General features: G+C 41.5%; 2 protein-coding genes and 2 long non-coding RNA genes across 8 annotated transcripts; 3 read left to right on the forward strand and 1 right to left on the reverse strand.

Annotated features, from left to right (window-relative positions):
* Window positions 1-12,563: 12,563 nt before the first annotated feature.
* LOC308056912 lies at window positions 12,564-37,085 on the forward strand. Its single transcript, XR_013925019.1, has 2 exons — window positions 12,564-27,760; window positions 31,062-37,085. It is a non-coding gene; the product is annotated as an uncharacterized lncRNA (long non-coding RNA).
* An 11,995-nt stretch (window positions 37,086-49,080) lies between these two features.
* MAST4 (microtubule associated serine/threonine kinase family member 4) lies at window positions 49,081-328,811 on the forward strand. Of its 5 annotated transcripts, XM_080372793.1 has the most exons (30): window positions 49,081-56,535; window positions 113,046-113,184; window positions 126,444-126,565; window positions 158,710-158,784; window positions 174,825-174,856; window positions 257,816-257,904; window positions 269,080-269,149; window positions 272,966-273,044; window positions 277,613-277,770; window positions 278,896-278,971; window positions 280,359-280,568; window positions 283,547-283,648; window positions 287,697-287,829; window positions 290,717-290,784; window positions 293,134-293,219; window positions 302,020-302,228; window positions 302,994-303,132; window positions 304,140-304,272; window positions 305,015-305,180; window positions 308,186-308,287; window positions 312,597-312,719; window positions 312,964-313,076; window positions 315,023-315,150; window positions 315,251-315,483; window positions 316,372-316,572; window positions 317,843-318,072; window positions 319,827-319,949; window positions 321,487-321,623; window positions 322,335-322,516; window positions 323,367-328,811. In XM_080372793.1, exons 1-30 carry the CDS (start codon window positions 55,597-55,599, stop codon window positions 327,236-327,238), a joined length of 8,469 nt encoding a protein of 2,822 aa, XP_080228919.1. In that variant the 5' UTR covers window positions 49,081-55,596; the 3' UTR covers window positions 327,239-328,811. The 5 variants fall into 5 exon arrangements, with proteins under 5 accessions (XP_080228919.1, XP_080228920.1, XP_080228922.1 ...); XM_080372794.1 differs by lacking the exon at window positions 158,710-158,784; XM_080372796.1 differs by lacking the exons at window positions 49,081-56,535; window positions 113,046-113,184; window positions 126,444-126,565; window positions 158,710-158,784 and adding an exon at window positions 135,973-142,891.
* A 3,130-nt stretch (window positions 328,812-331,941) lies between these two features.
* Window positions 331,942-335,908, reverse strand: CD180 (CD180 molecule; the record flags this gene model as incomplete). The annotated part of the gene is given in 13 exon segments (XM_080372864.1): window positions 331,942-333,753; window positions 333,757-333,921; window positions 333,925-333,962; window positions 333,965-334,188; window positions 334,190-334,318; window positions 334,320-334,383; window positions 334,386-334,433; window positions 334,436-334,463; window positions 334,467-334,556; window positions 334,558-334,831; window positions 334,833-334,947; window positions 334,950-334,966; window positions 335,640-335,908. Coding segments are annotated over 13 exon segments (1,944 nt in total), but the record flags the coding sequence as incomplete, so codon positions are not given.
* Window positions 335,909-502,533: 166,625 nt separating this feature from the next.
* On the forward strand, window positions 502,534-531,405 carry LOC308056077. The gene is made up of 3 exons (XR_013924694.1): window positions 502,534-506,141; window positions 513,969-514,068; window positions 526,772-531,405. It is a non-coding gene; the product is annotated as an uncharacterized lncRNA (long non-coding RNA).
* The last annotated feature ends 45,311 nt before the right edge of the window (window positions 531,406-576,716 follow it).

The following is a 576,716-nucleotide window of genomic DNA, read 5'->3' on the forward strand; positions in this document are numbered from 1 at the left end:
CTCAGCTGTGCGAGAGTTGCTGGTACTGTCAAGGGATGCTTAGACACCCAACTCATTACACAGACGCTAAGGCCTAATGGGGATTCCTGAGAGCGTCAAGCAGCTCAGGGGAGGGGACAAGATGCACCACCACACTCCAGCAACTAGAAGTTCCTCTGTGCTTTTCACTTTGCCACTCACTGTTGCTTGATACTTGCTTCTTTCTCTTAAATACTTGCAAGAACTTGCAAGATCAGATTTGGTCTCATCATGTCTCAATTTCTGTCCTGAACTTCATGTTGTAATCACATTTTCTAATATCCTGACTTTTAAAGTAGACTCTGGTCACAATCTCATCTGTCTTTAGTGTTTCATAGTCTTAATGCTGCTGCATTGACAGCAGTTGCTATATCTAACCCTAGTCCAGTCTGCTGCACCTAGTCCAGTCTGGATTTAATCACCAAGTTGTATAAAATGGTTGTGTAAATCACAAGTACATTAGACTCACCCAAAACCACTGACGATGACACAGTGCAATTTCAGCTTCAAACATAAAGCCTTTGCTCCAGCACATCTGTGCTGGGGATGACTCAAGGGTAGGCTTACACAGGAGCAGGAAATGGCATCCCTGAAAGGTGGGAAGAGAATGTGTGGAGATGCAACACACCTTTAACAGCAGAATAACCCCAGGAGCTGATCTTTCAGCTGGAAACTGTTGAGTATTACCTGAATGCTGCGTGTTCCCACGTAGTGGCTGTAGGTAGAGAAGGGGAACTTGGATTTCATCGCTGCACCTTCATAAAGATTTTTATATAAATTGCTTCTGTCTTCCCACAACTCAGCTGCCGTTGCTGGTTATCACACTTCTGCAAACGCACCCTGTCCTGCTAGTCCCTGATGGCTGTATGTTGAGATATGCGGTCAGACTGCTGAATAGCTCTTTCAGAAAAGGGCAAAACTATACGAATATTCTTATTAACCATAAACTGGCATAACAAAGTGATATGAAGTACACATCAATTCAAGATAGCTGAACTGTTGCTCTTACAGCAGGTGAATTGATGCTTTCCTCACCGTGCAAACACAGCCCAAGAAGAGGAACAGTTTCTCAGGTGCATCAGTTTAAAAAGCTTCTCTAAGCATTGACGTTTTGAACAAGGCTGCACCACAGTAACTATCACATAGTGTAGTCATACGTATATTGCTAATATTGCTAGCACTTCTCAGGATTATTAATTTAAGGCTGTCTTGGAAATGTCTGCGCTATAATACCCTCAGAAGCAATTACAGAACTTGCATCAGCTGCATGCAGCCAGCCTGGTCTTGTGAGGTGTGGATATGTAACAGTTAAGTCCTACATCTCTCTTTTGCTAGATTACAAACATATTAGGACTACAGTTCCCCTAAACAGTTGTCCAGTTTTATGTTTGTTCATGCCTCTGCTGAAGGCTACAGAATTCTATACAATATTTTTAAGCATCAAGTTTAAACCTATTGTGACAAAATAGGGCTTCCAAAATTCATAAGCTGGCTCTGCACTGCATAACACCTGCCAGCAGAGCACCAATTTAATAAGATTTCTCTCTTGTCCTAATGCATGATAATATCACCCCCAAATTATTTCTAGCTCTGTGGGAAATAAAGTTCCAAAGACTTTTCATCACTGTCAGTGCTAAAATGGATATGAGGTAACTTGTTCCTCTGTCCATGGCCTTCTGCCTTAGGAATAGGAAGGCTTTTTACCAAATGTAGCTATGAAAACTCACTCTTCTTCCCTTGCTTTCTGGGATCCAGCTTCTTCCTCCTGCCTGGTTCTCTGGGTTGAGTTGCAAAATGCAGCTGTGGCTAATAGGGTCCTTAGCTCTTCCCAAGACCTTTTCTGTGATTGCAGCCCTACCATATTCTGTATTTCCAGATTACATGGATTCTCTGGGGATTGCAATATTTTCAAGGCTGCCACAGTATTTTATATATTAAATATGATAGAATTTATTCACCACACAGTCACTTATCAATCTTGCAATACCTTGGTCACCTCCAGCTCTTGTTGCAGACCATCCACGGTATTAATAGCACAAAAGGTGGATTTAGTAGATGACATACTAAGTCCTCCCCAGACAACTTATGTTGGCATTAGCAGTTCTTGCTACTCTAGTTATGCATATGCTTAAGCTCCTTTGTTCACCTCATGCCTCCATGCTGCAGCTTTCTCTCCATCTGATGGTCTTTCCCTAATGCTCTCAAGACTACACTTTCATCTTTCTTTAATGCAAAACAGGTCATTACCTTGAAAAGCCTTGTAGGTCACTTGAACATATTGCACAACCAACTGCATATGGGTAAAGGATGCTGGCAAATTATTGGGGTAAAAAAATACTTGTGAGACTGCTACACAGCCTGAAGCAAAAGGCTTAGCAACATGGCACTGTTCACAAATGAAAAAGCTATTTTTACCTGGAGATAATGTGCCTTCTGCTTCTACCCTGGAGATAATAGACATTACTTAGCCAACATTTGTTTTGTTTGTGGTGGTTTATATTCCATACCTCTGGGATCATAAGGATATTGACACTTGAACACTGCTCTGCACAAAACATTATTCACAGAAGTTCTGATGGACAAACCCACAAGGTTCCTGAGTACTTTATGCAGTTATTTACCCTGTACATGGATTCAGACAGAAAACAGGCTTTTGAACAGGAAGGCTGGAGTTACTGGGTATTTTTCTCTTAGCAGAAGACGGTCAGATAGCCAACTGCCAGGTGAGTGTTCTCTTTTAAAGAGCATTTCTGTGTATCAGACATGGAGAATGTCATTGCAAGTGTCTTGTTATCCTTGTCTGGTCATGGAAAAAACAGCTGTAGCAAGTCTTGGCAAGAATGCAGAACTTCAGTGCTTGGAAAGGAAATGTAAAACTGCAGTTAGTGGGTTTGAAAAAGCAACACAGGCCTACAAAATGCCCAGAACTGCTGTTTCAGTTTCACATTGTAAATTACTAGTATGGCAGAAGCACAGAGGAACCAAAGTCAAGGACTAAACCCTACCACCAGGAAGGGTGTGGAAGTTAAGAACTGAAGAAGTTGCTACCTTATTAACACCTTTGTGAAAAGTAAAGATCACAGTGAAAATAAGGGCAATGTCGATTCACACATGCACAGCGATAACGTGTAACAAAAGGCTGCGTTTTAAACAGATTCTTTTGTTAAAAGCAACCAAATCAAAACTATCTTTTTTACAAAACATATCCTTGAAAATATATCTGCACCTGCTTGTTACAACAGGCTTAGTTTTTTCCGAGTTGTGAGTCCTATATGAGCTATTCTGTCTCCATGGTATATGTTTTCCTACTTCAACCCATTTTCAAAATTAATGGAAATAAACTCTAGGATAAGTGCTGGAATACAAGGTTTTATTTTTGTGGCTGAAGGCTAATACATGATAATACACAGAGAATCTGCACCAGCTCACACTGCAGAGCCCTGGAAAACAGGGTCTTCCAAACAGAAATGCTAGCATAGGGCAGCTTTCAATATCTTATAACTCGCATTGTGATTCAAGGTGGGAAATCCCCTGTGGCTCTCTGAAAGAACATATATAATGAATTCAACACATTATTTATGTAAAAGTCTATCCTGTTGAATATTCTGCTCTTAGAAGACATGGCTTTCAAAATCAGATTTGCCAATAAAACTCCTTTCTTTCATTGGCAGTCAGCAGAGCATCCCAGTCATTCACTTCAACTTATTAATGACAATGGTGGAGAAGGAGAGGTTTACTATAGAGTAATCTCTGCTCCTCAGGTTCAGTAAAGTGCATTCAAGGAAAAGAAAGCAAAATGGATTATGCCATGTGCACATAAATTGGAGATAAAACAAATACTTACACTCGAGAATTTGCTAAACAGAATAATCATTGTTTGAAAGTTGAAGAAAGGCTGGTAGCAACAAATAGGCTGTATCGGGGCATCTTTGAAATCACTCTATTACCAGCAGTACTAAAACAAAACCATGGTTTTCATGTAATCTTGCTGACTCAGAGTCCCTTTTGATGAGATCAAACTGGATACCATCACACTGGCAGACACTCATGTAGTGATCTCTTTCTTCTCCAGAAGGGCAGGTATTAGCCTGGTTACATAAAGTAAATATTATGGAGTCCACGGATATTTTTATCTTTTGAGATGTAAACTAGAGGACATGCCACTTGAAGAATCTTCTAGATTCACTTAAGAGAAGTACCCAGGAATTATTTAACACAGTTGCATCTATTGTTACAGAGCTTTCCTGTCTCGTTATTCGTCTTGGGACCAGTACTGTTTAATATCTTCATCAATGACATAGACAGTGGGATCAACTGCTTCCTGGAAAAATCTGCAGACAACACCAGGCTGAGTGGTGCGGCTGACACGCCTGAATGACAGGACACCATTCACAGGGTCCTCAACAAGCTTGAGAAGTGGGCCTATGTGAACCTCAGGAGGTTCAACAAGGCCAAGCACAAGATTGCGCACATGGGTTGGAGCAACCCCTGGTATCAGTACCAGCTGGAGGATGAAGGGATTGGGAGCAGCCCTGCAGAGAAGGACTTGGGGGTGCTGATGGATGAAAAGCTGCACACGAGCCGGCAGTGTGCACTCACAGCCCAGGAAGCCAAACTGTATCCTGGGCTGCATGAAAAGAAGCGTGGCCAGCAGGTCGAGGGAGGTGGTTCTGTCCCTCTACTGTGCTCTCATGAGACCCCACATGGAGTGCTGTGTCCAGCTCCAGAGTCTGCAGCACAGCAAAGACATGGACCTGTTGCGGTGGTGCAAGAGGAGGGGCACAAAGATGATCAGAAGGCTGGAGCACCTCTCCTATGAAGACAGGCTGGTAGAGTTGGGGTTGTTCAGCCTGGAGAAGAGAAGGCTCCAGGGAGACCTTACTGCGGACTTTGAGTACTCAAAGGGGGCTTGTAAGAAAGATGGAGACAGACCTCTGAACAGGGCCTGTTGCGATAGGACAAGGCGTAATGGTTTTAAACTAAAAGAGGGTAGATTCAGACTAGAAGTGAGGAAGACATTCTTCATGATGAGGGTGGTGAATCCCTGGAACAGGTTGCCCAGAGAGGTGGTAGGTGCCACATCCCTGTGTCGTGGTTTAACCCGAGCCGGCAACCAAACACTACTGGCAACCAAGCACCATGCAGCTGTTTGCTCACTCCTCCCTACCCGGAGGGGTGGGGAGGAGAATCAGAAAGGAATGTAAAACTCGAGGGTTGAGATAAGAATAATTTAATAATTTAAACAGAATAAAGATATAAGAACAACAGTAACAACAATAATACAAAAATTATAATTATAATAACAACAACAATTAGGATGGAAAGGTGGGGAAAAAGGGTAAAATCCAAAGGAAGGGAAAAGGGAAAAAAACAAACAAGTGATGCACAGTACAACTGCTCACCACCCGCTGACCAACACCTAGCCAGTCCCCAGGCAACGATCCCACCCCAGCTAACCCTACAAGTTTATATAGCAAGCATGACGCCCCATGGTATGGAACACCTCTGTGGCTGGTTCAGGCCACCTGTCCCTGCTGTGTCCCCTCCCAGTTTCCCATGCCCCTCCAGCCCTCTGGCTGGCAGGGCCCAAGAAACTGAAAAGTCCTTGATTTAGTATAAAAATCACCCAGCAACAACTACAAACATCAGTGTGTTATCAACATATTCTTACATGAGAGCCAAAACACAGCACTGTACTAGCTACTAGGGAAGGAAGTTAACTCCATCCCAGCTGAAACCAGGACATGCTGGAAGCATTCCAGGCCAGTTTGGACGGGGCTCTGAGCAACCTGATCTAGTTGAAGATGTCCCTGCTCACGGCAGGGAGGTTGGACTAGATGACCTTTAATCATCACTTCCAACCCAAACTATTCTATGATGCTATGATTCTATTATTTTTACTTCATTCTATTTCACAGCAAAAATGGAAGTCAACTTATTACTTAGGTTCCCTGTACAACAGAAATACCGGCCAGGTGTTACGAGCAAAATGCCATCCTTTCAGTTAAGTAAGAAAAAAACTCGAAGGACGTTGTCTTATCCTAGGACCAGTCAAAGGGATAGTATCTAAACTGGTATTCCAGAACAGACATGTGATGCACTATTAGACAGCACGGAGAGCTCGGACTGTGACTACCAAGGTTGTACACATGTTGCTTGGTGAATTTTCGTGAACAATGCCTTTGGTAGGAAAAAAAACAAACAACTTGAATTACTTACATTAAGTAACCTAACTTAACTATAAACCACACTACAACTTTTCAGAACCATTTGTTTGTTTAACCAAGGTTAAGAAGAATGGATATTATATTTAAATGAGTTTGTCTTACATTTTAAAAGGCTTTAAGTAAAAAATTGTCTGTATGGAAATATTATGTGACACTACTGTACTTTGGAAGGAAATGTTTTGAGAAACATTAACTAGTACCAGGAACAATAAACCAGATTAGAATTCTATTTCATTATATCTATGTGTGATTTGGTTTTGTACCACTGCTCAAACTGTTTCAGTGGAAACAGAAAAGGAGGAACCCTTTAACAGGATGAATGAGAAAGAAATGCTGTCCAAAATGTCTCCATTACCTAAAAAGCATAAAATTATCAGCATCATGAAATACTAGTTAGTTGACTTTGGAATCAGCTATGCACAGAGCTGATTATTTTTGGCTCTGTCAGAAGGTCTGAATGTAGTGAACTGAATTACTGTAGATGATTTCAAGGGATAAGGAAAGATAAATCAGCCAAATAAAAAAAGCCTGCAGAAAATTAAATGAAAACACAGACTATGTGTTCTAATACAAGATCAGTGCTAAAACTGACTTCAAAAGAAATAATGAATTTGATAGAACAAACACAAGGGCACTAAATTTTATTGCATCCAAATAACGTTTACATAATTTTCTTTTCTAGAATAGAAAGAGGTGGTGATACTATACATACAAACTATGTTCCTGTTTCAACTTGGAAGGGTATTTAATCTCTTGTTTTGCTAATCAGACATGATTTAAGCAATTTCACATCATACTGCAAAGACAGTCATGCAATGATCTCTGAATTATGTAGTTGTTAATTACTTTTTGTAATAAAGGATGTTGATTTGCTTTCGTAGTTGTAACTAACAGAAAATTTCTGAGGACATATTCCTGTAAAGGATGGAAATAATTTTGTTGAAAATACTGGCAATAAATGGCAGAAATTACAAAACCAAGACAATGTATGCAGAAAAGAATACTAGGAATAAAAGATGCACAAGCTCAAAATAAACTGTTAAAATAGTAAAAACACATGAGCCAGAATATGTAAAGCATTCTATATAACCACCTCATATAAAATCCATATAAAAGAGCTGGAGGTCAAAATACCTAATGTAACTAAGCTTTCTGCAGCCTGGCAGTATGAGATGAGTAGTGAGAACAGAGCTTGGTAACACCCTTGTCTCTTAATTTAAAGTAATAATTTTACTCATTTATTTTCATATGTGACATAAGCAGCACATTATATTCTCCTTTTGGAGCTCACTGTTTATTCTAGCAGGCAGTTAGGCACTCCAAACTTTACTACATACTCATTAACTTGCTTACCAATGGGTTAAGTTGCATTGGCAATAAAAACATATATAAACATATTTATGAACTTTGCACCCTTCTTAATCAGTCCGCCTGCATTCAGTGTGCCTCAGTGGCTGAAAGGAAAAGGGAGGCTTTCACAGGCAGCACCACGGTGATAGAAATAATCTATGGAGCTGAACCCTTTCCCTGTCCCATGTGGCTGATGTTTAGCTGTCTGCACTGTACAGAAGATACAGAGCAAAGACAATTGTAAGTTACATGAGCTGGGAGGGATGCTTTGGTAGTTTGACTCTGGCTGAATGCCAGGTGCCCACCAAAGCTGCTCTATCAGACCCCTCCTCAACTAGACATGGGACAGAAAATATAACAAAGGCTGGTGGGTGAAGATAAGGACAGGGAGATCACTCAGCAATTACCATCACGGGCAAAACAGGGTGCCAAGGAATGGGAGTTATGGTCAGTTCATCACATGTTGTCTCTGTCCCTCCTTCCTCCTCACACTTCTCCCCTGCTCCAGCGCGGGTCCCTCCCATGGGGTGCAGTCCTTCAGGAACAGACTGCTCCAGCCTGGGTCCCCTGCAGGGTCACATTCTGCCAGCAAACCTGCTCCAGCATGGGCTTTCCTGGGGTCACAGTCTCCTTTGAGCATCCACTTGCTCCAGCGTGGGGTATGGGCTGCGGGTGGATATCTTTTCCACCATGGACCACTATGGGCTGCAGGGCACAGCCTGTCTCACCATCATCTTCCCCACGGGCTGCAGGGGAATCTCTGCTCTGGTGCCTGGAGCACCTCCTGCCCTCCTTCTGCACTGACCTGGGGGTCTGCAGGGTTGTTGCTCTCACATAGTCTCACTCTATCTTACTGGAGCCACATTTTTTTTCCTTCCTTCTTAATATGCTATTACAGAAGCACTACCACTGCCACTGATTAGCTCGGCCTCGGCCAAAGGTAGATCCATCTTGGAGCCAACTGGGCATTGGCTCCATTGGACATGGGGGCAGCTTCTGGCATCTTCTCACGGAAGTCACCCCTGTAGCCCTCCTGCTACCAAAACCTTGCCATGCAAACTCAGTACAGGTGAAAAAATGTATCTCCTTTTTTGTAATTTTAAGTAATACATGACAAACAGATCTGTTGCCCTAATAATGCTTTTTCCCCCCTCTCTCCTGTTTTTTTTTTTTTTTGGCTTAAAGCAGCAAGAAATGTAGGGATTCCTTCCAGGACTTCGGACAAGATGACCTGCAGGGGTCCCCCCCAACCCCGGCCATTCTGGGAGTTTGTGACTTTCTCCAGCAGGGAGGAACTGCAGCTTTGTGTTACAGTCCCAGGCAGAGGGATAGAAGAAAGAGAAAATGGCATCACTGGGTGTCACTTCTCGTGTTCCAGCTCTGATTTACCTCAGGTGCTGGTGGTACAGAAGTGTCCCAGGCCTAGAAGCTGTATAGCACTTACCTGCACCTACTCTACATCTCTTGCCAGCTGGATATAGCTGAAATAGATTGAGGAGAGAACAGTTAATCTCATGTAATAAATATATGAGAAATATATCCAGTGTTAGAAAAGATTCTGGAATTAGGGAGATGTGGATGAACGGAAGGAAAAGACAAATACAGAGAATATATAAAGTATTTTTCCCTCAGAGTTTCTGCACCTACAAGAGTCTTTTTCCAGTTTCTTTCAAAACCCATGCCTTTACACTGCTATGATTTAAAAGGCAAAACGGACATAATTTTTTTTTCTTATGCTAAGCCTAAGGAAAAGTAAAATTAACTGTCCAAATCTGCCACAGGCATCCTATGTCTTCTACCAGGCATAAATTGGTCTTCTGCCTTCAACGCTTCAACGTGCCACTCTTTTTCTGTGTGTAACTGAGACAAGGAATGATTAGAATCTCCTGGTGAAATTGTGATGATGATAAATGGTGATCACTAATGTGACTTCCCTCTATCTCCTGCAAAGGAAATCCATCTCCTTCTATCAAAAAGTCATCTACTAGTTTCCTGTATCAGGAGCCTAAAAAGAGCCTCTAGCTCCTCCCTTTACTGTATGTATAAGGGAGTTATTCTGACCCTTAACATTGCTTAGTTGATTAACTGGGGGGGGGGGGGGGGGGGGGGAGGGGGGAAGAACAGGATAGTCTCCTAAGTGTCTAACTAGCTTCTCCTCCTCAGCAATTTTAAACAAATCTATTTGCAGCATATTTACTTTATAGCAGCTGTTGTTCAAGGATGTTTATTTGAGTGTGTCAAGCGAGTCTTTAACATCACTCACTTGTTTTGTGAGGTGATTTTTTTTGTGTTACCAGGATCTTTCAGCATTTGCATGATTCTTATTGCAGTGTTGAAGGTTTTAGAAATCTCTCAGATGAAGACTTTATTTTTTGTGGGCTGCTTCCTCTGTGATTTTTTTTTTCTTTTTTTTAAAAAACTGCTGTTTAAACTGGAGTAGATTAAGTAGCTGGAGGGGTTGGGAACAGCTATGAGTTTGCTATTTCAAAATAAAGTTGTTTTCTCCAAATAAACAGCAACTTAAGACACAAACACCTACATACAATAGACACCTTTCAATGAGTTAAGTTCCATCTGAGATCACATTTCTGTAAATTTAGGAATCATATCAGTTGAATAAAAATGACTGGGGATTTCATTTTTGGAAAAGCTGAGCATTTCCAGGTCCAGAAGGAGAAGCAATGGGATTTAGCAATACTGAGGTTGCCTGTAACACTGAGCAGTTTTGTTAATCAGCCTCCAACTGCAGCTGGCATTTCTGTGCAGAGTGGCTATTTTAAGATATTACATTGCTGAAATTCCCTGATTCTCCATGGTTCTGATGGGAAGTGGGGAAGGCACCAGTGGCAGGTCTTCTTCCAGTTACTGCTTTCTGTCAGGGCTGGTGGTAGACTGGATCTGTACCTTGCTGTTGCAATCAGTCAGATTAAATTTTAATCACAGAATCATTTAGGTTGGAAAAGACCTTTGAGACCATCAAGTCCAACCGCTAACCCAGAACTGCCAAGTCCACCACTAAACCATGCCTCTAAGCACCACATCTACATGTTTTTTGAACGCCTCCAAGGATGGTGATTCCACCACCTCCCTGGGAAGCCTGTTCCAATGCTTGACCACCCTTTCAGTGAAGTTTTTCCTAATATCCAACCTAAACCTCCCCTGGTGTAACTTGAGGCCATTTCCTCCTGTCCTATTCTCTGTTACTTGGACAGCTGCCTGCCAGTCAGGCAGTTGTAGGGAGTGGTAAGTCCCCCCTGAGACTCCCTTTCTCCAGACTAAACCACCCCAGTTCCCTCAGCTGCTCCTCACAAGCCTTGTGCTCCAGACCCTTCCCCAGCCCCTTGCCCTTCCCTGGACACGCTGCAGCCCCTCTACGTCCCTCCTGCAGTGAGGGGCCCAAAGCTGAAGGCAGGATTCACAGTGCGGCCTTGCCAGAGCCAATGTCAGTGCAGAAGCCCTTCATGGAACCACAGGCTGTGAGTGCTCCCAGCTGGGAGCTGGATTCTTTCCCAGACCCAGTGGAACTGGTGACTCCAGAGTGGGTCACATCTGGCATCTTTAGTCACCTCTGCAGCAGTAGAAAACCGTAGCAGAAAACCACAGTGCTTTTCTTATGCAGGGCAAATGGCCTTACATTCTCTTACTTTGTTAGAGATTTATCTCCCTGCCACGTTGGAATTGCTGCACCTTCCCCATTTTGAGAAAGCCATTGCAAAGGGGCTTCAAAGGCAGCTGGTGAGTATCCTGAAGCAAAATGGTGGATGACCTCCCTGGACATGCCTTCCCAGTGTGACTGTACTGGTACGAAAAGCAGGTGTCAGCAGCTGAGCACCGCTGGGGCCGTGAGGGAGGCTTAGTGAGGCAGTGGAACAAAACACTGACAGAGGCCTTGGGATTCCCTTCAAAGGCAGTGTAGACATACCTTGTCCTGCTGGAGACCTGTATTGAATTTTTGAGGACAAATATCCTCAAAGTCCATTTGATTGTTTGTTGCTATCTTATCCCTACAATTTAGCAAGGTCATAGAAGTGCTGTAATCTCAGGGGATCTCCAAAAATGAAAGGAATGAGAGCATGCTTATTAGATTTGCTAATAACACTAATCTGCAAGGGACTGAGAGTATGGTGGAGGACAGGATTAGAATTTAAAGTGATCTTGACAAAGTGAAGGTATGGTCTGATATAAATAGGATGCTGTTCACTGGGGATAGATATAAGGATCTGCATTTAGGCAGGAATAATCAGCTGCACAAATGAAAGAGAACAACTATTTAAGAAGCAGATCTTTATTGGTTGATTTTACAGCTCACAAACTGAGTGCAAGTCAACAACATCATGTCCTGCCTTTCTCCCTCTGCCAAACAAACCCAAAACCAGATATCCTGCAGAAAATTATGTAAACTTCAGCCTGTGGGGATGTGCAAAATTATAATCCTTTTTTCCTCAGGGCCAGCAATGCCTCAGCTGGACTGCTGTATTGCACTGTATTGCCTTAGTTCAATAAAATGTTTGAAGTGAGGGTACAGAGGATTCAAAAGGATTCAAATGTGGGTTGATCTAGAAAATGTTACCTAAGAGGAAATAATTTAAATCAATTGGTTTTAGTCATCACGTAAGTCAACATGTGCTACATGGATTGCCTCAAAATGATTTATGACAAGTAATTAAGAAAAGCAAGCTGTGGTATGTTGACTAGATCCCACACCTACAATTGGGAATGTCTAAAGGTATTTTTGCAAGGAAAAGCGTCTACCTGGGGACAACTTTAAGGGCAGGTTAGACAGATATCTGGCATGGATGTAGCTGGTCTTCGTTCAAGTACAGGGTTGATTTGGATGGTTTTCAGAGGTCTCTTCCAGCCAGCATGGGGCATGTCCCATGCCTTTGGGAGATGAAGGCAGGAAAAGAACTCTGAGATAGTGAAGAGCAACTGAGCTGCTGGTTCTCAACATTGCTTCAGAATATATCACTTTTGGAGGTATTTCTTCCCCACCTTTCTTTCACAGTTCCTTCTGCATCTCCCCTCTTTCCATAAATCTTTTTCCCTGCCTTTTTTACTATTTTGACCTATGCCTTCTTTTTTCCCTTTTCTTTTCATTCCTCTCTCCCTCAATATACAGGAGAAAATGAGGTTGTCCCTCAGCTAAGAATACATTCAAAATGATGCCTTCACTGCTGCTTTAGCAGGTATTGTATTGACCCTCACCTTGACCCTTCTCTAACTACTGAGTCTTCAGGGATGCTTCACCATGCCACTCAGCGTGTTCTCATCTCAGTGTTTAAGGAGATATGCAAATACTTTGTCTGTACAGGCAAATCAATCAGAGATTGATTGTAGATAAACCGTTTTGACCTGATGCAGAACTTATCTGATTCTTCAATTACAAAGTACTGTCACTGTTAATAAAGCACTACATACAGTTCAGGAAGACACAGGCTGAAGAACAATAGCATGCAGCTGCACATGCAGCTCTTTTTGCCAGAGATTGAATTTTTCACAGAAAAAAATCAGAGCTGAGTTGTACACAAAACTGGGAGTGCAGGCAAGAACAAACCTCCATTAGACAAACTCAGGTATTAGCACTTGGTGCAGAATCATGGCATTTCTTCAAAAGACACACCTTCACCTACACTGTCATATAAGCAGGAGGCTTATGACTTACTTAGGCCAGAAATCTTGAGTCAATTTAGCACTTAATTGATGTACGGCCTTGGGCAAATTGCTTCTTCACTTTGACCTTTACAAACTTCTGTTTCTCTTATTTATGCTGCAAATACTTTGATTTTGACAAAGCCCCATATTATATGCTTACATTGCATCTATTGCAATGGAATCTCATCAATGTCAGCCCTGTTACACAAAACGAATTGTACTGATGGGAAGAGAATTTGAGGTTTGATACCTTTTGTCAGCTCACTAATTATGGGGAAGAATGGTGTGTTTCAAAGGCAATAAATGTTTGCAGAGAACATTTTTCATAGAACATTTGTCTAGTTGCTAGTTTGGTGTTATATTTAGGACCCAGGAATTTTAGTGAGCTCACTGAAAGACCATTCTTTTAGGGATATAACTGGTATATAGATTAAATATATACTGGTGGCACACTGGTGTGCTTAGTATTATTTATGTATGTATTTTTTGCAAAGAAAAATCCCATGTGACACAGCCTTAATTATGATGATTCAAATCTCCGGTTTTGTTAGCAATGCTACTGCAAGCTGTATTAGCAGAAAATGCCACCTACAGCACTGGGGATTGTAGCCAGAAACAATATACTCCATCTTCATTTTATCTTTCAGCACTGAGTCCTTTTTAAATTATTCAGCTGTGCAAACTGTAGGCAAGAAAAGCAAAACCAACACCCGCCCTCTTGAGAAATAAACCCCAAACCCTCTAGGTAGGGATATAGCTGACATTTACCCAGATGGTGCATGGTAGCTCAAGGTATTTCTTTTATTTATCTGCTTATGAAAAAACAGAGCAAGGGCATTACAGTGGGGAAGGTTCACTTAATACACAAAAGTAATTTTAATAGACATTTTTAATACTAAAGGGTGTAATTTCAGCTCATATAAACATATAGGTGCTCTAAATTCTTCCTCCCTTGAATATGAAGATTAGATAGAAAAAAATCCAAGACAGCAATCACAGTAGACAAACAGAAGTGGAATATGTTATTTAAACATACTGGTTGTGAGTATGAGTTCTATAGTGAGCTAATTAATTTCAGTGTTAAGCAAGACTCTGGAACTCTTTTTCATAACCTTCCTACTCTGCTGACTACGGTGAAGAAAAAAACCCAAACTAATTACACATTAGTCTGAAAATTTGTCTAAAAATTCATTTTAAAATTGCAGATTGAGTTAATACTGTGCATACAATGAGGAAAATCTGTACTTGAAGGGCTGGTGAACCTAGCTGGTCACTCACAGCACTCCTCCCTACAATATGCAATTTTCCTGTGTATAGCTGTCTAGGACAGATGTTGGCTGAGGATGAATAGAAGACATTTTTACTCTGCTAATACACAGGAATTTCTTTCCAGTACATCCATGTTTGGAGTTCAGCCCCACATGTTTTTATGTAGTGTCCTTTGTTGCTGGTATAGATACCAACATGTTTATACTGCTTTAACGATGTGCCTGGCAGGTTTTGATCTGCTGTCTTTCTTATGGCCTCTCAGTAGGTAGGGTGGAAGCATGACTTGGAAACAGGCTGAAAAAATCAATGCAAAAATAAACCAAAATTGTGGGAGGAAAGGGGTTGTACAAATATTCAGCAAGCTACTAATTGCTTCTTGTGTGCATACTTAAGGCATGAGGACATGAGCATTCACGTGTCTTTTCTGTACTCCGCTTTTAAGTTTCTTGCCAAGAAGAAAATTTTTTTCTGGTGAAGTGTGATTTGCTGGTATTTGCTGAAATGGACCTTGGGTAGTGACCTACATAATAAAGAGCTCTTTTCACTGATAGCTGACTCAGGTTATCATCAGCACTGTGTCTCAACTGATACATAGCCTTTGATGAAGATGGAGCGGTCTAGTCTGCAATGTTATTAGTGCTACTGGTAACACAGATGATAATGCTACACCTCCTGACACTTACAAGTAAAACAAAGTATTATGTCCTTCATTTATGACTGCGAGGACAATGAGACTTAAAATAGGATATGGAACAGAGCCAAAAATTATTTAGATGTCAGTGCAGAGAAATTAGTGTTGATCTTGTACAGAAAGCTGCAAAATGCATAAATATTGATCGACCTTGACTTAAAACTGCAATCTTTGCAACTAACAGACCTATTTATGCCAGGGTCTAAAGATTCTTGCTGTGGTTAGTAAACAAGTCCTTGAACTTTTGGGATGTGGGATCTGGGATATGGATACTAGTATACTGACCCAAACTTCAGACCTTTAAAATAATAGACCAAAACTGTGAGAAAAGACCTTGCATCTAGAAAACTAATGTGTTGCTCATATGCATGAGGTTGTTCCAGGTGAGGAGATGGTGGTAAAATGAAATCACATAGGCTATTTCTACTTTGTGATAACATAAGTTTTGGACTTTTCCCTCCTGCCTTCAGATATCCACAATGAAGACATCAGCATCTCATGGGCCACCTATTTCTGTTTATAGAAAAAGGAGAGAAACAGGGTGTTTAAATCTTGGTTCATCTGCCTACATTAGGACTAGATGAATCATGCCCTAGAAATACCTCTGGGGTGAGGTGAATTGCAGTCTCAGTATTCTGTCCCAGTCCTCCAAGGATGCATTTTTATTAAAATGTAAGCAGCCAGATGCTTGTGACATTGGCTTTGAGTGATGGAACTTTTATCTTCAAGAGACACAATGTATCGATTAAAAAATAAGTAAATAAAAATTAAAAGAAAAAAAAATGAGGGTAAGTAAATATATCTGCCAAACACTAAATCCTTTGGGCTGAATGCTCAATAGTTGGCTTTGAGCTCCTGAGTTGTTTTGTTTAGTTTCTGAAAGTAATTTGGGTTAAGGTTTGCTTTAACTCCTAATGTCTACTCCTGTCTTATTTCCAGCTGAACCCAAAGGTTAGCAAGCTAGGTGTCTTAGACTGTCAAAGCTTTATCACAGTTTCAGGAATGGTCAGTTTTGGTTTTCTACTCTTGGTGTGAAGATTTTCAGTGGGACTTTCAGAGAACAACGGCCTTCTTCCTGGCCCTCAGCTCTTGTCACGCAAACCAGTTAGGCACTGATACGATCAGGCTTTTCTGAAAATTATAAAGAAACCTTAGATTTGCGTATCTCAGTACAGGTAGGAGTGTAAGTCTGATGATAATACAAAACAAATGCTTATGTGGAGCACATTATCTTGGAGGCAGCTGCTGAATGGTAGTGTTCACAAAAGCATAAATATAAGAATGCAATACATAACCAAACACAGATCAGCAGGAGAGCATGTATTTTCTCTAATTTGCTGAAGATTGTAACTGCTGCCATTTACATCCTGAGTAATCCTGGTCTGCACCTCATATAAGTGATGGAGCTGTGACAAGTTGTTTGGAATGAGTAACTGTTTACTAGAGAATATGTCAGGCAGCTCAATTACTTTTTTGTTTTACTTCATTTTGAGCCTCCTTCAAGACTTGAAACCACTGTCTAGAAACACTGCAGTGCCTGCCATCTGTTTTAACTGGGCAAAATTTCATATTTTTCTGTATTTTTGAAGTGATTTTGATAAATCTGTTGCAAATCTGTTACCCTATGAAATTTCATCTATTAAAACCATATGTTGCTTCTCTAGTAGATCTTCCTCCCTTGCATTTATCCTGCTCATCCTACTTGCCCCCTTGGACTCTTGGCATGACATTATTATTTTTTCAATCTTCTGGAATTTCCTAGGTAGCCCAGGATTTAATAAGTGTTATGATAAGCGAACCAGAGAGTTCCTCAAATAGTGCTTTTAAAAATTAGATGCAAGTTTCCCCAGCTTGTTCATTTAAAAATTACTAAATGCAGTAGCTGTTTAATGTCCTTTGTCATGAATAGCCCAGGAAGTACTTCATCATGCAAGAATTATCCTTCTCTGATTTCTCTTCCTTTCAAATACAGCATGGAATGTTTCATAAACACTTATACTTCTGCAGTATTGTGAATAAATCTACCATCTCTGTCAAGCAATGATCTTATACCATTATTAAAATTTCACTTGTTCAAAATAGACTTCAAAGGTAATTTTTTATTGGCCATCCATAGTCTGTTGTCACCTCAAGCTCTCCTTATCAGTTTTTTACCTTCTGCTGTATATTTTTTTAATATATTTTAAACCTTCTGCTGTATATTGTTTGTTATGTATTTTTCTTTTCTTTGCCAATTCACAATGTTTTTTTTCATTTAACAGAAGCTAAAGCCTTTGCAGCTCAAACATCTCTGCTACTTATAGAGGCATGGCAAGTGATTCAGATTCCCAACACACTGTGCAGTCTAGAGAAAATAAAAACAGTGAGGGTAGGCAACTCCTCTGTGGGGAGAAAATCACAATTTGGGAATCACAATCCATTGCAAGGATTTCACCCAGTCAGGCTTTGCATTGTATTTTGCATGAATTATATGTGATATCTTCAGTAAGCTATTAGTTGAGTTTCCTTCAGCAGTAGGAAAAGAGTATTTGTGGACCAAGGGCAGGCACAGATACTGTACTTTGGTTTTAGAAAGACTTTTGGCATTCTACAATGACATTATATACTAGATAAAGAAACATTGTGACTTGTGTGAATCTAGATCCAAGACTGATTTGAAAACAATACTGAAAGAATATTTATCAATGAGTCACTGTCAAAATAGATTCATAGAGTAACAGCTGTTTCTAATCCATATTCTTTCCAATAGTTCCATTAATAACTGGGACGATGGAGTATAGAGAATCGTTATTAAACTTGCAGATGGAGACAAGCTGGGGATGAATATACTGAAAATGGTATAACAATTTAAAGCAGTCTTGACAAACTGGAGATATGATCTGAAAATATACTGAGAATGGTATAACCATTTAAAGTGATCTAGACAAACTGGAGATATGATCTGAAAATAATCAGGTACTATTCAATGTGGACACATACATTAGGCAGGAGTTGTCTATTTTGCAGACAGGATAGATAAAAGTAATTTAAAGAGCAGTTCTGCAGAAAAGGACATAGGGTTTAAAGCTGGCCATACAGTGGACTAGCTCAACATGATTGAATAATGTCATATTGATGAAAAAAAAAAGACTAGAGCTCTATGGGATCGAATGGAATTTATAACCCCAAATGTAGCCTCCAAGACATGAAGGAATTCTCCCTATTGATTCAGCACTTAAAGGCTTCACTCAGAGCACTTTTCCAATTATATGTGGACCAGTCGGAGAGACAGTAGAAAAAAATGAGAATGTTCAGGAGCCTAAAAATGTGACCTATGAAAAATTCTTGAACAAATTGGGTTATTTAACCTGGAAAGGAGAGGAATGAAGGAATAAAACAATCTTCAAATGCATAAAAGATGGTTGCAAAGAGAGGGAATTCTTCATGTTCTATGCCTAGAAATAATGTGTATAAACTGCAGCTTAATTGATAGGAGGGTGAAGCACTGGAATAAATTGCCTAGAGAATTGGTAGACACTCCATCTTTTTAAGTCCTTAAGAACCAACTAGTGAAATATCTGTCAGAAATTACACTGGTATAATTGTTCTTTCTGGAGCAAAGCAATAATAGAGTTAATGACATCTTGAGCTTTCCTCCATTCCTTTGCTTCCAGAGAGTTATTGGATATAAAATAAATCTTGAGGGAGGGACATGAAAAATGCTATAGTTCTGATTTCAGTAACGAAAGTAACTGAAGACACAAGAACTAGAAAACCAAATCTAGTAACCCTAGCTGTGAGAGGTGAATTTACATTAGACTTCCTGGTGCTCATTCTTAAACATTGATTAATCTTTCTGGATCATAGTTTATCCAACCTTAGTATGAAATATAGAGATAATAATACCATAATTTTAATCATGTACCATATATATCATGATATAATTAATACCATAACCCCAGTTGTAAAATTACTAAAAATCAAAGCACTGTAATTTGTTACAAAATATTTAAATACAGCATATGGCCATAATATTTTAACAGATTTCTAAATAATCCACAAAAAATATTATGAATTATCTTAAATTAAGCAAAATTGAATAGTAAACTTTATGTGATTTAGTGATTAGAGTATTTCCTCTCCCCCCCACCCTGAATAACACGTAGCAAAAATCCCCAAAGTAGAACAAGCCCTCAATATGTTTTATCAGCTTAACCCAAAGAAGATCCCGCTTTGCATAAGCAGTTGAAGCAATAACGTTAAAAAGCAAGGTCTTGACTATGAGGGAAAAGACACAGAATTCAATAGAACTTTCCTGATGGTAAAGTTTGATGGTAAAGTTTGAAGCATTCAGTGTCTTGTGCTTCAGTGTTTACAAGAATAAATGGACAAAAACCAGAAAACAATTTGTAAGTGATATAGATGGTTGTGAAACAAGTTTGTTCTATACTTGGGCAGTCATGAGATAAAAAAGTCAATCAATCTGACTGAGTGAAGAATAGCTAATTCAAAGTGAGCAGAAGCACAAGGACAGGTTTCATTAAAATCAAGGTGTAGTGGAGCAGTGAAACAAAGTCTGATGGCATGGATACACAGCAGGGTTGTCCACAATGGGCTTGTATTTTCTGATAACAAAAGATGACAGTTTTCTTAGCTAAGCCTGAGCTACTCTGCAGGAACAGAAAAATTTTCATGCAACAAAAAAACCCAACCCAACCCAACCCAAAACACCCCAACAAACACACAAACAAATACAACCCCCTTCTAAATTTAAAGCATCTGCAGATCATATTCTCCAACAAGCATTAAGATTCAGCAGAAATTCAGTTACTTTTTAGTCATGTGCTACAAGATTTGGGAATTGTATTTGCCACACAGAAAAAAACCCCACTCTTTCTCCTGTTTATTGAGACTAAAGAAATGTTTTAGAGGCTTAGATTATCAAGCTGAAGTGGATCAATACATGGTAATTTATCTTGAGTTCTACATCACAGGCTGTATGACCAAATAAGCAAATTCTTGTTCAACTAGAATGCCTGTCCCTGGAAAACATTGAAGCTTTAATTGAAAGTTGTTAGTGATAGGTCATACCGAACCACAATCTTTGCAATCATCCCTGAATTAATAATTCCTCGTTTAAAACAATAATAACATTTTACTACCAGTTTGAACTGCCTCAATTCAGCTTCCAGCTATTTGATCATCATGTATTTGATGGACTGACAAGCTCTCCATTATCCTATTGCTGTGGTGCATGTGAGTACTTACACAGTACCATCACGTGTCAAATCAATTGACATGGTACAGTCTATCAAAATAGGGCAAGTCTTTAATTATTTAATGTTTCTCATTGGCTTTTGGAGCTCTTGCTCAGTTATTGGGTCACAAACCATATTTCTCTAGATACTGCACACCTGTGTTCTTTAGGTTTATATGCACTGCTACATGCTTCCCAGGAGGAGTAGGAATATTCTCTATTACTGTACTGCAAGCAAAGGCTCAATTAATTGGGGAACGTCACCAGAAGATTTTTCTTTTTATACAGGTCCCTTGTAAAATGTGAAAATACATTTCCTGGCATTGTTAACTGTTGAATCAACTCATAAACCTAGCCGGAAATGCTGGGGCTGTATTTTATGGTGTTAGGTACTGCCAAGTATGTATCATTGCAGTCCAAGAAATCGAATGTCTGAGTATTCAGCGAGTATTCAACAGATACCATGGAAATGTCCTTAGCTACAGCCACGCTAAGGTGAGAAGTATTAATTTGTGATATCCCTGACAGATGATTCAATTACAGGTATCAGAAATAGGACAGAATAGGACAGAAACTGCTTATTCCAAGGCCAAATTGCTCTCTCCTGCTTTGTGTCTGACAAACAGTGTGACCTCCTGACCACATGACAAGGAACTCTCGTTTTGTACACTCTCAACATCAACAGGTTAAGAAAACTAAAACTACAGGGAAACTACACACAATCAGCCTTGCTTTGAATAACTGATCATTTCACAACCTAATTGGCCAGGCACTGATGTTTCCCAGCATGACCTTAACGTGACCTGTTAATGACTACTCCCAAATAAATCACTGCTTGTGCTCTTTCTAGCTTAGTAGCCTTGTATTCCAATTCTACATAAAGCCTTATCACTCTCTGAATGTGTAGGACTTGGAAAACCTGTCTTCTGTCAGACACACCTTCCATAACTATATGAATACATATGGCTCAATACTGGTTGTTGTTTGCAACCCAAAAATGACAGCAAGTAATTATGTTGGGGTGCTAATGGGCACAGAGGAGATCAATCACCAGTCATCACTTGGACACTGTGTGACTTAATATTTAGCTTTATTAAATGTGCTGTGCCTGGCTTTCAGGCATTAAAATTACATTGGGTTAAGGACATATTCTCTCATTTGGCCTTCCATCAGTCTTTGTGACCACAGGGAATGTTATCTGTAATGACTTTGGGTTTTTTCAAGTCATTGATTAAATAAAGTGACCTGTCCTAGGGCCATAGGTTCCCTGGGGAACTGCATTAGTAACTTCTCTACTTCGTGATTGTTCCCCAGCTGCATGCTGAGAGACAGCCAAAAGCTCCACGATTATCAATGAATAAGGTCTAGACCTGGACATGTATATGGATGGCCCAGCCCAAATGTTATACCCTTGTTAAGGTTAAACTGTTGTAACAGTCTTCTGTGGTCAATGGGCTTTGAAAGTAATGTGCCATAATGGCTCCAAACTGCTGGGGAATTGTTGCTCAGTCAACAAACCCCTCTGTTAATAATTTACCATGCAACAACAATACTTCAGTTACAGATATTGACACTCTGCCATGTCAATCCTCTGGTGCCTCACCAGCCATCATGATTTATTTGTGTCTGATGAAGCAGTGAAAGAAGATAGCTGGAGCACTACTGTCAAAAGATCGCTGACTTTGATTAATTTCAGTGTAGAACATGTTTATTTTCCAGTGTGATAGCAATGAAAAAGGTGAAGAAGTCAAGCCTACAATATTTCTTTTGACTGAAAATCCCTTCAGGCATTTTTGAACTTCAGGATATGGAGATAGCGTAAAATCTTGTGAAAATGGAGGGAAAATGAAATATGTCTCTATGGTTTTCAACAGAGCTACAGTAAAGGAGGATGAAATGTGACACATTGGGGCTGATCCTGAAAAAGGTGAAAACTAAGTAAGGCAAATAACATAATTCATCTGAGAAACGCATTAGATGATGTGAAGAGACTACGTCTGTTAATCAAATCAAACATTTTTAGGATCAAGCATTTGACACATGTCTAAGTGCAAAAGCTATGAATATATTTGGTTCTGTTAGAAGGATAGATTTTCTTAATTTATTATTAAGTGATAATTAAGATTTTCTTATTAAGTGATTTTGATCAATTATATGAAAGTTTGCTTACTATAGATGGTAGATTTCAGCACAAAATAACCTAAATATTCCAGCTGTTCTTTGAAGCTGAAGGCATGCTGACATTTTAGAGCTGTCAGACTGCTATTTGTGTCCAAATGTGTGTTTAGGTAGGTTTTCTGGCAGCAAAGCTTAAAAAAGGCTTAAGACCTCATTTTGGGTGACCAGATTAAATTATTACTGGCACCAAATGGTTTTTTTAATGGAAAGAATAGAGGATCAAAAAAGACCTTTCCTGTGTTTATTCAGTTATTTACACATAGACATGTACATGACATAACCTCAGCAATATTGCAGCTGGAGTTATTTGGTAAAGGACAGTGGTGAAAAGGCACAGGCTAGCTTTATAAATCCTTTTAGGCTCCCCACCCATGGGATTTTAAACACAAGCAGCCAATGTGTTGTCATTTAGAATCTGAAAGCACACTATGGTGTTTGTTATTTATACAACCTGTGCTATTTTCTGTCGTGCATTTTATTCCTCTGTTTTATACATTTGCATCACAAACTTACTAGAAGATCGTTAGTAGTGTTGACAACTCATACTCAAACAATAGAAAAGCCAGAATTAAGATAGCTAGTGGCAAACACAATGCATGACTGGATAATTAAAGTGTACATATGCCTTAGGAGACAAAATAAATTCAAACAAACAGTCATAATTATGGAATTTCCTTGGTTTCCTGCTAGATAAATTCTGTATTAAACCATATGTGCTTGTTTTTTAGTAGTTTCATCAACAGTTCCTGAAAACGTACCATTCTGTCTTGAGGATGATTGACTGGGCCTACAGTGCTTATTTTAGTGGTAAGTGTGCTGTGCAGAACATGTAATTTAGTTCATACATATGACAGATACATCTAGTGCCTTTTGAAATCATGATGAAAAGACCTAATAGAAAACATCTTTATCAGTCTGGTTCCGTTTTTGGATAAAGTTTAATGTCAGGTTTGATTGAGGCCTGTAGTGTAGAATTACAAATAGACTTATCACCAGTTGCAAGGTTACTGTACCCCTCAGCTCACTCAAACCATGCTCTGTGCTGCAGTCTTTAAACTCAGCTCTTGTCCCCAACCAGGGCTTCATTTAATTTTTGGCAAGAGTGTTGGAGTTTTCTGATACAAAGTACTTACTTGTCAATAGTCACACTTCAAACCACTAAAGGTATAATTTTGTTCTCTTCCCATCATATTTTAGAAATTATCTTTGCTTTCCATATCCAATAATACTGAGTTAAAGTAAGTACTCCATTCTCATCACCAGATACTGGTTACACACTTCAAGTTTATGATACTTCTCGTGGTTGTTAGCTGATGTGTTTAAAATAGCCCAAGTAAAACTGCATTGTGTGAAAGGATTAATTCCCACCCTGCTCCATAGTAACATAAGCTTGGGTAGAGGAAAGGAGAAAAATTTTTCATGGAAGAAAATGTGAAATCTTAAAAATATGTTTCCAGACATCCTGAAACTTGTTTCTTCTAGACATATCTTAGAAAAATACTGGAAAGAGTACTACAGTCCTTTTACCTGTCACATTGGGCATAGCACTTTTGATTTATGGTGCTTAGGGTTTTATTTGATTTTTAACGTTGTGTTTATCCAATCCAGTGAACAGTGAACTCCAGATGGGGTTTTGTACACTCAATTTACATCTGCACAATTTAAATCTCATGCAGTAATTAGCTATGGATAGTCAGCTCTAAGGTACTTAAATTGTTCTAAGTGCTACTCTGCTCTAAAATAGCTTTGTGCATGTTTGAGTGTGTTATTAGTCAGGATCTAAGGGAGGCAGGACCCGACTTTGGTCTTAGTTCCAGCAAAGGCATGCTGTTGTTTGTGGTATTTGTAGCACCAAGACATAGAATGATGGTTCCTGTAAAAATATAAAAATATAATCAGTGTTCCACTGAGCTTGCAGTCCAAAAAGACAGAATACGAAGAGCTATAAGGACACAGAATGGTAGGATGGATTATTTGGGTCTTTTTTAAGTGGGAGAATTAGTTTAATTCTCAGAGAAGAGTACACAAAAGGGAGCAAGACAAGGCTGGGGACAGAAGGGAATGAAGGGAAAGAGTTCATGGGCAAACAGTATGAAGGCTGAGATGGGAAGGGTGTTGCTGGCACCTCTATTTGATGCAAACAGCCAATCAGAAAAAAACCTTAAAATTTATTACCACAGAGTTAACAGAGTTTTTGCAAGAGTCTGTATGAACCTGAATCAGAAACCCAACCAAACTGAGTTTCTGAGAAAAAAAAGAGAGCTAATCTGCTAAGCAAGGAAGCCAAATTTTTAGCCAATGTTCTTGTTTGGATGGAAATCTCTGAATACCCCAGAACCTGGTCTACAGTGTGGTTATGTGAGTTTATGTGTGAGTGCACAAGTAAAGATACTTCAGTACCTGCAGATGTATGTGTGCATACATCACATCAGTTTAAAAAAGTGGTTTGTACCAGTAGCTCCTCCTGCAGACTAGAAAGTTTACCACTTGTGTATTTACTTTCAATTCAGTTAAGTTAAAACAGTGTTTGTGCAGTTAGGTGACTTTTATCATCAGTTTTGTTTGCAGTCCAGCCTGTGTTTCAGTCCCATCTTTTGCAGGGATCACAGGAAACCTACAGGCTCAATAAGTGGCTGCTTTCACATTTTTCTTGCTTCCAAAATGAGGTCACAAAACCTGAGATTGGTTGCTCTGAATTTTTATCAGCTAGGACCTTTACAGAGTTGGAAGAATAAATTAAGCTTATAACTAAAGCTCTCCTATAACTCCTGAAAATGTAAATTTTTATTTATCTGAAAAATGAATGCTAAAATGGTCTTATAATAGATAACATGCAGAGGCAGAAACATCTGGCTTCTAGTGAAACAACAAAAACTTACCAGCATATGGTGCTGATTCATGTTGATGCCTCTGTAATTTCACCTGATTAAAATTACTGAGAATTGTATTAATCAACTTGCTCTTTCTGCAATCAATTTCACCTGGGTAAAGTGTATGTAAAAATGTTACTATTTCGATTTGACAATGTTTTATCCCCCTTTTGCTACTGTTTAAACAATTACACAAAGTACAGGACCATGTTTGGTCCCTGTCTGTTTAGGAGAAGAGGTCTCAGAGGGTCATTTCAGGGTGACCAACACTACAGGGAGGAGAGAGCTTTTGTGCCTTCTCTGGTTTCTCGAGGCAGGAAAATACTTAACATTTTCATGCCAGTCTGTTTTTTGGAGAAGTAGCAGATGTGCATCCATATTCTGTCTCCATCCACTACAAAATGATAAATACATTTTACATTCAGAAAGGGGAATCACATACCTTCAGCATGTTTTTTTTTATTAAAAATTTAAAGACAGCACTGAATGAGATGCTGGGTGAAAGAGCACACTGCGTCTCCTATGTAAACTACATTGCAACTGCATCCAAATACTACACAGACAGCTCTTTCTTGTTCTCAGGAAATGGATGGGTCTAGTGGGGAAGAAAGGAAAGCAGTTTCTTTGAAGTGAGATGCTTTGTTTTGGATATATACTCAGCATAACCCTTTAAGTTGCTTGTCACGATTTGGGGGGGTGCAGAGTGCCACAACCTGCTGGGCTATGTGGCATTTGCCTAATGAGCCTCGCAATCTTTCACTAATGTTACATAGAACAATGGTTATGAAGCTGCTGTGGAGGGTCTGTAAGAGTTGGTACATGCCTTGGGGGAAATGATGTGCAAACTAAACTTTGCATAAGGGAGTCATATTTAGGGTATCTTTCCTCATTCTGCAAACACACTGCAAAAAGTGTGTGTGTTTCTGGTATTGGCTACTTGGGTGCTAAAGCCTTCCTGTGTCAGAAGGAAGGGAATGCAAAGAGGAGGTCATGGCCTGTCTGTATGGCAGATTTTTTATATAGGCTCTTATGTCTGTATAGGATTTTTAATACAGATGTCAGTGAGTAAGACTTTATAGAAATGCTTGGCCGCAGGAGAAACGGGAAGCCTCCAAACTGGTTGTTCAACAGCAACAAAAATCTTTCTTTCCTAGTAGTGTGGATGCACAAATTTGCAAATATAGAACAAGCAACATAAAATGGAGGAACTGTGGTGCTTTACATACATGGCTAGGGAGGTTTATACTAAACCCTTTTGCTCTTCGTCCAGTACAAACAAGTGCACAGTTGCTGTTTGCATTGGTCTTGCTCTTGGTGGCTGCATGGAAATTTTTGGGTTTTCAATGGCACCAGTCTGTGTTTGCACATGAAGCATCAAAGGCCTCTACAATCTGCTGGATCTGCTGCTGTGCAGGAGGGAGCTGTGGCTCGTTGTTCTTGTGTATGCCCCACGGTTCTCAACATAGGGAGTCTCTCTAGTCTCTCTAGACTCAAGGGGTCCAATATTTGAGGCAGATGAGACTTCAGAGGAATGCAATGGTGAGGAAAGAGAGTCTAAGAGAATATGTTTTTACATAACATTTGTCTGGTTTCTCCATTTATAACCCCTGAGCATTCCTGTCACCCCCAGGCCACAGCACGGCTGAGGTCTGCCATAACCTTCTGTTGGGGCCCCTGGTTTCATTTCCATACTGCCTGCTTTCAGTCTCGGGCCAGCCATGTTTATATGTTTTGGCAGGAACACAGCACATCTGCCTCTGCACCCCTCTATACCAAGCACTTCTTGCAAATACATCCATTCCAAGTCACTATGCATCATGCACAACCTATGACTTTCCAGGATGAGGTATTATAGAACAGGGTTGCCTTTCTCAAGTCAATCAGCGTGCAGCATACTGAGCCTGGTGGGCAGCTGTGTTGCTTTCTTCTTGCTGCTGGTGAGATGCACACAGTGTGAGCAGGCCCAAGAAAACAGGTTTTGATCTTTCTATGCAAACTGTACCAGGCTGGGTACTTTGAAGGATGGAGGGCATAGTGGTTTTTCTGTCTCCCCATGTGATCCTTGACACCAGAAGTGCTGCTGAGAGATGGGACTCCAAAAAATACAGCATATTACATTTATCATATGGTTACATCTGACTGTGACCACAGTCGTGTTTCTTCTGTCTTTCAGGGACTTTCAGGACAGGAGAAGAGAGATAAACACCTCCTTGTGCGACTTCACCATCCTCAGCATGTGGAGGAACGAGCAGTGGATTCTTCTGCAAAGGTGAGTTTGCTGCTCTGGAAGGTCAGGAGAAACCTTAGGTCCCAGGATTTTCAGTCTCCATGTCCCAGTTCCACAGCACTCAAAGGGATGAAGCTGGGGAATCTTAGGTCAGGAACAAGATGTCATTCCTGTAGACATGAGCACACCTGAGGTCATGTGTACTTACTTCAAGTGACACTGACAAAGTGACTTAACCAATACAATCCATCACAGTGCCACAGAGTCCTTAATCTTTCCCTGTGATTACAGTCTGATGCACTGACACCTGTATTATTTTGTCTGGACTGCTTTTGTATGTGATTTCAAACACAGCTGAAACCCCCCCCCAACATATTTAAAGAAAAGTATAGATAACATTTAATGACTAGATGCTTCCTAGCCACACCATGACTGACTTAGCTTAGGAAACTGTCAGCTTAGTCCCCAGCTGTTAGGGCTGGCCCCTCCTAAATCAGCTTCAGCACACACATTTCCTCTGTCCCTTTGTTAGCAATGGCTCCCTTTAGGGCTGTTGAGGTTTGCCTGCTCTCTCTCATCTCACCTCATTAAACCTTCCTTCCTGTTCTCACTTGGATTTATGTCTCTCTGGCTTAAACCTCCTTTTCCTCCCCAATTTCCAGAGCTGGATTTAAAAAAGTGCAAGTGTCTGTAAGCAGCTTTGATTTCTGTCTTCCCTTCCTTCCCATTGCCTCTAGCTTCTTTTTGTGTCCTCTTCCACTGCAGTTTTCAGTTAATACTTCTCTTGTACATTTCAAATTTTTAACAGTGAAGTATGATGAAACACTGAAGTACAAAGAATTTATTGTCCTCAACTATCCTAAACTGTGAGTCTGTGTATACATTAAAGGATCTCTATTACCCATACAAATGTGAACTTGGGCTCTGTTGTGGTTTAACCCTGGTTGGCAACTAGGCCCCCACACAGCCACTTGCTCCCTCCACTCTGGTGGGAGAGGGGAGAGAATCAAAGGGGTAAAAGTGAGAAAACTCATGGGTTGAGATAAGGTCTGTTTAATTAAGGTAAAGCAAAAGACACACAAGCAAGTAAGGCAAAACTGGGAATTCATCCACCACTTCCCATCAGCAGGAAGATGTTCAGCCTTCTCTAGGAAAGCAGGGCTTCATCACCTGTAACAGTTACTTTGGAAGACAAATACCATCACTCCAAGTGTATCCTTCCCCACTTACTCTTCCCCCAGCTTTATATGCTGAACATGATACCATATGGTATGGACTACCCCTTTGGTCAGTTGGGGTCAGCTGTCCTGGCTGTGTCCCCTCCCCACATTTTGTGCACCCCTAGCCTACTCACTGGTGGGGTGGCAGGAGAAGCAGAAAAAGCCTTGACTCTGTGTAAGCACTGTTTAGCAGTAACAAAAACATCTCCGTATTATCAGCACTGTTTTCAGCACAAATCCAGAACATAGCCCCATACTAGCTACTATGAAGAAAATTAACTCTATCCCAGGCAAAGCCAGCACAGGCTCAAAGATGCTTTTTCCTGGTCATTATTCTCTCTAGTGCCTTCTCCCAGTGCGAGGGAACTAGGTGGCACAAGGGTTTCCCACTTTGTTTTTTCCCCTCACTGAACCACAGAAGCTTTCCTGCCAGTACTTGGTCATGGGTCTTGCAGCAAGAGAGTGAGGGGCTGGGGTATAGCCCTGCAAAAGTGAAATATAGGGCTGCCTGGGAGACAATCATGTTTTAAAAGGTTGCTGTGCTTCTCCTTCTCAATTTGTAAGAACTTGACAAGTTTGTTCTGTGGATGAGTCAAAAGAGTAGATTCCTATCAGAGAGTATAGACACTGTATAGTTTTGAGTAAGTAAGAATTGTATGTGTTGACAGTACCCTCTATACTGTGATATAGCTGGAGCTGAGGGCCCCATATATTGTCCTCCTTCCTTGCTTAGCCCCAGGGGCATCCTCAGTGCTCTCTACAACACAGAAGTTATAGCCCTTGTCACTAAGGTTATAATTTAAAACCAGGTGTGCAATAATACTTAGTAAATTGGTTCTGCCTTTATCTAAAAAACATCTTGCTATGAGAACTGGTCAGCTATCTCAGGTAGCGATGAGTTTCCAACTACTGTCAAAGCTAGCATGGCCCCCTCAGGGCTGGTAAGGCCTTTTGAGTGCTGAGTCTTTTTGCTTGGAATAGCTAGTCCTGTAGTATATACATCCAAACTTCCCTCTGGCTGTTTAAGGAGATCAATAGTCCTTAAAAATGTCTCAGCTTTTTTACTTCAAAATAAACTTTTTAAAGGGACCATTAACTGGACCGTATCTCTTTGCCCCTGGGTACTGGCATTTCAGTATTTATTGTATCCTTGCTTTGGAACTAAATAAGTACTACCAATTCATGGTGACAGAAAAACAGAGCAAAAAAACTCTAACAAAAGAAACCCAATTTATTTTGCTTTTAAATAAGTTGATAGTCATGTTCCTCAGCATCAGACCACTTGACATTATTATGAGCATTGAAATGAATGCCTGTCATTTAAACACAGAGGTAATGTGTTTGTCTTAATAATATCCAGTTACTGGAACCTCACAATATCACCTATCAAAGATTTCACAATGCAAAAAGAAAAGCAGAATATATCCTTAGTTATGAGTTAGGTGAATTAAAATAAAATCAACTTCAGAGCATCAGTGTATATAATCCATTTTCCTCTAAAGGCTTATCAAATGGCATTTAGCCTGAATAAGTCTAGTAAGGTCAGGTGCTCGGCTGTGACATATTCTAGTAACTGAATTGCATAGGTGCTTGAGATCCTATTTTCAAGATAAAAATGGCCTGGCTAAAAGGATAATTACTATGCTAAATATTACTTCTCTTTCTGCAAACAAAGCTGGGTAGCAAAGTGATTGGTGTATAAAATGTGCCTGCACATGAGAAGACAGAACTGAAGCATTGGTGATAGGTAGGCTTCATGTTCAGTATGTAGTGTGAAAAGCCATTAAAATATTGCAAATCAAAATGCTCAGCAAAGACATTCTTTCACTTTACAGAGAGCCATAGCACATTAGTCAGCTTCTCAGGGAATTACAAATGTGATTTTGAAGTGACACACTTTATCAGTACATAATAAGTTTTAAAAGTCAAAATATAACTCCTTTTTTTCCCTTCCTGTTTTACTGTGAACTCCCTACATTGCCAGTTTCCCTTCCCAAAACTTTCCAGTTGACCTCCTTTAAGGTTAACTTTAAGGTTAATTCTCCAGCATTTACATGTGGCCTAGGAGTAATCTGCTCTGAGCAGTTTAAAGAATTTCCAGCATTGTTATTGCTTTGTTACAGATCAGCTGAGATGGATGAAAACCGTGTTGGAATTACTTGTGAAGATCCATTTGAACTCAGCCTGAAGAAAAGTCGGTCATCACTGGTGTCAGGCATACACATTGTGGATGGCTAGTTCATGTGCCCAGGCTCATTAAGCCTCACAACGATTGCAGATCGTTAGCAGGCTGAAGTATGATATCTGGAGCATCTGTTCTAGCACAGAAGAGAGTCTGCATTCAACTGAACTACCTGGCTGTGGCATACAGATAATACAGGCATCACTGCAGGGGCAATCAGGATCTCCAGCCTCAGGAAATAGAACAGGTCTGATCCCTGTAAATGCCATTAACCTCAAGATTCTCTGGAGTCACACAGACATTCAGCAATCAAGCCCCATATGACATATATTCTATTTATTGGAGCAATACGTTAACTTTTTTGTTATTTATTGAAGCTTATCTCTAACTAAGCAGGTCTGCATAATAAAACCCTCCTGCAATGTATTAAACAGAAACAGATCTTTCAGTATATTATAGGTAACAGTTACCTATAGTGCCTCATGCTGCTGCAAATGACAGCTGGAACATGGATTAAATCATGCCAAAAATGATCCACACATCTTGGAACTACTCTTGAGCCATTTATGATACTGGACAGAAAATGGTCACTGAATACTAGAGGTCTAGTTTTGGGTAAGTCTATTCTGCCAAGAAAAAGAGATTGTATGGCTGCTAAGATTTTTTGTGCTTATCTGTAACTTTCATGCCTTCCTCTCTGCCATACTGTTTTAAATACTACTGATCAGATTGTGGCTGCTTCTGCCAGTAATGAAAAAAAAGTGCACAGTTGGATTCCTGATGCTTGTATTGTCCCAAAATACTTCCAAGCAGCAAACATTTGGGTAAGAAGTAGAGAAGTCACATTTTAGCCTATTGATTTGAGGGTCAAAAGAACCTTCTGCTGGTCTTTTCTCTGCCACACATCCAATCCCTGCTACCAGGGAAGTGCTTTTTTACATATTCTCTCCAGAGAGAAGCAGTATAAGAAGTACCCCTTCATGCAGCTGACCAGTAATTTTGATTTCCATAGTTTTGTTGGAGTCGATGACTACTGTTCTCTGGGAATTGTTAAATTAAAAAGTTGGATTACATTTACTAAAAAAAAAATAAATTTCACAACTTTCAACACAGCTGAGTGTGATAAGCAGCAATGACTCTGCCTTAAATTACTGTGGGATGAGTCATTTTTCTTTGATTTAGAGTTTCTAAGCTGTTTCCTTCCTTCTTTGCCTAATGCTTCATTTGGGCAATATGCTTAATCAATGTTTGCTGATGTTTATGGTCTAATGCATACTGACAGCAGGTGCAGAAAAAGTAAATTCCCATCTGCATAAAAATCTTGCTGAAATTCAGAAGCATGCTGTTTCACTGTAATTTTCATAGACAGGTGATTTTTTTCATGGTATGTCCAGAAGGTTCCTCCCATCTCCCTGCTGTTACCTCTATTTTCCTACCTGCTGCTATCTCAAGTTAAACCTTTGTAGCCCTACATGAGGTGCCATTTTTAAGTATATCTATTTGTTTTGTTTGATGGACTCCCCTTTGGATTCAGTTCAGGTATGTGCTTAGGTTTGTGGCTTGCATCATGACTTGTAGTGTTCTGGTAGACATGTGGCCTCCTTTGAAATACTCTTGCTGTTTGCTGGGACAAGGTGGTGTTACGACTACGGCTTTAAAGCAGGGGTGGAGATCCTGCATCCTGGTGACCAGACCCTCTGACTGTTTCCTCTGCTTTCTAGCAAGATACGGTGATTGGTGTTAGTTTTCTGGGGAGACTTTATAAATTATTTTTTTCATTGCTATTGCATAGCAGTATATTAATGAGATATAGTTAGGCAAACTTTTCTGTGCTACTGCCTAAAGTTTGTTCTAAAACTTGGATCCATGGTTTGAAGGTTAGGCACAAGGCAAAATTACAACAACTTGTTTCTAAAAATGGGTAAGCCTGTGTAGCTGCTTATTTTACTGGGTTTTAAGGGTCAGCATTACTCTCCTGTCCCTTTTGGGGTGGGATGGCTTCCTTGCTTTGCTTTGTCTTGCTTTTTGTCTTAGGAAACAGAAAATTACATGTTTTGTATGAGCTGATTTACGGTCACAAACTGATAGAACATGTCTTAATCTTCCTGCCAAATTGTTTTGAATAATTTCTGTTTGATTTCTGTTTGTGTTCTTAGTGGTTGCCCAAGATCTGAGCCACATTATAGAAGTACGTAATCCTCCCTAAACATTTTTAACCTAAAGGGAAAAGAAAAAGGAAAATAAAAGGTACAGTCTTATCCACTGTCATAAAGCACAACTGGAATCAGGAATAGAGAACTTGATTTCTAGTCAGGTACAATACATTGGACAATGTTATCACCTAATAGTCTTATTTCTTAAAGGTAGATAATCTGATACTGTTCAAGAAGGACCAGAAAAAGCAACATATAAGGAGATTAAAAAAGAAAAGTCTTAGCAGGAAAGCTATCTTGGCTCATACTTACAGATTTAGTAAACAAAGTAATGTGATATTGCACTAGTTGACATATGGGGGGAAATGTCTAAATAGACTAGGAAAGCTCCAAATTCCTTGTTAAAAAAACCCACGAAACAAACCAAAAAAAAACCCCACTAAAACACAAGACAAAACCAATGGCAAAATGGTACATTTAAAATCTAAACAGAATATGTGCAAAACCAGTTATGGGTTAGGGGATTTTTTTTGTCTGATGGGTTGGTTTAGGGGATTCTTTTTTTTTTTTTTTCCCTGGTTGGCTGAAGGGCTGGGTTTTTTTAATAATACAAATGTATAATTCCATATATAGTTTTGAAAATCTTGAGCTATTTTATCTGATTTTCAGGTAAAAAAGCTAGGGAGAATTAGATAAGCTGAGCTACTGGTTCAAAGACATAAAATGAAAATTAGAAAATAATTAAACCAAGCCACGTGAGAATAAGCTCAAAGCTAGCTGAAGCTAAGCCAACAGCAACTCAGGCTCAGCTGTGCCTATACAACAAAGGCAAAATGCAATACAGCAGGGAAAAGCTGTGGGAAGAAATGCATTAGAACATTATCCATTACAGTATGCCAGAGAAAAATGAGACCCTGTGCTGCTCCGTTTCTTGGAAAAGCTTTTGGGTAAAAATCAGCAACTAGCAAAAGCAAATGTCTTGCTATCATTCTGAACTGTTTCAAAGACATTGGTAACTAGAGGATGTCCATGAGAAATGTGGGATTGAATGTCAGCTGTAACTGAGGCTTCCTTATAAAATAACAGCCTTTGTCAGGACTCCAGTTAAAGAGAAGAAACTGAAAGACCATATTGCTAAGCAAGCTGGAAAGAAGGCAATGAATAGCTGGGATTCTTTAAATGTTAAGAGAGTTGTCTCAGAGCATTCATGAAATACTGGATCATGATACATGGAAATCGAAGAGAATGTGAATACAAAGTGTTTTCAGTCCTTTTGCACAAGCAGCCAGCAAATTGTCCCACTTAGCAAAAAAGCAGAGGGCTACAGAGGATGAAGACAATCACTAAAGTGGCCAACATTAAAATTAGATGTATCTCTAAAAAATAAATATTATTAAAGATATCAACAGATCAACGAGACAAAACTACTGTTAATAATTGATCAATCTGTTGATTGTACCTCAAAATGTGGAGAACTTTCTGACAGCAAAGTAAACAAGACTATTTGTTACACTACAGAGATTTTGTAGTCTTAGCCAGGGAGATGGAAAACAGATTTTGTCTCAATGAATATTAGACTGAGAGTTCTACACAAGGTTTCATTTTTCTTATGGCATGAAGTATTTTTTTATTATGAAAGTTTATTTTATTCTAAACATCAGGGTTATAAAATCTTACTAATTATGTGACACATCAGAATCTTCTGATTCCAGTTGCCACTATTAAGGTAACTGTATGCATAACACTGCAAAAAAATGAAAATTAGAAATCAGAGGCATTCATTATAGTTCTCTCCTTCACCCTGTTTTTAATACAAGTAAATTTTAAGGGAAACAGTCTTGCACAACTGAAAATATCTACATCTGTTTTATCTAAATATCTAGCCTAAATATTTCATAAGTGGCGTTTCTTTCAACATCTCCTATTATTACCCTTGATATTTTCTCCTTTTATCTTTACTGTCCATCTTGTTGATGTTAAAAGTTTTCTTGGTCCCATTCTCATTACTCTGGAATTATTAAATATTATGCTTGTGACATAATGGACTTTTCCACAGCAATCAACTGTGTTGTCATAAAGCAAAAATGTTATGATTTTGAATAAATTATAAGAAAATAAAAATTCAAGTTCCCTAAATAATGTAAGCTAAGAAGAATATTTAAAACATTTATCTTTTTAGCTGTGAAATTTTTGGTTTTCTAAGTTATCTCCATTAAATGAAATGCCAATACTGGTGGCATATTATTCACACAGTCATTTTGGGAAAAATGTGACACAGCAGTGGGGCAGCAAATATGAAGAAGAGTTTCCATTGAGCTGTTTGTAACTAAAAGCACAAAATGTGCCAGTACAGATGAAGAGCTGCTATTTTGTTTGATTCTTATTAAGCAAAAAGTCTGACAGAGTCAATGCTTCTGCTAGCAGACACCCACTGAAATTCTCAAAAGACCTGGCTTCAATACAGCAGCATGTAAAAAACTCTACTGTGCAACTCTTGTAAGCTATGTTCTGAGATTTCATGCTTACAAAGGCATCCCTCTGAATGTGAACTTAAAATGGGTACCCTGCATTGTGGCATAAGGCAGCCCCCACCTTGACCTTTCTCTGCAATGTCTTCTAATCTGGATTGCTCCAGGTTACAGAACACTGGGGATCAACCACACACGCTCCAGCCCCTAGTTTCTCCAAGTATGTGCCTTTCTTCCTTTTAGTATCTTGTAACCACTCATAAGGGATCTACAGACAACTTTCTCTGCTCAAAATAAGACTTAATTTTAGTAAGAAAAGAAAGTAATAGAAAATGGTCTTATTGAGTTGGTTTAGTAATTTTTCCTTTTACTACCAGTAAGTATTGATCTTTTACACTAGCTATAAACTCTGTGTCTTGCATTTTCTTTGCCTTGCATGTCTGCTCAGTTGACCTTTTGGCACCATCTATTCAAGGTGCTGAAATCTTGTTCTGCTGTGGTTTCTGAAGCTGTGTTAAACCAGTTTGGGTAGTTTAGCAGAAGAAAGGTGTTACACCAAAGTCAATGGTCCTGAATGTTTGCAGATAGTCTGATACTTCTGCAATTGTTCCTTCCTGTCTTTTCTTTCTGATGTATCCCTAAAGTAATTCAAACGCACGTGGTAAACACTTAGTAAAAAGAATATAGCATGTATGTTATTTAATTACTATAAGTTATTACAAATCAGGCATGTCTCTCTCATACAGTTGTACACATCATCTTCTGTCACCTTCCCAAGAAACAGTGTCAGAGTGAATTAACAGGATATGGTTAATTTTGCTGCTTGCATTTAATTGCTTCCTAGAAAAAGCAATCAAAATGAGGACTTCTAACCAGCTTTACAAAGCTGATTCTTCATTAGTGTGTACTGCTGGTTAATTTGTGTGCATGGAGCAGTGAGGGAGAAGGAGAGAGTAGAGCCAGTTGTGCATTTGGGAATTCATCATTTTGATAACCAAGTCTGATACTGAAAATGCCAGAAGCTGAGAAGGGGTAGGAAGTAGAACTTTTCCGGAGGAATTGCCTCTGACTTTGGCCATTCCTTTTTGACCGCCCGATATTTCTAACGTGCATCTCTAGTTACCACTGCTTTGTAACTGGTAACTTACTCAAGGATTGGTTAGGCGTTCCTCATCTGTGTAGAGATAATGACTGCAGTCAGTCCAACCTGTCTGAGTTGTAAAGATTATGTTTGTATATGAAGGGCATGCATGACTGGTATTCTGATTGATTTATATGGTATTCTGATCTATTTATACATATAAATTCAGTTAATCTCATACCTGAGCTTAAATGTAAATAATTCAATAAAACTTTGTCTACAGAATGATCTTGCTGAAAAGTGCTTGTGATTAAATAAGGCAACAAACATACATTTTCCTCCTCTTGGCTACAAACCTAATAATTGAATAAATAATACGCCTAGCTTTCCTCAGTTCAGAAAAACACCAGAATTTTCTTGTTCATATTCTGGCATCAATTCTTTCCTAGTCTGTAATTACCAGAAAACTACTGATAGCCAACAATGATCTATTATCAATCACACATAATGATGAAATTTTCACAAAAGGTCTTATCCCTTTTTTATTAAATATTACATACAAACATAGCCTATCAACTGCATTTTAAATGCAAGGCCGAGGCTTTACATAAATCTAATCTCATTTTGCTCCCGAAGGGCTGTAAATGCTGTTGATGTGACTTTCAGAGGAGGCCATGGAGAAAATTTAAACCCTGGCTATCCCTTAGCGCGCGTTAGAGCAGTAATGTACTTGCAGGCACAATCAATGACCCCACCTGTGCCTGTCCACATGGCTCCTGAACTTTGCTGCCAGAAGCGTAGATAGGATTTGTTGAAGGCCTGATCTCAAGGTGCCTTTATAGTAGATGGATGCTGGTAGCTAAGCCAGAGACACCCTACAGTACCAATAGATACATGTGTATATATGTATGCATATCTGTACAGAGCTGAGCTGGCAAGGTGCCAGCTTTTAGCTTGGTTTCTCAAGACACTATATAAATATAATGTGATGTAGTAAGCTTTCAGTCAACTTTTTGATGAAAGACATCAGACAGGCCAGGCAGGTAGTGCTGAAGTAACTTCTGAGTGTGCAGGAGGGGGCCACATGTTCTTTTTTTAAATGTATATTAAAAACATGACAGAGATGGATTTTAATGTCTATGTTAAACAAAATGGTGATCTCAATCTAATTCCTCATGGCCAAAGCTATCAATGAGAAGCAGCGCTTTTGTTTGTAATTCCAAAAGTGAAATGGAAACCTAAAAGGAAATGACACTTTGGGGATTAGAGTTAAGTAACATTTGTTCATTAGCTTGCACTGGAGCTATATGTCCTATAGTGGATAGTGGCTATGTTCTTTTTTTGGCTAAAGTCAATGCAATGTGGTTACCAAACATTAATTAGGTGTTCGAACAATATTGTCAAAGAATAAGGATCACATATTTACCCTGGAGTAGAGCGAAAAATGTTGAGATTTGAAAGGTAGGTGTCACAGTGCCCTGCATCCTTGTCTCAGTAAGCCCTCTACTATATCGCACTAGTTTCAAAAGGAGAGGATGACAAGCTAGTGGCCAGGCTGGTGTTGAGAGAAAAAAACACATCTGAAATACTGTGCACTGAAGTGCAATCTATGTTGCACCAATTGCACTAACCTGTGCTCTGCTGATTTAGATGTGTTCCCACACACTGCTTAGTAAAGTGAGGCACTTCCCACAAACACCTCTTAAGTGCAAAGGAAACTCAGTAAAGGAAACCAGTGACTAGTTGACAACCAGGCATGTTTCCAACCTGTCTCTCCTCCAGATATTGAGGTAGTAAGCAGGAAACTGTCACCATTTGGGACCTACAGCCCAAAGCCACCTTCAAGAAGAGGCCAGGGAAGCAGGGCTTGTTTTCCTCTTTCTAACCTGTTCTTTCCTGAAGCATATCTGTTTCTGTCACTCAGGAGAAGCCTCTTGAAAGTCGGCCTTGATACAATAAAGCTAATGTCTAGGGCGCTTCCCACGGAAGGAGGAAATCTGTCTACCAACTCTTGGCATGTGTCCAAGTTATGCCTGAAGAAAGTTTAAAGCAGGCGTCCTCAAACTGTTTAACCAGGGGGCCGGCACGCGGATGCAGTGGCAGGCAGTCATCTGCGGCTGTTTGGTTTCCCCCCCCAAACCCCCGGCAGGGTGGGGGTCTGTAAATACCGGGGGCGGATTGAGGACCCTGGGGGCCGTATCCAGCCCTTGGGCTGTAGTTTGAGGACCCCTGGTTTAAAGCAAAATGGCCATTGGGGTGGCTGAAAGTTGTGCCTTTCTTCTCTCAATAGGGTGTTTTAAATACCTGGCCGTGGAACTAGGCTGCTTCTTTCTCTTTCTTACACTGTTCATAAGTTTTGAACTCCTTGTTTAACAGCACAGCTTCAGCCATGGAGGTGAGGCGTGCCCCACTGACATCAGGCAGAAGGAGACATCTTTGGGACATGCACATTTTTCTCCCATCTGACTGAGGTGGTAATCTTGCTTTCTTGATTCCCGAATGAACGTCTTAGACTTCCAGCTGTTTTACAAAGGATCAGGGGAGAGGAGAAGTACTGCTGCTCCATTTGGAAAGAAAGCTGCTGTAACTGTATTCTGTGGGAGCCTGAGCCTACCTGTGCATTAAATAAGTTGAGAAAACATCTACTATATTTGGCTCTCCAGGAGACACAAGCTAGTTTTTAAAATCCAGCCAGGTTCATTTGAGAGAGGCGGAGGAACAAGGACTTGGGTAGAAACACTTCATCCACAAGCAAGATGCTTTGTTCATCTAAGCTCTTTACCTAGTACCCTACTCAGCTTGGTGTCAAGCCCCCCATCCTTTGAGACGTGCTTTAAACTTGCTACGCAAAAGCTGCCTGCCACTTACTCAAGCTGCAAATTCATAAAAAACCTGTAATTCATTGTCAATAGTTGCTGTATGCCACTTTGTCTTGCAGAAAACTAAGATTGTTCTTGCACGCTATGGAACATGAATAATTTTTAAGCTTGAACAATAGCTACTACCCACTGCAGGTATAATTCAGCCTGCCATGCATAAAGCAAGGAAGTTGAACAATTATTGATCACATTTTATTTAAGAATTCAAATAGGCAGTGTAGGAACTATGTATCACAGTGTTTCATTTCTACTAAAAACTGTACACCGTACCAGTATTTCTAGTGCTGTGTGATTCAATAGACAAATGTAAGTGCATATTTCCAAGATAAACACCATCTTGATACTTGGGGCACAATTTCTGATTATAGAAGTAGACAGGTATTACAGATGTGCATCTGGTGGGTGATACTTCACTTTCCACAGTGAAGATATTATTTTGCCTAGCTTTTGACTTCAGAAGACATGAAGCACTGCATGGAGAGATGATGTGCCTCGAAAAGACAGGGCCACATACATCTCTCCATCTCAGGGAGTTCGACTAGGAAAGGGTTTATCCACCTCTGCTATTCTACAGTCTCACACAGAGTAAAATTCAGCACTTTTTAGTGATGTCATTGAATCAGCTTGCTTCAGTTATGTTTTGGTGTAAGCATCAAATCATGAGAGAAGCCAAAAAGTTCCACATTTGTCACGGTTGTTTGGAGTTAACTTTGAATAATTAGATATGCCCCACAAGTCAGTAAGTCATTCCAGTGACTGTGGTTTCTGGGAAGTGGTTTCTGTAAGTTCTTTGCATTCTTCTTTCTGAAGAGACTGAAAAACTCAGAATTTTGATTTTTGTTTCATATTTCTGACACTATAATGCTCCTTACAGAAGAAGAGTTTACTTCCCTGTGTAGGAACACCAAATACCATGTTTCTACGGAGCCTGCTGTGAATCAAATTAAACTCTGTGCACTACATAGTCTGAGTCACCTTTACTCCTTAATTTTCATAGGGCCCTTCAATTCTTTTTGGCACAGAGGTTATTAAAGTGCAGGACTTACGAGTATTTTGCCCCTTTGCATGATGACAGGTGTCTTTCATGCAATGGATGGATATTCATTTTTTCTAGAGAAGCATGTGGGCTTATTGTAACAAATTTTGAAATATATTGCAGGAGAGCCACTCTGCCCTCTTCCAGTTACGCTTTTGCGCTAGCCCTGTCAAAACACACAAATGATGTTTTCGAGCTAAAAATTACTTTCATAAATATAAAGCAAGCTAGAAAGACATGTGCAGTACAATGACCTGATTGAATAGCTCAAAACTTTTTAGTATTTGACTTGTCCCAGCTCTCTTGTCCACCTTTTAAGCTTCTGGTGGCTGCATTGCATTGTATAGGATGCCACATCATAGTACAATAAAAGCACCATTTATGCCAGTAAAGTTGGTGAAATGAGTTACAGTAACGGAAATAAATAAAAAAGCCATGAAATTATGCTTAAAAGTATATTTTTTCAGCTTAAAATGAAGGGTTTTGGCCAAGCAGCCTACTCTTCTGCCCTGCTACAGATTTTCTTTTATGTACAGTGCTTATTTCTAAATGGTTAAAAATTTAAGTAGTAGGAAAAAGCCCTTGGGATTTTTCCTGCAGATCCAGATGTAAAGATACAAAAATATAATCTTACTATGCACTTACCAGTGTACCAAGCACTGAGTTGGCCAGAATGCCTCTCTCTTAGCAAGTCAGTCATGTTCATACATCACAAAAATCTGCAAACTCAGTTTTTGTCAAAACATTTTACTGGTTACATCTGCTCATGTTGAAGAAAAATACCATAAAATTCTATGAACCTCAGTAAAAAAAGGAGCCATTTCTAAAATAACAACATTGAACAGAGTGTCTCATTTTGTTTGGTTGTAAATAATTTCACTCAAAAGCCCTCGCCCGGAAAACTGTTATTACTGAAAGAAAGAGAATTGAAACTGGCAAGATTTGGGTGATAATTCTTGGGTTCTGTGGATGCAAGTGTAGGACATATTTGGAAGAGACAGACAATTTAGCACTATGTTTCTCAAAATATGAATGGCAACTTGCTGAAAGCAGGAAAAATTTATTTTTTCTTCCTCTGCTTGCTGCATGCAAAGAAGAGAAAAGGTGCTGCGACTGGTTAGAAGTGCTGTTTTGCAAAGAAATGTTTTACAATCTGCATGCCCTAGAGAAATCCTACTTGTTAAAAAAAACATACATTGCTGAAAAATAGGTTAAACTTCCTTTGGATTCACTGCTTTTCATTTTAGTTAGGTTGGATGTGCAACTGCCTTTCAGTTGAGGACGAGTTTGCCATATATACCAGGTGAAGAGGTTCCTATGCTAAGATCACACTTGAAAGCAGATGTTGCTGTGCAATTTTCAGTATGAAACAGCATCACAGCTGTGAGCTTCACTCTTTGTTTTCTCTTAGTCATCAGCAGTGTTAAAGCTAGTAGTGTTAAAAATACTGCTTTCATATCACTGTAACTCCCATCCTTTAGGTGGGGGTTGCTTGGGGGCTTTAGGCTAGTATTTAAAGTGTTATGCACTATCTTTTACCACTTGATCTGCCCCTAGGGTGCCTTGAAGTTGTGAGGTGACAGCAGGAATCACTTGCAAAACAGCCTGCTGAAATGAGAAGCTGTATGGCTTAAGCCTGATTCGGTGATGTTCCGCTTTCATACCTTGGTTTTGGTTCTTACCCCTTCTGTGAAACAAGCAGACACAGTTACCAAGATAGCCTGTTCTTTCTTTCCAAGACATAATGTAAAGTTAACTCTGTGGTTCACTATAATATTCCCTGAGTCTGATGAGCCACAATGAATGATAGATTAAAAATAGATATTGCCAGGAAGTAAATGCCTTGACATCAACTTGAACAGATAGAAAAAGGTTGATACTTGAGACGCCTGAGTCTTTGAAAATAAGGGGGTGCTTAAGACATGCTGCTTTCCAGTTGGCTACGGATAGTCTAGACCAGGGGTCTTCGAACTACAGCCCGTGGGCTGGATACGGCCCCCAGCGTCCTCAATCCGGCCCCTGGTATTTACAGAAACCCCTCTGCCGCCCCCCCCCCCCCCCCCCCCCCGCTGGGAGCTGGGGGGGGAAACCAAGCAGCCGCAGATGACTGCCTGCCACTGCATCCGCGCGCCGGCCCCCTGGTTAAACAGTTTGAGGACCCCTGCTCTAGACGGAGTGGTGACCTGGGGGCCAAAACAGAAAAGCAACGACAAGGAAATGGTCAATATAAGTGTGAATTTCGAAGATTCTTTTTAGTTCTGTTTGTTCTGTCTCTTTTCCTTTTCTTGACTCCTGCATTGTATCTGCAGTTACTTAGTGCAAATGGAAAACCATATGATTTCTAAGCATAATGTTTTGAAATTCCTTATACAAACGCATATGTGTATATAACATTTCCGACACCTATTTGGCTTCCTGCCATGGAAAAAATGCCAAAATGACTCTTAAACATAAGTAAGGTAGGTATGAGAGACGCCACCTGAAACATGGTCTGGCTACATGCACTCTCATCTGTCTCTGTGAATTCGTACCAAAATGGCCTGAAGACATCTAGTTTCCATAGACAGAACACAGACAGACAACCTCCGAGTCTCTTTCCAGTTCATGAGGGGAGCCACATCTAATCTTTGAACTCTTTTTCTAGGATCTCAGAAATTAATTGTTCTCTCACTCCCTGCCTTACAACATGGCTATGTGTGCAGAACCCAGCAAGAAATAAAGTTTGCAAAATCTTAAAGATTTATGACATATATGCTTTAATGTCATTGTACATACTATATGCAATGTACTTCTAATTCTAGTTTTTATAGTTTTCATAAAGAACTTAATATTGCAGGATAGCTGAACTGTCCACTTTTTGCAGTGACCATGCTGGCATCTCTTTTTACCTGTCTAACAGACCGCATGGAAATAGAGCTTATATCACAGCAGTCCCTAGGTGTAATTGTGATATTAAGGCTACTGTGGGAGCTGATAGCAGCTCCCAGCTATGTCCCCTGGCTCGGTCCCAGCTATATGTTTGGGTGAGATCACTGTGTACACCCTTGTTTCTTCACACCCCAGAAACCTGTCATAGTTTCTGCTGGAAGGAATCCTGAGCACCTGGTCCTAAAAGAAGCTGGAGTGCAGTTATCGAAGTTCACAGACTGGATAGTTGGAGAACTGAGACCCTGAACTTAACACTGAGCTTAGATGCAGCTATTTAGAAATGTAGAGAATAAATGCTGTTCTTCAAGGCCCTGAGACCTGACAGTCAGCTGAAGAAAGGCATGCTTGTTTCCAGATTGCTGACTGCCTTCCAGTCCTCTCCTGGATGACTTAGGCACTTTAAATCTTTCACTTTTAATTCTGCTTCTTTTTAAAAACTTCCTTAGTCAACTCTGGCTCCATGGCAGAGTCAGTCATAATTTGTTTGACATTTGTGTTTTCAAGTCATACTATTTATTAATGTGATATGACATTGCATTATTAAAAATGCCTAGTCTAATACACACATTTTGCAATATTCAGAATTGAACATTGTCCAAAAATATATGTTAATATTTAAGGGTAGATATTCTCCATAAAACATAAAGAAAGACAAACTATAATCTCAGTGCACATTCAGATCTCTGGACTCTATTTATGGGTTTTAAATATCACACTGGCTTGTGTACATAGCTGAAATAGTTTGGCAAATTAAAATGAAACAATTATTTCAAGTTAGGCAAATGATAATTATGTATATTTTAGTATATTTACCCACCTACATTTCCAGATAAATACTGTGACTGTTAAAATAATATTTGTCACCTATAAAATGACTTTTCCCTCACAGAACTGTTGCAGTAAGAAATTAATTCATTTACAAAACATTCTTAGCATAATTCAACTCTTAACATCGTAACGCTCAGAAATTAATTCATTAACACAAACACTCAAAGCAAATATTTTGTAGATAAAACCACTGATTATGCATCGAGACTTCAGGTTTGTGTTTTGGTTTTGTTTTTACAGACATGCATAAATATTTCTATGAGCCTTCAGTAGTTTATGTTACTGCGAATGGCAAAGTTTGTCACAGCAGGCATACATATGTGTATATATGTATATACGTCACTTCCTCCCACTTGCAGGGAGACTCGTTACAGGGGACAGAGGTGCAATATTGCAGCTCACCAGCTGCAGTTCCAGCCAAAATATTCCCACTGTACCAGCCTCCCTCACGCAGACAGTAAAGGGCAGACACTTTCCACTTCTGCTGGCCACTCTGATCCCCAATAAACTTTCTGAACTCAGTTTTCTATATGTTAGAAAAGTTAAAGGATGACTTTATATTACTTGACTGACTTTAAATTTGTATTCATTTAATGAATCATGCTTTAGTTATACAACACTACCATGTGTTTGCATTATCTGTGCTATGTGAAATAGAATGGTGGATTAACAGCAGGGTAACTTCCCTATGGAAAGTAATTAAAGCTTTGACCCTCATGGAGTGAGAATAAACTGTTGCAGCAGTAAGTGAACTTACTATGCTTAACTCCCTAAATCCTACCATAACAGCTGAACTGAAAAATAGCTCATGTGCTTTGGGTAAGTATTTCATTCAACAAGTTACCATGACAGAGATTTGAGACATATATGCATACTATACCTTCCAAGACTTCTTTATCTTTTAGATCATTGACAGGGTTTTTTTTTGTTTTTGTTTTGTGGGTTTTTTTTTACTGGATCTAGCATTTAATTGTTTGATTTGTCTGGAATCTCATTTTAGAAGTCATTACTAAATCCATCAGGACCTAGAGCTGTGTTAAGAGTGATTTAATATCCTTATAAAGTTCCCCTATATTTGCCAGCAGTTCTAAGTATCATATTAAATGCTCTGCAATGACAGAAAAAATGTAACACATCAGAAGGATTATAAATGGTTTTAAAAACTGGAAAATATTCTTTTTGAAAGACGAAAGTATGGCTGTTGAAAGAGTCTTTTAAACTGCTACTTAAGAAGTCACTGAACCTCTTCTTGCTCAATTGTTGACTGCATTATTTGAAATAATTGGTTATTTTCTTTTTAAACAGATGACTAATGGTTTACTCACCTTAGCATCTCTCATGAGTTTACTTCAGAATTTCTGGTATTGTATGCCCACAATATTAAAAGGACTTCAAAGTCACTAAATAAGCAAATCAATTTTGAACAGGTCAGAATCAAGGTTTCCTATGTAAAAATTGTAGTCAATCAGATGCATCATTACAGTATTTAAATCCAGACTCGTGTTATAGGTTACATGTTAGGTGCTTGTTGAGTGGGTATCTTTTTTACATTTCTTTATATTCCCTTGCCACATGTGACCCGAGGCCTGACATACCTCGCAAACCCCAGTCCTGAAAACGAACACAGAATTAATTTTGCGTAGTTTCCTGTGATGTTCATTGTTGTAATACAAAACTGTTTTGTAAACGAATTAATTTCTTAATGCAACAGTTCTGTGAGCGAAATAGATTTTATCTTTGTTCAGGGTGAACAGGAGTTGCAGCTGCTAGAGACACACTGGCTGGGCGAGCTTGGCTGAAGGTGCAACAGGCCAGTTTTTCTAAGTGCTCAGTAAGGCTTATTTAAACATTTCCGATGGATTTTTCCAATTCAAATTGTTTTTAACAGTTTTAATTGAAATTAAACTTTGCCTTTGAGAAAGAAAGGAAAGGACTACCCTTACATTTCTCCAGCATATTCTGATTTATTTTTAATGTTGCAGTTGTGTTGTTTCCAGGTTTTAAAGTTGTATTTCGATTATTTCGCAGTTTATTTTGAAATACCTTCATGCCGTAAAGCACAATGATAAAGCAAAGTATAGATTTTTATTGTTTAAGTACACAAAGCAGCGAAGGCACAGGGTGCCCCGGCCTGCAGCCCCTGCCCACCCGGCCCGGCGGGGCGCTCCCCTCGCCACAGCTGGGGGAGAGGCACCTGCGGGAGCTGCCTCACCTCCCCCCGGCCCAGCCAGTTCCCCACGGAACCCCACGGCGCATGGCACGGGGCCGAGCCTTTCTGGGAAGGCTGCAGGTGTCGGGCACGGTCCTACAGATCACCCTGAAGGCCACACACGCTGACAGAGGCAGCCTGAGGTGACCAGAGAAACCTCAGCTCGGCTATGTCCTAAGTGTGGGCGGGATGCCCACCAGTGCACCCACACTGCCACGCCCGACAGGCTGCGGTTTGGAAACCAACCCTGCCGGCCCACACCGCCGCGTCCCTCCGGCCCAGCCTCCACCGCAGGGGCTGCCCCAGAGCCGCCACAGCCCCCGCCCGGCACGGCCCGCAGCCCCGCGGGCGGCCGGCACGGGGCGGGGGCGGTGCCTGAGCGGGCGGTTGCCCGGCGCTGACCTGACTCTGCCGTTGCCAGGCGCCGGGCAGGGCCAGTTCCAGCTGGTTCCAGCCGGTTCCAGCCGGCCTCAGTCACCTGCATAGCTGGGCAGCCGGGTGCTGCTGCGGTGCGTCTGACATGCTGTGGATCCTCAGGGAAAAGGTACTTGAGGAAGGGCAGAAAACACTGTACAGGCAGAGGAGGGAACAAAATGAGTGAGAAACAGCAGAGGGGACACAGGTCAGAGGAGGAAGGTGTTTCAATACTTGCTTCTTTCCTCTCTTGTTTCCCGGTTCCCAAATCGGTAAATATTTCTCTTAATTGGCAATAAGGTAAATTGCCCGCAGTCGAGGCTATTTAGCCCGTGACAGCAGTTGGCAAGTCCAGGTTCCTGCTGTTTTCACTCCCGGCCAGGGCAGGACCAGGGCGGTGGGGGGCGGCTGAACCACCAGCGGCCGCCAAGTGTGCTCCTCCTGCAGAGCATCCCCACAGCCTGCTGGGCTCAGCCCAGGGTAAGTTCTCACACGGCTGTTCAACAGAAGCGTGAACTGATGTGGTGAGATTTTGGGACCCCCTGCAGGTGCCAGGGAAGGTTATGCCCAAGCGATTTTCAACTCCCTTGTCTTGTGTCTCCTATGGCTTGTAGCATTTTTGGCTTTGTACTGCGCTTTCTTCTTCCCTGAGATCCTGCTCTTCTTCTTTCCAGCAGTTTGTGCACACACTCCACCTGCCAATTTCCACATCCCTGCTCCAACACGCCTTCTGCTTTTCTTCTTCCTTCTTCAGGTGTCTAATCTCCATTCTCCCTGTGCTCCTGCGCCTTTCACTTCCATCTGGTTTGGATCCTCATGGCCTTTGCTACATGGATTCAGTAGCAAAGGCAATGCAGGCACAAGAAAGACAACCCACACCAATTTTCAGCATTTAGGAAAAGCAGCATTATGAAAAGCCTCTGTCAGGCTTTGTGACTTTCTCTTATATGTGGGTGAATATTGGGCTAATTTCAGACAAAATTTGGACAATTTATCTGTTACACACAAAGATGTTTCTACTGGTCCTACATGAAATAAGGCAGTCTATCACAAAATTAGGTTACATTCTTATAAGGATGGTAAGATCACATCTCTGACAGCAATGTGATCCTCCCACCAAATTCTAGTTCTGGTTCTAAAGCATAAAAGCACAGCAGCTTTGTATTGAACAGATGTGAGAATTTTACAGTGATAAGCTATATGTATTTCCTCTGATGTAATCTTGCAAGTGGCTGAATTGATTTGGTTGAAAATTCCAGAAATGAAAAAAAAAAACAAAAAAAGGCAAAATAAAATAGCCACAACAATAACAGGAAAAGCATGTGGGTAATCACAACCTCAACTATATCTGCATCACAGAAATAAATGATAGAAATGATAGTGAAAGTCTTGGTCAACATGGCTGCCATATTTCGGTCTGGTAGGAAGAGTGGATCATTATTTCAATACATTTCATACTAATTTTGATGTACTTAAATTGTGTTGGCAAAGCTTAGGCTGGGACAGTGATTTATACAGGCAGCTTCTTTATTGATGTGTATAAGGATATTTTTCAATCTGAATATTTTTACTGTGTCTCTGAGGTCTGGGAATCAGTACCGTCCCTTATCATACTCATTAGTTAGAACAGAGAAGAGTTATCACTGGAGAAGCATCATCTCTCTACACTTAATAAATGAAGACAGGTTTGCTTAAGCCCTTCAAGTTTATTGAAGTGTTGTCATGAACAGGCTAGAAAGATGAAAGTTACTTGTGCAAAGATAATTTGGAGCACAAACCCCAATATTTAGAGATAGTTGTTTGGAACAGAAAAGGGAGAATAACATTGACAGGGTGCAAATTTGCTCTGTGCTGTTGATATCAAAACTGATTAATTATTAAATTAACTGTAGGAAATTGCACATAAAAATCTTGCATTATTTCAAAACACTTTATTATTTATAATATATAATTATATAATGTTAATAATTATTATTATAATAATCATCATCATCATCACCTCAGTTTAAAGCTCTTACTCATTTTTGCCTGGGAGAAAAACTTGTTCCTTAATACATTTCACAGTTTTGGGTGGGTTTCCAGAATCTAGAATGATCTGCTTGGCTAGGAAGCCATCTGGCACTTGCCCTTAATCTTTTCCACAATTCATACTGGCCAGATGAGCAGCAATGTCTATTATTTTCACAGCTAGCTGCCTCAAATTAGCTCCTTACATAAAATTAACCTGGTTTCAGATTTGTAAGTGGCCTTTAAGGATCCTTTGTACATGTTTAGGAATCTGATTTTAGGCATTTGCTTTTTTTGTGTTGACCACTATTTCCAATCTGGAACATGAGAATGAAATGTTTGAGTAAGTTGAGTTTCCTACATTCCTGTTAAGTGGAGTTTTTCTTTTAAACTGGCAGTTACTGGTATAAATAGCACTGAAATTTTGGCAGTAAGTGAATCCAAGAATATGGATTTGTCAACAAGCTCTGAAAACACTACTGTAAAATACTTATTTTTAGACCTAACAGTCCTCGTATGAAACTGCCAATCAGACAAATACAACATAGAATAAAAGTTGAGAGATCTATGCTTTAGGTAATATTTTCAGCAAAAAATGGTCACAGAATAGTACTAGTGATATAATTAGTCTATCAAGCCAGAGATGAAATAAAGACCAAATTTTGATGTAGAATCCACTGAGTTTGTACTTAACCCTTATCTCATGCCATGCTTAAAGCCTGGAGAGATATGCAAGATCTGGAGGCACAGCATCCTTCTTGACAGGAACAAGCTTACAGTGGAGATAAGTAAACAGAAAATTCAGTCAGCTTTAGGAAACCTTCCTCTCAGTAAGTGCTTATATCATAGTGAGGATAATGGTTGCAAGAATGAATTTCCTCCCTATTCAGTCTCCCCCTGGAAATACAGAACTCAGTTTTGATATATGGTAGGATACAAATATAGTCAACGAACAGTAAGGATAATAGAATAAATAAAACTGAATCCTTATGTGCTATGATTTTACTTTGAAAATGGGAAGTAGGCCACAAAAGGTGTAATTTTTGCTATTAAAATCTCACAGAAAAAAAAAAAGCAAAGCAACACATTCAAAAAAGCAGAACCATTTTCTAATTCTGGTAAACAGAGCAAGTAAAAATTAGTTTTCAAATATTGTACTTTACATGTAAGGTATATACACTAAAAATCCCATCTTCTTAAGCACGTAATGTCTTCCTCGCTTTAGAGTCACAGCATTTTGAGTTTGGGAGATTACCCTAGTTATTAATGGGAGACCAGAAGTGTCTGAAACTCGGAATATTAATCCTATTAACACTTACAATGGGGACTTAGCTTTTACTCTTTGTGTGAGCTAGAATGTCTGCACAAATGGAACTATGTACATACTGTGACACCATTTTTAGGGCTCCCACAGAATAGCTGATTTCTGAGAGAAAATCACAGCTTTCCCTCAAACACTGTGCCTGCTCTATTTAGGAACTGTGAGGCCTGGGATGAGGGCAGGCAGAGCTTACAGAAACCTCGTGGGCTGCCTCAAACCTGTTTCTGCCTCAGTTGTTGCCATGGAGGCTTGGAGAGTTTGACAATTCAGGGCAATCACTGGATCTCATATTCCCTCCTTATTTTCACATTGTTTTTCAGAGGCTCTGGCTAACGTTTGCCAAGGAGGATTTCTCTCCACAAACTTTGCAGCCCATACTAACACTATCAACTAGGGCTTTAACATTTATAGAATGGATGCTGTGTAGGTAATTGATGCCATCTAAACTTGTCCAGGGATGTCCCCTACCCCCTGGAGCCTGGAAAATCCTGCATTTCTCAGGGTGAAGCTGTAAATTAGGTCTACTTTCTCTCTGTTGAGCTAAAGTTAAAACACGGTTTGGGAATGCTAAAGTAGTGACCAGAATATACCACAGGATGCAGCCACGCAGGTCTAGATTATATTTAGTAGTCCATAGCTGACAATGCCTCTTGGCTACATAACCACAGTGCAGGAAGGGTCTCAGAGCTACTCTCTGCTACCCATTCTATCGGTGCAGCTGGAGCTTTGGTTGTCTCCCGTTTCCATCCTGAGTAGGGACCACCTCTTCTGTCTGCTCTTTGTAAGAGCTCATAACTGGGCACTAAGATACTGCATGGTAAAATAAGAAATTATCATCCTCTTCCTGTTTCTCCAGTCACATCACAGCGAAGAAACAGTGATAACCTTTGATAAAATGTGTTGTGAGAAGCAAGAGTTTTTCCATAATTAGTTGAGAGTCAAAATATTGACTTTGAATTTTTTATAGAAAAAATATCTTATGAAGAGACTGTTTAGTTTGGGAACAGAGCTCTCAAAATGAGTAAGATTCCCATTGTACGCCAGTTGATAACAGGCCTGTGCCAAGCTTGCACTGCTCTTCCCTGCTGTGGGCACATTGTGTACGCCCCTGATACACAGATGTTGGGAAGGTGAGGGAGAATTTGTGGAAGGTTCATAGCTGAAGGTTTCAGCTGGGATAGAGTTAATTTTCTGTTGGTAGTTAGTACAGCGCTGTGTTTTGGCTATGATGTGAGAACAACGTTGCTGGCACACTGATAGTTTTAGCTGTTGCTGGGTGATGTTTTTACTTAATCAAGGACTTTTCTGTTCCTTGTGCCCTGCTGGCCAGAGGGCTGGAGGGGCACGGGAAACTGGGAGGGGACACAGCCAGGACAGGTGACCCAAGCTAGCCAAAGGGACATTCCATACCATATGACGTCATGCTGAGTATATAAACTGGGGGAAGAAGGCGGCAGGGGGGGACATTTGGCATTATGGCGTTTGCCTTCCCGAGTAACCGTTACGCGTGATGGAGCCCGGCTTCCCTGGGGATGGCCGAACCCCTGCCTGCCCGTGGGGAGTGGGGAGTGAATTCTTCGTTTTGCTTGCGTGTGTGGCTTTTGCTTTATTGTTCTTATCTCAACCCTTGATTTTTACATTCCTTTCTGATCCTCCTCCCCACCCAGAGGTTTCCTCCAAGTGTGATTTTCTGGAGGTCTCCTGACAGTGATTCATGCAGTGTTCATGCAGCTCCCCAAGTGCCAGTAATCAGGAAAAGTGTTTTTAGCAATTATGTTGCGCTGATCACATCATCTCTGCCCAACAAGATGGTGGCACTACCTGGTCTTCATAAAAGCACCTGCTGCAGTAGAGGCCTATACAAGCTGTTTTTCCTCCCCTGGCAGGGACTGGTACATCTAGTAACATATTCAGTTAGTAGATGATATATTTTTCTCAGGTTTATTACATGTTCCACTGACTTGAATAGGATATTTCTGTTCATGCATATACCTATTGTTGCTAGGATTTATAATGTAACATGACCAGCCTGTTAATGCCTTTTGAGATGATCTGAAGCTAATCAGCTTGTTCAAATGCCCTTGCTTCATGCTCTGCAAGTGCTATGGAAAACAAATTGTGCTTCACATTAATTGTCAAAAAAGCTCTTTAATGGTGAGAGAGAGGCTCTTGGGAAGGAATGAAGTGGGTGGGTTCTGCTTACTCTGAAGTAGGAGATTCATCCTATCTTAAGGCCTAAGATGACCCTCAGAGAGAAGAAGAAAGGACCTCCAAACCATGCTGTATGTTTGGTGGGGCCTGCCACAGCCCAGAGATAAGAGTTGCCATGATGTGTATTTTTACCCACTTCCAACCTACCCCTGCAGCTGTTATTTGTGGGTGTTCCTGCCACTAACACCAGTGGTTTGCACCTCACCAGATACAAGGTTTTAAATTCCTGATCTTTGATATTCCTTGGAAGCAAGCATTTAGAGATAAAGCACATCAGGTAAAAATTTAAGGTGGTCTTCATGGCACTTTAACAGGTATTTTCAATAGATCCTTCTTCCTAAGAACTCCGATTCTAGAGTTTACTGCTAGAGCTGGGAGGAGCACTCAGAAATACAAGCTCTTGTTTGCCCATTTTCTGCTAGTACTTCAGGTAGACAGTTTTTTTTCCCAGAGGTGAGGCAGAAATGTGAGTGAATGAACCACCTCTTACAAAGGCAGTGTGCTAATGAAACATTTATACACCACCAGTGCAAAAGCCTGGAATTAAAAATTTAAAGGCCTATTCATATTACAATTTGCATTCAGGATTGGCACTAATTGGCAATACTGTTGGCAGTCTCAACAGGGAGGACGAGAACTGAGTAAGCATGGAGACTTATTCATCCAAAGAAGTGGTTGTTCCAGGTCAGACTTAATGCACATTTTACTATGCAGAAAGGGAAGCAGAGCGCTGTTGTTGCCTGTAGTGTAACTGCATTGTTTGGAGAGCCTTGCATTTCCCAGGTCTCTCAGTCTTGCCTAGGGATTTTCTCAGATGCTAACCCACTACCTGGGTCTTGAAAACTGCTTCTTGCACATGTGGACTTTTGCCTAAATATGCAGAATCAAAGTGGAAAACAATTATTCTAAGCAGTATAAAAAAGAATGAGGTAGGGTGACAGAACGAGGGGTAATAGCTTTAAAATGAAAGATGGTAGATTTAGATATTAGGAAGAAATTTTTTATTGTGAGGGTGGTGAGACTCTGGAACAGGTTGCCCAGAGAAGCTGTGGGTGCCCCATCCCTGGCAGTATTCAAGGCCAGGCTGGATGGGGCTTGGAGCAACCTGGGCTAGTGGAAGGTGTCCCAGCCCACGGCAGGGGGGTTGGAACTAGATGTTCTTTAAGGTCTCTTCCAACCCAAGACATTCTATAATTCTATGAATTTAATGCAACACTACCTAGTTCAAAAAGGCAATGAAGACAACTAATGTCACAAAACTGACGCAATAGCTACTACGAAACTCTGCTTTTTGCATTTGACTGATTTTGCTTATATTTGTGATGAAGTGCAAGCAACAGCACTTTTCCCATCATGGAAAATGATGTAAACTTCTATCTTTGTTGCTTTTAGCTTTAGCTCCCTTTTAGCAACTATAGGCAGCATAGCACCCCTCTTCTGTTTGTGTAAAATAATCTTAGCATGTGGTCTGGCACAGTCTATAGTCTAGAGCACAACAATACTGTCAGTTGTCTTCTGTAACTCTGGGGTGATAAAAAAAGTATCTTGGGTGCCTTCTCAGATTTCAATTTACGGCATAAATTAGAGCAGTTCAGTCGCTATTCTAATATATGCCTTGCTGCCCCCAGATTACAGAGGCTGTTCTGGCAGCTGATAATAACTGACGTGTGGAAGTGGTTTGGCTAAGCTCTGTGTTTCCCAGTCTCATCTCGGGCAGTAAGAGAAAGAAAGGAAGTGACAGAGACCTGCAGTGTTGCTTTTTACCACCTGGCAATTTTCTTACACATTGCAAATTCCCAGGTAGGAAATTAAAGCCAGTTCTGCTGGGATAATGTCGCTAAACCAGAGGCAGAATCTGACTGGAGGAGGTTTGGCTTTAATACTTAGGAATCAAGAGTAAATCCAGGTTTTGGAGATCCAAGAGCTTGTGTGCAGGAGCTGGAGCACTGAGGAGGAACTCTTTTCTCTGATTAGTTAAAATTGTTATAGTTAGGTTTGGAGTAGTATATGTGTACAATTAATTTAATCAAAATTAGTTTCTGTGTTTCTGCATATATCTCATGTTTCCTTATCATTAAATGCTGGTATAGGCAAATTTCTGGGTCAAATTATGTCCCTAGTGACTACTGTAATTCTCTTCCCCAATAAATTACCTTCTAGGCATTTTAAGTGCTTGATCTAAGTACTGACAAGAAGCCACAGAGAACTATCAGCATTGTTACAACCTAATACCCAGCCTTCATGACTTGTTCAAAGCAGAGGGCTGAGATTTAGAGAATTTTATATAGTTATTTTTCCTTCCACTATTAATCTGATAATCCATATAGTCATTATAACATTTAAAATGGAAAGTTTTTTCCATGTACCATCTGGGAATACTGGATGAACTGGTCGAATTACAAATCTGATAAAGGGGAGACTTGCATTGTGGTTCCTACTTTCATTGTATACATACTGTGTTAATTAGAGCACATCAGTAACTGGTCTGCACTCACATTCCTTTTTCTATAAAATGGAGATCATATCTGCTCTGTAGTGATGCAGTGGGCCTTTACTCATTACCAAGGCACTTAATCTGTTTTGATTCCACAATTGGGTTAGCCTAGGGGACCCTGGGCTGTACAAGCATAAGCAAATAAGGCTCTGGTGTATATAGGTATATATTTATATGCATTACTAGTACCTTAGATTAGGACCTATGGTATCATTATAGACGCCTCAGGACAACAACAAAAACAAAAACCAACAAAAAAAGTATTTTCAAGAGACTACTTAAAAAGAATTATGTTAAAATTTGTCAGGACAACTAGGTTTAAAAGCCATTTAAGTCCTTGAAGGTGAAGTTGTCTAGGAGGATCCCCAAAAGCCTTCAGGTGCCGAACTCCCGTGTTCTGCTATGGTTTCAGTGCCTCTGACGGCCTGACCAGAAATCCCGGTGTCGATGCCCGTCCCAAAGTCAAACGCCCAAAGGGACTTTGTTTGCTGCAAGGTCGTAACTGGCGCCTGTAGGCTCCCTCAAACGACACGGGGCTGGCAGAGCCGCTGCGACGAACTGCTGATCGCTCCTTCCGAGGGAAGAGAGGGGCGCGGGAAAGCCTATTGTCATCGGAGGTGGCTGCCCCTACCCAGCGCGGCGCCGCCGCCCCGCCCCGCAGCCCCGCCGGCTCGCTGCGCGCCCCCGCCGCCGAGGCGCACCCTGCGCAGCCCGGCCGGCCTCGGGCTCTGGCGGCCGCCTCTGCCCTCTCCGCACCGCGGGCCAGCGGCGGGACCGGGCTGCGGCGGGTGGGGACCGACAGCCCTGGGACATCGCGGCTTCGCCCCTGCTTCCGCCGGCGGCGCGGGGCAGCGTGAGGGACCCCTCGGCCCCCGCCCTCGCCCGCCGCTGCCCGCTCCGCCCAGAAAGCGCGGCGGCCCCTCCCCGCCCCGTTACCTGCCACCCGCCCGCAGCGCTCCGCGCCGCCGCGCCGTGCCCGCCCCCCTGCGCCATTGGTCCCGCCGCCCCGGCCCGGCCCGGCCTGGCCCGGCCCCGCCCCGCCTCGCCTCGCCCCGCCCGCCGGCGCTGCCCGCCGGCACCGGCCCGGGGAGAGCGGCCGCCGCGAGGCTGGGCGCTGCGGGTGGCGGGGCATGCGAGCGGCGCCGCTTGGAGCCCCCGGCCATGGCTGACAAAGTTTCGGCGGCCCCGGAGCGGCCGCGGGTTGCCGGCCACGTCGGCTCGTCTTGCTCCGGCTCCTCCTCCGGCTCGGAAACTCTCTCCGAGGAAGGGGAGCCCGGAGGCGGCGGGGTGGCGGCGGCCCCCGGCGGGGCGGCGGCGAGGCGGCTGCGGGCGAGCCCCGGCGGGCAGGCGGAGGACGGCGCCTCGCTGGACGAGCGGGATGAGGAGGTGCGTGGGGCTGGCGTGGCGGCGCACGCTGTCTCCCGCCCGCGGCGGTGAGCGGCTCCGTGCTCACCTGGGTACCGCCCCGTCGCGTCACCCCTCCGCTAAACCGCTGGCGTCGTTGCTTCTGCGCCCGCGGCTCTTTCCCTTTCTGGCTGCCCGTGTTGAGGGTTGGGAGGTTTTGTGTGGAGCGGGTATGGTTTTTTTGTTTTAAGAAATCATGTTTTTTCTAGTGCGTCACCTTTGGGTAGCGTTGCTGTAAAGCAAACTCTTCAGTGTCAGATGGAAGGGATGGGCAAGCCCGTAAACTACAGTAATCCTCTTGGGAGAGCTAATGACAGGCAGTGGATTATGGAGGAGCTCTGTGGCTGATAGATCCGTAGCGTGATACGCGGATACGCGTGTTGTTCCCTCCCTTCTTGATCTAGCTGCAATACCTTCTAACGGCACTTAACCCCCCCCCCGTTACAGTAGAGTGACTCTTTTGTATCTGAAACTGACTCACCCCCGGCCCCTCGTTGCGTTGCACGGTTTGCAGCCCTTTCAGGTATTTCTTGATGTGATCCCCAAACCAAGCGTGTTTTTTTGTCTGTCTGCTGCTTTACTTTGCCTGCTCTGCACATAATCACTTGTGCGCCGTAGTGGAGTAGGCTGACTTGTCTTTTGTTGTGATCAACTTTTAAATTTGCTCTTAGGTGCTCTTTCTTTATTCTGTGCCTTTACGCAGCTGGATGTGTAAGGGCTTTTTTGGGAAACTCTGACATTTTTAAAGGAGTATCTGCAAAGCACTGGCTGAAGTTATTTCCAACTAGTTAAGTTGTGGTTGTAGGGAATGTTTCCCTCCACAGTAATGGCTGTTTATATAGCTCCTGGTTTCCTCTGCATTCACTGATGCCTTCTCTGTTGAACTGATACAACTGTAGGACAGCATGGCGAACTGGGTCTAAGTGTACCTTTGTCTGTCCCCTCCTTTTCTTTAAATACTCAAACTTAGACCAGATTCCTAGTCTGTTTCAACTGCATGAGCCCACAAAGGGTGGAATGTATTTATGGTGAAGTGCATTTATGATTGTAGTAGAACAAATGTAGATATATCCACACAGTAATTTTTGTTAAGAGATGTAAACTTGATTTATTCGCTGAAATGAACTGAGTAGCAGCTCTGTAGCTGCTGTTAGCATGGTGCTCACTGGTAGGTAATTAATATATCCTGCTTCTTGGCACGTCTTGTGGATTGGGGGCTGTGCTTACCACAGCCGTGTGGTGTCTTGTTGGTTTGGTGCTCAGTTGGTAAGTTTGCAGAATACTCTGTAGAAATATACAAAAGCTGTCTGTTCAGTTAACTGGTCTGCCAGTGGCTGTGAGTTCAGCTAACTTCTGGTGAAGGCTGGTTATTTCTGTGTGTGCTTTGGAAAGGAATTAACAGGCAACTTTTGAGTTAACAGTGTAGGAAAGGTAAGCCCAAAAGAAGGCAGCGTTGCATTAGCTGGAATTTTTGAATTCTACATGGGCAATCTGATAACTCACCTGCAGTGAGTAATGCTAGAAGATAGCAGCATAAACTCATTTTAATGTAGTGGGAAAGGTTGCTTAGAATATGTAGCCTTCTCCCTTCCCCTTTATTCCCCTGTGCTAGATTCCTCTATTATCTGAAACCTGTCTTTTTTTTGTCTGTGTTTTTTGTGCTTTGATTTTGCCCATCTTTCCATTATGGTGTAGTCAGTGCTTGCAGCTGAATTCCTACCTACCTGCAGAGCTGCCTGACAAATCCACCTGTATCTTGTGCAATGATACTGCGATGCATTAAAGTGTGGAAATAAATGTATGCATGTTAATTTAAAATTGAGGGAGCATCTATGTTACTGGCATGCTGAAACCTTTAAGGGTAGTGGAAAAAGGCAAGACTGAGGTCCATGATGAAGGTACAGATGATTTCAGGCTTTATGTGCTGCCTGCCTAAAGTGTAACATTGAGAGAAGTGCTTGAAGATACCATTTTCACATTGACATGCTGTCTTAATTACTGTCAAATAATGAAAATTATCTTCTCTGCAATGTTCTGTTTCTGAGTTCTTTTGGTTTTGTGGATCCCCAGTGTGTTATCCTGCTCTTCCAGGTTTTATTTCTCCTTTTGCCCTGTCCTTGTTCCTGTTGCCAACATAGCAGAATTGAATCTGTTGTCACAGCTGTTCAGCATCCTTTAGACAGCAGTGAAACAGATTGTCCTGATACCTGTCTTGCTGATACTTAAGCTGTCAGTAAATTCTTCAAAGCCATGACTCAGTATTTTCAAACTAAGTCTATGAGTGGGTAATTAGAAAACAGGCATATTTTCCATATGTGTTTTTACTTCGTGTGGTATTCCAGTAGAACCGTTCATTCTCCTGTGACACTGTATATTAACTACTTGACAACTCTGATCTTGTCTCCTCTTAGACTTCTTCTTTAGACTAAACAACTCCAGTGGCTTTAATCTTTCTTTATAGAATGTGTTTCCAGACATCTGACCTTTCTCATTGCTGTCTTGTGGACTCTTTCCAGCTGGTCACATCTGTCTTGAAGCATGACATCAAAACCCAGAATGCCGTACTCAGATTTAGACCTTGCCAGAGCTAACTAGAACAGAAAGATTACTTCAGAGGTGTCTGAAGCAATGTTACTGTTTGCATGCCCAGACTCCTCATTTGCACTTTGAGGTCCATTAGGAGTTTTGTCTCTTGAAAAACTAGTCAACATTTCTATTTTACCAAAAAGAATGGTTTGTCTCCCCAGCTCAGTGGAGGAAACTTAATGCTGTCACTTAGAGTAGGGCTGCTTCTTTTCTGTCCAGAAATGAAATAGTAGAAATGAAAACTTGGTAACTTGTCTTGTGAGTATCAAATCTGAAAAAGTTAATGCATAAAGATGAATGGGGACAGGAGAGGTGGGAAGAGAAAGTACATCACTCCTTTGTTTTTTTTTTGTCCTGTTATTATTACTTCAGCCAACTAAGGTGTTCCATAAACACCTTAAAAAAATTACAAAATAAGCAAAGAAAATCAGTCTCTCATTTCATGTAATCAAGAACAAAGGATAGTTTACAAGATTATTGCCATCAGTTACTAAAGAGTTTATTAAATACGGCTTTACTTTCATGTGGGAAGTCCTTTACTTCTGGAACATCCCTGCATTGTAGTGCTGGGGATAGCAAACACCTGAAACTCAAATGAATTCAAGCAGATTATTTGCCTGTGCTCTTGTGAGGCAAGCGGCTAACTGCTGACAGAAGCATGGCGAAGGGCACTCAAGGCAAAGACTACACAGAGGATGGCTCACCACTTCCTAACACAGCGTGGTGGCTTAGTTTTCTTAAGGATTATTCTGCATTCTCTTGAGAACTCTTTGTTGGAAAGAGTGTCTTCCAGACTGTGAAATCAAGGAGTCAAGAAAACGGCATGTTTTCTGTTGTAATTTGGCTGCCTCCACAGTATGTGGGTAGTCAATACCAGACTGGGATGATGAAGAAAGGGACAAATGAAAAAAAAAACCCAGGATTTTCCCATTTTCCTTTCTGTTGCATTTCTATCTTCTCTACAATAGTCTTCCTTTTGGCAGAAAAAGTGAGTGTGAATAGGAAACATGTTTTATGAGGTTTATTGAGGCAAATGATGCCAAATGTCATTGGCTGCGTTACTTTCTCTTATTCAAAATGTTTTACAGTCTTTCAGTTGGGCATAGGATATGCTTTTATTTTTATTTTTTTTGATGGTGCCTTATAAATCTTAATCAGTGTTTTACAGGCCAAAGGAGAGCTTGCTTGAGTTAATTTTGTTTCTTTTAAAAAGAGGATGAAGGCAAGTTATGGATTCCTTGCCTACATCAGTAATCTCAAAGATTTTGAGATTACGCTAAATTGTGTGTCTTGGAGTTGTCTGTCTCTGTCAGCTGACCTACTGAAAGAGCTTATCTTTCTGGAAACCTTGTCACCTTAACTGCAAATATGCAGTGCTTACTAGAGTGGAGTGGCAACCCAGGGAGGATGAGTAGTCTTTCAGACAGAATACTACTTTGTTATATAGCACAGCTGTCTTGGTCTGAAATGGATCCAAAAGCTTCTGAAACTGCCATTGTCTTCTGAATTGCCGTAGTGAGTCCTCTTCATTATTTTACATACTTTGAAAAAAACAAACCCGCGCTCAAACAAAAGCACTCACAAAAAAAAAAAAAGGAGGGGGGGAGATACGGTATTTTGTTCTGAAATAATTTCAGTTCTTGCTCTGCAAATGAAATGTTTGGCACTGGAGTGGCTATCAGAGTTGATAAGAGTTGATCCTGTGTTGGAAAGATGATGAGCAACATGAAAAGACAGATTTTCTCTTGAAGAATGTCCATTGACCTTTGAAGTTGATTATTCTACATTCTACATTCTCCTATTCTAGTTGATGCGTGTCATTTATTAAAAAAATCACTGCACAGAGTAAGAAGTACAAAAGCTTTTTCTGTTGATGCTAACTCTCTGCCTGAATCTGCCTTCTTGCTGCTTATGTGGTAATCTGTTGTGGCTTCAGGAGGACTGTATGCTGAGAATTAATTACTGGGAAGCCCAAGTTTCCGTCATGAAACCACTCATAGCATGGTAAAGGTGGTGGTAAAGAATGTATTGCTCTAAAAGCTGCTCTTTCACACAGTTGTCCTTACGTGTGTCCACTAGACAGCTACAGTACCCTCCAGCATTACAGACTGTCTGCCAGATCTTCCACCCCAGCAAAACTTTAGTGCAGCTGGGGGGGAAGAGTAGAAATAAAAGTACTTTGGGATAAAGTAAGGAAAGAGTGTGTCAAAGCAATGGCACCATTTACATCCATATGTGATGGAGATGTGGTAGTTCTGTCAAAATGTCACTATGACCTAACTAGCAGTAATGTTCTTGCTACATTTCTCTTTCCCCTCCTGCTTGTCCTGTGAAGTACCAACCATGGGACATCCTTAGACCATGTGGGAGATACAATAGATTTTTCTTTTCATTGTTTCAAACTTTCTTGTCTCTGACAGGGATGGATCATTTCCTGTTGTAGCACTCCCCAGTGTTACAGATGCCTGAAGATGAAGTGCCTGATTGCTATAGTGTGATGCTTAGATCATACTAAGGAATAGTAGTGCAGTCATAAGATGTGTACTTGTTGTGGTTTAACCCCGGCTAGCAGCCAAGCACCACGCAGCCAGTTACTCGCTCCCCCTCACTCAGAGGGATGGAGAAGAAAATCAGAAAAGGAATGTAAAAGTTAAGGATTGAGATAAGAACAGTTTAATAATTTAAAAAGAATGAAGAGGTAAGAACAACAATAATAATAATAATAATAGCAAAAGCAGAAAGGTGGGAAAAAAGGGTAAAGCAAAAGCCATGCACGCAAGCAAAGCAAAGCCAGGGATCCATTCACCACTCCCCGTGGGCAGGCAGGGGTTCGGCCATCCCCAGGGAAGCCGGGCTCCGACACGCATAACGGTTACTTGGGAAGACAAACGCCATAATGCCAAATGTCCCCCCCTGCCACCTTCTTCCCCCCGTTTATATACTCAGCATGACATTATATGGTATGGAATGTCCCTTTGGCTAGCTTGGGTCACCTGTCCTGGCTGTGTCCCCTCCCAATATCCCGTCCCCCTCCAGCCCTCTGGCCGGCAGGGCCCAGGGAACTTGAAAAGTCCTTGACTTGGTATAACCATCACTCAGCAACAACTGAAACCATCAGTGTGGCATCAACATTGTTCTTACATCAGAGCCAAAACACAGCGCTGCACCAGCTACTAAGAAGAAAATTACTCTATCCCAGCTGAAACTGGGACAACTTCTTAGGGTTATAATGGTTGCAGTGGGACGAAATAAACACTCATCCTGGCTGGAGCAGCCACAAAACTGTTCTTTGGTCATGTGGGTCAGAGAAACAGCATTGCTGCTTTTTTTGCTAATGTTGTGATAATTTACCTGTGAAGGTAAATGCTTTACACTTTAAGTGTATAGGGCTGTCTCAACAATCATGTAAAACACTTTAATGATTTGCTTTTAGTATGAAAAAAATGTATATTTGTCCTTTACTTTAAACTTTCTGCGTGCAGGATAAGCCTTTGCATGCTGATACACACCCTAATCTCAGAAACACCCTGGGATGAGGAGTCACACATGGTTGAGGGCTTTATCTAATACAGCTGCCTGCTGTTGCCTGAGCTTTTAGATTATCCTTTCAATAGTAAAGTTTGCAGGTCTCCGGAGCTTCTTTTCAAGAATTCGGTGGATATAAACCAAGCCTGTAACTAGAGCATGTCCCTTCTCCATTCAAGTGAGAGCTGAAGAAGTAGATTCATGGAGATGTGTGTCTGTTGTCATGTACCAGCACTATTTAACTACTTAAAATCCTCCTGGAAGGAGGTGGTTGAGGAATCTGATAATTACAGTCTCTGACTTAAAGAGAAATACCAGTTGTTTTAATAGTTTGATAAGTGAAAGTGGAAAGGATAAGTAACACTTTTAGCTTTTTTGTTTTGTTTCGGTGGGTGTTTTTTTCATTTTTTGTACAGTACCAAGCACAGGGGCATTCTAACTTATGTTGGGAGCTTTTCAGTGTTGTGGTATCGCAAGCAGTACTGTGCATGGTATTGCTAAGCCCCTTTAAAAACAATGATGTGGACTTCAAATACTCTGCAGTCCAGCTCCCCCAGATTTTTATGATTTGTTGCTTCAGCGTTTAGATTTTTGGATTTTTCAGCTCTTCTTTTGCAGCGGTGGAGTTTAAAATTGCTTTTTAAATAAGATTTTAGTAGTTGATGGTATTGTGTTTTAAGATGAGAGACTTGCGCTTAAAATCATGAAGTGCTCGTTCTTTGTGCAGTGATAGAGGGAAAGGAAAAAAGATGCAGGTACTTGAGGACAAGGTAGCTGAAAAGGTGAAAAACTTGAGGCATGGTGGCAAACAAACTCTACTCTGAAATCAACTCAGGAACCTGCCTTAGCTTTTGGTTTACCTAGCCAAGTAAAGTTTTAGTTATCCTTTCCCTAGTTGAAAAGGATGCTCTCATCAAACGTACCAGCTGAAGGACTATACTGCTCCAGCCAGGGAGCAGTGGGATGAATACCTTGCCCTCCTGTACAAATGCAACTAAGCTGACAAATTTCTGTGGTTCAGAGGTGAGTTACAAATCTGTCAAGGGTTAAAGCTCAAGTGTTCTGCTGTATAAATAGCTTGGTAGCCCTTTGCCCTGGTTTAACCCCAGCCACTAAGTGCCACTAAGCTGCTTGATTGCTTCCCCCTTACCCAGAGAGATAGGGAGGAGAATTGGAAAGGAATGTAAAACTGGAGGGCTGAGAAAAGAACAACTTAATAATTGAAATAAAATAAAACAAAACAAAAATACCCCAATAAAAGTTATAGTGAAAAGGAGAGAGAAGGGAAGAGGAATGATGCCCAAAGGGGAGAAAACGGGTGATGCACAGTACAGCAGCTCATCACCGATGCCCAGCCAGTCCCTGAGCAATGATCCGCCTGCCTGGCCCAACCCCCCCCAGGTTATACACCGAGCATGGTGCCCCATGGTATGTATGGGATACCAGGTCAGCTGTCCTGGCTGTGTTCCCTCCCAGTGTCTTGTGCCGCTCCAGCCTTCTTGCTGGCAAGGCCTGAGAAACCAAGAACTCCTTGACTTAGTACAAACATTACCCAACAATGACTAAAAACATCAGTGGGTTACCAACACTGTTCTCACACCAAATCCAAAACACAGCGCTGCACCAACTACTAGGAAGAAAAATAACTCTATCCCAGCTGAAACCACAACAACATATATTTGCATGCTACTTCAACACCACAGAAACAATCTGTTAAAACTACACCAAGCATTTCTTAACATCAAATATAAGGCACTTGTGCAACATATTTAATCGTTAATTCTAACACTATAATAGCTAACAAATCATTAAGAGTTCATATGCAATGCAGGGAGAAACAGGGTAACAGATTTACATTAATCAGCAGGAAGGGGAGTTCACTTGTGTGGCAGAACCACTAGAATTATCAATGTTTTATTTTAACTGAAAAAGATTATGTGTTAAAGCGGTCATGACATTTCTGATGTCCCATGTTGCTGCAGAGAAACCAACAAAGCATGAACTTTAACTTGTCAGATCAAGAGAAACCAATTTTCAAGTGTTGCAGTTCAAAATTTGCACGCCTTAAAAATATAATTTAAATACTTGCTGTTAACATGAGCTCTCAGACCTCCTGCCTTTGTTCATACAGCATAATCCATCATGCAGGCAATCCAGTTAACGTCCATTAGTTACATTGCCTGCAAGGTTATGCCACATATACTGTAGACTCTGGACCAGACCACTTTTCAGAGCCCAAAACCTACTCAAAAATACTCATCGCCTTTTCCAAGCAACTTACCGTCAAGTGAAGTATCCAGCAACCTTTTCATCAAGTTTTAACCTTATAGCAATATAATGCATAAAGCATAACGTCGCAAGGGAGAAAAAAGCCAAAAAATGCTGAGTTTCTTGCATTTGCAGAAACTCAGGGTTTAAACAGGTAATTAAAGGTGCAAGACTGAAGTCTTGCTGATGCCTGCTCTTCGGGCTTTAAAAGAAGAATATTATAATGCTGTCACCGCTATGTTTGAGAAGCCTGCCACTAGCAGCATACCTCAAAACGCTTCAGAACTATTTACTTCAAAAAAAAGTGCACAGAGCTGTATCTTCCCCCTCCTGCCAGCGACTTAATGATCAAACAAATTCCTCTTAGGCAGATACAATATGACAACAAGTACAATGGCTTAGAATACTTAATAGCAATCTAATGTAGTGTATCATCAAAACAGACACAGAAAACTAAGAATAGCAAGTCATATGAATTTCTATGGCATTCCAATTAAGTTAAACAAATATTAAATAAATTTTTTTGCTAACATTTGTCTATAAAAATCCAGATTATCAGATTCTAACCATGCTTTCTTGACCCTCCTCTCCCGCTATATAACAGGAAAGTAATTACGGCTTTAAAACCTTGGCAGCATAAATTGCTTCATAGGGCTACATGGGACTGAGTCTTCAGCAACCGCATCTATGCTGTCTACAGTCTTCCAGTTCAAAGACCTTACAGCATTTAAAAACCTGTTTCTCCTTCACTGAACCAATACTGAACCTAATGCCTGTACTTAACATAATCTGTCTGTACCTGATCTAAAGCGTGCAGTCAAGATGCCCTCATGCAGACTTGAAATCCCTGTATCTCAACTTAGATGTTACCAAGTCTGAATGAAATTTCTTATCGTGGCACCTCTAATCAGCTAGAAGAAGCCTGAAAGGTGAACAGAAACCTATGCCTGTACCTGTAGCAGGCTGTGATGAACAACATCAGTAGGAGGCTGCATGTATGTGTTTTATGCCTTCGTCTGGAAAGCCATCCTTGAAATCACTGGGAAGCAGGCTGGGGTTCCTGCAAGTTTATCACACACCTCTCGAACACACACATGCAGGGAAACTGAATATCCAGTAGAGACTTTTATCACCTCTAAGGCTATAATTACTGGTCACAGCCTGGACGTGCTGGGCCATCAGCGTTACTGTTGGGGGTACGCTAATGACATGCTGTCCTTAGTTCAACTTCCTCTATACAGGAAAGGCTCCACTACAGTGGTTCTGTCTACCAGGATACACACTACAAGATCTTAAAATGAGAGTGGGATGTTATGCAGAGATCAGTCATGTTTCCAAGCTCCAGGATTTTCACATATGTTCATGAGCCCTCCAAAACCTAATTTCTAAGCAGCATTCCCAACAGGTTTGTTGTAAAGACAGGAGAGTCAAGAAATTACTTTTTATTTCACTTTTCTGAATCTAGTTACCCTGTCCACCCTGGAAATGCAGTACCTTCTTCAGTTTTCTTGTCAATCAGTACTTCACCAAGGGGTAGACAATCTGAACCACAACATCTCAGAAAGTGGCCTGATTATTGGGACAAATCCACAATGCTGTGATTTGGCTCAGTTCTCTCTTAGCTAATGATAGGGTAGGAACCTGTTCCAAGGCTTTTTCACTTCAAATATTCCTTTGTTTTAGAATTCTTGCCTGTGGTAAGGCAAGAGACAACCTTGCACGTTTCACCAGCAGCAGAATTAGAGTTTTATTCCAGGAATCACTGTTCTATTACCCAGCCACACGTATGAACACGATGAATCTGTTCCATCTGCTTAGGTGCATCACTAAGTGCTTTATGAAAAGAGGTTAGCACTAGGTGTAGAACAGATGGCAGCAGTTTGTACAAATTGCAGTTTGGCCCCACTGTGATGTGTGCACACTTACCATTTGTTAGTTGAACAGCAATGTTGAAATACGCCTTCACACATGACCATACACTATCCTTCAGCGTGGAATATAAGGAGACAGGTACCACCATCCTAAACCTCAGGTGACATACATACTGGGCAAGTCTAAATCTGAGGATACTAAATAAAGACAACTAAAAAAGAAAACAATGCATTTGGGCAGGCAGAGAACAGACATACAAGGAAGAAAAGCAAAAGCTTGAAGTCAGTCAGTCAGTGGGCATCAATATACTTTCTCAAATGGTGAGACTAAGTTTGCAAGGTAATCAAGCTGAGAACTCAGAAATTTTGTAAGCTGTTGGGTTGTTTGTTTGTTTTTTCAACAGGTTGGTTTTTTGCAATGCAAAAAAGTAGTTCCTGGAAAAATCTTCAGTCCAGCTGTTGGCTTGACAGATGCCCAATGTCTCAAATAACAAAACTGTCTCTCAAGCTAGAAACAGCTTGAACAGATGAAATTGTGCAAATTACTTTCCCTTTCCTGTGATAGTCTTGAGGCCGTTGTACAGATGCAAGGATTGTTGTCTGGACAAGAAAGTTCTGGAAGTTCCTGCAGGTTAGGTCACATAAAATGGGACAGATTTTTTCCTCTTCCCTTTTTCACTCTCACAGTCAAAAGCCAGTGACAATAGTAAATAATCCTCAAGTAACTGAAATACAAAATAGCAGCAGTACCAGGGTACTGGTACTTGGCAGTAGCAAAGGTTGCTTCAGCAGGTTCTTGCAGGAGCCGCCCACCAATGCAATTTTTTGGGGTGGGCACAGTGGGCATAATACCATTCATGCAGTGGACTTCTAGTGCACACACCTTTTCACCATATGCCATTCTTACTCTCAAGAACACTGTGTCCTTAGAGCAACAAGATGGTTACGCTATCTGGAACACTAAAAAATTTGGATGTCGCATTTAGACATCAACTGACTCTTCCTCAGGAGTCATCCTCAACTGCATTAATTTAAGAAAAGTAGTTATCAGCTGTCAGCTAATTTTTATTAATAGTTTCCTATGCTCTATTTTCAATGAAAGCATAACTTGTCAGAGGAAAAAATAGCAGCATAGATTTCAGTATCTGTATTGTTACCAAGTACTAAAACTTGACTGACTTGCACTCAAAATGTGTCATCCTCTTGTAGCACTGTTAATATTGATAATTGATGCATTCCTCCATGGTCTACACACCACAAACCCATGGCTAGACAGAAAGCAGAAAGTGTTTTGACCCAGATCATGAGACTAGAGGAGAATGAACAAGGTTTCCCTAGAAGTGGAACGCCACTATGAGAAGGCTTGTATACATGGCAGCATTTTAGCAAATGAAATGACTAATACAGAACTGTTACACTAATTCACATCTTAGAAAGTAATTGCACAGTGACATGATAGGTCCAAAAATTAACACAAAAAACCCAAACCCAAAACCACAAGCAAAACACACATCTCTTTTCAGATTCCCATGCTTTGTTTTTTTCAGGTTGCTAGTACACAGGCATACAGCTTTAAACAGTTTGAAAGCAAAACATCTTCTAGCTCCAGCATTTCTTCTGCTCAAAGATAACTTTATGGGTATGTAAGAACACACTACTGACATTGTAGGCAAAGTAACAGTGTTCCATGGAAATCATTAAGTTAGGCCAGCATAAATAAGCCAACTGAATTTTTTTCCTTCTGTTTTTAAGTAGTCAGGCTACCTCTTTACTTGCAAAACCTCTTCACCTATACAATATCTCTTAAACAAAGACATCTCACTTTAGCACCCAACTGAACACACATCTCTGGAACAGAAGCCTTGTTAAAACAATTTTATTGCTTAGAAAAGACCTGACATGATTCTTCTAAAGCAACATGCATTGGTGGCTGAACTAAGGCAAAACCCACCACATAGAAAAGTAGGAACAACTAGTTTGGGGAAAATAAACTAAAAATACAGGGGAGAAAAAAGTCACCTGTACAAACCAATTCTGTACAGTCTTAAACCTATACTAGGGCCATAACACAGCTGATAAATCAGCAATGCTAGTAAGCACCTGAGGCCAAAGCCAGGCACACTAACAAAATTAAGGCAGCAAATCACAACTCCAGATTTTACAGCTGTATATATTCCATCATGCCACACAAACGTGGAATCAAGCCAACCTGGACAACCTCAGGACAGCATGCTGCACACCGCCACTGATAAATTTAACACTGGTCCTGCACTACAGGTCCCTTAGCTTACCAGAGTAATATTCTTTCAAACCTGCCCCTGCCCTTGTGCAGACAGCCCATTTTATAATGACAGAACACTGGAAAAACAGATGCGTTTCTTGTGCCTCTATTAGAGAGCATCTATTGGAAGAAAAAAAAAATCTTACCCCAGTTAGCTCTGGAACTTTCAGTCTTTCATATAAAAATAACGGCATGATTCCAGCCTCCATGCAACTCAAATCCTAAACTCACACATAATTATCCGTTAAAGAGACTGATTGATTGAAGATGACCAAAAGGTTTTAAAACCTTGGCAATTAGAAGACTTGTGAAACCAGCCTCAAAATGGCCAGACCCTCAACTTTTACCTTATTAAAGGCTGCTTCTTTGCAATCTTCATAAAGCTAAAAATACTGTAAAAAGAAGTTTTAATTGATGCTATGTTCCTCTGCCACATACTCCAACTCTTAAGACACTTGCCCACCTTTGACAAATTCCATGTTATTTTTACAAAAATATTTGTTGAAATAAAAGGGTACACTATAAATACTGATTTTTAAAGACTTCTCTAACTGACTCCATTTTACTAACCTTACCTTGTTCCCTCATAGTAGAAAAAGAAGGTACAACTCTGCCTAGATGAACAAACAGGCAGCAGTGAGGCTGCAGCTGCAGCAGTAACTGGGAGAATAGATCATGACATAATCCAGTTTTTTCAAGCTCTCTTTTAAGTATTCCATCTTATCCATAGACTTACTTTATCTTCTTCCTAAACAAAACTCAACAGCCTTACCTCTCCACATGGTAAACCACTTTAGGTTCATTTGGCACACAGTTCAAATGTAAGTCTATTATAAAATCAGTATCAATGTTACTGTTTACACTTACCAGTTTTCAAATGGCAGATTTTTCTTCTTCTGAGATGACCACTAACAGATACGCATACCTTGTAGCACTACAAGTATAGCTGTTGAAACTCCATACCTGAACTCACTTATATTCAGCTCTACAGTCCTCAGCGGCAGCAGGACCCACTTCCCTATATACATTCAGGAACTTCAAAGGGGGGCAAAAAACTAGAAAAACATTTTACATGTTAACTTAAGGGACCTTCTACAAATACTGTTCCTTAAAGAAATGATGCACAGCTCTTCCCAAAAGGGCAGCAATGTGATTGCATACCTACTGCAAATAACAGATCACTTATGGACCCACTCCATATTCTGACAGAAAAGCTAGGTTTATTTGGTAACCAACACCAACAGCCACTTCCAACACCTCTGCAGACAAGACTGCCTCATTTCAACTTTACTGTTTGTCCTGGTTTCAGCAGGGGCAGAGTTAATTTTCTTCTTAGTAGTTAGTACAGCGCTGTGTTTTGGCTCTGATGTAAGAACAATGTTGATGCCACACTGATGGTTTCAGTTGTTGCTGAGTGATGGTTATACCAAGTCAAGGACTTTTCAAGTTCCCTGGGCCCTGCCGGCCAGAGGGCTGGAGGGGGACGGGATATTGGGAGGGGACACAGCCAGGACAGGTGACCCAAGCTAGCCAAAGGGACATTCCATACCATATGATGTCATGCTGAGTATATAAACGGGGGGAAGAAGGTGGCAGGGGGGGACATTTGGCATTATGGCGTTTGTCTTCCCAAGTAACCGTTATGCGTGTCGGAGCCCGGCTTCCCTGGGGATGGCCGAACCCCTGCCTGCCCACGGGGAGTGGTGAATGGATCCCTGGCTTTGCTTTGCTTGCGTGCATGGCTTTTGCTTTACCCTTTTTTCCCACCTTTCCGCTTTTGCTATTATTATTATTGTTATTATTGTTGTTCTTACCTCTTTATTCTTTTTAAATTATTAAACTGTTCTTATCTCAATCCTTAACTTTTACATTCCTTTTCTGATTTTCTTCTCCATCCCTCTGAGTGAGGGGGAGTGAGCAACTGGCTGCGTGGTGCTTGGCTGCCAGCCGGGGTTAAACCACGACACCCACTAAAACCCAAGTATCTCCCACATGCATGCACTAAAACTGTGTGGTTTCAGTGGAGTCCTTAAACCTTCGGACCTAGTTTTGTACTTAGAGTAAATAACTATCTGTTGTTATGGGAATGTCTTCTGCCTACAGGTTTATTTAAGCAGCTTAACTGGCTTTATTTGGATACTATCTGAACAAGCACAGACATTGCACAGTTACCAATACCAAACTGCAGGAGGCATCTGTTAGCAGTACCAGAGCTGGAAACAGGCCAAGCCATTCTACTTGTCCACAACTCCTAAAGTATAGGGAAAACTGTATTTTTTCCATGTTTGTTTATGTACATGTAACATCCTTAAGGATTGAAATCATGCACAATAATGTTGCTTTGTCGCCTAGGAGACATATCTATTTAGAAGTGACTACCTAAACACAGGGGGAAAGCTGCCAAGGAGTAACTGCATGTGGGAGAAAAGTTCCTATTCAAAATATGAAGGCAAACAGAAAATACAGCCTTAGACAGGCAAGACATCTAGAAGGTGGATTACGAAACTCAAATCTAAACAGAAAGGATTAACACACCAGCCACCTATTAATTCTCTCATGAAAGCACATCACCTCAGCAATAATCAATGAGGACAGAGAGATTAGTGACTAATGAAAAACACCACACCCAGCCAGAAACTTCAACTGTAATGATTTCATGTTTACAGTATAACCAAAGCTGCAACTGCAGCTCTTGCAGACACACTCAAGCTTATCCAGAAAAAACAGTTCACAAATCAACAGCTGCATGAAGCTCAACACATAGAAATCCCTGGCCAGGCACCAACCAAGAGCTTCAAGTAGCTAAACTGGGCTGATCTGAGGGCAACACCATCAGTGCCTAAACCAGCAAGGCTCCTTGCTCCAGAAGGGCGATCCCTTCTGACAAGCCCTGAAGCATACCCAGCTCCCCTACAACTGGCCGTGTACCACATCATCGCCCCTTGGGACCAGACCAGAACTGGTATGAGTCAGCCCACCTGAACAATGTGAACACTGTCCTCAACACCATTTCACCCTGCAAATCCATTCCCCTTGCAGAGTGCTACCTGCTTATGTAGACAAGTCTCTTTCTGATGCCTTGTTCATTTTGTAGGAATGAGATTTCTGTGAAAAGTCCTGTTTCTTAGCAGGCTCGTCAGAGAACTGTAGGATCCTTTTATCAGAAGCTGCATACAGGAAGTTTAGTGTCAAAATAACTTTTCTACAACACAATCTATTAAAGCTCCGAAATGGAAAGAATTAAAGGAAAGGCATTAAATGCAATTATGGGTAGATCATTAGCATTAGTTAGTTTATAACAATAGCAGGGGTTTTTATTTGTTTTAAAGAAATTCAGAAGCATGCAAGATTTCAGTAATTGCAGCTAGTTATAGGCAAGACACTAGCACACACTTGCTTTGAAAAAACATTCCCAACTTGTCCTGGACTAGAGCCCAGGTCCTCAGAGATGTTTAGTCTGCTAATTCCAGTTCTGTCTTTGTTTTCTCATGACAGATCTATGATTTGATATATCTACATTTGTCATCTCCAGTTTCTGCATTTTAGTTTTTTCTTAATTTAATTACCATGCCAAACCCCACTACTTATGAGCATCATACTGAGAAAGCAGGCTATAAAACTAGTCTCTACCTGCTTGCAAGTCACCAGGGCGCACATAGCTGTGAGGCTACTCCTCTGTTGTGCACAAGGGACAATGCCACAGTTCTTGGCAGAGCTGCTTTCTCAGGTAGCATGCAGGTGAGGTAATGCAGGGCTGTAACAGCAGGTCTTACACCTCCCAGCTGTTCAAGTGGTTACTGACTTACCAAAGTTCAGACATACTTTTCTTCACCCTCAAACAAGCTTCCACATACAGTGCCTGATGGTGGGACTAAGTTTTTACATACTTTTAACATACTACTTCCTTCATTTTGAGCCTAATGGCCCTGTTAACACAATGCTAATAGTAACATAGTTAGAAGTATAAAGGTTATTGAACACTATAGAGGTTTTCCCCTAGTGCATATCATTATACCTTAATTGAACCTCCCACTGCCACCACCTCCTCCTCTCACATCCTTACTCCACTTGTAACTCTTGTTAACTGTAGGAACACTGCTGTCTGAATGTAACCCTTGGAAGTTTCAGTTGCTTCATTTTTTAGCCACTAGCTGCTACCTCTGATGATAATTTAAAACTAAGCCTGCTAAGTTGGATGGAAGCAAACCAGGGGAGACCACAAAAAGAAGTGTCAGGAGGGGAGGTAATACACAGCACAGAGTGATAGTATTGTAAACCACTATTGATACTAATTAATGTCTTTCTCTGAAGACAGGATGCCGCACGACTACCTTAACACATACACAGTGTGAGCATATACACACGCCCTCAGCACAATTCCACTACACAGTTTGTAGTTCATCAAACTCAAGAAATCAATGAAACTCAAGAAAGTCAAACTGCACTGTCACTGCACTGCAGTGACCTGTAAGTGATATGCCCAAGATTACCTGCTTGCTGTTTCAGCTAATCAGTCTGTAATTTAGACCCACATTTTCTAAAAACATCTACAGTCAGTTCAACTCTGCTTGCTGCAGGGCTGCTCCAAGGAAGTCACTGGCACCTTTACCTTTAGAATGTTCTCCAGTGGTGTGATGTGTTAACATCCCCAGTATTTAAACAAACAGGAGGGGGAAGGAACCACTGGTAACAGGTCAAAACGTATCCAGAAAGTTTACATAGCCTATCTGCTTATCAAAATTATAAAATCCCAATTAAGCTAAAGCATTTCCCCATGACTTTCTGTCAACAATCTACTCTGTTAGCTCAGAACAAAATACACCAGGCATAATTTGCCCTGCCATTCCCTGTCATGTACCATACACAAAACCTGCATGAAAGACATCTGAGACATTTTTGTTATATAGCCTGAGTAACAGCTTTGCAATGAAAGCATCCACTAAGCCACTGCTACAGCATTATTGCATTCTAGCAAAAGTTTCCAGAGGTGACAACGAAAATCAAATCAACAGTTTAGTGCAGTAGTTCATCTGCTCCATTCACTCACAGCTCCCTTCCTCAGGATTGCAAGATTAAAAACAACTGGATCATTAATAGTCCGGGTGCAATTAATTATACAGTCCCCCTAGCATGGCACTGTGGCCTCACATGGAAGTCTGTCACTCACTGACTAAATATTAAACCCACTAGGAATTAAAAATAAATAAAAATTGAAAAGCTATATTAAGGTATGCACAGTTGCTACGACAAAACATAGCGAAATGCATCTAATACACAAGTTTCTCTGCCGGGAAACAGGGAATCCATCTTTCTTGGCTATACAGGCTGCCTTCCTACAGCTTTCTGCAGCTTGCAGCTTTGCTTCTCCTGAAAGTCACTTCCAGAGCTGTTTGATCAGAAAAACAAAAAAGATTTCTTTTTCTTGTTCAAGACTGTAGGCAAAATTGGTTAAGAAAAAAAAAAACCTACTTCCCTACATGGGATTTTTTTTCTTTTGTTGACTATTTGTTAATAATCATTATGTGTATTTGTCATTAGAATGATAGGAGGCTTAAGAGGGGAGAGAAGACAGTTAGAAAAAAAGCACTACTGTTAGGAAAAAAACTCGGTGGGACTTCAGTATGGTAAGACTGAGTATCTAGAAACAAGCAGAACGCTGAAATCTTTAAGTAATGCAACTTAGTCCTTTTAGTGACTTCTGATTTCTTTTCTTTAACCTGCACTTATTCCACAGACATCTCTGCGCATCACGGGCCTGGTTTCTGCTACAAATCAATTAAATGTTATATGCATCTTTCTGTAACCTGTTTATTAATGTATTGAAAGGTTTAACCTTTTAATTTTTAAGCAAGCAGCAGCTCTACCTTAACAAGCATAGAGGTATCTTGAGACATTCCAGTACCCTAAATATTAATGGTTCCTGCTACTGTAGAAAACTCCCACTTTGCAATCTAGCAGTAGCTAGGAACATGAGACTTTATTTAAAATTATATCCTCTTGACCATTATCTAGGAGAAAATACGGTCACAACACAAATAGAGAAAATTATACTGTGAATGCTTAAATATTATGCTGCAAGGCAACAATCGATCAGAAACCTTACAGAAAGACATTAAGCATAATATGCTTAGGTAATATATAACATAGCTTTTCATTTACAGAACTGTATGTTATAAAGTGAAGATGAATGCTAGTCAAATAATTTACTTGGAACCTTTTTTGTGGGCCATGTAAGAGTTTGGTTTGTGGTTCTTCCAGTTTTTGAAGACTTGTTTAGAAAGACAGTAGCAGAAAACAAAAATTTTTACAGAAGTTTTGACCTGCATTGTCTTTGTTGATGATCTGGCAGCGTAAATGGGAAATAAACTCTCTGAGATTTCTCTGCTTTGAATTTATGTAGTCCAGCTTGATTTGGTTCTCTCCCTCCCGCCATGTGAATTTATAACAGCAGATGTTTAGCCTGGGTCTCCATAATTGAGATGTATTGTCCCACGTGCTTTGATTTTTTATTGTAGTAAGAAGTCTGTTGGCACTTGATTACAGCACTAAAGAAAGTCTTTGTCAGCTTGTTTTGCTTCCAATTTTTAAAAATTTGAATTCTCACGTTGTGAAATATTTCAGTATAAATTACTATTTTTACTAGAATTTTTACAGGGCTTGCAGTCTGATCTATATTGAAGTCTGCATTTAAGACTGCTTTTGGAATAGTTTATCAACGTTGCTTTTTAGGTATTTTAAGATATTCAAATAACACTTGCATGAGTTGTTAAAGTAATCTAGGACTATCTGAATCTCTTGGTGTTATGTGGTTCACACTGCCGCTTACTGCAGTTACAATTTGCTGTACATGTTCTTTACAGACTTGTCTCAAGTGTTAAACACCTGTAGCTCTTCTTTTATTGTGTGTCTTACTCCTGAACTTCATTTTATTCTGTACCATTCCTCAGATTGGCCTGTGCTTGGTGATCCAGGCTGTCATGAGACTGCACTCTGAGTTTCAGATGTTTGTTGCTGACAGTGCGTAACCACCCATCTCTTCCTCCCTTCCTTTCAATGAGGAGGTGGGAAGAGGGGAGCAAGTCTTGTGGAGCTATTAGATGGTTCCAGTTTTCATCTGCTTGGTTGTGCTTGGGGATTATGCTGGTTGAATGGAATGTTCTTCTCATGGAAAGACACTGCTCTTGAAGTAAGCCTGTTGCTTATTAGTGCATGTAATTTCTTGTCATAATGCTAATATATTAAGGATTTTATAAATGACTTCATGAATATGTCTTCCTTTCTGTATGTATATTTTTCTAAATGACTGCATACTAGTAGCAAAATATGGTATAATATTTTAGGTTTCTTCTAAAGTGTTGTAGTAATTCTTCTTAAAAGGTAGTACTTTTAAGCAATTCCTACCTTGGTAATGAGCACTGAAAATAGTATTTGCATGTATTAGATAAACTTCATATACCATTGTGCACTTTAATTAACTCAATCTTGTTTACAGAATTACAGATCAAAAAAAAAACCCTATTCCTGAGGGTAGCGTTGTGGTATTTTGGGAAAAATAATCATGGCAGTGACAGATCAGATGCAGAAATTCATCTGCTCCATTGTACTGAGAAGGTATAGCTGTCACAAAGTTCTAATCACCTTGGAGAGTCCATATTGCACACTTACTGCTTAAGTAGAAAGTTGGGTCTTGTGCTTTTTGAGTTGAAAGTGATCCCTCTTGTTTCTTTCATTGTGTTTAGTAATAATAGTAACCCCCTGCTCAAACTAGAAAACAGGAGATGTACAGTGTAACGCCTGGTAATTGACTAGTGGTAACACTGGACCTCTGTTTAGATCAACAATCCTGCTGTCTCATGTTCAAAAAATCCAAATCTGTAGTCATTGGGATTGGTGAAAGAGTAGAAGTACAAAAAAATCTCATTTTCATGGGAGGAATAATCAGAGAGAATCAACTGGCATTTTAATCTCTATTTGACAGTGTAGTCATGTGATTTAAACATTTCTTACATACAGAATTTTCATACAAAAAAGCCCACCCAACCTTAGAAATGGTGAAATACAGAGTTTTTGGTTGGCTGACTTTGCTAGAAGGTGCCCTCTGTAAGAAGCACATACTGTGAGCTTGTAGAGTTTCAATTAGGAGTGTTGATATCAAAGAATGAACGTTCTTAATGAAAGGAATGCTGCAGTCATTACTCGCTGAATTGGAGCGGACTACATGAAAAACGAGTGATGCTGACTCTCCTAGCTGTTATTTTCTGTAGGCTCTGTTGAACTGATGAAGCCTCCATGTTCTGTTCTGGAGTCTTTTCCCAAACCAGTGCTCTGTTGAGAAATGAAGCTGCGATGTTGGCAGCAGCAGTCTCTTAATAATACTGTTAGTGATTATTTTTTTTTCTGATTCAGGAGAGAATCTCTTCTTCCCAAAAGCATCTGTTGCACCTCTGTCCGTGCAGTAGCCAGGCACTGGGGTGGAGTGCTTGGTGCGCGGTAGGGTCTTGGCAGGTCTTGTTCTGCATTGCTTTGCTTTGCTTGATTCAGGACAGTGAAATCCTGGGTTCTGCTTGGTTTGTGGGCCTGCTTCCTTATTCTGGGAGAATGGACTTTTAACTGTTTCTGTGTGTGTTTGTAGCTGTTGTGTGTACAGCATCCAACTGAGTGGTCGCTAAGCCAGACAGAGAAAGACTTCACATAATCTGGTATTCTGAAGTATTTTGTGCAAGCCTTGAAGGCCTTTTAATATGAAGTTAAATCTTAGTATAGTTTTTAACGTGTAAACTATCAAATTATTCTATAATTGGAAGTTTATCAAAAAGATTGGATAACCTGGCAGGGCTGAGATCATGGTTTCTGAGAGAAGTTTCTTTGCCACTAGAAGCAGAGGAGTCTTTGATCAGCCTGCAAGTGATAAATGCCACGAGGGCATTTTTTGATAATGCGAAGGGCAAAGAAATCCTCCTTCTGAAGAACCAGTATAATTTGTGGTTGTGAGGGTGCGGCATCAAGTTGGAGCACGGGGCAATGTGATCACTGCAGTGGGACTGAATGCTGTGAATCTCCACTTTAATGCTGCTGCTGTGGCTTAGTCATGCTGTTTCTAGGTAGTAAACATTCAGAAGCTGTACCCCCAAATCTGTAGTGGCTCAAAGCAGAGGTTTATAAACTAGTAAGCCTGTAGTTCACCTCTGCCAATAGCTTAGAATGCTTCTGCTACTCTTTTTTTCCATGTTGGAATATGGTTGCTCAGTACTAAATAATTGTGGTTGCTCAAAAGATTTCATCTACAGAATCTGCTAATGCCTTGTTTTGCAGGTAATTTTCATTTTACAAAAAACCTCTCAGCCCTGAGTAATAAATATATTCCTGAATTGATTTGCGAGCATGTCTCATACCTCTTGCCCAAGTGAATTGTGCATACAGCTTAAAAGTTTATACATAGAATTAACAGGCGGAATTGTTTCACCTCAGGGTAATTATTTTTTCTGATAATTACAGTGCAGGGCTAAACATACCATCATGATGATGCTTTAATCATGTACTGCAGCTCTTACCTAGGCACCTGTAATTTCTAGTAACACAGGAAATACTGAGTAACTTGGGAAAGGCTGAAGAAACTTTTGTTTTTAAATTATTTTAAAAGATAAATGAAATGTAGGAACTTGTTGATGTAAACTTTAAAAAAAAATATTATCTTTTCCTAGTTAGGTTAACTTCCAGGCATCTTTAGTTCTCTCTTACACAATTCAATTCAGTTATCTTCCTTTTTAATCAAATGTTCTGCTTTTAGGCTAAGGAGATGAGATCAAGGGATTTTACAAGAATAGAACGGTAATCTAGTGATAAAACCTTGTGGGTGAGTTATGAATGAAACTGAACTTCTGGACCCACTTCATAATGTACCTGATTTCTTATCTCTGAGTCTTAGTAATTGAGATGAAGGCATTCATGGGTAGAACAAATTGTTCATTTAATGTAACTCTTAGAAAAAGATGTTTCTCAATCCCAAGAACAAAGCTAAGATGTTGGAGGGAAGTAAGTGGCAATTATTGGCTGCCATGGGGTTTCTGGTGCTGTCACTTCCTTGGTTTAGACAAATTAAAATTTTGTTAGGAAACCAACTGTTCAGTTCAGTTATGCCTATCTCTTCCTTCTGTGAAAAATCCAGGTAGAAACAAGTCTGATGGATCTGGTCAGAGAATTGGTCTCTGGGCGTCAGTTTAGTCGTGCACCTGTTGCTGCAGGCAGCCTGTATAAGCAGTCTCCAGTTAGCTTCCCTTGCACAGCATCAGGATTGGAGCAGATGTAAGTTTTGTGAACTAGGGTTTTCACATTTTCAATAAAGTAGATCATATACAAAATCTAAATCTTAATTGCAGACATGCTATATGTGAAGCTTCTCAAGAAAGTAGTAAAAGCTGCCTTAGTAAACTTTATGCTGGTATTCAGAGCATTTTCAGGGCAGTTGATACCTCATATAAAGGATCTAATTAAAAGCCCAAACCTACTATGATTTAGTGTTATTCTTCACCACAGCGTGCTGAAGAAGTTGCCTTTGTAAAATGAGTATTACTTTCAGTTCTTCTTGATAGGCAGTGTTTGCTTAGTGCATAGGAGATGCGAATGGGAGAACAGATAACCTTGCTGCAATGTGATGCTCTCCTGCCATGCTTAAGGTGGCAGATCACACCAGAGAGAGTGATTGCATTATTAATGTAAATTATTTTTTAGCATTAAAGAGAAAATAAGCCCTGAATATGTGTGTTTTTTCCATTTTAAGTGAATTCTGTCTTAGTGCTAATGAAATGAGAAGGATTTTGATTCCATCTCTTGGACATACTTGTTAAAGAAGGTAGAAAGAATTAAGTTTGTAGTAAATTCTTTTAATTATTTGTTGCTTAGTGATTCTTTAAATAGATATTTATGATTAAGCATTTCCCTGGAACTGGAGAAAGTCCGGCTTTGATTCTTAAGTGTCTAATGTAGATTTTACTGAGGGAACCATATGTTAAGACCTGTTAGGAGATAGGCTTGGGCTGACCCTGTTAGCTTTGGTGCCCGTAGCTTCAAGGAGGTAAAACTTGGATTCAGTAACTTAAGTTTGACTTCAATATTAACATGAGACATGAAAATGTTGGAGGTGCTTTGATCTTACCTTCCCAGCAACGTTGTCTCTTGCTGTTTTAGTCTGTGTGTTTGGAAGTGTACATAGTGGAAGAGGAGCAGTGCATGTCCAACATTAAATTCAGGAAATGGAAAGTGTTTCTATAGGATGACTTCGGTCAGTGCATAATTTGTAAGGTGGAACGGTTTGTTCTATATGAAGCTCTTAATGCTTTTCAGGATTTCTGTGAATTTGACTTACTCTGTGTTAAATACTTCAGTCTTTTATTTTTGTTTTGTTTTTAAATAGTCTGCAGCAGCAGTCTTGTTTTAGGTGAACATGGGATGCTGGTTCTTAGGAGTTACCTACCCTTTCAGTTTTGTCTGGTGTTCCCAGTGCCCTGCTGGTTACAGAACTGCATGTTAACTTCAAGTATTACTTGGTTACTGATTGTGTAACATTTAAGATGCTGCTATGGTTTTCTTCGGGTGTAGGAGATGAAATACTTGACGTGTTTTACTGTTCAGAGGAATAAAACTGAGGGGTTTCTCTGCCCTTTTGGAAGAAATATAAGCAAAATCATTAAGTCTCCTGTGTATCTAGATGACTTACAATGTGTTAAGACTTGGCTATCTACTCTTCTCTTGCCATTTTCCTGATGTGAAGACTGAGCCAAGCAAGGATTTTCTATTGAATAATTGGATTCATCCTGTAAAAAGAGGTGGGAGATGAAATGTATGCTTTTCTGAAACATCTTACATAGGAGCACAAACATACGAGTGAAGTGATTTGGAGAGTTGCTTATGTGTGACTTAAGGCTCCTGTCTGGTGGGAGGAGTTTGATATAAGCGCGTGCTCTGCTTTGAATGGGGTCTCACCTGTCACCTGTCTCTTTATTCTTGAGATGAAATTTTGCATCTGTGGGGCACGGAGCTAGTACTGACAGGTTGTTAAACTTCACACAAGCAGAACAAGGAGCTGGCCTGCCCATGTGCAACTCCTGACATGGTGAAGGTGCACAGCCTTGCAGGTGTTTCTTGGGCTGCTTCTCTTTAAGTGGTGAACAAAAACAATGATGAGTGAGGAGAAGGGGTGCTTTTATGGTGGTGCTAAGTGGGGAAGGGAAGATGCCAAAGCTGAAAAGTGAAAACATAAAACTTAGGCTCTAATGGAAAAGGAGAGAAGGAAGATGAGGGAGGCCTCAAGGCTCTTAAAAGTCTAAATGCTAAAGAAAACTTCAGTACTGAGAGGGAGAAGCAGAGGCATGCAGATAGGGATATTTCTATATATTCCTTATGCTGTCTAAACGGGAGAGAAGTGAGAACTTGCAAAATTATTTTGAATGTGTGCTTCAGTGCCTGTTTAGTTGAGGTAGATGGTAAATGAGATTGTTTCCTCCTTCATGTTGCAAATATACCCACTCAGTAGGCTGGTGAGCCCCCCAGGTGGTATTGTGCCATACTTATTTGTTACTCGTTTGGTTTAGTTACTGAAAGAATTTCAGAAAGTTTGAAAATCATTTACAAAAGCCTTGATGATAGGACTTGATTTTGTGTAACTAAGACACCACTTTGGGCAATGGACATATTTTAATACTGAAAGCTATTGAAGTGATGCAGAAAAAGTAGTGTACCTTTTTTTTTCCCTTTCCTTCCCTGGATCACACTCTCTTCAGCTACTTTTATTTAACAGAGCAATTTTGCAATACCTGTCTTTTGTCTGAACATGTTCAGGTGTCTTTAAGTAACTTGCATTTTATGGGCTCCTACAGCTGATTAAATTTCTTTTGTACAGCACTGATTTCTTTTATTGCAGCAAATAAAGAATAAATTTCTTTTATTGCAGCACTGATCATATTATTTTTTTTTATGTATTGACAGGGTAATAGATTTCCAAAACCATCATGGTTTAATACAGCTAACAAAAAATTAGTCCAAGTTATAACTTCATATTGAATCAAGCAGGACTATTTCTGTGATGCATAGCTGGGCACAATTAGGTGGTCACATGTCATAATACTTGTTCAGTGCTTACAGAGCAGCAGTTAAATGTAACCTTTTGAATTTTCAGCAGAGCTAAGCAACTCACAAAATGCTTGGGGTAGGTATGCAGGATGCAGAATTTCTTTATGAAGATGAAATCACAGGATGGTTATTGTGCTCTGTGAGAATATTCATCTGTTTTTTACCTGGAAGGCACAGTGCTTGTTTAAATTGCTGGAACTGAAAAAACCATGGAGGATCTGTTTAGGGTTTTCTCCATGTATCTCTCAAGGCTTAGACATTGTCTTAAGACAAAAGGTACTTGAATGAGCAATGTATAATCCATACACAATGACAGAGTTTCAGGAAAACATTTAGTTGCCATTTTGTAAAACAGTGATTTCATGCTAGAAGGTGATACACTGATTTATACATGCCGGTGTCATTTTTTGGCTTTACAGTATATTTTTGTACATACTCTAAAGGATGTTTATGAGGTTTCTGGGGTTTCTGCAGTTCAGTGAAAATTGGAAAGACCCCTCTAGAATTATTATCCTACATAAACATTGTAAAGTGCAAAAATTGTAACTTCCTTCCCATCCTTTCTAAATCTGGGATATGATTGATAGTAGAAGTTAGTCTGCATAAATTCCACTCTCAGTAAAATATTAGTGCTGGTTATAGCTGAATACAGACCATTTCAAAAGCATAGACAGGGGAGTTTGAAGAATTTATCCTCAAAAGACACCTGTTTCCTCTGTTCTTCAGAACTCCAGGAATCATGTTGTGGATTTCTGAATGGAAGAAGTGGGAACAGTCTCCTGTGGAGTGCCCATGCTTTCATTATATGTCCCTTCTCTTCAAAATCCAAACTCTCCAGCAGAGTAGCTTATTACCGCCAAACAGAATGTGAGTGCTGGGAAGAAGGGTTCGCTGGAGTCAAGAAATCACTCAATATGAGTTATGCATCTTGCTCAACTTTATCAGTTTCTAACACTACTTGTATAGACTCAATACACATGCATATTCATAAAGCAAAAATATAATTGGTTGTTAGCCTCTAAACACGTGCTGTTCTCACACCCCTAATTATCATGACTAAAATAAGCATTCTATCCATTGTTGCTATGCTTCAGCCTTGCGGTTTGCTTTATTTCCTTTATTTCCACTTTATTTCCCTTTATTTCCACTCGGCTCCCTATCTCCCTTGGCCTTGCACCTATCTTCCCAGCAGCTGTAGCTTGTTACAGCCACGGCCTGTTGGCACAACATAATTACTTGGTCTCAGGACTCAAGAATAGCTCAGGGCTACCTTTCTTGTTAACTTCAGCACAGCAACTTCAGTACAATTCTGATTACAGGCCTATTCTAATACCAGGCCTGGATTGTGCAGATCTTCAGAGATTCTAAAGCCATGCTTCTGCAGCCATTCTTCTGCATGTGACCTCTGCCTCTTTTGGATTGTAATTCAAAGATGACTGAGATTTTTCTTCTGTGCAGGAAAATGCATCTAGTCTGAAAGTCAAATGATGCTTCTCTAATTGAATTGCTAAAGTTCAGTCTGAAGTAGATGCAGTTTTAGAACAAAGCCCTCTTGCTGAGGGCACTGCATTGACTTTGTCCTGTCCCGTTCCCTCTGCTCCCAGGTTCATGTGCTTTTGTGTTGTATGTCTGCACAGAAGATCCCTAGCACGGATTCTAGTGGGTAGTGATGTGTGCCATCTTTTGTGGGGCAGGTAACTGAGGACAGGCTGGTCGTTAAACCCTTTGTGCTGTTCTTGTGAGGATATAAGTTCAGATGGTTGTTTTAAATGTATGTGACAGAGATGAAACTTCTTTTTAGAAATAACATGGGAAAGGGATTTTTGTTCTCACCAAGTGTCAGATGGGTGTCTTGCTTTTTTTTGAGAAGTAGTTCAGAAAGTCATGAACTTGTTATTTAAAAAACTTCAGTTTAATTGGGTGTTGGGGTAGTAACAGAAGCCCCCACCTCCAAGACACAACTGATGGCCCCTTTCGGGAAATCGGTGGTACTTTGTCTGGGGCTGACCCATGAGACAGCTAAGACCATCTCCTGAGGACTGCAGCTTGGGATCTTTCACTTTTATTTGCTTGGCTGTGTTTGGCTGACAGTTGCAAGTACTGCTCTGTGGACTCGCTTAAGAATTTCACAGGCACTTTGTCTTAGTGCTTCCACCTCCTGCGTGCACTAGCCCACGTGTGTAGCTGTGTAATAACCGAGGCAAAAGTAGTTTGGGCAATCTTTGTAAGACTTAATGCACAAGAATATGTTGCAGAGTTATTTTACTGTTGTTTTAGTACCGCAAGTAAGCTTGCTGTTTCCATTAATAGGAGATAGGTGTTTTACTTGACAAATCTGTATGAAATTATTATGAATAAGTTTGGTTTGTCTAGTTTTAATAATTAGGTAAGTTTTATCTAAGTATTTAACAGTTTCCTGTTGTTTTAAGTAGAAGATGATAGAAGTTTCTCAGAGGAAGTAGGAGAGGAAGAACAACCTTCTCACAGGATACTTGCTGTTCAAGATAGGAAGCCAATTTAAAGTCTTGAACTTGGGACATTCCAAAATTTTATGTAATTTAAAAAGTTTTCACTTGGTATGCAGGAAGGTTGTGCTTCCCTTTCTCCTCCTAATCAGAAGTCTTTTTATGAAACAGGTGTGAGCATGGAGGATAATTCCTTCTGTGCCTAGGGCAGGTGTGAGTCAAGCATGATTTTATGCTGTCTCCTGCCTAGACACTGTCCAGTTGCTTCTCTCTACTGCAGCAGATGTTTGCTGGGACTGCTGGCAGTTGCCTCTGCTGCCTGGCTGGACCAGCCTGTGTTCAGCTTCCTCTGTGGTAGGCAACTCTCTTAGTGTGGTGTGTTCATTATGTTTCAGCTTAACACAACCGTTCTCAAGCCTCTCTGGGAAACCAGGTTATTTTTCTGCATTAGATGATCCCTGCAAGGGGTCAACTGTGTCTTCCTCTATAGAGCAATCCCTGCCTGCTTTGCCTGTGCTACTAGTCTTTTTAATGACTAGCCAGGAAGAGGCATCTTTGTGCTCACATTATCATCTAGTACCAAATGGCATCCCATCTTCTGCGGTATGGTATGCAGCATTAACCAAGTAGATTGCTGAGGGACCATAGCAGCAGCAGGTACTGATGGTGCTGCTGCTTAGGAAGATATGGATTGATGCTCTGAGGTTATGTGGCCGGTGAGAAGATGAACACTGATTTGATGCATATGCGAGCGTCTCAGGTTTTATTAAGTTTTGGTTGTCCATTTCTTTGCCTGGAGGACTCTTTCCTTCCAAAGAATAGGAGAAATTCACACCTTTCTGGCAATCGGGGAAAACGGTGAATGTTGAGGGTTAGTTAGATTGTTGTTGGACCTGTGGAGCAGTCATTTTACCGCTGACATACTCTTTTGCATGTTCTTTATGGACTTGTGTGACCTCAGCTCAGGTGATCCTCACCCAGCAGAGCTGAGGTGGCAGGTCCTCTTACCCAGTGGACTTTAGTTTAGAAAATACAAGTGGAAAAACCTAAATGATACCAGATGTACCTTGGTCATTTAGCATTTTAGGGTTCAGCTCTGCAATGAAGGCTGGTGTATTTCTGAAACAAAGACTGGCACCTGGCAAAGTGGGATGTCTTTTCATCAGCATTTTCAGGTAAACAAGGAGGGCCGTAAGATTTGAAATAAAATTGAGAGCTTGTAATGCTGACTCCAGTTAACGTGATCGTACTGATGACTGGGGTGATAACCTTGTTTAAACACAGGAAAGCTGAAAGAACTGTAGGCATATTAAGAACATAATATGTGAAAATGTAGGAAAATAGTTGTTCGCTTGCGGTTGAAGCACAAGGATGTGCTTATGCAGACATGCTGTGTGCTTTGTGCTGTGTGTAAAGTGATTGTGTTCATTGCTGTGTGGCTACTTGGAGTATCTCCGACTGGTTCTTGCCTCTACTGGGTTAATGGGGAAATAGTTCGGCTGCACAGTTACATGTGTGAGCAGAGGTATCTTTGAAAAGTTCTTCCTTACTCTTTAGCTTCTTTAGTAGTCACAGTTAAAAATTCTTGTGCCTGTAGCCCTTCTAAAAATCTGTAACATTTCAGAAAAGGCAAGTCCCATAATACTGTCATCCTCCAGCTGATTTCTGTAGGCTCCTTAGAGGAAACCTTCCAGCAGAACTTCAGGTAGATGGTAATAAAAAAAAGCAGCATGGGGAGAATTTTACAGTGTCTTGAAAAATGCAAGTTTATCTTCCAGCTACGTTGGAAGCCTTTTCTCTTTCTATTTTATACCCTGTTCTCAGGGATTGCTAGTTAATAATTCACATGTATTACAGTTACCAATTAAAGAAAAATTGAATTTGAAACAGCAGTAGGTTCAATTAAATATATTTGGGAATCAGTTATTTCTTCTATTACTCAGGAAGGGAGTTTAATTATTTAAGAAGTCCTTTCTTTATACATTTTTCTTTTACATGGGTAAAATAATTACTATTCCTGAGGAATTAAACATTTTCAGGTTTTAAAACTTGGGACTTAACACCAGGAAAAAAATCAACCAATTCAAGATGAAATAAGTCTTACTTAGTTGATCTGAGTGCATGCATGAAGCAGATGACAGTCCTTACAAAAACATGGTTAAACATTGTCAAAAATAAAATCTTTAGCTTGAATGTGTGGTGTAGAAAAGTATATTAGATTGCGTACAGCAAAAAGAAGTAATTGGATATAAATAGAGAGAGTTGGAATTCTTGCTTAGTCAAAGAATGGGAAGTGAGTCTGTTCCTTCTAGGGTGCCATAATTTCCCACCCCGCCTCACCGCCCCAGCAAGCACTCGTTACGACTTAGACAAGAAAATAAGCATGAAGAAGGAAATGCCCTGCATTACATGACATGCATGTTATTGGAGTGGATTTGGTTTACTTTTTTCTGCTGATTTATATTCCATAATTGGCTGCATTAGTATGCCATATTAGTCACGATATGGCTATTTGCCATGGACTATAGGAAAAAAGATACTTGTTTCTAAATGGAAACTTGCAGAATTTCCTGTTTTGGTGAAATGATAAATCTTGTTAACATACATTGCTGTTTCTGATAGACTTTTCATAAGGCAATTGCTTCTTTGTCCAGAAGAGCTGTACTAAGTAGGGAGAGAATAGTATTAAAAACATTTTGTCTGTTTGCTTTTAAAAGGAAATGAGCTTCTTATCTATGGTAATGCAGTACAACAAACACAAACTTGGCTGTGTTAAAACATCACAAGGAGAGATCCAAGTGAAACTATATTGTGTCTTAGTGGGCTATAACAAGGTTGAGGTGGTTACTGTTAGCTTTTTCTTTTAAGTCTGGCTTTCCTGCTAGTAGGGACCTTTGACTTCACGTTGCGTGAACACAGCTTGATGACAGCCTCATTGCAGGGTACCTTTCATAGCAAGAGTGACACTCGGAAACATTGCTGTTTGTACAGCATCACACAGTGTAGCTGTACAACAACAGAAGTTTCTTCAGTAGTCGTGGCTTCCTTTACATTCTAAACTATCTTTGCTTCCAGTTGAATGCTTGCTAATTGATTCCATAGGCTGGTGCAAGTAGCTTGATGGCTTGAATAAATCTGAATGAGATGGGTGCCCTGGTGACAAAGAGTTGGAGCTGCTGATAACAGAGAAAGTGGACTTGCTGAATGCCCTCTTTGCTTCAGTCTTCACTGCCAACGCCAGCCCTCAGGAATCGCAGAACTGGAGACAGGAGAGGAAGTTTGGAGAAAGGAACACTTCCTCTTGGTTGAGGAGGCTTGGGTCAGAGATCACTTAAGCAAACTTGACACACATCCATGGGCCCCCATGGGATGCACCACCAAGTGCTGTGGCAGCTGGCAGATGTTAATGCCAGCCCACTTTCCATCATCTTTAACAGGTCGCGGGAGGACAGGAGAGGTGCCTGAGGGCTGGAGGAAAGCCAGTGTCACTCCAGTCTTCAAAAAGGGCGGGAAGAGGGACCCAGGAAACTGCAGGCCAGTCAGCCTCACATACTACTGGAGAGGGTCCAGCAGAGGGCTACGAAGATAGTGAGGAGGCTGGAGCATCTCCTTTATGAGGAAAAGCTGAGGGAGCTGGGCTTGTTTAGCCTGGAGAAGATTGAGAGAGGATCTTATCAACGTATAAATATATCTGAAGGGCAAGCGTGAAGAGGCTGGGGCCAGGCTTTTTTCAGTGGTGCCCAGTGACGGGACAAGGGTCAACAGGCACAAACTGTAACAACAGAGGAAGTTCCACTGGAATATGAGGCAGAAATTCTTTACTTTGAGGGTGACCGAGCACTGGAACAGGCTGCCCAGAGAGGCTGTGGAGTCTCCTTCTCTGGAGACATCCAGAACCTGCCTGGATGTGATCCTGTGTGACCTGCTCTAGGTGAACTTGCTTTAGCAGGGGGTTGGACTAGGTGATCTCCAGAGGTCCCTTCCAACCCTGACCATTCTGTGGTCCTGTGAAGGGCAGTCTTCTCTACATAGCATAGGACTTCGACAGTAGTCTGAAAGTGTTTCTTTAGCCCAGGTACCTAATAAATAACCTCTGTGTAATAGATCAAGACTGAAGTCAATAGTTTGATCCTGATGCACTTTGTGTCATTTGCACAACTGCAGATGGATACCATGGGGATATGAATATACAGCTAGCTGTCAAATGGTGTACTTGATTAAAGCAATTACCAAGCAGATCACATAGTCTTGATTTGAGATCTTTCAGCATAACTTCAAGTTCTGATTTTGGCAGTTTGTTAACAATATAGAGAACAGAAACTGCTGTTTTGTTGCGACTGGAACTCAAGAGACTCAGGAAGCTGCATCTGAAAAAATGTGCACAGTTTGTATGGCATTTTAGTAGTAAATTCAAGGAAAAGTGTAGATTCTGCTACCTAGAGATGCAGACAAGCTTGTTGTCTTGTCTGGTATGTTAATGAAATGGCCTGTATTTTTCATAGCATGTACAAGTTGAACTTTCAGTTGTTGAGATTTAAGATGGATTTTTTTAAACATGGTACACGTTCTGAGTCTATTAAGCAATAAGTTCACCTAATAAAGTGCAGCTGGCTTCAGATTATTTTTACCACAGTAGCTACTTTTTTGTCTTGGCTGCAAGGGTGTCATGCTTTCTCCATGTGTTAGTTAGGCCATGCTGTCCCTCTTGGGTAACCTTGGTAACTAATATTGTAGTTTTTCTGGAAAACTTAGTTCTGTGTCTTCAAATAACTCAAATTAGCTGCCATTAAACATGATTGTTAATGGTTGTCTTTATGGAAAACTTAATTTACGCGAGAAGAGAGAAAAGAAATTATTGAACATAACCTGTTACATTTGTACCAGCTTTGCTTACTTTTTTAGTGCATTAGTGAGTAAAAGGGGGCTTGCAAAGTCTTTTCCAAGTCCTAATGATTCAATGTTTGCACACTCAATTGAAAAACTTATTTTTCTTATCACTTAATTCTGCATCTCAGTGCTGTGAAATAGACATTACCTGAGGCTATGCAGTGGGTCACTAGCTAACATCAAAAAATAACATTCATTATTAGTCTGAAACAGCTTGTTTACAAATAGTTATTTAAGTAAATAGTATGTAACCAAAGAGTTGAAAGGCCTTTAGTTGGAAGGTCATAGAAGTTTTTAGTGCTTCCTTTGATGAAACTAGCAATTTTTTTCCTACTGACAGAGCAGCCTTTACTTTGTGCGGTTTTTTATTGCCTCTCATCCTTGTGGCCCCTTCTAAAAAAAAACCCAACAAAACCAAAAAGCTGAGATCGTTGCATGTACCACTTGGTTTACAGGAGCCTGCTCTGAAAGGTAGCTTAAGATGTTGCCGTGGCTGTTTTTAAAATCCAGCTTGGTAAGAAGTTAATAATCAGCATTTATAAAGGCGTGCTTTCAGTTTCTGACTTGAGATGAATATTGACCTTTTTAGTGGTCATTTCAGATTTGTTATAAATATGTATTTAGAAGAACTACTTCAAGTTCTAAAACTATTACCATTAAACTGCTAGAAATGGGGGAGTCTGCCTGGGAAGGTGCTTCTCCATGGTGTCCTCTCAGCTAAACTTGGTAACAAAGCATTCATTATGTTGCAGTTCCCTGGTCACCTGCAAACTTTCCAGGATTTATTTGAACTCAGCCCAAGTCTCTGTCCTGAGCCTTGTTTCCCTAGGAAGTGGAGTTTGTGACAGGTCTGTGGGCAGAGAGGGGTCCCTCAATGATCCCGAGAGCCCTGGGAAGGTGGGCAGTGGTTGGGGAGTGGGGGCTGGTGTAGTGACCCCCACCGGGCACAAGGCTGAAGTCTGGGTGTGCTGCATTGCACACAAGAGAAATCGCATTTTGGGAAATGGTTCACAGCAGCTTCAAAAATCTCTCTGCTTGAGGGGGGCCGTTCACATCTGTAGTTGCTGTGCAGGCTGGAAAATGGGACAGGCAGGTTTAGTCAAGATTCAGTCTTGAATGGCATCTTTGAGAGCTGCCTTTGCCAAGCCATGACTGAGTCGTGGTGGAGATCGTGGGAGCAGGAGGCTGGGCTGAATGACCTGAGAGGTACCTTCTGGCCTGATGTGTTTTCTTTCATTGTGATTTTCTGTTTTCCTGATGCTCCCACTGCTCTGCTATCTTCTTGCCACATCAGCTGCTCTGCCTTTGCATTTCCTTGACACAGGCAGGAGATGCAGGTTTTCTTATGAGTGATAGGAAGAGGGCAGAGCTGGGGCAAAGAAATGACCTGTGCAGGAAGGTTTTGGTCATCCCCCCTCCTCCTCATTGCCCAGCCTTCCCACTTCTGAAGATGGGGCCAGGAAAGATGGTATTTTCTAATTAAGACTTCATAATAATTAAAGTAGGACAGCCGTAGCAATACACAAGAGTGCTTGATAATCCTGAACTGCAATACTTGATCACCATTCAGAAAATGGAAATAAATCCTTTTAAGTAATACAGCCATCATGTAATGAATTGTACTAACATGAATATCAGTGTGCAGCAGTAAACCAGTTCATTTTAAAGCCTAATGGTGACTGTTTTTCTTTTAAAACTGTGGGAAGATAATTTACTTTGTCTGAAAGATATTTATGTTTGTGGTATATACAGACTTTAGAAAACTGAAACATTTAAGTACATATCAAGAAGACCTGAGTATGTTCTTTGTGGCTGTCACTTAAAGTTGAATGTAACTGCATTTCTGTTTGCTAGTTAATGATGTAAGTAATTGAAAACCAACCAAAAATTTGTATAAATAATCAAAATGTAGGAAAAGCATTGCACTTCATGTAAAACTGGGTGTGCCCATGGACATGTAAGGTGTGATTTGCCGCTCCTGGGTTTCAGTGAGTGCACATAGGTATGCCATGAGAGCAGAACTCAGCTGTAAAGAGGGTTGTGTTTCTAGGATTAAACTACACCACGTTATTTAACACAGCTCATTGTGGTTTCTGCTTTGGGACCACCTGTGTGTGGTCCCAAGGACCGTGGACTCAGACTGACCCTCCTGCTGCTTGTTACCCGTTCAGCTGGATTCCCCATGCTGGTTCTAGAAGAGGTACTACCAGGGCAAATACTCCTGCTTTCACTGAAGAGCAGGGTCTCATATTCCTTCCCTGTTTGCTGGTCAGCTCTTCAGCCTGGGCTGCAGAAAGCATAGTAACAGTTTAAAAAGAGCTTTCTTCTCCCACAAGACTGTCTTAAAGCTATTTCCTTAGTAGCATTTATAATCTCAGATTTTTTTCTCATAGACATTAGGGAAGACGGATTCTATATTGTTGCTCCATATGGCTGCCCTCTGGGGAGTGAGAAGGGATGGGGAGCTGCGTGGGGTTTCTTTGGTTGGTTTTTAAAGTAAGTGACTGCTGTCTAAACAAAAAGATTGTCATCCCTTCCTGTTGCATGATGTGGCTTGTGACTTGTGACCCCGTGCTGGGAAAAAAGTCTGTTGTGACTGAGGATTGTCACGTGCCTTGTCAGTAGCATCTTTGGGAAGTGGGAGGGCTGCTGTGACTGCATCTCCAGCCCCGGCCTGTGTGTGTTCCTGTGCTGGCTTCAGGGTCCTAGCCATGTTCCTGCAGTGCAGAGCCCTGGAGCAGTGCACTGAGATCCTTTGTGCAGTGAGCCGGCTGTGTTATGGCTTCATCTCTTTCCTTGGGCAGGAGTGAGTGAGAGAATTGATAGCTGGCAAACAGCTTCTAATGCAGTTCGGTAGCATAAAGTAGAAAAGTATCTTCTGTCATTTGCTGCTCCTGATGCCCCTCTTGACTTGGACTGCGTTTATGGTAATTTCAGCATTTGCCAGGGTTCAGTTGCTGCTCTGTTGCAGTTTCATACCTCCTCAGTTAAGCCCTGCATTGGCCCAGGTTTTGGCCGGCTTTTGATCAAGAAGGTTCCTTCTTCTGTGAACTGGTGCTTTGGTTTCAAGCTGCCCCTGGATGAATGAACAGGGTTTGTTTCTGGAAAGTTTAGTACTTCATCTCCCTGTTCTTAGGAGGCTGTGCTGTTATTTCAAATCCAGCTTCTTAATGGAGAAAACCGATTTTATTAACAGTAAGTTTTTATTTGGGGGAAAGAAGATATTTACTTACTTTGGGTAATGAAGAAGCGACCGGTTTATAAGAAAACAGTGAAGTCTGTTCCTTTCCTTAGCATATTTGTGGGTGTCCAGGTGATAAAATGGAAATCTCAGATCATACTTGATAAACTTGTGTATGGGTTGATTATGTGGGCAAAACCAGGAATTGAATATAAATAGGCAAAGACAACTTCATAATAATTTGTCTGTTGTTATGGAGCTGCTTCTTGATAGATACTTGTGATGGTTTTATATCCGCTAGTTAAACCCTAGTGTCATGAGTCTTGTCAGTCTTGCTATTGCATTTTTATGTTTCAGTGTATGGACTGTTGTTGTAAGCAAATCAAAAAAGAGCATTACTGTGATACTTGTGGGTTTTTTCCTTTCCATAGTTACCAGTCCAAGCACATCTGTTCTACTTATGATTCATCCCTGCCCCAGTTTGTACACACAAGACCAAGCAGAACTACAGGACTACTTACTTTTTAAAGAAACAACACAGCAAGTTATTTTTTGTTCTTTTATTCTTCTGATTTCCACCAAAAAGGAAGAATAAAAAATAACTTCCTGTCTGTACTTGTCATCCAGTGAAGTTTTTGTATTTCTGTTCTCAGAGAAACTTTTTTAGCCAGAGTGTATTTGGTAATTTTCAATCTCCACCTTTCTCTGCTGTTTGCCTTCTAGATACTGTGATCAAATCTTAAGCAGAAATAATAAATCATACATAGATTGCCCCAAAAGCAGTAAACAAAAAACCCAACAAACAGAAAAAAGGCAGCCTTGTGAGGTTCCTCTCCATATGCGGCTCAGAGTCACAGTTTAAATCTTAAAAAATATTCAAAAATTTAGTTTTCCTGAATGGGAAATGTAGTTTATATCATGTAACTGAGTTCATAGCATATTAACTCAAAGTAGTAAATCTACTTCCAAGTTAACTCTTTAAAAAAGCTACAAGTTTGTTAGCTTTAGGTACTTCCACTGTATTTATGCTTAGTTGTCATTTAGGACGTGAAAGAATGCCAATATCAAGAGCCACTAATGTTACTCAGAGCAAACAGTTCAGTCTCTCTTTCCTATCATCATTAGTTAGTCATAATTTGAGAAAGGGCAAAATGGCCCTTGTTAATTTGGTCAGTGTCCAGGGTCATGCTTGTCAGCTGAGTAAACGTGAGAAGGAAAATGTATTTTATCTCCTAGTGGCTTTTCTTGGAATTTGAGAGGGGATGCTGCGCTCATTCCAGAGCAAAATAGGTCATCTCTCTTGAAGTATCCTTTTCTGTCCCATAGCTCCCACATTACTAAGAAATCGCGTACCTGAAAATTGAATTAACACTGGCTTTCCTATTAGTTGTGCAACAAGCTTAAGTCTGCAAAAATAAAATAAGCTCTACCTTCTGAATTTGTCTTGTAATCGGGTACCACTGTTCCAGTTAATGAAAAGTTAAAATACTTCAAAGTGGTAAATTCCTGTGGCTTTTTAAATCTGATCTCACTTGCAGAAGTAAACCAAGAGATCAAAGAGAACTGTCGTACATTGATCTTTCTGAGGCTCTCATTTTATAAATCCATAATGTTATGGAATGGCAAATGCAAAGCAAAATGTATCCCCTAGATGCACATTAGCTTCAATTGAGCTAGTAACAGTGATTTGAAACCTGCTCTCTCTCTGTGATTCATTGTGTTTTGTGATCTACAAAGGTATGATGATTTTTTTAAAATTTTGTTTTTCCTCTTTACCCATGCTTGCTCAGTATGTGTAGAAGTGTATTTGAGGTGTATACACATATAACTGAAAGCTTTTATGCCCCCCTGCCTTGTTAATAGAAGAATAAAAAAAAAAAAAATAAAAGGAAAAACTACAGAGGTGAGCTCTGAACCTTCATATTTTTGGTGTGTGTGTGTGTATATATATATATATGAAGGAATAGGTAGTGAATGAATAACTGTAACTGGATTAATCTGCAAATGTGGCCATGTTTTTGTATACTGAGTAATTTCACTGATTCCGTGATTAAAACTCATAACATGATGTGAAAGAGATGTGCCATGGTTTAACCCCATCCAGCAGCTAAGTGCTAGGCAGCTGCTCGCTCACTGCCACCCCCACCCTGGCTGCCGGGTGGGATATGGAGGAGGGCTGGAAATAGGTAAAAAATGTGGGTTGGGATAAGAACAGTTTAGTAACTGAGGTTAAAAAAAAATGCTTGTAATGAAAAGGGAAATAACAAAAAGAGAGGAATAAACCCCATGAAAGTCAAGTGGCGCACAATACAACTACTCACTGCCTGCTGACCGATGCCCAGCCAGTCCCTGAGCAGTGACTGGCAGCCCCCACCAACTCCCCCAGTTATATACTGAGCATGATGTTCAATGGTATGGAATACTCCTTTGGCTATTTCGGGTCAGCTGTCCTGGCTCTGCTCCCTCCTGCCTTCTTGTGCATCTGCTTGTTGGCAGAGCGTGGGTAATGGAAAGTGTTTGATTTCAAGTAAGCACTGCTTAGCAGTAACCGACACATTACCGTGTTACCAGCACTACTCTAAAATGCAGCACTGTCCCAGCTACTAGGAAGAAAATTACAATCCAGCCAAAACCAGGAAAATATGCTAAAGGTGCTTGAACCTCATGCACAAATCTGGGCCTTTTTTTAGGAGGGTTTATGGTGTATATTATTTTTCTTCAGTATGTATGCAAATTTGCTGCTTCCAAGGGCTGTGTCACTACTTTGATCTGAAACAAGTAAATATTGTTTAAAGTAGGAGAATAATGTTTTACGAAACTTCTGTTCTTGGTGAATTCTGATTTATGCTGTACATCAACAAGGTGTAGTATGGATTTTTTCTGAAAACATCTTAAAATAATAATTTCCATACTAATTTCATTTCTATATTTTGGTGTAAGATTTCAGAGTGCAGTTTCTTGAGCAACAGGTTGTTTTTGTTATCTGGTAGTGATGTGGGATTTTTTGTTTGCTTGAGGCTTCATTGTCAACTGGATTTTGAGTTTGAGATTACATATTTTCAAGGGTTTAGATCTGTACCAGAATTCTTTAACCTTGGGCTTTTCAGGTTTTGTGCATTAGCTCTTAAAGCTTTGAAGGACTAAACTCAAATTTTGAATGATGGTCAGAGAATGACAGTGCTTTGCAGCATGAAAGGAGAGGGGTTTTGAAGGATGAAAGAAAAAAAGAAAATAGGCTGATCTTTTTTAATGTTTCGCTTTTTGTGTCTGGAGTATTCCAGCCTCTTTTCATGTAAGGAGTTGGGAGGTTTTGACTCTTTGGTGCTCTATACCTGTGCTTGCCCTGCCCGGTGTGGCTACACGTTTCATTTCAGTATTATTCATATGGGTTGTTAGCACAGAAGTCTGCAGAAGTAGGAGTCACTATTATAAATCATAAACCACCTTCGTAACCCTGGCAGTGCTATCCAACCTGGTAACTCCTGTGGTAACCTCAGGCACTTTCAGTGAACCTTTGTCCAATAACACTGGCATAAGGTCCTGCAGTATGATTCCTAGGTATTTCCTTGTCTAATTTTTTTCACCAGATCGGACTAAAGCTACATGGGAAAGTGTGGGAAGAACTTACCCTGTTCTGCTAGTGCAGGTCCTAATAATAAATGGGTAGTGGGTGGTGTTTTGAGATCGTGATGCTTCATTGGTTTCTGAGAGAAGTCTCTGGGCACTGTGTTAAAATCATCTGCAGTATGGACTTTTAAATACAGATTTCAGGAGCTCTGTCTTCTCTGCATGATGTGGGATTTCCTAAGTTTTTTGAGTCGGATTTGATGGGAGCAGGTGACTTTCTGATTTCACCTGGAAAGCAAACAGCTTAGGGATGACTTACGGAAGAGCTTGCAGTTGTTAGCAAAAGAGAGCTTGCAGCTTCTCTGCTTTACCTTTTAAACAAGCTGCTATTAAAGGTAGGATAGGAACTATTAAGGAATTCATTTTTAGTAACGCAAAAGAGGGAGCCATGGAAACCTTCCCCTGAAATGTTTGACACTGATGCATAAATCTAGTGCTTAAAGACTGTAAACAAGTGATCAAATAACTGCAAGGAAAAGTTAAAATGTTCACATTTGCACTTTACAAGGTAGCATACTGGTCTTTAGCTTTCCATGTTTGTGCCATGGCTTACCTACTGTAACTTGCTATATGCTTGTATGCTAACTAATCTTTATTTCTGATTTCTGAATACATAGGGATAAACCACTGGCACTACTTAAGCTTGTATGATAGTGAAACTAACACAAGGTCATGTTACTAGACCAGCATGCTTGATCAATATAATTTCTCTTTTCTTAACTATAATGTGGAGTTGTAAAAACTCCTGAAGTCTACCATACTTTTTGGTTAATGGTGGTCTTCATGGTAGAGCTTGGTCTGTCCAGTAGGTTGTACCTTGTGTGCCTGACAGCAAATCTATAATTACTAGCTGAGCTTTCCTATTGAATGAAGCCCTGGACGTTGTGGTTTGGGAACTGATGTGAACCTGGGAGGGAGGCTAACTCCAGTATATTCTGCCTGAATGCCAAGATGTCTTCAGCTAGCATGGAAGTGAATGGTATGGTGGTTCCTCTTCCCCAGAGAAACTTCAGGAGAACCCTCAGCAAAATGAGTTGTGAGTGGAAGGCAGCAGAAAAACACATCTAAGTATGAAGTTTAAGAAACAGTTGTTTCTCCCAGCACCTTGCAATCTTCCCGTGAGGTTTCTTTTGAGTTGAATTTAGGACTTTGGCAATGAAAGGAGGGGAATACCTTCAAGGTATTGGAAAGCAGCCTTGCTGAATTTTAAGAATCTTCTTTTCATATTGCCAGGGGTACCAGAAACATCTCATTTCTTTTGATAACATCCTTCAGTATTACCTTTCTCTTATTGTGATAGCTGGCTTTCCCTGGTTGCAGTCTTATGAGAACTCTTGGTGAGATGTCTGATGCTGAGGTAGGACCTGAGAGCAATACGGGCTTCCCCCTTGCGTTTGCATCACCTGCCTTTTCTCTGGGAGGGATGTGGACATGTCCCACAAAGATCTGCTGGAGCAGACTCTAACATAGTCCAGAGCCTGGGGATGAGAAGGTGCCTCTCTTGATTGGGATTTTTGGCAGGCAGCTTACAGTGTAGGCTTCTCCTGAAGTTAAATGTTGGCTTGAAATGAGAGGAGGAAGTGAATCGATAGGTTGAGCATTTTATCCTTTGCTTCTTTCATTCCTTCAGGTCTTTGCATCTTAGGGGATGCAGCTGTCCAGTCAGTATACTATGTGGGCTTGGTTTTCCTGCTCTGCTCTTGGAGAATTAGGAGTGAAGGGTCTGCCTTTCTCCAGTAACCTCAGTTGTGGGAGGCTGTTAAGTGACTTGGTGAGCATGTACAGGCTGAGCAATGAATAAGATGTCACTTGTTGTCCAGACTGCCATTTTTCATGACTCTTTCTTCTTGTCTGGAGTAGCTGCAGTGCTTTCCTTCTCTGGAGTCAGATGGCTTTGCAAGACAGCTGCAACTGGAAGAGCATGCTACTGTTTGAGCAGTCATCTTTTAATCAGGCAGAGGATAACTCTGTCAACTGAGACAGTCTCAGGACCCTCAAGCTCGTAATTCAGCGAAGGTTGTGATGCTGAGTTCAATGCAGACACTGAGTATCAGGAGCTTTGAGATCTTCTGTCAACATGTAGTTTCAGCAGGTGATTGTTATTCAGACTGGTGTTGCAAAGACACATGCTGTCCACCTGCTGGCTGGCAGGGACTGCAGCCCCACTGTGGTTTGTGTCCAGCATCTCAGGATATCTTTTAGCAGTCTGCTCCTGAATATTTCTAGAACTTTAACTAAATGAGCAGAACAGAAAAGAAATTCAAGATCAGATACCTATTTTGTGCTTCCTTATATAAGAAAGTGGTTTACTGGCTGTGCATTAGGAGCTGTACCTGGAGGTTGTTGTTTTGGAGATCAATCATTGGACAGCAGTAAAGAGAAGCTTATCTGCAATACGAACTAGAGAATACTGAAGACTCAATTGGTAAGGTGAAAGTGGAAACAAATGTATTAAACATTACTAAACATTTGCATTGTAAATTCATTTAATTTCTATTGTCACAGAAAATAACGTGCTTCATGGAAGCACAGCAGGGAATTGTGAAGATGTGCCAGAGAGCTTGGGTGCAACAGAGAGTCCTGACAGGGATTTATGTCCTGAAAAGGGACATAAATGAGCTCAAGTCAAGCAGGCTGGTAGGGATGGAATTGCCTTTTCCTTCCCACCATTGCTTCCTCTTTCACTTCCTGCAGGCACCTGTGCAGTTTCTTCCCTCCCTGCTATTTTGTGAAAGGTGTGAGTATGCGAACTCTGAACCAGGAGCCTGAGCTAAGGTGTTACTGACTTGGAAAAGTGACTTTTTATGAAATGCAGTTGGAGAGAAAATAACTTACGGTAGTTTTGGCTTGCTGTTGAGTCAGGGTTTCCAACAGTGGTGTATTTCTTAATGAGGCTGTAATATGTTTTCAACTACAGCATGGTAGTAGCCTCTGGAAGAGATTTATGTTCTTTCACATTCTTCAGCAGTCACTCCTGGAGGGCCCATTCTTTCATGTTATTCTTGAGTGACCTCCTGGTATACTGTCAATGTGAGATGTGAAGCTGTAGGAAAGGCACTTTAATTGACAGCATTTGTAGAGGCACGAACAAAAGTGGTGTGGCACTCTGGGTCTTGCTGCGTGGATACAGTTTGACATCTTTGCATCTGCAAAAATAGATGCAGCGGTAGTATTACTGGGGAGAGGACGGCTTTATGAATCTAGGCTGCGTGCCTGAATATAAAGGACAATTTAGTGTGGTTACATTTCTTATTAGATAGATATGCTAATTATGCTAGTTCCTATATGATTTTGTAAAATGACAGTGTGCATGCAGACTGTGTTTTCTTTGTTGGAAAACCTTGCTGAGGTTGCTGATTTTATTGTCTTTGGGCTGTGTAGTGTGTACTTGTTACAGGAAAGATTTCTGGATCCTGTATTCCCTGGACAGGCAGGAGCTCTAAGCACTATGGAGGTGGTAGTCCTATGTAGTAGATCCCTAAATTAAATTTGGATTCCTTGGTTTATGGGACAGTTGGGCTTTACAAAAGAGGCCTTGAAGTGTTTGGGATTGGTTCCTTCCTGGGGACAAACGTGCTGCAGAACTCCCTGATGTGTTACTTCAGTGGGGTATGTTGCTGATTGATTAGATGGTGGTAATCCTCAGGAAAATCAAATATTAAAGTTAAACTTTGCCAAGTCTTTATTCTATTGAAATTATGTACTCAAACATTATTATTTTTTTTAACATACAAAAAATGGTCTTCCTTTCCCAGAGGGACTTTATCTTGGAAAGATAACTAACTAGTATGTGTAAGTAAGGAAACATTTAAGTCTTACCCAAAGGAAGGTTAGTGAGTTACTGATGTACAAGTAATTGTGGGGTAGCTTTGAGATTCAAAGTTGTTTGCTGTTCTGTCCATATGCTGCTTACTAAGGCTGACTGTTGTCAGTCATGTTCTGAAGCTGCTGTGCAGGTAAAGACAAGGTCACTAAGAAACCAATTTGTGTTTCTGAATTGCTTTGCTTTTCATTAACAACACTTGCTGTATCTTTATTTTAAATTGTGAGAGGGGAGCGCATCTCTCTTGTGAAAAGAGCAATTCTGAGGAATCATTACAGCTACTGATCCTCTCTGTGTGTTGGAGGAGAGGACCCTGTACATAAAGTACTGCTAGGGTCTTCGGGCAGAGTCCTTGAAAATGGAGTGTTGAAGGAAGAACCTTTAGAAGTGTGTTGTTCTGTGTTGGGAATGCGATTTCTGAAAAACTGAAGGATTTCTAGAGAACAATCAGGAGATAAATTTTCAAAAAAATGCTAGAAAAATCTCTTGGTGGGTTGTGTTGTTTTTTTTTTTTTTGTTATTGGTGGGTGTGGGTTTTTTTTAATAAATGTTGCTCCAGTAGCCAAATGATAAAAACAGAACTTGAATTTCTGTGTTACTGGCCTTGCCTCTTTGTTCTAAGATGAAGTGAGTTTAAATACTCTCTTGATCTAAGTGAAGGGTGGGTTTCTGGAGGGGGTACACTGATTGCAGTGCTGCCAAGTTTTTCTTGGGGGTTAAACCTGGGCTTTGGCTTAAGATGATTCAATGTCTTTCTTTGTGAAATAGTTTTTTTAAGTAACTTTCACATTCAATATTAAAAATGTCCAGTTCATAGAGCAGTTCAACAGCACTAAAAACCTAGGTTAGCTGCCACAGTGGTCAACGTGTCACACAAGTTAATAAATTTCAAAGCTTTTGGTACTCCATGTTTTTGTTGGTGGACTGTCGTTTGTATGGCTTAGCAAGATTGTTTTATTTGTAATTTAGGCTATGGTTTCCTGGATTAAAGTCTGCTATCTATGAGAATAGAAGAAATCAACAGAAATAAGTGTGATTGTGCTGTAGGCAATAGAGATATAAGCCAAATCAGATGCTGTTCGTATATATGGATGAAACTGGTCAAATGTCCCTAATTTCATGTTAGATACTTCCAAACTGCTTCTCCTTATGTTATACAGCTAATGCCAGCATGTCAACTGTTTGAATAGAAGATTGTTGGTTTCCAGATAATGACTTCAAATCTTTTTATTTTATTAGACTTCTCATCCCTTACACTGGTTTTAAGTACTTTTGAATTCAATGTCCATTTTCAAATCTGTGTTGTTTTGCCTTTTAGAGACTTACAGATTTCTATAAACTGACAAATTTCTAAACTGTAGAAAGGGCAGTATCTTTGCCTCCTAATAGCTGTGGTTTGTTTTCAGATACTGAAGTGGTAAGAATACTTCTGTGTTTTGAAGCTACCTGTGTGGAATTACTCTAGTCCATAATCACTGCCTGTAACTGGGCACTGATGAAAGGACTATGAGTGATTTAAAGTCTTCAGTGTTGACTTGGACAACTTCTTTAGTTTCATGAAAGATGCAGGGTCCTGTTATTTTGAATTAGATGGCATTACCCTGAGCACACACAATGTGGTGTGTTGCGCGCTTGAAGCGAGGGCACAAAGGTTGATTTAATGATTGTGGTCCATGCTGCCTTACAGACATGAGGAATCCTAGTAGACCCTGATAACACTTGCATATGTGTGTGGTGGTGTCGTGCTTTTGATAGCACTCCCCTTTCACTAGTGGAGAGTGGGAAGAAGTTGAAATAAGACAACACAGTATGAAACAACATGGGTAGAATTGTACTTTTTTTTAATTAGATCAGGTTACTTTAGCAAAATATTATTAGAAAACTCTTCTTATTCAGCAGTTACTGCCCTGTGGCAAACAGTGCTTTTGTGTCAAGTTCTGCACTCCAGACATTTTAATGAAATTGCATTAAATTACTTATGAGATTCATGGTGATATAAAAATAATAAATGGCTACAACTTAGTATACAACTAAACCTTGTAATTTAGAGAGTTCTAAGTCATACTGAACTTTAAAAAAAGTGTGTATAAATCTCTGAGGTGATATGATCTATAAATAAAACTGTAAAAGCCATACAAGTAAATATTTTGCTGTTAATTTGAGGTTTTCTCTGTGAGGGTGAAGAAACCAGAGCAGCTCTAAATTTGTAAATGTAAATGTAAATTTGTAAAAACAAATGCAGTTGTCATTTTGATTTGCATGCTTTTTACATGCCTGTCTGTTTTGTACTCTTTTGCACTTGCATACTGATGTCTGTTCTTTCAGATACAGTGTGCAATACCTTCTGCTATCATTTCCTGCCTAATGGAACTTAATACAGGATTTTTTAAAATCTAAGTAGGGATCTTCCCTTCTCCCACCCATCAGTGTCATTGTATTATATAGCTACCCATTTAACTGGAAAACTTGGGTAAAAAGACCAGGATGAGTGATGGTAAGTCTACTTAGTAAGTGTAGGTTTTAAAATGAGGATATTTAGAATGTATGGACAGTTACTTGCTTAGATTACACAAAGAATTCAATAGAGGGGTGGAGTAATTAAATAGAGGGGTGGAGTATTTAAAATTATCCCTTATCAGCTTTCTAGTTACATTCTCACATGGTCTTTATTATTTTTCTGAATTGTGGTAGTACTTGAAGTCCTCAGGAAAAAAAAAAATCTCTTTGTGCCAGATAGTGTTAATAAATACATCTGGTAATGACAGACCTGGGTAAATTGTCTGAGACTGACAAATGGCAGCTGACAGAAGATGTGAAATGCAGTGGAGGCACTTAAAATTATAAACATGGTTCTTGATTATTGTCCTTAACTACAAATCTCTGCCAAATTGTGTTGTGCTCCCCCCTTCCCCAGATATGCTTGCCCTTCTGATCTTTTTTCACTAATGGTGTTGGTGAGACTAAAGGAGAAGCATTCCAATTTCTGAATTCTGTGTTAGATGTCTAGGGTAAAACTATAAAGCTATCAAATACCTTATTGTAGTTCATGTTCAAAACAGTTCAGGAAGAGGTTTTTTATGGCAGCTATTGTTCAATAACTGCACTTGGTTTCTTTCTTAGCACTGAACGGGAAGAAGGAGATCAAAAAGCCCTTGTATGCAAGGTCTCTTGTGGCGAGCCTGCATTATTTAAAAACTTAAGAGTCTGTTAAAGGCAAACTTCAGGAAAACCTCCATTTTCTGGAACAGTATATGCTGCTTGCTAAGGTTAATTAAAAAATATGAGGAGATATGCCTACTGGTAATTATTACTAATTTGTGCCCAAGTACACACATGCACATCACTGGTACATTGATCAAGTAAAGCATTTCTTTTCTGAATCAGACTGTAAATTAACAATGGAACCTTTCACATAAATAATCTTGCTTTCATCTTTCCTTGATTTATGGATCAACTTCAGCTCCATTACATGCTGAGAACCTTTTACTCCAGCCTCATTTTGTCATGGGTTTCTCTTTTGTTTTTTACTTGCCTTGTATAAATGTGTTGTGATTCCCTTTGATACATTATTCCTAATGAATGTGATGCTGGATTTGAAGCTTTAAATGACAAAATGGGCTATTTAATATTTTAATGATCTAAATAAGGAGTCATAAATTATATTAGGGATATTTTTTTTTCATATTGTGTGTAAAGATTATGTCTCCCTTACCTAAAACCAGGCTGCTTGTTAATGGTTGTAGCTGGAGTGCCTGGTTACACTTAGCGGTGTTTGATAGTGCTTATTAGAAAGCTGCATTACAAATGAGTTTTCCATTAGTCGGAGGAGTAAGTCAATGAGCAGGAATTCTTTAAGTCACTGAGTAGGTCCCTCAAACATGGTGCTATGGTCAAGAAGCTCTTGCCGTGCTTGGAGTGGCAGTTGAGAGCGGCTTGTTATGGAGAGCTGGTCAGTGAAATGAGGAGTGTTTCACCTTGCATTTTTATTTTTAATTTTGCTGTAACTGAGGGAGAAGTGAGACCTAATTGAGCATGGACAGAGCAGATAGACTTGAATAAACAATTAGTTTTCTGAGGCCTCCAGTGCAAATGAAAATGAAACCTTTATAGGTAGTCTGGAAGCTCATTGGTGAATGTGAATGGAAATAGATTTTATAAAGAACTAAACTGCTTTCACTTCATTAGTATTCATGGTATTAAAAAACCCCCAAACCCCTCTTTCCAGAGACAGATACTCTCCTCGGAATTATTTTTTTTCACAAGACAAATGATGATGGTGTCAACAGCTGATGAAGATGAATAGCTCTCTTTCTTATGTATTTAAAATTATTTTTTGCAACTGAAAGTGACTTTGAAGGTTAGCTTTACTGAATTTTCATCCTCCTAGTTAAAGAGCCAGGAAAAACATTTCTTAAAAATCTGTGTATGAGCAGCAGCATTGGAAATGTTTGATGTAAGGTGTGCATGTGGATGCCTGCACATATGTAAGATATAAATATGTGTTTCTATGTATTTGTCGTGGCTCTCCTGTGCTGTAAAAAGGATCATTAAAATAATTAAGGATGAAAATTCTGCCTGTGGTGTCTAGAAATATCAAAGATCTTTTCCACAGCTAATTTCTGCTTTTGCTGAGAACTTGAAAGAAATAGTCAGTGTGGCTAGTTTGATGTTTTTCTCTACAGCAGAGCATAGTGCATTGCATTGCTAATGCTACTAATAGCTTTGTATATGATAGTAAGAAAATTAATACATCCATAGAATATTAAAGATCAAAAGTCTGCTGAAAAAGAGGCTTTATGCAAGGGAAAATAAGAAAATCCTGCTTTGGGTCATGTTACTTTTTTAGTCATGCATAGTATTGGTAACTTTTATTTAAACTGGTTGACATTCGGTTCCTAGTGTTTCAGCTGAAAACTTGGTTGTTCCCTTCCACTTCTTAGGAGCAGATAAATCAGTGAAAACAAAACAAACCTCCCTGAACTGTGTGCTTTGTGTTAGGAAGGTGTGTTTTTTGCAGTTCTGCCATGCCCTGCAAAGTTGTCTGCAAGGCGACACCGCAGGAGTCAGTCACTGCTGCTTCACAGTGTCTATGGACCTGCTGGAAGGGGCAGGACCGCTGAAGGGTTTGTGCTGATGCTACACCTTAAACCTGCAGTGTCTTGTCCTGAGATGACGTGTGTATGCGTGTTTTCCTTCTTTAATTCGGCAAGCATGCAAGTTTCCAGTTGTTGTATCTTTGGCCCAGAAACGATGTTTCCCAGACCCTGGCAGCTGCCCACCAGAGTTGGAACTTGGGTTGTGTCCATGGTTTCCTCTCTGAATGAAGTGGGGGTGTTCGAGCAGATTTCTGCCGGCTTTCTCTTGCTGCCTCCCAGCTACTCACTGAGTCTTTTGCAAATTTCAACACTACAGAACACTTTTCCTGACAAGATGGCCAGCAGGATGGGGACAGGAAGGGAGTCTCCTTCCTGCTGTATGGCGGTGGCATGCGCCGTTGCACATCTGGGCAGTGAAGGTTGGGTTTTCTTTTTTTACCCTCTTCTGTCAGATTGCTTTTAAAACTGGAAGCGAAGGTGAAACATGAGCGCACATCCTGATGTGCAGGCAGTGCTCAGAATAGCTGTACCGCTGCAGAGAGGGGGATTCCTTCTAGACAGTACATTTAGCTGTGTGGGTTGGACCGACCCCTTGAACGCTGCTGTCTGTTTTCAGGCTTTTGGGGATTACATTATTGAGCTTCTTTACAAAATCCACTGTGATTAGTCCAGTCCCTCTGAGCCCTTCCTAGTAGGGCTGACCTATTGAGCTGCTGCAGCTTCAGCCTGGCTAATAGTTTGTGTGTGGTGCTTTGACGTCTCGCTTTCAAAGAGTGTTTGCAGTTTTCCTTAGGTTGGAAATGAAGAGGGGTTTTTTGTTTGTTTGGGGTTTTTTGTGGGTTTTTTTTGTGTTGGTTTTTTTTGTGTGCTTTTTTTTTTTTTTTTTTTTTTTTTGTCAGAAGCAAAGGCTTTTGTACATCATATGCGTTCCTGAGAAGATAGCTGTATGACTGTGAGATTAAAAAGAAAGTCTCGGTGCTAGTGAACTACCCTATGTGATGCCCTTTAACCATGAGTTGAGCTGTATCTGTATCTGTTTAATTAGAATGATTTCTTAGTTTTTGGCCCTTGTTGTAGGGTCTTACAAGAGATCTGCAGAACCTGCTATTTGTTAATCTTTTTCTTAATGTTCATTAAGGCTGGGTGACTAAATTCAAGGAGACTTAGGGCAGGCTGAGTTTTGAAAGCAGTGTCTTCAGTACAAATACTGTTGCTTCCTTTGTTCCCTGGAAAGGGAGCAGTCTGTCCATCTGTGTGTATGGAGCTGACACACAGGAGGCTTTCAAGAACTGAAAGACTTAATCATATTGTAACAAAACTGTTCCATCTTAACCAGGGTAAAGTAATAATTGGCTCAGACAGCAGTGTGCATGCATATTTATAGGCCATTTCTTGACCTTGTAGAATACTGTGAAGGCTGAGCTTCACATTCTGTGCAATCATGTGTAAATATGTTTGTGAAAAAGCGTTGGAAGCAAGTTGATTTTTTTAAGGTAGCTATAGCTGATTCTTCCTGTTCCTCTGAGCTGTACTTATTTGTTTTTTTTTTTTTAAATGACCAGAGGTCAGGTTTGTTTTCTAGAAAAAATCAACTGTTTTAAAGGCAAATTTGCATTTCTAGAATGGGTGTGAAGTGGGTAGCAAAACAATCTGGATATATCTATTGATCCATAGCAGAATCTGAAAATATATCTGTACTACCTAGGATATGATAGGTAAGAACATGCTACAGAAAAGCATCATGAACTTTTTTCGCTGATTTTATCTGTACAGTGTGATATATTTGGCATAATAAACTATACAATGTTGAGTGGTCACTTTAGGTTTAAGTATTGTGTTCATCATGTATGTAGGATGTTAATAAATAAATGGGTTAGAAGTGATGCTTTAAGCAGCAGAGCTTCACAATGCATTTATTCTCTACCTTGGTAAGGACATGTTTGCAGTGTTAGCTGCAGGTTGTGTTCTTACATAAATTGAGAGTTGCTGTATGAATGATTCACAAATAATAATATGACTGTAAACAAGACCTTTTCTGCCTCTTAGCCTTTTCCTTCAACAGGGATCCTAGGACCTGACTTACTTTCTGCCTATGTAGCAGCTGACAAGCTGGTGTCACTGTCCTAATGAGGAAACTGGAGGTCATGGAAGGAAATGACATAGTCCAAGGCTTGAAGTCTAGAACAGGAATGGCAGATGCCATTCAACTGGAGAATTAGGGAGGTTGCTCAGCCCAAAGTGAGGGAGATCCTTCCCGTGGAGGGGGGTGTGGAAAGACAGTGCTGAATTTAAGAAAAGTGGGATGAATAGTCCTCTTCCTATTTGATTTATGGCAGGTGGTGGTGAAGAAAAAAGTCTTTGCTTCTGAGGAAGTGTGATAAGAAGTGGGGCAAGAAACAGCATCTTTCCTGGTCCAGTGAAATCTGCATGGCCTGGTGTGAATTCCTCCGTATCCATTCTTTGCCTTTATTATCCTTGGCTTCTTGGAAGTGGTGGTAGTTTTTGGAGAAGTTTTTCCTTGTATCTCTGCGTGGAATTAGGTTATTTGTGATTCTCTTATTTTGCAAAGCAGAGGCTGCTCTAAGAGCTGGGAATACAGAAGAGTTGCATAGTTCTCTAAACCTTTGTCAAAACTGAGGTGGGTTAATACTGCTTGTGGACAAAGGGAACGTATAATACTGCAACCATCAGCTGATTTAATTGGAACTGCTAACAGTCTTGTTCAGCTGTTGGGTTTGATGCAGGTTCATGGGGACTCCTGTGTATCCCCAGATTGCTCGTATTGCGCCCTCAAGCAGGATCCTGCAAAAGTTGGTGTTCTGACAGAAAATGGGGAAATTGAGGGCAAATTGATTCAGTCTTGGTTCCCTGGAGGGAATTCCTGTGTAACAGGAGACTGGCACTCAAATCCCATCCATATTCCTGTAGGATCTTTAAATCTATATGTAGAGGTCTACAGTAGGATATTTTGGTGATTCTGTTCTATGTAATTTTTAAACCATTCTCCTCTAATGATACTGTCTGTTCTTTTTGGTGAGGTTCAGAGGAGTGAGTGGGGGGGAACAGGGATTTGTGGAAGGTGTTGCCCTAAATTTTACAGTGCTTCTGTAGAAATTCATCATACCTGCAACATAAATAGGCAGATTTTAAAATGAAATTTATGGAAAAATGGTTTGGAAAAAATGAGTTTTGTAGAACAGTACCTTCTGCATAGCTTGGAGTTTGCTGTGTGTTTTCCATCTTTCAAACTGCCTTTGTCGGAAAGGAATTATTCAGTATTTAGTGTTCGGGGAGGAAGCGTTTATTTAGATAAGTTAACTATCTGTGCATTGTGAATATTAACAGCAGATACTGGTATAGAGATGTGTACTGATAAAAAATCCATCTCTAAGTGGCCATATACACTTTAGGGCTATCTTAATTCCCTCTGTACTATAGATACTGGGCAATCAAATGTACTAGTTTTCATATGCTTTGTCTTAGCTGTTATGCGTCTTTGAAGTAGCGCCTTTCTGAAGTAACTTCTCAAAATCTTTCATTGCCCTGCTCTGCAATGCCATAGGCAATGGGGAAGACTGCCCTCTGTTATCCCAGTGCTCCTTAAGTCACTAACATTTCTTTAAAAAGGGTGTGGAGAAAAGTGTATGTTTGCAGCCCAAGTACAGTAATAAGACTGTGGGCAGAGCATGTGATAGCCAAAACCTCAAAGTATAACGTGAATGTCTGTTGGAAAGTGTCTGCAGGTATACAGCTATTGTATTTTTTAAACCGTGTTGTCAAGCAAGTTTCACCATAAAATAAAAATATATTAAAAAAAATAAAAACCCAAACCAAAAAAACAACAAAACAAAAACCCAACCAACTGAACCCTGGTTCTTCTGTTGTGCTTGTATATAATCCAACATCAACACATGTCCATATAGCCGGTAAGCATGGAGTAAATATCATTAGTGATGACTGTGGCTGGGCAAAACTGTTTGATGTGCCGAGTAGAAACAGCTTGAGTAAAATTATTTAAAATATCTCTGGTAGAGTTTCAACAACCCTCATTCCTAAAGATACTGCTTTGATGTTGTCTTGTGGACAGCAGTGTCCAGTCTGTACCCGATACGACATACCACCTGAACTTTCATAGCATTTGGGTTTCCAGGAGGTTTTTCAAATAACCATTAACAAGATTGAATAGGTCTTGCTATTACTTATTTAAACTTGTCATAAACTTCTTATTGAATGATTGTAGTGTCATTTTGGCTGAATTAACCACTGTGTTACTTGAATATGTGCCATGTTTTACCTCTTCAGAATCAGCTGTGTATTCCAAGGAATAGGACCTAATAAAATGTTCTCTATTGGTTTCACTTACTTGGACTTGAATACTGAGCCTGGCAGGAGGGGAAGGCTGCTCTGTTGAGGACACAAAGGCTTTTCATCAACTGCATAGTGCTTGAAGTGTAAGGCCTGAATGGGGACTAGAGAGACCCTCTGGGTCATCTAGCTGTTCATTATTTGAGAGCAGCACAAGAGTTTATTCAAGAGGAGCTTGCAAGCCTGACTGCTTTCTGCAGTCCATTTCCCTCATGTTTCCCCAGCATCCCGAGTTGTTATGTTAAGGCTGTTACAGGGTATATCCTTGTCGACTTAGCCTACTACAACAGCAGTTACAATGTACAGACGGCTTTCAAATACACACTGTATGTACTGCAGATGTTATTTTGCCCTTTGGAAGCAAAAGTAAGCCTTTGGATAGCTTCCAGAAATGCTTTGTTGATATGATACACATATCAAAGGAGCTGGCCATCAATATGAAAATGTTAAATCTCCTATTTCCATATTGTTTCTTTGCATTGCTAGATGATATAATGTATTTTGGTATAGTTCCTTCAGGTGATGAGATGTGGTTGTCTAAATCCAGCTGAAACACAGCCGACAGATCTGTGTGTTGTCTACTATATTGAATTTGACTGTTCCCATATTAAATAGAACTTCTGCCCCCAAGAAACATTTAGTGAAACCTGATATTATTGTGATATTTTGGTCTTTAGGCATATGCAAGAATGCCTTTTTTGTTGTCTCCAAGTAATAGAATCGTGTTCTTCTTCCAACAGAATCTGAATTTCACCTTTTTGTGTTTAAAAATGCAAAACTTCAGAAATTGCCTTTCATTCTCCTGTTTCTCATGTCAGAGAATTGCATATTGAGTTTCAAGCTGAGGACATCATGTTGAAAAGTGTTGGTGGGAAGAATCTCTCCCCTTCCCATTCCCTTTCTTTCCTCCCCGGTCCTGTTTCCCAAGAACCTGCACATGTAGGACCTCAGGCATGGCCATTTCACATGGGGTCACAATGTCATCCTCCTGGCTGGTAGCTTCTGTCCCGTGGCTGAGACCCAGTCCCTGACTGCATGGGTCTGTCTTCTCTGTTTCTGTGAAATCCTTGAAGAAGCTTGTATTGTTGAGAACTTGCGTGCCTGAAGTTGGTGCTGGAATTGTATCAAATTGTAGTTGGGGCAGAGTCACCTAGCAGCAAGGAGGTACCATTGCAAGAGAGTGCTGTCAGGGCATTGCTGTTAAAATGATAAGCTAATGGGGGCTGATGTTTAAACTGTCTTAGCTTTTAAGCACCATACTTTCTGAAGCTGATAGTTGGGACATTGGAAAAACATCTTAGATATGAATTGAGGACCTCGATGGTACTGTGCTGTGCTATGCTATAGCTCCATCTTAAAGTTTCTTCTGAAACCCTGAAAGCTGTGGAAAAGGGGCACAACTTAATTGGAATTCTGGATTTTGTGATCAGACTGCGTGTCACAGAATGCCCAAGTGTGTTTATTGTGGGAGTGACTTTAGCAGCTGTGAAGCATAACTGATTATATGAGGAAAAGGTGACAAGGTGGAATGCAGTAATTCTGTTTTGTAACTTAAGTGACAGTGTTCAGGGAGCTTAATGCATTTGTTGAATATTTTTTCTTTTTTTCCCCCTTCTTGTTGTTTAAAGCTTTTTATGAACCTTATGCCAGGAAAAAGTTTTCAAATGTGGTTGATTACTTTGAAGTGCGGTTTAAGAAAGTACATGAATTTTTGCCAATAACTCACCTAAACCAGAGTCATTCTTGAGTGCAGCCTTGAGCAGTCATTGCTGTCCGTCAGTCATCAGTATTAGCTTACAGACATGTGAGAGTCCCAAAATAATGTTCCTTAGAAGCCAGCTGTTGTCAGTCATTCCCTTTTTAACTGATTTGTAAATTCAGCTTGTGAGGTATCTTAGCACTTGGAAATAGAAATATTTGTGATATACAGGGGTTTGTGAAAGATAAATGATAACAATGGTTAATTAAATAGTCTTTGTGACCCCAAGCCTTCCAGTTTAGGAAATTGCTGAAGGCATGGACTGTGAGTTCATAAGTTAGTTCAGTGCCTGTCATGAACATGAATGAGTCCTAATATCCTGAAGAAGCAGATTCAGAAACGAACATGTTCCTTGATGCTTTAGAAATGTGTATCTGCAAATGATTCAAATAAGCTGCAGATTTGATAAAAAAACCCCAAACAAAACCGAACCCCAAACCACTAACTTACCTGAAATACTAAATTCAAAAGAAACTCTAAACACGGGATGTGAAATACTTTGTAGGGAATACAGTACTTTGCTGTGGGATTAGTGGTAAGCAAAAATGGGCTTCACTGTGCATCTTCATTGGTGACTATGGTGACTCCTTCCCTTCGAGTGGACAGAGAGGATGAAGCAGTCAGGTATGCAGGTGATACATAGACTTTTTGGCTGATAAGTCTCAGTACATGAACTGCAGAAATCTTAAAAGACTTTGTACTTGGTTTCCTAAAATAAGGGTGTTGAGAATCAGGGTTTAAATGCTACAGAATAACATTTGAGTGCTTTGTAAAATAGTGACACCACCTGACTGCACAAGTTTAAGGTGAAGGATGCTTGTAAAATTTTCTGCTTTGCTTACTTGCATCCCTGCTTTTTCTTTCTTTGTCTGTATTTGCTCAATTATTTTTTCTTTTGGTTTCTTTTTTTTTTTTTTTTTTTTGGCGAATTTTATCAAATGCAGAGATATCAAATGTATTGTCAAAACCAGAGGGTTAACATCTTGTGTAGGAATAGTGACAGCAACAGAATTTGAGGATCTGTATTTATGCTTATTTCAAAGTCAGTGTAAATGAATGCCTGTTTTATGAACAGTATAAATTATTTCTTTTTGTACTGGGGTTGATAAATCCATTTGTCAGCGTTTCCCTACACTGGGCAGTGGATTGCATTTTGTTGATGGCACAGTGCCATCTAGTGACAGCTCACGTGAAGGCAGGGAGAAATTGGTAAGGAAAGATGTTGGCAAGAGCAGGTATCTCATGGGTTGCAAAGTCAGATCGCTCACAGCTGCAAAAAGACTACTTTATGGAAGGTTAAATAAGCTGAAGTCTGATCCCGCATACTTTGAGACAGGACCACTGCGAAAATACTCCTTGTGTGAGAGTGTGGTTGGAGGTGGTATGAGCTGTACTAGAGGAAGGTGGCTTTCTTACACAGCCAGCCACAAATCTGGCACTTGTGAAATTTTTTGTTTCATTTAGTAATTTAATTACCTTTAAATCTTTGTAAACACTTCCCCCTCCTCCCTGCCCCATGCTGTCATAACCTTTATGTAAAGGTAAGTTAGGTTTTGGGTTTTTTTCAGTGAAGGTAAGCATATAAACTATATATACATATTTATTTTATTTTTTAAACTCTGTTTCTTTGCAGCTTGGTTACCTATTCCCCCAGCCTATGTCTTCTCGAAAATGCAGCAGTCCTGAAGTCATTTGTGTCCCTAAGTTTAAGAGGCAGTTGAGTGAAGATGGCAGACAGTTCAGAAGAGGAAGCCTTGGAGGAGCTTTGACTGGTGAGTTTGGGGTGTATGTAATGTCACCTGGAGGTGTAGCAGCTGTGGAGCTGATGATACCTTGCCCCTGGCATTTGCCTTGTGGCTGAACTCTTTGGGCAAGGTATGAGTTCCACCCGGAGTTTCCATAAAGTGTCTTCCATGTGGGCTCCCCAGTTGTCAGTCGAGTGAGCTCACGTTTGAGGCTCTGTCTTGATGGGGTGCTGATAGGTGGCTATGGACAGCCTGAAGATGACACACTTCTTGAAGTTTTCAGGAATATGGCATTTATCTTGCTGACTTAGTTTGGTGGCTTAAAGGTTGTGTGAGACATGCTTGCATGCGTTTGTTCGTTCACGTGATCTTGTTTCCTTAGGGAGCTGAAGTGCACAGATGGTCCCTTTAGACTTAATTTCATTAAAAAAAAAAAAGCAGTTTGGCCTCATTTATCTGGAGTCCTCACAGTGGTGGAGGGCCATTACTAGCTAGCCACTGGCTGTGGGCTGCAACTTCTCTGTGGAGCCATGCAGAAGCAGCAGGATGCTTGAGGAGGGCCCCAAGCCCTTCCTGTCCTGGTAGTGTCTGATGCTGAAACTATGATTGTATCCTGGGAGGAGTGTGGCTGGGTGCTCACCAAAGAGTGGTGATTCCTGAGTGTGGAATGAAAGGAATGTGAAAACCTGTCCCAATGACAGGTTAACTGGCACTTGCTTTGTGTATTTCAAGAAAAATAATTTTTAAATTAACTAGAATTTGGCAATTAAATATGTTCCTGAAGTGCACTATTTCTAACAGTTTGAAGAATTTGTTGTGAAGAACAGGGTATTAAGTACTTGGTGAGAGGGATAATAGGGTTCAGAGACTTTTGTGGAAGGGATAAATTTGAAACTCAACATCTTATTTTATCTGTTCAAGTGATGTTGATTGGTAGCAAAATCAAACAGGTGAAATTCAGGTTAGAGGAAGTTGAAATGGCGTTTACTTGAGCTGTGACTGTCTTCTGTGTCTCAGTGCTCTACATTGCTCAGAGATGTTTTTGATTAGGGATGAAAAATGGTGCCATGGTGAACAGAGGTGACTCCTCTGCCATAAGTGTCTGGGAAGTGCTTTTAAAGTATTCGCTTTTCTGACTTCCTTCCCACCCCTTTCCCTGTCCTTATGCTGGAAGAAGCTCCAAGAAACTATTGCATTATTGCACTTTGTCTGTAATCAGTAGCTTAGAATCATAATGCTTCCTATGAGTGGCAGTATTTTTTTGTTTTTTCACCTAAGTAACAAATTGTCTCATACTTCATGAGAAGGAAAGACAGATAGTACCACAGGAACTCTGTCACATCAGCACGTAACAGTTGCTGTGATGTTTAGTGTCAGGGGGTAAGTTTTACAGTTTCCCTTGTGACTTCAAGATTTGTATTATGAAGATTTCAGAAACAATGTAAGAGTGTTTGTGGTCTGCATGGGCTTTCATGAAAGTAGTGCTTTAAAGCAATCTGAAATACCAGCTTTGCTAATGGTGAGCTCTGGCTTCTTTGGAGTGTTACTACTCTAAAAAATTGAAGTGTAGACCAAACTGATGTTTTACTGAAACTAAAAATTGCCAGCACACTACATATTATTTCAGCAGAAGTTGGTGTGGGGTTTTAATTTTTTTTTTGTTTTGTTTAACTTTTAAATAGGGTGGTGGTCTTTAAAAATGGAACTTTTCCATGTAAGCCCTCCAGATAGGAGAAGGCAGTCTAATCGAAAACAAATGAAGCAAATGTGCACTGCTGCTGTAGTCTCTGGTCTTTATCTCTATGCTTGAATTACTGCTTGGGGCCTTTATGAAGGGAAATGGATATGCTTTTTGTCTGCTTGCAATATGTTGTGCAGGGTTTCATGTCAGGATTTGGGAATAAAGTGTGCAGTGATGCTAAACTGCTTTATTACTAATGCACTTTAAATGAACGTGAATACCCTGAGGCTTTGGTCTCCTAAAATAGTTTAAATATCTTAATAGCTTTCATGATACTGATTAAGTTAATCAAAGTAATTCTGATGACAGAAGGTTCTTAGTATTCTTTTGGGATTTTTAAATAAAATCCATTTTAAAGAAAGCTCTGCAGATAGAGAACTATTTCCTGAAATTGTTTCAAATGATCAATAACATGAAGTTAATGATTTCAGTGTTACCTTGTTACCTTGGACTTGATTTACATGATTTTTTACATGCTTAAGTTTGTGGGGTTTTTTAAGTTTCTGTAATGGTTAAGAGTGGCTCACTGTTCTGGTTTGAAACTGAAAGAATCACAGTACCGCTTAAAAAAATAAGAGGGGATGAGAAGGCCTTCAGTTAAAAATGAATAAGCTGTAAGTCCTTGTTTTCAGTTTACTTCTATGCTCACACCTCCCTTCCCTAATTTGAGCTTGAGTCTTCATGTTTCTGAAGAGATACTCATGGCCTGTGAGGGGGCAAAAATGTTTGGAGACCTGTAATTTGGAAAAGTACTTGATCTTTAATATTACTTTACACTGATTGCTGTTTTCCTTTATTTTTAATTCTGTTTTGTTGCTTTTGATACTCTTAACTTAAATGCTCGCTTAATGGGGATCAGTCCATTGGAAAACAGTTCATGAGGATATTTTTGAAGTTGCTTAAGGTACAATCCCTACCTCCTGTTGTTCAAAAATATTACCTTTGCTAAACTCCTGGAAATTGAGTGGGAGTTGAGAGATGACTTCTAGCTTACAAATCTGCAGAGTATTCCTATGCTGATGCTTGTTGCTCACTCTAAATGTTAGAAAATAAGTTAATTGTGCTTTTTGTGATACTTTCTTTTGTGTTGCTGTTAGAACCACAACATTATTGAGCCATAAAGTGTAAGTAGTATTAATAACAGAAAACAAAAATAAAAATGTAATTTGTTTATATAAAACAGAATAGTTCAGCTCCTGCAGGGCTGAATACTAGGAGAGGTAAATAGATAGGGGTTTTATCTCTGGGAATAGATCCCAAATAAATGAGTTTATTGGACTTTACAACAGGGAATAATGTTGTGCATGACAAATGAGAAGAAATAAAATCTGTATTATTGCACTATGTTGAATGAGACTTAAAAAACCTGAAGGTTTACAGTTACTGAGAACCTACTACTCTAAATTGGCTGAAGTAAATTGCAAAATTCTTTGTATAGGAATTTGAGAAAAATTGAGAATGATGTGCAAGCTCTTTCCAGTGGGAAATCAACACAAGGGAGGGGAGGTTTGGAAACTTGGAGAGGTGAGATGGAAACTAAACTTACATTCTACACAGCTTCAGGGAAACTGGAACCCAGGTTTGTTTTTTTTTTTCCTGAATTGCCTTGTTTTAAGCAATCTGGCAACCACACGTTTTCAGTGACAAAGAATGCTCTTAGGAGTTGAGAAAAATTCAGTCAATGTCTTTCAAATAAATCTACTTTTGCTTCCTGTTGAAAATTGTTAGGGAACCACTGATATTAAATAAAGTTCAGCCAATAAAAGAAATAAATACTGCTTCCTGGAGACACAATGCTATTATATTTTGGAGAAGTCACTTCAGCCTAATTGTTGCAACATTATTGCTTCTCTTAATCTTCATCCCCAAGAGAGGGAGGAAGACGACTTCTGGAGAGAGGCTGAATTTGGAATGAAATGACTGTATTGGATGTAGTCTGCTATTAGTCCAGCAAATCTACTTTAATACTGCTTGTTGTGAAGTGTTAATAGTATTGCTTAATAGAAAGAAAGGATGAAAAATAGTGTTTGATAATGGGGGTTGCTAAACATAAGCATCATCTGAGATAAAACAGCTTCAGAGTGAAAGTATTTGAAAGTAATTTATGACCAGTACCTCTTTTAGTTTAAAATGTCATGTTTCCAAAGGGTTATAAAGTTTTGGGTAGCAAAACCACTTACACAGTAATTAGCGTTTGCCTTTCTCTGCCTTTGCATCATAACTCCTTTCCTGCTCCAGTTCACCCTTCCCTGTGTTCACCCATTCCTGTAACAGCACTTGCGACATCCTTTACCTGGGGAGTAAACTGGAGCTTTGAAAGTTCTGCCACAGGTGCTGTAAACACAGTCCTTGCACAGTTTGTTCAGCTGTGGAGTAAGTCCTGTCACAAAGCTGAGCTGTAGCTACTCGTTTAGTAGCCCAAAGTCAAGTAGAGAGGGAAAGGATCATTGCTTCAGAAGGATGCTCGTGCCCGCTGGGTGTGCAGGGGTGTTGGAGGAGTGCTGGGCAGACTGAAAGCAAAGCACAGTCAGGTCAGGTCAGGTCAGCTCTGTGCTTCTTGGGACAATAGACTTTGGTGTGTACAATATGTATTTAAATGCTTCTCGCTCTAGCCTTAGATGGCCTTCTTAAGGATTCCTAACAGTGCACAGAGTGGGGCTTTAAACTTGTTTCTAATCAGGAGAAAAGATGTTTAATTAAAAAGCTGCTTTTCTGTGGTGGCTGGTTTTCTTGATCTCCACAGACTTCAAAGGACTGTCTACAGTCAGAGGGTTTTTGGCTTAAATTGTCTACAGATTTTAGTTTGCTGTGTTCAGAGATGCTTAAATAGAATTCATGGCAGAAAGTAATGTGAAAGGCTGAGAAATTAAATAAGCTCTTACTGCAGAGGGGGTTAACCTGGCAAATCACTTGGACAAGCAAATCAAATTGGCCTTGCTTTCATGTCTCATTGCTGCTCATCTGTACTGCAGTGTGCGGTGCAGGTCTGTTCCGTCTTCTCAGCTGCCCTGGTGCAGCATTTGGAGATTGATGTCTGCCTTTCTACTTCTGAAAGGTGTGAGAGCATATTGTTGGGAAGAGTTTGTAGTCTGCAGAGTGCTGCAGCTAGCTCAGTTGTCTCTCTGCTGTACCAATAAGCTCTGCAGTGAGATATAAAGGAAAAAAAATACACTTTGTTACCTGTAGCATCAACTTCTTATCTTGCCTCCTGTTATCTCATCAATAACTGCCTGGAAACAGGCTTCCTGCTGGGCTAATTGTCTCTAATTGTGGTACGGCTGTTATCTTGCTAACCTTAAATTGATCTTACAGAAATACTGGTGACATAACACATACAGATTTAATTTTATAGAATTTTAATCCAAAGATTTGAAAGCACTTACATTAATGAAGTTACCTCATGATCTAGTGAAGAGCTGAAAATTAAGAAATCTTGGGATGTGTATATTTTTTTCTTTAATATTCCTGCTTTGATCAGCTTTCCACCTCTGAGTCATCAGTCATCCAGATATACTCGGCAGTTACTGCTGTTCCCTTATAACTAATCTGTGGTTGATTTGAAATGAATCTGGGGATTCTTTGTTTTCTTTGCATGAGAGATTCGTTGCTTTACAAACACTAACTGGCAGAAAGGTAACAGCTTTATGGGCCATGAAGAATAAGCTATTCTCTCATCCGTGGGTTGGCATGTGCTGGCAGGACTTTGAAGGGAAGTCATATAGGGGACCAACTGGCAGTGGTAGAAATCCAGGGTTTTCACAAACATTATGCTGTGTATCTTTTTCTTATTAATATTGCTGAAAATGCAGATTAGCTCATGAAATCTTACAGTGTCAAATACTTGATTCAGCTTGGTGGATGAGGAGAGCTGGGCATACAATCATGGGACTTGTATCTTGAAACCTCTTTGGAAATGGTAACTTCCCATTCTGTACAATGCTTGTCATAACTGTAATGTCACTATTTTAGTGGCAACATTTTAAAAAGATTATTAATGATGTCCAGCTGGTGTAGATAAGGGGGAAGTGTTCCCTATTTCCTCTGTATAATGTCAAAATAATTTACTGACTTCCAATTATGGGACTTATTAATTATGCATGCACAATTCCATAAAAACTCCTGTGATTTCATGGCTGTGTCTGGGGATACAGCTTGGTGGGCTTTATTGGCCTGTCTCAGGCTCCAGAAGCCAGGGTGCTGTGGGATGCAGAGGAAGGATGGCTGCCAGTGCCAAAGCTCTCAGACGTGCCTTTTTGTAGAAATTTTACTTCCTGCGTTTTCTTCCCCTCAGATATCAGAGCAGAAATGAGTTTCAAAATTGCTTTCATGTTTGTGATGCATGACAGGACTGGATGTACTCTGTTTAGAATGTCTTTTTTTCAGCTGCAGCTGCCTGAGGGCTCTCCCCGACAGTAGTGGAGAGAGGGTGGCAGCCCAGCACCAGCGCTAACACCCCTCTGTCTTGGGTACAGAAGGTTCAACAGCCAGGTGTGCATGACAACAGGCACAACACTCTTCATTCAGTAGCATTGCCTACCCAGAACATGTGCTGGAGTCTTTTCACTGCCTTCCTCAAAGGCTTCCTTAAAGCACTGTACCACATGTTAAACTTCATCCAGAATTAGTGGAAAGAGATAGGTGCAAGCTATTCTGTAATTACACACCTGAGAAAATGTTGAGTTTTTTCCCAAGCATGCAGTATAAAGCTGTCTTTTACAGATGAGGTAAATATATTGTGCTGTGAAATACACATTTCTAAATGGTTCTTGGTGCACTGGTGGTTGAGATGACACTAGCTTATGTTTGTCACTGTCAGTTACCTTCATCATCTAAGGCAGGGGTCCTCAAACTGTTTAACCAGGGGGGCGGCGCGCGGATGCAGTGGCAGGCAGTCATCTGCGGCTGCTTGGTTTCCCCCCACAACCCCCAGCAGGGGGGGCGGGGGGGTCTGTAAATACCAGGGGCCGGATTGAGGACCCTGGGGGGCCGTAGCCGGCCTGTGGGCTGTAGTTTGAGGACCCCTGGTCTAAGGCTTCGATCAGCCTGCAGAGTTGCGTTTTTACTTCCCTGTGTGCCTAGCAAGATAATTTCCATATTCTTTCATGTCTGAACTCTGCACCTTGTAATAGTGTACCTTGAGAACAGAAGATACTGTATTCCTGTCTCATTATTTTATCTTTAACTCCTTGATTGCTGCTTAATTTTGCTTGTGTCATCGGAACATGTGAAGTTGATGTTGAGATCAAAGTAAACTGTAGCAGTAGAGTGCCCGCTTAGCAGATGCATTTGCAAGTTGGCTGTTTTGAGGGGTGGAGAAGTGGAGTTTAAACTTCTCTGGGATACTTATAAGAGCAGCTTGGAAGTTGATAAGTCATCTTGAATAGTAGAAAAATAAAATGTGGAGAAAATGAACATGCATATTAAATTTCTGAAGTTTGCATTGTAGCTCCTTAAAAAGTACCCCAAGAGCTGTTGAATTAGCTGGCTGAAGTATATTCAGCAAAGTACCTGGAGAAGCACACATGAAAGAACTTGCCTGGACTTAATTAAATGCTTGAGTTTAATCAGCTGAATACCTAAATTAGAGCTCTGTGAGGCTGCAGTCCTGTTGTTGCTAGCAACTCAGCTTGTTAGTGCAAAACTGTCTCTGCGCTGTGTTTATAAATACATTATAATTGCACATCAAGACTACATTATCTGTACTCCTAGAGGCTTACATCTTCCTCTTTCACTGGTGGACTCTGTTGAATGGATGTTGTGAAGCCCGTGGTCTGACCACATGTGGAGGGAAGTTGCACCTGCTTGCTCCAAGACATACGCTTTAACATCAGTTGAATGTACAGCTTGAGAAACGCTTGAGAAGAGGGGAAAGTACTTCTTATGCTTAGTCCTTAGGTTGAAGGTTGAGGACTTGAATGGAAAAGTCTATAGATATTTTCCTGTGAAAATGAGGGCAAGCTGTTCTATTGGGAAACTTCATCTGTTGAAAAAATACTGTAAACATATAGTTACAAATAATTTCTTTAATCATGTGGCCTAGGAAGGTATATATGAAGCAAAAATAGGGATCGTAGTAGGTAGGGACTGTAGAGAAAGCAGTGTGTTGACACATCACTTCACACTTGTCATTCCTAATAGGGTTGTTGGGCATTTTCTTCACAGTGCAGTGGACGATAGTTATTTCATATCTTATCATAATTTCTTTGAAGCAGGTAGCAAAAAGATAAATGTTGAGGTGGTAGAGAGCTGGCAGCCAAGAATACTGGCAGCAGGCTGAAGTAGCTGTTCACATCGTGGTTGAACTGAGCAATGGTGAGTTTTCTGATGTTCTTAAAGTTAGAGCATGTGTATGCTATGCATAACCTGGTTGTTGCAAGTCTGCCAATATTTAGAGTTGCAAGTAAGAGCTATCTCTGAGCTTTCGGTGTGCAGGATTCTTCTTTTTGCAAAATCACATATCAGAAGGAGCAATACAGCTTTCTCATCATCACTTAAACATAGTCCAGTTTAATGTACTTTTTGAACATGAGACTGCTGAAGATTTGAGACAAGTCATTTCTAAATTATAACTGAAGATGGAAGATGTATAGGTATTAAGTTTAAGCTCATTTAGTAATTCTCAGCCATCCCACGGTGGTATGGATGTGAGAGGGAGAGGGGAAGAAGACTACTTTAGCTGTAGGGAAGATTTTTCTAATTAAGGTAAAGCAAAGCCCATCTTCTGAGACTGATCTTTGAGGAAGCATGTGTGGTTTTTTAGTCTCTTTCGGCCTTACGCAGTAAGGCATACAACAAATATGTGCATGCTGGATGACGGAAGTAAGTAACAAAGATTCCGTTAGGGCTTTCTACAGATGCGCATTATAAAAGGAAGTTGGGCGTGTGAGAGGCAGAGGGAGATAACGGTGAACTCCAGTGTTGTATTCCCTGTGTCTACCAATGAGTATTAAGTTACTGCCATTATGTAATCAACTTAAGACACCTTTCATTGACATGTGTTTTGATAAATGTGCTGGACTGATGAGGGCTGCATTCAGGTGTGGGAGGAGACGCCATTGGTTACAGTGTTGTGACTTTGGGCTCTCTTGATAGTTTCAGGAAGGGTAGCAGAGGTGGTAGCAGAGGTGCCAGCAAAGCCACTGTGGAAGGCCTGGGAGGCGCTCAGAGGCCATCTTAGGATCGAATGGGACAGCAGCAGGGGACGTGTATCAGTAGTTGACTTGTCTGCATCAGTAGCTGATGAAAGTAATAAGAAAATTACTACTGGTGTGGCAATGGTCTGTTGTTAGATGGAGATTGGCCTGGACACTGGCAGTATTTATGTGCTGTATGTGGGCCAAAAATGCCAAATTAAGATGGAAGGGATCAGGTGGAGTTGAGGTGAATTCTTCTTCTCTGTCCCCCAGTGAGTCAGTTCGCTCAAAAAGGAGGGTAGTTGCTTGCAGCATTAAACTCGGAGGCAGAAATGAATGCAGTGTAAAAAGTAATAACGCATTTCAGCTTAAGCTTTATGTGTAATACCAGTGCTTAAACCAAGGCCAGGCTGGATGTGACTTTTGAGCACTCTGGTCTAGTGGAAGGTGTCTCTGCCCATGGCAGGGGGGCTGGAACTAGGTGATTTCTAAGGTTCCTTCCCAACCAAACTGTTACGTAAAAAGTGTGGTTATGTGTAAACTCAAGAGGTTCTTAAAGAAAATGTGAAAGGGGGAAAATACATGCAATAATGAGTGAAACTGTAACAGGAGAAAATGTGGGAGTTCTACAGCAGCAAGAAAAAGGAGTGGATAGTCCGAGGGTTTTTTTTTTCTTTTTTCTTTTTTTTTAAGGGAGGAATCCAGGGAGAGTTGCTGACCAACTAGTGGTGAGGGACTGTTTTGTTAAATGGTGGTTCAACATAGTGGCACTGTAATCCCTCAAAGAAAGTGGACTGAGTTGGCAGATTATTTTTTTTTTCTGTAAGAAATGTTGATGTTCCATTTGCCTTTGGAAATAGAAAAAACTCATTTCATTCCTGTAAAGTATATGCAACTTTTCTTATTTTAAGCAGCACAGGATTGAAAGTACAGCTGTTATTTAAAGATATTTTGTTGCAGTTGGTGTTCTTGTTGGTAACTGCTTATCTCCTGGTAATATCTCTCTGCATAAAGGTTAATGGTATTCCCAGATAAGAGATTTATCTGTTACCATCTTTTTGTACAAGCCATGGCTTTTTCTGCTTCTATAGAAAGCGTGTTTATTATATGCTATTTTTGTGTTTAAAAGCACATTTGGATGCACTATGATAAGAACTGGAATTTGCAGACAGTATGCTACGCTTACCTTGATTTCAGTATGTTGTGAAATCTCCAGTGCCCTCAAGGCTCCTGTTTGGGGTAAGGATGGGAGGACAGGTCATTCCAGCTTACATTTTCATTGGCAGTTTTGCTAGTGTTGACTGCCTAATTAGGTACTCCACAGGCTATCCAAAGTTATTTTAAATATTTCTAGAGGTTAATAATGAAAGAGAAATAATGGAGCATTAAGTGAATTCTTACAGTGCAGACACTGGCCCTGTGATGCTGAGTTAATCTACTCTGGTTTCTTGTCAGTCAGGCAAAATCTTACAGTTTAAGGGAAGGCTTAGTGTAAGATCTTCTTGTTGTAAAGAGTAGGTTTGCCTCCCATCTTGCCTCTGTACTAAAATATCTTAGACTTTCTTTCAGACATTTGAGCAAGATAAAAACTGAGTAAAACAGAGATGCCTATAAAGGACAAAGAATAATGGTGTCCATTGGAGATGTTCTGTGTCAGCATAGCCCTGCCCATGGTAAGGTACAGAGCGCTGTGCTCTGCTGGGTGACTGACGTGAATAGGAATCACAATATTGGTTTGCCATATTTTGGGTCTGGCTCGCATTTAAAGCAAAAAGTAAGGACAAACATTAATAATAAACCTTTCTGGCTTGGGATCCAAACCTAAACAAAACCAGATTAATTTATGGACAAAATACAAATGATGGCCTTCCATTTTGTTTTTTTCCCATGGGACGCTCAGCGGGTTTATCTGAAATGAGAATCAGTGTACTCTGGGAAAAGCCTAATGTCTGACAATGGATTTTGAGACTATTTTCAAACCCTGACTAGAAAGTGTATTGGTTAACCAAAGAGTGATGCTCTTCCCCGGTTTTAGAACAAGCTTTAATAAACAAGGCCTTTTTCTTACTTGCATTCTTTTTTTCCCTAAAGATCAGAGGACAACTCTATTGTTTTCAAGTATTGATTCCTATGATGATAAAATGCACTAAGAGTATGCTAACAGTGATCAACTTGCAAATTGTTTAATGTAATTTTCCTGTGGCTTCTAGGGTGGGTTAATACAGAGTTTCTGAGTGACTTGTGTAATATATGCCTACTTGACAAAACAGGTGTTGCCAAAGCATTTTACTGGTGTTACCAAGAGTGATACAATATTTGGAGCTGGCTTGACTTTGCTGGAATTTTAGGAGCCTTCTTGCAGAGTTTCATTACAGTGTTTGTAGGGTGCATTCTAGCTCGAGAGATTTTTGTAATGAGGGGAGCCAGCATGAGGAAATACGTGGTTTCACCCAGAGAACCTCATCTTACCATTGACTTGAAGGAGTAGAGTCAAAAAGCAAGTAAAGGAAATGCATAGACCTCTTTTGATGTGGAAAGCATTAAAGAAATAAAACATACCTGTTTAAGCGCGAGGTATATATAGCTTTTTTTTTCCCCACTCACTTTTCAGTTCTCTTTCTCGTGCCTGGATGAGAAGGAATTAACCTTTTGAGGTGATAGATATAAGCTGTAATTGACTGCATAAGTCACTGGTGTATTGCAGGATTGACTTCAATGGAATATCAGACATGTGGACGTTGGAATCAATGCCTTAAGCTTTTATAGCATCCTTGTAGTTGGGGATGGTGAGAGACTACGTAAAAAGTTAACCAGAATTTGATATAAACAGGCAAAGAGAGCAGATGGTAAATTAATTCAGTCTTTCCAGTTCTGGAAAATGTTATCCTGGATAATTGGGCAAGAAACCACAGCTTTGTTACACATTTTCTTCTAGTCTTGGGCAAGCTGTTAGGAAATTGGGTGAAAAATGTCTGTGGATTTTGCTTTACCAGTGTAATAAAGAACAGTAGCACATCTTGAAGATTAATTGGGAAGCATTAAAAAGACTGTCCTGTGCTGCTTCTTGGCAACTCTCTGAGACAGTCAGTTTACAGAGACCAGTGGATCTGCTGTTAAAAATAAAGTTATGAAGCTGAGGCCTTTGATTTCATGGCAAATCCCGTGTCAATGGTCATACACATACCCACTCTGTAGTTCTCTGAGGTGACAAGATTAATGAGGTGGGAATTAGTAATTTCAGGAAACAAAAGTTTAGAATGTTTCATTTGAAGGTGGTTTTCATTTGAACTGTTCATTGTGGTTTTGAACCTAGATTTGATTTAAAAAATAATAATAATCTTTTCAATTGTCACTTTGCATCAGCTTGTCTTCTAAGATAAGTCAGTTGCTTTAGTAGTGTTATTGTCGCAAACTGAAGGTGGACGTATGTGATACGAGCAGTATATAGCCTCTTGTTCTGTTCCTTGACAGTGGCTGACAGTAAGCAAAAAGGAACAGTATCACTACATACTTGTCCTTTTAGTTACCTGAGTATTCTCCCTACTGCTGGTTTACAGCTCAGGGGCTTCCTGAGCCAGAGGTGCTTTCTACCTAACTAGTACTTGTGGGGACATGTGCCAGACTGAGTGGCAGAGCTTTGGCTGGGGATCTGACCTTCTCTGGCACTGGGCCCGAGCTGGTCTGGCCACAATGAAGTGATGCTGCTAGGTGGTCAGCATGCAACCACCGAGGAGGGGTCTGCCAGCTGCTCCCTCAGAGCCTGATGCCAGTGCTCCTGCGGTTTGGCTGGTCTGTGCCTCAGGGATTTCCTCTTACCTGGGTCACTGGGTACAGATACTTTCTCGGGAATTGAGTGATTACTACTAGGTAGATTATAAGGAATTCTGGAATAGAAACAGAGTAGTCCCCACTCACAGGGCGGTGTAATTGTTATCTACGTAGTAAGTGCCTTATTCCAACAAACCTGGTCTTGTACCTCAGGCTTGGAACCTTATTCTTCAAGGCGTATATAGTAGAATATTTTTATTTCTTATTTTTAAATTATTTTTTAAATTATTTTTAGCTGGCCTTCAGAATTTAAGTTTCTTTGGTTCAGACTCACCATTCTGGATGTTTCTATCTGTTGTTGCATTGTGTTTCTAGGTAGGAAAGAAGTACAGTTGTATATTGAAATTGAATGCGGAAAGAATGAATTTGCCTAAGTGAAGTGTAGCTTGTGGAAGGGTGATGTGAAGGACTAGCAAGTGAGTAGCAGGAATTCTGTTTTAGTGGAATCCCCTCTGGTCAGGGCTATAGTGAAAAAAACAAATGTTTTTGAATGTTAAGAGTGTTATCTTACAGTAAACTCAGTCCATTGCCTTGCCTCACCTGCAGCATCTAGTATTTTAACACAGTCTTTCTTAACTTGACAGGCAAGTACCTACTTCCTAATGCAACTGGGCAGCAGCTGTGGAGACCTTCAGAAACCTCTAATCTTGTTCGCATACACTACCAAGCACTTGGGCAGTCAGCACCTACACTTATTGACACTGTGGTGAGTAATGTATTTCTCAGCTAGGAGTGTACAAAAAAAATAATCTGTTGCATTTCTGTATTTATTGGTGGGGCAATGGGGGTCAAACTAGTGTTTATTTCCAGATCAAACTCTGCTCTTTAAGTTGTGTTTTTAAAGTACCTAGTGCATTTCTACATACAACTTCATTTAATGTAGTATGCAACTGAATAACATATATGGTAGCAGTAAATCTTGATTTGGGTTACTGGATTTTGTGTAAAGTCTGAGCTGAATTTTGCATTAATATAGCTGTTTGTATTTAAATGGTTTCTTTCCTTAAAGAAAAAAAGGCATGCTTTCTAAGACAGCAATAGAAGATAACTGTCCTTTCCTCTGAGCATTCTTTTCTATCAATGTCTTTGTTTCCACTTTCTGCAGGACTGTCCTCAGAACACGGGTGTATGAAGCGTGAGCTTAAGTCTTTTGGATAAAATGATAAGGGCTGAGATGCATCATACACTTGAACTTTCAGCTTTCTGTTTTCAGGCATCCATTATGCTGCTTTGTTCTTCTGTATATTAAGATCTTAAGATGTGTTGAAATTTAATCACAGAACCGTTTAGGTAGGAAAGACCTTTGAGATCATCAAGTCCAGCCGCTAACCCAGGACTGCCAAGTCCATCACTAAACCATGTCCATAAGCACCACATCTACATGTTTTTTGAACACCTCCAGGGATGGTGATTCCACCACATCCCTGGGTGGCCTGTGCCAGTGCTTCAAATGTGCAAAACACCCTTTCACTGAAGAAAATTTTCATAATATCCAATCTAAACCTCCCCTGGCACAACTTGAAGCCATTGCCTCTTGTCCTGTCGCTTGTTACTTGGGGTAAGAGACCGACCCCTGCCTGCCTACAGCCTCCCTCCAGGCAATTGTAGGGAGTAATAAGGTTCCAGCCTGAGCCTCCTCCTCTCCAGAATAAACCACCCCAGTTCCCTCAGCTGCCCCTCATAAGACTTGTGCTCCCGACCCTTCACCAGCCTCATTGCCCTTCCCTGGGCATGCTCCAGCACTCTTTTTTTTGTAGTGAGGGGCCCAAACCAGAACACCCTAATGCAGTACCATGTACACTAGCCTATACTTTTATTCAGATAATTAATATATGTATGGCATGTTGTATAAAAACGCTGGGCATTTTTATTAATGTTGCCCCGGCTCTCTTCTGCCTTTTGGCTGATTATTAAAACTTCACTGATCCATGTCTGTTTTGGGGTGGAATTCACCTCTTTTTTTTGCATAATCTTCAGATTAAAGAAGCTGTGATCAGATAATGCTAAACAGATACCACCATGCTAGTTTTTCATATCATACTGGTATGTAGATGGCTGGTTTCTCCACAAGTCTATCTGAAATAGCATTTCACTTACGGGCAACAAATCTACACTTACCAATGTTATCATAGTTTCTGCTTAGTGGTGGTTGTGGTTCTTTGGGGCAGATGTGGTTTATTGGACTCCATGCTTATTACAAATGCTTGATTCTATTGGAAATTCTATGCTTTGAGCCCTAGTATTTTCCAGGGAACTAAGTATCAACCTATGTATTTTTGATTTCTACTTTGTTAGGAGAAACAGTTAATGGTGAAGGAAGTGTATTTCTGTAGCTGGGGATTAAAAGAATAATTTCTTCTGATCTAAATTAAGTACGCCTTGTTGCTATTTGGTCCTCTGTCTCTGCACACAACAGTTATGTGTTATGCCACTAGCAACATTGTGCTCATGTTTTAGTGTAATGGTTAAACTATAGGAAGAGAAAGATTCATCAGCTTTGTTAAGAAATTGTTTTAAATGGTCATAAAATAACAGACCTACGAAAAATTCCGTGAGCTGTGCTTCCTTAAGGGCCTTTTACTCATCACTTACTGAGTTTTAGGGCATATTTGTCTTCCACAGGCTTCTTCCTTCATGTATCTCTACATCTTTTCTCTGTGCCTCACTTCAACTCTTTCCATGCTGGTGCAAAAACAGGAGAGGGCCTGCTACGCAGATCTGAGCAGATTGTGCGTGGGGTGGATGTATTTATTTCTTATCTGGAACTGCCAATCAGACTTGTCTCCTAAGGGATTTAATGTTGCATGGTCACACAGGCAAATCTCTTCTCAAACTTCCTGTGACAAATACTTTGCTGTTAGGCTTCTGAAAGACTCTTGCCTTTGCTTAAAAGGGCCCAAAAGTTAGGGATCGCTCCCTCTCCTCCACTTTTTTATTTGGTTTTTGTTCTGTGCTTTGAAAGAGTTGAGTTGGGGAGGCCTATTGTTACATTCTAGTAATGGGAGCTTTTAATTATATGTAGGAAAGAGTTTGACTTTATGTAGAAGAGACTTGTATGAAGAATTTCCATTTAGATGTTCACAGTCTGAGTTGAAATGATTTTAAATGTAGCGTCTTGCACATCTGAACAATTATCAGCCTGTTACTAGTTCTTCTACTGGGATGGATCATTCTTGCTGGGGTTGATACCCAGCTGATGTGGACCTGATGGTGAGTAGTGATTATGTGTCAATACAGACAAGAATAACAAGCAAGCAGCTCAAAGATGCATACTACTGTTTAGTGGCTTTGCAGGTGGGGTACAAAAGACAAAAAACTTTCCTAGGTCACCTACCGTGTCACAGTGTAAATCCTTTCTATGGTGAATTACAGATTTTTAAGTAAGTTATGTAATACTGATTTGAAATGGGCTATAGGTTTTTTTCTTTAGAGTTTAGTAGCTATGCATGTTTCACTCCTGTAATATAGGCAGTTGGACTGTATATTAAAAATACAGTTTCTGTATGAAACCATATAAGTGGGTTAAAAATGTGTACGGGGAAGGCAGATTTTCAGATGAATTGTCAGTGTATTAGATTTGCTGGGGGCTCTTAATTCAGAGATAGCTAAGTGATTGTCTTGTTACTGTTCTGCTTCTGGCAGGAGCATGTTGAGCTGTCCGTAACAAGACAGATTCTGTGGTGGTCACGCAGAGGATGGGAGTCATCAGGGGGTATTAACGTGGACTTAGAAACTCTAAGAAAATGATACAGGATGTCTTTGACACTAAATAGAAAGGTGAAGCTGGGGTATAGAGCAATTCTCCTTTAGGATGTTCTCAAAGGTCAAATGTTGGTCTAGTCAGTCTCTTCCTCACCATAGTCAGTGGAGAATAATACATGCTCCTGGAAGGCAATTCAGTGTGTGTCTCAGTGCGGAGTTCTGCGCTAATGTAGGGAAACAGTGACAGAGCTAGCTTAGCTGACTTTCCTTGCTTGCCCTATAGGCTGACGGCTTGCCTGATTTTAGGCACCTATTTCAGGGTTGAATGAATTGGCTCCTGAAAGTGCTGCTTTTCTGTTGAAGTGGTTTGGGAATTAATTTAATGTCACTGCCTCATCCAACGTCCAACGTGTGGGAGCAATTCTCCTGTTCTCTCCCAGCTCCCCTGCTGCTCTACAAGTGTTTACAAATGCCATTAATACTTACTGTTTTGACTTGTCTGTTTTTATTACTGCTAGCAGAACTTTTGGGAAATAGTTCTAAATAAATCGAAATAAAGTAAATTTGGTAATACTTCATTATAATAAGCTGATGTGCTTAAAATTTAATAATGAGTCTGAAACTGAGCAGTTACCATTTTATAGGCAGAAAAATACTTCTTCTGAGTGGCATGGATTGAATCAAGTTTTAACTGATTTTAAGTTTTTCTGGATAGCTGCATACATAAACCCAGTAGAAACGTGAACGTAAGATGCCTTTATGATACATGATGATAAATGTGCATCTGAAAGGGAAAGAATGTGTCCAAATTAATTGGGTAAAAGTTCCATGGATTTTCTTTGTCTTCACCATGGTTTAATATCAAACTCCTGTTTTGTTTACTTTTTTTATTTAAAAAAAACTAAAACAAACCCTCCAAAAAAATCTACTTTAAGGAGCATGAAGTCTTTCATTTCGTTTGTGTTTCATATAAGTTAAAAAACCCCAAACCAGCAAAGATTTCTCACAGTTGAGAGGTGTTTTTTTAAGACAGCATATTTCATGACTACTGAAAAGTAACTTGCTCTTTGAAATATCCACGTAATAAAACCCCACTATGAACAAGATTCTTAAATGAAACATGTACACTGTAATACACCTGGCTTTTAAATTCAGTCAAGACTGGTTGTGTAACTTCAGCTTTATGGCAAGTACTAAGCATACGCTGGGCTGTTCCTTCTGTTGCAGAAGATGAATATTTACCTGAAAGACATGTTGTTTCTTCTTGGAAACTCAAAAGAGTCAGTGAAATGACTAAATATTTACTTGATTTAATGATGCAACATCTTTGGCTACTTGTAAATAGTATCTAGTAACTTACCAAAACTGGAAAAAGGGTTAAAAACTGGCCTTTATGAATGGCTTATGCCCTTTCCTAGTAAGCAGTAAAGGGATGTTTTGTCTAAGTATGACTAGAAGCATTTGATACTTCTTAGCACATTAGCACACTATTTACCTCTTCTAGTTTTTCCAAGATTTACCTCTAGAATTTTTTCCAACTTCCACGCTTCCCCCCCCCCCCACTGTTGCCTTCCCCAAAACAACAGAAGACTGAATTGGCAAGCATCTGTACTTTGTTGTACTTGCTTTTTATTGCCACTTTATCAGTGTTAATTTGTAAGGATGGTCTTCCAGAAGCTGGAGGGTGATAATTATATAAAGTGCTCTTTTTAGAAGATGAATTGCTGAAACAAAGTAAGAAATGTTCAGTGTCTGAAAAGCAGTTTTTCAGAAAGGACTTTCCTTCTTCCATTCTTTTAAATACTGAAAATGAGTGTGTCTTTGTTAAATATGCCATTAACTTCAGCTAAATTGACATAATGTTGACAGTTATTATAAGAACTGTTTCAAAACTAATTATGCTAATTAGAATGTAACTGCCAGTAATTGCATGTGTTCAAACAGCACACCAGCACCCTTTTGTGCATTTTATTCCCCAGATGCAAGATAGCAGTTTGTTGCCTGAGAAGCTGCAAAATTATAGGTTAGATAATAAATGATTGCAAACAAATACAGTGCATACTTTAGAGACACTAATTGGTTAGATAAGTAAATGATGGTATCAGTTGTGCTTGGGCAAATGATGTATTTAGAAAAGGCCTTTATTTAAATGTTTTGGCTTAGAATTGTAGGGAACATTTCAAATCATTAATTGTCTGTATTTGGTTTTATCTAATAGCTATCAGGCGTCACTGAATTTATTTTTAAATAAACTTACTAGAGAGCAAGAGGGACCTGCATCTGAAACTTGAGTTGCTTTAAATTTTAGCTCTTTCTGTCCAGGAATTCAGGTCTTTAATGCCTGAGATTGTTGGTTGTCTCTATGAACAGCTATTTAATACTCTGCAAGTTAATGAGCGTGTACAGGGATGGCACTTGCAAGAAACATGAGGAAGATATAATAGTAATGGCCTAAGTAGCTAATCTGTCTCTAAGATGTTCCCAAAACAGTTACGTGGATTTCAGAAATACAGAGTTTGAACTGAGGAGTTACTTGAATTCTAAGCCTATGTATAGCTTTGAATGCCATATTCCTGTTTGACTTAAAACCAGCTCAAGTTCTAAGACTAATCACTGAGAATCTTTGTAAAATAGAAGGTATTTATTCCTATGAAATGCTAAAATTGCCAAGTAATGGTAGCAGGTTTTCCATGCTTCAGTTACTTCTAGCTTTGAAGACCAGAGAGCTGTTCTCATGTGCGTACTTTATTTCAGTAACTCCTTGCCCATGAATTTGTATTTGCATTCATATTTCTTTGTATTTACCTTCTAACAAATTATTAATTGCAGTTCTAATTCAGTATGTAGCTCTAATTTAGTAGTAGAGGGAAATGAGCATCCATCTTCATAAGGCCTCCTTTATACACAATATTTCTACACAGCAAAAGGCTGGAGAAGATCTGATCCAGAGCCATGAAACTAATACCTTCTGATAAACTGATGCAAGAAGTTGATGTCTGGGCGCTCTGTTTCACAAATACAGAGATACCTCTATTTGTCTATATCATTGTTAAAATAGTCACTGCACATCTGGGTTTAAAACGCATTTGTAGATTCAGTTGCTTAACAGAGTTCTAGATGTTTGACTCCTTTCCTAAATTGTCTGATTAAAACTAGTGTCTTTGTTAGTTATGATGCTTTTCTTGCTCATTCTTGGTGAATGAAATACAGAAGTGGTGCTAGCCAGGGTCAACCCTCTTGTCATAGAGAGCTTTCGATTTCTCAGAATTGAGAACACATCTCATGCTGCAATATGTCATTAGTTACAGAATAACGGGAAAAGTAAGTAAAATACTAATAATCTCTCTTGGAAGACTGACCTAGGTTAAGAGGTCTTGCAAGCACATCAAACATATCTTCCAAGCGTATGTATTTTGCGGTGCAGTAGGTTTCCTCCCATCAGCCTGTTAGCTTCCAGCTGACAGAATGTATTTGAGCATCTTCTAGAAGTGAAAGGAGACATTATTCTTTGTACTTCGTACAGTTTGTTAGAGCTGAATGTAGGTATAATCCTCTTACCTATCCTATTAACAGTGCAAAACCAGTACAGATCAAATGTGTGTAGGAGCTAGCAATACATCCTTATTTTGCACATGAACACCATGCTTCTATTTTCCAGGCATCCCATTAACGATCTTCCTTCATGAGAGACTTTCCCCAAACAGTGAAAAGGCAGACTAGGAGCAATTTTTACTTCTAGATAATGAAGAAACCAGGGGTGTTAAAAGTATCTTCCTTAGCCTGTGTTGTCACTTGTGCATGCCTTATTCTTTCAGATTTTCATCTGGTCCACAGGACCTGCAGAGTCAAGATCAGTAAGCTAGGTTGAATGTAGTGCTTCATTCCTAGAAGTAAAGCTTCTGACTGTGTGTTAGTATTGACTCTGAATAAGGGCTTATTCTGATTGCCTGCTGTGATATTTGAGTTCTCTGTGTGGTGTTAGTGATGGTTATCTTAGTGTCATCTAGAATTTTGTTGCCGGTGTGTCTTAAAAAGAAGAAAGTGGAAAGTGTTATGGAAGTGGGGCCATCAACTTAATGCTTGTAAAATTAGCCACATGAGAAACAAGGGAGTAATGGTGGTTTGGCAATGAAGTGTATAACCAGAAGAAATTGATGTGTCATCAATTATAGTGTTTGAAGTTTAGATGCCTTTCTGGGAATAGAAGCTTTCACAGCTTGCTGTTGGACTTTGCTTAGAGGATAACAGAATAAAATGTTATTATTTGTGATTAACAAGGAATAAGATTCAGGAATATAGTGATGGACTTTTCAGGCCTTAGATCAAAAGCTTCTGCAATCTGTTAAAGAATTTATAAGGGTGGAAATGGGCGGGATGTAAAAGGGACATGGAGGACAGGAAGAGACTGGAAAAATGGCTCACACAGGGATGGATTTAGGACAGCTATAATGCTGTCTCCTGGGCCTCATCAAAAAAAGCAGAAAAAACGACTACTGTGATTTAATTGAATGAGAAAATATTTAATAAAAAGTTGCAGGAAGGTTCTCCTTTGCTTGAGGAGTGTGTGCTGATGTACAAATCTGCTGTTGATGGTCTGATTTCCACTTTTGGAAATGTGTGATAAAATTCTAAACTAATGTCACTCACAGCTCTGACTTTAAAATAAATGAGATAAAGTAGGCGTGGGAGAATACCATTTTAAGTGTAGGAAAATCCTTGTCTATTTCTCTGCATTTGGGAACTGAAGGCATAGCAAGAGGTGCTGATAACCTCGGAGTGCTCCTTGTGCTGCCTAGGTGGGTAGCAGTAGGTTAGGGCATCGTTGGGAGTTCTTACGGGGCATGTACAACCTCTCTGACTGTTCTTAGCAGTCTTAGAGATCTTAAGAGATAGAGGTACCTATGCATAATTATGACAGGGTGATTATATAAAAACACACACACAACTGTAGAGTATTTTTGTAGTAGAGTAAGGTACTGCTCCATAATCTGAATTTCAATAGTGATACTATATATTGTCAAGAAGCTTGAGCACTGTGTAAATTTTTTTCCTGGTACTGTTTGAGAGTAATTATTACTGTAGAAAACCTGATTTCTGCTGTGTCAGTTTCAGTTAACAGAAATGCAAATACTGACACTCGTTGAACTTCCTAGTGAAGTTTGGCCAAAAATGGTGGACTTTGTTTGGAAACTGATGAGGGATATTCCTTTCTGCTCAGTTTTTTTTACTCTGGGGCAGTATCCTTATATTAAGGGATAACTAGACAGAGAACATTTTTAAATTGAAGTAACGTTTTTATTTTCTTCTCTGTATGTCAACACGGTCTCATGCATATGATACTTGCAAAGTGATTGTAATGTAGCAGAGGATGAAAGCAGACAGTGTGGGAACAATAACTCATCCCTCGAGCTGGAGCGCAGCCGTGGTTCTGATGATGGCTATATCTCTCAAAACAAACTCCGATTGAGTTGAGTGACGCTGCTAATTTACAGGCACTGGAGGAGGGAGGGTAAAAGTAGTTTATCTAGATCTCTGGTAGGAATGGAAGTTCCTCCTTTCTGATTTTCATAGAGTCATTTAGATTGGAAAAGACTAATATCGAGTCAAACTGTTAACCCGACATTGCCAAGTCCACCACTTAACCATGACCCTAAATGCCACATTTACACGTCTTTTAAATACCGTCAGGGATGGTGACTCAGCCTCTTCCCAGGGCAGCCTGTTCCAATGCTTGACAACCCTTTCAGTGAAGAAATTTTTCATAATATCCAATCTAAACCTCCCCTGGCTCAACTTGAGGCAGTTTCCTCTTGTCCTGTCTCTTGTTATCTGGGAAGATTTTTTTTAGCTCCAAACAAGCAAAGGTGTATAGCAAGGATTTTTCTGCAGGCATTTTCCAATTTGAGAATTCTATCACAGAGCCTACTTTTGTGTTGGATGATGGAACTGCTACCTCTGATTTCTTATGTTTCTAGATCTAAAACCAGGTGCAGTTTTACTGACTGAAAAATATAAGTGGATTGACTGCCACAGTTTGGCCTAGGCACATGCTGCTGAGTGTACCTCTGGTTTTAGTCAGACTTGCTTCTACATTGATGTGGAATCAAATGTCTTTCTCTAAATTGCGCTTCTGTCCTTTGGGAGCAGTTGGCAATGTGGACTTTGATATTCTTTTACCTTGATAATAATACACACTTGGCTGATCATGGATTCCTGACTCTTTCTGTGTTAGGTTATCTATTTGAAAAGGGTTGGAAGTTAGTACTAGGCAACAGTTGAAGTGTGAGATTCTCTAGTGTAAATAAGAGAGGAAAGAGCTCAGGCTAACTAAGAAAACTGACCTACAACAAAAGTGAGTTGGATCTCAGTGTATTTCATTAATTTTGGGGCCACTAAAAGCATATCCTGAACAAACCTGCTAGCATGATGCTGCTTTTCCAGAAACCTGTAACTGTGAATAAATGGTTTTTGGTATGCTTGTTATATGTGCTGCGGTTACCAAATATAGGACACTATTGATCAGTTGGAGAGCATTCCCTTTTGTTCCAAACTTCTGTAGTTTGTCTCGTTTGTAATGGATCTTAGGTTCATGGGGAGTCAGGACTTTGGCACAGTGAACTACCTTCTGGATTAATTTGAATGTTGAAATACTTTACTGTTCTCTGATGAAGGATGGAGCTCTTGCGAAGAATGATGGACATGTAGTGGGAAGTACTGAATCTTGTAGTGGAAAGATTAGCCAAAACACATTAAGAAAAATTACATCTCTTTAAGGGAAAGTATGTTAGCATGCTATCTCATTGAGAAAATAACGCATTATTGCAAGTGTTGAGATTAAGTGCTTCTAAAAATGAAAATGGGGCATCAAAATGAAGGAGACTAGATGCATTATGTTCAGAGTGATTTAACGTTAAACATCAACTTAAACCCTCCAAAGTTTAATAATTGTGGTTGGAATATGGCTTGCCTATGACTGTTTTCACATAAGAACCAAACTTCTAAGTATCTAGGAAGGGATTATTCAGAATGTAATTGCTGTGGTTATTGTTTTGCCATGAGTATTTTTTAAGAATTTGCTTCCTTTTCCATATACAGAATCTGAAATACTCTGTTGAGCTCATTGTTTGAAAATGGCTCAACTCGGAGGATTCTTTTTATTTGTTCACTGAAAACACAGCTAGATATATGGAACTGCAAACTTACAGGAGTTATGCCATTTTAAACGTGAATGTGTGGCATTCATCAGAAAAATACTGAGACTAGTTCAGAAACTTTTCTAAAAAGGAAGAACATTTGGGTATATATGTAATTTCTCAGTTCTTCTTGAAAAGAGATCTGTGAGAGAAATGGACTGTACTCTTGATGTGCCTGTGCTCTCAGAAATAAATTTCTTTTATGCTGTTGTATAATTACAGAAAACCTGGAAAATCGAAGGGCTTCCTGTCTTGGTTGGATTGGTGATTCATCTATGCTTTTTGCAATGACAAACAATATTTGATGCAAAGGCAAAATCACTGAAGTTGAAATGTCTGTTGTAACCAATGTACTTCTGTATGTTATGTCATTGAAAGGGAATTTCATTACTTAAAAATGAATTCTGCTTCTGCAAAAAAGAAAAAAATAATTCTTCTGGTATTTTCATAATCGATTTTATTACCTTTCTAAGCCCCCTGAATGGCTAAACCAGAAATTGGTTGTTGCAAGCAGGATTTTGTCCGGCAGGTGGCGTGAAAACCCAGTGTGTACCTACGCTGTCCATGGAATGTGCATCGTTCTCTCATGGCTGCTCTTCTTACGTGTATAACTGAGACTGTAGGCAAGGTACCTTGAAAAAGCAGTTTATTTTCAAGAACCTTAAGATATAATCAGAAAACCAATATTTTCTCTCATAAGAAACAGCCACCGTCAACTGTGCTTCTTTATGTGTAAAAAATTGTTGCACCCCTACACTGACCTATGCCTTACTACTTCTGTAAATTGGTCAGCCCTAGAAGAAGAGAACTAGTTTTGCTAACTAAGGAACCTTGAATTTCTCCCTGCTGGTGATGGGTATTTGAGTAATATACAGCGGCTCAGAAAAATAGTAAAATCTCTCTTAACACATTGCTGGACCTAGTAGCTGGAGTGCTCTCTTGGGTACACAGCAAACCAGCCTGGCTTATGTGAACTTGTTTTTGTGTAGCATGGTGAATGGAAACACAAATAGAATAGCACTGTAGCAATCCATGCAGTGTATATTGCCTGAAAATCTTTACTTTGGAAATACAAAATAGATGTAAAAGGAGCAATGTGCTTTGCTCTGTTAGTAGGCATAGGATTGTAATACTGAAGGGGGATACAAGAAAAATACTGCTAAGAGCTCATGATTTTGTTGTCAGGGCAGCAGTGCCTTCTTAGTGCTGCTTGTGGTTTTAATTTCAGTCTGCAACTAAGTACTGTGTGGCAGCTTGCTTGCTTCCCCTTCCCTCTCAGTGGGATGGGGAGGAGAATTGGGAAAAGGTAAAACCCCTGGGTTAAGGTAAGAACAGTTTACTGATTGAAATAGTCAAATATAATAATAATACTAAGATTATAGGGAAGATAATAGGGGAATAAATCCTGAGAAAGGCAAGCAGTGCACAATGGCTCACCACCTGCTGGCTGATGCCCAGCCAGTCCCCAAGCAGCAATCCACGCCCTCCAGACAACGCCACCAGTTTATGTACTGAGCATGGTGTTGTGTGGGATAGAATATCCCTGTGGGTAGTTTGAGTGAGCTGTCCTGGCTCTGCTTTCTGCTGGCTTCTGGTGTACCTGCTCACTGGCAGAGCATGGCAAACTGGAAAGTCCTTGATTTAGAGTAAGCACTAGTTACTGACAACTAAAACATCAGCGTGCTGTCAACATTGTTCTCATGCTAAATCCAAAACACAGAAAGAAAATTAACACTATTGCAGCTGAGATCAGAGTAGTGCTGTAGTTGGGGTCTCATCAGAAGTAGTACCTTGAAAACATTTGGCTGGTGAAGCATGTCTGTTCTCTTTTCCTGGGTGGTACTGGTTATGTTGAGCCCTGAAAGGGCGCTGTTGATTTCACATGGAACATTTATTCCATGCTTTTTCTAAGCCTTTGAAAGGGACATTAGACAAATGTATACAGGGGCATAAATGGCTATGTGGATGAAATACTGTAAGTTCTACACTTTGAATATTAAAATGGGTATTGTTTACAGTGTCTAAAATTATGTGTGAATTGATATGCCTTATCAGTAGTTAATGATGATGTTATGTATGCTACTTGATTCTGTTAGACGAATTAGTTTCTCAGAATTGTAATATATGTTAGTAATTATTAATGCATTGTCTTTATTAATGTCATCATTTAAAACAAGGCACCTTTAGCTCCTAACACTCTAAAATGGGAGAATTGCTTTCCCTGTTTCCTAAAGTAATGTGCAAGTTCATATGCATAGCTTCTGTGGGTAAATGAGGTCTTGGAAAATAAATCATGAAAACAAAGTGGTGGATTTTCATTACCCCATTCAGATAGTTTGTCTGGCCTATATTCCCTCAATGACTGAACATCTTAAATATGCTTCCCTGTTAATATTGAAATGAACAAGTGTTCCTGTGGTTGCGTCTGTTAGGTTGTGTATACAGACTAAAAAGGTATCTGCTTCTTCAGGTGGATTACAGCTGCCTTTACCTCAGTGACAATGTAACTGTGGGTCTGTCACTTTTGGCTGCTAATTTTGATCAGCTGTCTCACTCCAATACTGTAGCGGATTTCAGTGACACTTCACAGAGCAACAGAGCTTTTGGAACTTGAAGGAACAAGAGGCAGATGGATAATGTGTTTCCATAGCCTTTTTTCCCCTCAGAAAACATTATTAGCATAGGATTAAAGAAAACTCTTGGGGAGTGTAACAGTGGGTAGTGATACTAGAAGTTGCTGATTTATGTAAGATGGATAGGTGTTGAACTGTGTAAAACTTTTTAAAGATCATCTTCATTTTGATTCATTGCCATAACGATTTTTCAAACTGATATAAGAAATATGCGTACATCCTCCAGCTCCCAGTATCATACATGCCTTTGGCTTTCATGTCTCTGTCACGTAACTTGATGATAAGCTCATATCAATTATTATTTCTAATGAAATCGCTTTGTCCCGTAGCATTGTGGAGTGACAGTATGGACAGTTTGGTGTGGATATATATGCACAGGAGGCTTGCAGAAGAATGGGTTTGCAAGTCTCTTTGGCAGCATGGGTGAAACAGATCTTCGTGATGCAGAACATACATGTGACAAATTTTTTTGAGATGAGATGTCTGTATGTCTGTGTGTTTTCTGTTTTGTTTTAAACCTAACATTTGCCTTTAGATTGCAAGGAGAAAGATACACTATTTATTTGTATGGTGAGCAGGTAATAAGAGTACTACTGAATGGGGGCTACAGTCTGAACCACTACTTTCAGCACCAAATACCCCTGTAGAACAGATTCAGTTATTCCTATGTGTAGTGAGGAAGACAACCAGTTAGGCTACTGAAGCTTGGATATCAGGAAGCTCTGCTACTTTTATGTGAGCCTTTGCATTTGTGGTGAGACAGGAACACTGTATTTGGAATGGTTCATCATTGCTATGCATTGTACAAACGGCATTAAGAATCTGCTAGGAGGTTTGTGCTTCACTCTGAGATCAGGTTAAAAGTCTTTCACTAAGACGGCAAGCTCATTGAACTTGAAGGCTCTAGGTAGTAGGTAGACTTGAACTTGATATGTGGCCTTGGGCTGTCAGTTTAAAATAAGCCTTTTTGCCGTATGCCAGCATGGTTCATACTCTGATGTTTCAGTTTTTGTTTTGTTAAATTCCGTAGCTAGCCTTGTAGTTTTCCTTTGCAACTTCTTTTAACCTTCTAGTACTTTGACTGATTAGGTTAAGCTTGTTGCACTGAGAAACTTGAAAAAGGGAAGTATGGAAATGTATGCAAAGCAGATGTTTAAGAAGCATTCCTGAGTTACAAAAATCATCTTACTTAAGCTTTTTTGTTCTAGAATCCAAAGCTGTCCTAAAAGGTGTGAAAGCTTTGAAATCTGAAGCAAGAATAAGATAGGACTGTGTAGTGTTGCTGAGAGAAATAGTAGTTTAAGTAAACTGCAATTGAGCCTTCTAGGACAGTAACCCTTAACACCCAGTAAAGGGTTGGCAAAAAGTAAACCAACAAAAAAGTATGTGTTGGTAATTGTTTGCTGCCTAGGAGGTGGCAGGATACTAGTTGCAAGGAATATAAATTTCTTTATTCTGAATTGGTCTCTTCTTCAATATTGTCAGGTGTTTTGGTTTCACATTTTTTTTGGTGGGGATGGGTGGTGAGGGTGAAGAACCACTTTGTTTGTTTGTTTGTTTGTTTTTATCCTGCCTTTCTTCAGTGCTGTGCTGCAGTAGTAACTTTTTTTAAAAAAACTATCTCCGATACCTCTTTTTTTCTATTTGTCATGTATTAGCCTTATCCAGCGTCATGTGTTGCCACAGTTCTGCTGGCAGGACACCTATAGAAATTGGAAACTGGTTCTTAAAGCTTAACTTGAATGGTTAGAATGATAAAATAGTAATTGTATATTGACTTGCAGTGATGTGAAGACAATGCATGGAAAAGATGTGGATGGAGATCTTTAACTTGGCTACAGAAGTTAGGTCTGGTTTGGTGCATAATTGTGTGTGTGCTGCATGCACATACATGTGGTTGGCAAGTTTATGCTGCTTCTGCTTGCCATTTGCACACATGCAAAAGCAGTGTTTGCATGAGTGTTTCAAAATCCTAACTACAACATCTGACAGGGCGTACTCTGGTATGCTCTTGTTTCTCTTCTCTGATGTGCTCAAAGGCTGCATAGGAATTGGTGTTAAACACATCCATGTTTTTCCATTCCTGTACTTGCAGAAACAGGTGTCTGTAGTTACAGTGTCTCCACTTCCCTGGACTTCTGAAAACATGGCACTTTAAAATACTCCAGTTTTTCTACCAACAGTCACTTGAGTAGCTTCTCAGTGGAAAAAAATACAATGAGACCCTTCTTTTTTCACCAGTGCTGGGGAAAAGCAGTGCCTATTCTTTCACTGTTCTTCACATCAGATAAGCTGTTACTGCTCAGTGTTACCCTTTCAGCAGTCCTTCAATTTTTTGTTCTAAATGCTTTTGCCCCCAGCACGTTTTACAGCTATGGAATGTACATGGACCACTTCTCAAAATGATGCAATCTGGCAGGAAATCAATATTTTTTTTCATACTGCATTTGAGGGTGTAATTGTCATGATCCTCGTCCTAGACTGTTAATGGCGGTGCTAATGGTGTTAATGGAATAGCTAAGTGTGATGACAGCTTTTTTTTTTTATTTTTTTTTGGGGGGGGGGGGGGGGGGCTGGGAAATCAATGATTTCTTTAACCAGCAGCTTAGCTGATAAAGAAGAGTTCAATACCCTTTTCCGCCTTGAAATCGGTGTTTTCAGATTTAACCTTTCCCGATGCAGCGCCGAGTCGTTGCCGGAGGGGGGTTGTCCTTGCTCGGGCCAGGTGAGCGGGGCGGCGCGGGCAGCCCAAGGTCACGGCCTGGGTTGGGGACCGGCAGCTGCGCCCGCCGCGGGGGGAAGCCCGGCCGGGGCGGTTCGTGCGAGGTGCTGATAGCACCTTACTACTGCTGCGTTGTGCAAGTACTCGCAAACTTACTATTCGTCTCTCGCCCGCCTTGAATGGAAAGGGAGCGAGACGGAGCAGTGTGAACCGGCAGAATCAGACTGCCGGGGGTGCCGTTCCCCGGCCCCTCGTCTGGGTGCCGCGGGCGAACACCCCGCCTGCCGACTGCCTGAAGCGATCCCTGCGCGGCGTGTTTTGACCCGGCGCTCGCAGCGCCGTGGGAGCCGCCGGGCCCCGGGCCGGGCCATAGCCGGGCGGGGCGCTGGCCTCCTCGGGGGGAACGGGCGGGACCCGGCCCCCCCCCGGGCCGAGGTGGGGCTGGGGCACCTCGCCCTGTCGAGGCGCACGGTGCCGGGCGCGGTGGCGGCGCAGCGGGGCCGAGCCGGTGGTGTCGCGCAGCGCTCCCCCCGCCCCGGCCGGGCGCCGTGCGCGGGGCTGCCCCGTCGGCGCGCGCCGAAGTTGCCGGGGTGTAGAACTCGCCCGGTAACGTGACGCGGCGGCGCCAATCGGCGCAGCCGTGATGTCAGCGGTCGGCACTGCGGGGATGCGGAGCGGCGCGCGGGGTCCGGGCAGTCCGGCGTGGCCAGGCGCCGCGCGGCGTGAGGCGGCAGGGCGGCGCCATGGACGAGCCCAGCATCGTGCGGAGACGGAGGCTGCAGGTAGGGCGGGCGGGCGGGCGGGCGGTACCGCCGCGGCCCGCGCCCGACCTGAGCGGCGAAGTTGCCCTCACCTGCCGTGAGGCGCAGAGGCGTGCCGGCGGGCCCGGCGGCGGGGGGCGCGCCTGCGGGCGGGCGGGGGGCGCGCCTGCGGGCGGGGAGCGGCGGCCGCTGCCCGGGGGTGAAAGTTTCTCCCGCTTGCGGCGTCCTGGGCGCTTGCGGCGCGCTTGGCACGGCGGCGAGGCGGAGCGCTGCCGTTCGCAGCCGGCTCTGGGCTGACTTCGGCGCTGGCGTTCGTAAACTCCAGAAAATGATGTGTCCCAGGTGGAGTGCGCGCTGTGGGAAAATGCGGGTACCGTATGCTGGCAGAACCCGAGGGTCGAGCCCCATACTTTTTTGGATAACGCATTAAACGCTCAATTTTATATTTTCTCTTTTTCCTTGGCGGAGAGCGCGTTAGTCAAGCGCATGTGACAGGGATCGAGTGCAGGGTGTAGTTACTTTGTTACTATTTCACCAAAATGGAGCGCCACCTCAAACTACATCATTCTGGCCCATTGTTCAGCGAGCCCCTTCGCTCAAGTCGCTCCCAGCGATGAATGTACTTCCTTTCTTTTGTTTTCCTTTACATCCGCAGTGTTTCAATAGGAGGAGGGTGAAGAGGAAAGCCTCCTTACATTTGGGATCGTTATTCTTAAGTAATGTGAAACTGCTTGTAATGCTTAAAATGCACTGGACTTGCACAGTTCTCAGCCTCTCAGAAAGATGCTCTTTCAGATCACTGCTTTCAGCTTGGTGCTGCCGATCAAGTGTGACAATTTCTGTTAGATGACTGAAGACAAGTAAAATCTGTAGCCTGTGTTTTTATGTAGCACAGAGAAGTCCTAAAACTCTCTGGGGCCTCTTCGTCTTCTAAGAATCCATTAGCTTTTCTTTAACTTTGTGTGTGATAGCATTTGCCTGTGGGAAGTGAATAATTTTCATAACAAGATACTGAGGTTTTATTTGGTCCTTAAATCCTAAATCTTTTCTGTTAATTGGTTGTAAAGCAGGAAAGAGAGTCTCTGCTGCAGGTTGGTACTGCAGATGACAGCTTTTAAGGGAGAGGATTTAAAAGTTTCAAGAGGTAGATAGTCACAGCAGAATGTGATTTTCTGCTGCTCAACCAATCCATTGAGCCAGTGTAAACTGGATTTCTGCTTTTTGACAAGAAGTGAACAGCAGTCTGTTCTGATTAAGGGGTAACTTAAACTGTAATGTGACAGCATATTGTTGAGTTCTGCAGATGTTATTTTTGAGTTGTATTTGCTTTGTTGGTTGGGTTTTTTGGTCTTCTGTAACATTTAACAAAGTAATTTTGAATTAATACCAGTAGTCATTTACAGAACACTTGCTTACTCCTGCATATGCTAACATAGCCACTTAAGAGGAATGAAAGCTATATGGTGAATAATCCGGTACCAGAAAGAAAGACCAATTCACGCTTGAAGGGCACACAGTAATAAATTATTTTTAAAGCAGCACACCTCATGACTATTTCAGAATCTGGTCCTACAGTAGAGAAGAACAGCTGATGGTGCAAAGCATTCAAGCTCACCTGCTGCCATTTAGAGAAGGCTGGAAGGGGAGGAGTTCTATTTACACTCAAGTTGTATTCAATAGACCCACAACTGAATCCTGTCTTCATAATTTCCTTACATTCTTGTGTGTTTTTATCTTCATTTGTTGGCCATGCAGGTAGCCTATAGACTAGCATGATGAATTTGTGAGCTGGAAGGCAGATGGTATGACATGTGACAAGGAGTGTAGCCCCTGTTTAATTTTGTCAGTAAATACTGGTTAGATGCAGTCTCTGAGTTGCCTGCTTGGCTGATACCTGCTTTTTATAGTACATCCCAAAGTAACAAGTTGGTTATTTTATAGTAGCAGTCTATGTTCTTACCATTAAAAAAACCCAAATAACTCTTCTGCCCTTTTGTTGTTCTGTGGGACTAATCCATGTATCTTTTTTTTCCCCTCTTTATTTCTCACGTGTTAGTGGTACTTCCTTTTAAAGGCTATTGAGAATACTCTGAAAGGGATTTAATAAAACAAATAAAAAAAAGGAAAAAAACCAAAGGAAAAAAGAAAGGTTCTGGGTTAGGACTGTTCTGAAATACCTGTGATCTACAGTGAAAGGTCAGTTAACTTCATGTGCCTTCATCAGTTCTTTTGTTAGAAGCAGAAATTATAAAAGCAGGTAAATCTGCTTAAAAGCTGTGTGCTTGCTTAGGTGAAGGTGTGTTTAAATTAAACCAGTCATACAATAGGAAGCAGCGCATGCTTAAATTAAAAAGCTGGGTTGGTGCAGCTGCTGTTTTTTTTCTATTTGTACACCATTTGCTTCAAAGCTTGATATACAGGACACACAAACCATTTCCTTTTGAGATGGGAACCTGATGTAGTTGTGTTTAATTCCATGCACCATCATGCTGCGCTTAAAAAAAAGCCAGGAAGCAGCTTGAATTGAACCTCAAAATATAAGCCTTAAGTAAATATGTAGACTTGGATAAATCTTGTTTTGGGTTGGTATGTGATCGGTGCTCAGGCTTTCTGATAGAGGAACAGAGCCTTTAATTTGTTGCATCCTGAATACATACACCTGTCACCTTACTACAGACTCTTCCTTTATGTCCGGTTGCTTACATGGGTTGTATTCACAGGAAAATAAAAGGTTCTGAATCTGTATTGTGTGCTACTTTTTGGTGAGCAGATTCTGAAGCTTTAATTACAAAGAACACATTTTATTTGTAAGAAACATCAGGAGAAAGTTGACTATTTCTTTCAACTTCTAAAAATAGTAAGTATAATTTAGTATGTATTGAAAGTAAGTTCTAAAAAAATGAAGATGGCTAACTACTTCTTGCATATTCTTCCTCGTGGTTCTTGATTGCATTCTGCGAACAGCCTATGTTTCATCTTTCTTTCACAGATTTATCTAGTAGGCGTTTGTCTGAGCAGTGTGTTTTATACTGCCTCAAACCAAAGACTCCAAACCCACGTTGTGGTGGGTATAGGTAACACACATTTTCCTCAGTCTGTAAGAAGGATGTGGGAATGTGGGAGAAATCTTACTGCCAGATGCAGCCAGCTTCAGTCACGCTTCCAGAGCTGATGAAGCTTTCTCTTTGTCGAACAGATGCTTTGGGCCTTCCCTTTTCCTTTTGCTAATTTCAGCTCTGCCTCTGAGTGGCTGCTAAGCAATGTCTTGTAAATCTTGGGGTAATTACATGAGCTTTTTTTAATTAGACTTGCAGAGGAATTGACCAACAGCAGAGAAATCAGCTATAAGTGAAAATTCCCAAATGTTGAAGAAAATGCTGCGTTTATTTGTTTTGTTGTTTCTAGGTATGTATAGATATATACATTTAAGTGCTAGAAAATTTTCACAGGGATCTAAGGCTTCTTTAAATTCAGGACGGCTGCACTGCATTGAGTTTGCAAGATATGGTTATAGCCAACATGGAAAATTCCAATTAAAAATCTTCTAATACTGTACTTCATGCATTGATTTGGGGGGTGGTGGTGGTGGTGAGGTAAAAAGAATTCAGTTGCAAAATTAAGATTCACTGCTGTAGAAATGAAAACAGGCAGTGTAAATGAAAATGTGGTGTAAATGGAGTGTTGCTATTTTGGCGGAACTGAGGAGTCTGTTTATACTAATTCCATGTTTCTAGAAAGGATGGCAAGGGGCACAATCATGTAGCCTTGTGTTGTGGTTTAACTCCAGCTGGCAGCCAAACACCATGCAGCCAGTTGCTCACTCCCCCTCACTCAGAGGAATGGGGAGGAGAATTGGAAAAGGAATGTAAAAGTCAAGGGTTGAGATAAGAACAATTTAATATTTTAAACAGAATAAAGAGGTAAGAACAACAATAACAACAATTACACTAACAATAACAGCAAAATAGAAAGGGGGGGAAAAAAGGGTAAAGCAAAAGCCATGCACGCAAGCAAAGCAAAGCCAGGGATCCATTCACCACTCCCCACGGGCAGGCAGGGGTTCGGCCATCCCCAGGGAAGCCGGGCTCCGACACGCGTAACGGTTACTCGGGGAGACAAACGCCATAATGCCAAATGTCCCCCCCTGCCACCACCTTCCCCCAGTTTATATACTCAGCATGACCAGGACACTTTGACTACCCCTTTCCTCCACATCCAGTACAGGAAAATCATTGGCTTTTGTAGGCAAACATTTTGAAATTTGGTACATGGTACATGAAGTGTCCAGGCCTTCGCAAAAAAAAAAAAAACAACAAACCTTACAGATTTTCCAAGTCCTTGCATATTGGCATACCTAAAAATGCATTCTGAGAAATCAGACAGAAAGGAAGTAACTTCTGTGAAAAAATGGCCATATTTGTGGCTCCTGTATTATTTCTCTGGAGTAGGAGGCTTCATGAAAGTAATACTTTCTGAAATACTGAAAATTGACATGTGAAGTAGAAGGGTCAGTTGGGAAGCCACACTCAGTAGGAGAGCAAAGGAAATACGGAGTCTATTAGGAGAGGAAGGAAAATATGGAAACTATAGAGAGTAACTGTCTCTTTTGTGGATGTAGTTCATGCTTGGGAGTCTGTTTCTGGAGTGGTCTGCTACAGAAAAAAGGATGATAAAAGCTGGAGAATATTAATTAGATTTTGGCCTCTGTTGCAAACTGAAGAGAAAGGGTGGAAAAGTCAGTCTTAGAGATGAGGTTCTGGAAGGGTTCTTAATTTTCATGGATTTGAATGCTACATACAACAGTGTTCTCCCTCCCACTAGGCAAGAGGGATGTGATCCATTTTCTCTGCTGGTGTTTCTGTACTGGTGGCAATGGAATTTACAGTATGAAAGAGGACTTGTGTAGGTGTGAATCAGGTCTGCTACATGTCTCTGCCTCTTGATGAGTGTGTGGAAGATAAAGTCTGTGGAGGGCATGGAACCAGAGAAAGATTGAAAAAAAACCCAACAACCAAAACCCCAACTTTACAATTTGCGGTTTCCGGATTAATCATTTGAGAAGAACTTGGTATGTATATCTTCTGGTGTTGTGTGGGAATAGCTGCATGGCTGCACGCTGCGTTCGTCTTCTGCTTAGTAGTTGTCTAATACTTTATTTCTTCAGGGGCTGCATCTGCAAAGTGATGCTCAGAACTACTTAAAGTATGACACGCTTTCATTTTACAAGGTGTTTACATAGGCAGCATGCATAGAAGTAAAATGTAAAAAAACCCCCCAAATTTTGTATAGGCTTGGTAAATTAGGGCATTTGTAGGCGCTGCTATAGGAGACAGGGCATTTTAAACCTATTTTTATTGCAGGGGGAGGGATGTGAAGGTCAGAATAGATTTTTGCTTACATAGTGATGGGCAGTGATAGCTGCCTTTAGAAAGTGAAGGACCAGTCTTCTGAGAGAAGAGACACTGATACAAAGAACACTTCCCCTCTCCTCATTTGCTGTCACTTTGGCAGGCCTAATAGAGTGTACAATCTCTTGATCAGTTAATTCACTTCTATTTTCCAAGTGTTCATGCTTTGTTAGGTATTTGCCAGGTCCTCTAAAAGGCTTTGTGTCAGACATATATTTTGTTATTTGAGCTGTGAAAGCTTTCTGAGAGAGTTTACCTTCTCTTCTGTTTTTGCTTCTCTTGGTGGTGTGGTCACTTTTTTTAGGGTATAAAGTTAAACAAAACCAATCCAAAGCCACCAAAAAACCCCAAACCCCTGCTGCTTTCAAACTTAAAATCTTTGGCAAGGGGCCAAACTTGGTGTCTGTAGCCCATGTAACACTTCTTACTAATGCCTTCTGGTAACTGCAGTAATGTTTCTTGATAATGTCCACAGTATGTCACAAAGCTGACTGTCTTTTATATTAGGTTTGGAAGGCAAAGCATAAACTTAACATTCCTTCATGTCAAGGCCTTTGGTGAGCTCAGCAGTGGAATCTGATTTGAACTGAGCTTGATTGTGTTGTAAGAGGCATAAAGAAAACCAGCTTTGGAGTCCTCTGTGTGCTCCTTAGCTCCTGTTTCAGAGTCACTTGGCTTATCCCCAAAATCTGCTTGTATTTTTTCTTTCTTTTTTTTCTTTTTTTTTTTTTTTTTTTTTTTTTGCCTGCTTAGTAATAGTAGGAATAAAAGCTGCACGAAAGATAGTAACTTCTGATTGAAATTTTTGTGGTTTTTTTTTTTTTTTTTCAATTCTGTGGGTAGTTCTTGGTTTGACAGATGGTTTTGTTATCGTTGGCTTTTACTCACTTTGTCACAACTAATGAAACTAGTACTTTTCCATGTTTTCTTCTTGAAATTTTTGTAAGGTGCTTCATGCAAGTGTGATGCAATTTTGACTGTGGTGCTGCTTCATGTGTCATGTTTAACATAATGATTTGAGATTTGTTTTCACCAACTGATACACTACTACTGACGTGCGGAATTAGACTCTAAACTCGAAAGTTATAAAGTAGGTATGTTTATTGCGTGCAGATGCACGGGGGATCGCTCCTCCACAAGCGTGCATGCCCAAAGTGACGAACCATCTCACATCTATACAATAAAACAAATGTATAGGCGTTAATTGAATATTCATATTTGTTACCTAAACCCGCTTACTCTCGCTTCGTATGTTAATTAGCGTATCAGTCCTTTGCCTGCAATGTGGTGGTCTTGCAGGTTTGTAGGTGATTCATGTCCTTGTGCCCATCCGATCTTCTCCAGCAAGGAGACTTAGCACTCCCTCCCTCTAGATAGCATTGGAATATCTCTCATCCTTTTCTCATTCTTTTTTAAATAGCCCCTTTGTTAGAGGAAGAGGGGCAGGCGTCTCCTCAAAACTGTAGGCGTCTCCTCAAAGCTGTGTGCCTATGTGACCAGACATCGCACCCATGACCAGTCACCATACCCACATTCCTGGGTAGACATATACAATCACAATCGATGTCCATTGTCCCCATTTCACACTATTTCTCCATATCACTACTGTTTGATTTAAGTCTTAAGTTTTCCATTTCTTAAGTTATGGGTTTCATCAAAATTGCCCACAGCCTTTGAGATGCTATTAATTCCTTTTTGCTGTTAGGTTGAAGCAATAAACTTCTTTGCTTACAGCAGTGCCAGTTATCCATCTGAACATTAAAGTTGCATAAAAATCTGTGAATTATTGTTATGATCACAGAGGAAAACATTCAAAACTGCAATTTCATAATTTGTGAACAACTCATGTCCTCTGTAATGTTACTCAGTTACTTGGGCTCAGTTTCTGATCTCGTGTTCCTCTTGGATTCTCCCCTGCCTCTTTGTTCAAGTCCGCCTTGACTTCAGTTCTCAAGTTGAGCACTCCTCAGTGGCATGCAGCAACTGGGATTAGTGATAGAAAGGATAATTGCACTCAATGTCTGTACCCTTGAGGGAAAGCAAACTCTTCAGAGACTTTAGATGTAAACTGAGTTTCTACAGAGCATGTTATGTTTGGAGTACTCTGTCCTTTTTGAAATTCCTTAGTTTTATATATATAGTTGGCTTAGCTTCATAGGGATATCAGACAGCACTTGGTATGACACTTGGGTGTCCTCCCTAGCCAAGACACTGTGTCAAAACAAGGAAACAGTTGCATTGAAAAGTATTAAAGGATGGTGGGTTTTAACCTTTGCTGTCAGATACAGGAGATCCAGTTTAGCAGTGCTGTACCAAAAATGTTATCCTTATGCAGGTGCTGTAAAAGAAAAAATTTCCAAGTGATCAAATGTCACAAAAATGTTTTTAAGTTTTTAAAACCACAATCTTAAAGAAACTGGAAGGTTGTCCTTAGTTAAAAGATGCAGCTTGTAACTAGTAGTTCCTGTTACCAAGCAGCTCATGTTTTCCTGAATTTCTTCAGCTGTTGGGAACCCGGTAGTTTTTAGAATACCTAGCTTGTACAGTGCACTGAAGGGCATTAATGTGTTGTCTTAAGTGTCACGTTATGATTCTTCTTCTAGTATTTTAGCCCTAGAAAGCTAGAATTTCAGAACTTAAATTACCTAGAAAGCATATATGTTTTTTGCATATTTGTTTTGTGTATTTGAATATTCTTGGTGTTCTCTACAGATAAATGATGCTATATCACATAAATATATCTGAAGATGCCTTTCAGCTAATGCAGATTATTCTCCTGTCCCACAGTGCAACTTTCTCTTCCTATGTGAAAAGCAATGTAGATGTGCTAAAAAGTGTATGGTGTGTGTGCTTGTATTAACTTCTGTTTTGAGTTCTTTTGATCTGCAAAGTGTTCTAATGTATTTTATCTTTTTGCTTTTAAATTATGCTACAAGAAGAAGGATTCCATTTCAGTTGCGTTAAAAAGGTTTGGTTGTACATAAGTTCTGCAGGTACATTAGGGAATTTAGCAGCCAGAATTTGTGTGCAGAACCTGAAAATAATCCCTACTGTTTTACGTTTTTTGAATACAACACTCACGGACACAGCTGGAAAGTTTAGGTTATGGGTGGAAAATTGATTTTAGGACTCCAGTGCCCCTTGTGAACAGAGTTTCCTAGTTTTAAATTACTTCAAGTTCTTCAAGATTTTAGTAAATGTAGAGAAGTGCAAGAAAGGAAGGAGTAATACAGATGAAAAATTAGGAAGAGCTAATATTTATGACCAGGCTAAAAGCTATGTTTTATGGTACTCCGAGTCTTTATTAGTTTGTGTGCTGTTTCCTTTTGCAGTTCTTCAAGATGTACTGGTGTGTTTCTGTTTAAGCATAAAAGATTATTGTAGTTTATTAGCTGTAAGTGGAGTAGCGACCAAATATGTTGTATTATTAGACTGAGTCTGTGACTGTTTGACAAGGATAAATAGCAATTTTAACATTGAAGCATGAAGCTGAATAGCGTTTTCTTATTTTTCCCCTTATGCTCTGAATATTTGCTGTTGTCTATAAGCTTCAGTTCAAAATTGTTCTTAGGGCAAGGTGGCCAAAATCTACAATTTTCTTGCGTTGGTTGGCAGCAGAGGAGAAGATCTAACGTAAAGCAAGTCATGTATATCATTAGGTAGGGGATGTTACTGTATTTGTATGCTTTGCAGTAGTGGTAAGTGATTCTGACTTTATTAAAAGGTGTTTGTGTGAGATGGCTGCAGAGACCTTGTTGTGTTTGTCCCTGATCTTCTGAAGACAGCAGTCTCTGTCTTAGTTCTGAGAATGTGCCAGCTAAACTGGTGTAACATCTTCATTGACTCTTGAGTTAGTTCAATTTCATTTCTCAAATAGCGCTTGGTTTACTTTCTTGTCTATGCTCTTAGGACTCTGTGTAGATCTTCATCTTTCAGCATAAATTTCTGCCATGAGTGTTTGGATTTTGCTTTATGTTGCTTGCTATTTGCTCTGCCAGTAATGCCAACTTTGGTTTTGTGCTGTTTCTTGACTTTCTTATGTCATCTTTAAGCTCACAGTAAAACCCTATTCTTTTCTGATTGAGATGGCAGCTGAGGGCTTGCTCATTTTTGAGCATCTGTGACAAGATTCTGGCAGAACTGATCTTGTCTTATTTTATAGGGTGTTTTGGGGTTTCGAAATAGAATTATGACAAAACCACCACCTTTTTAGTGTGTACATTTTATTTTCTCCCCTTCAGTTCCTATGTATTTTATTTGTTTGTGTTTAGGACTGATGTCGTCTTAATGGTTTTTGTAGCACCTTACGCCCCTTGCTTTAAGCATGGAATATTCCAGTTAGTTGTTTAGCACTGCTGCAAAACATAGTACTGTATGCTTTTTGATTGCCCATTTCACCCTAAAGACACCTTAAATTATTTCAGTAACATTACTGACTGTTGTGGAGTCTATATGACAAATCAATACTAAGATTTTCCGATGCCAAACACAATAAAGCTGGTTAGGCTTGTAGGTATGTGAAGTGTGTGTTCCTGTCTTCAGGCTCTAAGGAGATGGCAGGGAGATGATTCAGACACTTTTCAATTAATGAGATCTGCAAATGAGCTATTCTAGAGAACAGATCATATTTAAAGCACCTGTTTTTCATGTGTGTTCTCTCTAGTATCACTGAGGAAATGCAGTAATCACTGAAAATCCTGTCAGTTATTAATTCTTGCCTTTTTCTCCATCAAAATGGACCAGCACTCTTTGTTCAAATACTGTAATGATTGTCAGTGTTCGACAGGATGCAGTTAGGGGGAAGTGCCATAAAACTGCCAGGCAGTTTGAGCAAATTTGAGTGGATGTTGTTGCTGTGATTTTTTTTTTTTTTTAATTCTAAAAGCTAAATACTTGTAAATCTGTCAGGCACCAGCTGTGGTGTCTGTTGGTGATTTCATCTCATCTGTATGAAATTACTGCCATTGTTGCTTCTGATCTTGGTCTGGCAGCTAGTAAAAATGGAGAGGAAAAAAGAGAAGTATGGTGACTGCTTCGATCTCTAGGTAGAAATCTCTTCAGATAAGAGTGTGTGCTTGTGTCCCTTGATGTTCTCGCTTCATTGTCTCTTGATATTATTTTCATGAGAACAGCTATGCTGTTAATGATAACTTGTTTTATGGAAAGTGCTTTTGTTTTTTGGGTTGGTTTTTTTTTTTTTTTGGTATCAGTATTAAAGCATGTACATTGTTGAATTAGCTACCAGTGTATGCAGCCAAGACTTCCTCTCCTCACAACTCCTTTCAGGCTTCTGTGCCTTTAGAAATAAGCTGTCTAGCATGTTCAATACTTGATGCTCCTTATACTCTTGTGGGGGTTTTGGTGTTTTTTTCTTCTTTTTCTTTCTTTTTTTTTTTCTTCTTTTCTTTACAGGTGACACTTTTCCACAAGGGTGTTTCTCAGATACTCAGCTGTTAAATTAAATAAATCTCTGAATCTTTCTGGTTCCTGGCCAGTTTTCTGCATTCCATCTATGTAAAATACTTTGCTATGTTTGAGAATTGTAGGATTCTTCCGTGTTTCCTTCAGCTCTCCTTGTTGATGTGAATCATATTGCCCTTTGTAAGGAGCTAGTTTTTTGCCATTTTATTATGTCAACTGATAATTGCAACTGACCTGTTTCTCTGGAAAGGACATTCACCCTGTGAGGGTATCATGCATCCACATGTGCTTTGCTGGTAATAACCGCAGTTTCTCTGAATGCATAGCCTTTTCAATGTGCAGATTATTTTTTTTTCCTTTCCTTCTTAAATGAAGGATCGCTGTGATTCTGAGACACTGACCTTGATCCTAGCCTTTTCTTTCCTGTGGCTTCTCTGCCCTTATTAGACAGTGCTATCTGGAGCAGTACATGTGGCTGATGTTTGCAGAAGGTTGTGGGTTTCTTTTATCAGCTGGAATGCAATACTAAGGGGCATAAGGTTATCATGTAATGAAAAACCTGTATGCATACGGTCTAATGTCTCTGCATACTTCAGATACTTTATATTGAATTTTTCCATTGTGAAAGAACAGGCTTGTCTTTACTCTCATCTTTATTGTGATCTCTAATTCCGGTTATGTTTTTCACATGTGCTGTCCCACCAGCTTTTGTTAATCTCTTGCTGATCTCAGTTGCACCTACAAGGTAGCTCTTTTCATGTGATAACATTTCTTGATGATAAACTTTCTTCCCTGCCTGGATTTGCCTGCTAGGCTTTGCTGGCAGTTCCGTCATAAAGAGCTTTAGTAGCAGAGTGGCATATGGAGTTTCCAGTCTGGCTGTTTACTTCGGTGATCCATTTCATAGCAGCCCAGGTCTCAGTTCACCAGACTGGCTGTGACCCTCCCTGCTCCCACAGCAGCTATGTTTGGCCTGAATTGTTTCAGTGTGGGGCTTTACAGACTAGAACCACACACAACTGTACAGGTACTGTAGGTGGAGTAGTGAGCTCCGGCTTTAGAGCAGGAATGAGCTGGTGGAAGAGCTGGGGAAAGGAGCTCCTGAATCTGGTTGCTGCTGAAGTCTTCATCGTGGGAAGCTGTGGCATGGCTCACATCCAGTGTCCAACCAAGGATGGGAAGCTTTTGGTACCGAGTGACTAGCAGCACAAAAGTGAGAGGAATACATTTATGATTAAAAATAGAACTGAAATTTCCTTTGTTGTTAACACAGAGGATAGTGAATCTGGTAGCTGTCTTGAGTTTTACTGTCTGTTAGTATCAAAACTACTATGGATTCTCTGCAGCAGTATATCATGGATCTGCTGATGTTAATCCTGCTAAAAGACAGTATTGCACCAAGTCTACCCATCTGATGATTTTGTGCTAACAAAATTGACTGTTGATACGTTTAATTAAGGATGCTGTACTGGTGTACCAACTTGGCTGGTGTCATTGGAGGCACAGCCCACATAAGCATTTTAATAGCCTGAAGACTCTTTCCATTGTCACAGGAATAATCGCACCAGTTTAGGTATACTTTTGTGCTTCTGAAATGGTATCTGTGCTGTATTGGGATTTTTCAGGTGTAAACTGTTTGTTGCAGCTCTTAATTGCTGCTGAAATGCATTCTAAAGGGGAGACAAGATGGAAAAAAACCTTGCCCCGTAACAGAGAAGAATTCCCAGCTTCTCAGTTTGTAACAGGAGATCCTGTACCAGGGGTTAATAACCTTAATAAGAGAGAAGGTAGAGCCTCTGAAGACCAGCACTCTTGCTGGTTAATGTGAGGATTAAGTGGACCCTACCATTGGATCCAAGCTGTGGTAGAAAGGAGACCCTTTTCAAGCATCTGGTTTTTAACTACATTAAACTTTAATGTCAGATGATAATGGGAAAAGGCATTGAGGAATTTAGAAAGAAATGATTAAAGGTTTCAAGAGTGTCTCCCAAAATGAGAAGAGAGAAGGTCACCTAGCCCTAGTACTTCCTGCTAATTTTAGTCAGTTACACCAGTAATTTAATGGAGTGTTGTCAAAAGACAGTGCCATCAGTAGAAAAGCCTTCTGCAATTGTCACCAAATGTTTGTGCAAGTGTTAGACAACTAATTTTTCTGTAATGCTGATTCTATTAATTAGTGTTAGTTTCCACTCTTCCAGCTGTCTTTAATTTGCTGAATATGATGTAACCTTCCCAAGCTGGCTATCATCTTTGATTATTTCCACTAGATACTTTTGAGTTACAGAGCTGGATTTGCATGGTGTCTTGCTGAGAGTGGAAGCCTTTTTGTTAAGGAGTGGTAAAAACTACTTTTGGAAAAGCAGAGTCTCGAGATCACGAGAAATGTTTGCCAAATTGAGTAGAAATGTATTTTCAGTTGAAGAACCCTGTGAATATCTTTTCAGAAATATGAGCGGATCTATCTTGCATTTTACAAATGCAACTTTTTTTGGTTTTGGTGGTGTGTTGTGTTTTTGTTTTTTTGTTTTTTAAGAGAAGACTCCTAGAAGGAATTGTGTACTGGTTCTGAAAGTGATAAAGAAAGGGAAATGGTCTCATGAATTTTCATCCTCTGCTTCCTGTCATTTGGAGCAGACTCTTGACCCACATTTCCTCCCCATCAGATAAATACCTGAAGTAGCAGACTGTAGAGTTCATACTCATTACAGCAATGAGAGGCTGTCTAACTGGAAAGTTTGTGGAGAGATAGAGACAGAGTATTTATAGTATCTTGGAGAAGAAACTAAATATAGGTTTTCTGTCTTCTGAATATTCAGCAGGTAGAGGATTTTGAACTAGTATCTCTCATATCCTGGAAGAATCTTTTAACTGTTGTGCTGTGTGGGATATGGACAGCATTGGATAAATAACCTCTTGTCGTCTTTTCCTGATTTCAGTAATAGTGCTCATGTTCCATATCAATGAAAATAAACCCTTGCATTCCTCAGTATGTACTTAAAAGTGCTGGAGAGTGCAAAGCAAAAAAGAAACCAGATTAATTCAAGTGCTTTGGCCAGAAACAGCACTGTATTTTAAAACTAGCCTTTAAAAAATGCAGTTACAGGCAAACCCAAGATTTGCTTCGGTTTTGGCTGGTTGGCACAACTTGGTGTTTTGAGAGTTCTTCCTGCACTACCTTGTTTTTTGTGCATGTATGTCAGTAAAAAATGCTCTCATTGAATTCTAGCAGAAGCAGTGTTATGTAGAAGTGTTCCTGTTTATTTGGTTATCATCTGTGAAAGTGTAAGTATTTCTTAATAATCTTAATTTCTCAAGATCTTATGGCACTGATGGAAGAATTGGAGGTGTTTTTTTTTTCTGGTGTGTTTTGTTCTTTGCTCTTGACATATTTTAGTATTAGTTATTATGTCTGTTCTCCCTTCCTTCCAAGACTTCTAACAATCTGCCTAAAGATACTTAATCTTGAGCCCTGTTTTTGACAGCTTAAATTATCTCCTGAAAGTTCAGATGCTGTATTTGGTAGAAGTCACGCAACAAATTAACTTAGAAATTTTCTTAATTTTGAATGCAAACAGAGCAAGCGCTGTTGTTTCAGGTGGTTAAAACGTTGCAAGGCTGTTAAATTGAATGCAGGCTGTCTAGAACTAAGGAAGAAATTGAATCAGTTTCCAGAGAAGCTGTTCATCCTAATACCTTAATTGAGGATATTTTTTAGATGTACTAGAGTCGCGCCTCTTCAGTGTGGCTTTAAGGTGTCTGAAGAGTTTCAAGACAATTTCAGTAAAAGGGGAAGTGTCAGTGTGAAAGAGAACTAAAACTTCTCCAATAATCTGATCTGCTAAAGCCTGAGAGGTAGTAACACCAGCATAAGAAATAGAAATCTGTAGTATTATTTCCCTTCATTGGAGGAAAAGGAGATACAAATGCTAAGTTTTCCCCATTGTAAAATCTCACACTGTACAGTACAGTTACTCAAAGTATGTATTTTTGCTTAAATTATTTTTCTAGTTCCAAATTTTTTTGGTACTTAGGCAGTTTGTGGTATGTGGATGTCATTTTTCAAAATTTTTTTTTCTTGAAAGGTGAATAGCTCCATCCATGTAGGAAAAAGTTAGGGACAGACTGGTCCCTGTTCTAGAGATTGTTCGGTACAGATTTTAATCAGTAGGAGTAAACCACAAGAAACAGCAAGAACAGACAACAGAGCGGTGGACTGTTGAAAGCCTAGGAGGCAGTCCTTTATTTGCAGCTGCAAAAATCCAAGTAATTTTAAGAGTGGCTGCAGTAAGGTATTATCCTGAAGAGTTTTGCACATGTGATGAAGACTGTTGTGCTTCCATCTTTTCAGTGGAATGCTCTTTCAAATTTCTTTTCCTAAGAGAAAATGCTCATCTTTTTACATTTGTGAGCCTGCTATTTCTCAGGTTTTCTCAGGAAAAGGTACTAACCTCTGCTAGGTAAAAATACCTGAACTATGTTAGTCTGTTGAAGGTCTGGGTGGAGAATGTGAATCTGAAAAGTCTTTATTTTATTAGAGGAGATGCTGGTCTTTAGGTTAGAGTGTGAATCCATTTGGGTGGGATGGCTAGTGGGTTGGGTTCTTTTGTATGTAACTTCTTAAATTGATACAGAAAACGTAAGATGATGTATATACTTGAGAAGAGTGAAATGGGTGGGTTTTTAAACTTTAATGTGTGTATCTAGAAATGAAGTAGTCATGTGTACATGTGTGCATATATGTCTATTTAAAGTAGACGGCATCATTAAATGCATATGAATAACAAAATATAAAAGCTTCATGAAGCTACTTCTAGCAAAAATGTCATTTCTTTGTGATATTTATACAGTGGTATTATTGAAATTGATGTAATAAAGCTTTTACAAAGTTAGTGAAAATGCAGTTGAGTTAAATACTCTCCCTTCTCCAACATCCTCCATTCCGTCCCCTCCATGATCCATTTTCCCCCGTTTCTCTGTTTTTCTTCCTCCCCTTTCTCCATTCACTGTCAGGAAGGGGCACCTCAGAAGAGTCATTTCAACTCAGCACGCCACCGTCAGAGGCTAGTGGAACCAACAGCTACAAAAGTGAGTGCCTTTATTGAGGGACCATTTTCACAAAGGAATGTTGTGTCAGCAGAGTATTGTTACTAGAGAGCAGCTCTTCTATGTGCTTGGTGGGAGATTTAGTTATTTTTACTTATCTGCAAGTGATACAATCACTGTCTGTAAAAGTGAACTTCAGCACTGGAGAGTTTCATATTCAAATGCGGCTGTTGTACTTTAAAAAGTTGGGGGGAGGTATTTTGTATCTGCAAAGTGAAGTAGAACCTGCATGAAGTGTTTTACTTTGGTTTTCTTTGCGTGATGACAGTTTTCTTAAACACATGTGCAGTTCGCTTCTGTCATTCTTAAAAGGCTTTCATTAAATTACAAAATTGGCAAGGATATGGAAAATAATCAAATAGTCTATTATCAAGCTGTGATATGGTGTTTCAGAGTGAAAAAAAGACGGCATCAAAAGATGATATTACAAGATGTAATAGCAGTACTGGTTAGTTTGTAAGGTGGTTTCACCTTTTTGAGATATGCTTTCTGTTAACAATGTATGAAAAAACTTGAGATACTCAGAGAGCATGATGTTATTATGGAACTTCTATTCTCTAGGCTAATAAAAAGTAACAGGTATTTTAGAGCATCAAAATGAAACTGTGTATCTGTTACTACCACTTCCAGAAATCCTGTTCTCCACTTTTGTTTAGATTTATGAACTTGCAGAATTCATCAAATTATTTACATACAGTCTTGATACAGGTTCAAGTAGATGTTCAAGTGGCAGTAGTCCTGGTCTTGAAAGAAAAGCCTTGGTTTTATGAAAGAAAGAAAAATGGACAGACATTGTCTTGCATTCTAAATTATGACTTCAATCACCATTGTTAGCCCAGTTCTTTCTTACTAATTATTAGTTGTGTTGACTGCTACTGTTCCCAACTTGTATTAGTTATTCCTTTTAGCCTGTAAAAACATCATTGTCATTACTAAGCTGTTGTTTTGGGGGTCTAGGGGAAGGGCATTTTGGGGGTTAGAGATGTAAAACCGAATTAAGTATGTTTTGGTGGTGGTGGGGTTGTTTATTATTATTATTATTATTATTTTTTAAGTAAGAGTGGAAAATAATTTTGAGTGAGTCTGTACTGTCTCATAAGGAGCCCATTCTCTTGACTAGCTGCTTTCTGTGCGCAGTAATATTAGAATCTTTCCAGGTAATTCCCTCAATGTGGAAAGTCAAAGAAAAATAAACCAAAGTGCAGTTCTGTGGACATAAGCTGTGTTAGCTTTTGGTTCCTCTTCTTACCTAGTTTTTCAGCAGTTTTCCACCATACTCCAATGCCCTACTGTACTGTCATGCTTTAACCCCAGCTGACAACTAGGACCCACACAGCTGCTCGATTACTCCCCCTTCCCCCCTGGTGGGATCAGGAAGAGAATAGAGTGTAAAAGTGAGAAAACTTGTAGGCCAAGAGGTAAAGCAAAAGCTGCCTATGCCAGCAAAACAAAACAAGGGATTCATTCACTGCTTCCCATTGGCAGAAGTTTCTCCAACAGCTTGTTTTATCACTCTCCTTGGTCCCTATTTATTGCCTCAGGATGAGCTGCCATTTGTTCCTGGTGGTAGGGGTAGGTAGGTGTACAGAAGCCACCATTCTCATGTCTTGTTGCCATCCTAAAGCAACAGCTACTTTGCCAGCTGCTTTTAGGCTGGAGATGGCAAATTGCCATCCACAAAACTAACACGTCTTTCATTAAGCCTGTTGATTCAGCACTTTCTAGTTTAAAAAACAAAAAAACAAAAAAATTCAAACAGCCCCGCGCCCTCCCCCCCCCCCCCCCCCAAACCCAGCAAAATTGTTAGTTTGAAATGGTATGTTGTCTCTTGGCTCCATAAAGACTGATGGAACCCCTTTTAGTCCTTTTGCCTTCCTGTGCAGCAGCTGTTTGCCCAGGTGGCAGGATGTTATGGAAGCCCAGCCTGCACAGCTTACTAAGACTGTTGCCTGTATCAGGGACACTGGGGGCGGGGGAAGACCATCAGACTGGTGAGGGAATACTGTTCTTGTGCCTAGGAATACATCCTGGGGGGCTTGTAGGGGTGTTTTGTTCTACGTGTCTGGTCCCTGGGTTTCCTTCATCTGTCTCCTAACCTCATGGGTGTGAGAGAACAACTATATTTGGGAGACTTGGAAGCAAGACGGTGTATCTCATGAAAGCAGCAGTGTTGATTCAGAGGATGCTGAGGTACAACTTGCCCAGAAGATCCTCTGTCTATGGTCAGCAGACTATAGGTGATTTCCCTGCATGTCAGCATGCATTTTGCAGATCGTCCTGAACCCAGACGAAGTGCATTTGTGGCATAGTGATTTGGGTGACTCACAAGCAAGGGACATGCTCTGTGAATTTCCAGTGTGGAGACTGATCCTTACTGAGTGGAAAGCATCTTGGCCTGTCCTGGCAAAAGCTAGTAGAGTTGTAAAGATACGGTGTTGTGAACTTGGCCAGCTATGAGCTTGTGTCCAGCCTTTGATTGATTGATTGATTTGATGCAAGTCGGGGAAGGCTGGGCTTCAAACAGTGATGAGCCTCTTCTCTACAGATTTCTCTTTGGATCTCGATCTTAGGGCCTACAGCTGGTGGCGGTTCCAGGTTCCTAGGTTAGTCCTGTCTGTACAACCTTGTGTCTTCGGTCTTTTTTGGGTCAGGCCTGGAAGTGGTTGAGACTGACCTGCATGTGAGAGAGAAGTAATAAAAATGTTTTCAGAGGACTCTTCTCTCTAGGTACTGGAGGAGGTACTTCCTCCGTCCATGCAGTATTGAGTTGCCTCATATCATGTGCTGGGTGTGAAAGTGACCATTTGACAGCAGAATGAGCAACAACAGGCAGTGGCAGGAGTATTTAGCTTATCTAACCAGTGCTAAACAGCTGCTGAAGGTATGAACAGTACCTTTATATATTTGTGATTACAAATATGTATATTGTGCAATTACAGGGTGTGCAGAAAGTAGGTAAAATGAAAGGGCATAGCTGATAGGTCGAGGGAGGCGATTATTCCCCTCTAACTGACACTTAAGAGATGCATCTGAAATAACTGCATCCAAACTTGAGCCCCTGGTAGAAGAAAGGTGCTGGACTTCATTTTGTACAGGGAAGGGCTGAGGAGCTAGGTTTGTTCAGCGTTGCAAAGGCCAAGATGGGATTTAATGGCTGTCTTTCACCACGTAATAGATGGATACGCTCATGGAGGTGCAGCGCAAAAACATGAGAGGAAACACTAACGGGTTGCCAGAAGGGAAAATCTGAATAGGCAGAATAAATTTTTCTTAATTGAGGTGTTTAAGCATTGGAATGAGTTACCCAGAGGGCTCTACCTTTGAAGGTATTCAAAACTTGAGTGGCAAAGGCCTGGAGCAGCCTGCTCTCACTTGGAAGTTAGCTCTGCTCTGAAGGGAGAACAGGACCAGATGGCCTCCAGAGGTCCTTTCCAGTGTGACCGACTGTCTGATCGAGGGGTGTGGTACTCACCGCACGCTAGCCTCTGCCTGCTCTGTGGTGATGCAGAGCTCTCAAGTGGCCTTTTCAGCGTGGCATCTTTTAGCTGATAAGCAGTATAGACCGTATCAAAGATGCTGAAACACTGTGGGTTCTAACTAGTCTGCTGTGACCCACAGTGCAGGGTGTGTTCTCAGACATACATAAAAAAAACCTAGTGTGGATGTAGTCTTTACATATCTTTTGCCATATATATTACATTATTTGGTGGTGCCATGAAATGGAAGCTTAATATAAAGGATTGCTGAATATTTTGTTTCCTAGAACTTCTTTTTGGGTAACAAATACAAACACAGGAAGACAATGTTAAAAGTGCTGCAGGAGTAATGATCTAAAATAAAGCTGGGAAAGGTAACAGCCAAAAATCAATTTGATATGGGAGCATGGAAGTTGTGAAGGAGTTATAAGGGAAAGCATTCAGACTATTTTCAAACTCTTGTGTTTGAATACAGAATACAGAATACAGAATAAATCTGTATTCCATATAGACTGCCAGTATACATTTGGAATGCTTGTAGATAGCAGTTATGAAGATTATTTTGAATTTTGTTAGCTTGGAAATAGTAGAATGACAGTAGAATGAATCAGATTAAAAACTGCAAGCTGGTTATGAAGAGAGAGGACGTTTCAGCAGAGATTGTTTGTTTCCAAGTGTTTCTGGTGTGAGTACCTTATCAACTGGTTACAGAGCATGGTAATTTTAACTCATACTGAAAAATTTTTGCAGCATCTGTAAATAAAGGTTATTTAAAGCATTCTTTATTGCTTATGAGGTCTCTTCTGGAATTGCAGTCGTCACTGTTGCACATACTGTAACTCTTAAGCTGATAAAATTTTTCTAGAACTGTGTTCTTCTCTACCTACCTCAGTGTCTCGTGACTTGAAGTTGTAAAGAAATAGTTTGCTGTTGAGAACCATGTCTCCATCTGCTAAACCTAGACTGAAGGTCTTAAATAGGTGGGAAGCCTCAGTGAAAAGAATTATTTACTTATGACTATCAGTAATAAGTGGCTAGATGGATCAGATGCTATTGTATATCTTGCTAGACTACATCTTAAGTAAATTTTAAACCCACATGCATTCTTAGAACTTTACTGCTTTTTGCTGTAAATTTCAGCATGTATTTAATTCAATTTGCTGTAAATTCACAAATTGAAGAGTCTGCTCCAAGAATAAGGTATTACTGTAACTTATTAATCACAGGATCTGCTCTTTTAAAAAATAAATCATCCAGTAGGCAGGGGAGTGCAGAGAAAGTACTATTCCCTAGCGCTCCTCTCTGGCAACAGCTGATAGAGGTTTGATTTGATGGTCAATTGATTGCTAGAAAGTTATGTTTATCAAGCATTAGAGAGTCTGGCAGAGGTATAAATATAGAAGCAGAAGATAGCTTGCAGTCAGATATTACAAGTGGATCCTCTCTTTGGCAATTTAAGGTTGCCTTCCTTATAAAATTAGTCTGAGCAAGTCAGTCTGTCAGTAATATAATATTCATTTTACTGGATAGATTTTACAACCTTCTACCACAAAATGGAAACAAAATTAATCCACAGTATTCCTTTTTCTCCTCAGTAAAACTTCAGTTTTGTAGAAGGTAGTGCCAAGTTATAATTAGATGTTTTCAGCTGTTGCTTCATATGTGTGGCCTCTATCTCAGTGGTGCTTGCATGCTTCCCAGTTGATTAAAAATAGAAATAGCTGTGGTGCAAATTGTTTGGCTGGCATAAAGGCTAGTATGTACGCAAAAGAATATTACAGAAGTGTAGTCTTAAGATATGATTACATTAGTGGACATACATCCTCATTTAGGTGTGGGATGTCTCCATAGTGTGGACATAAAAAAAAAAGGGGGGGGGGGGGGTGGAGTGGGACTGAACTGTGGGCTAGAATTTGAAATGTTTACCAAGAAGTAGGATGATGACAGGGGGATGAGGCCACCAGTGTTGGGAGGTATTTCAACCGTACTGAGATAAGATTTGTGTTGTCAAAAATACAGGGTTTTTTTCTCCCCCAGAGACCTACTTTATTGTGCATGTACTTGTCTTCAGTAATTAAATTACCATGGGAAATACACAAGTGCTTTACTTTACTCAGATATATTGGTGGCATGACTGCAGGAAAGGTGAAAGCTGCTGGACTTAGCCTGCCAGATGACTCATATAAATCAGTACAGGGACTAGGAGGGATTTGTTATGCTATTCCCTATGGCAGAAGTCTGTTTAGGATTGGGTTGCCTCCTGTGGGCTTTAAAACAGCTAGAAAGTGTAGAGAAGAAGCTGTGGTTTGCAGTCTTTAACTTTCCATGTTGAATAGATGCCTAAGCCTAACTGAAGGTATTTGTCCTAAAAATCTTTTTTTTTTTTTTGAGGGTCTTTGAGACTTGTCACACAAGAAATTTCTGTGGCATTTGAAGGTTCTTCCAATTAATTAGTAGATATTTCACAACAGAAACTAGCAGACTAACATACTAGAGAGAGGTATAAATTCAAGTAACCTTCACGTATACTGTTAGACCTTATTAAGACAGTATAAATAGGATTATCAGTCAAAGGTAAAAGGGAATTTAAAAAATGTAATGTTTGCACAAACTTAATACAGTTGCTGATGTGATTTACTGTAGTTCGACTTAGAACAATCCATCTGCCATGTTAGACAAGGGAGTGGGATGAAATTGGCTATTAAATGGCAATAAACTGAAATATTATCTAGGCCCTAATCTCAATTTACCTAGAATTGTAGTAGTGCAAACAAAAACTATAAAATATACCTGACTTTATTGCTAGCAGATACAGAGAGACCAAGTGATGATATAAATTACAGAAAAGGATTTATCACTGTTACAATTTTGCTTTCTGTAGCTGAGAAGGATTGTCTGTCCACTGTGTTTTTTAGGTGAAAAACTTGCATAGACTGAAACAGTGATTTATTTAATGTCAGGAGTTCACAAATTCTAATACAGTGCTCAAGCACTGGTCTAGTATTTTGTATTGTTTTTTCAAGGATTTTTCCAGTGAAATTGTCAGTATTAAGAAGCTGGGTTTGTGCCTCAAGGTGGTCTTTGCTAGACATCAGCTTCCTGCCTGTGTCAGAGTTTTTAGGTCAGTGATTGATGCAGCAGGTATATCTGTACACATTTTGAGACTTGTGAATAAAACCAGAAATAGCAGACTGCTAATGTTTGTATTATGAACCCTTCTCTGATAAGGAAAGGAATGCTTAAAGAGAGCATTCAGATCCCCAAAGAAAAATTACCTCTCTTCTTCTTGTCTTCCTTGCAGTGGATACTCAAAATTGAGATCACAGCTAACCTGGGTAATGTCAGCAGGGAAAGCGGTGTAGTATCAATAAGAATTGAGGATATTTTTGCCATATTGTCTTTAGAGAGGTTGAAATCGATTTTATTGCTTTGCAGTGTTGACTAGTAATTGAAGATTTGTGCAGCAGCTGCTGGTGGGGGTGCCTCTTGCTTACCATACAGGAAGAGCAGTATTGGCAGTAATAATGTCTGCAGGTCAGCACCAAGTGTGGCAAACAAGCAGAAGATAAAGTAGGAGACATGTTGAGAAGGCCCATGAAGAGCAATGTTAATGTTTATAATAGTGGCAAAGATGAAAGGTCATGAGAATGTGGCTTCTTAAGCAAGAATGTCTCTTGGTTGGGAGTGGCAGACACTAGTATGGATCTTTCAGGTATTTTGGGGCATTTAAAGATCTGTAGGAAATAATCAAATTTCAGCTTGTTGAGAGAAACATGTGACTACAGGTTTTAAGGGAAAACATCAAGCGTTCATTTAGACTAAGTTGTTTTCACAAATGGGATTGATACTTACATTTCTGGTCTCCAGACAGTCTCAATTTTTCCAGTGTGTCCCTTGCCCTCAAACTTGAACTATTCTTCCACATCAGTGGAGTATATTACCAGTAAGCTGTGGGGTCAGCTGAACCAATCAAATTTGAATTTATAAATACTGCTTTAAATGTCAACATTAATCAAAATGCCTAATTTTGAGACCTTTAATTGCTTAAGGGGCAGAAGATCTGGGATGATGAACAGAGAAAACATAAATTAACCTTTTTCTGCAGAAGATATATTTCTGTTTTCTGCTGAAAATGAATATTTAGTGGTTTGCCACTGCTGTTCCATGTGATTTTGAGGTGGGGAAAGTATAACAAACAGATTTTTGTCCTTTGTTCCTGGTCTGCCCAAAATCTTCTCTTTACCCTTGCATGAAGATCAGATGCAGAACTTAGCTCTATGGGTCCTAGAGCGGACACTATGGGCACAAGAACCCCCTTGGAAAGGCTCTTGTGACTCAGTTCCTCTGATGAACGTGGCTTAGAACTTAGTTCAAGTGTACTTTCCCTTCCAGCATACATGGTCCCTTCCAGCTGATGGTTGTGCATGTGTCTAGGTAGAGCAAGGCCTGTGTTTTGTTAGTGGTCGCAGTCCTAGAAAAAGGAATAAATGTGTTTGGACTTTTTTTAGCCCCTTCTATCCTGTGTGAAATGACTTAAGAAAAACTGTTGTGATCAAAGTCTAATGTAGGCAAATCTCTTTCATACTAAAGGCAAGCTTAATCATTTTATTGTCTAGTTACTGATTTCAACAAAGTTCAGCAGCAGCTGCTAAACATACTCATTGTGTAATACCAAACATTGTATAAAACAAAACACGATCCGCAGCTAGGAAAAGGAAGGCAACTAGATTCCTGTGAGCGTAATTGTCTCCAGCAACTGCATTGTCAAGAAGTGCTGAAGTTGGCCACTGCGTGCTGTGGTGTTGCTTTTTCCTTTTGCTTTTTAATAATAGGCACAGTCCTGTGTAGGTATGCCTGATTTAAACCACTGCTTTCAGTTGGATGAAATAACCTAGACAATCAAACAGAACCTGGAGAAGTCCTTGGCTTTAGTCAAAAGGCATTCAGGATTTTCCAATTCTGATATACTGTATCATTTTTCATATTTGTTCAGCTGAACAGTTGTACCAGTAAGTGGCATTTATGTCTTGTGTGATTTTCCCATATGCCTCCCCCAAATATATGAAACCACTCTTAAATTCTAAAGTTGACAATAGTCGTGTGAACTTGGCAGCTGGAATACATTTAGTGCTGGTGTTTCAAACACTTGACAGTTTTATCCATTAGTAATGTGGTGATGTGGTGCTTTGCCGATGGGTGAAATAGACTGTATGACAGCAGGTCAGAATGGAACATGGATTTTCTAACGCAGTGTTAGATGAAATGGTTTTGTGTACTTTAAGGTGGAAAGTTCATTCAGGATTTTCATGCTTTTTCATTGAAGAAACACGGTTATTTATTTATTTTTAAAAAGTTGAGCTAAGAGTGCAATATGGTAGGCAACGAAACCTGAAGTAATGGTTTTCTATTATATTTTACTAGGAGGTATTTGAAAGAAGTAAAGGTCAGACCACTAGAAAATTAATACAAAGATTTACTGAGTTAATGTTGGCAATAGTCAAATTGCTCTGTTTGTGCTTCCCGTGAAAGGGAATTTTCACCTTTCACTAATGACAGTAGTAAATAATTCTCCAAATAAGCTACACTGCATTATTTTTGTAAGAAAGTAGAATTGACATGTTCTACCACTTCTGCTTTTGGTTGAAAAGTTGAGATATAACTGAGATAATGTTATCAAGCATAGCCTGAATAATTCTTAATTGCATTACTATTTCTCATTTGATGGGTAGGTTACTGCTGCAGTGTTTGGGGTTCTGTTTGGTTGATTTGGTATGTCTCTGAAGTGTTGAGTATTAACGGATTCAGTTGGTGTAAATTAAGCATACCAATAAGCACTTTTTTCTGAGTTGATGAGTTTTATTCCTATAAAAGGGTATGTTTGGTAGCAATTTCGATTTTTTTTTTCTTTATCTTTTTCTGGCCAAGTCAATTTAATTATTTTTTCCTCTTTGCAAGGTAAATAAAGAGATTATGCTCACAACTTCTTCCAGTGACTGACTCCTGTAGTGTTCTCTCTTTTCAGAGAATGGCTGTGACTACAAGGCATTCATTCAGATGCTTGCTAGTGTCTGAAGAAACAGTTGTAGTTTAGCTTTCTTTTCCCCCCAGCAGACAGTTACAGCCTGTGCATTCTGGTGTAGGAGTGTTCTTTGCTTTCTGTTAATTTATTTCAAAATTTAGTTGTGTGTCATTTGTATTGTATCTCTTAAACAATGTAATTCTTTCTGAGCAAGTTCTTTTGGTTGCTAAATGTTACTACCAATCCCATAATTGGAAAAACTTCAGACTATAGTGTAGTTCATAGGAAAATCCTTGTTAACACATGAAATAATTCTGAAATGTTTCACCTTCTTCCATAGGAATCAGTGGTTCTTTAATGCTATAAGAAAATTTGTAGAATGCTAGACAAAGCAAAACCTGATTTATCTGCTGTTTACATAGTTGCATCTAGTTTGTTACAAATCTAAATGTTGTATGTCGTTCATCTATAGGAAAATACAAATAGATTGTTTAAATTGCTTCTGCGTTGTACATGATAAAGCAATTGATTTGTTTTTATTGTATGTTTTTTATATGTGGCCTGTTCGACATTCTTTTTGATCCAGGTAATGTACATTTAAATTGATAATGCCTAGCTTGAAGTAGGCACCTGGGTCTTCCTTTTACATCAACTCAGAACCCATATAGCTGATGCACAGGTATGTTTCTACTTGGAAAGATGAAGTCAGAAGTGCCTGTAACAAAAGCAGGGAAATCAACGGAAGAGATAAAAATGAATTGTATAGAACACAGAACATTGAATTAGGCAAAAATAATGTGACCTTTTCTGGTAAATCTGAGCTTAAGTGCCTCTTTACTTTTACAGTATATCCCTTGTTAAAATCTGCAGTAGTTGTTGCTAATTTATGACTTCAAATTCATTATTTATGAGGATTTTTTTAGTGTTTGGGTATGTGAGGGCATAAGTTACCATGCAGAATAACATCCCTGTATGTTGGAAGGCACAGTTAAAAATATTTAAAAGAAGCCTTGTGTTCTGTGCCAAGGAGTGTTCTGCAGGTGACATGGGAGAGCTCAGAAGAGTCTTGTCTGAACAGCAGTAACTACCTTCCAGAGCCTGTCAATGCAGAAGTGGCAGCTTTCATTCATGAAAATGCTGGTGAAGAGATGACATTTGATTTAATTGGTGAGGGCACACACTAAACAAAAACTCTGGTAAACTGCTGGCTGCATCTGGATGACTGGAAAGAATATGGAAGCCCTCAGCTGAAAGACAGAATGTCAGGCTTTACCATCAGGCATTAATAATGCCTAGCTCCTTGGCAGCTACTGCGGAAAGGGAAAGACGATGAACTTGACTGGGGGCTTCTGTAACCAGTGAAGGAGGTGATCAGTACAGTTCTCCTGAAAAAAGTAAATACAGAATTGAATCTGGGACAAGCCAGGATTTTTGAGAAAGAGGTGATCCAAACAACTCACTTGGGTCATCTGGAAGGGAGAACAGTTCTGTAGTTACACCCATTTTGTAAGAAATCAGGTCCAAGTGAGAACACCTTGAGAAAGAAAGAGCTGAACACCTTTCTGCATCTTTTTGAAAATCTGCTAATCCTCTCTTGAACTGGCGAATTTGTAAAATTCAACCCTAGGGTTCATAGTCAACTGTTTCTGAGGCAGGGGATTACTGTTCTTGGAACCAGAAACATTGTAAGTTGTCATGAGAACAAGGACAGCTTTGATGGAGAAACGGAAGTGCAGCAGGAGAGACACATCTGGTGTGCAGTGCTGAGGCTCTGCTGATGGGGTGGTTGGTCTGTCTCCACGCTGAGCCCCTTGATAGTATGCTCTGTGAATCTGAAGAACTGAATGTTGGCAAAGGTAGAAGCAATCAAATAAAAAGCATAACCTGCTACTGCCTTGCTTAGAAGATATTTACGATGAATTAATACAATGCCTTGATATATTAATCTTATAAAGAGATAAAGATTAGCTTGCACAGCGCACGCCCTTTCCCTGATGGATCAGTACAATTCTGTGCTATGTTACTTGCTCTGCTTTTTTTCCTTATTTCCACATCCAAATGCTAAATCTGCTGTCATTCCCCAACTTCTCTTCAGCAAAAACATAGTAATTGCTTAAAAAAAAAAATCCTTCACATGCATCCCTCAAAGCAGTAACACTTGCTGTCAGTGCTTATGATAAGAAGGTGAATTGTGTGCTATTGCTGATTTTTTTCTTCTACTGTTATTAATGCAGTGTTAATGTTACAGTGTTAACCTATTCTTAATGCGGTGTATTAAGATCTAACATTTTACCAGAAAGCCCTCAGATGCTCACAGACTATGATGATGGGTAGAGCAACAATGTAAAAAATGTCTCATACTAATTTTAACACACTTAACACCTCCCCAGCTGATGAATGCATTACTGGAATTTATCTTGAAAAGGTACATTATTTCAGACTGCTTCACTGGACAAATGAAAATTCTGAGAAGTAAAAAATTTTGAATATTTGAATGTTGCAGTTGTTGGAAGATGAAGCGAATCTACTGTGGTTCTAAAATCAACCTGTATTGACAACTTCAGCTGTGTCTTTAACAGCTTATGAATGTGTCTACTTTTTATTGATTTTTTTTTAAAATTGAACCCTCAACAAGCAATGAATTAATGACATCTTCTTCCCATATAGGGGAGGAAACTCAATACTTTAATTTTTCTGTAATTTGCTGGTAATATTTACAAGAAATGAGATGAGGTTAGTTAGTCTAAGTCACATCTGTTGTTTAAACCTTTTTATATAGGTCTATTATTTCAACCGTATTTCCAGTTAGTAGGGTGAAAAGTTCGACCCAGAATGAAGTTCAATATCCTTTATTCAGTTAGTTGGTTGGTTTTTTTTTAATAAGGCTGGATGTCTGTTTTCTGGTGCATTGACTGAACTTGTCCATACTTACACATGTGTAGGATCAGAGGAAGAATCATAGTTATTGGAATAATCCAAAAGTATCTGTACTTGTAAAACCATGATACTGATAGTAAAATCAGAGTGTGGAGTTTAACGATAGCTGCAATTAAATTCAATATACATGGGTCTTAATACAACATCAGAGCAGTATGGCACAACGTGCACAGATCCTTTAAACCTGAGTCAAGGTTTACTATGTTTTCTGACCAGTTTTTGAGACACAAAGATCCTCAAGGGCAGGAGTCTCTGGTTCATTCAGTCTGCTTTGTGTTATTGCACTGTCATGAAAGAGCCCTAAAACTAGCCCAAGTCAAGCAGCCAGAGGAGGATTCCATGCAAGGCAAGAGCAGAAGAGCATAGTGATGCCCTCTGGGGCAGAACTGCTGCCTGAGAACCATGCAGGGTGTAGTGAAGGCATCTTTTTCTCTTTTTAGTTCTCCAGGGACTTGCCTGCTAAGTATGTGATCTGAAGGTCTTGACACCACTACATTTTTACCTTCAGCAGTCTGTATGTTTTGGATGCTGTGCAGCAGAACTAGAACAGCTGGTCTTTTGAGTCTTATTGAGACTTTCAGACAGGAAACGGTGTAATGCCAGAAAACTCTGAAGTCATTGCAGGTCTTTTGCAGCGTAACTGAGATAGAGCTGGAGCACTGCGAGCCTGAAGAACTAAGTGATTTTCAGTATGGTACCGTTCAGTGCTTTCCTGTTTTCCGTGGCTGAGAGTAAAACAGCTGGGAGTAGAGGAGTAAAAATGGCAGCTTTAGTTTTTGAATGGTACGGATGTTTATTATGTACCTAGAAAATAAATTATTAATCTAAGCTATAGGCTAGCCCCATGTAGAGCATGTTTACACTTTTCCCACCTGCTTTGTGTAGACCCAGCTGTGGAGCTCTGTTATACTATTACAAAGGTAGCACAACGTTGAGCCTTGTGTGGAATAAGAAAGTCTGTACTGACACAGCTGATGATACTGTAATTTTTTCAGGCTGTGCAAAAATCTTTTGTGTCAGGTGAGTTCTAAGTGACACTGAAAAAATCATGTAAAAGCTGTAAAAATTCAGCCTCATCTGAGACAGAAGAACAAGTTTCAGTGTATTAATTCTGTGATAGATAGGAAATATGAGAGTATAGACATTATCGAGGAAGGATATTTGTTTTATTTTATTCCTTGTTTTGTTTATGTGTATACTGTTTTAAAATCTAGCCTTACAAATGCTTTGTTTGTAATGTTTTGTAAGTGTTCTTGTATGAATTACATGATCAAGGTTTTGTTTCATTTTTTACTTTGTATGGAGAGATCTCGGCAGTTCTTAACATCTTTATCATCAAGTCATTACAGCGAGTTACCTCTTATGGAACCTCATTCTGTAGTCCAAAGTAGTGCTTCAGGACATTGTTCATGAAAATGGGCCAAGAGATTACTGTGACTTCAAGTGTCTCCAGTGTGTCATTTGCTGTGTTGTTATAATGGTAAACTATAACCCAAACATTCTTTGATTTTAAAAAAAAAAAACACAACCAAATAAAAAAACCCAAACAAAACCGCACCTGAATCATAAGAAACAAATTTGAAGTATACTTTGCAGCTCTGTTAAATGGGATGTGATTCTTGTTCATACATTTTGGCAGTTTTTCTACAAGCATTGCCTGTTACAGTATTATAGTGCCTAGCATTGGAAGTAAAGTTTTACGTTAGAAATAGAACACAATGGCATTGTAAATATTAAAGAAAAAAACATACAAAGGGAAGTACGTGGGTTCTAAATTGCAGTTACATTTTGTTCATGATGAATGTGACATTTTAAATTTAGGGGAATTACTCACCTTCATAATGCAATATTGTATGCAGGTGTAACTGTTCTTTTGTATGTAAGCACGTTATGCTAAAAGGTCTTATTCTAAACTACAGATTCTGAACAGTTGCTGGAACTTCCTAGGAAGTGCCAGAATTTGTTACCAAGGCCCCTAAGTCTGCTCTCCTATGCTTTTGCGTTATGATCTCTAATTACATTGTTTCACACTATTTTTTCCTGCCTCATTCAGTGAACAGGATGGGTGGTGCTCAGGAATTGAGCAGCTACTTGATATTTTAATCCTTATCATTCACTTAGCAGCCTGGGCCTTATTTACTGCACACCATTTAAAGGCCTGTGAAGAATACATAATTATTAATTCCCTTATGGTCTTTTCTAAGGTACCCAGCTGAAGTATTTTTATCTATCCAGCTGTATTTTCATGTGCCTTTTCTGGTCAATGCCTATAATTTTGTGCTGTGAGAAATAAACATATATGTGTGCACGTACACAGCATACATATATATGCATACTCTCATTGAAAGAGAATTCTGTGATTATTCCCTTTAGCTTTCAGATTGGAAACTGTTTCATACTTGAAAACAACCTTCTGTGAGGATATTGAAAGTAAAGATAAAATATTGCGGTTGAGTGACTAAAGACATGCGTACACATAACTTGAATCACTCTCACATGCAGCCTTGTCTTCTGTGATGCTCTTCACCTTTAAATGTATCTGTGTATCCAAGCGAGACAAGTTGTCCCTTTATTTAAATGCAGGCTGTACTCCCTGCTGGACATGACTGCAAAGACAACAGTCAGAATACAAGTTCATGTGAGACATGGGAAAAAGTGAGGGTAGTTGGAACACTGGAACAGGTGGCCCAGAGAGGTTGTACAGTCTCTTTCTTAGCAGATGTTCAAAACTGAACTAGATGTGATCTTGAATAACCTGTTGCAATCAGCCCTGCTTTGAGCAGGTCTGACCCGATGATCTCCAGAGGTCCTTTCCAGCCTCAGCTATTCTGTGATTTGTACAATACAAGATAATCTACTTGTGGGTGTATATATATAATGCTTATTTTAGATGGGCAAAACTTTATGGATCTTGTGGCTTTCTTCTACACTAAAATGCTAATAAACTGTTTGTCTGCAATTTATTAGCAGGCTATCTGGTCAGTCCTGTAATCAGTATTTTAACTCTTCTAAGCAAAAGTTGTGCAAATGTTTATACAACAGCAGTGCTGATGTTATGCTAGTACTTTGCAGAAGATTGTAATAAATAATAATGATTTATAATTGGCCAACTGTTGTGTACTTAATGATTTTTGGGTTAAAAAACATAGTGTAGAAAGTCTGGTGGCAATGGTCACCTATTTAGGTGTTGATCCTGTTGGTAACTTTTGCGAATGATGGATACTGCTAAGAACTTTGTATATCTTTGTCACTGACTCTTGCAAATTTTAGTGCAGTTACCAAAGCCTCATAGCTCTGACTGTAAGGTTTTTTTGTGTGACTTCCATCTTATTGTTTGAAGCGTTTTAACATGGCTGCTATAAAAAGGTGTAGAATTTTCACTTTGCTAATCTTAATATTTCAAATAAGAATGGAAGGCAAAAAGTAAAAGGTGGGGCATATAAAATCTGTATCATCTTTTGTAGTACAAATACACCACTTCAGTCTGTCTATTAGTATTGTGGTGGAAGGATTACAGTACTTGTCTTAAAAAGGCCACTTGGAATTGAAATGCTTTATTGCTAATACAGTGTATCTTTTTTCTGTTGCAGAAGGAGTTGAGCCTTCCAAGAAGAGGAAGTTTGTGAGTATATGAAATATTTTCTATTGTGCTCACAGTACAGTATGTAGTTTTGACAGGTTTTGACTAGGTTAGTCTTCTTCTCAGGGCACTTAAAATGAGAGTTAAATGTGGCAGTTGATCTGCCTTAAAATACATACAAAGAAATTAAGATTGTAAATGAAAACCTGTGGGTTGTGCATTGACCTTTTTTTATGCCCATCCTCCTCTTCTAGAGGAGCATTTGTGGGGGATTTCCAGAGTGACAAGAAGTTCTTGAAGCTCTTCTTTTGTATTGACGTTTTGTGTTGTTAAATATCAAGGAAGAAATTTGGGGTTTTTTTGTGAATGATATAAATGAAACTTGACAGGTAAGTAAAACTGTTTCCTTACAAAATTCTGTAGTCATACCTATGGTTGAAAAGGTAGAAACAAAGAATAGATGAGTTCTACTGAACATACAGGGTTGTTAAGCTATGCTTTGGTCAGTGGAAGTAAAGACTATATGTTCCATACAAATTATTACTGAGTTACAATAACATGAACTCAGATACTGTGTTTTAGCTGTGCTGTGGTCAGATTTCTGTGCCTGGGAATTATTTTTCTAGGGTTTTTGAACTGTTTGGTTTGAAAGCTTGTATTTTTATTTGTATCTGGTTTATTTTTTGTTCTTCATTAGTAATTTATTGAGATAGTATTGGGATAAGAACATAGCAAAATGTCTTGACAAACTCTGTTCTCTTGCTACCTTCTTTCAAAAAAATACCTTAGGACTATAAGGGTATCACTGTACTTGAATAAGCTTGTGTTAGTGTGACAACACCTGAATAGAACCCTAAGCCCTTGCACAAAAGGCCAGTTATTTGATTTTATTTTTCCGTAGTTGTCTTCAACTTGATAGTGCTGTGTAGCTTTTTTTAGTGATAGGTTAATTATGTGAATAACTGAAACTGTAATTGCTGGGAAAGTGAACTGCTACGTTGTTCTGACTTAAATGGCATACTAAAGCCTGTACTTCACAGGACATCTGTTGACTTGGAAAAGACTTCCTTGTTTTTGGTTCTGACACATGAAAAGTCTTAAACTTAATAGTAAGCCAGGCCATTATTTAAGAAAGTCAAGAAAATATAAAATGAATTCCACATTAAGATTATTGCAATGATAGAAAAAGAGTTAACAAAAATATTTTTGGTGCGTTGGTGCTTTATATTAACCTGAAACTGTTGTGAGAGCCAAAGACTTTCTGTGTTGAAGTTATGGCTAAATTACTGTTGACTTCAGCCAGAGCAGAAAGTGGCTCTTGAGGCTCCTTTTTTTATCTGTAGCCACGACCTTGCTTACTCTTGCTATGATTTTTGACATAGAATACTGTTAGATGTTTTTCTCAGAGTTTGAAAAGTGGCTGCAGGGCAGTTGCCTCGGTTGTGTTCATGTATGTATTTTTATGGCTGATCACCGGGATGTAAGTGCTCATTCTGTAATGTTGCTGAGACTTCATAGTAAAGATCTAGAGACTTCTAGTAAAGATCAAGTATGATCATATCTATTTCTAAAAGTGCTTAGGATTCTGTGGTGGTACTTTAAATTTTAATACTACTGTCTTAGTTAACAGGGCTTATAGTGCTAAGGTTAGCAAGGGCTGTAGCATCCGGGGTTGTGTGTGTAGGCCATGTTGGCTGCTCTATTTGTGTGTTACATGCATGTTGATATGAAGGCAATTTCAAAATGTTGAGAGGTCCTATGTTTTTATTGCTATAAACACCTAGAGGTCCCAAATGGCTCCAGGTAAGCATATCACTTTGTCTTCTGGAGCTTCAGAGCCAATGGCCTGCTGAGGATGCAGCTTTAAGCAGGACAGGAGGAGCTGGTTCAGGGGTAATTATGCAGAGAAGCTTGGAAGGCGAGGTTTGAGTTGATGAATGACTGGTATTGATACTCACCTTCCACCCGTCTACCCCCCACCTTTGAAGTGGTCTCTTACTCTCTTATATGGTACAATCAGAGGATGAAAGGAAAGAGTGATGCATGAGGAACTGTGTCTTGCTTATGGTTCACTATGTGTATGTTTCAAAGAGCTAGTGTGCAAAATATTTAATCTTTGTTTTATATTTGTTGTGTATTTTTTTATACTTATTTTAGACTGATGCCAGCCAGCCCATACAAAGTTGTTTTCTGTAAATATACAGAAAAATTTTAAATAAATTTTCTATGACAACATAAAGGAGACTGCTGATTTTAAGGGATATGGCGTATATATAATATGGTAATACAGAAAGGTGAGTATTTAGCAGGAGGCACACTGAGTAACATCATTTGAAGTGATGTGTGACTGATACATAGTACCGGCCTTTCCCTGCATATTCTGCTGAGCCAACCAGAGCTCTTGTACTTACTTAACTATGTGCTCAACTTGGCGCTGGAAGTGGTGTTTGGGTTTCTTTTTATTAAGTTGATCACATACGCAGTGAAAGAGTGTGATGCTGACTTACTGCCGGCAAAACCATAAGCAAAGGAGTCTACCTGTGCAGTAGTTGTTATTCCAAATTAATTAGCTGTAGCAGCTATTTCAACACATTGTGTTACCTGCTGCAAGTCAGCAACTCTTGCTTACTTGTTGAACCTCATTTGCCATTCATCTGCCAGGGGTATCCCGATGGTGCCATTGGACACATATGTTCTTACCATGTGTGCAGTTACTCCACGTAGTAGCTGGCCTTTTGATCTAGCTCCGTGGCTGTCAATTTACTAGCCAGCTGGGACCAAGGTGCCATCTGTTTTCACTGACCTGTTTATGTTATCATTGCTCAGTCAAAATATGGAGACTTCCCTGGAAACCGACAGCTTACCTGCTCTGTTACACAAGATTCAGTGAATGCAAGGACAGGGTAGAGTGAAACTCGACTAAGTGTCAAGGACATGGCGGTGGCAGAAGTCAAGAAAGAATCTGTAGGGGTTGGAAAAGAAGGCATGGGGGGTGTAATGTGTTTTATAGGGTAAAAAAAAAAAAATACCTGTGAAAGGTAATTGAGGACACAAAGTGGAGGAAACTTGGAAAAACAAGGAGCTGAACTCTTCCACTCTTCCCCAGATTGTCTGCCTGTGGGGCCCCATTTGGACCTCATGAGGTAAGTTAAGCTTTCTGTGGGCTTCCTACAATTAAACCCAATTTTATTTTTACATATTTGTTATCCAGGAACCCCTGAAGAAAGGATTGGAAACAAAACCACATTAAAGTTAATTTTAGCATAGTTGGTATAAACTCTGAGATAAAGGTGTTGGTAGAGAAAGAAGTGAGCTTTTCCATCCTCAGAGCACCGGCTGGCTGTGCTGCCACAAGTGCTTGTTGGACATAGGCAGAACTGATCTGGGTTGCAGCTAGCTTCATGCAGGTTCTTCAGCATGTGTTACTGTCCAGCTGCACAGCGGCCTTGCTGGCAACCAGGTGTGGTGGTGTGGAGGCAGAATGAATGGCTAGGAGCGTTCTGTAGGGCTGTCTCCAGCACCAAAACAGACTTCATACAAGCTTATCATGATTACAAACCTGCATGGCTGTTACTATCCCACTTTACAGTTTTCGAATAGAGTTGCATCCAAGTATATTTCTGCATACTGCCACTACAGGGATAGATTATCTATATGTTGTTACAATATTTTTTTAATAATAAGTTTATTTTCACCAAACTTCCTAACATCAGGGGAGACATTTGTGCTTAATATTAAACCAGATCTAGAAATATAGTCAGAGTGTTGTTAATGTCTGTGTATAAAGCATGCAGATCCTCTGATGAACCAGAGAATGCCTGATTGCATCTAAAAGTCCCTATCCTTTACACATTCAGAGTGTATCTAGCTGGAGTAGGTAGCCAGAGGAGATCTCTATGTTGCATGTTAGCTGGGTGAGTTTCTGTCACTGAACTTAAGGCATTGATGTTTTTATCCTCTTTTTATTTCCTTCCCATACCTACAGAGTGCAGCAAAATGAGAACTACAGAGACAGGACATGAAGTCAAAGGTTATGGCACAAAAATTAGCCTCAGCTTTAAGTGGGTACATTCTGGTTTAAAATGCCCTTCTAAAAATGAATTAACAACAGGCTTCTGTGAGGTGGAGAGGAGCCTTTGGAAACAGTAACACTTAAAAAGAAGTAAGTGGGTAGATAGAGGTTCCCACTTTCTGTAGAGCTTCAGTGGTTAAAGCGCCTGCCCTGGAAGTAAAATACCTGACTTTTCCAGACTAAATCAATTGTCTTTCCTTTTTCTTTTCTTTAATTTGTCAATTTCAGTTTGATTTAGAGCTGGATAACTTTTATGTATTTATTTTTGCTGCATCTGTCCTTCCCTTGACATATCAGTAACTAATTTCAGTAATTATAAAATATGGACTCCAGTTTAGTAGCAGCAACTGCGGCGAATGAAGAGACGGGACGCAGCTTGATGCAAGCAAATGTCGATTTATTGTACAGAAGCACGAGTTTATATACACTTTCAGAAGCTGCGCGTTTTAAACAGATTGGTTCTTGAAGCTAAGCCTTGCATACTAGGCAATCCCCGATTGGTGGTTAACTACCATCAATTAACAGCAAGGTGTTACCTTTCCTTGGCGCCATCCGTCTCCCACTCCCCTGTGCTCCGCAAACATGCCTCATCTTGTTAATTGTTGTCTAGACAAGCTCGAGCAAATTCCCCTCAGCTAACTGATTGCCACGCATGGTCCTAGTTTGCAGCCCGCTCCTGCAAGCAACTATATAATCTACTTGCATCTGTGGAATGTCAGTTGGTCACAGAATTTTCATAAAATAAATTTATACATTAAAGTGAAGCAGCTGATACCCTTGGATAACAGCAACATAAGAGTGTGTCCAGCCAAGAATTCAAGAGAAACTTGTTAAAACTATTGCTTGCTTTGGAGCTTAATTAAATAAGTTTTGAGAATGTTAATAACAGGTTTGTAGGAAACTTTTTATCGATGACAAATATGGGCTATCAGTTAACCTCAGAGAAGTGGGAATGAGAAATTGAGTGGAATGGAACTATGAAATCATGCCAACCATACTTTAAAAAAAAAAAAAAAAGAGATCTGAGGCCACTGTCAGGTAGGTGGAGAACACTGGAATTCAATTGACAGTGTCTTTGTGCACATCTGTATGTATGCTTATGGATAGATACAGCTACAAAAAACTTGTCTGTTTATAGGGGACCTGTGATGTGGAAAAGTGTTTGGATAGGACATCAGAGCACCTAGGGGAAACCTCAAAAGTGAAATACCTTGATTGTACAAGCCTAACACTCCCAGCAGCCACCTCTGAGTTTGAGTTTTGTCTCCCTAGTTCCGTAGACTTCACTGTGGTTCAAAAGACACAGCTGTCAAAGACAGTCAAGGAAATTGATTTTGAGTAACTGTGAAAAATTGAAAAATAACACAAAAGCCTCAAAGCACCTCAAAAAATGTAAGAAAGATTGCTACTTCCTTTGTCTTATATATGTATGTTTCAGGGCGTGTGTGTTTGCTTATGCATGCAGCTTTTTAGCTATTTTCATTTAATATCTTTTTGCAGAAGGGCACTATTCTGAAAGTGCTCGTGTCATGGTACATCAGAAATTAAAATTTGTTTCATTATCTCTGAAGACAGAAACTTCATTTCAGTTCTGGAAAATAGAAATTAGTTTTGGAAAAAATCTAAATTATTTTAGACAGATCACTATAAATAATACAAAATCTTTGAGAAATAAAATATATTCCATTATAATTATAAAAACTATTGAAAATGCGGTCTTGAGATACTCAAGTTACTGAAAATTTGTATTCCTAATTAAAATAAAACCTCTCTATTTCTCTGTTTATGGAAGTTTTAGGAATTGTTTCGATTTTTTTGTTTGAAAGTATACAGCCTCTACAATCTGCTCTTCATTGAATGAAGTTGAGTGCCTTAAGTTGCAATAACATGCAGTATTCCATCAGAATTATTACAGGAGAAAAACTAATACTTAGAACTTTCTGCAATACACGTATCAACAGTTACACCTAAACGTGAGCAATGAGTTCCTCACGCTGTAAAACAGTGTTGAACTGGAAATATGTATTGCTGTAGCTCTCTTCTGTGTATATTTTGCTGCTATTGTTGTTTGTATTTGTGTAGGGATGAAGTAAATGTGTTGACCTGAGGTGAGTGTTTTGATAAATGCCATTGTAACGCTGAAAGTATAGAGATTTAGATCAGTTTGTTCTTCAGAGTGTCTGCCTCTGTGGCTGCGGCTCACATGTCTTCTGTTGGCAGGAATTTTTACTGCAAATTAGTGTGTGTGTTCATAGACTCCATCTGATGGCAGTTTAAGGAATTCGATGTGCCTGGACAAGGGATGTGGGGCAAGGTGGCACCCAGGAAAGGACTCGTTGCATGTCTCTGCAGCGTGGTGACGTTTGGCAGGCAGTGGGCAGTGCAGAGTACCTAAGCAAGAAGGCATGTGAGCCAGGACTGGCAGGAGCTAGCCCTTTTTGTCTCCTGGCTTGGATAGTTGGGTAGTGCAGTCTGTACTGTGGGTACAGCTTATGTGTATCCACATTAGCTGTGAATCCACCTATTCATAAAGTTCTACTTCCATTACATAAGCATCAGATGCTTTTACCACTTTTTGCCTGTGTGTTAGAGCAATAGACTTAGTTTGCTGATGTAAAATATATCTCAAAAAAGAGTAACTTTCTTCTGTTGGGTTAGTTGCATCCATATTTAGGGTTTTGCAGGCATAGTAGCAAAAAATAATAAATTACCTTTGATGGTGTCACAGCTGTTTTGTATATTAGGAGACAACATAGTACTGTTAAATTGTATGATAAAGACAAAGGGCTTTTCTAAGGTGGAAGCTGTGGGTAGAGTTGAGAAGGTCTTAGCTTTAGAGCCCTGAAAACGGAACCAGCTATTCTTTTCTTCCATTTAATTTTCATTCCCATTTCATCACTCATTTTCTTCAGCTTCATCTGAGCTTAAAGTAAGCTAAAACTCCATTTTGGACTTTCAAATGATTAGGCCCAATACCTTGATCTTGTACCTTTGAAATAAACAACAAAGCATTAATTGTTAAAACTAGTCACTTTTTCATCTTACGTTATTTTGGAGATTACCATTATCTTAATTTGGAAATTGGAGTGGATTAATTCTTATTGCCAGGTAATGCATCTCTTAATTTTAATATGAATGGATTGTGCTCAGATAGATGCTCTCCCCAGCCCACATTTGATTCTTAAGACGTGCATGGTTTAGCATTAAGGGTTGTTAGCACTCTTTCTGTGTCCACTTCTGTGTTAAACGAGAACATGCTCGTTTAGCTGGTTTTCTCCCTGATGGCAGTATGCTATAGTAGGTGTACTGTATAGTGCTCAATAACCACATTTCTGTCTCTCTGACACTAGTAGATTCAAGTCCTTAACTTTGAGGGGGTTTCTACTGCTGTCATTGAGGGGATTCCTGCCCCCTGACCCTGCAAGTCTGATTTTGTGATGTTTTGCTTATGCTACGAGTAGATCTAAAAGTCCTATCTCCCTTTTATGGTTCTGTGCTGGTGTTTCTACAGGCACCTTTTGTCGTTAGCAACACACTGGGAGAACAATGTCTTCTAAGCACTCCTACGTTATTTTTCTTAGTGGTGGTTTCCTAAGTGCAGCAGACACTCTCTTAAGTTGCTTAGCATTGTATTTGTGATTAAAATGCATCTTTATGTAAAGGAGCACAGACTGCCAAGAGATCCAGATCGCTTCATATGCGACAGTCTTGTCATCCTCAGTATTTATCATTTCTTCAATGTTTCACCTTTGAACTTTCATCAGTGGTTTTAAATTAATTTCCTTATCACTGATGGAGATGCTGAATAGCATCAACCCAGCTGATAAAATTCTATGAACTCATAAAAAAAACCCACCAAAACCACTCCTTTGTGCAGAGGAGATTCATCCACTGGTTTGTTGGGGTTTTTTTTTTGAGATCTGTTAGTGGACGCTGGATCTATTTAATCTATAATTTATTGAGAATTTTTTTATGCAAACTGAGCAAGGACTTAAAATACTTCACAGAGTCTCATGTGTCTGGGCAGGTCATTTGTATATGACATGGGGTCAAGGGCCACCAGCTTTTGAATCTTCATCATATCTCTGGGGTTCCTTGTGATTGACAATGAAAAACTTTGTTTTGGACATGTGTTTTGTATGCTTTAGGAGCCAACAGTTACTGTAGCATGATCTTTTTCCCTCACAGTGTTGCGTACTTTAGCCTTCATAAATTATGTGCAACTCTACTGCCCATTGTCTGTGTTTCCTTGTGTTAAAGTTGTGTTGGGCTGACGGGAGGTGTAATGGCACGTGCAGTGTGCTGTGTAGCCTTGTTGCCATCTTCCTGTTGCCAGCACAGCATCTTCTGTGGACAAGTCCTTTGTGCTGTGAAGAGTACAGGAATGATTTTGATGTAAACAACATATCCCTTGGTATTTTATGGCTGTTAGTTGTGTCCTTGGCTGTCAGTGTAGGCCATTCTGTTTAATTGTACTCCCTGGTTTCTTTTGATGCTTTCATACACGCATTTGCACCCTGCTCCCTTGTTATCAATATTAATATTATTACATATCTCTGCATGTTGTCTCTTGACTCACATTTTACTAGTGTATGTGTGGGTTTTACACAGTTATGTCCTCTTTTTATGATTTATTACATCACATGTTAGAGAAAGGAGCTATTTGTTTTAATGTCCCATCGTGTCCCTTTTCAGTGAAAGATGTATATGCAGCTTGAGGATATTTTAAAGCTGTGTGAAACCTTGTTACCAGTAAATTCATGCTCATATGTTTGTGTGTGTGTGCGTGCCCATATTCTTTATGTATGCAGGCAAAAAAAGTCAAGTAGTGATGACTTCTTTGTGTGCTTTAAGACTATTTTTTGTTGTATTAATGGGACATATGTTCCTGCAGCATTACAGATAGGTTTAGAAGGCCCAGAACATCACAAAAGTTATTGACATAACATGGCTACCTGGAGGATTGATGTCCAGAAAATGAGCTATTCAGGTTTTAAAGCTTAATTGTGTAACATAATATTTAACTGTTGTTGTTCTGTGAGTGCTGTGTTGTCTGAGTAAAGTAAGTTATCACCTGACCTGTGCTTGACCAGGTACCTTGTTTCTCCACAGTGCTCTGGGTGTGCTATGCCCTTCTGGAATTTTGTTTTCAGCTACTTAAGCAAGGACAGGACTGGGTCAAGAATGAAAAATAATCTTAAGTAATTTCTTATCAAAATTGTGATCAGATTAAGCCATAGGGAAAAGAGCAAAATTAAATCAGTCTTTAGGGTCATGGTCCTCTAGGCATGTTGCAGAACTTTGGGGTGGGGGAATTGCATGATTCTTGGAGAGAACAAAGAAAATCAATTATCTGGGTGCCTCTATGCTATACCTAAATTAAAAAATGTTTTCACAGTAGAGTAGTTTATATGAAATTTTAAATACTTAAAATATATGTATACATGCAAATATTTTTTTTTTTATAGCGCATGAGGTTCAACCTAGGTATTTGAGGGCGAGATCTCATTGCCAGTGGATTGCTGGCAGTGTAAAGGTAGGTGCCGAGGTGCTAAAGCAATTGAATCTCTACAAAGAAATAGCATTAGAAAAGACCTCATCAGTTCACTACTGTAACTTGAATAGTGAACCTGACAAAGTGAGGCAAAAAAGAGTTAATACGATGGAGGTCTGACAAACTGGCTAACCCACTGTTCTTGCTCTTCCGATGCGACGTTCTGCTTGCCTGAGCAGCCTTTTCTTCAGCTTGTGGCCTTTTTCACTGAACTGTTCTGTTTCTGCAGGTTCTGCGCTTGTACCCTGCATTGCCTGTTGAACCAGCAGTTTGTGGTCTTTGCACTGTTACTGTGTGCATAGCAGCAAAGCATATAGCAAGAGCCGAGGGGAAAAAGCTAGGGGAATGTAATGTGAAACAGGGAAATGTAAGGGACGTGAAACAAAAAAGTGATGCAAGGGAATAGTGATCTCTGAGCAGCAGGTTGGGGTCTAGAGGTAGCTTAGTTTGAGTGCAATAATTATGTGATAAAATTCTGACTTTCAGTGGCAGATGTGATAGATGCATGTTGAATAACAAAAATTTCTGAAATATATAGTCCAGAATTATTAATTAAATAGTTACTTATCAGATTAAGTAAAATTTATAAGAAATTAAATAAATCAAAAATACTTGCTGTAAGTATTTTTAAATTAGCATTGCCTGTGTCCTCTCATTTATTCTGTGAAAAGAAGTTGCATTGTGAGCAAATAAAATTATTTGACGTTCGTTCTAGTAAAACTTCAAAATTGTATGACGTACAGAAAAAGAACAAATGACTGTGTAACAACCTGTTTTATTCTACTGCCTGAGAAAGTACTTACCCAGTGAGAAAACTGGCAGAAAAACATTATGTGGGTAGTCACTGCTAGTCAGCACAACTTGAATTTCAAATACTAAACCTCAAAAATCTGACACACTGGAACAGCTTCTTGTTCATTGCTTGTTTTTTCCCCAGTGACATTGATTTTTGGAAGTCCATTTCTCTTCAGTTAAGGAAAATTAGAAGTTTGTCAAAAAGAATTGTTTGCCATAAATGAGTTGTAATGTCCTCATGAGTTGCACGATCTAGGCTGCCCTATCCTGTATTAATAAATTGGTCTTTTTTTATTCACTGATGCTACAAAGATTTGAATAATATCTTAATCTAGAGAGAGAGCTTTCTGAGGCTGTGCAATTTCTAGCTAGCACACATTTAGCCTCTGTAGGATTGGGGTCATGTTGGGGCTCTGGGGAGATTATGGGATTGTTTGATGAACCTATACTCTGCTTAAAAAGCTAATGATAGAGGGTTTTTTTGGTATTTTTTTGTGGTGGAGATTAAAGGTGAAGTCTAACCTACAAATAAATGTTTGGATTTATTTTAATGAAAGAAGCACTCAGGTTTCTGTATAACATTTCTGTTCCTCTGGTAGCAATAATATCTGCATTCTAAATATCTGCTGTCAGCTAAAACAGGCAGTTGCTGTACATCAGGGATCTTCCTGCTCTGTGTCTTCTGGCATTGCAGATTACCACCACCCCCTGCCCCCCCCCCCCCCCCCGAAATTTTCGGTATTATAGCCATACCATTACGTAAAGTCTAGGCTGACTTTCTAGAGATGTCAGGATCATGAAATCCCAATGAGCCACTTCTGTTTTGTCTTGGAGGACGAAAGGTTTTTTTGCCTCCCTATTTCCTGTGAAATGCAAATTCAGACATTCTTTATATTAGTGAGTATTCTAGATCAGTACTGTTGCTTATCACAAAGGATATTTGTTTATTTGTTATCTGCAGTATCTCTATCATTCAGCTGGCTACCACAATGTTATATGCCTTGGCCTAAAGCGTTTGGGAAACTCCTGTTCATGCAGAATGCTTCAGTATCTTCTGAGGAGCAAAAGAAACCTGCTGCCATGTTCTGGTTTTCTCCAGAACTCCAATTCAAGATCTTCATCCTAGTTGCTGCCTAGCTGGGGATAAAAATATTGGAAAGACCACCGGAAAAATAGTGTAGATACTTTCTAATATTAGCCTCTTAGTTTGCAGTAGTGTACTAATACATTTTTGTGTACATTGCTGTTCTGTTATATGCACCCTGGAGATACGTTTTGGGTGAAGCCAAATGGGAAGGTCCTCTGCAGGCTGTTAATCTGATGTACCTATCCCTAGTGGTGAAGTAAGGGACCAAATGCCTGTGTACAGAGCACGTGTGTACTAGGAAAATGCTCTTGGACCACTGAGTTTGTGGAATGTCCTCACATGCTTCCTTTGCTGTATCAACAGCTGGATGGCATCTGTGCCTTCATATTGCCTGTCATCCATGTCCCACAGTCCTTCTTGGCTCTCACCTTCCTCCTTCACTGAGCTTTCATATCTGCTAGGGGTTTTTTATATCCAATCTACCTTCTGCGTCGGTCTCCCCATGATGGGCCCCTTTCTGAACTTTTTGGCTCTTCATGTGTCTCTCTTTCCCCTTTTCTTTTTACAACTGTCCTTCCAGCGATCATTTGCCCTCCTAAAGATGACAGCCTGGGGCCCTGGGGAATGGATTCTGCTTGTGAACCTGTGCCACGAGAAGAGTAAAAGCTATGTCAGTGTCAGCATCAGGAGGTTGCTGCTGAATGTGAGAGGGACCGTCAGTCATAAAATTTCAGAAGATGAACTCTTCTTCTGGAGTACCAGGGACAATAGCTGGATCTCAGAGGAGCTGCAGCGCAGGCATGTCCTCACTGGCAGAGATCTTGAATGAACTGGGAGATGCTAAAAATCCTGATGCATCTTGCTCTGAAGGCTTTACTCTATAGTCCTGGGCAGCAGTGGGTGAGACAGCTGGAGGAAGGCTGGTTTGAACTTGGGGAGTCAGTAGACAGGCTTGCAAGTTGTAAAGCAGTCAGAGTAGAGTATGGCAGCAGGAGGTACCCTGTGCTGTCAGGGGCCCCATTCATTCATGGCTGGTGGTGGTGGTGCCTTCTCTATAGTTTGGCCACATTGGCTGTTTCTTGCTTGTTAGTCGCTTGTGAATATACTGCATTATATTTGTGGCCCTGGCCATTTTTGCCTCTACCAGCACTTCTGTATCTGCCTAAAACTTCTGGGCCCTGTTGAATTTCCTCCATTGTAGTATCTGCCTCCCTCTCCCCATGGGAGTTATGGGTTATGTTTGCACTTTTAAAAAGATCAGTTGACTGAGTGCCGTTCTTGGGACACTTCTGTTTTACCAGAGGTTTTCCATCCATTTGTATTTTCAGTCTTTGCCTAAAGCAGAGTGCCTTCCTTGCAGATATGTTCTCTGGGATAGAGCAGAGGAGAGCTGGGGCAGGGATGCCAAGCCAGGCTTAGGCTTGCAGGACTCACTCTGTGAACATAGTTTTCATATGGGGATAGGCATGCCGAGAACCTGGTTGCCAGGTGCTTTGTGTATGGGAAGATGGGTGATGGCTTCTGGTTCTAAAATGAGGGGCAGAGAGCATGAGCAGTACTTGCAGGGAGGTTGATGGCTCACTGAGACTGGAGGCTGCAGAAATGGAATAGGTTACTTCAGCCAAAAGCATGGGCAGCAGGAAGGTGTGTGGCTTCTGGTGTGGGCTGAAGAGGGAGGTGGGGATGGATGGCAGCAGGACACAGCTTTGCGCTTGTAGGTTTGCAGAAGGAAAATGCCAAGGCAGCATACCGTTCTGTTCAGCAAGGGCTAATCAGCCAGTTCTGCCTCTTCAGTCTTCTAAGAAGCCTTTGCTCCCTGAACCATGGCAGCAGCTAACCTGGCATTAGCATACTTCGCTGCCATCCGTGCACAGCTTTTCTTTGCTATCTCTGTCCTCGTGGCCTTTCTCCCAAATGTTGCAGTGTGTCCACTTCACTGACATGTTTTTTTCTTAGCAAGCCAGTCAGGCTTAGACCTGTGAGATTTAATGAGATGTGTTGTGACAGCTTTCACAGGCAAGTGAAAAAAGTCAGGAAGAGTACCGGGGGTAAGTGGGTTTTTTATTGCCTGAAAGAGATTGCTGCTAACTGCCACAAGAGGAATGAGTGATGGTCTAAAAGGCTGACACAGGTTTTGGGAGTCTCTTTATATTCATTGTGTGTTGGTTGCCACAGTGCAGAAGGCAGTGCAGTTGCATATAATCGCATTTCTTCATATCTCAGTGGCTTCACTTACAGATGTTTAGTGTGGTCATGCCCCTGGGCAGTGAAGGCAACTGTAGCATTTGAGACAAACATGCTGCACGAGAAGTCCCTAACATGGGGCTGAGCATACTGCTGAAAACAAGCAAGTTCTTGCTGTTTAGCCTGAGTGGAAAAGCTCTGCTGTGCCTCTAGCAGGGAACACAGACAATGGAAATGGTTTTTTCCCTCCTCTGCTACGCAGTATTATTTTGCAGTCAGATGACTAAATACACATCCCACTTCAATGCAACATGTGATGGAAATGGGATTGAACCACACATGTTCTACATACGTGTGTGGGTATGGCCTTAAGATCCAACCCGAACTGTGATTCTTTATAGTATTGCTGAGATACTGCTGAAGGTGAGTTTTTATAGAGTGTTGTCATACTTTGTGGGTGCTTCTCCCCTAGGTTCTGCTGGGACACGCTTAAAATGCAGGTTTTATGTGGCTGAAGTGAGACTGTCAGAAGTACCAAGAATATTTCTTGTGTAAATCTAAATCCGGAAAGCTTTTAGATGACTGCTCCATAAATTTGAACTTTGTTTCAGATTTTTTAGTCAAGATTTACCAATAAGCCGTACCAGCAAATCTGTCAGATTTGCTGGTATGGCTTATTGGTAAGTAAACTGGGGGTAGAGGGTATGAGGTTGGGGATATTGTCAATTTTGCTATATTGCCTGTAGGGTAGAAAAACTAAGCAGGAAATTAGACCTGGATGACTGGCTTTAGTCATTATTTTCCATAAGTGACATAAGTGATGGAATAGGTGGTATTTTTTAAGTTCACAGCAGACAACAAGATGGGAAGAATGCAAATATACTGAAGAACAGCATGGAATTTCAAAATCATTCTGACAACCTGGAGAAAATACACCAAGTGAAACAGATAAGCTGGAGATTTCTTCAGCAGAAAATACTCACCTGTTCAGATACAAGATAGTTGGATAAGCATCAGTTTGCAGAATAGGATCTGAGAGGTGTAATGGTTCTGCAGTGTGATGCTGTGGGGAAAAAAGGGTGGATGAAGAGGGTACATCATGCTGGGAAGCTGATGTTTTGAGCTGCAAGGCATGCAGGATTTTTCTACCTTACATACAACTTGCAAGGCCTTGTGCTGCAGTGCTGCATTTAGGTATGACTGCTATGCATTGAGTTGGGTCATCTGGAGAACAAATGACGAGTCAGCTGCTTTGAAAACTTGACATGATCTGTGGAAAAATATTTACCAAATTTGGGTTATTTACTCAAGGGAAGGCTGAGGGGCGATTGTGAAAGCCTTCCAAGTGTGTGGAACATCTGCCATGAGTAGGAAACAAAAGTGTTTTCTATGTTTTTGAGGTGTCAAGCAAAACATAATGTTTTTCAATTGCAACAAGGGGGATTCGGCTTAGATACCGTTGAAACCTTCACCGTCTCTGAATAGTGAACCAGCGGAGTGAAGTACCTGGGAGTATTGTGGAATCACTATCAGATGAGGCAAACAGCTGGCTGGAGTGATAGGGGAAATACAGGTATAATCGACCTCTCTTAGGGAAGAAGGTGATCTCTTGAACTCCTTCTGCCTTTCTTTATAATGTATTATTACTTTAATGATTAGTTGCCAAAAATTTCTGCTGAAGCTTGATACTGTGTTTTAAGTGTCGTCTTTCATGGAATTGTCTTCTAATAAACAGCATTATTCATTTGTGCTTGTCTGTTATGACAGGATTCCTTGTGGAAATGTGTATAGCGCTTTACATAAGCATAAGACAGATGAAAAAAAGACAACAAACTTCAGTCTTTCTGAGGTTTTGTTGTGAAAGCCTGACTGCTCTATTTCTGCTGCTCACCTCTGTTCGGAGCGCTTGCCTACCCATTTGTCTAACGACTATCCAGAGAGAACCAGGAGGTGTATTGTAAAAAGAAATTCAGGCAAACATGTGTCCTTACAAAGCTGTTGGGAAGAAGCATCTGCAGGCATACATGTATTTGTGTGCATGATGGGACCTTGATAAGGAATCATGTTATCAATCAGCCAAGAAAGACCTTAGTAATGTTCTAGGTATATATTAGTTGTTGATAGACAGGTGTAGGGTGTTGGAAGAAGGGCTGCAGACTGCATTATAGAATCATGACATTTGTTATCTGTGCTTCAGCTTTTTGAAGAAGAGTCACATACCATCAGGATCTTAAAAAACTGTTCAATAGAAGATATTTCTTTTTTGTTTTCAGTGTGTTTCTTTTGATGCAAAAATAAATACAGGAAAGTTAAATGGTATCAGTTAGCACTGAAATGTAACTTAAAGATAGACCAGTTAAAGAAATGCTCATTAAGAGCATGGGTTTGGGTCATCCCTGCATACCAAGGCTCTTGAATTTAAAACAAAACAAAACAAAAAAAACCAAACCAAAACTCAAAACTGTGTAAACCCTATGTAATGCAAAACTCTTCAAGAAGTAGATCTGGTTTTGGCTCTTGATTTTTTTAATGCCATTTCTTTCATATTCAAAGACAGCACAGATTGAGACCATAATTATTATTAAAGCATGATTTCTCAGGAGAAGACTTTATTAGTTGAGCTATCTTTATTGCTGTCTGATTTCAGTTTAGGATTTCTTTGTTGTTGTTATAGTATGTGAGATATTGTAGGAGGTTGTCTAAATCTGAAATAGGAACTCTGGGAGTTTTGCAGAAGAAAAAGCTTTGACAAAAGGTGTGCCGTTGGTTGTATTGATTGAGCTTTTGATTTTGTGTGGAATGTTATTTTGAAGGTACAGGTACAGGAGGAGGCAGGTACAAAAATGATGCTGTCTAATAAAGCGAGATGGGAGACTGATGGAATACGAGGAAGGCTACATAAATGCATTGCATTAGATGGTACCTCTTCCAGCTTTTTTGCTGTCATCTGTAATAATTATCTGAATGATATTTAGACAAAGGATAGAAAGCTTCTCTCTCACTTTTCAGCCAGATACCTTCATTATTCTTACCTACTGCACTCAGTGTTGCAGGACCAGTCAGCAACAGACTTGCTAAATTATAATTGTCACCTCCTGCGTATAAGGAGGCTATTCTAGCTGCAGGGAAAATTTCAGAACTATCTGTTGAAACTCACCGTGGAGGAGTGGGAGTGGGTGAAGCTATGGAGAGATTTTACCAGATCTTGGCTGGTGCACATTATTGATTCCTTTTGTCTGCGGAGTTTTAGGATCAGTGTTTTTAGTTAAGATGTTTACTATGACAACCAGTTGCTGGGTTAACATAACCAGAGGTCTACACAGCAGCTTTGTTATTTTTAATGGCTAATTAACATAGCTAATAAACACATTCTTTTGATCTATTCCTTTGTTTAGTAATATAAACAATACTATAGAACTATCAGCAGAATATGCAACTTGTGTATAAAAAGTTATTAAAAGTACACTTTAATTGAATAGAGTGCTTTTTAAAAACTATAATTTAGAAACAAATCCCTTGGAGAATAATAAGAATTACAGCTTTAAATAGGCTCTGGCAAAATGTTTTGTAAGACCACCTGAACTTTTACTGTGTACTCCAGTGGCACATTTATAAAATGCATTATTGTATATTGCTTACTGGTGTCAGATTTATGGGTATGCCTGTTAATAGATCCATGATGTTGAGACTTACAGAACTTAATGGAACAGGTTATCTAGTATGTCTTTCAGCCGCAGGGTACCAGTCATTGCCCTGCCCTTTGAGTTTATAGTGCTATTGGCTGCCATGTATTGAACACAGATAACAGGAACATGCAGGTTCTACCAGAGTCTAACCTCTGCTCTGCAGTGACGAGGAATTCATTTTGGCACGCACTGGGTACCGGCAAATGGAAACACCTTCTATCATCCTCACCCACTTCTCCCTTCCCCAGGGAAACAAACTGCAGACAGCCCCCTCCTTTTCCTCATAGTATCTGATGCAGATGAAAAATTCCTTGGCATTGTAAATTGGGCAATTACTTTGAGTCTGAACATGTAAGTGAAATATAAAAGAAAAAAAGATTCTTTTAACCATCTGGTATTGCTTCCTTAGCTGTTGTCTATCTCGGATATTTCTGGAGAAAAGATGCGGTAAATTACAAAACAACCCAAATATAGTAGCCAGTTACACGTGTTGAGAATACTTCTTGACTTTTTCTGGCAGATACCTGAAGCATGAGATTTGTTTTACACACATGGGGTTGGTCTTTCTGACTTCAGCCAGAGGTAACAAACTGGTAGACTCATATTTCTGACTACTTTTGTGGCTACTTAATAATGTGCCCAGACATGCTGTGTTGGCAAGAATGCAAAAAAGAGGTTGGGCTTGTTTTTTCACCCTTTTTCTGTAGTGCTGTGTTTTTCTTTTCAGTCATTGCAGGAAGCAGTGTTGTACTGTTATCTGCATCATTCCTGCCAGAACATCTTTAGAAACTGCACTGTTACCAATGAAGAAGCTGTTAGGATCTTGAATGTTCTCAGGTTTATAACTTTACTTTCCACCTGTTGGATAATTCTGCAGTGTCTCAGGTTTGAATATTCAGTCTGATGGTAAAATTACTTACCTGCTCATCTGAGAGATTTTCACAAAGTTAGGTTTTGATTATAGCAGAAGAAGGCAGCAGAAAGTTGAACAAGGAGGATTACTAGAGGCTGATCCATTGAGAGAGAGCTTCTGTGTTGATCGATCTGACTTAACAGCAAATCCTGAGATCTTAAATTTTCCCACTGACATGAGACGATGCAAAGTTATCACATGCTGGAGACAGTGCTGCTAAATGTATATATATATATATACACACACATAGATGCATGTTATATGTATGCATGTGTATGCATGTGTATATGTACACCTACATTGGTAATGTTACCTTACCCTTTACAGGTTGTACAGAACAACAGTAAACCGAGGAAAAAAGTTGTCCCTAAGTAACAACTCTGTAATAAATCTGTAACTGTGGTGCAGGACTTGAATGTCTAGTCATTTACTGCGTGCAACTGAGTTACACAGACGAGTGCTGGTGGTAATCGTGACACAAGTGTGTTTCACTTAAAGGTTACTTCATTGGGACGATGATTGCAGAACTACTAATCACAAGTGCTTGTCTGATAGATCCTCTGGGAGGACGCACACTGGGTAGATTGTCACAGGGATGGAATTCAGCACGCTCTTGAAAACTGGCAAACAGAAGTTTCAGCTTTTCTTTTTAAGCATAAGAAAACAGCAACTTGGCTTACATAGCAAATGTGGACAAAAGCATTTATTTCTGTCATTGTGACTTTTTGAAGGTGTTTTTAGGCCGCTTAATCGCCCGTGGAATTACAGACTGCAGTCAGTTCTGTCTCTAAGGTGTACTTGTTTTTCTCCTCATGAGGAAGAAGGGACTAGAGACCAAGTAGTAACTGTGAGTGCCAGGATAATAAAGGCACCGTGATTTCCATTTTCAAAACTGTGATGTAAGAGTATTCCAATCTAATAATTGGAAAAATAAGTCAAGATAAAATATACTAAATACATTTTCATTCTGAAATTGTTTAGCCCATGCTAAAATCTGAAATCTGATAAAAAAAGTATTACTGAATTCAGGCCTTTTCATTGCTTATGTTATCTCCAAAGCATGGCATACATCTAAATCTCATAACATCCCCATAAGGACAACACCTACCCTATCTTAACTTGCAGGTTAACCAGCAGAAAATCAGGGAAAAATCATAAAGTACTTTATGCTGGTATTACAGTTTTAATATTCTTTAGTCTTGTATTCACTGGATTATAATGACTATCTTTAAAGCAAGGCATTTTTTTTTTATGTTACAATTTCAATACAATTCCTGTTTGAAAGGGTAGAAATGAATGCTGTATGTCTATGTAAGCATTGCTAAACAGACTGTGTTTGCTGGAAATACATAAACATCTGAACTGGTGCTAAGCAGTTAGGTGACAGAAATTCAGATTAGGTCATCTTTGGCTTAAGGACTGTCACAGAAAGGAGGTGTCCATTGTCATTGTTCTTTGGGACTTGATTGCTAACTCTTGAGTACCTTTGGAAAAATCTTAGACAAGAGTGCATGCAGAGCCAAAGGATGCACTGGTGTGGTTGTTGCCTCAGTGTAACTGCTGTTAAATGTTAAAGACTAATGAAAGCCAGAGGCACCTGTAGTGTTAATGGTATTGCTGTGTGTAACCATCATTTAAGGGAAAAAACAAGCATAGTTGACAGCTGTGGAAGAGGAGGGTCTTGAAAGCATAGAATATTAAACTGCTTACCTGTGGTATGGAAGAAGGGTCTTTCAGATTTGTGTTCCAAGGAAATGAAATATTCCGTTGTGCTTTGCTGGTTTTGCTTGGTTTTAACCAGATATTTGAGATTACTAAACCAGCAATAACTTCAGTAAAGATTTAAATTACTAACTTGAGCCATATAGTCTTATATTTCACTTTTTAAATTTGGCTTTCGTCTCTAGAACTATCTAAGGGGAGACGAGGGTTTACATTTGCAAAGGAGTACAATTATTAAAGTCTTCAGTGGTGTTTGTGACTCTTTGAGATTCTTTCCACGTGAGAAATTTTCTCTGTAAAAGTCATGTCAATATAGGCAAAATTTGTTAGTATGTTGAGGTTAATCTAGATAAAAAGAACACTAAATTGCAAATGAGTGTGTGTGGTGGTAAAGGGGGCATAAATGACAACAGAGGATATTTGGTGCTGCTGTGGGGATTGGCATGTTTAGAGGGTGGTGGTGGGGAAAAAACAGATGATGTTCGTGGGAGTTCTTCAGGAATTTGGTTCTGTTTAACTAGTTTTTTCTCATGGAATAACATTTTCCTTGTTTTGTCATCTTCCTCAGCTGTGTATAGCATTACTTATTCTTTGCTTTGTCTGATACTTACGTACCTCATAGTGTTAGAAGAATGTGCTGTATAAATCTGAAATAGCTGCTGTGGGTTTTTTTGTTTGTGGTTTGGGGTTTTGTGGATAACTGGCTAGCTGAAAAAGGTCACATAGACATAGTCCAGCTGGCTGGACAAAAATGCACATGGCTCTCAGCTTACCTGAAGTAAAGCAAAAATACACTGTCCTTGGCTGTTCTTGTTACACGGTAACAGGAAGATTTCGGTGGGAAAAGAATGTTGCAGGTGGGAACAGATAGCTACAGAAGAGAAACTAGGGGCGGGCTTGGTATTTAGGCAACTAACCAATAATGAGCTTAACTTTTGTAATATGTATGAGCTAATTATAACAAGGTATAAAAGGTGACTGTAAGGCACAATAAACGAAGCCTGCTGATCACTCATATTGAGTGACTGTGTCTTCCCTCCGTCGCGACAGGGTTTTTTTTGTTACCTGTTTTGTTTTGTTTTAGGTACCAAAGACTTCTATTTAGTACCAAGAGAGAATGTTTCTGGTCTCTGTCATATTGCTAGTAGAGGTAGTATCCTTCTGCTGAAACAAATGTACATTCTAACAGAAAAGAGCAGAATTCCTTCCAGTAGTCACAATACAATAGAAGCCCTAAGGTGAATATTCAAGCATTTTAACTTGCAGGTGCTGCAGATTTCAACTTGAAATCTCATACGTGGTAAATTAAACTTTTTAATTGCCACAGATAGGCAGTATTTGTGGTAATTTAATCTTTTATAGTAATAATGCTGTGTTAAAATGATGGAATTGCTTTTATCAACAAAGTAGCTCTCATGATGCCTATTTTATGACAAAGATGAAGAAAATGCTTAAATCACTACCTTTGAGACAATGACCTTACTGTAATCTTTGCAAGTATAATGAATATTATTTATCCTAGGAATAAACTACAGTTGCTTTATGTGAATGAATGAGATTTACTTTTGTGGTACAATGAGCCTCCTTTTTAACTTCCACTTGCTTCCTCAGGTATGTGTTGGTGTGATAATACCTGAGATGAAGAGCAAACAATTGTTCTGATAAAACTGAGGTCAGCTTTCACTTGCAAGGCTTCATCTAGTTAAATTGCTGCTCTTTTTTGCCCCTGGATATGTGAAGCAGTTATCATTTACTCCTGCTGCAAAAACCCTAAGACTGTAACGGTGGGCAGAATTTGATCTCCTGCTTATGTATTCATCTCTCATTTTCAGTAAATCATGATTTTTCCAAACTTCTGTGTGGATCAGGCAAAATGCATAAGAGAATAATTTTCAAACTAAACCTGTAGCTCAGTCTTATCATAGAATATTACCATTAATGTAATGTGAATTGCCTGCATAAATGAGCTCTGGAAAGAGGTTGAATTATCATGGTCTCAAAGTAGACTGTGCATGCAGTTGCGCATGTTTAAGCTGCTCTGCCGAGTTGCCAGGACAGCTCATTCTTCGTTAGAGAAGACAAGCTGGCAGTCTTGTCTTCCTGCAGGTAAAATGTGCCTGCTGCCTAATTGTTTCACAGTAAAGCAGTGTTTAGTGACAGACTATTCTTTTGCATGTGGAAAAAAACCCACCTTGATTATGAATTTGTCTTTTCCGTCCAGCTCGGTATTAAAATTGGCCGTTGGGAGTAATATGTGCAATTTTTGTATTGTGCTTTTGAAGGAAGCATACCTTCTCCTTCCAAGCTAGTCCTTTTGGTGGTTTGTGTACAGAAATAATCGTGGTACTTCCTGATTCAGTGGAGCTGCCTGTCTTCCTAGGGTTTTACACTGTCTCCTGCTCCTTGTGCCTTCAGTGAAAATTTAACAGCTTTATACAACAGCAATTAAGTACTCTGGTGTTACTTGTTTGTGCAAATATGCACAAAAGTAACAGGGGGGAAGTACCTTGCTATAAACGTTGGTATGCACAAAGTTAAGTCCTTTGAACATTACATAAGGCTTACATAAATGTGTGTGTGTGGTGTGTAAACAGTCACAGTTTACCTATTGAAATTTTCTGTCTCTGTCAGAAACAGGACATTTCAGCGACTGAAGAAATCTTATTATGTACAACAGAGATTTTACCAGAAGAATTTTTAAGGGAACAGCGCTTGGTTTGAGAGGTGCTGAGTAAAGGCAATAGGGACTGCCTGTTCTTGGCAGCTAGGGGAGCGCCAGGAATCTCGGTAGTCATAGCTCACAGTCTGATTCTGACTTGTTAAATTTCTGTTCCTAAATGGCTGTCTCCATAGTCAGGTCATGGAAGAACCTGTAGGCATGAACGGCTTCACCTGATAGTTTCAGTGTTGATGCTGTTCAGATAGTTGATTCTTGTCCTATTTTTTCATGTTGGAGAATGTTTTTTAAAAAAATGATGTCTTGCTGTGTTCTGAGTAAGATTTGAAGAATGTGTTTTGAAAGTACTAGGATTGTGCAGCTAACCGGTCTGTGTGCCTTTGCGAGTCTGGGAAATCACCCATCGCCATTTGTGATCATGAATTTAACCCCATGGATCTTTTATTTTTCTTCTGGGAGGTGGGTAGAACTTCTTAGGATGCTTGGCTTAGTAATGCTTGCTGGGGCCTCAGCTTAGTAATCAGAACCCAGATGTCTGTTACGTTATAGAAATTGAAATGCATAGTTCTGTGTATCCTTCAATTTTGTTTTCAATATCTGTAAATGAAGGCTAATACAGATTTAAAATACTTGCTGGTAGAAATATGTAGAAGGAGGAAAAGAGATATTTACTAGTAATTTAAAATAATTACATTTATATAATTTAATGGTTGTTTTCTACTGTGTGGTTGAAAGAGCAATCTAGTTTACCAAATCCAGTTCAGCAGTTTCCGTAACTAGCAGATTTCTCTGTGTCTCTGAAACCCACAGCTCTGTACCCATGAATTCAATAATTTCTTCCAAAAATGAGCCAGGGACCCCAAAATCAGCAGCTTCATTTCATTCTTTGCTTTGACTAGTCTGTGGAAGTTGTTCATGTCCAGAGCAGGGCCAGAGCTCTGGCAAAAAATAAGATCAAGTGATTGACATTGTGGAAGATGTACAGATTGCAAATTGCACAGGAGAACTATGCAGGTAAACTAAAATATTCCAGCTCTTAATTTACTAAAAGTAAGTACTTGCACAGTGCCTTCGCTTTTCATGGTGTTTTATATAGCACTACAAAGGACACTAGTCCTCACAGAACAATTCACAGTATTTTTTATTAGAAGAAGAATAACCTCAGACTAATGGAGAGTACATTTAAAAAAAAAAAAAAAAAAAAAGATCGAATTATGTTAAAACCAGAATCCTACACAGTGCCTTCTATCTAAAACTGTCTTTGTAAACTGTTGTATACTGGTTTAGTCTTAAGTGAAGCTACCATTAAACCTGAAATTGATACACTTTTCTGCAATTTCTAGGTCTGTCTTTCACTCTTAACATTTCTAGATTATTTCCCTTCGAAAATTCAAGTGCAGCCATGAGAGAACCAGGATGATAGCGTTTCCTTTTGTATTAACCTCAGTGTTACAAGAGTATGTTTGTTCTTCAGATGCTTTGGCAATTAACAGGGAAGAGCCTTTTCCTTCATTCAGCGCTTTGCTGTTCTATTACTGCAGAAACTGCCTGTCTGTTTACCAAGGAAAGGGATAATGTGACTTAAACAAGATGGCTAAATCCTATTCAGCAGGATCAGAGGGGGTGGCGAATGTTTGACATTTGATGAGAGAAACTGTTTCAAGTGAAGAGGCATTTTTTTGTGCTGTGGGCTGGCGTAGCGAGGGGGACCTCTCCTTCCCCCAAGGTGCAGTGTGTGCGCGTGTGTGTGTTGACGCGGTGGCTGGTGCTGCAGGATTCCGGCGGTGAGTTACTTGGCATGCAGAACTGGAGGTGCCGTTCGCTTCATAAAATCATCGGCGCCGTGTGCGCTGCCGCTAACCTGAGGGAGGCAGCCGGCAGCTCTTTGTGACAGCTAGGGGTGGAAGGACCCAAACTTGCGGTCCTCCCCCCGCCCCCAAGAGATCGTTAGTCCGTTCCTTTATAGTGGTTCATTTTGGCTCTCTTGTCATCGCCAGAATGCTGCCAGTGAATGTGTGTCATGGTTACAATAGAGTGTGGTAACACATAACAGCAATGAAAGCCCAGCGGGAACGGCTACAAATTCCAGGGCTGACCTTGGAGTAAGTATTGTCTGTCTTTAATATTTTAATGGTTTCTGCATGATGCTGGCTCTCGTGCAACCAGGAGCTGTTTAACGTACGTTTGTGCTGACAGTCTGGGAGCACTGCAGCTCCAGGTTAAAGGAACACATTTTAAATGCATTGCGGTTGATTTCAGCAAATGTGTGAGCCCGGAGCCGGGATATTGCAGTGCATTCGGAAAGAAAGCATTTCTGCATATTTAAAGTTACCGAATCTCAGTGCATGGAGCATCCAGTCAGCTCGTAGGGAAGGAATCTGTCAGTAGGCCCTGGTGTCTTGTCTTTCTCCCCTGCTCTCCCAGCCCTCTGTTACTGTTTGTTTATCCCAGTGCTGCCTTTTAGAAGGGCCTCTTATCTCTGCTGAATAATAGAGCATACTGCAAGAGATTAAAGCGTTACAGAAATGCTGTTCCTGAAAATCCATCAGGAATGCGACGTATTTTACATATGTAACTACACTAATGAACTGCATTGACATTCTGGAGGATTCCTGATAGTCTCTGCAGTAAGTATGTTTACCTAATTTAGCAGTATGTTTACTTGGTACGCACTTAAAACTGATTAACTCATTTGTGTGCTTTCAGCTATTTAGGGAGTAACTATATGAAAATACGTAATTTTAATGTATAGTGATAGTAAGTACAGTCTTTTATTCATAAATGCCAGCATATGTTTACCCGAGATTTGTTAGTCAAAGCCGAATAATTATTTCTGTACGTACATGCCTACAGTCTACATTGACATGTCAGGCATGTATGTATGCATGTTATAGTCACCATGAGAACTTGCTAATTTTATCTGGGTAAATAGATACGGTTACGTCAGATCCTTTAGTATTCCCTGGGACTTCCCATTCTTGCTGGAGAAAAAAAAAAAACACCTGAATGCTGCAGATGCCTGCAGTAAAGTTATTTAGCTATGAAAGGTATTCTCTCTGACATGTGCCATGTATTAAAGAGAGGACTATAGGTAGGTCTGCAGTGTAGCAAATAATTTATTGTAATAATCACAGGAAGGTGACAGAGCACTTTATTCCAGGGAACAAGTGTAGATGTTATATTGGGTTCCCCAGAACTACGTTTCTGAAATGTCAGAGAGAAATTCTGCATTTCAGTCTGGCATGTTATGCTGAGAGCAATGTGTTAGCTGTGAGCGGTCTAAGCTCTAGATATATTTCTGAACAAAAGTAGCATTATTAATTTCTCAGGAGTTTTGGAGGAGGGGTCTTATCAGGAACCTCATAAAAATGGTGTCCAACTCCTTTTGAGATGTGGCAATTTAAATATTTTTAAATCAGTCTTCACCAAATTATGTAATTATCATATGAGAATAAGATCACTAACTGCAAAGGATGAAAAATGATTCATATTACTGTTTTTTCAACATAGGTGCATGGTTTTGTAATATGAGGTAATTGTTTACTGCTTCCTCCTCTTTCATGGTAACCTGAAATAATGACACTTGCTTTGCCCTATTTTGACAGTATTTAATATAGATAAAATTAATTGTATTTTAAATTCAGCATTGATCATTGTTTTTGCTAAAACATTTTCTGGATATATTTATTTTTTTTCATATATTAGACTTTCTTTCGTCATCACACTTGCTACTTTCTAAACTTGTAAAGTATCATATTTTGGTTGCAGGCACTTAATGATTCCCACAGAGTTGTTCTCTCATGATTCGTCAGGGTTGAGTCAATGCAGATTTAAGTCATGTCTCCCAAATTCTTATTTTCAGTCATCTATAAAAGAACATGTCTGAGGGGGGGAAATCCAACTTATTCCTAGAAATATTCTTTGCACACTGATTCTCATGAATTTTATTTCAATAAAGTTTAAATATTGGGACTAGAATTGCGTTGTCTTTTTGAAAAAAGTAGTACAGTCTATCTACTTTATATTCATGTCTACATTTATATTCATTACTTGCAGAAAGCTCTTTCAAAGAATATTAAGGTTCCAAAATGAAGCATTCCAAATTTAGTAAATGTAAGAATTAAGGCTGCCTGTCAGCCTTGTGCATATGCACTGTGATAATTTAATAGGTTTTTGCATGTAATCTGTAGGTCTTAAAAAAGCAAAGCTGAACATCAAGTCCTGTAGAGGAACTGGATTGACACTCCAGTGTCGTCAGTCAGTGGGAATTTTTAGATCCGTAGTACGAGCGCAACTGATACTGAATGTCCTGAGAGTCGACCCCCCAACTGAGACCGATGTGATACAGTAATGAAAATGAGGGCGAATCCAAGCAACTTCCAGCAGGCGTAGGGCTGCCGCCTGCTGTGTGTCTGCGATCCGCTAGAGGGAGCGAGATGTGCTTTGCCGCTGGATGTCACTGGGATTTGTTGACAGCAGGGTGACTTAAGAATCTCATTCTGGGGTCTGAAGTTAGTATCTTCTTCTAATTCAGTGCCAGACCTGTTTTTTTTTTTCTCCTCTCCTTTTCACTGTTCTGGTTTTATGACATTCCTTGCCCCTAGCTGTCCCCACGCTCTCCCCCTGCCACAGCCCAGTGCCTTTTGGCCAGCTGGTGCCAGTTCTCCGTCCACCTGGATTCTCCCCTCCCTGCCTCTGATCCTGCTGGGGATTGGTGAGTGGTGGCTGTCTGCATCTCCTGCCTTTGTCTCATCCCTTGCTGTGCCCCTGTTCCCGGGGACAGCAGTGTGAGCACTGGTGGTACAGCACAGGAGCCTTTCCTGGCCCATAGTCAGTGAGTGCCGCACCGACGGACAAACGAAAGGGGGATGCACAAGCGAATGAACAGGGACAAACCGCCAGCTCTGCTGCAGCAGACCTGCAGTGGAGATTAAGAGACAACGCAGATACACTTTAGAAGTACAAAAAAAACTTTTTACAAGCCTGTGCTGTTTATATGCAAACAAAGGCCTTTCCAGTGCGTGTTGTGGCAGGCCAGTGCAGGGCAAACAGAGTGCCCCAGTGAAACAACAGAAATCTGAGTCTGTTAATCCACACCTTTGTCTGCAGGCCTGCACAGGTTGACTGATGTGAGCCTGGGTTCTGCTTAGCCGTTTTCACAGTGATGTATTGAGCAGTCGGCTCTTAGTGGAGCTTCTTAGCTCAGACATACTGTTGTGCTAGTGCAGCTAGTCTGCAGCTGAAATCAAACTAGTTTATATCCAGCTGCTGGGCTGTGCTGGCAGCGTGCGCCCCTGTGCACCTAGTTCAGGGATTATGCAGGCACAGCCGGCAGCCAGAGCTGCTGAACTTGCCCTAACGCAGCAGCCTTGTCAGAAAGCTAACAGCAGGCCCGCCTTTGACTCAGTGCAGGTCTCTGCCAAACTTCGTGTCCTCTCCAAAGCATCTCAAGAAGCAAAGAATGTACAATGTCAAAAAAATGTCATCCCTAATCTGTTTTAGAAGCAGTAGTGCTATTCATGCTGAAATGTTCAGAAAAAAACTGAACACCTTGATGGGATTGTTCTAAAATCTGGCATGTCATGCAGCTGAAGACAAGGGGTTAGAGTTGGAGCTAGCTGTGCTAAGCATATTGTCCATCTGTGTCTCCACTGGGATCAGGACAGAGTGCTAGTGTTGGCTGGCTGCAATGGTCTGGTATGCATCAGAGCAAATCTTTGTGAAGGTGATCTGGAAAAAGTTCCCTGTAAGCTTCTGCCTTCACTCAGTCTGCTCTGAAGGCAGAGCTCTGTTTCTTTGACAGATAACTTCAGCTAATTGCAACAAGAGGCATGCTAGTAAACATGGTTTTTTTTTTTTTTTTTTTTTGTTTTTTTTTAAAAAAAAAGCTTTCTTGCAAGTATTATGGGCACAAGTGCATGTGACCGCATGAGTATATTTTAAAAGAACATCAGTGAAACCTGTCAGTGGCCTACTGTTCTATTGAAAGACCTTTTGAATGTAGGTGCGCTTGAGGCAGCTTCTTGAGGGCACCTTTGAAGCCAGATGCTCAAGTGTGGGTTTACTTTGGAGAGGCTGTTTATATCCATACTTGATTACCTGGATAAAAGACTTGGTATTTGTGAGGGAGCATCTCATAGTGAAGTCAATGGAAATTGATGCTACCTAGCTAGAGCGCTTTTAATTTTTACTAAGCGCACAAATTTTAGGCTCTGAAATTGGAGATCTTTATTACGATTTTCTTATTGCTGATGAAAGTTCATCATCAATTTTAGTATTCCTTTTGTTTTTAATAAATCAGGCTTTCATATCAAAAACTTTTTAAAAACCCTGAGATATTTTTTTTTTAAAAAAAATGTCCCAGTTACATATCCTGTTTCATACAGAATGCTTAACAGTTTCAAACAAGTTACCATTATTTCCCCCCTCTGGGGACTTTGTACACAAGTGGTTCCCAGAGGGAGTCTAACATAGTCAATCATATGCACCAACACCAGATTTCATACTTGTTTTTATTTGAATCAATTTCATCTGAAGTCAAAAACTGTGTGGCTACTGTCAGTCACTTCATTCAGGACGATGGTAATGTTTTGGTTCTAACCGAAACTCCTTTCATAGCTCCTACGCACATGCGACTTGCTAAACCTTCTGTTCACTAGAGATGACATTATTTTAACTTGCAGTCTCACCCCAAGGAGCCTGAGCCCAACCCCAACAAGCCCCTGCAGCCCATGCAGTCCTCTGTTCGCTTTTCATTTTTGGAGGTAAGCCAGTAAACTTCCATTGTTGATGTTTTCTTCTGCATCCAAAACCTGACAATGAAAACATATTTCAGAGGGAAAACTGAAGAAAATTAAATATGTGTTGCTTGACCAGCTGTTGTTCTGAAGCTAAGTATTTTATGGGAAAAAAGTATAAGGTAATTCATATTTTGAGGCTTAGTAAAGAGATTCAAGACGCTGATGCATAATTCTGCATTGCTCTGACTGCTTGCTTAGGAACATATCTGCTATTGAAATTCTATAGTTTGCTTCCTGTCATCATACCTCATACTGCATTCTGCTATGTCAAAAGTTTCAGGTGAGTTCAGAAATGAGGGTGATTCATGAAAGACATGGTTATTTTTTGCATACCTGAGAGGCAGTAGTGTGCTTAGTGAGTTGAGTTTCCAAGATGCACATATGTTTAGAAGAACATGAAGTCATGTATACTCTATTGGTAGGACTGTTTCTTCTTCAGGGCTAGGAGGGTTTTAAGACTTACTTGTGATACAGTAATGTTTTAGATGAGCCCTGAGCAGCCACATACAACATCCTTCTCACTCTCTTCTTCCTCCTACTCCCAAGTTCATTTGGAAGAATCACTTTTTTGATAGTTGTCAGAAAGGTAGTTATTGAGATCAGAAAATCATTAATTGATTAAAAAATACTAGGTAACAATTGCTATTATGGTAAAATTATCATAATAAATAAAATTGAAGGAAGTTTCTGATACAGGAAAGTGGTTTTATGCCTTTTTTATTTTCTTTTAATGCAGAAAATTAAATTGCAAACCAGGGATCTCATAGGTGTGCGTTACTGAGGTTCTGCTCCACAGCGAAAAAGTAGTTTTTAACCTGAGTTACTAATGAGTTATTGATGTCTTGTGGATTAAAAAACCCACTTTCGATCAAAGGTCTCACTTGATACTGTGAGGATGAAGGATTCTTGGAGAACTACCACCTTATTAAATGACATGAGATTCATTTGTGCCTATTTGGTACCACCTTTTGAATGTAGCATGGCAGAGGAGAGAGGGGCTTGGATGTGTTGATCTGCTTCAGTATACTTTAAAGTGAAAAACTGATACTTAAGAGTCCTTCTATTAAAGCTTCATGTGGCACTGAAAAATGGAGCAGTATCTTTGTGACTTGCTGGGTGTTTCTGAAGAAATATTGTAGGGTTTTTTTATGTAAACTTGTTAGGGAAGACATGAGATGAGAATCCCTCATTTATGCATTTTTCAGTATGATTTAAGTAAACATACTTTTTTTTTTCTCATTGAAAATGTATGTGATGTTTGTTCAATGAATTATCAGCAAAATTATATATTCTGTGGGGTTTATCTGGTTGGTAGGGAATACTTGTTAGAACTAGCGTTTTCTAATTGGGTCTTTATTTTATAAATCCAGAAGAAATACCTTTCCTTTGCAGGGGTGGAAGTGCTCTTTTTCGGAATGTCAGTTCTGTGGAATCAAATAGCTCTGCACAAATTTCTTAATTTGCATAACGTGCTGCACTGCATCTCCAGATGCATGGATGTCCTGCCATGCAAACTGTGCTATGGACGCAGCCCTCAGTGTTTTTAAGGTCTTTGGAACCAGGACCCTCAAGGCTTTTGTTTCCCCTTGCCATAGCACAATGTTGAGTTTGAGCTTTCCATGCTATGATGGAGGACACTGAGAGCAGACTTTTCAGATGCTTTTCGAAGAAACAGAGCGGAAATTATTGATACTGTTCAATGTAAAGCCTCCTCCACAGATTTTGCTGAAAAATGTCAGAGTTCCTAAGGATTTTGCTTGGGTTGTTTTGTTCTGAAATGTATTTAAAGCTCTGACAGAATGGTTGCTTTTTTCCTGGAACAGCAATTTTAGAAGTTTGATCCATTGTGGATCTTGGTGCTGTATGTAGGTATAGCTGTAGAGGACTGCTGGTGTATTGAACAGCAAATGTTTTAGTTATTAGTTACTGCTGAAGCTTGGCCTGGCTTAACAGGGAAGAACACATGTGTTGGCTTTTAGGGTCTATCGTAATTAGCACTTCCGTTAGCTCAGAGTACTCCTGTGTGTGGGAGGAGAGGAATTACTTTAGCGTGACTACTTCTGCTCATATTCAGAAGTATTAGCAAGATGAGAGCCTTATCAGAGCGAATGGATAGTATTTTCCTGTGGTAATTGCCTAGCTCTAACGTGCTGGCTCATCTCCCTCGTGGCCTTTAACTTGCGCAGCTGCTCCTTAGGCGGTTGTTTCTGTTGAAGTTCTGCTTATAGCAGTTGTCACATACTACTGTAGTATACGGTAGTAGTTTAAAGGGAACCTTTTGCCAGCTGGATGATGATGGTGTTTTCAAATTAAACAGTGCCTTCCTGTGAATAGAAGTACCTGTGGTAACAAGGGTCTGTTGGTACAGCATGAAGCTGTCCAGTTTTATTGATGGTTCTCAGAGAGGTTGGGGGACAGAGAGGTTTTTCTGTTTCAGTCAGCTAGGCACACATTTCCCATCGATTTTGTATCTGCTGTTTGGGTCATGTGAAGACATTCAACTTCTGCGGGGGTGGGGGCGGGGACTATGTACTATTTTAGAACTAATTAATATAAGCAGCAAATTTGCAAGGAGAGAGGGTAGGTGAGGATAATGTAAACAGCTGATCACAGCTACTAAGAGACTGAAGATGCCCATGCTTCTAACATAAATTTAGAGTGTGTTTCTCTTCGCTCTGAATAATTTGGTGTCTTTTGTGATGGTAATGGAGAATTGTGTGGTAAAAGTATTGGAAGGAGACCAGAAGGAAACGTGAAGTGTGAGAAGTTGGAGTAGCTTCTAATAACAAGGATAAAGGAAGTGGAAATACAAAAGAAAAAAAAAAGTACAACAGCATGCACTTGAGCTTGGTAAGTAGGGATGGTGATTGTCAACATAAGAAATTTTTTGCTCTACCTTTTTCTTTACTGATGCCACAGATACCAGACTGGGGGGTGGGGATGGGGTGAGGTGGGGTGGTGGAAATAGTCTGTAAGACTTGAAAACATAATAATGATAGCAGTTTCTGCTGCTGTCTACGTGGAACATAGGTACCAGGGGAGAATGTTCATTTGTTACCTTTGAGTGCTCTAGTTCTTCATGAGCCATATAGGACAGGTGCAGGCTGATGTTTCCGCTCTGCTTAAGTTGTGTGTGGTATGTTGGTTTAGTTTGTGACTTTTCCCGCTTTGGGATGTTTACAGAAATGTAAAGGAATTTAATGCTTGCAGGCAAGATAGGAAAAAAGCCCTTCATACAGTGAGCTCATAATGATTATCCTCATTCTCAGGCAGAAGTTTTTAGTTTCTAAAAGCAAAAAAATAAAAATAAAGACTGTGGTGAAATTTCCAGAGGGCCTGGACTGAGGAGTGTGAGGATTGCATGAGTGTCAGGTGCCGTGCAGACACAAGTGTTACTGACCTTCTCAGCCTGGTGAGGGGATTGAAAGGATTAATTCCGAAACCTCAGAAAAGAGGTTGGCAAGTAAAAGGAGCCCAAGCTCATGCTTTTATTTTTTTATGGGTTTAATTTTTTTTGTTGTGACAGTCCTTTTTCTTTAGGAAAATCCCATGCAGTTTACAGTGTTTAAAACTGTGAGCTGGCAGGATGGTAATTGAGGATTATTAACTACACCTTTTGGTAATGTAGTCTGTTCTTTTGGAAAGCTTGTGAGGGTGCCACGTTAAACAGTGCATTTTATATGTGGTCAAGTTGTCAGCTGATTACATATGTGTTTCTAGGAGCAGCAGCTAGAAGTATGGCTATCATGGATTAAACCTTACCCTATGGCACTAAATTGAAGCCGAGGGGGAAGTTAGTGTCACCAATAGCTTGGAGCTCTTAGCCACTTTCTGGTATTCAGTATTAGGTTTTTATATCTGGAAATTGTGAAAAAATGTTGTCAGTTATATTTTCATTAAATGTAACCAGAATATATAATATGAATGAATAACAATTACAAGCCAAAGGAAGAATGATCAGATTTTTTTTATAATTTTGTCAAAATAAAAATTACTTAATTTTACCTGAAGCTATATTTAAGTTGTTTAAATTTATTTGGCAAATTGTTGAATACAGAAATCAAAACCTAGTCAGTGTTTTCCTGTTCTTCCCCTTTCTCTGCCTGTATATTTTCCCCCTTGCCTGCCCCCCCCCCCCCCCCCCCCCCCCCCCCCTTCCTGCTTCACTGAATGGGATAAAGACAGAAAGCTTGAAATAGCTACTTTCTAATAACTGTATTGGTCTCTGTCATGAAACCCTTGGTGAAATGGATGAATCTTACAAAAGAATGAGCAGGAAAGTTTCTAGCAATTTGTTGTTGCTCTGAAAGTGAGCCTGTTTAAAGAGCTTTTAAATGTTTTCTAGCTTTGTATGATGCTGTGTGCCCACGTGAGCTTATGCACCCATCAGAAAAATACAGGGGACAGTGGGAATTCAGTTTGCTGTTCAGCTTTTGCATTATGGAAGGCAGTAGTATCATTTGTAAACTTAGCAATATTCTTGCGTTTCAGTGGGGAGCGAAGTGGTGTGGTCCGTCTTTATTTGTTCTGCCGCGTGGTGCAGGATAGCTGGGCTGGGGCACTTGGGGCAGCTGCTTATGGGAAAATTGCCTCTGGAGACTTGCACAGCTGAACTGATGGCTGAAACCTGTTACCAGTCCTGTCCTCACCCCTGTCGCCACGACTGTGTTCCTACCCTGAATATTCACAGTGAGAGAGAACAGGACTGTCCCAGGAGGGGAGTGGGGAGGAAGCAAGGGGGCAGTTTTCAGCCTCACGGGGGGCAGCAGCAGTGCTGCTTGGGCTGGCACTCCACCAGCACGAGGGCATCTCCTTTGACAGCGCTGCGCTGGAGCTCTGAAAGCTCCTGGCTCAGACCTGAGTAACAGCTAAGGTGACAGCTGTTGTACGTACTGGTTAGTGTAAGCATATAATTTAGATACGTCAGACAGTCAATACTGGAGAAAAGGAAGTATTAGTATTCCCTCCGTGATGGGGAGTGGCTTGTGCAGAAGTGTGACATAGTCCTCTCAAGGTAGAGCAAAATTCCTGTAGAGGAGTTAGCAACTAAATTTGGACCTTTCTGGTCTCATGGTACTTTCTTTACTTTTGTGTGATCTACTGTAGAACTGCTAGTGCTTGAATTCATAAGGTTTTATAAAAGGCATAGGAGGAGCATACGTCAGAGGACGCCTCCTTTCCCCGTGTCTCAGTGCCACAGCTGACATACCCAGGGATGCTCAAGCAAACGTTTTTCTTTAAAATTTATTCCCACCTTTGCTGTCTGAGGTCGGTACAAAGTACATTGCTGTTAAGGTTGTCCTGAAAGATGAAGTTGTTTATTTGTTACCCTGGAACAGGAAGGTCATGAGAAGGGCTGATGTGGATGAGGTAAGGAATCACTTGACTCCGTTTCTTTCCAAAATTATTCATTTTTGTTTAAAACAGGGGAAACCTGCTGTTTCATCTCAGAATTATCTGATTAGCATTCATGAACGCCTACCATAAAGCGTCAGTTCCTCAAGGTGAAATAAATTAATCTTTGTCTTTCTCTTCCAAAGGCAGTTTGTCTCCTCCAAAGTTACGTCTCTGCTGTTTGAATTCCTTCTGGGAGCACTTATTTAACCATACAAAACACATTTTCCTCAGCTGTTTCCCATACTTGGCCATATTAAGACTTGTGACAGGTCAAAGGGAGAGCTGTTTGCCCTGGGACTTCAGAAAATGGAGAATGACACACAGTTTTTTGCATGAATTAAGATTTTTGAGGTATAGAACTGAATTATCAGGAGCTACTAAGGAAAAGCAGCCCCTTACTCAGCAGGTCTGATATGCGGTATACTTAAACACGCTACACCAGCTTCAGCTTTTGAATTACTTCAAAGGCTTTTAAGTTTACTGAGCCCTGTAGCATCACAGCAAGGGAGAACATACTGTTTCTGTTTTTGCCCGTGAATCATCACTATTTTATTGAGGAACATCTGTAAAAGCCTATTAGTGTCTTAATGGGGTTGCACAGGTGTAAATGAGGGTCCAGACGGGCACGGCAGGAGCTGCACAGCCATCCTCTGAGAGTGGGTTCCCTGCAGGATCTTTACTGTTGGTTTGCCACCCAAGAGGGATACAGGGATACAAATTTCTGATCCCATGTGTTTTTTGGGGGCTGGCAATAAAGAAAGTACAGCTTTATGTGCTGCACACTGGCATGGAGTCAGGGCGGCTAAGCCTGCGTTGTTACAGTGGTGTTTTGTACAGCTTCTGGAGTAGCTGTAAAACTTAATTTGCTGATATGTAAAGATTTGGTTTTAAGTGCATTTTAAAAGCTTGTGTAGTCTTAGAAAAAGTTATGCGGAGTGAGGCAATTTGATTTGTGGCTTGTGCTGCTTGATGTTACTCAGAAGAAAGATCTCTTATATATGTATTTTTAGATCAATGAAAGCAAGAACAACAGCCCCTTCTCCCTACAGCATATTCCAACTTAGAGGTATATATAACAGAATTTTAGTTCTGAATAGTTCTTTGCTGTAGTGCAAAAAGAAACATAGTTCTTTGCTGTAGTGCTGTGTTTTTCTTTTTTTGTTTTTCTTTGTGTAAGGTGCCATCTTAGGAAATCAAAGTTCTTCTGACAGCTGTTTTTGTGGTAGTCTGAAAAGTACAGACAGAGAGCTCATCTGAATAATTTTAAATGCCAATTTGTTGATATCCTATCCCTGAACTCTCATATCCTCCCAAAGTAGTTGTGTGCTAGTTTTATTAATCTTTCGGCCTTTTGAGTTGTGTTTTGGATGTACTGTTGAATTTTTTTTGAAGTTAGTAGGTTAGGCTTTCTAAGCGTTCTGGGGAGGTAATATGAAATTAAGTTTGTGAATTCCAGTAATTGTGTCGTGGTGCTGTAGCGTGGGAACAGTGGGTCTGGAGACAGTAAGGACTTTCTATTTTTTATTCAAAATACTGTTTGAAAGACTGTTTTACATCCTTGAAGGCTGCATAGTCATAGGAATGACCTGAATGGAGATTTCTTGAACTGCGTTACTACTTTCTAAAGCAGAGGATGAAAGTCTTCCAGAAGTATTTTCCACTGAGATACACCCTCATACGGACATTTTTACCATAATTTGATGTGCTGCTCCCATTACTTAGTTTTGAAGCCTAAAATGATGAAGTGATCACTGGTAAATCTGTGAACATTTTTGCCATACAGCTCTTAAAGACAAATGACCTTTTGTAACCAAAACCTGGCATTACTTTTGGGGCAGATTTTTATTTACCTTTGAGGCAAATTTTGGTTTGTTTTAACTGTTACAGATGATACCATAATAAAGAGCTGGTCCAAGCTTTTCATCACGTTCCTTATGTCTTGTTTGAAAGATGAAAGAGTGAAATAAAAGCAGGAAATGGAGGGTGGAGCTCTGTCAATTTTTTTTTTCATGTTCTCAGTTTAAAAAAAGCCCCACAAATCCAAAACAAGTGAAAGTTTGTAATATTTGCAAAAAATATGCCATACATAAATCAGAAGTTGGAGGAAGGGAGAGAAGACATCATGGGGCTCTGTTTGGGGCCACGTAGAGACTAGGTGAGTTGAGTACTGCATGTGTGGTGTTCAGAAATCACTCCAAGCCAAGGAGGTGGTTAAAATTTGCTGATCCACATGGTATATGTGAAAATAACTCTAGACAGATCTTGAAATAAACTTGAAAATGGACAGTCTGGTCTCTTCCTGTGTTGTCATACCAGTTTCACTTGCATGCAAACTACCTGCTAACAGCAATCACTAGTCACTGCGGTGACTGTACCTGTTGACCTAGAGGCTTTGCTGGTCAGACAGTGACGTATCTGTTAGTAATGACTGTAGATCTCCAGAGGCTCAGTTGTCTCAACCTACATGTAAAATTCAGACTTCAGTAGTATGGCTTCAGAATGGCTTCATGTGATTTAATTGAAAAGCATTTAAAACACCTTGAATTCAAGGTCCATTTGTTGTCAAAAATGTGACTACTGTCTGTAGTCTGTTGCCAATCAGTTCTTGCAGATACGGAGAAACTGCTAGGTTACCTTCCAGTTGTCCTTTTCTTTGAAAGTTTGGTCTGGTAGGAACGTCAGCAGCTCACTTCTTTCTTCCAGGAGAGGTATTTGCTGAGCTAATTCCACTCCTGTTATCCCAAGTTCAGAAATTCTGCAGTCTTTGTGCAGTACAGTGACAAATTTCATCTGGTCCTTGGATGAGTTGCCAGAGAAACAATCCTGCAGATAAATTCTTGAGATGGAAACTCTCAACCTTGCTGCTCTGTGCCAACGCTGCAGCATTATGTTGCATCTGCATCATTTTATCACACCTTAATAAAAGTAGATGCAGAACAGAAATCAGTGCTGCATGCATCAACCTTCCCTACAACACCAATTCCAGCAGAAGAAATCCTTTGAGACTCTGAAAGCTTTTAGTGAGGAATGCAGAAGAAAGTATGTATCTGAAAGGCAGTGCTGTCCCTGCAGCAGCCTATTTTTTTGAGGGCTTCATTATTTCTGCTGTACACAACACAACTTGGTTTCACTGCTGTGCAGGTTGAATTGCTTTTCAATGAAAGTTGGTGATCCCTTAGAAGAAAGTATCTTGCTTTGGCATCAGCGTATTCTTGAATGCTATTAAAGTGATAACTTCATAGCTGCAAGTTCTAAAAAACCTTGAAAAATAAATATTTTCGAAATGAAGTTGCGAGTAGGAATGAAGAAGCATGAGGCCCAGCTCCTCACAAGTACCATCTTCTCAGTCCTTTTATTTGTCAGATATCTTGTTGCTCCTTTTGCTTGCCAGTAACCATTTCATGTAGGTTCCTGGAAGCAGTGCCTTGCAGCAACTTCACAAAACTGAAGAATGTCACCAAACTGCTATATTGGAGACTTAACAGTCCTTTCCCTGGTGCCAGTTTTGGCTAGTTTGTCACGTTGATCCAGAAGTTGTGTTAGTGGTTAGAGCAGGGATGACCAGTGCTCCTGATCCGAAGAGCTATTCAGCAAAATAGTCTCTTGGCTTTGAAACAGGAAAACAGTTCCCCTGCAAGTTGGGAGGGGAGGACAGCTGGTGTATGACAGCATGATTTGGGCACAAACTCATCAGCTCTCCCAGTGACTCCATCTGCTGTAAGATAAGATGCAGCTGGCCTGTTGTAAATGTGCAGCATGGTCCCGGAGCCAATGTAGTGAATATAGTCCTGAGCAGCTCTGAGGAGGCGATTCTACTTGGTGCTGGGTGCACCAGCATTCTTAGAAGGTCTGGGAAAACTATTCCTGGGCTAGAGCATAGTGCTGGGAAGCAGGAGATGTTGAAGAGCCTGATGCTGGAGTGACACCAACTCGAATGTGTCCTTGTCTCCCTCTCCTAGTAACCCTACTTTCAAACTGGTGTGTTTGTCAATATGTGGTAACCATTCTCTGTGTGCATGACAAAAAAGTCAGTATTCATGTGATCCTGCGTTGTCTTGGGTGCATGTTGTGCTGTACGGCTTTGACGAACAGTATGACTTTCAGAGCTTGTGCTGGAGCAGTCAGGTGCTCAAATCCATGGGGCACTCTGCAGCAGACTGGTAGTTAGCTTTGCAGACCGTGGGAGGAAATGACCCAAACTGCAAAATTCTTTCCCAGCAGTAAGAAAGCCACTGTCGTAGAGCAAAAGCATGTCTCGTCTTCTCCTTAAGCCAGAAGTGATGGAGGCTGCTTTTTCTGCTTTTCAGAAACTGCTGCTAGGAGAGTCAGCAAGGTCCTCTTTGGTCTAGAAAGGAGGTGGTTTGCAGTTAGTGGCTCGAGCACCGTAACACTGCAGCAGAGCAAAGTCAATGGGAGTTTTAGAGCCTCAGGGCTAAGTTAGTGTGTCTTACAGACAAAACATGGACCTTGAAGGATATGAGAGGGGGATTTCTCCAAGAGGGCTTCTTGGATGGGAGATGACATGATGCTGCTTGGCCAGGAACACAGATATGCAATTTGATAGAGAGGTAAACAGTGACCAGAAATGGGCCTAAAATTTTCACACAACAAAAGGACTGTAGAAGACATGTCTGTGGGACCCCAAAGTACAGCCACAGCAGTCTGGAAGGAGCTTGTCATGTTTTAGAGGTTGTAGTCTGATGTTATTTCTGTTGACAAATACACTGGGAAGGCTGCTAATGCTCTGTGACCTCCCAGGCTGATAAAACCTGGGAATACCTCTAAAAATTGCTGTAGTACCTGAGTGGAGGGGATCATGACAAGTGCTGGTGTAGGTATGTATGAACTGAAGCCAGTCTTTCTCATTATAAGTGGTCTGTTAAGTTTCTCCTTCGCCTCCATACTGCAGTTTCTGTGCCATGAGAAGATGCACATGCTGTCTGCCACTGGACTGATGAAATCTCCTCTTGTGCCTGTGCCAAAGTGTGCAAGTGTGGGTGTTGACAAAGAGCAGGATAGAAAATAGGCTATACCATTGGTGGGTTTGTTGGGGTAATCCTTTGTCAATATTAAGTGTGGTTTCTTGTAAATTTTGCAGAATTGATGTGTCACATCATTTTTGAAAGAACCAATCCCTCTAAAAAAAAATTGAAAATACCAACATCAAGGAGTATGCTTGATTTGAGAGAAACAAACGTAATTTTACACACATAGTTTGGCTCATTAAAATTCATGGTAAGCCTTGTCCAGGCATGACGGGAGATGGTCAAAGGAGAGGCTGATTGAATTGAATCACCTTCAATGATTCAAAAACTTGAAGAAGAGGTGAAGGGGTTTTGAGATTGGTGGGTTTGATTGTTGGGTTTTTTTGTTGTTGCTGCAGGTTTTTCTTGTTTGTTTGTTGGTTTGGGGTTTTTTTATTGCTGGCATATGAAGAATGTATATTTGTAGTTGTGTGGGGTTTAAGTTCCTTTTGTACCAGGATATTGGTATTTCCATAAACTGACATCCTCTGCACATACAGGAATGGAGTAATCAGGTCATCTGATATTATTAGGACAGTTGTGTGAAATTGGGACTCTCAGTGGTTTGAACTGCTGTTTGAAAGCTGAGCAGTTAATTCCCTCATTTCCACTATGACTGATAGTTTTCCAGGATGCTGGAGGTAAGAACAGCTAGTACAGGTTGTGCTGATCCTGCACTCCTTGTTTTATGTGGTTTTCACAGAGTTTTGATGACGATCGAGGTGCCAGCTGTAGCTTGTGTTTTACAGAATGCTGATGTGCACTCTCAGCTCTGGAAAGCTAAAAGGGAATGTGTTGGCCTGTCATTGGGGTTGCAAGGTGGAAGTCTGTGACTTGTCGTACCATAATGCTCTGTGATTCTTGTCATTCTGTCTGGTGTGTGTGAGAGAGATTTAAGACTGTTTCTTAACTCATCTGAGTCCCTCTCAACTTCTGTTTGTGTGGTCTTTGCCTGGGGTGGGGAGGTGGGGATTGTAGAAATCATTCAGTACCTCTGAATCTGTGGAGTGGTCAGCCTCAAGATCTCCCTGCTGTTGTCTTCTCCTTTTCTTTCCTACTTTTTTAGTATCTGAGGAAATGTTTCTGGAGTTATCTTCACTGTACTCCCAAGAAGTAGTAGGGCATTATTATCTTTGCTGTACTGGTGGAGAACTGAAGCACAAACAGATTAAGTGATTAGATAACACTAGGTCTTAGACCCTGAAGCACCTCAGCCATGATATAAGTTTTGGTATTTTGTCCTTTATTTTGAGGGTTTTCTCTCATGTTTTGACAAGCATGACTAACTGAGATAGTCTTTACCACTCTTGTACTTCTAGATACTTGGTTTCCATTTTGTTTCCGTAAAATTACCTTCTTTCTGTGCAGTTAGTTTTACTGCTTCTATTGATGGTCTGTTTGGCAACTGTCATCTGTGTGTACAGTTCGGATTATTCAGCTGCAGGACCATCTGAGGGACAGGGTAGTTAACTGTTCAGAAAACCCACAGACATAAGAGTATGAGCCAAGTCTAATTAGGATTATTCAGAAATTCAGATTTCAACTATGGGGTGTGAGCTGAAACAGAATTATTATTAATTTCTGTTTAGCCTTTTGAACAGGAGAGCATTAAGGGTGAGTGGAAAGCAATTGAAGGATGTTATCAGCTTGCACGACTGTGTGCTTAGCTCATTGTTTGAAATCTCAACGGTAACCTTAATGAGCAGTCCACATAACTTTCTTTTAAGCATAATATTTCCCCTTTTAACTTTCTATGTCCCTGAGTTCCAATTTGCCGGCTTGCACTGCATGGGGTGTTCCATCTCACACCGTTTTGCTGACAAAAGATCCATCACACAGATAAGGTGAAGTATGAAGCCAGATGAGTGCAGGGAAGAGCTCAGGAAATGCAACTACTTGGGTGTATGTATACTGCAAAGCTCTGAGTTCTTAGCACTTGATTTTTATTCACTGAGATTTAAATCAGGATTTGAAAATAAATCGTGTGTTTAAAATAGCTGAAATAAACACAGTACTTGCCAGTGTTGGGGAGGAGCATTTAATTTCCTTGCTGTGACAGAAACTTGTAATGGATCTGTAGCCATCAGTCTTGTGCTGATCAGGTCATTAATTTAGGACACTCAGTGTGTAAATATTACAGCTGATGAAGTTTTCTGTCTCACTGAAGACAGCATTTTTACTGAGTAACTGCTTTTAAGTTCAGTATCACCAGAATTGGTTTAGTCAGACATTGATTGACAGGCAAGTGCTTCCCTGTGCTGATCTCCATTTAACCTCCTCCCCACCACAAAAGGCATTTCAAAAATGAGAAAAGTTACAACTCAGGATGACAGCTTTCCCAAACCTGTCAGGGTTGAATGCTGTTGAACAGGAATTGAGCTTGAATTTCTTCCTCGAGTTCGTGTGAGTTTTGCATAGAGAATCCCTTAGATCTGTTACCTCGGTTGGTGAGTACTGCAGTGGGTGGCTGCGGCAGAGCTGGACATGAGGCCATGACTCTGCGTAAGAAGCAGTATTGCTCTTGTAGGAGTATGTTGTTTGGGATTCTCCAAACCAGAAAGCTGTGGTGGCATGACAAAATGTTCCACTTAACTGCCTTTCTACCTGCCGGTAGGAGGTTTTAGGTTTTCTTTTCCATATGTTAACAAGTCATTAAAACAAAACAAAATCACACAAAACTTATAAATGCTGAACAGTCTTTTTTACAGATGTATTTCAAACTCTATTTTAAACAACATATTTCCTCCTAGTAAAAAAGTCCGATATGAATATTTTAATCTTAAAAAGGTGCAGAAAGATTGTGCTGTATGATGTAATGTTTATACAGTCTACCAGAATTACCTGGTTTTAAACTTTAAAGAACACAATTCTAAGTTTACAGTTCAAAAAACTTCTGTTTCTCTACAGAAAAAATCTTTTTCTACATTTCAGATTTCTTTTCTCAAAAAATACAGCTTAGTTGACTACAGCTGTGAAGCAGCATGTATAAAAGCAGCAAAGTACATACTGTTTTAGGAGGATGATTGTATCCACATTTTCTTAAGAAGTTATTTAAGAATTTCACCTTGACCCTGAAACGATAATGTCGTTTGCCATATAGGCCGTGGCTGTTGATTTTAAAAGATGAATGGTAAAATATGGCTGGATGTGTGAGGTCAGAAGGAGGTGTAAGTTTGTGGAGTGGTCTGAGCCAGTGCAACGAAGTAAGTCTCTTAAATGTATGATCACTTCACATGAACGCCCAAACCCATGGAAAACTTCCGTTACTGCTCTTTACATATCTGTTGGACAACACATCTACCTTCACATCTATACTGGTGGTTCTGCCGCCAAAAAAATTGTTAATTAGTGATTTGAAAAAATGGTGTGATCCTCCGAGGATGCTGCCGAGTTCTGGCAAATAGGCACTTGAAGAAAAAAACCAAAGCAGGGTAGGTTAATACTTCTAGCATTTGTGATAATGGAGTCAAGGTCCAAGCACCCCGGTGTCTGGAAAATGATGACATTTTGATCAGATGTTTTCTGTTTTTTCTTCCTTTCTGGACTGGCTTACCACATAAAGTAACACCTCTGAACTGTAGTAATGCTTCCTTTACTTGCCAAGATAAATGTAATTTCAGGGATAAAAATGGGAAATAGCTGTTTTACACTTTCTCATTAGTCTGCCAGTTTGCTAAATTAGCTCAGAAGGAAGAGCTAATCTCTGGAACCAGAGCAAATACGAAGCATAATTGTCAGCACCGTTGGCTCACTCCGCTACATACAGCAAAATGTTGGGTTAAAAATAGTGTGGCCTGATGCAAATTTCGATGCCTGATGCAGATGGGCTACACAATATATTTAACTTCCAATTAATATTGTGCATCTATTTAGAGCCTTTCAGAAATGGGAAGAGATGCTGGGACCATTGTTTTTCCTATATGTGTTTATATTAAATGAGCTATAATTAATTAGAGCAGTGGGAGGTTTATTTGAATTTTACACGTTACTTCAGAACTAGTTAGAGCAGTAGTGTTTACATGTATCTACAAACAGTTCTTAGTAAACTTAGAGATTTGGCAAATATGCATTGTACACCCACAAAAAACTTCTTTCTGGTGATTTCTTCAGCTTATTTTTACAATGTACATCCCACAGTGAAAATCATGTGAAGTCAGTAGGGGAAGGTAATACACATCAGCATCAACCGCTAGAGGGAGCAAGATTTCAATCATTGTCGTTAATAGTCATTAAAAATCATTCTAATTAATACGTTTTAAGGACTGAACAGACAAATAAGATCTTCTAGTTTGACTTTCTATACAAAATATGCTGTAGATCCTTGTCTACTGTTTTATCTATCCTCTTAACTGCTTTCGAAATGTGATTATTTTCTTAGATAGAAAGGCATATGACATACAAGACAGAGCAATGGGGCATACACTGTGCTACAATGAGTAAGGTGACAGAATTTAAAACTGCTTTTTTCATCCGACTCCTTCAGTTTGAACCCATAACTCTTCTACGTGTCAGAGAGGGACAGGATGGAGTTCAGTATTCTTACAACCTGTCTTCTCCCAAAAATCTCTTCCTGCTGGGGATACGTACACTGAACAAGCGAGGTGCCCCTTTATCTTTGGATAAATGGAATAAGTTAAGCTTTTCAAGCTGCAGACTATAGTTCAGATTTTTTTCCCCCTTGAACTCCTGAATTTTCTGCAACCTTTGTGAAATGTGACAACTAACTTGACTTCTAGCCCCTCAGTGCTCAGTTGTATCATCTCCTTACTCCCATGAGAGATTTTCCTGCTTGTAGATCTGAGGGATATTTATTCTTTTAGCCATACCATCACATTAAGTGCTCCTATTTAGCTGTTCATCAGTGGTAGTATCTAAATTCTTGGCATTGTTTCTGCCTTCCAGAATCTTGCCATATATTATGGCTGTGCGGTTTTTTTGTGCCTTGCTATGACTTGATGGCTAGCAATACTAGAATGCATGTTGTTCAAACAAGGCTGCTTTATCCAATGATAAACTACCTCGTTCCTGTTGTTATTTATCTCCTTCATGTTGTTGGGTAGAAAGGTTATCGTATTTTTCTTCCAGATCATTGATATCTATATTGAATTATATTAAACAAAGAACGTAACCCTGTATGAGAAACATGTAATGTGCAGTTACTTTTTCAAACCTGTTGGTGAGTTTTTGTGTTTACTGTATTGTGCATGAATTTTTGTATTGTGCTAGTTACTAGAACATTCTGAGGAGACAGGTTAAACATTTTGTAACACGTCTCAATATATTGTTGGCTGAGATGTTTATTTACCAGACCTGAAACCTCATTTGAAATGATCTGTTTGGGCAGACTGTTTGATGTGTAAAACAGTGTTTAGTGACACTGTTTTGCCATACCTGAATTCAATCCTGACAGCAGCTGGTATCCTGTTTGTCCTTTTAAAGTATTGCTGTGGCATGACAGCTTATTTTCACTGTTTTAGAAATTCCAGGTACCCCAAACACTTTGAAAATAGTAATAATTGAATAAGCAGCTTAGCCAGTTCCTTTGTTATTCATTGGATAGTAACCATCTGAGTAAAAAGGCTCCACTAAACCAAAAAAACTCCTTTCAAGCCATCCACAAACTTAGTTCTAATCTGACATCCTTCCAAGGCATTGATGGAATGAGAAGCATTTCTTTTTTGTTAGAAGATGTGAATAGTCATCCTTTCCCATGAAATTAGAGAAGATGCTTTAAAGCAACCTTTTCTTCTTCGTGGTTCACAAATTTACCCTCCTTATTCAGTATAAGGCCTATGATATTAGGATTTTACTAGTCTTAGCATCTTTTAGGGAACACTCTATTATGTGTACTGTTGCTGGTGAACCCCATTCAGTGTACATCTTGCTATAAAATTGATAGACTTGAGGAGTCTGTAATGCTTTCGAGCAGTGACTCCAGAACATCGTCATTAAGTTTTGAAAAATACCAATGTGTATTAGTGTAGTTATTGTGTGAATAAGGTAGGTTAGATAACTTTTGCATTGGACTAGTATGTGCAAAATACTGATTTAGTGTCGGTATTGCATTTGGCTTCAAAGATGCACTTTGTTAACTTCCTAGGTATTTCACAGTGGTACTTAAAATCAGTAGTCAGTGTTATACAATTAATATGTTTCTGGGGCAGAATTTTTATTGCTGTTAATTACTGCAAGTAAATATTGACATTATGAAATATTTTTTTGCTTATGTATTGAATGAGACTCTTTAAAGGATGCCTTTACCTTTGCTTTCGGAAGTGTAATTTTTTCAAAGGAAGGGTTGGATTAATCACCTTTTCTGACTTGAGTGATGTTTTTATCTTCAAATGAATACAAAAGGGAAAACTTAATGATCCTTATCACTGGTTTTCTTATCTGCCACCATATTTAATCCTTTGTGATAAATAAAACTCATTATCCATGTTACATAGTAAAGCATCTCTTAAGTGATGAAGTGGCCTGAGCTGCTTGTTCTTCTGGGAGTAGCTGTATAGCTGAAAACTTAAGCAACAAATGCTGTTAAGGAACATTTGCAGGTTCTTAGCTGTTGTATTTTAGTTATTTTGTGCAACTACAGAATTCATTGGTTTTAGTTGAATCTAAAGGAGTGTTATTTACAGATCCTGAACATACCAGTAACATTTTGTGGCAGGCAAATAATATCTGATTATCAAGTATACATTTATCAGTATGCCATAGACCTGTTCCTAAGAATTTTGCATTTACGTATTTTGGACCACTGTATCATCTGCATTTTTCAATGGTTTTTGTCAGGTTTGGCATGGCAGAGGTGAGTAAATTGTGCTTAAAGTACAAGACACAATCTGGCTATTGAGCCTGTGTTTGTATAGGATAAGTAGCACTATCAGCACTGAGAGTGAAAGAGGCTCCCCTTTAAGTGATAGCTGCTGCCAGGGAAGTGGTCCAGCTGCCCCTACCTCTCCACCTGACCATACGCTGCTCGGCTTCCCTAGTACTGGGTCTGGTCCTGGGCTGTCCCGCACTTAAGCTGGTTCAGCTCACTAAATTGGGAGAGAAGGTGGCCCCTTTGCAGCTGCGTAGTACCTACTTGGTTGGTTTGCAAAACCTCCCTCTCCCTTGAGACGTTTGCTTTGAAGTCAGGTATTTCTGTGTCATGGAAAGTCACAAACTGCAGGCACTGCTTTGGAAACTATGTTGTTTATTGACAGGCATTACAAAGTCTTCATCATTTACATGTTGTGCTCTTAAGGATAAGGCCTATGTTTCCCTTTACGAAGCACATTAATTCATATAAAGTTGTTTTGGGACTGTGCTGGACTTCTCACAACTCCTCCCTTCATTTCCATACCTTTGTCAAAGTCTCTGTAGAGCGTTAATATGTATATGTCCACCAAGTACTTCAGAAAAATAATTAATCAAAATTAAACAAAAAAAAATCAAGTCTGCTTACTTTTGAGCCCATGTTAGAAACAGCCTGATGAGATAGCAGGACTGTGTGTACATCTAGTTGTGTGCAGAAGGCGAAGCTGTGTTGGGATCCACATGTCATGTAACTTGGGGAGCTATTGCTTGTGAGTAGTCTATGCAGGGTTTTGAGATGGAATTCAAGGGGTTTTACCATGAGAAACCACAGTTTGAAGTGATGATGTTCAGCATTGCATGTAGAATGACACTCCCATTTGATGATGATACCGTCTGATAAACGGACAGAAACTTTTACCTAGAATGTCTTCAGTCCTTTCTGCTTTTGTAAAAATCCAACTTGTCATATTGTGAAATGTATATTGCAATAATTGGGGGCTCTGTAATGGTTTTTGGTATAATCATCTCTCTGGTTGTACACAGAAGGATTAAACTTCTTTTCCATCAGCATTTGTCTTACTTGCAAGCAGCAATCATCTTTTTTCAGGTAGGTCTTTGCCTATAGATGATAGGCTAGTTTTGCTTCATTTTTTGGAACTGGAGGCTTCACATCACTGTTGATAAAGTGGTGTAGAGATTTTCACAAAGAAATTGAATTGAATTACAGCCTGGCCTTGCAGGAGGGGCGGTTGCTAATTTTTGGCCTTGTCTATGAAATCAGTTTTGACCTCCATGTTGCATGATCACCCCACACGTGATGTGTTTGGCTGAGTTACGGAAACTGAACTGCTTTTGTTACTCAGAGGGGAAAGGTACTCCTTTAACTGCCTTATAGGAAAGGTGAGGAGAGGGAAGAGCTGGCAGGCAATAGGGACACTGAAACTTTTCCTGCATGATAGGTAGAAGACTGTTGTTATTCTTTAGCCAGTGCTGTTCACAAAATCAGACAGGTAAAATGCCTCGATTTCATGATTATGTACAGCCCTTTCTCCAAACATGCTGATTACAGGCAAAAACTTGTGTACCTAGAAGAGAAGATAGTGGAGTACATGGAGGATGAGATGTTTCTCAGTGCTTATGTGGAGATTTGGGAATTTCCTTCTTAGGATGTTTTAAGAAAGGAGGGCTGCTAGCCATGCTTGCCTTCACACAAACCCTTAAAACTTCACATTCAATATGGGCAAACATGCCTCAAAGCGAAAAGAAATGGACGAGAGGTTTTCTGTTGCTGGCTGCAGCAGATGTGAATGCTACTTCCCCGTTGTAATGGAGGGGTATAAAAAGAGCAGGGATGCAGGCTGGTGGGGAAGCACCCTGTGGCTGAGCCCTCGTGAGTGATACAGGTGGACACGGGCCTGAGAACAAGCCTCTGCAGCTACTTGAGCCTTACCCTGAACAAGAAAACCTGACCTGAGGCCTAGATGGGGCTGTTTTCCCTCATTGTGTGGGTCTGGTCTCTTCTAAAATGGAGATACCTTTAGAGAAGTTTGACATGATTGTCCTGTGTGGCGTGTCAGCACGTGGTGTCTTGCTGGAGATTTGTACGAAGGGCTTTGGTGGTAATTGCTGTGTGAACACCTTATTGAATTGTCTAAACCCACCTCCTGCATAAGATAAAGTTTGTACTTGTGACTTGTAAAACTATCCCAAGAAATTGTTCCTCTGCACCCCAACACCAAACATGTTTTTGTTTGTTAGAGCGCACTAGTGCTGCCTTTGTGATATGTATTTCTGGAGAGCTTTCAGAACGAGGGCTGTCATTGCAATGCTGTGTTGCATGCTGAGCTGGTAACCTGAAAGCTGTCTCTTCGCGAGTGGTGTGTGAGCCCTTCCAGCTCTGCTGTGCGGCATTCTGCACCATGAGTTTTCTTTCAACCAAGTGATAGACTGGTCTGTATTTTACATCAGGGTTTTCTGCATTTCCCATGTTTTTCCTCCTACTATTGCAGACAGCCTTGGGTGATTTAATCACAGCACTACGTGGTTTCTCTCAGTGCAGTGCTGCCAGCTATCACAGTAGTTAGTGTGTATCTAAGAGCTCCTGCGATGTTGAGATGATGCAGGATTCTTGCTTTCACTAAAATATGCAAAACAGTTTCAGCATAAAACTTGCAGCCTTCTTTCCTCAACTGTAAATGCGACCAAGTCCCTTAAATGTGACTCTGGGAAACAAAAAGGCAAATGGAAATTTTAAGTATTTTTAAAAAAGCCAGACAACCTCATGATTTTTTGAAGCCGTGGTGTAACTGCTTTTCTGTACCTGAGCACCACTGCTTCTGACAGCTTGAGTTAGGCATTACCGAATGGCAATGCAGTACAGTAGTAATTTTAGAAACACTTTTGTTTGTGGGCTGCAGAGATGTGAGGGAGAACGCTGGTCTAGGCAGAGCTGCGGAGGGGGAGAGGAGGGCTTGAGGGTGGCGGTGGCCTTAGAGGTGGAAAGGCTGAGGGCTGCAGTCAGCGCACATGAGGCTGAAAGGAGACGTAAGGTGAGGGTGGAACGATGGCGGGTGGGGGTGTCAAGAAAGCAAACCAGCTGAGCTGGTTGGCAGCTGGCAATGGAGAAGAGAAGCAAAGGAGGAAAGTTGGGAGGAGGAAATGTGTCGGTACCTGCGGGGGTTTAGGTCGCGGTTTTGAGTGGAAGAGGCACCCGGAGCCCTTCTCTACCATCCTTGAGCCCGCCCGTGTTCCGTGGTGGCTTTCTCCAGAGGGGGCTGGTGACGGAGGCAGGTGTCCCAGCTTCCTGCGGCAGCCGCCTGGTGCCTGCAGCGGCAGGTAGCCGACGTGAGCGGCAGGTAGCCGACGTGAGCAGCAGTAACGAAGTACCTGCACCGCCCGTTCTCCCGGGACAGCGCGAAGTCAGGGCAGTGCCATGCGGACGCTGCGCACCGAAGCAGACCGCCATGGTCCCTCCCGGCCGTCCCGGCACGGCGGCCGCGCGGCGGGTTTGCAGTTCTGCCTCCCTCCGGGCGCGGCACTGCCCCGCTCGCCGCCGGCCTGCAGCGGGCCGGGCGCAGCGGCTGGGCGGGCTGGGCCTGCGGGCCCGCACCTGGCGCCGCCGGTGGGGGGAGGCCGCGGCTCCCGGGGCGCCCGCTTCGCGCGCCGCCGGGCGGGGGGGCGGGGCCGCCGCCGGTCGGGGGGAGGCCGAGGCTCCCGCGGTGCGACCCCCGCGCGGCGCGAATGGTCGCTGCCGGGGCGGGGCGGCGCCCTGCGGAGCAGCCGCACGGTAAAGTTGCCGCGGGTCCGGGTGCGGGGCCGAGCCGCCGCCTCCGCCCTGCCCCGCCTCGCCCCGCGGGCCCGCCCGCCGGCGCCGCTCCGCGCTCGGCCGCCTCAGAGCGCCCGGGGACGCTGCCCTGCCCGCCTCGCGCCATGGCACTCCGCGTTTAGGGTCTGGCGCGCAGGGAAATGGATATGTCGGACCCAAATTTCTGGACGGTCCTTTCCAACTTCACGCTGCCCCACCTGAGAGGCGGCAGCCGCCTCCGCCGGACGCAGAGGTAGGGCGGGGGGCGGGGGCGGGGGGTCCCTCGGGCTGCCAGGTGCGCGGCGCCGGCTGGGGCCGGTCCCCGGGCGGGCGGCAGAGGCGGCGGCGGCGGCGCGGCCGGGAAGGGCGGCGGGACGCGGCCTCTGGTCTCTCCCGGTGCTGAACGGCGGGGCCGCCGGCTGCCCCTGCCAGGCCGCCGGGGTGCTGCTGGCCCCGCGCCGCTCCCGCCGGACTGCGTGTCGCTCTGCCGCCTTTCATGAGATGTTTTGGTTTTTTCCTGCCCTCTTCTCCCCCACCCCACCCCCTCTTTTTTTTTTTTTTTTTTTTTTTAACTTTAAGACACAGCTTCCTCTCAAATATTTGACCTTTTGTCGGGAGCAGATATACTTTATATGGACAACTTAAGATAGCCTGCTTTGTTCAGCGTTCTTAAAGAGACAGGTTTGTATAACTACTCACAGGCAGGCTCGCAGACATCTGGTAATATAGGAGCGACCCCCCTTTGTATTTCTGTAGCGTTTTCATTATTGTCAGCAGGAAAAAAAAAGGTTTGGTAATAGTAAATACTGAGTAAAAGTAAAAAAAAAAAACAAAAACAAAACCCAAAAAAACAACCAACAGTGGGCAATAGTCTGACAAGCCTTGACATCTTGATTGTTTTTAGTGCTGTGGTGTCCTTTGCAGTAAAGTATATAGTTCTATCACAAGGAGTAGCAAAAGTTTATAGAAGTTTGTAACTTTGTTCACTAGTACCCCGTATGCCATTTTGAGATGTACCAGTTGTGGTGTTAAATTATGATATACTTCTGACTGTGAAAGTGAGTACCTAGAGGATTAGCTTACATATTATTTTCGGAGAATGTGTGTGATATGTTTCTTTTGCTGGCTGAAAAGCTGGCACAAAGCAAGCAGGATAGAGGCTTAGCAGGTCTCCTAGGGCCTTTCCTAAGCCTTAAGCATTTACGTACTGGTATTCTTCAAAAGGAAAAAATATCTGTCTACTGAATGGCAGCACGTTAAAATAGGAAAATCAAGTGGCCTATTTCACATCAATGCAAAACTGTTCTTTCAGTGTATATTGATTCTTTATGTGTCTCACTTGGGGTAGGTGTAAGTAAGTGCTGAGTTATTTAAAATAATTATAATCCCTCTCTTGCAAATATATTATTATTTTTTTTGCGTAGCATCAACTGAGTGTCCAGATAGGCCATATGTATTTTTCTGCTGCAAATTTATCTGTGTTTAAAGAGGGGGAATGTGCTGAGGCTTTTTGAAACAGTCTTCATTTTTCTTATTCAAGTAGGATTGCACCTATGTGAAGACCTAGAAACACCTTTTATAAAGTGTATGGCTGCATGGCAGGTTGAGGAGAGAGACTTGGTAGACTTCACAAGAAGCATGCATACTACTTTTTGTTTGCGGTTTTTTTTTTAGTATTCGGATGCCTTCCTGCTTTTCAAATGCATTGAATACTGCCTTTCTTGAAATATTTGAAAGAATTTTTAAAGCAGTGTTGAATACTGTCTCCGCATATCACATACATGGTGTATCAGTGAATAGTATATGCAGTTACATTTTATTTGTTACAGGGATACTCAATATTTAGTGCCTTCTCTGTAGCAAAATCAGTATGTCGCAGCGCTGTGAAACTAAAAAGCCAGCAGTGCAGTTTCAAGGCCGCTTACTCTTTAACGGACTTAGAATACCCTCCCTTCTCAGGCTGGTTCTCTCATCAGGTTGGGGAAGCTCAGCATCTGCTGTGTTGCTCTCTCCAGGGGAAGGCTGGCTGACCCATTTGTTCAGTTTTCTTCTTAAAAATGGACCTGTCCCTTGCACCCCTATATTGTTAGAGGTGAAACAGTCAAGAGGAAATAAAAACAATCTGCTGCAGAAATGGGCTTGGGTTAATTAAGGTACCAGCTGGGTCTGCACATTCTGAGCTCTGTGTCCTCTGGACTGGCTTCACAGACTCACAGTCAGCTGTAGACTCAACTATTGCATAAAAAGACTGGAAGGATAGCTGAAGGATGTCTTTTCTAGAAAGAGTGCTGGTGGGTAGTGGTAGCCATTGATTTTTTGTATAGCTTTCCAGCATTTTAGAGGACCAAAGGGTAGGCTATGAGTAGGATCAAAGGGAGTCTAGTTCCTGTGATCCGAATTTCCTGGCTGTGCTTAAGTGAAAGTTTGCATCCATGGATTCAAGAGGGTTTTTTTTCTTAATAGTAACACTGCCTATGAAACGGTTGTCTAGCTAATGGCAAGTCTTGGTGCTTCGTGAAAGGTTTACAAGGGACGTTCATTGTTCTTTCTGGTTGTATCAACAGTTGTATTTGGGACTCCTTGCCAATGTGAGGACATTGATTTTATGTTTTGGTTATGCATTTTTGCCTCCTATGTATGTTCCTTTTGCCTGTTCAATTGCTTCTACCTATACTACCAGGTTTCTTGTGGCCTGCTAGGCCCTATCCTTCCTGTGAGTGCTATCCTGTTTTCTTGACACTTGGGATAATGAGAATTGTCTGCTAATAAAAAGAATTATCTTTGTACAGATTTAGTTGATATAGGCATTTCTTTCACTACTAAGAACCTCTAACAGAAATAATGAAAAGGTAGTCTATTCTCCTTCAGGTTGCAGCATTAAACCTGGCAGCTAAGACTTAAAATTTAGTTTGTGGTCTTACTTGCTGACTGAGGTCTTTCATTACAGCTTTCTTACTTCTGTTTTCCGACAGTAGTCTTTAGCAGAATTTCAATTGCAGCAGCTCTTTCTGAAAGTGATATGTGAACAAGAAATATCCCAGCCTGACTTTCAAGTCATGGAGTGGGTTTTCAGGACTGGTGGGTAGAAAAATTCTGTTAAACTATAAATTGGAGGCATTTGGTATTCAAATCACGGAGCCTGTAAATGACATGTATTACACCATGTCCTTTTACAAAGAAAAAACTTGTACCACCATGTGTTAATTTCCTTTTCTATTCTGTAGGTGTGTGGACCCTTCATAATACCAACTTGTAGGTTCCTGCCTAAAATGGCATCATCTGGAGTAGAAAACTGTGTGTGTGTGAGATGGGGTCTCTGTGCCTACCTGTATTTATGTAGTTTGGTGTGTAGATTTACATATGTATAGATGTGCACATACTTTCTTCATATGGAAAAATCACAAAGTACTTTCTGCTTCATTCTGTGCTATGTATTAAGTTTCCTGCTGCCACTTTCCTGTCTCTGTTCTTCTCTGTTTATCTTTTACAAAACCAACAAGCCAGCGATTCTTTTTTTGAGGGGTGAAGGGGGTGGAGGGATGAGTGGTGGTGGGAGGTGGTGGCTGCGGTGATGGTTTTCTCTTGCGGCTTGGAGGTAGTTGCACTGAAACAGTGTTACTACAGTTGTTCTTCCTTGAGTCAGAGTGGTTGGGTTTCTTTTTTTTTCCGAAGGCACAGAATTAGTGAATGCTTGCCCAATTGCTTCTCAGCCAAAGCAGACTCCTAGATTTGCATTGAAACTTCATGTTATTTGTGTACAGTCACTGAAGTGATATTGAGACTTTCCTGATAGGGAGATCAAAATATTCATCAATCATCAAGTAATAGTTTCATACATTTTAACAGTTCATAATCGTTTCTGAAATGTTAAAAAGAAGGAAAATTATAACTTTTACTGGAAGCTCAGATAATGGAGTTGTCAAACTATGTTGTATTTTACTAGTTTCGGGTCAGCATACTTCCTGGAAAATACTGAGCAGTCTTTCTGAACTTGCCTGAGCTGATAGTTTGAGTGAATGCAGTGATTTTAAAGTTATGATATAAACTGTCACTGTTGGTTCTTGTATTGATAATATTTTTTTCCTTTGTCAACACAGAAATGTGTAAGTATACTATAAATGGATTGTTATTTAATAATTTGCATTAAAAGCGGTCCTGTTGGTGACATAAGAAAACCCAAGCATGCTTATTAAGACAGAAGCAGCCACAGAAATTAAGTGTAATCGTGTTGATGCCAGCTGAATCTGCCTCTGCTCCAACTTGAGTTATTTTACTTTTGTTACGTAGCAGTAAATGTCAGCTAAAAGTTTAAAAAGGATTGCTTTTTGCTGTATTTATGTTGTTAATATATGCTTTGGAGTGTGGTGATTTGAAGAGCTTTGCTTCCTTACTTTGAACCGTCTTCATTCATCTTAATTTGTACATGCAAGAAAGAGGGAGCTATTATCCTCATAGATGTTGAGTAAGTTTAGAGAAGTTTGTTACCCTAAAACTGGGGGGAGTAAGAAATACATCCATGTAGGCTATCTCTGCTTTCAGAACACATTGTCATTGAATGGTTTGTTAGAAGTTAATCTGTTGGACTAATGATACTACTGCTTTCTGTGCTATATAGTGAAGTGTTAACATATCTTGATACTTATATTTCCCTTTATTGACAGTGAGGGCTGTGTGTTAGGGGTATGGTCTTGCAGTCTCACTGTCAAAGTGAACGTGCTGGTTTTATGCTGGTTGATTCACTTGGCTAATCTTTTTGTTCAAGCAGTTAATGTATTTCAAGTTCTGCTCACAATCTGAATGTTGGCAACAACAGTTTTTCTCCAATGAGCCATCATTGTTTCGTAGCTTCAGCCAGACTGGTGAGGATTCATCTGGTCATATTCCTGTTCTTTGCTTAGTTCTTGCTCTGAAAAGAATCCCATTTTGTTAAAATCAAGTTGAGATCTTTAGGATTTGACTAAAGGATCTTACTGTAGAAAACTTGAGGAAAGCTGAAATAAGAGAAAAAATAAAAAAGTGTAGGAAAGCACTGGAATGTGCTGAAAGAAGCTGTAAATTTTTTATTTTTATTTTTTCCAACCACTGTGGTTAGTCTGATGTTACACAGTAGGAGACAGTCTTTGTCTTCCTTACTCAGGGAATCAAAAGGACAGTAGTCCAGATGTCCCTTCACGAGCAGTGGTTGTTGGGACACGTCATATGATGGAGGCACATTACACAGATTCAGTCCTCGTAGTCCATTGAATTTGGCTTACATCTGCTATTGATGTTCTACAGAGCTATTACAGTTCTTGCTGTATTAAAAGTGGGCTGGTCCTTCTCAAATGTAATTTTTAAGCACACAGGAGCTCACTCATGCAGTGGTTAATAGTTGCCTCTTCTGCTGCACCTTCTGCCAGAGAGCTTCAGACTTCTGGCAGCTACTAAGCTATGCACCTACTTATGTGGCTGCACGTACTGATTGATGGGCCTCTGGTAGTTCTTTGTCAAAGCTGAAAATGGTGGTCAGATAAATGGATTTCAGGGTATGTTCCCTGTGAATTTGTTAGGCCTATCAGTGTGCATGGCTTACCAAGTAGGAAACTATCAGTGGTAATGATTGCTAGAGAAATGAAATAATTCAATATTCTGAGCCACTGTGTTTAGAATATGAAGATACTGCTAGCTGATTTAGGTTGAACATTTTTAACAAAGCTCATTAAACATGTTACACTAATAATGGTGTAAAACTGTTCAGTGTGTTCTTCTGTGCATATTGCCACATTATCTGTAGGCTGTGGAGCTGGATCAGAATGTCATGTTACATGTCGTTAGAAAAGGTTTAGTAGGAGGTAGATTTGTTGGAAGGAATGCTGCACTGGCACCAGAACAGATGCGTATGTGCTGTACTCGTATTTCCCAAACTGAGGAAAAACAGAAATTTCACTTATCTTTGATTCAGCCTTATTCAGCAGGTATGTTGCATTCAGTGATGGCTCCTGGATTTTCTCTTGAGAACATTTCAGAGGATTTTTGTCTCTGAACCTTTGCAGATTTAGTAACGGCAATAATTGTGTTTAGTAACTGCAAAAATTGTTAAATTTTAAAGCCCCCCACAAAAATATATAGTATTAATACATAAAATTGTGTCGAGGCATAATATGCAAGTGTCTTATATTGGACTCTGAATTTCATCTCATGTGGGAGTCTACTGCATAACACTGTGCATGGTTACTTGACTTAATTTTTCATGTGACTTAAATGTACAGTGGAGAGACGTTTAAGGAAATCACACTTAATATACTTTGTGGCATTTTTCTATTCATTTCTAAGACAACATACTACTTAGCAGTAATGTTTCAGTACTTTTTTGTAGCAGTGCATATTCTGTATACTTGATACGTATTAGTTAAATCGGCTTCAGTAGATTCTTTCACCTGAATAAAACTGAGATTTAAAAAAAAAACCAAAACAAACACCACTTCTAGCACAACCTTAAAATCTCATGATAGGTCAATTTTATGGTTTTATTTAAAATGGTCAAACTAAATCGAATGGTAGTGAACTAAGAAAATCCTACTGGCAGAGTTCCCAGTAAATATAAACGTATCTCAGAAGTACTGTACACTGGAACAATTCCCAGATTGATCTACCAAACAGAGAGACTTCAGAGTCACAAACTGCATGTTACTGGTATTCCTGCCACTGACAGATGAGTACAAAAATATTGGGGTCTTGCCAGAATAAATATATTGACTTTTACAGCCTTTCTTTCAATTAGCAATGGTCTTCCCTAAATAATTGTTCAGGGATAAGGAAAACCGTCATGCTCTATTGTTCTTGAAAGTTTGTAATTATTATTGTAAGTAGAATCTGTTATTCCCATGAAATAACTGCCATGTTTGGATTGGTGATTAGAAAGTAAAAACTGCTGCAATTTTCTTATCCTACCCGTTCCTTCTTCTGCATATGCAGAAGTTACATAGATGTTCCAGCATGTAATGGCCTGCTTTTGATCTCTATCATTTGGCTTTAACCTAGATTTACAATTGTATATTAAAGAAAAATTCTTTAAAAATTATCCACTAGTAGACCCCTGCTGTGCCCCTGACACAAAAAAAAAAAAAAAAAAAAAAAAAATGATGTCAAATGAGGCACTGCTTACTGGTAGAAGAATTGCTGTTTATATGTGATCAGTGTCTTGTGTTTTCTAACTAGACTGGTTTAAAACTTCCATCCACTAGTTATGAACGTCATAAATTACAGGGAAATAAAGGGTACACATACTCAGTTTTATTAATAAAAATTAAAAAAATCAGTTTAAGTGTTTACATGCAAGCAGTTTTAAAAGTCTGTGTTAATGGTGGGTAGACTAAGGTAGTCCTGTGTAAAGTCAAGGATGTTGATTATTGAAGAAATACCATTCCTAATGCTGCCTAGTTTGCTGAAATAAATGTGAAGTGTCACACATTGAAATAATTTAGTGCAATGAAGATGTATATAACCTCATTCCTCTTTGTGCTTGATTATATTATTGCAGAGTTTAAAAAAAACATTATTTCTCTCAAGGCAGTAAGATCATTTTAAAACAAGCTGTGTTTCTTTTGTATGTGTCAATGAGGGAATACATCAGTCTGAATATTCTTTTATGGGTCTTATAAAATCCATATTTTTTATTTTCAGAGGACTTGCATGAATGTAAACTTACCTGATGCAAGGTTGGAGAGGAAATGTTACCAATATTTTTGTTTATTTTCATATGTATCAGTACATATATATACACCTTTACAGAAGGTAAGTAAATCCACACACATAATGGTGCACAGGCATTTGTGTACATTGATACTCAAGCAGTAGCTGTAAAATAATACTTGAGAAGCTGAGTGAGATTGATACTATGAGGTCAGCTCAACAATCAGAAAAACTGAATTTTCTTACTTGTGCTTTATCAAAGGCATATCTAGGCATAAGTAGGATAGACGCTTTTCCATCTACAAGGGTATTTATGGCATTCATATTGTGCATGTCTACTACAGCTTTCAAAAATTCCCAAAGTGCAGCCATTTAGAATGTAATTTCTGGGAAATGTGGCTTGTCTTCCCAAATTGATTAATTTAAATTTTTTAAATATTTTTTTATTATTTAAAATAAATCTCAGCTCTCTTCTGTCACTGGAAAGACCTGGTTTATTTCTTTGGATTTTTTGCATATGACTAATTCAAACTAGTATAGCATTTACATTGTGAAATCCCATGAACTCTGTCTCGCTTTATCCCCCCTTGAGAAATAGAGGAAGGATTCATTTTATAATAATCCTCTTATTTATTTATTTTGGACGTAATTCTGTGGTTGTCAGTTTTGTCTAGAGCTCAGCTTGAGAGGGCTGATAAATTAAAAATTACTTTGTTTGAATGCTGGTACTTGTTATCTGTAAATTTTTTTTTAAGTAGCCCTCAAGGTATCCGTAACTGAAACAGTAGTGGAGGATAGACTTTTATTTTCCCCAGCTGTTTTCCTGCATGCATTCAGCAACACTGTGTAGTCAGTCTTCCCTCTCTGGGCTGCTGGGCCCCTGTCCTGTATGACACTTGGCACAGGCTTCTGAACAGAATCCTATTTCTCACACAAGATAACCTGCCCATGTGGAACCACTTGCAGTGCCTTTTTGATTGACCCTTTGCCTTTTTTCATGTGTACCTGAGAAGAAGTTGTATAAACTTTCATACACAAGTATATATATAAAATACAGATAAATAAATAGTTACTTACTGAAGTTCTTCATCAGAGATGGATTTCTGTAAGAAGCCTTTAATTTTTGTTTTAAATACATTTAAATATCATGGGTTTATGCATCAGTTTTAAGTCCTAAAGTTATTATAGGGAAGATGGGTGCTGTAGTTTGAACTAGCTGGGTTTCCTTTGGTGAAGCTTACTCACTATACTCAGATTTTAATTTAAATTCTTATTCTTAAAATTATCTTTGGGCAACTGGTATTATCAACTTCTTGGATGAGCTGCTGGAATTTTCTGGAAAGGTATTCCTACATAAAAGTACGCAGAAACTTCAGAAGTAGAACACAAAAGAAAAGTAGTTCTAAGAGTAGCATATTTTCTATGTATGTACTTTGACTCTGAAATCTCTCCTCTTCAAGTCCAAACCAAACTATTAATGGAACTTGAGGACTTTGTGTGCCTGATGGACACACAGAGGACTCTCTAACTGGGAGGCAGGACCTTCTTCCAGCCAAGACATTGTGGCATTCTTGCTAAATATCCCAAAGATGGCATTGCAGTGGCTGCAAGAAGCATCTCTTGCACTCTGGATAGCTAAAGAAAAGTGAGGGAAAGTGACTCCAGAGGGGGTTTGGAGAGCGAATGGAGTATGACAGATTAACATTATGCCAGGAGGTTTGTAGTGCTGTGATGTAGTGCTTAGTAGGAGGACATGGAAACACAGAAAACGGAGCTTCCCTGGTTCTTTTCTTGACAGAATTATTTGTTGGAGATTCCAAAACCAGATATGTCATTTAATTTAACATCAATGGGTGTAGCAATCTGGAGTGAAATTGTGCCTTCAGTCATGGATGTTTCCTGTTGATTACAGTCTATGCTGACTGAGAGAAGGCAAAAATCTTTATCAGAACTTTTAGCTGATGAATATATCTTTACAGATTTAATGTAGTTCAAACATAAACATAATAGTGCAGTCCTTGATGAAACAGAAGCTAGTTACTGACAATAGGAATAAATCAGACTTCTGTTTCTAACAACAAATGCCTTGGTGTTTACCAGAATTCATTGTCAGGACCGTTTTCATGTTGTAAATAAAAACACAGCTTTTTTTATTGCCTTTTATGGAAACTGGAAGGAGGATGCTTGAATATTAACTCATTCATCTGACAGTGCTGTTCAGTAAGAAGTCATAATTAACTAATATCCTTTGTGATAATACTGTTAACCGTCTTGGAGTTAACCAGTAAGAAGTAGATTGTGTACATTTGTTTTACAGATTTGCTTTTACGGTGAGTCTGGACCTGTCTAGCTTGTTCTTACGCATGGGTATGTCAAGGGAATTTCCATAAGTGTTGTAATAGTAGAAGCAAAGGCAGTCAGACAAGTCCAATATGGTCTATTCACCTTGTCTATGAACACCCCGTGCAAAAGGATGATTATGTCAGTTCACTGTACCATCAAGTCTTACCAGAACATCTACCTTTTGCTTTGCCCATATAATGGACAAAGAAAATCTGTAACACATTTTGTAAGTCAGCTTGGTTTTTTGTGTGGTTTTTTTGTTTTGTTTTGTTGTTTTTGTGTTTGGTTTTTTTCCTTACCTGGGGCTTGGTGATTTGGCTTCTTCCCTGGCCCTTCTGCTGTGTTTTGTTGATTGAACTCTTGTGTTTGGAGGCATCTGCTCCCCATCTGTGACTGATGACTAATGAAAGAGCATGAGTTCTATTGGGAAATATACTTAAATCTAGTTTCTTCCTTCCTGCTTGATTGTGTCTTGTATGTGTTTGTCTGTCTTGCCAAACATCAAAATATTATCATCTTTTGCAAGACTCTGATTTCTATTGGTGGAAAAAAAATCAAAAAATTAAACTACTTCTTGTTTTTCAAATTTGAGAATTTTCTTCACATTTTTTTCGAATGTGTGTTCCTCAAATCTTAGAGCAGCAGACTTCCCCCCCACACACACACACACAGGAAATGTTTCAAAGGAAATACAAAACATACTACAGTATATGAATTTACTAGGTTATTTTATTAAATATGCAAATTGTTTGTGTAGGTCAGACCTAACCATTTAACATTATCTAGAAATTAATACCTTTCAACCATCATGTGTTTCCTTCTTCTGATTCATAAATTATAAGGCAAGAAGAAACCAGTAGGATCACCTACTCTTGACAGTCCACGGGCACCAAGACATAGAGTAATAGTGTTAGCGATTTAGCAGTTTGGCCTTCCCAGTGAAGGTAATGTGTTTGTTTAATCATTGACAAATCTGAGAAAATCTGAGAGGTTTGTCACTGCTCTAGCCGACTTTCTTTAGATTCTTCTTGTTCCTTAAGTGAGCTGTGTTTAACCACTACTAATTTATTGCTGATGCTATTGTCTTTTGCACTAACTTTAGTAATGCCCTCAGAGACATTGGGCCAGTCTTTTTATAACCATAAAAATGTTCTGTATGTTCTTGGGGACTGTGACTGCCTAAATCCAGTCCAAGGGTCAACAGATGGTCATTAGTAGAGGGAAACAGGCTGAAGAGAGGTCCAAAGGACTGTCTGCATTTTCTGCTTCAGTCTGCATGGAGAAAAGAATCTTCCCTTCAGGTCACACAGAGGGAACAGTAAGTTGTTTTCTAAAAGGCACCTGCCCCAGAAAGGTGGCCTATGGGCCAGCAGCACAGTGTGGCTTCTGTCCATGGAAGCAATTGGCTCAGATCCCTGTGAGAGCGTTGGGTGGCTCTGTGTGCGTAAGCACATGAATGGGGGAGTTTTGTGCTGCCTTTCTCTCTTGGGTGGGCCAGACTGTCTGAAAAGGTGGAAATATATGGGAATTTTATGAAGGAACACATCCTGCTGTGGTGCTGGTGGAAGACTGTGGTGCGGTGGGAGGCAAAAGTGACCCATTGTAGACTCTTAAGAAGTGATCCGTAGAGCTGTTCTCAGGCTTCATCCTGTAGGTAAATAGTTGGATCATTCCAAATCATGGTATAGGAATTTGTCCTGCAGTACAGACAAACGGAACACTCGGGTCCAGGAGCCAGAACATCATATGTGGCAGGATCACCCAGTGCATAGTAGAAATCCAGCACCCTAATGAAATCGGACATTTTCTACATCGTTTTGGAACATAGTTTTAATACGGGGTAGGTATGCGTGTAGAGTATTAGAATATCTGCCAAGATTTAGTTGATTGAAGTTACATTTTAAGCGTTATTCTTTTTTTTATACAAAGTTGTTGCTATTCTGATAAAAATATGCATATTAATTATGCATGTAAAAAGATACAAAATTATGAAAGTCAGCATAATTACCCTATGTTATGGGAAAAAGCTCATAGGAAAAAAAAATAATCTGTAGTTATGGATATTGCTAATACCAGAGGAGAGATTTGAGGTTTATAACTGGCTTGGTGTTTTGTGTTAACACAGTGGCCTCTTTGGAGGCACGGTAGCCCTGCACATAATGCTGCACAACCAAAAGCCAGGGTGGAGACACAGTTTTCATTCTAGCTTTCATATACATTTACAGGTATTTCACCTGAACAGGTTGTACTGTCAAAACCACTTTCTGATAGATACCAAGATCTGTAAACATAAAACTCAAACCATGAGTGGATGACTTCACTTACCACTAGACAATAGCCATCCTGAGGGCAAAGGCAGCAAATATTATCAGCAGAACTGTTCAAGGTAAGTGAAGGCAAGTATAGAACTTCCACTTCAAATCCAAGTAGAAGTCTTAAGTAGTTAAAGTACAGTTCTTTATAATATGATTTGGAAGGAATGTGGTGCTTTATGTTCCTAGAAGTATGCAGTGTCAGATTTTGTGTTTGAGGCATTTGTTTTTTAATTATCATTATTTTATGAGAACAATTCCCATTAATCTATTGACTTCTGCTTTTATTAGGCAATAGATTCTTACATATCCTGTCAAAAGTCAGGGCTATAGTTCCCTCATAAAAATCTTACAGAACAAGGGGAACTGCTGTGGAAAGTAAATTTGCTTCTGGCTTTGTGACTTGTCTATGACAGGACTGAAGTGAATTTTGGACCAGTTTCACCTTCCCCCCCCCTTCTCTCTTAAATCCTTTGATAGTGGTGTTCACAGGGCATAAGACATCTTCCAAACAAAAGTGAAGACTGCAGAAACGGTGATGATTTTATCCTTTCTGCACATCACTTCTTCAGGCATACTTCTGCTGTGATGCAAATAGAAACCTTAAATTAGCTAATGGGCTAATGGGCCGGATGAGTAGTGAGGTGATTACTCTTCCTGATGGCCAAAAATTGTAGCACACCCTTTTCTGTCACATTACTTCATCCACAACCTATTCTAACCTGTTGGAGATGTTTGTCTCATCTGTGTGTTATGCCTGGTTTTTTGGACTGTGTAAGCTCTATCCAACAGAGGCTGTCATTTGTTGTGTTTGTATGATGTCTAGAACAATGGGGACTCATAGCACTGTTGCATATGTGAGGAGTAATGCTTCTCACCACTGAGCTCTTTTGCGTGTTGGACCAAGTTGTTTTGTTCTTGAGAGTAGAAAATACAGTTTTCTCATTTGTGATGGATCTTCCTTCAAAATAGCTTTCCTTTAGAAGTCTTGGAACAAAGCTAACCTACTCCAGTTTTCCAGAATTTCTGCAAATTGACTCCATTGCAGCCTAAAGGAGGAGGGTTACAGTCTGAAATTATTGTACAATTTTGAACAGCAACAAAAAAATCCAGTCATTAGTTAATTTTAAATAAAGTCTAGAGTAAGAACATGTAAAATAAATCATCATTTATTCCAAAGACTTTTTCAACTGAAAAGCACCATTGTATTTACCTGTAGTGGCATAGTTGTTCTTTTTGGCTGGGAGGAATACCACATGGCTGTAGGGACATACATAGCAGTACCTACAATTTTCTGTTTTCATATGTCCTTCTAGAATAAAAATGATACGTAGAAAACAAAACCTGTGGATTATTTTTTCATACTTGCTGCATTTTAATATTGGAATAGAAAATACGCAACAGCGTTAATGTGCTTGGTGAATTGGCATTTCCCAAGATTTTCAAGCAAGTGCCTAATGTATAATGTAGGATTTATTTATATTGATTTTTTTTTTTTAAGTTAGCTGGAAGGCACCTTACTGTAACGCTCTAAGGCAGTAGTTTTGCTTAAGGCTTATTGGATTTTTTTCCTTCCCTTCTCCCAGCATACTGAATTTATAAAATTATAACATTGAACTATACTGGGTACTTCTTCTATTGAAAATATTTGTAAGTATCCTGAGAGTACGATTTAGTTGCTTGAACATGAAAATCTGACTTCTAACTTGTACTGTGGCCACACACTGTCTGTTTGCCTCAACAAAATCAATGAACTTCCATGCTTCTCTTTGTATACTCAGTGGTGATAACCTTCTGAAGGGGTTATCAGTATAATTTACCTACTTTTTATACTTGGCCTGTGACTTGATAAGAATTAACTGGATATTTGTGTATTGCTAAATTTAATCTCAAAACATCCTCATTGCACTTTATTGTTAGGAATGATAAATTGGCTTGAATGATAGAACTGTGTTTACATAGTCTGTAACAGACCTATTCTTGTTAGTTTGGGTAGTTTTCAGTAGCTTCATTCTGACAAAAGACATGTTGATTTTAAATTAAGCATAAGGTAACCAGGGGGTTGCTTAACATAAATGTGCTGTCAAAATGAGTAAACTTTTTCTTTATAATTAGCTTGTTGAGATCTTGAAGAGCAACCCAGGACTGTAGAAAACACACTCAGTTGATCTGGGTTTCTGAATGTTCAGTAGTTTTTTTTACAAGTGTGTGCTTGACTTAACCAAAAGCAGTAATCTTGAACGATCTCACGTGGTTGGCAGCCCAGATTCATCTGCAAAACAGCACGGTGCCCTGCAGCACCATACCTGGGGTGTGTGCTTAGCTCTGACTCAGAGATCATCATCATTTCCTGGAGCAGCTAGTTAGCTTAATGCCTGTAGCCTAAGATGTGACAAAATCGCTGCACAAGGTGGGTGATACGGCTACAGGCATTTGGACTATTAAAACTAGACTTGTAAATGATGTGACGTGTAGCTTTGTATCATGTTGCAGCATGATTTCTGTCTCCAACACCAATGAATGACATGTTTCTACTTTTCCACAGTGATAAAGAGATAAAGATAAAAAGTGCTGGGAGACATTAATGAATAGGAAGACCAGAATTTGTCCTTTAGAGAGAGTGACTACATGATCTGCTTTAAAGATATGCTGGTAGAACATACTGAATAGTCAGAATGTAAAAGCAGAATATTAATTTCTGGAATTATTACCGTAACTTGTTGTTAGAGCTCTTAGTAAGTGATCCTTCAGTGGCAATCAGTATCAGTATGTATCAGTAATACAACATCCAGTCTAGCTTGGGAGTTTAGCAGTCTTTTGCAAAATGATACTGTACCTTTCCTATGTTAAATAGATGTGAAGCTGCTATTCTTGCGTTTGAGTTTGTTTACTGGAGGGGAAAAAAACCCAGAGAAATTAAGAGAGCAAGGTATGCTATTTCTCTAAAGGATACGAAGAAATCTGTGTTGATCAGTAAACAGTCTCCACAATCATGAATTCTCATGCAACACTTCGGAAGGAAGAGATGATCAGATTACATTGCTATTTCACAAAGTTGTAGGAGGAAATATGAATTCACCAGTTTACCAGTTAGTCGGGGGGAGGGGGGTTTATTGGTCACTTTTTAAAATGTCATTGTCGTTACTTTCCTGTATCAGCTAAAGTTATGCTACTCAGAATGAGGCAAGAGGTTATACCTCCCCATAAAAACAAGTCAGAGCTCTGCAATCAATTTAAGCAAGGCTGAGAACACAATCAGTCACTTTTTAATTGGTCACACACCCATGTGTACATCAAACTACTTGTCCAGCCCTTCTAAATTGAGTGCTACCATTACCTGCATAACTTTCTCAAGGTTTTGAAAATCTGAAAAATCATATTAATTTAATGTTCAGTTACGTATTTGTAGAAGGAAGATTATTAAAAAGCATGTGAATGTGTGACATTGATTTCTGTGAATGCTTTATCATTTAATTTATGTCTTCAAAGGTAAAATCTGCGTATATGGGTAGTGGTAATTTTTGCAGTTATGATTTGGGAAAAGGGTAGTTCCAATGAATGTCCCTATTCTTTTATATTCAAGACATTTGGGGAAGTGGCTTTTGCTGACATTATTTTGTCTTTCAGTTGTGTGTCTACATGTGGCTTTCAAGCTGAACGTAGTGTGAGGTCATTTGTAATGATTATCTGAAAAGCTGTGATGGAACTTATGTTAATACAAAATCTAATGTTTGATTAAACCACTGAACCAAATCAGAGTTTTGAGGCCTCGATTTTGCAGATTCCAGGAAATGAAGGATTAATGGTCAAACTCTTGAACGTGTTCTTGTTCACTACTGAGAAAGTTAGAAGATCGCAGAATGCTACATTGTCATAGTTCCGCTTGAACCTGTCCCCATTACATCAAATGGATGTGCCAAGACAAGTTTTCAGTGGAACAGAGTACTTGTATTAAAACTACTGAATTAATCCTAAACTGTAGATTCAACTTCGTTCTCTTCATCCATGCTGCTTAAAATGACTGGTCATCTTCAAGACCATTTTCTGTGGTGGAATCAGTGGTGTGGATCTCAGAATAGTAACGATGGATATGTAACCTCGTGGCAGTACAGCTTACAGAAATGTGTGGAAAGTGATGGTTTTAGCTTATCCACATGAGAATTAATTGCTAGTATAGTAGTATGTCTTAGAGAATTTGAGGAACATAATGTGATGTGGTGGTACTTCAAGGCATAGTTGAAGAACGCAGGAAATTCGCTCATTATGGGTTCCATTGTACTGTTCTAATAATGATGTTTTTCTTGGGTCTAAATCCAGTGTAAGTCATAGGCACAATTCCAATTGAAATTGGTTGTCATTCATGGATGCAAAAAACTTGAGATTTTAATTTTTTTTTTCTTGTAAGTATATTGCTTATGTCTGAGATGACAGGTTTTGTATATTTAGCAGTTTATAAACGGTGAAGGCTTCTCTAAAATAATTTTTCGTAGGAGAGTTCCAGTTCTCATTGACAGCTTTGACACAAATTCCCTTCCAGATTTACCCTTTCTACCATCATGTCTCTGCTATCCCAGACATTGCTACTCCAAGGTGGAATTTTAACTGAAGTTAAAAAGCCAGGCAGATCTGTTCTTGCAGGATTATGTAGTCTTGAGGGATTTTTTAAGCATGCACTCCTAGAATTCTTCAGGGATTGATGTGTAAAGAAGAAAGACTGTACACTGAATTGCACTATTCAGCTTTGTAATGTGTGTCCGAGCCAGTGTTCCGTTCTATTTGGAATCCATTACTGCTGTAGTGATTTTAGCGCTTTCTATTTTAATGTGGAAATGTTCATGGACAGAAGTTAATTTTCACCTGGTTTTAGATGTTTAAGGGTCATGTTAAATCTCTCCATTGCCAAAATGAACATGAAACATGAACTTCTAAGAAAATTGTCAAACCACAAAGCAAAAAACCAAACCAAACAAACAAGATGCTACCCTTAAACATTAAAAATTTGGAGTTCTTGAGTCATTGTATGAGTCGAGAACCTAGAACTTGAAGAATAACTGCATGTACTACATCATACAGTTGTAATAGTTGACAACACACTCACTTCGGTTTCCTCTCCTTTAGTTTGCTTGCAGTCCTGCTTATATTGGAGCAGATAAAGTTTAAACAGTTAAGTTTAAATACAGATACATACCATCCTGTGTTGCATTGTTTGGCAAGCAGTATTTCCTGTAGCATCTCAGATTGTCGTTACTGCCAGCAGCGCTGCTAGATCTGGCACCTAAAGCTGTTGCTGCTGTTGTGTTGGGTAGGTTGTAGGCTTTCGTAGCTGTGGACAGTAAGTTAACTGATGTGTTCAAAATGAAAATATTAACTATCACTGCATGCTTTTTTTGTATGTACAGTGGATGTTGCTTTACTAGTCATTTCATATGATACTTTTTTCTTGAAGCAGCAGGGTGAATTAAATCTTCCTTGTGAAATTGTTCCTCTTCACAATATTAGCTCATAGTTATTTGTACATTATAAATCACATCCCTGCACTGGTTTTATTCCTTCTTTCTTCTACACTGAGTCACTGGCATTTGCTTTCATGAATCCTCTGTGACTGACTTCTATTTGTGAGCAATTAGTACATTACTGTGGTAGTATAATACTCCTTTCCTGGTATGGATATTTCTACAGGGCAAAGCATATGCAAAATTTGTTTTCATAAATTGGTGGTATACTCTGTGCTGTGTTTAGGATGGACTTAGTCTTTTCTTGATATTCTTGTGATATACTGTATCATTGTGTGGATTTAAGTCCTGGAGGTACATTTTAATTCATGGAGGGACATTTCATTTCATTAGAGCTCTACTTGGAGACTTGTAGTCTTGCATGAATACTGGGGGTTTTGCTGCTCATTTTCCAGTTTCACGCAGCAGATTTTCATTGGAAAAAAACACATGGATAAATTTAAGATCAGATTGTGTTACAGTTGTGCTGGGCCACCAGTTGTGGGAAGGAGCTTGAAGTATACCATTGCGGAGAAGAAAAATTCCCCTCTCCCTGGATAATGTGTCATCTCTTTTCAGACCCTGTATGAGAGGCTGCAACCCAGCACTACTGTGTTTTTTTATCCAGAAAACCTGTCTTAAATAGGCTTAAGGGATTCTGAGGTTGTACAATATTTCTGATACAGAGATTTGGATACTTGGATCATTAAAGTGACATAGCATGTCGGGGGAAGGGGAATTTGGTGGCATAACATGAATGCTTTATCAATACTTCCTTGGGACAGCCTAGATAATTTGGTTTTGACCTCACTGTTTGAGTGATCCAGTCACCTGAAACACACGCCACTGAAAAGTTTTTATAGTACTGCACCATACTATTTTTAATAGTATAAAAGTGCATGTGTATGTAAGTTCCAGGTCTGTGGCAGCAAAGTGAAACATGTAAATCGGCTGATCTTTACTAGCTTGTGTGGTGCTTGATGACTAAGCATTACCCCCCCCAAAAAAAAGCCCAAAAACAGAGTGAGTGGATGTCAGAAGCCTCATGTTGTCAATCCCTGCTGATGACTCTGCTTGGCGATGTTTGGATTGCTTCACTGGGGATTATTCAGATGTTTCCAGTTACCTCACTGTGACTTTGCAGCAAAGCAGTGTGATCTGCATGTGTAATAGATTGCCTTCCTCGGTAGGTGTACTGCCACATGGAGCTGAAGTTTGATTCCAGACATAGCCTACACACTAGGTTTTATATAGGAGTAATTATTTGAGCTATAGCTAGTAAAATAATTTTGCTGATGTAGCTTTGTTAGTACACAGTTACAGTTGAAAAAGACTGTATTCTCATGTTCATTTTTATTTCTGTCTGGGAATATCTGAACTGGTAAAAATACTTGTGCCCTGTGATGTAACTTTGTCTGTAGAAGGGAGTACATGTCATGTAGCTAAACCTGTACAGATAGGCAGCTAACTCTGAAATGTAGTTACTGTATATCTAATAAAAATATACAGTAACTACATTTCATGTGGTAGTTTCTGTAGTTTTATAAATTGCATCAGCTCTGTGTGCTGGCAGGTACTTGATTTTTTTCTGTTGAATTTCTCATGAAGCTTTGTTGAGTAAAAAATAATAATCAACAGTAATGTCAGTTACGTAAGGTCAGTTTTCATCTGGACTTAGTGTTGTTTTTTTTTTATAATGGTTATTTGTTGTTTTGCTATTAAAGGGATGTAGCTGTGTTTGGGAACTCCAAGGGCAAAACCCCTCTTAATTTGTTATAGCTCCATCTGACTGATGGGGAATGCTACCTTCCTGGCTGCACGTATGTGTCCAGTGATGTCTTAATGTTGTGACCATGGAGTGGTTGGTTGCTTACATTTCAGCATGACTCTGCAGAGAGCCGGTTCCTACTGAACAAACAGCCTGTTCATGAAAGCCACCATAGCTGGCATTAATTGATGCCCTTTTCGGCAGGCTCAACAGACGCTAACAGCTGAATGGGCACAATGAAAGGATTGGCCCTCCTCCCCTGGAAAATAACACTTCTAGATGCTTAATTATGATTTAATTAGAAAACTTCTGGTCAGCTGGCAATGGGAGGAAAGGAGCCTGTGGGTCTCAGTAAAGAGAGGGGGTCTTTTGTTTGCAAACTAAATTTCTGAACTGCAGTGTGTGCATGCTCAAATGTGGGACACTGATGGTACTGCTGGAGGTCTTATGAGACCAGATGTAGTTTTCAGGTTGAATGCTTCCTGCTTAATTGTTTGTATTCAGGCTCCTAATCAGTAAAGGGCATAATTTTCAAACACATTTTTGTCCTAAATAGTGATTTTTTTTTGTTTTGTTTTCTTTAAACTGTTTTCTTTGTTTCCTTAATTCCAATGTATTAACTGCTTAAGCATTAGTGACTACTTAGGTCCAAGCAAAAGACAGTACAGAACATGAATTGCAGAATGGAAGGTGTGATACTTTTGCCTCTTGCCTTTTTCGGAAGTTCAGAAATAAAAAGGAACAGGATAATTTTCCTGTTATTTGCATTAATTCCTTTAAAGAAAGAGTGCAAACTTACCTAGTATTGCTTAGTTTAAAATCGGGCATTCTTTGCAAATTTTTGGCAACTCTCATATATGTAAGAGGAAAGGAACGAGAGACAGGTAAACCACTAGGGTTAATGCCAAAGTGCCATAGAAGGGATAAAGCCCATTTCCCTCACATGTCAAATGCCCAGTAGGCAGCTGTGCTTCTCGTTGCAGTACTTTCCAATCTGTGGATATGTATCCTCGCTTCTGGTTCTCAGGAGGTTAACTAACGGCAGGGTTCAGGACTTTCTGCTCTTACTGGGAGAGTGTGTCTGCTGGAGACTTAACATACTTGAATGCTCACACACACACACACACACACACACACACACCCAGCTTCCTTCTGGGCTGCAGCTAAAGGAAGTCTGGTTTTGTTGTTGTTTTGGAAACTACTTTCAGAAACTTTCTGCTGAATTAAGTTGCAGAAGGAGGTAGCTCACGCAACTGTACTATTTCACCATCTCATTACAGCTGTTTTTAAAGATTGTGTGGTCATCGCCGTTGGGCAGGAGTACATGAGAGGGGGAGGCTTGAAGATGCCCCTTCCCTAGGCAGCACTTTCCCTGCTTCTATTTCAGAACTGTGTGAAGCATTTGCTTCTTGAGTGGTGGTAAGCCTTATGTATTTAGGTGTGATTAACAGTGATTTTGGGAAATAAAGGTAGATCCTGCTTACGATTCTATGTGTGTAGGCTGTTACCCCGTTGATAACTATGCATTTCTCTTCAAGATGTGAAGTTTATAGAAAAGAGAGTTTTGGTGCAAGAGGCATCAATGTTTGCTGGTCAGGTATCTGTGGACCTTCTTATTCCACAAGAGATTTTTTCAGGTGATGGAGGCTGAGTCCTTCCAGCTCAGGGGCACCTCAGGCCCAGCTGTGACATGGAGCCGAGCAGTTCCCCCACGCTGTAGAGCAGCAGTGGCAGTTCCCTGGCAGACAGCTTTCCTGCCACTCCATAAGGGTGGTGAGGACCCGGGCAACTTGGCTGGAACTGTGGATGAATGTGTCTGCTTCCTCCAAGACACTGGAAATAACGTTGTACCCAGTACGCTTATGGCAACTTTTGCAGGAGAAGTAGAGGGCTTTTCTAATATATTGGCTGCCATGTCTGCCAGTTGGGGTGGAGATGTCACCAAGTATCTCCAAACAGAAAAGTGGCATTTGAGAGCAGGACTAGTGTCAAACTAGTGCAAATGACATGCACATCTTTCAGGTCTGAGTCAAAGATCCTTCTCTGGGTAACACAATTTGAAGCAAACCGTTGTTGAATCAATTGCTTAAGCTCGTTCGTAAGATGAAAAGATTAGGTCAGGTTATGACAGAAGACAAGTTTAGGATATGATGATGCAGAAGCTGCATTTTGTGTTGTGTTTTTTTTTTCTTTTTTTTTTTCTCTGAGTGAGTTTACAGGCTTTTATTTTAATACCATGTCACTTCTTCTGGGTTTTTTGTCCTATTAAACTCTTACTTTGCTTTTTTTTTTGTTTACTTCTGGTTGTGTAGTGCTGTAAAAAGTTGCATTGAATTACTAAATAATTAAATGAGGGTCATACAACATTTTTCAAGGATTTAGTTCAGTGTTCTTTTAAGTCTTTTGGCATTATTTTGTTGTAAACCACCTTCTGCCAGGAGGTTAAAGTCATATATGTACAGGCACACACACACCCCACACATGCAGCTTGCTTTTTGGATGTGATTACTAACACAGAAGTGATAGTCTTTTTAGTTACCTCACACCAAATAAAAGATAAAAAGTTACATCTGCCAGTTTCAGAAGGCTTACAACTCTAGAAAAGGCAGAAGTCTCCCAGGAATATGCATCAACAATGAGCTAGGAGGAATCAAAATATTTGAAGATGGAATACAAGCTATAATTTGTACAATTGCATTTTTAAAATCGCATGAAGACACAGGAGGCTTGTAGAAGTTTTTTGCAACTTTCTTAGTGTCTTAAACACTTCCTAGCAATAACTAACTGTTATTTAACAGTTAGTCTGTAAGTATTACACTTCTAAGTCAGAAAATAAAACACTGATGTGAAAAAGTATCTTCTAGCTTTAGGATCCTGTCCAATTAGGAACAAAAAAATTCAGGCACTTTGGCTCCTATAGGTTTGTTATGGGAATGTAGTTTTTCTTCAGTCAAGTGCATTGCTCTGGTATTGTCTTACCTGTTCATCCCTTGAATCTTTGGTAGTATTTGCTAAAGGTTGAAAGACAACACATAATAGTCATGTGCTCCCTCGTCATTTAAAGAGGTTGAGAGCTACCAGTTTTAGCAAGGAAGGAAAAAAGCAGTCCTGTTTGGGCTCACTACTCCTTTGAGTAAAAATGAATTGTTAATATTTAATTATAGGAGATAGGAGTTGGGTATAAATATAAATTATTTTAGGGGTTAAATCAGTAGAGAACTACTGGATTTGAAAGTGAAGCCATATAAAATCTCTCTGCTTCTGGCGGCTCCTGATTTCCTACCCTTGGATTTTAGGATATGATAAATTTATTTGTACTTTTTCGTGATTATTAGGAAAAAGGCAAGGGGGTAAAATAATAAAGCTCAAAATTGTCCTAAAAATAATGAAATAATGTAGGGAAAAATATTTCTAGGAGCTTGTCTTCTAGTGACTTTTCTCATGGGGAGAGTCTGTGGAGTGCAGTGCAAAGCAGACAGTTTTTCATGTGATAAAGGCTTTTGTTTTAATAAGCCTCTGAATCTTTTTATGTGGAAATAGCCTTGGCAACATGAATTATTTTGATGGGTACAGTACAAACAAATTGAGGAGGTTGAAAGGAAGATGAAGTACAACTCTAGGGAGAATCAGAGCAGACTAAATAATTTCATCTTTCCTTTCCCCAACAAAAAATGGGTAGGTCGTTTCTGTGGTGTCTCCTAGACATCTGCTGGAGCACATGTATAACCACTTGATAATTTGAGACCATGGCAGACTTTAACCCTTTGAGACTTTATTGAGTATTGTCACCATGCACACTCTTTTGGCCAAGAGAAGCACTCCTAAAGCTACTCTCTGTGCTGTTTGGGGAATGCTTTCAACGCTGTGGGGAGGTCTGCCTGGCTTACCGTCCTGGCCCACTAATTCCGTGATATATGGTGAGTTTTGAACAATGGTGCTCAGAGCTGTGGTGGTTGTGAAGAACCACCAGCAAGGAAGAAGACAAGGAAAAAGCAAAGAAAGCCATGACCTGGTAGGTTTAAGTGGAAAACAGAATGAGAAGGCTGGGGAGAAGGTGGGACAGGGTTTCACTGTGGTAGGTATCTGGGTAAACAGGTCTTCTGCCTGTAGTTTGGAGCCACTCCCATGTTTTATCTTAATTCTGAACTATGCTGGCCTCAGTTTCAACCAGAGTTACAGAAAATTCAGGGTATGTGCTTGGCTCCCTTGCAGTACTGAAATGGCCTGGGGAATTGGCTGTGGTTAGTCCTCAAGTCTGGATGGATGTTATTCAAAGGAAATGTGGCTGGAACAGGACCCACTTGTTTATGGGTTTTTTTTGAAGGACCAGACTGGGTAAAAATTGCCGGTAGGCTGTGGGCTGTGCTGTTCAGTGGCAGTGTGGAAAAGGCTCTGCTTTAAACCTCAACTTCAGCTGTGGGTGGAAGGGTGAGGAGGAGATCCCCCAACTACCTCCTTGCCTCAGTCTCACTTCGAAAGCAGCCACGGGGCGCCAGCCCAGCTCCCAAGTAGGGACAGAGCCAGTGGCAAGCACCACCTGTGACAGTGTCTGTGCTACGGTCTAGCAGGCAGCACTCCAGCCTGAGGTGGAGTAGTGGAGGCTCTGGAGGGAGCAGCAGCAGTGGATAGCATCCCACAGCCCTGACTCACCTCCGTCTGCTCCCCTCGCTCCCAGTTTCTTCCAAGCTGTTAACAGTGAGCAAGGAGGCAGTGAGAAACATCCTGCCCCCAGCCTGGCCACCACGACATGAAATGTCTGATTGCATCCTCTTATCCCAAGAGATGCACTGGAGCTTGCAGTCTAGAGTCAAAGTCTGGATTGATCTGGGTTAATGTGAAACTGGTGGGCATTGCCAAGAGCACAGAGGGACCTGTGTTTTAAACCTCCTGTCTGTGCTGCAGCCTTGATAGGCGTTCACTCTGTGAACAGGGAATTTCCTGCCTAATGCAAATCATTTCTGCAGTGTTATCTACTGTGCAAGTCAAGGCGCTGCATGTGGTTACCTCCAAACTATTGAAGCTTTGATCTTCACAGTTCTGATGTATGACACTTCTATTTTAAGATAGCACTTGTTAAATATTATAAACTCATCAGTGTGGCTCCTGATTATTATTTATTTCCAGTGAGGTGTTTCTGTGGGCTTTTTGCATCTCTTGGATTGTGCAGAATAAAGATAATCGTATGTAGCAATGATTTAGGCCAGCCTTTTGTATTTTTCCTCTTTCTGGTACTAGTTTCCTATTTACCTTTCTATTTTGGAAGTAACATTTTTGTGTCGAGTATAGTTATGATGTAGATACAGTATGATGGCAGATGTGCTGTTCCACCTAACAACTGGGTTTATGTTCCTTCCCAGGACACAAATAAAAAAATACAATAAATTCAAGAACCAGTGGGATTTAAATTCTCATCCATGTGTTCTCAGTAGGTTGTATGATATGAGGATGCAGAGGCTGCATTTTGTGGATAATGAAGCAGAACTGTGCAGTGGGCAGGTTTACGATCCTGAGCATTCTTTTTGTCTGCTCTCCACTGCCTGCCCAGTTTGTGTGTATTACACTGTTATCTTTTATGCAGCTATTTTATGAACATTGTAGAACTATGGAGTTAATAGTTGGCTAAATAATCTTTTCCTTAATGTTACATAATTAAATATTTATAAGAAGTTAAAACTGAATCAGTTGTTTTAGGAAGGAACAGAACAGGTAGAAATACACCATTTTAGTTCTGAAGAAGGAATTCAGATTTCTTGAGGCTACTGATTTTCCTCTGTAAGAAGAAGAAAAATTGCTTAGAAGAAGAATAAGAATTGCGGATCAGAATTGCTTAGAGTAAAAGTGAGAGCAGTCACTGGAGTTAATACACAGAACACTTAACTAGCAAGTACAGTTGAGAAAGCTTAACGAAGAATCTATTTATTTGTTTTGTAAGACACTGGAGGGATGGAGATCAAGGTGTTAAGAAGTCTGTCTTTGTGACAGTCTTCCTCAAGTCTGAACAGCAGAGATTTGACAAATATTTGCAATTCTGTGATTTTTCTTGGCAGCTGTTCTTGCAATGATACTGTTTTGCATGCATTTGAAGCCTTCATATAGTCCATACAGAGGGTGATAATGTGTCTGGAGGATTGCATTTTAAGTTTTATTTAACCAGTAGATTTTTTTAAGAAAGGTAAAGAAAAAGACTTGAGGTCTCCTTTTTTGTATGGTTGAAGAAAGGTGACCTTCTGGTGGCATGTTGGTAAAGTGGTAGTAATGGCAGGGAAAAAAGCATTGCACACAAATGTGTGGGTACCTAGAGAGGACCCTTTACTGGCCATGCACTCCTGGCCAGTAGCCAAAGCTGAAACACTAGCCTTGCAAAGGACACTTTGCCAAAGCAGGGCTGCTGTAGAAGAATGAGGCTGGGTTAATTAGCATTGATAACATACAGCTGTGGTTGGCTTCAGGGGCAGCGGGTTGGCCGATGTAGGTAAGGTGCAGCTGCGGCTGGTTCTGTTAGTGGGTTGAGAGCCAGTGAAGGGAGAGCCGCTGAGGAAGGAGTGGAGGGAGGAAGAAGCAAGAGGAGAGAGAACACATGCCCTGGAGGTGGTGAGGTGAGAAGGCAGCAGAGGGACTGTATGAAGAGTATGCTGGTATGAGATGGTAAAAGACCTTGTTGCAGCTTGATAGTTTGGAGAGTGCTGGGACAGGCTGCCAGCAGCTGCATGTTTCATCTTGTTGTGTTATGTTAATTATGTTTTGACACTACCCTCATTTCTTCAGACTAAAACTGGCCTCATTTAAGTTGACTAAAGCTTAAATACAAAAGAGTAAAACCTGAATGCTTACAAGAGTTAAAATCCCAAAGCCCTTTTTTTTTTTCCAGTTCATTAAAGACCAGTATGGATTAATTACTTGCAGTGAGTGGGATATATAATAAATGGAATGTTTGACTGTATGCTTGATGTTTTAAATACAGTATTTTATATGGATGTATTTATGGAAATATATATTTTACACGTGTACATATGAATGTATATGCATGCACCAAATTTGGAAAGCGTATATGCAGACATAGAGGTAAAAATATACCAGAAAATAATGCTAGGTGATAATAAATGGGTATGTGTGGAATGTGGAAAACCATGAAAAGAATGAAAAGAAAATTCTGGGTATTACTGGTGGTCTATTTTACTTGCATTTGGCTAGTTTGTGCATTTCTGTCAGGGATTGCAGCACCTTGAGAATCTACCTACTTCAGTCTGGAAAATCTCTTTCAGAATTGTAAAACCTTGCTTCCTTACTTTTCAGTCTCTTATCGATAGGATAGAACAGGGCAGCAGCAAGTAGCACTAGATGGAGCCTGTGGATTTTGTCATGTAACTGTAATTCCATAGTATTCAGAGAGGAACATTCTTGGTTGACTAATTTTCTTTCATAAAGCGATCTAGGTGTGAAACTACCATTAGCTGCAGGCCATTTCTGCATCAGGAGATGCTTCATCGAATACAAGCTTAACGGCTCCTTTTGACAAGGAAGCTGCTGCAGTATCAGTGTGTGTCATCTCTTCATGGCAGCTGTTTTTTGCTTTGGTTGGAGTTAATGTCCCACAGAACTCGCCTGGATTCTGGAGAGCTTGGAAATACCAAACAAATTTTTAATGCAAAAGGCGGCTTTTTCTTTAAAAACAAACATCAAACCCAAACAAGCTAAATTCCTGACTAAATGTTCTAATTTTTAAGGCAGTGCTGTGTGCACTGTTGATTCCGAAGTGTTACAGCTTATAAAGATAATAAAAAACTATGAAGTCGTAGGTTAGCTAGCTTTGGAGCATGTTAAATATAACTGAAATATAACTTAAATTTAACTTCCCTGTATAAACAAAGTGGCCACATTGCACATCTTGCTAGGGACAGCATGTTCCTCCTGAGGCAGTTTTCAGCTATGCAATTTTAACACCCTAGAAATTGTAACTACCTTTTCTGTCTGCAGAGCTTTTATGGGATTGCTGGTCTTACATTATTAGTCTCTTTTATGCATGGTCAGCCTTTGCATTCTGCATATGGCAACAGGTTAATTTCTCTCCACTTGTATTGGTAAGTAAAACATTTTGTTTGCAGCCTCTCTTAAATTGGGAGTCCCCTTTAAATCTTTACCTTCAGCTAAACTACTGTATTACACTGATAATAAAATTAAGAAGCTGTTGTTGTAGAGTAGTACTGTGCTCAGCATAGGCTATGAAAGGTGGTGAACTGTCATAATAGCTTACAGTCCAAAGCCATCTTTATTATGAATGTAAGTACTAATAGTTGGGGATGTTGAAATGAATTAATTATAAATTATTAAAGCAGATGCCGATTTTGCCATGAAAAGCATGGCAAGTGGTAATCCTGTCAACATAGCCTTCTTTCCCTGCAGGGGTGGGGGATATAAAAACAACCTTTACTGCCATTAATTTGCTCACATATTAGCCCTTGTTCTGAGGAAGAAAATTCCATTTCAGTGCATACCTCTCACAATTTTTGCCGTTTCTTGAGTACTGTATCAGGAAATCTGCATTTACTGTTTCTGCTCTGGATAAAGAACTGCCTGTCCTAGATGAATCATAGAATGGTTTGGGTTGGAAAGGACCTTAAAGCTAATCTAGTTCCAGCTCCCTCCCACGGGCAGGGACACCTTTCACTCAACCAGGTTGCTCAAAGCCACATCCAGCCTGGCCTTGAACACAGCCAGAGAGGGAGTGTTACAACTTCCCTGGGAAACCTGTTCTAGTGTCTCAACTGTAAAGAATTTCATCCTAATATCTAATCTAAATCTACCTCTGGATTTCTGCTTCAAGTTTTTATTCTGTTAGTGTTTCCAACAGCTTGTGGAGTGTAGCTCTATCTTAATGGCTGTACTAGTACTTGGGCCTTGTGCTTTGCCAGTTTCAATCTAGCGGTTCTCATCATCTCTGCCCAAACAGTTTCTGCCTGATACGGGAGGAATTATGGCTATTTAAGGAACAAAGTAGTCAAGCTTTTGGATTGCATCTTTCAGCAGCTGTAGTTCACCCTTGCTTTGTGATTAAAAATGTTGAGCACAAAGCATTTTTTTTGTAGTCCTCTCTCTATTTATCATGAGTACTTCTCATGGAAGCGTTGATCATCTGTAGCAGCTGGAGGACAAGTGACTTGGAGGTTGGTGCATTGGGGCTTAGACTGGAGCTGGTGTGAAGGAGGAATTCCTCAGCAGTGAGACGTGCTGAGAAGTCAGACACAGATGAGAGGTGTGAGTGGGAAGGAGCGTCAGTGGTGGGGAGCAGGAGGTAAGGCAGAACCTGTCTGTGGGCGATTTGGAAACCAAATAGGAAATTATGAATTGGATTCCAAGATAAGCAAGTGTCAGTAATCCAGGTCACTGCTACTATGGTGTAATGACAACTACTTCCAAATACATCCTCCTCCTCTAAGTTGTGGGCAGCAGACTATAGAGTCCAGGAAGGATCTTCCTGGGGCAGAGAAGAACAGATCAAAAATTGTAGATTTCCTATTTCCTTCAGGTTTTGTGTGCACCCCAAAGTTTAGTTATGGTGGAACATGACTGATCGCCCCACCCACCAACCCCCAGTCTCTTGTTCTCCTTGGAAAAAGATGCAGTTTCTTGCTCTGTTTATTTCATGGCTCTAAACCCTATGTCATGCATGCTGCCTGGCTTGCTGGTCTCTGTGCTGTGCAGCCTGATCAAAACATGAGATCCAAGGCTTGGAGAATTGCATTTTGAGGGTGCAGCACTCTGGTTTACCCCAAGGTTTGTTTCCCTAGGTTACAGTCCCTGTAGACTGTTCCTCCTGCACTGCTGTAACTTTGCTGCAGACAAAGAGGCTTTCTTTCAGGGCTACCTCTTATCAGTTGGTTTATATTGTCCCATTTGAATGGGAGAATAGTTTTATAAAGACAATAGAAGGGGAAAGTTACTTGATGTATTCAGAGATCTAGGAAAAAGGATTTTGTCTGCAGAACGGCTTTAACTTCTGAGATTCTTTTGTATGTGGGAGATGGCTGTTTCAAGGCTAAAGCAATGCTTTGGTATTTCCTTAGTGCAACCCTGCTTCCCATTTGTGGTGGTCTAGCAGTTCAGATCATCTGTCAGGGTTCCCTGAAGATAATTCTTTATTTACCCACAAAGAGCTTCCTTCATAATACCATTATTCTGGGGAAGGAGTTCATATATTATACAGGATGGATAACATAGTTTCAAAATCTTCCTGAAACAGAACTGTTTAAAAAAAAAAAGCTTACAGAGAGTGCTGTGGGAGAGACTTGTCCTTTCATGCGTTAAGACAAATAGAGGAGACTTCATATGTTTTCATTTTCTGTTTCTCAATAGAACATTTTGTTTGAGTGTGATAAAAGATACGTTCTTCATACAGCTGCAGCCACATCTGAACAAACAGCAAAAAATTTTTTGAAATGGCAGTTGGGGGAAAGTTTTCTCATTACATAAGATCTTGATACTGAAGGTAATGCCATCATGCTCCCCAGTAATAATTCTGAAAAATACCCCCACCCACCCCCAAAAAACAAGATAACATAGGAAATTATGGCAAAAGTGATAAAACTGAATTTTTACAGACAAGGGCAAATTGTAGCAAAATCAGTGAAGGATGTCTAGAATTCATTGAAATGTTTTGCTGAGAACACACCCATGGATTAGATGCTTAAAATGTGTTCCCTTCTTGTGACAGGTCATGTGGTGATCCTGTAGACGCTAAACTAAGCCACACAAAGCTCCTTTAAAGTCATGTAATGGTGTCTCTTAACCCCAGCCTGTACCACAGGCACTGTAGTGATGCCATCGTGGATAGATGTAATCTGTATGTCCTTTAATGAGTGCCTGACGAATACCAAAAGTTTCCACCGGATTCAGTTTTAGATTGGAAATTTGCAAAGGAAGTTATTCAAGCTTTTTAAAACAAGTATAACGGATGAAAAAATGATGTTTGTCATAGTATGATACAAGAAGTTACCAACAATACAGTGATATTGCATGAAGCCGGGAGAAAAAAATTTGGACCATTCTTATCACGGAAGAGTTGACTATGACTCTTCAGCTGGGCAAATTTAGAGATGGGGAGTATGGGGGGTGGGGAACAGTATGACTTTGAAATTGTTGTCTAATGAGACATGGAATATTTGCTCAAGGTCTATTACTTAAGAAGTAGATTGTGCTGAATATGTCAAAAATGCTTGTAGAAAGCTGTGCTTAATCTAGCCAGGTTCCTGAAAACATAAAGCTGTGCTTAATCTAGCCAGGTTCCTGAAAACATGTGTGTATAATTTCACGTTTTAAAAGTTCTCCCTCATTTTTCAGCTTAGAAATTACAATGTATGTCTTAAATAGTTTGACTTTTCCAGTGCTCTGAATGTGAATCTTGCAGTCATTTTGTGCTTTCTTTTCTTACATAGGTCTGCAGTAATGATAAGTATACACTCAAAAGTGAATGCATTGTTTAATTGATTGTAATATTTAAGTGATACAGCAATTCAGTGTGCAATTCATGCAAAAGAACTTTTCATTAACCCATTCAACAGAATGGCAGTCTTGCTGCTTCATAAAACATCTTTGAAGGGGAGACTGGTTTTAGTGTGTGACACTTTGTTTTGTTGGGTTTTTTTCCCCCTCCATATTCCAGGCGTCTTCTGTACTGCTTTCATACTCAAAATTTCTTCTTTGTTTTTCTATTTTACTTGTTTCCAGTATTACTTTGGAATACTTTTAAATTCATTTTACTTGGCTTTCATGCTATTCAACTCCATCCTTTATTTTGTGTTTTATTCATGTCACACCGTATCAAGACTAATCAGTCTTGCTTTCTGGCTGTTACATAGAGATCATAATGTTACAGAACTCATCTTTGGAGAAATGTAAAACTATGATCTGAATCTGCTACTGTTGGAACCTACTGTGTTAATGAAATGGTTTTATGTGTGAGTTTTTCCTGTTTTAGTGGTTTTGAGTTTTTCCTAAACCTTTACAGAAAAAAAATCGGATTGCAGTGCCATAAATGTTAGCATATGCACTTAAGTTTATACACAGTTGCAGTCTCTTTGACTTCAAGATACTATTTTTCTTGTGCATGAATGTTTGCAGTGTTGGGGATTTGTGTTTGTGAGAATATTCATTATGGTAGAAAGAGGAAAAAAGAAAAACACTTCTGCCAATAAATATTTTAAAACTATGATATGTATTTCAGAAAAATATCTCCTTTCCCAAGTTTAATAGATGTGTTAATTTACTATTTATCTCGCCTAATGATCTTGTAATTTGGGAAATTAGTGGCTTTGTAGATGAAAAATGTATGAGTAAGAAAAAATGCATTCATCTTCTTAGGCATCATCTGTTCCATTGACAAAAGGCACAGATGTGAAATTTATCTCAGTAATTAGATTTATAATTATTGTATCATTCTTAGATTGATAAATTATTGCTCTTTGTGGCATGTGATTTGGAACTACAGTTCATGCAGCAGAGACAGGTTTAATCATTGAATGGTGATTCTAAGCTTGAAACTGTTTTTCACATTGTACTTTTGTATTTTTTTAATCATAAAAAGTGTATGGCAGAGCAACAAGTTGTAGTCAGGGAAGAACATTTAATGAATTACTCTACAGGGGAATCCTGGTCTTTGCACAGAACAGCAAATGTGCAAGCCTGAAAAGTATCCATGGTGCATTTTCTTTGGAGGCTGCTGTCTTTGCCATTATCCAGCATGATCGTAGACTTCCTGGACATGCCTACAAACCCAACAATAGCTCTGATTTTTAATAGGAGACAGGGAAGTAAAGGAGCTAAGCAGCAGAATATCAAATGTTCATATACGGTATATGCTGTATTTCTAAGGCTAATGTATTTTTTCCTCTCTTCTTGCCCACAGCTGTAGAACAAGCAACAGGAAGAGTCTGATGGGCAATGGCCAGTCTTCAGCTCTGCCTCGGCCCCATTCACCACTTTCAGCTCATGCAGGTGATTTTACACCTATGCTACTATTGCTGTTATTAAATACTTAAAATGTCTATGTGAGGAAAGCAAAACAGACAAATTCCCTGTTCCACTACTTTTCTTTCCACTATTTTCAATAGCAAAAACTTCTGTACCTTTCCATCCAAATTTCTATTATGTTGAGATCCATAAATTCTATCGTATGGTGAGAAGCAATCCACAAGTACAAAGAATGGACTATGTAGCTATTTTTATTTCTCTATCTTGTGTTCTGACATTCTGATGCGATTTCTTCCCCCGACCGCCACCCCACCACCCTTTCTGGGCCTAGTTGTGTAAAAAAGGTATAAAATAGCTTGCACGCATGGTGAAGGTAATGGAATTGGTAAGTAGGGTATTACACGTTATTCCTAGTGCTTTTCCTCCCTAGGATTTATGGTGTTAGGCATGTTGCTGGAAATTTCTGTGCTTCACTTTATGTGGCAATAAATTGATGATCATTTTGAGTTGCTTCTGAAGCACTTAAAGATTGAATGAAAGTCCATAAATAAATCTTTTATTGATAATGATTGTCTTCATTTTAAAAAGGAACATTTTTAACATATCAAAACACATTTCCTCAAAATTTTATTGTCTCTTTATATTTTTGGGGCATTGACTAACTACACAGCAAATTGAAAGCCCCACACCAGTCATTGTGTAGGAAATGACACTGAATGCTTTGAAGAACTGCTCTCAGATGGGTTCTAAAAGAGACAATGCAGTGTTTCAGTTGAATTTTGGAAGAGGATGATGAGTTTAGTAGGGCATCTCCAGTTTTGTTGTGGAAGGAACATTATTAGAAAAAAATATGAAGGTGTTTTTTCCTCTCTGAGCAGCAGGCTATTGTAACCATGAATTGAGACATGAGGATTTGTGAATAGTTCAAGGCAGCAGAGTGTTTAAAACATACAAACAAAGGACAACATGGTGCAGACTATTTTAAAACTGAAAAATGAAATGTTGGAATGTTTGGGATTCCTCTCTGTGTCCCCCAAATGCAGAAATTGCCATTTGGAACAGAGGATCTTCAGTCACCATAGAAAGAGGCTTTAGTTGTGCTGTGTTGACTGGATGAAAACAGTACCAGTGCTTGCTGCAAAAACTAGTGTATGTCCACTGCTATGAGTGACTATACCATCCATTTGGAAACTGGTGGCTTAGACCAATGATGCCTAACAGGCTTCAAAAATACGGAGTGACCAGCATGCATTACCTGCGACCTGATCACAGGTGGTGTATTCAGTAATGCCAAAGACAAAATAATTCAGTAAATGCTACAGAGTTTCTGCCTGGCAGTGGACTCATGCTTTTGGCAAATTGCTTCTTTTTGAATTGATTTCTCAAACCGTGGAAGGGGAATAAAATTGCTGATGTCACAGCTGTTGACAAGTTGCTCTGAAGGTAGAAAACTGATTCTGCCAGAATTAAGACAGGTTGAGTGTAAGCTGTTATTTTCCTTAAACTCAGCAGAATGTATTGTGTATTCAAAAACCTATTGTGGAAATTTGGCAACTTCTCCAGTTACCCAGGATGCAGTTGAGTCTCATAATGCTGGTATGTTCTCCCAAGGTATGTGCACTGAGCTCTTCAGCAAAAATCTCATATATGTGACGAAAATTTGCATGTGTATGGTTGGTTCTGTTATTACCTTGCCTCTATGTATAGTTAATTACAGTAATATTTGAACAACTATTGGCTCCTAGTGCAGCTGGCTAGTATGCCTAGATTAGTCCCCTGAAGGGGCAATTTGAAGTTAAAGTGTGCTCAGTCACTCTTGACAGGTTTTCTGCTTTGTCTAGTGATCAATTAGATACTATGTGGAATTGACTTTGTAGGCAAATTTTTAATTATTTTTTTAAATTTGTACTTTGAATCACTGTGAATGTCATCCTAATTAACACAAATAAAAAAAGATGCAAATTACATGGGTAAAAGCACAACAAAGACACATTTTGAGAAGTTTAGAATTTTCATCTACATATACAGTAGGATTTCAGCACATCACATGTTTAATGTACGTAAGTCCTTGGTAACCTTGGCCTTAAGAGACATTGTGGATTTTTAATGAAGCTGCATTCTTGCGTTGTCAGAGCCACCAGGTCTTACCTGCACTGTCATCTGCACAATCAACTCACCTCCCAGCTCTCTGTGGCAGCCTGTACTGGAGGCCTGGTTTCTTGTGAAGTGCAGTAGAGAGCTGTGACGAGAGAACAGCATCTGTTCTACAGTAGTGCTGCGTTTATTCCTCTTTATTCCAAGTCAGAGGGCTGCTTGACTCCACTGAGAAAACCTGGTATATCTCCTGTCCAACTAGATGATTTTAGGGTCTTTTTTGACAGTGCCTGGAAAGTAGCTGTGAATGGTGAGATTCTACTAGAAAAATTATCAAAATTACAACTGTTTATGTTGCAGCCCAGAACTTCTGCCAGGAGCATGCACTACAAGCTTTAAGTCTCAGAGGGACTGGAGATGACCCTCTTTAACACCTTTGCATCTTTCTTATTAGTATTTGCTCTTGGAGGAGGAAACAATAAAAGTAGAAGAGGGAGAGGGAAACAAAATAGTTTCCAGCCCTAGAGGAGGGATGGAGCAAGCTAAATATGTAGCAAAGTATCAGTTCTTGCATTCATTGAAATTTGTTATTCATTAGGCTGTCCTTGGCTGAGGCGTGATAGTAACATGCATTTTTGGCAAATATGGCCTAGTAAGATTGTGCAGAATGTGAAGGACATTGGAGAGATCCTGAAAACCTTTTGATGGGTAATTCTTCTCTCAGTCAGTTCTGTGTAGCAGTTCTTCCGACTGTAGGAGAAAGTGGTTGCAGCAAACACAGGCTGTCAGCTTTCCTAGCTTCTTCAGTCCTGTTTCATCTTCTCAGCATCTTTATACGTGATTGAGAACTGTTCTCTTTACACCTTTCTTTGTTTCTGTGGTGTCTGCCTTCATTACCTTGCTTTCCCTTTTAGAAAAAGCTAAGATACTTTTAAACATAAGCCTTCAAAAAAAATTGAACTCACTAGTGAAGATACAGCCTCTGAGAGTTCCACCTCACTGTGCTCTAGTCCCTTCTTTTACCTTCCCTGTTCCTTGAGAACCTGTTGAAAACACAGAATTTGCTTCTGGTTCTAGCGTGAGGAGTAGCAGTGTTTTACAGGTCCTTTGCGGTACTGCAGTAGGAAGATGAGCTTTTTGAAGTGTGACATGTTCATCTGTCAGCCAGCTGCATCATGGCTCAAGTAGAAGTCTTGTCTTGTGGTTCTTTTTGGAATATGATTGGAAGCACAGGTTTGGGACTTAATTAACATGCTTGGACATAGTGATGTATACTTAACAGCATTTTAGGCCAGAAATTATGATCTTCAATTGTTTCTGTCTGTATGCTACAAGATTACATTTTGCTGTTTTTTATGTGTTGGAAAGTTACCTGTACTTGGGCTTGATGTGTCAAGCTGGCATCAGATTGCCCTGCCACGGCCTATTTTCTGACGCTGTTTTAAAACAATCACATTTGCTTCAAGGTGAGAGACTGGGAGGGATATTTCTGAGGCCACCTTCAAAGTCTGGGTATACTCTGATGTGACTTTGCTTTGGTTTTGGAAAGGAAGGTGCCCAGAGTTTCTTGGTTGGGCACCTTCCTGATGCTGTGAAATGGGAAGATGAGGGACGTAACCTGCTGTAGTCTGAGTAATTCAGATGGAAAGATGGACAGATTATGCATGACCCCGATTACTCATGCCTTTTTAAAACCATGTTAGCTTCTGGTTTCATGCTCTCCCTGCTTTTCTGCCAGATCTGTTTCTCTCAGGGTACTGCATCCCACTGCTGTACTCCCTACAGCCATCTCAGCCTGCTGTTAACCCTTACTGAAAATTGTTCTGTTAGATGCTCTTATTTAAGTGGAATAGGTTCTTGGCTTCATGTTTGTACCATTAGAGTTGTTACTGCAGGTCCTTATCCCTTTAGTATAAGCTGTTCAAGCTGAAGGGTGTCAAGGTTGTCAGACATTTCAAAATTCACCCAGAATCAATTTCTATTAATAATCTTGATAATGATAATCTTCAGTGTTATTCTGGACACTTGTATAGACCTAATAAGATTGTTGGCATTGCTTGGGAATTCAGTGCTTTTTGTTGAAAGAATTGTTGAAACAAAAAAGTTGTGAGGGAGGACACTCTTTGATCTACAACCAACCAATTCCTTTCTGTGTGAATTCATTGCTTGTTGGGAGAACAGGCAAAATACATACTTGGTTACCTTTGCTTGTATCTCATATCTGAGATGAGTTTAATTTGAACCACCTGTTCCCACCCCCACCCCCAAGACCTCACATCTCTGAGGGCAAAGAATTGTACTATGCATTCTTTGTGTAAACTGAAGCAAGCTGTGTGAAGGCGTGTTATGAATCTCAAGGTGGAGCTTTCTAGTCAAAAGTGCACTGCATTAGCACTCTTGCCAATATCTGTGGCATTGCTCAAGAATGTTTTCATCTTTGATATCTGCAGAGCAGTCATACAGAGGTCTGGCTGCACCTTCAGAAATGGTATGCCATTACTTCAAACATGAAGAGCTCGGGTTGCTACTAGGTGACCGTAACAGTCTGGACTGGAGTTAGCCAAAACACTGGATGGGAGCAGTATTGCTATATTTTAGAAATAAGCTTCTTGAACATAATCATAATTCTTTGAGGTGCATTTTATACCCATGTTCTTCCTAGTAGTGCTGTTTTTCTCCTTGATGCAGACTCTGAACTGAAGGCACTAGCTGTTCTCTACTTATGTGAACTGTATTTGAGGAGGACGAGTAGCCCAAGTTTCAGGGTGATAATTGCCCCATATGACGAAGTCATACAGAGGTCTTGTGTAAATTTCTCACCCCCTCCCCGGTTTTTGTTGTTTGCTGTGGAGATAATAGAGGATTGTTCCTACACAGGAGTCTGTTGTTAATCTTTACAGATGCAAGCTGAATTGGACAAACGTTGAATACTTAAAAGTTTTTTCATCGTTCGCCTTACCATCTCAGTCATTCTCAGATTGATGTGGTAGGATGGGAGGGAGAGGCTAGTGAGACAGCACCACACTGATGAAGTATGTTGTGCAGGGCACAAATAAAGCATGAGTAGCACCTGTCAAAGAAGGGGCAGGTTCGTTAGTAAGCGACAGTGACCATGAAGGCTTGTGGGCTATAGTGAAGAGTTACTGGAGCAGTAGGTAATCCAGCACTTGGGAGTGCACAGAGAGTTGTAAGGTCCGAGACCTGAGGGTTAAAAAGGTGGTAGGAAAAAGACAATGTGTACAGCAGATATATAATATCTCTGTTATATACATTAATTACTAATACATGTAACGCCCTTTTCCTCTACACAGGACGTGTACCTACCTGTAGAGATAATTTGTGTTGGTGGAAAGTCAGTTTTTGACTTGCAGCTGAAGTCTCCCACTATGCCTTATGCCTATGTGTAAAAATCACAGAAGATTTCAAGAGAGTCATACCATGTTTCACTATGTAAAAATCTTTTTCTTGTGAAAATCGAGAACAGTTTATACCAGGTCATTTCTTTGGGTTCAAAGCTTGGTCATTATTAGTAACTGTCTTCAGTGAGTTATTGGGACATCCTTTGTCTTTAGTAACAAGGTTTGAAGCCACTAAATCTGCTGAAAGATCCTTTTAGGTTTTGCATGAACTGTGGGTACATTCAGAATTGTGGGAAGTGTTGCAGCATCTGCTTGGACAACATCTGGTGCCTTGGTCATTAATGGACTTTTCCAGCTGACTGCCTGCTGCTGTGTAAGCAGGTCATCTGCACCACCCAGCCTGTGAAGTGAATGATTATAATCTCAGCAAGTCAGAGCATTCAGGTGTCCCCACCTCAGTAGTCACAGGAGCTTGTTCCTGTGGGTGATTACTAACCCCTTATGATTAATAGTCACATGTGGTGCTGTTTAATTGTGTCTGCTCTAGGAACAAGATTTAGCTGTTAAGAGCAATGCTGTAAATCTTACTTGCCTGTATTTTAATAAATTTTTCATGGGGTGTCACTAAGATGACAAGTACTAGGACAAGGACTGCAAGATAACTAGGAAATTGTTTAAAGAGGAGAAGACCGGGCTGTGCTAAAGTGAGAAATACTATACAGTAGGAGCAGAGGTTATCAGTAGAGTCCGCTTGGGTTTTGGTTTTGTGGCCAGACCTTTTTAATCTTCTCATAAGTGGTATTGGCATAAAATTACTGTAGCTGATGTAAATTTAGAAGACATCTAGTGTAAAATGGCATTGAGAAGCTGTGTTGAAGTGACTGATCTTGAGCACTAGAATTAAAAAGTATGAAATTACATAGCAACATGCAGCATTCTGTACTGGACAACCAGTAACAGAAATGTCTACTGTAATCTGTGGACTCATCTGTTATCAGGAATTTAGGGAAGGAACTGATTGCATTTTCTGGATCGCATGATATTTGCAAGGACCAGTCTAGTGTTTCTTTGAAAGTCAGATCTCGGAAGATGTATAAAGGAAGTAATTTTCAGTTGAATTTGGGAAGATTTAGTGCCACTGAATGGTATCCTGGTTAGATTTCTGGAATACTGCATGCCTTTATGGTCATACATGTTCAGAGGGGATCACATGGGGAGAAAAGCTGGTAGGACAGAATGTGAGAGCTTTTTGTGTAAGACTGAAAGACTATTACTTCCTTGCCTTTAGCAGCAGGAAGATTGGAAAGCCTGTATTGTCATCTAAATCAGGGGAGGGGGGGGGGTGTCACAGAATGGGAAGAGAAATACATGCTGGACATAAATAACAGAACAGGAGACTTCCTGAAGAATTGTCCACTAAGTGTGACAGGGAAGAACATGACCTTTCCTGTTGGTTTCAATAAATTTAGGAATAGGATTACATGATGTGGTTCCCTAAAGCAGAATTTAGGGCCAAGGAGATCTCACTTCCACTTTGTAATCCTTTTCCTAGGATTTTTTAGGTCTGCCCTAGACCTTTCTAGGCAGACACTTAGAATGCTGACTGCTAATGTTTTGTTCTCACTACATTAAGACTTACTGCTTACATAAATAATTTCATTTGATAGATGTACTTTAGATAGCTACACTGAAGTGCAGTAATGAACAAAGCTGTTTGCACCATATATTTTAGTTGTGTTAGGCTTTGAATTGCGCTGGAGGCATTCATGTGTGTGCATCAAGTCTGGAGTTAGTTTCCCTGGATTTTTAGCTTTAATCTTGTGAGTTTTGTCTGAGGTAGGTGATAATGAGTGCTAGTTTACTACAATGCATTTGAAGCGAAGAAGAATCTGTCATACACAGCTTCTGTGCTGTTCTGCTTTAGCTGCAGCCTGTGTTGACTGGACTTTGGGGAAAGGAGGACTAGGTTTGTAAAGGAATAAAGCCTTAGTGTGTTTCCATGGTGAAGTATGGGAATGCTGAAAGCTAAAGACTAAAGCTGCTTTCTGAATATAACTTTTTAAAAAGAAAATATATTTACAGAAAGGAAAATAATACAGTTATTTCAATTATTCTGACTGTTGTCACATGGAGAATGGTAGAATTGTTTTTGCTAAAACTTTTTATTTAGTCTTGCTTTGGGGTAAAGTAAAACTGTTAACAAAGCGTCTTCCAGTAGTTTGGGGACAGGACAGGAAAGTGTAAATGGTAAGATACGTGCAGATACAACTGACATTTAAATTAAATCCCATTAAAACAGCACTGCCAGTATTTTAGGTAGTGGTCAGAACATGCAAAGATCCTGGCAAACAAGTTTAAGGGGTGTGCAGACCTTCCTTGCTCTTACTGGGAAAGGTCATTTACTGGTGTGAAGCATAATTAGTCCAGGTGTTGAAATAGCTTGAGCTCCTCACCTGAACAAGTATTCAAAATTATTCTGCTGCCCAGCTGTGTGTTCTGCTGAGTGGCACCATTTGTTGTGGTATGAAAATCAGACCTGCAACTGTTGGATGATTTCTTTTGTATTGTTCACTTTGCAGTTGTGTGTTCACCACCAAGTAAACTGACATAGAGGAATGTATGACCCATTGTTATATTGTATTATTGTGGTGCTGGTGTACTGTGTACTGTGATTATTTTTAAAGTGACGACATCAAGACTTCAAGCTGGATTTGTCTTTGATCCATCAGGAATTTGGGGTAACAGTTATCATTAATCTGTTATTCCCTCAGTACTAACACAAAGACCTTGTGTCTGAAACTTTTTATTTTGTAAGTAGACAGCTATTAAAAACACATTACTAATATACAGTGACTGTAACATATGCTTATTAAAAGATTTAAAACTTCTTCCCTCTGTGGCAAAGACACAGGACTTCTTGAAGCTACTTACAAAGCAATTACAACTTAATTAGTCTCAATATAGTTTTCTCAACAATAGCTGCTTGCAAAATGAGCTACCCTTGTGTTGTCATCATGTATTGTTTTGGTATGTTGATTGCCTACTCATTGTGTGATGCTGGAGTTAATTCCTTACCTAATGCCTGACCACCAGTCAGGTTTACTTTACCAGGTCAGAAACATAGACAGTAATCCCAGCAACATAGAGATACCCTAGGACTAAAGCATACAACAGCCAGCAGGATCCTGAAGAACAGCGGGATTTGTCTAATAAGGAAGTACTGCACATATGGACAGAGAATTAACTGGCACTGGTGTTTCTTTGACAGTCTCCCAGGTATTGGCTTACAGATGGGTGGATGAATGCCATGATGATGAAGGTCACGTATAGGACTCTGCTTCTAACCTGTCTTGCTGTTCTGGAACACCACACCTTAAACTCATAGTAGCACTAGCTGTTTCTCCAGTCATTTAGGGTTTAGATTTTCATCCTCTGTTTCCAGGCTTGTCTGAGTTGTTAGACTTCTACATAAACTCACAGTATTTAGTATCCAGGTATATGACTTTACCAGTTTTGTTATTTTAAAAGCTTGTTTGCTGTTGGAAGTAGTGCTTTCAAATTGATTTTCCTGATAACAGGATATGATGCTCTTCCTAAGAGTTGTAATTCAAGTTTTGTCTGTAAGGGAGTGATCTTTGTTGATTTTAGTGAGGTAGTTTGCAGCATCGTGTCCCCTCAAATCCAATGCAACAGCTATAAAATTACTGCATTCTTCCACTATGTTTTTTGCTTCTACATGAAGATTGCATATATGTTCTGAGTAACTGATGGACAGTTAGGCAAGTCCCTGATGCATATTAAATACATATATAACTTTAAAATAGCTATCAGAGGAAAGGATTTTGTTTACAAACTCCCATGTGCTGGTTTGTCAAATTACTTCCTGTCAAAAGCTATTTACACCTCACTGCATGAAGCCTAATTGTCTGCTTTTCTGCCAGAGTTTGAGGTAGCTTCTTTGTCTTTTTTTCCTCTTACTTAAGTCCATGACACACTCCAAATTACGGCTAGTTTATTCTAGAGCAGTAGCTAAAGGTTGTGACTATGTTTTGTCTGCACAGTGCTGAAATACATACTTAGCTTATCTTTATTAAATAAGCTCTGATAGCAGCAAAAAGAAATCCAGTTAGTTGTTAAATTATAACAAACCATTGTTCTCAGTAATTTGTTGTTTGCAGTTCATGCAGGACAAGAATAAACTGTTGGTCCCCAAATAAAGATTGAAATCTGTGCCACACATGTGGCTTCAGATTCCCTCTGCTTCCCCCCTCTTCAGGGAACAAAAGTCCTTAAAAGTCCTTGCTACTTTGAAATTATTGAGGCCCTCAGAAATGTCTGAAGGGTAATGAAGAAACTTGGGTCTTGAGGGGAAGGAGGGAATGTTGGAAGGACATAATTCAGCTGTGATAGATAAACAGGAAAAAAAAAATAGAGGTACTGGCCAGCAAGAGTGGAATCCTTGTCTCTTGGGGCCATGGGAAGAGCAGCTGTGGAGATGTGATTTAAGCACAGCTCAAAAACCATCTTGCTTCAGCTTCTAGCCAAAAAAGGGGGCTGGAGGTGTGTGTTCTCCACATTTTCTGTCTAATGGCTCCATGATTACGCTTCTGGTATAGAATTAATGGGTTTTGTTAAGGACATCACTGTGATGAATGCAAAGTTTATTCAAAAATTTGAGTAGAAATCAAGGCCACTTGAAATCCTTTTAAAGACTATTGTATTGGCTTTTTCACATATAGGTAGTAATTTTCTCATCAAAAAATAAATGTTTATTCTAACTGGGTACACAGGAGCTTGGTTTTTTAAGTCTGACACATAATGTTGCAGTCTCATTTATGTCCAAAAATAAAATGTTACAACAAATACGTTACCTTTCTTCAACATATTGTTCTTGCAATCTGTTCCCTATTTAAGGAAAGATCAACTTTTAGATGTATGCCAGTGCTACTTCAAATTGAATCGTTTTAGCTTTTGGTGTGGTTTGGGGATTTTTGCTTGTTTGTTTTTTTTCAGGGGTCACCTGTTTCTTCTTCAGATACTGTGTCTCCTATAGTTTTTGGTGCTATGGGGCAGAGGTGGCAGCACCTGCTGAGAGCTGCTGCTGCCTTTCTGCACTCATGCTGGTCAGCAGGAGGTTGGGAGCTTTAATATGAAAAAGTGACAGACCCTAAAGTGACAGCCTGTTCAAAATGTGCAGTTGCTGCTTCTCATTGCAGAGGGTGGTTGCCTTTCCATGCCTTGGTCTAACACAACTATGTGAAAAAGTTTTCATTCAATGTGGTTGGTTGGCTCATTTGTTCTAGAGTTAGAGAAACAAAAAATCACAATAAAGCTCCAGTGGAAATGCTGTAGAAATTTTGTGTAAGAGCTAAATAATTATATTTCTAGCTTTCAAATGTTTTGTGTGATTTTTTTTAAGAAAAATCTTTCTGACATTAAAAATGTTTCTTTCAAACTAATATACCGGGGTTTTTTTTAAACTTTAAATCTCAAAGGGCTGAATAGAGGGTTTTTTTCTGAGTTATAAAGTCCAATAACTAAACGAAATATAAATTAAATGTGAGTTGAAATACGCTTCTATTTCTGAGTTTATTTTCTCAGAGACTGAGAGAGAAGAAATTCTGGAATTAGTTTCTAACCTGCCTCGGAATGCTTGGATTAGTATGTCTGAATGTTATTTAGTGGTTTCTTTGGTTTTTTTTTTCCCCACCTCTAATAATAATTTTTCTATGTATCCCCCAAACAGGAAACAGTCCTCAAGATAGCCCTAGGAATTTCTCTCCCAGTGCCTCAGCTCACTTTTCTTTTGCAAGAAGGTAAGAGAGTGTTCGTAGCATGCAGCATGCATTTTGCATGGAGGAAATGTTTTTGGACCCGTATATTAATAAGGTGATTGCAAATACATCTGTCAAGTCTGTCACTTAGAATGACAAGTTTTATCTTAGTTATGTAAACTCTCCTAAACCTCAGTTGCAACAAAGGTGAACTGGATGATTGACACAATGCATTCATAAATTTTTAAATTCAAAAAAATTATTAAAAATATTTTTAATGACTTAATTGTAGTGGATCCAATTCAGACACTATCTTCTTATCTATTGAGATATGGGGAAACTTTAAGCTATGTCTAGGGTTCTTTGTATTTTTTTTCTTAATGATGGAAGAAGTGCGTTGCTTATAAGAGCACTATTAGAGAGGTCTTGATTTCAGGGCCTGATTTTACTGGCAACTGCAATACCATTGCAATAGCTTTAATACCTGACCTTGTCATGTTGTACGACCTGTACCACTGAAACAGCCAGCTCTGTCATAGGAGTGTTGTGTTAGTTAATGCTAGTAGAATTTTTGAAGATCTAAAGTGAATTTGAAGTGAATGAACCATAGCCAAAGTTGATAGCATGTCATGGAGACTGCCTGTTTGTGCCAGCGTGCACTTAACACCTTGTCAGCCTACCTCGTATAATATGTTCATTAACTCTAAGCCTGGGAGGGTAGGCAGAGTTTATATGTTGACCCAAGAGTATCTACACAAAAAATGAAATTGAAATGCTGTGGCTTTCTTTGTCATCAAGTAGTGCCAGGCATGTAACTCTTGTACTTGCCACTGTAGTTTTACTTCCTTTATTTTGGCAGTTCAATAAAGTAGCACACACAAGCTCTCAGAAGTAAGTGCAAAGAAATGGCTTAACTCTTACTAAAAGCTGCAAAGGGGAGAAGACTTCACTTGAGTATTTCTTATATCTGAATCTTAATTCATCTGTGACAGTAGATCTTGACAGTCTAATAGCATATGCTCTCGCTTTTTTAACCAACATCTTAAGAAATTTGAGTATTTCTTTTGAATCTACTTCCTCTTGATAGCATCTTTAAAAAAAGGAAAGCTATCTCTTCATAGATAACGTTTGTTTGTGAGCATATTTGTAGAAAGATTCATTAAATCCAGAAATAGCTTGTAATGGAAAAAGCAGCTGTGAAAGACCAAGCATTGCTTAGAAATACAGCGGGCAGGAAGTAGTTTTATTTTCCCACCCATAATCAACAAAGTTTAAATCATTATGTTTTTGCAAACCTTAAAATTCAGGAGGAAAAAGTGAATTTGTTTACCAGTGCTTCCTTTCAATTGTGGCCATTTTTAGAGCCCTGTAATGGACTTGTAAATAAATTCTTTAATTAAAAGAATGCTAGAACAAGAAGTTTCTGTGATTTCAAAATACTTTACCACTTCCGTGGGATTCAGGAAACTTATTTAGAGAGTTTTCTATGGAAACTGATTTTGGTTTATGTTTGTAGTGAAAAAGAGTGGTGATGTAAAATTTTCTTGTGCATTTGGTATGTGTGTTGTGGTTGTCTTCATATAATCTGTGATAGGATGCATTTTGGTAGTAAAATCGCCTGTGGTTAATGAGAGCCATTCTCAGACTTCTGAACTTCATGTGTTTTCTGTTGTTTTGTAAATTTAATGGCCGTACAAAGGAAGGGAAGGACAAGGCAGGAAGGTTGAAGGAGTAGAGGTGAGGTGGTATAGGTGTACATGTATTCATTTTCCACCCACTGCCCCCAAGTCAGTGGGGATACCAAAAAGCTTGGGAGATGTGAGGAAGGGAGGGAAGGGCAAAGGAAATGGTTTGGAAGCCTCCCGTGGGAAAGGAGGGCTTCCCAGCATAGCCAGTTCTCATCAGCTGGTAGCCACACCTTGCAGCAGCAAGAGGAAGGTGGCCCTCTGCCGTACTGCCAAGCCAGCGTGCCAGGCTGGAGACAGCCTTCCCCAGGCCCCTTGGCAACAAGTAGGAGAGTCACCTTCCTCTGCCTGCATCTGGTGGGATGATTGGTGCCTGTGCCTCTGGTAGCCACTGCTTGGGCCTCTTCTGCTGGTACATACAAGTCCAGGATCTGGAAGCCCATAGGTAGGTGACAGATCCTGCTTTCCAGAGCTGCTGGGAAGCGGGTAGGACCACATGGTAGGCAGGGACAAGTGGTGTATGAGAGCCCATGGGGAAATGCTGTAGGAGCTTGCTACTTTTTTTTTTTCCTTCTTCCCTTATGAATGCCTCCTGTTCTCCCACCTTTGCTTCCCAGGTAACTTCCCATGGTTCCCATCCCCACACTTGATGGCCCTTCTGCATGACAATTGCTGTGTGATGTAAGAACCCTGCTCAATATGAGTTATGCAGTAGAGAAGTATTTTGTGTCTTAACAGCTGCAGAATATACAGGTCTTGCCCATATTTAAATACCTTCCAAGTTCTTGTTCCTTCAGCTGTGAACATACTTGGCTTGCACAGCTGAACCAAAATAAAAACTCCTTTTGGAATTGTTCATTCATGTGGAGGTAGCTCATGCATACCTAGGGGAAGGGAGGAGAATTAATGAAATAAAAAAACAAAGTGTGAAGAAGGAGGAAGTTTTTTGTAGAGATCGGTCTGATACAGTCAGCAGTCCCTCTAGCCCACGTTTTCTTTATCCTTTAATGCTAATTAGGTACTGCAGTTTCTTTTCTCTCACTGTATGTATTCAAGGTCCCAAAGACCTGGGTTTTAGCTTGTGGATGGGTAAATGGGTGTGGAAAATAAGGTGTTGGAATGGAGAGAAGCAAGGGGGTTTTTTTAGACAGTTAGTTTGAAAGGAAGAGAAGCTGCATCAAGAGGTTTAAGGTTGCTAATTTGGCATGATTTCAGTTGTCCTTTATGTCCTTTGTGGACTTGAGAAATAGTCTTTGTAAACTGGCTATAAAACAGAGCTTCAACTCTCCTTTTCCCTTTCCCCTGCTTTCATGCTGTTTGTTAATAAAAACCTGTTCTGTTTTGTTATTTATTTATTATTTTGGGGTTTTTAACATATTTGATACAATTGTATTCCAGTCATGGGCACCGAAATGACAGGTAAATGTTACCCCCTCAAAAATCCGAACACGGCTCCCATAGTTGTTTTTTGGTTTGTCACTTTGTATGTTCCAGTTCCATGTTGTCTGTGTGTAGCTTACCTCAAGCCATGAAGAGCAGAGATTGGTTTTGGTTATGATTTTTTTTATTATTCTGAATGAGCATGATTTTTACTGCAAATTTTTTTCCTCCTATTTACATATCTAACATTTAACAAGTTTGTTTTTACCTAATCATTCTTGCTGTTATTTGACATTGGCTAGTTTGCTGGTATCTTCTACTGATGTCACTTAAAGTGCTTCTACCCTTGTGTTTCAAGCAGACTGTGGTGGTTATTCTGTGGTTCAGAGCATTGTGGTTTGCATTTGTTCGCAAGTTTTTGATTTTGCTTCTCATGAATTTTCATCTGATGGGCCTGAGAGTTGTGAAGAGTCCCTGTGGTCTGTTTATAGTGTGTTAGTATTCTAGTGTGTATTAGTGAGACACCAGTTCTGTGGAGCTGTTCATTCACTTTCTGGTTGTTTCATTTCATAGATTCTTAACTAGAAAAGCACACTAGAAAAAAATAATCTGTAAGCCTAAGTCGTCCTTGGTGAATGCTGTTTATTGTGATCCCCTGTGAAAGTTTACTCTTTACTAAAAACTCTGTTTGTATCATGCTTTTGGAATGCAATTTTATGCAGTAATACTTTCACAGATGTTTCTGTATTAGGATACTGCAGTGTTCGTTTGACTAACCTTGGTTTCACAACAGGACTGATGGTCGCCGCTGGTCTTTGGCTTCTCTACCTTCTTCTGGCTATGGTACAAATACACCCAGCTCAACTGTTTCTGTAAGTATCCACTTTGCTGTGCTGCCCTATCTTCTCAAATTTAGCCGTCTTCTCTCAGGAGAAGGCAATGAATGTTGCTTTTGTTACTGTTGATAAATTTTGAAATAATATGGGATATTAATCAGCTTTACTTCAGTGAAATAGAAGAAAACTAGGCAATATGCGCTTCGCTTATAGGTATTTCCTGGCAGTAAGTAGTATTTAACTGCCATCTTTTGATCTGTGGGGCAGTAGAAGGGCATACATACTGCCTTATTGTAACTATATGGTAGTTAGGTATAGAGTCTTAGGTGCTGCCTTGATAGTTAAAGAGAAGGCACTCCATGACATAATTCATCCATCCTAAGTTAGACAGCTGTCTTAAGGTGGGATGAATCATGTTTTTGTCTGGTCTTTTTTCTTTAGCGGTAGTGAGGTGTTAGTGCATGATAATAGGTCAGATATTTAGTGTTTTAGATGGCCATAATTAGAATAGAAGAATCCTTTGGGATACATAATAGGATAAATATAAGTTGTTTGGTAGTTTTTGCCTGTTAGAGCAATCCTTTTGATGTGATCTTACATCAGTCCCCCTGCCATGAATGTACCATCTGACTCGTGATGTGAATCATGGCAGTGCTTTGGGTTCTGCTTCAATGCTTGGGAGCTAAACAGTGGGAGAAGTGTGAATCTGTACTTTTGCACTTCTTGCACACCTCTGTACTGGAGAAGAAGTACTTGGTCGTGTTACAGCCTGGAACTAAGCTGTCTGTTGTGATAGTCACATCTGAGAGACTGAGGAGATGGAACTGTGGAGGAAGTCTGCTGCTTTGGAAATAGCAAATAGTTGGCATTTTGACAGTTGCATTACATGTTCTGCAGTAAAGGGCTTGGTCCTTGTAGATCCAACTATGGTGCTTCAAAAATTACTCTTTCTTTTTAGCCTTGTTTTTTACCTTTTATGAATGATACATTATTACTGGACACCTGATATTTTGATGTTTAAAAAATGTTTCTTTTACAATTTAAGTAAGCTTTCTCTTCCCCTTGGTGTGTTCTGTTTCTTTTGTGAAGTAATTAAGTTCCTGATGGAACTGATGACACACTTATGAAACATGACCGTTTTATGTTAGGATCAATTCTTATTTTACTTTTGCCCAAAAGGCTTCTGGAAGGTCAAGTCAATTTTTTCTGACTTTGAACCACATTGAGGGATTTCATCTTAAGAACTGTTCTTCAGCAGCACTGATTTTCAACCTCTGCTTTCCTTCCTGTGCAGATCTTACTTTTGCCAAGCAAACTGCTTGGTTTCACGGTAATTGCCTACCAATTTCCATAGCGCATGTAGGTACACCTCTCATTGGAACTAAATCAAATATGCTGTGCTCTTCACTTAAGATGTATTGATGTAAAGAGGTTACGGTAGATAATAAGTAATTGCTATAGCAACCCTGTAATTGTTATAAGAAACAGGCTTGTGCTAGAAAGGAAATGAAAAGCTGTGTCAAAAACATCAAAATACAGTTTTAGTTTTCAGTCCACAATTTTTCTTTGACATTTTAAATTTTAAAATGGTAATTCTAGTTCATACACTTCTTTCCTGCTTAAGTTTTCTAACTACTGTATGCATCCTGAAATGTGGAGCAGTTTTACATAATTTTTGCATTTCTTGGGGGCGGGGAACAGCAAAAAACCCTGCTGTCATTTGTGGACTTGGATATCTTCTGTAATAGACTGTTGAGTTCTCCCTTGATATTTTATTTTTTGATTAGACGACATCTTATAAATACTGAAATAGATGTCTTCCACAGCATTGAACAAATGGTTTCTGATTTGTGGAAAGAAACCTGGTTTTCCAATAAATAAGTCTGAATTTTATTGAAGGTATCAGCAGTACAGAATTCATGCCATACACTTCTTACGGTTAGTTTTCATCACACACACACCACCACCCACCCAAGAATCCTTTACTGCTGCTGAGCCCTGCAAAATCACTGGGACAACCTCTGAATTTCAAATCTAGCCACTGTTTCTTAGCTTCTAAGTGGAGGTGCTTTTCACTTTCTTTTTTTTACCCATTGGATGATATACCTGAGTCTGAAAATAAAAGCTGGAAGTGTGCCTATCTAATTAGTTTCAGGTACTTTTTCAGAATCTGAAACAGGTAGCACTGTGCAACTTCCTCCTCCACATTCTTACAAATTCTTAGAGGCAGTGAGAGACCAATTCACGCATAATAGTCTTAAATGTACCTCTAGAACACTCCCCTTTCAGTGCTGGATAGTAAGGTTCACATTAATCCAGAGATGTATCAACTGGAGACCAGAAACATGTTATGCAATACAGTAGAGCACAGCTTTGATCTTTACAAGCAACTGAAAGTCGGAGCAGGAACTGAAGGGTCTGTGATAATCATGATTATGCTCAGGTGAGTGTAGTTTGCCATTTCTTATTAGCCTGTTTTTTCTTTTTTATTCTTTTTTTTTGTACTGAAAGTGCAGAGATTGATGGAATTAGCAATTTTATGGAAGCTCATGCATTTGGAAGTGGCATGCATACCACATATATCAGTTCTCACAACAAAGTTGAAATTAAATGAAATTATCTCCTACTAAGATCAATTGATAGAGAAGAAACTTGTTGTATCATATTCTAGCAAAGCTGGGTCAGATCTTGCCAGTTATGAGGTGCAGTTGAGGTGATTGTGTGTCTTCTAGGAGAGCAAACCTATAAAAATGATAAACTGAGCAAATACTCAGTTGGATAGTTTTGCCAGTAGATTATATTCTTGGAAGCTTATTTGGGTGGGGAAATAGGGTAAGGAGATGAGGAAAGAGACTTTGGGGTTAGGTTGGCTGGTAGTGGCTGCATATTTGCCATTTTGTGTCAGAAGAACAATTTGTGTTGCCATGATGCACTGTGGTTGTGCGTATAAAAAATTTGTTAAAGCTTATGTGACTTCTGGAGCAGCTATTCTAGAATACTAGGAGAGCTAATTTTTTTTAAGGTTTTTGCTGTGATAATTTGGATTTGTACAGAGATCAGAATTCAGACCTCCAAGAAAACGCACTCTGTGCCTGTGATGGTCCAAATACAACTGAGAATTCTCACTTTAATCCCATTGGATCTATACTCTGTGACATCTTATGTGAGGAAGAGTGTGGTACAGGTTATTTTCCTCCTCATCTTCCCATCCTATCCCAAAGATGAGGAATTAGAGTTGATTTTATAGACAGCCATGTTTGATCACTTGTATTGGGACATTTCCCTGTGCTAGAGTATCTTTTATCTTATGGAGCATAGCTGTAGGAAATATGCCACGAGGTTGACTGCAACTAGCTGCCATAGTGTGAGATAAGAAAGAACGTAACCAATTCTGTATGCTGAATTATGCATTGTAATGTGCTACGGCTGAATTTCATAAATTAGTTACTGTGACTCAACAAGTTACTATCGATCATATGAATTGTGGTAAATTCTTGGTGTGCATGCTTTTTAGCCTGCAGCAAAGCAAGGCAGTGCAGTTTTGCTGGCTAACTTCTGATGTGATGTACCCTTTCCACATAGACCAGTCCTGTGCAAGTTAATGTTTCCCAGCAGTGGGTTTTCTTCTTTTTTTGCTTTAGAGAGATGACTTCATTAGATCTACTGTGATCAGTGATCTTTTCTTGAGGAAATTAGGATATATTCAGCCTTTACCACACAACTTGCTAGGAAATGACGAAGATTGTATAGTGTCTGTGCTTACCAGCCTGAATACTACCTGCAGATCCTAGCAGCGTAGGGCAATGTTTGTTCTGTACAAAAATGTATTGATTTCCAAACATTTTGTGTGGCTCAGGCAGCTAGAGGCACTGCATAAAAGACAGTAAAATATGATAGTGTGATCATCTGCACTCTTTATGTAGTGTGGTTTTTTACATGCAATTTTGCAAGGCTAGTTACTGTAGTAGCACTTCCAGTTTCATACCTGTCTGTATCTCCCAGTTTTATACTATATGAGTGGTTTGAGTGTAATCCTTTTCACTTTTGTCAACCACAGTACCTATCTGGATAAATGTATACTTCTACTTAATTTTGAATGTACAAAATTTTATAAGAAAATAGTATATGAATTTTTTTCAGAAATAATTCAGATTATATTTTATTTTTACAAAGCATCAATAATGTCTTAAATATGGACAATTAAGTACCTTAATTATGTAGATTTACAGTTTGTGTCGTGGCAATGAGTTATATCTGGTTATTGTAGCTACACTCTCCTCAGTTTTCAGCAGACCCTGTTTTAACTGTTCTTGCATATTGATGTGTGTTACTGACAATAGATGTAATCTTTGTCTTAGAAGAAATTTGAACTTTCAAAATGCAGCAGCTCTTTCTTCTGGGACTGAAGTAGGGGGTTTTTATACTTTACGTTTAGCTCATTGAGTCGAGACTTAATTATTTATTTTTTTCTTTCAGTTGGTAGTCAGGCATGGGAAACAGCAACTACAATTTTTAAATTAAATGGCTTTATTCATGAGCACTGAATATAGTTTTGAAAATGTTTCTTTGCTAATAGAAGCTTGTGTTCTGTTCTGGTCTTGTAGTCATCTTGCTCATCCCAAGAGAAGCTACACCAGTTACCATACCAGCCAACACCTGATGAACTACATTTTTTGTCCAAACATTTCTGTACCACTGAAAGCATTGCCAGCGATAACAGGTGCAGGACGACTGCAATGCGCCCTCGATCCCGAAGTCTCAGGTGAGTTTGTCTGTCTTGAGATGGGTGTTGGATCTAAATTCACATATTCCAGAGCATCATGGTTTTGTACATTGGAGGCATTCACTGAAGCATAATAGAATATGTGTCTGAGGACGAATTACAAATAGTCCTTTTAAACTCTTGCTCCTGATTTTGATCATGGCTTACTGCAGTAGCTAATATTATAAGCTAGACCTTAGCGAAGGCAGCTAACCCGCATGAACTGTGTTGATGAGCTAGTCGTTATTGATCTGACTGTAGCTCAGGTTCTCTTCCGGAGTTCAGACTTTTCATGGAATAAAGTCTTTCTTTGCAAAACTAATTCAAAATATATTTATATTTTTTATAAATATCCTAGTCCTATATCCTAGGACTATCTGGAAAGACATATGACAAAGAACAAATAGGCAGGCAGGGGATTATGCAGTCATCTATTTTCTTTAACCAAGATTAACTTAATTTTTTTTGTTTCCCGAAGACTAGGCCTCTGCATTTCATTTGTAGTGGCTGTTTGTGTAAGAAGTGATTTATTCAAGATCAGTTCTAAGCTGTCAGAACAGCTCAGGTTTGGAAAATGCAGATGAATTTTATAGGCTTCAAGAACCAGAAAGGGGAAAAAAAGGAAGTATTATATACTAATTGTTGAATTGAAAAGTTTAAAAATCATTTCACAACTAGCAAAAAAACCAAAACCATCAAAACACACTCTTCTTTTCAACTTTCTCACTTGCACCTAATGGAGTTCCGTGGTCAGGCCTTGCTATTTTGGTTGTATGTAACCTAGAAAGGGGCAGGTATAGCCATAATTATATTTAGCCATAGCTAAATATACCTCTGTTGCCCTTCTGAGGAAAAAGTGATGCTCACAAGTGTTGCAAAACTGCTTGTATCCTGAAGTGCAGTTACAAACTAAGAAGATAATATAGCTGTTAGATGTAGGCACATTAAATAATCCTTAGGGCCTGGTCAGAAATAGCAGAAAGGAACCAAGTGTGCCACTGATGAGACAATGCATCTTTCCATTGAAGCCTATGTTGACTTTTTATTGCAAATAAACTATACAAAAATATATAATTGTAGTTCATGCTGAGACAAGTTTAAAGGGATAATTTGCTTTGCTTGCAGCCCTGGTCGTTCTCCTGCCTGCTGTGACAATGAAATAATTATGATGAACCATGTCTACAAAGAAAGGTTCCCAAAGGTAATGAATTATATTTAAGATACTCAGTATCTAAATTGATAGGCTACATAGGTTTTAAGTAAGTGGTGTTTTTGTTATGGGAACTAATGATGCAACCCTGTAATGGCTTTCATAAAGCATTACAGAGATCTTATTACAAAGATAAAATCACAATAAAGAAAATTTCTGCTGAGAACTGGACATTGATTTGGCAAAGCTGCTGAACTGGTTTTGAAATGAATCATGCTGGTAATCTATTCTGTTGATTGGAAACTGATGGTACATTCAGTTTCAGTAGGTGGGGTGTACTTGGGGTAAATGTATACTGCACTAGTAAACCAGAAATAGTTTCTGTTACTAAGTCTCATGCAGCCTCTGCTGATATACTTGAAAATTCCTTTCTTAAGTGGCATTTATTCCATTTCCCAAACACTTGTTACATACTTACTTTAATTGTGAAGGTCATTACACCGTTTTGGGGGTTTGACTGTGAGATACCAAATGAGGACACGTTGCTGTCATGTCCAGAGGCTTAAGACATGAATGAGTTCCTAGGTGCAGGTGTGGAGCTCAGAGTACTGTGCTCTTGGTTGCACCTAGCATTTTGATGACTCCTGGAAAATAAAATAAGGTAAAGCTGACACTGTTGCAGAATAAATGCATAAAAATTAGAAGAAATGTCTTAGAAATATGGAGAGAGAATTTTTAGGATTTGCAGAGTGATTGAGCAGCAATCGGAAGTGTGGAATGACCCACTCATTTCAGTGTTTGAAGTAGGAACTAAGAAATGTGGGATTACTTTTTAAAAATAAAAACATCTAAGCATTTGCAGTTTTGTGAGAACCAGATCGTTGGTTCTGTAAAACAGGTGCATCTGGCAACCTGCAGACACATCTGGCAGGAGCTGTGAGCCTGTGGTGCTTTTAATCAGTCAATGTTCATTCATGCCCTGCCCAGAGAAACATAACCTGTATGAAAGAAAGGAGGATATTCTGTCTGTAGTGTCTGCAATTTTAGGAAAATGAAGTAGACCCCCATGAGTTGTCTTTTTTTTTATTTTTATTGTTATTTAGACATGGACTTAAGTTGTACAGTGATGGGTGTTCCTTCAGTTCTGTTCAGTGTTCGTCACAAGATTAGAGCACAGATAATCACCAGGGCAGACAAAGGGGAGGATATGTGTAGTAGAACAGTAAGGTTGATGCTTTTCTTGACTGGTAATGTGGGGAGATGTCATCTGTCACTTTGCCTTTCTGTTTGCTTGCTTTTTTGCTTCCCTTATTTCACAGATTCCAGCTAAGTAACCTCTTAGGCAGTACACAAATGTTGCAAAACTGGAAAGAAGCTTTGAGGCTGTTAAATTTTGTGTAAAGCTGAGTGAATGTTTTGTGTATCTATTTGTCTATAGGCCACAGCTCAGATGGAAGAGAGGCTTCAGGAGATTATAACAAATTATTCTCCAGAGAATGTCCTTCCACTGGCAGATGGAGTGCTCAATTTTACCCATCATCAGATCACAGAACTGGCTCGAGATTGTCTGGATAAATCCCACCAGGGCCTCATCACATCACGATACTTCTTTGAATTACAGCAGAAATTAGACAAATTGCTACAGGAGGTATGAGCCATGAGACTACTGTTACGTTCGCTTGAAAATTTGTTTAAATCTGTTTGCTCTGTAAGTTGTTGACTTGAAATAATCGTGACTGTTTGTTCACTTGTCAGTGTTGTTCATAGCAGTTTTAGTCTACATAATGACCACTACAAAGGCTATAAGGGATCCTAGTATAGTTGCCTGGAATAGATGGGTTGTAAAGATTCCAGAAACAGCATTTTGTCTTTCAGTGCAAGTTATAAATCGCTTACAGAACTGTGTGCATAAGCCTAAATGACGAGGCTTGCTATTCCTTTTACTATGAATAAATGAGGAAACATGTACCCTTTCCGCTTTATCAACATAACTAATTGCCTGCTGTGTTGAGAAAGCAGACAGCAACCCTTAGCTTTCCATTAGCTAGAGGTTATTTAAATATTTATAATATTCTTTTCATAATTAAACTGCTTATTAACAGAAATAATGTAGTTTCTAAGTATTGAAACTTCTGTAGAATAATCAGCTAAATAATTAAGAACTTGGAGCTCAACAGAACAAATGCGCTATGACATAAGTCACTGCAGTTCATTAATTTATTATTTTTTAAACAAAAGTACGTCATGTGATACAATCATTTGTTTGTGTGGAATTTGATAGCACTTTATGAACCAATGTTAATGGGATAGACCAGCAGATACGATACTGACTTGAAATTTTCCAGCTGAGATGCTAAGGTACCATGCCTGTCTCAGTTTATGTCTGTGCTTTCTTTTGTGTGCAGGAGCAGTTGCTAAAGGATTTGGTTGATTATTTTTTTTCCCCCCTATGCTGCTTTTTTTGTTAACTTTTATTCAGTAAATAGCTTTTCTGCAACTGCTGTATTTTGAACGTTTTCATAAAGTAATGCAAAACTTAAGGCATCAGTGATAGGTTTCTCAGTTATTGAAACCCTTTTTTTTTTTAAACAGAGAAAATACATAGAGCTTGCTTACTAATCAAAAGGAAGTTTGAACTAGTGACCTTCTTGTGAAATACTCACATTTTTATGATGCCAAAGTGCAGGCAGAGTTGCCCAGTGGACTGGAGATACCTGACTGAATTATGTGATGTTAGTGATATAATGTCAAAGTACAAGGAAACATGTCTAAGCTAAGATTTACTGAACTTACTGTTAATGCTGTTGTTTGCTGTTAGTAATATATTCCTTAAAATGGCTACACAGTAGAGTTTAGAGTACATGTTCACTCATTCGCTTAACAGCTTCCTCTGCAAAACCCATTAAAAAACAACACGCTAGCAAGTTCTTCTCCAATCTGCATATAGAGCAGTGCATTATTAAAAACACATCAAAACACTCCTTTTTTTGTCACATTCTGTGATGCTAATTCCTTATTATGTAAAAATTTCCTATTCTGCAAAAACATAACACCTTAAAATGTTCAGATTTAATTTTTGAATCAACTGCATAATACCTGTTAATAGCATAATATGACAGTAAGAAAACTTTCTCTCTGCACAACTTGGTTATGGGCATTCAGCTGTGATTTGTTTGTTGTCAATTCCCAGCTGCAATGTTCAGTGGAAAGCTACATCTCCTACTGCTACTTGGCATGTTGTGATTACTTTGCATAACCAGGGAAGGACTCCCTTGAGGTTTCAGCAGCTTGGTTCACACAGCATTCTTATAATTCTAAGGTCAAGGTCAAGTGGACCTGAATGCTTTCCCTGCTTCATCCCTTTTAAATGTAACATGTATTGAGTCTTTTTTCATATACCCACCTGAGTGTCCACAAAACTGTACAAAATTGCTTTAAATTTTGCTGGTTATTAAAATAGGGAGGTGTTCAGTTTACAGAAGAGTTTTCTTTGGACTTGGTTGAGAGCATGCAGAACACAAATGCTTGTATCCAGTTAAGGTTCTTCTGAAACTTGTTGCAGAGTGCTAGATGATGTTTGTGCCTTTTTTCCTTCTTTAAACTTAACAGATTAATTCTTCTGGGATACTTGGTGGGTTTTAAAATTGTAGTGCTTATATTAAGAGCAATATGTCACTTCATATTTTCATGTGTTTCTTTAGCTTCAAAAAACAGAAGATACATATTAGATGAAAAGTATTTGTCCATGCTAATCGCTTTGTAAATGTTAGTTTTATAATTTTCTTTGTCATTTTGAATAAGCAAGAGACGATGAAAAGCATAGGTCTATAGTTTCTATTATTCAGAACAAAGAAACGCTTTAATATTTGAGGGAAGGGCTATTAGTTTATTATAATCAGAAGGAGAATGAAACGGTTTCTTTGCATTCATTAGCATCCTTAAATTATATAATTTGTTCTTAGAGGGGAACATTTGAAAGAAATTTGAAATGTAGTTGAGATTTGTGAGAATATTAGCAAACCTTCTAAAACTATTTTTTCTGTATGTATTCTTTTATAGCGTTTCCCCCATTGCTGTAGTCTTTGTAGAACTCAGTTTTTCATTGTTGTCTTTTCTGCTTGTACTGTTATATACAAAACTCTATTTGCAGAGAGTTTCCATACATATGTCATTGTCATTTTAGTATGACGTGACCATAAGAAGTCAGTATAAATTTGGCATGGATATTGCTTATGTTTATTAATACTTAGGTCAGTTTTCATTTAATCCTAAACTTACTAACAAATTGAGACACAATGTAGAGAAATGTTGTATTGAAATGTAATCCATTTTGCAAAACTGATGTTAATAATACTGTGTAGGTTTAAAAAAAAGCAAAAAAACATAGTAAGTACCATGTCCATTGCAGGCACTTCTGTTTTGCTGTTACAGTGTTAGAATTGTACAAATAGAATTACTTCAATTTAAGTTAGTCTTGCTCAAATCCTTGTTATTTCTGCTGGAATCTTGAAATTGACTCAAATACATGCTTCAAACTCTCAAAGGTGTCCCAAATACCTCATGTACTTTCCTGAGTAGTGCATCAAATATGATTTGTATTATTTTCACTTTATTTTTATCTTCTAGGCTCAAGAGCGATCAGAGAGTGGAGAAATGGCATTTATTAAGCAACTTGTCCGAAAAATCCTGATAGTTATTGCTCGTCCTGCTCGTTTACTGGAATGCCTGGTAAGATTGGCTTACGATAAGTAGGTTTTTTACTTGTTGGTGTAGGAAGGTTTCTGGCTTGATATTCAGTGCCCTTTACAATCATTTTTTGAAGCACACCAAGCAGTGGGGTGGGCCTTCATTGTTGTTGGGATCCTTTCTGCTTTTATTTTAGGAACATGGAACTGGCAGGGGCCTCCTGCAGTTGTGTTTGGCTCCTTGCTGTTGCAAATGCTATGTTACAGAATCCTTTTCATCAGCTGAGGAAGCTCCAGTTTGAAACCACTAGGGTTTTTCTGTTTTTTTGTTAGACTTTGCTATTCTTGGGAAGACTGAATCATAATTGCTTGGTGTTTTTCCACTTGTTTTTGTTCTAAAGTTTCATAATTTTGTTTCACCCAACAGCTACCAGAGCTATAAACAGCTTGCAGTCAGCTCTGCAGTACCTTGTGTGTGGGGAACACCAGCAGAGGGATTGGGGTATCTGGATATAAAGATAGTCAGAGGGGACCAGAAGGATCAGAAAAGTTAACTTATTTTTGCATGAGCATCGCACTGATGTTGCCAGGCTGGGCTGGCTGGTGCAAGGCCGTGTGGGCATGTTTCTGCTTTGCCTGCCCATGCTGTGGGAGCTGGGATGGCTCAGGTGCGAAAAGTTGCTCCTACGCACAGAGCCAATGTGCTTCAGTTATTCAGTGGGAGTAATAAACACTTGGAGAACACAGTGTACTCGGGAAGACAGCATAGACACCCAAATACCATGTAAGAGCCAGCCTGAGTCCAACAGGCCTGGCAGGCAGCCCGAGATGACTTTGTTGAGCCACTCAGCTTGCCAATACCAGGATCACAGTGTTGATGCTGCAGACAGCTATTTGAGGCTAGTGAGGCTTATGTGAGAGCCATTAACTTGCTGCTAGGCTCATGTTGTGCCTGAAAGTGTCCTAACTGCATTTGTGTGGCACTGAATCTGAGGTAGTAAGTCCTTCAAACTTGATGTTGGCTCTGTGCTGTGTCTCTTTGTCTGTGGCACAGTTAATCCATAGCCTGGCTTGTTCACCATGGGCATTTTGAGAGCTGAATGTTTTGTTTTGGAAACACCATGTCTCAGTGTTCCCAGTTGCCGTTTATTCATCACTTGCAGTTCAGAAGGAATCTAAAATAAGGTATGTGCTCTGAATCAGCATGAGAGAGATGTTTAAAAAAAAAGGCAGACTTTAGAGAAGAGGATGCCTTAGTATGTCCTGCCTCTGCCATTGAACCCAAACTTGCAATAGTCCTTTACCCTTAACCCTGAAGTGTTCATTCCATATCTAGTGTGATCATCCCTGCTCCATTTCCAGGGTTCGTATAATCTTTTCCCATGTCTTCACCCAATTTCTCGTATGATGTCATCTTTTCCCTCTAGTCTGCATCCTTCTCTGTCAGTATGCACCCAAAAATGGCCAGATTCTGTGGGCCGACAGACTTGAGGCTTCTTTATGACGCTTTGTTCTTCCTTTCCGTGCTTGGTTCCTCTTTCTCACCTACACCTGCCCGCAGTATCATTGTCTTTTAGCGTTTTAAGTCAGGTTCTCTCCTGGTAACCTGTTTGCCCATTAGTTCATTCTCCCAAAATGCTAAGCTTTACAGCTAACTAGTCCAACTTTCTGCCCCTGGGATTTCATTCTAGGCTACACACTCTGCCTTATCACACTTCAAGCAGAGCTGTTGTGTATCCTGTCCCTCCTTTTTCTGGGCTTTTAGTTGAGAGTTTCAGAGCAGCATTGCAGAGAAAGCCAGCATAGCTTCCTTAAAGTGTTCTTACTTGAGATGGGATCTTTAGGACATTTAAGCTGGGATTTAACAACTGTGCACAGTATGTTTCTACAGAAGGAGGTAGCTTGAATAAATGTAGGCATACTGTCACAAAACATTTCTCATGCAAGAAGCTGTTAAGCCTGCTCCAAAAACGTCACTGGAATCATGTAATCTTACAGAAACAATACTGTTGTTTTTCCAGAACATCCCTCTAGAAATTTTTTAATAATACTGGCTGATGTTTTAGACTGTCTGTCTGAAATAGCTGTTCATTACAGGAAACTTCAGCCTCTGTAAGAAAGTTCATAGCATAATAGGAAATAAATTCAGCACTTTTGTCATGAGAAGTTTCAGGTACCATGCAGTAATGCTGTCAGTTTTTGGATGGTGATCTTGGCTCAAGTGTTCATGATATGTGAATTCCTATTTTTATTCACTTGGTAATCATATGAATAAAGCTTTTGCAGTTTTGTATGTGCCAAAAGCTACGGCCAGATATTGAAAGATGATTCGCCATTTGTACATGGAAAATGGAACACAGAGATGGAAGTAAAGATAAGAAAATAAGTTTGTTGCTTCTAATTATATGTGCATGTGAATACGTTTGTGTATATTTAGAGAGATGTATGTATATACGCATACGTATTCATATGATTAAAAGTATGTTTTGAAATTGCATTGACTTACTAGCAAGTGGAGGAGAAGCTGTGTATCTGCCACTGCAGCAGGTAAACAGGTGATGATGTTTTCATGATGAAGGTAGTTAGGAAGTCTTGGCACACCTTAGCACATTATTGTGTTCTTCAGTACTAAGGAGTAACATGTAAGAGATGCAGTTGGGGACAGCATGTCAGATGAGGAGACTAAGGCTAATACAGCATTTAATTACAGATTTTTAGTCAGTTTAGCAGCATCCTGAGACTTTGAGCTGAATAAGAGAATTTGGGCAGTTCAGTTGTGGGAAATCTTTTGGAGTAAGCAAGGGACGATACAAATTGTTTCATAACAAGATTGTTTCCACAAGACTGAAAATTCCAGAGACATTTCATTTCAGACACACTGCAACTCCTGGTAGCTGCAGCAGTTTAAATGCTTCCAAAATGAAACACGATACCTAATTTCTCAGGCTATCTTCCAGGTTGGGACATGGAGTTCCCAAGTCCTGGGTAGCCTGAGGAGCTAGGGCAGGAGCCCTGTGACCCAGCACACAAGCTAAAGCTTAACAGAGTTATGGCAGGCCCATGGAACAACCAGCAGGGAAGCTTAACTAGCTCAGCAGTGTGCCTGGCTTCCACAGATATTTTTGACAGAACTGACTGACTCCAGCAAATGTCTGTTTTGTTACATCAATGTTTCATGACCGACCGGCTGTCACTCTGTTAACCTGTTGTGATCTGTGGCTGGCATGAACATCTTGCAGAGTGTAAAAGCAGTGTGAGAGATGTTTTGGTATGAATTCATACTGGTAGAAAAAAAAAAAATCCAAACCTTTTAATAAACTTCCTTTCCTAAATTTGTTGCTTTCAATACTTTCCTATTTTTATCATCTATGAGGGTAGTAAAATAAATGTATTTCCAAGGGACCTGGGGGAGATAGGCAGGGGTTGAGTTTCTGGGGTTTTTATTCGTTTTTGAGGCTTGCCTTTTAGGCACAGTATAAATGATAGCTGTAATATAGTTGGTTCCCAAAGGAGGATGTTTCATTCGGAGATTCAGAACAATCGGATCAATGAAGTTCAAATACTGTTTTCAGCAACTTACAATTTTCAGTTTAATTCTAAAGTTAGTGATTTTATTGAATTGTATTTTCCATGAAACATACTGCATATTAGCAATTAAAAATACTTCAAAATCTCATGTAAAGGTGAAGAGCAATGTATTTACATAGTTTATTTATTTCAGTAGTACATTTTTATGTAGCTGCAGGAAGGTAAGTTTCCTGTATGTGAAATCTTAACACTGCTAGTTATAGGTCATTTCATTCTGAATATTATGGGAAGTTTTGAATGCAAAGAACTTACTATTCTTATAAAGTAGTGCTCTGAAATAATGTTGTGAAATTTCATGGCGTACAGCATGTTACATTGTATAAGAATTGTAAATAAAATTGTAAATAAAAAATAAAAGACTACTAGTAGTAGAATAGAGTTATGTTTTTTTAGTAAGGGAAATGTCAAATATTTGCAATAGAAGAAGCAAAGGAAGTTTTTTATATTAGGCTTTAAGACTTCAGTCTCTACAGAGAGATTGATGGTGGCTATTTTTCTTCTAGGAATTTGATCCTGAAGAGTTTTACTATCTTCTGGAAGCAGCTGAAGACCATGCTAAAGAGGGGCAAGGCATTAAAACGGACATCCCTCGATACATTATTAGCCAGCTGGGCTTAAATAAAGATCCTCTGGAAGGTAAGTGCATCTCCTTGTCCAGCTATAGGCTCCTAGAGGCTTCCTTCTTAATGTTTTCAATCATTCTGATAATCTGTGTACACCTGAAAATGGTCAAAGCAAAGATGGTAGCAGAACAAGCATTCACTAACCCTGACTGTACTCTGACAAATTCAAAGCCGTTAAAAAAAAAGGCCATCTCATATTTTTCTTTTGTGAATATCATTCACAAATACACTGTGTCAATGATACTTGTAATCTTCTTCCAGCCTGGCAATGCAACTTCCTTAATTCAGCTCTAGCTGAAATTTACTGGTATGATTTGATGGCAACTGTTACCCAGACATAGGTATAAATGAAACTGGGCTGAGCTGTTACTCACTGTTCAGTGCCTACAGGTTTGGGATGTTTTTGAGTTACTTTGTGCATCATTTAAAAGGTTAGTTTGTATGTAGATCTGTGATCAAATAATTCAGGCCATCTGATTTGTATTAATGCTTACCTGCCTCCTCACAAAAAGTGATATTCATAAGCAGTATAAATCACTGTGCATTGACTTCTTAAATGATCCGGGTTTGGTTTTAAATTGGCATCTCTATTTACAGGGACCTTTCCTAAGCAAAACCAAAGGAATGGTACTATGGATTTATGCCCTGGTGTTAATTGTTTACAGAGAGAATTATTTGGAAACCCTGTATTCATTACTATAAAAAGCATAACATGAAGATTGTTACGAACATAAAACTCCTGAGAAAGCTTTAAAACCCTAGTATGCAGGTATAGAAAATGTTTAAATAGCAGAAGAACTGAATCTTTCAAAGCAAACAAACAAAACCCACTTCTGTAATACCGCTTATCCTGAAACATAAAATTGTATTTTCAGCTAAGCTGCTAAATTGTCTGTAGTGTTCATAAATGGTCATGCAAAGGATTTTACTTCCTCTGCAGAGAAAAGCAACCTACTTCTTTAGACCTTACTTTACTTGCCTTCTTTGTTTGCTGCCTTAGCTGTAGTGTCCTTTCTTTGAGTGAAATGATGCATGCATTACTCAGAGATAATGCTAGATAAATTTATACTGTACTGAAAGCAATACCACAACAGATTCATCACTTAGCAGAGACTGGTAGCTGCATTTCTGAAGAGTTCCCCAGGGAGAAATTTTTCTTCATGGTTTTTAAATTGCCATCTTTACCTTTTTGAATCATGAGTCTTCAGAAATGGTTTAAATCAATGAAAGAAAAAGGGCAGATGTTTAATGGTGTTTAGATGAGTTTTAAAAATCTCTTCAGGCATTACAAAATGGTTCCATAGCTCCCTGTTTTGAAAGCTGACTCTTGCTTCCATTCCATTATTACCTACTGCTTGCAAATAATACTTATTTCTCAGATAATGGTTATCTTGCAAAAGTTCTGTTTTAAAATAGCTCATTTTAATTTACTATTTATGAAAATAATTTCAGTTGTGAAGGCTGTCAAAATACATTATTCTAGCTGCTTGGTTCTCACTTGTGCAATAAAGGTTTCATCACCACTTTTATTATAAAAACCCCATGTTCACAAACCTGTGACTTTTTCCAGGGAAATCCACTCCACTTTAGAGTTTGGCCTATATAATTTTAGCTTTGGCTTTCTTTGTTTTGGTTGTTTTGTTTTTTTTTTTAAGATCTGTTCTCAGATGTTTTTCACTGTTTATTGACTGCATATTCAGAATTTTTAAATTTTTTTAACGTCTGTTAACACTTCAAATATTTGTTTGTTTTCTGAAATTACATGTTTGTTATTCCTGATTCTTACACTTGACAAACATTGTTTTTTGGATAGTAATTACAAAGGAGAGTTACTCCCTTAAATGTTTAGCTGTTCCAACAGAAAATTATCTGTGTGGTTAATGCGCTCTTAATGATTACAGTAAGTGTACAGAATTTCATTTCTAATTGTCACTTCTCATTATATAGAAAAATCCAGTTTAGATATTATGTGTAAATTTTCCATCACTTTCTGTGTTCATAAATTCAGTTAGCAGTCCTGAGATAAAAACGCATCTCACAAATTCAGGTGGTTGTATGATCGCCAGCACGTAATTATGATAAAATGTGCATCTTTGGCTGTGTGGAGTATATAATTAACCATGTATATGATTAAAGTAATACTAAGCTTCCCAGGGTCTTTTTAGACATCAGCTGTCCTGTTTAGCTTTCATTACCCAGATGAATTCTTCGTTACTGGGCCCCTGAAGAGAACAGGGTAGGCTTAGGAGCTCTGCAGCACAGGTTGATCCTGGCAGGGACAACCAGGTCAAGTTGTAGACTCCCAAAATCTTAGTGCCCCAGAAAAGTAGTCTGTGCTAGTGACTCCAGAAATTACAAGCTTCTAAGAAAATGGCTTTTAGCTTATTCTGTTAGGCACATGAGCATTTCTGTGTAGAAGATGCAAAACATTTGGAGTCCATCTCTGTCTAAATGAGAAGCTTTTTCCTCTGACTGTGAAGGAGCCTAACAAGGATGGGTCCTACTATTAACCCCTCAGGGACCAAGATCCTCAGGAGTTTTAGTAGCTCAGTACTGTCTTTCCCTTTTTTCCCAGTTAATCCCTTAATGCCCAGATCACACACGAATCTCAGAATTCCCATGTCTCAGCAGGGATAACAGTATCACTTTTCATTGCTTCATGGCTGTTCGAATTCTTCAGTGGAAGATTACATAGGCTTTGAATAGCAGGTCTTAGTTTTCTGGGTGGGATTTTATTATATATACTTGAAGGTACCCTAAAAGTTAGTTGGCAGGTAATACAGGTATGACAGCATGCTTATTAAGTATTCCAGAAAAGTGTCACTTCTCAGGTTTTCTGTACTATATTTAGTTTTGTGTTTGCTACGGTTTACAATGACATGTCTAATCTTTGTTTCCAGAAATTGCTCAGCTAGCTAGCTGTGACAGTGGGACAGCAGAAACTCTGGAAGTGGGTGAATCAATAAATGTAAGTTTTCCTCTTTATTACTGTTTTTGCTGAATCTGAGCAGAAAAAAAACCAAAACATGTTGTGGTTCCCCTGGCCCTGGCCCATTTTTTCTCCTGGTATGTGTAAACAGATTGAATAGAAAAGTAGTTGATCCTCCAACTAACCATGGTGCTCAGCAGACAGAAGACTCACAAAAAATATTAGAGCAAAACTTTCTACCTGTTCTCCTAGATGTTGCAGTGTCTTTAGCTTCCACTTCCACAAAATTAGTGTTCATCATGTGGCGGTTGTTTTACCACAAAACCTCGCTACTGCTTCCTTTATTTCTGTTTAATTAATGTACTGATTTTTCTTTTAGAAGGACTCTTAAACAATTTCATCAAAAATATTTTAAACAGATTTAAAAATAGTTCATTTATGAAGGCAGCTAATGATCAAATTGAGACTCTGAACAGATCCATTGAGGAGGCAAAGAAGAAATGAGCAAGTTAGCGGATAGCCTCTATTCAGAAAGTTAATTTGCAATCTGGAAGATCATTTGATCTACTTCTGAAACTATGTTTGAAAAAAATTGTCTATAATAATGGGTATCTTACAGTAATATTTTGTTAGATGCTTGTTCAGGTGGGCAAAAAGAAAAAGCCCAACCAACTCCTCCAAACCCTGAGTATTGTGGGCTTAAGTGCTTTCAGTTTAAATTGTTGTTTTTAAAAGTTGGTTCTCAAACCTTAGTTTTCAGTCAACAGAATAATTGGAGTTCTAACAATTTAACATGGATTTTTTCAGTGCAAGTGGGTAGAAAAAGCTAATGTGTTTTTGGGGGATACATAGGCAATTCAGTGGTACTTTACAGGTATTTATAAATGTTAGTAGAGTTTAAAATACAGGCATCTCTTAAACTAGTTCCGATATACTACAGAAAAGACATCCTCTGGTACATGTCACACTGAGGTAATTTGACTTTCTGGCAAAATGCCATCTATAAAGACTTCCAGAGTTGTGAACATGAAGGGTGTTTATTACACTGCTGCTTTTGTTCATCTGCATTTGAAATACTGTATTAGAACTGAGAAGTAGTTAATGGAAGGATACTGACAAACTGGAGAAAAGATGGAAAGAATAACTAGAAGACTTGACAGAAGCGCTTAGGAGAATCTAAGCTGCAAACTGGCTTACCAGTAGCTAAAAAATTACAATTGTAAAGTTATTTGTGTTGTGAAAATGCTGAAGAAATACAGGAAGGATAATGCAGTGTAGTAAAGAAACACAAGTAGGGGAGGTGATGAAAAAGTAAGAACAGTAAGGAAAAAAAAGAACAATGTAGGGTGAATATTTGGAAACATCTTCTCGAAGTGTAGCTGTGGAATGAAGACACATAGGAATTGACAGGAAACATTACTTTCAAGCACAGGACCACTCAAAATCATCATAAATACGCAGTTAGGAAGAATCCGATACTGACAGACAAGTGAACTAAACAATTTGATAAGTGTTCTCTGCTCCTGTGTAATTCATTAGATTAACATATTTATTAATCTTCTTGCACTGAATTTTCTTTAGCAAGCATTTAACTGAAAATGTTCCAACCAGGTCTGCTTTCAACCTTAACTATTACCAGACTGCCTGGATAGGGATTGTAGAACTTGCAGATTTGGAAAATATCTTGAAAAGGATCTTGTGGGTTTGGAATAGTGAATTTGGAGTTCCATGCCCTCATGATCCCCCCTGGACCCCACTTCTAGTTCACACTTATCTTCAAGATTGATTAAAAATTAAAGCCGGAAAAAAGGTTATGCAGTACTTGAGACAGCTCCATTTAGAAAATGTTCTGGCATACAAGTAGGTGAAAGTGACCTCTGAAATGGTAGAATTATTGCATTTTTATCTTCCATATTTTTCTCCTTGATTTTCTGTCTGTCTTCACAGTCTGTCTTGTTGTATCACGGTCTACCCTAACATTAGTTCAAAATATGCAAAAGTTTACTTGAATGGATGAGTGCTCATCTACATTTTGTTACTACCAGAGTCAGATTTACTAAAATGGGGAAGGGCAGTGGCCAATAAATGCCTGGTGGGATTCACAGAAGTCCATAACTCTGGATGTGAATTGCTGGCTTCATGCCTGTCTGCTGTTAACCTGTACGTGCACATAAGCGGACAAATAGCTGTGGTGTAACATAACCTTTCAATGAAGAAGCAGCTTTGCTTCAGGAGTCCCTTTAGTCTTCGTGCTAGCTGTGTGGCTAACTGACCAGAGCTTTTAGCTCATTCATCAGGGTGTGACAGCCTGGTGATAATTGTTTTTTTTATTTTTCCCTGATTTTGAAAAAAGTGCTGTATTAACTTTGGTCTTTCTCCTCTTCGAAGAGCTCTAATGCTTCACTGAAGCTGCAGAGGAAACCTCGGGAAAGTGATTTTGAAACAATTAAGCTGATTAGTAATGGAGCTTATGGGTGAGTAATCCATGAGTGGAACAGCTCTTTTGCATATTATATTTTCTAACTTCCATTATTTCTTACTGCAGGGATGTTTATGTGAGGGAGTTTGTTTGCACTGCTGCTTTTATCATTCTGCTTTCCTGTTTTGTTGCTAGTATTTGAAAGTCACAAAAAAACTTTCTGGAAAGGCTGCTAGGCAATAATGAGTTACTCTTTGCTGCAGTAAATTATAATACTGAATATTGCATCACGAAGATTTTTCAGAAATTCAGAATGCTTACATTCATGTAATGTCAAAGATGAAATCGGGAGTAAATCAAAAGGCATTAAATCCACTTTTATAATACTGGAAATGGCCTGTGTTTATGCAGATGTGAAACAGGATAAACCTGCATCTACAGGGAGACAGATTGTTAAAAATTAGTGCTTACTTGACCTGAAAATACTGAGGAGGTAGAAACATACTTCCTTAAGTAGGGTAGCACTATTTTCTTTCTACTCCATGGGCATTCTTCTGTCCTCAAATTTTAACCAGTTAGCTTTTAAGGAATTACTGTTACTTGATTAGTTTCTGGGTACTTGGAAAGTGTTCAGCTCACTACCCAGTGGTATGAGTCAACTGGAGATATCGTAGAAGATCAAGAGAAAATTATGTTAGCCCGGGCTGTAAATGAACATGAAATGTTTTCTGGGAGTGCTTGCAGGGATTGCGTCTACCAGCAGGCAAAAGTCTGTCTTTAGTCACCTCTTTGGATCAGATACTATCAGACCCTTGACTGGCTCCTCCTCTGCACTGAAGTGTATCGAGAAATGTGTCACTCTGCATAACCTGCAGGACCAGGAGGGGATGTATTGGTTCAGAAAAGGGGTTTCTGTCTTGAGATGAGGAGCCCATTGCCAAATGAGACCATATCACACAGCCTGGCAGCTGAGAGAGGTGTGCTGCTGTCCAGCACAAACCCCATCAGACTGGCTGTGCTCTGCACACCTCTGTGTGAGCTAGGAAGCAGTGGTGACCTGATAGGGTGGAGCACTCTGATGAGACCTTGGACACAGAAGCAAGTGCACTTGCAGTCAGCCCCCTGGAGTTTTGCATGCCGTTTTGATGGCCTGAGGCTAAGGGGCACAGTAATACTCTGATCATATTTAGTTAGAGGTAACCCTGAGCTCTGGGACAGAAGGCGTGTAGTACTGCCTAGTACTACTGGTCATGATAGCTTGTGCGGAGGCTATTGTGTCCAGACCTGCTTATACAACTCAGTGAAAAGCCTGAAGGAAATAGCATAATTTGCATTAAAGTTATGTAAACATCCAAACAGAGCTTCTCACTAGTCAGCCTCTGCACAATTCATTTTCTCAGAATTTCTCCCTAGGCAAACTCATTACTTAACATATGCCATTTTCTGCCAATTACCCCAGGATTTCAGAAGCCTTTCTTCCAGCAGTTAGCAGCAGCTGCTGCTCCCCTCCCTGGCTGTATCCCTTTCTGCTTCCCTTGGCAGATGCTTAGTCCCCTCCATTCCTCCTTTCAATTCCTACCTAATTTCCTCTTTGTCTTACTGGAGGAGGATAAGAAGAACCGTATGGGGTGGGTCCCTGTTGGAGGAAGAGGCGTCTGAGTCACTAGACCTGCCCAGCTTTCCAGGAGTTTTAGGACGCTGAGGTATGGGGAGAGGAGGGAGCAGTTGCAGAAGGGCATGCTGCAACCAGCAGCACAAGGCTGGCTACCTACAGAGGCTCGGTAGACCTGTGGCTCTTGCCCCATAGCTGTTAAGAGTCAGAAGGAGCCTTGATGAGCCATTAAGAAATACAGGTTGTAGACAACTGACCGTTTGAAACCAGAGGCAAGTAAGGATCTGAAAAGCTGGAAAAGAAAGGGTGAAAATCCATGACTTTCTATGGCACATACAATACAGGCAACGGGGATTTTTTTCCTTCATGTTGGTGGTGTGGAAGATCAATACTTATGAGATGCCTTTTTAACGCCAATAATATGTGAAATTGACAATATAAATGTCATCAAAATCGGATGCGACTCCAATAAATTTGTGAGGAAAAGGAGAGCTGACAGAGAGTGAACAGACTGGGGTGTATCCAGATTCTGCATGAATCATTTTTGTCTTTAGCAAATGTCAGAACAGGGGTAGGCTGGTGGGATAATTAGAAGTGGAAATGGAAAATCTCATCAGTTTGGTAGAGTGCTATTACTTCCATACTTAGCAAACAATAACAAAGTAGGTTTTGTTGGTTTGGATTTTTGTTCAAAATGGTTACTGCTTCGAAGAAAAATCAAAAACAAAGGTACAGCCCCTTACTAATTAGTATAGAGGGAAAGGAGTGCAGTCAGTGAACTGTGAAACAATAAACTTTTGCAGGTATTTACTCACTCCTAGAAGTGATTTTACCACCTAGTCATGTCTTCCCAAGTACTGCAAGTTGAGGAGGCTTGTGCTCCTAAATTCTCTAGGGTATCGCTTTTTCAAAACTGTCTGTGCTTGAAAATGTCCCCTGTGATATGTCAGGTAAGTGGGACCATAATACTGACAGACAATTTTTTGATCTTTATTGTGTGTGTTTTTTCTGTTGGCACCAACATGATTGATAGTTAACTTACTCAAAAGTTAAAGTCAAGTTTAAAGGGGAAGATACCATGATAACCTAAATGCTTTTTTAATCCATCCACAAAATGGAGTGGAATAAAGCAATAATACTTGTGTCATCTGTGAATACAAAGCAGTAAACTGCCCCATAGGTATTTATTGCAGTTTATTTACAAGTACAAGCAGCTGAAATAGAAGTTACTGCTGTTGTGCTACAAGGATATTTTTCCCCCTTCCATGTTTTTCAGGCCATTAATTTTTTTAAATAACCCGAATATGTGTGAATTCTGCCTTTGCTTCATTGATTTATTCTCAAAAATATGTCATTGGGCATATTTTATGCTCTGACATATTAAAGATTCAGTATGCTATTGTTTTTTATTTATTTTGAGGCTATAATGGAGGTTTTAATTCTGAACCAGTTTTTTTGAAACAGAACTATACATTCTGCTTTCTGATTTTGCTGTGGTGTTTTTGCCTTCATTAGTGAAATGGAAAGCTTTGACTGCTTGACAGGGTGATTGCTGGTCTTGGCATGCTGTAGCAGAGATTTGTCAGATATGTTAAACTTGATGAGTTTAAATATAAACTATTGGTTTTGTGAAGGTTTGAGTAAATGTCTTAGCAGTTCTGTGGTTTTAATTGATTGGGTAAACTAATTTGTAGTGCAATTAAATGACTATAGTAGATGAGGTGTATCAGGCTTTTGGGAATGGCTAGGAATATACAAGAAGTTAAACAAGCTGTGAATCAGTAAACGTGTAGGATGCTGGCCAAGTCATTAATGGTTTCACAAGCTGTCTATCTGACTTTTTTCAGCCAGCCAAAACTTTCCATACTTCCCAAATTTTGAACTGTTACTGCAGTCACAGCAACATTTTTTTTCCACGTTCCAGCTTGCAAGAGGTAGCAGGTAGTAGTAGGCCGTCTCTTCAAGTTGGCATTGGCCTGGTTTCCTGAACAAGCTCAACAGAATAAAGATCACATTTGGTTTCAGGGAAGTGAGTGATACTAATTCAGTTGCTCTTCACTAATGTATAACACTTACCTGCCTAAAGCATACACATGATACCAGTTTTGTGCCTACCTGGAATGCTTTTACTTCCACAAAGGTGGTAATGTCAATATGCACATGACATACTGGCTAATGGTGTTGCTTGGTAAATCTAAGAACTCTGACTCAGTATTGGCTTGAGCAGCTACTGCCCCTAACCTGTGAGTACTCATTCCTGTCCCTTCTCCACTCAGTTGACAGTACTTGCTCATGTGTATTTGCATTGGGAATAAGACAGAATAAACACCCCATCAGTCAGGTTAATTTATGATCAGCCTGGCAGCTGCCAGTTCAGAAATGGGAGGGGGTAGGGGAAAGTGTGGTGGTGTAGGTTCACTTTAGTAGTACCAGCTCTGAGCAGACTGCAGCTCTGATAAAGCAGTATGGCTTTCCTTCTTTTCTGTTCACTCCTGTGGGTGACTGCACTATGCGGAGCCAAGAGGCTTTGATGCCCAGGAGCCCATAGCATTAAAGAACAGTTTAGAAAGTGGAGGCTGGCAGTTTCTGTGCTGGGGATCCTGTATATTCATAATTCCTTGTGGACTTACTCAAAATGATGAACTTGAACTCATGTGTTTTATTGCCCTCAAGTGGGCCTTCCTTCCCAGTACAGCACAGGACAAGCGCATTATCTTTCTTCTCTGGGTAATATATTTGTGAGGATCGAATATTGGCAGCTGATGCAATCCCCTTGGTGGTAGCGAAGGGTGGTTGTTACCGTGTTGAAGGTCTCAGATTCTGTCCTTCCTGAATGTGCAGCATGCTACAAATTGATGAGGCACTGAATTTCTGAAGTGTTTCTTTTGCAAATACAGAACAGATTACCCATAGGAGATCCGGACAACAGCTTCATAATTTTGCATGTGTTTACTACTGTAAAGATAGCAGGTGTTGCTACTGTTAGGTATGGAGAGGTGTTTTTTTTTTATTAGTCAAAATTTGTGATATAATTTGAGCAACGAAGATGAGTACCAGCTGTGAGAGAAGGATCAGAGTCACTGTGTTCTCTGGTGTTCAGATGGTCAGTTTCTGATTTGTTTCTAGGCAGACTAGGAGAAGTCTGAAATACTGCCGAGGGGAAGCTTTGTATGTTGTCCCAGAAGACCAACACCACACTGGATGCTCGTGTTAGGAGTGCTGCCGTGCTTTAGGCAGCATTTCCCCATGCCCCCAAATAAATCTGATCAGGTCATGGACATTGCCTAACTAGGAGGTGGCGCAGTGCTGCTTGTAAATTCTGATTCAAATAACTATACGTAAACTTTACTGTATTGCTGTTAACGTGAATCACAGCCTTGCAAGTGGCTCCTCTTCACTGGAGGCATTGTCAGACATAATTCCAGGGTAGTACAGAATTTAACAGTCTTTTCTCAGGAAATTGCTTGTGAAAATGAAACATGGTTCCTGGTAAGCAGCTGTAACTTTTAAGCAGCGAGTACAGTACCTGTGTTTCCACAAGTAGTTCAAGGTCCTGTGACAAACTGTAGAGAATCAAGTCAAAGCAACTGACAGCTGTATTAGCCTCAAGCGCTGAATGTAGACTAGATTGTAAAATAGCTCTGAAAGTTGAAGTCACTGTAGAGCTGTGAACTAGGCCTGAAGCCTGTACCTACTTTAGAGAAAAAACAGAATCTTGGTTCTAAGATTGGCGGGATAGATTGCATAATATTTAAGTTGGAGCAATTCAGGAACCCAGTTCAAAGTTTTACTGTTTTTTTGTTCATCTTAACACATGTGAACAGTTCTTATTTTAGAGATACCCTTTTTCAAGCTGATATTTATGCTGGAAGTGGAATAAGGTAATGTTTGGACAGTGCCAAAGTTTATGAATTTTCTTAGTTCTCCTGAAAAGTAAACTTTTCTTGATATTTTGTAATACAGCATCAGTAAAATACAGAACACTTTTGTACCTGTTGCGATCCATACAGTGAAAACACAGGATGTTTTGGAAATCTCTTGTTGCCGTGTTATGAGAACAGAAACGAGGGAGGGAGGAAAGAAAATTCTTTATTTGAAAACAAAGAAGGTTGCAGTAATGCCACTCTGATCGTGGCTTTGCAGGCAGACGGGGCATACCACTGCCTTTGAACGGATCAACAGGGCAATTGGATAGTCTGGATGTTCTTAATACATTGCTTTTGTGGCAGTCCTCAGATTTACAATTGTCTTTATGCTATACTGAAAATCATGAGCAGCTTTAATGATCAAGGCCACAAAACCAGGAGTGAGGTATTGGGCACTCTATAAAAAACACGTACAAAACAAAGATAAAACTTCCACCTAGTGCTCCAGCTGTAGCATTCTGAAAAACAAAAGGGAGAGAAGTGGGAAGGCGGGCCTGTGGGGGGATAAAACAAGGTGCAAGTTCAGTGCCAGGATGAGGAGAATGTAACAAGTTGACAGCTTTGGGGAGAGTGAACAGAAAGAGATCACAATCTGTGCAGTAAGTTGTTACACAATAACAGAAGCATGGTTCAAGGGTTGTAGATCAGGGTTCAAAATTACCCAAGACAAAGTTGTTACGTGCTAGAACTCATTGTGGCTGTTCCCATCATTTTACCTCAAAAGTTCGCAGTCATGTCTCAGCAGAGGAATGCTTTACTCCTTTACTCCAAGCTTTTAATTTATAAGTTGAAGTCCCACTTTATGTGCAGAAACATGGAAGATTTCAGGGGTGGCTTTTTTCTTTTTCTTTTCTTTCTTTTTAATGTCTAGGCAATTTATGCATCTTTATTTGACTGTTCTCTGTAGGAAGATTTCATTTTTTAATGTAACATTTTACTGACTTCAGCAAATTCTAATACACCCTTACGAACTGTGTGTGAGAATACAGGTGTCACAGGCAGTCCCAGGCACAGTTGTTGCAGTGTACTTGGTTTACTGTACTGGTAGGTTGAGGAAATGGTATCACTGCTGTGAACTGGGAGCATCCTGGATGAAGAAAGGAGGGCTTCTGTAGGAATAACACGCTGCTGACTAGGGTATGGGTTTCTTTGTAAAGCATAAATGCAGTTTGCTGGGGTTACTGTGATCAGGGGATATAATAGATCATTTAAAAGCACTTTATATAGCATGAACAGTGTATACATGTGTAAACCTGAGAGAGACAATTGGGTTGCGGTTTTCTTGTGAGTCTGGGACACTTGAACTACCCATTTTTTTCTGAGGAATTGTGGGTAACTGAATCCTAATGGAAAGATCTACAATTACCTGCCTGTGACTAAAACTGGAGAATGCAATTTAGAGACCTGGGGAAAACATAGCCATCATGTTCCAGATATTTACTGGTCTAGGTAGTCCTTAGAACTTACTGGTTCTTCATCTTTAAATATGGTAATATGGTTCTATAGATCCGTATGATCTGCAGAGAGGATTTATTAAGATGCTGTAATTACATGCTCTGGTTAGTAGGTGACTTTCAAGAGTTTGTCTTGGCACACTGCCCAAAGTAAAGCTCTGACAAAGATCTGCATGCTGAGTTCTCAGGCATTCCTCAGTTCATTCATATAACTTCATGGGGGTTTTTGAAGGATTGTGGCTTCAGACACCTTTTTTACATGCCAGGATTGTACAAGGGGGCTGACATGGGGAAAAGAATAGATGAAATTACAGCAGATTAAGAAGCTAAGGTTGACCGACAGGAGTTAGGAATAAAAGATAGAGGAATGTAACGGAAGGAAAAGTGGAGGAAATGAGTTGTAATGAAGGGGGTGGAGAGAGAAGTGAGTATGAGGTGAGTGGTAGGAAGACGTGCAGGAGGACAAGAGGCCTGAAGCCAGCAGGGAGGAGTACTGGAGCTGAATAACTCGAACTTCTTTCAAGCTTGGGGCAGGAGGAGTGAGACCTGGTAGAAGGTGTGAAGGGTGGGTTTGGTTTTGTCTTGAGTTTTGCTCAAGATGGTTTTTCCCTACTTTCATAATGGTGTAATGTCTTTTACCTGCCAAGTGCTCAGACAGGAACAAGGGATTACTGAAACCTTTTGGAATCAGTAAGAGAAACTTCCTTGTCTAGAAGTTTTTCTCCACAAAGGAAAGCAGAACCATGTTCATTTTTTCAGTGCCTGTAACTTCAGTAGCTGTGTATAGAAATAATAATGCAAGAATTGCTTTTTGTGTTTAAATAACTGTACGCTGGTAATTGGACCTCATGGGGACAACAAATTGAATTTAAAAACTACAAAATGGAGTCTCATTTTTCCCCCCACTATTTTCTTCTTTTAGTCCGTCCTTTCCATAAACACTCACTGCTGTGGTAATTATATACTGGAGACCCTACAAGCATTAAATGCTACGAAGTGGATTTCAAACAAGGCAGACATTTTCAGGATTTTCCTCAAGGAATTTGGAGAAATGCAGCAGTAATGTCCTGTGTTAGCATTTCAACGCAGGGTGATTCTTCCTGCTGAGCCCAGAAAGAAAGAAGGCTTGTCCACTTGAGTGGTGGTTTCTTTTCACTTCCCTCACTGCCTTGACCTTACCTAACCAAGCTTACAGGAAACTTTGTACTACCCAGTGCTACAGTGGAAATTCTGCATGTCAAGATACATGTTAATTCCACCTTAGTATGTGGTTAACACAGTGATCCTTGTTTTGGATTACCTGCTGGTGACCTACACCTGATATGGATCAATGCTGATGTTTGGGACTGAACAACAACAGAAAATGTTGTACCTGTCAATGAGGGAGCCACCCCATCAAACAACTTCAGAGCAACTTTCATGAGAAGCCTGTGATCCCCTGGATGGAGTCTGAGTCACAGTTATCTCACAGCATACTTAAAGAATAAGCATTTGTTGGAATGATATATAACACTGTGACATAGCTGGGTTTTGTATATAATCCTTTGTTGATGGAAGCACCCCAAGTCTGCCTGAGCTGAGAGCACTTGCTGTATCTGTTGTTTGCTTTGAGGGGTGGGAGTGGGGAGAGCTGTTTGGGTTTAGTTTGTGTACTGATTTTTGTTGACCGAGACTCATCCTAGTTATTAAAGAAAATCAGGTTTGTAGCCAATTCTCTAACATGGAAGGTGGGTTAACTACATTAAATCAAACCCAAGTCTCTTTTTTTAAAAAAAATATATGTATTCTGTAAATGATTTGTTTGTTAAAAAATTAAATTTTAAGTTTGAACTTTTTTCTTCTTCTCTCCCATTTGAACTTTAGTGCTGTGTATTTTGTGAGACACAAAGAAACCCGGCAAAGATTTGCCATGAAGAAAATTAATAAGCAGAATCTCATCCTTCGAAACCAGATCCAACAGGCCTTTGTCGAGCGTGACATCCTGACATTTGCAGAAAATCCGTTTGTTGTCAGCATGTATTGCTCCTTTGAAACAAGACGTCATTTATGCATGGTTATGGAATATGTAGAAGGTAAAGTGTCTGTTCTGTTTTATAGAGGTAGAAGAGAGTTTTTGTACACCAAGAAAGAAAAATAACCCATATGGTACTTGCATTAGAAGGGCCCCCTGTGTGTCCTCTGTACTCCGGCAATACAGATTAAGGATCTAAATCCAATAGCAAGGTGGCTTTTTTCCCCAATCATTATCTCCTAGTGAGAGCCTGTAAAACACTTGTGTTCCAGCTATAATGGGAAATAACTGCTCTTTGAAGGAGTTCCTTATAGGCTGTAATCATAAGTGTCCTATGGGGATTCAGAGTTCATGTAGAAATGCTGTTTGCTTTTCTGGAATTCAAATTTTCGTTAGCACATGTTGGGGTATTTGTAATAGTTATTTTTATGGAGAAAGAGGGAAGAGGAAGCAATTTGAAAAGGTGCTGATGCTGAAGGAGAACAGCGAACAGAGGCAGTACAAGAAAAAATACTGAGACTCTGGTTTTGTGGGCATTTTTTTTGCATGCCCCCAGCCACCCCCACCCCCTTTTTTTTTTTTTTTTTTTTTTAAGCAGTAGCACAGACTTTATTTGTTTCCAGCTAAACCCTTGAACTGCTTGCTCCCAGCTGCATGTTGTGTTCCAGTACAGTAATTGGTGTGGTTACATGTCCAGTTGAGTCATCTGACTGGAAAGCAGGCATTTATGACTACAGCTTGTGTCTCTTTCTGCAGCATATATGGATTGTTCTGATATACTTAAAAATTTATAGTGTCATCTGGAACGTTTCTCCTGTTCCCACAGGTGGAGACTGTGCTACTTTGATGAAGAATATGGGTCCCTTACCTGTAGACATGGCAAGGATGTACTTTGCAGAGACAGTTTTGGCCTTGGAATACCTTCACAATTATGGAATTGTACACAGGGATTTGAAACCAGACAAGTATGTATATAAAATATAACCAAAAGAGGACTTTGAAATTGTTAGATCAAGGTGTAAGCTTGCTTTGAATGTTTTTGAATATTTTTTTTTATCATGGATGTTATGTAGATTCACAATTTCTGCACAATATTTGACTTTTCATTACCTGCAGTTACAGGAAGTGCATTTTTTCAAAAGAACTCTTTAAAATTTTCTGTCTTTGAAATGGAAGAGGCTATTAGGATAGCTAAAAAAAAATGTGTGTACTCTTCTCACTGAAATGGAGGAAAATGGAAAGGGAAGGATCTTTAAAATTATGCTTAAAACATACGAAGTATCTTTAACTTGCAGATAGTTGCATATATGAAGACAAGATTTACCAGGTTGGGAAATCTATGTTGCAAGGTTTTTTTAATTTTTTTCAGTTTTTAGAAATATAATGTTGCTCCTATACCATAAACAGCATTACAGCAAGTAGTTGCAGTGAAAAGTATGGCTGTTGCAGCTCCATTAATCTTCTTCCTGTTTTCACATTTGAAAAATAAAAAAGGAAAAGAATTTAAGTCATGTCTGTTGAGTGACAATACCTTCAATGCGTAGTACCTCAGACCAGTATAGTATTAGTTACTAACTTAATGCCTGAGGGTTTTTTTCAGCTGAATGACCCAGCTTGCTACAGATAAAAAATGCTCATGGCACTTCAAAAGCAGTATTAATTCTATTATAGGTCTTTTAGATGATGGTTTTCGGTTTTCTTCAAAGCATCTAGCATTCAGCTCTCAACACTTGTATGATTCTGTAAGATTTGTGCAATTACATATGAAAAGCTTGTTTACATTTGATGATAACAAATGTAAGACTGTCAGATTTTTTACCTGTTTATTTAGTACCTGGTGAAATTATTTTTTAAGCTGTCTTTATATTTTTGCAGTGCTAATGAAAAATTTTCCTTCAAGTATAATAATAATAATGATAAGCACATAATATTGAATTATATCACAGTAACTTCACATCATTCTAATTTTCAGTTTATTGGTAACATCCATGGGCCATATAAAGCTTACAGACTTCGGCCTGTCAAAGGTGGGGCTAATGAGTTTGACTACCAATCTGTATGAAGGTCACATTGAGAAGGATGCCAGAGAATTCCTTGACAAACAAGTAAGATACAGCCTTTTGCATTTCTATATTGAGTGTTCAAACAAAGTGATGTTTTGCTAGCAGAATGTATCATGGGATACCATCATTACAGAACAGTATATGAATGCAACATAAACTGTTGTTATTCCTACACTGGTGTTCCAACTGTGTACGTCAGTTACTTTTACTGATGCCTTGCAGATTATTCTACACTTTTTTCTTTCTACATTAGGATCTATTAGTAAGATGAACAATCTAATTGTGTGCAAGTGAATCTGTGAGAGAGACAAATGGGAAACTGTTTTTATAAGGAATTCAGAAGTCTCAGCAGAGTGCTTGTGGAGCTCATGATGCATTGTACAACCAAGGGTGCTAAAATCCTTGCTATGGCCCATTTCCCTTTAAGCATGCCTCATTACTATTGCTCACAATCTGTTCACTGTAAAACTTCAGAAAAAAACATCACAACTTTCATATAAAGAAAAGGATGTATTTAAGTTAAATAAAATATTTGCCATGATGGACTGCAATGTGTGAAACACACTGTTCTTTGCATGACAGATACACAAATGTTGATTATGATGCCTGTAAATGTAGCTAGGTCATTCTAAAAACAGTAGCTGTGATGTAAACTCAGCAGACTAAAGCCTACTTATTCCATTATTCCATGTTTCTGTATTATTGTACTTTTTAAGAATTATAAATGATGTGACATAGCTCAGTTAGACTTGTTTCATCATCATGTTTATTTTCTTTCTTTTAGGTCTGTGGTACCCCTGAATACATAGCTCCTGAAGTGATACTGAGACAGGGTTATGGAAAACCTGTGGACTGGTGGGCTATGGGAATTATCCTTTATGAATTTCTTGTTGGGTGCGTGCCATTCTTTGGAGATACACCAGAAGAGCTGTTTGGACAAGTCATTAGTGGTGAGGACCGTCACAAAAATCCCAAATTTCTTTGTGTGCTGTAAAACATTTCAGTTTCTGTTAATAGTGAAGATAGTTAAAACTTTACAGACTAGGTTTTCAAGCTGGTTTTGCTCAGAAAACAACAATTACCATGATACTGTAATACACTATTTGCTGTCAAAGCAATAAGAATAAATTTGGATTAAAAGCTGAATTTACTGCATATTGCTGCTAAGTACAGAAATGCAGTAGCGGTAGAATACAATGGTTAAGCTGCACTGTTTGAAAAAGAAAAGCAGTACTAGTGGAAAAGTAGTGCCACTATGGCACAGTGATTTCAGTCTTTTGTAAATAAATCATACCAGAGCAAAAATGGTTAAAATAAATTTGCATAAATGGGAAAATGCCTCATGGCACAGTGAAGAAATTAACAAAGATGTAATAAAACGGGAAAACAAATGTCTCCTGAATAATAAATAATGAGAAAGAGAAGGAAACAAATTCAATTCACAGATTGTTAATGATTTCATTGGTGATTGTTGTAGTGTAATGTTATTTCTGTAGCAGCTGTTCTTCTTCCATTTAAAATTCAATAACCTTTTAGATCTTAACCTGCAAGCTGACCCTAAGTATTGTTATGTGGCTTGTGGCAAAACTGAATGATAATTAAACAGAATTGTTTACTATCCTACCTGCTGTTTTCATAAATTTCCCAGATGCATAGATGTTGAGAGCTTCTATTTATGCCAGAAGTCTAACAGAATGACACCTCTGTTACTGAGTATTTCCCGTACCATTTTATCGTCTGCTTAAAAGGTCCAGTAGCTAAGACCAAAAGAAAACCACCACCACCCCCACCCCAAAAAAAAACCCCACAAACCACAAACCAAAACCACAACAAACCTACAAAAATCCGACAGAAAACTAACTGCACTTCTGGTTCCTTATTCTCTGAGAATGCAACAAATCCCCTTTTGCACTTAAGGAGACACTGTATCATCATCTTGCTTTCCTTCATCTCTGAAGTTGAAAGCCGGTCTTGTTTGTAACTGTAATGAAAGGGATTTGCAAGTTACCTCTAGTATATGACCTCTTTATACAACATTCTAGCTGTTCATGGATTTATAACAGTGTTGTTTTCTGATGTGATATGCTGAGGCCTGAGTGGCAAGAGAATCAACTGTTTAATTAACACAAGCAGCAAATGCTGGCTTTGTTCGGGATGCCTCATGGCTGTGATGCATATTCATGCTTGATTTTCCAAATCAGATTGAAACTGCAGTGGAAGCCGTAGGCAGGCAAACATGGAAATAACTCATGTTTTTATTGCATTTCCAGACACATACACATGTGGTTTTATCTTTATGCTCTCTGACTGGGAGAAGGGAAGGAATAGTCAAAAATTAATGACGAATTTGCACTTTAAACTTTCTTTTGCATGTGGCATTAATTTTACATTTTGTAAAACAAATCATCACGTATTACAATCTAGCTGATACTTATGCAAATAACTATCTGTTTGAATGTGTCCATTTATCTTGCAGCAATTATCTGTAGAAGTGTATGTTTGTAAACCTGAGCTATTCCCACTCAGTTTCCAAGACTGTTGGTCAGCTTAGGTTCTTGTTTTGATGTTGACTTGTCAGTTTCTTCTCTTTTATTTTGAATATCCTTACTGAAATCATTCTTACTGTGGATAAGTTTCCTGTGCTAAAATATATGGGCCCCTAGTATTCAACTGTAAAAGCCATGTTAAAGAACCCAAATTATAGCCTAGACTTCTGTTCCAGTTTCTGTGGGTCAAAGTTACATTCTACTTGAAAATCTACCTTAAAGTCTTGCCCCCTCATTTTACGATGCTCCTTCTTCATTGTAAATTGCCTTTCCTGCCCCCAAGTTGTATGAATACAGTTGTGTGAGGCCTCGGTGTAAACTTAAATGCCTGAAATGATCTAGGTTAAAAATAATGCTCCAGAAACAGATTACATGTCATGCCCTTTTATTTCAGTACCTTTCCTTAAACTCTGAAATACAAAGATTAAACTTGTGTGTAGCTTCTGATGAGTATTTCTCCAATAGTGATCATTTTGAAAGAAAGATCTAGATCATAAAATGATAACAAAATTTCCTAGCTCCCAACATTCTCGTTCTCTGAAGCCAAAATCCTGGTACGTCCCAAGAAACTTAGGCAGTTTTGTCTAAATCTGCAGTATATTACATTTGCAAAGGTAGTTTCTGCTAAAACTCAGACAAAACTTGCTGTGTATGCTGTTACAAAGTTCATGCTCATATTGAAGCTGGTGCGATTTTCCATTGTTTAGATTAAATGAAAGTTGGGCAGAATTTTTATTTAGCCTTACCTGAATACTGCAAGGTTTGATATCTTGACTGTGTGATTTAGGTTAAACTTGTTAGGACGTGCAAAAGTCTTATAAGAAATCAGTAGAGTGAGGTGGTTCTCCTCTGAAGTATGAGATGCTTGGAAAAAAGCTCCGTTGGCATCTATCTCTTCAGAGCAGAGTACAGTTTCTTGGCCCATAGTCATGGGAGTAGTGACTGCAGTGAGTCTTCTAACGTTAGAGAAGGATTACAGATGTGAGCAGTGACTGCCTGGGTTAGGTCAGCTGCATCCATCTTAACAGCAGTCTGCATGAACCAGAACTAAAATGTAGACCATGATCTTTTTTTGCTGGGGTTGAGGGGTTGCAGGGCAGGCAGGGAGAAGGGACAGCGTACAATTTTTTGTGCTAATATTTTGCAATAGTTTTCCATGAGTCAAGCATGCCTGTGTTATGTTGTTAAACACTGTTTTGGGTTAAAGGATACTACCAAGGAAAATGGGAACATAACAATATGTTCATGGAGTATGTGTAGGGAGAAGTAATTGGTATGCAACAGAGAGCAACTTGGAAAAAGTTTTCTTGATGTGACTTTACTGCTAGCTCACTACAAGAGCTTTCACACAGCGTCTGCTGGATGTTGGGACCAGACATCAGTAATAACAAACAACTTTGTTTTGCTAGATGAAATCAACTGGCCTGAAAAGGATGAAGCACCACCTCCAGATGCCCAGGACCTGATTACCCTACTGCTCAGGCAGAATCCTTTGGAAAGACTTGGAACAGGTTAGGAGGCACTATCTTATATTGTTAATGTGCTAGAAATAGGTTCTATATTCAGCACTGGGAGCTTCTGTTCACCTATTTGTTTTGCCCAGAAAATATCTGTCAGGGCAAGTAGCACGACAATATTCCATTATAGCAGAGGGTATTTTATAGATTCAGATCAGTAATATGATCCTAACAAGATGATGACTGTCCTTACTTTGGTGAATACATGTGGTCTTTCATATTTACTCTTCTCTTCATTTTATAAATAAACCAGAAACTTCTCAGAGACCCAGTTAGCCATTGGAGGGGGCTCCATGAATACAGTGTTAAACAGGGAAATGGAGAAGGGAAGTCAATATACAACTGATCCTTCCTTCTTCCAGAGTATCCTAGCCTGGCAAATCAGTTCCTCCAGGCTTCAGGGTGGGTGATAATACTTGAACTAATTATTCAGAAGTGGCTGAGATTGTGTTACGAAAGGTCTTCTCACTCTCATTCAGCAAGGACTATTGCCTTGCACAAAAAAGAATAAAACCAAAGGAGTGAATATTAAGAAAGTTGATGGGTATCAGTGAGAACAAAAGGTGTCGGTTTATTCCACTGTGGTTGTTCAGTGCTGTGCTGATGTCAGATTCTCCTCTCAAAATGCTATGTGGTATAAGGGGCAGTAAGCCTGCATAGGCTATTGAAAGCACTGTGCATTTCTGTAATAGAGTTTACATGTTCATTGATGGAGCAGTATTTATTTGGGAATTTGGTTGAGAGGCAGTGGTGAGGAACATTGCATGTGATTTTTAGTGTATGGGAGCATCAGTCACTGACTGCTATCCCACTGGGCAAAGCACTATGGAAATACAGCAAAAAAGGACTTCTACATAAAAGACCCCAAATGTATAGTCTTATTTATAGTGAACACTGTATGCCATGAATATAAATACATAGGTGGTACTAAGGAAACGAAGTGACAGGTTGAGTCAGCATGACAGCACGTGGAAAATTGTTAGCAAAACAGTCCAGGAGTCACATTGTGCTGCATTTGTTTAGAGCTAACATAAAAAAGACCTTTAGGAATCAGTTCGTAACTGGCCTTACCACAGCCGCTCAGGGGAAACATGAGAGTAACCCAGACCCCAAGTACTTCTGACACAGTCCCAAACAACAGGTCTTTCTTTGGGACATGATGACATTCCTGAGATGAGTGAACTGCGTATCCTTTGCCCCCAGAACATCTGGGACCTGTGTGAACAGCCCTTAGACTTCAATGTAGTTGATGGTCTAGATGAAGGTGGCATCCAGCAAAGCTTGTTCTCCCTTGCCCTGCACTGAAGAAGTTAAGAGTGAAGGAGGTGTGACACCCCAGTCAGCTTCTCCAGTTGCTGCCTGCTTCATCTACTGCAAAGGGCACTGCTGCCAAAGGCAAAACAAAGAGCCACAACCAGTTTCATTCCCTTGTTTTAAGTATATTCCTTTCAGGAATGTTGTTTCATTGCCAGGATGCTTTTTCTTGGTAAACACAGTAATTCAAGACTGTCGCCCTGTGAGAGACTGCATCAGAAGTAGGTAGCAAATTCTGCCTCTTTTGCTACAGCTGGTTAAGGAAGTGAATTGGCTAGAATGAGGCCGGCTTAACTATTGTAACGGTGAGTGCCGCCACACGGAGCACCTGCACAGCTTGTTTATGGGCTGATTTGACTGTTCAGGACAGAGGAAACCACCTCAAGTTGTGCCAGGGGAGGGTTAGATCGGATATTAGGAAAAATTGTTTCACTGAAAAGGGTCGTCAGGCATTAGAACAGGCTTCCCAGGGAAGTGGTTGAGTTGCCACCCCTGGAGGTATTTAAAAGACCTGTAGATTTGGCACTTCGGGATGTGGTTCAGTGGTGGACGTGGCAGTGCTGGGTTAATGGTTAAGCTCGATAATCTTAAAAGGTCTTTTTCAACCTAAACAATTCTATGGTTCTATGATTCATGGTCTCTCAAGAGCTGACAGTCTGAAGAAGGAAACCAGGCTGCCATTTCTGTGAAGCACTGAGGGAGGTTTAGAAACCACAGCAAAGTTTCAAGTGTCAAAGCAACTCAGAAATGGAGACTGCAGTGGGACATGGAAAATAGCACAGTTTATTTCAGGCTCCACCATGCATTTCAAATGACAGCCATATTTATTTAATACATACTAGCTAGCTGCATAACACTCCTTGAAATCTGTAATTGTGTATTTGCTCAGGAGACTTGAGTGGCATAGTCAAGTTGAAGGAAGAGGTAGATTCGATACTTGTTTTAAAGAAGGAAGACGATAGAAAAAAGATGTCTTTGGGTTTGAAGTGTCTGATACCAATCAAGGATTATACGATTCTGACTTAATATCCCATTACTGCGCTCAGAGAAATACTCACTCCTTGGCTAGTGACTTAGAATGAGATGTGATTTTGGTTTCCTTTGGGAAAATTTGGCCTTTATGAATTTTCCTTGGTTCAGTCAGAAGAGCAAAGAACCCAATGCAGAAACTCTGACACTGACTTCACACATTCTGTGATTCTCTCCTGACTTGGCCTTGATGTGGAGGAATTTATGTGCTGTATCAATGTAGTGGGTTGACCTTGACTGGCCACCAAGCTCTTCTGTCACTCCCCCTCCTCAACTAGACTATAGACAGGGGAAGAAAATATGACAAAAGTCTCATGGGCCGAGATAAGGACGGGAGATCATTCAGCAGTTAACAGTCACAGGCAAAACAGACTTGACTGTTTTGGGGGAAATTAATTTAATTTATTGCCAGTTAGCAATGGAGTAGGATAATGAGAAATAAGAACAAATCTACAAACACCTTCCCCCACCCGTTCCTTCTTTCCAGGCTCAACATCACTCCCAGTTTCTCTACCTCCTCCTGCCAAGTGGCGCAGGGGCGTGGGGATTAGAGGTTGTGATCAGTTCATTTACATGTTGTCTCTGCCACTCCTTCCATCTCACACTCTTCCCTTGCTCCAGCATGGGGTCCCACCGTGGAATAGAATTGTCGACAGAACTTCTCCTGCATGAGTCCTTCCCGCACACTGCAGTTCTTCATAAATTGCTTCAGTGTGGGTCACTTCCACAGGGTGTAGTCCTTCAGGATCAGACTGCTTTTGCATGGGTCTTTCACAGGATCACAAGTCCTGCCAGCAAACCTGCTCCATCCTGGGCTGCTCTTCCACGCAGCCACAGGTCCTGTCAGGAGCCTACTCCAGTGCAGGCTACAAAGAGGGTCACAGCCTCCTTCAGGCACATCCACCTGCTCCAGCGCGGGGTCCTCCACGGGCTGCAGGGGCACAGCCTGTCTCCCATGTCTTCCCCAGGAGCTGCAGAGGAATCTCTGCTCCGGTGCCTGTAGCATGTCCTGCCCTTCCTTCTTCACTGACTTCGGGGTCTGCAGAGGGGTTTCTTCCCACATATTCTCACTCCTGTCCCCAGCTGCTGTTGTGCAGCATCTTTTACTCTTGTTATCCCAGAGGCACTACCAGCGCCACTGGTTGCCTTAGCCTTGGCCAGCGGCGGGTCCATCTTGGAGCCAGCTGGCACTGGCTCTTATCAGACATGGGGGCAGCTGCTGCCCCTGCATCCCCCCACTACCAAAACCTTGCCACATAAACCAAATACAACCAAGCTGGCAGAAATTCTTGGCTGCTGCAGGTACTTGTTCAGTTTTTAGAACTGGATTTATGCTTATTAATAACACCTTCTCCCACCTCTACAGGACAAAAAATTCCAGTATGTTGTGGTGTTCTTGTAGTTGTTTCTTAACTTGAAACTGGTATAATTATTTAACACACATAACAAGTAGGCAGTAATCTGTAAAAAGATAAATGATAAGGTTATTTCCTATAGAGTTGCTTGTTACTGCCATAAAACAAAAAGGAGCTCCTGGTCAGCCAATGGTATTTGCACTGAACATTAAGAATCGTTTTTCATTACTTTCTAATTTGTACTTACTCATCTAGGGCACATATTTATATTTTTTATAATGACCACTACTGCTGCTACATCTGATGCCTCTGACTAACGTGTAGCTGACAGATAACAATTTGTATATGCAGAAAAATAGAAATGTTCAAGGGGGAAAGATGATGAAAGAATGCCACCACTGCTAAAGGAATGACAACAAGTAGTCAGGGACAGGGAGCTGCTCTGAAAGGTTTAGGGGATTCTAGTGGAAATGGGTAGTAAATGTTCCTGCCTGCAGCAACAACTTGCTTTTCCATGATAATTTGCATTTTCTGGCCAGGCGTTTGGTTAATTAACGTCGAGTATTTGGTATGATTTGCTCAGTGTTTTTCTGTGGCTCCCCCAGGTGGCGCATATGAAGTAAAGCAGCATCAGTTCTTCAGGAGCCTTGACTGGAATGGTCTGTTGAGGCAGAAAGCAGAATTTATTCCACAACTGGAGTCTGAAGATGACACAAGTTATTTTGACAGTAGGTGTTTGATGGCACTAAAAGAATGTGATGAAGCCCTGTTTAAATAATCGCTGCCTTTGACTTGTGCTTACTGCTTTGAAAAATCTCCTTTATCAGAATCACTGGCAGCTTGCAATTTCACTGGTGGTTTGACATTTCAGCAGGAATAATCCTAAGAATAAAATTATGCTTTCAGTTAATATTAAAGCTTCGTATCCATCCTTCCTGATAAATTGAAATAGTTTATCTTCCTTGTCTATAGCTCGCTCTGAGAGATACCACCATATGGAAACGGAGGAAGAAGATGATACCAATGATGAAGATTTTAACTTGGAGATAAGACAGTTTTCATCATGTTCACACAGATTTTCAAAAGTAAGTAAAAACTTCTGTAATGTTAGTATGTGTTATGTACGTAAACATTTTGCTAGTTTTGTAGAGTTTGTAAATGTTAGATATGGAAGAGATGTATAGGGCATTGTTTCTTCAAGAAAAGTTGACTGACATTAAGCAAGAATGAAATTAATACCATTAAATCAAAACACGGGAAGATTCTGTAGGAAAGTGATTTCTTGAATCCTTTAGAAGATAATAGAAAATAGTATAAATAGGTTCATGTTTTCTGTAGAAAGCAGATAGCATGAGAGAAAGTTTAGGGTGACTGTTCTGTTAAATGCTAATGGGTGTTTCTTAGATGGGTTTCCTTGTACATAGTTTGCATGTTTCTCCAGTTGTGTCTTGGGTATCTTGAAGATGGTGCCATTAAAAAGATTAAAGTACTAGCCTATGGTAACTGTTAATTAAATGACGTTAGACTGAAGGAAAAAAGCAAAATAGTGCTTAGCATGATATAATGTGGGCAGGGAGAGATGTGGATTTGAGGGAGCGATTTGAATGCTGTGAATTGAAGGTAAAGCTGACTGTCCAAATGGTAGTGTACTTCAGTAGTTGAGATGAGAGCTAATTGTTACTGGACAAGTTACGGGACAAGGGGTGCCAATAGTGGCAGAGTGGATATGCTCAGAAAATACTGTGGAGGGTAAATTGGCAGGAACTAATGGAAGTGGAATGCCTAGTGAGTGTGCTTTTAGTCTTAGTATAGCATCCAGGAGTGATTTTCAAAAGCTTTCCATTTAAAAAGTCCCTTTAACCTACTTTATGAACTGTGTTTAAAGGTGTATTTGGCAAGTCTGTGTTTGTACCTTGTTTGTCTGTAAGCATTCCTTTAAGGAATTGGTTGATTTTATGTTGGTTTTGCAGTACCGTGTATGTATTGTGTCTGTGATAGCATGAAAGAGGAGAGACTGGAATCGTGGATGTAGTTATCCTGATTCTATGTAAACTCCTTATTTTGTCTTGGTGGTATTTTTCAAATTCAGATACAGTCTCTTTGAAGATAACTTGGACAAGAGGCAGCGGGCACAAACTGAGACACAGGAGGTTCTGTCTGAATGCGCAGGAACACTTTTTTACTGTGAGAGTTATCAAGCAGTGGCACAGGTTCTCCTGAGAGGTTGTGGAGTCTCCATCCTTGGAGGTCTTCAAAAACCTTCTGAACATGGTCCTGAGCAACCAGCTTTAGGTGACCCTGCTTGTGCAGAGGAGTTAGACAACATGACCCACAGAGGTCCTTTTCAGCCTAAATCTGTGATTCTGTGAACTTCTGTCCTTTCAAAAGTTCTGTACCACAGTAATAGTTTGGTTTGTTAATGTCATTACATGTCTAGCTGAGCCTCTCAGACTATAGAATATATGTGACAATTTCTGTGTGCGTTTAACAGCTAATGATTGTCCAATGTCCAGAGTTTATTTTTTTAAACTTTTTAGTCAAGTAATTTATTCTTAACGTCAAAGTCAATTCAGATAAATTTTTCTGCTTTCCACACTTGACTGGTAGACACTAAGTCAGTATCTTAGGGTTAGGGGATTTTTGCCTTGATTGGCTTTATGGTTATGAATTAATCCAAGACATGCATTAAGCCTGTGATGTAGAAACCCCAAGGCTATAGACGATGTTTATACTCTGTTGGTTCACCCAGTGAAATGGGGAGAAAGCTGATGAATTCATAATGAGAAGAGGCATTATTCCTGACCCTGTATGTGAGGAGCCAAGAGAGCAAAATAGGAAAGCATTTTAAGAACACAGACTTTTGGAAATCTAGAAAGGCTCAAGAATTTTGAGGTTTGCACTCTGAAATACTGTATAGGCGTTTAGGACATGAAGAGTAGAACCTGAAATGTGCTTTCCTGCATTATCTTTTTGTGTTGAATATGTCAGTGATGAGTCAGGGGTTTTGTGTTTTTTTTCTTGTCTGTAATAGGTATTTAGTAGCATAGACCGAGTCACTCAAACGCAAGGTGAGGAAAAGGAAGATGCAGGAGACAAAACAAAAAGTGTAACATTGCCTTCTGTGGAATCTTTAAGCTGGAGTTCAGAATATTCTGAAATGTAAGTATAAGGAGGTGCTGGAAGCAGTCTGTCCTGCTTGCCAGGTAGCAGGCTTCCTCATTTGAATAACTGCATGAGAGTTTGCTTATTTTTAATGCAGACAACAAATATCTACATCCATCTCGTCTGACACTGAGAGGAGCAGGCAGCAACACAGTACTGGTTTGCTTCCAAAGTTAGCCATATCAGCCGAAGGAGAGCAGGATGATTCTACTGGCTTAGTGGGTCAACGGGAGGAACAGGAAAAGCCTGCATTTGTGAGCGAGGAAACAGTGCAAGATGAACCTGAAGTCACCACTCCAGCAAGTACAATCAGCAGTTCCACACTATCAGGTAATTCACAGTGGGTCTCTTGACTGATGACATTAGAAGCAGTAGCATTCATGGATTTAAGTTGTGTATTTCAGGACTGCTTTAAAAAAAGCCATCCCAAGAGGGGTCTGGTTTGGGCTCAGGCTCAAGCTAGAAACACCTCACGAAAACATGTATGGGAAAGTTTCAACATATTTGGAAGCACCAAATGTTGGTGCTTCCCCACAGACTCTGGAGGGCTGCTACGTAAGTTAATATAACAGTGACTTGACAGTAGAGCCTTTGCAGGATCCTTCTATGGAGAAAAGGATATGATAGGTCATGTGACACAAAGCCAGGTTTGTTTGAAACGTTTAGTTCTTCCTCCATTCAGTGTTGTGGAAGTTCATTACCTATGACAGACTACTACCAATATGGTTGTAATACTGAGCATAGCGGTGCCAGGTATCTATCTTCTCTGTGGTAGAAAACCACCCAAAGGATAAAAGCAAAATATTATAATTAAAAATATAATTAAACTTAGTGTCTAATGATTTTGGAAAACTTGTTAAGCTGATAGCAACTTATGTAGGCTGGGAGCCTTTCAATTACTTCAGGAGGAGTTCGTATGAAAAATAAATATATGATTAAGTCCTCTAAGGTGAGAGCTGCATACTGAGATACCAGATTTACTTCAGCTTTTGTCTCTTAGTTTACTTTAGTCAGTGACTACAAAAAACTGTTGCTTCAATTAATTCTGTTAATATTTATGCATTCTGTAAGTCTGAAATAATTACTCATATTTCTGTAATGTTGTTTTACGAACTTGTCAACGGAAAGAAAAATTCCTATCTCACAATTGTATGTACCATTTCCTCTCCCTGACCTCCAGTTTTCCCTCAATGTGTTCAACCCTTCTTCTCCATACAGTTGGCAGTTTTCCAGAGCACTTAGATCAGATAAATGGAAGAAGTGAGGGTGTGGACAGTACAGATAGCACCTCAAAGCTACCCAGTGAAGTTGGATCTCACGTGGCTCGTCAGCGATTAGAAAACACAGAGAAAAAGAAGATCTCTGGAAAAGTCACAAAGTCTCTGTCTGCAAGTGCTTTGTCCCTCATGATCCCTGGAGGTAGATACAAATCTTCTTGTTTGAAATACTGTTATTTATGCATACTTGGTGGTTTATGACATAAACGCAAGATTTTGGAGAGTCCAGAATGGATTCTGTGTCATGCTTTTTTTGTGGTTTTTTTTTTTTGTTGTTGTTTGTTTTCACGTGCACTGCTAGATGGTGCACTCCATCAACAAGTTGATGTGGTCACATTACAGCTGAGGGACCTTCTCTGACAGGCAAAAATGTCTCTTAGTGGCCACTACTTTTTGTTCGACCATGTGCATGCACAGCAGGATGCAGGCTTCAGTCCTTGGCCCGTCCTACAGTAGGGGTGTAGCTTACATTTTAAGTAGCTGACTATGTACAGCTTCAAGAATAGCTGGAGGGTGACAGTGACAAGCCCTCAGGGCTTGGCTGTTTCCTGGGATTTCAGCATTAACCCAGTGATGCTGATCTCTGGGAGCCTCTGGTGACTCACATCCAGGGAGTAGCACCTCTGCTGTCAAAGCATATCTGCCGTCACATGACATGGCTTGGCATGGATGCGAAACCTGGAATCTTTCTGGGCTGCATTCCTTTGCAGAGCCGTCACACTGTTACAGTCACAAAAATGCAGTTTTATGCTGCTGCAATTGTATTTACATTTGCACAAGCACATAGTGCTTTCAAAACAATGAAATAAAACAAAGCCGTAATTGATACTGTTGTCAGAAGTTCTGGTCTTACATGATGTAGCAGAATGTAGAAATGGAAGCTTGGTAAAAACATTGAGTTGCTGTCCTGTATACCAACTAGATATTGTGGTTTAATTATGGCAGTCTTTTATCTATACCTATATATAACTGAAACCAGAAAACCAGCTAGTGCTTTGTTTAGCACTGCTGGATGATTTGGGGGATGGTTTCGGGTGTACAGTAACATCTGCCACCAAACTGATTTTCTTTTCATAATTGTTTGTTAGGAAGAGGCTGAGAACCGTTCTTTCAAAGTCAGCAATTTGTGTGTTTCCAATCTAAAAGGAAAAAGCAGTCTACATATGACGAGTTAGCCCTTGCATTATAAAATACAATTTACACTGCAGGGAAAAAAATTTAGTTCTCAGATCTGGTTGTTGTTTAAACTTCTTCACTGAGATACACACTGACTGAGGAGGAGAGAGTGTTCATGCAAAGAAAATGGTGTATTTTGATGCAGAGGTGTCATAAAACTAAGCACAGTCCATGTTGTGTGTCTGTATTTGGGTGTGCTCAGAATGTCTGCTAATGGGCAGATTATTTTCTTCCAGATGTGTTTGGTGTTTCTCCTTTGGGAAGTCCTATGTCTCCTCATTCCCTGTCATCTGATCCTTCATCCTCTCGAGATTCATCTCCCAGCCGTGATTCATCGATCGCTGTTGTAAGTTCTCATCAACCGATAGTAGTTCACAGCTCAGGAAAAAAGTATGGCTTCACCATCCGAGCAATCAGGGTTTACGTGGGTGACAGCGATATCTACACTGTACACCATATTGTTTGGGTAGGTAATAGGGTTTTTTGCTTGTATATACTCACAGCAAAGTGTGATGATGTACTTGTGTTTTATTTTTGTACCTATGGTATCTATTTGTTGACAGTTACTGTGTAAATTGTGATGTTGTGCCAAACAAATTTTCTTAGAATGAAATTTGTGCCTGTACATGAGCCACCTTTGGCAGAAGTGGTACCTACATACAATGTTGACCTTCTGTGTTCCCTTTCACTTTCAGCATGTTTGGCAATTGTGAACAGCCGTGTCTAAGTACTGTAAACAGAAACTGTTGAAATACATATACATGCCATTTATTAAATTGCATCAATTAAGGCATTCATGGAAGTCAACAGTATTTTACTAGATGCAAGTAGGCTGAGCTCAAGCACTGACTTTCTTTTGTGTAGAAATGTGCAAATCATTTGGATTTGTGAATACCTTTGATTCTATGGCACAAGAAAAAGATTGACTGTCTTGAATAAATCATGTATTTTTCATCCTCTGTTTGCTGCTGATCTGAACAAAGTGAGAGACAGGCTAAAGACAAAGGCAGCAGTTCTTGCATCTCATTAGTTATCAACCTCCATAATTGTAAAATAAATATACATTTATGTAAATAAGTATATATTAATTTTATAATCTAGTTGATAGCAAATTACACTTTACATAGTTTATACATACAGAAATTGTGTGTGTGTTTAAAATATTTCAACTTAATATATAATATAAATATTTATAATATTTATATAAAAATACATAATAAAATTTAAACTTAAAAGAATTTTGACGAATTGATCACAACTATATAAAAAGCATTGAAGTTCTGTACAGTAATTTGTTTTAAATAGGTATTCTAGGTTTTGAAGTAGCCGTGCTACTGATGTGATAGTGTATTACTCATTTTTCATTCATGTTGTTTACCTCTCAGAGCTATTAATCTGTCAAGAACATTGCATCTTGAGAGTGGGGTGCATTTAATTGATAGTGGAATAAATTAAAAAATCGGATTTGTTGCCACTGGCATAGCACCACATCAATGAAAGGAAGGGAAGAAGACGGTACACTGCAGTAAAAGTGAAACCTTGGCTTTTTTCCAAATACTATAAGTTTGGGGGGGGAGGGGGGGAAGCTCTGTAAGCACTGTAGGCTTCAGTAATGGTTGCATGACTTAAAAGTCTTCAAAAGCTATTTTTAAGGCATAATAAATTATTTAAGACACCTGCAAAATAATTCAGTTTGTTTTGGTCTTTTTGTCACCTTTGTGCTGCGCTCTAATGGGCAGCCTGGTGAATTTGAACCAAATGAAAACAATCCTTTGCTATATGGTAGAGTTAATTTTTATCATCGTTAGGGTACTGCATGTGACTGCTGCTTTAATTACATAGTAACTGGTGCTGAGAAATGCTAACTTCATTCATTTCTGTAATTTTGCCATGGGGAGTGAATCACCCCTTCTTTATCATGCATGAAAACTGCACTGCTATACAGAGCTTACTTAATACCAGCAGCCACAGGTAGTCTTTCATTGAGCTTTGAAACCATTTCAGTCCTGTGTAAGTACAAAGTTTGAGTAAGTAGTTGGTGGTGAAACGACTGCTCCAATTCTTCTTCTTTTCTTCCTTTATATAACCTGTATATCTTTAAGCTTTCTTCATTGCCAGCTGCTTTTACAGAAGGAGTTTGTTAAACAAAGCCTGCTTTTGAAAGTATGAAGGTTAAACAGAGTCCATTTTTTGTATATTCTTTTCATCTCTAACTTCCAGAACGTAGAAGAAGGAGGTGCGGCTTACCAAGCAGGCTTAAAAGCTGGAGACCTGATTACTCATATCAATGGAGAGCTGGTGCATGGTCTTGTTCACACGGAAGTCATTGAGCTGCTGTTAAAGGTAAGTCTTGGAAAACTGGGATACAAAAGCACTTGCTGTTTTCACCAAGGATTGAGGGGGTACGTTTCTTTCAGAGATCAGTTACCACATTTTGTGCTTGTCAAGTACAAATGATAAGCTACTGTTGCACAGATCTGGAGAAAGGTCAGTGACGTCATATACCCTGTTATGATTTTAGTTTCTCCGAAAAAAACTGGCACTGGTGATGACATAGCTGAAGTATATTTGAGGCACTGACACAGAGATATCTGTCTCTCAAAAAATCTGACATTTTCAAGCACTTTTTTGAATTCACCCATCTTCATCAGGTAATTTGTTGCAGCACTTTCCAAACCATCAAGCTGCAACAAGGTCTTTGGCTATCTCATACCAGCACACTCTTCATGCCAGTCCCTCTGCTGCCTTTTCCTCATCTCTCCTCATCCAGGGTGTGTGCTCTCTCTTCTCTTGCTTCTTCCTCTCTCCGCTTCCTCCTCGGCAGCTCTCCCTTCACTGGCTCTCAACCCCTTAACAGAACCAGCCGCAGCTGCACCTTATCTACATGGGCCAACCCGCTGCCCCTGAAGCCAACCACAGCTGTATGTTATCAATGCTAATTAACCCAGCCTCATTCTTCTACAGGGAAATACGTAGAGCTGAGGAAAGATGGAAAATACACTTTTCCATAAGTCTTTATTTTCCTTCTCTGAAACCAGGAGGAAATTTTTTCCAGTTTTGCAAGGAATGTATAGCAGAAAATTCTGTAATCTTAGGCAAGTGGGTGTGCAGTTGTTTTCTGTGTTAGATACAGAAAAAGAGAAGCATGACAGCTCTGCACACTACATACAAGAGTAAATTCAAAATGAGAGATTATTGTTTATCCCAATGTGCTGTATTATAAATTAATCTGGGCAATTGGAATTCCTTTGAAAAGTTTTTCATTGTAGTGGTATACAGCGCTGCGCAGGAGGTACGGATTTTTAAAACATAAGCATGGAATCATTACAGTTGGCTTTATTCATTGAGTCATCTGTTCATGCAGGCAGTCCTAAAAAGCTTATCTTAATTATATTTGTTACCTCTTTTGAACAAGGTAAAGGATGGTTTGGGACTGATAACAATAACTAAGTTTTCTCCTCCATGTCATCATTCTAAGAGTTTGGTATCCTGAGACTTGAATGGCCAGTGAGTGGACCACTGCACAGTGACAGCTGTTCTTTTGGGAAATAGGATGTTTCTGTAGAAGCTTCCATCTTGAAAATTGCAGTCTTGGTCAATCCTTGGTCTCCTCCTGCCTAGCTACAACTGGAATTTCTCCCTGCCCCAAAGCTGGAAGAGGGGAGGTTTAGGAAATCTGGCAGAATTTGAGATTTTTCCAGTCGTTGTTTATCTATATACGTTAGCCTGGCAACATCTGCATAGGGCTCCCTACACTGCCAGCTCTTACTCGTATGCTGGAGTTCTTTATTGTGGTGTTCGCATTTGTGGTGTAGCTTCAATTTAAGGCGAAGTTGTCTTGTATTACTCACACCTAAAGGTTCCTCCTCCATTTTGGCAGAGTGGTAACAAAGTCTCGGTAACAACCACCCCTTTTGAAAACACTTCCATCAAGACGGGACCTGCCAGACGAAACAGCTACAGGAGCCGAATGGTCAGGCGCAGTAAGAAAACCAAGAAGAAAGAGAGTTTAGAGCGGTGAGAAATCCTTTTGCTTCATGGTGAATATGTTCCCTTGTGTGTGTATACATAATAATTAAATATTAAGTTATTACAGTTCTCTCTTGTCTTCAACATAAAGATTACCTTCTTCTGTGAGATCTTATGGTTGTAACCCATCCTTCTAATCCTGTTTTGCCTAAATCTGTTACAGTAACCTCTAAGTATTTTGCATGACACAAACATAGATATGGGGAAGAAAGTAAGTAACTGAGGTTACATCTTAATTTGGCTTAAGTATATCTTTTTGTACTTGTTCCATTAAACTTTCTAATGCTAAGTTTATGGGAATTTTTAGTTTGATGATAAGCTGAAGTTTATTTTGTAAACACATCGCTAGTACTTTATAGATATTGCTTCAGTTTTCATGGGCTCTTAAATTAAAAAAAGTGACGATGTATACTCAGAAGGAGTTAATGGTTCTTCTGAAATACAGGGAGTAAATTTTAGTACAAATAGATTTAGTTACAGTATCTATCCCACCTATTTGCAAATCAGGTTATTTTATAAACTTTGTGCATTTTATAAACGCTCTGAAGTGTGGTTTGCTTTCATTTAAATAGGTTTAATATTTGCTTTTCTCAGGATAACAGGAGAGAGAAACAGTGTCAGCTTGCCAGAGTTGCCTGTGGTAACAGTATGTTCTGTGCATCTTAACTGCCGATTAGTGCTGTGCTCTTCTCGCACTAGGAGAAGATCTCTCTTCAAGAAGCTGGCCAAGCAGCCGTCGCCTCTTCTTCACACCAGCAGAAGTTTCTCTTGCCTGAACCGATCACTTTCATCAGGGGAGAGCTTGCCTGGGTCTCCAACTCACAGCTTATCTCCGAGATCACCTACCCCAAGCTACCGCTCTACTCCTGATTTTCCATCTGGTGAGTGTGAATGAGTAGAGGGCAGAGGAAAAAGACTTGAAGTGTATTCTACTTCTTATGAACTCCCCAGATCTGTTGCACTCTGCTAAGACTAGTCAGCTTGGACATACATATTCATTGAAGAGCTGGTTTCTGTCTGGAAAAGGGAAAAAGATTCCTGATGGCAGATCAAAGCTGTTTTCGTGACACAGAGGCACCTAAAAGGGAACTGTCCACTAAGTTTGTCCCAGTGTTTAAATCCAAGTCCAGTGTCTGTAAGTTGAATAACTAATAATCCCAAATTTGGAGTAAAAGGTAGAAGCTTCTCCAGGAGGGACTGACTGATACAAGAATGGAACCGAGGAAAATATTGCTACACAATGGAGCTAGCATGGGCACTCATGAATGCAATTATATTGCTGAGAAGATTGGTTGGGTGCTGGAATATACATCTTTCTGGCTCTTAAAAGCCTGCCCTTTTTTCTTGTTTTACTTCTGTCATTATTTTAGTGTGTACTAAAGGTGTCTGCTGTGGTACAATCCCTAGGCAAAGACAGATTATTTGGAAAGCCTTAATCATTGCTTTGAAGTGCCAGAAAGCATTAGCTATTCTGTTTAAATAGAAAGAAGCAGTAATTAACAGGGGATGAAGCAACAGAGGGAGAAAGGGAGAAATAGTAACATAACTGGAACGATGAGCGCTTTACAGCCCAGTCACTCAGAACCTTCCAAATTTTGGAACATTGTGGCAACAGATGGCACATAGGCCTTTCGGACCAGCAAAAGTTCCGTGTCTCCCAAAACATTTAGACAAGATTAAAAATACCTTGCTAATCTTATGTTTGGTTTGTTTGTTTGGGTTTTTTTATAGGTACTAACTCTTCCCAGAGTAGCTCGCCTAGTTCAAGTGCTCCCAATTCTCCGGCTGGTTCAGGACACATAAGACCCAGCACCCTTCATGGCTTGGGTCCGAAGCTTGGTGGGCAAAGATACAGATCGGGAAGACGCAAATCAGCTGGCAGTATTCCTCTTTCTCCTCTTGCAAGGACACCTTCTCCAACACCCCAGCCAACATCCCCTCAGCGATCTCCTTCACCGTTACTAGGACATTCACTTGGAAATACAAAAATAGCTCAATCTTTTCCTGGCAAAATGCACTCCCCTCCAACTATTGTAAGGCATATTGTTAGGCCAAAGAGTGCAGAGCCGCCAAGATCTCCGCTGCTGAAAAGAGTCCAGTCTGAAGAGAAACTTGCACCCTCTTATGGCGGTGATAAGAAACACTTATGTTCACGAAAACACAGTCTGGAAGTGACCCAAGAAGAAGTGAACAGAGATTTGTGTCAAAGGGAAATAACTCTTCAGAGCTTGGAGGAGAATGTGTGTGACATGCCATCACTTACACGAGTCAGGCCTGCAGAGCAGGGCTGCTTGAAACGACCCATCTCCCGAAAATTAGGTAGGCAGGAATCCATCGATGAGCTAGACAGAGAGAAGCTGAAGGTCAAGGTAGTTATGAAAAAGCAAGATTTTGCTGAAAAAGCAAATGCTGCTATACATGAACCTAGCAGTGAACCAGAAAATCCCAACACCTTAAGAATGGAAGAAAGAGACAAAAAAGCATTCCAGAAGGTATTAGAAAGATCAAATCAGTTTGAAACAAAAATTGTTGCTTTGGAGACCCAGTCAGCTGGTGGTATACTCAAAGACACTCTTCAAAAGAATGTAAACTTGAGATTGAATGATGGTGTTGCTTTAGATGCACAGGTGTGTCATGGGCCTCTGCCTAATGAACTCAGTCATATTTCTTACGACTTCAAAAGAATTTCCCCTCCGTGTACACTGCAAGATGTGCTACCTCAGTCCTCTGATAGGATGCTAAATGGAATGGGAGAAAACACAGATAAAAATGTATCAACAAAAGAATTTGTCAAGTTTGAAAGATTAGATGGTAAACTTGCAAATATTGATTATCTTAGAAAGAAAATGTCCATGGAAGAAAAAGATGACAGTGTCTGTCCAGTGCTAAAACCCAAACTGACATCAAATGTTCATGAATGCCTCCAACTTAATACTGGAAGACCCACGAACATACAGCAGGACTCCACTGCGGTTGCCGATGGTAGAACATTTATCAGCAGTGCGCATGCTGCTCAGATGAGCTCAGTTTCTTTTGTTCCTCTCAAGACCTTGAATGGCCGCGCAGATGTGAGTGTAGAAAAATCAGCCCTTCTTTCCACTGAGGCTCCTGTCAGAAAAAGTCCATCAGAATATAAACTGGATGGGAGGTCTGTTTCCTGTTTGAAGCCAATAGAAGGCACGCTCGACATTGCCTTACTTTCTGGTCCTCAGGCATCAAAGACAGAACTGCCTTTGCATGTGCTGCCAGAAGGACAGACCACCAGCAGTGGTGGGGGATCTACTAAACCCACAGCACTACAAGAGAGTGGTGTTAAGGCAGAGCTGGCTGGTCAGAAAGAGCAGTTGCCAAGCTGTTCAAAACCTGACAAAGTCACTGTATCAGAGCCTCAGGTTCTGCAGTCAAGCAAGAGTTCTCCAAAACCAACAGTCATCCCTGTGGCTGCAGAAGTAGTGACAGAGAAAAAGGTGTCTAGTCCCGCTACTAAAAGCCATATTGCTGTTACTGAAGCTGTTCAAACGAAAGATACCTCCCCTTCAAAACAAAAGGACAATTCAGTGGAGGCAAAGTCTTGTGTTACTCAAAGTCAGAGCGTTAAAACTACCCAAATGTACTCCAAACTTTCTGCTGTCCAAAGCACTCCTGAAAAAGCTGTAGGAAAAGAGAAGCAAATAAAAAAGGAATTACCTGCCAAACAGCCAGTAGCCCAGAGAAGCTGTGAGCCTATCCCTGCAAAGGTGGAGGTGATCAGGGAGTCATCTCTGAAGGTACCTGTCTCTGATGTCCTGATAGCGAGCTACATCAAAAGCAGTGAAAAAAATTGTGCTGATTTTGCCCTTCCACCTCAGATGCAAGGAAAAATGCACGCAGCTGGCCCTAGGGCACAGCCTAAAGATGGCAGAGAATCACTGACACAGCTAGGCAAAGATGATGGCAGTGTTGCTAGTAGTTCTGTGGAGAAGGACATAACCAAGCAGAAAGTTCTCAGTGAGTCTAAGAAAGTTACCATCACAGAGTCAAAGAGTGAAGCTCTTCCATCCAAAGGGCCCATGCGGCCCTTAACAGATATTGATCCTAAAAATGGGAAGTCTGCACTGGTTTCCTCTGTGCAGAAGGACAATGCCAAAGATTTAGGAAAGAAAGATCAGAAACAACTCACTGACATAAGGCTTCAAACTACTGAGAGAGAGCAGTCGAGCCCAGTTAGTCGGCAGCAACTTAACACTTCAGGCTCCTCTGCTGTGAGAGACACTGTAAGCAGAAACTGTGCTGTAGATGTTCAGATAGGTGTTCAAGAACATGTGAAACCTGCTGCCACCTGCGTGGAAAGCAGCAGTAATAAACACAAGCCAGACTCTGACACAAGTTCCTCTAAGGCTAAGTGCTTGGATAAACAGACACTGTCTCAAAAACCATGCACTCCAACTGTAAAAGAAAAAGAAACTATTATTCAGATGTCTACCAGCTCCCGGAAAGATGGGAAATGTGCCAGTAAAAATGTTGTAGATCCCCTTTCTTCTGTTTCAGGCTCTGTTAGAAAAATGAGCAATGAATATGTGCAAGCCGAAAGGCCTGTGAATTTGGAGCATAGCTCAGTAGCCACCCTCCGAATAAGCAGCATCACTCCTGACATCAAACCCAAATCCTCTTCTGTCACCCCAGTACCAGCAGGCCCAGAGAGTTCTAAGATGCAGAGGCAAGAACCAGCAGGCTTGGGGGAATCTGTTGATCAAAAGCAACTTCATCTCACTGAAAAAAACCCCATGTCTCCAAAGTTTGCCTCTGTGAAGGATGGTCTCTTGCTGAGCAAACAGGCAGACAGAAGCCCTAGTAACGAGATGATCTCTGCAGACAAAAGACCCGATGGAAAAAAAGGCACTGACGCACTTTATGTTCAGCTCGACAGTGGGAAGGTAGAGCCTACCCTTTGCCTTGCAAACTGTGATGCCAGAGGGAAAGGAGCAGAAAAAGTGACCACAAGTAGCAAAAGCTCTCAAGATTCAAAAGGGAAGGGACAAGTTAATCAAAAACAGCCAGAGGATGCAAATAAGCAGACTGCAATAAAACATTCTTCGGTTGCCAGCGGGCAGAATTCTTGTCATGTGGCTGCAACACCAGGAAAGCCACTGACTTGTTCAGCCAGTTTCTCTGAATGTAGACAAGTACCTGTTTTGTCTTCAGCGAAGAGCAGTGCATCCTCAGCAAAGGTTAAAGCAGCCTCACCTGAGCTTCCTGCAACCTGCAAGGAGGTAAACAAGAAAAGCGCCTCTTCTGCAGGGGGCGGTAGAGCAGAAATGACTAAAAGTGTTTCACTGCTGGCCTTGCACAGTGCTGCTGTTGTAGTAGAAGCCCACCACCCTGCTTCAAACCCTGGGGGGAAACCTGGAAATCTGGAAAAGTCGTTTTTTGTTAACACTGTGGATGGAAAGGGAAAAGATGCTGTTCAGGCTCAGCAGTCTGCTTCAAGAAAACAGAATGTAGGTAAAGATTTGCCTAGATCAGCAGCCATACCTGACCGCCCTAACGCACTTTCTGATGACAAAGACTCAGCTCGGCAGCGGCGAGGAAAGGAGGCTTCACGGAGCAGTCCTCACAGGAAGTAGCTGTAAGACCTGGCAGGTGTGAATTAAAGACTAGTTGAAACAATTTCAATATATTAGACTGCCTTTAAACCAGCACTGTGTCATGTCTTTGTGTGCAGCAAAGCTTTCATGTCACTGAGGAGGGAGAACAGGGGATATATAAAGAGAGGACTTTTTTTCAAAATGCCTTCCCAATTGTAACCGGCAAAACTGTTACCATATAGTATTTGTACAAAAATACCTTTACAGCTGAGAGCTGTTTAAGAAAAGATTTCCTCTGTAAATACCTAGCAATGTGTTTGGGGGTTGAATGTAGCATATATACTTTGCTGCTGATTGCATTGTTTACTTTCTCCTTCTTTAGATAGTTGCATTGCCACTTATTTGCCATACTCAAATAATGAAACCAAATTACTAAAACTCAGACCTGGCATAGACATGCACAAGCATTGGTCTAACTGGAAGACAAAACCAGGCTACATTCTTACTTACTAAAACTCCTAGCTAGAGGATAAAAAAAATACTACTACAGAATAAACACAGTGGCTTATTGTAAGTTTTTACATGTATTTTTAATAATCCAATTTTGATAGTACTGTACCTGAGTGACTGCTTCACCAGATCTAACACAAGACCCTACTGCATGTCCCTGCCTCGCAAAGCCTGGCTCTTGGAGTAGGTGTTGTTAAAGCCACGGGAGGACCATTTGGTTTTCAGGGCATCCCAGCAAGAGTCATGTTCTCTGGTGACATGGTGGTTCTCATCTTTTTACTGGGAGTGTGTTCTGTGACTTGCACCTCAGACAAGGCTCAGACTCTGAAGCATAAGTCATGTGCTTATGTTTTGCTGCAGTCCTCTCTTGAGCTCCTTGAGCTTTTTTAAATTCGGACCTTTACAGTGTGAGGCACAAGTATAAGCACATGACTTGCAGTACTAGTATGTCATCCCTGTTTTTAATACATTTAGAGAATATGTATTACCATGGTGTATAGATCTGCATAAATAGCTTCATACAGTGGTAGCTTTTTTCTATTTTATGATAAGGTATAAAGGAAAAAAAGTTTTCATACCATATTCTAAAAAGTTCAGGACATCCAATACATCTTAATACATAGCTGGGGCCTTATGTTGTAAGCTAACTTGCTGTTTTTAGCAAGTAATTCTGGGTTTCATACTCATTTCTAAATGCATTGAGTAGCTCCATACATTTCATAACATAACCTTTTTATTTGTATGCAAAAGAAGTAAATACTGTAATTATCAAATAAGCATTTTGTAACAAAGGAACCTGTTGGAGCTATTTGGTGCTAGAATGTGAGTGTCTTTTTACTTTTGCTAAGCCTTATTTAAATTTTGTATACTGTGGAATATGTAGACTTTAATCATTTTAGTGTGGAGGTTTATTTTGAAGAGTGAAAGGTAAAATTTGAAATACGTGCAGAAGCACTACAACTTAACCCTTGCATATGCATGGGTTTTAATGATGGGGATCAATAGAATGGTGTTTTTGCTTATTCCTGTTATCTGTACAAACAATAGAGCTAGGCCTCTACCTGTTTCATCAGGATTTATGGATCGTCTTTCTGTGTCAAAAGTTAGAAAATCTTTCATACAAGCACAGTGTAATCTTGACTTGGAGGTTTGTATGACAACTGACAGTGTGCAGAATTCATTTTCCTCTGGTGAAAACTTTATTGTACTGATTAGTTGACTTGGATTACAGCAAACCTGTCATGGAAAGATAATACCGCAAACAAGTCCTTCTGATTTTTCATGTGGCACCAGAACATTCATACTGCCTTTGATGTGTTCACATTCACAGAGGAGCTAGTGAGCAGTGGATATTTTTTGAGCAGTTCTAAAGATAAAATGGTCTCAACATTTACAGTTCATCTGTGCTTTGGCAGTTACTACAAATGAATGCTAATGCACTTTGAAGTAACATTTCTGTCTGGGAGGTATTTCCTAGTTTACAGTCTTCTGCATTTTTCAGCTATCCTCTTGTTTCCTTTAAAGCACATCTAGTTATTTGTTTATGGTAGACCTTTATGTATATTTTGTATAGTTCATTATCACTTCTGACAAATAAGTTCTTTGCATTTTGGAAGTGTAACAGTGCTTAGGCTTGTGTTTATGTAGTATATGTTTGGTGTTTACCTTATCAGTGAGCTGTTAGAGATCCTCCTGCCAGTGTTCTGTTTGGTTAGTCTTTATGTGATTGTAGATCTGATGTGTTCTTTTGTAGACTTCCTCTGTAGATTCCTCAGCTGACAGGAAAAAGAGGAGAAAAAAAAAAAAAGAAAACATTGTTAGGGTCTGTGCAATAAAGTGTTTGCAGTCTTATTTTCTCTAAGAAACTCCTTATGGATGTCATAATTGTTATATATTGAACACGATTATTTATACTTATGCGGTTGCATAACAATGAAATAAAAAGTCCGCATGAAACACTGTTGTGTTAGCATTTGAACTGCTTTTATTCCTGTAACTTAAGGCACATCTCTGCTCTACTTGGAGGTGAGTGATTGGGTTTGGTTTCTTCCCCCTGGGGCCAGCTCAGTGCACCCCTTAAGGCACGTGCTGGCCAAAGAGCTTGCATCAGGCAGTGCGGTGTAGTCTGTGGGTGGAGGGCGGCTGCGTGACTGAGTATCTTGTCTCAGGCAGTGGCTGGAACCACTGCTCTGCTGTTGGGTAGCAACAGGGCAGGACTGTTGATTTTCATCTTTCCACTTCTTGCAGAGGAGTGGTGTCTTAAAGTACATGTGCTTTTACTGTTCCCTTGCCGGTAGTGCTGCACAGCTGCCCAGCAGGGATTGTTTTCACTGTGGTTTTCCTCTGTACAGCGCCAAGTGTAGAAGTGTTGCAGCATCTCTTTCACTGCTTTGCTCTCTGAAACCAGGAGGTGAGAAGAAGCTGCAGGTTACCCTCAACCTTTCCAACTTGCTGCAACCCAGCAGAACACAGATGGTCTGCAAAACTGGTGCACTGGCAGAGGGTGCGCTGAATTGATGAGGGGAGAGCAGGATCAGGACGGTAGTGAGTTCAGTCCTGTTAGGCACCATTCACCTCAGGTGATTCCCTTGCTCTCTGTGTGTGCCAGCTTCCCAGCTGTATTTGAAAAAATAGGAGATAAAAGGCCTGACTGGAAACCAAGGACTGCACCAGATCAGAGCTTGACTGGGTAAACAAATTCTATAAGAAAAAAAAAAATGCTGACTCTTTCCATTTATATCATTGATAAGTAATCCCAGAAGACTAAACCTTTGGACTTCAAAAAGTTTTAGTACGTTAATCTGGATTTTTTAGTGTATTGCAGCCCTATACAAATTTTCCTTCAGAATGATCAGTCCCTGTATTCAGGATTTGTGTATCCTGAAACATAAAGTATATGCTGTCAGCAGTGGCGCTCACATGGTGTCCTATGAATGGCATTTTGCAGGCGCATAAGAAAGCAGAGATGACATCATCTCTGTAAGTCAAAGAGAAAATAAAAAAGGCAACAGATGAAGGTATGGTCATCAAAAACAACTTGTTATAGAGGGGGAAGGGATGAGTCACAGGGAAGTCTGTACTTACACTCTGTGCAAATATATATTGTACAGGAACATGTTCGCTGTTTCGCCTTTTTTGGCCACCTTTGAGTTGGAACTGACTGGTGTCTGCGTGCGTCTATGCCAAGGCACTGGGTAGCGTTTTAGAAACTGGTGATGGTTAAATCCTGAGTTCTCTGAAAGTGAAGAGGCATTTCAGAAAGCATCAGCCCAATGCAGTTTTCACCTCAAGTTGCTGATATTTGTGGATCTCCTGCAGTTACTACCTGGTTAATTGCAGCAAAATTTTTTTGTGCCTGTCCCAAGCTATGGACAGTGTCGTGCTTCCAGTTAATTTTATTATTTATCACTTTCCTGAGCCTACAAGTTTAAGAGGGAAACAATGGAAGATGCAGGTGTCTCTTGGATGGTACACATGCTGGCGTTTGTGCTTGATTGTTAGACAATGCAGTTATCGGAGGTTTCTTATTTAACCAGTCAGATTTGCAGAGGGAGGGGAAAGCGCACCTTGAACCCTGGGCTGACTTCAGGAGCATGCCTGCCTTGCTCCCAAGGGTAAGTTAGGGAGTCCTCACCTCAGGCAGTGTGGTTTGCTCGGTGACATTTCTCTCTGTTAGACAAGTCCTTGTGGAAGGGCTCATCTGGCACATGCAGCCTGTGCAGAACATGCTCTGCAGCTGGGCAGTTGGAGTGCAGTGCCTGCTGACGGGGTCAGGAAAATCTAGGGGTGGGGTGGGGAGGAATAAAAAAAATCTGCTTGTGTTTGTAGGCAACTGGAGAAGAAACATCGAGCCTCTCCCTGCGTGCCCTTGGGTAGCACACGGCTACAAAAGCAGGAGGAGAAGCTGTTGGGGTAAGGCAGGTGGCATACATGGCGTGAAGGCATCTGAAAGCTGCAAGAATCCATGTTGTGTTAATCTGATCTGCTAAGAGATGATAAAAGGGTTTTTTCAAGTAAGATACTTTCTTACTGCAGAAAACAAAGCAAGGTTTGTCAGCAGTATCTTCGGAAATCAGCAAAAACTTCCTAGTCCAGCAGGGATCTTTGAAATCTTAGCCAGTCAGCATGTTATGAAGGAAGATGTCGAGGAAATGCCTTTGGGGCCCGAGCTGGTGGTGAATGAGGAGTGCTGTGTGGGAAGTGCTGAGAGAGGGCTGGCTCCTCCGGGAGCAGCTGCAGCTCCTGGCTTGACAGGCTGGGGAGCCCTGCAGGGCAGGGTGCGATTCCATGTAGTGCCTGCTCTGCTGTGGAGACGGAGGGGTCATACCCTCTGAGAAGGTTGTCCCTATACGTCAGGGTTAGCCTGTTAGTAAAGCACTAGTGCCATCAATCAATCGCGCTGTGGTAACACAGGGCGGATCAGTAGGCATGGCGAGCTCCCGCCAGACCCTGGGTCAAATGCAGATACTCCCGTCTCGCCGCTAGGTTTGTTCACATGTGAAGGCAGAATAAGGTATCTGGTTGTTAGTGAAAGTAGTAAGTCTGTCTCTTTTTCCTGCCTAGCTGTTGCGTACCCTGTTGGAGCAAGGAGATTCTGACTTCACGGTTGCTCACCAAATGCAACGTGAAGTAGCTGTTGGCGTCAGGAGCACCCATGGGATCTGGTTGCCACTCCTCACTGCACTGCCCCCTTTGCAGTCTCTGGTTTTCTCTCCTGGGCTGCTGCCGGAGGTAACGGTCCGCTCCAGGCTGCCACAGGGAAGGCTGACAGCTGTTGTTGCTGAGGTTTCTTGCCCTATGCAAGCAAATGTAATGCCAAGCACCTGCAGGTTCTGGAGCAAATCCACAAGTTTTATGATTGAATATGAAACTGTTGCTAGTCCCTGCTTACAGTGGAGTCTAGTAAATAGTACAGGAGTAGGACCTGCCCCAGGGTGAGAGATGGCCAGGCAGACATTCAACGACCAGGAACTTTCAAAGGATCAAAAACATTTTAAAGATATTGGAGACATGATACAGGCTGATTCTATCAGTCCTGCGGGTGTGGGTCTTACATGACAAAGTTGTGTCTGCTTTTCACAGTAAGTTTTTTTTTTTCTTTTTAGTGGAACAGGGTACATACTGCCAGCTCTTAAACAGCATTGGTTTTCAAGGGCATTTGATAGAGGCTGGGTGTTTGGTTGGGTTGGTGTTTTTTTGGTTGGGAGTTGTGGTGGTTTGGTTTTCTTTTTTTAAAGACAACAAGGTTTCCATTACGGCCCTTGGATCATCCCTTTACAAGAGCCTTGGCAGTAGTAGCTGGGACGCCAGGGCAAACACTGAGTTGAACTGGGATTTCTCTGTAAGAGAAGTTACTCACGTTCAAGGCTCAAGACATAGTTTGTTTTTCCAGTTCTCAAGTACAATTTTTTCATAATTCTTCTAAAAGTTACAATACAAGTGGAAAGGTTATTACAAAAGTTAAGAGCATACGGGTCACAAACACAAACAGTAAGTTGTCTTTCATCTTAATACAACGAATTGCTGTAAAACTCTTCTGTATCTCCATCATAAACTTGTATTCACTGGTAATTTTGCTTGAAATAGTGAGCACCCCAAATGAAGATGGCACCACAGGATAAAATAGCCAGGACAACTACAATGATTCTTGCTGTGTTGATCTCACAGGAGGGCAAGACTGTGGCCAGCTGAGCCCCAGCTAGCAATTTCGGCTCAGAGCATCTTGTTCCTTCAGGGTTTTCGATTTTATCCAGACTCTGCTTGTACCAGGTAATTGAACCAATATTGGAGCAGGTGCAGTCCAGAGGATTGTAACTTAAATTGATTATGCAATGGCCAACAAGAGACACTAGCTTGTCATGTGGTACAATACAGATCCTGTTGTGGGCAAAATTGAGGTAGATGCTCTTGAGGTTTGAAAATGCTTCTGTGCTGAGTGCAGTAATTCTGTTGTGACTCAGATCAATGTGCTGTAACTTCTTGAGGCTGTGAAATGCTTGGTCACTTATTGCTGTCAGTTCACAGGATGATAAAACTGGCACCTCTTAATTGGATAGCTGTTGGAACAGTTTGTCCTTTGGCATGATCCCCAATTCAAAGTTATTTTGACTAAGGTCCAAGAGCATGAGCTTTTCCAGACCTGGAAAGGGGTGCTGAACACTATTGTTAATATGGGAGAAGGAAAGATTCAGCACTTGCAAGAGATGCAGATTTCAGAAAGGACCCTCTAAAATGTCGATGCGAAGAGGTGTAATGCTAGGTCCAACAGCTCCAGGTTAGCACCATCCCTAATGACTATGTCTTGGAGGTGAAGCTTTATGTTGTGGCTCAGATTCAGGTACTGAAGACTACTTAAGCCACTGAAGGCTTTGTCACAGCACTCAAAGCTTTCAGTGTGACTCTTAGTTAAATTGAGATGTTGAAGCTTTGCCAGATTCTCCAAACAGCCAGAGCCCAGCTGCAGGACCTGCAAGTTCCCCGTGGAGGTGCGTGAGGGAGGGGCAGGCAGCAGAGCTGATGTTGCAGAGGTGCTCAAAGGAGTTCACATTGAGAACTAACTCCGCTAGCAAGGTCATGCTGCTGATGCTGGTGGGCAGTGCGCTGAGCTGGGTCCAGCTTTTGAAGCCTGGTCAAGCACTGAATCGTGTCAGTGTTTAGGTTTCTGAAGTGCCGAGCTGCAGACAGAGATCCCTGACAGACATTTTACATAGACCGTGTAAAACATTGGGCTTATGTAGGGCTCCTTTTCCACACCCTAAAGTGCTCCTAGCCAGAGGATCGGGGCTGTGGAGTTCTGTGTTGCCACCAGGACCCCAGGGATGTCAGCACAGCCCCCAAAGTCCAAACTTGTAGAAATGGAACTGGAAAGCTCCAGGTTCAATGTATGTAATGTTGTTGCCTTTAAAGATGAGAGTTACATTGCTGGTCTGCAGGATGTGAACATCTGCTGCTGTGATTGCCTTTATGTTACTCATTTGAAAGTCAAGATATTTGAGGTTTTGAGTGGGACAGTTGGGAGGAAGCTGCAGCAAAAAGATGTGATTGCTGCCCAAGATGAGGGTATCCAAGCTGTCCAGATTTGTTATTGGCATAAAGGACATACTGGTTATTCCCATCTGCATTGACAAGCTGCTTCGGGGACCATGGGCCAGCAAACGCTGTGTCAGAGAGGAGCATGAACAGGTTTCCAGACAGCACAATTGTCTGCAGCTGCCTGTTGCTGTGAAAGGCACTGTCATCACCCGGATGATTTGACACCTTGAGAAAGTAACAGAAACCAACATCAGTGGCCTGCCTCACAAAACTCTCCTGGTATATGTGATAACTCAAACTACACTTAATATCTGTAAAAAATCATGTTAAGTTGCCTTCACCAGGATAAAAATGTATGTCTTTTCCAGCAACGCTTGCCTTGTACTTGTAAGTTCACATTTAAATACAGGATCCTGGTAAGAAGAAAAAGCTGCCCTGAAATGATGTGTGTGAAGAGGCATTTATGGAAGTCAGACATAAAGTTTTTAGTGTCCAGCTTAATAAAATGAAAATCTCTTTTCCTATAGAAAAAACTGGGCATTTCCAAGGCCCAGACCTGTCTTTTTCTGAGGTTTAGGGAAAAATAGAGAAAACTTAATTTTAAAAGTGCTATAGTGACTTTGCTGTCACTACTGTCTTAGCAGCAGTAATATCTGGAAAATGCATGCATCACCCGCTGTCCTGCAATTGTCTGTCATCAGAGGAGAAGCCTAGACATTGCCCAAGCAGATCAGCCTCTGCTTAGCGAAATATTTCACCAGCTGTCTGCAAGCGCTACGGGTAGTTTTCCTGTGAAGACAGGGGAGATGCTGCTGTGGTGTGCTCCAGGCGGCTCTGGCTCTGGCAAGGGCAGAGGGTTTTGCTAGTGTGATGTGCAGAAGTGAGGATGCTCCTGTACCTTATTAAGTCCAAGTAGATAAGAGACTTCAGCTCAGAGAAGGTTGAATTCTGGAGGGAAGAGACTACGTTGAAGCTGAAGTCAACGTTGTCTGTTGTGACAGGTAGTTTTTCAGGAATCTCCCTCAGTCCTAAACCTTCACAGATACAGCGTTTATTTACTGTAATCTGTGGAAAATACGTAGTGAAACTGCAAGAGGTATGTACCACAAATATAAATAGGTAACTATGGCACTTCAAACAAACAAAAAAACCCACCAAACAGAATCTTTAATTATTTGAAAACACAGCAGCCAGAACCCTAGGAAGCCTCAGCTCAGGCTTGCAATGAACAGCCCTGAGGTTTTGTGGAGTGTTTTAAAAATTAATGCCTGGAATCTTTCTTGTACTAATTTGAAGTGTGTTTCATCTGTAGCATTTTCTTATCAAAGTTAGCACATATGAGGATTGTTTACTCTTCTGGATGAATTATTAATCCCTAAAAAAGCATTCCTACAAGATAGTTTTAAATTCTGAATTTCATGAGTCTTCTAACAAAGCTTATTCTAAGGAAAGTCTTAAGAAAACCTTGCAGAGGGAGTTACGAAAGAGCAGGTCTGGGAATATTTCTAGAAGGAACGTGTCCAAATTAATTGGATCTGGACTGCAGTTACACACTGCAGGGAGAGGATGGCGAGAAGGTTTAGCACAGGCTAGACAAAAATCATAGCTGATGTGCTGAGTCTTCAAAATTTCTATGAAGTTTTTCCATTTTAACTGGAAATAAATTAGTCTGTTATATAGAGAAGTGTCTACTCTGTGGATACGAGGGAGATTCTGTGTGCCTGACCTGCCTTTGCCTGGCGATTGCATGAAAGTCAGCCAGAGCCTGGGACTGTGGCACGCAGGGGTGCTGCGCTGAAACAGCCTGCCACGCTGCTCAAGGCAGTGGATATGCTCGGAGCATTGTGCTTGTCCCAGCTACCAAGGTGCGGTGGGGAGCCCAGGCACAGCCAGCGCTGCGGCGGCCCCCTCCTCACGCAGCCCGCCCGGAGCGGTGGGTCCCTGGGGCCGCGTGGGAGCTGCCGCCTGGGCGGTATCCTGCCAGGAAGCTCGGAAGCGTTCTGCTTGCGGGGAAGTCAGCACATGTGTTGCACGGTTGGCCAATATGGCCATTTTAATTAGGTTTATTATTTTAATTAGGTTCAAAGCTATTCTATTAGCCAGAAGAGAGCAAGCACAGGCAGTGGAGTGGGTTGTCCAGAGAGAAACGCACTGGAGCCTGGAGTCTGTGACGAACAGGGGACAGTGCAGGTGGGTGCCCTGTGGGGCAGGGGCACGTGGCCCAGCGGGGTTTTGTTGAGGTGGACATGGTGGGGACACTGGGGGACAGCGCACAAGGTTCAAGTCCGTCCACTTGCATGGGTCTGTGAGTGTTTGAGACTGAACCTTGTCGCCACCCGTTCGTGGCTTAGGAGAGGCAGGCGGGCAGTGGCAGCACGCGGTGTCCTCGCTGGAGAGGGAAGAGGAGCAGCAATTGTCGCAGGCCACAGGCTGGGTAAAGCGAACACTTCCTTCCCTTCCGTTAAGCACAGATGCTGTGACCAGAGGGTGCTGGGGAGCGTGGGGAGGTGCTGTGGCCCCACACTGCTGCAGGCAGCGCAGCTTGGGCAGGGGCAGAGGAGCGCCTGCCAGGGCACAGCAGAGCTGGGGGGAAGTGGAAGGGGACGGTCACAACAACATGCCCATGAGGGTGGGCAGTGTGGCTCCTCTGCTGTCCGGTGCTCCCGGCGTGCCGAGTCCTGGCCAGAGCTTGGTGCAAGGGACAGCACCGGCAGCGAGGGACAAACCAGCCTTGCCCATGGCTGAGCCTCTGATGTGTGGGCACTTGGCACGACCTAGGGGCGGAAAGGCAGCCCTTTGCCCACCGTGACAACACCTAGCAATACCATGGGGACTTGGGCCCAGCCTAGAGCTATGAAAATAATACGGTGCTGGTAACTATAGAAATGGCAAAAAACAAACTCAGAAAAGCAGATGCTTTCGATACTGATAAGTAAAGAAGAGCCCATGGAGCTGACTGCCGAGGCATGCGGTATAGACAGATAAAAAGTATTTAGCTGTCACTAAAAATGAGAACAGTGCCTGTGTTCTACTGTTGAAATCGGTGAGTAAGCGAGCAGTCTGTGTGCTGTGGGGCGCAGAATGGCTGTCACAGGGAGCCAAGCAGCGACCGTCCCCTGGGAGGTCCCGCTGTGCAAGTCTGAGTGCTCAGGGATTTGTATGTTTAATTCAGTGAGGAATTTGCTATTCGCCCCAAGTGTGAGCTGCATAGAGCTCTCTTTCCACAGTGCTTCTTCACTGAATCAAAATCCTTACCTTTTTTTTTTTCCTTGTGTCCCACTTAGAAAGGAAAAATTTTACAGGTCAGCCTTTTCTCCTGCCCCTGGAAAAACCCTGGTACTTTCTCACTGTTCTCATATGGTATCATACATCAAACAGACGGCCAATAGAGACACCATCACCCCACCACTGTGTACAAATTCCTGTATGGAGAGTGCAGCACAAGAGGAAAAATCCTTCTGTCTGTCCTCTGCCTAGCTCTGATATCTGCTAAACACCCCCACAAAACCTTACCGTCCATCAGGCTCTCCGGGAAGTGAAGCATGGTGCTGGTTTGATGGGCTTCCAAAAGCCCCAGCAGCAGTAGGAGAGAGTGTGAGGGCACACAGATGTGCAGGTGTGAGAAGAGAAGGGACAGCGACTGATGTCCCTGAGCATATCTCAAGACACCCGCCTTATTTTTCTGATAAAGGCCTTCAGATCCCCTGAAAGAAACCCACTGAAGACTGTAAACAGTCAGACGCCAGCAGGCAAGTATTCACCAGAGACCATACACAGCCCCTGCATCTCAAGGGGAACCAGTGTCCGTCACTCGTTGCCATGCACGTTGTCTCTGCGGCACTGGATGCTTTGCAGCGATCGCAGGCAAGCACGGTGAAAATCAAAAGATATAAATCACAGGCCGTTACAGAGAGATGCAGGTTGCTAAAATGGATGTTCTTGTGCTATCTTCCCTTAACGAAAGCAAGAGTGAGCAGCCAAGGTCAGACAAACTGGGCAAGCTGGCTAGGAAGCGGGTTATAAGGAAATGTGTGCTGAACCTCCTGGGCTCAGTGGGAACAAAATAGTAGTTTCAGAGTGAAAAAGGAACTTCTGTGTTTTAAATATAGTCAAATTACTGTGCACTGATATTTTTCTGGGGCAGAACAGATTTTTTAAAAAATGGAAACTGAGTGAAGTTGGTCTTTATGCTTGTATAGAGTGAAATGTCTCCACAAAGTACAGGCCAGTTCAGTGTGAAACATGAGGCAGAGCAAGAAAAAGGCAGATGAGACTGCAGCGTCCCACTGGATGGGAATTTAATGCAATGGGAAGTTTGAGTTGGACAAGGTTGAACACATCACTTATGAAAGTCACAAGAACTTGTAAAACGATTCAAACATAGGCAAAAGATCTGTGCCTGCATTTCTGCAAAAGGGATTGCAATGCTGAAACGTGCTTCTCTGTTGAAAGAGTAAAGCTGAAAGGCGATAGCTGGATCCAAAAATCAACTCTTTTCCTCTTGTATTTAGATTACAGATAATGATCAGTTTTCTGGAGGAGGACAGCATTTCTAACCATCTCTGATACGGGCACATGTGTGGTAGCTGCAGGCAGGAGTAGGTCCCATGCCCCAGAAGGACAGGGGTCTCTGGTCCTGGTGGCCCAGGACAGTGCTGAGTGCAAGCTGTAGCCGGAAAGCTCAACCTGCATTTTTTTCCCCCTTTCTTAAATGGCTGAGTTATCAGCTTGACAACTTTGTTTTCAGCAGGTTTAAGTGGCTCTCTCTCTTCACCACCTAGTAGAGAAAGGCATGATGGAAATGTACAGGGCTCAGCAAATGCGCACCAGCACGGTGGAGCCAATCCAGCCCCGGTGGCTTGATCAGTGAATCTTCTAGCTATCGAGATGCTATCTGGAAAGCACCAAGCTCAACACCCAGGAAGATGGAGACATCTAGACTTTTCCAGTGCCAAGGACACACACAAAATCAGTGGCTTTGGCTCTGAAATAGTGTATGAAGGCTATGGCTGCACTGGTAGCTGAAGTTGATGTGTCTGTTAGGTTTCACCTGAGCCACGCTGTGCTCATACCTGCCAGCAGCTGGGGAAGGGACAACAGTCAATGTGGCAGGGGCAACATTTAACATCCAGTGCAGAGCTCACTCCACTTTTGTGTCTTTACCTAAACCTCTTGAGTGGGCTGTTGGGGCTGGAGGGCACAGAGGAGCCATGGCACCAGTGGCATGCTGCTGTATTTGCCTGCTGCTAGGATGCTTCTGTGCCAATGTGATTTTTTACCTCCTCCTTAATTTATAAAATACAAAAGAAAATAACTCATCTGAATGACAAGCTGAAAAGCTCACTCCACATCCCACTGACAGCTCTGCCTTCTTCCCGGCCAGCCCTGCATTTGCTGGAAATCCTGCTCGCCCTGCAGTTGGTAGCAAAAGTTCAGAGGAATTTGTTTGGGATGTTTACTCCTTGTTTATTTGCCATTTTGCATGCTAATGCTCAAAGGCTAAAGCTTGGTGTGTCCCCGTCATCCCCACTGTGCTCTCCCGGCACGAAGCAGCTTGATCTCTCACTTGCACCGTGTCTTGTTTCTGGCAGGCTATGAGCCCTGGTGGCATGAATGTTTCCTCAAATCACCCGTACCAGAAACCTCCGATTTAAGATGAATGTGTTGTTCTGCAGCAAAAGTCCTCCAAATCAGGAGGGGATATCAGCCAAAATGAATCCTGCCTTTTCCTGCAGTACAGTGAAGCATATTATGTGTCGTGGAATTTATATGCGATATAATGAAGTAGAAAACTCTAGAGTTTGGGTTGGTTGTTTGGTGGGGGTTTTGTGTTTGTTTTTTTTTGGGGGGGGGGAAGTTTTTGGCAGAAACAAGAGGCTTTGTGAAGCAAATAATTAATTCCAGGGACTGCCTCGATTTTGGGTTATGAAGAATTCATTATGAATCATTTGTATTGGGTGACTGAAGTTTCTCTTCTTGTCTATGTGCACAAGCAATTGCTGAGCTTAGTAAAAATTACTAATGATTAGAGGTATCTGAATTATTCATTATGTGTGCCTATCTGATTAATTTAGCTCTTTGTGCTTGTAAAGCAAAATGGGGAGGGGTGAGAATTTATGGCAGTAGTTATCAGGAGGAGACTGTTTCGGTGCTGGCAGGGGGCTTTGCTCTGGGCACCTGCTGTGGGTCCGGGCAGGTTGCAACCCCTCTGTAACTGCAGCAGCAAGGGCTGTTGCGGGCTGGTTCACCTCCCACCTTAAACAGGGATTGTCTCTGTTCTGCATGCTGGTGTTTGCTGTTCCTTTCCTCATCACTGTGCTCAGGGGTGCTATCAGACCACAGGCATTGCTGAGAAAGTTCCCTCATGAACTGTTTTTCTGCTAATAATTTCTGCTGATAATTTTACTTTCTCTGCTTGGTTGAAACTCTTCCCACTCTGATGATGGGAAATTTAAAAGCATGCAAACACCAGTGGTAATAATTTGCTTTAATGCAACAGTGCTTTTCACTGAGAGCTCCTGAGATGCTGAACACTGCAGGGGGCTGAGCACGTTGCTCCTTTTGCACTGCCCCTCCAGCGCCGTGCCACCCCACAAACAAGTTGCTCTGCCCTGCAATCAAAAAATCCCCCAGAGAGGACTGTACATGCCCCAGAGTTCTCCATTTTAAACTGATTTCTAAGCTAGATAGAAGGAACAGTTTACAGACCTCCCCCAAAATGCAGTAAGTCACCCATGGCACTGTGCATGTGGGTGGTGGCCCTTCCCCCACCTAAAACCAGCAACGACATGGTGTTGGTCCTAGCAGGGACCATGATGGTGAAGTGATCCTCAGCCCAGCCAAGTGGCACAGATGTGGGCATCATGTGGGCTCTTGACAGTGCTGAAGTTTTGGGATGCCAGTTCCCACCTCTGCCACAGAAAGGTGGATCCTGTTTCCGAGTGGGATTTTTGGTCCCACAGGACTCTCTCCACCCAGGCCAGGAGGACGGCTGGTCAAGTTGAGGGGAAATCCTGTCTGGTGTCGAATCCGCCTGGCTGGCCCTGTGCCTGGCCTGGCCCAGCCCCCACGTCAGGAAAGGCTCCTGGTCAGAGCACCAAGCGCAGTGCCTCCAACAAGCTTGGCCCTTGGGGGTGCTGCAGATAGGGCAAACCTGAGAAAATGCTCCTCTTCCAGGACTGCCTCAGAAAAAATGTGTAATGACTGTAACGGAATCAATCTGAGACGTTAAGAAAAAGAAAAATGTGCAGTGAGTTGTGTATATGTATTAAACAGACTTGAGCACCCTCAGAATTCCGATGAGATGTTAATTCTCTCTTCAGAGATGAATCATATCAATCTCTGCGTCTTCTGTAGCTCTGAAGAAGGGATTGACGAAGTAACACAGCAGGGCTTCCAAAGTACCAGTCTATAGAGGATCAAAGGTCTAAAATTATTTTCAATCATCTCATTGAAGTACAGATTTCAAGATTTTCCTTGTTTATTGGGGTTTTTTTGGTACCACAAAGAAGGGAGAGGGATCCAGATTATTGCTTTAGATGCTGGATGTTGAGAACCCAGACTGGGGGTTTGCCTTGAGGCAGTGGGATTCCGTCTGCTGCTGCAGCCGTGTGGTGCCCTGAGAGGAGACATGGCACTGGAGGTTGGGGGCTGGTTTGGGACCACCTGTTCTGCAACAAACCTCCATTTTCCAGCAGGAAAATCTGTGTGGGCTCTGCCGCCAACATAGCAGGTGCTGCAGGCTCAGGCTGCCTTCTGCAGAAAAGCTTAAAACAAGATGATGCAGCAAGAGCATAAATCACCTGCAGGAGAAAAAGCTGCCTTAAAAAATGTCTGTCTTTACTAGGCTTCATGGGAAACCCCTCTGCTTCAATTGCTGCAGCAACTGATTTTTCTGAAATCCTGAAAGAGGGCAGGAGACAGCAGCCAGATGTGCTTTGAAGCGCACACTCTCCATGCACATGAGCAATGTGCCTTCACCTGCCATCAAGAGTGGTGGGGACACAAGGGGGATGAGCAGCAGGGTTGCACCTGCACTGCCCTCCGCAGCTGGATGCCAGTCTGCCTGGTGCACGTTTTGGGCAGCGAGGCTCCAGGCTGCAGCATCTCCTCTGCCCAGGAATTCCTTTCCCTCTCCTTTGCTGCTGCTCCTTGGTGGACTGAAGCACCAGCTTCTGTCCTCTGGCATTGATCATTAAGGTTAATGCTGAAAGCACACCACAGCTTCAATCCTAAATTTCCATGACTTGAGCAAAAAACCTGCACGGGCAGTGATCTACATGCCCCTTGAAAAAGACGGTGTGACCAGGGCCATGCTGTGAGCACCGTGTATAGAAATATCCCAAACAAATACACGGATGGCTTGTTCTCATATATTTGAGGCGGCTTTCAAAATGATGGATAGTGAAGGCACTCAGCAGGGCACTGCCACTGCGCCAGGTCCTGGAACCCCTAGCCTTGGGCCAGGGGAGGCACCGGTGCTATTTTTTTAGCAGGCAGGATGAACAAACTTTCAGCCGATGACCACAGCTTGCTGAGGCCAGGGGGACACCGGGCTTCCTGGCCCCAGCCAGGAAGCCAGATTGCCCACAGCTGGTGTGACGTCCTACCAAAGGCAAACCGAAAATAGTCAGGACAAAGGCACCATGCAGGAAGGAAATTGCTGACAGGAATTAGCAACTGGTTACTAACGTCGTGAACATCCATGTTTCAACTGCAAAGGGGAATGTCTCCTACAGTCTCCCTGCAGATACTGTTTCTGTACAACTACTATTGTGCTAACTTCCTTGAGTATCTTGTGATTTTTCAAAAATCCAGAAGATATTTTGGGGATCTCAGTGCTGGAGACCCCCTGTTATTCTGTGAAACAGCTGTAAGACTTTCACCTGTCTCAAAAATGCAGACATTGTTCCCTGCTAAGCAAGAAAAATACCTAGTATTCTCACTCCCCGTGGCTTGTATCACTACGATAAAGCCAAGATAAAATGCAGATTTCGATGATTAGTAACGAGCTGTTCTTCCTCTTTCCAAACAATACAATCTGACAAACTGAGCTGCGCAAATTTTGCACACTGGATTTTAGACTGACAAGAGAGAAATATAGTTGCATCTGTAAGTCTGACATGAGTAGCAAGCAAAAAATCAGAATTTAAACCCTCCTTGAGCTTCTCCTTTCCTCAGCTGGTCTCTGTTGGGTGTAGCTTGGCACAGCTTTGAGAAAAAGGATATTCCCAGCCCTTGCATGGAGAGGCTGAACTGATTGCTGGGAGTCGCATTTTTGCTGGATTTGGTTTACTTCGGCTGGGCACAGGTATCAGTTTTGTAATGGGAGGAAACGGGGCAGAGATAAAGACAAAGAGCCAAACAGAGCCAGCCGGTGAGAGTTCAGTTCTATTTAAGGGACTTTTGGCACAGAGGCTATGAAATGACAAAAGAGCATCTTAAAAGGAAGTCCTGTTGCTAAGCGACATTAACCACCATCTGTAGAGCTCCAGGAAGAAAGGAGAGAAACCTTGCCTCCCACTTGCAAGTAAGAAACGCTGGTGAGGAGCACCTGTGACCCAGGCACCACAGCTGTATCCAAAGTGGGCTGGAAGTGTCCCAAACCACATCCCAGCTTAGAGAGGGTTTCCATGACCCTTTGGTGCAGGCTGGCCACCAGTGAGGCTGGGCTGGGCAAGTGGGGGCCACCTCTCCTCCTCTACCTGGGTGCTTGGAGAGCGCTGAAGTGCAGCAGCAGGCTGCACCCCCGGGTCAGGGTGGGTGAGAATAGTGAGAGAAGCTGCCAAAACTGCCATGGCAAGGGGAAAAAAACATCAGTTGTGATCAGCTAGATGTCTTAGGAACCTGAAACGGTGTCTCTGCACAGTTTTGACTGCTTTGATTTACTTCTCAGGTTTCTTCCCTCTTTCTCCTCCGTGCATATTAACAACTTATTTGCTCATTTTGCACTGACGGTCTTTGCCTGAAAAGCATACACGTGAGGTAAAAAGGTAAAACGTGGGCTGCTCCCATCAGCAGTATGTTAGTGCCCTACATATATTTTGCACGCAGGGTAACGTTTGTTCCTTTGTCCTCAGCATGCTTCAGATACATGGCACTGAAGTCTGTATCCTCACAGTGATCTCGCCTTTTTTGCTGAGTGTGAATCCTTGACCAACCTGGTTTGCTGATGGGAGAACAAACCAACCTCGCTGCTGAAATTCAGGGTTTCACTCTCAGTGTGGCTGCTGGGAGCCCAGGCTGTGGTTGGGTGCTGGTAATGAGCTGTATCTATCAGTTAATTTTGACAGGGAAAATTCTTACCACTCAGCCAGACTAATGATGTGGAAATGAGGTAAGTGGTGCTGCGCACACAGGGTGATCCCACGGTGGTCCTCGTTGGGGCCGTGCTGCCTCTGCCCACTGGCCTTGGCAGATACCAAAGACCTGGAGCCACAGGTCACTTCTTGCATCAGATACTCACTCCAGAAATCCCACCTGCTCTGACATCTGCTTTCATGTAGTTGTTTTTTGATATACCAAACACCTAAGTCCCCATTTGCAAAGGTATGTGCAAGAAGAATTTGCCAAATGTTTAGACTTGATGAGTTTGTCAGAGAGAGGTCAAAGACAGGCTGGTTCACTCATCAGCCCCCTGAAAGACAGCTGGACAAATGCCCTGCGGTATTGCCACAGTAACTGTCCACAGGTCAGTGATCTGTCTTTTGAAAGTATTTCACTCAGCAGCTCAGTCTTTGGCAAGGTTGCATTGCCACCAGAGAAAGCACATCAGGGCTTCATACTGTGGCTTGGCTTGGTGTTAATGCCTTCCATATTGGCATCCCTCCAAAATATCAACTGCTTTCATAGTAAAGCCATAAACAAGAAATAGTCTTCTCTCACTTTTTGCAATAACTTTAAAAAAAGTATTGCAATGCATGAGAGGCCACACCCCGGCAGTCTATGCTCTCGTGGGGCAGCTGGGAGCAGCTAACAGCCACCCCACTGTTTGTCGGTAGCGAGGAAGGCCTGCGATGGCTAATCTCTGTCACCCAGAAGGGACATAGCAGCAGCATGTCTCACAGCTCGTTGTGGTGGCCGGGCTCCATCCTCTCACTGGCAATGATGAAGCCTCACCGGGGTGGTGTTGGCTGGTAGTCAATGCTTCCTCTCACACTGGGGCACGTTGCCTAAATCACACTTTCCATCAGTTGTAGGCTTTTTCATCTTGATGTAGCTATAGTTTCCTTGCTTTAGTTGAACTTGTTGCTTATTTTGCTGTTGACTGTTCAGAACCATTGACCCTTTCCTCCACCTGACATCCTCTGCAGCATCCACAGGCTGTAAACATTGCAGCCGCCATCGCCTCCACTGCTCATTTGGCTCTGGTGGCTGTTGGCTGGGGCCATCATCATCACCTTGTGGAGACAAAACCATGTTTAAAGCCCTGTTCTCAGCAGGTGCATGAACATTTTTCACACTGCCATGCTGATCAGAGCTGCGCTGCAGGGGGGCAGAGCCACATGTCTCTGTCAGTCTGCAGTGCACCGTGGGATGTATATTTTCCTTACGTTACAGAAGAGCGAGTCTTAAAGAAACACAAGGGTCTGGGCACTGGCCCTATATTTTTATAAACAAAAAGGCAGTTTCTGAAGTTGTGCTGGTGTGACAGAAATAATTCTATCTTTCAATATGCTGCTGTTTGTGAACAGTAAGCCTGCCCTGGCCAGGGTTTGCCTGACCTGATTAAATGACACAGGCTAGTGGGGCTGTAGTAGTGTGTAAGTGGCCTTTCTTTACATGAGTGAAAATAACTCTTTGGAGGAGGATGGTGGGGCGAACAATGGGAGAAAGTGACATTCTTGTGATCCAGGCAGGATTTCCAAAATTCACCCCCCATTTTATCCTTTTATTTAGTTTTACCACTTGTTTTTTCATCTGCCTAAGCAGCACAAGCAGCGTCATTTACTTTGCTACTGGACCAAATCCTGTGCTGTCTGGTGCAGAGGAGTTGTGCCCAGCATTGCGGAGTGAGCCGACGCTTGGGAAGATTCTTGCCCAGAGAGAATAGGACAGAAGGAAGGGGAAGGAGCTGGAGTTTGTAACAGATTTTATGGGTTACCTACTGCCAGAGTAGGTATCTCTGGCCAGTTATGCTGGGGAGCCTCCCTGTAGCTGGGACTGTGTCTAGATTTTCCGTTAACAGCCCTTTTCGTGGCCTTTCTTTTTGAGGTCCCATTTCTAGACTGCCATCAGCCCAGATCTCATCATGGCCAGCAGTATGGGATTGCTGCTGTGCCTTCCTGCACAGAGTGTCTCCTAGAGCGAAGCCCAGCCCTCGTGCCCGTATGCTGAGCGGGCACTGTTGGCTAAGGCACCCTGCAGTACCCTGAGCACGGCAAGGCAATTGCAGAGCTCCCCTGAGGCCCAAGGAGTGATTCGTCTTCTCATCACCTGTGCACCTTGCAGGTGAGTGCAGTTCCACCTGAGGAGATTGTTGCATCTGTGTTCAGTGATCTGTGCTGGTGGCTTGGTGATGTCTTGTGCCGTTTGTGGGATCTTTGTCAGACCTCTAAAACCTGAAATATTTCGTGTTTTCTTAGGTGATTCTAAGTAGCAGTAACGGTGCAAAACCAAAAGGACACGTCCTTAATGCGGAAATCCACTTCTTGTTGCCCAGGACATGAATTAAATTGATTTGTATGATAAACTCTGTTTTCAAAGGGTAAAACTCAGAGTTTGGGTAAACAGGAGAATAAATCCAACACTACATTAGGAAAGAGGGAGTAACTATTATTTTAAAATGTAATCTCGTGGTTTTAGTGCTGTGTACTTGCTCCATATTCATGATTGAAAGGGTTGCTTATCTTAACTGGAAACTTTTCCAAAGACAGGAACATATTTGAGCTCTGCAGTACAGATGTTCCCTCTAATTTATGAGTACACATGCAGGGGTACAGACACTCCTGGAACAAGTTGCAAAACAAGGAGGGGAAACTAGATGACAGAGACAAGAAAGAAATACTGAGCAAGGTGCAAATGCAGCTGTAAATTAACTGATGGAGAAAGGGAGTGATGGAGGGAGAGGGAGTCTCTCTGGGAGATGGTCAGATGTGGAGCTGTGTGGCAGCCACCACACAGCCCCAAACCTTCCTGTGAGCTCCGAGTGCGATCATACAGTAATTGTCCAAACGTTACAGTTACATGTTGAAAGTCAGTTAAAATACTCAATTTCTGTTGGCTTTGCACAACGATTTTTGTAATCTTTTTTGCAAACCTGCAGCTCAGAGTGAAACTCCGTGAGGGACGGGACTGGCAGAACCCCTGCAGATGGGAACTAAAGCCGCTGCTGGCACATGAGGCCGAGGAGCAGGTTGCCAACGTTTTCCTACAGTTTCTCTCCCGCTTCGTCGTTGTTTGCCCCCGCTTCTGCTGCTGATTTCCACGAGATGGAGCTATTCTAACACGGCTTTGGCAGCAGCCCCCAGAGAACAGTATGTGACCACATACTTTATTTTATTTCCATGACAATATTTCTGAAGCGGGTAGGCTTTTATGAAAAATCGCAGTAAAACAAACAAACAAAAAAACCCACCAAAAAAAAAAAAACAACCCCAAACACAAAAAAAAAACCCCCACAACCAAAAAAAAACCCCAAACAAACAAACAAAAATCCCAAACCCCAAAATAAACCCCCTAATAGAAACCCCTGGAGGTCGATGCTCATTTTGCCAGGCTGTGCTGTCGAAAGGCTCCTGGCAAAACTCACTCTCAGGGGGATGCAGGTGTGTGCAGAGCAGCTTTGCTCCACCCTGGGGCAGCAGGTGGGGGGTGCATCCAGTCTCACCTCTCCTGAGCACTTACTTGGCCGTGACTAAGGAAGCCTCCAATGTCCCATGTCCCTGGAGGCCACCCTGCACATGGCCAGGGACATGGCCCTTTGACATCGGCCCTTGCCCACAGCCCTGGTCTGCACACCTCAGCCCACTGGACCAGTCTCCTGCCTTTGCTGAGTTGTGGTGACTCCCTCGTGTGGCTTTTCTGTCCTTGTGCGGCCACTTCGCCACTGCAGCACCCTCTCTGCTTCACCCCTATCAGCCCCATTTCCCAAAAAAACCCATGCAAATGGTGTTGCTCTGTGACACATGTCTGCAAACTTCACGGCATGACCTGGCCTTCAACTGGATCATGCCCGCAGAGCTAGGCACCTCCTGCCCCTGTCGTTCGGGCATCTTTTCTCGCTGCAGCCCTTAGAAGCAGCAGCAGCTCAGAAAGAGCTGGGTTTTATCTGGGGGGTTTGTCCAGGAGTTGTCAAAATTAGGGCTAGGTGTATATGCAATATCTGTAATGCTTGAAAAGAGCTTGCTGCTAGTGTTGCATGCTCTTTAGGGTTGTGCTGGCATTGTCACAAGAAGATGGTGCTCTCCATTTTCACGGGAGGTAAGCAGCACTGCTGTGATGAGGCTGGCAAACCGTGCCTTGCCCCCTGAGCATGTGGCATACACGGAGCTGGTGGGCAGATGTTTCCTTCCCGAGCAAGTGCCCAGCGCCGGTGGCCAGTTCCTCCCTGCACCTGCCACAGCAGAGAGCTGGATGCTGCTTCTCAGCCACTCGGAGTCTGAAATCCTCAGTGCTGCAGGACCTAGCTAAGTAGAAAACACAGTAAGATAAACAGAAGTCAGCTATATAGGGCTGGGGACTGCCAGTGCCAGATCTGGTGACACTGCACCTGTCCAAATTCCTGTGTCAAATCTTAATTTGCAAAGACTGGAGCATAAATGTGTTTGGTTGGGTTAATTTTTTCTTTTTTTTCCCAGTGTGGTTTAACACCCCCCCTTCCCTGCCCCCAGGTCCATGCTTTACAGTGGAGGGAGGTTTGGAGGAAATATAAAAACCTCTTGCCACCTCCCAAGCAACAGGTTGTCCTCTTTTCAGGCACCCTGGGGCAAACTGAAACCTCTGATGCGCCGTCAGCACACAGGTACTTAGCAAGCACCTCTCTTGCTTTCCATGACCAGGACAGAGACAGCATCAGTGTAATTTCAGTTTCTTTAGTCTGACGGCTATCCTCCAGCAGCTGAGGGGTACGGGTGGGAGGCTCCAAGGAGCAGGCAGCCTTCAGCCAGCCCCACTGCTGAGGAGCGTCTCGCTGTCGTTCCCACAGCTGAAGTTTGCTCATCTTTCTTCCCCTCTCCAGCCCACCAGTGTGACCTTCTCTGAAGTGATCCTGCTTGGGCCAATTCATTGCTGCTCTCCCATTTGTCCTTTCATGGAGTCACTAAAATCCTCTAAACCTGGTTTATTTAAACATAGCTTTAAAGGCCTAATTTTCATTAAAATGTGGGTCTGTCTGTGCATTCCTGGCATGTAGTTGCCGTGCAACTTGTGTGTGTGCACTTGATGCACTGGCCTGTCTGGCGCAGGTTTGCACACACCTGCGTGTGGATGTGTGGGTACATAGACTTGGCATGTGCATGTCCAGATACAAATGGGCATTTGAAATAGGCCAAGAAAACATGCGATACGCAATTGGTGTGGGTGTTCAGGGGTGTAATTCTTGGGGTTGCAAAAGGTCCATAGCTCCTTATGGATTTCATTGCCGTGTGAGTTCCCTGAGACCGATTAGTCCAGGTCCCAAGGCTCCTGACAGGCTCTGCCTCTGGGAGGGATGCCTGGATGGAGTGAGGGAAGAAGCAGGTTGATTGCAGCATATGGGAGCATGGCACAGGCAGCACTGGTTCCAGGAGGAAGGGATAAGTGAAAAATTGATGAGACAAAGTAGATTCCCCTTGTGTGCAGGCTCCTGCTTTGAGCAGGCAGCCAAGCCAGAGCACAGCAGAGAGGCAACTTCTTGCTTGCCAGCTCCCCTGCAAGCCCACCACCCAGCACCAGGAGAACCGAACGCACCCAGTGAGGGTGCCTGCTTATGGCCAGAAACTGCACAGAGCAGTGAATGGTTCTTCTTTATGTGTCTTTGCCAGAAAGAAGATGAGGCATGTGACAGCTCTTGCTAAACGTTGGTGCCACAGATATTTATTCTTTTTATGTGAGAGGAAAAAAAATAGTAAAAAGACCTAATAAACCACAATATAAATATTGCTGTTTGAAAGATCTGGTCTAGAAGTTACTTGGACTTCCATGAGTTTCACATGGCAGGGGTGTGGGTGATTTAGGCTAGTGATTATTCGAGACACAGGGTGTGATTGGACTTTCAGGATTTGAAAGGATTACACTTGCTTGTCAAGTGGGTGTTTTAATTTCTCTTCAGGTTTAATTCACCCGTTGTGAACGTTAAAACTGCAGATTATCATACCCTTGGTCCCTGGCATAGACAAATTTTGCTAATTTTCTCCCACCTCATCTCAGATTAACTGTTTTTTGCCAGTGCTACTAATGCAACAAAAAATACAACTTTTCTTTTTTAAGCGGTTCACACTGGTGTGTGCACGCACACACAGGGGCTGGCATGCGTTTCATAACAAGGTTTTTGTGCTTGTGACTCAGAGCAGAACTATTAAAGCATAACACATGGCTGACATGTGGAATTCACTCAGACATTTTTGTCATTCGAATGTTGTTAGCCATGGTTTACTACTCTTCTTTCTTCCAAAATGTAACTTTCTTTATTCTCAGCTCATAAAAACAGAGGTAGAAGGTTTTACTTAGCCTGTTGTTGCCAGTTGATCAATAGATATAAAATCTTTTGTTTGAGCCTGCTTAAAAAGCACATGTGTTCGGGGTGTTAGGCAGACACATCTTTCTAAAGAGAGTGTCTATTTTGTCCTTAGATTTAAAATGATTGCTTACCATGAGAATATTCAGAAAATTGCTTGGTTTTGCTCGGTAGGACTCTGTGCTTGTTTACAGCACAAGCAGTCACCTGTTAGCTAGCAAACTGGGATAAGAATTGTAGATGGATTGCCTTGGTACTTGAATCTAATTAGGTACATTAATTCCTTCAAATTAATGTCTCTCATTTGGCTGTTTTTTTGAGCAAGATTAAAATATGGTGTTTGCTGTCAAGTGGAACAATTTGTCTCACCTGTGTCTCACAGGGGTCTGTGTGCTATTCCCAAGGGTGTTTGCTGTGGGCTGGTACAGTCCTGTGGGGATTAGGGTTTTGCATTCTCCTTGGAAATACTGTGGGGTTGCTAGTCAGAGTGCTGTAATTAACGATGTGTTCAATCTCACACTGAGACCAACGATTTAATGAAAATCGCTGTCTACCTGCTGCTGTGATGAGTCTCAAGCAAAAGGGGTGAACTGGAGGAACTGTTTCTGGCTCTGACTCAAAATCATCTAAGCATATTTTTCAGTCTAGCCCTACAAGCACTTCTTTAACTTTGGGGGCCATCTGGTTTTCCGTCGACTTTGAGAAGGATGTGTCCTTGCTTCAGGGCCACTTCAAGAAGAAAGGAGCAGTTGCTGTTTGAAGCCTATGCTGACCCCTCTTTCTTTGAAAGTAAGCACAATAGGTCTTCGAGGCACCTTCTTTGCCTGGTGAGGGGCTGCAAAAGAAGGGTGACTGCCACTGGGTTAAAGAAGGTGATCATGAAGGTGTCTGAGAGATGGGCCCATATGTTTGTTGCAGGGGCTTTCCTGCAAACTTTGGCTACCAAAGACTGGCATTGGAGGTGCAGCACTGTGCTGCTTTTGAGTGTCATAAAAGTGAATTAATGTCACTCCACGCTGGGGTTTTAATGCGGTTCAGCGCAAGGCCTCACAGGTTCAGCCAGGAGGGCTTTACCCATGGCACTTGGTCGATGGCACAGATCTGCCACGCATAGCTGACTCCAGTGACCACTTGACTGTGTGCCTGAGCTGTCGGCTTCCCGTATATCAATTTTTTTTGAATTTTTATTTTAAGCATTGTGTTTCAGACCAAGTCATGTCTGTTCACAGTAGCTGGGTAAAAATTTCATGCCAGTGCTTCAGAAAATAATTAGTGCTCTGGGGTTTCTGACTGTTACTGCTGTTTAATAATCACATCGTGCCAAAGGGGTCTCATTGTGGCAAGCTGTGATGCTTAAACATGTAATGGCTGGAAGAGCGTCCTGCCCAGGGTCCTTCATCCTCACAGCCACACTTTGCCACCAGCTGGACATCGTGGACCCACATTGCTCCACTCACCTGTCAAGATTAAAGTGGAGTCCTTCAAACTCCTACGGATTGATTTCTTCATCAGCAAGCCCATGGTGCTGGATATAGCCCTGACCTGTACCTTTGTAACAAGGTTTTCCAGTGCCTATGGATGTGGATGTGTATGTTAATGTGACCCTGGTGGCTGTACCTCTGACTTTGGTAAGGGCAAGAGGTGGTCCTGGGCAGAGGTGGCAATGGCCACAGCAGTGCCAGCCCATCTGCAGCCCAGACCAGGCAAGACCACTCTGGTCCATCTCCCTGAGCTGGTGTATGAATGTGGCTGTGTTTAGCTGCTGACAGCTCTGCTAATTGATTATATGGGTATGTAAAAGCACTGTGGTATAAAAAGCAATTAAAACTATGCTGTCAGACTGTCAAAATCAATCTCAGTTTTGGATATGGACAGACATGCTACTTTCTTTCTCATTATGAGGATTAGAGCTTATTATTGTGGTGATCTGGTGCTTCTGCTTGTCAAATTCTGTTTTTGGTGACTGTAGCTTTACCTAAAGTGTGAGACCCTGAGTTGAGCACTTCCTCACCAGATGTCTGGGTCAAGCTGATTGTGCTGGAAAACTTCAGCCATTTCTGAGCACAAACCCTGTGCACATAAATCCTGGTGCATGCCATCCCCTGGGACTCCCTAAGCTCGCTGCATCCCGTGGGGTGTCTTGGTGGGGCCACGTGCCCTGAGATTTGCACTGGCTTGTCCTGGTGGCTCTGCCACTGACCAAAGCATGCACCATCCCTCTGGAGCCCAGTGCTGTGCTCCAGCTTGGGAATGGGTGATACATGCTTCTCCAGTTTGGGGTGGTATGGGAACAGGGAGTCTGTCTTTGAATCTACTCCCCACTGAAGATCACATTTTTGACTCTTTTCTTGTAAAATGAAAATTATTACCTCCTGCACCTCCTTACCCCTTGCCCATCTCACCAGGGTGCCATGAAAATTAACACGTTGTTTCTAAAGTGCTTGTGTACTGTAGTGGCATGGGAGAAAAACAGGCAGAAATTAATTAGTCTGTGTTCAGAGCAGGGTTTTGAGGATTGTAGAAAACAAGCCTGTTAAACATTAAGGAGAAAGCAGAATGCTCTGTACTGGGTCCTCACTCACCCTGGGTACTTAATGACATGTTTTCACTGGAAAAAAGATGGTATGATCACGTTAATTAAAGGCTATGCCAGAATGCATATGTACAAGGGGGGTAATTGAAGGATGCTGAATGGCTGCCAATTTGACATTACCTAACTAGCTTAATTTTTCAACCATGGCAATATTTTCATATTTATTTTTTTATTTTTGATGCCATATGAAAGAAAAATATTTTAGCAAAATAGCATACTGAGCAGAGTAAATTACACCGGTAGGGTTTCTTGTTACTCTGTGCCTGATGGAGGCAATGAAAAAGGATAGTAAACAGAGCAGAGAAGCAATGGTGTGCATATCATACATAAAAAGGAACTGTAACAGCAGTGATCTATCCGCCATAGTAATGAAGTCAAGCATTTGGAATAATATGATTTCACAGCAAGAAATGATAGCAGAGATCTGCTGAGCCGAATCTATATTAGATGGTTGTGACTTATCCACGTGAAACTACAGAAGAGGTTGAGTCTTAATTTTATTAAATGGTGAGTCACAGCAGACAGGGCCACCTTATGGCTTTTCTAAATTCCTTGCTTTCCTTATCTCCAGCATATTTATTAGAGCTCTTCTCAGCCCGATGGACTCTGGGCTGTACTGAACTCACAAATTCATGGTGCTAGCTCTCTTCCTCAGGTTCCTGCCTTTACTCTTGTACTGTGTTGTCAACTGCTATATTCAAAGACATCACTCTTTAGTCTCTCTGGTTTCTGATAGAAAAATAAAACCCACACCAAAACCCAAGACAATTCCTCTCTCCTTTTGCAGCTGTGAAGCCCTGGCACAAGTGTGTGCTACTTGCCTAGCAAAATGGGATTGGATTTGTAACCCCAAGTATCTCAGACCACCAGCTCCTTACCTGATCCCTGTGACTGTTCTCTGCTTTCCATGAGCTGGCACCCTAAAGGACTCATTTTTCCACTTCTCCCCCGAATTCCCCCATGCTGTTTTCAGACTGCCCTTGCTAACTAGGTCAAAAGCTTTGACCTTTTACAGGTAGTTTCCACTCAGAATTGCTTCTGCTGGGACACCTCTGAGGAAACAGAAAAATCTGATTAAAAGTAGGAAAATCAAACGACACACAACATAATTAACCCTGAACCTGTTGGAAGGTCAGCTGATTTTTAAGATGATTTGCAGCCATTTAATCGGGCAAGGGCAGATATGCATCGTTACTTGATCTTATCTTCGTTGCCATGGTTGCCTTTGATCTCCATTTGTCCTTCCCCCATTTGTTTGTGCCCTTTCATGCCTTACTTCAAAGTAGATCATAAAACCTGTGGGGCAAAGACCAGTGTGCAGTGGTAACTGAGAAGGACAGGCTGACTCCCTCATCCCCTGGCCCAGTCTTGACTGTGGGAAATGGGTGAATGCTGCAGTGCCAGCGATAAGGATGGGTAAATCAGCCCTTGGAGCGGGGAAATTCACCCATGGCCATGCCACAGGCAGGGGCCAAGGTTGCCTGAGTTGGTTGGTGGCCAGGGGACTGGCTGCCTGGGGCACCTGTGCAGCAGTCAGGAGCCAGCCTAGCCAGCACTGTGACCTGTTATGCACCAGAAGCCTCGGCCAAGGGACACGAAAGAATCTGCTATTAAAAAAAAACACCACCACCAAACATAGAAACGCCAGATGTCTGTAGCTGTAGCTATCATATTGTTTTCACTTCAGGGGGATGTTCACAAAAAGTTTCAATTGTTCTTTGCAGAAGCATTGGTCTTCAAGACACTTAAATATAGTTATTGCCAGGTTTCACACAGACAGAAAGAATAGTATGAGGAAAAGCCAGAGATAAGACAGCCAATGGAGAAATACTGGAATATTACCCTAGAAATGTACATTGATCTTTTTTAATGCTTTTAATTGCATTTAATGCTTCAGGGAATAAACTGTGTGAAGAAGCTGTTGTAATGCAAATTAGGGAGGAACAGTTGTGAGAGAGTCAGGTCTTAAACACCTGGCACAATGCAGAAGCCCAAGCTGAACCAGAAGTGCCTCTTACAACGCAAATATCAAACAACAGAGTGCCAGTAGCTCTGTTTTCCCTAAAGATTAATCTGTAGACTTGGTTATAGTGATTGGGGGTTTTATTGACCTTTTACTTTCCTCTTGCTTGGTTTTTGTCTCTGTCCCTTGCTGTAAGAAAGAACTGCATGAGGATGTTAGTGCTTGATTTCTTGAAAGTATGAAAGATGAAATGTGCTAAACCCTGAAAAAAAGTCAAAGCAGAGGCTACTGATGCAGTTTAATGTGAGGGTTCTTCAGTTGGGTTGGCAATTCCTTGGATACAGGTCTTTGCAGGTCTCTCCAGTTATGCATGATAGCTCGTGCTTGAGAAAATCTCATCCTTCATTAGTGATATCTTTATTTCTAACTCACCATAAGTAGATACAAAAGACTGGGCAGGGGTTTAATAATCAGAGGGGAAGTGCAGGTGAAGTTATTAGTAATAAACCTGCCCTAGCCAACAGGGAGGCTGGAAAACTGATGATTCAAAAGTGAAGACTGCTGTGAGAGATTTGGCAGAGGTTGTTTTTTGTCCATCACTACTCAACATCTTCATGAAATGGAGACAGATTATTAAATTTGCAGATGACACCAAGGTGAGAATGCTGTGAGCACATGTCAGGAGGGATCTGAATTCTAAAGGATGTCAATTAAGTAAAAATACGGGCTGAAAAAGGATAGCGTAACTCCGTAAAGACAAGTCCAAAGCTCTGCTTTCTCAGAAGCAAGGAGATGAATGGGCATGGGTAGGGAAGGGCTAAATAGGCAGGAGTTTGGCAGAAAGGTATCTGGGAGGTGCAGTTAGTTACCAGGTGAACACGAGGCAATGTTACCCTCCGGTTGCAGGGATTGGGGTGGGGGGGTGGGGGGCAAAGTGCCATTAGGAACAGCAGTATGAGCTGTGGGAGGATGGCTGAGCCTGTGACTGAACAAGCCAGTTCAAGAACTGTGTCAACAGCTGAGAAGCCGGGCACTAACTGGAAAAAGTTCACAAAAGAGCAGTAGGAGTCCTCAGGGATGTATCAAATAACATCTAATGGTGAAAGACTAAAGGCTTTTCAGCCCAAAGGAATGGGAGACCGAGGAGGGACAAGAAAAATGTTTTGGTGCTGCAGCACTGCTGTGGAGTAAAGGAATGGTGGTTTGCAAATAGCAGTGGAGAAGTTTCTGGTTTGAAAATGGGAAACACTTTCTGATGGCAATGATGGTAACTGTAGGAACAGGATGCCAGTTTTCAAGAACAATTGTGAGAAACATCTCCCAGTAATGACACTGGAGCAGCTGATTCTGCCTTGGGACAGTTGTAAGAAGTTCATAGCTTTTAAAATCCCGTGGAGCTGTATACTTCTATGATTCTACAACACAAATTTATTTCAGAGCATTTTGCACTGGGAAATTGTAAGAGAAGATAACCTGGCTTCAGATTTCTCTTACTTGGTATCATGTGATATGGCTTTGCTTTTCACAGCAATAGGTGTCTTGGCTTATTCACAGGAATGGTGGTGTGAAATGGAAGAAAAAAGAAGTTTACACTCTGGGGAGGAGTTTCTTCTGCATTTAATTTTTAGCTGCAGTCTGACATGGGCTGAATGTTTGTTACCTCACCACTTCTAACATGGTTTTATCATGAGCTTTGTTTGTCACCGCTCCCCATCAGCTCCCATTTTGGGTGTCTGTTGGCTAATGTGATACTAGGCTTTGAGGTATGTAGTCTGGCTAAACAAAGGTAACTATACAATGTCTAATCTATTCACACTATCAAGCCTGGTTCAAGCTACAGCTTGGCTTGGCAATTAATTTCTGTAAGTCTCTTTTGTGGTAACGTATGAACTGTGACTCTTACAGGGGAAAAAAAAGCTAAGAATAGTATTAGTAGGAATGTGGCTTTGGTGGTTTTTCTTAGTAAGCAGACAGATGAGCAAGATGAAGCCTGTAAAAGCAACAAAAAGGTGTGTTGTAACAGGGGAGAGAGATAATGAGTTCTGAAAATTCCAGGTGGGATCTAGTGGTTTGGGTGCGTGGAAACACAGACTGGATTTGTTAGCTCTTAACCACCAAAGAAACCTTTGTACTCTAGCTGAAACAGGAATTAACTTCTCAGATAATATTTTTTTTGAGCTTCTGTCTTATATATGTACTATAATTAAATTTTAAGTAGTTATCTAGAGCTAAGTCAAATGCGTTAAATACATGTGTTAAATAATCATCTGAAATATGATGCTTCCAGCTTTAGTACAGTTCCTCTGGAGTTTCATGCTGATGTGTTTCAGACATCTTTTTGCAGGATGTGGAAACGCCTACCTGGAAGAAGACATTTCAGCCATTTCAATTAAAATTGAAGAGTTCTATAAGTTAGGCAGATTTTCCTGGAATTTTGCAAAGAAGGGAGAATAGTACAAGAGTTTAACATTTTTTCTGGTGAGATAATTATTTTTTAACGTTCCAACAAGCTCCTCAGCCTTCCCCAACTGAACACCGAATGTTGCAATAAAATAAATATGTCAGAATAATATTGGGATGCTTTGATTTTGCTGATTCTAGAACGTTCAGATGACTAGAAACCAAATATTGCTGCAGAAACTGCCTTGTTCAAGAAGTGATAACTTGAGGGGTATGCTCCAGCCTGATGGGAGAGAAACAGGTCTTGTATGGTTCTGATTGGAAGCCTCCTCACTTCATGGCTTTTCCTCATCAAGAAGATCAAAGGGAAGAACAAAAGTTGTCCCCAAAAGCCAGATTTTGAACCATACAGTTAGGAAACTAAGCCTAATAGTGAGTAGCTTCTCAAAGCCTCTACCAACTAGCTCCATTCAAAAAATGAGGTTCCACCTCCAGCTGCCCTCTGTTCCTGTGGCACTGCCCTGGGACATCCCCACTACCTGCATTTCCTTATGGAAAGTGGTTTGCAGTGGACTGCAACACAGCTACTGAAAATATTTTGTTGGACACAGCATGGACCTCGGTTCTCCCATGTCTGCTTTTCAAGTGGTGGAGTTCCGTGTGATGCATTTTCTCTGCTGTGTGCAGAGCTTAATGCAGAAGACCTGTACAGAGTTTCTGCTATGGATCTTGCTCAGCATGTTGCCATGCTCTGCTCAGAGAGCATTTCGATTAGTGTGGGCTGCCAAATCTGAAAAAAAAAACCCCAACAAAAACCAACCAAAAACCAGTCCCATAACAGAACAGCATTAGTTGACAGTTGTGACATGTCATTTCCACTTCTTCCTCATCTTTACTAACTGAACTGTTCAGTTGCAACCGCAAGCTCCTCCCTAAGAAGAATTTACAGCAAAGCTGGTAAAAGAAAGCACTGATTAGTTGATTCATCAGTTACACTGAATTGGCTCCAGCCCATAGGTACTCGTCAGAGAAGGGCTGTGGGGAGGTGATGCAGTTACTTTTTCATCACATCATGTATTTGAACTCTGTGCATCTAAATCCTAGAAGATAAGGTCATCAGGAATCAGGAGGAAGAGCTACTGACTACAAGCTGGAGCTGTAGGTTCCCTTTGCAACAGCAATTCCATCCTGGTGTCCCAGGTGTTCCAACATGAGAACTCAGAGCCACACACCCTGTGGCTGACTTACCACTACAAGCAAGAGGCAGGGCTGCTCTCTGTGGCAGCTAGAACCAGTCAACCGTTCATTCTTTGTTTTAGTGAAATCTTTTTATTGAAAGGAAAAAAATAAAAAGGTGGGGAAAGTCTCTATCTCTCCCACCCAAAGAATACCTGTCTGAAGCTTCTCAGCTTCATAGATTCTAAGCAGGATGATGGCTGTTTCTGTCCTGTGATGTGTCCTACAGTCTTGGGACCATGCTTGCTGCAAGGCACCCTGAAACCTGGATCTCTCAACAGTAGCAGCTGCACCAGGATTTACTGTTTTCTTGCTAAGCCTGGAGCTTGGTATGCTTGTGTGTCTCGGGGCTCACTCAAGGTGTGGGACATCTGGATTTCAGACCTTTTCTGAATGAGAAAGAAATAAGATTTAAACCTCCATCTGTTGCCTTCCTGGATATTATTTTAAGCAAAGGTTCAGACCAAAATGTTCTGCCTTTTTATCTCAGAAATGTTGTAAGTCTAGTTTTCATTCTAATGTGGGATGAAAATGTTTGACGTTTTAATGGAATAGGATTTCTACCTGTCTGGCGAGGGGAGGTGGCTCATGGCATGACTTTGTAGATCAGCTTCATGGTGACAGAGAGCTATCAGGCCTTCAGAGAGCTCTATGCCAGTAATTAACAGTTCAGATAAAGAGAAATCTTCCTCCATGCTTTTTACAGTCCTGTCACCTCTCCTTTGCAAGCAGGGAAGATGTGGTCATTAGCTCACAGCTAATGAAGAAGGGTCATTCTCCGTAGCTTCTGTTTCCTAAAATACACTTTCTCTCTTTTTTGTTTTCTTTCTCCTTGGTTTCATATTCTTCCTTCTCTGCAGCTCCTAAAGACCTGAACCTCTGTTTGGCAAACCCAGAATGTGGGAAGATGAAAGGATGCAATGCCTTTTTGGAAAAGACCCATGTGGCTTGCAGTTCCTCTTGAAAGAGTGTCTCTTCTGAGACGTCAGTGAAGATGAGGTTATCAGATAATAATATATATACATGGAGTCATAGCTAATTTGGGTGTACATAGAAAACATTATCAAGTGATCAAGTCATAATTCATATATGGAAATATGTAAGTAAAATTTTGTCAGTGCTCCCTTTCTTGATACCTCTTTGCTTTTTCTCACTCTTTGATAAAGCTGATCAATAAAACAAATTTGATATGGTCCCTCCTTGTTGCCTTATATATTTGTTGAGGCTCATGTGAAAAGAAACCTTTCTTTGGTTAGAGACGATAGCTGTTGTAAAAGTACTAACATGGACAATGGGAATAGCGGGAAAGGGATATGAAAGGCCTCAGTAATGAAAGCTTGGACTCAACTATATTTCAGCTGCCAAGTGGTGGCGGGAATAATAGATTTGGATGTCCTTTTTTTCCCAATGAAATATAATAAAAAGGAAAATTTTACCTTGGAGCTACCAAATATGCTAGTTTTGTTTCAAATGGTATATTCTATTTTTTATACTCTGTAAACACTGAAACGGTTTGTTTAAAAATTCTCTTCCACCTTTCTTTGCCTAACACTGTTGGACTTGAATTATGAACAGCTGAATTTTGGTCATCTCTGAAACTGCCTGTTTTGTTGCAGCTCTATTTGTAACCACCTCTTGCATCCATTTGCTCTGTTTCTGCGGTCTCTGAAAAAAATACATCCAGAAACAAAAAAGCAATGGGACTACCTACAGCAAGAATGGTTGCAATTATTTACAATGCTGTTGAAGTTCCATTGTAGAAAGGATATAAAAAGATGTTGATTTTTCTTTGAGCCAGGTGAGGCCTTGATGTTGCTGTTGTCCTCGTTCACTGTCTCAGGGAGGCTTTGTGGTCCTTGCTGCTTGGCAGTGCCTCAGGTACTTCTACAGCAAACTTTCTGGCTGCTCTGGCTGTGTTTACAAAACAAATCCTCTGTGTCTAAGACAATAGTCAGCATTTGGGGTAAAGCATCAGAATTCCCTCTATGCTTCAGTAACAAAGGTCCAATATAACTTAAGGTGGAAAAATGTAATAGCACAAAGCACTGAGTTAAACAATAGCAAAAGAAGCCATGCTTTAAATGGGAACAGCCCCCGTGACACTGCAAGGAACAAGGTCTGGCAGATGAAGTATACATAAACTTTAAGCCATCAGCCAATATCAATTAGAAAAGTGCACGGGATGCTGGGCTGCTCTGTGGGTTTGCCGCTGCATCCTGCCCCCCTGCAGACCAGCACCCAGCACTGCGCAGGGGAGGGAGGCTTCACCCAGGTAACAGAAGCTGTGCTCTTTTGCAGCTAGTTTGTAGCACAGGGTTAGGTTACTACATAAGAATAGCGATCTGTGGTATGGTCAGTAACAAGAAAACTTGCTTTCAGTAGCCTACATTTTCTTTAGTTGTCTCCCTGTGCTCAGTGTTCTTCCTAGCATGTTTTAGGTATTGGTGTCTAATGGTGAGGGAAATTCCCCTTTGCATGATGCTTCCTCTTCAAGTCAAGCTCGGACTGTTTCTTTCCAAACAGAAATACACAGGGTTGAGTGCATCTGAAGTAAGAGGGTAAAACTGTGACGAAACACAGAACTGCACTGGGTAGGAAGCCAACACTGAAACTAGAAGTCCTATATAAGGTGTCTCCCCTGTGGCAGTCACTCAGGTCAGGCTGTGACCATGGATTGAGTCTGTGAGGAGCTTGCCATAAATTTCATTGAGCCCAAGAGGCCAGAACAGCCAAAACCAGAGCTGGAGCAAAGCAACTGAAGCTTGGCACAGCTGCCTTTCCTCTCCAGTACAACTCTCAGCTCCACCATCTCAGCTGTGATGGGAAAACTTCCCTGTCATGCTGGGAGAAACATCTCTCTGTCTTTGAGCTTTGCAGAGAGCCACTTCTCTCTCCCACATGGATTTTGGCAACCAGCAAAAGGAATATGTCCGATTTCTCAATTGCTCTGGGGTAATCACTTAGTGTAGCAATGGCAAAGGACCAGGTATCAATGCCATGGTGTCAGTGATCCATTATCAGAAACACACTCTTTGCCTACACAATCCTGAATATGACCCTCAGCTGGCCAGAGTGCTGACTGCTAAAAGCAAGGCTGCAGCAAAACCTGAGCCCCTTTGATTCTTCATGAAGCGGGAGGATGGTTGCATCTGTGGTAGCATTTCAGATACTTACTCTTCTTCCTGAGCTGAACCTAAGGCAGTTTTTTTGCTCTGGAGGAGGATGTGCCACTGAGCATTGCAGCTGGTAACATTCTGAAAGATGAAGGATAAAAGATGGACAGTGAGATCATTTGATGTCTTTTGGTTTTCCAGGAAGGCCCCATGACTTAAAGGCTTTATTTTTTATTCGGTTAACACCAGATATGTAATTTTTAAAAACAGCAAGCTCACTTCTTGTGATCTGAATGGAGAAAGATGATTTTTAATGTTCATATATGAAAAAAAAACAGCCACCAGCCATAACTCCTACCTAAGATACTGAGCTTTGCAAGTGTGACTGAGCACCGGGAACTTCATGCCACTCTACAATGACATTACCTCACTTGTTTTGGCTTCCAGCCTTCCCTTTTCATCAGCTCCTGGTAATTCATTACAGAAGAAAATGTATTGTGGAGAGATGGTGGGTAAAGATTACGCTATGCAACTCAACAGTCCATCTTTCACTTAGTATGGCTTTTCCCCTCCTTTTCCAAGGACCCCGATAAGTAAAAAAAATGCATATTCCTGCATTTCCTTGGAACTTCAGGTATTACTTCTGGCTGTATCATGATTTTCTAATTTTGAGGTGTTTCTTGCTAATGAAGAAGAATAGAAAGCACCATTCAGTACTGGATCTGGAGTTGCTCAGTGCTAATGACAAAAATTTCAGTTTCCATGTGTTCAACCCTACCATTTGCTGCCTCCTCCCTTCCTTCTTTAATTAGTTTCATCCCCTGATCTGAAGGATACGTACTTACACATGTCTACCAGACCAAGTATTTTCAAACTTTGGCACATGCACATCCCTTTCTCAACAAACAGGTTCAAAATCAGGCATGAACTCTCTTTCCTTGCCTTCTGACTGTGGGAGCAGTTCTGGGCTACGCTTTCAGCATTTTTCCCTTTGTATAGGCAGCAAGAAAGAGAATGTAGAATGAGGCAGGGCAGCTGCAGCAGCCTCTGCACAGCCAGAACAATGCTAATGCATTGGATTTTGCATTTCTCCAAGGGACTATATGCTTTTCTTCATGTGCCACTAGACCTTTATGTCAGTGGGAAGAAAGCATTTATTTTTCTTGGTGTACTTGAGACTGGCTATAGGGCTTTCCTATTCCTTCAAATACGTTGTTCTGCAGAGATGTGGCAAGTTTTGTCAACAGCTGGAAAAAACAGTGTTACCTCTTGTAAACCTCTTTTTTTTCAGAATTCTAAAACCCCAAAAGGGCCCCATTGCTATGCATTTTGCAGGAGCAACTTCTTACAGGCTCCCAGATCAGCCTTAACACAAGAGAGGCACTGGCCTTTGCGGCCACACCAAGCCAGGCAGCTTTGCTGATTAACACAACTTCCACCAGAGCTGTAAGCAAAGCTATGGGCTGTCATGGACATGTTGGGAAATGCCTCAGAGCCTGGGAACCTGGGCAGAACTTGCTCCTCAGATGCTGGTTTTTCTGGTGTCACAGGAATATGGGTTCCCATCCCCAGTCTGGTCAGCTGTGGGAGGGTCTGCCCCGCCCATTGGATGGCTGCTTCCACCTGGCTTAACGCTGTGCTAGTCAACAGTCACCCTACTACTTGATATTTCCAACATGTGTGAATGATACATCAACTTCCATCATCCTGTTATTTTCTCAGGTGCTCCATGTTCCCTGTGGTTCACGGTCCCCCCTGGGATAACACATTTCCATTTCAGACCTGGGAAAAAGCTTGCATGCTGAAAACTGGTCTGGTTTTTTTCCCCAACTGTTTTGGCAGGTCCAATAAAAGATACCACCTTCTGTTCACAGACCTTGCTCCTTTATGTTCTTAGACTCTTATACCTCGTGGCTGCCAGCACCGCTGTTGCCAAGCTGGAGTGACTCTGTCGTACCTTGACTGAGAGCTCAGGCACATCAGCCTGTTTGGGTTAAGGGTTTTATGAGGCAGTCCTGAGCAAAACAACTGATCTAGTGTCCAAAGTGCCTTTGCCCTTCCTGGGCTTTGGGAAAGGTTGCACATTTCTAAGGTGATGCTGCATGCTTGGATCCTGGCCTCAGCTTGGACTGAGATATGTTTTTTTCTCCTACCTGGCTCTCCACACCTGCAAGGCTGGAGGACTGGTGCTTGTTCCTTGGTTTGCAGGCACTTTTGCTTCTTTTAGATGAAAAATAATCCGGTGGCAACCTATATCTTGCTCTGTAATTCAAAGTATTTACATACAGGCCGAACATAGGTACTGCAGGTGCTTCCGGTGGGTGCTTTGCCATTCCAAAACCCTTTTCCTGTATGCCATTAGGCTGGGGATAGTGGAGATGACCTACTCTGCAGAGGCAGAGCAGCTGGATGTTGTGGTTAAATGCCTTCTCCACTAGACCGTGTAGCTTCTTACACCGTGTCATATCAGTATTGCTAAGCCAGATGCACCAGGTTGAAAAAGGAATTGAGTTTGATAATCATGGTTCATGTATATTTTCTAGTAAAGCTATTTGTAGGGAAAAGACCAATTATCTGGGTCACAGTCTGGCTGGGATTTTCCAGCCACCATAATCAGATATATTTTAGCTTTGTTCCAGCGTTCAGTTTTCGTTATGCCACGAGTGTGGGTTCTTCCTCTGTCTTGGCTGTATTTTTGGTGTATGGGACCAGCAGTCTGGAAGTCCTATCTTGCTGTTCATTTGAACTTGATATAAAATATCTTGTTGTTTCTCTTGGGCTTTTTTCATCCCTGACTGACCTCATTATGTCAGCTAAAGAAATAGCATGGTTCCTCCTCATCAACACCAGGGTGGGAGGGCCAGGGGTGAGCAGGGCTCTGGCATGGGTAGCAGAGGGACAGGGAGGTGGTGGATGCTTGTTTTGGAGAAGCTGTCAGGGTGCATGGAGGGATAGCATGGGGGAGCCAGGGAAGGAGAAGGCTGGGGGAGAAAGGCGGTAGGGTCAGGCTGAGAAAACATTTGAAAACACTGACCCAGGTAAAATGTCAGTGCAGGACTCAGCGGCTGAGCTGGCAGATGAGCAGTGCTTTCCAACATGAGCCCAGCTGGCAGACCCTGCTGATGGATGTTTCCAAACCAGGGCTACATGGCCAGGCACCTGAACTGGGAGTAGAGATAACCGCAGTGGCCATGTGGAGGTGTCACCGCATGGTGGCTTCTCACCCCCTTGTCTCTTTGCCACACACTCTGGGTGACCCCTACTCGTATCCATGCTCTTAGCCACAAAATAAGTAGATAAATATTGCTGCTTTCCAAGTTTTGAAGCAGAATGAAGAAAGCAGAAGTGCAACATCACCTTCATGCAGGCACACGTGCCATTAGAGAGCACAGAGTGCAAATAAAAATAGTGAGGTGAGGGCGGAGGGGGCTGGAGGTGGAGGTGTTGCAAGAGCTGTGCTGTGCTGCAAAATGTTCCTGCCACCAACAGCATCATTCAGTGCTAATGTCTTGGCATGCTACTTTTAGATGCTGTTTCATCCCATTCCTCCTCTCTTGCCCTGTTCTAATTCCAGGATGGCTCTGGACAGAGAAGATAAAGTCAGAACTGGAGGTGTGCCAGATACTTTACATCTAAATTAAACAGATATGAAATTCTGAAGTGTCAAGCATTGAAAGGATCGATGTATTGCTTTAAGTTTCTGAGCATGGTTGAGACTCAGAGGGGAGAAAATGGTGGAACCAGGGGCTCTGTGGTCCCCAGTTCAGATCGCAGGGGTGAAGCTTGGCCCTTGGCTCCTCTTCACACAAGACAACTTTCTTCTTCCGTGGAAGTCCCTGGTTTGGTTCTCATGACAGCACTGCCAGGACTTGGGCTGCGCGTGGGAAAGCCTTGCTCTGCCACAGCCTGTTCCACACCTGCTGGGTGTGCACCATCTGCAGGGCTTTGGGCAGTGGGGTGATGGGCTCGTCGTGGCGGCCTGCCTGGCGGGCTGGTCACTGCAAGTCACGCTGCACCCAGGGCCCTCATCCTGATGAGGTAAACCATGCACCATGCTGGTGGTTTGCTCTTTCCTCACTAGGCATGGTGGGTAGCTCGTGGGGACTAGATCGTACTAGCTGGAATATAGGGTGATCCCAGCAGCACATCTCTTCTGGGAAACATTTCTTACCAAAGCAGAATTAACCTCTGGTGACTGCTGGCAGCTCCTGTGCTTTCGGTCACTGCAGTGTCAGCAGCCCCAGATCCAGGAACAGTTCCTCCTCTTTCCTTCTGCCTTAAGGTGGCTCTTCTTCTAGGGCAGGGAGACCAAACCTTTATTTTCTGCTTGTATTTATTTATTTTTTAAAACCAAGGAATTTCTGCAAAAAAAGCACATGGACTCTAATGTGACCCTTCCGTGTTCCTGTGCAGCGTGGACCTTATTTCCTGAATGGCTTGCCCTGCACTCGAGTTAACTCACACCCTGGATTTTGTCCAAGTACATTTTGTTTCTTGACACGAGGCCAGGCTTCACTGAGTTGTGGTGCTGTTTTCTTCTCCCTGCTCTCCTCCCTGTTTCTCTATTATAATTCTCATTTCTGAGTGTCGCTGGCACCCTGTAGCCAAAGTGGGGAGAGCAAAGCCCAGCCCCATGCCTGCCTCTGACACAGCTACACGAGCTCACTGAAGCTGTGGTGAACGCTGCCTTTAATGAGCCTGTAGGTTGAGCTGTCCTGAGCTCAGCCTGGCACTGAAAGGTATGTCTGAAACCAGCTGAGGCAGAAAACATTTGAACTCTACATCCTGCCAAATAGCTTCCAGATGTGTAAGATGTAGCCTTACTGTGGACTCCGACTGTAGCTCTGCCAACATACGTCTGCACATTTCTGGTGCACAGGGAACATGAAAGTAGATCTTTTGCAACATCTGCTGCCTTTCCCTAGTTCTCCCTCCCTGCTTCTTGTGGTCCTTCTCCTATATTTCATCCTTCCACAGGAAAAAATAAAAAAAAAAAAAAGGAGCTACAAGTCCTTCTACTGATTTATTAAATCTTCCCTGCATGTTCCATACCTTTTTGTGCTGGCAATGCCGTAAAAAGTCAGGGAAAGAGAAAGACTGTTCTTCTACCTAAAGATCAGGCCAGTGCCTGGTTCCTTTATTGAATTGTGTATCGATCTGGGGCTCAGCTGGGTGCTTTTCTTGCAGAAGCAAATCATAAAAAGGTATCAAATTCCACTGAAAAGGGGCTTTTGTAAAAAACCACATTTATCTTACTGCCAGAATAAGAATTATTGCCTTAATTCTGCAGTCACCTTGGCCTGAGGGGTGTCAGAGCAAAGCTGGCCAAAACAGGGAAGGGAGAGAGCAGAGCTTCTGGGAATTGGGTTATATGGGAATGTGATAGTATCTCTTATTTCCAAATCAAGAAAAACATTGCTTTTTAAGGTCTTTCTTTTGAAGTACTGTTTTGGTTAAGAAAAAAGACAATGGAAGAATTATTTTTCTGCTGTTCCCAAACAAAACAGGGTAGATAACCCTCTTTCTTCAAGTTTGCTATGACTTCTTGTATCTGACTCCACAAGTGGTGGTTGTTTGCTGACCTTTGTTTCTACACCAAAAACTGTGTATTCTTCAAGAAACAATTATCTTTGGAGTCTATTGCTGTGTCAGTCTCCTCTGTTCTGGGAAGCTAACCAGACCAAGGCCTGGGATATATTTTGATGAGAGACCACCTGGGAATCACAGAAACCATCTACATATGCCAGGGAGTTGTGGTCAAACTCTTGGCACATCATAGACCACGGGAATCTAATGAGTGGAAAGACTTCATTTGGCCCCATCATCACTGCTGAGCTGATTGATGGGGCTGAGATGCAGCAGCAGTGACATACCTATTTCTGTCTTCATGCTGTGATGAGCTGGGGCAGGGTGTGTGGTATATGAGAAGCCTGTCAGTCTACTTGTAGGATTTTCACGGATTAAAATGTCAAATGGAGGATGTCTGTGTGGTAGTGCGTATTGTGGAGCTGGGGGAGGGGGACAGGGAGACGTGGTGAGACTGAAAAAGAGGTGTTCCTTGATCTAGTCTGCCTAGAGTTTAGACTGCCTTTTGTCTTGGTTGGGAGCAGTCAGCGCAGTAATGTTCACCCGTTGCTACACTGTTTGCCCTGAACCTGCCTGGGGGACACCTGGCCCTTAAGTAACTCAGGGTTTTGTTGGGGCAGTATCTCTGAGAGCTGTAATTCTCACCAGCAGCTCCATTTAGCCAGGTGTGCAAGCACGTTCCTGGTTTCAGGCACATAAGGAGTCTAACCCAGATGCTTCACACTCAGCATGAGTGGGGAGACCTGCAAGACCACAGCTGTCCTTGTCCAGCAGTTAACCCTGCGTGGGTGGCCTCTCTCCTGCAGGCGCTCTATGGCTGTGGGTATTCCTTCTTCCTTAAAGCCTTTCCTGTACTGGAAGCTTCACCTGCTGCTGCTGCTGTGAATGCATCAACTAGAAGCATTGTTATAAACCTCGTTTAGACTAATCTACACTGCAAGTTGTTGAGATTTTGTTCCTATTATCACTGTTTCATTGCTATGTTTTCTAAATGGTTTGCTTCTGAAATGGACTTGTCTTCTGATAGTTAAGACAAAAGATTTCTATACCACAATTAAAGGTGATATTGAGGAATATTGAGGATATTGAGAAAAAAAGTTTTAGGAACTAAAGTAATGGTCTTTGTTCACCCTCCCTCCCTTCTTCCTTGGGTGTAACAGACAGGAAAAAAGAGACCGGCCCTGATACTGGCTGCTGCTTCATCTCTTGACGTGATTTATGTAACTGTGTGTCAAAACTGAAAAGATCTGGATGGAACAGCTTTGCTTTTACAGAGACCTACCCCTTGGTGGCTTAAATCTTAGAGACAACTTTATGTTGTGAAGCGTCTGGAAGTCTCCTTGACCCCTTTCCAGCTCAGTGTCCCATGCAACATCTTCCTTCCAGTGCCCCCAGCGAGCAACCTCTGACTCGGTGCCTACAGGACAAAGCAAAGTATCTCCAGTTCAAAGCTCCTGGGCTCCCCCTCTTGTAATCCCTGACTGACCGAGTATTATTTGAAGGGGGAAAGAGAAAAGGCAAGTAACAACGGTGCCATTTCAATTGCAGAGGATACAGCTTAGTTTAATAAACAGTACTGCTGATACAATCACTCTGCATGTTAATGCCATCATCTCCTCCAGTGCCATACTTGTAATATCCCCACGATAATCATGGTAATGACTGTAAACACAGTCCAGATTGAACAGAAGATAGTAAAGGAAACCAGACTTGCTTCAGTCTTTGTGTCTGTCTGCTCTTCCCTTCACTCAATTAGTTTTGGATCTGACTTTTTCATTCACAAGTCATCTCTTTGATCTACCGTCTCAAGTACACCCTAACCCACTTCTGTCTTCCTTCTCCAGTTTCTTAGGCTTCTACTGTTACTCCCTGATGGCTCTGATCTCACATTTTGAGCTGCCCCAGGCCTTTCCGATATTCCCAGTGAAACTGCAACAATCCTCTCTCTTTAATCATTCTTAGGTGTAAATTTGATCTCTATGTTAGTCTGCCAGCTGACTCCTCTGGAGACTCCTATATCCCACATCTCTCTCTGTGTGCTGGGGCTGAATGCTGAGGTAGTGTGAAAACGGGAGAATCTGAAGTGAAGCCTGTCTGCAGATGCAGAGCTTTCACGTGTGGCATATGATGCTGAATAACCACTACATGCTGCTCCCCAGTCTCACAGGACTGAATTCCCAGCTCTCCTGGGAGCTGGAGAAGCCGGTAAGGGTAATAATGACGCAGAAAAGCAGGTCTGGGACCCTTGACTCTGTCTTCTGATAGCTATAAGAAGGCTTTGGACTGGCAGGAGGTGAGAAGACATTTACAGCAGCAGAAAGCAAAGCCTGCTCTAACCTCCTCTGTGCTTTCTGCCTTTATCAGCCACTGACTGTTTCATGGTGGTACTGACCAGGCTTCTTCTGCTAATACTCAGTGAGTAGTGTGGTTAACTGCTTTTTCAGAGGGTGGACTGTCTGTGTGCCATTAATCTTGGTCATTGGTATCATGGTTAGCTGTGGTCTGAGGTATCATGTCTGTGTCCTTAATGTGTAGCAGGGACCACTTAAAATAGTGTAAGTACTGCCAATCAGAGGATTTTAGTGCACACCTATGATATTGGATCCATGTTTCTCATGTTATTATTATACTGTTATTATGAATAATAATTTACATTAAAATCTGTGTTACTTGCATGATCAGTGCAGTTTTTTGTAGCTCAGTTGTAGTGGCTGAGGCACTCATGAGTAGCAGTAATACTTTTTTAGTCCATACAAGTCAGACTGAATGTGGTTATTTTAGACTATGTGCTTTCTGTCTCTCCCACTCTTTGCAGACAGCTATGTGGAGTCCGTGGATCACACTGGCTGTGGGACCGCCTGCAGCAATTCCACCAAGATTGCAAAGACCAGGCAGCAGAAAGGGCCAGTAGGAGAAACAACAGCTAAAAGGAGGGCATGCTTAGGCATTTGGTGTGGATTGCTTCTCCCTCAAAACTACTGTATCTAATCTAATTCTCATATTCCATAGCCCCAAAGAGACTACTAAGCATCACAATTTTAATATCAGTGAAAAACAAGGCATTTCAATACATAACCAAATATTATTAATGATCACAAATCTATATTCTAACAATACGGAGGCTTTTCATTTTACCTTGGCTTTTTCATGGCAAGAGGAGAGTTTCAGAATAAGAAGAAGCCACAGCCACTACACACAGCAAAAAGCTGACTCAAAACTGTTTTCTTTGGATGGAGCTGGTGTTACATTTTTCCTGTGGTGGTGGATGATTCCTTTTGGGAATATGATCTGGCACAGAAGGTGGAATTATGACAGACTGATTACTGATGCTACATAGGTCTGAACCTCACCATATTTGCATATCAGGGCTTATGGATGTTCCCATTCTAAGTTTTGGGTAATTGATAGTTAACACGTGAAAAAGATGCAGGAAGGGAAATCCCTGCATATACGAAGCAGTCACCTAGAGGACTCCTGAGGTTTATGTGCACCTACACCTTCAGCTGTTGATCTGGTTTATTATTTGGGGAGCACGTGTCATTTAATGAGATGATCTCTGTCGATAGCTCCATAAATGTATTCAGTCTGATGTAAAATATTGTCCACTTCATTATTATTATTGCACATGTGGAACAGATTTAGAATCCCCAGTTTTTACAAATAAGTGCACAGACTACTATTTGGTGATACTCAAAAGTGCAATGAGCAAACGCCCAGAGCTGATCTGTTCAAATTGCAGCTTTACATGATTAGGATATATTGAAAGCAGAAATACGTATTTCCTGAAATGGAAGGAAAGGAAAAAGATCTTTCATAACTATACTTATCAGCTGTATCTACAGCAAATGAATAGTGCCCTTGCCTGGACTAGCATTTAACTTAACCCTGAGATGTTCTTACTAGCTCTTCAGGGGAATATGATAGCATGTTCCAGTCTAAGAGCAGAGCAGTGCAGCCCCTCAGATAAATAAAATAACATTCAGCTAAAAAGCATGGAAAGATGTAGTGAAAAAAACAACAAACAACCTAGCTGCAGGGCATTCAGTGGTTTTGAAAATAAACAGAAAAGCCGCTCTAGAATAATCCCCACTTCATCCTCCAAACCCTGAAAAGCAAAATGCAAATCAAGATTCCAGAACTTCAGCATAAGAATTTATAAATAGAAAGAGAGAGAGCAAATGAATTGCCAAAGATTTCAGAGGGGAACATGAAGGGTTTAGGGCACAAATGAAAATAAGCAGGGAGACTCCATTTCATACATGATCTACATAAATACTTGAAAAAAAAAAATTCAAAGAAAGAAGAGAAAGAATGGGCCATGATGGGTCTTCTAAACCTTGAGGAGCAGGCAACAGGTGGACAGAGAAACAGCAAAGATGAGCAGTTTCATCAGATCAAAAGGATGATTTTTTTTTAAACGTTGCTAATCTTTTTCTAATTATTTTTAAGAACTACGTATTTCAGCAATGGTCCTGTACTGCTCTAGGGGAAGACAAGCAAAAGATGATTCATCTGTTCCCATCCTTTTCCTCAGTTTCCAAGTGCCACACAACAGGGTATGATACTTCACTATATCAGCAAAGACCTGATATAAGAGATGGATTTACTCTTCCTTAGTATTACTTGCATGCCCTGCCAGAACAGGAATGCATATATTTATGTATATTTTATGTGTAAATAGACTTTTCCTCCATCTTGCTGAAGCTTTACTGTTCCTTCTCATCCTCAAGGTTTTTTAATCTAGCAGTTACTAGCAGACTCTTCAGCCTTTACTCTGGCCAGTGCCCAATTTTAGAACCAGGACCAAGTCAGAAACAACAGCATCAGGAGTCCTACAAGCTCATTGCTAGTGTTTCTTTGTAGTGTAATTGCCACGTGTTTCTGTAAATTCCTAGATGTGCTAGGCTTTTGTTTTATGTGGAATTGGAAACTCCAGTCAAATTCTCCTGAAATTTTGGAAGCACTTAGAAAATATAGCCTCTAAAGGAAAGAATTTACAAGGTTATGAATCACGCATATGGAGACTCAGATTATTAATTGGGCTTGTTGGTATTACCCTCTCATGAAAAATGTAGTTTTTCTTCAACAAAATAGGAAAAGTACACACTGGGTACAGCTCTTAGTACATCCAGAGACTGTAACTCCGAGCAGTTATGCATTCAGAAAGCCCTATCTCTCTCCAGTGTCCTCTCCAAAGCCTTTCACCTGACTTCATGTCTCCAAAGCCCAAGTTCTGCAAATCTAATATTCCAGCCCCTTCTTTCATAATGAGTGGAAACTCTCAGGTGAAATGGCTTAGCCTTGACCTCTTTTGCAATTTAATGCCTTGTGAGGCAGCTCTAAAATGTTTGGTTGGTTTTTTTTTTTTATTATGCAGAAAGTGGTTTCATTGCTCCTTCAACAGATTCTCAAATAAGCATGGCAAATCCAATGTTTTAATTAGGACTGTTATTGTCTTTGGTTCTGAAATTCCCCTCCTGGCAGCCATCAGGATCTTTCAGCAAACCCTATCAAAATGGTATACTCTACATGTCTAAGGGCTTGATCAGCAACTGCTGCATAAAATCTTGCCCAGCCTCCAGGATATTGTTGCCTTTCCAAAGAATAAATAGTCAGAGACATGCTTGTCCAACTTGGTTGTGCTTAAAGACTTAAAAAGAGGGTTGCTCTGTAAACAAGGTTGCTTTTGTCTGGAAGTGAGAGGTTTTAGCTCTGCATGCCAGCTAGCCATAAGCTATGAAACAAGCAGGTAGAGAACATGTGTTAAGGAATATAATTTGTGCCTGAAACTCTGCTGGAATAAATAAGTCCCTGCCATCTTTCAAATGTGCTTTCAGTCGCAAGGTATTTGTCTCCATATATTGTCAGATAAATTTCAGCTTGATCAGACTTACGTATTTTCCCAGAATTCAAGGATATGATGTGTATTTCTGATACTTTCCAGAAGACTTCTTTTTTTCAGCAAACCATTGAGAATATTCCATGCTTCATTATGTAGGCTTCTTTTTTTTTTTTTTTTTTTTTTTTTTCCATTTACAATAGATAGTATACAGATAATTGCCTTTTATTAAGAGATGCAAGAACATTTCAGGGTGGGTTATTGGTCTCAAAGATGGAAATTGTTGCTGGGTTTGGATTGGCCATTTCCTAGAACACAGGCTGGATATCTTCCCTTCAGGGCAGCAGAGATACTGAATAGCAGGGCAATAAAAAATGTCCTCAGACCTATGGGTGGCTTTGGGTTTATTCCCTCTGCTCCCGCTTCTCCTCCCACCCTACGGCTGGTAATACTCAGCCACAGGATATGAGAAATGAAGTCTGAATATACACATGCATATTTATATGCCTGCCCATCATTTCCTAGACATGCACATGTTGCCTCAAGTACTTCATGCAGAGAATTTTTTATTAGCCAAGGAGTGTACATATCTCAGATGTACCAAAACAGCATACATTACTTCGATCTGTGCTTTGGTTAAAAAGAAGGAAAAGGCTTATTCAGATTAGAAGGTCAGAGCCAAGTTCTGAAGAGGTAGTGAAAAAGTATTTCTTAAATCCTCTTCTGCACAGGAGGCCTCAACTCCCTTCTCTTCACTCACACAAATCACTGTGAATTTCAACCAATGAGACTCACAGACAAAGAAAAAGGAAGAAAAAAAAAAGGTAGATACTGAAGTGCTAATAGTAGATGTAACTAAGAAACAGCAGCAGAAAAATACTTTGAAGTCACAGGCAAGGGCTTTGTAAGATGATTGTTAGGTTCACCAGAGTATTTGGTAGTTCTGAACTTGGACAATGTTCTCCTTGTAGTCATATTCTTTAAACTGAGTTGTTTATAGTAGGTTACAGTCAGGTTTTGTGAAATAAATACACAATAAAATGCTTCAACCAGCTCTAGTCCAAATACATACACCTTTGGTGGATCGTCCTAACTAGTAATAACCCCTTCAGCTCTTTGGCTTGGGTGGTAGGGGGCTTTTGGGCTCAGCGTGGTGATTTGAGCCCATGTTGGTCCTAGCTGCTGCCAGTAGGTGTGTAACTGGTTGGCAAGTATGTCCCCCTGGAAGAACAAAGTATTTCTTCATCCTTAGCCTTTGCTTTACTTCAATGATGATATTGGACATGTAGAGAAAGACCTAAGTATCCTTTTTTGCAGGGTGGAGAAGCAGAGAAGCTGTGTATCTGCAGCCAGACCACCCTGCAGAAGCTCCCTGCACAGAGTACATTACTTGGTTTTAGTACAAGTGCTGGCTAACTCTGTATGCAAGGCTGAGGCTTGACCTTAGCTTAATTTTTGCATTTTAAATTTCCTATAGATCTATGTTAGGTAAGCATCTTCCACTGCATGTTAAAAGTGCCTGGCATCACTCAAATTACATAGACTGCCTCGTAAACATCCAGCCTGCCTCACCTCCTTACAGCAGCCAGATGTTAATCAAACTATAAAGACAGTAGGAGGGTCTTGTGCAAGCATATCTGTGTTCCCTTGGATGTGCCTTTAGTTTAGTCAATTAATGAAGAAAAAACATTAAAACATTTAATCTATCTAATTGTAATGTTTGAGAGGCTCTTTTCATGCAAGTCAGTCTGGAGGGCTTGTTGGGAACCTGTGAGGTATCTGATAGGTAACAACTTTTGGCAGAAGCGGAAAACCAAGAGAATCCTTAGAATTCATCTTTTTTAATGTTTAGTCAGCTTAATTACATGTCTGCATTATTTACAGTCTGTTCTTCACTGCAAGGTAATAGGGTAGTATAGATCCCTGAATTGCTAGCCCTGCAAAAGTGTAGTTCATTTATTTTAATGACTGCACCATCTAGCCAATTAATGAGATGGTTGGGCTCTTGTAATGAAGTACATTAGCTCAAGCATCAGCAAGCAAGGGCCTTTTCCTAAACAGGAACCTTTATCTAAGAAGCATTTGTTTTGTAAAGTGCCTGTTGAATGGTTGGGTGCCAATTGTTGTTGCAGTCATTGGTGACAGCCTTTCCTTCCATAAAACGGGATTTACACAAATATTCTTTCTTTGTATGTGTCTTTAAAGAAAAAAACAACAAAACTGCAGTTGGCATAAACAGCAATGCAAACACCAAACAAACACTGAAGTAGAGGTAATACTCCCAGACCCTAATTTGATTAATTTTGTGTCTGGAGGGCCTTTTTACTTCACCAGTTTTGCATGTCTATGTGTCATTTTTCTGCCATAACATGGGTACAGAAGTGTAGTGAGTCAGGCACAGAAGGTTAGTTCAACTGAGGCAAGATAATCTGGACTGAAACCTGCATTCAAGGGAACCAAATGACACAAGAGTAGGACCTGCCTAATGCCCACAAAGAGAATTACTGGTGCAACCCTGCAGTGACTGCCCAGTTGGGAGCCTGCCCTGAGGCTGCGCTTGGGGGACACAACTGATGTGGACCAGAACTGTGCTCGCTGGGGTGGTTCATTGTACTGGGCAACTTTTTGGATATACAGGATTAATGTTTAAACTTTCTGCAAGTGGAAGTGTTTCCCGCCTTGTTCACTGTACTCCTACCGTGTAGAGCCTGTGCCAAGGAACCGGGAGTGGGGCACAGTACCACCCAGTCCGCTGGCAAGTGGGATGAAAAATTACCAACAGAGCAAACCATGCAGCCATTTTAGAGCTGTGGGCTAGCTGCAGTGCAGGTGAAGCCATTGGAGGAATTTTTGTCAGAGCCTTGAGGCTTAAATATTAGAAATTTCCTGGGTGTTGCACAAAGCACGCAAGTTAGTACAGGGCTTCTTGAAGACTAGGATGTTTGAAAGGAGGGAAACCTGAAAAAGTATGTTTTCTAAGAGTGTGATAGTGAAATTCTGGTGGCAAACTAATCCAGGACACAGCAAGCTGTCTTCAAAACCTAAGGTGAAAGGGCAGATTGCAGGAGAGGAGCCATGTGCAGGATACCAGAAGCTGGAGAAGGATCCCAGGCTCCAATCTGCAGAGGGCTGGAGGCTGCAGAGAATTGTGAGTACAACTATAGTTTCCCCCCAGTAACAAACAGGGAATTTAAAGACCTTTGTGACTTTCATACTTTTCAGTCAGCAGGAGGCTCCTTCAGTCCATGGAGGTGCGGCTGGGCAGGAAGGACTGCCCGCCAGCGGTCGTCCCATCAGGCTGTTTTTTTCTGAGAGGCAGGGTACCACAGTAGGCAAACCTCTTAGCGAGGTTACTGGTTAGTTATTCTAAGAGGCAGTGGGCACTAGTAAGGGTGTCTCCATAAATCTTCTTTTCACTGCACATCTCTGCTATGAAATTTGCTAATAATTGCTGTGTTATATTACCCTTTTAGGCTGGAGACCTTCCAAACCAAACCTTCCAATTCTGTGGTACATGTAACTACTAGAGAGGAAAAGAACAACCATAATACGCTTTGCAATTCCCACAACGTTTCTGGAAAACATTGAATAACTACCCTTATTCCTTCAGACTCTGCCTCCAAGATTTAAGATGTCTAGCATGTAGTCGTGCTTTCACTTTTCTTGATTCCTGTGGAGTCTGGGGGATTTCATATGAATGCAGCTGGGCTCAGAGAGCTAGCAAAAACGTTATCCTGCATAGACAAGCTAGTTTAAAAAGAATATATATGTGCAAATGTATGAGAGCTGTAATGTAGCCATGCTTCCTGGTCCTTGGTCTGAGGTCTGGACATCAGAATTAGCAGGTTTGTTTTATCCATCCCTAGAGAGCCCTTGTGCAGTGTTTGAGGTATTACATGCTGAAAGACCTCATTAATGATGCAAACACTTCAGCTGTCATTGACTCATAAAAAAGCTCAGAAATAGGAAGGTCTGAAGGAAATTGATTTTCTTTAATTCCTTTGTGAAGTGTCATGTGGAATAATGATCACTTTGGTAGGAATGATTTAAATCTCCCACAGGCATCTACTGGGAGGCAAGCAGGTTTTTATCTGAGATTCTTTTTCTTTTTTTGTTACACTGTAGTGCTCATCATTTAGATATTAAGATGTTTGGGATGCTCACTGACCCAAAGGCAGCTGAATTACAGTTTCTCCTTGGAAGGAGAGGCTGCTTAAGTTTAAACTGCTGGAAAAATACTGTTTCATGTCACGTTATGCCATATACAACTATTTTAATGGCTTTGCAGTGAATAACTAGAAACACATTATATAAGCAGGAATATTACTCTAAATATAGTATGTCCTATCTTTGGAGAAGGATCAAGGTGACTCAAGGCTCTGTTAGAAACAGTTATAGTAAGCCCCTTCAGTGCTAAAATTTATCTTGCCAACCTGGAATATATTTTACAAATAAAATTAGTGATGAGAGAAACAGTAATGGAAAATCCCTGTGGAAAAAAAATACATCTGACTTAAAATATGTTTATATTATATTTTTACAAGGAAGTTACAGTTGTGTATCAGAGGTGAATCTTTCCAACATTTATTTTCTCCCCAGGCCTCACAAGCAGTAAGGGTAAATTCGGGAGTGTATAAAGTGGTGGGTGCTCTCTGGGTGGAAGGTGGGATAGAACTGTAAAGCACTTTATTTCCTTGGCAACCACAAGGAGTTATTAATTTGGTCCAACACATTATTAGTGAGCATTTGAAAATTACATGAATGATTCACTGGGAACAAAACAGTAGTAAATAATGCCTGTTTAGACTTGCTGTCATGTGAGGAACATTTTGGCCAGAAGACATGTTGAGTTTGGGGTCAACTAAAATATATTTCTAGAAAATTTTAGCAAGGTCAACTAGTGCAATCATAAATCATAGACTGTGATATTCAGATATTCACCTTCTTCTACTCCTGATTGCTCTGGCGTTTACTTACCTTGGTCTGTTAGCTTCACTACAAGTCATATCTTTTGGAGATTAATCTATTCTGCTATGCGCTGAGGCAATGGGAAATGTTTAAAGAAGGGTGGGTGGAACTCTCAGAGAAGATGCTGAAGATTGCAGAGTAAGAGTCTTAGGGGCAGAGAAGGGTCTGAACTGAAGAGTACCAGTCCTAGTGATGGGCTCAACTGGATACGGTCCCAGCTGTGATGCGGGTTCCCATCCTCTGTGTATGAAGGAAAGGCACATCCCCCGTGAAATCTTTAGAAAGTTTGGCTGCAGATCTCATCTACATTCAACATATTGAACACTGTCAGCTCAGCAGCGCTATTAACCTTATTCGTTATTGCTTTCTAAGTTAATGATGGTTATCTGATCTGCTCAGTGATCTTCTTTGTCAGATTCATCATAACTTTAACTAGGTCACTATTAAGTAACAGAGGTGAAACACAGAATAAATTCCTTTCAAGATAAATGCCTTTGCCAGTGTCAACACATGATCCTAAGGTCCTGCGAAGAATCTGATCCGCAGGAACCTGCTGCTGACACGGATGTTTCACCACCTCTCTGTGACCTGTCCAGAGGACACTGCTTGATCAAACAGAGCAGGCAGGCAAAGCATCACGGCCAGATATTGCTCCAGGCTATGTATTAGCAAGGGCATCCCAGCCAGCCATGGGCACTGCGTGGCTGTGCCTGGGCTCTTCCGAACCCTCCCCTTTTCTGCTAGTCCTGATATCAAAATGCCATTTCAATATAACCCAGGGTCTGCTGGAATACAGAGGCTGATGCTTCCCTTCTCCAGGAAGCTGATTTAACACAAGTGCCCTTCCTTCCCCAGCGTGGCAGCTCCCTGTGATGGGTGATGAGGTGTTGGAGGGGGGCTCTGCAAGCTGCCGAAATGAGCATGGTGAGAAGCATGTTTGCTGGAGGTGCTCTCAGCACTGCTGGTGCTGTGGGCGGGAGGTGAACCAGCGGCTTCTCCCCACAGTGTTGTCACCAGCATGGCGTGTCAAATTCAGCAACTCCAATAGCTCTGTTCAGGAGATTGCTGCTGCTTGTTTTCCAGGAAGATTTGCCCTTAAGAGGAGTACAACAATGATCTGGTAAACATATAAAAAAAAGGGAAATAAACCAGGAGGGGATTCCTGGCTGGAGTTCTCGTGACAGCTGATCAAGGTGCAATTTAAGAATTAACACAAGCTGTACTACTTGTCTACGTTTAAATGGTCGATCTAGCTTAACTGCATTTTGGGTATCACCTCGATTTGTCAGGTTCAGAATGGCACAGTTACAGTTTGAAAATAGTCTGCTAGTTTTTGCTTAGAGCTTAAATCCTGTTCAGTGAGCACAATATTCTCCTCTGGCTGTTTGATATTTGCAAGGATTTAAAATTATTTTAAATGGATTTTTCTCTTTTAACCTTAATACATACAAGTACACACTACACACAGAGTCTTGCTCTTCCAATAAAGCTATTCTCAGTTTCTGATGGCACATATTCCCATAAAATAAGATTAAAGTAATAATATTCATTACTTTTCTACAGGTTCAAACAGAAGAAAGGAAGCTGGGAAATTGGGTGCAAAGCTTAGTTTCAAATATATGTCTAGCACTAAAAAGCCTATGATAGTTCTCATAAAAGCAGGAATGTCTCCAAACTATACTACATCTGTGTGAACTCCCCTGTTGTTTCTACTTGATGGAGTGTTCCTCTTTTTCTGTCTTGTGGTTGTGGTGAGATGTTTCTGTTATTGCTGTTCACTTGCTGCTTAACCCCATGGTGACACTGATGTAATTTACCCTTGATGGACAATTCTTTTGAGACAGACTTTTTAAAGTCATGGGGTCTGTTCTTCTACAGGCATAGCTGGGACCAAGCATTCCACAGTGCTGGCTGTGTGGTAGGCACTAGAGTAAGGTCTGGATGGCAAAATGCTTGGGTACAGAAATTCTGGTTGTGATAGTCCAGGCACGCTTTTCCAGAGGGGGGGGTCTTTTCTCTGCCCTGTGGCGGCTGGTTTCTCATGTCTGAGGTGCAACAGACTTGTGGGGCACCTGATTCCAAAGGGGAGCAGTGAGTGCTTCAGAGCAATGTGTTCCTTGTGTGTGTGTATGGGGATTCAGCAGGATTCAGTCTGGAAATCCCTGGTCCCACTTACTACACATGGCAGCAGTCCTACTAATCCAGCTGAAGATGCAAGTGTGGCACTCCTGGCTTTACACTTTTCAACTTCCTTGTGTTTGGTTGAGGGCAACAAATAATTCTGAAATATGTGTAAACAAAGCAGAAATAAAAGAATGTGAGGGCTTTTGTTTAATTCAGATGAGTCTTTTGAGTAATTTTCTCTGGTCCAGGTAAATTGTGTTCAGCATGGGAGGGAGCTCTGGGGCCTGAGAAAGATGGTGAAAGTTAAAAAAAATAAATGAATGGTATAGAGAAGATAACCAGGGAATGGCTATTCATTAGGATCTCCCAGCCTGAGGCACTCAGTAGAAATACGGAGTAGTGGTCTTAAAGAGGAGGAAGTCCTTCTCTGCACTATGCATGCTTCAGTCGGGGAACTCCTTGTCACAGGATGTTTGGGAGGCCAAAGGTATGAATGGGGTTGCAAAAAGGGTGAGTCAAGCCCGTGGCAGACAGGCAGATATGAAAGCCTGAGTGTGAGCTGCAGCTCAGGAAGCCTGGACACCAGCAGGTGCTAGCAGCCAAAGCTTCATGCTGGGCACAGGACGTTCCCTGCCTTGCCCTCCTCTGGGGTCCCTGATCCTGCTGATCTCTGGTATGGACCAGTGCTGCTCTTTACAGTCAGGTCAGGAAGGTGAAGGGTGGATTTATTTAATGACAGCGTGGCTGCTAGATCAGGCAACTTGTCCCTGTTAGTGATGTGGTCTGGAGCCTGAGGTCTCGTAGTGCTCATGCAGGAGAGCACTGGGGGGAAAAATAGCTGAAGTCTAGCCGTTTTGCAGTGGCTATGCTCCAAGCTGGGAAACAGGGTTCCCAATCACAACAAGGATGCAGATTTGCAAGTGTACCATGGCATCTCCACATTATAAAGTGAGGTGGAAAAAGGGACTGAGATAGCAAACAGACTTTCAGAGGTGTCCTTCCCTGGTAGCTCTCCTGAATGATGATGCACAGGCTGCAATGGGTGGTAGAAAAGCACATGCATATGTACTCTAGGAAGCCTGGGCTGCAGTTATTTCTGGCAGGAAATGCGCTGACAGTTGTGGTATCTGGAGGTAGTATGGTAATGAAATGTGAGAGGAGAAATAGCACAATGGCCATTTATCTGCCTCACAGATCACAGACCTTCTGGCCAGAATGTGAGACAGTCTCATTGCTGTAGAGAACCCCTAAAATTCTCACTTTGACAAATAATCAAAAAGCACAGCAGCTCCCAGGCAAAAAACAGTGAGGAGTGCTGAACATGAAGTCCTCTGCTCTCACAGACAGCTGCTAGCGATGAGCCCCTCAGCAACAAGTTCTTCAGCCATGCCGTAGAAATCTAGAGACATAAATCACAGGAGGAAGCACAAGAAACTGCTCTCCTTACATCAGCCATTTGTGTGGCATGCACATTTCTCAGACAGAGAGGAAATATTCTCCAGCTATCTCTAGAAGTCCTTTAGGCTGGAAATCTAACACAGTGCCACAGCTTGGGAAGCTCTTCTTGAATCCTTTTATAAAATACAGAAAACTACAAATACAGAATCGAGGGGAATAATATTTTTGGTGCATAGGATAAGCAGACCGGGTCTGTACCACCAAGGTCTGGCATGATGTGTCTCTCAAGTATTTTTTGAGGATACAGCTTGTTTCCAAAAGAATTGTGTCTTATGGCCCAAACTCCTCCTTTGTTTCCTGGCAGACTCCACAGCTGTTCTCCTTTTCAGGCAGGGAGGGTCCAAAGGAGCTTTTTAGGACTTAGCCTGAGTTTTCCTCAGATGAGAAGCCTGCTGGTGTCTCAGTGTTTCTTGCTCAAGTACAAGCAGCAATTCTGGGACTTTGCTGTCTTAGAAGGAAAGTAAAAAACCAATTTAACTAAAGAGCTGTGATTGAAATTTTGAAAAATATAGTACCAGGAACTGCTCAGAAGTAAACTTTTCTCCTAAGAACAACCCAGGGCATAGTTGAACCTTTCAAACTTTTGTTGGTGTCACTTTCTTTTATTCCAAATGAAGTGCTGGCCTGTTAAATGCTGCCCCATTTAATCAGCTGACATCAAATGCTTTCCTTCAGCCACAAGAAGCTACTCTAATTAAAGGAAAAAAGAAATAAGAAATCTAAGAGCATTTTTGTAAAAGAGTACATCTAAACAAAAAATTGACTGGTGACTGAGGCAAGAGAGGAGATCTTTTCTTATTTAAACTGTGGCAGATAGGGGACGATTCATTGCAGATGCACAGTACATAGCCCTCAGAAATAACGGCCCCAGCCCGTACCTCCAAACAGATTTCAGTGCAAAGCTCCCTGTAGGACCACACATTAGTCTGGTGTTTCTGGGGCTATGGAGGTGACTTCTGTGGACTACGAGTCGGTGCCGAGAGTGGTTCTCTCACAAATGTATTAATTTCCTGATGTGAGGTCTGGCTTGTGTGGGAGTAGCTTCAGTATGTGGAAAATACAGCTTTTTTCTGTTTGTTGGACTTGATCGAGCATGGGGCAAGGAGCAGTGTCGTTTCATGTGAACAAGGGCACTGCTATCAATTTATCTGTGGTAGAAACGCATGAGCTCGGTGCTGACGGGGATGTGGACAGCAAGAGCAGAGTGCATAATGCTTTGGGGGGAGCTGCCTGCCCCAGCTCCCTGGCCATGGTGAGCTGCACTCTCCTTTTGGCTTGTGTGCAACGGGATGGGGCAGAGAGCCATGTCATGGGTTGTTTTTAGGACAGAGGTTTACTTCTCAAAGAGGTTTATGTTCTTGAAGTTCTGTTAGCATAGAAGGGTTAAGGTCTGCTCTGTCAGGCACAAAAGTTTTTGAGAGTCCAAGTGAAATAAATGTGCTTTATCTGGAAGCAGTATTTGAGGGCAGTATCTACATGGAATCAGAACTTGATGTGGCCATTCCCAACGGGCTCTAAGCAAGATGGTTCAAATTTGCCAGGTGCATGTTTTGCTGGCAAAAGTAAAGTAATTTGGGGTCAATCTGTGCAAGTTTGAAAGTAATTGCAGAGCTCTGAAGTAGTTTTGAATTGAATGGTTGGTATGAAAATGGATGAAAAATTAATGGCAGTGGTGCAAGCAGCCCCTGGCTATGATACTTGCTTTGTTTAATTTTAAAAATGCAGCTTCCAGGTTGGACCATTGGAAACGCTTCTGTCAATTGCCCATGATATTTTCCCAGTTCTTGGTTTGCTCCATGAGCTGATGTTTTAGGGTTGGTTGGTTGTTTTCAAGTTTTTTTGTCGTTTTTTTTTTTGAGTTAACACAGCAAACTGACAAATAAATTAGGTGTTTGACTCCTAAGCGAACAATGGCACCAGACTTTTAGGGACTTTTAGAAGGGCTGTGGAGGTCTGATCTCTGAAGTCCCATTTGAAATGAAAATCCTTGATAGCTCTCATGAATAAAAAGAAAGGTTTTGTAGGCACAGGCATAAATTTTCTGTGAAACCAGTGAAACTCTGTATGCAAAGTTTGCTGTTGACTCAGCACTTTCAACAGTTTTTAGTGTGATTTCTTGGAGCACTTAACTCTCTCCAAACCATTGAATTAGTTAATCTTCTGAGAACTGCACATTTGCCCTTGTTTTGAACTTCTCAGTCAAATTCTATCAAATGTTAATGGTATGCAGTGCAGAGTGCTTTAAAAAAAAAGGCACCATAACAGCTGCAGAGGTTGTATTTCTGCAAAACATATTTCTTTTAAAATAGTGGTTGCCATGCTCAATATGCAGGAAATATGGCCCAGTAATAACAGGTTTGTGAAAAAAGCTGTAAAGGAAAGGTCTGTGAACCCAAGTTGAACAGAAAGGTCTGTAGCCTGGTGGTACAGCCTCTCATTCAATTATGTTTTTCAGAGCAACATGAATAGAAAGAGTTGAAGTGAAGTGTGGCAGGAGAACATCTGTGCTACCATAATAACTATTCAGGGGATTTTTATTCAATTGTCAGTTTCAGCTTCCTGGCAAAATACAATTTACATGTAATTTCTCCAAACATTATTTTTACTCTAATGAATTCTTTTCCTTATAATAAGTCCAGATTAATCTAGTTCTTTTCCAAAGGAACCCTGGATGTTAGTGAACCTCCTCTGACCTGAAAAAAGTTAAATCTGGTATACCATTTTTTTTGTATTGCTTAAAAAAATTAAATACCACTCTAAATGTCAGATTCATTAGTCTTTTGGGAATGAAAGCTAATGCTATAATTATAACTTCGTTCCAAACCTTGATCACAGTGATGGTAGGTGTTTTCTAATAATTAAAGCTTGTTCAGCTGATTTGTGAGCACCGTGTTCATTGATATTTTTAGCTGATTTTGGTTCATAAATTGTTTGCAAGCAAGCTCTCTCCTTGTGGTTCCTGTGCTGTGATTGTTGGGGGAGGGGGGAGGGAGGAAGGGGCTGGCGTTAGTGGAAGACTTTCAGACTATGGGCTGCCGGCTTGTTGCTCATCTTCCCTCTGCAGCCTTTGCAGAGTGTGTGCATGGTTGGTTAGCCTTGGTGTGGGGCTGGCTGACCTGAACAGCGCCCTGCTGAAGGCCCAAAGCATGCTGACTAACAATGAGTAGCAACGTTCTTTGTTGTGTGAGAGGCCCCATCTTTGCATGCTAATGTGAGATTTTTGTTTAAAAAGTGTAGATTTTCCTCAACATGCTTGAATAGGCAATAAGAGGAGGTGTGCTGAGGCAGGAGTGAGCAGCTGCTTGGCATTGAGAGTGCCTACCAGCCTGCAGCATGGGTGTACAGCCCTCAGTGACAGCTACCCTGCAAAGGAAAGGAAGACAGTATACTGCCATACATTACTGGCATGAGCTGTTGCTCTCTGATAGACATGCTATTAGAGGTGCAGCAACGTGCTGCATCCTGGGCTGGCTGTGCACAGGGATAGGGCTGGGGATCCTGCTCGCTCCAGACAGGTGATGCTCTGCAGGCACACAGCAAGCAAAGGCAGCAGCCTTGTCTCTCTCTGAGCTGCAGATGCAGAACGTGTGCACAGATTCGCCTTTGCACAAAGCCGATGTCAATGGTGAAACAAAATTCCAGCGTTGCCAGCCAGTGTCTTAATAACGAGACAAATCTTGGTTTTGCAAAGCAGAGGGGGCAGCTGTTTCAAACTTGTTTTCTTAGAGGGAGCATCTTCAGTGGGTATGGGCCACAGGAGGGAAGGGCTCAAGGTAAGAGGAGAAAACCTGTAGGAAGGATGAGCACAAGGAAGTTTCCTCACAGTCTGGCAAAAGTTCCTGCTTTCTTCATTTAATGAAGAAGAGCAAATAATTTGGGATGAGCTTCTCCCAACTTTCCAGACTCTCACTTCCTTTTTTTTCTTTTCTTGACCTTGCTTCACATACTGCTTACCTGCCCTATTGTTGAATAGAAAAATCCTACTAAAGGCATACCAGTTACCTAGAAATTAACTCTGTCATGCTTCTACGTTTCCACCTCAATTATGCAGAATGGAATTAAAAGTACCTTACAGTAAGACCCTCACTGTTCCATGAACTCCAAACCACACCAAGAATATTCTAGCCGGTGACCTTTATCTGAACATAATTACAGTCTGAGGCACTCCTAAATAACTTGCCAAGCTATTTCTAGTGTTATTCCATGGTAATCTTAAATACCTAGGGATTACCAGGGATTATTGCCCTATTTTCAGGGCACAGCAGCTAGACATGTAAGTAGTTCTGTGCTCTGGTACTTCCAACAAGCAGTCATCTGTGATAAATCTGATTTTTAAAATAAAAATTAAAATTACCTTGTTAGATACTGTAGAGATAGATTGAGAGCTTCTCTTTAAAACTTTTAATTAGTTAAGAAACATAACAAAAATGTGTCTGTATTAAAAAATCCATGCTCTTTATGCTAAAGTTCACTTTGTATTTTAAGTAATTTCATGATCCTATTAAATGATCACACTTCTGGAGTAAACTTCTTAATGGAATTTAAACTCTGGACTTTTGCTGCATGTTGTGTGCAGAAGAGGGTGAGTGGAAATAGTCACGTACATGCTATGGGTCAGCACACTGGTTTCATTCAGTAAATAATCTGTACAGCAAGTAACATTTCTAGGGAATGGGATGTTACTCCAGGAGCCTGAAATAAGCTACTTCTTACCTCTGAGTTATACACAGCTAAACATGGATAACAGTATTGGTGGATAAAATTACTAGCATGTGATAGGCCTTTGTGAAGCAAGTATGTGGCATTAGCCTGGTTTTTAATGGTCTTTTGAGAGATAGAGGTTCTCTTTGCAAACTAAGAGTAAAAGGTATTTTCTGCTGACCCTGACCTGAGCGAGGTCCACCATGAGTGCTGCATTAATCACACCTTTCAGGTCAGGCCAAAAGGTACCATCCACATCCTAGTCTGCCTGTGCCACACAGCTTCTAACCAAGTGGTTGTTACATCTGGCTAATGACGTAGTGCTGATCAGCAGAAATTTGCCCCAGTCTCGTACTGAGGTTCATCTGCCTAAGAATTAAGCTGTCAGCAAAATACAGAAAAAAACACAGGAAACAGAAAATCATCCTTAACAAACTGGGAAAAAGTACCCCGAAACATCAAAACACTAAAACTGTTTCACAATATTACAGAAATTAAACACAAACAGCCCTTCTACTCCATATTGTGTGTACAAAATATTAGAATCTTTTTTTTCCTCTGTGCTGCAGCGACTGTTATGCAACTGCCCTAGTTATTTTGACATCTAGTAGTTGATGTGAAAGTGTATGGTTTCTTTCTAGAGCTGGTAAATGCAGTGGCACATTGCAAGCCAAAGACGTTTTACCGACATCATGTGAAAAAGCATTTGGGCATCCTTTACAGTATTTATTGAGACTGTGTCACATAGTTTCCCTGCTTTCTTTTTTTTTTTTCTCCCCACAGTTGTGTATGTTCCCCTTAGTGCTGAATATCTTTCAATATTGATGAGCTTTTTTCTCTGTATAATAAAAGGTGTTTCTTTTATTCTCTTAAAACTAGGTTTATTAATGGGGCATAAAAAAGTTTAATGCTATAATACACTTGGGTCTTTAGCTATCCTTCAGTAATCTCTATATCCCCACATGGATGGAGGATAACTTCCTGTCATCCATAGCAATATAATTAAATCCTTGAATATAATGGTGAAAAGATCTTGTTTAAGAGCTAACTGCCTCTTAGCCTCTTAGGAGCAGCAGTGATGTCTTTTCAGAGTTATTTTTGTCCCTTCATTATGCATCTGTCTGTATGTATATACACCCCTTTGCAAGCATGCAAACGGGCTTTGGATGTATTAGTCTGTGCTCGGTTTTGCCTACGGGCTTTCAGATATGGCAGCAATAATGACTCATTATATGAAGATGTGGGTCATGGCTGGAAAACTCCAGCGGGCTACAAATGTTTTGAAAACAACCTTACAATCCCAAACGACATGTGCAAGGAAATTTGACTGCTCTGTGAACTGTGCTCCATAATTTTGCACAAACAAATCAAGATAGTTATACTAGAAAAACCTAAGTCCGGATGAGTTCCTCTCATCAAATCCTTTAGATTCATAACAAAGTGATTGAGCAAACAGACATCTTTTAATTCTTCTTCACTTTCCTTCCTCTGTCTGTCCAGACTAAGAAATCTCCTCAAAGGCGATATCCTGGCTGGTAAGGGGATTAGGACTGGCAGATGTTTCTCTACCACTCTTCTTCTGCTCACTTATTAGAAGTCAGTAAAGCTTGTCTTTCATTCCACCTTTCTGCTTGCTGGCATCTTGTTATTGGGATTGCTGCACATCTACAGGTAGTTAGTCAAGGTCTTTGTACATACAAAACAAGCAGCAGCTTCACTATGGTAACACTTGCCTGTTTCAGGTTTCATCAATATCCTTATGATTTTAGGAATGTATGTCCTTTTCTTTGATTAGCCCATCAGCCTCATTTTTCAAACACTTTGCTTCTCTTTAATGTCTTCCTGTTTCTGCCTTGTATCCTGTAATCTTAAACTTTCTTAACAAAATGAATACCTTTTCTTCAAGAAAATATGCAAGATGCCAATTAACTGAAGAAAGTTATAGTGGCTGGGATGCATGGTATGGTTGAGTCCTAGGGCTTGGATCCAAATGAGGCAGATATTTGTCGCAGAAGTAGTAGTGGTAATAGTAATAACAAAAATAATAAAACTAAAAAAAAAAAAAAAAAAAAAGCAAACATTACCTTTTAGCTTTCCAGTACCTCTCAGTTGGGACTGAAAGCAAGCAAGAGACCAGCAATGTATTGAAGGCAATACTTCATTTTCTCCTTTTTTCTTCATGGCATTACACTTTTGTGTACATTCATGTCTTTTGCAAGAACTTTCTTTTATACACCCCTTTGTTATGAGTTGACGGGTGTAAATCAGACAGGAGGTGATTCACACAATGTGAACCTTCACCTGCTCACTATTAATATGCTCAAGTGACACTCAACTGTGAACTCTCTGCCACAAGATATTGTAGATACCCAAGTTTATGTGTGGAGATTGAATGGGCTGATGATAGATAAATGCACTGGGTGTTACCCAGTCATCAGGAACTGTCCCCAGCTCACTGTGGCCCTCAGCCACATGTTACCAGATGTTGGAACATTAGTTGGGTGAAGTATCTTATTGGTGCATCCTTATCTGCTGATTTCCATGTGCATCTCCTTTTGGTCGCTGCCAGAGAGAAGACAGTGAGCCAGACAGACCTTTTGGTATGGCCCATTTCGGGTGGTCTCATACTTCGTACTAGGTAAGCTAAATAACAAGAAGTACTCTTCTATCTTCTGCTTTCAGCAGGTAGCTTTTTCTGGATTCAGACTCCAAACAAAACACAGTAGGAAAGGAGTACGTTGCGGTGGGGCTGAAAGGAAGGAAATGCTCTTGGTTTTAACTCCTGTTAATTGTTGAGAAAACCTCAATCTAACAGAAGAAATAGATGGCTCAAAGGCTTGTGTGGTGCCAACGTTGGAAGGCCACACCAACAAGCTGTCAGAGGGCACCTCCAATGCTGCTTGTCAGGAGCCTGGGACCAGCACAGGACCCTTCAACCCATACTCAGAGCAGAGCCCTCGGGCAGTACATGTCAAAGAACAGCCAAGGAACAGGCAGCTTTCCGGCTCACCAACAGCCTCTGCTGGAGTCACAAAGCACCGAATGGTCCCAGGGATGCAGAAGCTGCTCACACATAGGCATTTGCTGTACTGCCCAGGCTTAACTTTTCAGAGAACAGTCCTTAAATAGAAAACATCTGGTCTCATCTATGCTGAAGGCCAGCTGAGATCCAGTCAGATAAAATAAACATCTGCTTGAAACAGGTTTCTGAAAACATGCATGCAAGAAAGGTCTTTTTCTGCCAACCTGCTTGATCAGAATACAGAAAAAAGGAATGAAATGTTCTATCCATGGCCTCAGTGTAGCATGATTATTTTTTTTTCATTTCTGTTCAAGGCTCATGTACTGAATTTCTCTGTCTCCCTTTCCGTGGCACATCATCCTCTATTTTTCTTTTTTTACACTTCTCTGAATTTGAACAGTACCTTTCATTCAAGGGGCCCTGCTCTGCCTTGGCTGTCATTTATCCTTGGAGATTTGGTTTGTTAGGGGCTGTGCAGAATCAATGAGTTCACTTTGCATTTCCAACGTCAGAGAGCAGGATGATTCAGGAGCTGAAGCCATACTCATTAGTATCACCTGGTGTAATGTGTAGTGCACATCATGGGACAAGATGATGCACCTTAGTCAGATCCTTTGTCAGCACGATGGGGAAAGTGCGACACACTGCTGAAATCCAGGGCCTTTGGAAATTCTGTGCATTTATTAAGCAAGTTAAAGATGAAATCTTGTCAATTGGGTTTATGTCATTGAAATGCAGGACTTCCTAATCTTGTGTTAATACAGTTTTACAAGTCCCTAATATTTTTCTTCTCTTAATTACAACATATTTCTTGTAGTTGAAGTACTTGAAACAGTTCTGCATCACCCTAGTACTGGCCTCTCTGAGATATTATAGTGACAGTGTCAGATCTGGTCACACACCAGGATTTCTCCTCAAAATTCACTCTTTATCAGGACGGGTTTTGTGGTTCCTCTCTAGACTCTATTTCAACAAAAACTTGTGGAGAGGCAGAGGCCTGAACTGGTATTCAGAGCTGTCTAAAGCCAGCCTATATATTTTACAGATGCTGCTCAAAGCCAAGCTGGGTTTTTTCCTCTCTGCTGTGTTGTAAACTTAACATCTGACTTGTCAATAAATTATTCTTAGGCTATGAGGCTCCGAGGAACAACTATGGCCATTTACTCTTGACCTGCTTTGCATAAAGGCCATTTAATTTCTCCAGAAAACAGTTAAAGCATGCAAGTCCTCAAGAAAAGCAGGGAACCTCATTTTAAAGACTAAGTGCCTGGAAGCTTACCAATTCTTCCAGTAATCCCCTCTACCTTTTAGCTACCTTCACTGTTGTGAAGCAATATCTTATTGCAAGGTCACATTTATCTGTTTTCAGTTCCCATCTGTGAATTTCAAACCTAGGCAAACCCTTCTCCTTTGCCTTTTCTTTGCTGTTCCTGGAAGCACTCGGCTTGACACATAATTATCAGACCATCTCTCTCATCATTTTTCTTGATGCAATGCTATCCTTATGTGGTATAGAGACCATTTAGTGAGGTGATTCAGGTCAGTCCAGAAAGGCAACACATTTTTCTTACTTGCCAGCCCACCAGTCTTTCTGACGGCTGCATTTTTACTTGGCAAGACTTTCATCCTGCCATTCTGGCCATGTGGATCACCGATAATGTCAACTAACATCAGACCAAAGACATTTTCTTGAGAAAACCTCTTTTTTCACAAGCTTGCTTCTTGGTATCTTTTCACTAACATCACAGTTCGGTGAGTTATCAGAGCCACTTTCAGATCCATAGAAAGAACTCACTAATTCCAGAAAATGCAAGCTTTTTAGTCAAAATGTTGTGTGATAGTTAGGAAATTATTTGCATCAACACAGACTAGTTAGAATATATATTTTTCCAAAACAAAAGAACAAGTCTTTACAGAACCTATTCTCCATGAAATCACACTGACTGGTGTTCATTGTACTTTTAGAGTCTTTATAAATAAAATCCTGAAAATTCACTGGCAAACTAATGTCAGACTGGAAAACTACTTTCTCTGTTTTGAAACAATGAAATCATTACACTTGAATATATTCCACTTAAAAGTTGGACTTTTTCTAATATTTGTTTAAGAATCAGCCTTACTGAGACAAAGAGACCTTCTACTCTGGCTAAGGAATTTGGTCCAGCTGATTTGAAAATACTTTGTGTAATGAAATCTCCATTGCTAGAGATGGGCTATTGTTAGAAGATAGATAGGTGAAGGCTTTAGCAGCTATAGCATGGATTTGCTCTTTTCATTTCCTTATTTTTTAAAGTTACATATCTAACTGATCCTAGTACCTGAAAAAAACTAAGAAACCAGGAGGCAATTTATCCCAGTAGTAATGAGAAAACTAATGAGAAGAAACTATTTCTGAAAACCATCTTTTCATCAAAGCTGTAGGCATCCAAGCACACCCTTACACTAACCAGGCTTGCCAAGGTGATGCAGCTCTGGAGGAGGTCAGCCAAAGAACAGTCCAGCTACATCCAGCATGCTTTTCTCCCCAGGTTCCCTAACTAAGCTCACAGATATATAGTATAAAATATAAGTGTGAAAACGTCACTGGCAACTTGTCTTACATGTCCCTGACATATCAGGAGGCTCTTAACCCAAAGGCACAACAATCTGGTCTCCTTTCACTGTCACTTAATTCCTTGGGAAGAGTGAGTCTGTGTGAATAAGTGATTTGGGGGAGAAGGGGGTCATGGAGGTTCATTGCCTGAACTAGAAAGAAAAAAAAGAAAAATCCAGACAGCTTAGCTTTGCATCTCAGAACTGTGTTGTGGGTTTTTTTTCCCCTAAGATGTGTCACATGAAAGTTAAAGTGTTTTCCTTTCATGCCAAGCTGTAATACAACTGTGGCAGAGAGCACTTTTCTTTTGAACAGCCACATGTAACCCTCATTCTGTGGCAGCTAATGCTCTGACATTCTTATCATGTGGGGGCTCACCCCCGCAAAAGCACTTGTTCTGGTGAGGGCTCTGGTTACATCTGCTCCTAGGCTGAGCGAAGCTGAACATGTTTGTGCCACAAGATGGGTTTTGGGAGCAGTGAAAGGAGGGATTTTTTTTCTGGTTTTTTTCCTTTGGTTTGTTGCAGTATTTTTTTTTCACCACGTAGGTTGAGCCTCCACATGTTGCAATTAGATGAGGACCTAGCTTGCAAAATTTTTTTTAATTAAATATAAAATAATAAGATTAAATTCTAATAGCTTTATATGCTTTTCATCAAGAAGAAACTTGGGTCTTCTGGGCTTCTGACATAACCAGAATCCAGCAGCCCCACTTTCTTTTAATTTCAGAGTTTTAATGCTCAGGATAAGGAGTCTGCCACAGCTAGTTTAGCAGTTAAATGTATTAGCCAGTATAATTAATTATTGACCAGTGGGTGGTAGTTTAACACTTGATCAATACACTAAAGTATTAAGAAAAAATTTCTAAGTTGAAAAGGTCTCCCTTTCTTAGTAAGGAGGGTGCTTAGGGCTATTTAGCCTTCACAATATGGAGGCCAGACAGATTTTTGAAGGTTTTTACATACTTTGCAATTGTTAATTCCTTCAGCTCATTTGGACTTGTGCCTTAACCTGCCTTATGTATTTCTGTAAGTGTCACATACATCAGCTCTTGAATATGAATTTGGCACTTTTTGTAGATGGAGGTTACCTAATTTACGGTAGGCTGATACATGCTTTGAGGGAGATTACCACCATTACCTACATGAATGTAACTCACAGTGGAAATAATGTTTTGCAGGTTTCACAGAAAAAATAATTGGCTAACTGATTTGGTATGAAATCATCATTTTTTTTCACTGAGGAGGAGGGAAAGCCACTTAGGTTCATATTTCTAACGCAGTGCTAATAGGATCAAACCTTGAAACATTAAGGAATCTCCAAGATGGGAGACATAAATTTTATGAGGTTATTTATAATTCTTCCTCTTCCTCTGCATGTATGTGTATGTGTCCATCACAATGATTTAATCTAGAGATTCATTTATTCAGGACAATGTTCCAAGAAGCAGTTTAAGCTTACTGATAAGTAATAGCAGTGAGCCATATGGCCAAGCCTCTTCAGTCAATTGAAGGAGACTGCAGGGGTGAAATTGCATCTTAGCAGAGATGCTCAGCTCTTTCTTTTGTGTATTTCCTTACTTTTCATACCAAAACCTCTCTCTACCCACAGCAGATGAAGTCTATGCAGGTTTAGGAGACTGAATTGATTTCTTTTCCACCTTGAAGCACTATGGTCATAACAGACCTAATGAATTTAACATTTTGCTTGATTTTTACTTATTTTTTTCTACAGATTGATTGTCTTCCATGTGAGTATAAAAACGTCTCTTTCCACCCCTGTTAAGGATTCTTTTATTAAGGTATTTCGTGAAGTGCATGGGTTAGTGGTGGACTTGGCAGTCCTGGATTAACAGTTGGACTTGATGATATTAAAAGTCTTTTCCAACCTAAATGATTCTATGATTCTATGATCAAGCATTGAAGAAGATATACAAATGTAAATTTTATAAGATCAAGTAGGTAGGTCGAACATCTTTCAGCATAATCTATTCAACAGTAACAAAAATTGCATAATAATTTGGGGGAAAAAAAACCCAAAATTCTCTGACATTTGCACATCTAATAAAGTCACGCTAAATATTATACATTAGGTTTGCTGGCATTAGGTTAATTAGTTCTTTTGTGGGGCCATCCTCAAGCCATGCCAAACAAGAAAAATTTCCTTCCCTATGGGTGATTTAAGAGACTCCAGAAGCACTGGAAAATGGCATATGTTTTATGCTGTCAAGGCCACCTTGTTGTTAGTTTTGGGATTGATCATTTTCTGTGCTGTTAATACCATAATTCTACCAGGCAAAATGCTGAGAGGTTACTTGTTATGTGACCAGAGCCAGGTTACACCAGAGTGAGAGATGCAACTCTCCCTTGGGACATCGTGTAATACTGTTATAAACAGCTGGATATGTCAAAATTAAATACTATATATTATTATGTATTGGCCTTCATGCACTTAGTAAGTACGATTGTTTATATTTTTCTGTTAACCTAACAGATCTTTATTATGTGTAAAAAATTATGTAGGCTGCAGAAAGTAAATTAATTTAATGTAGAGTTATACAATGAGATACGAATAGGTCAGGACGTGGAGCAATGAGGGACCTCATGTCTCCTTCTCCCCCTGATTAGGCACAGAGGTGTTCCTGTGAACATGCCATGGCCCACAGTGTGGGTGAAATGCAGAGTGGCCATCCTGCTTTCTGAGAAACCTGAGCACCTCCACCAGGTGGAAACACTGCACTTCAGGTCCATAGCTATCTCTCCTGAAAATAGTAAGAGGGTTATTTGATGCTAAATTTGGCAGGTATGGCAATAACTGCCCCCTGTTTCCCACTGGAAAAGCAGGAAAGGGTTCCCCTAAGGAGAGGCAAGCTGGAGCCATAAATGGGGAATGAGGGGTTTCTGCAGGATGCATGTGCTGCATGGCAAAAATGTCACCCAGTGCGTTCAAAAGCACAGCTGATTGCAGGGGGATCAGCTACAAGGAGCTGAGATGACACTACTAACCTTCAGAGATTCAAAATAAAAAGATGGATGAAGGCTGTACAGCATGCCTTTACTTGGGGGTGTGGGGGCCGGGTAAGCCTTGAGGATACTCTATGAAAGACTTTAGGCTGATGAAAGAGATTGATAAAATAATTTATTTTTACTAGCACTGCTGGAAAGCACAACATAATACAAAAGTTAGGTTGGTAATATGCTGTGTGTTCTGGTTGCACTCCTCAGAGTGACACAGCTGTCATCAGGGATGATAGGAGAAGAAAAGAAAAATCACAAAATAGATTGACATCTACTTTTCTGATGGCCCCTTCTGCTGAAGATTTGATGAGTCCCATGAGAGCTCTGCTGCCCACAGTCCCCCACCGCTGCACTGGCACCCAGTTTCCCCAGCATCATGGACTTCAGCAGTGTGGGTCACTACTTTTGTAGGCGTTCTGTGGTGATCAAAGCATGTGAAAGGGACCAACCTTTATCTCTTTCCCGTTTGAATTACAGCTTCTCCAGAAGTTGGATGTATCAGGAACAGTTTTACCACTTGTGCTTACTTACGGGGGAAGGCTAAGGTCTCTTCTTGTATAGAAAAGTAAGCAAGGAAGAGCTGGGTCTAGTCTTGGTAGAGATTTTCAGCACCTAGCTGAGAGAGAGGGTAGAGCCAAGGCTCCTCTTCCATTTAAAAAAGCCTGATTTTGTCTGGAGGAAGTGCCTGGAGGGTGACACACATGGTCAGGGGCATTATATGATGGAAAAAAGTTCTGATAGGCCACTCTGCCATAAAGTTATCCCTGCCTGTACCTACGAGAGCTTTCTGTGAGTGAAAAGGAGGCCAAACTAAAATTTATACATATGAAATTAACAGTATACTTTTTTTTTTTGCCAGACATAGGTCTTGCTAGCTATGCTTTATGGAAGAAGGAATTGGTCTAATGTTGATGACAGAATTCTGTGAGAAACCAGATGTAAGATAAAAATACTGTCTCAGTCCTTGGTTGGTTGTAGTAGCAGAGTATAACACTCCAGCGATACATGGACTTCTGGTTGAATTTCAAAAATGCTTGTCAGAATCACTCAAGAATGAAAATATTCAGAAGATTAGCAAGTTGAGATGAACCACTGTGTTTATTTTGTTACCCCAGGTTATTCTCCCGAGCCTTCCCATCATTTGTGGTGTACTTCCTGTGAGCCTGGTGTTTGCTAGTAGATGTTTATATAAAGTCGGCTATAATTAAGAAAACTTGAGATGTTTGACTGAACTATCTGATTTAGATATCAAGTAATTAAATAATGACTGCTCTGTTTGACATACTTGTTCTGCATAAAACCATGATAAAAAAGTGTTTGGGGTGAAATAAAGTGAGAGGTCTGAATGTCTGTAAGGAAGAAGGAGACAGTCCGGCAGACAGAGGTGACAATGTGGGCAGTGTTTCCAGCTGCTGCATGAATGTTCCCAAAATCTGGGCTACAAGGCCAACCTTACAGTTTGTCTCGACTTAACCCATCCCAGAGCGTGCTTTTGGGAAGCCATCCTGGCTGCTGAAGGGTAGATGCTGTGTGGATGGATGACTGGGTCAGAAACATGAACAAACTGGTGTTTCTTCCCTCTTTGACCAACAGGTCACTAAGAATATCAGAGGTAGTAGAAATGTCAGCTGCAGTAAACTTCATTGGGAGTCAGCCTTTTTGGACCTCTTTAGGAGCTGCTGGGCACTGAAAGGGGAAGAGGAAAATCAGCTCTTGTGGTTAATGACAGGTGTCATTAAGCCAATTTACTTGGGACAACTGAGGAGTGGCAAAGAAGGGGAGATGACCATGGGAAGAGGAACCTGGCCACACCTCTGGTCCCCAGAATAGCACTCTGCAGGGGATGCTATGCCTTGCTTGTCCCCCTCAGCATGAAACAGCCCTTCTCCTACAGCTCCCTGGCCCAGCCCAGGTCTCCAGCCATGCTCATGTCACCCCTTCTTCCTGAGAAAAGTCTCATCTCCTCCACCCCTGTAACAAGTCTGACTCTAAGCTTACAGGTTTTTATATTATAGAAAGCAAAAGACAGTGTACTGTGTTGACTATTGGGAAACGGATGGATACAAGTTGATAAAACAAAGAAGAAAACCTTGTAATTTATAGTAGTGATCTCCAACACGTTTAATTGATGCTGAAATGAATGATCATTCTTTGGTGCCAGAATGATCCTCTTAATTTTCCAGATCTACCTCCTGTAAATTATCTGGCTTCATTTTTTTTTAAGGGTACAATGCAGAACAGCTGGCTATTCAGGTCACAGTCAGAGGCTGCTTCCTCTGCTCTTCAGAGCTGATTTTCTGGACAAAATGGTCCTTTGCTGTCTATGGGTATATAGCCTTGATGACAAAGTGCAGAAGGGTTTGCAACCGCTAGCAGTTGATTAAATGTTTTAATTTAAACTGTCGTTTATTTATTTAATGCACCAGTAAAAGCTTACTGCTGTTCGGTGTGAATTGTTCTGTTAACAGTAATGGCAAGTTTTCATTTACACTAAAAATATAGGCTTCTTACTTCCTTTTTGTTACTTTTTTTTTTTTTTTTTTTTTTTACAACTCTTTATAAAAGTTTTAAAAGTAATTGAATAAAATGTCCTGGTAAAAACATGTTTGGCCTGCAAATAGTTTTAGCTGCTATGCTGTTGCCAATGGAGAAAATTAATATTTATTTTAAGAAATCAATGAAATGTTCCTTTAGCTCTGAAAGAAACCAGTGTACCACTGTTGCTTTTAGGCCACCTCAGGCAATCCTGTTCACAGACCGTGATGATAAGACTATTGCTGGTGGCAGATGCTTCTTACCAGAGCTGATGTCAGGGTGAGAGCTGACTTCTCTGGGCTGGAACTGTAAGTTTTGCATCGTGAAAAAACATCCTCCTAATATTTAACAATAAAACATTCCCTTTTATTTAGCACTCACAGTGCTTTATAAACCTTAACTAATGAATCCTTACAACACCCTGCAGTGTGCTGTAGGAAAGTGCTGCATGGGATTATTAGATTGAAGCACTGCCAGCTGGCACAGTGCCCTGCGAGAGTCCACCTGCTGCTCCGCTGTGCGTGAGAAAGACCTGTGTAGAGATCTGCTTGGCTACTCTCCATTATCAAAGGTAGGCAGGCAGATCTCTCTGAAGGTGTGAAGGGGATAGATTAATTGTGACGTGTTTGGTAAGATTGACATACGATTCCTCACTTGTAAAAATAAATTGAGTCCTCAGTAAGGCAGTTATGAGATGTTGAAACTGCACTTGGTGTTGCAGCCCTGTCCCTCCATCTGGGCTCCTCGGGCCTCCCTTCAGCTCCTCCTCCTTGCAACTTTTGATCTTCTGTATTTTTTGCAGGTTTCCAGAAGTGAAACAGAAAGAATGAAAAAAATATTTTTTTTTTTAGTCTTTCCCCTTGTTAATCTGAAGAACATGCTGGGTTAGGGCAGTATGGTGGGCAGTGAGAGTTTACCAGAAAAACACAGGGCAGACCTGACAACACTGGTGTGAAGCTGTAGTTGAGCAGTCAGCAGTGTCAGCAGGGACCGGGTAACCATGCAGAGAGTAAGGATGGCAACAAAATAGGTTTATCTGAAAAGTACACATCAAAAAGAGTGGTACTGGTTGCTGCAAAATTCACTACCCAGGCATTTCTGTGGTAGAAAAAAGTGAATGTTTTTAAACCTGTTATAAAAAGCAAGCAAGCTGGGGCAATAAAAAGGCTTATGACTGCCTATTCCTCCCACAGTGTTCTCATGCTGGGCCCACACAGCAGCAGAGGCACACATGTGCTCACAGGCAGAGCACAAGGCACTGACCCTGCAGCAGCCCATAGGAAAGCTCCAGAGAGAGTGGCCAGAGGGGCAGCCTCGGGTCCTCCAGGCTTGGCTTGGCTCCTGTCACCCACCCCAACATCCGACTGAAAAGGGGAAAAAGAAAAGGAAAAGAAAACCAGCTAAGCCTCATTAAAATTACCTAGCAGCCCTTGGCAATAACAAATTGAATAGCCCCAGTTAGAGGATGCCTCTGTGCGCCTGGTGCAGCTGGTTCAGTCCCAGGCTTATTTTAATTCGGCTCATTAGGGATAGTGCCAGGGCCTGGCTGTGGCCTCAGCAGTGTTTTCAGCATCAATGTGACTTCAGATTGTGTGGTGGTGGTGACAGTAGCAGTGGTGGTGGTGGCAGTGGCAGCTTATGCTGGAGTCCAACATGACTCCCAGTGCCCAAGGACCTGTGTACTACAGGACCAAGGGTCTCACGCTCCTGTGCACGAAACGGGTTGCCACTGCTGTTGCACTGCCATCGTATGTAATCCTCCAAGCTGCTCCAACATCTTCTCCTCTTGGGTTCTCACGGCGGATTTGGCATGTGGTTTTGATTTGAACTTCCCAGTAGCAGTGGGGAGCCCCTGCAGCTGAACCCTGGACCCAAACTATGAAATGCAATCTCTCTCAAAAGTCGATTCAGAGCCATGAGTTTCGATTCAGACACATAGATGTGGGAGCCACCTGACTGGTTTGGCTCTCAATGGGGATTTTCTCAGATTTTTGGGGGCAGGGCATTTGAACCTTTAACAATAGACTGGTGGGCAAGCTCTTGTGCTCTGCTGTGTTTTTCACAAGCTGCCTGGGCTTGCTTGAGACACAAGAATGCTGATGGGGTTTTTGCAGCAAGCAGTGTGTGAATCACACATTATGCTTTGCCTTCTTATTCGAGTTTCAGATAGACATACTATTTACAGCTATCATTAGAAGGAATAATTCTTTGGGCATAATCTAACATGTACTTTCTATATATTTGCTGTGAGCCTGGAATGTCATGATCAAATTGCAAAAGGGTCATAAACTCTTGCTCATTTTATCCTATTTATTTTCTTAGGGCAGGACCCTCCAAAGAGCTTATTTTAATAGCTCTTCTTTCTCTGTGGTTTTCAATGAAACACACTTTTTGAGAACCAAGCCAATGAATTAAAATACTTGGCATTTTTTATTATTACAGTTTTGCAAATGACTGTCTTAGTGTTTCAATGTAGTATCTAAATATACGCATACCATGTACTTTTTTTTGTAACAGCTCTTAGAAGGGCACTTTGCTTCCATGCTAACAGTGTTTTCTGAGTTCACCTTCTTTCTTACCCGTCTATGTTTCCTATCTCTGTATTAATTACTGTAAATTAATTCTGTGTTCATTACTGCTAGGCGTAACTATTCAGGCACTTTTGTTCTAGACCTAGTTTCTGTAGGAGACCTTTCCTGCCTCTGAGCCATTGTCTTCATTGCCTTCATGCCTTCTCCAGTGGGTGTATATACACAATTACAAAACATGGACTTTTGAGGTTCAGTCACAATCCATAAGATTTTGCAGGGCTGAAACATGGTCTCTTGAGACTCAATTACAATATGAAGATTTTGCATGGCTTAGGTTAAACCCTGTAAATGTGGACTATGGCTGTATTCAGACTTGCATATCAAACAGCTGTCTCTGAATAAGATATCTGGGTTATTTTTATGTCAGTGCCATTACTATTTTGTTGTTGTTTCTTTTTTAAAAAGCAGGATGAATAGTTTTTAATACATGCATTGAAGGTGACACATGCCAGCTGAGAAGCCACTCCAGCTGCCTCCTTCCTTGGGGTTCAAACTCCCCTGGAGGCTGGCTGTTGTGGCAGCCCTTGTGGGTTTTTGCTTTCCACATGGGCCACTGCTGCTTGCTGAGCAGCTAAGCCACAGCCCTGGTCCCTTTCTGTGAAATGGTGGCAGAACCTCCCACTTGACCAAAATAGACTGTGTCTTCCTGCTGCACTGTCATCTCCTGATTGGAAGGGCTTGATTCCAGCAGAAATGCACCAGGAAAGCCATAGGAAACCACCTCACTTTCCCTTGCATTCTGTATGCAAAATCCAGCCATAATTGCACGCTTCATGCTTGTAGAACTTTATAATTCATATGTTTGCAGAGGATGAATGGCATCTTGTTTGGCCATCTGGTAAGGACTCAGAAATAAAGCTGGCTGAAGAGGAATACAACATTTGTATTGCTTTCTATGTTTGTGTCCCTTGCTCTCATAGCAGTCCTTGTTCTCTTTTCTGTGGCTAAAACATCTCTGAATGTGCCAAATGACAGTGATTAGTTTACACACTAAATTGTCAAGCAAAGACCTCTTAGGCAAAAGGCAAAAATTAGACAAATAGAGTTCTGCTATTTGGATCTTTTATTTCTGTTCACTTTCAACGCTGTGTTGAGATTGATTTAATATGCTTTTAGAAGTTGATACTGCTTCATATTATTTACAACAAACCTCACAGAGTACGTAATTTTTTTGACAGTAAGATGCTGGTGCTGAGGCATCTCAGTGGAGTGATGTGAGCGCATCAGTTCTGAGCACAGACCACTTTTGCCAGCACTGCCCTTTGGAAGCTCTCCCTCTGGGTTCAGGGTCTAGAGCAAGCCTGTGTAGGCATAACTCTAAGCTGCGCTGGGTGAGGGTGCGGAAAGGAAGAGGGAATGAGAGGCAAAGCTGGAGAAACAAGGCTTTCATTACTCAACATGCTACATACCCCATTTACAACCTGGGTCAAGACACTGGGATTCCAGCATTCACCACAGTGAGAGCTGAAATGCAAGGAGACCTATGCTAAACCTTGTTGAGATGAAGAACACTGCTCCTTTCCAAGCCAGGATCTGATGAGAGAAGACTTCTAGTGGCTTCAGGAAACATTCTTCCTTCAAGAGGGCATATAAAGGGAATTTCAAGTAATGAAGGCAAGAAACTGGAAGGTGAAGAGGTTCTAAGAGGTTTATTTAAGGAGATATGTGTGAGGGGATTGTGTGGGAAGAAGTGTCCCTCACTACCAGAGAGATATCTAAGCTAAAACATGCCCCAGGAAATGTCTAGATGAGACAGATATAAACAGCTTAATTGCAGGACTGTACACAAGTTTATGTTGATTATCATTTTAATTAGCAGCAACAGAAGAAAATCTTCTCAGCCGTACAGTGAAACTCAGAGGAGATCCTGCAGAGATAGCTTTGAACATTGAAGAACTGAAAACATTTTGAAGTTAGCTGCCATTGGTGCCTTGGATCTAAGTCTTTTCTTGCACATCTAAATTTACTTACTAACTGCTCCTCTGACTGCTTCTGCTGCCTGACAGACCTCAGAGGAAGGCTTCTCTTTGCCAAGCTAGGAAAGGAGAAAGACATCTGGGACCAGAGGCAGGCTGCGGGCATGGAACGGAGTTAGCACTGTAATGAATGTAACATCCTAACAGGAACATGTGGTGACACACGCACAATGGCCTCTGATTCAGGGCCTGTGGTTGTGACTGTCATTCAAATACTGATGGAAACAAACTTCAGAAATGAATGGGAGGATTCTTACGGAAGTGGGGCTTCTGATCTGTACAGTTTTCAGGCGTCCTTGACTCTCTGCTTGAAGTAGATCTACCTTCTGAGTGACTGAATGTGAGCAAGGACGCACCTTCAGGCTCCAGTGCTGAGCTCACTCAGGTGCTCAACCAGACCTGTGTCCTTCCAGTTACCAGAAGCTCCCGAATTCAGTGATGTGGTCGCAGTGGTTACCGATTCTGAGAGCCGTGATCATGGTTCATCATAGGTGTGCACCCAGGAGGGACAGAGTACAAGTTGTCTTTGTGCTTTCTCCAAGGTCTTTGAACTTTCATGAAACTGGCAAATAGCTGGAAAGTAGTAAGCACCCTGTCCACAGTGCAGGCCAGCAAGGCCCTGCCACCCCTGCCATTCCTGCATGTGAATGTATTTTTGTTTGCCTGCCTTGGCTGGTATAAAAGCATGTCCCTGGTCCTGTTCAATCCCTATTAAAAATGACAGCACTGGATGGCAGGTTCCTCTCTGAAACTGTAATGGGTGAAGCTGTGTTACCTTCCAAAGGAGCTACTGGAGGCCCAGAAGAGGCGTGTCATGGGCCTGTGAGCTGGTGGGCTGTGCACAGCCCCTGCCTACATCCATGCTGCCACACTGTGTGCGTGTGTGGTGACACTATGCCAGCTCCACCATGTGGGCTTCTATGGATCCACCAGAGTTGCTGGCCAGGTGGGTCTGGTGGAGACCCCATAGCTAAGTCAAGTGGTTAACAACCAGAGGCCTTTGACCTAGTTACAGTGGAAAACCTATGACCACACATCATGTTTACTGACCAAGGGATTCAGAAACAGTTGAAATAATTTAACTGGAGCGTGAAATCAGACAGAAGTGTCACAACTGGAGAATGAAAACTGCGTGCTTATTAAATTGATAGAAATATATTTTTTTGCCATTGTTGAGGAGAAAGAAATAACAGGAATTGATGGTTGGACTTGATGATCTCAAAGGTCTTTTCCAACCTAAACAATTATATGATTCTGTGATTCTATGATGTACAGTCTTGCTAGAAATACATCGGCTAATAGATGGAAAATGTTACACTGTCCCACTGCAAACATCTGCTGGTTGCATATCTTCCTGAAGGGCTCCGCTTCTTCAGAAAGTGCTGGAATAACCACTGGAGAAAATGCAGCTGACTCTTACAGAAGAAGTAGTGTCCCATGATCTTTGAGTTGAGGGGATGTGTTTGCAGAAGCACTGTGTGAAGGTCAGAAACAAGCTCTCCTGCTGAGCCATGGCAGCTGGTTTAGTCAGTGGGACTGGCTTCCTCTGCAACCACACTCTCTCACATAAAGTGACCACAGCAGAAAAAAAAAGCAAGATTACTCAAAGGAGTCAGTAAGAAAAAAAAAAGTCATTCACTTGCAAGTTGCTAGAATGTTAGGGACGGTGGGAAAATGCCATGATTGACTGGCTTCCTAGAAGCTGAGTAGCAGTGTAGTGTGAGTGGGAGTTGAGGGCTGGCCAAGGCACCCCTGGCAGAAACACTTCCCTGTAACACAGGGAAAGAGCTGTAACCCACACCCTGACAGCAGGCTGAAAGACGTCCTGTGTGCCTGTATCACCCATGGCAGACAGAGCTGATCTCATCCTAACCCTGCTCCCCTGCTTGAGAAGGGCTGTAATGGCAGAAATTGTAGCTGAAACCCAGGAGGCTTCAGGTGGGAGGAGAGAAGCCGAGACTGAGCTTGGGAGGAGAATATGGAGCTGGGAGAGAAGACAAAGGCAATACACATCCATTTTGTTATTTTGTTCGCTCATTTTGTCATCTGTTCTCCATTCTAGATCTGTTTACCAGAGTGCTCTGCACATAGGGTCCACTGCGGACTGATGCCCAAAGAAACAGAATGTCACTGACATACATATGGATTGGTTGAATAGGCTTATAGTTAAAGATTGGACTAGGGTAGGGAATTGTAAAAAGAATAACAGGAGGAAAAGGATTCAGTCTCAGTGGTGGGCCAGCCCCTCAGAGAAGACAGCAATCAGAAGTCAGTTCTCGTAACTGAGGAGGTGCAGTCATGTCTTTCTAAAAAGATGACCACAAAGCGGATAATTAAAAGATTTAGCCCCACCCCACCCCTCCACCCCCCCAAAATAAAACCATTAGGTGGAAAAAAAATCCAGAGAAAGCTGGCTCAAATGGAGATCCTGTAAGGCAAAGTCATGTGAGTGTTTCCCAGCAGTGGCTTTTGAGTAAATCCCAGGCTGGAGATAGCGCCAAGCTAGACCACTGCTGACAAAGACCTGCAATGTTATATCTTTCCAGGATAAGGCATAAAATGGGCAGATGGCTGTGGCTTTGCTTCCTTGTGGTCTGGCCTGGATCCATGAAAGGTTAAAAACTAAAAACAGCTGCGGGGAAATTGGTTTCTGGATCCCTTGGGGGAAATGGATTCATGAGGCCCATGGAGAAGGAGCAGAGCCACCCAGCCCATGAATGAGGAAGGAATGGGGTAACTGTGTGAGCTAGTCATCCCAGCTCCAAATCATTGGTGATTATTGGAGAAAGTCAGATTCTCATCAATCTGTTTTGTCTGATCTGCCTCAGATTTTATAAACACCAGAATGCTATCTGGGGTCTAACCTTCCATTTTAAAATGTTTTAACAGTTTGTTTGTAAGACAAAGCATGCATTTTCCTCCTCACCAAGAATGAAAGAGCATAGCTAGCTCCTGGAGAAGAAATGTCCCCCCTCTCTCTGGGGGATCCCTGGCTTGTGGGGTCATGTCCCAAATGCCAATGTGTCAGATCCATCTGGCAACCATGGATTTGGCACAGTACCCCTGCAGAGGCAGATGAGAAGAAGGTCTTGTATTTGAAATGGCTTACTGAGAGGTTTGGTCTACAGACTGGGAGTGGTTGGTTGGCCTGGTAACACTTGCTGTGCGTTTTCGCTTTCTGGATCCGGTCACAGTTCACGTGTAGCCCAGGGCCACCCGCTGGCTGACAGAGAGATGGAGCTGGTTTGTAAGGCTGCGATTCTTAACAAGCTAAGTTAATTGAAGAAAATGGTGGCAGTTTCCAGAGCACATACATATTCAGGAAATACATGTTATAACACCCCCCCTACAAAAAAGTTCAAGCAGAACTTCATGCTTGATTGCTTCCTGGGGGAGCTGGAGGCTGTTGCTACCCGCAGTACTGCTACACCTCTTAGCAATGGTTGCAGGGAAGAAGAAAGGCTTCTTTTTTCAGCCTACAAGTGCTCACCCCCTTTTCTTTCCTGTGAGAAAATCGAGTCTTAGGGGATCAGGAGGCAGACGTGGTTCCCAGAAGTAATACCTGGCCTGGTACATATTTTTCAGGACATAAAGCAATCACTTGTCTGAAGTGAAGTTTATAGAACTCTTAGCTTAAAGGAGTTCAGCCCAACCACAATACATGTGAACCTGTGAAAGTGTGGTAAGAGCTTGGAATAAACCTGAGACTGGTGCCATGAGAAAAGAAAGTTTTCAGAGTGTGGCCACAGATTTCATAGGACTGAGCAACACAGCTTTGGAAGGCACGGATGTTTGTGCTGGCAGATACTGCTTGGCGCTACCATTGTCTGGTGGTGTCTCCAAGTATGGCAGTGGCAGGGTGGCAGCCCCCTGGCAGGTCAGGTCTCCTCTGTGAGGTCCTCAGAGAACAGGCAGCTACCTCGCCATTCCCCTCACTGTAGCTTCTGGGGAAAATATGGGGGGATGCCCTTTGGGGCCTTCAACATAGCTCTCACACAATGGAGAAGTTGAAAAGGCTGATTAAAAATGAAGTTGAGGGCTTAAGCCACAACCTGCACAGAGCTGAAGCAAGTGATAAATTCTGGTAGTATCCACAGCACAGGGCACTCTGTTGTGCTGGCGTGTGGCTGGAGACATACAGGACCTGGGCTTGCTGAGAGCCAGATAGGAGTGAACACGCACGGTGAGGGCAGCTGTATGGGAGCATGTTGCCTAAGTGGAGCTTTTGGCATGTCCCCACCATCTGTAAGGTACGCTGGAAAGATCCTTCCGCCCAGTTTGTAGGCAGCTGGGCTGTGTTACCTTGCTGGAACATGCTGACCTCTGTCAAATCCATTCTGAATTTTTGACTGAGAGTTCCTTAGGGATAATTTCATGAACATAGTAATGGGCTTTGTTTAGAGGAAAAAGAAACAGTTCTTGGAGGGTCTGTAAAATCAATGTATATAGAGTGTCTGTATACATATGTATGTATATATGCATAGTTCCTCGATTTAGCATATGGAGTTAAGATGGAAAAAACTAATTTTGAATCTACCAACCTTGAAAAGCTTTTCAAAGACATGTTAATGCAGAGCCAAAACATGAGAATCTAACCTAAGTTGGTTTATACATATGAGCAAAAATATTTACTCAGCTAGTAAGTATTTGATTAACCTTTTTTTATTGCTTCAAGATGAGAGACAGTTAAAATACAGGAACTCATGGATTATATTTTTGCTTTTTGGCTAATGTTCACTTCCTTCGCAGAAAAAAATATGGTGCAGTTAGGAAAAGAATATTTTCTTTATCATCTCAAAATCTGTATTTCAAAATCCAGAGCTGAACTCAGGAGAAATGTACCTTTTTTTTTTTTTTTTTTTGTCTGAAATTAAAGCAGAAGACAGTTAAGAGCAATGCAAGGCCACACATCACATAATTCCCCTGGTGCAGCAAACATGAAGATACAGACAGAAGCATGCACAAAGCTTCTGCTTTCTGAGTTGGAAAGAGACCTGAATTTTTTACTTGTAATTTAAATTTAAGCAAAGTCAAACACTGAGCCTTTTTAGGCACTTTCTGTTTCTAAGGCTTTACTTTGGTTCTACACTTTAAACTTGTTTATTTCAAAGTGATGACACAAACCCCTCTTTATGCTGTCCATTGCTGCTTACAAGACTCATCTGCCATAGCCATCTGCCTTCCTAACACGAGTCAACAAAGTGGTGCTGCTCCTCCATGCAGGGTCCCAGCATGTGCCAGTTTGAAAGCTGCCATGAAATCACCTTTTTTTTTTTCCTGCTATGTAATCCAGATTAGGATCTTTTTTGTCCTGAATAATCTGGTGGGAGCATGTTGCAATACGGAGAGGGCTGCCTGCTGCTAGCTGCCTGAACCACAGGGACTGAAAAGAGGGTGGTCAGGTGGCTGAGCTCTACTGGGAACTACAGCTCATGTTGGGGGCAGGGCGGAGGGGGGTGGTGGTGTCCGTGGGGATTAAGAAAAGTGGTAATTGCTATGTGTCCTTGAATGCCCTTTGTGACAAAGTAGAACAAGACTTTACTTCTGGGTGTGAATATAGCAGGGTGTAACCAACAAAAGAAACCTCAGCAATTTAATTCATTTTTAGGTTATTTCTTTTTGTTGTTGTTGTTTTGTTTTGTTCTTGTTTGGTTGGGTTTGTGTTTGGTTGTGTTTTTTTGAAATAAAATAATTGTGCTCTGTAGGGGTAGACTGAGCACAATGGGTTGCATGCCATAATAATTCGCCACTTGATAGTCACTTTTTAATCCAGATTGTCAAGAAAAGATCACTCTGACACAGTCCTGTATGTCCCAGTCAGAAATAGGTTTTGTTGGTGTAAATTGTTTGGCAGCTGGGGAAGAAAGAGTCTCTGTCTCAGGCACTCTTAAAGTCACAGGCTTTGCTTAGATCTAGTATCATACTGGGATGTAGAAATGACCTAAAGTATTCTCTTCTGCTTTTGCAGTGCAGCATTTATAAAATAGCATCTGTTAGAAGGTGCTTTAGACAAAAATGTGAACACAACCATGAATAACAGGAGGGGGTCATTAATGGCAGCTGTGGTGACTTTTCAGGAGGAATCTCCAAAGCCACGTGTCCATCCTTGCTGAACTCTAAATCAACTAGTAATCAACTAGTAATCACAAAAATGGTCCCCGACAGCATTTTGCAAAGTAGCCAGCATGGGTATTTCCACTGCATGTGTTCATGACCACCCAGGAGAGCAGCTCCAAAGACCCATCCTCACAAGATTCAGGCTGGGTAGAAAGTCATATGGTGCACAATGCAGTTATTCAACAAGTGTCAGTCCTTTTGTTTTCTGGTAAACTCCTATCTTGAGTTTCCTAGCTTAAATGAACTCTTTAGCAAAACTGGATCTGTAAATTTGTTTTCTAAGCAGGCTTAGCTCCCCAGAATTCAGTGTCAGAGCCCATCCTTACACACAGCCACAGGGATGGAGGTGGAGGCCAGGCAGGACTGTCTTCAGCCTCATGCTTACTGCTCAGTGCAAAGGACAGTATCTCTTTCTTGTGCCCATTCCCAGACTTGTTTTGTTAACGTTAGCATTTGCCTTTCTTGCTGGGCACCTAGACAATCAAGCCATTAATTAGGCAGGCAACCCACTCCCTCAGCCCCTTCCCCACAGCACATTATTTCAATTTTAAGAGAGTGCTTAACTCTGTAAACTTTCAGAAGGATTATACCTGGTGTGGTCCGCATTACCTGGAAAAACCAGTGCTTGGCAAAGGCAGGAATTTTTCAGTAGTTCTACTTTGCAAGAGAGGGAACTCAAACACAGAGAAATGCTGTGAATTATCCAACACTGCAAGACGGTTAATGGGAAGCCCCGGATTTTGTTTTGACTTTTTTGATTCTTAGTCTGGTTCTGTATCTGTTGACAAGGTATCAAAAGATTTCTAGATTTCCAGAGAGAAATGCACTGCTTTGGGCTGACTAAAACCCCAGAACACAAGTCTGTTAAGAACCCTGGGCTGTGTGATGGGAGGGCAGGTGTATTTAACTGCTGAATAATAATAATAATAATAATAATAATAATGGTGATAAAAACAACAACAACAATAATAATAATGTGTTCTTTATTCTACTCCCCTTGAATTTACTGTTTTATAAAAGCTCTTACTGATTTCAAAACCTATTTACCTTGGGCCTGTGATGGGCTCACTCATGGCTCTGAGGACTGAGGAAACACTGGGATGCAGGTCAGAGCTGACCAGCGATGTGCAGCTCAGAGAGGTGCCGCTTCCAAGAAGCAGGCATTCAGTTAATATTTCCAAGTGCAACAAGGGAAGCAGGTTGCCCAAGGGAAACAGAAAGTACCTATTTCTCCAGCATTTGCTGGGGCTTTGGCTCACCCCAGACTTGTCAAGTCTGGGGAGCAGTGACCCCTCTTGCTGTGCCATTGACAGCTTTGAATATCCCTTGATTAGGCACTAGAAAAATTTTTCTGTCCATGAGTGTGTCTGTAAGAGTGCCGAGTGGGGAGGCTGCATTGCAAAAGGCACTTTGGTACTGTTCCCTGACTCCAGTGCACTCAAAACACAGTTCCAGCAGACTGAGGTTTTACTGAATCCACCAGATTCAGTACATGCTGGATGAATGTTAAAAATACCCATCTGCAAACTTGGTCTGGAAGAAGGTTTGGTTGGGGAGCAGGCAGGGAGGAGCAGGGTTAATGGTTGGGAAGCATCCAAACTGAGAGCAGAAATTTAGGAACCAGGTGGAACCTGGGTTCAAACCTAGTGCTATGCACTACTCACTGGGAGACCTCTGGCAGGTCACTTGACCTCCCTGTGCTCCAATAAACCAAACTGTAAGTTTGTTTACAGGCTGAAAAAACAGATGCAGCATCCGGGAAGAGCTGGCTCAAGCAAAAATACTAAACTTCCATTTACAAGGCTTGTGCATCCTTCTCTGAGCAGTGCTGATCTAACCACCAGTCACAGCAGATGAAATTAAAGGGTTCTTTGGAAATTTTAACTTGGAATTTTTTTCTTATTTTTTCCTTACTAAGTATTATTCTGATTAGCTTTGGAGGAGAGGAGTATGGGCTGAAATACTGTCTTAACATGGACCAAAACTCCAAGGAGCAAGCAAATCATCTTCCAGAGAAAACTGTTAACACCTTGGTTGTAAGTCAGAGGATAGAATTGCAATAGTCAGACTTGAATGTCTGTAGAGATATTCCTGTGGAGACTTCTGCCCTCACTGGCAATTGCTGGGCCATATTTATCATCAGTAAATACCCATAAGCAACAGCAACAGCTCAAACCGGGCTTTTGGAAATAGTTTGTCCTATTAGCTTTTCACCTTTCTATCTGGTTTTGGTACTTGATGAGAAAAATCAGCTGACTGCTTCTGGCGTTTTGCTTCCTTTCTTCCTCCCACTGAACATATCTTCTCAGATTTCAGGCCACTTGGGGTTAAATCACCTTTGGGATGCTGGTGGGCTGCAGATGGTGCTGCAAGAAACTGCTGAAACCCCACATTAATTGTGGGCTGTGCACAGAACACCTGACAGGGAATGGGAACAAGCACAGTCCTGGCAGGGATGGTCTCCAAATCTGCTCATGTGACGAGGTGCGCAAGCCATGCAGCAAAAGAAGGTGCTGTTACAGGGCTGTTTCTGCACTGGGGTGTCTGTGTTCTCTTACTCATGGTATTTTGGGCAAGTGTCAGAGGGAGCTTTAGACTATTTTCATCTGTATGTGCATATAACATGAATGGATTTTTCAGACCAGATATTGATACTATATAGTGCTGAGCAAACCTTATGTGAATGTTTTCTGTTTCACTTTCTGAGTCTTGGGACAAATAAAATGAAAATATGGTATTAATTTGAATACAGAAATAACTTCTTGCTCATGCTCTTTCTTTAAACATTAAAGCTATTAAATTAACTAAATATCTGCATTATTAGCTAATTGTCATACTTAGGGGACACATTTGTATAAGACAGGTCTTTTCTCTCTTCTAGTTGTCAAAAAGACTAGATGATTTTGAAAAGAAAAACTGTGTGAAAACTTTCACTTTGTTCTTAAATTTACTTATATTTTGGTCAAAATGGAAAAAGAAAGAATTCTTAAATATTGGTAAAGTTGGTAGAGAAGGATGTCTGTGTAGGGCAGTGAAATGAATGACAGGGCTGATGTTAGTGGAGTCACAGTTGCATAGTTTGTGAGTGAATGGAATCAATCCCTGTATCTCTGGAATTCTTACAGCTCAGTGATTTATGGCAATTAAATACAAACCAAGTAAAGAAATAAAGGTTTTGGGCAGACAAACATTATGGGAAGATTATGAGCTAAGCAAGCAACACTATAAAGCAGACTCTAAACTGGAATTTTTGAAATTCCTTTATAAAACAGCATGATCTTTATTATTCTGATCAATCAAAATTTTATCATGGGACTACATTTTTACAGAGCAAAGCAATTGGTATCCCTAATTAAGTGGGGATGTGCTTATCTAAAAAAGATAATAATAATAATAATGGTAGAAATAGAGGCTGCAGTAAAAAAAAAAAAAAAAAAAAAGTTAGGTTTTATCAAAGACCAGGAGCTATTTTATTGTCATAATTATTATTATAATAATATAAAACAAATTAGTAGGTGGTTTTGAAATTGCACACCCTTTTGTTTACATCAAACCCAACATTGTGCAGGCTGCTAATTTTTCATGCTGGGAAATGAGTGTATTTTATCAGGTGGCAATCATTGACTTTACTCAAACTAAACCTTGCCAGCTGGAGACCAGCTGTTACAGAACTATAGAGAACAGTGATTCTCCAAAAAACATGGGCTGAGTTCAGAAGAGAGGTCTTTTATTTGGGAATAGTGGCTAACCCATTCATGTTTCTTCATCTTTCCTGATTTTAGATCTTGATCTAGGAACTCACTGGAGCATATACTGAAATCCCACCTTTACCTAGGAAAATATTTAAATACACACAGCACCTTTTCTCAGGAAATATGGCCATTGCATTCAGTTCATTGGATGAATCACTGATTTTCTCCAGTAGAGTGTGGTGTAACAGTCAGTGCAAGGAGAAATGCTAAGCATTACTTCCTTTCATGTGACTTAAACGTGCCTAGATTTAAACACGTGCTTAACTAACCTTTCTGCATAGGGATGCTTCCTTGACTCAGGACCTTACTTACAAGCATCTTTTTGGCAGCTGTTTACATTTCTGTTGTAACTGAGTGCTTTTGCTTTGCAGGAGTAACTTCTTTAAACTACAGCAAAATGAAAGAAACGTATTTGTAAACACCAGCTCCTCCGGTAGTGGAGGAGTCCATGCCTTTGCAAAGGCGCATATTTTGAAAAGCATGTTCTGCTTGCAGATTCAAAAATGTAATTTACCTCAAAGACGGTAAGATTGGCTCCTTATGAAACAGTGCATTTAATGGTACGAGCATGAAATGATCAAATCGATTTATATGGGGCCATTTCACTTAATGTATGGGAGTTTAAGCCAACTAAAACCCGTTCTGAATTAACTGATCATTGGAGGTATTCACATGCAAATTTTGCAGCTGTAGATCTAAATAGTTAAGGTGTTTAGAAGATACTGACTCCCTGTAACAGATGGAAAACACTGCTTTTATTCAGAAAATTTAAGAAAACCCGTCACAATTTGGGCTAACCACAAACAAAAGGCGAACTGTACCAGCGAAGGCAATAGCCACCCATCCACAATAAACTGTTCCAATCAAATAAGGTATATTAGGGTCTGCACAGGTTTCATAGTACTGCAACCATTCTGTCTTGCAAAGCTGAAGTTAGTTATTTTTTAAATTTTACTTTGATGCCACCGCAGTATATTGTACAATGTTTGGCTTAACCATTTATACATCAGAATGCAAAGCACTGAAGCTGTAGGTAAATTTCTAATTATCTCAGAGGAGCTGAGATCCTATCTAATCCTTACTTCAAGTTTATTTCTAGAGGGTATTAATTAGAGGGCTCCACAGGAAAGGAATATCTGCATTTCCTGGTGGTTACGCTGAGCAATAGCAACTCATTTCCCTTTCCAGGAAAATCTGTGACCTTGGTTGAAGCCAAATGCTTATGCCTAGCAGGTGTTGCTTTTAAAATAACGTGGCTCACAGAAGTCACCATGACCCTAAAAGGACAGCCTCTGTTTTTCTTCTGCCTCCTACCCCAGGCGGAAAAACGGCTAAAGTCAGCGGCAGCTCAGGAAATGAAGAGCCCTCTTTCCTCCGGGCACGGCCTTTGAGTGTGGAGGGCTGTGGCTGACCTGCTCACCTGAAGCTCCCTTCCTAATCGGCAGGCAGACACAGCACATCTTGCTCAAAAAAAAGTAATGTCAAGTAGATCATCTGCTTCGTGCCCAAAAAGTGCAGAAGTAACTTAACCCAGGGGTATCCAGTGCAAATAAATACTGTGAGACCAAAAGCCAAAGATTTTATTGGCCTGGCAATGAGTTACTCTGTAAGCAGGAAGCACCCTCGCATTATTAACAATAATCATTTAACAGTTATTGCAGGTTCTTTACCATCTGAATGAAAAAAACATAAATGGAGAAGTGACACATGCACAGCCAAGGCACTGAGCTCACTGAATGATGATCTGAGGAAAGTTGATGCATGTTTTTGTCTCTCTCCCTGATTTCAGCTCTGTCCTTTACCCCAGCAATATCCTTGCCTTAATATTCCCTTTCTGTGCCTTTCATCTCTGTTCCCTGAAGCTAAAAGTACTGGGCTAACATGCTGACCCTGTGTCCCAACAGTCCTAAGTGCCTCCTGCTGCAGTGAAGGTCAGCAGTCTCATCAGCTTTCCTTGATGATGGTCTGGGTTGCTGCTGTTGGTTTGGGTCTTTTCAGCAGAGGAGGAAAATATTGCTGTTTCTGCATCTGCCAGCTCCCCATTTTTTGCCAGGACACAGGTCCCTGTTGGATGAGTTTAGCTGCTGAGCTGGCTCTGCTTTGTGGAGTGGTTCCTGCAGTGCCAGCCACAAGCATGGGTGCAACCATAGCAGCTGCAACAGGAGCCTGTAGGAAGGTCACTGCCTGTGTGGTCAGAGGTGAGACGTGTTCCTGGCAGTGGGTCAAAGCTAGAAGGGCTTGGGGTGCCCCAGAGAAGGAAAATGGTTTTATCTTCCTTCAGACCTCCAGAAGATATGGATGGTCCTCCGCAGGCAGAGATGTATGAATTGACCCGCTGATCACCATGGAGTATCCTGGGAGCACACCCACTTGATCTGCTCCTTGGTGGCTGGGGTGGACAGGGTGCTGCTTCTCCACCTGAGAAGGTGGTCAGCCAGAAGGTCTTGGACTTAATCTATCCCTTCTTATTGCTTCAGTGTGTTAACTAATCCACAGATGGTTTTCAGTGGAGCTAGCTACATTTCAGCTCTTGTTGGGCTACCTTGGGTTTTTAGATGGAATGAGATGTAACACAGAAAAATTTTAAACTATTACTATTTCTGAGGGAGTAGATTTATTAATGACAATGAACACTGATCCTGTTATTGCCCTGGTGATGACAGCTCCAGGATCCAGTGCCACTGCTTGCCAGCAGCTTGCTCTTGTCTGAGGGGTCAGCAGAAACGCCTGTAATTGTGAGCAGCCTCATATTCTGTTGTCATGGCAGTCCCTGTCATTGGCACTGTGATTATCCATACAGTGATTAAGCAGCTAATGAGGAAGTTTGTTCCTCTAGTTAAGCTCTGGACTGGAGGGTCACACTGGTGTCTGCACCACACACAAGTCCTGTGACCTCAGGAAAGCTATTTACTACCTACATTTCCATTTTCCCACTGAGAGTATTGTTTTTATTTTACCTTACTGGGGTGTTGAACATATTCTTTAAGCAGATGGCATTACAGCAATGCAAATGTTGGAGGATCCTTATGAATATGGATCTTATCACAGCTGTTTGGACTTCATCTCTCCTCTGTGGTGGGCTGATTCCAAAATAAAGTGTAGTTATTGTCCTTATTAGGCATTGCACCCTATCTGCTTTTTGTCTGGCACTGAATAAAAAGGCTTAGCTAGATGTAAACAACAGGAGGATTTTTTTTTTTTTCCGAAGAGCTGTATTCAGAGAAACAATGATGCACTGAAATTTTAAGAAGAGAATGTCTATACTCCAGCTTAGGTGATAGTAAAGGGAATGGCTTTACTTAAACAAAAGAGCCTCAAAAAAATCTTTAATTCCTTGAGCTATTGCAGGTGACATCTCTTCATACTTCTGACAGAACTCCTATGACCAGAGGTTTGAAATGGATCTGCCAAGCCTTTCCCCTACAATGAGTTTCTCCAAGAAAACTGGAAGGCTTTTAAACTGAAAATGTGTTGAGAGAAAACTCAGAGTGACCAGGGCAGGCAGAACAGGAGCAGTGTCAGGTGGGGTGGGGGTTGGGGGTTGGCAGGGGGAAGCCCAAATGGAAAGGTTTGTATTCAGTTCCCTTCCCCACCCACGCTGGCCCTGCTGTTCAGTCCCTGCTCCCAGCCCACTCAGTGACCTTGCTGGCAGCAGCAGTTTTGGCTTAGTTCCTCTGTCCCCCAAGGCCCAGCTGGAGTTCCCTGTCCCCTGGCATTCCCTGTCCCTCACTGACACGGGCTCTCACACCTTCCCTCTCCTGCCTCTGCCCTGTGGTGCCCTGGGAGAAGGAGGAGAGGTCACTGCATTGCCTTTTCCAGCTCCCGTGCATCCATCTGTGAAGAGCTGCAGCTAGTGCGCTATGAGGAGAAAGTAAAACCAACGCGTACTCCGTGCAGTGGCTCCCCTGCTCTGGCTGCTGCCATACCCAAATATTTCCCATGTTCTTCAGCTCTGTGCATGTGCAGTCCTTTCCCGAAGATGCAGAACAGTCTTCCAGGACTTCCTTTAACAAAAAAGTTTGGTTCATATGCTTGTTTTGGCTTCTTTTTTTTTCTTTTCTTTTTTTTTTTTTTTTTTTAAACTCCTGCATGCTGTGATTTCAATAGTGATGGAGTATAAACTTCATAGATCTTCAACTAATCGGAGTACCCAGAGCTCTACTGACATTGGCGGACATGGACAAGTCACCACATCTGAAGACAGAAACTAGAGGCTCCGTCCTGCTGACACAGAAGACAATGGCAAACCTCCTGCTGACTTCATAAAAAGCAGGATCTGACATTTAGTGCAATATCTGGAGAGGTTTGCTTATGTGGACTCTGGAACACTTACAATAACATACATTTCATTCTTTCCTATGTGTGTCCAAATGTGAGGTCACTTGTTCAGTTACACCCCTATTCTTATTTTTTTGGTGTAATGAGAGGAAAACAAAAGAGCTTTTGCATTTGCTTGTAGCACTGGATTTTTCCCCAAAGCTAACACAATGGCAGTATGACATTTTGCTCTTAAGAAAATGTACCGAGACAACAAGGGGGAAAAAAAAAAAGCCCAAAAGTGAATAGTTGTAAAATTTTATTGAAAGGATTCATACTGGATTCCAGGGGGGTTTATTGAATGGCTTGAGAAAATCTTAAGTCTTTAAAATAATTTTTGAGGTAAACATGTATTTAATTATATTTCAATAGGGTTTAAAAGCCTCCTCTTATTGACATAGTTTGGTGAAAAGTCCATATATTTTTTCAAATGTGTCCCTCAATTCAAAACTTTTCCTGCAATTTGGTTTTAAAAGAGAGACTGTTTTTTAATGCTGATTACTATTTCTGTGAATCTCAGGCATGTAAAAGAAGAAGTTATTAGAAGAGTTTTATTTTGATGACTTATCAACTGCTAAGAAGTTTTAAATGACAGTGAGTGCAAAATGGTGCAATTAGGCTGAATAAAAGTCTAAAGGCTGTCCTTCCAGGATCCGCAAATACTGTATGGCAATTCCAATTGAAGCAAAATATCACAAATTCTTGTGAAGGTGAGGTGACTGGAGCATACTGGAAAGATGTAGGGAAAAGGGGTACAGTGAGGGAGCCATGATGACCTGTGAAGGAGCAGGCACTGAGCTCCCTCTTCTTTCTTTACCAGCATAACCAAATTCAGGCTGGGTTTCACCCTCTTTCTGGCCTCTGCTCCCAGTGCTGCAGTGTCTTGGCTCCATTCCACAGTCTGTCCTGTCCTGAAGTATTTGTGGAGTGGCATAGCATGACATTTACACTTTGGCCCTAGGCTTATTAAATACAGGAGGGCAATGGATGGGGGAGGACCACTAAAAAATAAAGACCCAAATGGATTTGTTCCTTCCTATCTAAGAGCAGGGTCAGTTACCTGTCAGCCTTAATTTCTTTAGGCAAAAGCTAAATACCTCTGTTTTTCTTTTGTCTTACACACTAACTGATCATACTACTGGTGTACCACCAATTCTTGGGGAAACAAAGTGGCTTGGAGGGGTTACATACCTGTAATCTCACTGTATGAATATGAAAGGATTACTTTTCATTTATTACCTAGGATCCCTTCAGGCCAGGACACAGCTGAGTTGTCTCAGCTATGTGCCATGAGAATGCTGCCATAGCAAGCCCTTTGGCTAAATGTATGAATACACAGCATACTTGTCTGGCTTTTGTAAGGAGGATTAGCATGTCTAATTGAGGAACACTACCTGTTGTTCAGTCTCAGGCTGCAGAGTCATTCCAGCACATGCTTGACTCCCCTTCTGATATTCACCTCTAAAGCAAAATCCTACTGCAGGAGGTTCCCTTGTGTAAAAAAGGATAGTTGCTTGCAGGAATTGTCAAAAGATTGTATCCCAACCTCAAGTATGTTGATGCCTTGGCTTGGCTTCTCTGCCCAGTTTAGCAGAGACTCTGACCCCAGAGATTTTCCACTGCAATTGCCAAGGCAATTTGAGAGTGGAATATTTTGCAAATGTTTTGTGACAATTCAAACTTTTTGTAAGAAAAGCAACTAGTACTTCTCTTTGGATTAATGACTACTGTGCTTGTTGTATCTTCATTACCAATTTAACTAGTTCCTTTGGAGTACTTTGTACTTACAGAATGTGTATATAATTTATTATTGCCTCTGCCCAGGGGCAATTGCAATATATATCAGAGAAGGTACAACACAATGAGGACACAGTGAACAATGCAAAGTTAAAATTATACAGCATGGAATTGTGGCTGTTGCTTCAGTCATAAGCTCTTTGTCAGTTTATATAGTTTGTCAGGTTAGCCAAGAAATGGTAATAGAGTTGACAAGTTGAAAGAAGCACACTCTGAGACATGGAACAAAAAATGCTCTTTAACATAGCTTTAATCTTTGAGCTATTGTTCATTTTGGCTAGTTTGCTACAAGTTGTAACATATCTAGGTCTCTCATCCACCTTATTTTATCCAGCTTCAACTGTGTATTAAGGACAGTTGCTGGGATGAAAACATAATTTCCCTTTCCCTTTATTCCTTTGACTACACTGGTATATCTTATTTTCACTCTTTTTTTTTTTTTTTTTCCCACACTAACTCAACCACACAGAAAAGTGGGATGCCGTAGCCAGGTCTTGGGAAAACCAGAGAGAAATCTGAGGCTCACAACTTTCTCCCGGACAAATTTCCCCCCAAGACTGTTAAGTCTTTCCTTTGTCTTGCAGATATGTTTTGTGTTCCTCTGATATCAGGAAATGTGTCTGAAACTCCTCACTATTAGGACAGCATGGGGCAGGGCAGTTACCAGCTTTAGTACTGTATTACTAACAAAGCATCCTTGCTTTGACAATATTTGACTGGAAGTGCCACACTGAGAAAGAACTAATTTATGTCCCTGTTCCCAGTATAACAGCTAGTTGTTAACCATATGCAACAAGAGTCCTGCTTGCCCTTAAAAGTTCCTATTTTTCCATTTTTTTCTCATCTCAAATTCTCTTAGCATTTCAAAAGTTCTTTTGATTCACTGGTGAGTACAATGGCCTTTTATTTGCCTACACCTTGATTATAATGGAGTTTGCTGGAGTGGTTAAAGGATCCCTCCCCAAGGCATTTGTCATTCCTGTGCTCCAGACAATGTTTGCACAAGTTCCCTTTCATCATCTTTCCCATTATCTGTGATTTCTGCAACACTGAAATCTCTTGCACAAGACCATCTCTGGTACAAAAGCACCATGTATCATTTTGAAAGGCATTCCCTGTCATCTCCTAATTGCATGATCATATTTGGGAAAAGCTCTTGGCATTTTTCCTGGAAGCCAATATCCTCCTGCAGGACCAGTACTATAGTGCTAACCCTGGCATGAGTCTGACATCGGAGTCCATGGCCTTTCGTTGGTGACTGCCATGTGCACACACACCTGCTCTCTGTGATAACATGTTTAATTAACATCACCACTGAAAATTTTTACAGGGCATACTCATTTTACATAGTTTAATACAGGGTTCATCACATTACAACAGTTACTAAAGTCAGGGTATAAGAGAGCTGTCAGAGCCTGAGGATCTGCTTGGGACATCCTTTAATCCTCAGCACTTTACAATCTGGAGATCTCCCTTACAGACCTGATACAACATGAGTTGATGTTCTGCTGTCGTTCTCCTGTTGCATGTCACCCTCCTTTCCAACTAAATGCAATAGAAGTGGGCACTGCTCTCCCTTCTGATCCCAAGCAGGCTGCTGGGATGCTGAGCTGCATACCCCCTAGGAGGAGGAGGCTGTACGCTAGGGCTGCAAGCCGCATCCACTCAGCAGGACTGCAGCTCCTGCTGGACCGGCAGGGCTTGGCAGTACAGCACATACTTGGTAGCAGCCAAATTTTGTGCTGTTCAAAGGGTCAATTATTTCTGATTAAATTTGAAGTGAGAAGGCTGAAGGCTCCAGAGACAAAATGGACCTCCCAGAGATGAATCGCCTTGTTAGTAAACCTCAGGGTGCTGGGAAGGGGAATTCTGATTCTCTGTAGAGCTGGACCTGCTTTGAGCTGCTCCTTTGTCCATTAATCGAACAGACTCCTGGGCACAGCAGTTTAAGAAAGAGGAGAAGGTTGTCTTGTAATAGCTGGGTATCATTCTTGCAGTGTATGAAAAGAGTTTTCCTAACGAGGAATTACAAGGCTACTAAACCTTTTCTTCAGTCTTTTGGCAGCTCTGTATCTGCCTCCTCTCCCCTGAACTTCTTTTCTTATCACTTTAAAGTGATGAGCATTTCCAGCCTGTTTTAGGTTTCTGATTTCAACTAGTGTGTAAACACTGTCATTTCAGTGTGGACCTCTTGTGGTGGATTGCCATGTTCTAAGTATTTGGCATTTCAGTCAAAGGCTGTTCCCCGGTCATGGTCAGGCTGCTCCGCAGTTGAGTAGACCTCTAGTGCTAAGCCCTGTGAGTAAGATGCTTTAGATGCTTGACACTATCTATTGTGAAATCTCACACTTAATATATGATAATGTTTGCACACATATTAAAGCTGTTTGTTTTAAAAAGAGAGGAAAAAGAAAAGAGCCTCAGAACTATTCTCCCAACTGCATTATGTTCTGACCCGGCCTGCACGCCCTAGCTCTGCAGACCCAGGCTGGCACTGCTGGTGCTGGGCCATTCCCCCAGCGTGGAGTGGAGCGGGGTGTGCGTGTGTGTGTGCGCGCCCCCAACCCGACACCCCACCTCCTCTGCCCGCTGGGCTCCAGCAGAGCCCTGCACTCAGGGCTGGCACAGCCCGCAGCTGTTTCTTGGTGCCTTGGTGCTGTCATTTTATGGCCTTCAGGCTGCAGTAAAGTGTTGTTTCACGTGTCTCTAGCTCTTCCCATGTTTTCAGTTGTGCTGTGTGGTAGGGGGTTTCAGGAACCAGTCTGTTCCCACAAATGCCTGCCTGTGGAGGCAGAGGAACGTTTTCTCTGGGTGGCATTGACCATGTAGGAGGGAAGCAGAAGCAGCTATCCTGCTGCGCCTCACGAGAAGCAGGCAATTTCAGGTGTAGCAGTCTCTTAGATTTCCTTTCTAAAGGCTAAACTAAAAACCTCAAAACAACACAAAATCCTTAAAAGTTACACATTGACCCGCTTCTGGGCAAAAGCTGCTGTAAGGGCATAACCCGTTGTCATTGTCTTACTGCTGCTTCCGACACGCTACTGCCCTCCCGTCGCTGTGTGTAGAACCTGTGAAGCACCACAGTGGCAATAAAGGACCTATGGCCCCAAGCAGCCTCCTGTGGAAGGCTATAATTCAGTGGCATCGCAGCTGCAGTGCAGTGACAGCTGGGATAACTGGAGCTACAGGCTCCCAAAGGGCTGGCTGGCAGCAGGGTCACACCAGCAGTGTCATCCACGCTAGCCGCAGTGGGCGAGCATCACGCCAAAGCCATCTAGGTGTTTTAAAATCAAGACCTGGGATCCGTTCTGCTTGAAAACTACATTTGGTGGAGTTGGTGGTGGAGGTGTATTGTCATGTTTCATGTCATTCACTGGTTTATTTGAAGCTAGTGATAAACAGAATTAAGGAAGAGAATCCCTCACAGGTGATGGAGGTTCTGGGAATAGCAGGTTCTAACTCTTACACGGCCTAGTAAAAAGAGATAGCAAGGTATACTGAACATTGTCTTTTACAGGTAGTAGGATACTAATTAAAATGTACAGTGGGAGAGTTTCTTAGTGTTGCTGGAATAGTAAAACACCACCATAAACTTAGCAGCTCTCCAAGTAGATATTATGGTTAACAGGCATTATGGTTTTTTTTATACCTTTCATTTCAATGACATGCTGTATTTCCTTCAGGTGTTCTCTTCATGTATTTATTCAGATTTCAAAAGCAGTGATTTTCTTATAAAACCCATTTTTTTTCTGTAAAAAAATGACAACCCAGCAGAACTAAAAATGAATAAGAACCAAGGATTTTGGGGTTCAGATAGGTGTAAGAATTGAACTTTACTTCAGTCTGAGATTGTCAGATATGTGCTTTTGGTTTTGGCCTTTAGAGAAATGTGGTGAAAGCACAAATTTTAAATCTTCCTTTTTATATCCATAGGCTCAAAGTATCAGATTGGTCATATAACTACATTTTAGACCAACCACTGAACACGTAAGAAGTACAAATTTTGATCAAAACTTGCCACTAGGCTTTACTTTTATATAGCTGCTTTTTCCATTAAAGCTCTAGAAGGTAGTGGTGATTTTTTGTTTCAAACTTTCTTCAGCAGATATTTTTAAAGAAATCCTGATTCTTTTACGAGGTACTGGACAACTGCCTTCTGAAAACCAGAATTTTAATAAATGTTTTCTGTTGTGGTGAGCACAGTAAATCTCTAGTTCCCTTTTAGGATCTCAACCAACAAAAATAAAATAATCTTCGGTTTGATTCTGTTTTTCTTATATTATCCATGGGCCAGATCCTGTTCCTGCTAGCCTCTGTGTCAAAATGTCTATGGAATTTTTGGCACTAAAACCAACCCTTAATTTTGAAAGAGTTATCTGCAAGGGATCAGCATAATTTACAAAAATACAGTGATTATTTCATGTGGTTTTTTATTCCTGGCTCAGTATGCACCAATTTTGTTCTCTTGCTGTCTTTCCTTCCCCAGTTGGTGTTCTGTAAGTCTAGTTAAGCTACTTATAATAATTTTCTCATTCATCAGTCATTTATTCCATTGCTTTCCTCCCTCCCAATGAGTTGCTTACTTCATACTTTTGTTCTGAAAAATTGCTTTCTGCACAGTAAGACCAACCTCCCCCGATCTGTATTTCTGTGGAGACCACATCAGCATTGATTCAAGAGAGCAAGTGCATTGAAATAAAAGCTTGGGCTTGTCTTCTCCAGTCCAGCTACTGACCAAAGATTAGTGAACACTTTTCAGGCCTTTGAAGCCACGAGTTCACATTCCTTTTCTACCAATGGCAAATGGTTACCTCAGAATCAGTATTTCATGGTATTGCTATTATTTTAATGAAAGTTTAGTCCATCCTTCTGGTAAGCATACGTTGTCTTTATTGTGGTATTTTAAAGCAGGCAGAAATGCTTGAAATCCATTACCCTTGGAAATCAAAGTGGCAGACAGGAATCTATGTTACGTTTAGGTAACGTCTTTCTGCAGCCTTTTTTTCTCCCTGTGGAGCAGCTCACAGCCTTTATTCTTTGCATCCTCCTAGGATCTGAGGGTGAGAGCAAGCAATAGCACTCTGTTACTCCAAAGGGAGAGTAAGTGATCTGTGTGGGATCTGTGAAATGTGGCAGATCAGGGAATTAAGTCTAAAAAAGGAAAAACCCCAGGTGAACATCAGACCCACAGGACAGGCTGTCCTCACTTCACTAACAGGAGAGTGCAGGAGCAGGCAAAAATACAACTTGGTCAAATTGTTCTGGTGATGAAGAGCCTGGAGTAATGGTTGGAGGCAGGAGGAGCAGGGTGTCCAAGCGGGGGAGCAGTGCTTGCATCCCCATCCAAGCATCTCAGCCCTTGACAGTGTGTGGGAGTTTAATGTTTGCTTAGGAGATGACCAAGGTTTGGTGTCTTGGGAAGACATGGTTCTCCTTCAGCTGTCAGAAAGGAGAAATGTGGAAATGACTAGCATGCCAGTGCCCTTACAGCGGGGATTTAGGGAGCCATGAGTTATTGCTCTGACTTGCTGTTTTTCCAAAGGCACCTGTCAGACCCAGTTGATATGTCAAGCACAGAGAAATATTTGGCACTAGCCGTTCCTTGTGAACACGTTTTATGTTTTCCCTTTTCACACACTTGATTTGTTCTCATGAGGTTTGGTATTAGCAAAGGTTTTTATCTTTGCTCTCTGCAATAACCAGCAGGCATGCTTGAGCTGAGACACTACATGCAGGCTTTGCCTTTTTGACCATTTTCCACCATCCCCCTGGACCAAGGATTAAGGTTATTAATGAGATATCAACATTTAAACACTGCAGCTAACTGCTCCAATTCCTGCCTGTCAACTAGGGAGCTTGGTCAGACCCTGTTCTTCTGTCAGTTGCCCCATGACCTGTGCAGATGGACTGCATGAACTTTTTATTTCCAACCTAATCGTGTTTTCTGAGATTATCACTGAGAGAAGTCTGGTCTGGGGCACGGACCTACACACCTGCTCCACTGCAAGGTCTGCTTCTCTGTGTGTTACCACTGGGACCCTTTGCCTGACTTAACCTGTATATTTGATGCACACAATTTTTAACAATTTCCTCAAAATCTTTTTCCTTTTGAGGTAGCATAAAGGATCTCTGGCTTTTTTAAAATTCTTTTTTTTTTTATTAGTGCTGGTTTTAGCTTTACCAATCCTTAAAAGACTTGATTCCCTCTCCAAAACATCACAAGAAGAAACAGAATATAGTTCTGCTTTACAGATAGAAAGCTGAGGAGTGGAAAAGCTATTGGAGAGTAGGGGAGGCTTCACATTCTATAAATCCTGAAGATCTCTCTTTAAAAAAAAACACTTATTAGCTAATACTGAGGGTCCTACCTCTCCTTTTAGCTTCCCATTATTTCTGTTGACTCTCCTTCTACAGAAGGCTTCCATGAGCTCTGACAACTCTAATCTAAATCTAACTGGGATTATGCAAGTTTCTATTCTGAATCAGGTTGAAATGGTACTTCTGGACTTTGCTGCTCTGACTCTTCTGTCCAGAAAAGCCATTATACTTTCCTAAAATTGTGTCTGCTTGTCAGATTGGACATTTGAAGTTGAAGGTAGGATCTGTGTTTTTTTGTAAGGCCCGAAGGTGTTGGAAAATGTAATCCTTGATTTAAAATCAGTTGCAGTTAATAATGACTTTCCTTAAAAAAGGAATAACTTCTTTCTCACTAAAGCCCTTTTCTCTATTTTAACAATCCCAGTGGTGGCTCTACTTGCCTGATTATTCCCTGAGAAAGATACTCCTTCAGTTTCTGCTTTTAAGACAGAGAAATAATTCTTGAGTTATGACGTCATAGGATGGTTGGGTCCCTTCAGCCCTAGCCTGTTTTTATTATCGGCCTCTTCACTCACCAGTGCCCTCAAACTCTCCCCTATGCTAACTGCTTGGATGACCTGTTCTTCCGAGGGGTGTCAGCTTGATGAGATCCATGTGTGATCTGCTTTTGAAACAATGAGTACTTTAATATCTCTGCTACAGTCCCTGACTGTTTTTGTAAATAGTTGTAATAACTTTAGGTTATATGTTCCTTTAGTGAGGAGCAAGTGAGCATTGTGAGTCTTCTGTTTAATTTCTTCATTGTCTTGTGTGGCTTGCTTCTTGTCTCCAACAATATCATCAGCCAGTCCTCCTAAAACTTGCACCCAGCTTAAAATGAAGACATTAGCTTTCAGGCTGATAGTCTAATCATTTTTTTCCTGTGGTGTTGCATGCTGCTCTTCAGAGAAAGCCACTGGGCTGTTCTCGTCATCCACATGTTGCACCTCCTGCTCTTACTATCCAGCTTTGCAAATCCAACATTTGTGACTTTGCTTTGCCTTGCCTTTTTTGTTGCCAGACTGGTATGCTCATGCATGAGATCCCTCTGGCCTTTTAAGCTGTGGTTTTTTGGCCTTGCCAGGCCACTCTAATGATGCAGACAAACCTCACTGATCCAAAACCTGGAAACACACCACTTTCTTGGCCATTGAAACTTGTAGTGCAAGTAACAGCAGCGTGACGGGGTACATGTGCAAATCTGTTTTCTTAATATGTTCTAATGTTCTTTAGCAAAGAAAGAGCATGTTGGCAGTAGGTGAAGCAACAACATCAGAATGAATGCATTAAACACAAAAAGTCACTGCAGGTTTTCTCTATCAAAAGTAAAGCATAAAATTTACATAGGCTGTTTGAAAATACAAAGCAAGAACACTGCAGGCCAATGTTTACAAGACACACGTTTAGCCAATATTGTTATGTTCCAGCAGAAAGCAGAAATGACAAATGAGAAGTCCTGGGCAGTTGTTTATTTTGTCAGATGCTGTGAGTCTGTGGAACAACATTAAGTGATCAGTGTTTGTGCTGGGCTGCTGTTAACGATAGGCAATGCACCCATCAAATATTTCAATAGCAGCTTTATTGTTTACTTGTTAGCTGATGTCCATATTATTACCCTTGCCTGAAATTTCAATATCCACATAGTTATTGCTTGTGCACAGTTCTGTTATTTCACCATTATTTCAGGGATGGCTGTCTTCTTGCATCAGAACCAGGATAGTTGCTATCCTCATTTGGCAGTGAAACTTTCTCAGGTCTGTTTGCCATGGCTTCATCTGATCATTGCTATCTATCCCATCAGTACACCCTACATCAGGATCAGTGTCAGGATGGGAATTTATTCCAGTCACCCCAGAAGAAATTTGGGTGAGACACTATTCCATGCTTTGCCTGCCATAGAGATTCCGCCTCTCATGGTGACAGCCTTGACAAGCTTTACAGAGTTTCTTTTCCTAGCAAATATGTGCCTGTAGCTCTTAAGATTTTTTAACATCTTTGGTGTTCTCCTTAGGATATTCAGACCTTGGGACAGCAAAGTAGTGTTTCCCATTGGTGCCTCCTCCAGCAATGTGCGTTTGCTTGATGTGATACCATCGTGTGGCAAGGGCTTGCAAGGGACGTCCTCCAGAAAATGAAAAGATTATATAAGTGATTTTTTCTCCACTGTTGAGCTATAGGTCCAGTAACACAAGAGCTGAAGAGGCAGGGTGGGAAGTCTGACCTTTCTCAGGAACAGGAAAGTCCTATCAGCCTGTCTAATAGCACAAAAACTTGGGACTATAGCAATTGGGAGCTTTGGCAAGTGGAAAATATCTGGAGCAGTAGCACCTGCAAGAAGAATGCTGCTTTCAATGCTTTAAAGTCTCCTGTATTGTTCAAGCTGTCTCCAAGAGGTAACACAATGCAGACTAAGTGTGTTTTATAACAACCAATATTAAATTCTGATTTATTTCACAGATAGATAGGCAATTAGGGATACGATTTTGCCTTGAAAAGTTAGACATCTCTAAGGTGGAGACATTTTGGCCCAGAAGTGGCAATTTGTATTTATTTACTTTTACTCTTCCTGAAACTTTCAAAGTAGATGTGGGTATTCCTGACTGTACCTGCCATAGCAGCTGGGTGCAATAGTTCCTGGGAGAAGCAGGATGGTCATCTGAAAGGATGTCCATGTTTGTAACTTACCAAATGGAAATCACTGCCTTTGACTCAGCAGGTCTTCCAGTTCTATGCAGGCAGCTGCCTGAGGGAATGAGTTTCGTTGTGACAGCTCTGACTGTCCACCATTGCCTTTGCGAAAGCTTCTCCATTTGAAATGCCAGCCAAATATGACTGCAAAACAGAAGATGCCTAAGCTGCTGCAGGTTTTTGGAAAAGTACATGTAGGTAGAAGAGAGAGACTTCTGTCACCGTCTGCCTGCAGAGGAAAAGACAACAGATCCAGCTGGTCTTGTTATGCACCAGGCTGGTCAGTGAGCTCCTAAGTGCTGCCGGAGACCCAGGTCGTAGGTGCTGCTCCATTCAGCAGAGCAACTGGAAGTGAAGGGGGTGAGCCACCTGCAGGAGAGGGGGCTTTGCAATGTCTGCTATGCGTGACCCAAGCTGCCAGACCCAAGCTGAAGCCCACCCCCGCACCACCCACACATCCCGCTGCCACTGCAAAGCAGTGGGCGGTGTTCTAGGGCCCCTCTGCGTTCAACAGGGAGGCTGACTCAGCTGGATGCAGTATCTGCTGCAAGTCTCTATTTCTCTCTGTTTCTGTTGCATTTTGCAGGAAAAAAAACCAAACCCAAAACAAAAAAACCCCAACACCTAGGTGAAATGAATCTGAACTTTGGCCACTGGGGCAGCAAGCTTGAACCCTTCATGCTGCAGAGAGGTATTTTTGTGTCTCACTGCCTGGAGAAGTGGTCAGCAGGCTGTGGCAAGATGGAAGAGTGTCACTTCCTCACCTGAGCAGGTCTTTGATGGCAATGCTGTCAGTTTGTAGTGGTATCTGGGGACAAGCCTTAAGGGAGCTCTGAGTGCGCATACCTGGGCTGCAGTGTCTCAGGCCTGAGGCAAGTGCTGGACCATGAGACATGAAAGCTTACAAACCTAGGGAAACTTACTGGCAAAAAAACAGGCACTCATTAGATGAGGTAAGGTTTGAGGATTGTGTTCTGGACCCAGTTCTGCCTATTTCCATTCTGGGTGCTTATGTCCTTATGCGGACTTTCCTCAGAGCCCTTGGGTTTCAAGGGTGAACGTAATAAGGAAGGAAGTTAAGCGTCAAAGCCAACTGATGAAGCTGATGGTTCCAGCTAGGGTAATCTTGCACTGTTCTGTATGGCTTCCCTTCCACCCCCACCCCCCCATCTCACTTGCTTTCCACATTTTTTGCATCACTTTTTTCTTTGCCACAGCTATAACTGACAGAGATGGGTACCGAGGAAGAAATATTATTTTTTTCCATGGCCATAAAAACAGTTTCCTCAGTTTTATTAGCCGTGCATGGATGTGAGTTCACCATCCTCTCCAAAGTAGACAATGAGCAGGAAGTACTCAATTTGGCAATGCATTTGGGGTTAAAAACATTGCTGTTTTCAAAGCATTTCACCAGAGTCATTAATTAAGTGCTAGAACAGAGAACTCTGACCAAACAAAACTAAGGGAAATTACATTTCTTTTTCCTGACCTATATAAAAAGCATTTGTGCTTAAATCATATTGAAAGCTTTAAAGGGACCTCTCTCCCACTGGAACATGCAGAAAACATAAATGTCCTGCAAAAGGATTGTTGCTCACTATAACTTAGTAGGATTTGGCTGTGTTTCCTCCTCTTTGCAAATGTTTAGTGAGAGTGTTTATGGGACTAGAGTCTAAGTAAGGATACCACAGATACGGAGTTTAATTTTTCAAATCTGAGAGCATGAACTGGGAACTTTCTCTGAATGGGTAGGTTTATCCTGTCTGAGAACAAAGACAAATCCATTCCATTCCTGTTCAGTCCAAATGACTGGTGGTGTGATTAACTCCAAAGCCTTGCTTGGATATACAGGCCGAATATACAAAATTACTGGGGGAACAGATTAAGATTAGTGAAGTCTGAGAGAATTGGTAAACAACATATCAGAGGACTGAAGTGTCACAGTATTCTCTGTCCATATTATTGACTGTGATTCAATAATCACAGTCAATAAAGAGATTGTCTGGCTTTCATTTAATGTGTAAATGGATGATACCTATCCAAATACAGGAAAAGTCTCAACACATTGTGTCTCACAGCTCTTTTACTGGGACACAGGAAGAAGCCCCTTCAGTAACTCTGAGCTCTGTTTTCCTCTGCAGGGACAGTTGACCACATGGATGTTCACGCTCCAACATCCAAACACCATGACAGTGTTTCTGCCTCAAAATACTATATGCTCCCGTTAACTTCCAGATCTGCACTGTCTGATTGGTTTTATCCACGGGCCCAGAACAGGTGCATCTCTAGCTACTATCTTCAATAGGCTGTCTGCCTCCATCAGCTCCGCATGCTGCATAGATGATGGAGGGGACAGAGTATGTTGCTTAAAGAATTGACTGCCGCCTTGTCTGCCCACGGTCAGGAATTTCTGTATTTGTTCTGAGTGATGTTAATTCTTGAACGAATTGGGACTGGGAACTGTTGCTGTATTGTTTTCTTCCATTACACTTCTTTATTCTACTCCAACAAATTTTTCATTACTGTTTCTGTGTTTTAGATGGGTGATTTCCAGCAGCAGCTGCCTTTCTTACACAAGACAATTTGTTCTTTCACTCTGCTTTCATTGATTACTCATCCCTTTATATAGCCGACTTCATGAGTCACTTTGCCTACCTACCTGCAGCCAGCATGGTGTGCTGTCCATCAGTTCCTTGTTTGGCAGCAATTACCAGCCTTTTATTGCTGGGTTTTTCTCTCAAGGACTCCTCCTAATGCCAGCGTACTGCATTAATTTCTAATCTTGTAAGCCACAAATTGTGACATAGCTGCAGGAGCTGGAAATAGAACTACATACCCTTTCCTAGAAGTATGCATATGGAGCTGGAAGGGAACGAAGGCTGAAGTTGCCAGTAAGTCACTTATAATTGCTTTCCACGAACATTTAACCAGCCAGATTTTACTCTCACATATATTTTTTCATTTCAGAATTGTTCAAGTGGATGCAGTGAAGGGCAGTTTTTTGTGTAGACAGAGAGGACATTGACTAAGATGGGAAAAACCTAAATTTTTCAGATCTTCTCACCACTGCCCTACTGCGGTGTCATGAGGTCCCAGAAATAAACTTGATCATGCTTTTGTAGATTTCTCCACAATTTTGTCTGGCCAACCTAATTACAGGCTATTTTCTCACATGTATCTCTCATAGCGGTATTCCTGAAACAGGAAGCTAAAACGTTGAAATCTATTGCTAATGTGTTACAGGCAATATTATAAATATCCATATAAAAGTATAGTTTTGTATTAATTCTGGGACAAAGTTAACTTGACATGAAATAACTAATAGTTGTGATTTGTGTGTCTTGGACTGAAGATACCTAGAATTATTCTTATTCTTTGCAAGTGGAATGAACACCAAGCAGGTCTGGAGCATAAGAATAGCCATGCAGGATTAATGATATGAACAGCATGTCTTGCAGACCTGAAATGAAGCTCAATATAATCTCAACTGACCTTTCCATCTTCTCATCTGAAGGAGGTCAAGGGGGATAGTTTTCTTCTGTCTTTCCTCCGGAGGTTTTTGTACAGTATTAGAAGAGAAAGTGCAAACTTCTTCAATTTCTTTGTTACTGTGATCCCAGCAGGGAAGGATACAGTCTGTGAAAAGATGATAAGGCCAGTCTTTGTCTATTCAATTAATCAATCTGGTATATCTTCCAACATAAATGGAGTATCTTTTTATCTTTTGCAACTGAGACAGCACAACCCGATTTGCAACTGAAATCAGGCCATTAATTTCACCATACATAGATCATGGCTGCGGCAAATTGGAGCTGAGTGCAACCCCTCTACCTCAAACCGGGCAGCTGGGCACCCTGCATCCAGGACCCTGAGTAACCTGGTCTCTCTGGGCATTGGTGTGAGTGGTCACAGCTTCACACTGAGGGTCCAGAAAGTCTGTCTTGTTTCCCCAGCCACTGGGAAAATAGTTATGTATCTGACCTTTCATGACTTGTACCACTCCTAGCACTCCAGGATATATTCCTTCCCTGTCATGTTCTGTTATATTGGAAATGCTGGTTATTAAGGGGGGAAATAGCAGGGGCCTTTTTAGCATGAAAATTATTTAAAAATCAGGTCCTTTTTTGTCCCGCTGCCATTCAGATTGCATGCAGCTTTTTGTTCTCATCTAGATTTAATAACTTTTGCCATTATTTTAGTATCATTGAGTATTTTTCTTGGTTCTAGTATTTTTCAAGGATTGCAGTCTCATGAAATGCTTTATAAAAACACATCCAAACAAAGGTCTTCCAAAATGTTCTGCACATTCAATTTAATGTTTTTATGCCTTTTCTATTAATATGTACTTTCCATCCTGAAACACCATCATATAAATCTGTGCTTCAGCCAGCTGAAGTAAGTGTGTGCCTTGGGACACAATTTCCAAGTAGTCCTTCTCTGTACATTCCAGTCTTGATTTAATCCAGGTTTATCTCAGCTTTGTATTAGGTGATTGGGAAAATGTTTAAGCTAAAGTGGACAAAGGCACTCTTAAATTGGAGCAAGCATATCACATTAACTAGTCTGAATGGGTGAAAAATCTGTGTAGAAATCTTTTTTATTAATGTTTGTCTTTGACACCTCTTTTCATTTTTACTGAGCCTCTCCCTGCTGCCATGTTTGTCTTCCTTCTTCTGCCCCATGCCTGTGGCAGAATTAATGTGATTGGTGTCTTAGACTCCAAAGAAAGTTATACATAGTTAAAATTTTAGTCCTTTTAACAGCAATGAAATCTTGTCAGAGATCAGTTCTCCCTCTTGTCAAGAGGATGTATGTTGAGGTCTTCATCTCTGAGCATCAGCAGAAGCGGCTGTGGGGGCTTGGGCATTGGGACTCTTCCAGCACTGGGCAGAGGGCAGCTTTTAGCTGTGGTGGCACTCACCCCTCTCACTGCTCAGCAGTGTTGTCTACACCATGGTACAAAGGTGATGCAGTGAGCCCAGAGCATGCTGGCTGCTCTCACTACAGAAAGTTCTGCTGGCTGCAGCCAGACAATTTCCCTGGTGGGAGAGGGGCCCTTCCTACCGGGAAGGAGGTATGCTGTATCATCTGCTCTTTGCTGAAGTGGGCTGTTGCTTATGGTGGGCCATACGTGCTGGAAACAGAAACATGGGATATAATATAGGCCACACAGAAAAATGAAGTCTGTGTTTCATAAACAGTGGGAAAAAAGTAAAGGGCCGGGCAGGGCAAGGCTGAAAACAAATTTGCGTGTTCACACTTGGCAAAAGTAATAGGAGTGTCTGAAAGGGAGGCTGCATTGCTTTTTGCTAGCAGGGGTCTCATTTTCAGGAGTTCTGTCTCACAGCAGGATAGTAAAAGATTGGTCTTGGCATCACCGTGCCCATGAGTAACTTATCCTGTAGTAATGGAGGCACCAGGAGGCACTGGTGACCTGTACAGTGAATGTGCTGGACGGGAGACTCCCTCGTGCCCTATTGCTTTTGGTACAACAATATGGTCTTGCTTTCTTCTTTGTGGAGAACCCAATGGTTGTAGGAAGAGCTGCTTACAAGGTTCACTCAACAATTTTTGAGGGAAACAAAAAATTTTGTTGGGAATGTTCAGTTTTTCTTTGAAAAAAAATCAATAAAGATTTATTTTTCACTTCTTTACCTCCCCTTTCTTCCCATTTTGCTTGTGAAAGAGAAATAAGTGAATATGAAAGAAACCTCCAAATCTGGTGAAAAACTGACAGTATTTGGATAATGCCAAGTAGAGTAACAAAATTTGCAAATGTAACAAAAAAAAAAAAAAAAAAAAAAAAAAAAAAGTCAATCCTTTTTTCCCAAACTCCATCCACATTCACAGCTGATGCTGAATTATCACATTTCTTTGAGAACATTTGTTTGAAGAAGAATTTTCCATTTCTTTCAATGGTGCTGTGGAGCAGGCAGTCGTGGTGCTGATGGGGCAGCCTCTTTGCCCAGCTCCAGCATATGGATACGTGCTCCCTGCTCCTTTGGGTTAAAAAGGCTGTGAAAACAGCTGTCAGAAAATTAGCCTAGATTACTGCCAGGGTTGGATTTTTGAACCAGTGACACAGGATCTGCAATTTATTATCAGTCTTTTGCGTTCTCCTGGATATTGTCCAGCAATTATATTTTATAACTAGGTCAAAAATATGCTTGGGTAATTTAATAGTCACTTGGAAATCGCCTCATATCTTAACTGGTCTGTCCAGCACAGCAGTCCAGAATGGAGAGGCCAGCACCTCACCCTTGGAAGGAAGAGGGAGAAATAAATCCTTAATGGGCGATCAGGAAACAGCCAGCCAGCTGGGAAGCTTCTGATTAACTACTGTTACTAAATACATGGTTGATGCTACAATATAGTCCTTGCTTTTTTTCCCCCTGGTTGGTGCTACAACATAGTCATCGTGTCTCCCTCCCCACACACCGCTAACCTCCACCCGCCCCCCCCCCCCCCCCCCCCAACCTCCTGCCATGAAATACCTTATTGTGCAGTATTATTGTGAACATTCTCATTATTCCTTATTGTGCAGTATTATTGTGAACATTCCCATTATTCATGTATATTTGAATCATATTAAATCACTGACGTCAGTGATATCTTCTGGTCATGCTTTTTGCAGGCTAATTAATGCTGGGAAATCTAACATTCCTTGTATATGATGAGAGTTATTATACATTAATGATTAGGTAGATAGTAATTACATTTAATAGCAAATTTTTCTCAGAACCCTGTTGTGTATGTACGGTGATAAAGACATGTTGGGTCATAATTTGCAGCAGTTCTCATTGCAATCCATTAGAGTGCACAGAAATGCTCCCTGCTTTGAAAACTCTCCCTCTTGGTTGTGTACCTGGGAAAAGGGTCTGCGGGAATTGCAAGTATGCTTTTTCAAAGGTCAGAACATTGTTACTTGCAGAAGCAACAGTTACAAAATCTGTCAGCAAAAGGAAATTGTTTCTCTTTTATTTTCTCTGTCCAGCCTCTGCAAGACAGCTGTTGCTGACTGCTCAGAAAGCTTCCCACCACTGCAGAGAAGGGAGCTATAAGGAGTTACAGAGGCAGTGGCTTCTTCATTCTTAATTCCTTTTTAAATATCTAATTGCTGCCATAAATGCTGCTTTCCTTTCTGAAGACTCACAAGTTGAGTGCAGTTGGGCTAAGTTTGCAGAGAAACCTGCATTAAGAGGCCTTGAGCACAAGAGCAGAGCATGCCTGTGAAATGTTCTTTTGAAACAGGGAGGAAGCCCTGACATGCTCCAGGAATCAGTGAGAAGTCTGTTGACTGATTTAAAAAGCAACTTGGTTGAACTGTGAAAAGCATGAGCCACAGATTATGATAACCGATGCATAACAGCCTTTTAATTATTTGAACATTACCCTCCAGTTTGAAGTAAATTGAAGAAACTGGATCACCCTGTTTATTTGGGTAATGAAATCTTTCTGCTATCCCTTCCCCTGGCATCACCAGTGCTTGGGTGGAAGTCTGGCTTCACTGAAGCTAACAACAGCGTCCCCATTGATCTAGATGGAAACAAGCCTGCACACCTCAGTATCTACTCTGGTTTCCTAATTCTCAGTTCCTTCTCCTGTGTTTTCACTGCTCTTTTCTGGCTTCTCCTTGCATCACACCCATGACAAGCCCAGCACCTTGGTGTCCCTTTTGAAACATGAGCTAAATCAATTAATAAAAAATTAAGACAACCCACTGTGACTTCCCCTGCTGGGTGAGGAGGTGTCTCTCCAGGGCATGGGGAGCTGCCAGTGCATACTATCAGTTGCTCTTCAGCAAAGGCTTCAGCTGCAAAAAGAAAAAGCCAGCAGCTTTCTACGCCATGTCCATGCTAGTGGCTGAAGCACAATACTCTTATCCCAGGTAATGCTTTAGGGTGTCAGGGAAAGGGCCAGGCAGCTGAACTCAGCATCTAACCAGGCTAAAAGCTGACTTCAGGCACAAGGGATAGGACTGGGATGGAAGGAGAGGGAGCTCCAGGTCTCCCAGTCTGCCATGAGGTAACACAAACCGTAGCTGGTTGGAAAATCAGGCTTCTCAGATTTTGACAGACCACATTGCCTTCCTGCATACTGGCTGACATCAGGCTGGTTTGAGACACCCATGACTGGCCCTGGCTGAAGTGTTTAAACTCCTAATTTTGTCCCAGAACTCTCTATATTCCTGGCCCCTTTGACCTTTGGTAGTTGAAGTACCTCTGTCAAGCTTTGTTGCCCAGGGCTGGTATCCCCAGCCTTGGAGATACTTAAAGGCCCCTGGCAACTGGTGTAGCACTGAAGCTGGATCCATCTTCAAAGATGGCCCTGCCCTGAATGTAGTTTTGGGCTTGAGGAGCCCAAACCTTGCTATGAAAATAGATGTGTTTGTAGAAATTCCGCCCCTGTTTTGTCAAAGTTACAGGTAGTGAAGTATTTCTATAGATGTTTTGTACATAAGTGCATTTTATTGACTTTGTACAGGACAGTGCTGCAAATCTAGAATTGGTTGTATTCAGCTCTGTTTTCTCTATTTATACAGGTTTCACAGGACTGTCAACACTAGAAAACCTCAGATTGCACATCCATTTAAAACAAGTTGACTTTATGTTGAGAAAATTTTGCTTGATTCAGACTGGAATTTGGTTGTTTTGTTTCCATTAGACTAGGTAAAATATTTTTTCTTACTTTTCTAGCCCAGTCACTGGGGTTTTGTCCCTTGCAGGCAAGGGAAGAATAGCTCTGTGGGTTAAATAAGGAAAGGAGGTGTGTGGGTGGGTTGATGACATACTGCAGTGAGGTGGAGATGAGCCAGTTACTGAATCCAGATCATTAGGGAGCCCATCACAATATCCCTGAAGTTATTGCCCTGTTATTCTTACATTGCGTGGCCCATCCATAGATTGCAGAATGATTTAGAGGAGCATTTATTCCCATCTTTCTAAGGAACAAAACCATCACTTTATGCTGATATTACAGTGCTGCTGCTTCAAGAAATGGTCCTTCCTTCCCCTCAGTTCTCATTGCCTCTTTTCTTCTGCACTGAGTTTGTACCACTCCTTGTGAAACTGGATTTGAGACCTGGTTTGGTGGAAAACAAAGCTTTGGGTTTACTCCCCGCTATTTTTCTGCCAAGTCAGCTCCCTGCTCTGACTGTTGGTGAAGCCACAGGCTTTGTAGCTCTGGCACAAGGAGGAAGGGGGAACACTGGGTCAGAGCCACCCTTTTTTGCAGGAGACAGGCAGTGTTAGAGCGATGTCCCCGAGTGCAGGGGAAGTGCTGGGCTGAGCTGGCAGAACAGGGGCCACGTTACAGCTCTTCCACCGGCTGCACTGTTGCCCCCACAACCACACCACCCTTGAGTTTTGCCTCTATGAGGGGACCCCTGCACCCATGAAGGCACATACTGAAGAGGCAGCCCCTTCCCCCAGCACAGCCAGTGTGCCTATGGGAGGCAACAGGCACAGGGAATGAGATGCTGCCAGTCAGTGCAACAGACTCCCTGGTTACTGCTAAATGCTGGCTCTGTGGTGGAGCAGAGCTAAGATATACCAGCCTATACCCTAAGATCAGGGTACCTTGGGTGTTTTCTCTGCTTGTCATTCCCCTGTGTGTACCACAGCCCTGGGTTTGCCTTATGCAGGATAAAGCATTGCAAAGACTTCTTTTATTTGCAGTCAGGATTTTGTGTCTGCCGTTGTGACTGGAAATGCTGTACTGAGCTCAGTTATTGAACTGTGGTCCTTAATTACATGAAAACTATTTGCATTAATGAATACCTGACACTTGTGAATTAATTGCTGTGAACTGAATTATTTAAAGGGTCACTGTGAATGTCATGTTGTAGGTCTATATTACTTAAACCTCCAAAGCAGACTGAGTTCACAGCTACGTTGTTACTTAAACCCATTCAGATAACACCTCTTGTTTTTAAAACATGGAACTAATCACAAAATGCCCTGTTTCATGGTATTTCTATACACTCATGTTTGCAACAGGTGCCTTCTTTGTGACTGAATCCCCTCATAATCCCCATATGTCACAGAATCATAGAATAGTTTGGTTGGAAGGGACCATAAAGGTCACCTAGTCCAACCCCCCTGCAATGAGCAGGGACACCTTCAACTAGAGCAGATTGCTCAGAGCCCCATCCAACATCACCTGGAATGCTTCCAGGGATGGGGCATCTACCACCTCTCTGGGAAACCTGTTCCAGTGTTTCACCACCCTCACTGTGAAAGATTTCTTCCTTATATCTAGTCTGAATCTACCTCTTTTAGTTTAAAACCATTATGCCGTGTCCTATCACTACAGGCCCTGCTAAAAAGTCTGTCCCCACCTTTCTTATAAGCGCCCCTGAAGAACTGAAAGGCGGCAGTTAAGGTCTCCCCGGCGCCTGCTTTTCTCCAGGCTGAACAACTTGAACTCTCTCAGCCTTTCCTCATCCCCATCCAGTGGATCCTGCCACAGTGCCAGGTGTAGCAATCATGTCTGAGTGGAAAGCAAGAGGAAAGGACCTACTGCAAATGCCCATCTTCCCTGCCAGCCCTGGGCAGGGACATGTGCGCATGCTGTGCTTCAGTCAAACACCCCATTTAGCACCCCAGCCTGTGGGGTGCAGAGTCCAGCACTGCCTGGTAGGATAAGCTTGTTTGCTTGGGAGGGCAGTGGAAATTTGTATTACATATTCAGTGTTTGGCGATCACAATCAAGTATATTCCCTCAGGACTAGCTTAGTACAAACTGTGCAACAGTGCATGCTAATCCCTCTTAAAAAACACTGTTTGAAGTAGGGATGGGGCCCAGGGCACCTGAGAGCCCTGCCTGTGGCTTGCAGAGAAACTTTATTTTTATTACCTTTAGCTAATCAACACAGATGCCATTCCATGCACCTTTGCAAGCATTTCCACCAAAAGGTCTTCACAATCAAATAGATTGGATTGTTCTCTGAAAGGGAAGAACAAAGCCCCCAAAATGGCATTATTACAAAAGGGATTTTTTAATATAACTTCTAATTTCCTTTCAACGTAGCCATAGGCCAAAATACATACACACGCACGCATGCATGCGTGCACACGCACACACACACCCCCCCCCCCCCCCCCATCTGCTGTGCTTAGAAGTAGGTAGCAAAGGGGTTGGAGGTTTTGAAAGAGGCACAGCTCGGGGTGGAAGGGGGCTTGGGGGGGGTAAGGAAATATCCCAGGACTATAAAACTGTATAAAACTTGTAGAATTCCAATATCAAATGTAATTATTTTTCATATTTCTCTGTATCTTTCAAAAATAGAGTTCAGGTTTGAAAACATCTTTCACAGGTGCAAAATTATCTAATAAACTTTGCCTGAAAATATCACGATATTATTTGCAATTTCTAGATAAGCAGCTAGAAACTATGATTTCCCTAACTTTTGAGGAAAGCTTATTTAGTATTTAACTTGCAAGTGGGAAAAGCAATGCACAAAAAATTCAGGTGTTTCCCTTCACCCTCTTGTGCCCTTTCTGCAGGCTGCCTCTTGTCCTTTCCCCTCACCCTTCATTTTGCCCTCTTTTCAGCTCTTGAGCTCTGAGCCGTCCTTACCTTTTCTAGGGCTGTGAAAGTTAAGTCTGCTCTGAGATTACTGAGAAACAGAAAAACCTGATTGTTTCTGTAATAATCCAACTGATTAAATGAGACTGAAAAACATTAAAATGAGGAACACCAGTTGCCTAAACCTTTTTTTACCACTTTGCTTAAGAGCAGTGACCTAGGAGCTACTGTTTTATGATCTTGTTTTCTAGTTTAGTCTTCTTATTGCTAGCTTGGTAAAGCTGTGAATTCCTCCTTGTTCCTGATGACAAATACTAGTCTGAAAAACTTGTTCCCTTACGGTGATGCCTTTCTATGCCTGATCATTCCTATGAAGCATATGTTACTGCTGCTGTTGATTTTGTTTGCATTTTTCTCATAGTTTTCCAGGAAAGCCTGGAGAGCTGTCCTTTGCTCGTGGTCCTGTTGTGCAAGGACAGTGCACACCTGGCTGGTGGCTCCTGAAACACTGTGTTGCTGCTTCTGCCACTTGTTGGCCTAACTGTAAAACTGGAGGGAAGGGAAGAGGGATATTCACTGGGACCTGGTCTGCAAATGGGGTTTTCATATGAATAGAAACAAAAAGGTGATAATAAAGTCATGTTAAGTGCCCCTGCCTCAGCAGAAAATATTTATTTCTTTTCCTTTAACCATTTAAAAACATGAACTTTAGATGAACACCTAAACAAAACATTTCTGTGAAGTCAAAGTAGTTAATTTATAGGATGTTAAAATTAAGTGTTTATTGCTCAACAAAGAGTTCTCTGAGCCAAAAGAATTAAATTAATTCAATCTATAGTTTTCTGAGTGTTTCACAGAGTATGATTATGTATTTATACCCTTCTACCAGAAGTCTTTTCCACTTTTCTGTTTCATGGGAAGAAAATCAAAATTCATTTTACAGGTGGAAAAGTAGGGCAAAGAGAGGGTGGGCAACTAGTCCCAAGTCCCGGGGGGCTGGCAGAAGCAAGAATCTCCTTCAGGTCCCTGCTCAGCCTGGGACTGTAATGCCACTGAAGCAGCCTGGCTCTTTACCAGTTTCTTAGGTGTAGTTCTGACCTCTGTGAAACCTTTACGGATGCGGTTTGTATGGGTGATATGACCAGGGCACCCTCAGCATCACTGATGATGGAATTGCGAGCTAGCTGTCCAGGGCAGGCTCACCCTGCATTTCTGCCTCGCCTCAGAGGGGACAAGGTAGCTCTTGCAGATGGCTGCTGGTTCCTGCCCCCCTCCACCACCCCTGCCATGCCCCTCACCTCCAACCCCAAAGTTTAGAGGTTAGTAAAGCATAGGGGAACAATTTGTAATTGATTCTGCCCTTTCTTCTTGCTCATGGTGGATCAAAGTCTGTTCTCTTGGCCCAGGGAGATCCCCTGTGGGGTGTTCTTATAAGGGCTTCAGGTGCCTAAGAGCAACCATCTGCCTCCAGACTAAATAAAATAAATTCCAGGTGGCAGTTCAGAAAAGGGAATCGAGGGTGAAATTCTGATGTCTGTGAAGCACAGATCGTGACGAATTAGAAACAAGTTATTCTCAATGAGCAGTTTTGAATGTTTATACCAGAAATGTGATTCTAAGGATTGCACACAGTATCACAAACTACCACCACACTGTCCAGTCAACAGTAGCTCATGAAGTATCTCAGAAAATCCTACAACTCCTGCTTGATTTGCCCCATGTCTTGCAATACAGAACCACCTCTCAGTTTAAAGACACTGCATGGCTTTTAATCATGAGAGTCTCATACAAAAAAATGATTATGAGGTGTATGATTTGGCATCCTGTGGCATGAGTTACCCAAAAGGTAAGCCTAGGAACTGCTTTTTGTATGTATATGTCTAAAGTATACAGATTTCTAAACGCTTTTTAAAAATTTATCCTTGCATACATATTTATAACTGTTAACTATGTAAAAATAAGTTATATACTCTACATTTATCCTAAATATTGCTGCCTGGCACCTGGCATGTGAATTTGCAAAATCACAGATTTTTTAAATCAGCAATTGACACAGGCAGTACTCGATGGGAATGAGATGTGGGCTAGCTCAGTGGAAGCCATGTTGATGGTGATTTATGTTTATGCTCAGAGCAAAACTTCTTGTGCAGTCTGAAGAGTTGAACAATGTTTTTAGTCCCCAACAAAAATCCAGCCTGAGATCAGTAGAAAAATTCCAGTGGGCTTTAATCATATCAAAAATCTCTCTGAGGTGCATTTTTGACCCGTCTCTGTTCTTAAGAAAGAAAGACCTGAGTAGAAAAATCAGGCAATGATAAAGAAGCAGCAGCTTGTGGAAAGTGTGATGTTCTCATCAAAGGGATTAGGATGACTGCTGACCTTTGACCATTGTGTGTGGTAAATCCTGAGCTGTGGCTCTGCTGTGCAGGGCACATCCCAGCTTTGCAGCCTGTCCTGCTGTTGCCTCCTGCCATCTCTGCATTTCACAGGCTCTCCATAAGATGCTGCTGTCAGGATGCCTGGTCTGGGCAAAGAAAGAAAGGGGGGAGAGGCAGCCTCTGTTTTACCTGTGCCAGGATCTTACCCACCAGCCCCACATCTCACCAAAGGAGGATTTGCCTCCTTTTCCCATCTGTTGTACTTCGGGCTGCTAAAATGGTTGTGGTATCTACAAACAGGCACTCTCTGAACAGTGCCAAGGTTTTTGCAGGTTTCAGAGCAAAGTCAAGCTTTAAGGCACAACTCAAAGAAAGATGAGGAGATACTGCCATGGGTATATACTTAAGGAAGTTGTCTAGCAGAGAGGAAAACATGGAAGGAAGAGGAAAATTTTCATTTGAAAATGCTTTCCTGGAGGCAGGAGTCAGCAATCAAGAGTTAAGTGAGGGGCTTTAAAGCCAAGGTGAGACATCCTGGATTATGGCAGGCAAGGACTGCCGATGGAGGTGGCTTAACATAAATAAGCAGTTGTGTTGGGGAATGATCTTGACAGCAGTGTTATGAGTGCTGGAAGCGGCATGGGCTTTGTTTGGCAATGCTGGAGAATAAGACATTGCTGTTGTCAAGAGATGAGCTGGCAAATGGTGTTGTTCAGTCATGCTGTAGGTACCTGAATGACATGAGCAGTGCCTTAGGCATGTTGGGTACAGCCAGCTGGAAGATTTTGAAGTGCTCTGGACACACGGGCTGAGCACTCTCTCTGGGTTGAAGGTGTTGCTCTTGGCTACATGAGGCACCAAGGAGAGCTGGAGCTGCTCTTCACAGTGACCATAGACACAAGAGACTTGAGCTTGACAGGAGTCCTAAATTAGGGATGAGCAAATGGGCAGAGATAGAAACTGCCATGAGTCTCTTCCCAAGCCTCAAACAAACCAACCACTGACTTTTATTGTTTTGTCTGCCTTTCTACTTCCTTGATTTTTGTGGGACTCCAAATGGAAATGTCAAAGGCTGGTTTTCTAGCATTTCCAAGAGATAAGATCAGAAAAAATACCAAAATTAGCTTTGTTAATATTCTTGGCACGCTTTTCCAGATTGACTTCTAGACCAAAAAGTGATTTTGATCTAGACATTTGTATAGCTTCCAAACATCTGGACTTCTTGAAGTTGACTTCTTGAAGTTCCTATTGTACTATTAAAAGAACCACAAAAAATGTTTAAGTGCCAGAGGAACAGGCATATGGGAAAATTTTCTAGGAACAAAATACCTGCACTTGGCTAGGTGTGATTAAAGAGGAGGTGTGATGAGGATTGACCTCTAGTCATCCTGTCTCCTCAGAAGGAAAGGGAAGTATCTATGAGGCAAATCCAGTGTGTAATTAGAAGTAATCGAGTCCTGCTAAGGCTCAGGCTCTGGCTCCTGTTTCCACTCTGGTAAGTAAAGCATTTACTTGCGGTCTGTGGAGAGTTGGCAGGACATGTCTGGCTCCTTTTCCATGCTTTATATTTCTTGTCTGGGGATGGCACTGGAAATTTATTTATATGTTCATTATGAGCTGCAGCTACAGAGGAAGAAGACCAGGTAGATCAGCTGTGACCGCAAGTACTAGTCATCGGCAATTCCTATATGCCTAGTAATGCTGGGTAACTTCATAATGAAGAGCAGACAGGAGACAGTATATTGGAAGTAGCAGAGAGAAAGGAGGGTAATCAGTAAACTGGGCATTATTATGAACTACAGAAAAATAATTTGACGTGCAGAGAAGGGGGACAAGAGGGCCTGGGGACTGCGTCATAGAAAGGTGTTGGAGGTGCGGAAAGGTGTTTTTTCAACCAGCTCATTTGGCAGGCCAAAGCGTGATCTTTTTCTGTGTTATTTCCAGTGTATCTTGAGTAAACAGGAAATGATCCTGATATTATGTAGCAGAGAAGGGGTAGCAGGAAGCTGAATGGCTGGAAAGACAGAAAGAGAGGGGACAAAAAAGATCATGGCTTTCATCTGACCAGGTAACCATTGATTATGACACTAAAAATGATGCAGCTGTGACTTCTCTCACTGCTGTTTTCATTCTCATTCAAGTGTCCTTTTCTGAAGTGTCCATGCAGAAATCAATATTCTGCTCCTCAGAGCAGGTGGTGGATGTCTGATGACCTATTGATCAGACGTTGATAAACTGGGGTGGTTGAACAGCAAGGAATTTCTTTCTGAATGGCTGTATGGACTAGTGAATGATTCCTGCTCTCCATAGTAAAGAATCATGCGGAACAGAGGCTGTAATACCTGACCTGCCAAAGCTGAATCAATATTTCTTTTCCTTTTCTAAACTCTCTGATCTAATGAAAACCTTAAAATAATCTAGTATCAAAGAAGCTATTTGTAGTTGCTTTTCAGAAGATATCATGGCAGCGAAGCTTGTGGAAAACCCAAAGGAAACAGTTAATATAGTCTGCATGTGGAACCAGAACTTTTTCTGAAAAGGTAAAAGAAGAAATAAGAAAAAAAATTCACTGTTCCTGTGGCCAGAAATTGTACTTGATATTTTGCAATCTTGTTTTTTCACTGGTTACCTGTAGTACATACTTTATAACTGGTCCATGTGATGCTTCATTTATTTATGGCACTACAGAAAATTTGGGGACAAGGGTTCCTTTCTGTATGGGCAAATTATGTGTTCCTTTCATGTTGTAATCAAGACTTTGGCTTATTCTTTGGAACACTGTGTACTTTGTGACTTGTTCTACTGCTTAGGTTTTTTGATTTTATAGTGGTCATATCTTGTGTAAGACTTTATTTGTGGCCCAAGTAAAATAGGGATCACACAAAATACTTGATGATGTAATTATTCAACTGAAGCAGTGTTACTCATGGTATTACACACAGAGGTCCACAATATCCCAAATGTTTCGACAGTACAGCGATGCAATTTGATAAATAGTAGTAAAGTGAATGCAGTTGCTTTCTACACTCCTTTAAGCTGCAGCAAAATGTTTTAGATGGTCAAAGGCAGCAGCCAGATCTACAATGTCAATAGAGCAGGGCAGGAAAACAAACCTACCCTGTTGTCTGTAAAGCAAGGAAAGAAAGGAAAGGAATTTAGCAGTACCAGGACACTGGTCTTGAGCACATAGCCCCAGAGAGCACAACAGTCTTTCTCAAGTTTTCAGGGAACTGGCAAATTTTGTGTAAAGACACAGGGCAATTTAACATGCTTTTTGGATTTTTTTTTAGTGCTGGTGTAGACATAGCCATATTCAGCATATTAATATGCTGAAAAATGTACTGAAACAGGTATGTCTTTACCTTTGAGATTTTAAATGCTGTCTCCTTGTAAATACAGACAGCCGGAGCAGGAATTATCAGTAGACCAAGACTGCCAGGTGGAGTAGTGGAGGAGCAGAGATAATACAAGTATAGCAAAGATCAGAAAAATAAAATAAAGAAAATTAGATGCTGCTTAAAGTCTGTTAATTACCCATTATAAGGAATATGTTTCAAGTTGCATACTTGGAAAAATTATTATGAACTAAAAAGACTAATATGATACTTGAATTTTTCCCTGAATTTCCCCCTGATTTTAAATATATTGACCCTACCTTCATCTAGTAGCTTTGATATGTTACATTACTTGAGAATTTGGCTCATTAATTTGACTTGATTCTTTCATCATTCCAAAGCTTAGTTTTTCTAGTTGGTGAGAGGCAGGCTGAAAAATATGATGTGGTAATACTTTTAACTCTTTTAATCTGACAGTGCTCATGTGTGTGTATGTGTGCAGGTATGTGCATGTGTTTGTATCTCCATACATGTAGTGTATACTACTACTATTTTTAAGCAATCAATGACAATGCAACTGTGTTAGCACTGTCTGGAAAAAACGGAGCATGCTGAATGTTTGCTGCAGAACGTTTTTAATGTGAGTTTTGTAATAGAAGAGCCATAAGGGTTTTGAACTGCAGACAGAGAAATGTTTAGATCTGCAAAAAATTTCACTTGTCAGCTTATATCTAACTGTCTCTGGGAGCTGCAATTTACTCTTGAAGTATGCTCTAAGACCATCAGGATGCTGTCTAATCCAGAGATGCCCAGTATCACATGCGCATCATGGTTGACACCCACAAATTTTTCCATGGTCCTAACAGCTGCATACAGGCATAGATTTAGGTACTTCACCTCAGATTTAAGCATAATTTAGATATATAATCTCAAAACATTTTGAAATGTCCCGCTTACCTAAACTCACTGGCATCTCACTTTTTAATAGAAGCTTTCATAGATGTCTCATGTTTCGTTGTGGTTTAACCCCAGCTGGTAATTACGTGCCATGCAGCGGCTTGCTCACTGCCCCCTCACCCAGGGGGATGGGGAGGAGAGCTGGAAAGGAATGTAAACTCGAGAGCTGAGATAACAATTTAATAATAGAAATAGAATAAAAATGAAAAAACAATAATGACAACGATGACAATAACAGTTACAGTGAAAAGGGGAAGGGAAAAAATAAAATCCAGAGGGAAAGGAAGAAAGGAACACATATTTTGCAATACAACTGCTCACTGCCCACTGAGTGGTGCCTGGCCAGTCCCCAAACAATGACATGCCCACCCTGGCCAATCCCCCTGGTATATATACCAGGCGTGACGCCCCATGGTATGGGATACCCCTTTGGCTATTTGGGGTCAGCCAACCTGGCTGTGTCTCATCCCCATTCCTTGTGCCCCTCCAGCCTGTTCGCTAACAAGGCCTGAGGAACTGAAAAGTCTCACACCAAAGCCAAAACAGAGCACCACACTAGCTCCTAAGAAGTTAATTAACTCCATCCCAGCTGAAACCAGGGCAGTTTTGCTTCCTTTGATTCCTAATGTGCTCCAACTTTAGCAGGGCAGAAAAAACTAAATCTAAACTGGTTATCCAAGTCTACTGGAACAAAGAACCAGGTGTCTTCACAAACAGGAGAGCTCAGTCTAGAAGGCACACCTAACTTGCATCAAAAGGATTAATGTTCTCATAAAAAGGAGTTACAGCAAATACTTATTCAAGAAAACAATAGGTGAGTGATGGAGGGAGGTGTGCACTGGGAGGAGGATATGGCTATCAGATAGGAGTTAAGACGCTGGGGTCCCGATTCTGCTCCAAAAATTGTTTATACATTTCAAATTGGATTACTGGATGTAGTATCAAGGTGATGATGGGTCACTGGCCTCAGGTTGGTTTTCCTAGCTACATGATACCATGTACAGCTGTAAGGTACCTAGCATGTACTAGACAAGTGCTAAGTATCTCAAAATGGAAAGAGCTGAGAAAAGAAATCTGAGATACTCTGAACTGAAATCCTGAGACTGACTTTATAAGAGCCAGGTCATCACACAGGTTCAAAAGCTCCAAAGCTTAGGAAGATCTTTCCATGAAAACTGGTTTTACTTCTTCTATTATTAGTTATAGTCTTCTGAGAATAGTGTCCATAGTTTAAAGGACAAAATAATATTGGGGACAAATTTCTGTGCATTGCAGCTATGTTGTAATGTGCTTTTAGCAGCTGGGGACAGGGAAGAAGGCCAGACTGATGTCATCAGCCAGCTCTCCTCAAGACAGTTGTCATTTGTTGCCTGCAGTTTAAGACAGGGTCTCCTAGTTGGTGGTTCTAAGGGACAAATGCAGAGGAAAGACATGATATGTATGCAACTTGCTGTAATTCATTAACGAAGTGGTGCTGGGCATAGTCACTAGAGATAACAAAGTTTGCAATGAAGATAGCTGCAGATTTATGCCTTCTTTTGATGTGACATCTCTTTACTACTGGGACAGGCAAATATACTTTTAAAGAATAAGTCAGGGTGGTTGTAAATGGGTGCACTAGTACAAACTTGGTAAAAGGTGAACATGTAAGTCTTCCAGGTTTTGGTTTTTAATTTTTTTTTTCGTTTGTTTGGTTTTTTTCCTCCCATTAGAACAATGTTGGTGTTTACATGGTGATTGCTCTTGGCCTGTCTGCAACAGCCATTCCTATGTAAAGGCACTGCTGCATGGTGCTTCTGCAGGCTAAGCTGCAGGAAATGAGTAAGAAACATCACTGTCCTGTAGAACCATGTAAAACCCAAGGTTTTGTGGCTAAAGTGATGAATGAAAAGTGTGGTTGCATACAATAATCTGGATAAATAATACCAACTGACTGCACTTGGCTGTTGCTTTCGGCTTTGTAAAAAGTGTTTCCAAAGAAGCACAAGTATCTTTTTGTCAGACTTGAAGGATTCTCAAAACTGGCCTGGGGTCAAAATCACCCTGAAGGAACACACTCAGCTTTAACAGCACTGAAGAGTAACCTGAATCTCTCAGATGACCATTGAATGATCTCCAGCAGTCTTGTCAGCTAATCCCAAACAACCATCTCGCTGGGAATACCAAACTTTTTCGCCAAGTGACAGCTGATTTCTTTGCAAAGGCCTTGGGAAAACTCTGTAAAATAGTTTGTAGAGAGAAACACAGACCAATTCATTTGGGAAGATTTTTCCATACGTGCTTTTTGGCTCTCAATATTTTTAAAATTACTTGGTTTAGAAACACAAAATTCATTTTTTACACTGCTGGATTTACAGAGAAACAATTAGTTTCTTTGCTTCTTAGTGTGATAAACATGTAAGCATCAAATCAAGACCTAACTCTAGATACAACAGAACAAACAGGATGTTAATGTGTCTTACGTGAACAGTCAGGACTCATCTACAAGATTCATTAGCAAAAGGAAAGTAATACTAACTGGAAGTCAGGACCAAAGGTAATCTTAACCACCTTGGAGGTTCCCTAAGCATTTTGTACAACCTGAGCTGGGGTCTGCAACCTCAGATCCCCCGGAAGGTATGGGAGCTGGCCACAGGTTCTGCTAAACTGAGCATCTCACTAGACAATAAAAGGTCCATGTTTTCAAATTTACCTTGTTACATTAAAACATCTTCACTGAATTTTAACAGCACACTTGCAGATGGGTGTCATTAGCCCCAAGTTGCAGTTCAGATTAGTGACTGCCACATTTGTGAGCCCTGCTAGACTCTCCCTGCATCTTCAGACACAAAAAGGCCTTTAAAAACCTGATTTAGTTTCTGCACAGCAGCTCCTGATTGTGAAGACTGGCAGATCACTTAGGAACACTGCAGGCATTTTGAACATTAGGTGAATTTTATAAAAAAAATTTGGCAAGTCCTGTATTTGTGGCTATTCTTGTTGCTTCTGTTTTGCTATGGAGTACTATGAAAAGTGACACTTGAAGGTCCAAAAGTTTGAACAAGAGAAACTAAACTTTGGCTAATTACTGCCTTTACTTATACAGACCTTGAACTTTGTCTTTGAATTCTGTTCGAATCTTTAACATTAGCAGGTGTCTTGGCTACAAATGCATCAATGCTAATTTGTGGCCAGCAGGTTGAGGGAGGTGATTCTCCCCCTCTACTCTGCTCTGGTGAGACTCCACCTGGAGTGCTGTGTCCAGCTCTGGAGCCTGGAGTCCACAGCACAGGAGAGACAGGGACCTGTTGGAGTAGGTTCTGAGGAGGTCCACAAAAATGATCGAAGGGCTGGAGCACCTCTCCTATGAGGAAAGGCTGAGAGAGTTTGAGTTGCTCAGCCTGGAGAAAAGCAGGTGCCGGGGAGACTTTAACTGCCGCCTTTCAGTTCTTCAGGGGCGCTTATAAGAAAGGTGGGGACAGACTTTTTAGCAGGGCCTGTAGTGATAGGACACGGCATAATGGTTTTAAACTAAAAGAGGGTAGATTCAGACTAGAAGTGAGGAAGACATTCTTCATGATGAGGGTGGTGAATCCCTGGAACAGGTTGCCCAGAAAGGTGGTAGGTGCCACATCCCTGGAAGCATTCCAGGTGATGTTGGATGGGGCTCTGAGCAATCTGTTCTAGTTGAAGGTGTCCCTGCTCATTGCAGGGGGGTTGGACTAGGTGACCTTTACAGTCACTTCCAACCCAAACCATTCTGTGATTCTCATAAATGTATAATTGTGCTTGTTATTTAATACTGCTAGACTGGAGACAATTTTCAGTTAAATCACTATACTACAGAAAGATTCCAGGGGATAAAGGGGAGTAGAAGTGTTGACAAGGTTATTGACAAGTCCACCTTCTCGTTTCACCAGATACTTCAGTTTTACAGCCTGATACCCACCATTCTATCTCTGTTAGAGTATTATCTCTCTGATTATTTCACCTTGCCTTTCTGTGCGAGCCAGGATCCTCTCCATCTTTGACTGTCTACATTTTAGCCCCAGGTAAATACCATCTACTTGCTCTATGTGTCTTGTCTTGCCCCTGTAACATTTTCCTTTCATTTTTCTAAAGTGGCTCAGAAGAAAGACACAGGTTAAAATCATGCTGACTGGACTAAAGCAAGCCATACCATCATCTGTCCTGGACTACCTGTGCAAGATAATTCCCTAAAAATGAGCCATGAATGCTGAATCCACTTCTGGCCACCATTGAGGAGGTGGGTCTGCAGCTGAGGTGTACATGGGCTCTAGAAGGCACAGTCGGGCGGGAGGCAGGTGGCACCACTGTCACCCTCCTTGGTTGGAGGACTCAAAATATGATAAAAGAAGTAGAAGTAACATTCTGTTGTGTGTGAAGGAGGCATGTGATAAGGAAAGAAAGAGACCACAGCTTTACACCCTGGAAGTCTTTCAACTTTCCAGACTTCAGCAGGGCAGAGTGCCAAAACCCCACAGGTGTTTGCTTCACACAACTGAAAATGAGGGTTCTGAGGAGCTCAGAGACCACTGCAGAGCTATAAAAGAGTTTGGCCCCAATGTGTGGATTTGAGTAATTAATATATTAATATTCTTTCTTAATATTGTCAGAAAAGCCAACATTTTTTCCCATGAGAAACACTGAATCTTTTCCTTTACTGAAATCTGGCCAGGGGTCCTGCTGACAGAAAGGTTAATAAAGGAAGTGAGCTATCCAAAGGGCTCTGACAATGTTTATCATAATTTTTTTATCCACCACACAGACTTGTGCTTTAACATTCAGGGTCTGAGGAAATACTGATACACCAAAAAATCGATGTGATCCTCACCACAGGTTGCTGATGCCAACTTGGAAATAAGCAAGAGCTGTGCAAAGATCGCTTTAAACTGAAGTATAGTTTTCAGATCAAGATTTGGATGCAGAAAAGGCGCATTCACGACACTCCTTTCCTCTTGATCCCTCTTTCAGTCTTTATTTGTTTGCTCATTTGTTTGCACCAAACTTTCTTTTCCTTCCCTGTTGCTGGAGGATATTGTGATTGCACAAGTGGAGTTTCAAATTTAAAGTAACAGAGTTGGTCAAAAGGTTTCCCAGCTGAAGGCCCAAGCCCAGGACCTGGGAATAAATCATAGAGCTTAACAGCAGTATTTATAGAGATTCTAAAGCTGAGACTTTTAAACAAGCTTTCATGGAATGGAGTTTTACCGGTTCATTGACTCACCTAAAATTAAATGAAGCATTTCAAAGAACTGCTGCAGCAGCAAAATTCAATAAGAAGAGAGAAAATACACAACTTGAACAGAACTGTTCTAACAATTTTTTCTAGTGTTAATTCTGCAGAATTCTGTAACCGTTTTGTGCTAGCTCAGTGACTTTGAGCAGCCCTGAGCTACCAAGTCTCAGTAATCATGGGACAGCATGGAAGGCATCCTTAAATCTCCAGCGTAGTTGGTCTAGGTCAGAGGGCTGCATCCAAAACTGGACTCAAGATTAAACTTCTTCATGGTGTTTTGATTTTTAATTCTGGCAAATCCCATTTTGGCAATGGTCTTTGTCACAAAATTATGTTTAAGTTTTTGGTTCAGGATATTTAAGATTTTGCTTTGGTTTTGAACATATCCACTTTTGAATCTCTTATTCAGATATAGTGGTCAGTTTTCTACCTGCTGCTAATTTCTTAATAGTTTTTTTGGTACCAGAATGAAAGAAGCAGGATCTTTCTGCTTTTATTGGTGTCAAGCAGAAGAAAGAACCCTCAAGGAATTGATTTGTACCTGCAGGCGCTGATGCAAGAAAGCCGAGAATCAAGCTGTGTGTTTTCCAGAGCACTGATAACCATTTAACACATGCTTTCAAGACTCTGTAGTCCCTAATCCTTTCCAAGGATTCCTCCTGCATCTCCTCTTGCATTTGTCTTCCATGACATTTTTGACAGGGAGTATGTCTTATCTGTGTTTGGAAAGTGCTATGTAAATTTGCAGTACTGTATAAATCCTTTTATAAGAATCAGAATGTAAACCTCTACCAGCTACAATAACATGAGTCAAAAATTCTTTGTTCATTTCTCAATGACTGACTAAATATTGTCTTTAGTGTTATATTTATAGGAAGTTTCTTTGTATGTGCTATACTGTAAATGTTATTCTTAGAGGTGGAGTTAGGAAAACCAGCAATTCAATACAGATCTTTTACTTCCCTTGAGTGGCAAAGAACTTTTCCCAGAAAGTAAGATGGACTTTTAATGCTATGTGGAATTGGAGCATTAAGAAGTATTTTGTTTGTTCTGGGTTTTATAAAGCTACCTGCGAGTGTGTTTCTTTTTTCGTAAATTATTTTCCAAACCCCTGCACTTTTCAAGCTTACTTCATTTTTTTAGCATTCGATTTCCAATAATAGTTTCAATTGTTGCACTTTTCAAGCCTACTTAATTTTTTTAGCATCTGATTTCCAATAATAGTTTCAATTGCAGAGAAGGGTAAGTTCATGCCAGGGCAGTCTGAGATGATTTATCTGTGCTTTTTTGGGGAAGTCAGAGGAAGTGTTCTTGGCTACTCTCTTTGCATGGCAGCCCTTCCCTCCAAGCAGAGCAGCCCTGCATGTCAGCCTGGCACAGGGCAGGTGCAGGAAGACATGCTGCTTTGGGGAAGACTCTGCCTTCCCATGTCTGATGCGGATGGATGCTGTGTTCAGCCCTGGATGGCTCCAAATGAGAACAGCCAGGTTTTACACTTCCTTTGCACTCACTTTGCACATGCTTGTGCAAGGCATGAGGTAGTGGAAATCACATCCAATAAATGAACCTAAATTCCTCTGTGAAACTGAGATGCAGATGTGCATCTCTTCCTGCTTTATTGCTGAGGTTCCTAGTGAGGTTTCATGCTTATAATTTATTTCACATAAGGTGATTCAAAAGTCATTAGAAAACAATCAAATATCTCCATAGATAGAACAGGATCACAAGGATGGTGCAATTCTTCATCGGCATCTTGCTGTGGTAATAGAACAGCTGCTGCCACCACTCTTTTAACATGGCTGATCATTCTCACCCAAGTTTATCTCCACTGAAAACAAATGTATTGGGCTTTATGTCAAGATAACTAGCAGAGACTTCTAGAGACAATGTACATGTATTTTTTACTCTTCTATAGCCATAAATTCATAGAAGCTTAGAAATATTGCTTGGAAGGTATCTCTGGAGATCTCCTGTTTAAAACTCTTGCTCAAAATGGGAGTGTCATCCAACACTAGACAGGCTAGCCACAGCTTTGCCTAGCTGAGCCTTGAAAACTTGCAAGGATGGAGGTTCAAGAGTATCTCTGGGCAGTCACTTCCAGCACTGTACCATGTTCTTACTGTAAAAGTTCATAGCAAAATCATGCATGCTGTTAGTTTTTGTTGGTCTAGCTGCAATAGGAAAATGGTTAATGGGTGTCATTTTATTGAGTTATCTATCCTGATATAAAAAACTCAGTGTCTTTTCCACTGAAGACACATTTTCAGAGAATGGTCATTAAGCATCAGGGCTGAAGATAATTTCATCAAAATACTGATCTGCCATGCTGTTGATCATTTGCATGTTTAGATGGAGTGCAAGAAACTGGGATGAAGGATGGCCGCACTCAGAGCTGATGAGACCATCTCAGGAAGTACCTTCTGCCTTCTGAGGTCAGAGCACCAGCTGGAGTGTCACAGCAGAGGATCAGAAAAGGATAATACAACAACGTGCCTGTGTATTTAACAAATACATGTACATAGAGAGAAAGAGAGTGTGAACATTTCTGTGTAGAACAGAAGCTCAGTTAATTTGGAAATGGCTACATGAAGAGCAAAGGAAACACTTAGGCACAGGTGGAAGTCCAAAGCAAGTGTGGAACAAACTCATTTTGTCACCTCACATCTTCCCCCAATTACAAAAACATTAAACGTTGGCAGAGGTGCATTATTGCCATCTTTCTACTTAATGTCTAGAGCTAGGATTCCTTAATGTCTTGAGTCCAACAGCAGGAACCTTTAGCTGGAGTGTTATAAATATCTGCTAAATGATGAGTTACACCCACGTTTATTTAACAGCAAGTTTTCTGGAGATTTCCTTGCAGAAGATCCTTTGAGAGGGCAGCATCATTGAGGAAGCTGGACTGGTGAGCAATCGGGGGAGGCTGCTCGCTTGTTTACCGGAATTGAGGCAGCATGTGTTGCTGCGCTGCTAGGGTACTTGGTCAGTTTAACTGATGGGAAATAAATGAAATGCTATTTGCTCACCTCTGCCTCAGACTGCAGCTGGCATGGTTTTTCAAAGAGGAGAGCGATGCAACTGCATGTCCCTCCTGTTTTTGCAATGCATGGCTGGACTTGGGGCTTTCTGTGTGCTAGTTATTACGGCTGCGGTATGACAAAGTCTCTCCTAGGCAGCTGTCTACATAGAGCCCACTACCTGAACAGGACTCTCAGTGATGTGTTTGCACCTCATTTCTGTAAAGACCTCCTGACTGCTGTGTCTAAGAGCCTCTGAGGCCTCTGTGAACTCATGCTGAGGGGGCAATGCTGAACAGCGCGTTCCTGAGTGTGCCGGTTCCTTCTGTATGGAGGGCTCAGCTTCGCCTGCAGCACCACGGGTAGGAGTCAGACTGGTGTGGCATTGTTCCTGGGCTTGGCACTGACACGCCACATAATGTGATAATCCCTGTGGGTCGGATCTGTGCTGTCCTTGGCTAAAAGGCTGTACTCAGAGGTAAACTTCTGACCTTTTGGCTTTTTTTCCCCAGAAAATGTTTTGGAAAGAAGTAATTGCTATCCTTTCATAAGCCATTCCTTACTCAGAGGATTTGATTCTCCTGTGTGCTACTGTGGCTTTTAGAAGAAACAGAAAACTCTTCATCCAGCTAAGACACTCCAGCACAAACAATCAAGGAGGCACAGCACTGAGGCAACCAGGCTTTTCCAGAAAAAATCATTCTGTAAGGCTGTAACTGTGAAGTCTCACTCACGCTTTAGCTTAGGAAATGGTGTTGTATGTCTTGTGTATTCACTATTAATTTATTGAGCAAAAGGTGTTTATTAGTGAATCACAATTTTTTATTTAAATGATTGCACTTGAGACATTATTGATCTAGCAATGAATAAAAAGTGGCATTTCTTGAGAGAGTTTTTAAGAGTTTTTTGGTTCAGTGCTAGTATGCATAAGGTAAGTATATATCTACAAGTTGAGACATGCAGTCCTTCATCCTTAACTTATGGATTTGTGTACATCCTTGAAGATACGATATGCTGAAGGAGTATGTGTAAGGGAAGAGCTTTAGATGAGAGAGAGTCATAGTCTAGTAAATATCACTCGTTTTGGAGACAACTACAATTGCATTAAAACCAGAAAAAAAGTACAGTTGATTTTATAAAACAATACAGGACCTTTAGTTTGCACATTTACAGAGGAAACAGTTCAAAGACAAAGCAATTTAGGTCTTAGCCAGTATCTTAATGAACTATACTAACAGTTCCTACTAGTAGGGGTGAAGAGGATAGACTTGGTTTACTGCCCACAAAATGCTGCCTCAAATTTTTAAGCATTCTTTACTTTTCTTCCTGTTTTGCATGTTATAATTTCAATATGGCCAATAATTAGACCTGCAGCTCCTTGTGGATTCAAGTGAGATTGCACAGACATATACCAGTGTGATTTACTGCAATCAAGTAATGATCATTTGTAGACTATATCCTCATTTGCACCCAGTAATTGTGTTGAAAGTTATTTGCAATTGCAGAAGTCTAGGATTTAAGTAATGCACTAAACACACTTAAGAAAATCGAATAACTTGCTTTAAGAGCCATGTGATTTGCATTTCAGAAAAGGATATCCATGTAGGTGTTAGAGGTAGAGAATCAAGGCATTGAGGCAGCAGAGGCTGACTTTTAATTTAGCTCCTACTGAGGCTGAAGCCTTAAGCCTGAGGAGCGTAATGAGACATGGGAGCTGTTTAGCCACATCAGCTGGTGTCTCCCTCTTTTAACCTCTTCTAGACTGCCCTGGCTCCTCTCCCCTCTCCTGCTGTGTTTGGTGGGGTTACTTTGCTGTGCTATTCCTACCCTGGGCCAAAGCTCATCGCTGACAACTTGCCACAAGCTGTATTTCCTAGGTGAGTGCCTGCACTGCTGTTCTGCATTGCCTCCTGTGACAGCCAGCAGAACTGACGCAGCCTTTTGCAAACAATGGCTTTTTCTCATACTCTGTCAAATAACCAAAGCAGCAGACAACGTTGTGTCTGCTGTGCTGGCACCAACTGAACTAACCAACTGAGTTCTGGCTTTGGGCAGTGGGACCCCACTGGGGGCTGCAGCACTCTCTGGGCACCTCCAGGTTGGGCAAGGCTCTGGGTCAGACCTGAAAGTTTGGTGGGGAGCATGGCTAATTTTCCTCATATCTCAGGATCCAGCAGAGCAGAGACATCCAAACCTTCTCTCTTACAGTCCATGCTCCCCTACAGACTCATTCCCCGTGACTTGTAGAGGATCTGACAGGGCGTACATTAACCATCATTTCTCTATTACCTAGCACTTGCCAAGTGGGAAACAACTGCCTACTAAATTTGCTGGGCATTATGTATTTCTAGGTTTTTACACCAACTTTTCAGAGCATGTCCCATGTTTGGGGTCCAGGTGTGTTCTCTGCCTATCCCATCACATGCAGACTTCCTTCTCTTCCCCTTCCCAATCTAAAACAGGGTTTCCACACACTGAAAAACAGAGCATAAGCTGTGGGAACTGAGGCACAACTAGATCATTTACTGCTGGGGGTGATGGTTTCTGCCTTTGCAATACCCTGGCAGGAATTTGCATGTGCCTGTTCATCTGCACAAGGACATGGCAGAGAGTGGCAAAGCTTACCCCAGCTCTTATATATCCAGGGGTTCAGTCATAATGAGGAATCTGAGAAGTGCCCTTTTAAACACCCTGAACTATTGCTTACACCACGGATAGTGCCTCGGGGGCGGTTGTCCCCTTGTGCTGGTTGGAATGAAGAGCATTGCAGTGCAGAGGGCACCAAGCAGCTCTGATCTGCTTCCAGCACATGCAGGACACCAGCCTCTTGCACTGCTAGCCTGAAGACGACTTCTTAGAAGCACATGTGTAAATGTCACAGAGAAGCCTCTTTAAACTACTGAAGTACCAGTAGATATCTGACTTGGGAGGTGGGAGAGATTCCTGGGTTTGGGCATCAGATGCTCATGTGATGGCCCCATGACACCTCAGTCATAGTCTAGTGTTGGTGTTTGCATGTAGTGTAGTGTGTAGTAACGGTGTTTGCATGCTGGCAAGCATCCATGCTACTGGGCTGATCATGCAGTGACTTTTCAGGAACCCATTGTGGGTTAGCATTGGAAAGAGGAGCCCAGGTTTCCAGCTCAGCTTTAGTCCCACAGCATCTTGGTGTCCCACAGCACCCTGACAAATGCCTAACATGGGTTTGGTGTTCACAAACCACATGAATTCCTGTCATGAATTTGCCTGAAGGAAGGCAATGCTTACAATTTCTGTGTTAGCACTTCTTTCATTTAAAATTTACAACATAACTTTCTGGAGAATTGTGTTTGCTGATTGTTTGTTTTATACCATGGAGATTTGTGGCTTTGCTTTTATTTACACAAAAGCTGCTTGTGATAAACTAGGGAATGCCTGCATTATCTTGTGGGAAATGGAGCATGGTGAAGCACATCTGATTCTGATGTTTACATTCTGTAGATCAAAAAGTGCTGCTAACAGGACCAAGAAGGAAAGGCAATACACAAGCCTAGATAAGGCGTATCCATAGTAGACACCAAGAAGTGTCCTTGTAGCCTTGAAGAGATAAGTCCTTCACCCCAAATTCCCATGACATGGCTGGTTCACCAACAGTGTTGAGGGAGGGGTCAAAGAAAAGAGAAAAATGCCTCAGACCTACACTTGTGGAAAGGGAGGACTGACCACACTGGGACAGGCTGCACAGAAGGGTGCTGGCCCAGATGGGCAGGTTGGTGAAGTAGGACAAAGCTTGCAGGAACATGTGCTGCAAGCTTCTGGGGTGGCTGCTGGTGGGCTGGCCAGGAGCTACAGATACCTGAGGTGCTCAGCACCAGGGCCCAGTTCTGGAGCAGTGACTAGAAGGGAGATGCAGAACTCGGGGGGGTGTCCTTCCTATTGTCTGTTGCTCTAATATTCCACAGGCACCCCTAACACTAGGGTACCTAACAAAAAGGCTGCTGAGTTATATGATCACAGTCCTGAAGGTGAACCCTGCTGGGTATGCACCAATCCTGCTGCCTGCTGTTGAGGAGTGAACCAACCGTTCCCCAATGCAGGGTTGTAGGATCCTGCCATTTGCAGGAGTTTTGAAGCATTATTTGTGCTATAAGTTGCAGTGCTTTTGTCAGGGGAAGGCAAGCCACATACGCAATGTGATCAGGTACTATTCTTGCTCATCTGTGGGAGGGTGAGTGGGTATGAGCGAGTGCAGGCAGCCAGCCTACTCCTCTCTGCTCTGCACGCGTGCCTTCCTGCCTGCCTGCTGCTCACTTCCCTGCTAGGAACAAAAGCCATGTGAGACTCTGTCTTTTGCCACCAAATTATGTCGGGTTAGGTGGGAAGGGGGCTGCTTGGCTGCTGACTGATAAACAATGTAGCAAGCTGCAAGCAGGCATTAGGTCCTTTGCTCATGTTTTGACAGCAGTGGACAAGGTGATGGGCAGTGCCGGGCTGCAGTGGTGCCTGGAGGTGCAGCCCCTTTACTGCCTGGGGCTACACTGGCCCAGGACACTCTGTCACAGTGCCATCAGCTGGACACCTCTACAGGCCACCCTGTGCTTGTGACTTGTCCCAGCTCTCTGCTGCGGTCTAAGTAAGCATCCACAGGCACATATGCACCAGAGTCTTACTGCCCCACGCCAGTAAGGTAATTTTCAGTCTTCCTGTCCATAATTTTAGGACAAAGCTGTTGACTCCTGGTCACCACTGGAAAGCTGGAACTCAACATTCATTGAGTCCGTGCCCATCAAAGATGGGAAGTTGTCTTCGTCCTGCAGTCAAAGCTCTTGTTTTGTCCCTGCACTCAAAGCTGTTGGAGGCAGCATTCCCTGTGTCTGGAGGTATTTAGGCAGACATGTGACCTGGCTGTGGGAAGCTTCTGGTGGCACCTGCCTAGCCTCCTGCTGTGCCTGGTAGAGAAAGACAGGCTCCCGCAACCAACATCTTGGCATGCCCCAACGAGGCAACTCACTCTCTTGCCCCTAAACAAATAGCCCAGGAGTGTCCCTTGGGCAAAGACAGGGTGTAGCATACTGAACTGGGAGCTGCAGCACCTGCTGGAGTTGCTAGGAAGGGGTCGATGTTTGGTTTGGCACCTGTATGGCAGCACCCTACGGTCAGCGCCTTTGCCAGATAGAAGGCTGAGTCTTTGCAGGACTGTGAAAGTGTGTGAGTAAAATTTGGGAACTGTGATCCTAGAGGAGGTGAGATCAGGCAAGGTCTTCCTCCAGAGAATGCAGAAGCAGTCAGCAGGTAGGCAAGCAGAGCAGACAGACCTGCAGTTAATGCAATGGGAACCATTTTAGGCCTAGTCCCATTCTGGTTTAGATTTAAATTGCAATCGACAGGCCTGTGTTTTTTATTTCTGGGTTATTATATGGCTGTGGCATTTGGAGCTAATTTTAGTCTACCTTCTGTTAACTTTTTATTACTTGTCCAAATCTAAGACAGGAAAGGTAAGGTTAACCTAATTCTTTTCACATACTCAGTCTAGAACAATGATTCAACTGCAGAGAAAAATTATTCTTATCACAGCAGAATGATTTCACCTCTTGTTCCTATTCTGCATGTCATGGTTAAAGACTTGTTTATGTTTCATAACAAATTTTTATTTCCAGGAAGTTTGAGCTTGGCTTCAGTATTGCGCTGGGGGCTGGAACTCAGTATATCAAATCTCAGCTTGGAAACAAATCATCATTTGTACAAAATTGCAATGAAATCCAGTTGGTGGAAGGTTACCAGTTATTTAAGAATATGTTGTACTTCTGCTCTTCAAAAATATAATCTAAAGGGTGCTTAGGTGTACTCCATCATGTCTCTAATTTAGGGGAAACAACTCACCTATCAATGAAAAGCAGCTGCTCTTGAGCTGCTTCACTATACAGCAACTGCAGTTCATATGATGAAGTGCAAGAGACTATCTTATGCTAATGAAAATGCTTGAGGCATTTTTAACAACCCCCACCTTGTCCCTGAAGCACCCTAGATGTAGCTAACGTCCAAATTGCAGGTGTGTGCAGCAAAGTGGCTGGTGCAGCTGAAATATATAGATACAAATGTTACTGTAAGAAAATATAGATATATAGAGTGAAAGTTTATAGCTCTTTTAATTGTTGCTGTATCCAACTACATGAACTAAATATCTCCTAAATAAAATAAAACTCAGTTTGGCGTATTTTATTACTCATTCCAGCAGAACTTTTTGTGCTGTTAGGGATAAGCGCATGCCAAAGCACTTTGCTGGATTGGGGCTTAAACATCTCAGGATTTAAACTCCTCAGATGAATGTAGAGAAGGGACTGAAGTTGTTTAACACAGACAGAGGTCAAGCATGCTCTGTAGAAATCAGTCTGGCTCCACAGAATACAGTTTTCGCTGCTGCAGTAACTTCTTGGGTATAGAATAATTATAAGCTAAAGAGAAGAAGAGTTAGATGAAGTGCTATGCTCATCATCTCAGCAGTGTAGAAATATTCCTTACTGTGTTCATCTATAGCTCTTTGGTACTTGAAATCCTGTATGTGGATCACATGCAGCTCAGGCTAGCAGTGATGGTGCTGCCTCCAGCTGATGGCCATAAGACAGCTTGTAAGAAAAGTCTCAGTCTCCAGTAAGTCTGCAGTGAACGGTTGTCTCATCTGAAAGAGGATGAAGCTCCTGGCTGCCACAGGTGGCTTCCAGGTCTGACATGTCAATGCACAAATCCTCCTCTGAGCTGGGGGGGGGGCCGCCTGGAGCCCAGGGGCATGTGGTGTTTCCAGTATTTCCCGTTCCTTGGCACCAGATTGTCCTCTGTGAGGGGTGGCTCTGCCCCAGCCCAGACAGCGTGGCTCCCACTTCACCACATCTCTTCCCACAGGATGATCCACACTATCAAGTGTGGGGGAAAGCACAGCCATCTCTGTCGCACCCAGCTCTTGCTGATGGCATCCCAAAAGAAAGGCAGGCTCAGGGAACTCTTGCTGAAAACTGGTCCTGGGAGGACGGGGACCTGGGATGCAGGCAACACGGTGCTGTGCGGTATAGTGTTAGCAGATGTCTGTAAGTGTTGGTATTTGCATCCTCTTCTTTTAATGCTCTTTTGGGATAGCATTGAAGAATGGGGAGATGGCATGGAAAGGAATGATGTCTTCTCTCTCTCTAACCTGTCAAATATATGTTGACCCAAAGCAGAAGGGCTGTGCAGGGAGAAAGCCATGGCTATCCTGAACACATCTGTGCGGGAGGATGCTTTGCAGGGATATTTTAGGGGATATGATAGGGGATAGTAAACCCCATCAAGCTGAGGAGGAATTTCCTGTGGTTTCTCTGGCTCTAAGCAAGCGCTCTGACTGGCCACTGAATAGCAGAGAAGCACATGTTCCTCCGGTTATTTTGTTTGTAAGGGTTTTTATTAACACCTCTTTTTTTTCTTTCATCTTGTAATGATTGTGTCACCTCAAGAGAAAGCCTGGGTACAGCCCTGTGTAGAGGGAGAAGGGTGACTAATAGTCAGAAAACATTACTGGAACTGGTACTTTGCAAGGCATGCATACACTTGCTAGCTCTTTTGCCCTGTTTTTCAGATGCTGGACTCTCTGCGGGCACTCCCCAGGTGTGAAACTTGAGGAAAGATACATTCCTCGTATTTTTTGCACAGTCTGTTTTGTTCTGCTCCCTCCCAGTTGGAAAGCCCTTGCCTGAGGGCTGTAAGATAGTTGCAGGATCATTGCTGAGAGACCAAAAAGCAGACAAGAGGAAGCAGCTGGGAAGAGCTGAGCACCCTGGGGAAACTGCTGGACCAACATCTCCCAGAGGACAGGGAAGCCGATGACTGCCAAATGCAAGCCACCCTTCTCACCATGGACCCTGTATTAAAGGTATTTCAGCAGTAGGTCTATCTTACGCTCTCTGCTGTGTCCTGTGCAGGGACCTCGTCAGGTTTGTTGCAGCTGGTTGTCTCCATGGGGGAGCTGCAAGGTGGTGTCATTCAGCCTGAGAGTAACAAATTTTGTAGGGGAGATGGAGGTGTTTGTGTGGGTCTGTATTTGCTTACAGCTTGCAGGTGAAGGGCTGTGCACTGGATACCTTTGGCAACCTTGTATTTCTGTGTCATCTTTGGTCCCCTCTGTGTGTTAGGCTGTCTGCTGCAAGAAACAAATAATAAAACTGGCAGTTTGAGATTCTTGGTATTTATCAGCCTGTCCCCAGCCAGAGTGCTCATGACTGAGAATATTCCTTGGGAAGATAAAATAATTTCACTTTATTTACAGAATAAGTCGTGTGCCTGCTCCCAGGTTTTAGACATGTATTTCAAGTGTTAGCTTTCTCCCAGCTATGGGCCCCTGGTTTGCAGCCAGGAGAAGCCCAGTGCTTGAAGAGGCACCAGGCACGTCCTGCCTCAGCAAGAACAGGAATTCAAGGAGCTACTTCTCCCCAGGAGGGCACTCAGCAATGAGGAGGAGCAGAGCCAGGGCTGGCTGAAGGCCCTGTGGATCTACTTCACTGGCACACTTCAAGTAATTCTAAGCTGCACTGAGGGATTTCACATGCCCTCCCAGAGCTCTTTCCCTCTGTCCTATTGTTGGACTCAAAATACATGCAGCAGCAAATTTTGTCATCAAACCTATTTTTCCTTCCAGTAAAGCAGTTGTGCACGTAACATCCAGCAAGTCTCATGAGGTGGCAGCCAGTGGGAGGTGTGCACCCTGATAAGTCTTCCAGGACCATCAAAACCACACAGGATTAAGGGTTTTTGGGATTTGTATGCTGAACTCCCTCAAGACCTTTTCTATCTACGAATGTGCAGTCTCTCCCCCTGTCTTCAAATAACGCTTTGTATAGCAGAGTATTTTGAATGGGAACAAATGAATCTTCAGACAGCTCTAGAGAACGCAACACAAAAAAACATGGGCTGGACCAGATTTTTTTTTCTCCTCCAAACCCTCTCATGGCTTTTGGTTGTCACTGCCTATTCACTTACTGTTGTTTCTTTCTTTTGGAAGAAATTTGGTTTGTTAACCAGATTATCTTCATTGTGAAGTGATAAATTACTTCATCCCAGCTGGCAATAGTCCATGATGCCTGGAAAATATAACTGTGAATCCAAGTTGTTTTAACAAGTTGCTGATTTCTTTGGGGAAATATGAACAAAATTAATATGACGCTTATGTAATCACTTACTAAAGCCATGTCTAATTTGCATCCTGGTGGCAATAAGGGAAGATAAGAAGATGTGGCATAAATTATACTCCAGTTTTTATCCATCTTTCTGGAGCCTGAGGGTGCCTGTTTGCAACTGCAGAGGTGTGCCTCTGAACTCAGCTGCAATCACACCATAAAAGAGATGCCAAAATGGGGCTAATGAGTCTCTCCAGACCCATGCTGGCTTGTGCCAGGTTGGCCCTGCTTCCCCATACCCCTAGTCTCTCACTTGCTAGAAGATCGTTAGAAATGGCCAGTAGGAATTTCTCTGGACTTTTTCTGAAGCAGCTGCCAGAGGCAACCCAGCTTTTCCTGCTCTAGCACAGAAATCCTGTTCTAGCCTGGCAGGAGTGGCCCAGGCACTCATAAATCACCAAGACTAAACACTGTCTTCTATATCAAGGCATGCACCATTTTAGAAAATTGGCATTCCTCCTTCCTCAACCCCTGAATTTAGTTCAAGCTTTGTGCATGAGTGCAGGTCCCCACAGAGCCAGGGTCCAGGTGCCACAGCATGAGGACCAGAGACACCAAGCAGCCTGTGATGGTGGCTGGGGAGCTGGATTCTCCCAACTTTGGCACACCATAAGATAGCAATGTGAAAAATATAACTGCTTTTTAGGATAAGTAAGTAGTGAAAATCCTCTGCCTTCTGATGTTATCTTAATTGGTACTATTAGATGTTGCAACTCGTTAAAATGTGTGGGAGTAGGATTTGCTCAAAGCTCCCTGCTTCTCTCCAGGGTTGGCATTCACATTCTCCACCATAAGCCATTCTGGTGCACTGCCAGCATAGTTTTCTGGGTCTGTCTCCCATAAACCTTCCCTGCTCTTTAGCACTACAGGTGAGCTCACACTGCAGCACTTCCCTCACTGGGAATATTGGTTTGGATTTCCTTCCTTTCACATAGTCACCTATGTCATTAGACATTGCCTCCATCTCTAACTGGCAAGGAAGCCAACAGGCTCAAAAACTTTTGAGAGGGATGTGGGATTGACAGGTATAAACACTTGTTATAGAAGTCTAGTTTCCTTAGGAAGTCAGGCTGAAAACAAAGTTAGCATACTATTTCACAGTATTGTCTGTATTCCGAAGGTATATCTGTACCAGGCAGTATGGTGCTTGCTGGGTACAGAGCAAGCTCTGACTGAAAGTTCCTGTCGATGACACAGCATGTATAGAGATAAGTCTGAATATTGGCAGCATGTCTTCTGGTTGGGATAGCTGTGCTCTTTCTGGTTTGGGAGCTAGCTCATCCAGTTAGACTGAGGAGCTCTGCAGTACCTTGTATTATGCAATTTGAGCATACCCAAATAATTAATCTGAACAGCAAAATTTCCTTGAAAGCTGCTTTCCAAGTGTGGATTAGGCCAAATTTGAGACAATTTGAGCAAGGAACTCCTGAGATGCAACCTCTTAAGAAAGTCATATGCCATCCAAATGTTACTGCCATTACGGTACTTCATTTACTGGTTGCACACATCTGGATATTGCACTGTGGCACTGATCATCTCCAAGCTCTTATCAAGTCATCTACTTGAAGTATAGTGTTTGGTATGGTGATGGACACCCAAGGACCCTTAGGGAGGTAATACTAGAAAAAGTAACAGGGGCACAGATTGGATGTCCCTGGATTAAGGTGACAAGGTAAAAGAAATTAGGGTTGCAGGCATAGCAAGACATGTTCTATTGACAGCCGGGGGGCGGCTGTGGGGATATGAACTGCAGCATTGCTAATTTTCCAACTGCAAACTACAAGGGCTTCCTGCTGTACTTCACCCTGACAGCAAATCTGTTATTCTCAGAGCCAATGTTTCAACGAGCTCTAAAACCCATACACATGCTTGATCTGTTCTGAAAGTTGCTACGCCTTAGCAGGGCCAGAGGATAAATTTATTCTGGGGTCACTTGACACAACATATTTGGTGGATACTGCCTGCCCTATGCACATATACAGCTGTTTTTCGTATCCAGATTGCTCTAAAACCTCCAACTTGCCTAACCCCAATAAGCCCAAATACTGATTTGCTGCAGCAGGCATGTTTGGTAGAAATGAGGAGTCTTTCTGTCAAAGGGTGCCTGAGTTATTTGCCAGACTCTCACAAATTTTGCAGTGCACAACAGGGAAAAAAACCCAACAACCACCAAACCCTCCACAACTAGGCTCTCTGACTTTGCACCAGTCTTCAAGTATGTCATGTTCTTTCAGTCCAAGTGCTTCACTGCCTCCCTCTGAAGAGACTTGACATCTAGCATTTCTTCAGAGACCCCTCACTGAGGGAAACTGACTCAGCAGCAAACTCCCATGGGGCCCATCCATGTGTGCAGTGTATGCAGCAGGCATGGTGTGGCACTGGCAGAGCCCTATGCTGCCTGTCCTGGAGGAAGCTCATCCCTGGAGCTGCCCTTGGTTTGTCTCCCTCACTCTTTCTTCAAAGCAATCCTGCCCAGAGCAGCTTACAGGACTGAGTGTTGCCCTGTGGATGCACCAAACCTCCCCCATCCAGAAGTTTGTGGTTGGCATGAGTGGTACCAAGTAGAGGTGTGAGCAAGGGAAGGGTGCACATGCATGCAGGTTTGGGTAGCTGCTTCCTGTGCCCATGGTACCATTTCCCCAGCGCTATCCCTGCCACAGATCATTTAGGTGGCACTAGGATGTGATGGCTGGTTTGGTGGGAGTCATCAGATTGCATGGGAAGAACAGCGCTGTTGCCACATCTTTGAAGCATCTGAAAAATTAATTACTATAATTTAAGGAGGTTAGTGATTCCTGATAATTTCCAGAATGTGAAGTCAATGCTTAAAGACTTGAACTATAGTTGACTTAAACTTCCCAATACTGGAATATTTGAACTTGCCTTGCAATACCCCTTTCACGACAGCTTTAACTCTTCCCCTACATGAAATGCTCCTCTAGCCTCTGTCAGAGCTTGCCAGACTGCCCCTTTCCCAGGCCTGTGGACAACAGTGTAGGAACACGCAGGATCCTGTCTTGTCAGAAGGACAGAGATGTCCTACTTTGCCTGGGGAAAAGGCCAAGTATAAGTCAGAAGTGATGAAGCAGGAGGTAGCTCAATCCTGTGTGTCCTTACCCATTTGTCCCACTCAGAAAGAGCATGAGCTCTGTAGATGCCCATGGGCAGACAATAAGGACATAGAGGAAAGCCTACACCTCTGAAACTCTTCCTCACCAGGCAAAGAGATGGAGCTGTTCCAAGTCGCTTCCATTTGCTCCTGGAGCGTCTCAAATGCAGAGCAACAGTGTTTAATGACAGCCACAAATCATTGAGTAATTAAGCATGCAAGCTATAAAAAATATGTGCAAACAAACCTTGTAGAGTGATGTATATGTAGAGTCTGAGGTTAGAAAGCTAACACATTGCTACATTCCTACAAAAGCATACACGGCACAGCACTGGAGATCAAGATAATCTGTATAGGGAAATGCTCCTCTTTATCCCATGAGCTATTGTTATTGGCCTGAAAAATACTCATTACCGTGGTTATATGGAAGTTTGCAACCAGGGCTAAAGTTCAGGCAGCCAAGACTTAGAAATGCTGGCATATTTTGTGAAGCAGGAATGCCAATTCCATCCCTGTTTATTTCAGTGTTTTTGTATTGTATCCTAGCAGTCTTTATAATCTGAGAATTTTGCCAATTCCCTTCACTTCTGCTTGTGTTTCCAAGGGATTGTGTATCCTATCAGGTCTTTGGTAGAGTGTATGAGAGCAGCCTGGCTTGTTGGTTAGAATACCATGGCAGGAGCCAGCACTGAGAGCTATGGCAGTGGGCACCTACCTAGGGTCTGCTGGAACATCTCTTCCAGAAGTTTGGGGTTTCATCTATTACTTGTTCTGCTGCTTCTGACACTTTAACTGCTGCCTCTCATCATCTGCTTTGCGCTCTACAAGCTTTATTAAGCAAGGGATGTCACCAGGTGTATCCATGCACCAAATCTTTCTTCCCTGCCCAGGCAGAACCTACAACATGTGCAGGTATTTAGTCATCTCTGGTAAGACATGCTCCTCTGAAGAGATCATATCAATGTTAGCACTGGACGCTAAGAGAGCAGGCCTCCCACTTCACCTTCAGACACAAAGTTTTAAAAGATGGATATTTTTTAATTTACTCTGAGATGAAAAAACTGATACACTTTTCTAGCACTTGGAGGGGCCTTCCCAAAAGGGCTATTTTATTTTCTTCTTTTATTAATCTTGTACAATACGGTATTACCTCCTGTGGTGCATGCACATATGACCAGCCCTCAGGAGCGTGGTCATCCAGCTGGAATATGATTTCCTGAGCCATCAGCAGGGAGGGGGATGTAGCCCTGGGGCTTCTCCTGCCTCCTCTCTGCTTCACCTCCTGCCACACAGCTAACAAGGTGGCAGGGTGTTCCTAGGTCAGGCTTGCCATTTTTTCCCCTGCACTAGATTATCACAGAATAACCAAGGGCAGATGGTGCTCTTTGATGTGAGCACTAGGAATAATTATCAACAGGCTGGCAGAAATAGTTGTTTTATAACTATACAAGTGTTTCAAAGCTGTGCAAAACCCAGGGAGGTGGGATTAAGCTATATCCAAAATGAAATGGTTATGTTAGACTTGGTTTCTTGGTTAGATTTGGTTTCTGCTAAAGTCCTTCCCACCTCCCACCAGCAAACAATACTGCAAGATTATAAGAGGTTGAAAATTTTGGGTCATGTCTATAGAAGATATCACTTCACTGAGTGCATTGATCTGCCCACAATCCTGAAGGCCCAATGTGTAAAGGTTATGTTCACACCAATGAATACAGTCTTCTCCCAGTTACTAAACACCTTGGGCCTGTTTCCCCACAGTGCAACACATTGAGATATTTGGCACTAACACTTGACTCAGGGCCATTCTATGGATTTACTTCAAGAAAAGTAGGTACCACACTAAAAGGGAATTTTCTGTATATTGAACCATAGGGACAACTCAAAGGAAGGCTGCAAGTATTCAGTGCAAGAGAAAGGGTGTGTAACCAAAAGCCTAGCCATGGGAGCAGTGCTGTTTTGTCTTATCATTTCCATGGACATAACCCTGGAGTGGCTCTCCCAAAGATGTGGTAGCACAATATAACACTGGCTTGAACAAGTAGGCATCTGGCGCTCTGGTTGTCTGTAGATTAAAACGTCATTCGTTGCATCACCATGTCACACAAGTCATTTAGTACTGTGAAGTGTTTCAATGGTTTATGATCTAAATGACAGCTTCCAGACCTGAGCCAGGGGTTCAGCAACGTTGCCTTAAGTTTAATTTTGTGAGATTAAACCTGTCCGCATGAATGTAAAAACTTAATAAAGTCTGATATCCCAGAGGCATGATATCAGAGGTAGGGTGAAAATGTGTGGCCTGGTTTTAGGGAGAATGATCATTGCTTTCCTCTCCTTTCATGACTTAGACTTTGAGGTAGATTATGTGCTTCTGCAGCAGAAGATCACAGGGTCACAGAGGTCTGGGCACCACAAATGGCTTTGAAATGAAGCAGAAAATGCTGCAGGATCTAGTTAGGTCCAGGAAAAGCAGAAGGGCTGTTTCTAAAGAAGGGAGAGAAGAGCTTTGTCTCTGTTAGTCCAGCTCTTGTCACGGTTGCTTTTGATGTTCTTACCAGAACCTCATTTCTGGAGGAGGAACCCAGCTCAGAAGTACCAGCACACCCACTGTGCCAAAGGCAGCTCTGCTACGGGTCACGAGGGGCCCTTCTTCACTGGAGTGGCACGCTTTCCTCAAGAGTGGGTTTGCCAGAGGCACGCCAGACCTCCTGGCCAACATCTTGTTGAGGAGAGTTGGTGCATCACTTCACCCAGTAATATCCACCACTAATTAAAGCTTCTAGAAGCACAGGGTAACATAAGAGTATTGTGGTAAAGATTTCAGAAGCTGTAAAAAATGCGTTAGAGAAGAGGCCCTCACAGGCTGCAGGTCCTGTCTGAGTCACCCCACACAGCCAGGTCCCACTTGTGCTGCCAAGAGGCCATTACATGGCTGGCTCCCTGCCCATGCACCTAGGAGGAGCATGCATAACTGAACGTATGTATGTATATATATATGTGTGTGTATAAACTGAGTCCATGCTTGTAGTTCTCTGGTAGCAAGGGCTGCTGTGACAGAACACTAAAACATTTAAGTAAAAAGTGTTTGAGTTGGCATCCTTGCTGTTTAAAAAGTGCTGCAATTTTGCCAGATATTGCTGGCTGAACTTTAGTCTTGGATACAAAATTCCATACAATGATGGTGATGAGTATTTCATGGGTCAGTAGCTCAGAGGATGAAAGCGGCATCCCTCCCTAGAGAAATGATCCCAGGCTTCAGTGCTGAGTGTGCTAATGAGGATGCTGCTAAATTGCATTCTGCCCCACTTTTACAGTTTTCCTACGTATGACTTCACTTCTATTTTATTTTTTCACAGGCACAGGGAAGTTATAAAACATCTTTCCACCTAGAATTATTTTCCTCCTACCTCAGTCCTGACCAAACCTGTGGTATCTCTGGGCTGCAGCAAGCTAGCATGTTTGTTCTCTCATAAAGATGGCACCAGGTGCCAGCGAGGCATGGCCCTCACAGACCTCTCAGGATATGCTCCTCCAGGGAGCCTGGGCAGCTTGCTGGCCTCCAGGGTCCCTGGGCTTCTGGGAGCTGAGGAGGGAACCAGGGAGCCTGGTCTTTAACTTGGAGCCATCAGGCCTGAAGCTTTTGATTAAGAAACGTTGGGCACTTAGAAATCCATCTTACACTTTGTGGTGGATTGACTCTGGCTGAATGCCAGGTGACCACCAAAGCTGCTCTGTCACTCCCCTCCTCAACCAAACAGCAGAGAGAAAATAAATTGAAAGCTTGTGAGTTGAGATAAGGACAGGGAAATCACTCAGCAATTACAGTCATGAGCAAAACAGACTTGACTTGAGGGAGTTAGTTTAATTTTTTACCAAAAAAAATCAGAATAGGATAATAATAAATAAAACCAAACCTTAAAAACTTCCCCTCACCCCTTATTTCTTGCTGGGCTCAATTTTACTCCCAGTTTTCATTACCTCCTCCCCTGGCATGGTGCAGGGTGTTGAGGAATAGGGGTTACGGTCACCCCATCACACATCGTCTTTGCTGCTCCTTCCTCCTCAGGGGGAGGCTCCTCACACCCCTCCACTGCTCCAGCATGGAGTCCCTCCCACAGGAGATAGTCCTCCATAAACTTCTCCAGCATGAGTCCTACCCATGGGCTACGACTCTTCATTAACTGCTCCAGCGTGGGTCCCTCCCATGGGGTGCAGCCCTTGAGGCACCGACTGCCCCAGCCTGGGTCCCCCACAGGGTCACAGTCCTGCCACCAAACCTGCTCCAACATGGGCTGCTGTCTCCATGGGGCCACAGTCCTGCCAGGAGCCTGGTCCAGTGTGGGCTTCCCTGGGGTCACAGCCTCCTTCGGGCATCCAGCTGCTCCAGTGCTGGGTCCTCCATGGGTTGTAGAGTGGATATCTGCTCCATCATGGACAGCCATGGGCTGCAGGGGCACAGCCTACCCTCACCATTGTCCTCACCAACTCTGTAGCACCAATGTACCCCCTGGCACAAAACCTTTTATGTCTTTTATTGCCAACTGAGCATCAGTAAAGCCACCTTTCCTCTATTTTCAGTCAAACATAGGAGTTGCTCTGATTTTAAGTGACTGAGAAACAGATATTGGTTCAGAAGGCAACTGCTAATTGTGAAATGCCAAATTAAAATTAGATCACAATTAAAGGCAGGTGAAAAAGAGAACACTGTCCTGAGTTTTGTTGCCTTAAAGTAAACATGTTTTCCCCCTAGTTTTATCTAAGAAATTTTTTACTGTAATGGGAAAATGATTGAGAAGTTCTGAACTTGTATTGTCTTGGTCCTGAATGTGCTGTACACTGTGTTGTTAGGCTAGAAACAGGTGGGAACAACAGTGTTCGCATTGCTCAGCGGGGCTTGGAGAAATTAAGTCCACAGTCCTGTGACAGATTTATAAATTGGGAAGTGGTATGGTGCCCCATGGCTGGAAGCGGCAGCCAACAGAGAAGGGAAGTCGTGGTAATTCTGCTGGAATTAAGGTGTGAAAAATAACTTGGAAAAATAAGAATGCTGTAGAGAACTGGAGAAAATCCTGGGGTGGATGAAGTTGAAGTCAGGAGGCCCTTCAAATTAAATACAGATGAAATGTGAGGTTATCTAACAACATTCAAGAAATAGGAATTGAAACATGCAGTGCTTGAATTTGCATACAGGTTGGGGAGAATCATAGAATGGTTTTGGTTGGAAGGGACCTTAAAGATCATCTAGTTCCAACCTCCCTGCCTTGGGCAGGGACACCTTCCACTAGAACAGGTTGCTCAGAGACTTACCTGACCTGGCTTTGAACAGTTCAAGGGAGGGGGCATCCACAACTTTTCTGGGCAACCCGTTTCAGTGTCTCACCACCCTCAAAATAAAGAATTTCCACCTAATATTTAATCTTACCTCTTTCCATTTAAAACCACTAGCCCTTGTCCTATTGCTACAGGCCCTACTAAAAAGTCTGTGCCCAATTTTCTCTACAAGCTCCCTTGAAGCATTGAAAGGCCACAGTTCAGGTCTCCCCAGAGCCTCGTTTTCTCCAGGAGGAACAGCCTCAGCTCTCCCAGACTGTCTTCACAGGAGAGCTGCTCCAGCCCTCTGGTCATCTTCATGGCCCTCCCCGGCCTCGCTCCAACAGCTCCATGTCCTTCTTATGCTGGGGGCCACAGAGCTGAAGGCAGTACTCCAGGTGGGGTCTTATGAGAGCAAGGGAGAGGGGGACAATTGCCTCCAGCCTGCTGGTCATGCTGCTTTTGGTGCAGCCCAAGATATGGCTGGCTTTCTGGGCAGCGAGCACACCTTGTCAGGCCATGTTGAGCTTTTTGTCCACCAACGCCTCCAAGTCCTTCCCCTCAGGGTGGCTCTCAATGCATTCTCCACCCAGCCTGTACTGATCCTGGGGTTGCCCCAACCCAGGTGCAGGACCTTGCACTTGGCTTTGTTAAAGTTCATGAAATTTGCACGGGCCCACTTCTCCAGCCTGTCAAGGTCCCTCTGTGTGTGGGGTGTCCCACACAGCATCCCTTCCCTCCAGCGTGTTGACGGCACCATTCAGCTTGATGTTGTTGGCAAACTTGCTGAGGGAGCACTCAATTGCACCATCCGTATCACCAGCAAAGGTGTTGAACAGCACCTGTCCCGGTATGGACCCCTGAGGAGCGCCACTCATCACTGCTCTCCACTTGGACATTGAGCCATTGACCACAGCTCTTTAAGTATGACCATCCATCCAATTTCTTATCCACTGAGTTTTCCATCCATCAAATCCATGTCTCACCAGTGCGGGACAGTGTCACTTGCTTTGTACAAGTCGAGGTAGATGACATCTGTTGCTCTTTCCTCATCTGTCAACATTGTAATCCTGTCATAAGAGACCACCAAGTTTGTTCAGGCATGATTTGCCCTTAGTGAAGCCATGTTGGCTGTCACCAATCACTTCCTTGTATTCCATGTGCCTTAGTGTATTTTCCAGGAATATCAGCTCCATGGTCTTGCTGGGTACAGGGGTGATACTGACTGGCCTGTAGATTCCCAGGTCTTCCTTATTTCCGTTCTTAAAATTGGGGTTAAATTTTCCATTTTCCAGTTCATGGGAACCTTATCAGACTACCACAGCTTCTCAAATATGATGAACAGTGCTTTAGCCACTTCATCTGCCATTTCCCTCAGGACCCACAGATGTATCTTATCAGGTCCTATGGACTTAGGCACCTTTGGATTTCTTAGATGGTCTTGAGCCTGATCTTCTACAGTGGGTGGTTCTTCATTCTCCAAGTCCCTTTGTGTCCTGTGACTTGGTTGGTGTGTCTGTAGCACTCGTCGGTGAAGGCTGAGGTGAAAAAATCATTGAGTACCGCAGCTTTCTCCGTGTCCCAGGTAACCATGTCTCCTGTTTCCTTCTGGAGAGGGCCAGTGTTCTGCCTAGTCTGCTTTTTATCACCAACATACCTATAGGAGATTTTCTTATTGCCCTTGAGGTCCCTGGTCAGATTTAATTCTGTCAGGGCTTTAGCTTTCCTAACCTGATCCCTGGCCATTCAGACAATTTCTCTGTATTCATCCAAGGCTGCTTGTGCTTGCTTCCACCCTCTGTAAGGCTTCCTTTTTGTGGTTGGGTTTTTTTTTTTTTTTTTTCCCAGAAGCTCTTTGTGCATATATCAGGCCTCCTGGCCTTTTTGACCAATTTCCTCTTTGTTGGGACATGTTACTCCTGGGCTTGGAGGAGGTGGTTCTTGAATATTAATCAGCTTTCCTATATGTGAAGATGTATGTGTATGCAATGAATAATCTATATTCAATTGAACTTTTCCAGCAATATGCACTTGAACAAAACTATGTGCTAGCAAAGAGACCAGAAAGGAGGCTGTCTGCATTTGCTGATGCAGACAGAACAAATCAGAGCAATGCTCAAATCAAAATAAACTCTCAGAAACATACCACTTCAATAACTGCAAGAACATGAGAAAAATGGCTTCATTCTCCTGCTCAAAAGAGAAAGAAATGAGTCTATGGTAAGCCTGCTAAACTAAAAATACCTTCTTGATAGCAATCTTATCTGCTCAAGTTTCTCCTGAACCTTGCAGCTGTTTTGGCACAGCTAGAGATCTCCTGATGTAGTGAGTTCCTGGCAAGATTACACCTTTGCAAAGGGTGGCAGGTTCAGACAATTAATTGCACTGTGGTGCTTGGGGTGGTAGGGCGGCCCAGGGCAAGGGGCTCAGGCCGACAGTGGCCTCCATGAGCTCCCGCCTACATGGAAATTAATTAGGCACAGACTTAAAAAAGAGAAGTCTGCATTTGCATTTGATTATGGCTTCGTATCTCCAAGGGACCTTGCAATGAAACTGGGTCATCACCTTTAGAAGCAGGTATAATAGAAGACTCTATCAGCACCGGCCCTTGTAGTAAGGCCAGTAGCAATTCACACAGGATTTCCTGTGAAAAATTAAAACCTGACAGAGTTCAGTCCTATATTTGCCTTCCAATATTCACTTATTGATATATTGTATAGAATGACATTTACATGTCAAAATGATATTTTCATATTCAGTTATTGATACATTGTGTAGAATGACATTCACATGTAATGAAACTGGGGATCCTTTTGTTTACATTTTTTCCAATTGATTGACTTGCTTCTTGCTGTTACAGTTGTTAGTTGAAAGATTTAGTTGCATCATGTATCATAAAAGACTGCTAAAAAATTTGCTTGCTTTTGGATTTCATCCTGGATTCCCTGGGAGCGCCCAGCACAGCTGTGCAACACGAAGAGTGTCTACAGGTCAGAAAACAATGTCATCTTAATGAGCTGCCTAGAGCAGCCTGTGTGTGAGTGCAATTGGAGAAAGCTGTGGCCTTTGCCTGCATAAAAATCTCAGCAGATGTGAGCACTCCAGAACTGATTTTTAACCGGAGTGATATTCTGGGTGAGATTCAGTGTACTTGCTGTTGATAAGAGGTTTCCACTCACTGTCACTTTTCCTGTTCAGTAACTCTCATGTCCTTCTTTTCTAGACCTAGAAACCTATCCTCAAAATAGTAGCACTGTCATGAGTTCAAATAACAATGGCAATTCTTAAAAAATTATACTACTTGGAGAAAAATCATCACAAGCATCTTTTTTTTTTACACAGCAACAAATAGCTCCAACTGTTATTTCTCTTTACAAGCCCTTCTGGCACAGTGCCCATTTCTTTTATCATTCGTTCGTTACTTGAGTATAACATCACTTATAGTACATTAATAACACAGAAGTGGAGGAGCAACCCCTATAAGAACTGTTCTCAAGCCAGGACATTTCTGGAATTGAATCCTCTTTAGCTTTCAACAGAAAATGCTAGCTGCAAACCTACTTCTGGAAAACCAGAGTATGAAAGTGCAAGTTTTCCTGTTCTTTGCTCTTTCACTTCCCTGTCCTTTTCCTGCTCTGTATCATGTAGGTGCTTCAGACCCTTCACAAGCACTCAGTGAGAAACATGTTTTCTGGAACAGTACTTATTTTCATTAAGCATTAAAGGTATAGGATTACAATTTTTATATCCAGCTATCTGTTGAACATGTTTTCCTCACTTTACAGTGAGATGAAACTTAGAAAGGTGCTACTTCTAAATTTAGTAGTAAATACGACCTGCAGTGGGTTGACCTTGGCTGGACAACAGGTGCCCACCAAATCACTCTATCACTCCCCTCCTTAGCAAAACTGGGGCCAGGGGTGGTGGTGGGAGAAAGTAAGATGGAAAAACCCTTGTGGGTCAAGATAAAGGGAGTTTAATGAAGCAATACCAAAAGTCACACACAGAGAAGCAAAGGAAACACAAAGATGTTATTCTCTACTTCCCACCAGCAGACGATGCTCAGCCACTTCCCAGGAAGCAGGGCTTCAGTACCTGTAGTGGTTGCTCTGGAAGACAATCATAAACAATGAATGCCCCGCTCTTCCTCCTTCTTTCTCTTAGCAGATGTTATATGGTATAGAATATCCCCCTGGTCACTTTGGGTCAGCTGTCCTGGCTATGTCCCCTCCCACGATCTTGGCCCCCTCCCCAACCTACTGGTGAGGATGAGGGGAAGGTTGGAGAGACAGCCTTGATGTTGGGTGAGCCCTGCTCAGCAGCAGCCAGAACCCTGGTGTGTTATCACCACCTTTCCAGCTACTGATACAAGCATAGCACTGTGAGGGCTGCTGGGGGGCTCTGCCAGACCCAGTACACCACCTCATGTGGGTCAATATGTTTGAACAGAAAGAAAAAGGCAACACCAGGAAAGAAACTGAGGGCTTCTGGTGATATTTCTAGTACTTGACAAACAAGATAGTTTAAATGATTGTATGAGACAAATTGCCTCAGTGCAACATGGACCCTTGTGCCCCCTGAGAAGTAGCTGCACAAGGTGGGAAGTAAAATGAAGTTTGTATGTAAAAAGAACTTTGACAATTTGTACAGATCCAAGTTTCCACACATTCCATCTCAAAAAAAAAAAAAAAAAGAAAAGAAAAAAAAGAAAAAAAAAAAAAAGAGAGAGAGAGAGAACCCACCATATTTATCCGTACTTCCTGCATGAGACTCCAGGCACATTCTTACAGTTATTCATTCCTGGGCCTCGTAATAAATGCCCCTGGACTTGTGATGAACTGCTTTAATACTTAACTTAACTTAATTACCATCTTACTGATTAGTTTTAAAGGTCTGAACAAAGTAAGCATGCTCACACAGCATTGAAAAGAAATATGGTGAAAATCTTAATCATTCGACAGTATGAAGGAATTCAAAATGCCAGTGTGTAATATCTATATTTAATTTTCTGTATGAAATCTGACCTTGCCACTAATCAGTGGAAGAAAACAGAAAGGAATCAGGGGAAATCCTGAGCACCGTTGAAATCAGTGGCAAAACTCAATCACATCAACATTTATGTATGATGGAATTAATTGAATCAGAGCAAAGCAGACTGATTTTTCTGTGTAAGCATGTTTTATGCAATGATTATTTTACTCATTGATTATATCTTGCAATGACATTTAAGTATTTTCAATTTATTTGGTTCTTGCCAATGTAACTATTCAGTGGAAAGCCTGTGGAACATAATTATAGTCTTCAAGATGGCAATTTCTTTGAAAACTTAACTTAAAACTATCTATGCAAGTCCAGTGTACAGATGTTAATTGTGAGCTAATTGCAATGGAATACACACCCATTACTTTGGCCCTCCTTACTGTTGGCAGATTGCTAGTAAACACATTGCGAAGTCTTTGAATTACACTCTTATTCTAAACCAGACATGAATTCCAACAAGAAATTGTTGTGGGGTTACAAATGATTTATAAATACTTACAGATCACATGGTTGAGCATGTCACAGGATGTTCTTTGACCTAAGTGAAGGATTCAGATTTGTCCATCTTGAACACCCAACCTAATTTATGTCATGTGCCACATGACACTTCTGTACAGTGTGAACTTTTGACTAGCAGAACCTAAACCTTGTGGGTGGGTGGTGATGAATTTGAAAAAGTGTAGGCTAGTGAACAATTCACTGAGGTGGTTTTAGAGGCCTCTTAGAAACAACCTCATGGGAAAGCCTTTGTAAAAAAGACAAGGAAATGTTTAGGAAGACAAACTGAGTGGCTGCTCCAGCTGTTTATTATACTGAAATACATATCCTGACATACAGAAAATATGGAGTAAAGCTAGCTGGGAATAGGAAGGAGAAAACAGAAAAAAATGGTGATTGTATCTTAGGTAGAGCCCCTGTTTATAAATAAAATGTGGTTTACTCATTCTTTGATACATGCTTTTCTTTATGAAGGAGTCTAGGGTAGCTATCCAAACACTTCAAAACTGTGGAAGGAAAATATTTCCCTGCCATTCCTTTCAGTATGTTCTCAGTGCCAAAGCGGTGGTTCTGTGGACTTGTCCTGGCCCCTGCAACAGCGCTGGTCTGGCCTGATCTGTTCCATAACTGAAACTCTCTGGTTGTTTCTCTTCATGTTTGTTACTGTGAGTGTATTTGTCATTGTTTACATCCATTTCATGTATCTGTAAATGAGCCTTTGCTTTGGTTGGTATATTTAGATATGGTAAAACAACAAACAGCATTCAGGTCTTTCAAACACAGGAAGCCAGGGCACCAGGAGGAGTGCTTAATAGGGTCTAACAGGAAACAGCCTCCTTGGAAATAGGGATTTGTATACAAAAGCATCAAACAAGAGGGACCCTCAGCCCCTGGAGCAGAGGAAGAGTGCCTTTTCTTCCATAAACATTCATTTGAACATCCCATGCTAGACTGTTGGCCGGGGTGGGGGTGAACAGAGCTGGCCAGCAGGTCCCCTTCGGGGTGGCTGACTCATGGTAGATCTGGTGCTGGTGGACTCATGGTGGATCTGGTGGTGATGCCGCTCCTGCCATGTGATACGGAGTGCTCGCACCTTGTGCTTTCCTTGTGGTACAGCTACAGGAAACCAGTGGAGGGCTTTTCTGGCTGGATCACAGACATTGTGGGGAATGCCTGTTTGCTGTGCTCATGAAAAATATTTGGAGAATATCTGGCCTTGACTCTATTTAGGTAAGCACTTAGTGGGGGTGGATATTTCAGAAGGGATATATATGTTGGTGGGATATCTTAAAGAAAGAGAACAGGCTTTCTCTAGACCTGGGTTTCTATAGCTTTGAACTTTGAAGAAGTCCCTGTTGTTATCAAAGCTGTGCTTGCAGGGTTGGGACTTTGCTGACTCCTTTTCCAGAAGCATCCAGAGGAATGGAGGAGAACAGATGCTTTAGGAACAGAGTGACCGTTCATCTCATGATTGGTCATAAGAAACTGCAAGATGACTGGAAGATAAGGACATGCCAGGCCTAATGAAAAATATCCAGGCTAAACACTGCTAGCACACAGCTGATGAAGAAAAAACAATAGTATTTCATCCTCTTCTGCCTCCCATGGAGACAATGGGAATGCACCTCTTTTTTATTGCTCTGCACGAGAGCAGAAGGATGTCAGGCTTTGGGCCACCAAACAGCAGTGTGGGGAAGGCTCTGTGTGGCCAGTGCCTTCTGCAGGAAGGCTTGTCTCCTCTGCCTCAGCTGTGCAGCTAGCCCTGAGGGTGTGAATACTTTCTATGCATAGCTAAACCTGCATTTTTTTTTTTTGTTTGCCTTTTAATTTTGTTTTCCTGCTGTTGTTTCTCCAGGGTTGATGGCAGCCAGGCCCAGATCAGGGAGGTGACTCAAGAGAACAGCTGAGTTGGGGAGAGCTCCACTGAATGCTGCAGCATCCTCTGACAGCTGTTAACACCAGCCTTTGGCTTTGCTGGGAGTGGTGCTAGGGGTCTCCTGACACACTCAAAAATCCCTTTCCACAGTCTCATTGCCTGTGCATCAGTTAGAGGACTTGTTTACTCGACTCTTTGGGGCAATTGCTAAATCTGGGCATTTCTCAAGTGGCTGTGGGTGCCACAGCTGTTGCTGTAGGTGATGATGGCTCCCAGCTCAACATCTGTCCTCAACCTCTTCCCAGCCATTGGCTGCATGGGGAGTTTTGCCCAGGTAAGAGCTGAATAATGACTCCACAGTTTGGATCTGCATGCAATATTCATCAGGCTGTGAAAGTGTGGGTTTGCAAGTGTTTTGACCATCTTCCAAGAGCCTTTCAGCATAACATAATCCAGTAATGAATTTCACACAGTGGTGCAAAGGATGCAAATAAGCAACTCCCCACCTACCACTACTGTCTATATTAATTAGAGAGACAGATTGCTCAGTGTCCACACAATCATATGATAAAGGTAAAAATGCAAGCAGGCAGGAAAGAAATTAAGGCAAGTACAATTATTCTGCATTTTTCTCATTTAGAGAATAATCGCAATAGCAGAGTTGATCAGCAGTCTGCTGTTTTCATTTCTCAGAAAGTACTATTTCTAAATGGAGAAACTGCTAGGAATTACAATGTGTAGAAAATGGGGACATTTCAAAATTGCATGCCAGGCAAAGGGGGAACAAGCTTGGGAGTGATTCCTATTCCTGCTGTGTACTGCCTGCAGGACCAATTTCTTACTTTCAAATGATGGCCCCTGCAGGAGGACCAGTTGTCCCAGTGCCTGCCCAGTGCTCAAGGATTTGCAGTGCCCAGCTGGAAAGGATGTGATGCCTCCTGGGCCAGCCTCTGTGCTGCATCTTGGCCTTCAGGTGCGAATCAAGATCAGACATCAGTTCTCCTGGCATGACTCTCTCACAGGAGTGGTTTTCATTGAAAACCCATAATTTCTGGAAGGGATTTTTATTTTGCAGGCGCAAAATGTGAAGGGTTTTTCATCTGATGGGAGGATCACAGGAGGTCCTTACAGGGTAAGGATTTGTGATGAGACTCAATATGACTGACACATGAATGTTGCACATTCAAATTAAAAAGCTTTCAAAAGAATCAGCGAAAAAAACCCTCACATATAGATTTGCACATTCTGGTCAACAAGAGTGACCTGATCTGATGCTTTCAGCCATTATCTGCCATGGGCTTAATGGGTGAATGAACCATCATCATCCTGCCGAGACTAGGGAAGCATCATTGTCAGAGGTAGCAGCCATCTGTTCATCAGAGATGTAGTAAAAAGGCATAAAGAAATTAAAATAGGGGAAAGCAGAATAATACCACAACTCTTGTTTACTTCATATTTTGAATTTAAAACTGCTACATGCTTACCATTTTCATAAGTATATTTTTTCCAGGCTATTTCAAAATATGTCATAAATAACTGTAATGAGAATTTCAGAAAAGACACTTTCTTTAGTTGGTATATAATATACATAAACACTTCATAGACAAAATATAGCCACGTTCTTTCAACATATAATTTTTTTCTGATAAGAATGTGGAATTGTCTACATTTGTGCCTCTCAAGAAAATTGTTGCTAGTCATGGCCCTGTTCAGACACAGCTACTCAAACAAACAACACTTGTCAGCATTCAGAAGAGCTGCTTTACAGTTTCCCAAAGACTAAACCCACTGTGAAACATCTTTACCCATCGCAACCCAACTCAAGGTACTTACCAAACTTTCAAGCATATGAATTAAAATTTGTCCTTCTAAGGGAGACAATTAATTATAAAATGGATGTATCAGCCAAGGTAAAACTTGTTTTGCCCCTTGTTATGCTAAACTTACCTGAACTTCCAGGATCAAAATAGAGGCCACAGTACCCTCAAATAAGTATTATTGCATCTGAAGGGCAATATTCAGGGTTGTCAGCAGTTCTAACTGACAATTAGGAAGGCACTGCCAAGCCTGGGTAACAAATCAGTTATTAGTAGAGGAGTCAGACAGTGCTAATCTCTTCACCAGCTAGTCAGCACTTTCAAACAGCCCATAGAGATAGCAGATGCTGTTTACTTAGCACAGACGTCTCATTTACTCTTTCAGAGATACTGGGAACAGTCAGTGGTCCAGAAGCCATGTTGGCCCCTTTGATTAAGACAAGTGTTCAAGCACTCCCTGCTTCACAGTGCTTTTTTCTTTCTTTGTTTATGTTGTCCTTGTGAAGTTGTATTCTCTTGGATGTCGAGCAGATTCCTGCTTTATTTACTTGGAAGATTTATTTTAAAAAAAATTATCCCCAAATACCTGTCTCTTTAGCTTCTCGGGTGGAGAAAATGTTGCAATAATGTGGTTGGGATAGTGCAGTCTTGCCAGCTCTGTACAGCACAGAGAGCCCACACCCAGAGCACCAGAGCTGTCCCTGCCTTTAGATGTTGCTACTGAGGACAGGGAGAGGGGCATGGGGAAGCTTCTGTGTGGAGGGACATCCTGGGCAACACCTAACCAGGTATTTGCAGATTCAGCCATTTTTTTGCGTCTGGAAATTAATCTATGTTGCTAGTCCCTGGGTTTCTCAGCATAGAGGTGCCAGGAGCTCAGGAAGCAGGAGCGTGAGAGCAAGACTAGGCAAGCATGGGCAGCAGCAGTGCAGCTGTGTGGGGCTCCATCACCAGGGCACACCTTTGCCTCATACCACGGGACAAAACACCAGCACAGCCTTAGTGCCAGCAGGATGGCATATCTGCCACACTGGCTCTGTTGCCTCTTCTCACCATGTTGGCGTCTTTATAGCCAAGGATGATTTGATTTATTCTTGACTTTTTGGCCAATGTTCCCTGGACCGGCAAGGCAGGGTCAGTTTCTGCCCAAGAGGTTTCTTCTGAGATCAGTGTTGCACCAGCCTCTGACAAAAGGGAGTGTAGGGATCTATGCACACACACCCCCCCCCCCACATCCATACACATGCATACCCCACGCCACCCATCCTCCCACACCCCCATCCCTCTGCCCCTGCTCCCTGCACAAGAGCCAGCATGGGTCTGCCAGGAGTGAGGAGGCACCTCTGCATGTGGGGAGCTGAAGAAAAGCATGTTGTTTGGGGAAATAACAAAACCAGCAGTTTCAACAAATTTTGTGCTTTATGTAAATGCAAGCTGACAAATGAGCAGCCAAGAAAAGTCCTTGTCCCATCTCCTTGCACTCCTGGGACAGTCCATCCCAAGGGCACAGTTGTGCAGGGGTGACACACCAATTCTCTTGCTAGAGAACCTCTCAGTTTATTTCCTTGCATGTAGCTGTGCTGCAGCACCTGGCTATGGACTGAGGCCTTGCACTACAGGTTCACTGTCTCTTATTGCTGAGAAGCAAGATAAGTCCCTCTAATTCTTCATTATCTCTGGCATGAAATTGGTTGTTTGGGTTTTAATTCCCATTTGTATACATTGTCCCACTACTGAGACTGCTACCCACTTCATCAGACCAAGGCTGGAGTGATATAGAGGTCACCAATGGGGACAAGTGTGTCACCAAAGCTGTCTCAGGAAAACTTGAGAAGCTTTTGACAACACTCAGCATGACTGATGTTGCTTCAATTACTTCCACCCATTTTGAATCCATGATTTCTGTATCCATACTACAGCTAAAGCAATTTCAATAAATCACTCAGTTTCAAAAACATTTTTTCTTGTCCCTTTATTTTGCTTGGAGATTTGAATCAGCCACCTGGGAGAGCTCAGAGACATGATGGGTCAAGTATGATATTGTCACAGGCTATGAGCTAAAATATCATTATGAAGCAATTACCTGCCTGAGAGCTCTGCAAACACCTTTTCTGCCCAGCAAGCCATCTACTTCTCTGGCATGGGGCGCTGCAGAGTCCCTCTAGGACCTTACATCAAATTGGACCTAAAGGCTGTGAGTGGAGAAGGACACCCAGCACAATCTGTTTGGCTTGGAGTTAACTGATCTTGCAAAAAGGCAACAAATGCATGCGTGTTGGTTCCCAGAGAAGCTTTGCTCAGCATTGCTTTTTCAGGGCTCTTTCAATTGAATTGAGTAGCCTTGGATTACAAGATAACAGTGAAGCCTTGGGAACTAAGGCCTTCAGCAGTGTCAAATGCATGTACCTTTAATTAAAAGTAATAAAACCACTGCAATCTTCCTCATAAGAACACACAATATTGAATAATACATTATTTTCCAAAAGTTCCTTGTGCTTTTATTATTCTCATTTCAACAGGGGCGTCCCTTAATATTTTAAACTTGGGCAGAGATTTATTAGAGTGCATATTTAAGATCTGTATCAGCTGGGCTTTCTTTTCAATTGAAACCATATAAGCTCAAGTGCATAAAAGTATTATTAATTTTCCCATCCAAAACCAGAAAAAACCAAACTCGAGGCACTGGGTAGTTAATGGATTCAGATGGTAGCTGAGGCAAAGTTTCTTGTGATGCCTGTGTGCAAAATAATATGTATGTATCATGTCAAAAAAAGCTCTTTGTCCAAAAAAGGGTTTATCTCTCTGTGATGGAAGGCTAGATGGACATAAATTGTTGCAGTGACCTTTTGCCCCATGATATTACTGAATTATGTTGGAGCGGAGGTGGATTTAGGGATTTAGTAAATGGCAAACCCCTGTGACCTTAATTACTTTAATGCCTACTTTAATCCCATCAGAGCCATGCAAATGAAATGCACTTCCTGCATTTAGAATAAAGATTGTTCGGTCAGTTTTAAGCTGCACGCAGGGCAGATAATGTTAAAAATGTAACAGAAAGACATTCGGGCCACCTGTTGGGCAGCCCTGCATCAGAGTGATGTAGTGCTGTGCTGGTGGGACTTGTGGCCTGCCACAGGAAAGGCAGCACATGGCTGCTTCATCTCTCCTGCCCGTTGCGCTCACAGAGTGGATTCCCCCAGGGAGGCTGATGGAGTGGAAGCTGGAGATTTGACTCCTTCGCCTTTGTACTCCCACACAAATGTTCAGGGCTAACCTACAAGCCAATAATGTGAAGGGCATATACATACATACACGCACACACACAAATATAAATATGTTTTATGTATGTTTGCATACATGTAAGGGAAAGACTATGTGAAGAGCTAAGGATATTTGTAGCTACTAAGGAGACAGGGAACAAACATTAACTTTGCTGCTTTTTTGTATGTCTAGGACCTAAATCTGTGTCATCCTTTTATCTTCCTCCCCACCCAATAGATATTCACTCAAAACAAATAATTATCTTGAGTTATTGAGCTGTTGCAGACATTTCAGTGGATGTCCAGAGATTCATATGTCACTCACCTTTTCCTGAGTACCACCACAGAGGCTCGGGCTCAGCCATGTGGAGTGCTAGCACCGACCCAGCTGTGCATGTAAGCATATGTTTAACTCCCAGCAGGTACCTAATCCTGCAGACTTCAGGATCAATGTCACCAAGAGGCAGATCCACTTATGCTGGCACCAGGAAGGGCTTCTGCCATCCCTGTGCCCTGAAGTTTATCCTGTGACTAAGAAGAGCGATGGACCTGCAGGTTCCTGGCACATGCCTGCTGTGTGCCAGGGATCCTTGGAGCATCACCCTGCTGTGCACTTTCTGCATGGTGTTTGTTTTTTTTTGAACTGTCTGCATTGTTTCAGCAAGAACTGGCGTCTTCTCGAGGATGACTGTCAGGCAGCCATGCATCCCTGCTTTTGGGCTGGAGGTAAGACATGCCGTGCTCCTGCTTCAGTTTCCATGTCCTTTGAAAAAGAAAACTGGAAGCAGTTGAATGGCAATAGCATTATGCTTAGCACCCTGGGAATGCTTACTTCACCATTGGGTGAACGTCCCAATTAACATGGGAGGATGTCTTCAAAGCAGTAAATATCTCACCTGTAGGCCAGGCACTTCTCTTTTACAGACACCATTTGTGCTTTTGACACATATTGAAAAAAAAAAAAAAAAAAAAAGCCATTATGCAGAATTTAAAAAATGGGACATTAATAAACCTGCAGTTTATTCTATTTTTAGCAGTATTTCATGGCTGTGGCCTTACTGAATGCATTTGCTATTCAAAATCTGTTACAGAAGAAATCAGATCCTACAAAAAAATTGACTGGGTGATTGTTGCAAACTGCTTGTTCCAAGCATTTGTCATTCAAAGTACATTAATAACATTTAACTAGACACAAAGTAATGCATAGGAATATTTCTGGTGACTTGCAGTATAAGTACAATTCCTTAACATAAAAATTTGGCTGCAAACAGGTACAATTATAAGCCTATAATTACTTGAGTAAAAGTTCTGTCAGGCTTAATTCAAATTTATTTCTCTTTGATAATGCACTGCTAGTATTTACTGGAACTTTGTAGGAAGCAAATTCAACAAAGGCCTGAATGTAAATGACACTAATTCTGCTTTACCGAGGCTAATTTTTGCAGGACTTTTCAGGTATTACTCCAGTTCTACTACTATGTTTAGCTTGAAGAGGGACAGCAAAGAAAATCTGGGACATGAACTCACTGCTGAGACTGACACATACTGTGATCAGAGAAATGTAGTGCATCAAATTAAACAAAACAAAACTAGATAAAATTAAATGAGATGAAATAATAATTAAAAAAACAAACAAAAAAGACAAAGCAACCAATGTTGACTACATTTGGAGAAATGATATTAAATAGCCAAACAGCAGCACATACAGAACGTTGTTACGCTTCACAGAAGCTATATAACAGCTGGATAAGGGCTCCATTCTTCTGGAAAAGTTTATTTTTTAAGTGGATGACATTTTAGATTAATTCAGTGGAATCTTGGGAAGAAGTGACATATCTGGGATTTGAGCTATGATACTTTGATCATATTAATTGAGGCTGGCCAACATAGCTCTGAAGAAAGGTTTAGCAGTCCATGGCATGTAGCAGCTAGGCTATGGCACTGAATTGGAAAACATTAGGAAGTATATGTTGTTTCCCAAGAGTTATACCTCACCTTCAAGAAATTCTGGCATCAACTAAGACACCATTGGAAAACAAGACTGAATGGAGTGTCTGCAGCTGCAGAAAAGCTGAGGGGCAGCTTAAAACCACCATGGTCCTTACTCCTTCACTTTAGGATCCTGTGTGACACCCCAGGTAGAGGTGCGAATTGCAGCATAAAAACAATGATGCTAATCAATGATGTCTGAAGCAGATTGCTTTGGGTAGAGCATAAGAGCTTGGAGATGTTAGCTGGAAAAGGAATCTGGTCAGACATATCCCACTTGCCAGGGTCAGGCAAAGCAATGAGAGAGCTCAGACACCGGCAGACCTGGTCACTTGTGTTGCTGAAAATGGTCATACCTGGGTGGTCTCATCACATGTAATAAGATTATGGACATCCCTGGGGAAGTACCAGTCACAGCCACATGTGCGGTGGAAAGGCCAAGCGTGCCATGACGAGCACCCAAGCTGTGCCAGCCTCTGCCATCCAGGACAAGCAGAGATCTGCTCATCCATGGTTCAGGTTCTCTTTGTGTTCTGCAGTGGCAGACACTTTTCTACATAACTGCAAATACAGTGCCCTGTTTTGCCTGTCATGCCTGAGGCAGATGCAGTGATATTTGCCATCAAAACGGGTCTTCCTATTCCCATCACACCTCTCAGCCCCCTCCTGCGCAGAGCTGGTGGCATCTCAGGCTGGGAGGAGGGAGAAATGCTGTGAACATCAGCAGTCTGCTCTCACTAGTGATGCTGGGACAGAAGTCACCACTTTGCACCAGAGCAGGTGGCGAGTGGAACAGGATGTGATGGTCTCCACAATACAGGAATTCAAGATGGCAATGAAAAACACAGCAGCAGGAGACAGCTTCAGATGAAGCAAAAAGGAGAAACTCAGAAAGCTCATATCATTCATAAAATGTTTATACACGATATATTTACCCATTTCAAAATACAGAGATCTCAGGTGAAGGGGTGAGTTTCACATTGGCTCGTCCAGGATAAGAAAGCAAAGAGCTATTGTCCCGTCTGGCTACCCAGATGTGCTGCTATAGCAACTGGTACAGGAGCAGGCTGTCAGTGGGGACACTCAGTGCCCTTTTATGTGAGAGTTTCAGTGGAAATAAAGCAAGAAAATCATGCAAAAATGAACAGTGGAGCAAAAGGAATGAGAAAAGCCTGGGGTCGGGATGGATGTCCAAAGCAGCCTCCTTCAGCTGTGCTCCCTGTGAATGAAAGTACCCAGGCACTTTCTCAGCCACACAAGGCCACACACAGAAGCCATGCTGTGGGCACACAGTTCCTTTGAGGAAAAGGGAGCAGAGACTCCTGGGGGAGAGCTCTAGCACATGCACAGATGTGCATGGGGTGTCTGTGTGCATGCTAAGAAGTGGAAGACAGGACCAGCACTTCACTTGCTGTTACTGCAGGTTTTCTTTGCATGATGTTAGAGAGAGATGTAAAGTAAGGCAAGAAACTGCCAAGAAGCACCTGTCCACCTAGCCACAGGGTAGTGCAAGGTCTATGGACCTCTCCTGACTCTGCAGAGCAAGTGCTGGCTGCTGCCACTCCTGCCTAGAATGCTTATGTCCCCACCAGAGAGGAAGCCTGCATGCAGCCACAATGTAAAGCCACGGACTACAAGCAGCCATGCCCAGTCCAGCCTCATTACCAGCCAATGGTGCTCTCAGAGATCAGTGACTATCTCAGGCCAGACCAGCTACTCCACATGACTGTACTCAGACCAGCATCTCAAGGCCAGTCTGGTTTAGCAGCCTCTAGACATTGGCAGGCTCTTGCTCAGATCATCAGCTCTGCCCCTGTCACAGCAGCTCAGTGCCCCAGTGTTCTTCAGGGCTTCTGCATCAAGGCCAGGCCTCTAAAGGGCACTGGCTGCAAAGACATGCTGTCACAGACCGCCCTCCTGCTCACACCCCTGGGCAGCACAGGTTGGCCGATGCAGGAATGCACAGACTGTGCAATGAAGCCTCCTGGACTGTTTGCATTTTGCATGCAGATGGTGCCTGAGACACACCAAAAACCCAACAAAACTTCACGCATCCCTTCCCCAGTTTGCTCTTCACCCAAGGAGGTAATAGGTGTGTGGGAAACAACAATGCTGCTGCATTCATGTCACAGCACTCTCCAGACTATCAAGCTGCAACAAGGTCTTTTACCATCTCATACCAGCATACTCTTCATACAGTCCCTCTGCTGCCTTCTCACCTCACCACCTCCAGGGCATGTGTTCTCTCTCCTCTTGCTTCTTCCTCCCTCCACTCCTTCCTCAGCGGCTCTCCCTTCACTGGCTCTCAACCCCTTAACAGAACAGCCGCAGCTGCACCTTACCTACATCGGCCAACCCGCTGCCCCTGAAGCCAACCACAGCTGTATGTTATCAATGCTAATTAACCCAGCCTCATTCTTCTACAGTTCCCTTTTTTTTTTTTTCCTTTTTTTTCTTAACATTTCATACCTTATGTTTTTAACAATCATTACAACCTTTTAACAAACAATTTTTCATACAGTCCTCTATAATTCCTCTATACATTACATTCACTCACTTCCTCCTCCCTTTCTGGTCTTGCCTTTGCACCATGTCTCAGCAGGTTTTGTCTTTTTATAACTTCCAGGCTCCTCTGACAGGTCAGCCTCAGCATCTACCCATCAGATAATCAAGGGCTCCCTCCACCTATCTTTTGCTAGGCATCAGGAGGCCAGACTTGAAAAACAATGTCTTATCTAGGTGGCAGCAATTTAATTGTTCCATTTGGAAAACAGAGCATTTATTTGTTGATTGTTTTTAATATGTTGCCTATTCAGAGGCAGACTTGGAGGTGCTAGCTTTCCTTTCCTTCCTGCAGATGAATAAGGCAGTCAACAGTACCAAAGAAACATCAGAAAATCGCCACATGTGCCAAATCTTACAGTGAAACCAAGTTTGCAAGTTGTATGTATATCAACTGGTAGCCAATTTTCAGAGAACCAAAGCCAAAAGCCTAATACTGGATAAATATTTTCAAGGATACTTAGATGCAAAAGCAATTTTGCCTTTATCACTAGTCACTAGGTGAATTCCTTAGCCAAAAAAGCTGTCTGATTTCACTGTGTTTTCATTCATTTCTGATAAGAACACAGTTGAATTGACAGGTGACTCAACGCCAGTGACAGTGGTGACATCTGGCCTAAAAGTCTATGACAAGGCCTGTGACAAAATGGGGAAGACTCGTGAACCCAGGTTTTTTCAGTGCTGCTGTAAGCGGTTCAGTAAACTCATTGGTTAACTCCTGTATGAGAGTCTACTCAGAACATATGTATATATTTATAAAATCTATATTTATAGGTTTAAATTTGCATACAGCTTTAGATTCTACAAGCTTTTATTTTTAATTTCAATTTTAAATGTCTTTTCCTCTGCTAACTCTACAAAAATCAAAACCTATTGCCCTGGAAAGTCTATTGTTTTCTGTGTCTCTCTAGGCCTCCATCAGTGGTCTCAAGCACCTTTGAAAATCCTCTGGGAGTCTAACTGATTTTTGAATTGGCTTTTGTCTTTCTGGTTTCTGTCTCTAGTCAGTTAAGAGACCATGTAGAGTAACTGCCTGACTCAGTCACCACAGCAGCTTGAGTATTTTGGCATGGGTGGGCAATGCACGATGCTGACACCCTCTGCCTGTTACACAGAGCTGCTGAAGAACGGCTCTTTCTCTGCCCAGCAGAGAGAAGCAGTTGCTGCTTCCAAGCAAGTGTACATTCCTGTCCTGGTTTGCACCCAGGACAGAACCGAGGGTTTAGCTAGAATGAAGGCTCTCATCAGTTTTTAAAATTCTGGTTATTCCTAAGCCTGTATCTTGTCTTTCCTCGGATCAGTGGTGGAGTACCACCACGGAGTTATGAGCTGGTGCTGTACTTCTTATTGGCACCTAAACAGGTCTCCTGAGCACAGCCCATGGCCCTTTTGCATGTGTTCTCTGGCTGCTGACTGTTTCAAATGGATAGGCCAGCCATCCTGTAGAAGTCTTCATGAAGTCTGGAGAGGACTAACCATGGTGACACAGCGGTGACCACAGCTCTGCTTGCATAATTAACAAAACATCTCCCACCATCTGAATTTGTACACTTAGTCCCTCCCTCCTTCCTTCCTTCTTTCATGAACGTTTTTATAGGAAGAGAGTGAGAGGATTTAACCATAAGAACAATGTGTATTAAAATAATACTTTTAAGCCACACTTCTTAGCGAATGACCTAGCAGTATGAAGTATTGATGAATGATTAATCTTAACAGTAATCCTCTGGTTCTGTGTAAACCTGACAGAGGAAAAACACAAAAATGTCCCACCTAAATGGCATGTATGTGCCTGTGTGTAAAGGGTGTTTAGAGAAGGCGGATTTCATATGGCCCATGAGGAAATAACTAAAGCACTGGTTGCATAGCTGTTAATAAAGTGATGGAGGCCACTGGTAATGAGAACAGATGAAACTGGTACGTTCAGCTAGGCTATATAGCACTCTATTTTTAGAGTATTTATTTTTATTTTTTCTTGAAAGAATTTAACAGGAATCCTTATTTATCTGACATCTGCTTCTTCATAAGCTCTCTTGCAAGCTCTCCCTCCCTCACAGTGTCCACCCTTGTTAGTGCTGTTCCACTCCCTGATTTCTTCGGTGCTTAAGAGCTGGTGTGGGGGTGTTGTTAAACCACATGTGAAAAGAAATCCAGTGAAATACCATACAGCCTAAAAAATGGAGCACAGCCAAAGTTACATGGTTTTAACCTGAAAAGAATGCTTTGAAGCACAGTTTGTGGGTGAAGGAGAGGGAGTCTCAAACCCAACCCAATATATGCTGCAGGGCTTTGACTTTTTGCATGGTACCTATAGTCAATCTACACAGGATTCAACAGACTTCTTACTCAGTTAGGCTTTGTTCATGCCTTTCCACAGACATGAAATACCCAGATCTGTTTCTGTGACCTATTCTACCCTATGTGAAACCTGCAAAGATTTCAGAAACCCCATGCTGGGATTCCTTTTGTCATTTACAGGAAAGAGGGCTGTCTGGGTGCTCTGCTGCCTTGTCTAGCAGTTACTGAATTTGGGTGCAATGGCAGCCTTCAAGTTTTAACCTACTGCTACTCAAGTCTGCTCAGGTGATAAGAAGCTGGAGCAAAAACAACTATTTGGGGAGACTGGCATGGAAATGAAGTTTGGCACACAGCAAGGCCCAAATTCCACAGGGCATGCTGGTAAATCAATCAGCCACAAAGAGGTTGAGCTGGATTGCTGTTGTGCTCAGATAACCATTCAGTGGGGTATCAACTTTTTGGACCATAGCCAGTTTGTTCCTTGCACAACAACCCCCAGCACTGCCTTATAACAACCAACACTTTTGTAGTGCTCTCCTATCCCAGAATTTATTATACTGGAGATGGAAAAGAATCAATACTCCTGGGGTTAGGAATGGGTGAACCTGAAGGCAGGCAAAAGTCTGCTACCTTCAGAGCAGTATCCTGGATCTGGAATGATGAATTTCTTGGGCAACAAAGCATGCTTCTGTAGACAGTATGCTCTTGTAATCTACATCCATGGTGTCTGTATTAAGGTGTAAATAAAAGAAGAAAGATGTGTTTATGTCTGAATAGACAGGACAAGAAAAATGTAACAATATGTAATAGCTTGTCTGAAGACACTGACTTTAATAGCAGGTACCAAATGGGTTCTTGAGCTAATGAAAACTGTAGAAAATTTTAACTTATAGGAGAAATCTGGAGGTCATTTTGTCTAACATACTTTTCCAAGCAGGCCTTTCAGTTAGTGTCAGGAGACATAAAATAATATCCCCCATTTATATGACAGGGTTTCATTTCTTAGGAGTTGAGAATTTTACAGTGCCTGCACATAAATGACTATATCCACTACCAGAAAACCCTGGGGGTGAAATCCCTGGTGCTGTGGTGGTGAAATGTCATAACTCCTCAGCAGCACAGAGAAACTTCCCAAAAGTTTAACAGTGTGTAATTTCTCTTCTTCCTAAACCACACATGTCCCTCCAGTGCATGCCATCTCATTGTTCATTATATCTAACCTGCATCATGAAGCTATCTTTTTCCCTGAAAATAGGAGGTGGTTAATATTATGGAAAAGGGTAATTTTCTAAGAAAAATCTCTAACAAAACCTGCTTGTTTGCTCTAACTCCAGACCCCGCTTTTTTTTATGGAACAGAAAAGAAATGGGAAGGAGGGAAAAAATCCCTACTAAGTCTTTAAATGTAACCCAGTACACATGCTCTCGGTATGTCTCAGCTATGGAAAAACATCAAAGGTCTCACTCTGCTGTTTACCAAGGCAATCAAAAACAGTTAAACAATGCGCTAATTTTCTTCCCAGAACCACTTTTTCACTAGTTGTAATTTATTATCTTATTACAGAGTTAGTTCATGAATTCTCATTTGGCATATCACCTGTGATTTCAGAGACAATATTCGGCAGCTCTGGCTTGCAGCAAAAATAGAAAATACCCTTCTCCGGTGTGAAAAAAAACAGCTCACTCCTGTCAGTGGGAGAGTGGTCTAGGTGGCCCAAACACCAGCCCGTTGCAAGGGGAAGGTACGTGGGTTGCACAAATTTAGCCAAGCCATAATTTGAGCAGCCTCAGAAGGGTGATAGCTGGCAAAAAAAAGCCCCCGAATAATTCAAAAACCTTCAGGACTCAAAGGCAGCAAAGTAGTTGAAGCATGTGTTCAATAGCCACAGAGTGGGAAGCCTTATCTGAGCACCTTCTGCACAGAAAAGGAAGTCTGCTTCTTGGATAATTCCTTAATAAAGACAAAATCTGGGCAGTGATAGGAGTGCTGCAAAAGCCACTGTTGAAATTGGATATAGTCACGTTTTCCTTTCCTCCAAAGAGAAAAACCAGACAACTTCTTTTGAGTCACTGGGCGACCAACCAAAATGGCCAAATGAATGTTTTCTAGATATCATTATTGATAACAGATGACTGGCACTTCATCAAGTCCACACTCTGCTGGGCTGGGAGGCAGGACCCCCTGTGGGTGCAGAGGGCTGGGTGCTCCCCAGCACTGCCTGCAGTCAAATGCAGAGATTGTGAAAATGCGAAAGGCCAGTCCCGTCTTGCAAGCTGGCATGGGGACCATGGAGGAGATATGATTAACTTCACCTTCCAAGTACAAAATGATTGCTTGGCAGTACACCGTGAACATGTCAAACTTGGGGAAATATATTAAGAATAGGCCCATCAGTGGTTTTCTTTCTTTAAATGGTAGCCACTGAAAAGTTATGCAAACACTTCAGCTGCGGAATATATAATCTGATGTCTGGCAGTGCTCCTCTGTTGATCCAAGGAGTGAAGTATGCAGGGGATGGCAAACAGTTGTTTCAGTGCTTATTCAAAATGATGAACTACATTAGATGTGTTTTTAGATGTGTTTTCTACACACACACCCACACACCCACACACACACCCACACCCACCCTCTGCTTCTGCTCTAGCTCAGTCACTCTCAGTAAATAAACCTGATTCCCTGGTTTTCTAACAATGAAATGCCCTTTTAGGGGCCACAGGCTAGGGTAGAGGGACCTGCAAAAAGCAGCCAGTGAGGGAGAGTAAGCCTGTGGCTGCACATGAAAACAAGCCCAAACCAGAGCCAGCTATCTGAAAGATGTACCCAGGCAAGCATGGTCTGTTTTAATAAAATAGTTCTGTGACCCAAGCCACTCAAGTTAAGTCAGCTGGCCAAAAAGGTGTTGCTAAATCAAAATTGTTCTTGTTTCTGCCTGTTTCTCATGAAAATGGAGATGGCTGAAATCAGAGCCTATTCAAGGAGGCTGCTGCTGTTGCCGCAAGCCTTGGGGTCCATGTCTGACCTGCTCTAGGGCTGATTTTACAGTCTGCCTGCTCACCCTCTCCTCTTCTGCTGGCTTTCTCCCCATAGCCACCAACATCTGCCTCCCCACACAGTCTCAGTAAAAAACTAGGGTGGAAAAACTCACAGGTTGTGTCTCAAGAAGTTACTCAGAATTCAGTCACTGCCCCATGAGGTATAAAGGACGAAGAAACCACACTTCCCACAGAAGCCCCCGTAGCACCTGATACAACATTCAGTCTGAGCAACTCCCGAGGAAATGAAACTGTGCTGTCTGTATGTACTCTTCTTATTACATTTTGAGGGAAAAAGAAAAAGCCTGATTAAAATAAAATATTAGTTTAAGCTTTTCAGCATGCTTGCTTTCTTTCTTTCTGCATTTCTATTCTGTGTGAATACTCATGTACTAGTTAATTTTAGGGAGTTTAAATCTTTCTAAATGAAATGAATTATGAGAAACAGTCACATAGTATTAAAAGTCTTACAGACCTCTAAAATAAAAAGGGAGAATGCATTCAAAAATGGATGTTGTGATACTTAGTAATCAAGATAAATATGAATTTATTAGTCATGTATGATTTTTTTTTACAGGAATGACCTGCTGTAAGAAAATAGGTCTGTAAATTTCTTGAAAAATAAAAGGACATTTGAATAGAATAGCTGCTTAGCCTGAGAATAGCTGCTTAGCCTGAGAAGGAAACTCAGTGACTGAATACATTTGTGAAGAACACACCACAAAATACTTTGATACCACTGGAACACAGCAACATGAATTAGAAGCCATGGAGAATTATACTTTTTTGGTCAAAGTTGCACTTTTTTATTTCCTATGATTTTCTAGACGCTGCATTTCTACCTGTCCATACACCCGGTATTCAGGGCAAATGAAACTGTTGTGGTTTGATGATGGGCACATCTTTGAGCTATGTATGTTTTCTGAAACATATGTAGGAGGTGATTGGTGATAGCCAACACAGCTTCACTAAGGGCAAATTGTGCCTGAACAAACTCGGTGGCCTTCTATGATGGGGTTACAATGTTGATGGATAAGGGAAGAGCAACAGATGTCATCTACTTGGACTTGCACAAAGCATTTGACACTGTCCCACATGACATCCTTGTCTCTAAACTGAGAGACATGGATCTGATGGATGGACCTTTCAGTGGATAAGGAATTGGCTGGATGGTTGCACTCAAAGAGTTGTGGTCAATAGCTTGATGTCCAAGTGAAGAGAAGTGGCGCTCCTCAGGGGTCCATACCGGGACAGGTGCTGTTCAACACCTTTGCTGGTGATACGGATGGTGCAATTGAGTGCTCCCTCAGCAAGTTTGCCAACAACATCAAGCTGAATGGTGCCGTCAACACGCTGGAGGGAAGGGATGCTGTGTGGGACACCCCACACACAGAGGGACCTTGACAGGCTGGAGAAGTGGGCCCGTGCAAATTTCATGAACTTTAACAAAGCCAAGTGCAAGGTCCTGCACCTGGGTTGGGGCAACCCCAGGATCAGTACAGGCTGGGTGGAGAATGCATTGAGAGCCACCCTGAGGAGAAGGACTTGGAGGCGTTGGTGGACAAAAAGCTCAACATGGCCTGACAAGGTGTGCTCGCTGCCCAGAAAGCCAGCCATATCTTGGGCTGCACCAAAAGCAGCATGACCAGCAGGCTGGAGGCAATTGTCCCCCTCTCCCTTGCTCTCATAAGACCCCACCTGGAGTACTGCCTTCAGCTCTGTGGCCCCCAGCATAAGAAGGACATGGAGCTGTTGGAGCGAGGCCGGGGAGGGCCATGAAGATGACCAGAGGGCTGGAGCAGCTCTCCTGTGAAGACAGTCTGGGAGAGCTGAGGCTGTTCCTCCTGGAGAAAACGAGGCTCTGGGGAGACCTGAACTGTGGCCTTTCAATGCTTCAAGGGAGCTTGTAGAGAAAATTGGGCACAGACTTTTTAGTAGGGCCTGTAGCAATAGGACAAGGGCTAGTGGTTTTAAATGGAAAGAGGTAAGATTAAATATTAGGTGGAAATTCTTTATTTTGAGGGTGGTGAGACACTGAAACGGGTTGCCCAGAAAAGTTGTGGATGCCCCCTCCCTTGAACTGTTCAAAGCCAGGTCAGGTAAGTCTCTGAGCAACCTGTTCTAGTGGAAGGTGTCCCTGCCCAAGGCAGGGAGGTTGGAACTAGATGATCTTTAAGGTCCCTTCCAACCAAAACCATTCTATAATTCTTGCAGGTTTTGCATGTTTCAATGTTAGTAATAATAATTATTGCTGTTAATTGCACATTATTGTCATTCTGGATCCATGAGTAGGCTGAATTGTTTTCCAGTCCTCACCCAGACACGTGGAACCTGAACTAAAATTCTAATTAGCGTATTTCTATTGAAATTGGATCATTTGGTGAAGAGCACAATGCACATCTCCTTTGAACTTTCTCCTTGTCATTGGCTTTCTTAAGAAGCCCATTGACCTTATTCTTGGGGTAAAAGCCCATGGCAGCTCCCATTTGTCCTGCCTGATATTAGCAGCCACTTCAGTCAGCACAGGAGCCTTGCTTTCACTCATCCAGGCCTAATTGTTCTCCACCATTTCATGTAAATATAATTTTGTGGTTCCTTCCCAAAGCCTCTTTGAGATGATAGGGCTGATATGTGAGATGGAAACCTTAGGTCCCACATAACACATCAATTTGTGCTGTGTCTTTTCTTCTGATTTTCCTTTCTCATCCTAGAAACAGACTCCCACATACATACACACAGTCAGAAACTTCACATCCTGCCACTGGGCTTTGATATCATGAGGAATATAAAATATACGGTACCTTCACGGTTGAAAGAACCTGTGGAAATAAATCCAACCCAACCAGTGCATGGTAACTTTGTATGAAATATTACCTAAATTAGTCCTGATACTACATAACATCTACTGAGCCAAAGAGAAATGAAGGAAGGAAGTCAGCATTTAAGGGAATAAAAGAAGTTCAGGATCAGACTCTTTCTTTCTGAGAATGAATTAAGCTTCGTGTTCCGCGCAGCATTCTTCACTCAAATGCAGCAACTATAACCAGACATCTGGTCAAGGGCTGAAGCACTGGTGATATTTGCCATGCATAATTCCATTAGCTTTGCTGGGAAAAAATTACTTTCTCAATGTTCACCGACAATGAATGACTGGGTGATAAACTGCTGTGATGAAATTTAATGTTAAAAAGAACCTTTTGCATTATGCATGCAGGGAAAAACAACCCTAGCTTTACATACATATGGATAGATTCTAAATGAGCAAATGTCTCTCAAAAAGAAATCCAAGAAGACTGGAATCATAGAAGACAATCCTTTGCTAGCACCAGCTCTATACTAAGGATGTTGGATGTGAGGATCTGTTAAAATAAGTAACAAGCAAAAAAAAGGGGGTCACGCTGCCATAGAAAATAGAAACATACTTATTCCAGGAATATCATGTCCAATACCTATTACCCCTGCTCAGAAAGGAAAAGGTTTAAAAAACATGTGATGAGGAAGACTTAGGAATACAAAGTGGTTTCTGTATAGAGAATGTGTTCAATGATAGGACTCCCTGGCTTGGAAAGCAGGCAACAGAAAGGTGATGCACTGGACTACAAAATCTCCAGGCTGCATGAACTGTTGTCCAGCACCAGCAGGGATGTCTGCATGCAGGTGGTTCATGTGCTGTGCAGGATGATGTGGAAAACCGGCTGGGTGGTGTGCAAGGTTGCTGTCAGCCCAGGCAAGATAGAACCAAATAGGGAAGATTTCAGGCTCTCTATCCTGAAGTATCTGCTGTGAGGAGGGAGGCTTGGAGAGAGGGAGAGTCTGAAAATGTACCACGTAGTATAGCCGAGGGCTGGCAGTGACTCCTGGCAAGGGGAGCGGGCTCCAGCTCCCTTCTGCACCGCACCAGCAACGGTGCTGGACAACTCACTGGTAGTGATGGGTGTTTTGCAGGGCAGGTGACCTCTCAGTCTGTGCTGGCTTGTGGTTGGGCTGGGAGAGAAAGACCAGACCCTTTCCTAGCCCACCTCCATGGGGGGGGGTGGGGGGGCCAAGGGTGACTCGCTGGAGGCGGTCTGCCCTCCATGTGCTCTGACCTTGGCCATGCACCACTGGTGCCAAGCTTCCCCCTCTCCCACGCTGTGCAGCAAGGGCAGGTCAGTATCCTGTCAGGGTTTGGAGGCTTATCAGAAATGCATCAGAAGAAACACAGCCTCTGGAAAGCAGTCTGGAACTCCCACAAGAGAAGATTTGTTGTACTTCTTTCTGAGTTGCTGTATGAACACTTTCTTTCTCTCTCTGCCTTTTGACATCTGACAGTTTGACTTCTGCCTGGACCCTGGGAGCCTAGAGGTTGGTAAAAATTAATCATGAAGTAATTACCCTTTCTGAAATAATTCAGTTCAGGTTTGAATACAATTTTAGACAGAGGCTTTAGGGCAATGGAGAATTTTTATTGTGTTCAAGTATTCCAGCTCTGCCTTTGGCAGCCTATGCAAGGCTGTGTTTCAGCTTGCTCATTAGGGCAGAAATCTGGCTCTCAGGAGAGCATGGGAACCCATGCTGGTAACAGAGTTACACTAAAAATAAGTGTTCATTAACCTTCTCTGCAGTGCTGCTGTCTTTAAGAGAACAATTTGAATTTCCAAGCAATTTCTGCTTTCCATGAACCCTTCATTTTTAGTGAAAACATTCCCCTATTTCATACCCATGCTTCACCAAAAAGCTCTTTTCTGTCGCAGAAGTGGAGAACTGGGATCAACAGTGGTTCTCACACAGTAAAAACAGGGCCTGGCTGTTGCATCACCACACTCCGGTACCAACCAGGTGCCCAGCTTACTTCCATGGGGCTCTTCATGGGAGAAGGGGACCTCTATGTCCCATCCCATTGTCGCCCATGTTCCAGCTGCTTGCCCTGCGAAGAGGAGGAACGACTGCAGGCAGCAGCAGGGTGCTTGGCCACTAGCAGTGGTGCTGTGTGCTGGTTGGCACTGTGTCCCTTCCCTCAGGCAGCAGCAGCAGGCTGTCCCCAGCTCACTGCCAGCAGCGGACACTAATTGTAAATGAAGCTTTGGAGGCTGGGCCTGTTCTGTAACAGCTCTCTCTCTAGTCCAGGTGAAATGTCCACCTTGCCTCCACTGCATGGACCTCCCACCTCTCCCCATCCATGGTGAAGGTCTCTGTTGCTCCAGGGATGCTCCTGGTGGCCCATGCTAGGTAGGAGTTATAGGGATGGGTCTCAGGGAAGGACTGTATGTTGTGACTCCCACATAGTGTGCTGGTGTCCCTGCCAGCTCCCAGAGCCAGTCTGCACTGGCAGGAGGCTGGGCTGGGCATGGAGCTGCAGAGAAACATAGTTCAGACGGTGGCCGAATTATAATGCAGTCCCTAGCCTGTTCTGGGGAATGAATTGTCCTTCACTCTGGGCTAAAGGGTAAATCCATAGTCTAGTCTTCTGTGAGCCCAGAGAAGAGAGATAAAGCAAACCAGATGTCTGATTTCCTGAGTCTCTGGCATAAGCCTCACATACAGAGGGCTTGCTCCTGGAGGCAGCTATTACAGTTATACCACTGTTGAGAATAATTATGTTTTCATCTTGATATAGCCTGAATTCTGTTGCAGCACACAAGACACGGTGTAACACAAGATGCTGAAGCAGAAGCTGTGCAGCAGCTGCACTGGTGCAGTGCACAGCGGATGGGTCAGAGCAGGGGGGAAAGGTTCGGCTGTTCAAGCCGGCCATAGCCACCTCTGCAGACATCACCATCAGTGAGTGTGGCTCTGTAAACTGTGCCATGGGCCAACATACACCTTTTCCAGTTGCTCTGCCAGCTCTCCTCTCAGGGCTTAACCTAGCATGTGCTGGACTGTGGCAGGATAGCTCTTGGCAAGAGTGCTTGCTTCATGGAAATGTCAATTTTCAAGCTAACAGCATCTTGCTCACCAGGTACTTTGAAGCAGATTTGATGTTTTTCCACAGCCTCTTTTTGTATCTTAATTTGTTTGTAAACTTGGTGCTCAGCTTTGACCTACACCACTCCCAGCAGGACTCTGGTCTAGGACTGGTACACGTGCTTTGGGGGACCGGGTGGTTTTCTCAGATAGCCTCCTTCCAGCTCAAGCATTGTGAACCAGCTCAAGCAGCACCCTTTCCTTCACCTTATGGGTCTGGAGCAGCAGAGCAAGCAAGAATATGCTTGACTTCAAGCATGTGACAAGCACCAGTGAGATGACAATGAGACTACTCTCCCATTCTTCTTCTCAGAGCGCTAGACAGGGTTTCATATCCTTGCATCTGTCTGGGTCCTCAGCACAGCATTCAGAAACGCTCCAGAGCCAGCCTTTTCAGCTGGGTGCTTACAGACCACATGCACAAGCTGGGCAGGAGCACTGTGCCTAAGGTAGACCAAAGGGTTCCAAAAGGGACATTGGTCCCTCACTCCCAGTGGCACCTTCCCACACACCTCAGTGTGAACAAGGAGCTGGGAATATCCAGGCCCCAGGATGTACATGATAAACATCTCCATACTCGTTTGTCTTTCCTCTTCACTCACCCCTGTTTTTCTTTTATTTCACACAGCTTTGCTGGGGCCCCAGATCTGGGCTGGGCTTTCAGCCCTCAGCCAGATCTGAACAAACAGCACAAAAATCAGTGCCACTGCCCTGGCTTTACATCAGTGGAAAAGCAAAGATCCTTCTCCTGGAGCTTGCACAGCTCTCCATCCTCTCCCTGCTGCCACCGGCTGTCTGAGGTGATGGGCACTGCCCTCAGGGCCAACGTGCTGCACACAGGCAGCCCGCACCCACAGACCCTCCTCAGGGCTCTGTGCTGCAGGATGCCCCCAAGACTTCCCAACTCTTTGGCTTAGCTGAGGTCTCATCCCTGCTAGCCTTGTCTGGCCCATAGGGTTCAGCTGGTGGCAACAACAATACCATTTCCTGTTGTTTACAAGTAGCCAGATCATAGTGCTTTGCAACCCAGCATGCAATCAGGATGTTTGACATCGGCTAAAATCAGGTTGTTTGGCACACCAAGCAGCTTCAAGGCAAAAAAGCTGTCATGTTCCAACGTGTCCCTGTGAGCTGCCATGCCATAACTTTCCTCCCAGTGTTTCACCAGGCCACGCTATCAGCCATTGGTGGGGACCTGCATCCCACTGCTGCTTACCCATATCCAGTTAGACAGCTTGCAGTCTTTCTTCTGCCCAGACACACACTAACAGCAAAGGATTAAACCCTGAGGGCTGTTTCTGGAGATTTTAATTTTGCTTCCTTCATTCCTTTTTGGACAAAGATCCATTATAATGAAAGAGATTTTTGCTAACTTCAGCTACAGTCAACAGGAGTTCAGCTGACTAAAGACCTTCGCTTTTAAGACAACCCAAAAATAATTAAATATGCTTTGTATTGAGTATAAAATCCTCATCATATTCAGAAATTTGCCAGCTGTGCTAGTAATGAGATCTACAAAAGAGCAAAGGTAGGCAGACAGATAATTTTTGAAAAAGAAGGTGTAATTCACTAGATACCCTCCAAACTATTTGAGGGCACCATCTTGGGCCTGGTCGAAGCAAACAGAAATACACAATGGCTTACTTGTTTGTTTGATTTGGGTTTACCTCAGTGTAACTATAAATCATTCCTGATGCAGTTCTAAAGCACAGTTATCAAAATTTATGAATGCATTTCATGTGCTTGCAGTTATTGCAACGTGTATGTCCCTATTGTATGGTGCAACTCCACAACAATCCCACTTGGTAGCAAGTGCCCTCATGCATTTGCAGGCCCCCTCATGCTGTGGCTGTTCACAACACTTCTCTTTCACAGGCTTGGAAAAGGTTTTGGTTTGTTTAGGTTTTTTTCAGGGGAGACAAAAATTCCAACTTTTATCATGGAACTAAGTAGCCATATGAAGGGTTTGCTTCCAGGCTGTGTTTTCAGGCTACCAGCACTGTACTTCTAGTGTGGACATACAGTAAGTTAACTCATTATATTATGCTTTTCTTGCAGATGATGTTTTTGCAGCCCTAATTTCTTTGGCTTCCTGAACTAATTCTGACCATTGAGCCTACTTCCTTAACAGTCAATGGTCTGCATTAACTACAGACCAGTAACAAAGTGATCTTGAACAATTTTTGTATATCTCAAAAGTTTCACGTATTTCAGCATGATGGATTAGCCACCTGAGACTTCTTATCAGAAGCATGTGGTTTGGATTTGCTATCCATCATCTGTTCTTCTCTCTTAAGTATCTTCAGTAGATGAGATGAATAAAAAGGCCAGGTAACTGGTCAGCAGAACAAAAATCATCTGTAGGGGGCAGAAAAAATGAACAATTCTTGAAGAATATTAACAAAATAATCAATTAAAGAAGATATTTCACAGTAGCCAGTTTGGACAACCTATCAAACACTGAGTTTTAGCCTCGAAAATCTGTATGAAGTACAGTCAGCTTTGACACCTACAACCTCTGGGGCTTTAACCAGTGCTGGCTTCTTATGACTGCAGTGTAAACAACAAAACTCTTTGGTAGCACGTTGTTGTACAGATATTTCATCCGAGATAATGTTTAGTCAGCTGCCTGTACTCTATAAAAGACTGATTTTCAGTAGACATGCTTAAATAATGTCAGCATCTATCTTAAAATGGGGCAGCATGTAAAGATATATTAGGAGCACTACAGAAAGAAACAGGAGAACCATACTTTGTAAAAAGTAAATTCTGCACATGCTTAAATCCCTACCTTTTAAAAGCTTAAAGCTATGGGGTTGTTTGAATGACTTGTGAATATGAGTAAAACATGGAAAAACATTTTTTGGGCTTTACCCACCCCCCAACCCCCCGGCTCCATGACATAGTCTCCAGAGGTTAATGAAAAACTGTAAATATTGTCAGGTTGGGTAACATGCTATTATGGATTAGAAATTAGCCAAGGGTATGGCCAGATGATTATAAGTGATCAAATTGCTGATTGCTTGGTTTTAGCCCACCCTAGTTGTGAAGCTAAACTTGTTATTTAAACCATGAAAGTGGCTGAAGCTCCAGAGTTTTCTCCCCTACAAGAAGTGGAAAGGGAGTGCTTGGAAAGGGTCTCTGTCCCACCGAGGGGGACAGTTCTGTGTCCAGGGAGCCAGGGGGCAATGCAGCAGGGCAAAACAGAAAGCTCTGACCATGAGGAGACAAGTTATCCATTGGCTTCACTGGCAATACTGTGAGCAGATGAAAAGGGGTAAAGAAGGAAAACAGCATTATACCATGGTAAGAGCAATGAGGTTTTGCAGGGGATTTTGTTGTTAGACGTGAATTTGCTGTGGTGTAAACACAACCCTGCAGCCTCTCACTGATACATCAAGAACACCTCAGGAAATGGAACATTTCGGATAGAGACCAAACAGCCATTGCCAGATGGATTTTCCCTAAGGGGTAAAACCCTGAGGCCTTGCCATGTGTCATCCTAGAGCTGTGGCTTGGAGAAAACCAGGCACCCCACTGCCTGTGGTGCTTTGAAAGACCTTCAGAAAGACCTTCCAAGTTACTCCACATGGGGTTCATACATGGGAAAAACACCAGAGAAGAATAAATGATCACACTTCATCTCAGCTGTGATGGCCATCATGTGACCGAACTTCGCCAGCAGTAGATAGGGAGTGAAATTCAACTTGCTTGACTCTAATTCTTCAAGTGTTTTGCTAAAGTAGTTCAAATTTCCTCCCTTGTGCTGTGGGCTAAAAGACAGATGTCTTGCTGGCCTTAAAATTAACTAAGTGCTCAGACATACTTTTATTTAACTCTAACCACCCAAGAAGAAAACCTGTGAGTGTAGTCAACTCCTAATGCTTCTAGATAGCATCTAGATCATTGTACTGATCATTGCCAGGTACAAAACACTAAACCATTTAGACCACTGTCTGATCTGGATTTGATAATTTTTGCTTTGCTTAAAGCAAAGAACTCCAGATACACCTTTTCTAAGCATTTCCATATTATAGTAGTTGAACTGTTGATGGAAAATTTTTGGGTAGCAATTTTCCCTTTTAGTATTCACACTATTATCCAGCAGTGAATGATGGCTGATTTTCACTTCCACATTCGTTACAGCTTCCACTCTTACTGTTCACTACTTCTGATTCTTTGCGTATGTTTATGTGTCAAGCCAGTGCAGAACCTGTCAGTTTGCACACGGCAAAGTCATCAGCTAACAGCAGCTGGAAGTAGGCATGCGAAAGCACAGTTTACTGAAGTGTCTTCCAGCTTGCAAGTTTACTAAATGAACATGTAAGCTCTTATTCTGCAGTGAACTCTGTGTGGGTGTATTCATGTGCTGCCTTACTGCAGCAGGAGTCTTTGCTTAGATCTATTTTGGAAGATGTCTTTTGAGAAATGCTGGGCTTATAGTTTGCACAAAATTCAATCCTTCCTGAAAAATTTGTCCTATTCTACCTGTTTCACAACAGCCATTTACCCAGTTCCTGTCACCCCTTTGTCATGGTCATTCTTACTCACTAAAATGCGCTAAACTCCTCATCAGGATGAACCATACAAGAGGGAAAGATTTTTAACCTACTTCATTTTGAAGGTAGCCAACAAATCTGTGGTTTAAATATAAATTAACCAATTTCTTCTCCCTGTGACATCATGTATAAACTGTTCTTCCAGATACACCATAACTAACATTTGAAAAAAATTATGTAGCTGAAAAAGATTTGGTGTCATTTTGCAAATGTGTTCAATGGCAGCCTTCTTTCAACCTGTTTTAGCAGTAATTTGAAACAATATGAACTTTTCTAGGTTTTGGCCAATGTTCCCCTATGGAATCTTCCTTTAAGCCATTAGATGATTGGTTATAACAGATATGTACATCTTAAAAATATTCTTAAAGCCGTTTTGTGTTACCTTTCCTGCATGTTGCCATTGCCTGCAAAGCCTGAAGAGCCATAATTTTCTTGAACTAGAGCTTGCTGCCTAAGGTCTGGTATTTCTATCTTTCCCTCTCCCTCATTTTGGCTCCTTCTTTGATGGTTTCACTTTAGTCAGATTAGCAAAAAAGATAAAGCTGCATTTCTACTAATAAGCCTCCTGGACTCCCAGCCAATTGGCTGAAGGGCTGAGGATGTTGAAAATACATATCCAATTATGATCTGGCTGTGGTCCCTGTTTGCCTAATGTATCAAATGACAGTTCCAACTGAAAAAAGCACACCCTGTCACTAATGTTGTTTTATACATAGCACAAAGTGTACTCTTAAGAAACAGCCTCATCTTCTGATACACTGCAAAGCTTTGTCAAAAAGCAGGGAAGTATAATCTATCTGAAATACAAACCTAGACACAGAGGAAAAGATTTATGCTAGGTTCTCCACCAAACAAGGTAATATACAGAAAAGTATATTAGAAACCACGATTACTTCCATGTCAGGTATTTTTCAAGATATGCAGCAGCATATGCCCGAATATTACAGATTAAAATCAAAATCAACATCAAGAACTGTTTTCTAATTGCAAAAAAAACACTAACTGCATACACAGGTTTCATGCACCAGGGAACAAGGCAGGACTTCAGGAATATTAAACTATGGACTGGGGCAACTGTGGTTAAGGTAAGGAAGCCATCCGGGGATTATGTATTATTTTATTCTTCTACTTCCAAGTCTTTCTGTTCCAAGCTGGGTTGCTGCACTGAATGCTGAAGAATTGAATTCTTGTTCTCTCCCTTAAGATGCCATGACTGTTTGCTTTTTTTGTTGCCTTTCCCCCTTTCTACTGAAAGATTTCTATAGTGCACTGGAGTTTTGTGTGAAAGAGAGTCAATATTATTATTTAGTTTTCCAGGATGAAAGACTGCTGTATAGAAAAGATGGTCCCCTCGATTTGTGGGTTGTACTGAGTAAAGGGTTTTGTGGTGGGTTGTTTTGTTGGGGTTTTTTTTGGGCTTTGGAAAGGAGACAAGTGCTGTGGTTAAAAAAGGTTCTCTTTCCTTTGGTTGCTGGCAAAAAAATGATGAAACAACTATAAGCTGAGGCAGGAGAAACAAGAATATGTGAACGTGTTCCAATATTTCAGTCCCAAATCAGTCAGCTATAAATAAATGCATTAAGTCTTCAGAGAGCTGGGCTCTGTAGTCATTTGTATATCTCATAAGCATAGCTTGCTGTTGCAAACACCAGATCTCACATACTTTTTTGTTTGATATCCACTAATACTTTAGTACATGAAGAACTTGTACTTCCCCTTTATTCCACAATGCATTTAGAAGAAATATAGCACATTAACAACAGAAGAGTACCACTACCTAAAAACCCCACTTTCTGGCATGCACTAATTAGAAATTAAAAAGAACATTGATTAATGTCAAGCAATGATTAATGTCTTTCTCACTCTTGAAAGGGCATATTATTCATATAAGCCCAAATATTTTGTCACCTCCAAGAGGTATTTAGAGCGTGTGCCTAAAAATTGTTGTAGGCTTGCACCCTACATGGATTTCCGCGCATACAAAACCAGCTGTGGATAATATACAACCCTTTAAAAGTCCTGACTCTTGAAAGTCAGTTCCTAGGCAAGCTGGAAGCCTGGACAACCCCTGGGATGTGAGAGGCAGCAGCAGTGGTGGGCTCTGCTGAGAAAAGGATGACCTGGGACCAGGCTGCAGGATCACATCCAGGGAGACACTGGAGGAAAGCAGGTTTCAGCTTAGTCTTTCCCTTATGCTGTTTCCCAGGCATGCCCTTGCACTGCTGCTGAATCAAGGGGGCTTGCTTTCTTCCTTTTTGGTACTCAGCAGATAACCTCCAGGATACACAAGTGGAAATCCCAGAAGCTTCTGCTGCCCCATCCCTCTAGGTACGAGAAGCGGCTGGAGGGTCTCTCAGACTTGCTTCTATCAACACATCCCTGACTACTTCTACTACATCTTTTTAGAGCCATTGGCAATTATTTCAGTAGCTGGGGTTATGCCTGGCAAGGGCAGATATTTGTTACTCTAAAAGGGTTTGAGCAGAGCTTAGCTAGCTAGCTATGGTTTCAATTTGTCTTTCTAAGACTAAGCCTCTAGGGTCTAGCAAATGGCCTGGAGAAGTCTATATAGACCTTGTGCTGTCAGCTCAATTTTAGAGATCTCATTTCTATCTGGCAGGTTTCAGGCTACCCAGGGAGAAATTTGGCCAGTGGCTTGTTAGCGCAGAGGAAATTTTCCAATTGGCAATGAAGCCAAGTTATCGTGAACTTCACTAACAGAGGATGGAGCACATTGGCTGTAGGTTGGAGAAGTTTTTCCAAAGATGAAACCAAAATCTCAAGCACATGAAAAGGAAAATGTTGCAACAGATAGTGTAAGACCTAGACACGAATGCTTGGTCAGGCCACCAATTTGCTGGTGGCACTTTGTGCCAGTAGAAGGGAGACTCAGGCACCTTTTTGTGTTCCTGTTTCTTATTGAGCTGGCCAGGTAGGGTCACTGCAAGCCCCAGTTTGTGGGAGGGGGCTTGTGTAGCTGCTCAACATTTCAGAGGCTGATGGCTGACCCTGCTGGGATGGGTTGGGAACAGCAGCAAGGGGCCACGGCCAGCAGTGGGTGCGTAAGGGCCTGACTCAGACTTCCAAAGCAAGGTCTCAGTGAGCAGCAGCCTGCCCCACAGGCTAGAATCAGCTCCAGTGTGAGTCATGCTCAGCTCTCCATGCCTGAAAGAGTGGGCAGCGCAACCTTACCTCCTTGCTGCGTTTTTGTAGACAGGTCATTTCACTTCCTCATGCCAATAACACACTGTATTTCCTTAATTTTCCAGTGTACTGCTATGAATCTGCAATGAGTGTATTTGTGATGGATTGCCCCTGGCTGGACACCAGGTGACCACCAAAGCTGCTCTGTCACTCCCCTCCTCAACCAGACAGGGGAGAGAAAATATAACAAAAGGCTTGTGGGTTGAGATAAGGACAGGAAATCACTCAGCAGTTACCATCATGGGCAAAACAGACTTGACTTGAGGGAGTTAGTTTAATTTTTTACCAAAAAAAATCAGAATAGGATAATGAGAAGTAAACACTGAATCTTAAAACACCTCCCCCTCACCCCTCCCTTCTTGTTGGGCTCAATTTTACTTCCAAATTCTCTACCTCTTCCCCTACAAGTAGCACAGGGCGTTGGGGAATGGGGGTTACGGTCACCCCATCACACATCGTCTTTGCTGCTCCTTCCTCCTCAGGGGGAGGCTCCTCACACCCCTCCACTGCTCCAGCATGGAGTCCCTCCCACAGGAGATAGTCCTCCATAAACTTCTCCAGCATGAGTCCTACCCATGGGCTATGACTCTTCATTAACTGCTCCAGCGTGGGTCCCTCCCATGGGGTGCAGCCCTTGAGGCACCGACTGCCCCAGCCTGGGTCCCCCACAGGGTCACAGTCCTGCCACCAAACCTGCTCCAGCATGGGCTGCTGTCTCCATGGGGCCACAGTCCTGCCAGGAGCCTGGTCCAGTGTGGGCTTCCCTGGGGTCACAGCCTCCTTCGGGCGTCCAGCTGCTCCAGTGCTGGGTCCTCCATGGGTTGTAGAGTGGATATCTGCTCCACCACTGGCATCCATGGGCTGCAGGGGCACAGGCTGTCTCACCATGGTCTTCCCCACAGGCTGCAGGGGAATCTCTGCCCTGGTGCCTGGAGCACCTCCTGCCCTCCTTCTGCACTGACCTGGGGGTCTGCAGGGTTGTTGCTCTCACACAGTCTCACTCCTTTCTCACAGCTGCAATTGTGCAGGTCTTTTTCCCCCTTCTTAAACACGTTAACCTGGAGGTGCCACCACTGTCATTTATGGGCTCGGCCTTGGCCAGCAGTGTGTCTGTCTTAGAGCCGGCTGGCATTGACTTCATTGGACGTAGGAGAAGCTGCTGGCATCTTCTCACAGAAACCACCCCTGTAGCCCCCCAAAATCTTGCCACACAAATCCAATACAGTATTACATTTTTCTTTGACAATCAGATGAAAACTACATTATGTGCATTAGTCACTACAGGAAAAACTGCTTGTGTCCTGTCTTCTGAGCACCAACACATACTGTAATCTCCACAACCAGAGCTATAGACATCCATGCATTAATTGTGTGAGAAATTCTGGGGTCTGAGCACCTAGAGGCAAGCAGAAACTGTGTGTGCACACTGTCACTGGAGGAGGTGTGTGTTATACAGAAGCCTGCACACACAATAATTGGAATATCTGTGATGAAAAAGAATTCAACATTGAGCTAGAAGCAGAACAAAACTCCTAAATTTTTTTAGTCTGGAATGACACAGATTTGGAGTTCAAGTTAATTCACAATCCATTATTAAATTCTTGATAAATGTGCTCTAGGATAGCCCAGAAAAAGAATTTGAACTCCCATTACTAAAAAGAAGAAAAGAAGAGAAGAAATAGTTGTACATTTTTAGCCTTTCTGGCTGCAAGTTAAATGTTGGGTACATCTCAGAGCCCTGTAGATCTGTCTTATTGAGCAAACAAACAAACTAAAAGGCAGGTCTTTCGAAAGATGTGAACTTCCCCATTCAGCTCCACAACTGCTCATCATTACTGGTATGCTGTTGAGAGAACTGTGAATGACCCATTGAATTAAGTTCCCTAATACTTCAAAGATAACATATTTGAAGACTCCTTGAAGAAGTTCTGACATCTTTACTACCCTCAAAGGCCTTGAAAGCCTGTGGGTGAAAGAGCTACCTTTCATTAGTTGCATGAAATTCCTTTCAGGAGTTGTAAAGAAAAAATCAGCTGCAATTCACTGTTACCACCACTCTTATTTGTCTTCTCTGATAAACAATAAGATAGACATCTATGAAAGCACTGAAGAAAGGAGGAGAGAGAGTCACTGTATTTGGATCATGTCCTGGGCCCTTATTCCAACAAATTGCATCATTGAGAATGTAATGCGAATGAGCCAAGAGAGTTCAACAGGACCAAAAAGGGATGGTATAGAAAGGCCTCCGAGATACTTGCATTGTATTTTAATGCTGAGATACGGAGTTCTGAAATTCTCCAATAGCATTTGCTAGGAAATTATATATGTGATATAAGAACGATTATGGTTAGTTAAACTGTACTTCTGGAAAATTATTGGTTCCAGTTACATTCTCCGGGGCACTTTATAACTGAGAATGAGTTCCAGCATCCACCCCAAAGGTCAAATCTGTTCACTGAACCTCAGATAGGGCCATATTTATATACATTTGTAAGTTTTATAAAAATTATTTCTTCATCCACTTAGTTAGGCTGAGGACATAAAGGAAGGTATCATGTTGTTATGCTGATCAACACAACAGCGTGCCTGAAAATTAGCAGTGTCTGTGATTCTGTCTGGTGTCCTAAGGTATAGTTAAGCTCTGTGTACTATTTTCACATGCAATTTTATACATTTGAAGGCTATAATTCAATTTAAAAATAATGAAAAACTTATTTAAATTCAAATTAGATAGAAACCATGCCTTAGCCTTGAGCCTTTTCTTCCTGAATTTTCCTTTTGTGGGTTTTTGTTGTTGTTATCTCCATTTTAAAGAAAGCACAGGATGACAGTGGAAAAACTCTACATCTGCATTTTAATGAGCTTTTGGATTTCAAAAGGATTTGTATGGGACAATGATGGTGTCAGAGATGTGATGGCAGAGGCACAGGGAGAAAGCTTTTAATATTTTCCTGCTTTAAAGAAAGTCTCTGTGGAGAAGAAGGACTCTTTGGTTGTGCAGATCCCCAGGAAGAGGGAGAAAGAGTCTGACTCTTGACTCTGTCCCTGACTCCCCACTTGAGCTTGGGTGCATCACTCAGAGTGGGAGCCCAGCACTTAGCTGAAGCCAGTCTGCAGATAGGTATCTCAGCTAAGCAGTTATTTCAGACTTCTCTATCATTCAGGCAGACAGACAGGCATCTCCAGAGGACAATTCAACCTATTTTAGGACAGTTGTCCAAGAAAGGAGAAATGAATCATGCTGTGGAGGTACCTGTCTTTCTTCATTAGCTGTGGAGAGAGCCTTGATGACTAGCTTTGATTAGATGTCTGATTGCGGGGGGTGGTGAAGTGAGGTGAGCTTTATCCTACCATTAACCTTTCTGCATTTCCATTCTTATGTCTGTGAAACAGGTAGGTCTGGACTCCTCCCACAGGGACACATCCAGGGGAAGTACTAGAAACATCAGATGCAGCAGTCACAAGTGCCACATGAACCTCTGAGACAGCTCTGTTAGGAGACATCACTGGTATTTACAATGAGGAACAGCTTTTTAATGAGTGAATGTGTCTCAGGTGGAAGGAGCTTTCAAAGTGCAATGACTGTCTCTAGGGGAGGTGCCTATTGGAAATATATCTCATGCACATGGAGAGAAATGCCTCAGCCTTTGTGCACAGCATCTATATTTCTGTCTTGCAGGTGACTGCTGCGTTAGAAATAGGGAAAATCTGAAATGGGTCAACAAATGGTGTTCTCAGGAGGAAAGAGAACATATTCTGGAAATGGGAGAGGGGAGAAACAACTAACCACTCGATAATATTCAGCCTGTTGTGGCCTGCAGGGAAAAGTTTAACAAGGGGTCCCACAACCTGGAGGAGAGACAACAGAAATGCCAGCATACCGGGTCTGGCAGAGCCCCCCAGCAGCCCTCACAGTGCTATGCTTGTATCAGTAGCTGGAAAGGTGGTGATAACACACCAGGGTTCTGGCTGCTGCTGAGCAGGGCTCACCCCGCATCAAGGCTGTCTCTCCAACCTTCCCCTCATCCTCACCAGTAGGGTGGGGGATGGGCAAGATTTTGGGAGGGGATCTAACCAGGACAGTTGAATCAAAGTGACCGGGGGATATTCCATATCATATAACGTCTGCTCAGATATAAAAGCTAAGAGAAAGGAGGAGGAGGAGGAAGGGGTGGGCGGGTGTGGGGGGGCTTTCATTATTTATGACATTTGTTTTCTGGAGCAACCACTACAGACCTGTTTCCCAGGAAGTGGCTGAGCATCGTCTGCTGATGGGGAGAATAACATCTTTTTTGTTTTCTTTGCTGTTGTGTGTGTGACTTTTGGTATTGCTTCATTAAACTGCCTTTATTTTGACCCACAACATTTTTTCCATCTTACTTTCTCTCCCTTGCCCTGGTTTTGCTGAGGAGGGCAGCGACAGAGTGGTTTGGTGGGCACCTGGCATATGGCCAAGATCAGCCCATCAGAGCCAGGGAGAAATGTTCATCACTAGTAAATGAGGAGGAAGTGAGGTGCGTGCCTTGGCCAAGTGATTTAGCATTGCAATGAATTGCCATCCTTTGAAGAGCCTTCTGCAGAGTGCACCAGGCTCACAGCCTCCCACTCCCATGAGAGTGCTCAGGGCTTGCATACTTTGAGGCTGTGTTCACAGCACCAGATAGCAGGGATAAGAGATGATGAGACATGGTCTTGTACCTGGAGAAGACATCCCTCTGTGTTAAAAGGGACTGTGTCACAAGGGATGTTTCTCTCGCAGTCATCCATGACAAGATGTACTTGTCAAGTGACCACATCCTCCTGCACAATGCTACCATGTTGAAGATGTAGTCACATAGACTTCTGCACTTCTCATGCAAATCATGGAAGATCTGAACTCTTCAGAGCATTCCTGGTATTGTTGTGGACCTTGGGCTCCTTTGTAGTGAGCACAAACAAAGTGTGGTAGGAGCCAATCCCACTTTCTTGTAATTGCAAGATGGACATTGCCCAGGTGGCAGAATTGGTCAGGGAGTAATTTGGAAACAGGCTTCAAAGTCTTTTGATTCCTGGTCCATATACTCATGCTGCAGAAGAGAATACTGCCTCTCTTTAATGTGGACTCATGTTTTCACTCCGAACTATGGATCCCAGTTCCTGTATAAAGCGTTGAGAGATAAGGAAGTTCTATAAAAGTGTCAGCATGAATTTGTGCTTCTCTTGCTCAGGCTAAGACATGGATATTGGGGGATGGTTTACTGGCTCACCAGTTGTGTATCCTTTTCACCAGGTTAGCAGGAATCAGATTTAAACCCTACACTGGAAGTGCTTATTTCATGTTTGGTTCCAGAGCGTGCTGCAAGACAAGGCCCATGCTAGCTGCAGCAGTTGTGTAGCAACACCAATGATATTTCTGTCTGCATTGCTCCTGAAAGAGAGTGAAACTGTACAGTTGGACTACATTTGTACAGTTTTACAAGGCATTGGGCACTTTTGTTGCAACAGACTCCATGCCAGCATGCAACTTGTTCATTTTATGTTCTGAACATAACATTGTCCACATAAGTGTCACAGTTGGTGGTGACCAGCAGCTGTTTTTCTTTGCTCACCAGCTGGCATACTGAAGGCACTAGGCCATAATCTACTTTTTCATTCCCAGCCATGACTACTGATACCACTTTAGAAGCTAAGTTTGCATTCAGAGTGCTATTTTTTACTGGACCTTACAGGAGGAAGGGAGAGAAATACCATTTATTTGAGGAATGGTCCTGTATGAAGCTGCCTTCTTCAAGAGAATGACGGAAATAGTTATATTTACTTTCATATCATGTAAGTATGGCTGTGCCATAAGGCCTTTGAAACTAGCTACAAACTTGTCACTCCTGGGTGCAATTTAATCAAAAACCTGTAGTATGTGTTTATTCAGAAAAGTTCAGAAAAGTAACAGAATAACTGTTACGGTATCTGACAAACAATGTAAACATAGATCCCCTTTTTGTGTGCTTTTTCCTATCTTACTTGCTTTTTTCCTTTTGCCTTCTACTCTTACCCCACTGCTGCTCCTATTTTCACTGACACTTGAATCTTACTGATGCCAGGGCTGACATATGATGCTTCTCAGTGCTACCATTACTCATATGTTTGCTTTTCTGCTACAGTGGCTTTATGTGCTCCCAACATGTGTTAAACTCACACTCTTAGCATATCCGTGCCAGCAGGAGTCTGAAAGACCAATGTCTCAAAAAAGATATTTCTAGCCCCCAAGTGACCTAGCTACTTGGGAGTTTTAGGTAGAACCTTCGGATGAGAGATAAACATTGCATGTTGCAAAGATGAATGTTATGTTTAGTCTCTACAATGCAAAAGGTTTCTATTTGCCTGATTGTGGGTTTCTGGCTTTGCATTGCAAGCCTGTAGAGCTGACATATGTGAACACTTTGCTTAAAGCTACCCTGTATTCATGCCACAGTTGGAGCCCAGATCCTGTGACTTGGCAGACAGAAGTGGCATGTGGTTTTCCAGAGAAAGGGGAGAGAATCTTACCCCTCATCCAAAACTGGGGTCCAGGCAAAAAGTAGCCCAAACTCCATACAGCAATAGGAAGGGGAAGAACCAAGGTGGCCAAGGCAAAGTTGTGCTCATTCTTGGTACATTGGGCTTATGCTAGACTACCTGTTTATCTCTTTTTTAGAGTGTTACTTATATGCATTCCTGGTTTTTGTTTACTGAATGTTCATTAAACACAGTTCTCACAACACAACTTTTAGTTCCAACACGGATAAATAAGCTCCAACAAAGAGAAAAGTTGCATTCAAATACTTGAAATAAGCTTTATGCAAGATCTTACATTTCAAATATGAAATGACTGAATAAGAGACCTGTTGAACTACAGTGTAATCATTGCTCAGGACTAAGATGGTATTTATTGGAAAGAGGCTAGGATTCCATGAAAATTGCTGATTTGTCCTTACAAATTGGAAAAGAATGTAACAAGCGAATGATAATATTAAGCAACTTTATGCCAATAGGGATTTCTGAAAAAGTGTCTATTGTGTGTATACCTCTGTCCAAAGATAATTTAGGAATGTCTGATAGCATAACAGAATTTAGATACCATGAAATAAATTCATTTCCTCTTGTAATACCAGGGGGAATTACAAGAATTACAGCAGGCACCGTAACCATCAGGACGTTGTCTGTTAGAAAGGTGCTGACTCAAAGAAGTATAACATTGTTTTATTTCCTTTTTTTTTTAATTCAAGTCTTTCCAGACAGATCAGGTTATTTTGCATACAGCTTCTTTCTCAGAGGAACTAGTTTCTAATGAACCGAGGTGAACTGATCCTGTTCACAGCCTGAAGTAAGATTAGCCAATCCAGATCACAGGGACGTGCCATATGATTTTCATTGTGTGTCTTGTCTCACATTCTGTACCTTGGTGAACCGTGTTCAAACCTGAAAAATAAAGTGAGTTGTAGCCTGCAGTTGCTAAGGATTAGCCAGAGCAAGCAAAGCACATCTGTGAGATTTCTAGCTGGGGAGGCTTTGCAGGAACAAATGGACTCTTCTTTTCACTACTGTGTGGTCCTGGAGAGGATTCAGACTCAATCCAGGGAGCAGGTGGAGTTTTGCTGCAATGCAAGTCATGAAACAGCAGTGGATCTCTCCAGTCTGATAAACAGCAAATCAACAGACAAGATACAGTTGTAATCCTCAAAGAAACTGCTTATCTCAGTGTTTCACTTCTGACTTTCCTTCCATCATCATCTACCACTCTTTCACTATGACCTCCTTGGAAGGTCTTAGACATTGTAACTGAGAATAGAAAGGACATACAAAGTCTAAATGTCATTAGCTGTTACCATGTCAACCAGTAGACTACCCTTAACAGCAGTCAGGATGCAGATCTGGTTATAACAGATATACTGAATCTTCGTCCCTCTTTAACCAAACCTGGACCTGTCCCTTTACACAGCCATACAGCTTTTGTCTCACCAGTGTAAGTAAAAGGTGCAAAGCAGGGCAGCCAGAGAGAGCCTGACAAGAGGAAGAAGGGCTTTCCCTGGGTGAGCTGCCCACCCGGGAAAACTGTAAAGCTGTACAAACTGGCAGAGAGACCAGGCGATGAGTGTGTCAGGATGGCCAAGCAAGAAATGACATGGCTTCACAGAAATACTGAGCATACTGGTTACTTAGGTATTCCTACACTTTGCCAGTGGTCCTTTTTCTCTTTAAACGTATGTGGAGGAGGACATGTAGACAAGCAAACACACAAGCTGACTGAATGCAGAATTACTATTATTAGAGTTTCCTGTTTCTGCATGCAACTGCAAGTCAGATTTCTTCTGCTTCCGCAGTACTTGATCTAATAAGATCAGAACTGATTTCTGTGCTAAAAGCGGTACAGTTTTGTTCACACATTGAGATGCTTTCAGTAAGTGAATTCCATTTCACTCCAGGGCTAAGAAGTTCTTTAAATGGCAGAACTGCACATGCAGAGACACTGGAATGGGTCTCAGGAGATCATTTAATTCTTCCCCCTCCCTCCCAGCCCAACAGGCATAGGCAATTACACTTGCATAATTTCTGACAGATGCTTGTCTAACCTATTCTTGGAAAGTTCTTGCAGATGGGACCTCATGACCTTCCTAAGCAATGCAGTGCCCTGCTTCCCTCTCCTTACAGGTAGAGAAGAGGTACCACACTCTCAACCTAAACCTCCTCTGCTGCAGATTAAACCTTTCACTTGCTGTGCTCTTTCTGACGTATCTGGAGAATGGTTTATTAGCCACTGTTGTGCAGTAATCTTTTATAGAGTAGTTGGAAACAGTAATCACATGTTATCTGCAGCCTAAAAACCTTGACATAAATCTTTAACACTGTATTTATCCCTAGTGATGACCTCCTTCCTTATTTTCATATCTAACATCATAGGTAATTTACAGAATTACTCACAAAAAGTATAGAGAAAGCGCAGTGGGAAATTTATGAAGCACTAATACCAGGAGATGTTCTTGACATAGGTCTGTTCCCTGCTGCCTATCTATGTAGAGGCTGGCCTGGAAAATTCCTTAAGAAACACTTGGCTGTGAGAAGGGTGAGGCTTGGCTGCTGCTTTAGCAGTAAAGGATTCCTGAAAGACCAGTTCTTTGACTCAACAAGTCATGTGATAATTATATTGCTGCTAATAGTGTGTGTATATTTGAAGAATTCTGTTCATTATCAAAAGGCAGAATCATGATACTGATTAATATTTGGTTATTGTGAAATATACCATGAGCCATTTTATGAAAACTCCAGGGTGAATGGAGTGTACAAGACCTTTTGAAGAAACAATAGAAATGTGCAGCACAAAGGGGTTTCTTTGGAGTTGTCTGCTCCTTGAGTGCAGCCAGATGAGTGGGGCAAATCTCTCTTCACACCCTAAAAGTAAAGGGTTGAGGAGCCCTATAAGTATCCACTTTGTCCCTCATCTTGGAACCTGAGCCAAACTCCACAGAAGAAAAAGCCACACTTAAAAAGTAACCTGCTTATTAAATGCAACTGGAAAATGGAGATGGCATGTAAACAGCAATAAACCAGAGCTGGGAAATGAGCTAAAAAAAATCTACTCTAACTGGAAACATAAATCAAATGCAATGTAACAAAGGTTCTCTGCAAGAATTTGTTTATGGCTGCAGGCTCCAGAGAGCCAAAGCCAGTGTGTGGTTGGCTCAGGGATACTTCACAGAAGTTCATCAGCCTGTTTCAGTGCCTTGCTGGGAGACTGGCCCCAAGACTTACATACTTGAATCTTTCCATTTGGGGGAAGGACAACAATGAAAAAATAGTTCAGCATGTATGAGGAAGGCACAGAGTACAGAAAAAAAACAAAAAAACAAAACAAACAACAACAACAAAAAAAACCCAAACAAAACAAAAACAACCCAAAGAAAGGTAAATGTATTCTGCTAATGTTTTCTTCATTTCTCCTGGATTTAGGAAAATAAAATTCTGACAGCAATGCCCACACCAGAGCTAAAATGCAGCAGAGCCATTCACCCACCAGAAAAAAGTCTTGGCGTTTTGGCATTTGACTCACCTTCCCTCCCCATTCTTGCACCACCAATCTCTATTCCCTCTTCTCTAGTGTCCTTGAAAGTTTGGAATTTTTAGTGGTCTCAGTTCTGGCTATTCAGACTATTTGTAATCTTCTGTGATTTTGAGCTAAGCTCCATAAAACTTAACCAAAGCAGTAGAGGAAGGACCTGAAAACCCAGCTTACCGAGCCGCAGGCCTTCTGCTGACCTCAGCTGCAGTTGTGCTGCTATCTAGCTATCCCCTTTTGGCTAAGGTGGTACCTTGCAGATGTTGTGGGACTTGCCAAGACTGCTCGGACTCTGTGTTTGTATAGTAAAAAACCCTGTCTCTTTATTGACCTCCCAAATAACCAGTGACCTTGAAGTATGCAGCCACTGAAAAGAAAAAAACTCTAATGTTTGAATGAAGAACACTGAGTTTGGTGCAAGTGCCCCTTACCAGCTTCCCCCCGCACCCCCCCCCCCCCCCCCCCCCCCCCCCGCCCCCGGGGAAATAATGACATAGTCATTTCTGTGTATTTCTGCCATCTTTTTGAGGGAAAGAGGCTGACTAGTGCAGGGGACAGTGGGAGAAAGAGGAAAAATCCCACCCCACCAGAGCAAGAGAACCTGAAAAAAAAAGACCAGTAGGAAAGGTGAGACCTTTAAAGAAGCAACACTGATGGAGGAAAAAAAGCACATGAGAAATGATCATTGAATAGATTTTGAAAGTGGAATACCTCCTATTGCTTCTGTGGCAACCATGCCTGTGTAAACCACAGGTAAATAATCGGTACAGAAAAGCAAAAGACAAGTTGTCTTTTATTGGTGTCTTCTAATTGTGATCATGGTATAAGAGAGCACAGACTCCTGATGAAAATTGAAAAAAACCCCAGCAGATTAACTAATGGGTTTGTCCTGGTTGAACTAGAACATCTGGTCAGGTGCTGCCCAATGACATGAATCTGTATCTGCATGTAGAGGCATGCAGAGATGTACCCACAGCAGTGCTTTGCCAATCCTAATCAGTTTATTCATTTGCAATTGCTGCTGTTTTCTGCCTTTCTAGTCCTTTGCTGCAGTCAGTGTTAAGGTTGGGAATAAAAGGCAAAGCTTTTTATGCTTCCAGATTGACTTGTATTTCTCTGTAGAAAAGAATGCTCGCAATAACAGAGGATGAAACCCAGACCTCTGGAGGAGAGGCTAAACCAGCCAATATTCCTTTCAGATCCCCATGGCACAGTCTATATGTGTCTTTGGCAGCATCTTGTGAAGTTCACAGTTTTCTATTCATTAGCTTATTTCAAATGAATTAATCTTGAATTTGCAGAGAAGGGGACTTTCTCCATGTTGCCCTGCTTCAAGGGAGAAGGAACTGTCACAGCCCTCACAGCTGGTAGGTTTATTCTCTCATTCTTAAAATAGTTGGATCTCTCCTTCGGGTCTGCAGTATCTAGAGGCATCTTTTATAGAACAGATATGGTATTTCTCCAGAGGATATCTTCTTTTAAAAACATACTCTGCACATTTTGCAAACTTCAGCTGAAAATGCTTTTTTACATCTTAGCACAGCAAAAAAATATTTCCTTGCCTATAGCTAAATTGATGGGACACAGGCAATCCAAAAGCTTTAAAATCAAATAATAATTTGGGCACAATGAGTGGGTACACTGTGGGAGGTCTTTGATGGCTGGTTGATACAAAGGATTCCTTATTCTCTCTCCACCCAGTAGAACACAGTGGCTTAAGGGACAGGGGGCAGTGCGACAGGTTCCTGCCCAGGGCAGCAGGCAGATCTCCTCCATAGCCCTCCACAGCTGCCCCATCTTCCCAGGTGCTCTTGCCCAGCAGGTGCAAGGCTCTGCATGTGGAACTGAACAATTGCAAGAGCAAGGGTTCATCTAGGTCGGAGGTGTCGCCAAGGTTAAGTGAGCCTATGTCCTGCAGCAAAACCACTTCCATAAATTAAAAAAGGCAAGTCATTGTCATAGGAGGCCTTCTTCTGAGGGGAACAGAAGGCCCAGTATGCATACTGGACACACTTCTTAGGGAAGTGGGTCATGGGTTAATGATGTGAAATCTTACCTATTAATGATTTTTCATGTAGGCAGAAATGAAGTTGAAATAAGAAGTCCAAGGGCAACCAAGACAGACTTCAGGGCCTTGGGATGACTGGTTGAGGGATCAGGAGCACAAGTCGTGTTCTCCTCTAGCCTTCCAGTTGTAGGCAATGATGAGGGAAGAAACAGGAAGACCCAGCAGTTCAATACCTGGATGTGAGACTGGTGTCACTGACAGAATTTTGCTCATGAGTCAGTCTACATGACAGCAGGCCTCCTAGCAACAGGAGTACACCTGTCTCAAAGGGGAAAAAGAATCTTTGCACAGGAATTAGCAGGGCTCACTGAAAGAGCTTTAAACTAGATTTGAAGGGGGAAAGGGATCAAACCAGGCTTTCTAGACATAAGCCGTGGCAGGCACCCCAGGGTTTGAGGGATAGTGTGCTAGCGAGATCCTTCAGTCTGTCCCGTGATGTGCAGAGGTACGCTGCTGCAGCACATTCGAAATGTCTTTATACTAAACGTGTGCAGCATGAGGAATACACAAGAGGAGCTAGAATCTTTGGCCCATCCCCAGAGCTACAACATGACTAGCATAAATGAAAGCCGGTGGGATGAGTCCTGTGGCTCAGGTGCTGCAATGGACGATTATAGGGTCTTCAGACAGGGCAAGCAAGGCAGTGGAGTGGCACTGTATGTAAGGGAAGGATTGGATTTTATGGCACTTACAGTTGGCAACAGCATGGTTGAGAGCCTCTGGGTGAGAATAAGGGGAAAACAAATAAAGCAGATGTAGTTGTGGGAGACTACTATTGACCTCCCAGCCAGGATGACGATACCAATGAATTTTTCCACAAGGAATTAAGGGATAACTCTAGATCAACTGCCCTTGTCTTTATGGGTGATTTTAGCTTCCCAGACATCAGCTGGGAATATCATACAGTGGACACAAAGAGGTCCAGGAAATTTCTGAAGCATGTTGAAGATTACTTCTTGGTGTCTGTACTAAGGGAACCAACTAGGAAAGGCGCTCTCCTAGATTTGTTGTTTGTAAACAGAGAGGGCTAAGTGGTGATTGGTGGCTGTCTTGGTCACAGTGACTATGAATTAGCTGAGTTTCAAATTGCTGGTGATAGGAGAAAAACTGCCAGCAAAACTTTGGCCCTGGATGTGGGAACAGCAGATGTCAGGCTGCTGAAGGAGCTAGTGAGGCAGCCCCGCTGGGAATCTGCTTTTTAAGGTGTTGGGATTCATGAATGCTGGTCACTTTTTAAGAGCCATCTCAAGAGTGCAGGAGCAAGCAATTCCAAAGTGTCAAGAAAGTGGGGCAGAAGGCCAGCTTGGCTGAGCAGGGATCTTCTAAAACTTAGGTGGAAAAAGAAAATATATGGACATTGAAAGCAAGGACAGGCAACACGGGAGAACTACAGAGATTATGTTTGCCGCTGCAGGGAAAAAATACATGCAGCCAAAGGTCAATTAGAGTTCAAGATGACCAGCACTGTGAAGAACAACAACAAAAGAGCTTCTTAAAATATGTTCATAGCAAAAGGAGAATCAAAGATAACATTGGGCCATTGCCCAATGAGGTCTGTCACTTCACAAATAAGGACATAGACAAAGCAGAGACATTTAATGTCGCCTTTGCCTCTGTCTTCAACACCAATGATGGGCCCCGGGATCCCTGGAGCCTTGTGCTGCAAGACTCTGCCTAGGGGGCTGACAGACTCCCAGCCTACTCTGAAGTTGTTCAAATCTTGCTGCTCCAGCTGGATACACATAAACCTGTGAGACCCAAGGGATTCACCCCAGCATACTGAAAAAGCTGACTCATGTTATCTCATGATAACATATCTTCAGTGGTTGTGGGACTCTGGAGAGGTGCTAGTCAACTGGAGGCTGCCAAATATTGCAGTTTTCAAGAAGAGTAAAAAGGAAGACCCTTATAATTGCAGGTCTGTCAGTCTCACTTTAGTGCCTGACAAAATTGTGGAGAAGGTTATTCTGGGAGTTACTGGAAAACGCAGTCATTGGTCATAGCCAGCATGTGCTCATGAGGGGAAAGTCCTGCTTTACCAACTTAATTTCCTATTATGACAAGGTTACCCACCTAGCTGACCAAGGGAAGCCAGTGGATGTGGTGTCTTTGGATTTTAGCAAAGCTTTCGATACTGTCTCTAACAATATCCTGGACAGAATGTCCAGCACACAGATAGACAAGGCCATAATATACTGGAAGAGCAACTGGCTGATGGGCTGGGCTCAAAGAGTTACAGTAAATGGGGTAAAAGCAGGCTGGCATCAAATCACCAGCAGGGTTCCCCAAGGCTCAAGTTTAGGTCCAGTGCTCTTTAATGTTTTTATAAATTATCTGCATGCAGGAATCAAGTGTACATTAAGTAAGTTTGCTGAGACACTGAACTAGAAGGAGCTGTGGACTCCCTCAAGGGTAGACAGACCTCTGCATAGACTAGAGAGCTGGGCAAGCACCAACACTATAAAATCTAACAAGAGCAAGAATCAGATTCTCCACCTGGGACGGGGTAATCCTGGCTATACATACACACTGGGGGATGAGAGGCTGGAGAGCAGCCCCACAGAAAGAGATCTGGGGAGTTGGGTTGATGACAAGTTCAACATGAGTCATCAGTGTGTCCCGGCAGCCAGAAGGGCCAACCATGTCCTGGGGTGCATGAAGCACAGCACGGCCAACCAGTCCAGGGAGGTGACTGTCCCACTCTACACTGCACTGGTGTGGCCCCACCTCGAGTACTGTGTGCAGTTTTCGGCACCTCAATACAAGGAGGACATCAAACTGCTACAGTGTGTCCAGAGAAGGGTGACCCAGATGGGGAAAGGTCTCGAGGGCAAGACTTAGGAGAAGTGGCTGTGATCACTGGGCTTGCTCAGCTTGGAGAAGAGAAGGCTGAGGGGTGACCTCATCGCAGCCTGCAGCTTCCTCAAGGGGGGCAGAGGAGGGGAGGTGCCGATCTCCTCTCCCTGGTGACCAGCGATAGGACACGAGGAGATGGAATGAAGCTGCGTCAGGAGAAGTTCAGACTGGGCATTAAGAAAAGGTTGTTCACTGAGATGCTGGTCAGTCACTGGGACAGGCTGCCCAGGGAAATGATACTGGCACCAAGCCTGTCACAGTTCAAGGAGCATCTAGACAATGTTCTTAGCCGTATGGTTTAGTTTCAGGTAGTCCTGCAAGGAGCAGGGAGTTGGACTCAATGATCCTTATGGGTCCTTTCCAATTTGAGTTATTCTATGATTCTATGGGCTTTTTTTCAAGCAAAAGGATCTTAAAATTACTCAGTAGGGCATCTATAGCCCCAGTAGGGAAGGTGGGGAGCTGAACCAAAAAAGCCTAACATTTTTCCACTGTGTGAAAGCCTAGCTCAAAGATCTCTATGGAGATAATAAAATATGCTCAAACCGTGATTCTTTACAAGTCTAAGAAGAGTGACGACCTATTTTGGTGAGCTTTCTGTACAGATGGATTTATTTTGAGAGAAATGCACAGAATAGTGGCCCTTCTATTCCTCCTTTCAACTTCCTTTGTAACTTCGGTGCATCAGAGTGGTGAATTACAGGGGCTATTGTTCTAACAAAAGAGGTCACTTTATTTGTCTCAAAAAGTAGGGTATGGTGCCTGCAGAGAGTTTGTCCTGAAGTACCGACTTTTTCCTTAATTAATGAACTACAGTTAGGGATTGAACACTTCTCGCACACAAAAAGAGTGCCACACTTTACAGAAGATTATTTAAGGCTGAGAAATAGATATTGTTCCCAAGGCTTATAGCTGTAGCTTAGTTTGGACTCCCTGAATGTAGTAATATTAGAGTTCAGTTCACTGCTGGGAGATTGCTGCTCCTTTTAGTCATGTGCTATTCATACTGTTTGGACTTGTAAGCCATCTCTGAATTCAACTCTAAAATATATGCTCCGGGACCCTTGGGCAATAAATGTTATGGCTAAGCATGTTTCAGTATGAAGCCACATTTCATGTAAGCAGTGGTTCACAGGAAGTATCCACTTCCCCCAAGGCCTTTGCTAAATTTCCGTTCAAATGGACGTCCCAAAGCCAAAAATGTTTTGGTCCTCAGACAAAACATTCAAGCGTCCGATATTTTGCTTGGAAATCTAACAATGAAAAATTGCTCTTGCTGATTTTTTTTTCCCAGGCAAACTAGTTTCTCAGCAGCTTCAGTGCAGATGCACTGTGCTCCAGCCCTGCCTCTGATACAGAGAAGTCAGTATGAGTGATGTATTGCAGTGCTTCAAAGCAAGGTCAGGACCAGGCACCAAGTCACAAAAAACATGTCTTGCTCCTTCAAATGTGAATTAGGGGTTTTTCTGTGGTGGTGAGTAGATGGGCTGTTACAGTCACAGCCTCTTCAAGGTAGTTGCTTTAGGGACATACACAGAGGGAAAATGGGGCTTGGAGAAGCTGCCCCTCCCTGGGATAATGCTCTGCGGCTACTCCAGGAAACAAGGACCCTGTTTTCCAATGTCACCACATCTGGCCATGGAGGTTAGACTGGCAGGTGTAATTCAAGGGATGCTTCTAATGGAAATTAGCCCTCACAGGCTGAGTGGTGGTGGGAGAGGGTCTGGCACCAGCGGCACACTTGGCAGGTCCAACAGGGGCACCATGCCCATCTCCCTTCTTCAAAATCCTGCCCCTTTCCATTGTAGGACACTGGCCGACAGCACTCCAGGGGAAGCTGCCCAGCTGTGCCAGGACTGCCTAGCAAACACAGGGCAAAAATTGAATCTGGTGTTCAACTTGCCCCAGCCCAAGGTTTGGGTGGGTGGGAGTCGGCCAGAGCTGGGCTGAAGAGGCTGCAGCCGTGTCCAGTGAGCAGCCCAGCCAGTGTGTATGCTATGGCCAGGAGTGCAGAGGAGAGATACAGAGATCATAGACCTCAAATTGCCATCTCACAAGTGGCCATACTTCACTCAATATCATGTCAAAACACCAATATTTTCTCAGAAACCAAAAGAAAACCAAAAGAGCACCATGTCACTGAGTGCATTGTTCAGAGGAACATTTTTTTGCCAAGTGTCTGCCTGATTAGAGTTGTGTAAGCATCAGATTTGTGATGTTAACCCTGCTATAAAGACCAAGGCCATTTCAAGCTAGGTAAATTTATTCAGTGCCTTTACCTAACGTGACCATTACCCAGCAGTTGATGTTATCTAATGCACTGCCCAAGTGACTGCTGCTCCTCACCCTCCATGTAGCTTTAGATTCATTTGCCACTAGTGAATAATCCACAGTGGTGCATCACTTTATTAAAAAGCACAAAAGAAGAAAACCGATGAAAGTAGAAACTGAGCCTAAATATGCATCTATAAACTAAGCCCCTGTAACTGTTTCAGTTTCAGCTCACAGGAATAAAGTATAGTCTGCTCCAAGTGTGCAGGGCTTTTACCGCTCGGTTTATCGCAGCTGCAGATCTCTTACCCCTGTTCAAAACTCTGTGCCTCACAAAACTCTCCATGATGGTTTCCACTCCTTCGGGGTGACAGACCTTGGAAACTGCATCCCTTGTCACCAACTGTCCAGCACATCCTTGTATCTACTTCCTGCCTTCCTGGGTCTTGGAGCTTCAAAGCTACACTTTAGGAACAAGAAATAATCCAGAATGTAACTGATTGTTTCCTGTTCCATGGTATTTTGGGGGTTGTTATCCTAACTACATTTAAATAACATTACTTTTTAATCAGGAATAAAAAAAAGAAAAGTGGTGATTTGCTGCCTCCTTGGGAATGGGGCCCTTTTGCATTTTTACTTGTTTTCTTGTCTCTTCATTCTGATATACTTACAATGAGGAATACACTTCTTCCTCATTAAATTCACATAATCTCAAACACATGCCCGTGGCTTACTTTTTGTGCTAGTAAATCAGTTTCTTTATACATGTTTGCAACAAAAAAAAAAGTATTTGGAAATATAAAATAATTCATAACAAATATTAAATAATCTTGCAACTGTTCTGTGAACATGCCAGAAAAACAGCTGTACTGTATCAGTCCACAGATCTATTTAGTCCACTGCTTTGTTTGTAACAGTACTGGATGCTTATAAAAGTATGAACAATGGAGTACCTGTCCCTAGTATTTGAGAGCTTGAAGACCTCCTGAGATTAAGATTGCATTGTCTTTGATGTCTCCTTTGTCTAACACTTTCTTACTGTATTTCTGCTTTTTGGCAGAATATCCTCCAACAATGCATTTCAGGGTTTGACTCTGTGCTGAGTGGAAGGGGATTTGCTCCATGGTTTTTGCTTTTCATGTCTCCTAGTGCTTGTGCTATGAGCCATAATGAATTAAGTGATCCCTATTCTCCTTCTTTGCTATTTTGGAGGCCTCTGCCACACTGTCTCTGTGCTGCTTCTTTTCCAGGATGGAAAGCCCTTCATTGAACTTCTCTTTATGTGCAAACCACTCCTCACCTCTGACTACCTCAGCTCCTTTCATCTGTGCTGACTCCAGGGTGCAAATGAACCCTCCCTGATTTGTACTGCTGCATCCCCTGCTGCTGCTTTAAAAATTCATTGGGCACAAAGTGCAGGCAGTGAGGCCGAGTCGCGTGATGTGCCAGGAGAACAGGCTGCACCTTTGTGTCCAAGCCCATCCCAGTTCAAATAAAGCTTCTTTCCAAAAGGGCCTGGGAGGCTGGGTGTGCATATGGATCTGAGCAGGCAGGACAGCTGGCTGCTGGAAAAGGCTGTTGCTGAGGCATATGCTCTTTTGATGTCCTTCCACACTTTGTGGGTCCAAGGCAGTGTGGCGCCACATCTGCACTGCAGAAGCCCAGCACCTCCGTGACGTGCTGTGGCATCCACAGCTGCAGGGAGCTGCAGACACTAGGGCAGGATGGGGTCAGAAGGACCCCTCCAGGGCAAAGCCCATTTCACTCCCACCCAGGTGCCTGCTCCCAGTGGTGGGAGACCCCAGATCCTTGCATGCCCCACCCTGCCTACAGCATGGTTCCTCCAATTTTCTGAAAATCCTCCAGACCAACAGACAGCAACAGGACACCCATTTGCTCCCCACAGAGACCTGGCTGGTCACTCAGAGATGACAGACAGAAGCAAGGTGCTGGCATTGTTTCAGAGGAGGAGAAGCAAGTTTCTGAACTACTTCATGCAGCCACCTAAGAAAGAAAAGGGTACTCCTTAAAAGCTGGGGAAATTGGTGCTGGGCACATCTCTGCCTCTGTGGCTCCAGCCCGAGCATTGTTCTCAGCTAGGGGCAGCAAGGCTTGGTGTGGGACAGCACTTCTGGTGCTCAGGGGTTTCTCTGTGTGGCTTCCCACAGTACTACCTGTTGCCTAACAGCACGGTAGGTATTTTCTTTTCTAGGTCTGTTTTTACAGCAGACAAGGACTGAAAGTCTGTGGCACATGTCTCTGTTGCCATCCAGGCAGGTTCCAAGGCTGGGTGGATGCTCCTGACCAGGTGGCATCAGCACCTAGTTCTGTGTCATGCTGCAGTATTGCCTCAGCCCCAGCAAGCTATGGCCTAAGCTGGGCTGGAGCACAGCAGAAACACCCTCTTGGCCTCCTTGCACTACTACAAATTGAGATTTTAAGAGTTTTCTCTGTCCTGCACACAGTACAGGCTAGCTCAGCCTACGCAGAGATTTTCCTTCTCCATTTTTCATTATCTCTGACATGTACAACAGAAAAGAAAAAATAAATTGAGCCTTTCAGAGCTGAAACATAGAAAGTCTTGAAATGTTTTTGAATAAGAAACAGTGTAAGTCAGCCTTATGTGTGTGCAATTATCAAATTATCCACTGAAGTCCAAGCTACAAAGTCGCTGTGCACTGCAGATGTGGTCACCCACCCCACTCTGAATGCACTGATATGCAAGCAGCTATAGTTAACTAATGAAAAACAGCATTTCAATGTTGCTGGAAGATGCAAAAAAAGGTGGAGTCTAAGAAAAAAAAACTTGTACAAAAACGTTGTTGAGAATGAGACACATTACTTACCAGCTGCTTTATTTTTTTTTAATTCACAGTGTGATGCAGTAGCACACATTTTAAAGATTTTAAAATTTTGTTTACAAGTAGCAGGAAAATATGTTCAGCAAAGCACTATCTAGAAAATAAGAGATTAAAAGCAATTTCTAACTGAGGATCAGGATCCATATTCTATTTAAAGCAACACTTTCATTATTATTCATAAGAAATCACATGAGAATCAAGCTGGTATGAACACAATAATAAGCCATGTGGCTTGACATTTTAATTCATAAATATATATATTTCTAAAAAAGCCCTACTGAACAACCAGGAAGTGTCCTTTGTAGTTCTAAACACAAACACATTTATGAGCTGAAAGTGTGTTTCAGATTTTATTACAAAGTGGGATTCCATATGGCAGCAGAGGTCCAGAACTGGGATGACTCAGGAAATTGAGAAGATGAAAAGATCAGCACAGTTTATTAAACAGGTCTGACAGTTCCTGAAGCACCCTCAGCTTCATGGGTTGAACAGGCAGGCTACTAACTGGAAGAGCTGGAGATACATTTTGCAGTAGCTGGAAGTCATGACTACATTTTTCAAAGATCAGCTTCTTAGTAAATAAGCACATACTTCAGTCCAGCTCCTATTAAGGTGGTTTTGTATATGGGATTTTATATAGGGAAATAGTCAATAGGACAACTAATTGATTACAGCTGTAAAATGTTTCTGTAGAAAGCAGGTAATAAAAAAGGCCAGAAAATGGGCATGAAGCAAACATATTTATGAAACTTACAAGCCTGGAAGCAACTTTTTGAACAGAGGTTTTTTAGGTGATAAAGAAAGCAGTAACCTCACCTGCTCCACATAAATGAAAAACAGATAAACACAGCACTGCCCAAACTTGTATTTACTCTTGACAATATTTCTACTTTGACCGTTACTTTCCTGCCTTTGCTTGCTGAAGTAAAGGCCAACTTCTGTGCAAACCACCTGCAGTAATGGCACACAGAGGCTGTGCCTCCCTCCAAAAGCCCTCTGCGATGGGGCCTGGGGCATGGGACTTCATCCCTTGAAAAGGCAGTCATGCAGTCCAGGTGGAGAGTCCCACCTGCCCCTGCATGAGGGAAGCTCTTCCTAGAAGTGCCCAACTCTGCCCACAGTGGCATCCCATCCAAAGCTGCCCAACAGAAATCAATGACTGCCTTGCAGCTACGTACTGGTGAATGAGAAGGCACCTGCTTTAATTTAAGGTGTTATGTGGAAAAAAACATGAGGATTCTTTGTCTGCTTATTCTTGTGAATTTCTCTTTCTGTGGTGATTTGGAATTTTTTTTTTTTTTTTTAATTTGAAGAATGTAATACAAGGTACCTTTATTTTCCCAAAGCAGCTCTGATCTCTGCCTCTTCTTTCACAGTCCCTGTACACAAAAGTTCCTCCCCAGGTTTCTCTGTGAAGTTCAGAGGCAATCTTATTGCATACCAAGGCTGGATGATAGGATCTAAAAGAAATCAGCCTTTACAAATATACAAAAGTTTAGCCAGGAAGAGATGTCAGACTATCAAGCAAAACAGCAAACAAAGGTAGGTCTGTGGAAGGTGTGTTTGACTGAGGGCCTGTTCGTTGCTGTCCTCAGATTGCTAGTGAGCCATGACAAGGATCAGTCTGAACTTGAGTGAGGTCTTTGGATATTTCTGAGCATGACTACGGATTGCATTACCTTCCCCATGCAGCATCCAGGGCAAAGAGAGCTTTCTGGAAGAGGCAAAGGCTTCTTCTGACCACCTCTGCAAATCTTCATTTCCTAGACTGCCAACACATGGTTCCTCTGGCTGCCCCACTCCCCAGCACCCTCCTATGATGAAGCATGCTGCCTTTCTCCTCTGCTCAGCACAGGTACAGCGTGTCCTCCATGGCACTTGAGGGATGGTTGCGCAAGCCTGCTAACTAAGGCGCAGAAAGCTCTGCCTGCAGCCAGCGCGTTGACAAATGCCATCCTCAGCCCCAGGCACAGAGCAGACAGAACCCCCCAGCAATGGGGAGAGCTGCTCGCTGAGCCTTGCAAGAGCTGCAGCAGCTGCCAGCGGCCAGTCTGTCACCACCCGCTCACCATTTTCCGCACCACGTGGGAATGGAGGGGGTGAGATGGCCGAGCTCCGCGGGTGGTGGCATCAGCTCAGCAGGCAGGCTTTGAGAGGGGAGCACAGAAAATGCTTCAGCAAACAAAGGGAAATCATGTACAGATCAGCAGAACAAATGAAGAAACAAAAGAGCACAGACATAAGGACCTACTCCCGCTCTGGGAGCCAAGAGATGAGTGCAGAGGGGGGAGGCAGAGTGAAAACCCAAGAGCCTGCAGGATGCCTAAGCCAAAGCAAAGCAGAAGAAAAGGAGCTCTGGGGAAGCCACCAGCCCATCTCAGGCAGGGTCAAGCCTCAGGGAGTAAAGAGGGAGCTCTCAGGGAGCTTGTTTAAGCTTTGGCTGTATCATGCTAGAAAAGCAGAAAGTGTGACCCTCGGTAAGGGGTGGGGGGGGGGGGGGGGGGTGAGTGACAGTCCAAAACTCAGCAGAGACACTGTGTCTGCCCTGCCATGTGTGAATCCATAGTATTCCCCAGAAGCTCCCTCTGGCAAGATGATTCGACCAGAATAGATACGTGATGATGAGTGCTTGCATTTCTGCTTCACTGTGGGGAATCCAGATGGGGGTGGTAATAGCTTGAGCTTTAAGGGCATTTTAAAATATCTATATTTTTACAGTAGGTACAAAGAGCTGTTGATGTGAAAGCCCTTGAAGCCCTTGACTTTTTGACATTAAAACTAAGCTTCAAGATTCAGCAGAATATATGTCTCTGTGTGTTCATATGGTTTCTGATGCCAAAACACACAGAAAATTAATAGGCTGTCACTGAAAAGTCCAAAACTGAGTCTATCAGGAAGAAAGGAAAATGTACTCTGTTTCCTCTCATTTTCACACTTGTTGCTTTATTTCATATTGCTTTTGGCATTTTAGCTGGTGATCAAGATAATCCAAAACCCATTCCTGATTCTTTGTTCAGTTCCACAATCCTCTTCTTTGAGATCTCTTCCCAGCAAGCTCTGATCAGAAGATTTCCTTGTGGGCTTTCTTTTATACCACTAAGCTTGAAAGCAAAGACAGCCCTGGGTACACAAATCCTCATGGAAACATGCGGCTGGTGGAAGAGAAAGACAGAAGGGGGTCCTAAGTCCACAGAGCAAGGAGCTGCAGTTACTACCTGCTGTGAGCCTGTTCCTCCTCTCTTGGTAAGGTATTTGCAAGAACAAGAAGGGCAGGAAAAAACCCAAGTGATGGCAAGAGCAACATGAAATAAGCAGGCTCAAAAGCAGCAGAGCTTTTGGTAGAATTAGGAAGCTCAGACAGACATCTGCAGCCTTCAGCATGCCAAAAGCTATCTTCCTACCCATGGCTGTATGTGTGCCCCTGTGAGTGTATAATGTCTGGGAATCACAGCGAGTGTTTGCATTTCTTCCAGTTTTCCATTTGGACCAGCTCACTGAATGCTTTCCATATCCTTTCCACCTCTGCATTCCTGCCTGGGTCTGGGGGACACACTCCTCCATCAGCTTTGAGAAAGGGAGAAAGAGATGAGGGGAACCTGGTTCCAGATTTGCCACGGTCCCTTTGTATGTCATAGATGGAGAAGGATATGATTTCAATGAGCTGCCCTTTTCACACACTTTCTGTTTCTCTCTTTTCCTGTCTTGTTTTCTGGCTGAACGAGGTCCAGATCTTCAGCTGAAGTGAATCCACAGAGCTCTCAGACTGTGGCAAAGCTACCAAAATGCCTATTTGTATCACCAGGATCTTAATTACCACCTTCTTCTGCCCTGTTTCTCCAAGATAAGCAGATTGCACTCTGCAGAGTCACTATGCGTGGGAGAGCACCCCTGGAAATCATGGCAGTCATTGCAGTGGTTTTTGTTTAACTGCCTGACATTGGGCCTACAATTACGGTGTCTTAATATAACAACATATAGAGAGTAGTATATAACAACAGTGTGACAATGTGTAGGCGAAGCAACAATAGATAAAAGAGCCTATGAGAAGGGGTGGGAGGTCCCCTTGCTGGGGCTGTGGGCATCTGGGCAGACAAAGGCATGTACAGTGTTCATTCTCCTTCACCTGCTACAAGTGTGTGCTCCTGCCCAGTGCAACCACAAAGCCACTGCCAGGACATGCTGGTGTTGGAGATCTCAATGCAAACTGAGTCAATAGTGAACCAGTCCAAAAAAGGCCACAGTAGTGATGCAAGGGGTATGCCTGTTTGCTCAGGGAGCACTGCTGCCATGCTGAACACCCTGTCCTGCACCTGGAGGGCAGCGGGGCAGCCAGGCTGGGTACAAACCTTGCAGGTGCTGGGCAGCTGGTGGGCTCTGGTCTGCTCCAGGAGGTACCTTTTAGCTCCTAATGTCTGAGAAATTTGCAGTTAGTGGATGCCCTTTTTAGGTTTTGTCCCAAGGGGTTTCTCCTCAAATAAAGATCAGAGTCTGCTAATTCATCTTCACTCTTAAATTCGGCAAGATAGATTTATTGCTCAGTTTGTGGTGCAGATACTATCTGAAAAACTACATTATTACTGTACTTGTCTTTTTTATAAAGCCAGGATTACCTTCTAGCATTTTTTATTAGCTTACTGTACTTTGTTTTATATTATTTAATCTTATTTATGTTATTTTTTGCCTGTGTATAGTGTTACTCTGTATTGAATATAGCAAGGACCTCGCCTGGCTTTCTATTTTTATTTATATTTTCCTTTCCATTTTCCTTTTAGCAGTCAGACAGTGCTCAGCAGGAAGCTGTTACCAGTGTAATCACTGCTGCAAATGGAAGGGTGTCCCCAAAAAGGGATCAAAGAGAGTATTCCTGTCACAGCAACCATTGGCACAGGAAGTCTGGATGGCTGAGATGGCAGAGTATTTTGAAACCAGATTAGGAAAGCGATGCAGCTTTGATATCGTTGCTCATGTCTGGGTGCTAATTACAGGGATGAAGGACTAGCCAGAGGGTGCTGGCCACATATAGGACACAGAGAAGTTCTCCTGGTTTCATCTGGTCTGTGAGGTCATCTCTTGTCACAAGGCCGGGTTCATTTCTGAATTGTTAAAACATCCCAGGAATATCTTTCCTAACATAGCGTTTTCCAGCATCTTTCTGGACATCCAGAACCTCTCTCCTCAGTTTTATCTTCCTCTTCCCTCACAAAAAACCCCAGAAACCATCACAGTGCAAACCTAACCTTCCCTGATGAGCCATGCCTGTCTTGCTGTCTAAACAGCTGACTGCCTATTACGGTTTACACAAAGTCTATACATTAAGCCACTTACTCAGACCTTTATCTATAATATATCAATGTTTGATGGTATTCTCCCAGTTTGCTGCTTTCATCAAGGCTATCAAATTGAAATTATTCTTATCATAGACAACTTAAGGCCTGATCTTACAGAAGAGAGGGGACACAGTCATAAGCAGATGCCATAGCCTGAAATGGTAGCTAGCAGGTAAAGTACTCCTCGTGGAAATTATACCTTTTTAGTGTGCTGAAAGGTAGCACAAAATGCACACTGCCCACATATTTGCACAAGACAGGCATCCAAATCTCCATCCAAAGCCAGGTTGAAGGTGGATCTCAGAAATCTAAATCCAAAGCCAGATTTGCACAGCTCTGCGTTTAATTCACAATACCAGCAAATGCTCCCAAAAGCTCAGACACCTTGAATGCACTGCTGTAGATTTGAATTCGAGGGTACCACACTGCTTTTCCCACATAGCTCTCCAGGAACTGAGTGATGAAGTTGTGCATCTTTGTAATTTTTTTTAACTATAAAGTTACTCTTTCTGAGGGAGAGGCTTTGTGATGCTGGTGATTAGAGTAAAGGGAGTCACATTTACCTGGCTACGTGATGATCTATAAAGGTAGTAGAGAGAGCTCAACAAAAGCCATCACAATCAAACCAGAAGGAGGATATGTCTAGCATGTGGGAAGCTTGGATAACCAAGGTACAGCACAGAAACCAAATGTATGTGGAGCTCTTGCCAGGTAGACAAACACTGTAAGAAAAACACTGTATGACATCCAGTCCTTGTGTTCCTCCGCTATTCGGTTAAGGGTTTTTGACTCCAACAGCTTCTGCTGCTGTTATGAAGCTGCAAGAATTTGCTGCATGATGAGAGAGTTAGATGATTCAGGACATTACTAATGGATTATGGAGTCTTTCACCTTGTAAATCACTGGCTTAAATATAAGGACATTGCTAGCTAACTATTAAGCTTTGCCTTGAATTTTCACAAGTGACTACCAAGGATCTGGCAGTTCTGTGTAGTACTAGTTTGTAGTACACTTTGCTGAGCCCAGTATTCCTTCATCCACGTACAAAGGCAATGGGACCCCAGCTAGGAAGATCCCAGCTGCAGGCAGAAATGTGATGCAGAGAGGAGGATCCTAGCTTGCATTTTTTGGCATGGGAAAGATGGGATAAAGGTCACGTATGAAAACTCTGCACTGCTCAACAAGTGGAAAGTCCAGGGCTCAGATGCTGGGGGATACTGCTATTGGAGATCTATTGCAAAGGAATTGCAGTCTTTTGGGGTATCACAGACATGTCACCTTATTTTTTCCATTGAGTGCTGCATTCAGTGGGGATTGTCAAAATCAGAACTTCTTACACATGTCAGTTTTGATACTGCATCTGGACTGGTTTTTTTCATTTTTCATGGATCTGGACAAGAAGTCAAATTATTAAACTCCTTAATAGAATTGGAAGTGCCAAAATAGCTGGTGCCAAAATAGCAAAATATTTTGTTCAAACTTCTCAAGCTAAATGAAATTATTCAGAAAATCTGAGCCAAAACATCTCTGCTTTATTCTAAATGTCTTTTAATCTGTGATCTCAAGCTAGTGAGCCCTGACTCCTCCACATTATTAATCATGGCCCTTCCTGAGGGCTGAAATCTCTCTTGGCACAAGCCTGGCCACGGAAAAAAGGCAGTGCAAGGTGCACCTTGGCCCCTGCCATCACTTCACTCCCTAGTCATCCCCAAAAAGGGGAAAAGCAATCCCAAGCCTCACCTCCCTGGCTTTAACTTTGGTCTCAGCTAGCATTTCCATAAATGATGAGTGCTCAAGAAATTGGACCTGCCTTGCAACAGCCTTAGCAGTCAAGCACTCCCTTCTGATGAAATATTAAAGTTACCAGGACATCACTGCTTAGATGGGAGCAGTTCCATTTTTCCTTTACAAGGCATAAAATTATTTTATTGATCCAGCCCTATGCACAGAGGTCCCACTTTGACAGATCTAATTCCAACTAGGGAGCATGCAAGGAAAATCTTGCCCCCTCTCCATGCTGGGTAGGCAGGACAGTTGTCTTCCCCCAAAGGTGCTCGAGTGCAGGAAAAAAGAGATTTATCATGAAAATCAGATAACCTTTGCCCATGATCTCTGAAATACTGAACATGTGGATGCTGCTGAAGTCTTTACAAAATGGGATTAGAAAGAGATAGAAACCTGGTAAGAATAAGTCTAGGAAAAAAATGGAAAAACAAGTTTCTGTATAGCCTATATCTGATCATCTGACTGCTCTTCTCATAGATGTTGTCCCACCCTTCCACTGGGGTATAAATATAATTGATTCTGATAAAATCTGATGTGTTCATTGTGTGTTGCTAGAAGATAATGCACTATATGAGTCACAGGAGAGTGGACGGTAAACACAGTGGATTTTCCTAGTATTTCTGGTCAACAACTTACTAATACTGCAGGTTATAATTAAGAACACTACCATTTTATTGTGCAAGAAGATTGCTTGAACTCCTGTCCCTCTGAGTGTGGGGGTTTTTCTGCTAATTGCCAATTATATGTTCTTGATAACTACCTAATTCCATTATTATTCTGCAGTGAAGTATTTGCAATTTTCTACTAATCCTGAAAGTATGGAGGAAATTTGCAAATGTCTTTTGGCTTTTGTAAGGTGAAATGTTACTGTCTACAGAAAAAATAGTCAGTTGTAATTACATCTTTGCTGTAACGTGTGAGTTTTTGTTCTTTCCTTCACTTCAGACTTGTCCCTCATTTGTTGATTTTGCTGCTCCCAGACCTCAGACGAACTACTTTTCTTTAAATATTTGTATTACAGTACATAGTTGAATCCATACTGTAAGAGGGAGGAAAGAGAGAGAAATTAAGAGATGCAATAAATGTCTCTAAAGGGCAAGTGAATAGCCCTGAGAGACTGGAAGTTCTGTGGTTTCTGTGTTTAGATGAGGCACTGATGTCCAACAGTTCGTAAACAGCACAGATTTTTCTGCAATCAAAAGGGCAAAAGATAACAGACAACAGGCTCTGAAATTTGAATAATAAAAATTAACCAGTCCCCTAGAGCCTCTATAAAGAGAAGATGATGACTTCCAGAGGACTTTGTGGTTACCCTTTATTGACTAAAGTAACAATATCATTCAGTCCCTGCACACTTCTTGACCTAACACAAAATTTGGTAAAAATTCTTGTTTGGGAACACAAAACTGACTTCACCTCTGTGGCTGCTGAGCACAGACAGCCTGCCACAGCTGGTGTCCATGCTCTCAAGCACCTTCATTCTGCAGAAAAACTTCTCGGTCCGGGTACTCGCAGGGTGAGGTGTCGTTTCACCGCGTACATTATGTGCGTGGCCTTACAGCTATTTCAGGCTGTGGGACAAACCAAAGCCATGGGAACCAGCACTGCTGTAAAAGAAATCAAACGACTCAGCACTGCAGATGCTGACTCTTCAGCATCTGTGACATTTCACCCCGGTGGGTGTCACTGAGGAGGAGCAGGGACATCCACGAGGTTCTGGGAGACCATCCAGCTGTTGCAGAGGAGCTACAGGCTTAGTTCCTGAGGGCCATGGGGAGCAGGAAGGGACACTGAAGTAAAGCACTGGCAGGTCACTGGGGATGGACAACAGAGGTGAGGGGTGGGTGAGCTCTGGGACAAAAGGTCATTTGACACAGGGACTGTCCTGCTGCATGGTCACAAGAGAAGTTGCCCCTTTCCCAGCTCTCTTTTGTTGTCCCCATCCCCTTATTCTAGATTTATTTCCATTAATTTCACACTCAGCTCCAGAAGGACCGGGCACGGGATGGAGGAGGGTTCTGGACAGGAAATGGCAGCTCTCAAGCCCTCTGTGTGGACACACACATTGGCCTTCTGCCCCACAGGGCTGAGGAACACCACTGGCAGAGTATCTTCCTCTGTGCCACTTCTGATTTTGGTCAACAAGCATCTCTCTCAAATCTCCATAGACCCCTCTGTAAGTACCATCTGGCCAGGCCTGATGATTTTAACCAAAGCCCAAGGATTTCCATTGTATTCCAGACATTTTAGGATTATGCTAAAGAATTTTTTCTTTCCTTAATTTTTCTTCAAGAAGTTCTTCAAGTTCTTGAAGAAACAATTCAGGCACAACACTGATGTCCTACATAAGCATCAGATTACTGACCCATTGCCCCCACAATTTCCAGAAGGTCCTAATCACATCTTGAAGGACTGGTACACCCAGGTATGATGGGGAAGGCTGCATCGGAGATGCAGTCAGCTCTGAACAGGAGACACAACACTGCCTGCAACCACCAACATCCATAATAGCCTATGGACTGCACTACAGATTAGTTTCTGCTTCAGTCTGTTGCACCTCAAATTTAGACAAATCATTCCAGGAAATATCCACTTTTTCACTGATCTGGGGTTATTTCAGTATTTCCAGTCACCCTCCATAGCTATGCGAAAGATAACAAGGTACAAAGTAGCTTAAGTAGATATTCAGTTTACCAAAGGATAATTTTAATCTAAACAATCCCAATTATTATTTTAAAATCTATATACCCAAATGTGATTGGACTTACTCTTGACACCAAGAATCTACAATATTTTCAGTCATACCTGAGGGGTTTTCTTGCCAGATTTCATACAGAAACCAAGTGACATAGTTATTATGTTGCTCTTAATAAAAATAATCTCAAAACTCATCAGCTACTGATTTCCTAAAAATTTACTATGAAGTTTCTATTTGAATGTGGATAGATGTTAAATAGCAGTGCTCTGAAATATGGCACTTGGCTAAGGAAAATTTCAGTTTTATGACAACAGCAAATTTAAAACTTGCATTTGTCTTTTCCTTTTTTATGAAGGCAACCATAATATTATTCAGAATCAATGTCTTTCTACCACGTTATTTGGCTGTTCCTGTTTCTCTGAGCACACAGAAATTAGACTTTGGGGGTGAGATGTGAAGTACTGACCCAGTCTTCTTTGGAAGGTGGGCATAATTCCATTGAAGCTTATTCTGCCTTAATTCCTATATCAGATTTATTTCCTTGGGTATAGCTGTTGCTAATAAATTGTGTAAAAGAATCTAAGACTCATTTCCCAGTAGTTCTTAGCACTGTTCATGACTTCTACTGTATTTATTGCTTTTTATTATTGTTATTATTGTGGATCCCAAAGTCTCTGTTCAGGTGATGTTTTGGCTCTGGAGAAGTAAGCCTTGGGGTGAGCCAAGAACTAGTCACTAAATAATTATTCCTGCACGTACAGAAGGTAAAGTTCCTGATCGAGGTCTGAAAAGACAATAGGGAACATGTGAATCATGAAGAAGAGAACTATTCCAAAACAGAGACAGATGTTGTATTCAAAAAAAGGACAATCTCTTTTTTAAACTTTAATTTCATAATACATGAATGAATCTCAGTTTGCTCAAAATGTCACTATTACAGGCTAGTCATTCTTTTGCAGACATAAATGGAAAAACTTCACATATACTATGTATTAATTATTTCTGTGTGTAAAGAGTCTGGAGGAAAAAGAGGAAACAGCTGCATGGGACAAGTTTTCAGAGTCTTTTCAAATAGTATAAGAGGAGAGACAAGAAGAAGTATAAATAAATACAGACATTTTGAGGCAAATGGCTATCTCAGGGCTGTTTATATAAATAATGATGATGCAGGCCCTCAACTGCAATGGTGCTGCAAATCCTAGCTGGAGGGAAAGTATATTCTGAGGAGAATATAAGCAAAGAACAGCTCCAAGGGGGAAAAAATATGTATGGTTTGAGTTTAAAACCAGAGCTCATTTACATTAAGAGATCAATCAGTGGGAAAATCCATTCTGCAGTGCTAGCCCATCAGTGAGCAAGCTAATTGAACACAGAGCAAGGAAGAGCATGGGTGGCCTCTTGCCTCTTTTATCTGCACAGAAAAGTTTGCAGCAGCTCCAAGATCCCCCTCTCTGCAAATGAAGTGCCTTCAAACAGGGCAACCATCCGGCTGAGCTGGAGGAATTTTATCTGTGAGTACATAGCATCTTTGAAAACGATTTGCCTGCTTCTGAGCAGGGCTCGGCAGCATGCTGTAAAAGCAGCTGTGGTTCACAGCCACCCACCCACTCACTACTGTGCGGGTCCGGTCCGCTGGCCATGCGGGGTGGGAGTCGGGTGGCTGTGCTGGAGCTGGAGCAGAGGTGGCTGCATTCAACGCAGGGTGCTGTGAGCTCCCGAAATAAACACACTTACATAACATGCAGAATCATCCCATCTTTCCCCTAGGTTCTCTTGGCAGGAACACTCACAGAAAATATCCTGCTAGTGGAGATAAAAGAGGCTTGATTTACTTTGTTTCTGATAATGCATAATTGCTTAATCACAAGCACATAATTAAACTCCATTGGGAAGGTTACAGTGACAATGATTGCTAAGCAAAGATGAGCTCCCCTAGAGAGGCAATATTTGCATCAGCTGAATTTTTTTATAATGGGAAAGAGGGGAAATGCACTAAAAAGCCTGCATGTTTGGCAACAGCTGTGGAGGCACAGGGCAAGGGAGGCTGGACACAGCCTGAGCGGCACCAACAGAGATAAGCTTCTAAATGAATCCCTTCAGTAACTGAGCTGCTGGTGGAAGCAACCCCTCTAGGGAAGCACTTTTTGTGTGCTGTGGAGGCCACCAAGCTCAGCAAACTCTAGAGAAGACTGCTCTGAGGGTGCTGAGAACTCTTCCAGCTCATGCCAACACAAGGGCTTACCTGCTTCACACACACACACACACACACCCCCACCCGAAGCTGTGCTGACCCTGCTGAGGGCGGTTTGTGCAGATAGCACAGGGCCACTGAGCCCAGAGGGCCAAGGGACGGACACCCAGTGGGCATGGCAACTGTAGCAGACCCACATCTGAAACAGATCCAATGGGGAGCCACAGCTTCTCAACACAGAGACCACCAGCTCCTATAGTGCCCAGTCTGTCCCCTGGTGTAGGAAACAGCCTGCAAGGAGGGAACAGAAAGCTGTTCCTCCCAGCAACAGGAGGCAATTTTGCAAACTGGTGCATGAGTCATGACTCCTTTTATTGAAACCTGCTCTTCAGTCATCTGGAAGCCAGTGCTAAAGATATTTTTTAATTCCTTTGTCATGTAAATTCTGTGTCACTACTGCGTTAGGCACCACCACAAAGGAACAGTAGTTTGCTGAGGCCATCAGAGCCTTGTGTGCATGTCCACAGCTCCAAGGTTTCCTTGATAACTACATAAATGAATGAAGTCCTGCTTGCACATGGGAGAGCACTGTATTCATTTTCATCAGTGATGATGAAGGAAGTCTGAGAAGCTAAAAAAAAAAAAAAAAACCACAAAAAACCTTCAGTACACAAGAGCTGCTGTGTTCCTAACAGGGAGGGGAGAGTCAGTTCCAGTTTGGGGTTCTAGTCTGTAAGCGCAAGTAAAAAGCACCACTTTGCAGCCTGCAGATCAAAAGAAGAAAAATCTCTGCTTCAGAAAATGGTGCTTGCTTTGAGCTAGCAAGATGTATTTCACTAACAGGTTGTGGAGAATGTAACTTCAGTTTTGAAGTTGATGGAGTTTTGGAAGCAGTTGCTGAAATTTGTATCCAAAAGTGATTTAACTTCCCCAGTAAGTGATGTGTACAAATGGCACACACCGCTAAACCACATATGCACGCAATGTATGAATTCCCACATTCTTGACTTCCCATTCCAGCTTTAAAATTTTTTCCAGTGCAAAAAGAAATGAATCAAGCTTGCAATAGGATATGTGTATAAATGCCAAAGAAAAAATTAGAATCAGCTGTTATTTGAAAATTACGGGCCTGTAGTACTTTGTTTAGATACTTAATGCCCTCGTAAATCCTGTACACCATTGTGGGTAACTGCTAAAGGCAGAGCTCTTTAAGCCAAAGCTATTTTGTGTTTGTTTGGCTTTTTTGGTAGTATGACCTTTTATAGTGACCCAGATGGCTATAAAATCATCAGATCCATGGGGCAAACTGTTCTGTGAACTGTTTTCTTGTGGTGTGGTAATTCATCCATTTTAAAAGCATTTTCATTGCTCCTGCCAGAGAAGAAATGTTGTGGCCAAAAAAGAGAAAATGCAGGGACATGCTGGAGAATATATTGCCCAATATTTTTCTTTGCCCCAACTTGCTCTGCTACGAAAGTGAGAATTGCTGGGACCATATGGAAGCAGAACGGAACAGCCTGCAGTATATGAAAGATTTCTGCAACAAAGCAGAATTCCTCTCACTCAGCTTAAAAGTACAATCAAAGCATCTCACTCAGAGTTTTTAGAAGAGATCTTTCTTTTGAGGGCTTGTCAGCGTAATTATGGCAGGAACAAATTTACCAAAAAAAATCTTCTCTTAATGAATGTTGGTAGCTGTCATCTTTTAAATTGTTTAGATACAATACAGGAAAAGAATGAGACAGAGAAGTGTTACATTTTGTTTAAGGCCCTAAAAATAACACCATTACCCTGATAAATAAGACGGGACATAGTGGAACACTTGGAAGAAAAACAGGCAGTCATATTTTTCTTGATACATTTTAGAGTGAGTTCATCTGTACCTGTTACAAGGAGATTAAATTGTAGTGCAGGATGTAGAGGCTTGAGCCTCATCTCAGCTAGCAGGGAATTCTCTGTTTTTCCCCTCTGTTCCCTGCCTTCCACAACCCCCACCTCCCTCTCTGGTTTGGTTTGTCATTTTTGGTTTTGTTTTTTTTTTTTTTCTGAATAGCATCCTATCTTCCTTGATCATATGAGAAGGTGCATGTGTCCAAACACCATGAAACATGAAGTCAGGAAGGTAAGAGTCAACCTAAAAGCAGCGCTGTATGTCACCTTCTGCACTGCAAGAGTAGCATAGCCATCTGCTGTGTTTCACTTGCATGACCACATCCGGAATTCTTCCTTCCAAGGGGAAAGGCAGGGCTAAGGGCAAATACAGGCTGGCGACTCTTAATTTGCATCAGGATTTAATATTTTTAATTTGCTTCAGCACTCATCCCAGCAGTGAGGTGAGGAAAGCAGCATGTGCTAGAACCAGTGTTTACCTGGCCTCTGCCTATTACAGGGCAGGAAAGTGGATCTGTGTGTGTCACAGTGGGAATGGGGAGGACGACACATTTTCAAGCCAAACTGCATGTATTTTGCTCCCTCTCTAGTTCCTTCACAACCGCATTCCTGCAGGCTGCTACCAAATATTGCAGCGTCGATAGCAGCGAGCAAGAACAAGTATGTTAGAGGTTTTGGACCCAGCAAGCATACCACTGGAAAACAGGGATGCTGTTATTCAGAGACTTAAACCATATGATGATGGGCATGGGCCTTGAACCTACCTGCAGCCTGCTAGACATCTTTATGATGATACCCCCACAGAGTAATCACATGCCATTTTAAGGTAATGAGACCCTCCTGGTGAAAATGCAACTGTGCTGTAGTCAGCTGCAATCGTTTACTGCAACTAGAGTTTTGCTCCTAGGGGGAAGGGAACAGGATCTGAAGTATCAGGACCCACTGAAACACCTCATGGTGAATGTCAATGATGTAAATTCAATTAATACTTCTGCCTGGTCTATAACAGCTCTGCTCCCCTAATGCAGTGGAGTGGCTAGAAAGAGCAACCTCTCTAATGGCACATAAACACTTTCCAAGTGCTATCCTATTAAGGTTATGCAAGACCCAGGGCAGTCCTCTGCAATGTGATGTCAGCTCTGGCTCCTGGCCTGACACAGGGTTACACAACAGGACAAGGCGAGGGGAGAAAATGGAGATGCTCTGAAGCTGTCAGTTTTTTGAAATACAGTTCAAGCATATGGTTTGTTGCCATCACTGACAAAATGTCATACAGGTGAACAGCAGTAGAGCAAATTAAGGTTGATCTAAGACTTGCTGGGTTTTTTCCTTTTCTTTATATCATTTATTCTTCTTTTCATGTATCTGTCCTGATTTCCCCTCTCTTAGAGTCTTGGCAGGGGAGCAAACGAAGCTCAGAAGTACATAGCTTATGACTGAGTAATGCTCTGATGAAGGAAGGGAATCTTTTTTTTTTCAGTTTTTCATGTTTTTTCTTACTTTGTGCATGAGGTGTTAGCCTAGAAGCCCTCCTGATATTTGGCATCCCTTGCACACTGGTTAATTCATGCTGGTTGCAAGAGTAATGGTCCTCTTTCCCATGTTACCCAGCCTTTCTGAAGACTTTTTTGTCCTCCCTCTATTTAAAACCATGCAGATGATCTTGGCTGAGCAGAAAATTGCCCAGGATGAGTGGAGTCTATGTGCATTTCAGGGCACAGATGAAGCCTTGCAGAAGGATCTCCTGTGGTTGCTCAGAGGACCAAGGGTGCATGGAGGAACTACGGATTCTCTTTGCTGGTGTTAGTGAGCGAGGAGCAGCTCTCCAAGCAGCAAGTGCAAGCCCGGCCCTCCACATGAGTGGGCACATGGGCCCTGGCCTTGCCGGCAGGTCTCCACGCCACAAGCTGGGCAGAGGAGTGGGCTGACAGCATGGCCATGGGCAGAAGAACTGGGTCCCACAACACATGCCATATGAGCATGGGGAAAGACACAGAGAGAAAAGGTGTAGCATACGCTGGACTCCGGGGTCCCGCTCTTGGACTTGCTACCCAAAGGGAAGATCTCTTCCCAGCCAAGCTTGCTGGGAAACTCCTGCTAGCCAAGAGCCACTTGAAGCCCAGGGCTACTCTGTTCTTCCTCAAAATGCTCCCAGTCTTCTACTTCATTTCCTTATTCTTCCATTAGCCTATATAAAGAGCTTGACTGTTCACTCAATCGCTTGATCAGGACACTGCATTTGGCTGACATGTCAGAGTCCCATCTACTCATACATGTAGCTGTCCTCTGCTCTTATGCCCAGATTAGGACTTGTCAGAATAAAGCTGCTTAACTTCTCAGAGAAAACCAGTACTGGTAACGAATGTTTAAATTGTAAGCACTGATAAAGTTCACTCTGAATTAAATCTTTTGTCTAGAAATATTTCCTACAGTTTTCTCTCTTCTTTTATCTCTGATACATGCCAGCTTGCATTAATTTCTTTTGGTGGTATCTTGGAAGAAGACACCACAGGAAAAATCACCCGGCCAAAGATTTCCCTGTAGATTAAGAAAATCAGACCTGGAACCCAAATCTAGCTATTCTGTATGAAATGGGAGAGAACAAAGCCTTGGATTAGAAAATCCCTGGAGTTTTGTGGAACGTTTGATCCTGCTCCGACCCATATGGCTCAAGACTTCGTGGCTCATTGTATGTCTTTTTATGATGAAGAAAATATGCAGTAAAACTGGGCCTGTATGGTCAGGATCCCTGGAAGTAAATGCATTAAAATAAACCAATTCAGAAAACTGGCTGCCTTCCTTTTTGCTCTAAGTTACTTCCTCAACATCTGCCTTAACTGCCCTTGGTAACAGAATTTTTCTGCAGGGTGTTTATTTTATACTTTGACAATTTGGTTCCAATATTTTATTGTCAGAATTGGGACACAGTTATGCTTGCAATCCAGCTACCTATTCTGAACAGCATGTGTCTGAACTTGTGCATGTCTATGAAAATAATTAAGGTTTTCTGCTCCTCCTCTAGTCTTCAAAATTCACTTGGAACCAGCAGTATCATCCAGCCAAAACAGACATTCTCAGAGAAAAGCAGCTGGATTTCTCCTACTTTATAAAAAGAACTGGATTTCTCTGAAGCAATAAAAAATAATTAACATTTTGCATGAATGTTAATGCTACCTCCAAATGACATGTGCATGTGTGGAGTGTGTTTGAAAGAAAACCTGTTTGCATCAGGGGATGTAACTGGTGGACTACCATCTGAGTGTTGCTATTGTTCTAGTCTCCGTCACATCTGCTTTTCTAGTCAGTTTCAGATGTAACTTCCCAGCCACAAGAGATTGTTTTGAGTTACTGGCAGTCTAATTCATCTAGATTTTCTTTGTTTACAGGAAGATTTCAATATCCAATGAGAGGAAGGGATTTTATTGTCAGCTCTTGTCACGGTCCACTCAGTGGACTTGTGATGGTTTGTTTACTATGATCTCGAAGCGCAAAAAAAATCAAGGTGAGCACGCTAAGGGATTATGCTTCAATCAAACAGCATAATTTTATTGTTTGCCCATAAAGTGGTGTGCGATAGGTAGAAAAGACAGAAAGTGAAGGAAAGACAAAGTAAAAAGAAAAGGAAAGAGGATTATAGCTACCACCACAGGTCCAAGGCGTCCCTATGGTCCCAAGTCCAAGCAGCATCCTGCCTGTCCTTCCGATCATTGTGATCCTTGGTGGGGAAGATCTCCAAAGTTCGGTTGCTAAGGAGCCATCTTTTATGCCAAGCAACACATGTTGCTCCTCCTCTGGCCCATGGATTGTTGTCAGTCTCTTCCTTCAAAGCAAGGTTATCACACATCTTCTGGTTCATTGTTATGACAACAGTTGTGATTCATCTGGACAGCTGTTATATGGCGTTATCATAGTTGTTCCTTCCAGTGCCGGATGTCAGGAAGCGGCATAGCACTCCTCGTACCATGCAGTTCTCCTTCAGGATCACTGGATCTCAGTGTCCATGAGGACCACATTCTATCTCCAGGTCTCTGATAGCAATGCTGAGACAATATTGTTCTTTTTAGACCAACTCTTACAGCTCTTAGTCACTGCAGGACAAAACACAGGCAAGAGAGTAGATTTCCACAGGTTGAAACCCATAGGAGAGGAAAACTTTTTGTTCAGATTACTGGCTTTAGCCTAGCAATAACTTTGGCATAAAGTATCCATGCTGAGCTTGGAAAGTGCGGGACCCAAGACATCTGGTGCTAAACTAGGCCTCCACGTCCTCAGCCCCATTTGTATCCCATTGCTTCAAATTACATGAGCAGAAATCTCTGTCCAGCCTCCTGCCCCATGGCAGGCTAAGCCACACCTGTATCTGACAATCCTGGCACTAGTTGGTCTTACCTGTTCTTTAAGATCTCTGAAGTTGCTGTGGCCACAGCTCACCATGACAAGCTGTTCCAGCTTTTGTCTGTCCTCACAGTCTCCACTTTCTAACCTACATCTCTTCTAGGCAGTCTAAGATCCTCAGCTTGTTGGAAATGAGATGAGCTCTGCTGACATCAGTGAAGTTTCACCATTAAACATACTTTGAAGATATGACCTAGTACTGTCAAAACTCAGTCATTTCACTTCCCTCTTAATTTTACTCTGTTCCTACTTTTTATCTCTTGATAGATTCACAATGTTCTTCCACTCACTTTAACATCTAAGCAGTGTGAAAGTGCTGACGCTCACTCCTACATACCGTCATCAACATTCAGCTCTTTTTGTGTTTGTATTTCTAAAACTTTCAGATCTTCATCTTCACACATGCCCACTACAGCATGCTGCTGGGGATCTAAAAAACACATCAGACATATAAAAAAGCTTCTGAGATCATCCTCCAGCCTTGTCTTTCTGAGCAAATAAATCTTTTTGTGACCCTCACCTGGCTTCTCAAGTTCAAGTTTTCAGATGTTACCATTAATTCCACTCATAGTGCAAGAGCTCAGCCAATTTCTCTGTTACTATGTGTAACCTCCCACCTTTGTAATGACATCAGTCTCCAGCATCCATTTGACCTGTTGCCCAAAAGATACCTTCATGTTTCTTTGTTTTGTCCTTTTTGAAGGCACAGCTTTCCAGAGGTGTCCTTTAAGGCTATTCTTCTATATGATTTCAGACCTTTCCTTAAAGCCCACTCTCACTGCAAATGTCTAATTGGAAGACACGAGGTGCTACTACCTTCTTTAATTAACTTATTTGACAAGTTTGAATACAATTAAACCAGAGATCATTGTCAAATGCCCAGGTGCACACATGCTAACCTTTGCAAGAATTACTTCCTTATCATTGCTGCTTTAATCTTCCCTCTGCTTCTTGTAATTCCTTTGCTCACTCATTTATTAGGTCTTGTCTTGAATTAGCAGCATGTAGGTAATATCATGTAGCTAATATTAACTGTTTGTACAGATGCTTACATGTCTGCATTATTTCCCACCTATGTCTGGGTTGTTAGTTGTATTACAAGTTCGGCGTGGCCTAGCAGTTAGCTAAGAGCCCCATATGTCAGCCTGCATCTTGTCATGACGCCTCTGGGGTGTTCTTGCTATGTGTTCCTAGATTCAACAGTGCAGAGCACAGCAAAGGTCTCTTAGTCATGGTTCAAATTTTGTGCACGAGCAGGGGGGCACAGGCAGACAATGCTGGCAGCGGCAAAGGACTCTCCTTGGGGAAAAGGCTGCCTTTATATTTTGGATGGTAGGTACGATACAGACACAATGAGCAAGTCTTCCTTAGGTGTTCCCTGAAGACAGCTGACAGTGGGGTCTTGCCCCCTGACAAAGGAAGCTCTGAACCTGTACAATTGAAGAGCAAGGGTGGAAAGCATTAAGAAAAGAGCCCCAAATGAATTTGCGTTTGGTAGAGGTTCTTGCAGCCTATGTTATTCTATCTTGGAGGCCTGCTATGAAAACTGTTTACTTCATTGTTGTTTGGCTGATTGTTTACTTTGAACTTTGATTAAATAAAAATATATTAACATTCAGCACTCATACAGAATGGCTTACAGGTTTGCAAAAGATTTAAATGCAGCAAAATTAAAAGCTTGTCCAAAAATCTCATTGGTCATGATCCTCTTATGGCTTTCCAGGTATTTTTAGGTTTTGTTGTTGCTGATTTCACTGTTTACTTTTGTCCTAGCTATAGCTCTACATAGTCTTGCTTTGTCCATGGGCTCTGCATCTATTGTTATATACACCTATTGTAAATCTGCTGTACCTGTACCTCTGCATGCCTTCACCTGCTTTCCTGCTTCAGTTTCCTATGCCTTCCTCTGATATTATTAATCACTTCATGAAAAGAAACCTGATACTGATATCCTACATAAACAAGTACCCTAACCCAGAGAAAATACTAGACTTGTTGAGAAGGCACCCACAGTGACAGGGCTGCTTCAGCAGCAATATTTGCCTTCAGGGACTACTGGAATGACAAAAGATTGCAGAATGGGCCAATGTTGGCAAGCACCATGTTGGAATAGCAGATATGCTTACTTATCTCTACTAAAGATGCAGTCAGCCTCACATTGCTTCCTCTATCCACCTGAAAAATCATCTCTGCAAGGCAGGCACAAGTGGTTAAACATCAATGAAAGCCAGGCTTGTCTAGTCCTTTCAAGTCTTGCAGGGAAGAAACATTCAGAAGGCTACTGAAAAACTAAGGAAAACACTTCTGCTTTGGGACATGAGCAAAGAAACCTGGAATCAAAGCAAAAAAGCTTCTTTCTGTTTTGTTCTCCACCTGCAGAATCAGTGGACATCTGAACAATATGTACTGGCAGCACGGCCTGAGTGCAGGCATGGCTCAGGGCAGAGCCAAGCCTGGCTGCCGTGCCAAGCAGCCTCATACACCAGTGATTTCTGAGATCTGCTCCTCACACAGAGCTGAAGGCCATACAAACCTCCTCCCCACATTTCTCAAGAGCAGGCCAGATCCAGGTAATGAAACAGACTGTCTTCCAGGAACATCAGTGTTTACCCTGAAAACAGAGGAAACTGGAACTGCCACAAATACCTTGTTATTGTTAGCACTGCTGACCAAACAATAATGCACATTAAAAAGCAAAGCAAAATGTAAACATTTTTGTGCACCATCTGAGTGCACGTCAACATGCTGGTAGCCTTGGCATTTTCTTGTCATGGTAGGAGAAAAATACTTGGCAAGCAAACTAAGCTTGCCTCAATGTCAGTGGAAGTCTGTCATTACGAGAACAAATAGAGCTAAGAAGGTTTTTACCTCCTGACATTAGCTTCAAGAAGCTCTGGCAATAAATAAATAAATAAATAAATAAATAAATAAAAATAAAGCTCTATGTGGCCGGTGCCTGATATTCAAAGAATAATATTTGACATGTTAACGCAGGTAGCTGAAGCGTTATGAAAGAGCCTTGGGCACAGTTAGATGGATTTTGCTGAATTCAGGTGGTGTGTAAGGGCTGCAAGTCACTTGCTGGTAAGAAGACATGAATCAAAGGAGTCTGATCCTCCATGTAAGAAAGCCAAGGTAAACTTGGTTGTTTCAAACATACCTTTGGGTTTGGTCCACTGTGTTGATTTACTTTGGCTCTTTTCTCAGGATAATTTCAAGACTCATCATGTATTGTAGCAGGGCTTTGTTTGTGATGTATTAGACTGAGAAGGCCAGCTAAGTTGGAGTAACACCTTGAAGTTCCTCTCTTGGCTCTTTTCTTAATGCTTTCCACCCCTGTTCTTCAGTTGTACAGGCAATTTGTTCAGGCCTTTAAAGAAGCAATTACACGATTGTTTAGCAAAAGCACAATGCCAGAAGTGAGTAATAAGCTAAACAATACCACCTCTTTATTCCAGCGGAATATGTACTTACGCCATTTCAAATTTCTGACTTCTAATTTTCCATTTTTGCAGTGTTGCAAAGCTTTGGAAAGTGTACTGTAGCTTCTGAGGCCTATGTGCCGCAGAAAGCTTTTGCAGTAAAACCACTTTCTTTGGGAGTAGGTTCATTTTCCTAAAAACTCAAAGCACTCACCAAAAGGAGACCCATTCAGAAATGTGCTTACCCTGCTGTCACACAGACCATAAACCTTATCACTCCTTGCCATGCCAACTGCCTGCATGCCTATCACGCTTTCTAATGAGCTCTTAAATAAGAAACACTTTATGGTTATTACCTGCAAAATCAGAGTCCCAGATCCTCTGCGGTGCAAAGAAATATACTGAATCCTCACTGTGGGCTCCACCGATCACTGTGGTGCACAATGAGACTTAGACTGCTTGGTTTCAACCTTCTCCATAGTGGTTTTCAAATGCTTCAAGAAAATGTGGTACAAATTTCCTGTGGTTCTTTCACAGCTTCTGCATTTGCATTCATCTCATTTTTAAGAACAAGCTACATAGCTGAAAATATTAAGCTGTTGAGTAATAAAAGTACAAAGTCATCAGCAGGTTGGGTCAAGGGTCCTCCAAAAGGATTGCATTAGTGAGGAAAGTGACAGGCAGGCACCACAGAGGAGGTCAAAACAGGCAAATCAGAATCACCAGCCTTGTCTTCTTAAAGCTTTTCATCCTAAGAGACACAAGTTCATCTGGTCTGTGTTTGGGTATTGGAGTACTGCCTACAGACGTGAGCAGATACACCTTAAAATGCATTAAGGAACCAGGACCAGTGAGAGGTTATGTATGGATCTTAGACCTAAATCAGAGGACATTTTCATTTCCTCTTGTCTTGTCTATCCATCTCTTTTTAACCTATACTTTCCATGGAGGCTAAACCTCGCTGAGACTGAAATGCTGACAGAAATATTCTCAATTTCATGTAAGGCAGAAGCTGGTCTGTTATGCCAGCTCTGACTGACACCATAGCCTTTTTTTCTGGAGGAAATGACAATGAATGGAAAGACTTGTTTGCTCTTGTGCTTTTGGCCTTTGTCTGGAAGGAGAGAGACAGGCCACTTCTTTTGATCTTTCTGGTGCACAAGGATGAAGAGAAACATTAGAGTTTAATAAGATAAGGAACCCTGAAGGTAATAGGCTGTGACCTCCAGCGATAGCCTTCTGAGTGCTGACACAAAGAAGAGAAAGAAGAAGCAGCTGAGTTACCTCCTAAGATCTGGGGTGGTTTGGGAGCAAGAAGAAAAGAAGTATTGACAAATAAGATGCAAAGTCTTGAGGCCTGGGGAAAGAGGACAGGACTGAAGAGAGGACTGGGAGTGGTCAAGGTTTCCTTGCTGTATGGAACAAGTTTTGATGCTATAGATTTGTGACTTACTTGAACTACAGCCTTTCTCTATACTTCTGCCAGACTTGATCTTGGGCTTGAATGGGAGAAATTACTGCAAATCTTGACAACCAACAGTCATACTGCTCAGATATTTTGATGTGTTTGGGCTGTGACCTCTAATGCTTGAAGAGCTACTGCCTTCACTGCTGGAACCAGACAATATTATTGCAGAGTTGGGAGAAGGACACTGGTCTAGCGCATGCAAAGAAATAGGATATTACTCATAGCCACTGTGAAGCAGAGACATTTTTAGGAAAAAAGTGGTAGATACTGTGAGCTACTCAATTCCCCTGAGTCTTAGGGCAAGAAGTAATCCAAAGATGACAGAATAGTAGAATAATTTTTGCCCTTCATTACTATCACAGAATGTTTTGAAGAGATGCAGATGACCATTAAATCATGAATGGATTTCCCTTTTTTTGCCCTCAGAACTGAAATCTTTATACAATATAGACAATATGCCTATCAAGCATTGATTTCCCTCCTCCCTGCCATCTTCCTCCACCACATTTCTTATTTGTTTATAAGAACAGATTGTCCTTGTGAGATGTCTTTGAACCTGCTTAAGAAACACGCTGTTCAGTTATACAAGTGACAGTCATGAACACCAAAGCTGGCTGGATATATTACACACCCAGTTTATCCAAAATGTAATTCAAGACAGGCTATTTATTCAGTTCAATTACATGTAAAGCAGAGCGACTCTTTGCAGGAATGCACAAGATCGGGAAGAAGGCCTTAAGTGGTGTTCATTCATGTCTGCACATGTCTTCTCCACCTGTGGAGAAGTACAACATGCTGGGGATTTTCTTGGCCAACTGTTTTAAGCTGCTTCAACTTACTATCTGCTAGATAAACACAATAAATCACAAGCTCGTTTAAAGGCAGAGCAAGCCAGTTTCTCTGATAAGCAAACCAACATCTGCAAAATCATTTCCTTTTGGTTCAGTCTTGTTTGCCCATTGCAAAATGAAGTCATGTGGCATTCAAGAATAGAACAGGATTAGAAGTGAATAGTACAGCAGTTTAATATTTCTTCCATTGCCCATAGATGTGGGCAAAAAAAGCAGGTGTTGAGATGTGTGCTCAGCTACCCATAGTTTGTATGTTAGCTCTTTCTCCTTGCTCTCACCTTATTTATGTTCTTACCTACCTTGTTTTAGCATGTACCAGCACATTGGTCTGTAGGGCAGGAACCATCATTTAGGAGCTACTGATCTTGCATAGATAACAACCTCCATTGACTAAAAATAGCCAAGGAAAAAAAGACACCCCCCATGCAGGGAAGAATGGGGCCTCAAGGCAATGTGGAAAGAGACCTTCCATGTCCCTAGGCAGCAGAAATGATCAGGTAAGTCTGAGGGGGCACTCAGGCCACAGCAGATGGGGGAGACCCACCCATGACAGGGAGTCTGTGCAGCTCCTTTGCAGAGATGCAGAAACAGCCCCTGCCCACACTGTCTACTCAGGTACAGGGACTCAAAGAGACAGGGGCCTCAAGACTGCATAACACAACCCTCAGGACCTGCCAGCTACCAAACCTTTCTCAGCCTTTGCTGCCAGGTATTGGATCCCCCGCAACTGAAGAGCTTAGGTTGATAATTAATGAGAATGAAGCCATGAAGAAGGCATAAACCCCCACATTAGAAAGCTAGTTTATGACACTGTTCATTAGACAATTGTTCAACATCAAAAAAAAGACAGCCTAATTTGGCATTTCCATTACCTGGTTTTATTATACTGAAGGATTTTACAGAGCGTGTAGTCCCTGATTGGAAATGTGACTTCTGAATGGCTTCTTCACCCTCCAAAGGTGTTACCATTCTCTTAGGTTTCTGGAAATGAGTCTTGCATTCAGAGCACCTCCAAAAAGACTTTGCCTCATGCACCTACACGGGATAAGAAGAGTTTTCACATAGGAGAGGAAAAGTTGTCCTGAGCCTTCACATGATTTTGGAGGAAAAAAAATCCTAACAGTTCCCTTTAGCATGGAGTTCCTTAAGATGCCAACACTCATATTCATTTCCATACTCCCACCATGATATCTTGGATGCTTTCCTAGAGGCAGCGTGAGAGCCAAGGAAGAATTCACGCTTGCTGTCATCACCCACTAAAAAGGAAGAAGTGGACAAAAACATACTGTGATGTTTGAGCCACTTGTGAGCTCAATAGAGCACTGCTGCTCTCCTGGGAGGAAGGGGCATGGCCCAACAGCAACACCGAGCATGCACATAATGCATGAAACCATTTAAATCCTTAGGCATATGTATATGTATAGACATGTGCTTCAAAACATGAGCTACAGGTTAAAAGACTTGAAAGCAGAGGAACAGACTATGAGGAAGGAGAACAGGGAAAGGAAAACTTTGAAAGGAGCAAAAAGGCCCTTATTTAGGCTATTTGAGCTCTATAAAAATGTCTAATTTTGGCACTTTGCTGGAGGGAGGAGGATAAGAAGGGAGGTGTTATATTATTCAATCGATAACAGTTGGAAATGTGAAACAGATTAAAGAATGAGTCATTCTCATGGTCAGCTACCAAAGTCTGCTGAGGCAGCTCATACTAGAAGTTTTGTCGGTGCAATGTCAAGAACCATAGTCCTTAGGGCGACACGAGGTATGAGCAGCCAGACCTCAGCCCACCATATGCAGAAGATGGAAAGGGATTTCCTTCCCTTGCCCAGCTGAGGGGCTGGGGGTGAGTGTGGTGCCACTGCCTCGGTACCCTCCCTGTGCCAGGGCAGGGGAAATGCTCGCCCATCAAGAAAACCCAGTGCTGTAAAGAAGTATCAGCAACACTCTCCATCCTGTATTTTTGGAGGAGGGGGATGGAAAAGAGATGGAGCACAATCCCATCTCAGCTTCGAACCCTTGTCTTCCTAGATTTGGATGCTTTTGAGTGTTCAGGTTTTATGTTTTCCAGAGCAAGAGAAGGGAAGGGGTGGGCAGGAACCAGGATTTGCCTTCTCATCTTTCTTGCCTCCCATTGGTAAATACAGGGACATTTGGGTGAGTTTCTCAGTAGGAACAGAAATCAAGATAAACATCTCAGAATATTTCCCTGTGGTCACATGGGTATTTAAAGCAGTCTTGATTTCTTGAAAGAGCACAAAGGCAATTTCATCTCTCAGAAAAAACCCAGTTGTGACTTCACTGTGCCTCTCACGGAGGAGCAGTTCCACTCAGTCATGTCTATTCAAGAGCAGCTGCTTACAGCACACTTCCCCTTCCTTACCCAGACTCTTGAGGTTGCTGCTAGCTCACAGTCCAGCAGCTAAACACAGAGGCTTGGATCCTTTTTCTACAGCTGCCCTGGACCAGAGGAATCAAAGAAAGATTGGATAGCACAGACAATGCAAAGGGAGTGTTTGCAGATACACAGTACCTCTACCAACTAGGAAGTCTGGTTGCCCTTTGGCAGCTTTGACTCCTTGAACAGAAAGTTTCATCACAGGTGCTTTTTTTCACCCTTGAAGTGAAACACAGTGACACTTGTGAACAAGTCATATTACCACAACATCTCCTTTGAATAGCCATAAGCCCTTATTATGACCATCCTACCATTTTATTCTAATAAGGCAGTGCCCATGTATTACTTTTGCACATTTTGGCAGGGATGGGATCTGTTAATTAGGCAGACATTGCATTTTTAGTGGAAGTCTGCTGCAAAAGTCTTGTTTTCCTAAATCTGACCTGTTGAGTGATTCATGAGATCCATATTAATACATGTCACAGTACATCTCCATTGGTTAGCATCCGAAATCTGACAGATGGCTCAGTAAAACATAAGCAGCAGGAGAAAATTCACTCTCAAAAATAGCACTGTGACAGCAGCATTCATTAGTCTGAAGTTCACAATATAAAGCTACTATGCCACGGCATTTTTGAGTACACTGCACTCTCAACCAGGATGCAGGAGAAGATCAAATTTAGAAAAGAAGAGCTTTAAATAGAAGTTCAGTTAAAAAATAAAGTGTACCCTTGGAAGTTATGTTCCTGTAATAAATTTAGAAACAAGAGTAGAATAAAAATTTTACTAGCATTCTCAGGTGACAGGCAGTGTAGTCAGGTGGACATCCCTGAATATGACATGCTGTTTCAAATACAGCCTTCCAGGAAAAACAGGGGCAGGACCATGTCTTCTTTTTCTGTTTATTACACAGCGCTAAGAACATTGGAGATGTGTGAAAAACTATAAATCTTCATATGTAGGCCATCTGGCTCGAATGGCATGACAGCTTATATCAATAGTTTTGTGTACTCAATGGTTGTCTCCTGGTTTCCAAGTAATGAGTATCTCTGTGGCCAAATTTTCAAACCTCTGCTTCCAATGAGGCACACGAATAAGTGCCTATTCAGATGTGCTCTGTCCATAACAGCTTCTAGTCTGAGATGCCTGGACAGATTTTTAAATGCACTTGGCAATAATAGTCCATCAATAGCCTGAAGAAAACTGGGTGAGATTGTGGCCAAAACTTTTCTGGTAGAAAATGCACAATATTTCCAACATTAAAATTAATTTCAAAGAGGCGAACTTGTTTATATCAGAATCCAGGGAACAAGGAACTGAGCATGGAAAGAGAAATAAAAAAGGGTGTTTATATTTGTTTTTCCTGCAGAAGGGATTTATTTTTCTGTTCACTGATATTTTACTGGGAAATTCCATCCGATGTTTTGTTTTATTCTGAGAAATATTCATAACCAAAATGCAGTATTGTGTGAAATATTAGCAACACATTAACTCCTGTGAGTTTAAACTACAAATGTTTTCTGCAATCTTTCAGCTTTTTGAAGATGTTAAAAAAATATATTTGTTTTTGACCTAGGCTGATTTTTTCCCCAGCTCTTGGAAGAACGACCACAAACCAGAAAATCAGTTATTCAGATGGCTTGAATACTGTTTTGTTTGGTGGGGTTTTTTAAACCCATTGCCACTTTTATATTAGTTTATGATGAAACAGAAAAAATCGAGCCCTATGTGTTTCCCTGAAAACACAATTCGCTGGATGAGCTGGAAAGAAAGAACGTTCCACCCCTGAGGGTGATTATCTCTGTCAGGAAACATGGACAGACTGCCATTTTTATGCAGATAATGGAAATATAATGGAGACGTTACTTAAAGACGTCCTGTTTTTCCTACTGTATTTAAAGAATTTGTTTAAGGAAAAGAGGCAGGGTGGGTTTGTAGATTGCACTTGTCATATTATGCAACAAGATACATAATACTGCATTACTCATATTCCTTACTGGTGACTTTTTCACCAGTTCATCTCACTGATCTTTTAGATTATTCTTACAGTTAAAAAATAAAAACTTTCCATGTATATGCTCTTTTCAGGAAGAGAGAGTAACAATGTAATGAAGTTTCTTTTGGTAACAGAAATGTGAAATTTGCCAATGACTAACTAAAGCAGGAAGAGCTGTGGACTCCCTCAAGGGTAGACAGACCTCACAAAGAGATTTAGATAAACTAGAGAGCTGGGCCAACAACACCAATAGTACGAAATGTAACAAGAGCAAGAACAAATTCTCCACCTGGGACGGGGTAATCCTGGCTATACATACACACTGGGGGATGAGAGGCTGGAGAGCAGCCCCACAGAAAGAGATCTGGGGAGTTGGGTTGATGGCAAGTTCAACATGAGTCATCAGTGTGTTCCGGCAGCCAGAAGGGCCAACCATGTCCTGGGGTGCATGAAGCACAGCACGGCCAACCAGTCCAGGGAGGTGACTGTCCCACTCTACACTGCACTGGTGTGGCCCCACCTCGAGTACTGTGTGCAGTTTTCAGCACCTCAATACAAGGAGGACATCAAACTGCTACAGTGTGTCCAGAGAAGGGTGACCCAGATGGGGAAAGGTCTCGAGGGCAAGACTTAGGAGAAGTGGCTGTGATCACTGGGCTTGCTCAGCTTGGAGAAGAGAAGGCTGAGGGGTGACCTCATCGCAGCCTGCAGCTTCCTCAAGGGGGGCAGAGGAGGGGAGGTGCCGATCTCCTCTCCCTGGTGACCAGCGATAGGACACGAGGAGAAGGAATGAAGCTGCGTCAGGAGAAGTTCAGACTGGGCATTAAGAAAAGGTTGTTCACTGAGATGCTGGTCAGTCACTGGGACAGGCTGCCCAGGGAAATGATACTGGCACCAAGCCTGTCACAGTTCAAGGAGCATCTAGACAATGTTCTTAGCCGTATGGTTTAGTTTCAGGTAGTCCTGCAAGGAGCAGGGAGTTGGACTCAATGATCCTTATGGGTCCTTTCTAACTTGAGATATTCTATGATTCTATCATGATATCTCATCTATTGTAAAAGCATATACTGGATTACAAGTAAGGCAGACATTTGGAAAAAAAATCTGTATAAAAAGGGGAAATAATAATGGAGTTGCAGAAAGAGGAAACAGTAATATGACAGCTTGCATCTCCAGCTTTTGATATTCTTCAGCATTAAGCAGACAATCCACTATGAAAAATAACATAATCATAAATCTGTTTAATCTATACATATGCCAACATCTTCGACTAAAATTAGACTTCAGCTTTTGGTGAAAGTACATGTTTGAGTGCTAGTTGAAAATCCCATTCAAAGACAATTTTGCTGTCTTTTGGAAAAGCTGGGCATCTTCAAAGTCACATAATTTTCATTGGGTGATGTGGCTTCTCAGCACATTTGAAAAATTAAACAGGCTGTGTATCGAGATAAGGAACTCATCAGGAATCAAGGAGGTTATTTACACAAGCCTTTCCATGGAAACAGGCAGTTGAAAGAAGAAGCAGCAGTCATGCTACACAAGAGTGAGAGGTAAAAGCTGATCTACTTAGCAGTAAAACTAAAATGACACAGAGATAGCATCAAGGGAATTACATCTGTCCAAAACAAGAAGGCAACATGTAAAACATCTGGGTTTGGGCAGGTACATTAAGTATTAGAGGAGACACTGGCTAGTTACTCTGCAGTTCTTTGAGTGTGAATAGTCCAGATGAGGTTTATTCAGTAAGTGCTGGAGTGCATCTCCCTGTGAGCCAGCAACTTTGCCTGAGAAAGGGACCACAAAGTACAGAAGATGCACAGAAAGCAACAGCAAACATACAGATGGTGTACCATCATATAAGCCAACCATACTTGAAAATCAGCTTGTGCATGACAGAGTTTTGCTTTTACAAAGGACAATTTGCATGTGGAGTGGGCAAGGCAAAAAGCACACATTCTGGAAGAAGTGTGGAGATCAGGACTTGGAAGCAAAACAGAGTATAAACCAACCTGACATTATGAACACAGTCCAGCCGAGCACTGTCTCCAAAAAAACAGGCAGCACCTGAGTACTGTTCCAGAAAACACAGAGACATGAAGGATTTCCTTGCCTTTTCACAATGCTAGCAGCTTCCCCTTTGTATAACACTTGAAAATAAAGGCAGAAAAGAAGGGGAGAGAGAAAAAGAGAGAAAGAAAAGCCCAAAGAGAAAAAGCAGAAAGGCTTTGTAAGAAAGCAAAGTCAAGACTACACACATTGCCTGGCTAAAAAGAGAACTCAGGATGGCACAAGAAAGTCCTGATAGCTTTCCAAAAGCAAGGGTAAAAAAAGGTGTTAAAACATGCAGAGATGAATAGAGCAAGCAAAGAACTCATGACAAGCACAGACAAAGAGAAACACATTGCCAGTACATCCTGCCTTCTCTTCAGGGGCTTTCAAGGACACCAAAAAAAGAGAATAAACAAGTTCATTGAGGAAGGAAAAGTTCCACCAAAACCCCATTGATCCAGGATGACTGCTGGTGGCAAAATGCCTTTGAATCATACCAGTCGGTATGAAAACTGTCCAAAGCATGGTACCGTGGCCCCACTACTGACACTGCTGGGCAAAGAAGCTTTTGTATGCAGTCAAAATATGGGGATGTTAACAGGTTTCACATCTGCTGTGGAGATGGTACCTTGCAAAGCATGGTATTAGGGAGGTCCATGTACAGCTCCGCTGCTGGATCTGTGAAGCAGGGAATGGAGGACATTTCTGGAAGAGCAGCAAGAACTGGCTTATGCTAATCTTCATGAACACTTCAGATACGTTCCCTAAGCTCCTTCTTCTGTTTTGCCATCTGAGCTGTTATGAACCTATCCCAAAGCAAACCCTGACAGACCCCTGCAGCTTCTTTCCCCTGCATTACACACTGTGATCATAGCCCAGGAGAAACTCCCGGCCTGAACACAGGGCTGCTGCTCTGCAGACAGGTGAAATGGGTCACACGCCTTGAACAATGCCCCAGTCATCAGGGCTTGTCCTTGCCAGATGTGGAGAAGAGAGGTATTTAACTGTTCCTGCTTCAATAGCTGCCTGGAGACATGCTCCTGACAAATCTAGCTGAGGGGGTGATACTGTAACTGGGACACCACCTTGCAGACCGGTGTTAGTTAGCTAAGCCATTGCCAGCCTTGTGACATCTCCCAGAGATGGGGTACTCAGGACAGCCTTTCCTTGTACGTAGGGCCAGGGTGTGTGAGATCTGAGACAGGGTGCGCTGTGAGCAGCAAGCCCAAAAGAGACCAAAGCACCCTGTGTAAGCAGCTGCTGGGTCTTTCATGGGTTGCATTCTGGTCGTTTTGCCTGTAATCCGGAAGAATGTAATGCAATTGGGAACCAGCATTATATGCATTTTAGAGGGACAAAGAATACAGTGATCATTTTAATTACATTAAAAGCTATGTGTCAGACATCTAACCATGGGTATCTGCTTTTGCAGCTTGGCTGGACTGGGATGGATTCAACTTGCACTCAGATTCAAATCTAGGATTACCCCTTAATTCTCCATCTCTTCATCATTTCACGTAATTTAATTCCATGCAACCTACTCAGCAAGAGCCCCTGACATGACATAGAACAGACTGGATGTCATTGTGCCATTCGCTTAACCGGGGCTTTCCCCCAAGATCAAGGATACACAGTTTGTTTGTTTGTTTGTTTATATATTTGGCCAGGCTGTGAAATCCAGTTTTTAGGAGGGACACAAAAAGCCTTTGATCTTTAGCAACAATCAGCAATGAGCCTTGGATTCCTCCAACTGCTTACATTTATTTGCCATGGCTCACAAACTCAGGGCTGCCTTCCCAAGGATAAGGACAAGAAACATCACTTTTGTCCTTGTTGTTCCATTTGTTTGTTTGTTTCTTAGATTTTAAGATTAAAGTTTAGCCTTTCTTTTTTATTTTCTGTTCCCCACAGCTGGTGAATAGGAGCTGAGGAGGCAGGGAGGCTGGGGGAGTCAAGGGCAGGAAACAGAAGATGTTGCAGCCTGGAAAGGATGCAAAGACTGGTTTACTACTTATGATGGGTCTCTATGGAAAAGCTGAGACCAAAAGATTATTCATTGCTACAGCTTTGATGGTACACTTTTGGATGTCCCCCGACTTCCACACATCAGGATATTACCAGGGACTTCTTCCCCTCACTATCTGGTTTTTACTTTAAAATGCAGACTACATTAGGTGTTAAGAAGTGTTTAAAGCTTGAATAATCACTTGTCAAATACCCTATCCTAAAAGAAGCTGAGAAACAGTCTATTCCAAAGCCCTACATCATGTGTTTTCTTAGAAGATAATTTAGAAATTTCCAGACTAAGACTGTGCTCAACTCGAGATACTAAGTAGCAGCAAACTGTAGACTGTGACCCACCGGCTGTCACGTTACCTTGTTAAATAGAAAACAAAAAGCAGTCACACCGTATGTTTTAGTATCACTTCTTCACTGTGGGATTGCATGAAAGCACTAGTTCCTTGGAGCATTATAGTGCATGAAGCAAATGCCAGGCAGCTAAGTGATTTCCACAGTTGTTGAAGTATAGAGATTGCACTTCTTTCTTGCAGCTGTGATGAAAATAGAGTGCTTTGTTTATTCATCAATGGAACAACAGAACAGGAAGGAATGGGGAAACACCACTGAAGGATTAGCCAAAGCAATGATTTCTCCACTTCTTAAGAGAGACACCATGGAGTTAGACAGAATCACAGAGTTAACAGCACAAATCAGCCTTCCTGCCCCAACAAACAGCACAACATTGATTCAATGAGTCTTATTTGCAAGGGCTGTCCTGTGACTGTGTAACTGTTACCCACACGGTGAGACTCTTTTCTCCAGGCTGTCCTCAGGTGTCCTTCTCCGGAGGCTGCTACACTGCCCTATTCCTAGAGTTTTAACTCCAGTCTTAAGGCTTTTGTTTTAGCTCCACACTCGGTCTCTTTTCCTGCTTTACAGCAATGACTGCTCTCAGTTATCAGACGTTATTTCCTAACTAGAGAGGAGGTAGGCAGTACAACAAGTACAATGTCAATAATGTGGTATTATCTATGTCTTACAGATGTTTATCTAGTATCTGCCGAAACTGTAACTTTTTTTTCCTGCCTGGCATAATGTTTTGGTAGTCTTTTGATATCGGAAGAGAGATAGCTAAGCCTCATCTATGCCTCAGTGAAAATCAAAAGATAACACTCCTCTGTAAACTTGGAAAGCCATTACCACTCAATGCTGCACAGAAATTACAATGCAAAAAATGGGGCAAAGCAGAGATGGGATGTGATTCGAAAGCCCTGCCTTTAGTCCCTGAATCTCATTCCATCCATGCATGTGAATGTGATGGAAAAGTTTTAGCAAGAACATGTTTTGCTAAGTAAACAATAGCAAGTTAAGACAGAAGAAAAGTATTTCCGTTCCACTGATGTCTAAACAGCAATAAGTTATGCCTAGCCATAAGTTATCAATAGCTTTCATGTTCTGAAACTTCACAATGCTCTTAAATTTTGTTGCCTATATTTAAGATTCTTTTAAAAACCCAAGTGAAACTAAGAAAGCTGCAGAAGTGACCTCAAGCTTTTCACTACATCTACAAAAATATTACTGTTCTGTTTTTACAATCACCTAGCAGTTTAGCTTTGCTAGCAAATGTTAGTTTCATGAATTCACATACAAAAACCTATTCTATAAGAATTTCTACTTGATTAATATCTTGCAGTTCTAAAAAGTTCAGTTTCAGATTATTTTTTTTTTGTCATCCAGCAATATTGTTTAAAACCAAAGTCTCAGATAAATTCCTAATGAGAATACTGGAAAAGAGAAATAGAAGCAATAGAGAAACTAGTTATGTCTGCTTGACAAACTGGTTTCAATTTTGAATATATATACAGAAGGCAACACTCAAAATTTTCCAGTAGTGCTTTTTACAAATGTGCCTGAATTTTTCAGAATAGAGTGGGGAAGGTCATACAGATGCCCCATTTTGCAGTCTTGCTTTTAGTGGAAAAGCAGTGGAAATCTTCTGGACCTGTATACAACAGGATTTAGGATTGTATATGCAAAGTATTATCCCTGTACTTCAAAAAATATGCATGGCAGGTCCTAGGTAATAGTATAAATACATGCCATAACAAACTTAACAAGCACTATGACAAAAATCTGCTCATTCAGGGCAGGGTATCAGAATAAGGGAGTTTCAGCCAAATTGTATCCTCATTAAGCACCTAAATCTGCAGCAACATTGAAGTAGGTGAAGATCATAGGACATTTATAGAAATTGTCTCCTACTTAGCATGCTGCTGCACAGCTCCTCCAGAGCTACCACTTGTGGGACTGCATGAAGAAAAAGAAAGGGATTGTGGATTCTATAAAGAGACCTCCCTTGCACACAAATAAGCCTAATTCCAGCCAAAAGAATCCCTGGGAGACACAACAGCAAAAGAAAAAATACCACAGAGAGCATACCAGCATGCATAACCTGAGGTTGTCTCAAGAAAACTTCTGAAGATGTTAGGTATTTAATAGCCATATTTTCATTAAATAATGAAAATATTGACAACCCCGACCTTTCACGATCCTAGCTGTCTGGGCAGTTTAATGACTCCACTTGCGTGGCTTTGCAAGCCCACGCTGCAGATGCTCCTTACCTGATTTGCAGTGGTGCTACCCTATTTCATTGGTGCAAGCACAAAGAACAGGGAATTCACATGGCTGTGGTATTTCCACAAGCTCCGTGATGCCTTTTCAGGGCCGTGAAGTACTCTTGCCATGATTTTTTAAAGAGTTGCTACTTGAGACCTGCAAACCTATGTCCCAAACAAGGACATGCTTTGAGCATATTTTGAGAACTGGCAGGAAGCATCCTATAATCATACTGCTTTCAGCTGCTCGCCCTCCCTGGCATTCAGCTTTCTAGCAAATTACTTTCCACTAATATTTCTGTGTGAAACTACCATTATCTTATATAGAAAATTTCATTTCTGTCTGAGGGCATAGGAATCTTGAAAACTAGATATAGTGGATAAAGACAAAAGAAACGTATCCAATCAAGCACACAGCAGAGGGACAAGAGGCAACAGGCACAAGCTGCAGCAAGGGAAATTCCAGTTGGATCAAAGGGGAGAAAAATATTGCAATGTGAATGGTTTAAAGACAGGACAGATTGCCCAGAACTGTTGTGCAATCTGTATCCTTGGACATAGCCAAGTTGTGATTGAAGAAATTCCTGAGCAAAGTGAGCTGGCTTTGAATTCAGACCTCCTTGAATGCAAGAGAATGAACCAGATGACCTGCAGAGCCCCTTCCATGCTCAGCTACCCTGTTGTGCAGTGGCCCCACGTCCTTCCCACAGCATCACCCCTCAGTGCAGCTGGTGTGCCAGGCTACATCCCAGAGCAAAAATCAAGAATGAGCTTACTGTGTGGCACAGCTCAATTCATGGTATGAAGAATTCACTATTCAGGCAAAACACTTGCTACCTTGATTTCACCCTGTTATTTCATGAAAGCTTTCATGTGATGTTTATAAATTCATTCAAACTTGAGCTTCACAACTTTTAAATATATGAAGTATTCCCTTTTTTTATCTTTAAAATAATCATTCATATTTAAAGCTTAATCTTCTCTCTTAAATCACATCTAAACCCCAAAATGACTTTAGGTTTTCTTCTGTTATTTTAACTGCTGTCCAAAAACAGATGGTAAGGGTAAAATCTTGACCCCTTTGGATCCAGTAGGACTTTTAAAAATTGATTTAAATTAAATTAATTTAATTTAAATTAAATTTTTAAAACTATTTTATCCTACGTCTCAGGGCTCTGTAAAAATTTTCTTCCCCTCACAGTTTACAAGACAACACTGTGTACTTAGTACTAAACCTGTAGAGGAATTTCTTGCAGAACAAGAGCATGCTGTACTCCTGCAGGAGTTGGGCAACCCTGGCCTGCAGATTACAAAGTTACTTTGAAAATCTTGTACTGTCCTTGAATAGGCAGAATAAAGAATAATGAGCATTGTACAAGAACAAAGCCGGATACCAAGCAAGACATGAAAACCGCTAAGTTAGCACATCCTTATTAGGCGCTTGCAACATGAATACATAATTGACAACCAATCAACAAGTAACCTGAATACGTAATTGCAGTCCAATCAACAAGTAATATGAAGACGTAATTGCAATCAGCTAACCAATGATTGTTACCACGTGAACAGTGCATTAGAAGTATAAATATGACTAAGTTGCTGAATGAAGTTGGATGACATGTAGCCACATTGGTGTTACTGTCGTTACTCGGCTGACTCTCTGATTTGGAACCCTCTTCATAAACCAGCTAATTTTTCGGCAGTAGCACTTGCTTAATGTCATGCCTGCATTTTGATCTGCCATACTACCTGCAGAATTAGTATTTGTATCTGAGATTATTGTTTCTCACATTTTAGTTAATATTTTTTGAAATTATGTTGATTTATTATTTTATAACTAAGATTGCAAACAGATAGTGTTTCCATGTCTCTGTATGCATCTCTGATTTCTCAGTGTAATTCTGTTCACATTTCATTTGTCTCTCTGGAAACGCTGTGCGACATGTCCTCAATCTCTGCATGTCTATTAACTAAGACCGGACCTAACCCTGTTCCCAGAATCCAGTTCTAGTTTTATCTATATTCTGTGTCTTGAGTCCCAATTATATGACCTATTGACCACTCATGTCAGTTAATTATTTGCTGGCAAAAGTTCTGTATGTCCTTAATTGTGACTCTTCTTCATTCTTTCTGTTAGGGAAAATGCCAGTGCAGAACATAAGCTAAAATATATTCTGACAGTATATGACTTCCCAAAAGGAAAAGAGGCTACAAGGCCAGTCTGACTTCCTTGGTGATCTGCATTTACCACATCCGACTTTCTTTCATTAGATATATGTAAAATTAGTTCCGTAATTATGGCTTCTATTATCCCACCCTTTCTAATCTAGTGACAGATATTCCCTCTGGCATTTCGTAGTTCTTAGGTACAAGATAAGAAAGATAAGTTTAGGAAGGTAAAGTATTAACTTGGATTTTCAACACACCATTGCCTGATAAGAAGTAGAAAGGCTAGATGATCAGTAGAAGTGGAAAAAGAAATTGTTACAAACACTACGATTCTAGCAGAGATGAAACAGTACATGTGAGCACATATATGGAAAACCAGCAGAGAGCTGCCTGACAGGTAGAGGTATGTGCTCAGCAACATTATTCAGAAAAATCAAATTGGCTGGGAGAAAAAAAGGAAAAAAGCTTACAGTGAGGGAAAAGGAAGTAAGCATGGAATCTGCTCTTCACATCCACCAGCTTGGTGTTTCAGGGTTTTTCCCTCCTTTCCAGACTTCTTTCAAGCTTACTTGACACAAACTGGAAGATAAGAGGTTTGGTAGAGGTTGCCAGGAGGCATGAGTACCCCCTCATTTTAGGAAACAAGGTTCTGTCTTCAACACAGGCCGTTTAGGTCATTCTGTAGGATGCATGTTTAGGATCATAGAGAAACACCCAAAGAAATTATAAGAAGCTGTAGAAGACTCAAAGGAGAACATCTCAAAGGAGAGGTTCTTAATATGTTATTATTCTAGAAAATGTGGAAACAAGGTTCTACTTCCAAGAACAGTCAGAGGCAGAAAAGAACCGAGCAGGAGGATCTGGATACATGCAGTCACCTGTTCAGCCCTAGCAATAACAGTGAGGCAAACCTCACACATCAGTTTTTCATATTGAAGGTGGAGGGCTGGTTTCAGTGTAAGAGGAGAATGAGCAGGGAAGAGAATAAGTATTACAAATATTTTTTTCCGGTATTAACAGTCCATAGAAACTGAAACAATTCATAATGATTCCTATTTAATGAAACAGTATACAACTAACATAAACCCCCCCAGAATTAAGTCAAGCCTTATGTGAACTGAGACTCTAGGCTAAACTGCATCTTCCACGGTCAGTACAGATTTCTGTCTGAAATGTGCTTCTCCAGCTGGCCTAAATTTTCTGTGCCAGAGTATGTTTATGAGTAGATTAAGGAAGGGCTTTACAGGCTCACCAGACTGACATCCAGGCCAGACTTCACGTTTAAACTCCCTCAAAGCTGGGGCAAATAACGTAGCTCTTTCACCCCACCAGCATCAGTTCACCTGCAGCGGCAAACCATGCTAACACACTAGTTCTGGGCAAAATAAGAAAGCATAGGATGGCTTAAAGCAGAGAGGCTGCTGTAGACCTGCTGGTCCCATCTATGCTGTTTTTGAACTTGCTCTCCAGGTCCACACTGGGGCTGTAATACCCTCACTCCTACTGCAGGCCCTTGGGGCACATCCATAGCATCCAAGGCACGTCTGTGCTGCAAGCAGCTTTCCCACTTTTGTCCCACAAGCCACTGTGGATTGTTTCTAACCAACCATACAAAAAAAAAAAAAGAAAAAAGAGGGGGTGGGGGTGTTGAAAGAAGAAGGGGGAATGTGAGTCACAGACCAGTTCTCCAGGCCGTCAACCACTCATTCCCATAGCCCCTCCTGAGCAGCAGCAGTACCTGTTTGTGCCCACACCTGGTATCCCACACAGGTCTGGTAAGCTGGCATACTGTCCCAAGGCAACGTACTGTACATGTGAGTGCCTTTGTGCACATATGCCTATGTATATATGCATAGGTGAAATGCTAATTTTAGACAGAAGGTGCCTGCGTGGGTGCTGAGTCAGGAAACAAGCAGCTCATTGTCAGGTAAAGCATGCTTCATCCCCAGTGGAAGGCAAAATCAGTCTGCTCTCCAGGACAGCCCATGTTCAATTTCCACACTTGCAGAGGCCATTGGCAAAGAAGAGCCACAACTAGCCCCTTCACAGCCCCCCCATTCCCACAGCTGTGAGGAGCACCAGGCAGGCAAGCTCATGCCCTGAGTGCCTGACTCCTGTGTGTTCTGGAGCTGGCACCTAACGGGAAGCTAGGTCCAAATGCATGTGGTGGAGATGGGAATGGAAGAGAAGCAGTATTTAAAAAGCTGCTTACCTAGCGCTGGACACCTCCAAGTGAACATGTGTTGGAACTAGCAGTGTATTGGCCAAGGAAGCAAAAGCACCTCAGAAAGCCATGTGTCATTGTGTCCCTTCAAATCAGCCTCCAGGTCAAAATGACAGCTCTCTGCCTGGGAGATGCCAGCATGTGACCTAGAAAGATGGAAGATGGTGTAGTTGCTACAGGGAAATTCTGGGGAAAAAAGAATGACATAAAGGCACTGCAAGTTCCCTGTGGCTGTCCTGCCTTCCTGCAGCTGCCACCATCATATGCCTAGTGTTCCTATCCTTGGGGCTCCTAGGCCACCATACATCCAAGCCGATGGGAGACCTGACTCCAGATGTGATCCAGGGAAAGATGGGAAGGACTTTTCATGAACACAGCCCTCATTCTAACACTGATGAACCGCTATGTCCTCTGAATCCAGCTGACTGAGAAAAAGAGGTGCATCCCCCATCTCCAGAAGGGTGAAGAATCAAATGAAAGTAAACATCAAGCATCTTGTGACCAAGTGGTTAGGGTGGAAGTCCCTAGTTGTGGCCCCATGGTCTAGCATGGCTGCCTGAGCATGGAGCAGGTGCAGACAGGGGAGCGGGTGCTACTTGCAGAGCTGCTGGTCATCCATGCAGTTGTGTCCTCCAGCTCATGCCACGAATGCACACCGCAGCATGTCAGCTCAGGGAGTGCCGACAAGGAAAAAGGAACTAAGGCACAGCACAAAAGCAGGGAGAGTTTGTGTCTGTGTGAGATGATACACACCTGGTTTTGATTTTGAAGTGCAGAGGTAGTTTTCCAAGGTAAGGCCAGTGTAATGTCATCGCCTCTCTGCCTTAACTGGAGACCTGGCAGGCTGACCTCCATGACAAACCAGAGCAGCAAGAGTTGTACACTCCTGAGCTGTTCCATCCCTCCAGCAAAGCAGCTCTGCCAAGCAAAGGGGAGAGGAGCGAAAGGGTGTCCAAGGGGTGGCCTTGTAGGATTGATAAGGACTGTGCATCCTGAAGGATGTTTGATATCCTTGACAAAACCACTGGTGCCTGGCTTTCCTCCACATGCAGGCATGTCCGTTTTTGTGCAGCAGCTGCTGGCAGCTGTGTTTCTCGTTCCCAGCTGGTGCAGCAGGGTCTGCCCCACGATGCTGCTCAGCAGAGCAAGGGCAGACAAGCGGGATGCCAGATGGCTCTGTAGCAGCAGCCCCAGTGGTGACAGCATCTGGAGGGAGAAAATGGAGTGCCATGACCATGGACATAGCCAGCAGTGACTGCTTAAGACTGCTGTGAATGGCCTGTGCTTTAAAGCTGAGCAGAGCTGAGTATCCCAGTCACAATAGACTACATGAACTCTGCTTCTTTGTTCCATGGAGACTTCAAGGAGGGCATTGAGATGCTCTGGTGTGGAACTAAAGGCTGCGCTGACCTGTTCTGTTGGATGTGGTGTTAAATCACAGACACTCTGACATGGCTGTTCCCAGGGGTGGTGCTCAGGGGGACTCCATAAGCCTGGAGGTTTCTGCCCAGAGTTGCATTTGGGTGCTTCCTTGATGCACTGGGTGTAACCAGAGCTGCCAGATTAAATTGTGAAGCTGTGGTAAAGCATCAGGGCCTCACCACCACTTTAGTGACCTTGAGCCACTTTGCTCCTTTTGCCTCAGGTTCTTGGCTATAAAAGAAAAATAAATATGCCTTATGTATCAAGGGTACTTTTAAGTTAAGCCTGTTAATTACTATAACATGTACAGTTATTATGGTAAGGGAGACCATATAAGCAGATAAATTCTGCTGTGCTTAAGCAGGGGAAAACATCATTAAAGAGTGGAAACTGTAAATATCTTGGTTTCTTCACAGAGCAAGATGTCCAGTGCTGTGATCTAAGTAAGTGTATCCCACATGAGCTCAGTCCACATTGCATGGAAATAAGGCCTTTTGCAAGACTGTGTGTTTATACAATACAGTGTGGGCAAATGACAGCTCTGTCTGCTCCTACTCCAAGCTAAAAACACAATGAGGCTGTATTAGTACAGATAACACAAGGTAAGCACTGCAGGTGAACTCCTAGAGCAAACTGCCTGCACAAACCGATGGCTGAACCACTCTTGGGTCCCCCATACCCACTGTACAACAGCTTTCTGCAGAAAGCACCTGCATTCCCTTCTACTCCAATGCAACAACAACCCATCTGGAGAAAGTGGTTTGAAGCAGAAAAAAATGAAGCAAGTGAGAAGAGGGAGGAAGTGTAGCTCTCCTATGCCTATGATGGCTGTTTGCTAACTCTTCATAGAAATATTGCACTGCTTTTTACTGAAGTCAGAGAAAGTCAGCTCTAAAAGAAGAAAATGTTTAAAGAAAGGTTGTTTGCCTCCACACCAGACTGATTTTTCACAGTCCATTTCTAATTATCTGAAGCCAGGCATTGATAGTGGGAGCCCTGGCACCGAGTGCCTCTCTTGAGTGAGCGGCACTGGCAGCTGCTGCTGCTGTGGACTCCACACACAGGGGAGCAAATCCTGCAGCCTCTGTGCAGCCACAGCTCCATCGCCACAGCCCACTCGATTTGTCCTAACTTGCTTTTGCATTTTCCTCCAGTGTTTCAAAGTTCCAAATGCTTCTCAAGAGATTTCCACTTTTGAAAAGATGGTACTAACCTAATCAATAGAAGTCTTTAACTGATAATTTCTGATTTTCTGTTTTTCTGAATAATCTGCTGGCATTTGTACAAGAAGAAACACGATCTGATGTAACGAAGTGCCTAAGGAGGTTCTCTAAAAGTATTTTTTCTTTTCCAAAATACCTCCTGTCAGTGCATTTTATGAGGGAAAAAATTCCTTACTCTTATTAAAGCAAGACCTATGGTTTGAGCTCCCCTTTTAATCCAAAAGATTTCTGACATAAGGACATTTTCTTGTTTAATACATTGTTAAAGTATGCTGTTGACAGATAATCTGCCAGTAGTGATTTCCCCTGGGAAAGTGAAGTAGTATAGACTTCCTTCCTCATCTGAGAAAAAAAAAAAAAAAAAAACAACAGTGAAATGTGTTTTTCCAGGCAGCTGGTCAAGGAAGCAGGTGTCGGGCTCATAAGAAAGTCTGTAAGTTCTTCATCATAGCCCCCTTCTTCCCCTGCTCAGCTGATGGCAACACTCGACTCACACTGAGACCATTCCTTGTGTGAGTAAGAAAATACTTCCTTGTTGCCCTAAGGCGCATTTAGCCTATGCTATATATAATGTGACAGTCATTTCTACTGCAAGTTATAAACACAACTTCCACTTCCTGTTGTCTCTATTTCCTGCCACAGCTATCTGTCATTCGTGGAAGCTAATGTCTCTCTGCAAGTTGTCTGGCTGCTTGGTTTGGATGCTTGGCAGGCTTGGTTGTATTTTCTAATTTTGTAAATCTTTGCAGCCTTCCTCCTCTCCTTTCTTGCCTGCAGCGTTTATATCTATCCTTCAACAAACCCACTAGTTTTCCCCTTTCCTTTCCAAATCAGCATGAAAATCTCCATCCGTCCGTGCATTTAAACTTTCGGAGGACTTGCTTGCCTTACACACTGGGCTCTGTTATGCTTGCCCTCGCCCCACACCTCCCGCTCGTGTGGTACCAGCCTCCTCTCCGCGCCTAAGCACAATCTCTCCTTGTTGAAGCAGTCACTGCCGGCTCACCCAGCCGAGCCATCTGGACCCGCAGCCTTCTGCTCCACCGACTCCTGTGGCACTCAGCTCTCGGAGCTTATCTGCACACCCTTCCCTTGACAATTAATTTCTTTCCTCCCTCCCGCTGCTTTTCAGGCTGTAAATCAAGGATTACTATTACACCCTGTGAAGCATTTCAGAAAGCAAGCTTAATCGGGCACTCTGCAGATTGAGAGGAGATCATGCTGTATTTGATTGTCTTAAGAAGGGTTTGGTGGGTGGGTACTACATTGTGTACCATCACAGCAGCTGATGGAAGGGAAGATGTTATAAATACAGGCATTGCACATAAGTCACTTGAAAAGCTGGTATTTGCAAGGGTCACCTTCACAGTGCTATATAAGACATCATTATTTACTTCCTTTTATTATTTACTTCTTTTATATACTTTTATATGCTCCAGCTTTGCAGAGAGGAAATAAATGTCAGCTTCCCAAATTCAGGTAAATTTTGGCGTAATTTGTATGCAGGTGCTTTCCTTCAGTAAGGGTTCAAAATGCCTTTTGTTTTTCTGTAGACAGTGTAAAGTAAATCCCTAAGAAGATAACAAAAGGAAATAAAGCTGAAGGGAGAACGCAGAAACAAGTGGCCCACAAACATGAAGAAACAGATTTACTGCCATAAACAAAGCACCAAAATCCTGTTAGTGGCCATGGGAGGTGCCAGCAATAAAATAAGAGCTCAGCTTGTCATTTTACCATTAGTTCTTTTTTTGAAGGTATATTGCTCAAGGACTTGCTTTAGTCTGTTTTCTTATAGGTCTGTTGTTTTTGTCTCCCAAATCTTCACCTACTACCAAAGAAAATCAGCTGCCCCCAGGCTTGCTGGCATCCTCACCAGGTAAGAGTCTGAGCAGCACTTGGTCCAGGCTGGCCCGGCTACACGCCAATGCGTGCCAGTCAGAGTGGCACTGGAGGCTGGCCGCTCTGATAACAGGCTGCTAGAGAATGCTTAAAGGGACTTCCTATGCTTTAACTCCCACATGAATCACTAATTTTGTTCTTCTATCTGGCTACTCACTTCCATAAAACTTAAAAGAATTTATCTCTAAGACTTCTCCTCTCCTAAATATGGCTGGAACTGACCCACAGGCTTAAAACTTACTAGTGGGAAGCTGGCATGAAAATGAACAGAAAGGGAGTTAACAAGAACTCTGGGGCCTTGCTCTGGCAGGAGGCCATGCTGCTGCTCTGATGGCACCACCGCTTCACATTAATTTTAGCACTCCTCACTGAGCAGGTCTGACACCCCAGCAGTTGCACCCTCCTGGTACAGCCTGAGCCCGTGTCAGGAAGAGAAGGCAGATGATCTTAGTTCATGCAGTGAAGCAAGATACTCAAAACCACATCTGGGTCTTTGCTGTAGGGCTCGATCTGAAAAATTCCTTGCATTTTTTAAAAGATGTAGGAGGATTTTTCTCCCACACTGCAGCCCAGAGCCTGCCTGGTCAGTTTAAACTTGACAGGATCACCTTGACCAAGCTGCTATTTGCACAGACGCCAGGAAGTCTATCTGCAGAGCATTTCTCAGTCCAACTGACCTGAATATCAACAGCTACATCTGTTCTACGAAAACTTCCCAGTTCTAGGACACCAATGGATGACCCAGCTATGTCCCTTGTGGTATCAGGGTGAGACCTGGTCACCCCTGAGCCCCACAAGGAGAAGCAGCTTGTGTACCATGGCTGTGAGATACAGTACTCCTTGGCTAGGTGCCCAGAGCTGGGATCTGAGTCCCACTCCAGGAATACAGTGTGGCAAAAAAGCTGGAGACACTGTATGCTTCCTTTGATGAGCATTTGGACCCCTATGTTCCTCATACCACCCTTTACAAAATGCAGATGGTAATAACACTTCTGACTTGCCGGTGATTTCCCACACGAAAAGCAGCAGAGACTGCCTCTAAGCCTGTTTTGACTGTGCCCAGCACAACTGTACCTTGACACCATTTCAGACTTTTGCATGCTACTTGAATAAAAAAGCATAGTAGTATTACATGTTGCCAGTGACAGAAAAATATCTGTGTGCTTGATGAGTGGTGATTCAAAACCTAGTTTCAGCTTTGAAACCCATTGACCTAACTGTGCCTTGCATTATTTCCAGGCAACAGCACTTTCCTGACATTGGTAAGAAGGGGAGGATACTTGCCCAAGTCAGATGGTAAAGTGGGATAAACCCTGCTGAAAAGCCAGGCAGACTCTCTGCTGGTGCCTTTCAGTTACAGTCAAGGAAAATCTGCTGAGCTAGGTAAATTGCTAGTGACAAGAACATGTGCTCATCCCCCAGAACTGGTTCATACATGTGACAAAAGAACCAGGAAGCAGACGGTGATATTTTTCTGCTGCATGGGAGTCAGTACAACATGTGTCCAGCCTGCTTGCCACTTCTTTGCAGCTTGAGTACATATAGTAAACATAGCTGGTGTGTACTTGGTCTTCTTCCAGGACCCTCTAGAGAGTGGCAGAATCAGATCTCCATTGAGCTAAGAACACCACCTTCAGCCAGTATTTTGTGAGACTGTTGGCCTGTCGCAGTTTATATCTGAACAAAATCCTGCCAATAACCTGGACAGAGGTTTAGCATGTCACGAAAGTGGTCTGCATGACATCTGCACAAAGACAAGAACAGGTTTCTTATTTATTTTGAAAGAAAGCTCATGAAATTTTCCATTTTCTATCAGTATTGCCTTTTATGGGATATTTTCAATGACAGTCTTAGGCTCCTTGTTATGTTGTTGATTAGTGTGTGAGTAACAAGTCCTCCAGGAGATTAGAGCATTCATTTGAATCCATAGCTGCAAGTGTGAGTGAGAGCTAGCAGCCCGATAGAGGAGACACAGAGATATCTCACATTTTCTTCTGTTATTTTCCCTGCAATTAAAATAGTCATTCTAGTTAATAAGCTTTGAGTCAAACTTCCCTTTAGCCATGATGAAAGAACACTGCTATTAATTAGCTACGCATGTAACCACCAGTGAAATCCTAGGAATTACAGCTGAAAGAAGGAACGACCCTATCTGAGAGCAGCTGTATTTTGCTTTCCTGCAATGTAAATGCATTTTTTACAAATATGTTCCTGTATAATGCAAGTTTTACTTGTAAGGACTTAGTTTTGATGTAATCAAACTTACATTCAAAGCAGATTCAAAAGCCTTCCAGTACACAAGCTGAGAAAATATGAGCGAGATTAAAGCAGAAAGTATATACATCCTCTAAAATGATTTGAGGAAATGAAATGAGCTGTGCTATGAAAACTAGAACTAAGCAAGCTTCATCTTCTAAAGATTTGTATGCATTGCCCCATAACCTTCCCCTCAAGCAGTTTTCTTGAAATAAACGCAGCTCCCTAGCACCCACTCCTCCTCTGCCTTGTCTGCCACGCCATGAAGGGCAGTGTGTGTTGTAACCAGACAGCAACTGCCAAAAGCACTATATAACAGTGAAGCTCTGCCCATAATTTCCTCCATGGGGTACTCATTTGATTCTCTCTCTTCCACCCAGGATCTGAGTTTCAAAAAACTTGTAGAACTGCCCTTGCTCACTTTTTACAACATCTCTTCCTGTACTGTACTTGCTTGAAATCCACAAATGGTTATTGGGATAGAGAGGAGGAGAAATGCCAGCAAAAACAGACAGGCAGGCATATGGTCAATCAGACTGGAAATGTCTTCTTCCATTAGAAGGTCTGGCTAAAACCCAGCAAAAGGTAAGTTATTCACGAACCATCACAGTGGAGGCACTCCCTGAGGTAAGGGAGGTATTTTTTAACTACATGGAGAACAAGATCCGTATTGCTGCTTAGCCCATGATTTTATCCTTCACTATATGCTGACCCCTCTTGTTTTCCTTTCGCTGACCTGCCGCCTGGAAAATTGGGGTGTTGATCAAGAACTTTTAATGTAATGTAGCTTTTAAGGTTAGTGAGAAAGGAAGCAGGGTTATTTCCATATCTTTAACAGCTACAATAGTCTAATAATTTGCTGTTAATAATAGACCTTAATTTATAGGCTTACCTTAGCAGAGTATTTCTGATGTGTATTTCCATGCCTTATGAGCTACTTGCAGCTGTTACAGTCTTAAGTTAAAGATGGGCCAGAAGTATTCTATTCCTGAGAAATAGCCCCTGTGATATTTTGCAGTCGGGATATCTGTGTTGCCAGGCATGCTCCATATCCATGAAGTGATAGGCATGTAACAAGCTCGTTGTCTGGCTGCTGCATACCACAAATTAGTTGTCATGCCTCGGTCAAAACAATGAAGCATGAAATACTTTTCCCTTTACTGAGAAATACAGCATGTCATAATAAAAGACAGGCTCCTCTTCATTCTTACAGAAGCAACTTCTATTATACATATTTCTTAGGAAACTGTCTGAACAATCAGGTAAAATGAAGAATATCTGCAGTATCTGGTGTCCATAATTTGTCTTGAGTTACGTGGAATTAAGAACATCACTTGTGTGTCTTTTGTCATAAGATAAAAATCACCACAGAAATGCAAACCACTCATTGTTATGGACTCCATGTTCAAGAGAGTTTCATCCATGTCACCACATGTTGGATATATTTCAGTTGAAACAGGGCTACAATCACAAGTAATTAGGCAACTCCTGCTCATATTCTGGGGGTTTGTGATATTCCAGTACACATATAGAAAGTGTTGGGATCGTGAATGCTGCTAATAGGAGCCCAACTGTAATAGAAAGACAGCTAACACCTTTTAAGATTTCTTGAATGTGGCATTTCCTAATCCACCCTCAGAAACACTGGATACTCTGCACCTTTTGCCCAGATTTTTAGAAATGTTAATTAGGTGCATAACCAATCTGTGGGAGAATTCTCAAAGACCATTTAAAGGACAAGTTTGACCGGAACAGAAATTATACAGTACTAAAGAGCCTGTTTACATTGGTCTAAAAAAAAGTTCAAAACTTTTTCTTCATCTCATAGAAACACAGGCATTTTGCCTTTCTTAGTACATCACACATGAACTGTAAGATTAGAACAAAACCCTGCCTGAGATGAATCTGCAACAAGGAAAGCACTAAACAAATCTTTCACAAGCACACAAAAAAAAAAATGTACAATCCAGAGGACAATTTACAGTTAATTGAATCAGTTCGGTGTGTAATTTGTGAGCCACTTTTTACACTACATCTGGCATAACATGCTTAATTATT

Source organism: Falco punctatus (genome assembly GCF_963210335.1).
Source record: "Falco punctatus genome assembly, chromosome: Z".
NCBI lineage: Eukaryota > Metazoa > Chordata > Aves > Falconiformes > Falconidae > Falco > Falco punctatus.

Coding starts and splice junctions, on each gene's coding strand:
- MAST4 (XM_080372793.1), top strand. CDS start 55,597: ATGCCCGTCCCAAAGTCAAACGCCCAAAGGGACTTTGTTTGCTGCAAG. Junction 257,905..269,079: donor ACCACTTTCAGCTCATGCAG/GTGATTTTACAC, acceptor TCCCCCAAACAG/GAAACAGTCCTCAAGATAGC. Junction 280,569..283,546: donor TAGACAAATTGCTACAGGAG/GTATGAGCCATG, acceptor TTTATCTTCTAG/GCTCAAGAGCGATCAGAGAG.